Source organism: Schistocerca serialis, chromosome 1 (assembly GCF_023864345.2).
Source record: "Schistocerca serialis cubense isolate TAMUIC-IGC-003099 chromosome 1, iqSchSeri2.2, whole genome shotgun sequence".
NCBI lineage: Eukaryota > Metazoa > Arthropoda > Insecta > Orthoptera > Acrididae > Schistocerca > Schistocerca serialis.
This window is the reverse complement of record NC_064638.1, coordinates 650220060-650720582: the sequence shown is the minus strand read 5'-3', so window position 1 is coordinate 650720582 and position 500523 is coordinate 650220060. Positions and strand designations below refer to the sequence as shown.

At 40.8% G+C, this 500523-nt stretch overlaps 3 protein-coding genes and 1 non-coding gene across 4 annotated transcripts; 2 read left to right on the top strand and 2 right to left on the bottom strand.

Moving 5' to 3' along the window:
• Positions 1-52762: 52762 nt before the first annotated feature.
• On the bottom strand, positions 52763-279445 carry LOC126479049 (MMS19 nucleotide excision repair protein homolog). The gene is made up of 19 exons (XM_050103751.1): positions 279150-279445; positions 278804-279042; positions 263762-263906; positions 235477-235664; positions 223636-223797; positions 201795-202011; positions 191667-191779; positions 174997-175117; positions 174706-174904; positions 174488-174582; positions 157703-157868; positions 139484-139681; positions 129283-129403; positions 104686-104854; positions 95438-95720; positions 69805-69964; positions 60421-60588; positions 60261-60341; positions 52763-53100 (listed from the first exon to the last, which is right to left on the bottom strand). The coding sequence occupies exons 1-19, from the start codon at positions 279226-279228 to the stop codon at positions 52981-52983; spliced, it is 3024 nt and encodes a 1007-aa protein (XP_049959708.1). The 5' UTR covers positions 279229-279445; the 3' UTR covers positions 52763-52980.
• A 41-nt stretch (positions 279446-279486) lies between these two features.
• On the top strand, positions 279487-354921 carry LOC126479123 (ubiquitin domain-containing protein 1). Its single transcript, XM_050103756.1, has 5 exons — positions 279487-279691; positions 279889-280125; positions 287891-288013; positions 321465-321583; positions 353190-354921. The coding sequence occupies exons 1-5, from the start codon at positions 279610-279612 to the stop codon at positions 353340-353342; spliced, it is 714 nt and encodes a 237-aa protein (XP_049959713.1). The 5' UTR covers positions 279487-279609; the 3' UTR covers positions 353343-354921.
• Positions 354922-373401: 18480 nt separating this feature from the next.
• Positions 373402-373475, bottom strand: Trnaa-cgc (transfer RNA alanine (anticodon CGC)). The gene has a single exon. It is a non-coding gene; the product is annotated as a tRNA-Ala (tRNA).
• Positions 373476-394203: 20728 nt separating this feature from the next.
• On the top strand, positions 394204-496242 carry LOC126479033 (divergent protein kinase domain 2A; the record flags this gene model as incomplete). Its single annotated transcript, XM_050103750.1, has 5 exons — positions 394204-394245; positions 417284-417584; positions 462930-463057; positions 488636-488840; positions 495495-496242. Coding segments are annotated over 5 exons (711 nt in total), but the record flags the coding sequence as incomplete, so codon positions are not given.
• Positions 496243-500523: the final 4281 nt, after the last annotated feature.

Sequence of the window (500523 nt, the reverse complement as noted above, 5' to 3'; positions counted from 1 at the left end):
TCTTTCTTTTATGTAAGTCAGTCATCTCAGAATGACCTTGACAGAACACAAACAATACACACTTGTTATTTCATGTTTTCAGTGTAACTGGTGGAGTGCATCAGTTATAATAAGTAAAATAATGTTCAATGAATCGTGGCACATGGTGACAAAGGATCATCATTGTTAGTTGGTATGATTTTAATGATGATAATGCAACTTCAGATGATGAAAATGCTAAAAAATCTATTTACTGAATAAAGTGAAGCCGTATGGCAGCTTCCTGGCAGTTATGTCTTCCTTTAACATTTACAATCAAGTTAATTTCAGTTCAATAGGTGCATACAATTTTCAATAGCGAAGCCGCTTTCAACTGATAATAGTTTTTTTCCATAGCCCATGAATAAGCCTTGACCTCATGCTGGATGATAATATATGAGTCATCTTTTACATGAAGCTTTTACCAAAAGTCTTCTCCTACAGTCCTCATATCTTATGCTGAGCAGAAATATCTACAGGTAAGCATATCTTCATCTATACACATACCCTGCATTTCACTATATGTTAGTGGCACAGAGTGCCTTACACTTGCTGTCCCCCTCCCCGTTTCACCATTCCATTCACATGTGTTATGCAGGAAAAACAATTTTTTACTCTACAATCTCTAATTTTATTCCTCTGGTCTCTGCACAGTACGTACTTGGGAAGGGAGAATAGCCTGCGGCGACCAGTTACTGAAGGGTTATGCGAGGCTTCTCAATGAACCACAATATGATATTTGCTATATCATATATGTGAAGTGCAATATTTGGAATTTGTTTGTGTCTAGAGACTTGCCAATCACTATAGCAAGACCAGATCATCTGAAAATCCTCCTAAATATCGTAAAAGTTCTCATGATAGATAAGATCTCTATGCCAGGGACCATATACTGTAAAAATCTATAATCAGGTGCAGACATTGTCCAACATTGTGCATGTAATCAACAACAATGTTTGCATATTAAACTCTCACATCAAGACTGATGATTTGCTGCCCTCTAATAATGTATGTGTAAATTGATGACCAGGGTAATATATAGAAAAAAAGAAAGAAAAACTGAAGATGTACTGGAGGGAGATCAGTTTGGTTTCAGGAAGGGAAAATGCACCAGAGAAGTAATTCTAACATTTTGTTTAGTATTAGAAGGCCAACTGAAGAAAAATCAGGATACATTCGAAGCTTTTGTCACTAGAAAGAGCCTTCAATCATATAAGGCAGAATATGAAGTTTACAATTCTCAGAATATCATGGTTACCTTGAGGAGACAGATAAATTATGTATACAACACATCTACAAAATACAAGGAGAATAATGAAAATGGAAGATCAAGAAATAAACTTTCATATTAATGTAATTGTACAAGGTGGCTACAGCTTATCATCATTCTTGTTCAATTTGTACACTGAGCAAACAATTATGGAAATAAGTAAAATGTATAAAAGTGCAATAGGAACAGATACCAGTGCTGGTGGCCAGATGTAATGCAGGCTTAAAAGACCTGTGGGAAGGACTGGACAGTACAGTATACAACTTAAGCATAAACAAAGCAAAGAAAAATGTGATGAATAGTAGTAGAAATAAGAATATTGAAGTACTTAACATCAAAATCAGGAATGACACATTGTTGGAGGAAGTGAAAGAGTTTCCCCTACATAGAAACAAGGAAGATATCAGAAGTAGCCTGGCAAAGAGGAATAAAGCTTTCTTTGATAAAACAACTCTGCTGATACTGGATATTAATATGGAACTGAGGAAGAAGTGTCTCCTGGAAGAGTATGTCTGGAGCACAGCGTTGTACGAAAGAGAAATGTGAACCATTGGGAATCTGAAAGCATTTGAAATGCATTCCAATTGAAGAATGTTAAAAATTGAATGGACTGATAAAGCATGAATTGAAGAAACACAATTAAAGAGTCTATGGAAGAACCTTGGCAGAAGGGACAGGATAGGGGGACATCAGCTGTGTTATAGTTAGCTTGGTGCTTAAAGGAGCATTAGGGGAGGAAAAATTGCTTGATGATAAGGGCTAGAAAATGAAAAGCAGATTATATATAAGATGTTAGGTGGAGTAGTTACAAGGAGATAAGATTAGTACAAGATAGGAAAAGCTGGAGGGTAGCTTCAAACTAGCTGAAAGATAGACTGAAAAGGCTCCATCTAGAAGCAAAGACTGAAATCCACCTGACAAGAAGTCATTGATCTGTCGCATATTTGACATGATACTCTGAAAACAGCTTCCTAAAGTGAATAAGACAACAATTGTCTAATTGCTCCCAAACTTACCACAAGACATTTTATGTAAGAAATGGGATACATTGGGAAATACACATTTTAAAATAAATCCTTAAGCACAAACTGAATCGTGAACGTCATAGTGTCTGGAATCCAGAGGAAATTAAAAGCTTCAGATAGGACATTAACACACATTTAACATGGCATCAAGTACGAAATTTATATTTTGCTCTTCCAATTACAATTAAACAGAGAGTGGTTTTCTAGTTTTGTGAAAAGCTTGCACTTACAATGTTCCTACAAGCTGTTGCATTAACTCTCCTTCAAAGATTGCATCATCGACATTAATGCTTGGCTTGGTTTTTCTTGGTGGATACACATATTTAAAATCTATTTTCACCATTCGGTGTACTAGGAGAGGGAGGCCAGTTTTAGGCTGCCACAAATTAACTTCTAAACTGCCCAAAAATATTTAATTAAAACTAGTATGTAAGAAAAAGTTTTCTCTTCATTTCAACAGTACAAAAATGTATTTTTAAGCATGTAATTTACCCTACAACATTTCAGTTTTATTTTTAAAGTGTTGATTAACTTGCTACTGTCAGAAATATTTTTTGTGATGTCAACAATTTGTTACAACATAAAAACACTTCCAAGCAAATAATGATTAGATTGAGGGTTTTCCAACATAACACTATTTGTGAGGTACTCAAGTGTAATGCTATATCTTGTTGCAGAAATTGTATAATATTTTTATGAGACACCTTCTTATGCTAATCTGACTGTAGATAGCTGCTGTACTGAGCAAATTTACACGGCAGCTGATTGAAACTGCACAAATGGCCTGAGGAGAAGAGAGCTGGTACTATCAGTGTAGGCAAAGAAGGCTTCCATAGCTTCCTGTCACAGAAATGAACTATGTACAACAAAAAAAGCCCACACTCAAACTGTAAACCTGGCAGGCTACTATTTAGGGACCAATGTGGCTTTCCTGCATCGATGTTACCATCTCTTGTCTCCTCCAAGCATTTCTTTAGAGCTGAATCAGCATCTAAAAGTAACAAGCTGCTATTTAGGTAGTATTCTGGTTGGGTCCAGACATCACTTAATAAATGAAGATTTAATATACGAGGTGCGGCTAGAAAAAAACCGGACTGATGCTGGAAAAAACATTTATTTACAATTATTTACAATTTCATGTTATCTCCTTCAATGTACTCTCCTCCTCGGTCTCTACACCGCTCCATACGAATTTTCCACTGTTCATAGCAATGCTGCAGATCATTTTCGGTAAGTCCATACATTACTTCCGTCGCTTTTTCTTTTACTGCTTCAACAGTCTCAAATCTAGTTCCTTTCAAAGCTGACTTGACTTTAGGGAAAAGAAAAAAGTCACAGGGGGCCAAATCAGGTGAGTAGGGTGGTTGATCTAAGATGGGAATGTTGTGTTTTGTCACAAACATCTTCACTGACAACGCACTGTGAGCTGGGGCATTGTCTTGGTGAAGGATCCATGACTTTTTTCTCCACAAATCGTTCCGTTTTCTCCGTACTCGCTCACGTAGGGTAGCCAGGATGCTAATGTAGTAATGCTGATTCACTGTTTGTCCCTCTGGTACCCAATCAATGTGCACAATCCGTTTGATGCCAAAAAAACAATCATCATTGCCTTGAATTTCGATTTTGACATTCGTGCTTTTTTTTGTCGTGGAGAACCAGGAGTTTTCCAATGCATCGATTAGCGTTTAGTTTTGGGATCGTAAGTAAAAAACCACGATTCATCGCAAGTAATAACATTTTGTAAGAAGGTGGGATCACTTTCAATGTTTTCCAGGATGTCAGAACAAATCATTCTTCGGCGTTCCTTCTGTTCAATTGTGAGACACTTTGGAACCATTTTTGAACACACTTTGTTCATGTTGAAACTTTCATGAAGAATCTCCCTAACACTTTCCTTGTCAACTCCTGTTAACTCAGACACTGCTCTGATTGTTAAACGGCGATCTTGTCGAACAAGTTTACCAATTTTTTCAATGTTTGCATCAGTTTTTGCTGACAATGGTCTGCCAGTGCGAGTGTCATCACTGGTGTCTTCGCGGCCATCTTTAAATCGTTTAAACCACTCAAACACTTGTGTTCGCGATAAACAATCATCGCCGTACACTTGTTGTAACATTACAAACGTTTTACTTGCAGATTTTCCTACTTTGAAACAAAATTTGATGTTAACACACTGTTCTTTCTGTACACTCAACATTTTCCGACGCACAGACAAAACGTCAACTACTTAAAACAGACGCCACGGGCAGACTGAGTGCAGGAGGCAGATGAAACTCGAGCAGTAGGCAGAGCGAGAGTCACGTGACAGGCCACGCGACTTTCAGCCTTATTGCATTCGTTCTATTGTTTCACCAGTACTAGTCCGGTTTTTTTCTAGCCACACCTCGTAGTTCTTCTTAGTCCCTTACTTTGTTCAAGCATTGCATTAGATGTGGTGATAAAAGACTCTGTCTCCTCCTTGCTCACTTCTTGCTGGAAGGAAAAGTAATACAGCAACTTCTATTTTTCTTGAATCATTATGCAGACATCTTCCTTCTATATACTCTACACATTGTTCACAAACATATACAGTATCCTTCAGATAAAATCAGATATGAATGTTCAACATGAAACCACTACATACAAGTTTCTCACAAGAGCGATGGAATCAGAATAACATTTCATTAATATTTCATTTGAAACTTCCTGGCAGATTAAAACTGTGTGCTGGGCCAAGACTTGAACTCAAGACCTTTGTCTACGGTGGGCAAGTGCTCTACCATCTGAGCTACCCAAGGATGACTCACAACCCATCCTCACAGCTTTAATTCTGCCAGAACCTCATCTCCTAACTTCCAAACTTCACGGAAGCTCTCCTGTAGTCCTTACAGAACTAGGAGACGAGGTACTGCCAGAATTAAAACTGTGAAGACAGGTTGTGAGCCATGTTTGGGTAGCTCAAATGGTAGAGTACTTGACCATGAAAGACAAAGGTTCCAAGTTTGAGTCTCAGTCTGGCACACAGTTTCAATACACCAGGAAGTTTCATATCAGCACACACTCTGCTGCAAAGTGAAAATTTCATTCTGGAAACATCCCCCAGGCAGTGAGTATGCTATGTCTCCTCAATATCCTTTCTTCCATGAGTGCTATTTCTGCAAGGTCTGCAGGAGATGAATCTAATTATTGTAGAATAAGCAGTAATGAAACTGTTCACAGCAGGGATAATGGTCCAAATCACAATAACCATAGAGGAGTAAGAAATCAGATTGATAACATAAACTTGCAGGTGTTTACACCTCAAAACCAGTAAATAATTATAATATGTCAGCAATAAACCCAACATTTGAAATAAACAATCTTGTGCTGGTGAAAGAAGTACATCATAGTTCTAATCTTAAAAAGGAAATGCAGAAATTTTTTATGAAATATGCAGGACCATTTAAGATCATGGATAGTCCACATCCGAAAGTATACTATTTAATTGACCCACATATTGATCAGGAGAAAAGTTTATATAATGCCAACAAACTAAAGAAATATAATCAAACTGTGCAATAAATAAACTTAACTCTCTTAAATCTATGTAATTTTTAAGTTTATTTATTGCACAGTTTGATTAGAGAGAGAGAGAGAGAGAGAGAGAGAGAGAGAGAGAGAGAGTGCGTGTGTGGCGAGAGAGAGAGAGAGAGAGAGAGAGAGAGAGAGAGAGTCACATCATAAATTACGAGGGGAGAGAGGACAAGCAACCAAGAACTAAATAGTATTTGACGTGACTATAATAATAGGATGACAAGAGGGCAGTAGAAACTGCAATGTTTTGAATTGGTAACCTAGCTGGAGATTGGGTTTTAAGAAAAGAGAGAGAACAAGAGAAAGAATACAGTGCAATTAAGAATACTTAGACATGTAGTGTCGTCAATAGATGAGTTGAAATATGAAGGTAGTAAGTAAAAGACTTTCTGTACCATAGTAGAATAGGAATTAATATGGGGCACTACCATAGTGAATGAAATAGAAATATTTCACAGTAATGAGACACAGAAGTGGTCTTTGGTGAAAGTGAGGATATGTTTTGTTAAAAGGGTAATCCATGATTATTCTTAAAATTGGTTATAAATAACAAGAGGTTTTTCCCAATGGTTTATAGTAAAGCGGTGAAAGGATACGAGCGCAGTGGTGGGGACAAGTTACACCTCAACATAATTGCGCGCAAAAGCTTTGGAACGCAAGTCTGTACTCCTGGAAGGTGGCATATTAAGGAAGTGAAATTCTCTAAAAAGAGAAGAACTAGATGTTACTATAATGGAAACTCAGAAAGTTTATAATCAGTATACTAACGAAAGATGAGCTATCTATGTAAAGAAGGTTAATATTGAGCTACCTAATTAAAGAGGAATAATATTTTGAGGTTTAAATATATCAGAATAAATGTGTCACAAGTATCCAGTAGATATGATAGTAAGATTGTCTTAAATCAAAAATGAAAATGGTTAATTGGTTATGGGGTCAAGAGGATCACAAATAAAAGGAACTTAAGAATAATATTAATTACAAATAATTTGTTTGTATTGCTATGCACGTTTTTCAGATACTTCAGCTGATCCAGAAAAGATAGCCACACTGTTAAATAAAGTAACAAGATATGAGAAATAATATTATAAGTATGAAGAAAATGAATGAATCCTGCCAAATAGGAACAAAGTACTTAAGTAATTAAGTGAACATAATCATGAGTGATCATTAACAACTATAAAAAGTTATGTTGGAGAGATTATGTACAGACAGTTTAAAGATGTAAGAGTAGGATGATGATGATAATAATAATAATAATAATAATAATAGAATTGTTAGTAAAAATGTGTATGTGACTAGAGACTTAAGCACGAGATCTCTTGTCTGAGTGGTGGGATATGTAGTGTTTCGGGATATTTGTAAACATCCCAACACACCTTTGGAAAGCCATCAACAAGAGATGCTTGTGAGTAAATTGAATAAGGATAAATTTAGTGGGAAAGGGAAACTGCGTGTTTTCCTTTCTCGTATACAGTGAATGTGAAGCAGTGGTGGAGCCAGTACAAATGGGGAATCATTTGTGCCATGGAGCAGCAAGTGCCTGAATCCGAGAGCCATGGAGTAAACAACACACCAACAAGGGCATAATGAGCAACTGAAGAGTGGTAGTTGTTTTTCTAGTTTTTTCTCTCAGGTATGCATGTATTGACTTTTGAATGTACTCAAGAATGTGGTATTACCATAGCAATTGTTAGTCATGTGTGAATATTAATAATGAAAATGTTGGGCAAAATATACCACTGTTTTTGAGAAATGTGGCTATTTATTTTAGCAGCGCAGTAGAGAGAACTTGCGGAAGCATTCCAGGGATCTTCACCGCAGTTGGTGGATTCACAGGGAGGTGGCACATAAGGATCCGGACCACCAAAAGGATAAAGGTAATACTATTTTCATCTGGTGGTGTAATGGGGTTGGCAAAATATTGCCCTGTTATATCGGACAGGAACACAATTTCCCACTAGTGCTGGTATAAGACCCACCAAAAATCTTACAAAACAAACAGCAGTGGAAAAGAAGGAAAAATACACCCCAGACGATGGGTTGTGAGTCGTGCTTGGGTAGCTTATATGGTAGAGCACTTGCCTTTAAGAAGCAAAGATCCTGAGTTTGAGTCTCATTCCGGTACACAGTTTTAATCTGCCAGGAAGTTTTATATCAGTGCAGACTCTTCTGCAGAGTGAAAATTTAATTCTGGAATATTAAATTTGTTCGAGTTCAAATGTAACCAATGTCACAGTTATATTTATTCTTAGAGTATGTTGTGCTTCTCCAGTATAGGATGGCAATGCTAGGAGCTCATGTATTCATGTCCATGTGGGTACTTCCTCTCACAAAGTTAGTGTGGTTGCCATCCCATCCTGAACTCATGTGCCATCACTCACCATAGTTCTCCACATAGAAATAAAATAACAAATTTACACAACAGTTGTGCCATCTGTGTGATCACTTTTTTAGGATTTTCATTCACGAGTATCATTTGCAAGCATGGGTATCCTCAGAAATTTTTGCAAGAGGGCAGCAAGATGCAAAACTTGCATTTTGATGCAACTGATTCTGTGCATTTAAAAATGCGTCATGCTCGAAGGACTAAATTTGAAAAAAATACACAAAACTTAATGTATCTCAGTAGTTGGTAGTTATCTACTTAGTATTTTTAATGTAGGTGACTCTGGTACCTAAACGGTAAGCATATTTCAGTAGTATATGTGAAGTACATATTTTTTTGTTATTAATATGAATATGGACACCAGCTTTTTGATTCAACAATCTGTAATTACATCCCCATATAATTAAATCCTGGATATCCAATAAAATATGAAATAAAGTGAGAAAATAACTCCAAAAATAATTTATTCATACTTCCATACCATTAAGTTGAAAATGAAGATTAAAAATCTGGAGCAGGGTAAAAAGTCAGAGTGACTGTTCGTCTTCCCCTCTCCTTCCCTCTTTCCTGATGAGGCAACAGTTTGTTGCGAAAGCTTGAATTTTGTGTGTGTGTTTGTGTTTGTTTGTGTGTCTATCGACCTGCCAGCGCTTTTGTTCGGTAAGTCACCTCATCTTTGTTTTTTTTTTTATATATATATATAAAAGGGTCACATTAATACCCCTCAAAGTGAAGAAAAAAGTAATAAATTTTTAAAAACGGTTATTCAATTTTACTGCCATCTGCAACTCATTTTTGTGTATAAAATGTCACATCTGGTCATGTTAATGGATTTAGTGCATTATTTTCACGAAATCCTTCTTTTTTTTTTTTTTTTTTTTTTTTTTTTTTTTTGCAATGCTTGTCTCTTCACTTCTCACATCGTTGCAGAGCCAAGCCAACTAGAATACAGAATTCATGCATTTCTTTCTGCTTGTGGCACTGTGTCACACCCACAGGACTTTGAGAAGATACCAATGCAGGAGAGCACAGTTTTTCGACCTTGAAATTTCAGACTTTTTCACTCTCTTCTAGTGCAGGAAATAGTGTGATGTATTTGGGATTAAGTACAGATATACACATCTACAATATAGCATGACGGCGTTCTTGCAAGTGTACAAAAATATCACTGTCATGCAAATCTGAATGCAGAATCCTGCCATCAACGGTTTTCTTTTTCTATTGGCAAATGGTGAACTACTGCTGTGATTCCGTTGTTGAAGTGGTATCATCTTGAGAATTTGAGACTGATGATTGGCATGTATACGACTCCCATTTTTATGTGTTGGTAACTGGTGGTAGAATGCACGTGCCAGGATGTTGGACCAGCTCCTTTCTGCTCCTCGATATGGACTGAATGAGGAAGCAATAGGAAAAGATTAAAGGCCTTATTTTGGAACAATTCTTTAAAGATTCATATCCATTTTGAGAGCAGATCAGTAGAAAAACTCTAGACGCACCAAGAAAATTGCATTATTTCCTGTGAAAAGAATGACTACTAAGAAAACCCAATGTGTATAGTGACTGCTAAGAGACAAAATAATTAGACATTAGATGCCAGAGAATACAGATCTATGTCAATGGGGCACATTGAAAATTTGGGCTGGACTGGGATTTGAACCTAAGCCTCCTGCTTACTAGGCAGATGCAGTGACCACTGCACCAACCTGACACAGAGGCCACTGCAACTGTCTGGAGTGCCCTAGCATACCTCCCATGAGACACAAATTCTCAACTTATACCACACACTACTGATGTAGTGCCCCTACTCATTATCTCTCATTACTCGCAACATCTCTCTGGTTCCCGTAAGGGTTTAAGCTTGGTGTGCATTTGAAATGAAGAGATCATTGGCTGTCATTGCCTTTATTATATATTTGTGGTGTCTGTTCACACCAAATATACATAATTAAGACAAGGATGGCCAATGATCTCTTCAGTGCAGATGCACCCCAGGCTCAAACTCTAACTGGAATCAGCAAAATGCACCGAGTAATGAGGATAATGGACTAGGGGACTCTCCATTAGCAGTATGTGGATAAGCTGAGAATTTGAGTCTGCTAAATGTCCAGATGGCATAGTGGTCAACCCATCTGCCTTGTAAGCGGGAGGCCTCGATTCAAATTCCAGTCTGGCACATATTTTCAACTTGCCCTATTTCTATAAATCACTGCCTACTGCCAGCTAATGTCTTTAATTCCTTTGTATCTTGAATAATAGAGCCTGCAGGATCAAAATAGTGTCTGTTCTTTTGGTCATGTCCGAAAGAACAGACACCACATTTATGTATAATTAAGGTTACAGTATTTCTCACGATATTCAAACTTCTGCCAATTAGCAGTGCTTTTTATATTATCAATAAATTCCCCAGGTAGATCTCTCTACTTATGCTGCATTGTAAAGTTAATTCTATCTGGTGAGTATAGTAACATGCTTCTCATTTTTCGCTATTGGATGTTTCATCTTGATTAACAACAAAAAAGGAATCATAACTGAATTGTAATTGAAGGAATGTACCTTTGGCTTTGCACCCATGTTCTTGATATGATAAATATTCATACTTAACCCATTACTTGCCAAAACTTAATTATTTTATTTTTTTAACCCTTTTTAGTGACTGTGACGAATGAAAAGGACAAGCTTTTCTGAAAAATTTCGGTATATTAATACAAAAACTATAGGCCATCTCATTTTTGGGACATTGACAAAATTATCTATGAAAATGCACAGTTTTATTGTCAGTGTAAAAAACTACAAGATACATAATTGACAAAATAAAAACGATGTTGTAATATTATTGTGTGTCTATTCAGTATGTAATGTAAACTAATACAGTACCTATTTTTGTTGGTTTATTTCCTTTGCAGTATTCACATCTCTTCGGCATTTTACTTGGCACAATGAGGTGGTTTAATGGATCTAATTATTAGGAGTATACAAAGACAATGCAGAAGACGACATATAAGCTGATTTACCAAAGTCTTTATTAGCAAGTTCTGCCATATGGTAGGTACGATAGGCAATGATGTCTCTATCGACAAAACCTTCAAGTCTAGGAACACTAGGTACTCCTGTACCTCCACGTACAATGGCTACAGTGAGCCAACCATTACCATGATCAAAAGTATCATTAATGTCAATACTAAAATTAAGTCTACAACCACAGAAAACACAAGGTCCGTCGACAAGTGCAGTAGCAGCAACACTCTTAACTGGTATGCGATTCTTCTCGTCTCCAGCTGTTGTGGCGAACTCGTGCGCCGCCACTCTGTAAATGAGTCTGTATTCATTTGGGTTAAAGGTAAAGGAGTACGTCAATATGTAAAGTTTGTTGGTGACTGTACTTTGTATTTTCATAAATAAATTCATCTGTATGGAAACTGATCTGTAGCGTCAGCCATTAACTGGACGCGGGTACATCACAAACCGGGGGGCTCAAGGAGGCAACAGCTTTGTGCTATTAATAGACTTATCGCTTGACCTTGTTGACCTCTCGCAGCTGCGGCCGGCTGACGCAATCGTGGCGGCGCGCCAGCGGACACACATACACTAGAACACCCGGTCTGCACGTCCGAGATAACACTCCGCTGGCACTATGAAAATATTCTAAGTCCAAGCTATTACATTTACTATATAAGCGAGCGAGAGCTGTGCAGAGACTCATTCGCGCTGCTGCTGCTGCACAGGCAACTGCATTGAACGCTGCCACGACGCCTTACAGGAGATTTCGTCGCCGTTCTAAACAGACAGTTTATAAAACCATCGAGAACATCGAGTTGACCACAACATCTGGAGACAAGAAGAACCGCATACCAGTTAAGAGTATGTGAATATGTAAAGTTTGTTGGTGACTGTACTTTGTATTTTCATAAATAAATTCATCTGTATGGAAACTGAAAAATATCTGTAAATGAGTCTGTATTCATTTGTGTTAAAGGTAAAGGAGTATGTGAATATGTTAAGTTTGTTGGTGACTGTACTTTGTACATTCAGAAATAAATTCATCTGTATGGAAACTGATCTGTAGCGTCAGCCATTAACCGGACACGGGTACATCACGAACCAGGGGGCTCAAGGAGGCAACAGCTTTGTGCTATTAATAGACTTATCGCTGACCTTGTTGACCTCTCGCAGCTCCGGCTGGCTGACGCAATCGTAGCGGCGTGCCGGCGGATGCACATACACTAGAACACCCACTATGCGTGTCCGGGATAACACTCCGCTGGCACTGTGAAAATATTCTAAGTTCGCCACAACAGCTGGAGACAAGAAGTATCGCATACCAGTTAAGAGTGTTGCTGCTACTGCATTTGTCGACGGACCTTGTGTTTTCTGTGGTTGTAGACTTAATTTTAGTATTGACATTAATGATACTTTTGATCATGGTAATGGTTGGCTCACTGTAGCCATTGTATGTGGAGGTACAGGAGCACCTAGTGTTCCTGGACTTGAAAGTTTTGTCGATAGAGACATCATTGCCTATCGTACCTACCATATGGCAGAACTTGCTAATAAAGACTTTGGTAAATCAGCTTATATGTCGTCTTCTGCATTGTCTTTGTATACTCGTAATAAGAGAAAAATATCTGTAAATGAGTCTGTATTCATTTGGGTTAAAGGTATAGGAGTATGTGTATATGTAAAGTTTGTTGGTGACTGTACTTTGTATTTTCATAATTAAATTCATCTGTATGGAAACTGATCTGTAGCGTCAGCCATTAACCGGTTGGTCACAGCCATTGTCCTCCCTGCCACCGTTGGATAAGCAGCTGCCAGCAGAAAGTCGTATACTCCTAGCTTACTTATTTGTTACATAGGTTAATTCTTAATTTCTTTGCGTGTTTTTGGTACTTGCAGTGTTTAATTAATAAATTTTGGGCGTATTATAGTATTTGAGAGTTGTAGCATCATGTTTTAGTATCTGAATAGTGTAAATTCGCGTAGTCGTCTCTCTTCTGTTTTTGTTTTGAACGGCCAGTGTCGGTTGGTCACAGCCAGTGTGCTCCCTGCCGCTGTTGGATAACCAGCTGCCAGCAGAAAGTCGTATACTCCTAGCTCACTCATCTGTTACATAGTTTAATTCTTAATTTCTTTGCATGTTTTTGGTACTTGCATTGTTTAATTCATAAATTTCAGGCATATTATAGTATTTGAGAGTTGTAGCATCGCATTTTAGTACCTGAATAGTGTAAAATCGCGTAGTTTCCTTCCGCTGCCGAGCAGTGTGTCAGAAGTGCACAAGTAGCAGCATTACTGCATTTACTAGGCAATCTTGTATTTTAATAACCGTTTAAATTTTGTGTCGATTTGTTTGTGCTCTCTGTAGATTAGTTCAATCGTTCTTTGCACAACAGTTTTTAACATGGATAGGGACTGCAACTGCTGTGTTCAGATGCAGGCTGAGTTTGCATCCCTTCGCTCCCAGCTTCAGGCAGTGTGGGCTTCGGTCACACAGCTTGAGGCTGTTGCCAATGGGCATCACTGTGGGGATCCGGATGGGGGTTTGTCGGGGACGGCCAGCTCATCCCACGCATCCCCCGATCGGACTACGACTGTGGCTGCCTGGGATACTGCCCACATTGAGGCTGATCCCTCACCTGTGGTAGAGTGGGAGGTCGTCTCGAGGTGTGGCAGGGGGCGAAAGACATTCCGGAGGGCTGAACGGAAGGCCTCTCCAGTTTGTCTGATGAACCGGTTTCAGGCTCTGTCTCAGGCTGATACTGATCTTCGGCCAGAGATGGCTGCTTGTCCTGTTTCAGAGGTTGCCCCTCAGTCTGCAAGATCCGGGCGGTCGCAGAGGGTGGGCTTACTGGTAGTTGGGAGCTCCAATGTCAGGCACGTAATGGGGCCCCTTAGGGATATGGTAGCAAGAGAGGGGAAGAAAACCAATGTGCACTCCGTGTGCATACCGGGGGGAGTCATTCCAGATGTGAAAAGGGTCCTTCCGGATGCCATGAAGGGTACAGGGTGCACCCATTTGCAGGTGGTCGCTCATGTAGGCACCAATGATGTGTGTCGATATGGATCGGAGGAAATCCTCTCTGGTTTCCGGTGGCTATCTGATTTGGTGAAGACTGCCAGTCCCGTTAGCGGGATGAAAGCAGAGCTCACCATCTGCAGCATCGTTGACAGGACTGACTGCGGACCTTTGGTACAGAGCCGAGTGGAGGGTCTGAATCAGAGGCTGAGACGGTTCTGCGACCGTGTGGGCTGCAGATTCCTCGACTTGCGCCATAGGGTGGTGGGGTTTCGGGTTCCGCTGCATAGGTCAGGAGTCCACTACACGCAGCAAGCGGCTACACGGGTAGCAGGGGTTGTGTGGCGTGGACTGGGCACTTTTTTAGGTTAGATGGCCTCGGGCAAGTACAGAAAGGGCAACAGCCTCAAAGGGTGCGGGGCCAAAGTCAGGACATGCGGGGACCAAGCAGCAATCGGTATTGTAATTGTAAACTGTTGAAGCTGCATTGGTAAAGTACCGGAACTTCAAGCGCTGATAGAAAGCACTGAAGCTGAAATCGTTATAGGTACAGAAAGCTGACTGAAGCCAGAGATAAATTCTGCCGAAATTTTTACAAAGGCAAAGACAATGTTTAGAAAGGATAGATTGCATGCAACCGGTGGTGGCGTGTTTGTCGCTGTTGGTAGTAGTTTATCCTGTAGTGAAGTAGAAGTGAATAGTTCCTGTGAATTATTATGGGTGGAGGTTACACTCAACAACTGAGCTAGGTTAATAATTGGCTCCTTTTACCAACCTCCTGACTCAGCAGCATTAGTGGCAGAACAACTGAGAGAAAATTTGTAATACATTTCGCATAAATTTTCTCAGCATGTTATAGTCTTAGGTGGAGATTTCAATTTACCAGATATAGACTGGGACACTCAGATGTTTAGGACGGGTGGTAGGGACAGAGCATCGAGTGACATTATACTGAGTGCACTATCCGAAAATTACCTCGAGCAATTAAACAGAGAACCAACTCGTGGAGATAACATCTTCGACCTACTGATAACAAACAGACCCAAACTTTTCGACTCTGTAAGTGCAGAACAGGGAATCAGTGATCATAAGGCCATTGCAGCATCCCTGAATATGGAAGTTAATAGGAATATAAATAAAGGGAGGAAGGTTTATCTGTTTAGCAAGAGTAATAGAAGGCAGATTTCAGTCCACCTAACAGATCGAAACGAAAATTTCTGTTCCGACACTGACAATGTTGAATGTTTATGGAAAAAGTTTAAGGCAATCGTAAAATGCGTTTTAGACAGGTACGTGCCGAGTAAAACTGTGAGGGATGGGAAAAACCCACTGTGGTTCAACAACAAAGTTAGGAAACTATTGCGAAAGCAAAGAGAGCTTCACTCTAAGTTTAAACGCAGCTAAAACCTCTCAGACAAACCAAAGCTAAACGATGTCAAAGTTAGCGTAAGGAGGGATATGCGTGAAGCGTTCAGTGAATTTGAAAGTAAAATTCTATGTACCGACTTGACAGAAAATCCTAGGAAGTTCTGGTCTTACGTTAAATCAGTAAGTGGCTCGAAACAGCATATCCAGACACTCCGGGATGATGATGGCATTGAAACAGAGGATGACACGTGTAAAGCTGAAATATTAAACACCTTTTTCCAAAGCTGTTTCACAGAGGAAGACCGCACTGCAGTTCCTTCTCTAAGTCCTCGCACAAACGAAAAAATGGTTGACATCGAAATAAGTGTCCAAAGAATAGAAACGCAACTGGAATCACTCAACAGAGGGAAGTCCACTGGACCTGACGGGATACCAATTCGATTCTACACAGAGTACGTGAAAGAACTTGTCCCCCTTCTAACAGCTGTGTACCGCAAGGTTCTAGAGGAACGGAAGGTTCCAAATGATTGGAAAAGAGCACAGATAGTCCCAGTCTTCAAGAAGGGTCATCGAGCAGATGCGCAAAACTATAGACCTATATCTTTGATGTCGATCTGTTGTAGAATTTTAGAACATGTTTTTTGCTCCAGAATCATGTCGTTTTTGGAAACCCAAAATCTACTCTGTAGGATTCAACATTGATTCCAGAAACACCGATCGTGTGAGACCCAACTCGCTTTATTTGTTCATGAGACTCAGAAAATATTAGATACAGGCTCCCAGGTAGATGCTATTTTCCTTGACTTCCGGAAGGCGTTCAATACAGTTCCGCACTGTTGCCTGATAAACAAAGTAAGAGCCTACGGAATATCAGACCAGCTGTGTGGCTGGATTGAAGAGATTTTAGCAAACAGAACACAGCATGTTGTTATCAATGGAAAGACGTCTACAGACGTTAAAGTAACCTCTGGCGTGCCACAGAGGAGTGTTAGGGGACCATTGCTTTTCACAGTATATATAAATGACCTAGCAGATAGTGTCGGAAGTTCCATGCGGCTTTTCATGGATGATGCTGTAGTATACAGAGAAGTTGCAGCATTAGAAAATTGTAGCGAACTGCAGGAAGATCGGCAGCGGATAGGCACTTGGTGCAGGGAGTGGCAACTGACCCTTAACATAGACAAATGTAATGTATTGCGAATACATAGAAAGAAGGATCCTTTATTGTATGATTATATGATAGCGGAACAAACACTGGTAGCTGTTACTTCTGTAAAATATCTGGGAGTATGCGTGCAGAACGATTTGAAGTGGAATGATCATATAAAATTAATTGTTGGTAAGGTGGGTACCAGGTTGAGATTCATTGGGAGAGTCCTTAGAAAATGTAGTCCATCAACAAAGGAGGTGGCTTACAAAACACTCGTTCGACCTATACTTGAGTATTTCTCATCAGTGTGGGATTCGTACCAGATCGGGTTTATGGAGGAGATAGAGAAGATCCAAAGAAGAGTGGCGCGTTTCATCACAGGGTTATTTAGTAAACGTGATAGCGTTACTGAGATGTTTCGCAAACTCAAGTGGCAGACTCCGCAAGAGAGGCGCTCTGTATCGCGGTGTAGCTTGCTCGCCAGGTTTCGAGAGGGTGCATTTCTGGATGAGGTATCGAATATATTGCATCCCCCTACTTATACCTCCTGAGGAGATCACGAATGTAAAATTAGAGAGATTCGAGCGCGCACGGAGGCTTTCAGACAGTCGTTCTTCCCGCGAACCATACGCGACTGGAACAGAAAAGGGAGGTAATGACAGTGGCACGTAAAGTGCCCTCCGCCACACACTGTTGGGTGGCTTGCGGAGTGTAAATGTAAATGTAAATATCTGTGCTTGCTCTTACTCCCATCAGTTTGCTTCCTTGCGATTGTGTGTGTTTCAGTGGTGATCCTGTTTTCTATGACTGGAACAACATCATATTTTTCTTTGCACATCAAAAAGAGAAAGCTTACCATTTGGGTTAGAAATCTGGTATGTACAGCATGCATTTACCATGCAGATATCAATTGTCTGTGTAAGTAATGGCCACTGCCAGTTCCTTGATCATATCATCATTCCATAAAGTGATATCTGCTTGTCTAGTAGATCAAAGACAGTCATATGGGCATTGTATACTTTAATGATATGTGGCATTGTAATAGATATTTCTTTGTTCTTTGCCCATGAGTATCTTTTAGTACAGCTCAAAGGAGTAATGCTACTGTAATTTGTGGCTATACATAATAGTTTGTTGAGCTTCCATTTCACTACGAGAACTTCAGTCTCTTTGTCAAACATGTACTCACACAAGCCTTATCCATGCTGGTTATAAGTTCTAATGGACCTGCTAAAACTGGCACGATATTGTCATCAAAATGGTTCAAATGGCTCTGAGCACCATGGGACTTAACATCTGAGGTCATCAGTCCCCTAGAACGTAGAACTACTTAAACCTAACTAACCTAAGGACATCACACACAGCCATGCCCGAGGCAGGATTCGAACCTGCAACCGTAGCAGTCTATATTCATCCTTCAGTGCATTTTCTTCAATGTCTTTTTCATTTTCATTTCATATTTGCATCCAAGAAAAGGGGCAATGGTAAATTAAGAGCTAATGTAATACTGCTTTATCATCACAGCATTTGCTTCTTAATTGCACTGTAATAAGGTTGTAATAAAGTTCTTTCAATGCATAATTACGAGAAAGAACTTTAAAACATGCAGTTTTCATGGTAAAAAACATATTCTGGGTATCTTATCCTTCCATAGTTCTGTCTTAATAACAATATAGGTTGAATTACATTCTAAGTACGTATAATGTAATTGGATAGACAAAAAATGTACTCACCAAGTGGCAGCAGGATAACACACACACAAAAAAAAACGTTTTACTTATGCAAGATTTCAGAGGTAGTGGCTGCTTCTTCTGGCAGTAGGGTTGAAGGGGAAGGAAGACGGATGAAGGAAAAGGACTGAAGAGGTTTAGGAAAAGGGGTAGAGTTCAGAAAAGTCACCCAAACCCTGGGTCAGGGGAAACTTATTGGATAGGATGAGAAGGTGAGGAGATTTTTTTTCTCCATCCAATTACATTATACAGTCAAAAATTGATTATTTTTGTTATTGTAAGTACATAGTAATATTAAACATTCCTATGGCTCTTATCTCATAACATCTTTGTCTTTTAGCCATCTATTATTTCTAATATACAAATTCAGACAGACACTCTTCATATTTTTAATATTTTACAATTCAGTTCTATTCTTTAATATTTTACAACTCAGGCAACATTTCTTCTGTACAACATAGAAGTATGTCTCAAAAACACCAACACTTATGTCTTACTGAAATTACAGCAAACATCCTTTTTTTTCAAACATTCTTCCACCACAGAAATACAATATTATTCCCTTACCTCAACAAAGGCATACATCCTCCTTCCTTTAACTCTTCTTTCTACCATTCTACATATATTAAGGTACAGTCTCCAGTTCAAAAATCATACCTCCTTCTTTCATAAGATATTTTTATACTTAGTTGCCTAGTTTTCTGCCATCTCTACATTCAAAGTGCTCATTTGAACCACTTTAGCCAGCAATTCTTATAACTAAATTACTTTTCATAAACTGATATCAGTATGTCAGAATGTTATTTTAACAGTTATGAAGCAACATAAAAATTTTTAATTTTAATATTTACAGTGAAACCTCTATATAACGTTGTTCAAGGGACCACAAATTCTGAACACTGTATAGAGGAAAACACTATAAAGAGGAAGGCTTCCAAATAATAATTATAGGGCATTACTGAAGATGAGGATACCACTAATCAGCTTTGACAAATGGTGCCATAGATGACATTTTAAATTTTCACAACATATGATATTCATTGCAAATGATCAATGTATCAACTGATTAGTTTTTTTAATTAAAACATGGGGCTCGGTAGGTGGATGGGTGAAAGTAAATGGATCAGTTTGTACAGTAAAAAGTTACAACAGATTCTTAAGATTGACATCATTCTCCAAAGCTGACAGGTGGTATCCCATTCTTCAGTTGACCCAATTATAGAATATGAGCCATTTTTTGTTTATGATGTACTGAACATATTACATAAAAACACAGTAAATGGCACAGATTAAAAAAGAATTAGTTACAAAAAAATTACTTCAATAATTAAATTATCAAATGGAACTTAAATTTGCACAAAACTCTAGGAACCTAAGCAATCTGAAAATATCATACCTATGATTTTTTTAAATATTCAAGCAGGCTTGCTTGTTTTCTATTTCTCCTAGACTCTATGGCAATCATTTCTTGCTCCAAATGAGCAAGTTGAACTACTGTTCTGTTCTCAAGTCTATGGGCCATCATGTATCTTTTGAATGTTTCAAAGGCTTGAGCTGCCTTAGTATATGAGGGCACAGGGTCATCTTCCTTGTCACTGTCGCTTTCACTACCACTATTACTCTCCAAGCTTCTCTCTGCAGTCAGCTCCTCAATACTTTGTACTCCTGTGGTTGCCATGTTGTCATCCACAGCCACAAAGTCCTCAAAAGTGACAGAATCACTGCCTATTAATTGGTGACGCTTTTGTGAAACAGTTTTTAATAGTTTCAGCACTTACTTCCCTCCATGAGTACATAATTAAATTTATTGCCTGTAAAATATTCATTTTCAGTTGTGAGCTTTCCTGGCTTCCCGGTTTTCTTTGGTCCATCAAATTCAAGGCCTTTTTTACAAGGTCTGTCCTATCTTTAACATTAAGGGCGTGTATTATGCCGAAGTCCAAAGGTTGCAGATGGCTGGTGCAGTTGGGTGGCAGGAAAATTACCTTAACATTTCTCAGAAAGGGTACGTCTGGTGGATGTGCCGCACATCTATCCACAAACAGCAGCACTCTCTATTTTGGCGTAAAATTCTCTGAGAAAACGTAAAAATATTTCACTCGTCATCCATGCCTTGGCATTGTTTGTATATTTGCACGGAAACGTGGAAATGTTTTTGAAGCACCTTGGATTTTTTGGCATCCTGATAACCAAAGGTTTCAGTTTTTCACTGCCATCAGCGTTTGTACACAACAAAATGGTAAGACGTTCCTTGCTCTTCTTACCGCCATGGCAATTTTCCCCATGAAAAGTAAATGTCTTATCCGGCATTAAATTGAAAAACATGCCGGTTTCGTCAGCGTTATAAATGTCACGCAGTTTGTAGCCCTGTATCAGATTAGGGAGAGTCTGCATCCACTGAGCTACAGTTGGTTCGTCGACACTTTTACTTTCTCCACATTCCGATTTGTACACAAAACCATGACGCTGTCGAAATTTATCAATCCATCCATTGGACGCCTTAAAATTGGCCATTCCTGACTGCAGTGATATTTGAAGCGCCTTCTCCTTCAAAATACACTCCTGGAAATGGAAAAAAGAACACATTGACACCGGTGTGTCAGACCCACCATACTTGCTCCGGACACTGCGAGAGGGCTGTACAAGCAATGATCACACGCACGGCACAGCGGACACACCAGGAACCGCGGTGTTGGCCGTCGAATGGCGCTAGCTGCGCAGCATTTGTGCACCGCCGCCGTCAGTGTCAGCCAGTTTGCAGTGGTATACGGAGCTCCATCGCAGTCTTTAACACTGGTAGCATGCCGCGACAGCGTGGACGTGAACCGTATGTGCAGTTGATGGACTTTGAGCGAGGGCGTATAGTGGGCATGCGGGAGGCCGGGTGGACGTACCGCCGAATTGCTCAACACGTGGGGCGTGAGGTCTCCACAGTACATCGATGTTGTCGCCAGTGGTCGGCGGAAGGTGCACGTGCCCGTCGACCTGGGACCAGACCGCAGCGACGCACGGATGCACGCCAAGACCGTAGGATCCTACGCAGTGCCGTAGGGGACCGCACCGCCACTTCCCAGCAGTTTAGGGACACTGTTGCTCCTGGGGTATCGGCGAGGACCATTCGCAACCGTCTCCATGAAGCTGGGCTACGGTCCCGCACACCGTTAGGCCGTCTTCCGCTCACGCCCCAACATCGTGCAGCCCGCCTCCAGTGGTGTCGCGACAGGCGTGAATGGAGGGACGAATGGAGACGTGTCGTCAGCGATGAGAGTCGCTTCTGCCTTGGTGCCAATGATGGTCGTATGCGTGTTTGGCTCCGTGCAGGTGAGCGCCACAATCAGGACTGCATACGACCGAGGCACACAGGGCCAACACCCGGCATCATGGTGTGGGGAGCGATCTCCTACACTGGCCGTACACCACTGGTGATCGTCGAGGGGACACTGAATAGTGCACGGTACATCCAAACCGTCATCGAACCCATCGTTCTACCATTCCTAGACCGGCAAGGGAACTTGCTGTTCCAGCAGGACAATGCACGTCCGCATGTATCCCGTGCCACCCAACTTGCTCTAGAATGTGTAAGTCAACTACCCTGGCCAGCAAGATCTCCGGATCTGTCTCCCATTGAGCATGTTTGGGACTGGATGAAGCGTCGTCTCACGCGGTCTGCACGTCCAGCACGAACGCTGGTCCAACTGAGGCGCCAGGTGGAAATGGCATGGCAAGCCGTTCCACAGGACTACATCCAGCATCTCTACGATCGTCTCCATGGGAGAATAGCAGCCTGCATTGCTGCGAATGCTGGATATACACTGTACTAGTGCCGACATTGTGCATGCTCTGTTGCCTGTGTCTATGTGCCTGTGGTTCTGTCAGTGTGATCATGTGATGTATCTGACCCCAGGAATGTGTCAATAAAGTTTCCCCTTCCTGGGACAATGAATTCACGGTGTTCTTATTTCAATTTCCAGGAGTGTAGTTCCGTTTATTGCAATGTTTGCAGCACGTGCTTGCTGAAACCAAGTTAATAAAACTTTCTCCATTTCGTCGTAAGTCAATTGTTTCAAACGCATACGTTTCGAATTTCCACAATTCTCAAACCCTTCCATTATCGACGATCTGTTTTTCATAATAGTGTTGAGTGTTGAAGGGGCCAGTCCCAATTGCTTCGCTAGATCCACGCGACTCACGCCAGGAGATGCCTCCACTTTTTTAATAATAGAAACCTTCTCTTCCAGAGAAATATTCTTCCGCTTTTCACTCATGTCCACTGATGAAAGCTTTAAAAAAACGTTATATCGAAGACACACACTTACTAGGCACACGAACTGTTTCCTGCTCAGCTCACACAACACGCTACTAAGTACTAATGCAAAGCATCGACTGAAACGGCGCCAAAAAGATCGCAAGCAGAATGTGCGTCACATTTCACGTGACCGGGTTTTGCCGCTGACATATGAAATACGCTGAGCGCGGGCTTTCCAAGCCGGTGCAAACTGTGAAACCACAGAACGGAAAACGATGCGTCTACATCCAGTCACTTAAACGTTATAAAGAGGTAAATAATTGACCAGGATTCCAAAAATATGAGCATTACATGGAGGAAACTGTAACATAGAGGAAACGCAGTAAAGAGGAAAATTTAACATTGTTTATATGGGCTTTTAGTCAGGACCGAAAAAAACGGACGTAACATAGAGGAAAACATTATATGGAGGAACGTTATAAAGAGGTTTCACTGTATTTCATAACATCACCCCCCCCCCCCCCCCCCCTTTTTACTTTCACTTCCCAAGATCCATCACTGGGATTATTCATTGGTTAGCCAGAGCCCAGAGATGATCACTAGTCCTCAGAACATAAACCACCAGCTTCATGGATTCTCTATGTGATGTGCTCCTATAGTTGAATTCTTTTATCTTGGAGGCTCGCGCATGCCCGCCCAGACGCGGGAGATTGCTGCGTTGCCAGTTGCACACGACGCACGCGCCAAGAGAAACAGCGCCATAGTATAGTATAGTTCACAAGCTTACGTTTAGGGGGGAGCGCGCAGTTTATGAAGTAAAGCCACCACGGCCGCATTCACCCTTTCGCTGCTACAGAGACGTGCTCCCCGCATTCCGCGCTGTGCACGATTTTGTCACTGCACTGCTCGCCTGTGTTGACACATGGCGTTTCCGACTGCTTTGACACACTTATCATTCGATTCCACAAAAACTATTTGTCCCAAAAATTAGATTTGTACACATCTTCTTGATTGATACCTTCCCCCCACTTCCTTTGACTGACTGAAGTGCTTTAAAATAAAGCCAAACCCGCCTGGTGTAAATAAAACTTTTATTACAGTCGCGAAAGACGGAATATTTCTCAATATTACATACGACACCTATGTGGTACTTAAATTAAATGAGATATTGTTATACAGTAAATTTTATATGAAATTTAGGTACCTTGTCCACATTTCATTCTCAACATTGTGGCAACTAAAATCGACCATACGGAAAGTATACCCTATGGACTTTTACCTCTGCAAACTCTTCAAAATTTCGTGCAATGGTTTACTACATTTAATGCTGCACAATAACTGGGTTGAACATCGAAACAAAATTAAGTCATTTATGGGGGGAAGGTATCAGTCAAGAAGATGTGTAAAAATCTAATTTTTGGGCCAAATAGTTTTTGTGAAATCGAATGATAAGTGTGTCAAAGCAGTGGGAACACCATGTGTCTGCACAGGCGAGCAGTGCAGTGATGACGAAATCGCGCACAGCGCGGAATGCGGGGAGCACGTGACTGCAGCAGCGAAAGGGTTAATGAAGAGACAAAGCACTAGAAATTTCAAAAAATTGCATTCAAACGAATAAAATTCATGAAGTAAGACACTTTGATATTGTTTTAAAAGAAAAAAAATATTTTGCAACGCACAAGGTTTGAACTCTTCACCTTTCGCTTACTTAACCGTTACGCTAGCGCAGCTCGTTCTGTAATGATTCTACATAAGGACTCTAACACGTGACCCAAAATTCTGACAAACACTGTTGGTATACCTATGAATTATTCGCACTTTGTCGAAGTACAATAGGAAATAAACAATTACCGCTGTTCTTTATTGCGAAAAAGCGGTTCGTGAAATTGATACAAACACCTTTCCTTGCTATCGCCTGAATTAAGAGTCTTATTGCTTGTTTGGTTTAATTAATTAATAGAAAATGAAGCAATTGGTATAAAGAATGGTTTTTCCAAACTTTCAAAAAACAAAGTCTGCTATCAAGACATTGCTTTTGTTCTATTACTTTGTTTATGACTGAACGTTTCTAAAACTGAAGACACTCTTCCGTGCTCTGCTCTTCAGTGGAGATCTGGCAATGTCGTTCTCTGTTCATTGGCTGACTGTATTTTTTGACGTCAGATGCGCAGTACGAACCTAAACTCGGCCGCCAACATAAATGACGCGCACTTTAGGATGCTGCAAATCAAATAATATTCACCTGAAATACCTCAATTACATATACATCAAAGCTGTGTCAATGTAAATGCCTTTAGATGCTGCCAGATATTTTACTGCTTAATCATTCAGCATATCTGACAAAATTTGGACTGATAAATTATCGTAGAAACCGCCTGGATACTTAATAAATAAAAGTATCCATTTAGTTGTAAATGAACATACCCTTGATGTGAATGTAACTCCATCTTCTGTCTGAAGTATGGGACTATGGCTGGTCAATATCCAATAAAACAATTCCAGTCATGGTTATTTAGGTTTTATTTTTAGGCTACCAGTTTTGACGATACACTACATCTACATCGACATCCATATTCCGCAAGCCACCTGACGGTGTGTGGCGAAGGGTACCTTGAGTACCTCTATCGGTTCTCCCTTCTATTCCAGTCTCATATTGTTTGTGGAAAGGAGGATTGTCAGTATGCCTCTGTGTGGGCTCTAATCTCTCTGATTTTATCCTCATGGTCTCTTCGCGTGATATGCATAGGAGGGAGCAATATACTGCTTGACTCCTCGGTGAAGGTATGTTCTCAAAACTTCAACAAAAGCCCGTACCGAGCTACTGAGCGTCTCTCCTGCAGAGTCTTCCACTGGAGTTTATCTATCATCTCCGTAACGCTTTCGTGATTACTAAATGATCCTGTAACGAAGCGCGCTGCTCTCCGTTGGATCTTCTCTATCTCTTCTATCAACCCTATCTGGTACGGATCCCACACTGCTGAGCAGTGTTCAAGCAGTGGGCGAACAAGCGTGCTGTAACCTACTCCCTTTGTTTTGGGATTGCATTTCCTCAGGATTCTTCCAATGAATCTCAGTCTGGCATCTGCTTTACCGACGATCAACTTTATATGATCATTCCATTTTAAAACACTCCTAATGCATACTCCCAGATAATTTATGGAATTAACTGCTTCCAGTTGCTGACTGCTTTATTGTAGCTAATTGGTAAGGGATCTTTCTTTCTATGTATTTGCAGCAATTACACTTGTCTACATTGAGATTCAATTTCCATTCCCTGCACCATGCGTCAATTCGCTGCAGATCCTCCTGCATTTCAGTACAATTTTCCATTGATACAACCTCTCGATATACCACAGCATCATCTGCAAAAAGCCTCAATGAGCTTCCGATGTCATCCACAAGGTCATTTATGTATATTGTGAACATCATCTTCAGGCCTGCTTCAGTCGAGTAACCTTCGTGTGACAACATACAGCAGCACTTTTAACTGGTCTCGTAATGATTATTATGGGCATGCATACTCCTTGGACAACTGTCAGCAGTTGCTGAGTACGCAGGCCCGCAATAATCGTTACGAGACCAGTTAAAAGTGCTGCTGTACTTTGTAACATGAAGGTTACTCGACTGAAGCAGGCCTGAAGATGACGTAGTGTTCTGTCGAAACTGGTAGCCTAAAAATAAAACCTAAATAACGACGATTGGTATTGTTTTATTGGATATCCTTGATGTTGTCATCAAACAAGAACTCAAAACAGTTTTAAATACCTTCAAACTTTGATGTTTATCCACTAATTAAAATTACAAGAAGGATGGGAAGTACAGTATATAAACATATGATCACAAACAAGAATGAAAGTTGGTGATGCAGAGCTTATATCAAACAGCCATTTTGTTGTAGAAAAAGCTTTAGTTGTAAAAACTGTGTTAAAGAAACATACATTCAAACAACATGAAGTTCAATAGTACTTCTATTGCAGAGTGTTAAATTGTAAAAAACGCAGTAAAAACATTTTGTCAGTGAATTTGAAGGTATGTGTGTCCACTGAAAGATGGCAAAATTTAGTGTTCTGCTGTGAGACAACATTACCTCTGCTGCATGTTAGTTTTAAGTAATAGCAGTTGATTCTTTAAAGATACTGGATAGCACAACTTGCTTTAAGTTTACAGGGTTTAAAGTACTCAAGATAGGAGGTGAGCTTCCTTAAAGTATGCAGGATAGGAAGAGAGCTTCCACATAGTGACTCCAGTAAATAATTCAGCATTAATACTGCAATGTACCTCACACAGTACTTCACATTTTTTATTGGAGTTAGTGTATGATGGGCCATGGCTTTGATATCTGAGCATCTTTTAACTGCAAGAGGTCAGTGCCAACAGTTGTAATGGTATACCGTATAAAATGGCTAGGAATGCAATACAAGGATAAATCATATAGCAAAGCAAAAATGATGATGTATAAATATGACAAAGGGTTTGATATAATGAATACAAATATAGGCTTTGCACATGATACAAGGTGTGTATTTTACATTAATGGTACATGAGACTAGCACATAATTTGTACTTGTCAAGCATAGTACTACCATAACAACTTATACATTATGAAGATACAATTTATGATTGACACCCAAAAAGCTGATGGCACTTCACATGCACATGCACTGACTTCATAATGATAGAGTCAAATCATATTTTCTTTCTCTTCGAAAGAGCATGAAGTTTAATATACTGCAGCTTTTCATGTAACCTTTTGGCTAATTTGGGGTTACAGATGAAATAAGAGCATATTGCTGCAATGGTCAAAGGATTGTGCAAGGTAATAGCACAAATACAGTAGGTGGCCTACTGTGTGCTGTCCAAGTCCCCTTTGGGTAATTTATTGGTTACTGGGATCTATTAATATCAGTATGCATGCAAGAAATATTGTGCACGAGGTACACAAGTACACAGTCACGTAATACTAGACTTGCTAAAGTAAAATCTGTGCAATACAAGATTATTCTGCCAACACTAATAAAATGTATTAATTTTATTGCCATTTTGACATCATCGAGCCAGTACCAAAACTAAGTTGTACCGTGCCCACAACTATTCACCAAAATTATAGTCCCCCTGTGCACCCAACATGATTACTGCCTCCTATATGACAATAAGAGAGAATTGCAATTGAAGTGTTTAGGATAAAAGAAGAGAAGGATCTATGTATGAAAAACAAAATATGAAGAAATACAACAAATGACTTAGGACCTTGCAGATGTCAGACTACAAATTCACACAGACTTCACAGAAATGTTGTGAAGTTTCTACACCATCTGATGTTAGCCTAAAAACATTATAGAAGAAAACATTCAGTTTTCTTCTCCAGTTTTCAGTAGAAGTAAATTTCAATATTTAACTTGTCTTTACAGGTTTATTTACAACACACTTTATCTAACCTTGAAAGCAGTTTCCAAGAAAAAGGGACACTTTGTATGGAATTCACTATCAAACTGGGCTCTTCATATGTTCATTCCTTCAAAGAAGCTCAATATTCTCAAGGAAAGTCATCATATTTAAGTGCAATGTATAGGACAAAATACTGAAGTAAATTGATGTCAGGATGTTAGAGCTGTAGTTCTGCAAATCCATCTTGTTGGCATTCTTCGAAATATGCTTGCGCTATGGCCTCTTGTAATCATATGGGACACTTTGTCAGTGGAGTCAACTGCATTCAGTAAAATAAATGGAACCAGTACTGCTGTATATTCAACACACATGAGACAGAAAAATGTATCATAAGGAAATTCACTTGATAAAACTGTTAAATTACGAAGAGACAAAATGGCTGATCAGCCCTTATCTTCAAGAGGTGAAATTCTAGAGCCTATTGACATGTTTATAAGAACAAGAAGAAAACAGAACTAATCTGAACTTCTTTCAAAGCTGTTAATTGAAAGAGAGTAGCAGGTCAATGACAGTACAATGGTGATCATTGTGTCAGCTTCAGCTGAGATGATGGAAGGATAGTATGAAAAATGAATATGGTTAAGAGGAAGAAAAATCAAGGCTGATATGAACAGTGCAATTAAGAACAAGGAAAGGAACACAAATGAAGACAGCGAGAAACCAAAGTCAGAGGGTGAAAGGTAAAAAAGTACAAAAGAAGAAAGTAAACAGAAGGAAAAATGAAAAAAGAAATAAGGTAAAAGAGGAAACACTACCAATGAAAAAATTAAATAAATGGTGTGAGGGTGGAATGTCAATGAAGGTTAAATCCAAGAGGTGGCAGCAGGTGAGAAAATGTTGGAGAGCAAGTTCTTATTGCCACAAATTAGGGAAATCGACAGGAAGGATCCAGACTGGAGAAGCAGGAGCTCAGGTCCTCAAGTCATGGTGTAGAGCATACTCACCAACTGGGCACTGGTTTCCCCAGGATGAATAGTTCTTGTTTGTCCATTCATGTGCTCAACTATAAAATATATCATATATGGCTGCTAGCTTTTGGCTCCAGTTTTGTTATTTTCTTGCTCAGCCAAGAAATGTCTCACATATGGTTACCTTGCTTTTGGCTCCAGTTTTGTTATTTGCTCATTCCACAGTTTTTTTAATGATATCAAACAGGTCAATGTGGAAGACATTTTCAACTGTAATTCAAACATCTAGAAACAAAATTCTTCTGGCAGGGCACCAATAATGGCCTACAGGCTATGAGTCACATACACCGATGAGCCAAAAACTTTATGACCATCTGTTTAACAGCATGTTGGTCCACTTTTGGAATGCAATACAGCAGTGATTCCGTGTGGCATAGATGCAACAAGCCCTCGGTAGATCACAAGAAGTATGTAGAACCGAAAGACTGCACACATTATACAATTATTATAATTTATGGGCCAGTGGTTTGGGAATGTATAGCTGGCTCCTTGTAGTGTCGAGATGTGTTTCATCAGATGCAGGTTAAGTGAATGTGGTTGCCAAGACATCAAAGTGAATTTACTATTGTCCTCCTCGATTACTGTAATAGAGTGTGCTTACATCATTGAACTCCCCATTTCCAGTGCATTCATCACTTGAATGATTCCTCATCCAACCTTGCTCTGCTTATATACTTTCCTTACTGCATCATATACCTTCAACACCACCAAGCAGCAGTCGGGCTCATAGGGCCAGTGGTCATTATATTTTGGCTCATCAGAATATATCAGATATCAAAACAAAATCATCTTTGAAATTGTAAATTGGTGACAGCAAATGAAGGCTTAAATTCTACACTCTATTTTAAAGTTCTTTCACTCGAAAAGAGTGCACTAAAGATTTCTTTCAGGGAAAACTGCCCCCACCAGAGTCAAATGCCATAGGAAACAGCACAATGATGACAGGAGTCGCAGTCAACTATCCCAGTGTAGCAGTGGATAGATGAGTCAAAATACAATTAGCCATTTTCCATTCAATGAGGCACAATGATAACCATTAAGTAGTCATACTGTCCAGAACCCCCGCAGTCCCAATATTAAGATACAGAAGCAAGCACACTACAAGTTTACCTATTGAAGGATGACGCATGGAAAAAGGAACCTGAACTGACGTGTCGCTGTACACATCAATGGCAGGGACTAAGTACATCAAAAACCATGTACTACATCTCCCTTGCTAACAAGCACACTTTTCAGGTGGGAGATGAGTATTCTCATGTACAGGATGTTTACACAGATCCGTTATTTCATCCTTAGGGCACCCCAGACAACATACACTTTTAGCAAAACAATGCCCCCCCACCCCCCCAAAAAAAATCATTTCTGAAATGTCAATGAATTAGGAACATCAACACATCACCATGGATATAAAGATGATTTCGGGTATCCCCCCACAAAGGCACTTAACATTAATCCTGCTGAACACATCTGGGGTGCCAACGAGCAAAATGTGCATGACTTAGATCCAGCTCTGACCTAGATGTGAGTTGTTGGTGGTGCTTAAGTGGACAAGGATTAGGCAGGTTCCCAAATGCTTATGTGCCTCATGTAGTTCCTGCCAAACTGTATTGCCACTCTAATCCTTATTCCATTATTCTTGCCACACTTCTTGTTCTCTTTCTCTACTAATTCTTCCTCACTTCTTACTGTTCTTTTATTGTCTCGAAACTGATGTTGCTACAGTGTGTACTAATGTACTATCTTCAATCTCTGATTTTCTGTGACACATTTGTCTTCATCTTTGGAATGTATAAGTCCTAACATTACGGGTATTGTTTTCTGCTGTAAAAGTTACTGGACAACCTTTCCATCACTTTTACAATTGTTTGAAGTGAAGTGAAATGAATTTGCCAATTAAAAAACCAACAGCTTTTCCTACTTTGGAGAGAATAAATTGCAGAACTTTAGGACTCAAAGAAACATTGGTGGAGTTGCAAGAGAAGTTAAATAATCTCAATATAATAAGTCTATCAGAAGGTGGTGCCAAAAACAAATATGACACAGAATTAAAATCAGGACATACTTTTATTACAAAGGAACAGGGAGGGCCTATCTTCACAGTGATGGCAAATACCAGTACATAGTGTTAATGGGAAATTTTCATACAGAAACAAGACAAAAACTAAACACGGATTCTTCTGTGGGGAACTTTGGATGTAATAACAGAAATGGCGGAGGTAATACATCACTAGAACTTGCTTAGAATAAAACTATGTTTTCTCTTAACAGTTTCTTCTAGAAGAAAAGAAACAGAAAATGGACTTGGAATACACCAAATGGAAATAAAATTAAAGTTGATTATATTTTACCATACAATACAAGAAATTTACAGAATGTAACAGTTCTACATCATCTCAGAATTGCAAAATGTCTCTCTGTCCCCTCACATACGTGTGTGTGTGTGTGTGTGTGTGTGTGTGTGTGTGTGTTGTGTAGGGAGGGAGGGAGAGGGGGGGGGGGAGGGGGGGAGGAGAGAGGAGGGGAGGGAGAGAGAGAGAGAGAGAGAGAGAGAGAGAGAGAGAGAGAGAGATAGTGTAAAGCTTCATATTATGATGGGGTACAAAATCAGGTGTGATAAATATTTTAAAAAGACCAGCACCCATGATGTCGGACTTGTATACAATCAAGTGTGGCTTCATGTGATACAAGGGGTTGCAATACAATGCAGCAACAAATCGCAGGAGGCTGATGGTTGCTATGTTCGAGTCTCGGTCCGGTATACAGTTTTAATCTGTCAGGAAGTTTTCTAGTACCCTTTGTATATTAATATTTATGCAATGAAGCTGAAAAAAAGTTATTAAAGAAAAAAATGTAGGCTTTGTAAAAGAAAGATTCTTGTGTTTCGGAGGTTGCTGTAGTCAAAGAGGTAATGGAGTGCAGCCAATGGGCGAGTAACAAGTATGATGAACACTAGACACCACACTATGTTTCAGGCCGCTACAGGTCTGTATCAAGAATGCTCTCAAAGAACTGTCTAAGAAGTGGCCCTAAAAGTGTCTGTCGTTCTTTGTTATAACAACATTACTTTACACTGCCATACTCTGTAAATAAAAACTTTAAAAATGTGACAAAATTAATGATGTGACTGTGTTAGAATGCTGCAGCCAGTCTCACAGTACATTTCAGGTTGATAAAGTTGTTATAAACTAGTGCTCACTAAGATAGGAATGCAGACCTTCAGTGTATACTGCTGATGAAATCTTCTTGCGTACCCATCCAAGTGGCAGCATCAAAATCCCGTGATTTTTATGAATGTAATTCTCATCAGTTCAAAGTGCTGAGGTGGTGTGGGTGTCCCATAAACAAAGCCACGAAAAAAATTTTGTGCAACTGGAAAGACAACGTGCCAATGGCCTTGTCACAGTGGTAGCACCAGTTCCCATCAGATCACCGAAATTAAGCACTGTCGGGCTGACCTAGCACTTGGATGGGTGACCAGCCGGTCTGCCAAGTGCTGTTAGCAAGTGGAGTGCACTCAGCCCTTGTGAGGTAAACTGAAGAGCTACTTGATTGAGAAGTAGTGGCTCCGGTCTTGTAAACTGACATACGGCCGGGAGAGCGGTGTGCTGACCACACGCCCCTCCATATCCGCATCCAGTGACGCCTGTGGGCTGAGGATGACACGATGACCAGTCGGTACCATTGAGCCTTCCAAGGCCTGTTTCGACGGAGTTTAGTTTTAGGAAAGACAATGTCAATTTGATGCAATGATGGCACTTGCTACCTGGGGGATAGTAGATGTACTGATAATGGTTTGAATGCTGTTTGACAAAATAGCGTAGTGGCATAGCTACCAGACCGCCATCACTGTCTACCTTTTAATACGGAATGCTCAGAGCCAGAATGCTCAATGTGGTGCAAATGTGGGATGCAAGCAGATAACAATGCCATGAAAGTGCATTCGTGCTTCATACAGCCAACTGAATAAGTTTGAAAGGGGTCAAATTGTGACCTTCCGAGTAGTACGGTGCTCCTTTCAGAAAATTGCCCTACAAGTTGGATGTGCTGTGTTGGTTGTGCAACAATGCTGGTATCAGTGGTCACGGGAACATTCTCACACCCATAGACGCAGCACAGATGCCTACCATGATTTTCATATTGTGGGACATGAGCTCACTCTACAAAGGAGACTACTTGCAAAGCACTCACACAATACATCCCATAATATTGCTCAAGTGTGTGGAACCTATACCAGATAGGACTAACACGGGATATTGAACATATACAAAGAAGGGCAGCATGAATGGTCACCCCCTTTGATTAATCTGTGGGAAAGTGTCACAGAGACACTGGAGGAACAGGACTGGAAGACTCTTGTAGATACGTGTAAATTATCCTGAGAAAATCTATTAACAAAGTTTCAAGAACCAGCTTTAATTGATGAGTCTAGGAATATACTACAATCTCTTATGTATCATTCACATGGGGACTGTAAGGAGAAGATTAGAATAATTGCTGTGCGCACAGAGGCATTCAAACAATCATTCTGCCCATGTTCAATGCATGAAAACCTAATAACTGGTACAATGAAATGTACCTTCTGCCATGCACCTCACGGTGGCTTGCAGAGTGTAGATGAAGATGTAGATTGTAAGGGCAATAATGGCAGATTGTACAGCTACCACAGCACAAATTCAGTGGTATATGTGAACAGTATCTGCAAATGTGTTGCAAATACATTTAGTAGTAAAGAAGTAATAAATTAAAATATCATGCTGAAGTTTTATTGCATGATCAGTGAGCCCAGACATGTCAACATGAACTCCTGTGAACCGGTTATTAGCAGGAGGACTATGGGTATGTATACCTCTAGCCTGTCTTCCACTCATGCCACTGCATCTATGTGCATGGCTCAACTGGTACTGTCAGAGGATCACTTGGAAGATGGAATGGTGCCCCATGGCCTTTAGCGATGAAAACAGATTCTGCTTGCATGCAAGTGATGCTCATTTGCATGTATAACATAGACCTTAGTGATCACTGTCTCGTACAGTGCATTTGTCCAAGACACACTGGCCTTATGGTCTGGGATGCAATAACCTAGAACTTTCATTCAGCTTTGGTTTTTCTGGAGAGGACACTAAAAAGTGCTCGGCACACGCAAATGGTTATAGACACCATACTTTGCCATTCTTGCAACAGGAAGGTGCAGGATAATGCTCACCCACACACTGCCTGTGAAAATCTACATGCTCTGCAAGATATGCAGTAACTTCCCTGGCCAGTACGATATCTGGACTTGTCTCTAATCAAACATGTGTGGGATATGATTGGGCAAGAAGCGACTTGTGCAACTTGGCAATCAACAACTCTTACAGAACTACATGAACAGGTCTGGATGCCACAGTCAGTGCCTGCATTGCTGCCCTTGAAGGCCACACCACATCTAACATGGGTGTTTGGGCATGGGTTGATACCTAGTATCATAGAACTGCTTGTTCTATTGGTCTGCAAATGTAAACATTTCATGAGCTTAATATCCACTATTGCAACAACAAATCCTGAGTGAACTGGACACCTCTAAAAGGGTGTAATAATTTTTTTTCCAGCAGTGTATGTATAAATGCGACAGCCAGATGATGAGACATTGTGGAATTTTGAAGCAGTCACCTGGATGGATGCCCAAGAAGATTTCATCAGCAGTATATGCCAGGAAAGTCTATATTCATACATAATCCACCTTTATGAACAGGAAGCACTCTGCATGTTTAATGTATATGGGACACCTGCATCATCTTGACATTTGGCTAGAAGACGATGAAAATGACACTCATCGAATTGTCACAGAATTTTTACGTAGTCACTCAGATAGCAGTCTGAGAAGATTTCATTAGTGTTCATGCAAATGGGGTGTTTTTTCTTGTGAACAGAGAAGTGGGTGGAGCATGTTCCAAACAGCAAAATAATTTTACAAGTGCTTGGCCTGTGATATCAAAAGTGTAATCATCAGCTGAAGTCTGATATAGAGATCAAAACTCAATTGCGTGTTAATATCAGTGATCAAACTGAAACACGTTGGTATTCAAAAACGGCAGGAGATGTTTACTTACAATACATACGCTTCAAAGCTCACTCACCAACTTGAAATGTATTACCTGAAGCTACTGACAGTAAATACCGAAGTTAAAAGTCCAGAATCTCAGAGGATGTTGACACACACTAACAAAGATAAGCAGCTATAAGAGAGTAATTACGCTGTGTTAATAATTAACTATCTATATTACTAAATGGCTAACCCGGTTTATGGGGCATTATCCCAGTTCCAGGTTGGCTATCTAATGGTGATGGCTTCCAGGGGCAACAAAAATTTTGTTTTCAGTATTTCATATAATTACTGACAGAAATTAAAAAAAGATTTAATTGCAGTTACAATCTTATGCCAAGGATTTAACACAGTAACACACGTGTTACTGTTAGAAAGTGTATATATGTCTTGGGGCAGCGTAACTCATGGCATGAAAACTATCCAGACTATATTCTTTCAAAATCTAAGAATGAGAGCACTTATTATCCTCCAACAAACTTTACACAAAATTTCAAGTATTTATGAAACTTTTTTTAGCTGATACTCCTAACAAAATGATGAAAGGAAAAAGTTTATTGTTTACTAAATTTTGCTGATCATGCAATAAAACTTCAGCAACAGACATGATGTTTTAATTTATTACTTCTTCACTAGTAAATGTATTTGCAGCACATTTACAGATACTAGCCACATATACAACTGAATGCACATGGTACATGCATATTATTTCACTATATGACACACAGCTCAGGAGATATGTCATAAACATTGAGAAGCATGAAAAAGAAGTATTTGCTTAAACTACCAAAGACTATACTAACGCAAAGTTTTATAATGAGGGCATTTAGTGATTTCTAACACACCTTAAACATATAGTAATTCCACACCCCTTAAAAACTTTTTCCTCACTTTCAGGCTCAATATGAAATATTTATATGTCTGAAGCTGTTTTATAAATGGGAGTTTGATTCTTTAAAAAAAGTGGGGATGGGTGTTTACTACTTATATTTATTTCTGAATAAATGTGTGTATACAATTAGCTGTTCATGTTATATATTAATGACCTTACAGAAAAGTTCAATAGTTACCTGAGTTTTTTTGCAGATGATGCAGTTATCTATAATGAAGTACTGTCTGAAAGAAGCTGCATAAATATTCAGTCACATTTTGACGAGACTTTAAAGTGGTGCAAAGATTGGCAACTTGCTTTAAACATTCAATAATGTAAATTGTGCACTTCAAAAAAGGACTATGACTACAATATCAATGAGTCACTGCTGGATCGCCCAACTCATACAAATACCTGGGTGTAACACACTGTGGAGATTTGAAATGGAATGATCACATAGGCTCAGTTCAGGAAAAAGCAGGTGGTAGACTTCCGTTTATTGGTAGAATACTGGGGAAATGCAATCAGTCTACAAAGGAGACTGCTTACAAATCACTCGTGCTGTCATTTCTAGAATATTACTCAAGTGTGTAGGACCCACACCAAATAGAACTAACAGGGGACACTGCACATATACAGAGGAGGGCAGCACAAATGTGAAGTGGTCATAGGTCTGTTTGATCCATGGGAGAGAGCCGCAGAGATACTGAAGAAACTTAACTGGTAGACTCTTGAAGATAAATGTAAGTTATCTGGCTTTAAATGACCCATCCAGCAATATACTACAATCCCCTATGTATCACTCACATAGGGATCATGAGGATGAGATTATAATACTTACAGTAAGCACAGAGAAATTCAGACAATAATTCTTCCTGCATGCCGTATGTGAATGGAATGGGAAGAAATCCTAACAACTGGTACAATGGAAAAAGTGCCCTCTGCCATGCACTTAACAGTGATTTGCAGTGTGTAGGTGTAAATACGGCTGAAAAGCTGCTACTTGGAAGAAAAAATGAATTTTCAGTCACATATTATCTAGATATTTTGCTTGCTGGTGGTGGCTTAGTATTTATATGACTGCTCTGATGACAGTGCTACAAAAACAGATATTCATTAACTGCAAAAACAAAAACCTACTCACAATGAACTTTGTTATTTGTCATATAGTACAAGTACTATTCAATATCTTGATGATGAGATAAAGCCTTGATTTTCTTCTGAATGTGCAGTAGTTCCCAATTTCTTGCTTTACATCTGCCAACAGCTTTTAAAGACCTTTACGCTAAAACGCAGTCCCATTCTGAACACCACACAAGAAGATAAAGGTTCTGTTTAAAGTAATTGCGTTTTTTGTACTGAGGTTATCTAAATTGTAGTACATCTGAAACTGATATTTATTATTGAACACACATACCATAAAGATGTATATATGTTACAAGCAGTGACGACCAATCTTCTGACAGAGGCTACAGTAACTCTGACAAGGGGACCTTACAGGCTGGTATGGCCACTTTAATTTTATTCATACTTATAAACTTTAAGCTCAGTGCTCCAACATCAGTTTCCTAAAGCAGTACAATGCAATACTTAAGAAAACTTGACAAAATTGCCTTTGAGGATTTCCAAGTGCAGTTAAGCTCAAATCATTTACAACATGTTGACAGAGGTTACTAGGTGACTGGTTAACATAAACATTTTGTGACCGTGTAGTTGCTGGTTCAAATTTCGCTAGTTCTAAGTGTTCCGACATAAAAGTCAATCTCCCACACGACAGTCAGGAATGGTAGAGCAGTGAAGACTGTGAAGAAGACATAAGCCAATAGCACACTATCTGATCCCTTTCTAGGATGACACTGAGACAGCAGCAGCCCCTAAGCGAAGATAACGTAAGCGCCGCTTTGCCTGGCCCTGGCCCAGTTGAAGACTAGTTGTTCTATGAGCTCCACAGCAGCAACTTAGGAACTGTATTGTTTCACTTGTATTAGGAGTTGTGTATACTGAAGAGATTTTCTTATTTTGTCTGTCGCCCATTGCTTGCGACACCCCATTGTAAATTCTCAAAGTTAAGTATTGTCAAATATCTTACTGTAATAAAAATTCATTAATACGATTTGCTTGAATCGTTGGCTAGTGATCCAAGAAAGCAGGTTTCCTAGGCACCTCATATTCGATGAGTAGGCAGGGCACAACATTGGTGACGAGGAGGTCAATGGCTTCCATAGTGACAGCCATTACTGATTCTCTGTTTTCCTTTTTCGTGGGCTTTTGTGTTTTGCTGGCACCTTATTTCTCTCGTCTTTTGTTTGCAGTGGTGTTGATTTGCTTTAACAGTCACTTATAGTGTTTTTGCTAATCAGTGTTTTCAGGTGGGCGTTGCAGGAATTTTCTTTGCTTTTGTACTTATTTTTACTGCCTTGTCTGCATTTATTTCTTCTAACCCCCCCCCCCCCCCCCCCCGACCCATTTATCCCACCCCCTGCTCATGCACCACAGTTGCCAGCATTAGATGCAACACAGCTAATGCAGATGTTTCAGTTTCAGAGTCAACAAATTTCAACCCTGCTAAACGCAGTGCGGCAACTACTGGCCAATGCTGTATCGCTGCCATGTATCGCTCGCATACGCGAACTGTACCTTTCACTGCGCTACAATCACGCAATTTTGAGAACATATTTGGCCTTGATTATTTTTATTTGTTTGGTTTTAACATTCAGGACAATGTGTCATCAGTGTCTGCATTAAATGCAAAAGACAGTCGTGCTGAAAGAATTCCCGGAACTCTTTTCTGAACGTTTGGGCAAGGCTAACAATTTTTTTGCACATATTACTCTGAACGTAGCAAAAATTTTGCCAGGCCAGAACTGTTCCCATTGCAGTACAGGACAAAATTGCTGCTGAACTTAAAGAATTGCAAGAGAGGAGAGCTATTGTGCCCATACAAGCTAGTCTATGATCATGTCCACTGGTTTTGCCCCCAAATCTTCAGGTCACATTCACCTCTGTGTTGACTTCAAGCCTACAGTCAACTCACAAACTGTGATTGATACATACCCATTGCCATGCCCAGTGGATCTCATGGACAGATTTGGTGCTAGTCACTACTTTTCCAAAATTGATTTGCACAACGCGTATCTTCACATACCGCTAGATGAATCTCAAACCGCGTGTGTTGTGAACAACCATTTGGGCTTGCTTAAATTCTTGCACTTGCCTTTTGGCAGTGCTTTTGCACCTGCCTTTTTCCAATGGTATTTGGAACAGCTGACTGCTCAGGTACCAAACTGTTAAAAAATATTTGGCTGATGCTGTCGTAGCAGGTCATACACCTGAAGAGCACATTGCAAATCTGCGTGCTTTGTTTCATGTTTTATCTGATGCAGGACTAAAGTGTAGACTGGACAGGTGTGATTTTTTTAAACCTGAGTTACAGTATCTTGGTTATGTCATAAACAGTCAAGGAGTACACTTGTACACTCTCTTCAGATGCATTTGTTAGCTGGCACCTTGCAATGTCACAGAATTGCAGTCAGTTTTAGGGGAAATGAAATATTATATTAGGTTCACACTGAATGCTTCACAAATCACAGCGCCATTGCATCACTTGCGTCGCAAGACTGTCCCCTTTGTCTGAACAGATGAATGCCAAGAAGCTTTTCAAAAAACTTAAAGATGCATTGCTCAGTGACTGATGTTTGGTTCACTTTGATCCGGACAAACCAGTTATATTGCAAGTCGACGCTTCCTCTTATGGAATTAGTGCAGTGCTTTCGCACAGAATTGGTGATACGGACAGGCCTATTGCTTTCACATCAAAAGTGTTGTCCAAAGCTCAGTGTAATTATTCACTGATAGAAAAAGAGGCATTGGCTATTGTGTATGCTATTACCAAATTCCACAACCAATTGTATGGCAGAAAATTCTACTCAGTAACGAATCACAAGCCACTGCAGTCTTTGTTTCATCCGATGAAGCCGGTTCCTGTATGAACTGCCCAAAAATTGCAAAGATGGGCTTTTTTGTTGTCTCAATATCAGTAGAAGACTGTGTATCATTCGACAGCTAAACATGGTAATGCAGACACACTTTCAAGTCTTCTGGTTAGCCCAGATACGGTCTTTGACACTACTGCTGCATCTCGTTGTCACATCAATGCTCTGGATTCTGCATTGCTTCAATCCTTTCCTCTGAACTATAGGAAAATTGCACAGGCCACGGAAGCTGATTCAGATTTGAACATTTTGCTACAACACATTTGTACATCTTGGCCTCGCTCATTGAATAGCATCAAGAACTCTGTAGTGTGCCAATACTAGGCACACTTGCATAGCCTCGCTATACAGTATGGTGTAATTCTTGTGCAGAATGACAGTGAACAGTCCTGTGTGTTATTCCCTACAGCTTTGCAAAAAGAAGCACTGCAGTTACTTCACCAAGAACATTGAGGAATTGTTCATACGAAACAGTTAACACATCGACATTGTAGTTGGCAGGGTATGGAACCCCAAATAAAACAGATGGCATCACAATGTCACTCATGTGTGAAAAATCAGTCCACTCCACCACAAAAATTCTCTGCTTGGCCTAAGTCACAACCACTGTGGCAACATATGCACGTAGACTTTGCGGTACCTTTTTGGAATAATCATTGGTCGATTGTGGTTGACTCCTGCAGCAAGTTTCCTTTTGTTGTGCCAATGAGGTGGACAACGTCACATAGCACGATTCAGGTGTTGTACTCTATGTTTTACCTCAAAGGTTTCCCTGAAGTCATAGTGTTGGACAATGGACCTCAGTTCACGTCAAATGAATTTGTAACATTTGGTGAATGCAATGGCATACAGCATCTAACTAATGCACGGGTCCATCCACAGTCAAACGGCGAAGCGGAACATTTTGTCAGCACCTTCAAGTAGCAGATGACCAAACTTCACATCACACACACCAGGAATCAAGCATTGATCCTATTTTTTGCATCCACAAGATGGACCATCGCCGGCGGAATTGCTTCACAGCTGGCGTCATCGGACACTGCTCCACCCTCTTCAGCATCTGGCACTGAAGGAAGGCCACAAGTATTGTTTCCCACCACATGGTACTGTGTTTCTCAGGGTTTTTAGCAGCAGCAGCAGACAAAAGGCGCAAGGCAATATTCTTCATCAACTTGGCGCATGCATGTATCTCATTTCAGGCCAAGACAGATTGCAGTGCTGACATAACAATAAAATTTGTCACTGTCAATTGTATGGTGATTCTTCTGTGTCCCTCCCACCAGATTCACGGACCTCAAGGACGAGTGGCCAAGGCAGCCGCCAGAGGGTGTCATCACCACACTGCGGGATGACCCCATGGAGACGGAGCCTTTGCCGCCTCCGCCTCCTTTCATCCAACCGATGGAGTTGGACTCGCCCACACTGCAGCAGCCGATGCCTTCTACATCTGGTTATGGGCCTCAGGAGGTGGATGCATACCCCTCTGGTCATTTTCCAGGGGCGTTTCCACCAGAATGAATGCTGAATGGTGGGATACAATCCACACTCCTGCCTCCCCTGTTGTTGTTGAGCTACTTAAACAACGATGGTCTTTCACTTTGGGGGAGAGGGAGCGGGGGGGTGGGGTGTGCAGTAATGTTCTGGTGTAAAAGCCAAGCGCCGGCACAATTGTCAGGAATGGTAGAGCAGAGAGGGCTCTGAAGAAGACATCAGCCAATAGTATGCTGATCAAGCCCTTTCTAGGCTGACACCGAGACAGCAGCACCCTCTAGGTGAAGAGAACATAAGCGCCGTGCTGCCTGGCCCTGGCCCAGTTGAAGACTAGTTGTTCTATGAGCTCCACAGCAGCAACTTAGGAACTATATTCGTTTCACTTGCATTAGGAATTATGTATACTGAAGAGATTTTCTTATTTTGTCTATATTGCTCAAAGTTAAGAATTGTCATTTATCTTACTATAAGATACCTACTCCGAATTTTTCTTTTGTTTCCTTTACTGCTTGCTCAATATACAGATTAAATAGCATTGGGGATAGGCTACAACCCTGCCTCACTCTCTTCCCAACCACTGCCTCCCTTTCATGCCCCTCGACTCTTATAACTGCCATCTGGTTACTGTACAAATTGTAAATAGCCTTTCGCTCCCTGTATTTTACCCCTGCCATCTTCAGAATTTGAAAGAGAGTATTCCAGTCAACATTGTCAAAAGCTTTCTCTAAGTCTACAAATGCTAAAAACGTAGGTTTGCCTTTTCTTAATCTATTTTCTAAGATAAGTCTTAGGGTCAGTATTGCCTCATGTGTTCCAACATTTCTACGGAATCCAAACTGATCTTCCCCAAGGTCGGCTTCTACCAGTTTTTCCATTCGTCTGTAAAGAATTCGTGCAAGTATTTTGCAGCTTGACTTATTAAACTGATAGTTCGGTAATTTTCACATCTGTCAACACCTGCTTTCTTTGGGTTTGGAATTATTATATTCTTCTTGAAGTCTCAGGGTATTTCGACTGTCTCATACATCTTGCTCACCAGATGGTAGAGTTTTGTCAGGACTGGCTCTCCCAAGCCTATCAGTAGTTCTAATGGAATGTTGTCTACTACGGGGGCCTTGTTTCAACTTACGTTTCCCAGCGCTCTGTCAAACTCTTCACGCAGTATCATATCTCCCATGTCATCTTAATCTACATCCTCTTCCATTTCCAAAATATTGTCCTCAAGAACATCGCCCTTGTATAGACCCTCTATATACTCCTTACACCTTTCTGCTTCCTCTTCTTTGCTTAGAACTGGGTTTCCATCTGAGCTCTTGATATTCATGCAAATGGTTCTCTTTTCTCCAAAGGTCTCTTTAATTTTCCTGTACGCAGTATCTATCTTACCCCTAGTGAGATATGCCTCTACATCCTTACATTTGTCCTCTAGCCATCCCTGCTTAGCCACTTTGCACTTCCTGTCGACCTTATTTTTTAAATGCTTTTATTCCTTTTTGTCTGCTTCATTTACTGCATTTTTAAATTTTCTCCTTTCATCAATTAAATTCAATATTTATGTTCTGTTACTCAAGGATTTCTACTAGCCCTCATCTTTTTACCTACTTGATCCTCTGCTGCCTTCAGTATTTCATTCCTCAAAGCTACCCATTCTTCTTCTACTGTATTTCTTTCCCTCATTCCTGTCAATCGTTCCCTAATGTTCTCCCTGAAACTCTGTACAACCTCTGGTTCTGTCAGTTTATCCAGATCCAATCTCTTTAATTTCCTACCTTTTTGCAGTTTCTTCAGTTTTAATCTACAGTTCATAACCAATAGATTATGGTCAGAGTCCACATCTGCCCTTTGTCTTACCATTATATAATCTATCTGAAACCTTTGAGTATCTCCAGGCCTCTTCCATGTATACAACTTTCTTTTATGATGATATGAACCAAGTGTTAGCTATGATTAAGTTATGCTCTGTGCAAAATTCTACCAGGCAGCTTCCTCTTTCATTTCTTACCCCCATTCCATATTCACCTACTACGTTTCCTTCTCTTCCTTTTCCTACTGTCGAATTCCAGTCACCCATGACTATTAAATGTTCATCTCCCTTTACTATCTGAATAATTTCTTTTATCTCATCATACATTTCATCAATCTCTTCGTCATCTGTGGAGATAGTTGGCATATAAACTTGTACTACTTGGTAGGCGTGGGCTTCGTGTCTATCTTGGCCACAACAATGCGTTCACAATGCTGTTTGTAGTAGCTTACTCGCACTGCTATTTTTTTATTCATTATTGTACCTACTCCTGCACTACCCCTATTTGATTTTGTATTTATAACCGTGTATTCATCTGACCAGAAGTCTTATTCCTCCTGCCACCAAACTTCACTAATTATCACTATATCTAACTTTAACCTATCCATTTACCTTTTTAAATTTTCTGACCTACCTGCCCAATTAAGGGATCTGACATTCCATGCTCCAATCCATAGAACGCCAGTTTTCTTTCTCCTGATAACGATGTCCTCCTGAGTAGCCCCCGCGCAGAGATCTGAATGGGGGACTATTTTATCTCTGGAATATTTTACCCGAGAGGACGCCATCATAATTTAACCGTACAGTAAAGCTGCATGCCCTCATGAAAAATTATGGCTGTAGTTTCCCCCACGTTTCAGCCATTCGCAGTACCAGCACAGAAAGGCCGTTTTGGTTAGTTGCAAGGCCAGGTCAGTCAATCATCGAGACTGTTGCCCCTGCAACTACTGAAAAGTCTGCTGCCCCTCTTCAGGAACCACATGTTTCTCTGGCCTCTCAACAGATAGCCCTCCATTATGGTTGCACCTACGGTACAGCTATCTGTATCGCTGAGGCACGCAAGCCTCCCCACCAACGGTAAGGTCCATGGTTCCTGGGGGGAGGGGAATTTTAAGTAGTTGCTGTATAAAAATAAATAAAAATTTGATACAGAAATGTGAAATGCCTAATTGTTAAATGAAAAGGTCTATATATATATTAAGAAAACTGCTCAATTTCTAGATGTAAATTGTACGTGGTGATTAAAATTAAAGTTTTAAAATTCTGTAGAAAAAAAACTGCTGCTCAGAATGACATCAAATTGGAAAGGAATATTATTGAAGAACAGGGAAATGTTACACGGGGGGAAAAAAAGAAGTTATACTGCTGGATGGTATTGGAAGTGTCCTAATGTAAATGGGTTCGACCATAAATGACCAGTGAACAGCAATACAATGGCTATGGTGTGAGTTGCACATAAAATCAACTATTCTGTGCAATACGCATGACCACCGCACAAGTTTGGCGCTCAACAGCTGCGGAACTGTTAAGGTAGATAAGCCTATCTACAGTGGGAAGGTTTTAAAATATCAGCTGGGAAAAAATGGCTTTTTAATAGTCCTGAGGCCAAAAACCTCATAAAAAGCTACAAAGACACGGGGTTTTAATTGTTCTGAGGCCAAAAACCGAATTGTTCTGAGGAAAAACACCACATAAAAAGCAACAATGAAATTGGTTTTTAATTGTTGTGTGGATGCTGCAGTGCATGTTCAGTATTTTGTCCACAATTTTGAGCCACAAGTTAAAATCGAGAAACAGGATGTTCCACAACAGATCGAAGTGTCTCAGGGCCACATTCAGTATGCGTTGCACAATGCGTGCCTTCAGTTCAGCTATGTCAATGGAGCACTGAACACAGCGTCTTTCAGATAATCCCACAGCCAGAATTCACTTGCTGTAAGATCAGGTGATCTGGAGGTCCAGGCTATAAGGAAATGATGGCTGTTAATTCTAGCATTTCCAAAATACCTCTGCAGCAGCTGCTTCGCGAGCTGTGTAATGTATGGAGGAGTGCCGTCCTGCATAAAAATGATCCTACTCACATATCCATTTATTTACTAGTAACAGTACTGGTAACAAGACCCACAGCACCAATCTCTTTGAAATAACGAGGCGTCAATCTGCAGCACTTCGTTATTTTTGCAGAATGAAGCAGTACCAGTTGATATGAGAGTGGAGTCTTCAGCGCCCATATTCTGCATTTGTGTTTATTGACATGTCCTTGGAGAAGGAAATGAGCTTCACCTGTATGCAGAATGGTCCATGGCCTTTCATTGTTCACTTCCATGTGAGCAACGAATTCTAGAGTAAACATTGGTCTTTCAGGCTGGTCAGCATGAAGCAACTCCTGAACATGGCTAATTTTGTATGGAAAGCAGTGCAGGGCATTTTGCAGCATTGTAAGCATCATGATCACACGGATATCCACAGTTTGGACAATTCCTCATGCACACCACCACTTGACTCCTCCTGCAATGCTCTGGCCACTGATGTCAGATCAGTTGTTTCCCTCTCTGCCACACTGCATTTTTTTAAATGTCTTTTTGAATTTTATAATCATTTTCTGCGGAGCAAAAGATTTTCGAATACCCATGAGTGTCCAGAATTTCTGCTGAGATACTGGCGCATAGTCACTGTTCTTGTAACAGAACTTTAAGATCAGTGTGGGATCCTGCCCAGCATGACTGAGGAGCAGCTATGTACACCGAGTCTGTTATTTTGCATATTTTGTCGCTTACAGAGCCATCTAGTGGCAAAATTTTTGATAAACATTTTTTTATTTCCATAATGTTTCCCCCTTTTCTGATAACATTCTGCTTAAATTTGACACCATTCTGAGCAGTGGTTCATTTCTTACAGCATTTTGAAACTGGGACTTTAACTATAATCGGCCTCTATTTTACCTTTTATTTGATATTTAAAATTCTTGTATCAAATTTTAATTTACTATAAATACTTAAAATTCTCAAGTCATTAGTAATGAAAAAGAAAATGTTATTTTTATTAAAAAATTATGGTTCATTGTCTTGATTTCAAAATAGTGTAATTATGTAAGAGTCTTGATCAGACCAAGAAACAGTTGTACAGTGATTTAGTTATCTGTGGTTGCTGATACAGATTAGTAAATTAAACGAAAGGAAACTTAAGTTACTTAGCTGAACTGTCATTTCTGATAATGCACACTGTTGAAGAATTTCTAATTTTGGAATGTTCTTCCATAGAAGAATGAGGGGTTAATGCATGCAACACTGTTGTTACATGCAGCTAAAAGAGGATCCGCAGAAAAGCACTCTAGTTTGTTTCCTTGCAATCAACAACAAAGCCTAGGTAAGACTTTGTATCTTCAATAATTTCAAATGAATATGAGTGAAATAATTGAATTTTTTGTGCTTTAGCTATATTTCCACACATTTGCAATTTTCTCCACACAGTAGATTACATGTAGGCTGGATCACATGAAGAACTGCCTGTCTACTTCAATGGGTCAACCCCAGAAATTCTTGATAACTTTATATTACTTGAAATTTGTGAACATTACACAAGATATCTTCTCAATCATCTCATTTGCTTTGCTCTGGCAGTTTAAAAGAATATAAGATGTCATAAAAACTAATTACTGTGCTGGAAAATTATCTAACTACATTCGCCAAGTGAGTCTGTACATAACCCATGCATTATGTTACAACAGTATGTTGTACACGTGATGACACCATAAGGAAACTAAGGAAAGTGTTGCAACTGTTTCATTCACAAAGCTCTCTCCTTCTGCAAATCACCGATGACCATATACTATGTCATATCTACTTTTACACTTTTCTTTTTAACTGTGCTGCAGCCCACTATAACAAATGATACTCTTCATGTCCAGTGAACAGTAACTTTTTCAACTTTAACATTAATCATTAAACTTGTAAATGGTTATTTTGTGAAAATGTAAGTAATTAATTTTCTGCTACTGGAGTTGCTCTGAATTTGAATAACAGGTGTGTCACCAATCACCAATAATTATAATAAATAGGAAGTTACCGTTTTTCATACTACATTTTGATGTGAATGTTAATCAGAAAAATCATACTATAGATTTGTTACTTTTAGGGTAATAGAAGAAACTTGTGCCAGGGGGTATGATTCCAAACATGACTAAATCTGAGAAAATCAAGGCTTTGCTTGAAATTGTTTTTGTCAAAATAATGTTACACTGTTAAGTAATTTTTTTTCAGTTCAATATGGTCAACATATATTGTGGATAACTAGAAAATACAAGAACTTGATAAATATTTGTTATTCTATTCACTTTTTTGACACAAACTTGACATTTAAGCAAGCAAATTACTATCAGAAATTTTAATTTCAAGAAATAATCATAAGAACAGATAAAACTTCTGGAAATGCAAATAATAACAACAATATTAATTTCTTTGGCATGTTCACTGGAATCTGCACTATTTGCTGATGTCAAAGCAGTGTAAAAGGAATGGTAAACTCAAGGGATAAGCTATTTCATGGAGTGTAGAGCTCATAGTTTTTGTAGAATAATTTCTTTCTTCATGAAAAAATTATGGCACTTCTGCCACCAATGTAGTAACTAAAGCAGGTATAATATTTAGATCCTTTCTGTCTGGGATCTTATTCCAGGATTCTTGGATAAGTTAACTTTTTCCAGTCTTTCATCTCCAATATGGCATTTCTGTAGAATAATACATTTGATCCAGTGCTTATTTTGCTACAACTTTTCTAATTTCAAAATATTTTTCATCACAATATATAATATATTTAACCTTATTATTTCTGAGTTCTTGAAGCCTTCCTCCTACATTTCCATGTAATGGATTTGAAATGTGATTCTCTAACTCTTAAGACCATTTGTGTTAACAATGATGACTTGTGTGTCCTCTTTTTTCCTAAGTCACACCGAAATCTCCGTTGATAGGCAAAACTGCGTGCCATGCTATGAGATAACGGTGTTCAGTATAATCATACAGAATCTAGTGAATATGAACAGACTACAGTTTCAAGGTTTTTTCCTTTCTGTCTAGAACAGAAATCTGGAGAAAAAAAAAAAAACCACACACACACCAATTTCCTTTTACGAAATAAGTTTTTCGTGGCCTTCAATTAGGTATACAAGCAGGATGCCACTCGAGAAGATCCTCTGGATGCTGTAGTTTCTGTCCACATACACATAAAGACAGTGTCTGTGTTACAAACATGAATGTGCAGACAAAGCTGTTCCAGATAAAAGATTGTTTCAGTTGGTATCTTTGCAGTGGGCAATGCTTTTTGCAAATCATATGGTTGGCAAAAATGAATCACAATGTTCTCTTTTCGAACTCAATTTCAGTTTTAATGTGCATAAGCTTTCTACTTGATGAAATCATGTAGCCAAAGAGATTTCTTACATTCCTTAAATAATCCTCTCACTGCATGCTGCACAGTTATGAAACAAATGTAATTCCAATGAAATGCTGAAGTCTGTATTAAATACCCAGTAATACATGTACTGTGATGAATGGTTTACGCATCTCTTCACACTTCTTTTTACATCATCGTTACACTCAGCTACAGAAGTCACTGTACTTACATACACTCTTTTATGACTAACAATTTGCAAAGGATAGACTGCCACTCACCACATAGAGGTGGCATTGAGTCGCAGGCAGGCACAATGAACAGTTGCTAAAAATGTAAGCTTTTGAACAAAAAAGGGCTTCTTCCAAAACAGAAAACACATACACATGCACAGGGAGGGAGGGGGGGGGGGGGAGAGAGAGAGAGAGAGAGAGAGAGAGAGAGAGAGAGAGAGAGAGAGGGGGGGGGGGAGGGGGGGGAGGGGGGAGGGGGGAGGGGGGAGGGGGGGAGAGAGAGAGAGAGAGAGAGAGAGAGAGAGAGAGAGAGAGAGAGAGAGAGAGACAGAGAGAGAGAGAGCACAAGCACACTCTTCGGGCAGTGGGGCCTGACTGCGCACAGACAGTGGCCGTGTGTGTGTTTTTCTACTTTGGAAGTAGGGCTTCTTTGTTTGAAAGCTTAAATGTTTAGCAATCTTTTCCATTGTGCCTACCTGAGACACAGATCCTCATGAATGTGGTGAGCAGCAGTCTATCTTTTTCATATTGTTGTCACTCCACCCTGGACTTTCCACTTATGACAGATGCCAACACGCTTACAGGAATTTTGTTTTGTGTGTCTGCATCACTTCACTTAGATCAGAGAGAGATGAGCATGATAATTTCTCATTGCCAAGATCATCATTTCCTCACTCATTTTCACATGATGTTGTAGGACTGTCTCCTCTTGCAGTGGAGAGTCTCTTTTACACAGGTCAAAAATTCCACAAAAACACTTTCATGCAGACATTCTTGTATTCACCACTTTCTAATTTCACGCTATACACAAAACAGTTCTTCCATTTGCTCACTTTTGTGTCCTCATCAAATGCACCATAACAGCACTTCAGATTTGGTTTGTTGCATGTATTTTACACATGCTGAAGCAACTTGCTTATGACAGGTAATATGCTTTTTTTTTTATTTTATAGCTTACACACTCATCATCAATATTTCATTTTTGTTTGATTATGCAACTTAATGAAGACTTTCAGTCAAATTTTAATTTTTTCCTAACAATAACTACAGTATTTATCTTCATTTCAAATCACGTTATGGCTAACTTCATGATTAATGATGGGGTTACAGGTTTGTCATACGGAAGGCTACAATAATGTTGAAATAAAAAACTGTAATACACACATTACATTTCAGCATAACAGAATTGAAAATGATTAGTTGAAAATTCTCCCTATAGGCAAAAATAATGTTTATAATCCACACATCTTCAGCTATAGGATAACTCCATCCAGCACTGACATATTTAAATATATTGGCTTTGTGTAAGTGATGCAAGAGAGCATATGGAACACATCTCTCACTACAGATTTTAACAGTTGTTGACTGACAGCATGAGTTGTGCAAACTCTCCCATTCAGTCTCTCAACTGCCAAGTGGGATCATTAAAATATGGCAAGCACACCAGTATTTTGTGTTTATTGATTCTATGGGAACTGGAGCATCTCTTGAGGGAAAAATAACCACAGAGGACAATAAGTTATGTTATAGTCCATGCAGACACTCATGCAGTAATCTATTTGGGAAACATGAAAACTGTCTCACACTAATTCTTGGCAACACCTGTTTTTTGACAATCCATTCTTGTTTTGGGGGAAATAACAGTCAATGTTCATAACTTAATGATTTATGATAAATATGCACTACAGGGTATTAATGGAAGGTAGACAGGCTATGTACAAAAACATGTAGAGGAACATTGGCAGGTAGAAGTGAAGGTCTTAAGTCTACTGGATGATTTTATGCAGATTTAGATGTCAAATGGGTGCTGGTGTTGATGGTAAAAATTCACAATTGTCTTCAGGTTTCTAAGTCACATTCTTGTGGATAACACAATCATATGCTAACCCCTACAACATTTTTCATGGTAAATAATTCCACTTCAGTCGTACTTGACTATTCTTTATTTGGATAAAATTGTATGCATGACCCAGCTACAACATTAGTTGAATTTGAATTTCGGAGAGGAATTAAATCAGTTATAGTTTTTGTGGATCCTCCCTTTCTGATTACTTTGTACATATGCGACATGCCCGGTATTACATAAAACAAAATCCAGTATGCATATGATGTGGCATTAACATGTCAGAATAAAGATATCGAGCATTATGAGAGTACCCTCTCAATTGACCACACCATATTCAATTATTACTTTCGCAAATGGTGCCTAGCCAAACACAAGTAAAACAGAGAGTCAGAGCATTTCATCTCCATAATAAATTGGCAGAGATAACGATACACATGCGACTTGATGGGGCTGAAATTCACCATAACTACTTCCCCAAATATCTGTGAGTCGCCCTTGATCAGACACTGTCATATAAGCAGAACTGGATAAACCTGTAAAGATGTTTGGCTCAAGAGTAAACCTACTCAACAAAATAGAAGGAAACAACTGGGGTGTAAATGTAGATATGCTAGAATACGCTGCAATTTTATTTGTGTACACAGCTGGAAAGTATTGTGCATCTGCATGGGAAAGCAGTGTACATACAATTAATATAAAGGTACTTACGAATAAGGTCATGGAGACCATTATCGACACTGTCCAATCCACTCCCATTCAGTTGTTTCCTAATCTATCCAAAACGGTTCATCCAGATCTCAGAAAAAAAAGCTGACAAATGCAGATTCTGAAGACTACAAAGTACCCTAACAACTGTGTTCTAAATAGCAGTTTCCAGAATCTACAAGCTATATGCCTGAAGCCATGCAAGCCACCTTCTGTCGATCTTCAGATCACAAATGTTTTTGATGTCACCAAAAAGAAGAAAAATTGTTGGAAAGAACACCTACCCCATAGCACCCACTTAATTCAAACCCAAGGATGCAGGATTTGAGCTTTCCTGTTGTGAATGGCTAAGAAACTACTGCATCCGAACAGGGGGCAGGGGATAGGGGATATGGTCGTATCCTGAGGAAATAGGGCCATTATGAAACAGTTGCATGTGACTGTGATGCAGAGGAACAGACAATAAAACATACTGAAGAGCTGTCCACTCATTGCTTTTAAAGGGAGGTCTCAACGACTAGTGTGAAGCGACACTGAATGCTGCGATCTGGTTGTCAAATTTAAACATTAAACTGTAAATACATTGTGTATGTATATGTTTACATTCTATAATGTCATATGATAATAAAACAATAATAAGGTACCCAATGTACAACACAGAGTATTTCTATCACATGAAATCACAGAAAAACCTTTAGACTCCTCTGTGTCTGTAATTACAACAAAAACTAAATTGTAGCAGTTGTTAATGAAATGTCCTCAGGTTATCAGCCGAGTGACACTGTCATCTATAAGCAACATTTCTATGTGTTTTCTATTCACCATCATCATGTGAATATGACAAGCAGGAAACTCGCTGAAACATTGCTTCAAGATGATGCTGCCACTTCATAATTCCAGAAGATTTCATCAGTGGAATTCAATTCACTGTGAAAACTTCCATTTTCTAATCACTTTTGTTTAAAAAGTGACACCTGTTGTCTGAACTTTCCACTCCCGATAGAAGATTGGCAAAAATGCTCATATGAAGAAGCAAATAGAGAAGCTGCATTCCTGAGAAACAAAGTTTTCTGAAGCTGCATTCCTGAGAAACAAAGTTTACTGAAAATGGTAAAGTCTGCTGATTCCTGTCCATTTTTCTACAAAAGACTTAATAAATAAATATAGGCAAACAATTTGGAAAATATTTTTTACTATCATACAACACTGGCAATAAAATACCAATTTTACAGCAAATATGAGCAACAAATAATGGTCACTAAAAAAGAGACCAATACTAACAATTATTTCCAGCATAAAATAAAAAGATAACAAAAATCTGAGTTTTCCTCACATGTACAAAGTAAGTCCTTAAAAAGATTAAAATCACATTCTTGAAATGCACTCAGCAATCACGATTTACTTGGTTCACCTGGTGCTCCAACCAAGAACCACCTGGAGCGAGCTCTCACAGCCTGAGCTCTAACAAGTCTCTTCTTATCATCCAGACACTTACACAGTTCTCTCACAACCTGTAAAACATGAGATACATAATTCAAAACTCTTTTATATTTGGTGCACATTTTCTGCCTTAGGTGCATCAACTAACCATTAAAACTAAGAGAACAGCTATATTTGTAAATCAAAATGAATAGAAGCATGAAACAAGAATATGTTGCCACTTTTATAGTATGACACCTTTTTCTACCTAAACACACAAAAATGGCGTAAAAAAACCAAAACTAGCAGTGAAATGAAGAAAAAGGTGAAGTAAATAACAGTCTACGTGGAAAATGCCACATTCATTTAATAAATTTAATGCTGTAATACCTACTATGGAGAAGATGTATTAACAGAGGTGAGTTCTAGTAAAAAGTGTACCTGAATGTATAAGAGAAGAAAAGCAAATGAAGAAATCTGCAGTAGTGTTTTGATAGTTTTATGCTTCACATCAAAGACTAAAATGTTACTTTGTGACAGTGTCAAAGCAACAGCCACCAAGCGATAGACATGATAGACATTCAAATGTTATGTAGCTACAAAAATGCACTTAGTTGCTTGTCTCTTTCACCATGAAATAATGCAATGGAATGTTTTATTGTTGAAGATGTTGTTTGAAAATTATTGAGTTTGTACTCAGTTGGGCAAGTAAGCTCACACTGTTGACACCATTATCCCTAACTTCAATGTTAAAAGTAAAAACAAATCTGTACTTTGTTAATGGCAATTAGCATTGTAAGCATGGTGGATTAATATTTATTAGTTAGAACATGGGAAAAAAGCTGTATATAATATATAAGGTATGGAAACAATTTCACCTGAACTTCCTGTGTTACACATAGTTTAACGTAAGTGCTTCTATTTTAGTTTCGCTTTTGCAGAACAAAGTATGACTGAACTAGCAGGTTTTAACCGAATTAAATAGAAGACAGATAGTTGAAATCAAAGAAATTGATGTATTACAGACAATTTTTCATTTGTTCTCAAATTCAGCAGAATGACAATTGTAATTGCTGAGCTGCTATCATCAACTCCATCTAGAAACAATTAAAGTGTAGTGATCAATATGATAAAGAATTGAGCCAGGTGTGTGGTTTTTGGATTAACTATAACACATGCTGCATGAAGTGATACATAAAAACAATGTAAAACATTATGTATTTCAGAAGACAATGTTTAAAAAACCAACAGTAGCTCTAGCAGTTCAAAAGTAGAAAAAATTGGATAAAAAGTACTATTTAAAAAATTGCATTAGAAGTTCATGATTTGTACTTTTATTTTGAATTTCTTGAACTGTTGTTTAGCCTGGTGCCATTATTTAATTGAGAAGATGCATTTCAGTTGTTTAGTAAAGTCACCCCATTCTTTACTATTTAATCAAAAGGTTAGTTGCTACCCACCATATAGTGGAGGTGCTGAGTTGCAGAAAGGCACGACAAAAAGAGTGTCTGAAAGTTAGCTTTCGGCCAATGAGGTCTTTGTCAAAAGCAGACAACATACACACACTCATGCAAACGCAACTCACACACGTGACCACAGTCTCTGGCAATTAGAGCCAGACTGTGAGCAGCAGGTCATTACAAGAGAGGCAACCGGATGGGGGTAAGGAGGAGGCTAGGGCGGGGATGAGAAGGGATAGCAGGGTAGGGGTCAGGTACGCTAAAGTGCTGCTGGGAGCATGCAGGGACGAGGTGGAGAGTGGGGCAGCTAGTTGCAGTTGAGGGGTTAGATGGAGGGCAGAGGAGAGGGAGGGGGGATAGCGGAAAAGGAGAGAAGTAAAAACACTGGGTGTGTTGGTATAATAGGGGGCTGTGTAGTGCTGTCACGGAAACAGGCAAGTGGCTACATGGGTCAGGACAATGACTAACGAAAGTTGATGCCAGGAGGTTAAGGGAACCCACCTAGCCCATTCCCTGTTCCCATCCAGCACTACAAAGTCCTCTATTCCACAAACGCATCCAGTCTTTTTACTTCTCTCCTTTTCCGCTACGCACCCTCTGTCTAACCTCCTGACTGCACCTAGCTGCCTCACTCTCCACCTCATCCCTGCATGCTCCCAGCAGCACATTACTGTCCCCGACCCCTACCGTGTTATCCCTCCCCATCCCCACCCAAGCCTCCTCCTTACCACCAGCCAATTACCTCTTCCATAATGTCCTGCTGCTTGCAATCTGGCTCTACCTGCCCGAGACTGTGGCCATGTGTGTGTGTGTGTGTGTGTGTGTGTGTGTGTGTGTGTGTGTGTGTGTGTGTGTTATCTACTTTTGACAAAGACCTTATTGGCCGAAAGCTAACTTTCAGTCAGTCTTTTTGTTGTGCCTTTCTGCGACTGATCGTCTCGGCTATATGGTGAGACGCAACTATCGTTTTCATTATATTGTTACATTTCAACCAGGATTTTCCATTGTTTCATTCTTTACAATTTCTTCACAAAAATATTGGCTCAAATATCTCTGGCATGCATAGACTTGCCCACCTATGACTGTCAATTCTTTAAGGTAAACATGCTCTAATCATGATTTCTGACATTGGAAGCTAATTATAAGAATAATGAGGTAAGATTTTCTCAATGGCAAACAGCCCTGTTGAACTTATCAAATACTGTGGCTATGTAAATTAAGTGTATGTACATTACAGTATTGAAAATGCCTCGTACTGATGTACACAGACAGACTGATACATTGACTCTTGTTTAAAAACATTCACTTTTATTACTGTACCATGTTATAACAGAAGTTACACAGTTCATAACATGAAATTTCACACTGACTTCAACAACTGATGATGTTCAAAAATGGTTCAAATGGCTCTGAGCACTATGGGACTTAACATCTGAGGCCATCAGTCCCCTAGAACTACTTAAACCTAACTAACCTAAGGACATCACACACATCCATGCCCAAGGCAGGATTCGAACCTGCGATCATAGCGGTCGCGCAGTTCCAGACTGAAGCGCATAGAACCACTCGGCCACTCCGGCTGGCAACTGATGATGTAAAATGGATTTCATAACGCACGCAGCAAACAATCAATACCACAAAATCAGAAATTTCTAATAGTGTGCTCTTAGGTATTCTGCCGATTCATCGTTTCCATTTTATGGACACTATTTTGAAGATAAATATAGTCATCTTCTTCAAGTACTGTGAGTTTTGTTATTGAGTGTACATGCTGCCGGGAATCTCATCAGACTGTTGTGTCTGCTGTGAAAGTCTGGCTGGAGTCTAGGCAGAGAGTACACATAACAGCAAAACTCACAGCACCTGTGGAAAATAATGGCTAGGGTGATTGTGCATAAAATGGAAACAACAACTAGGCAGAGAACACCTGGAAGTGCACTATTAATCAATCACATAGAGAAAACCTGAGAAAGCCTTGGTTTTGTGTGTGTGTGTGTGTGTGTGTGTGTGTGTGTGTGTGTGTGTGTGTGTGTGCTGTGTGTGTGTGCGTGTCGTGCATACAGGTGCTCAACGGCGAGGTTATCAGTTCCCTTACTCATATTAAAAGTAACGAATGTGGAGAAAAGTAGTTAAGACAATGGGAAAGAATAAAAGATGCTATACAGGAGACTAAAACATAAGTAAAACGACAAAGGAGCGGAAAAAAAGTCACTGCCTGACCACTTGCGTACAATAAGGATGAAACAATTACCCTGTGAACATATGAGAACTATCTCCCTAAAATTTTGGTAAAAATGTTGGACACTTCACAAAACTTTAAAACTCTAAGCACATTCCATTTGATTATTACCTAGAATATGCTGCAGATACATTGGCAAATCAGCCATGGCCCGCTCATTGGAAAATAAAACGCAGTCTAATAAAATGTGGCACACAGTGATCTGTATGCCACAAGTGCCACACACTCGAGTGTCTCTTGCTGGAGCAAAAGCCCGTGCATCACAGGGTTGTGGCCTATGCGAAGGCAAGTGAGGAGGACCTCGTCCTATTGACTTCGCTGGAATGAGGTACAACACAGCCTAGTTGTGTGCTTTACGGCACAGAGCTTATTGTCAGTTACTTCGAGCCACTCATCCTCCTACAGATGAAAGACTATGGAGCTCAACAGTGCGGTCATAATACACAGAGGGATGGCACACTGAAATACCTGACGATCAAGGCAGGCCTCCTTGGCTGCTAGGTCAACCCTTTTGTTTTCTGCAATTCTCTGGTGCCCTGTTACCCAGGAGAAAGACACCACTTTCCCCAGCCAGTGTAGGTGGAGGATGCTGTCCCGGGTGAGAAAGCCTTGGTTCTACATGATCTGTACCTAGAGGTTATCCAGCTGATAGTAAAAATTAGTATGTTGGTACTCAAGTCTGAGGTTATCCACTGTTAACTCCACACACCACCTCAGAAGGTACCCCAGAAAAATCACACTGTGGAGGGATCAGACTCTGGAAAGTGGACCATCTTTAGCAACGGTCAGCTGACTAGTGTGCATAGAGAGGCATTTCTGCAGATGAATCTACATAGTGGATGTGGATTCAGTATTTGAACTGAACAGACCTGCCTACTATCAAGCTGGAAACCCAGGGGCGTTTTGTAGCAGAATACTATGCTGGACGGATTTCTCTACCTACATTTGATGTGTCATTATGGAAGTCACTTATGCAGACCCTCTAATGTTACCTCTCTGGCATTAGCACATATGCCTGCTACACTATTACGATTGTACTGAGTAGTCCACAGAAAAGTGTTTATGTTAACACCATGCAGACCGCCAGCGGGTTTCACTGAGGGTCACAAGGGCTATTGCATACAAGTGAACCCCACATATATATCACAATTTAAATATGTCTGCGTGTGTCTGTATGTGTGGGTGGATATGTGCGTGTGTGCGAGTGTATACCTGTCCTTTTTTCCCCCTAAGGTAAGTCTTTCCGCTCCCGGGATTGGAATGACTCCTTACCCTCTCCCTTAAAACCCACTTCCTTTCGTCTTCCCCTCTCCTTCCCTCTTTCCAGATGAGGCAACAGTTTGTTGCGAAAGCTTGAATTTTGTGTGTATGTTTGTGTTTGTTTGTGTGTCTATCGACCTGCCAGCGCTTTCGTTCGGTAAGTCACCTCATCTTTGTTTTTATATATAATTTTTCCCACGTGGAATGTTTCCCTCTATTATATATATATATATATTCAAATATTTAGGTGAAACAATCTCAGAGACTGGTCTAGAAAAAATTGGAAATGAAATTCGTTGTCAAAAGATGGAGACAGCTTTTAGACTTACAAAAGACATCTACAACAAAAAATGTCTCTCGAGGTACTCTAAATTGAGACATTACAACACGGTCATAAAACCAGAGTGCCTTTATGGGGCTGAAACGCTAATTTTAAACAGAAAAAAGGACATTCAAGAAATCCAAAAAAGAGAAAGAAAAGTAATCAGAAAAATTCTAGGTCCAAAATATACTGAAGAAGGAACATACAGGCTAAGAGCAAATAGTGAAATTCAACAATACACCAGCATATATTCGGATATGAAAAAACGCAGATTAAAATTTTATGGGCATATTAAAAGAATGGATGCTACTAGACTAACTAAACAAGTAGTGGAATTCTACGAAAATCGAAGTAAAGCTAAATTTGAGACAATAAAATGGATTGCTGCTATAAAAGAGGACATGAAAGAGGCAGATATAAAACAAGATGAAATTCAAGACAGAAAATTATTTAGGCAAAAAATTCATGACTGGGTAGTTGGTCAAGCTGAAAAACCAAAGAAAACTGGAACCACATGGTCTGATGAAAGGAAAAGAGCTCATTCCGAGAGAATGAAAACAATTTGGGCAGAGAGAAAGTCTAAAAGAAAATAACTGAATGCCCCGTGATCGTACTTCGCGTGGTCCAGTAGGGCCCAAACGTGAATAATAATAATATATATATATATATATATATATATATATATATATATATATATATATATAGAAAAATGTCTGCTTGTGTCTGTGTATGTGTGGATGGATATGTGTGTGTGTGTGTGTGTGTGTGTGTGTGTGTGTGTGTGTGTGTGTGCGCGAGTGTATGCCTGTCCTTTTCTCCCCCTAAGGTAAGTCTTTCCGCTCCCGGGATTCGAATGACTCCTTACCCTCTCCCTTAAAACCCACATCCTTTCGTCTTTCCCTCTCCTTCACTCTTTCCTGATGAGGCAACAGTTTGTTGCGAAAGCTTGAATTTTGTGTGTATGTTTGTGTTTGTTTGTGTGTCTATCGACGTGCCAGCGCTTTCGTTTGGTAAGTCACATCATCTTTGTTTTTAGGTATACACACACACACACATGATGCCTGTGCCCGCGCCAAGAATTCTGCATTTCTGCATCAAGAGGATTGAAGCAGATGAGAAATTTGCGTGAGCAGCAGAGAAGTGACCCAGTAACAGCATTTTCACAAACAGCTCTATGCACAAAGGAACTATTGAGAAGAAGTACATCACTTTAAATAATGAATGTTGATCTAAAGCGTATTGACATTGAAGGTCTGCTGATTTTAGTACCAGTTAAAGGTCACCCAGGATACATGTACCTTCCAATCTCTTTAAATCATTCTTTCCAATTTTTTTAATTATTCTATCAGCAATTATTAATCAGTTTCTATTCCATGATATTTTGTGCAAACCCCCCCCCCCCCCCCCCCACCACTCATTCTGCCAATACTCAAATTACATTCATACTGACTAGCAACATGTCTAGTGGTTGTGGTATGGAACCATCAGGCAATTCGGGCATTCCCAGTAATTGTGTTATTCCTAAGAGAACATCCACACTCCCATACTGTGAAATATTGTCAGGCAACCAATCAAAATTAGTTTCTGATATTCCCACAGGAAATAACATGTGTCATAGGCAGGTTATCCCCTTGTGTGTTACCTTAGCCTTCTGTTACAGCAGTAACATAACATTTGGGTTCCACTGTAGCAATGAGACAGTAACTTTACAGCCTCATTAAATATGAGTAAATGTGTTGTAATGTCAATAACTTCCAAATAGTCATTACCAGTGGAAATTTGAGATTCAGGGAAAGGAAGCTAGAAGCAGATCTGACTGAGAATTTTTGAACAAATGTCAGAGTAAATAGTACAGAATGAATAAAGCTCAGGTGAAGGCAGCAATCAAAAATTAATTTCATGTAGTTTATAAGTCCTCATTGCCAAGTAAAATGTTACCATTGCTTAAACACGTCTGATGAAAATACTAACCTGATTTCTGTATGGCAATAGGGATTCCGTTGGGTAGAAGCAGAGGTGATAAAGACACTGCAACGCCATAATACGAACTCTCTGCTCAACAGAAAGCAACCATTTTAGATGCCATAAACAGAATAATTTAACAAACTAGTTAACTTAAAACTGTACTTACCATCGATTGTTCAAACTGACTTAACAGTAAGAATTTAGTAACAAATGTGTTCAAATAGTCAATAATATCCTTCTCTCTTTCTTCAAGCAAAGTACAAAGGGTTCCCAAGGCGGAGAGCAACAGTGTCAAATTCTGCTGACTGAGAGATTCCACAAGTAATGGAATTACCTGTAAAGTTGAAAGTAAATTTTTCATTCGATAAGTTAAGAAATGTCTTATCGTAACCTAAATTCATAAGATGGATTTAAAATATTATATTTAATATCTGCATTTTTGATATATATATATATATATATATATATATATATATATATATATATATATATATATATATATATATATATATATATATATATTTGTGCAGATCCTTGAAGAAGAAATATGAGAATGAATTTAGAGTGTTTTCTTAGAATTCACTAATAGTCACACAATCTGAAGTATCTAGTAGGCACAAACAGAGATAAAGCTTATCACAACTGTAAAGAATGATTCTGTCATTTTCACTACTCTACTACATTTTACTCTAAGTAACATTCACACTTGCACAACAGGAAAAGGGATATTCTGTCATGAACTACCTAGAGGTACTACAATACCTATGTCATTGGCAATAATGAAAGAAAATTGTGTTACCCACAAGAGAATGTATCAAAACAATCAGCCTACACAAAGTTAGGAAAGCAAATTTGCAGTCATTACTGAAAAATATATTACATTATAACATATTATTATCCAACAAGATGAAGTGGTAACCCAGCCATAGCAGGAAGTAAACTGGACACATGACAACATACAGTAATGTATAAATTCAAAATAACTTGTGTTATTACCTCAATGTGAGCAAGGAAAGAGATCATAAAAAATGATTGCAGAAAATACCTTTGTGTGAAGCCATGATGACTTACTGTTAATGTCTTTAATTTTATTGACAATGAGAATGAGAAAGGGGTGACAGTGCCAATGGAGAAGGCAATGAAAGGTGTAAGCAAATGTTGACAAGCAACAGTTAAGATAGTCAGCGGTGTGCAAATTACACAAAGAGGGACACAATGCCGAGTGGAGCATGACTGAGGTACCTGCCCAAAGCAAAATAAATAAAATGAAGACAGTAAATATTTCATTGATAGTACAGATAAATGTGTTACTTTACATCGTCAACATAAGGAAAGGAGAGACTGCGCTACTCACTGTTAAGTTGACAGTCAAGCACAATGAAAAGGCTGTTGTCATTTACACACAAGCAAGCATGCCTCATTCAAACTTGATGAACAAAAGCAGCAATCTGGTGACCAAGGGGAGGGCTTGGGGATGGAGGGATAGCGAAGTACCAGTTGGGGGGGGGGGGGGGGGCGAAGAGGTCAGAGGTCTCTCTAGTGGAGCCTACAGGGACTGGATGGAGGCATGAGGATTGTCAGTCCCAGTGTCAGGAAGTTGTGGGGGGCGAAGGAGCACGGAAGGGAAAAGATTGGTGGGTGCATTGAAAGAGGGTGGAAACTGTTGGGTGAAGGATGTGGAGACAACAGGTTACTGTAGGCTGAGGCCAGGACAATTTTGGACATGGAGAACATGTTGTAAGGATCACTCCTATCTGTGCAGTTCAGAAAATCTGGTGGTGGAGGGGAGGATCCAGAAGGCCCAGGTTACGAAGCAGCCATTGAAATCAAGCATACCGTGTTCAGCTGCTTGTTGTGCCATAGGATGGTCTACTTTGCTCTTAGCCACAGTTTGGCAGTGGTTGTTCATCCTGGCGGACAGCTGGTCATACCAATACAAAAAGCTGTGCAATGATTGCAGCACAGCTGGTGTTTGACATGGCTGGTTACACAAGTCGCCCTGTTTATGATGGAATAAGATAAGCCTTTGTCAGGGCTTTGATTACCTATCATCATGTCCTGAGATGAGGATCGTCATAATTAAGATCCTTCCCACCCCTCCTAAAGTGGTGTTCCATCTCCCACCTAACCTTAAAACATCCTATGCCACTCCCAATCCCAATCCCTTGCCACAGGCATCATGTCCTTGTGGAAGATCCAGGTGCAAGACCTGCCCAAAGCACCCACCCAGCACTTCCTATTCCGATTATCCTACCCCGTCTGAGGCTGAGCCACCTATGAAACCAACCATGTCCTACACCAGCTGAGCTGCAATAATTACACAGCTTTTTATATTGGTATGACTACCAATGAGATGTCCACCAGGACGAATGGCCACCACCAAACTGTGACTAACAGTAAAGTAGACAAACCTGTGGTACATCATGCAACTGAACACAATAGGCTTGATTTCAAAGGCTGGATCTTCCCTTTCACAACCTTTTCTGGAATGTGCAGGTGGGAGTTATCCTTACAATACATTCTCCACTTCTGAAATTATCGCTGTCTCAACCTATAGTTCCCACATACTGCACTCAACAGTTTCCACCTCTTCTGTTCTATCACCTCCTCCTATTCACATCCCCTCAACCTCACTGAGGGCCATCCTCTGGCAATGCACTCACCAGTCTTTCCCCTTCCCTGATCCTCTCCTTTTCTATTCCCCCATCCCCCTCCCTGTCCCACAGCCTCCTGACGCTGTGATTAGTAGTGTTGAAGCCTCCATCTAGTTCCTGCACACTCCACCAGACATCACTCTTCTTTTTCACCCACCTGACCCTGCTCTCTCTTCCCTTTCCCTGCAGATTGCTGATTTCATTCAACATAACAGCTGCAGTCTGATCTGAGCTGCAGAGATGGTGGTCTTGTGTGCAAGGTATACTTGCTCGTGTGAATGCATGTGTAAGTGTTTTCTTTTCTGAAGAAGGCTTTGGCTGAAAGCTAAATCATAATAGTTTTTTCATTGCGTCTGCCTGAAACTCAATGTTCCATCTTTATGGTGGGTGGCAGTCTATACTTTTCCTTATGTTTTTGATATTTCAAGCAGGAGTTTCCATTGTGTGTGTTACAGGATAGAAATTTCTGCAATATTATTAACATTACAAGGAAATATCATCTTTGCAAAAACTTCACAGCTTTTGTCACACATAACTTAAGACTTCCAGGTCCCAGGGGGAAAAAAAAAGGAAAAAAAAAAAAAAAAAAAAAAAACTGTTCCATCTGTGGGATAAGATTTTAAAAGGTGCCAGAATGAACATATTATGTCTGGATGACACAACACATTTGCAAAAAGAGCAAACTACACTAGACTTTTTATGAAAAATAGCACATTAGAATTAAAACAATTGGTGGTTTACTTAGACAAATGTGGATTCATACGTATTACACCTGAACAGGTGTTACTGCTTTGTTCTGTGACTTCTATAAAAAACAAGAACTCCAAAGTGATGGAAAGAATGAACTGTACAACATTGTCCTCAGGATGAGCATAACAGTCACAAATATAAAATACATAATAATGTATTTTTATTATACATAAAACAAAAAAATTGTACAATCATCACATTCCCAGAAGAAAAATATGTACCATAGTAGATGTCTCGTTATATGTATAAATAAGTTAAAATCATCTAATAAAGTCAACTGAAATATAACGTAGAGAGGGGAACTCTATGATTATCCCCCCCCCCCCCCCCCCCCACCACTCCCACCCTCTTCCTTCCAAGGAGTTTAATAGGAAGGAATACAATAGTCCTCAGCACAATATCAGTAGTAAACCTTACTGACAATTTCTTTAAAGTTGTCAATAAACCTTCTAATGTTACTTTAAGTTTGGTCTTTCAATATATTGTGTGGCTGTCTCTGAGAGTGTCTGTATATTTCAAATTCCTTTAATACATTCATGCACCTACACTTTCCAATTTCAAATTTCAAATTCCTTTAATACATTCATGAACCTACACTTCCCAAATTATGAAGGATGGTACTGACATCCTTTATACTACTAACAACATAATCCTTGTTGCAGAGGTGCAAATTGAAAGAAGACAAGTTATTTTCATTCAAATTAACATGTTCCCTATACCTTATGTTACATCTCTGTCCTATGTGGCCAGCATAAAAACATTCACACTCTGTTCTCATTGGCCAACACAACATGATTCACAACAACTGCATTTGTGTGTAAATTTTTCCCATGTGCCATTTGGGAGTGGAACGGTTGAGAAATATAGTTGAATTCTTTTATCTTGGCGGCTCGCGCATGCCCACCCAGACGCGAGAGATTGCTGCGTTGCCAGTTGCACACGGCGCACGCGCCAAGAGAAGCAGCGCCATAGTGTAGTATAGTTCGCAAGCTTACGTTTAGGGGGAGCGCGCAGTTTATGAAGTAAAGCCACCACGGCCACATTAACGTGCTCCCCGCATTCCGCGCTGTGCGCGATTTTGTCACTGCACTGCTTGCCTGTGCTGACACATGGTGTTTCCGACTGTTTTGACACACTCATCATTCGATTCCACATAAACTATTTGGCCCAAAAATTAGATTTTTACACATCTTCTTGACTGATACCTTCCCCCCACTTCCTTTGACTGATTGAAGTGCTTTAAAATAAAGCCAAACGCGCCCGGTGTAAATAAAACTTTTATTACAGTCGCGAAAGACGGAATATTTCTCAATATTACATACGACACCTATGTGGTACTTAAATTAAATGAGATATTGTTATACAGTAAATTTTATATGAAATTTAGGTACCTTGTCCACATTTCATTCCCAACATTGTGGCAACTAAAATCGACCATACGGAAAGTATACGCTATGGACTTTTACCTCTGCAAACTCTTCAAAATTTCGTGCAATGGCTTACTACATTTAATGCTGCACAATAACTGGGTTGAACATCGAAACAAAATTAAGTCATTTATGGGGGGAAGGTATCAGTCAAGAAGATGTGTAAAAATCTAATTTTTGGGCCAAATAGTTTTTGTGAAATCGAATGATAAGTGTGTCAAAGCAGTGGGAACACCATGTGTCTGCACAGGCGAGCAGTGCAGTGATGACAAAATCGCGCACAGCGCGGAATGCGGGGAGCACGTGACTGCAGCAGCGAAAGGGTTAATGAAGAGACAAAGCACTAGAAATTTCAAAAAAATGCATTCAAACGAATAAAATTCGTGAAGTAAGACACTTTGATAATGTTTTTAAATGAAGAAAATTTTTAGCATCGCACAAGGTTTGAACGCTTTACCTTTCGCTTACAAACCCAACGCCTTAACCGTTACGCTAGTGCAGCTCATCCTACAATGTTTCTCCATAAGGGCTCTAACATGTCACGCAAAATTCTGACAAACATTGTTGGTATGCCTATGAATTACTCGCACTTCGTCGAAGTACAATAGAAAATAAACAATTACCGTTGTTCTTTATTATGAAAAAGCGGTTCGTGAAATTGATACAAACACCTTTCCTTGCTATTGCCTGAATTAAGAGTCTTATTGCTTGTTTGGTTTAATTAATTAATAGAAAAATGAAGCAATTGGTATAAAGAATGGTTTTTCCAAACTTTCAAAAAACAAAGTCTGCTATCAAGACATTGCTTTTGTTCTATTACTTTATTTATGACTGAACGTTTCTAAAACTGAAGACACTCGTCCGTGCTCTGCTCTGCAGTCGAGATCTGGCAACGTCGTTCTCTGTTCATTGGCTGACTGTATTTTTTGACGTCAGATGCGCGGAACGAACCTAAACTCGGCCGCCAACATAAATGACGCGCACTTTAGTCTGAAAGTAGTTCTACGAACCCAAAATTGCAGAGTAGCCATGTAGATGTAGATCTGATCCCATTCAGAGTCTAAAAAAACTGTGTATATAAATTAATGATATGAATATAATAAGAGGGAAAATGTATATAAAAAACATAGATGCTGTGACTTACCAAACGGGAAAGTGCTGGTAGATAGACACAATAAAAAACACACAAACACACACACAAATTTCAGACTTTCGCAACCCTATGTTGCTTCATCAGGAAAGAGGGAAGGAGAGGGAAAGACGAAAGAATGTGGGTTTTAAGAGAGAGGGTAAGGAGTCATTCCAATCCTGGAAGCGGAAAGACTTAGCTTAGGGGGAAAAAAAGGACAGGTATACACTGGCACATGCACACATATCCATCTGCACACATACAGACACAGGCAGACATATGTAAATGCAAAGAGGTTGGGCAGAGATGTCAGTCGAGGCAGAAATTTGTGTGTGTGTTTGTGTGTTTTTTATTGGGTCTATCTACCAGCACTTTCCCGTCTGGTAAGTCACAGCATCTCTGTTTTTTATATATACGTATATAAATTTGTAGAGTTGTTAGAGGAAATAAACAGGAACTATTTCATCATTTGACACAGGTATCACAGATGCACCATTTACCTGCTATGGGTCCTTGAAGGGTTTGATGGGGTTCCCTTAGGCCAATGTTCACAATTGTTTTAATTGCTACATGTTGACATTAAAATCTGATTTGCAACAAAATTACATATCACTGCTAGGAAGGGTAAATTATCATCACTGCTAGTAGTGTCCACACTCATGGATAAACAATTACATTATTATTGTTATGTAATGTTTACATGAAAGTTCCTCTTGATGTTCGCATTACCCTGATGACTGATTATGCTCTAACCAAGTTGGCTGATATGCATCTCATTTATGGAGAGCGATGATGCAACAGCTGAGCAGCAAGGTATCTGTATGATGAATCATTTCCAAGGAGAAGGTTACACAGTCATTTCACATTTCAGTGAGTTGATGATCATCTTCATGAAACAATATCCCTAAGAAGAAACTGAATGGAAACAGATAGAGCTCAAATTCCGCAAACTGTTCAGTTTCAGGAAACTGTAGTGCAGCAAACTGAGGACAACCTCAGCACACAGTCCATAGCTATGGAACTGAATTTCTCCAATGTCAATGTTTGTAAAGCCTTTCAAGAGATGTGTATGTACGTATCCATTCACATATCAGTAGGTATGAGACCTATCAGGTGATGACTTTCCCCAGTTCTTGGAATTCTGCAAGTGGTACCTATACCAAGCTGTAAACATTTCTGACATCCAAATAGATGTTTTGCTTACTAATGAGGCTGCCTTCACAAGGGTAGGAATATTTAACAGCCACAATAGCCATGCCTAGGAGTTGGAAAATCCTATGGCAACTCGTGTGTTCCAACATCAATGGAGATTTACCATAAACATGTGGGCTGGTATTGTTCAAACTTTCTAATTGGGCTGTATCATCTGCCTAACATGCTCAGTGGAGGAAATTACCATATATTTCTCCATGAAGCACTACAAGAAATAATACAGAATGTTCCACTAGCAGTCAGGCAACCACTACGGTTCCAGCGCGACAGGGCTCCACCACACTTAGCTCTTGATGTCAGAGAATATTTAAATAATGTTTTCCCTAATTACCGTACTTGGAGGGATGTTGCAATACTGTAACTACCACATTCTCCTTACCTCTCTCCTATGGTTTTCTTTTCATGAGGGGAGATGAAGCATTTGATGTACGAGACACTGATAAGACACTTCTAAAGGTCAGCCATTATTTGTGAAATACCTGGTTGTTTTGAATGTGTTAAACAACCTTACCACACAGATGCCAGTTACACATTAATACAAATAAACATATTCAGTATCATCTCTAAAGCTATAAAATTTTGTACACATTGGTACAACTCGTAGGGATAGTACTCAGACACATTATGTATATTATGCAAAAGACATGAATTCATCTTACTGTGATTATGTAAAGTACTATAAACCTTAGTCATGCAGAAGGCATATGCTATTTTGTCTGACACACCATTCATGTAGGGGATTATGGCATACTTCTTTCTGATTTTACAGGGCAAAATTTCTTCCAAAGTGATTTCTCTCTTACTCCTTAAGGATAACAAATGAGGTGTCTTACTATACATTTTACAAAGAAATTATTATTCCATTCTGGACTTTCCATTGTTTTATTTCAGATAATAATACAAGGAAAAACTCGAGATATTAAATAATTTAGCATGCAACAATTGATGTGACCCTGTCAGGTGCTTCGCCAGAGTGTACATTGGGGCACCAACATACCCTCTGGCAAAACGCACCTGGCTGGCATACTGAGCCCTTATGTCAGTAAGTTTACACACCACATACGGATCTTGGGAGATTTCATAGGTCAGCTGCAGAAGCTGAGGCTGCAGAAGTCTGATTCATGGCGAGGTTTGATGTTGTCTCACTGTTCACCTGAGTTCTCTTAGAAGACTCCATAGAATTAATCATCGAGGTGTTTTGCTCAGAGCTGACACAGCTTTTCAGACTTGTCCTAATACCAACTTACTTTGTTTTCAATGGACAGTTCTAAGAGCAGACTGATGGTGTAGCAATGGGCAACCCTCTCTCGCCAGTTGTAGCAAATATGTTTATGGAGCACTTCGAAGAGAGAGCACTGCAAACTGCAAACTAAAGTGTGTCTGTTTTTTTCCATTATGTCAATGATATGTTTGTCATTTGGCCACACGGTCCCGAAAAAGTACGGGAGTTCTTAGAAACATCAAATTTACAGTGGAAACAGAAAAAAGGTGGCAAACTTCTGTCCCTTGATGTTCTAGTTGGGCGCAGGCCTGATGGCTCACTGGCCCACAGTGTTTACCGCATGCAAACTCATACAGATTTATATCCTACACGTCTCTGGCTGCCCACCATCCCTCGCATAAGAATAGCTTGCTGAACGTATTTATACACAGGACGTACACTATTTCAGATGAACAAAGTCTGAAGGCAGAGCCGCAACACCTGGAGTCTGTCTTCTGTGAAAATGGGTACACCAGCCAACAGATTCGGACAGTCCTACAAAGCAGGAACCCCAAGAGTGCCATGGAAGATGAAAACCCTGAAGTAGAAGAAAATAAGAAGACCACTTTCATACTGTTTACTGGCAATGTTTCATCCAAAATTGGCAGACTACTTCGAATATACCAAATAATGCTAGTGTTCAGCCCTCCAGCCAAATATGAGCCTTGTTCGGAGTGATCTGCTTCCATCTATGATTGTGAGATGAAACCACAATTTTCAATATACTTAACATTTTGCTTGGTTAGGTAATGGTACCAACAGGTTTCACACACACACACACACACACACACACACACACACACACACACACACACACACACACCAGACATCATTCCAGTGTCTTCAAAACTCCATATGTCTCTCTATTACACAATCTGGCTTGGAAATCTTAAGAATACTTCTGGAGTACCCTGATTATTCACAGCATGGGAAAAATATTGGTTCTTCCAGAGTGCATAGTGGGAAAGCCACAGTTTACTGTGCTTTAAAAACTCAGTCATCAGAGATAGAGATAGAGATAGATAGAGGTAGAAGTGTAGAGAGAGGTAGAGGTAGAGAGAGAGAGAGAGAGAGAGAGAGAGAGAGAGAGAGAGAGGTTTTCTGATTTAAAAATTACCTTTGGTAAGTCAGCCAGTAATGCTTGACGTGGTACTTCTTGTAAGATGTGCATTAGTGACAATAAATGGTTACATTTGGAAGTTACAGTGACTGCATTGTGATGGCTTTCAAAAAGTTTCACCTGTGCTACTACAAACACGTGCTGCCTAAACAACAACCTGTAAATAAAGAAACACATTTGTCACAATTAAGGAAATAATGTACACAGGTCATGTGACAAATGTTAAGATCATTTTTAAATAACAGCTTTGATGGAATTAGTTTATGTCTATAGTGTAATTTAAGCCCAACTGCTTAATTTTTTTCACGGGAGGGAGTGAGGGAGGGACAGGATCATTTAGGACTACTGGGCCACTCCGTCCTCTACTGAGGGAGGCTGATTGGGTGTCTCCAGGTGGGAGGCCCTGGCGTTGAACCCTGGTGCTACATTTCATTCTGTCCGCAGCCTGTACCGCTATTGAGGGAGAGCATTTGTGATGAATTTATATCGTTTTCAATTTATTAAAAGAGTACTTATTTGCAGTTGTTAAGTGAACATTTATGTAAAATATGTTCCTATAAACAACAGCTCATAATTTTTTTATTCTTAAGTGTAATGTTGTCAGTGACCTAAGTAGTGTCGGTGGGAAAGGGAATGGATTGGCGTATGTAGCATCTTGCAACTGTCTATCATTGACAGCGTATTGTAAAGCAGTTCAACGCTGTGTAGTCAATTGACGGTGTGTTAAAGAATGATCAGAAGAATACTGTACTTCTCTCGCCACTAATTATGTTACTGATAGACTGCTCAAATCTCTTCCATTAAGGAACTGCAGGCAATTGTAGAGGTGCTTCACTGAGTGGAGCCACTTACAAGACACCCACAGTTTGTGTATATTTGGCAAGGTGGATGTGAATATGTCTGATGGAAAGGGACCAATCATATTCAAGCCTAAAATTGTAATCTGCTGTAATGCATTGTTTGAAGTATGTTGCATTATCTGAACCCATGAACACATAAGGGACCTACTTCTATTGCAGACAGAGTCAGTTTAAGCACCTGGGCCTCTTCAGATGTTGAGAGCGCTGAGGCCAGTATAATGTATTTGATACACCTCAAGCTGTGGAAAGTATTCCAGCTACTGATAGCAGACACAATGAAATTGGCACGGTCGAATACATATTAACAGCATGTTACACTTGGAGCAGACTCTACAGCGTTGTTACAACCCCCCTACCCCTCTTTGAGCTCTGGGGTTGTAATATGTCAGAAAGACCAAGAGGTATTGTTTTGGAAAGGGGGGTGGCTCACGCTGAAGCTTGCAGAGAAACACCAACAACTGAGTAATTAACTTTATTGCATTGGAGGTACGCAGTCAGCTTTTTGCTGATCTCAGTGAAGATGCCATGCAGCATGCATATATGGGTACATGGATCAATGCCAGGATCTGCACTGTTGGCATTCAGTCATTCATCCTTCAAGGTGCACGATTCTTACTCACGCCACAGCTAAGTGGCGGCCACGCGTGTTCGCAACACTGATAGCCCGCAACATAGGTGACTGCTCCCTCAAGTCCAACTAATGGACCTAGTGTAGAGTGCTGAAGGGAAACAGCTATCTGCCATTGTTGTAGTGAGCCTTAGTAGCTCCAGTCATCCACCCAGGGCAGCTCAGTCAGTGGCCACAGGCAGTTCTGCACCTGGGAGGCCACGAGTTCATGTCACAGTCCCGTCTCTGCTGATGGCAGCTTGTAGTTCACCAGACAATGTCGCCCAGAGAGCGGAGGCCAGCAGCTCTCTCGCTCCTCACGCTGGTGCAACTCCAAGGTCATCGTGGTTGGACTGTAACTTAAACAATTGTCATTCTCTCTGGTTCTAGACACAGACAGAATGGCTACATGGCTGCCTGATTTGAGCCTCTGGGCTCATTTATGTGCCTTTCCCCTATCCTCTGACAGGTGGAGGCTCTTAAATAATTACAATGTCAGCTTTCCTCATCCCGATTCAGCCCCCATACACAGGTAACCACGTGCTATTGTAACTGCAATGTATGGGGTCTTCACAGCACATCAGTGGGCTGTGCTGCCCTGATTACTTGACACCTGTATATAGTGCCCATCAGGCTGTGCCTTCTTGCCTGCGAGTGGTGTCGTAAACCTGCCTCACAGATTCATTTGCTAAATATCAATATTGCCTATGCCTGCCATTCGATGTGCCAATCAGCCCCTTAGCTACTACCTTCCAGCCATAGGCGTGCAAAATTTACAAGAATTTCCCAAATCCATGCCGGAACTTATTAGTGGCACAGCATACCTCCTCCTTTCTGAGAAGATTCATCCCGAATCTGTAACATCGTGCTACCACTCAACTACCTTAACTCTAATAATTTACATACTGAGGGCAATCTCCTGAATTTATTGTACAGGACTTACACTCACACTTTACTACTACCACATACTCCAGATTATCCATATACACCAATTAAGAACTTAAAACTCATTGCTTCCCTGAAGCTTCAGGTTTTTCAACCCTAATGGAATGCCTTCTTCTTAGGAATTAAACCATACAGTTTTCGGAGTGACTACAGAGTTTAACCAATGTGTACCTGTGCTCTGGAAGTATGTTTGGGCCGGTAGAAGCCTCTTCCCACAAGTCAATCCATTTATTTTCCTCAGAAACGAATTCACTTTACATGTCTGCATATCAGTCCATACTTGCCACCCGGACAAATCACAAACTTACCTCGTACACACAATCCATAAAGAACAAGTAATAATGACATGAAAAAGTAACAACTCCGGAAAAAAAAAAAAAAAATATCCCTATGGCAACAAAAATATATATTCCCTGACACACACTAAAAAAAGAGAGAAAAAGGAAAAAGAAAAGAAAATTACAATTAAACAACTTACTTACGCAACCTTGCAACATTAACCTAAACGGCACCCAATGCACCTTACGTTGCTCACCAATTCCAGGTTCCATCATATTATCCTTAATAACTTTCATCTCCAAGTTGGTCACCAGTTACTCTGGTATCACCTCTACCATTCCTTTAAATGGTTTTATGTGAATGACTCATATAACAGATATTTTGTGGCGACCTGTATCTTTATAATTGACTGGTGAAGTCATTTCCATGATCTGGTATGGTTCCTGGCATTCCGTTAAAAATTTCTTTTTTTTTACCCTTTGATATATAGAGACTAGGGACCATTACCCGTTGCTCCACACGGTATTGTGGCAATTTGCCCATGTGTCTGTTCGGTTGTTCCTGGCATTCTAGGACCTTCATGTTTGCCTTTTGCACATTTCCTAATTGTTCTGAGAAACTTCCTCACTGTCTCACCATCCAGTCCTAATTTAGGAACCAAAACATCAAAGGGAGATGGCATTTTCCTGCTGTACACCACCTCGAATAGCAACAAGCCTGTTGCTGTATGAATCTTCGAATTACGAGCACACTGTACATAAGGTAAATAGGTGTCCCAATCGTCGTGCCTGGAACCTATGTAATAGCTGAACATCTTTGCAATTCTCTTGTGCACTTGTTCCATTTTCCCACTGGTCTGTGGATGAAACAGATTTGTCCATAACTTCCGTATACACAACAAGTGGCATAGTAGTTTCATTAAATCTGAGACAAAATTTGTACACTGGGCCGTAATTATGATCTCAGGTCCCCCAAACTTTAATATCTAGTTGTTTACTAATGCCTGCACTATAACACTAGCCTAATGATGCAGCATCAGTACTGTAGCCAAAAATTGAGAAAAATGATGGATGATCATGAGAATGTACCTATTTCCTGCAGGTGTTTTATTAAATGGCCAAGTTCATCTAACCCTAACATGAAAAATGGATTTTCTGGTGCATAATGTCGGCCACGCACACATGGAACACAGTTCTTAACATACTGTTCCATGTCACACTTCCTGTTCCTCCACCAAAACTGCTATGCTGTGTATCTGTCTGCTGCATGTCGCCCACTACGACCTGACAACATATGGTTGTGAACTTGCTGCGAAACTGCCTTCCGAAAACCCTCTGGAACCACCAAATGTGGTCTACACCTCGTTATTCTGCACAACAAACCCTCATGCGTAATGAAATATGGCTACGATTTAAATGCCTGGAAATCCTTATTCCTTGCCTGTGCCCGCTGCCACTCTTCAACGCTCTTCCCTAGCATACTTAACATCGATACCCCGCAGCTTAACGAATCTGCATTTGTTTGTGATCTCTCTGGCTTACAGATTTCCTACTTGAATTTACTAAGCTTAAGTGCCCACCAAGGTAATCTATTAGATGGATCTTTCAAACCAAACAACCATTTCAAAGAGGCAGGTCTGTCATGACCGTAACTTCTTACTGTACGGATAACACTGAAAATACGTAATACCATATATGACTGCCAACATCTTTTTCTCCATAGTTGTGCTCCGCCTTGTTTAACTGCCTTGAAGTGTAAGCTACTGGTGTTCCTGACTATCTACCGTCTCTCCCAAAACACAACTGGTTGCTTCATTTGAAGCATCACTTGAAAGGATAAACTCTTTCTCGAAATCTGGAAAAACAAATACTGTAACTGAAACTAATATTTCTTTCAATTTTTCAAATGCCTCCTGGCATTCCTGGCCAATTTTGAACTGTATCTGTGAGACAAGGATCAGTCTGTACACCACACTCGGAAATCACATGCCCTAGATAGTTTACCTGAATTTGCACAAAATGGCACTTGTCCACACTTCATGTCAGACGTGCCAATTGTAATCTGCTAGAGACATCCTCCAACCATCTTACACACAATGGTAAAGCTTCTGAATAGAAAATTATGTCATCGAGATAGACCAAACAAGTTTTTGGCTTTAATCCTCTCAGTACCCCATCCAACAACTGCTCAAAAGTTGCCGGTACATTCTTTAGTCCACATAGCATGTGTTTGTAATGATAAAGTCCTGATGATTCTACTACCCTTCTTGTAGATGGGTGGGATCTGTGCCTTTTTCAAGAACTGGGCATAGGTTTTTGACCCCTCAAACAAAAAACTGTGCCCAGTTCTTGGAAAAAGGCACAGGTCACACCCCTCAACAAGAAGGGTAGTAGAAGTGATCCACAAAACTACCTTCCAATACCCTTGACATTGATTTGTTGTAGAATTTTAGAACACAATCGGAGCTAAAACATAATGAGATATCATGAACAGAATGATCTGAATGGTAACCAGCATAGTTTTCATAAGCATAGATCCTGCGAAACCAACTCACACTTTGCTCACATGACATACTTTGTATCAAGGCAACCAGGTAGATGTAGTGTTTCTTGATTTCCAAAAAGCATTTAACTCAGTACCACACCTACACTTATTGTCAGAAGTATGATCATATGGTGCATCAAGTGAAAAGTGAATTTGTGACTGGACTGAGAACTTTTTGGTAGGGAGGACACAGCATGTTATCTTAGATGGGGAGTCATTGGCAGATGTAGAAGTAACTTCGAGTGTGCCTCAGCAAAGAGTGTTCGGACCCTTGCTGTTAATGTTGTATATTAATGACCTTGCAGACAGTATTAATAGTAAAATCAGGCTTTTTGCATGTGATGCAGTTATCTATAATGAAATACTATATGAAAGTAGCTGCATAAATATTCAGTCAGATCTTGATAAGATATCAAAGTAGTACAGAGATTGGCAACTTATTCTAAATGTTCAGAAATGTAAAGTTTTGCACTCCACAAAATGAAAAAAAATAGTATCCTATGACTACAATATCAATGACTCACTGTTGGAATCACCAACCCAAACAAATACCTGGGTGCAAAACTCTGTAAAGATATGAAATGGAATGATCACATAAGTTCAATTGTGGATAAAGCATATAGTAGACTTCGGTTTATTTGTAGAATACTGGTAAAGTGCAATCAGTCTATAAAAGACTTACATATCACTCGTGCAACCGATCCTAGAGTATTGCTCAAGTGTGTGTGACCTGTTCCAGACAGGTCTAACAGGGGGTATTGAACATATACAGAGAAGGGTAGCATGAATGGTCACAGGTTCGTTTCATCCATTGGTGAGGGTCACAGAGATACTGAAGGAACTGAAACGGCGGACTACAGAAGACAGATGTGAACTGTCCCGAGAAAGTCTATTAATAAAGTTTGAAGAACCAGCTTTAAATGCTAATTTCGGCCCATCTTCAGGTACCACCTCCAATTGTTGGTATCTGCTCCTGAGATCCATAGCTGTAAAGAACCAATACTGACCCAGATTATACAAAGTTTATGTGATGTTTGGAATTGGATAAGCATCCAAAATAGTGTGGGTGTTTAGTCACAGCAAAATCTGTATTTTCATGTCCCATCTGCCGACTCCTTTGGCACAATGACAATATTTGTGCTCCAGGGACTTTCCCTCAGTTCTATGATCCCATCCCGTGACTGCTGCTCAATAAATTCTTCTACCAATGGTTGCAGCTGCTTTGCTAAATGGTATGGCTTCCTATACATTGCTGTGCTGCACTGTCCCCAGTCAGTATGTGACGATGCATCTGTGGGTTTGCTGGTAACACCTTGTTCGCACAAAAAAAATCACTAAACCGCAACAAAAAGTTCTCCAAAGCCATTCGATCACTGCCCTTCAAATGACCTACTTTCCCTGGTAACAATGCTGTATCGATGGTTTGCTTCTGGCTTTCCCCTAGGCTCAACCTATTGAAGACCTCATCTTCCATGACTTCCACAGTGGATGTTATTGCACCCTTTGACAGAGTCACCTCCCATCTGCCAAGTTATCCACATTAACTGGAATCATCTGTTCCCCATTAATGTCACTTAAATGGGCAAAACTCTTGCAGATAAAACAACACGAACTATCCAACTTTTTATTGCTTAAGAGTGGTTCAACCACATATGATGTTCCCTTCACGAACTGGTATCCACTGAAACCTACACCATCTTTCCCATCCCTGCAGGTATTTTATCCTTCTGATCGATCTTTACTGAACACATACACAGTTTAGTTGGTTCAAATGGCTCTGAGCACTATGGGACTTAACATCTATGGTCATCAGTCCACAGTTTAGTTGGTCTCAACCCTATGATAGGTGAACCTTGCACCATTGTCTCAGTTGCTACGGTTTCCCCCAGTCGAAACAAAGTCCCACTGAGTTTCACGGAGCGTTGCAAAAGATCAATCTTAGCATGATGTTTGTCAAGAAAGTCTAGCCTGAGTCACTGAATAACCTTCACCTATACACGGCAGTGCCTCCATGTGTTTGCTGAACTTAGTTTTCCCAACAGAAAACTGCAGTACTGACGTACCCAATGATTCCCCCCTATTACTGCCAGCCCCACGTAACCTCTACTATGGTGGCCCCACTCTCCTCTTTCCCATGAGATACATACTGATAACAGACACACTCGCACCTGTGTTCACCAAAAATCTCTGTTTCCTGCCACCCACTAAGCTACATCCGTCTGAGCACAACTTGTGTCGTGTTACAGTCTTCCGATGGTTGTGTTTAATGGCTGCTTCCCTTGCCAGTGCATTCCAGCACTCCTACCTCTACACTCAAATGCCCATTGGCCCCCTATGCCACATGCAAAGCTCTCTAGCTGCTTACATTGCTTCCTTACATGCCCCTCCTGATTACATCTATGATAACTGACTTCAGAAGCGAACACGCAGTGGTCCACTCTCTGTGTTGTGTCCATATCCACGTAGTGTTGTGATCCTAAGAACGAATGTAAGTCCTCTGGTCCTCCATCCATACCTGCTGTGATATTTCAGTGGGTATACCACAAATGTATATTAGCAACATACAGTAACTTCATCTGACTACCCATGTGCTTCCACAGCATTCCTAACATCCTTAATGAAAACTGTCATGTCCTCCATTACCTTGCCTCACAAGGGATTAATCAGTGTGACCACTACGTCATATGAAACAGAAGGCACTCTCAATCCAGATTTACTGGTCACACTCGTGACTCTCATTATGACTGAACGTGACTCTCTTTAACGAGCCTCTAACTCATGATTAATTTCAAAATTTCTCTCTTTCATGCTCTATTAACACTTGCACTTAACGAGTTAAAGCAGCAACTGCATCTGAGGCAGTAGCTCGTGTTTCCACGACTTTTAGTACTCTACATCCACTTCAATTCAACTGATTAAAAAAAAAACTCCCATTTAACACTATAAAGCCCACATACCTCCAATACAACTACTAGACACATGACCAGTATGCCTACATACAGGACAAACAGCTGCTACATGGCAACTTGTGCCCAGAAAAACAGCAAAATGAACAACTCACTTGCACTAACTTATCATGTCCACCATTACCTCTAAACAATGTTTTTAAGTCCACAGGTTCCTGTGGCTTCACAAAAGTAACTCTAAACACCTTGTACCATAGCTCACAAAAATAACTCTGACAACGACACCAAACATCAAAAATAATATAAATAAAATTTACTCACCACATCGCATTGTGCTGAGCTGGTACCACCCAACCTACATCAAGTGCCTCATTCACCACTCACTAAAACCAACTCTCACCAAAACTTAGTGTTAGATGTGGATAACCACTTTCCAACACAACGTATTGTGTTGGAAAGGGATAAACTACTTCCTGACACCAAATTGTTACATCCTCCTGAGCTCAGGGGTTGTAATATGTCAGAACGACCAAGAGGTGTGGTTTGGGAGAGAAGCGTGCATAGAAACTGTGTCAAGTTTATCATTAACTTTATTGTACTGAAGGTACACAGCCAGCCTTTTGCTGACCTTGGTGAAGGTGCCGTGCAGCGTGCGTCTGTGGGTCAGTGCCAAAGCCAAAGCTGGAATCTGCAGCATCGACATCCAGTCACCCAGTCTTGCAGAAGTAGTGCTTCTACTCCTGTCATGGCTAAATGGCCACTGTCCACCCTCGCTGTGGAAACAGCCATCCACCATCATTGTCGTGAGCCTTAGCAGCTCCGGCTGTATGCCCAGGGCAGCTCAGTCAGCATTTGCAGACACCTCTCCAGCCACGAGGCCGCGTGTTCATGCCTCGGCCCTGCCCCTGCAAATGGCAATTGGCAGTCTGGTGGACGAAGTTACCCAGACAGTTGAGGCCAGGAGCCCTCTCGCTCTTCACGCCAATGCAGCTCCATGGTACGGTCTGCCGCACCACAGCTAAGACGCATCCATGCAGCAGAAGTTGAAGGTAGCTTCTGCATTCCGGTTGGCTGACGATATTCATCACCAGAAAGTCATCGTGATTGACCAGCGACTTAAACAATCGTCATTCTCTCCGGTTCTAGATGAGGATGGAATGGCGACATCACTGCCTGATTTGAGCCTTCGGCTTGGTTGTGCACCGTCTTTCCCCTATGCTTCTGATGTAGTTTCTCTGGAGAGGACAAGTGGAATGCTCTTTAATAACTACAATGTCAGCTTTGCTCAGCCCACTTCAGCCCTACACACAAGTAATTAGGCTCTGCTGCAAATGCAATGTACTAGTTCTTCACAGCACGACAATGGCCTGTGCTGTCCTGATTACTTCACACTTGTACATGGTGCCTGCTGGGCCATGTCTTCTAGACTTTCAGTGGTGTCGTTAACCTGCCTCGCAAAATTGTTTGCTAATTATCAACATCACTCATGCCTGACAGCTGATGTGCCAATTGGTCCCTTAATTACCACTTTCCAGCCATGGCTGCACAAAATTTACAAGAATTCCCTGAATCCATGCCTGTATTTATTTGCAGCACAGCAGTGTACTAGATAGCTCACAGCTCCAGCTACTAAGCTTTTTTATACAATAGCTCACTTAACAACTGCAAATAATTACTCATTTATTAACTGAAAATAATTTCCCCAGGGAAAAAGATCCCTGAGAATTCCAGATGTGAGGAGGAAGATGGTTTCAAGAAGATCCTGGTAAATTAACGGTGAGCATGGTGGGGTGGGGGGGTGGGGGGCTACCTTCCTTTCAGCTGAGATGTACTACCCATAAATAGCAATTTAACTGCAGTTTTTAAAAAGCAATAACTTATGATGAAAAAGTTGATTTAATTAACATACTTTGAAATGCTAAGTATTTAGAAATTTGTCATTTATAAAATACATTAAAATTAAATTCAATGTATGGTTAAAAACACAGACTCCCCTGAGATTTCCCTGATTTTTCCAGGTAAAATATAATTCCCTGAGAATTCCATGTTTTCTAGAAGAAATGGCACTCTGTTCACTAGCTGAATGAAGTTATTTTGTCGACTCACGTAAGAGAATTACACAGGAGATGCTGGGGAGGTATCGGTTGCATGTAAACTGAAAAGAGAGCAGCACTCACAGTGGAAGAAATTACCTTACCCAGAAGAACACTACACCAATTACACAGCATTAAGAATCAATTTTTTCCTCTGGCAGCTTATAACAGTGTACAAAGATTAAAAACAGATTCTGTCTATATGTGTTTCTTATCCTAGTGTTGTCAGGTAACTCATATCTGCATTCCATGTAATGTTAACGTATTCTGTACGCTTCAGCCTCCCAAACATCTCTGTGCACTGCATCATCAGTGATTCATAATGCACACTGCAGAAAGGTCAGTATAACTTTCTGAAACACACTGTAGTTGCGCATTGTGATGAAATGCATTAGAGGAAGTGCAGAATTGCTTGTTCACTCTTCAATTTGCGGATCTATGAAAAAGGGAACTGGATGGCCACTTGCCTTACTTCATTCTTCTTCCCTCCATTTTCACTCTTCCTCCTTGTATACCCGCAGATCACAGTTTATCCCTTAATACAACTCTACTGCACTTATATGTGGTACATAAATTTATTATTTGGTCTCAACCCATTTAATTTAACAACAAACATTAATTTTATATCATTAAACCTATTTTTGATAATTGCGATTTTGCATCCTCTGCAATGTGGAAACTATAAGTCTGAGGGAAAAAAAATGAATAGAGCATTTTTTGTAGGAAATTTAATGTAGTTTAAGTTTGTACTGGAAATCACTTTCACTAGAAGCGACAGTTTCTGAGTTATTCAAGAAAAAGCGAAAAAAGTGACTCTTAAAGGGCCTCTCACCCCCAATGCTCACACCCCACTGATAAGGATTTACAGCACACTGTTCATGGCACTTCCTCCTATCCTTGCAAAAAAGCACTGGAAAATGTGCAGTTCATCGTCGTAATATGGAAATGGAGCAATTTATATTACATCCAAAATGGCACGATCACTGACTTTCGAACCAAGAGTGGAAGCATTTCCGAAATGGCTATGTCTGTAAACTGTTTGCTTGTCACCTTGGTTAAAGTATTCCACATATGACAAAGTGGCACTACACAAAACCAGTGCCGAGGCAATTGTGGTGCATCATGGGTCATTGATGACAGGGCTGAACAACAGCAGTGGAGATCTACACAGAAAAATAGATGTGTAACTGACCACCTGGATGAAACAAGGGGCTACCAACACCGTCTTCTCAATGACTATTATGCTACCATTGCAGAATATGGGAATCCATAACAGATACATGGTTCCTGCATCCGTGCTGACTATTGTTCAAAAGTGACAAAGGGTGGAATTTGCTCGCCATTACAGCAACTGGACATCCACTGAGTGGTCTTCTCAGATGAATCGTGCTTTATGTTCCGACAGACGGCCATTGGCATATATCCTGCAACAATCGTTGTATGGGTCAGGGCCAGAGAGGGATCATTACGGTCTTGTGAATGTTTTTTTGTGGTATTCCCTGGGCAATCTCGTCATTATGGAAGGCACAGTGGATGAAGTATGCATGTATCCCTGGGGACCGTGTCCCTCTACATGCAGTTTGTTTTTCCTCAGCACAATGTCATTTATTAGCAGGAAAACGCAACCTGTCACACAGCTCACAGTGTACGTACCTGTTCAAAGAGCACCAGGATGAGTTTATCGTACTCCCCTGATCACCAGACTCCCTGGATTTAAACCGACAGAGAATCTGTGGGACCATCCTGGCTGGGCTGTTTAAACCACAGATCTTCACTGAAAGACCCAGCACAGCTGGTCAAGGCACTGGAGTCAGCATAGTCCACATCCCTGCTCTACCTTCCAGAACCTCACTGACTCCCTACCTGCACATCCACACTGCGAAAAGTGATTATTCAGACTTTTGACAGGTGGTCACATTAATGTGACTAGACCATGGATACTGAGTTCTGTTGTCTAGAAAATACTCAATCCATATCTGCTCAGATATGCTATATTCACATATAAGGAACTGATACACAGGATTTATGAATGTCAAGAAGCAAGGTATCAGCCTGAACTTCATTATCTGCTGCTTTCTAGGTCTCACGAATTAGAAAGAAAACTGGATTCACAGAGTCAGTGTAGTAATTTGTTACTGGCAGCTATGACACACCAATCCAGATGACTTCTTTAGCTGTCTTGATAGGGCTGACACAACTATATCATTTCTGACATAGGTATAGCATTTCTGACACAGCTATAGCATTTCTGACACAGCCAAAAATGAAGTACCAGATAGGTTGTACCATTTTGTATGGGCACCTCTAACCACAAACTACAATACTGTAGCCCGGGGATTTCAATGCATATCAGGAATGTTATCTGCAAACAAATCAAGAATTAATTACTTTATTTTTCCCCAATGATGATAAAAATATTATAACTACCTCCTACACATTTTCAGGCATTGCATTTTTTATTGTATAGTGTCAACACATTCTTTCAGTATTGCATTTTTCTCAGTGTACACTAGAACAGAAGTATCGGCTAGCAAGGACAGGCATACCAGCAGGATGCCGTTAATTGGTGTGCGTCACTTTCAAATGAGTCTATACCTATCTAGTGCTTTGTGGTCACAAGAGAGTTGCTTTTATATTACACTGGACAGGAGAAAAAAAGCACTATCACTGTGTGAGGGGCCACAAATTTGGGAATTTGTGGTAAGGCGCTATGTGACCAAACTGCTGAGGTCATCGATCCCTAGGCTTACACATTAATTAAACTAACTTACACTAAGGACATCACACACCGTGACAAGGCGTCTCAGACTGTATGGCTATCCTGCACCGCAGGGCCACAAATGAATGACTCACTGTTAGCTATGCATCAATAAAAGATGTGTATGTGTAGCTTGGCGACTGCAAAGCTGAAGTTGTCAAATCACAAACCAGTGTAGCTTAGGTACAAACAATCCTCAGCTGCTCCTAGTATTTTTCTGGCACTTAATCTGTATTTCACCTCTAGTAATGCTCTGTATATAGACAAAATTAAGTCACACTTTTGCCAAGATTACATGTTAAGCTGTAGTTTTGCAGCAGGTGAAAAGCATATCTCTTTCACTGTGTCTATACATGTAAAAGCACTATTGTGCATTAATCAACTTCCAGGTTGACAATAACTTTGCTTTAAAGTGAAGATACATAAATGATCTCTAATTAGAGACCTGTCTTATTGTTATCAATCCAATTAATCAGCCAAGAAATGCAGAATGATATATGATTTTGAGAAATGAATAAGTGGAATGCACTGAAATTCTTTAACTTCATTTGTAGTGGCAACAAGAGGGTTACCTAATTAATGACTGTAAACAGTCACACTGTAAACTTTGAGTAGTGGTAAGAGCAAGACGCGCAATAGTAAGTGAACTCGAGAAGAAGGAGGAAGCTGAGAGGATGGGCACAAAATGTGTGTGTGTGTGTGTGTGGTGTGTGTGTGTGTGTGTGTGTGTGTGTGCGGGTGGGGGGGGGGGGGGGGGGGACCGAAGAGGGGAAATTAATAGAGGGAGATGTCAAATAGTTGAGGCGGGTGTGTAAGCAAAGATGGTAAAGAAAGAAATAAGTGAAACAGTGGTGAAGATAGCTTGCATACAGTGGGTAAGTATGCAATTTAATAGTAAATGCAGCAGGAAAATGATTGAAGGTAGAAATACAAAAAGCAAGTGAACATGCAGTAAAAAGTATACAAGAATGTTAAGGTCAATACAGAGTACGGTAGCAACCTACTTGCTGAAGCTCAGTCCACAAACATTATTTTACTGGCATACACTTCTGCAACTTATGTAATACTAAATAAATAAACGTACCTGAAAATAAATTCAATGGGCTTATTGTAGCTGTATGTAAAAGTATTCTGCAGTAAATGGCATATTTCAGGAAAAATTCATTGAACTTCATATCGATGAAAGAAGTACTGTCTTCTTAAATGTTTTGATGGTATAAGAAGAAGTGCTGAAAAGTAATATCTCCGAATTTTTTATTCTATTCTTGATATTGGTTGAGGTATTACATGTCATATATATTACTCGGTCGACTTTCTCACTCTGCTGATGCAGGCTGCAACCCCCGGCTGCTAGCAGTTCCCAAATTGTAGTGTGTAACTAGAGCGACCCTCAGAAAACTGAAAGCAAGAATTTGAAGAGTTCATCCACACATGGAGCACTCTCCCCTTCAGCAACCAATCCACACATGAGCGTTGTGATGTCTGCAACAACCCACTGCTTTGAGTTCTCTCTCATGGATCATCCTCTGTAGAGTCCTGACTTGCCCCAATCCAATTTTCATCTGTTTCCAAACCTTGAAAAACACCTCTGAGGACTTCACTTTGATAGTGATAAAGCGGTGCAAGCAGAGGTGAGGTTGTGGATTTGTCAAAAAAGTGAAACATTCTACAGTGACGGTATCAACAAACTGGTCTCTCGTTGCGAGAAATGTGTGTGTAGCCAGCGCGACTATGTTGAAAAATAAATATGTAGAGATGAAGAGTAAAGATGTAGAATGTTATTAATATGTTTCATTTAAAAAGCTTCCAGAGTTTTCATATAAAAATTCAGAGACATTACTTTTCAGCACACCTGTTCACTTGAGACTGAGCTCTAACTCCGATTCTTATGTTTGGCAGAAAAATAACTATCTGACTTCATGAAAAACCTCACCATTAGTTTTCTATGAGAATGTGTGAACATTCCACATTAAACTAAATTTGGATGGCTAAACTGGCATTTGGAACTCCAGTAATTACACCAAAAAATAAGTCAGTCATCTTACATTATTTTTCACAACTATTCCTTTCTTCCAGTTCTTCATGTAACATGACAGATGATTTTTGCAATTTTACCGAGTTGCAAGAAGTTCCTAAATTTTGCCTTATTTGGTACCATAATTTGTAATTGTGTGATTTAGCTGTCCTCAACCTGGGAGCTGGGTTGAAATTTTTGTGTTGCATTTTATTATGCACATTAGGAAATAATGTAAAATGTGTTAAATCAGTCACTAGTTCTCTATGTTTTTTGTAAAATAAAAATTAATATGCCCAATCTTTAATGGTTTTATTAGAAGCGGCTATATTCCAACCTTTGAACTTGCTGGCTTAAAAAATTACAGGGAGACTTACAGTTTAATGTGACGTCCAAACCACATTGCAAATTAGCATTTTCTCACATTAGGATCATTCCATATCAAGTGGCCTAAATTTAAACAAGGTCCCCATTTGACCCTCTCCATTTTTAACGAAAGTTTTACAGGATGTAGATACAGAGCTTAAAGCATCCACATCAAGTTGCAGCCTGGTAAGTGGGACTACTAGCTATGTTTTTGGAAAGTGAATAGTGGCATATAGGTGGGTGGATAAATAATGGAAACTGATTAATAAATGCCACTTGAATAATTAAAAAAAAATTGGAAAGAAATTAGAAGGTACACGTATCCTGGATGAACTTTAACTCGTATTAACATCAAAGACCTTCAATGTCAATACATTTAAGATCAATATTCATCATTTAAGTTACGAACTTCTTCACATTAATTCCATATTAACTTATAGAAATTTACAGAAACAAACAGGTGGAGATACAGGAATTGATAAATTGAAGAGCGTATTTCATCTATCTGCTCAAAGTTTTGGGTACAGAACCCTAGTTGCTGACTGTATGCTCAGTATACGGAAGATTTATTACAGCTTGTTGTCAAAGTAGCTCATAAATCTTGTTGTGACATATATGGATTATTGATCAATTGAAGACATAAAGTCTGTGTATGAGTCCGCCATCATTTTATTTTTAGCACTTTTATTTTCATGAGTCCATTTTGATCAAATAGATTTCTTGACACTTTATGACCGGTTTCAGATTATCGCCACCTTCAGGTCTGTTGTAAATATAAATATTTATATTAGGTTTCTTTACACTTTATGACAGGTCTCAGCTGTTAATATTTATATTTAGAATAGATCTGAAGATGGCGATAAGCCGAAATCAGTCATAAAGTGTAAAGAAATCTATGTGATCAAGACGGATTTGTGAAAATAAAAGTATATGGATTATGTTTGGCAGTTTGTATCTTACAATAGAATGACTTCCCAATGCTGACATTTTCTTCACTTGTACCAATCTGTGTGTCATAAGGCTGTGAAAGTGGCTTCTTGATGATTCAAATAATTAGTAGGTTATCCAAGATTACAGTTGTTTCACCAGATTTATTCATCAATTTTTGTCTGATTATCAGAAGGCTCTATCTCAGAAGTGTGAATTCGGATTTGATTTTTCTTTGCATCTTTGAAAAGATCTCATTTTGTTTCACCAGGAAAAATTTCTTTCATTTTTGAGATAAATCCATCTACAGATAATAAAGAAGTTCACAAACATGCTTTGACTGCTACTACAAGTGAAGAATGTGGTGGCTTTTTGAATACGCACATTTGAAAATGATATAAAACCTGCTAAAGCTGCCATTAGTTGTCTTTGTTTTTCTCAAATTAAAATTAATTTGTTCAACTTTTGACTTTTAGAAATCTCTGCCTGTTCATTTAGGTAGCTGTTGGGCTAGTTTAAAATTAACCACGTCACTTTCCAGCATCTATGAACATACAATTTTATTCATGTGAAAATATCAAGTGCTCTTAGAGCTGAAAACAAAGTCAAGTAGAAGTTAGAATCAAGATGTAGATTTTAATAAAATACAGAACAACCACCCTCAGTCACAATCATGATTTCATGATTTTATTTCAACCCATGATGCATTTTCAGTCCTGGGGGCTCATCTTCAGATGCTTTGACAGTCTACATTGATTTTTTCCAGATTTAGGTTAATTCTGGTCCTGATAAGATTACAAAAATATATTACAAGGTGGACAAATTCTGAATGTAAGTTTACAAAACTAATATGTATCACAAAATAACTTACAGTTTCCAGTGGTGGATACATGGTTTTTGAAGCACAGTATCAATAAACATATTTATTTACATACGAGGGTTGCCTATAAAGTAATGCACCACATTTCCCCCCCCCCCCCCCCCCAAGCCGAAAACAATGCTACGAATGCGAAACATTACATATGTATTATTTGAGGTCTCCTGAGTGAGTGCACCAAGTTTCCGACACTTCTGACAGGTAGCATAGCTGCAGGACAGTTTCAAAATGGCATCTGTAGCTGATGCATCTTACAAGCAATGTGCTGCCATTGAGCTTTCCACTGCAGGGATAGAAACTGTGGGGAATATTCACAAACGCTTGTGCAAAGTCTGTCGAGCATCTGTTGTTGACAGAAGTACAGTTAGTTGCTGGGCACAGAGGGTGGGGTCATCAGAAGGTGGTTCCGCAGAGCTCCATAATTTGCAGCACTCGGGGAGACCATCCATGGCTGTCACACCTGACCTAGCTCCCTTGGACTTCACTTGTTTGGGCCATTAAAGGATGCCTTTTGTGGAAGACATTTTGAGGATGATGAGGAGGTAATTCACACAGAGAAGCAATCGCTCCTCCGGCAGGACATGGATTGGTACCGACAGGGAATACATGTCCTTGTTTTGCGCTCGAGGAAGGCCACAGAGCGGGATGGAGCTTACATTGAAAAACAGGGTGTGTACATAAAACACCAGTCTTTCATGTGTGATATTCTCATTCTCTTCAATACAGAATAGTTGAAGAAAAAAAAGTGGTGCATCGCTTTCTGGGCAACCCTCGTATACACCTTTCTCGTTTTACAGCACAGCAGCATCTTCACATGTGAAATTCTTTGACTTATTTTGACTTGTGTTTACCAAATGAGATGTACCAGGACCAGTATTAACCTAAATTTGAGAAATAATCTATGTACACTGCCAAAATACCTGAAGATAGGGTTCAAAATGCATCGTGCATTGAAATAAAATCATGGTTCGACTGAAGGTGGTTGGTTTTTTATTTTATGAAAGTAATACAGTCACGGAAGAAACAGGGACTGAAATTGATAAAATTAAGCAATATTTTAATGCAGTGTAGTGTTGGGTTTGCTGACAACATTTGCATTTTAAAAATGTTTCAAAGAAATAAAAGAATTTTCAGTACAGCAGCAACCATTACTTAATAAAAGAAGCGAATTATGTCTTGCTGCAATTGTCCAAATATGTTTTCATCGCAAAGCATTGCTTTTGGATAAGTGTGAACATCTACTGAAATTCTGTTGTAATTCTTTTGGTCCAGAGAATAATTTCTTGAAAAAGGGCTTATGGACTTTGGCAACTACTGATCACTTAAAAGCTATAACAAAGAGCAATGTTAAATCAGGTCAGAAAACGTGCCCAGCATGTTGAAAACAATTTTAAGCAAAAAACTACTTCCTTACAGTCAGGAGATGAATCAGACGAAGTAAACCCAGTGGAATCCCTCAACACAAGTCTAACTGCTACTGGGATCTCTCTCCTGAAATTTCAATGGATGTCAGTGAGGGATGCCACAAGTTATGCAAGTGTGAAACTCAAGAAGCATTTGCACAGAACATTGCTGCTGCTAGAGACTCTTATCCAAAAGATCATAGACTGCTGATAAAAGAACTGAAGGAAGGGTTCAAATGTCAAAACATCCTGGAAAAAACACAGATTTTGATGTTATCACCTAAAAGTTGGACTATACTAGAACTGATTAAGGAATTTGGTATCTTGAAAAGGCAAAAGCAGCTAGAAAATGGCTTACTGGCGCTACAAAAGAATAAATGTAGCAAGAAGATTCCAGAGGCTGTGAACAAAAGAGTAATGAGATTTCGTCAGAGTGAAGAACTCAGTTGAATTTGCCCATGAATAGAAGACTGCAGGTCTATTAGAGGAGGTGGGAAGAAAATTGATATGCAAAAGCATTTGTTATCAAACAGTCTGAAAGAAATATTTGCTGATTTTAGGCTTAAGCAAGGATCAGAAATTGTATTTACTAAATTCTGTGAATTTAGATGAGTAGAAGCTGCATGGACATTTTTAGTCTGTGTCTGTAGTATCCATCAAAATGTAAAGTTGTTGCTTACAAACAGAACAATTAAATAAGATATTAAAAGTTTAATTCCAAAATCAGTGTGTGTATTGGAATCTAAAGAATATACGATGAATATTTTTCATCTGAAAATTAGTGAATGTTCAGAGGTGGGAAAAAGTTCTGAGGTAAATCCAAAATAACAAAAAAACAATCTAAATGAACATACAGAGATTTCTAAAAGTCAAAGGTTGTGCAAATTAATTTTTATTTTATGAAAAACAATGACAACTAATGATTTTACATTATTTTATAATGTGCATACTAAAAAAAGTCAACACATTCTTCACGCATAATAGCAGTTAAATTATGTTTATGAACTTCTTTGTTATCTTTGAACTGGTTTGTCTAAAAAATGAAACAAACTGTTCCTGATCAAATAAAATGAGCTGCTTTGAGTGGTACAAAGAAAAAGCAAATCCAAACTGACATTTTGAGATATAGCATTTTGAAAATCAGAAAAAACTGATCTAAGAAGATTTTGAATCAACTTTAATCTTGTGTAACCTAATAATTATTTGAGTCATCATGAAACCATTTTCATGTCCTTATGACACATTGGCTGGCTGCAAATGAGGAAAAAAAAATCAGCATTAGAAAGTCATACTATTACATGATACAAGCTGCTAAATATGATCCATATTTGTCACGACAAGATTTATGAGATACCTTGATACTTCAACAACAAAATGTGATAAATCCTCTGTACACTGAAAATATGTTCACCAACTGGGCAGTTATACCTATAAAATTGAGCAGAATCACCCTTTAGATCATGAGCAATAGTAAAGCAAAGTCGGTGATTAATTGTATCTGTTACAAAATGGAAAAAATGGCCCTTACAAAAGCATGGCTAGTGACCTCCCCTCCCCCCATACCGCTTACTGAGCTTTAATTGATGTAGCTTCATATAGCACCTTTATGAACATCTTATAAAAACTTCATAAAAATTGGAGAGGCTCGAGTGGGGACCCACAGGTCTCTGGATATGATAAGAGGTGGAATGACCCATTGACAAATCACTGACACATGTCAAAGAAGCAGTAAAAACAGAAAAAAGTTCTAGGACAGACTGAGGATTGATCTCTGAATTTTGATTTGTAGTCTGACACTTACCTACAAAATAAGTTCTTAAAAAAAGGGGGTGGGGTGGGGGGAGGGCAAATTATGCAGTGAAGGGATTTGTTGAAAGAGACGGGAATTGTCCTCATTTTAGTAGAAGTCTACTTATTAACAATGCAAAAACACACTTTCACCTCTTCTCCTGAATCTTTACAATTGCTCACTATAAAACTATTACCACTTCAGCAAATCATTTGTCTCTGGTGCCTAACTTTTGCCAATGACATAAATTTTATCAGTAGATAAATATCTATTGGTAAAATTGTTGATCTACTTTCAAAAACAATTAGTAAAGACTTTTTTCTCACTACTTCAATTATCTATGTATTTTCATCTGACAGAAGGTGAAGAAAAAGCTGATTGTCATGATGGTTAACGCAAACTTTGCCCATGCAATCTGTCCAGGACTGCAGTGACTTTTGGAAAGTATGCGTAGGTACTGATCTTTAATGACACACTTAAATATATTTGTTCTTTTATTCTGCACTTCATAACATCTTTTGGCAATGGTACACAAGTACATATTTAGTTCACTAACTGGACTGAGGGAAACATCATCTCCCAAGCAAAGCTTCACTGTTTTAGTTTATTTGCTGATAAACAACATTCATGAAATTATTGGAAGATGCAGTGCCTAGTCTATAATCTCACCTCAATAACTGCAGTTGCTGTACATTGTTATTTAAGTACATTTTGAGGGTTCAGTTGATATGTGTGCTATGGAAGACTACACATCTGCCCTGTAGCAGTCATTGTACTCCTGACTAGATGAAATCCTACACATCTGCCCTGTAGCAGTCACTGTACTCCTGACTAGATGAAATCCTACACATCTGCCCTGTAGCAGTCATCTTGTCTTGATTTGACATCAGCTACTAAATCAGTATTCCAGCATCTTGGACTTACTACACGTTGGCCATACATCAGACAAGAGATTGGCATCCACCTTTACAATAGACTGACAACCACATCAGATTGTGACATTCAACCACTTAAACAAAAAGCTGTTTCTACAAAAGAATTCAATACATATACTGACATTATTGTTCTATACTATGTTAGAGTTGCCAACATTCCTAGGAGCCGCACACGATGTGGCAGTCTTTTTGCTGCACTTGCAATGGCATCAAGCACAGTGCTACATTTGTCGTTGCCACACCAAGTCCATAAGGAGTACCTCACAAAAATAAACAGAACACCCACGACAGAATGCGATCCCTAATACAAATCTTCAAACATAATAAAGATAGTTCTAACTCCTGAGGTGACTTTTGTACTCAACTTTACCAAAATGCACAACTATGTATGCTTGTTCATCTATCAATAAAAGGGAACAGCCATGGGTACCAGGATGGCCCCCTCGTACGCCAACCTATTCATGAGTCGCTCAGAGGAAGCCTTCTTGGTTACCCAGGGCTGCCAACCCAAAGTTTGGTACAGATTTATTGATGACATCTTCATGATCTGGACTCACAGTGAAGAAGAACTCCAGAATTTCCTCTCCAACCTCAACTCCTTTGGTTCCATCAGATTCACCTGGTACTACTCCAAATCCCATGCCAGTTTCCTTGACGTTGACCTCCATCTGCCCAATGGCCAGCTTCACACGTCCGTCCACATCAAACCCACCAACAAGCAACAGTACCTCCATTATGACAGCTGCCACCCATTCCACATCAAACGGTCCCTTCCCTACAGCCTAGGTCTTCGTGGCAAACGAATCTGCTCCAGTCTGGAATCCCTGACCCATTACACCAACAACCTGAAAACAGCTTTCACATCCCGCAACTACCCTCCAGACCTGGTACAGAAGCAAATAACCAGAGCCACTTCCTCGTCCCCTCAAATCCAGAACCTCCCACAGAAGAACCACAAAAGTGCCCCACTTGTGACAGGATACTTTCCGGGACTGGATCAGACTCTGAATGTGGCTCTCCAGCAGGGATACGACTTCCTCAAATCCTGCCCTGAGATGAGATCCATCCCTCATGAAATCCTCCCCACTCCACCAAGAATGTCTTTCCGCTGTCCACCTAACCTTCGTAACCTCTTAGTTCATCCCTATGAAATCCCCAAACCACCTTCCCTACCCTCTGGCTCCTACCCTTGTAACCGCCCCCAGTGTAAAAACCAGTCCCATGCACCCTCCCATCACTACCTACTCCAGTCCTGTAACCCGGAAGGTGTACACGATCAAAGGCAGAGCCACGTGTGAAAGCACCCACGTGATTTGCCAACTGACCTGCCTACACTGTGAAGCTTTCTATGTGGGAATGACCAGTAACAAACTGTCCATTCGCATGAATGGACACAGGCAGACAGTGTTTGTTGGTAATGAGGATCACCCTGTGCCTAAACATGCCTTGATGCATGGTCAGCACATCTTGGCACAGTGTTACACCATCCGGGTTATCTGGATACTTCCCACTAACACCAACCTGTCAGCACTCCGGAGATGGGAACTTGCCCTTCAGTATATCCTCTCTTCTCGTTATCCGCCAGGCCTCAACCTCCACTAATTTCAAGTTGCCGCCGCTCATACCTCACCTGTCTTTCAACAACATCTTTGCCTCTGTACTTCCGCCTCGACTGACATCTCTGCCCAAACTCTTTGCCTTTACAAATGTCTGCTTGTGTCTGTGTATGTGCGGATGGATATGTGTGTGTGTGTGCGAGTGTATACCTGTCCTTTTTTCCCCCCTAAGGTAAGTCTTTCCACTCCCGGGATTGGAATGACTGCAGAATAAAAGAACAAATATATTTATATTAAAGATCAGTACCTACGCATACTTTCCAAAAGTCACTGCAGCCCTGGACAGATTGCGTGGCCAAAGTTTGCGTTAACCATCATGAGAATCAGCTTTTTCTTCACCTTAAAAAAAAAAAAACAAAGATGATGTGACTTACCAAACGAAAGTGCTGGCAGGTCGATATATATATATATATATATATATATATATATATATATATATATATATATATATATATATAATCCTCTTAATCAAGTGATTTCCTTTTTTCACCTTTTTTCAAATTCTTACTAATAAAATAGAGGAAAATCTCGTACCCTCTCACCTGCCACCGTACATAAATGAATGCATGTCAAACTACTTAATCACAATTAATAAATAAAGAATTACTGCAAAAACAGTTTCAGTTATTAATGGTGCTATTGTTAGACTGTCTTCCGTTATATCTTTTCTTACTGACTGTTCATTACACTAGTGTATAATACTTCCTTTTCTCAAATCAACATAAGTCTGTATGTTTCACACAAAAACAATGCATATACGTCATAAGTTGTTTTACAGTCACAGCACGTTGCAAAATGGGTCAGACAGGTAATTAACAAAACAATTAAAATAGAGAGGTCGTTTGTTCCATGAAATATGGAAATTCAATATAACATTAGACAACGCTCTTAATGAATTAGTCCTTGAGAGATTTATAACGGTTTTTAAAATGTTTCACACTAATATTAAAATGTCTGTCACTATATATCTTTCAAATTTCAATATGGTACTGACCCATAATAAATATAGTTAGAAATTAGAAGTTACAATCCTATAGTTAGTTGGAAACCTTCTACGGCTGCACTACTTTGGACTAGTCTTGTTATAACAAGCTGTGGAGAACTGATATAAGGAAGGGTTCATGTGCTGGAACTAGGGGATATAGACACAGATACAGGGTGCACCCTGACAGAGGAAGAATGAAAGAAAAAGGAGAAGGTTCTTCACTAGTGGGCAAGAGGATCCTGGAGTTCATTGATTAAACAGAAAGGACACCAGCAACTTCACGACCCCAGGACCCGAAAAGTGGTCACTACTCCCTACTATGGAATGCCAATGGAAAGTGCTATCTAGCTTGGTTTTCGAAGAGGAACAGAAGGAAAAGGAAACTTGGCACTACGGTCCTAAGATTATACGGTTGATTATTCAAAGTGTTCAGAGATGCCCTTTTCTATAGAATGAAAGTGGTTTTTACTTACAAATAAGTACAACTACCCTTCCCTAAAAACGTAAAATAACTAAATAAAACATACACCGAAACACACCAAGCCTTTCCCTACAAAACTTATTCAAACTACAGCTAACACCCCCCCCCCCCCCCCAAAAAAAAAAGGAAAGAAAGAAAGAGAAAGAAAGAAGATGGGAGGATAGAAACCCTTTCATGTGTAAGTGCTCTACCAACTGAGCTGTCCACGCATGATTCATGACCCATTCTCACAGGTTTACTTCCATCAGTATCTCATTTTCTACCTTCCAAACGTCACACTAACTTTCCTGCAAAACTGGAAGTTTTATTTTCTTACCCTATGATCCAAAGAAAAATTTACACTTTTGAAATCATTAAAAGGTTAGGTATAGTATTTATCACTTCAGTATCATTGGGCTAGATATTGTGACCACTGAATAAGGCAACTATAGAGGAGAAGCCCAGGAAAAGTTTAGGCTTCATTCACTCTTATTGCTAACCATGGAAATAATAGATCATGTAATTCCTGTACTGTTAAAACACATTTCACACAGCAAGCCTTACCTTAGAAATCCCTCATGCAAAGGCAACAGGTACAAAACCTCCAATGCTATGAACAATCTCCCTTGTCCCAGAGCTGTTACTCCAATCCACACTTAAAACACAACATAAAGTCATTACTCGGGAAAAAACCCTCTCAGAAAAATTTAAATAAAACTGATTAGTTCACTGCCCAACCCGTTTATCAGATGGTTTCCTTTTTTGAAATTCTTATCAATAAAATAGCAGAGGATCTCATACCCTTACAATAACTTCCTGTTTTCTACATTAAAACATGGAGATACTGCAATCTCAACCATTATATCTACAGAATGAATTAGTTTCTATCACCTCACAAAATAATGATACAAAAGCAACCAATAAGTAGCAAATGACACGGGTAATAAAATTGCAGTGAAAGCAATATCTGCACTCCATACAGTCTTCATACAAACTCACCAGACTACGGGGTGTGTTGTTAATAAGTCTGTTTCTATTCACCTTACATAGGTCTAGCTTATTTCCCACAATTCTTTACCGATTTTAAATTTTCACTTTTGACGACAGTTTAACAAATGTTCACAATCAGAACCCAAAAAAGAGAACACCAAAGTAGAAAAGATACAGCTTTTGATAAATCTAATGCCACAATGCATCATACATATCTTTAATAATCCCAAAAAATTAACTCTCCAAACTCGTATTACTGACAATTTCTTGTGTTACCTTATGTTGCAGAAGTTGTACTGTGTGAAAAACTCTTCATTTTCTTTCATGATGATTTCAAATCCACTAGCTGTCTCTGATGACACTGAATCATCATGAAGTGTGTCTATGAGAAAAGAGATCCAATTACCAGCATCTTCATGATCTCTCATAATAAGTGCTTTAGTTACCCAGATCATTAGCCACACAGCATTAACTTTTTTCATTAGATTACATGTGCCATTATTTATGCTGTTTGTCACTTTCTCATAAATTTTCAACAAACACTCCTTCAACACTTGATCTGAAACACATACACGCAGATTTCATGAAATTAATTTTAAGAACAAAATAATTATTGACTTTAACTCATAATACAAATACTGGAACTACAATATTAATGTGATAAGGAAGGTTCTGGAAGTATATAAATAATTTAAAATTATAGGAAACCACTCATAGATTTATAGAATTGAGATGAAATATCTTCTCACTTTAATTCATCTGTGATTGAAGGGCTTAATACTGACAGAGCAACAAAAGTAGCAGTAGTAGTATAAATATTTCTGCTGCTTATGTTGTGAGAAGTGACCATAAAAAATCCAGGTAGAAAGATGGTGTTATCAAAGAATGTTAAACATTAAGTGGTCTGATAGTGTACAAAATACAGAAGTACTAAAGAGAACAAGCAAGGAAAGAAGCCTATGGGGAAAACCCCTACCAGAAGAAGGGATAAGTTAGTGAGACATCCGATAAGGCATCCGCAAATAGTTGAGCTACCTAAATACACAATAGAGAGGAAAAATAGTGATGCCAAACCAAAATTGGAATATATGAAACAGATTACAGAAGATAAAAAGGTTAGCACAAGGTAGGGACAGATGGAGGGCAGCATCAAACTAGTTGAAAAACTGATGCCAGACCAACATTGGAATATATGAAACAGATTACAGAAGATGAAAAGGTTAGCACAAGGTAGGGACAGATGGAGGGCAGCATCAAACTAGTTGAGAAACTGATCATTAAGAAGTTGTCATGATTATATAAACTACCTTATCTGTAATTTCTGATATCATCAGGTACTTGGAGATTACATGAAGGCATGAAAATGACAGAACTGGTGACACAGAAGAAATGAGTAAGTAGTAACATTATAGTTTTTGAGCAAATTTTAAGATGTGTGACGATTCCAATGCTGAAGAGAATGATACATGGTACTTAAAATTTCAGAATACAGCTAAAGTAATCACAATTTTAAAAAATGTACCCATATATGCAAAATATTTGCTTAACAGGAGAGATTCCTAAAGACTGGAAAATAGCCTCGATCCACCCACTACACAAAGCAGGTGATAAGACTGGTGTGAATGACTACAGAGCCATTTCTCTCCTACCAGTTACCTACAAAATCTTATCAAAAGCATTACCACCAAGGGTACAGCAACAACTAAACCCTCAAGTAATTGTAATATCAATGTGGCTTTAGAAAGACTAGATCATGTTCAGACCAGATTTTAACTTTAAAGTCAACAATAATGTATACGAAAAGAAGATATAAAACAATTGTAATCAGTTTTGTTGACTTCAGGGAAGCCTGTGACTCACAGGGAACCCCTCGAGTGTGAGGCCGCAAAAGAACAATGAGTTTATGGCATGTGACTCCCTACATATCGTCTAACATGCAGCCACAATATTAGCTGCTAATGGTAACAGAGGGTGGGACAATAGGTATCCAATGGTGAGCAATAACGCTATGGAACATAGTTGAATTGCTTAGTGGATGAGTAATTCACAACAGTAATACAGTGCTAGTGGTGTTGATACAAAGCAGAGCAGTGGCAATGATAAACAAAGCAAACATTGCATTACATCTACATCAAAAGTTGCTAATTGACATTTTGTCAGAAAGGACCCAATTTTCAGAGCGAGAAAGATGTGGCAGATGAAATATTAGTGTTTCTGCAAGACGAGTCAGTGGAATATGTGGTGTTATATACACTCAAATGCGTGAACAATGTAAATGAAGAGCACAACAATAATGTACGTGCTTAACAAGTGAAGGTGACATTGAAACAGGTATACAGCCTTGTAGTTCATTATCCTTGTCATACAGGGAGCCAAAAATCCCATCTCCAGACAGTGAAACATAGTAAAGGACAATCGTTATCCGAGGAGCAGTTACTAAACATAATTGCATATAAGGAAGATCCTTCACAGCATAGTAAGAGAACAGTTAAAAATAGATTTTGAATAAGTCTGTAGCAATATGACCATGAAGTGTATAAGAAAAACTAAAGATATTCAAGGGAGGACAAAGGGCACTTATTACAAAAACTGGTGTTTTTGCATTTTAAGAATGCTCAATATAATTTACATGATGTGTGCGATAGAGACCTATTTTATGCACAACAAACTGTGCATGACATAGATTATAGTGATTTCAAGGGAAACAGTGTATAGATGCATAACTTCAAACAGTGTTACAGAATTGGATGACATAGCACAACGAAATTTGAAACAAAGTGTCAACTTGGCAATGCGTAACAAATTGTGGAATAGTCCTGGAAATTTTTCAATGAGATAAACAAACTTATCCCATCATTCAGTAAGGAATTTGCTTTGAACTCCAACTAACTGGGATTTGAAGAGAACATGCTTATGAAAGGTGCTCTAGAAATTAGAGGTACTAAGAGAGTTGTATCAAGATCAACTACCATCAGTGCCATAACATATTCATATTCAATTATGTAGACTTTTTGTTGATCTGGATGGTAAATTGGTTGGCAAGTTATTTATTGTGCTGTGAGAAGTTGGAGGTGCTCTGCCTCCTATGATTCTTCCTTGTGTGTGTGATCTTGCAAGGGCAGTACGGAATATTTAGATCACAGCAATCGAGAGTGGAAAAATGGGTAATAAGAGAATTACAGCTATGGTAATTAGCACTGCTTTGGCATTACCTGATCAAAATAACTTGCTTTTGTTTGAGCTTTGGTCTATGTATAAAAATCATAGTTCTTTAGAGCAAACTATACCTCCTGGAAAGTGCATGAAACCGAAATTCAAAGCACCTACAAACGCTGGACAAATTCATTCTCTTGTTTTTTTCTGTGTCAATAAAACAAGTTATAACACTACCTGCAGCTATGCCTTAAGGGACAACCAGTTTCACAATAAGCTCCATGCCATCACATTACATCAGTTCTCATCACCCTGATACACCAATATGATTCTACATACATTCTTTAAGAGTGGATATCTAGCTGACTGGCCTGCATGGTTTGTTAACCCCAAGGAGTTTGTCTTTAGTCTTGTAGTGCGAACCTTTGTGATCACTGTGGCGCGCCATTTTTCATTCAGTGATCATGATATTGGTTAACAGTCTGTTCTGAACATTGTTTAATGTCGATAATGTCCATTTTGTGATGTGTAATACAGACATCCCACAGAAGGTTGATGTCTGTACCTCCTGGACACTCATTTTCTGTTGCCCTCCTGATGCACATGGCAAGCATTAGCAGCTAATATTTTTCCTGTCATAATAACTAACACAATACTTTCAAATCAGCCTTACAAAAAACTGAACTTGTGACCTCGCATTCAAGAAGCTTGTTGTTAGTTAACAGGAAGTCATTGCTTCATATTCTCAATGAACTGGACTTAGACAGCAAAAAAACTATTCAAATTAAACAAACATTAACAAACACCCATCTAAAGTGAAATTTACATGTGAAATTTCTGGAAGTTTTGAGAACATAATTGGAAGATGGTCTCTCCCTCCTGCTATTAAATTAATTGTGTTTCAGAAAAAGTTATAAGAAAATGGTGAATGTCGATAGAAGAAAATCAAGGAGTTGGATTACAAAAGGGACCTACAAATAAACAGTCTACTGCTTACAGATGACCTAGCTATTTTTTTCAGGCTCAATGGAAACATCGAAATTTTTTCCTCAGACTCATCTTAACTGTAATATGTATAAATGTACTACCTAAAGTGACATATGAAAATGTGTGCCAGAGCAGGAGTTGAAGCCGGATTTCCTGCTCATCACATGCAGTTGCCTTATTGCTTAGGTTATCTGAACACGTTCCCTGGACCAACCCAACCTTCCACATCTCGCACACCTATCAATTTCTTCTCATAGACACAGTTACTAGACAGATAGAATATCTGAAAAAAGCTGAAAAAGAAGGCTTACAAATCTCCTTTGAGAAAACCAGATTTATGACAGACATTAAGACACCCCCAACATAATGAAAAAAAATATGGAGAAAATGACAGAACTAACAAATTTGGATATCTCAGAGAAGCACCTGAACAAGACATTTCAGAGAAGAAAGCTATTAAAGCAAAAGTTAATATGATGAAAACAGCATGCCACCTCACTAAGGATGTATATAATAAGAAATCAACACCCCTCAATGCTAAACTTAACACTACTCTACCACAATTTACCCTGAAGCACTTAATACAACATGAGTTCTAACTATGAACTAAAAGATGATGATGTAAGTGCTGGATATCACAGCAAGAAAAATGCTAAGGAAAATTTTGGGACCAGTTTTTAAAAAAACCGGAATCAAAACAGTGAACTGTATATAACTATTGAAAAAATTAGATACGATTCAGAAAAGAACAGCTTTCTATGGACTTGTGCAAAAGGTGAATTACAGCAGACTGACAAACAGAATGAGAATGTTTATTTACTTTGGTAAATTAAAAATGGGTAATACATTATAGGGGTGAGGGCGGGGGAGGGGGAGGGGGTGTACCATAGACAAACTATGAATTAGTCGACAAGATATTGGGGAATTACTGCCACTCAGAAAGAAATTGCAAGATTTGAAAGGCTTCCAAGAAAAACTTAAGAAGACTGAAGCCACTTGGACAAAAGAAAGAACATAGAAACAGCAAGAAATAATGAGAGAAGTATGGAAGAAAATAAAATAGAAACAGTTGAAACAGATGCAGTTCATGGTGGCTCATACATGAAAAAAGAAGAGCATATTTTCAATTCCAACACACAAACCCAGATTGTAACTACTAATTCAGCGTGTATACGTGGACAAAGAAAAAAAAATTCCTAAATTTTTCCTGGATTTCCTGGTTAAAAATACACTTCTCCCAGATTTCCCGGTTAAAAATACACTTTCTCCCGGGTGAAAACACACTGTTTCCATGTCAAGTGACAGTGTATTTTCCCTCGAAACATATCAATCATTTGAATGGTTATGGTTTTATACATGGGCATAGAATTTCCCGGCAATTTAGAAAACGAAACTCAGGAAAAGACACGTTTCGGAAACATCTTTGATGTGCAGCAACTTGTACACTGTGTATTTTCGTATTATGAAAGTATACATTGGAATTCCATCAAACACTGCATGTTACTTTCCTAATCACTGAAATCGAGATTGTGATGTGCTTTTGTAAGCCAGTCAAGTTCATGTCACATGATCTCGTCAGACGATGACAACGGATATGGAGAGCATAGGACACGTGTGTAGTCAGCCAACAACGTCAGTGTTATGTAGCACGAACACACAAACAGGGAAAGTTATTAGTTTAAATTAATACACATAGTGTTGCTACAAGAAAAGCAAAGCTTTCACAAATAATTTTGGTCCCTAAGATTAATAAGCTGCAAGAGAAGCAAAGCTTTCGCATACAATGTTGATCTTTTCTGCGCGTGTTACACTTTAAGATATATCACACAAATGCGCAAGTAAGATTTTTAATATTGACATAAATGTCAGATCTTCAGGGTTTGAAATTCTTCTAAATGGCTCTTCATCAAAGAGTTGATTTTTAAATGAGAATCAAACGTTCTGTGATTTAAGAAATTCATGGTACAGTCTCGCAAGTAGTTAAACTTATCTAAAAGGATATTTACTTTGAAAGTAACACTTTTCAAACTACCATTCACAATATTTTCCCGTGACTTGTTAGAAACAGGTTCGTCCCCTTTTGTCTCTGGAAAGTTTATTTCTAGATGCGATGAGGATTCTCCTGACAGAGACATCACGTACACTAAACACGCATTCAAACATCAACTTATGATTCATTCGGAAATCAATTAAATGTGTTCAAAAACCGACAGGGATGCATTTCAAAATAATATGAATAATCGATAGACCAACGTGCGCTGGATGCTAGGAGCTTTGTGAAAAGTCTTTTTTCTCAAAAATATGAATTTGGCGCCCCCTTTTCCCGGTAGCATCTAGACACTTGCAGCGACTGCTTGCACAGCCAACAGCCACATTCCTGTAGCCAGAAGCGGGAGAATCTATTACTCAAACACAACTAAAATGTGGCCGCGCAAGAGTCCGCTCGTAACTGCTAAAACCAATCTAATGTAAACAGTAGTGACTTCATGCTCATTGGAGGCAATTTGTTGTTATGAAGCATTGCATTGTCTTCCTAAAGCCTTTGACACATTTTGCTGTTGGCAGACGCTTGCATGAGCACTGTGTGTCATTGTATACAGCACATTTCCTTTGCAATTTAAGTTATTTTCATTGTTTTCTCTCGTTTATGTTTTATTGTTGAAGTATTATTCTGCAGTAGCGACATACAGTAATCTCCTTAGTTATAGTATCGATTCATATCAGTCAAAATTACAAAAATTTAACAGAAAACTAAAACAATGAAAAATTCCTGGAATTCTAAAAAATTCCTGGGTTTTTCCCCGGTTTTCTCCCGGATGAAAAAATTCCCGGGTTTTTCCTGGATCTCCCAGTTGTCCCAGGTCGTATACACCCTGTAATTATTCTGTAGGGTGTCAATGCATATTGTTGAAATGACAACAGTTTGTGTGATGCAAACATTGTTGTAAGAAAAAAAGTGAATTGGTGAATCCAAGTCTGAATTAGTAGTACAGCACAAAACACCTATTCATAATCATATTTTCACATCAGCAATGAGAAAGACAGATCTGAAAGCAACCTACATTTTGTAATAAGAACTGTCTCCCTTTAGAGAACCATGAGGTCCATAAAATATTCCCTGTTCCATTACTGAACAAAGAAAATCCAATGATAAGGTGTAAGAGCTATAATGACGATGTGCTTAATGCACAGATGGAAGAAAAGAGAGAGAACATACGAAAAGTATGAACTTGAATATTTTCTGTGACATGTTGCAAAACTGGCAGGACATACGATTAAAAGTGAAGGCTGAGGTGATCAGCACACAAGTTTCTGACTCTGTATCAAATATTTGCACAACTGATGTGGAACTGCCCTGTACCAGTAGCTTTACTTTTCAAATGTATCACATCTTTTTTAAAAAGTTCCGCAGAGTTCTGCTATAAACACTAGTATCACTTCACTATATTCATTGTTTCAGTTTTCCTTGAATACTGTTAAAAAGTTATGTCACTTCATTTTTCATTGCACAGACTGCATTCCACCAATCTCACAATACCTATAGCTGTAGCAACCATCAGAAGTTGCCAAACCTTCATCTCGCGCCACAACACTTTCTGCTTGCAGTTTTGTGTTTCAGGCAGCTTGCTGTCCTGTGTGATTCTTACACACTGCAATTTTGTTTGTTGTCTTTTTACTATGGGAGGAGTTATTTTATTTGTTGTTAGTGTTTTTTGTTTTGTGGTAGTAGACAATTTCAGAGAGAAGTTGGCCAAAAGTTATGAGCGGACTAATTCCACTTCATTCTCTTGGCTGGGGGATGGCCATACAACGCCAGATGAGAGAAATGGTTTACACATTATGTGCCTACTTTGAGACCAAAAAACGTAATATACAGAACAGCTGCAGCTCTGAATACAAACACAAACACTATAGTGAAGACTGGAAAGGAAATGTTTGAGAAATAAGATACACATGGAAAACAAAGCAGCTTGAAACTCTTGGGGGGAAAAAATGTTGTCTGGATAACTGGATTACGAATACTGATTCATTTGCTCAGGATGTGATATGTCATCATGTTTATGATTGTTTTCACAAAGGAAAATCCTACACTCAGTAAGTTATGTGTTACCCTTAGGAATCAAGACTTTTTCAAGGCAGTCTCACACAGTTTTCTCGTTTCATTAAATAACGACAGTAATAGTTACAGTGATACTTCAAGCATCTGTCACAGCGACAGACATGATGTCTGTAGGGTTTTTCCATTATCACCACAGAAATGAAGTACAAATAAATTCTGCTGCATAGCAAAATTATATTTTCATAAGTTATTATATTTTATTAAGAAGGTCTCAGCAGCAACTAACTCCAAATGAAGATTGTCTCAGAAATTCAGTCTACATCATAAAAAATAAATATTACTGTTTACAATATAATTGCTGCAGTGCTGAAGTAATATTTTTTGTATTGTTTTTGTTCTTTCCCCCATACTGGTTGGCCTATTTAAGATGCGTTTTCCCACTGTGATAAACATGCATACACATTATATTTTGTTATGTTAGAAGTAAGTAGATGAATCAGGAAAATTAATAAATTTTTAATCGCAAAACTAGCAAATTGTTTCTAGTACCAAAACCATATGGGAGACCACATAGTACTCAATGCATGACCAAATCACTGTATATCGTATTTTATTGAAATTCTATCATGTTAGAAAACTCTGACAGAGTTTCGGTTTAAAGTAGATGAAAATTTGATGTATTCCCAAAATTTCACTCACTTAATGTGTTCACCTAGCTTGAATAACAAAAAAGTTTCCCTAGTGTTGAAAAATCAGTAAAATCATCACAAAATGCATTTTCATAAAATGTCTGTATAACATCTTAATAATTTGCTGTCACTAATAAATTAAAATGAAAACGTAGTGCACATCTTCCATAACACATTTATGAGAGTTTTATATTTATAAAGTAATTAGTTTCAGAGTTTGAGTGAGCTGAATGAATTGTCAGATTATGCATGCATTTCATGCAGGGTATGACAACTCAGGTCCGCACTTCCATATGCTCCTGCCAAACTATCAATCATGAAGTAATTTTGAAGCTATGTCCTTTCCCTAACACTGCTCGTAGGTTTACCTTCCTTTCCTGATACGCTGTGCCAGTGTAAAAAATTGCACATCATGCACAATGAAATTATATTAAATGAAGTATATTAAAGCACCAGGCTCTAATGTTCTTGTTCTACAATGGTTAAACTGACTAATTAACTTCACAGCCTTGTAAATTACAAACTGTAATGAGTTACATTATATCTGAATAAAAACATGCAACAGAGAAGATTGTAGGATAAAATTCCTTCAATGAAGCATCTGAATTAAAAACTATGCAGTTTTTTCCACATACCATTTGGAGCTTTATTTATAAGATTTCCAATGAGACGGCTTGCTGATCTGTGGGTATGTATATGATTTGTTTCTATGCTCAACAATGTTAGAATGTTTATCAGCTCCTCTCTGCATTGTAAACTGACATCCTGTCTCATAGAGCCAATAAGTCCTTCCAATAAAATTACCTGGCAAAACAAAGATACATCAACAGTTAGTTTATCATTTTATTGTGAAAATACAGGCTGGTCACAATTAAAACTTCCACTACTTGAGAGGGCCCCAACAAAAATTGAGTTACTGTAGGACAATGAAACTTTGGGGAAACATTTGTATGGACTTGCGGAAGAGAAATAATGAACAAACCACTGATAAGAGAGTGTAACATTTATTTAACTGCATACAAAGTTTACATTCCAGGTTACAAATGTTGCTCAACTTGATGACCATCTGCATCCACAGCAGACTGGAACAGCACTAGAGATCCCATTATTAAATCATATGCAGCACTTTTCGAAAGTTGGGCCATGAAACGTTCAACTGTCATAACACAACTTGTGACAAAGCAAGTTGAGATCTCTTTTTACTTCCTCTCTTGTTTCGCCATCTGCCTCCTTAAATTCATTTTATTTTCATTTTTGCCTAATTACTATTAACATGCAAGAGTATAATCTGCATTTCCATAAAAGAGAAGGGTTCGTCTTCAGTCTTAAGGAATATACCACCAGGTCTAATTCTGTGTTTAGTTTTGTATATGTAATTAATTTACTAATTTATTTTGACTATTCCTAGTTAATATCTTTTGCTATAGGGTGACATCAGTAACTGTTTTGGACTTAGATTCTATTGTTGACTTATAAACAAATATAAATTCTGTACTAATTATAAACATTTGGAGGAAGAAAAACTAGGATTCTTAAAGTATTTATTTGACTCTATTCGAAAACATATTAGCAAAACCAGCCCTTAATTAATTCCAAAATAATTTCCAAGTTTGTCAAAAGTATTGTTTGTATAACTGTACCTGTTAATTTCATTACTGAAACAAATAATTCGGCCTAACCTTTGTGGTAGAACAAACAATTAAAAAGTAGGATTTTTTCGGTGTATTTAGTTAATTGAATGAATTACGTTTTAATTTTAATTTCTGTAATTTGAACATCGAACAATGTATAGTTTCCATGCCTATTATTGTGAGGACATATAAAGGACTGATTTTTGGACCCAAGACAGACAGTCCACGGTCGATTTTCAGATAAGAAACCTGTATTGGTTAGAACAACAACAACGCATCAACTTAACAGAGGAATAAGTGTAACACAATAGGCTGTGTGTTAGAACAATTAATGACAATCTCTGTTTAATTCATTTGAAAAATAGTGTCACATATACTGTATTACTCTACAAGAAGTGTGAACTGTGTTGTTAGGTTTTTACTGCTCATAGATATTCCACAGCAAACTAATTTAGCAGTATGCTGATGTTGCCTGCAACCTATTAATGAGGCTTTCAACATTTACCAATAGTGAACTGGCCATATAATTGTGTAGTATTGGGGGGTTGTTAACAGTGAAAGTAAAGAACTGTGAATCACAACTGTGCAACTGTTGGCTACATCATTTACAGTAGCCTGTGTTGAACTTCCACCCCCCATTTTTCAGCCAGTATAACAATGCAGTGTGTTGGCACCGAAGACTATCAACGAAGAAATAAAGCAGGCAAACGTCACATGTGGTGCCCTTTTGGGTGAGGAATATTGTACTTGGACACAATAAACATGGACTCGCAAACTTCAAACAGCGCAGGCTGAATGGAGTGACTGAATTTAAAGTACATGTGGCACCAGTATTATTGAGAACAGTGAACAGATTAATTGACAGTGAAAAGTAATTATAGTATTCCGAAAGTTTGATCGTGCGTGAACAAGTAATGCACAGGAAGCATCAAGAACTCAGCATAACAACAGAAGATCATTGACCGAGGTTATGGAAGCAGTCACTGAGTACTGGAGCAGCCAATCAGCACTTGGGTGGGCACAGTCAACAGGCATAAGCAACACACTGCACTAACAGAATTAGAACTTGCAGCAGCATTGCAGATGATGAATCAAGATGAAAAGTGCAGCAGCAGCAGCAGAAGGTGAGTGAATAAAAATAACGTAATTCATAGCAAAAGCTGTTTTATATTAAGCGATACAAAATGAGTGGCCTTAACGAACAAGACAGTGTGATGGGGGAGAATGGACAACAGAGGAGTGATGTGATTGATAATAAAACTGTAGAGGTTAAGTTTATAAATGAACAGAAAGACTTAATAGGGACTGATTCAGCGGACGATAGTGGTTATAAATGAGGAATAAATGTAACTTTGAATCATGAGGACAAAGGTCATATTATAGATAAGATGATAGATAAGCATCATCTACATTACATGGTGATGTAAGCGAAATGGAAGCAAACAATACTGAAGCTGGCAAAACTGTAAAGGCTAAGGAGGAAGAATCTAGTAGTGAAAGTCAGCAAAGGCAAAAGTTTATGGCAGACGGAAAATTGGAAGTGAGTAGTATGAGTACGAAAGAAGACATTAGCTGGGTGGAAAATATTATGAAAGAAGACAGTAGCAGGGTGGAAAATAGTATGAAAAAAGACATTAGCAGAGCGGAAAATAAAACTGATAGCATTAAAACTACATGGCTAGCTTAAAAGATGAACTGAAGAAAGAAATTAAAAAGGAAATTAAGGTAGGTAGTTCTAATCTTTCAGAAATTAAATAAGAAAATTGAGATGGAAATGAAAGATTGTGGTGAAAAGATAAAGATAAAGAAAGTAGTACAGAATACTAATGAGAAATTAACATACTAGTGAGAAATTAACATTCATGAATAGTAAATGTGTAGAAGAGAGAAAGGAACTTTGTGATGACTATAGTAAGTGGGTGGAGGCTTCTGAGAAACACTGAAAGATGAAGTCAAAGCAGCGAGGAAATTGTGTGCTGAAAATAGGGTTAAACTTGAGAATCAAACTGATCAGATTAAAAATGATTTAGAAACAGAGGTAGAAACCAAGTGTGCAGTAGTGATTGAGGAAAAACTGGTAAAAGTAAATAAAAAGTGGAGTGTTTTTCAGTAGAATCAATTTTGCATTGGACAAGCAGAGTAGGTGTTTATTTATTAGATAATGAAGCAACAAGGAAATAATTAAATAATGAATAATGGTAGGGTCTTAGTGGTTATGAAGCCTGTCTCTGTAGTAGAGATATTTTTTGAGAATGCACTCCACTAGCTACCGAGGTATGAAATGTAAGTAAAATAATGGAGATGACAGACATGATTGAGTAATGAGAAAGATAACTGTATATAAACAAACTATATTGATGATCTATTTTTAAAGTAGATAACACTGGGTACTGTGTATATTGCACAATTCATGACACTGTAGCTGGGAATGAAAGCTTAACAGAAAGAGCAAGATTTTAGTGAGGTACAAGTCACATAATGCTGCATTATCAGGTCTATAGGTTACCTGAAAACTTCTATTTGTGTTCTGAGGAATTACGAGTTTAAAGTGGTAATACTGGAATGAAGAAAAGTAATTTTGCTGATTAACTGATAACTGTGCTGCTAGACTAATGTGAATATTCTGACAGGTCAACTATTTGGTAATATTTTGTGCTTTGTGAGGATTTAATTTTCTAGTCAAATGAGAGTAGTACTCAGAGCTGAGCGGAGAAGTAGGGCAATGATTTGGTACAGCTTCCATCCCCTTAATTTTGATTTGAGTACTACTTAAGTTATTCATGATTACTATTCTTTTTTCATAATGTAGTGATTAGTAAATCTATGCTACAGCACATCTTGAGTTTTTGCTAGAGATAATGTACATATTTTGGACATTAAGGTGATATGAGTCCATAAACGGTGTGAATTTCATAGCAGGATTTTGCATTTTTAGCAATTCTGCAAATGTAAAATAAACCCAAATCTTTCAAGTTCAACCAGTTTGAGACAGAGTTATGACCTAGAGTCACGTTTTGCAGTGTAATACTTGAAAATTTTTACTTGTCCCCCACCTTTTGTACTATAGTCAATTTTAGTGCTAATTACTGTGATGTTATGAGAACTGTGCGATGTATTTATTTATGAATTAATGACTTATTTGCCATTAGTATGAAACATTTTTCCCTTATATTTACTTAGAAGTAAAAGTGAGTGTACTAAGGTAGGGTATTTTGTCTAATTTTTTCATGTATGACATCGCAGAGGAGGACCACCTCCAAAGGAACTGATGGCAGTGTATTTCTTTACTAGCTGCACGTAGACTTGTTGGAAGTGTGGACGACTTGGTGAGAAAATGTGTTAAAAGCTCATTAAAAGAGTGAAAGTGCTCGTGCACAATTCTAAATATTGAAAGAGTGAAATTTTCTGTCTGAAAATGAACTACAACATGCAGTGCAATTTAACTTTTTGCAACCCATGATCATTTATTCTTTGAAGCAAGACAGGACCTGTGTAGAGTGATATGTATCTTAGAATGTAATCTTTGTTTATCCAAAAAGCACATCACTTATGATGCAGATGCCTATTTTTATTAAAGATATAATTTGTGGATATTTTGTGCCACTGTACAGCAGACTATTTGTAAATATTTTGTATGGGGATTTTCATATGGCCATTTTGTAAAAGTAGAAATGTGAAAAACGTGTATACTGTACTTTTGATAAGGAGATTTCTTATGGAATATTCTTTTGTGTGTAGAATGTTAAACGCACTTTCTGGGGTCACTTGTGATCATTGAACAGCACAGTTAGCTATTTGCGATATCTATCTGGTCAATCCAATGAGGGGGTAATGTGACGAGGCAAACTGGGATCTCTATAATTCCTCTGTTGTTTCGCCATCTGCCTCCTTAAATTCATTTTATTTTCATTTTTGCCTAATTACCATTAACATGCATGAGTATAATCTGCATTTCCATAAAAGACAAAGGTTGGCCATCAGTCTTAAGGAATATAGCACCAGGTCAAATTTTGTGCTTAGTTTTGTGTATGTAATTAATTTACTAATTTATTTTGACTATTCCTAGTTAATATCTTTTGCTACAGGGTGACATCAGTAATTGTTTTGGACTTAGATTCTATTGTTGACTTATAAACAAATATAAATTCTGTACTAATTATAAACATTTGGAGGAAGAAAAACTAGGATTCTTAAAGTATTTATTTGACTCTATTCGAAAACATATTAGCAAAGCCAGCCCTTAATTAATTCCAAAATAATTTCCAAGTTTGTCAAAATTATTGTTTGTATAACTGTACCTGTTAATTTCATTACTGAAACAAATAATTCGGCCTAACCTTTGTGGTAGAACGAACAATTAAAAAGTAGGATTTTTTCGGTGTATTTAGTTAATTGAATGAATTACGTTTTAATTTTAATTTCTGTAATTTGAACATCGAACAATGTATAGTTTCCATGCCTATTATTGTGAGGACATATAAAGGACTGATTTTTGGACCCAAGACAGACAGTCCACGGTCGATTTTCAGATAAGAAACCTGTATTGGTTAGAACAACAACAACGCATCAACTTAACAGAGGAATAAGTGTAACACAATAGGCTGTGTGTTAGAACAATTAATGACAATCTCTGTTTAATTCATTTGAAAAATAGTGTCACATATACTGTATTACTCTACAAGAAGTGTGAACTGTGTTGTTAGGTTTTTACTGCTCATAGATATTCCACAGCAAACTAATTTAGCAGTATGCTGATGTTGCCTGCAACCTATTAATGAGGCTTTCAACATTTACCAATAGTGAACTGGCCATATAATTGTGTAGTATTGGGGGGTTGTTAACAGTGAAAGTAAAGAACTGTGAATCACAACTGTGCAACTGTTGGCTACATCATTTACAGTAGCCTGTGTTGAACTTCCACCCCCCATTTTTCAGCCAGTATAACAATGCAGTGTGTTGGCACCGAAGACTATCAACGAAGAAATAAAGCAGGCAAACGTCACATGTGGTGCCCTTTTGGGTGAGGAATATTGTACTTGGACACAATAAACATGGACTCGCAAACTTCAAACAGCGCAGGCTGAATGGAGTGACTGAATTTAAAGTACATGTGGCACCAGTATTATTGAGAACAGTGAACAGATTAATTGACAGTGAAAAGTAATTATAGTATTCCGAAAGTTTGATCGTGCGTGAACAAGTAATGCACAGGAAGCATCAAGAACTCAGCATAACAACAGAAGATCATTGACCGAGGTTATGGAAGCAGTCACTGAGTACTGGAGCAGCCAATCAGCACTTGGGTGGGCACAGTCAACAGGCATAAGCAACACACTGCACTAACAGAATTAGAACTTGCAGCAGCATTGCAGATGATGAATCAAGATGAAAAGTGCAGCAGCAGCAGCAGAAGGTGAGTGAATAAAAATAACGTAATTCATAGCAAAAGCTGTTTTATATTAAGCGATACAAAATGAGTGGCCTTAACGAACAAGACAGTGTGATGGGGGAGAATGGACAACAGAGGAGTGATGTGATTGATAATAAAACTGTAGAGGTTAAGTTTATAAATGAACAGAAAGACTTAATAGGGACTGATTCAGCGGACGATAGTGGTTATAAATGAGGAATAAATGTAACTTTGAATCATGAGGACAAAGGTCATATTATAGATAAGATGATAGATAAGCATCATCTACATTACATGGTGATGTAAGCGAAATGGAAGCAAACAATACTGAAGCTGGCAAAACTGTAAAGGCTAAGGAGGAAGAATCTAGTAGTGAAAGTCAGCAAAGGCAAAAGTTTATGGCAGACGGAAAATTGGAAGTGAGTAGTATGAGTACGAAAGAAGACATTAGCTGGGTGGAAAATATTATGAAAGAAGACAGTAGCAGGGTGGAAAATAGTATGAAAAAAGACATTAGCAGAGCGGAAAATAAAACTGATAGCATTAAAACTACATGGCTAGCTTAAAAGATGAACTGAAGAAAGAAATTAAAAAGGAAATTAAGGTAGGTAGTTCTAATCTTTCAGAAATTAAATAAGAAAATTGAGATGGAAATGAAAGATTGTGGTGAAAAGATAAAGATAAAGAAAGTAGTACAGAATACTAATGAGAAATTAACATACTAGTGAGAAATTAACATTCATGAATAGTAAATGTGTAGAAGAGAGAAAGGAACTTTGTGATGACTATAGTAAGTGGGTGGAGGCTTCTGAGAAACACTGAAAGATGAAGTCAAAGCAGCGAGGAAATTGTGTGCTGAAAATAGGGTTAAACTTGAGAATCAAACTGATCAGATTAAAAATGATTTAGAAACAGAGGTAGAAACCAAGTGTGCGGTAGTGATTGAGGAAAAACTGGTAAAAGTAAATAAAAAGTGGAGTGTTTTTCAGTAGAATCAATTTTGCATTGGACAAGCAGAGTAGGTGTTTGAAAAATAGTGTCACATATACTGTATTACTCTGCAAGAAGTGTGAACTGCGTTGTTAGGTTTTTACTGCTCATAGATATTCCACAGCAAACTAATGTAGCAGTATGCTGATGTTGCCTGCAACCTATTAATGAGGATTTCAACATTTACCAATTGCGAACTGGCCATATTGTGCAACTGTTGGCTACATCATTTACAGTAGCCAGTGTCGAACTTCCAACCACCTCCCCCCCCCCCCCCCCCCCCCCCCTTCCTTTTGCAGCCAGTATTACATACGTCGACACAAGAGGACCATCAACAAAGAAATGAAGCTGGTGAATGTCACAAGCTCATGTGCTGCTCGAAGATCACACATTGTGTCAAACATTCTCACAAGGGGAGGCCGCCAATTGTGAAATCCAGATTGGATTCATACTGCGCATCATAAAAGCTGATAGCCAGAGGTGTAATGTGGCAAAGCACCAAGATGCACTCCTCAGCCGTTGTCGAGAAAATCGACAGTTAAAAGAAACCGTTGCGGTGAAATACTCTCTACGATTAATAATTTTCTACAGCGTTGTGCCGCAGCGGTAAGCGCTCGGCTTCATAATCCGAAGGTCGCCGGATCGAATCTCGCACCATGCAATTTTTTTTTATTATTAGTTTTTTGTAATATATATATATATATATATATATATATATATATATATATATATATATAAACTATTAATGAATTGCTTATGCATGTTGGTGAAGGCAGATCTTCCAAAACAAAGATGATGTGACTTACCATACGAAAGTGCTGGCAGGTCGATAGAAACACAAACAAACACATACATACACACAAAATTCTAGCTTTCGCAACCAATGGTTGCTTCGCCAGGAAAGAGGGAAGGAGAGGGAAAGACGAAAGGATGTGGGTTTTAAGGGAGAGGGTAAGGAGTCATTCCAATCCCGGGAGCGGAAAGACTTACCTTAGGGGGAAAAAAGGACAGGTATACACTCGCGCGCGCGCGCACACACACACACACACACACACACACACATATATCCATCCGCACATACACAGACACAAGCAGACATTTGTAAAGGCAAAGAGTTTGGGCAGAGATGTCAGTCGAGGCGGAAGTACAGAGGCAAAGATGTTGTCGAAAGACAGGTGAGGTATGAGCAGCGGCAACTTGAAATTAGCGGAGGTTAAGGCCTGGCGGATAACGAGAAGAGAGGATATACTGAAGGGCAAGTTCCCATCTCCGGAGTTCTGACAGGTTGGTGTTAGTGGGAAGTATCCAGATAACCCGGACGGTGTAACACTGTGCCAAGATGTGCTGGCCGTGCACCAAGGCATGTTTAGCCACAGGGTGATCCTCATTACCAACAAACACTGTCTGCCTGTGTGCATTCATGCGAATGGACAGTTTGTTGCTGGTCATTCCCACATAGAAAGCTTCACAGTGTAGGCAGGTCAGTTGGTAAATCACGTGGGTGCTTTCACACGTGGCTCTGCCTTTGATCGTGTACACCTTCCGGCTTACAGGACTGGAGTAGGTGGTGGTGGGAGGGTGCATTGGACAGGTTGTACACCGGGGGCGGTTACAAGGGTAGGAGCCAGAGGGTAAGGAAGGTGGTTTGGGGATTTCGTAGGGATGAACTAAGAGGTTACGAAGGTTAGGTGGACGGCGGAAAGACACTCTTGGTGGAATGGGGAGGATTTCATGAAGGATGGATCTCATTTCAGGGCAGGATTTGAGGAAGTCGTATCCCTGCTGGAGAGCCACATTCAGAGTCTGATCCAGTCCCGGAAAGTATCCTGTCACAAGTGGGGCACTTTTGTGGTTCTTCTGTGGGAGGTTCTGGGTTTGAGGGGACGAGGAAGTGGCTCTCGTTATTTGCTTCTGTACCAGGTCGGGAGGGTAGTTGCGGGATGTGAAAGCTGTTTTCAGGTTGTTGGTGTAATGGTTTAGGGATCCCGAACTGGAGCAGATTCGTTTGCCACGAAGACCTAGGCTGTAGGGAAGGGACCGTTTGATGTGGAATGGGTGGCAGCTGTCATAATGGAGGTTCTGTTGCTTGTTGGTGGGTTTGATGTGGACGGATGTGTGAAGCTGGCCATTGGACAGATGGAGGTCAACGTCAAGGGAAGTGGCATGGCATTTGGAGTAGGACCAGGTGAATCTGATGGAACCACAGGAGAGGAAATTCTGGAGTTCTTCTTCACTGTGAGTCCAGATCATGAAGATGTCATCAATAAATCTGTACCAAACTTTGGGTTGGCAGGCCTGGGTAACCAAGAAGGCTTCCTCTAAGCGACCCATGAATAGGTTGGCATATGAGGGGGCCATCCTGGCACCCATGGCTGTTCCCTTTAATTGTTGGTATGTCTGGCCTTCAAAAGTGAAGAAGTTGTGGGTCAGGATGAAGCTGGCTAAGGTAATGAGGAAAGAGGTTTTAGGTAGGGTGGCAGGTGATCGGCGTGAAAGGAAGTGCTCCATCGCAGCGAGGCCCTGGACGTGCGGAATATTTCTGTATAAGGAAGTGGCATCAATGGAAACAAGGATGGTTTCCGGGGGTAATAGATTGGGTAAGGATTCCAGGCGTTCGAGAAAGTGGTTGGTGTCTTTGATGAAGGATGGGAGACTGCATGCCACCCATTCCACATCAAACGGTCCCTTCCCTACAGCCTAGGTCTTCATGGCAAACGAATCTGCTCCAGTCCGGAATCCCTAAACCATTACACCAACAACCTGAAAACAGCTTTCACATGCCGCAACTACCCTCCCGACCTGGTACAGAAGCAAATAACCAGAGCCACTTCCTTGTCCCCTCAAACCCAGAACCTCCCATAGAAGAACCACAAAAGTGCCCCACTTGTGACAGGATACTTTCCGGGACTGGATCAGACTCTGAATGTGGCTCTCCAGCAGGGATACGACTTCCTCAAATCCTGCCCTGAAATGAGATCCATCCTTCATGAAATCCTCCCCACTCCACCAAGAGTGTCTTTCCACCGTCCACGTAACCTTCGTAACCTCTTAGTTCATCCCTACGAAATCCCCAAACCACCTTCCTTACCCTCTGGCTCCTACCCTTGTAACCGCCCCCGGTGTAAAACCTGTCCAATGCACCCTCCCACCACCACCTACTCCAGTCCTGTAAGCCGGAAGATGTACACGATCAAAGGCAGAACCACGTATGAAAGCACCCACGTGATTTACCAACTGACCTGCCTATACCGTGAAGCTTTCTATGTGGGAATGACCAGCAACAAACTGTCCATTCGCATGAATGGACACAGGCAGACAGTGTTTCTTGGTAATGAGGATCACCCTGTGGCTAAACATGCCTTGGTGCACGGCCAGCACATCTTGGCACAGTGTTACACCGTCCGGGTTATCTGGATACTTCCCACTAACACCAACCTGTCAGAACTCCGGAGATGGGAACTTGCCCTTCAGTATATCCTCTCTTCTCGTTATCCGCCAGGCCTCAACCTCCGCTAATTTCAAGTTGCCGCCGCTCATACCTCACCTGTCTTTCAACATCTTTGCCTCTGTACTTCCGCCTCGACTGACATCTCTGCCCAAACTCTTTGCCTTTACAAATGTCTGCTTGTGTCTGTGTATGTGTGGATGGATATGTGTGTGTGTGTGTGTGTGTGTGTGTGTGTGTGTGTGTGTATATCTGTCCTTTTTTCCCCCTAAGGTAAATCTTTCCGCTCCCAGGATTGGAATGACTCCTTCCCCTCTCCCTTAAAACCCACATCCTTTGGTCTTTCCCTCTCCTTCCCTCTTTCCTGATGAAGCAACCATTGGTTGCGAAAGCTAGAATTTTGTGTGTATGTATGTGTTTGTTTGTGTTTCTATCAACCTGCCAGCACTTTCGTATGGTAAGTCACATCATCTTTGTTTGATGATGTGACTTACCATACGAAAGTGCTGGCAGGTCGATAGAAACACAAACAGACATATACATACACACAAAATTCACATATGTGTGTGTGTGCGAGTGTATACCCGTCCTTTTTCCCCCCCTAAGATAAGTCTTTCCGCTCCCGGGATTGGAATGACTCCTTACCCTCTCCCTTAAAACCCACTTCCTTTCGTCTTTCCCTCTCCTTCCCTCTTTCCTGATGAGGCAACAGTTTGTTGCGAAAGCTTGAATTTTGTGTGTATGTATGTGTCTGTCTGTGTTTCTATCGACCTGCCAGCGCTTTCATATGGTAAGTCCCATCATCTTTGTTTTTAAATATATTTTTCCCGCGTGGAATGTTTCCCTATAATAGAGGGAAACATTCCACGTAGGAAAAATATATCTAAAAACAAAGATGATGTGACTTACCAAATGAAAGTGCTGGCAGGTCAACAGACACACAAACCAACACAAACATACACACAAAATTCAAGCTTTCGCAACAAACTGTTGCCTCATCAGGAAAGAGGGAAGGAGAGGGAAAGACGAAAGGATGTGGGTTTTAAGGGAGAGGGTAAGGAGTCATTCCAATTCCGGGAGCGGAAAGACTTACCTTAGGGGGAAAAAAGGACGGGTATACACTCGCACACACACACATATCCATCCATACATATACAGACACAAGCAGACATCATGGTAATCATAATGATTTTTTCACTCTGCAGCGGTGTGTGCACTAATTTGAAACTTGCTGGTAGATTAAAACTATGTGCTGGGCCAGGACTTGAACCCAACACCGCTGCCTTTTACGAGCAAGTGTTCTGCCAACTGAGAATGCCAGATGGTGAATCAAAGCTGAAGTCGGACACATTACTAAATTGGAGTGCTGAATAACAGATACAGTAATTCCATAAGAGTGCTAGTCCCACAAGACATGCAGGATACATACACACAAATTGAAAACTGTTGTATTCTATTTAAATGTTCTCAAAAAAGCATCTTGTATGAACTATCACCCTGTGTTGCCTGCACACCACATTAATGTATGATGCCAAAAGGTGAACCAACATTGAAATGAGAGTCATTACTAAATTGAATAGCTGGATAACAGATACAATAATTCCACAAGAATTTTTGTACGTTAGGCCCTATCCTGAATTTTGCCACATTATCTCCAGAGGCTTCAATGTCACAGATGTTTGCTTTAGGTACCACACACCAAAATGATTAAAAACACTGCTTACAATTTATTACATTCAATTTCTGCACAGAAATTTATATGCTGAATTTTGCAGTGACAGAAAGTACACACTTCTAGTTACGCTGCAAAGTAGTAGGGATACCTATTCTGTTTATTATGAAAGATTTCAGCTTCAAAATAATTATTTACCAGAACAGCCTGTTATTTCAAATACAATACCATCCTTCATAATACGTCTGAAAAACTATCTGTCAAATTATACGTAAGGTACAGCACTGTGAATCATGATTTTTCAATAACTATTGCAGGATTCAGTTAGTGTTGTGCAGAGAGAGGAACTGGTGTAAGTACATTCTCCCTCTGCGCAACACTAACTGAATCCTCTAACAGTGACTGAAAAGTCACAATTCATAGAGCTAATCATTATTTATAATTCGACAGATAGTTTGTTCGTGAGATTAGCAGCTGAAATTTGAGGTCACTGTTTTGCCTCATTTGGTAAAACAGTGATCCAAGTCTCACTAGCAACATTATACAAGGCAAAGGGGAATATAGACCATCAATGGCTCTTTAATGATTTACTGGTGATAATCTGTGAAATAGTAAAACACCCATCCACACCAGAATTTTAGTATAATCCTCCTCACTGATCTGACGTGATCCCTTATGTACAATGTTTATCAAAGAACTATAACCAATTTACATGATGCTTATGTATTAGACAGCCAATGTCTCTGGGACTATGATGGGAGGATCCTGATATTAAAAATAAACAGATTAAACAATGATTTCATTTTTAGATGTTTATCTAGCAATAAGAAAAATATAACTTTCTTTTGCAACTGAATTTTATTTTGTTTCTTAACTAAAGATTTTTTACCTCGTTGATTTTCTTCAGCAGTTCACAAAGGGAATTGCTTTTATTATTATTATTATCTACTTTGCCTATTTATTCTTATTTGCAAGATAGACAGCATTGAACTGGCAATGAGAGATGACAGATACTAACAATGTAATGTATTTAGTTAAATGCACATGGGACATCAGGATATTCAGCAAAATGTTTACCTAAATTAACATCGTTCTTATACAACTGTGTTACATTCAGAATGGCTCATAATTATTTGAATTCATGACGTTATCACAGTACATACAAATTCTTCTTTGACAAGGGAGCTTAAAATATCCTTTTCTTGCAATATTAATACCAATGGCTGTCTCTCACTAATATAAAATGGGGGAAAATGTCGATCATCATGCTACAATTTGAAATCCTTTAAAGTGTTTCTCACTGCACACAGCTCACGGCTTTTGGTGGTCATGCTTATCAATGACCATATATACCAATGAAAATACTAAATTTTTGAAAATACTATATAATAGGGTGGATGAAAAATCTACCCACCGAGCAGTTGCAGGAGAAAACACACAAAAATGTTAAGGACATGTGCAAGTCTTCGGACCTAGTGGCTACTTTTCCTGGCAGAAGTGTTTAAGAGGAAGGCAGAGGGATGAAGGGAAAGAACTAACACGATTTAGCAAATGGGAAGGGTTGTGGGAATGTCGACCAATACCCCGGGTCAGGGAAGACTTACCAAATGGGATGAGAAAGAAAGACTTTCTTTCTCATTCCATCCGGTAAGCCTCCTCTGACCCAAAATTTTGAATGACTTTCCCATCACTGTCCCCATCTCCTAAGCATCGCCTGTCCTTTTCCTTCATCATTGTTCCTTCCCCCTAAAACCATCTTCCAGAAGAAGGAGCCACTGGCTTATAAATGACCCTGTATGCTGAAACAAAAGTTTTACCCACTTTTACCCCCCATCTCCCAAACATCGCCAGTCTTTTTCCTTCAATACTATCCTTCCCCTCAACTCATCTGCCACAAGAAGGAACCACTGGCTATAAATGACCCTGTATGATAAAACAAATTTTTATCCAGTGTCATCATCATGAGCAGCCATCGGATGAATGATAGTAGCTTTCCAGCCTCAGTGCAGAGTCTAGGTAAAGGGCTAGTTCTAATAGCTATAGTTCTAATAACTCCCAGCAGCAAACCTAATGTCCTAATGATAGACTCCATCTAACATTCACAGGAATGAAGGAAAGATTCATATGTAGAGCAGCCATGCAGAAAGCATCCATACAGGATTGGCAAAACTTTTACACAACTTCAACAGGCATGTTTTACATGCCTCCAAATTTTGTCATTTATAAATTTCAAAACATTTCATGCTTTATGCAACTTTGCATTAAGATTTCTCAAATGAGGCAGCCAAATATGCTTTCATGCATGTGAGGTCCAAGGAACTTCATGTAAACTATAAAAGATTGAAAAGAGCTCCTAGATGCCACTGAGCTTTATTAGAAACACAACAGAAGAGATTAAATTTGATGGCCATAGCTTTTATCTACAGTGATATTTGAATAATTTGTGCCAGACTCGAATTCAATCTCAGATCTCTTGCTTATTATGAACAATTGTCTTAAAAAAGATACACCATATATGAATGACTCCAGGCCATACTAGATTCTTCAATGCTGATGAGGTTCTCTCCTATTATTTCAACAACCAGAGGTTCACAGACAGGGTATGCAGGAATAAAATAAGTGATTACATTTAATTCTTTGAGTTCAGTGTTTTCATGGGTACCAACAACTCTGAGCCTAAGACATACAGCGTGATTATAACTAAACTTTCAAAACGCTGCAGAAATAACACCACTGGTCAGAATGATGTCAAATTGCAACAGAATATTATCATAGAAGGGAGAAAACGGATGGCAGAAAAAAAGTGTGAAAACTGATCAATAGATGGCATTGTATGTGTCAGAATATGCAAACGAAAACACCTGTCATACGCACGATCCATTGAAGTTGGTATAAACACGCCGAGTACATGGGTTTTCTTCCTTTTGCATCTGCGACATTTGCCATGACTGTCTCAATGCAGGGTTGCACTCTGCTTGTAAAGCTGTGTTACAAGATTGATGACTGTGCACATGTTGCTCTGCAGAAGTTCGGGACACTGAAGGGTTTGAAAAAAGGCACTGGTCCGATGACTGCCGTGGGTCTGGAGAAAATGATTTGGAAATTTGGGAAGACGGGTTCTTTTGGTTGGTTTAAAAGGGGGGCAGAAGGGACCAAACTGCATGGTCACCGGTCCCTTGTTCCGAATAAAACAAATCCTCAAGCGTGAGAATGAAACATACAATACGTATAATGCAGAATGGAAAGAAAGGAAAAACCACAAGAAAGAAGGAAAGGCAACGAACACTAGAAGGAACAAACAAGGACAAGAAAACAACAGAGAGATGCAAGAAACAGCTAGAAGAGAGTAAAACAAGAAAGCAGATTACAGTGGGTGGCCAACCATGAAAATAAAAAGGAGAAGCCAGCCACTCTGCAACACATTAAAATCTCCACCCACGTACTAGGGTGGAGGACACAGAGGGACAAAGGACATGTGTTAAATCTCAGATCAAATGAGAAAACCCACCCTCATAGATAAAACGTAAAACCAAATCAGAGGAAGAGGCATTGTCTGCTAAAATCAATGATAAAAAGGCTGGCAACCAAAGATGAAGTTGCAGGGCAGCCAAAGAAGGACACAGCAGAAGAGTATGGGCCACAGTCAACTGGGTGCCTCGCTGACACTGCGGCAGATCTTCATGGCGCAGGAGGTAGCCGTGGGTTGCCCAGGCATGAGCAATGTGGAGCCGGCAGAGAACCACGGAGTCCCTGCGAGATGCCCTCATCGAGGACTTCCACAGATTCGTGGTCCCCTTAATGGCTCACAGTTTGTTGTGTGTACTGAAATTTTGCCATACCGTCTCCCAAAGCTGAAAAACCTTGTGGCGTAATAATGAACGCAGGTCAGTTGCGGGGAGGCCGATCTCCAGAAGCGGTTTCTGTGTAGCCAGTTTGGCCAACCTGTCGGCAAGTTCGTTTCCTGGGATTCCGACATAACCAGGGTCCAGACGAACACCACTTAATGACTGGACCGTTCCAAGGCATAGATGGACTCCTGGATGGACATTACCAAAGAATGATGAGGGTAGCACTGGTCGACAGCTTTCAGGCTGCTCAAGGAGTCAGTACATAAAAGAAAGGACTCCTCAGGGCATGAACGGATATACTGAATTTCACAAGATATGGCCACCAGCTCTGCAGTGAATACACTGCAGCCACTGGGTAAGGAATGCTGTTCAACATGGCCGCCGTGAACGTAGGTGAAGCCAATGCGACCATCAGCCATTGAGTCATCGGTGTAAACCACTTCAGAGCCCCGGAACATGTAGAGAATTGAGTGGAAGTGACAGAGGAGGGACGCAGGTTTAACGGAGTCCTTAGGGCCACGTGAACGGTCCAGGCAAAGCTTCGGCCTAGGGCTAGACAATGGAAGTGTACGTGAATTGACCACATGTAGAGGTGGTAAAGGCAAGAACTCCAGTTCAGACAGAAGCGATTGCACGCGAACCCCAATAGTTAGCCCTGATAGGGCTGCTTATGCAGGAGGTGAACCACCATGGTTGGGAAAAGAAGACTTTCATTAAGATGTTCAGGAGAACTATGAATGTGTGCAACGTAACTGGCGAGCAGTTGTCCATGGTTGATCTTCAATGGAGGGACTCCAGCCTCCACCAGTACACTGGTCAGCGGCTCGTCCTAAAAGCTGCTGTCGCTAGTCGAGCTCCCCAGTAGCACAATGGGTCGAGCAAACGCAACACTGAGGGCGCTGCCAAACAATAAATCACAATCCCATAGTCAAGGTGTGATTGAACAAAGGCTCTATAGAGCTGCAGAAGCATGGAGCGATCTGCACGCCAATTGGTGTTGCTCAGGCAGCGGAGACCACTGAGATGCTGCCAACATTTCCATTTAAGTTGAAGAAGATGAGGAAGCCAAGTCAAATGAGCATCGAAAACCGGACCTAAGAATCGATATGTCACTACGACAGTGAGTGGATCGTCATTAAGGTAAAGTGCTGGTTCCAGATGAACGGTACGACGTCGACAGAAATGCATGACACACGTCTTCACAGCTGAAAACTGAAAGCCATGGGCTAGAGCCCATGACTGCGCCTTATGGATGGCTCCCTGTAGGTGATGCTCAGCAACACCAGTACTGGTGCAGCAGAACAAAATGCAGAAGTCATCTGCATGCTGAGAGGGTGAGACAGAAGGCCCTACAGCTGCTTCTAGACCGTTAATGGTCACTAAAAATAGACACTCAATACAGAGCCCTGCGGGATCCCATTCTCCTGGATATGGGTGGAACTATGGGAGGCATCAACTTGGACATGGAAAGTATGGAGCGAAAGAAAATTTTAGAGAAAAATCAGAAGCGGGCCTTGGAGACCCCACTCGTATAATGTAGCAAGCATATGGTATAGCCAGGTGGTGTGATACACTTTTCGTAAATCAAAAAAGACGGCAACCTGGTGTTGGTGTCTGGAAAAGACAGTTCGAATGGCAGACTCGAGGGGGATTATCAGTGGTAGAGCGACCCAGGCAAAAGCCACCCTGACATGGAGCCAGTAGGCCACGTGACTCCAGCACCCAACCCATCCGACACACCATACGTACCAGCAGCTCGCAAAGAACGTTGGTAAGGCTGATGGGCTGATAGCTATCCACATCAAGCAGGTTTTCACTGGGTTTAAGCACTAGAATGATGGTGCTCTCCCGCCATTGCGATGGAAAGACACCATCGCACCAGATCCGCTTGAAGATGATGAAGAGATGTAGCTTGTAGTCAGATGAGAGATGTTTAATCATCTGCCCTTGGATCCGATCTGGCCCAGGAGCTGTGTCGAGGTAATGTGTATGGGCACTGAGGAGCTCCCACTCTGTAAATGGGGCATTATAGGGTTCACTGTGGCGTGTAGCAAACAAGAGGACTTCCTTTCCATCTGCTGTTTGAGGGCACGAAAGGCTGGGGGGTAGTTCTCTGATGCAGACACTCGAGAATAGTGCTCAGTAAAGTGCTCAGCAATCACATTTGCGTCAGTAGATAATAAGCCGTTTATGTGAACACCGGGAATGCCTGTTGGGGTCTGGTACCCAAAAACTTGTACGATCTTTGCCCAGACTTGGGAAGGTGACATATGGCACCCAATGATCGACACTTATCTCTCCCAACACTCCTGCTTCCGTCTTTTGATAAGCTGGCGAATGCGGGCACGGAGCCGTTTAAAGGCTATGAGGTGCGCCAGAGAAGGGTTCCGCTTATGCCGCTGTAGCCCGCCAACACTCCTTCGAGTAACGACCACGAGCCACACTGAAATGTGTGGCAGCCCCAGTATTTAAGAGGCAGAGGTCGAACTGAGACAGTAAAGTTTCAACATCTCTGCCTCGACCAGTAAGCACGGTGCCACCCCACATGGGGGTTATGGGCGTTAAAATCTCCCAAAAAAAGGGAAGGTTTAGGGAGTTGACCAATCAGTGCAGCTAACACATGCAGGGGTACTGCACCATCTGGAGGAAGATATACATTGCAGACAGTTATTTCCTGTGTCATCCTTATTCTGACAGCCACAGATTCAAGAGGGGTTAGAAGGGGCACACATTCACTACAGACTGAGTTCAGGACTTAAATGCAAACTCCACCTAACACTCGATTATAGACGCTATGGTTTCTGTAATACCCCTTGAGTGCAGGGGTCCGCATTGCCGAGAACCAGGTGTCCTGGAGAGCAACGCAGAAAACAGGTGTAAAGCTTAACAAATGCTGTAACTCGGCCAGGCGGTGGAAAAAACCACCGCAATTCTACTGGATGATGACATCATTGTGAGACTGGGAAGGCATGGAGCATTCAATGAGGCGGTTTAAGCCTCAGGGTCACCTGCTGCCACCGACTTATTGCCTGAACCGTCAATATCCATTGTGTCTGAGAGTCAGGTGAAATCTAGGTCCTCAGCGGATGCCAGAATCTCCACCTCATTCTCAGATGCACAGCTTGTAGGTAGCAGTGGTGTGGGTGCCACTGCAGTGCCTTGGCTCTTGGGGGTCTTTTGCTTTTTTGATTTCTCTCATTGTCCCTTTGATTTGTCCTGCTGGGAGGGCGGGCTTCACTGATTTTGAGTCTCTAGGGACTGAGGAGGACCATGACGCCCTATGACCAGCTACCTGTGGTTGCTTCAGCCACTGGCAGGTGTCAGCTGTGCCACTGGTAAGAACCTGGGAAGGGTGTGACCCAAGGGATCCCTTCCTAATGAGAGGAGCCAAAGAAGCTGTACGCTTCTCCTGCTTACAAGTGGAGAGAGATGCCCCCCATGGTTGGGGTGGGGAGGGGGGGGGGGAGAGGGGGAGGAGGGGAGGAGGTTGCTCCCGAAGTAGTTGGTGCAGGAGCAACAGGGAGGGTAGTGCCCCCCATGGTCAAGGGGGAGATGTAGTCTTACGGCTCAGAGAGCCATCTGGAATTCGCTGAACTGATGGGGCTATCACTGTTGTCATAGCGGCGGCATAAGAGGAAGCCATTCACACAGGATGGAGTCGTTCAAATGTCCTTTTAGCCTCAGTCTAGGTCAGTTGGTTCAGGGTCTTGTACTCCATGATTTATCTTTCTTTCTGTAAGATCCTGCAGTCTGGTGAGCAAGGGAAATGATGTTCTCCGCAGTTAACACAGATAGGGGGGGGGGGGGGGGGGCACAAGGAGTATTGTGATGTGAAGGACGTCCACAATCTTGATATGTGACACTGGAAGTCCACTGGGAAGACATATGGCCAAACTTCCAGCATTTAAAACATCTCATCGAGGGTGGGATAAATGGCTTGACATCGCGGCAGTAGATCATCACCTTGAACTTTTTGGGTAATGTGTCACTCTCAAAGGCCAAGATTAAGGCACCAGCAGCAACCCGATTATCCCTCAGACCCTGTCGGATGAAGTGAACACCTCGTCATTCTAAATTGGCGCGCACCTCATCGTCAGACTGAAAAATAAGATCCCTGTGGAATATGAGACCCTGAACCATATTCAAGCTCTTATGGGGCGTGATGGAAACAGAAACATCCCCCAGCTTGTCGCAGGCGAGTAGTGCCCACGACTGGGCAGAGGATGCTGTTTTGATCAAGACTGACCCAGAGCGCATTTTGGGTGAGCCCTCCACCTACCCAAACTTGTTCTCTAAATGCTCAACAAAAAACAGGCTTCATCCATCAGCCCTCGAACAGACAAGGTACTGGGGCGAATAAGCTTCACTGCCATCCTTAGCCTGGTGTTCCTCCCGTGGTCTGGCCAGGGAGGGGAACGATTTGGGGTCATACTTCTGTGCATTAAATTGAGCCCTGGAACGCTTAGAGACTACTGGTGGTTGGCCACCAGCAAGAAATTATGTACCACGCTTCACTGCATGTCATCCACCCTGATACCACCCACTCTGACATAGGGCCCTCCCCACGGGCACCACCCAGCCTCAGCAAGGGCCACCTGGCAGGATGGCCATTGCTGGGAGTCCCGATGCCCCACGGTGACAGGCATCTACTCCTTGGCATACGTGGGGTGTTAATGGTGCAGGCATCAGCAGTTCGATTCCTTTGTTGTCAGGGGGCTACCATCAACAAGGTACATGGTGGTCCCTCCACAACAGACAGGCTACCATGCTGTATATCAGGTGCAAAGAAGTCCATGACATCATCAGTGCAGAAAGTGGCACTGTATAGTGCATGGTGGAAAACACACGCAGGAATTTATCCTCACCCAAGAGATGGAGAATGAGCGGAACTGCAATGCGACGATGAGTAAGTGGGCTCAAAGATCTCAATGCACAATGGACACGATGCACAATTACCTCGATCTCTGGAAAAATTTTCAAATATGGAGGTCAAACCCTAAGAGACCATCACATAAATGCCGAAATGTGTGAGACTCCTTTTAGTCGCTTCTTACGGCAGGCAGGAATACCTCGGGCCTATTCTTACCCCCAGACCCGCAGAGGGGATTCTTTTGGTGTGCAGCATGGTATAGCGAAGAAACGAATTGATTCGATGTCAGTGGAAGCAGAGGCCATAGCAATGCAGGAGGAGAAGAGCTGTGGTGTACAAATGTGTAGTGGATGGAGAATTGTGCGAATATTGGACATACCTGTGAGCATGGTGCGTAAAATCCTATGAAACATCCTTCTTCGCTACCCATTCAAAATTACCCATTTGCATGAGTTGCTTCCCGTTGACCTGCCACCAAAGGAAGCCTTTGCTTTAGAACTTTTTCCTTGCATAGAAGTGACAATGATTGGTCATGGAAGATTTTGTGGACAGATGAAGCCCTCTTACACGTGACAGTATTTGTCAATACACAGAATTGTCCAATATGGGCAATGGAAAATCGACATGAGAAGTGACGATTGGTCACGGAAGATTTTGTAGACAGATGAAGCCCACTTCCATCTGACAGGATATGTCAATACGCAGAATTGTCGAATATGGGCAATGGAAAATCCACATGCAAATCAACCAGTAAACTTCATCCTGAAAAGGTCACTGTATGGTACTTTTTACAACATCATTTTTCATACAGCCATATTTTTTCGAAGAGACAGGTGCGTCCGGTCCTGTTACCTGTACCGTGGCAGGTAAGCGCTATGAGTGTCTTTTGTGCAAGCTCGTCATTCCAGCTCTCTAACAGCATGGATATGTGGTTGGGACTATTTTTATTCAAGATGGCACACCTCCGCACATTGCAAATCCAGTTAAGCAGCTGCTGAAGCGCCATTTCAGAAATGCTACAATTATCAGCCACCATTTCCCTACAGTCTGGCCATTCCAATCACCTGATCTTAATCTGTGTGACTTCTGGCTGTGGGGCTACCTGAAAGATGTTGTGTTCAGTGTTCTGACTGCAGACTTAGCTGCATTGAAGGCATGCATTGCGCAACACATTCTGAACGTGACCCCGGAAACACTTCGATCAGTTGTGGAACATGCTGTTTCTCGATTTCAACTTGTTGCAGAAAATGGCGGACAGCATATTGAACATGTTTTATGCCAGTCACATGGAAATTAATAATCTGATTTGATTTTGATTGATGCTTTTTAAGCGGTTTTTGGCCTCAGGACAATTAAAAACCAATGTGATTGATGCTTCTTATGCAGATTTTGACCTCAGGACAGTTAAAAATCGATGTGATTGGTGCTTTTTATGCAGTTTTTGGCCTCAGTACAATTAAAACTGATGTGAGTGATCCTTTTTATGTGGTTTTTGGCCTCAGGACAGTTAAAAACTGATTTTTAACAGCCGATGTGATTTGGCCTTTCCGTGGTGGATGGGTTTATGTAACTAACAGTATCACAACTGCACACCCATGCACACTGAGTAGTACAGTTTGGTTAACATCAAATATACACTTTAGACATTGTTTGTAGTTGACCACTATTAAATTAAAAATCCCTCAATTACTACATTTTGTAACTATTTATTTTTCTTCTGCCACACATTTCCCCCTTCTCTGATAATATTCTGTTGCAATTTGAGATCATTCTGACCGGTGGTGTTATTTCTACAATGGTTTGAAAGTTAAATTGTAATCACCCTGTAGCTCAACCATTCTGCCTAAATTCATTCCCTCTGAGGTAATATTTTTGTACATTTGCAAGGAAGGATATCCAGCTATAATGTTTTGACATAACAGGAGGAAAACTTGAGTAACAGTGACAGTTTGAGTCTGCGCTGGAGGCACGTTTGTACGATTAACTGCTTTATGCAACGGCTCACAATAAGCAGATCTGGGTTCACATCTTGTTTTGGCACAGATTTTCAAAATGTCCAATAGGCTAATTAAACTATTATCAACTGCATTAGTGAATTGATTTAATTGAGTTCCAATTTTTACGTGGATATACACAATTTGCTCGTGGAAAACAAAATCTGTATACTCCATTAATATTTCCATCTTCTTCAATGTCAGCTGCTGCCTATGTATGTAAATGTAAAACTAGAACAGGAGAAAGGGAAAAAATTAACATCGTCTAATATGTTCTGAAATTATTCGAAATTTTGTGGATAGCTTCTCTTAGATTCCTAAAAACATTTGTACATTTTTTGGTCTGGAGATCTTTTATTTAGAATTTGTTATGCTGATCTCTCCACTTTCTTAACCCTGTGGCACATAGCATCACTGCAGTGGACAGCTGTTAATGGTCACTTTTTTGGCATTTCCAACCAGTCCACTGCACTGGATACTTCCTACTGGTGACGTGCCCTACATGTATTCGCACCCTAATGACTGACTGAAAATGCCAGAGTAGAGACCATTAAATGTTATCCACTGCAGTGAAAATCATGCACTACAAGGTTAATGGCTTCTGACTGTCATTGTGACAATTTTTACAGTTTTTAATTGCATTTATTAGTATAAATTAATCAATAGAATAGCTTTATTACATTTAAGTTGCATTCCATACTGTCCAATGACAACTTTCCAATTTTTGTATACATGTTGAATATTTTTTCTGCCTTTGTGCTCTATTTTTGAATTTCTGAGGACTTTCAAAAAAATGCTTCAGTTTAATATTTTGATGGTTGTCACATTTTCTTCGTTGAGGCTCAGAGTTTTCCTAATAATTAGTAGATTCTTTCTAATCAAAAATTTGTTCAGTGTTCAGAAGATTGGGACCAAAAAAGCTCTAATTAAAATATAGCTGCTAGAGAAAAGGCCTAAGCAACTGTTCATTACACTACTCAACCAAGGGGAGAAAATTGCGAAATCACCAAAATATCTGATCGAGCAGCAGAATTTCCTCCACTGTTACACTTGACTATCAGTAAGCTTGAAAACTTTTTTTTTTTATTTATTGAAAAGATTTGAATTTTAGTAACAACCATGATGTATTGGCAATTTAAAGTCCTAATTCAGGGCACAAATGATATTTTTTTTATCTTACCACTTCATTACTCCTAAATGCTTATCTACGGAAAAATTTCATTGCAGATGTGTAGTATGTGGAAACAATATGGCAAAATAGCGAAAAAGTTACATACATATTTATAATGTAAATAACTTTACAGAGACTTTTAATGCAAGTAGTATCAACAAGAAAAAGTGAACGACAATGTGTATGGAAAAGACTACAAACCAGCTGTGTCTGACTGGCAGGAGATGCAGGATTCAGTGGAAAAACTGGCTTTTCACTTTTAACATAAGCTTCAGGATTCAGGAACCATGGAACAAATTGTGATACCACATCACTTTGAACACTGTAAGATACAACAACACATTTGTAAGTACAGAATTTGTACACCACTTCAAAAATACCATAAATGAATAATTACAAAAGATAAAACTTTGATCTACTTAAATACAGAACGAAAATCATAAGCATTAGAAAAATGTATAGGCTAACCACACAAAAAAAAATATATATATTGGATTTATTTAAATGTGCTTCAAGAGTATTTATTTGCCAATTATGATGAATAATGGTATAATTTCTTGCCAGTTAATATCATGATCAAGATGGCAACAACATGGTAGAGTTGCTGTACAAAAATACACATTTCTTTTAGTAGAAGCTTAAGGTGTGATGGAAAGAAATACAGAAATCATAGGAATCTCACAATATTAAATACATAAAGAAAGAATAAAAAAAGGGCATAAAAGAAAATTAAAATATGTGCCCCAAACTCTTCAAACCTTGCTTTGCATATAAGGAATAAATGAAAATTTAAAAAGCTTGCTAAGAGGAAAGGGAGAAAAGAACAGTAGAGGAAGGTTAGCAAACATAACATGATGGTGGATAAGTGGGACAAAAAAGAGTGGTGCAGAATTTGTGAACATTGTTGAAACTGTGAGACAGTATAACACAAATTAAAATGGCCTATTTTTTAATTAATGTGAGATCAGAAGTTACAAGTCTGAAATACAGTCCTCCTCATGCAAACTTCCAACTTCATCAATGATTTAAGAAACAAGATAGATTTGCGGTAATAAAATATTTGATATATTTACCTCCTCCCCTAGCTGAAATTTACCTGTCAAAACTATTGTTAGAATTGGAGCAGTTTTAACTAGCAGGAAATTAAATGAGCTTCACAAGTTACAGGTATATTTTATATGCAACAGGCTTTCTGTACACTCTGTCATTTCAATTGACAGATTTGTACTCTTATAAGAGAATTGCAGCTGGGAGTGTATAAAGTTAAACTGAAATGGATGGAATGAAATCTGATCTTTTCAAAAATGTCACTCAAGAGTCCAGAATTATAACCCATGATACTACTGAGGGGACGATGGTCATAAAATGCAAATGTTCATCAAGAAAGCTAAGATAGTGTTTGTATTTTGTAGAACTGATGGACAGACATTACAACTTACAAAGACAAAAAATGATTGCATCTTTAAAAATGGCTATATGTGAAGCCAACAATAATTTTTACAGTAGATCCTGATGATAGATCTGTTACAAGTACGTAGAAAATTCTGGTAATAGGTAAACTGAATTTAAACATTTCATTCAATCTCACTTTAATCACTCTAGTGTATTAACTGAGTACAAAAGACAAGAAGATGAAATATAAATTTCTGCAATTAAAAATATATGCATGCATATTTCATTACCATATCGTGATTGAGCATTGTCCAAAACTTACAAATGGGAGGTATTGAAATAAGCACCCACTGTACTGAGACACAAGATTAAGAATACTAGACCTAATAAACTTCTTATTAGATTTTATACTGAGTATGCTCCAGAGATAGACCCCTTTCTAGCTTGCATTTATCGAGGATCTCTTGTGCAGCATGCAGTCTCACATAACGAGAAAAGAGGGCAGGTCAAACTTTTTCACCAGCATGGTCATGAGGGACTATCACGGTGCTCTGTAACATTGGGAGTTACTGCCTCAACTGCAGTGCACGCTGTCTGCCTAACCACTGGATCACAGTTAAACATTATTCAAGCAGCAAATTGCTATTTCAACTCCAAATCCATCCACCCCTCCTCTACACATTGCTCCCATTATCATTTACATCAGTCACTTATTTCCACCAAGTACAACAATCGTTGACACATAAATAAATATCTTCTCATCCTACACCCCTCAGCACAATTTCTTCTTACAGGTTCATTTCCTAAATTCATCAATAGTTATCTTTACAACCATCTAGAATTTTCGTTTGTCCATTTCTCACATCTATTTCAGATTTTTAATTCAGTTTTTTTCCCCTTCTCATTGAGCACCACTCTGTTTTACTTCCAATATACCCCAGTGGTTACTCCACACTCACTGACATTATTTGCATTTTGCTCTTCCTCCCTCATAAAACATCCCATCCCAGTTGGACCACTGCTCTGTCAGCCTGAGTCAGTTTAGAAAAATATCCCCACACCCAGCTAAATTATAGTCCCGTATTTTATCTTGTTTCTTAAATGCTGCCTCCGCCATGGAAACCACTGCCCCCCCCCCCCCCCAAAAAAAAAAGAAAACTAACCATAAAAATTCTTCTCTCTGGGTACCACCCCTCCCTTCACGATGACTTTCAAATTTTCGGATACCTCCAACCCCTATCCCTAACTGAAACGATACTACAGAAATGAATCTCTATGGTGCAGGCATCTCTGGATCATCTGTTTTCCCTCTGCAAGATATTGTTACCGTGCACCTAGACTATCAATATCATATCTCCCAATCTGATACTCTGCCCTCCGACACTTGGAGAAAACTCCAGACACCACCTCCAAAAGTTATCATATTTAATAACATTCTATTCCAACCTTGGAGCACCACTACTCGTCAACATCAATCCTACTCCTACTGAACTCTCACGTCAACCCCTCATAGCACCAGATCCCCCGTCTTGCTGACCTCTTCCATCTGTCATATCCTCCAAAACTCCCTCCTAATATCCCAAACATCCCACAAAACCTAGAACCTAAGCAAATGCAAAACACTTGTCAAAAAACATACTCTCCTTCTCCTGATCCCTATAGTGGAATCACTTTTTTGCCACCAATCCCTCCCATCAAAGTCAATCTAATCCCAACACTGAACCTTGCCTCTCCTTATTCATACCACTATCCAACTGCGACCCTCCACTTCTCCCTCCTAACCAAACCCAGGTTACCTTCCATGAATTCCTTACCTCTAACTTGGCCTCACAATCCTTACCCACATCCCTTCTCAAGAACACAAAACTCTCGAAGGAAGAAATACCAGCCTCTAGATAATATATCGGGTAGTGTTGAGCATTATTATCAGATTGTTCGCTGAGAATACTGTTGTCTACAATAAGGTATTATTGCTAGAAGATAACAAGGAAATGTAGAAAGGACTTGGGCAGGATTTCAATTTAGTGCAGTGAATGGCAGCTATCTTCAAACATGGAGTATTGCAAGATAGGAAGACTCAGCATCCTGGCTTGGAGTAGCTAGGTGCACCATTAAATAAGGATGTGCTATGACAATGCTGATGATTCATGGCAAACAAAAGAAGCATTTGTGTAATGTCAGAGTCTGACACCAAATGGAACTGACAAGCAATGATTCCTGTTATTAACTGTTGTAATGTTGTTTGTTGGGATCCAATATAAGCCTCCTCCTTCTCCTGGTCAGTATAGTGGAATCACTTTAGAAGAATTAGTATGCTGCATTCCTTCGCACAAATTTGAAACTGCTTGAAGTTTCCAGCATAAGTGCCACTGCAGGGTTAAAGAAGTCAAGATGTGCTGCACTAATACGGTCAAGATGAATTGGGAAACTGTAGTGCATCTGGTCGAGTGAGAATGCCAATTTTTAGTCCCTTTTATTGATATTCGTTTCTTTTAATATTTGTAAGGGTGCTAATAACCTCGCTGTTGAACACCTGCACAATCCAAAAGCAACAGCAAAAGTAATGCATCTGTAAATGAAATTACATTACTAGTGCACACAATTCTACACTACTGTTCCAGCTTCTGATATCTCCTATCATGGTTATGAGATAACATGTTGTTTGTTGTTGTTGTTGTTGTTGTTGTTGTGGTCTTCAGTCCTGAGACTGGTTTGATGCAGCTCTCCATGCTACTCTATCCTGCGCAAGCTTCTTCATCTCTCAGTACCTACTGCAACCTACATCCTTCTTCTGAATCTGCTTGGTGTACTCATCTCTTGGTCTCCCTCTACGATTTTTACCCTCCACGCTGCCCTCCAATACTAAATTGGTGATCCCTTGATTCCTCAGAACATGTCCTACCAACCGATCCCTTCTTCTAGTCAAGTTGTGTCACAAACTTCTCTTCTCCCCAATCCTATTCAACACCTCCTCATTAGTTATGTGATCTACCCATCTTATCTTCAGCATTCTTCTGTAGCATCACATTTCGAAAGCTTCTATTCTCATCTTGTCTAAACTATTTATCGTCCATGTTTCACTTCCATATATGGCTACACTCCATACAAATACTTTCAGAAATGACTTACTGACACTTAAATCTATACTCGATGTTAACAAATTTCTCGTTTTCAGGAATGCTTTCCTTCCCATTGCCAGTCTACATTCTATATCCTCTCTACTTTGACCATCATCAGTTATTTTGCTCCCCAAATAGCAAAACTCCTTTAGTACTTTAAGTGTCTCATTTCCTAATCTAATACCCTCAACATCACCCGACTTAATTCGACTACATTCCATTATCCTCGTTTTGCTTTTGTTGATGTTCATCTTATATCCTTCCTTCAAGACACTATCCATTCCGTTCAACTGCTCTTCCAAGTCCTTTGCTGTCTCTGACAGAATTACAATGTCATCGGCGAACCTCAAAGTTTTTATTTTTTCTCCATGGATTTTAATACCTACTCCGAATTTTTCTTTTGTTTCCTTTACTGCTTGCTCAATATACAGATTGAATAACATCGGGGAGAGGCTACAACCCTGTCTCACTCCCTTCCCAACCACTGCTTCTCTTTCATGTCCCTCAACTCTTATAACTGCCATTTGGTTTCTATACAAATTGTAAACAGCCTTTCGCTCCCTGTATTTTACCCCTGCCACCTTTAGAATTTGAAAGAGAGTATTCCAGTCAACATTGTCAAAAGCTTTCTCTAAGTCTACAAACGCTAGAAACGTAGGTTTGCCTTTCCTTAATCTAGCTTCTAAGATAAGCCGTAGGGTCAGTATTGCCTCACGTGTTCCAACATTTCTACGGAATCCGAACTGATCTTCCCTGAGGTCGGCTTCTACTAGTTTTTCCATTCGTCTGTAAAGAATTCGCGTTAGTATTTTGCAGCCGTGACTTATTAAACTGATAGTTCGGTAATTTTCACATCTGTCAACACCTGCTTTCTTTGGGATTGGAATTATTATATTCTTCTTGAAGTCTGAGGGTATTTCGCCTGTCTCATACATCTTGCTCACCAGGTGGTGGAGTTTTGTCAGGACTGGCTCTCCCAAGGCCGTCAGTAGTTCCGATGGAATGTTGTCTACTCCCGGGGCCTTGTTTCGACTCAGGTCTTTCAGTGCTCTGTCAAACTCTTCACGCAGTATCATATCTCCCATTTCATCTTCATCTACATCCTCTTCCATTTCCATAATATTGTCCTCAAGTACATCACCCTTGCATAGACCCTCTATATACTCCTTCCACCTTTCTGCTTTCCCTTCTTTGCTTAGAACTGGGTTTCCATCTGAGCTCTTTATATTCATACAAATGATGAATGACAACCCCCCATGAACCATGGACCTTGCCGTTGGTGGGGAGGCTTGCGTGCCTCAGCGATACAGATAGCCGTACCGTAGGTGCAACCACAACGGAGGGGTATCTGTTGAGAGGCCAGACAAACGTGTGGTTCCTGAAGAGGGGCAGCAGCCTTTTCAGTAGTTGCAAGGGCAACAGTCTGGATGATTGACTGATCTGGCCTTGTAACAATAACCAAAACGGCCTTGCTGTGCTGGTACTGCGAACGGCTGAAAGCAAGGGGAAACTACAGCCGTAATTTTTCCCGAGGGCATGCAGCTTTACTGTATGATTACATGATGATGGCGTCCTCTTGGGTAAAATATTCCGGAGGTAAAATAGTCCCCCATTCGGATCTCCGGGCGGGGACTACTCAAGAGGATGTCGTTATCAGGAGAAAGAAAACCGGCGTTCTACGGATCAACAAACGTGTGGTTCCTGAAGAGGGGCAGCAGCCTTTTCAGTAGTTGCAAGGGCAACAGTCTGGATGATTGACTGATCTGGCCTTGTAACAATAACCAAAACGGCCTTGCTGTGCTGGTACTGCGAACGGCTGAAAGCAAGGGGAAACTACAGCCGTAATTTTTCCCGAGGGCATGCAGCTTTACTGTATGATTACATGATGATGGCGTCCTCTTGGGTAAAATATTCCGGAGGTAAAATAGTCCCCCATTCGGATCTCCGGGCGGGGACTACTCAAGAGGATGTCGTTATCAGGAGAAAGAAAACCGGCGTTCTACGGATCGGAGCGTGGAATGTCAGATCCCTTAATCGGGCAGGTAGGTTAGAAAATTTAAAAAGGGAAATGGATAGGTTGAAGTTAGATATAGTGGGAATTAGTGAAGTTCGGTGGCAGGAGGAACAAGACTTCTGGTCAGGTGACTACAGGGTTATAAACACAAAATCAAATAGGGGTAATGCAGGAGTAGGTTTAATAATGAATAGGAAAATAGGAATGCGGGTAAGCTACTACAAACAGCATAGTGAACACATTATTGTGGCCAAGATAGATACGAAGCCCACACCTACTACAGTAGTACAAGTTTATATGCCAACTAGCTCTGCAGATGACGAAGAAATTGAAGAAATGTATGATGAAATAAAAGAAATTATTCAGATTGTGAAGGGAGACGAAAATTTAATAGTCATGGGTGACTGGAATTCGAGTGTAGGAAAAGGGAGAGAAGGAAACATAGTACGTGAATATGGATTGGGGGACAGAAATGAAAGAGGAAGCCGCCTGGTAGAATTTTGCACAGAGCACAACATAATCCTAACTAACACTTGGTTTAAGAATCATGAAAGAAGGTTGTATACATGGAAGAACCCTGGAGATACTAAAATGTATCAGATAGATTATATAATGGTAAGACAGAGATTTAGGAACCAGGTTTTAAATTGTAAGACATTTCCAGGGGCAGATGTGGACTCTGACCACAATCTATTGGTTATGACCTGTAGATTAAAACTGAAGAAGCTGCAAAAAGGTGGGAATTTAAGGAGATGGGACTTGGATAAACTAAAAGAACCGGAGGTTGTACAGAGATTCAGGGAGAGGATAAGGGAGCAATTGACAGGAATGGGGGAAATAAATACAGTAGAAGAAGAATGGGTAGCTTTGAGGGATGAAGTAGTGAAGGCAGCAGAGGATCAAGTAGGTAAAAAGACGAGGGCTAGTAGAAATCCTTGGGTAACAGAAGAAATATTGAATTTAATTGATGAAAGGAGAAAATATAAAAATGCAGTAAGTGAAACAGGCAAAAAGGAATACAAACGTCTCAAAAATGAGATCGACAGGAAGTGCAAAATGGCTAAGCAGGGATGGCTAGAGGACAAATGTAAGGATGTAGAGGCCTATCTCACTAGGGGTAAGATAGATACCGCCTACAGGAAAATTAAAGAGACCTTTGGAGATAAGAGAACGACTTGTATGAATATCAAGAGCTCAGATGGAAACCCAGTTCTAAGCAAAGAAGGGAAAGCAGAAAGGTGGATGGAGTATATAGAGGGTCTATACAAGGGCGATGTACTTGAGGACAATATTATGGAAATGGAAGAGGATGTAGATGAAGATGAAATGGGAGATATGATACTGCGTGAAGAGTTTGACAGAGCACTGAAAGACCTGAGTCGAAACAAGGCCCCCGGAGTAGACAATATTCCATTGGAACTACTGACGGCCGTGGGAGAGCCAGTCCTGACAAAACTCTACCATCTGGTGAGCAAGATGTATGAAACAGGCGAAATACCCTCAGACTTCAAGAAGAATATAAATATTCCAATCCCAAAGAAAGCAGGTGTTGACAGATGTGAAAATTACCGAACTATCAGCTTAATAAGTCACAGCTGCAAAATACTAACGCGAATTCTTTACAGACGAATGGAAAAACTGGTAGAGGCCAACCTCGGGGAAGATCAGTTTGGATTCCGTAGAGACACTGGAACACGTGAGGCAATACTGACCTTACGACTTACGTTAGAAGAAAGATTAAGGAAAGGCAAACCTACGTTTCTAGCATTTGTAGACTTAGAGAAAGCTTTTGACAATGTTGACTGGAATACTCTCTTTCAAATTCTAAAGGTGGCAGGGGTAAAATACAGGGAGCGAAAGGCTATTTACAATTTGTACAGAAACCAGATGGCAGTTATAAGAGTCGAGGGACATGAAAGGGAAGCAGTGGTTGGGAAGGGAGTAAGACAGGGTTGTAGCCTCTCCCCGATGTTGTTCAATCTGTATATTGAGCAAGCAGTAAAGGAAACAAAAGAAAAATTCGGAGTAGGTATTAAAATTCATGGAGAAGAAATAAAAACTTTGAGGTTCGCCGATGACATTGTAATTCTGTCAGAGACAGCAAAGGACTTGGAAGAGCAGTTGAATGGAATGGACAGTGTCTTGAAAGGAGGATATAAGATGAATATCAACAAAAGCAAAACAAGGATAATGGAATGTAGTCTAATTAAGTCGGGTGATGCTGAGGGAATTAGATTAGGAAATGAGGCACTTAAAGTAGTAAAGGAGTTTTGCTATTTGGGGAGCAAAATAACTGATGATGGTCGAAGTAGAGAGGATATAAAATGTAGGCTGACAATGGCAAGGAAAGCGTTTCTGAAGAAGAGAAATTTGTTAACATCCAGTATTGATTTAAGTGTCAGGAAGTCATTTCTGAAAGTATTCGTATGGAGTGTAGCCATGTATGGAAGTGAAACATGGACGATAAATAGTTTGGACAGGAAGAGAATAGAAGCTTTCGAAATGTGGTGCTACAGAAGAATGCTGAAGATTAGATGGGTAGATCACGTAACTAATGAGGAAGTATTGAATAGGATTGGGGAGAAGAGAAGTTGGTGGCACAACTTGACCAGAAGAAGGGATCGGTTGGTAGGACATGTTCTGAGGCATCAAGGGATCACCAATTTAGTATTGGAGGGCAGCGTGGAGGGTAAAAATCGTAGAGGGAGACCAAGAGATGAATACACTAAGCAGATTCAGAAGGATGTAGGTTGCAGTAGGTACTGGGAGATGAAAAAGCTTGCACAGGATAGAGTAGCATGGAGAGCTGCAATCAAACCAGTCTCAGGGTTGAAGACCACAACAACAACAACAACATATTCATACAAGTGGTTCTCTTATCTCCAAAGGTCTCTTTAATTTTCCTGTAGGCAGTATCTATCTTACCCCTAGTGAGATAAGCCTCTACATCCTTACATTTTTCTTATAGTCATCCCTGCTTAGCCATTTTGCACTTCCTGTCGATATCATTTTTGAGACGTTTGTATTCCTTTTTGCCTGCTTCATTTACTGCATTTTTATATTTTCTCCTTTCATCAATTAAATTCAATATTTCTTCTGTTACCCAAGGATTTCTACTAGCCCTCGTCTTTTTACCTACTTGATCCTCTGCTCCCTTCACTGCTTCATCCCTCAAAGCTACCCATTCTTCTTCTACTGTATTTCTTTCCTCCATTCCTGCCATTTGTTCCCTTACACTCTCCCTGAAACTCTGTACAACCTCTGGTTTAGTCAGTTTATCCAGGTCCCATCTCCTTAAATTTCCACCTGTTTTGCAGTTTCTTCAGTTTTAATCTACAGTTCATAACCAATAGATTGTGGTCAGAGTCCACATCTGCCCCTGGAAATGTCTTACAATTTAAAACCTGGTTCCTAAATCTCTGTCTTACCATTATATAATCTATCTGATACCTTCTAATATCTCCAGGGTTCTTCCATGTATACAACCTAACATCTCTTGGCAAATTTAGAGACACACCACTATGATTGCAATATATCACGGTCTTACAGAGATGCTCAAACGAGAATCCTGGAAAGAAAGCAACACTTGTTTTGTGAAAGTAGAGAATTGGTATTTGAGGAAGACTGTGGGAAAACCTTCATTGTTACCTCACATAGGGATGTCAAGAATAAGATAAGACGGACTAGGGCACATATTCAAGCACACAGATGGTCATTCTTTCCCTCATTTCAAACACAAATGGAAAATCACAGAAAATTGCTTATATTGGTTCAAAATACCTTCTGCCATACTCTGTACAGTGGTTTGAAGGACAAGGTCAGTATAACACAAAATGAATTCTTCAAAACATATACTATTTGTACAATGCCATCTTACCTTGACATTTGTCTCCGCATGACACAATCCAGTACTTGTGCAATTAATCTCAAAAGGTCTACAAATTGTGAAGCATTGACAAAGTCCTCCTCTTGCAGTTTTTGGAAGCACCACAAGACTAAACAGGACACAACATCACACTGCTCATAGAGAAAGTTATGTATCCGCGATTCATCATCAGGAACTTCCACAAGCTTTCTGGAACAAATGACAATGTCAGAATTAAAAGATAACTGTTGCAAAGTTATACTGAAATAAGCTACCACTGCACTACTCCAGAATGCTATCAACAAGTAATCATTTTAGATGTTACTCTAAATAGTAAGTGCCAAAGACGTCAAACTGCTGAGCCATAGTTGGAAATTAATACTGAATGCACTGTTTTTTCACTATCAGAGCCATACACCAGGAGTTACTCAAAAATTAAAAAATGCTTAAGTTACTGATAACTTAAACATTCAAAACAGCTGGCAACTCATACTTTCATGTATGTGTCCTGGGAAAGTCTGCATGGACATCTATTATTGTGGAACACACTGCTGATGATGGTAGGGTAATCATTATTTCCATCTCCACCAGCTTCGGACAACATGTTTCAAATATTAAATCCTTCTCCTACTTTCCACACAATTTATGCTCATGCAGCCTTTCAAAATTACAAAGTACATAAACAGAAACTAAATGCTAACTCCCAGCAGACTGCCATTTCTTCTTCCAAATCATGACACTTTGAGATGGACTCTTGAATATCCTTCTTTTCAATAATATGTAAGTGTAAGGAAAATTAAGTTGAAATGTTTAAAGGTTGGAAACTTCCATTCCAAAAACTTTCCCACCTACTCATAGAAGATACAGCAATCAGTTATGAGTTACCATCAATGTATAATTATGCAGTATGAATTCTTCAGAAAATCATCAAAAATTAATGATCACACCTATGGCTTTGCAGACTATTACCTTATTACTAACCAAACAGAGCTGCATTAAAATAAACCCTTCATTAGGAATGAAAACAATGAAATATAATACCTGACTGGGACTTGAAACAGGAACTATTTCTTGCATGAATAGTCATGTTAATCAAATAGGACATCCATTTATACATCTAGGACTGATTCAAACCTTCACTGTCCCTAACACTTCCCTCCTCTTACTTCACAACACTAGTGAAGCTGATGTTAGATGTAATGTCTCCCAAGGAAATGAGATAGGGCCTTCACTGTACTTCATCTATATAAATGATTTAGGAGAAAATCTGAGCATCCTTCTTACACTGTTTGCTGATTATGCCATCATTTACGGTCTTCAGAAGATCAAACTGTATTATAAAATTATTTAGACAACATAGAGAGTGGGGCAAAATAGATATTACAAAAGTCTTTTCTACTACAATATAATAAACAGTGACAGATTTATGTTACCATATTCAGCTATGGCAGACAATCTCAAATTTAATACAGAAGATTTTGAAAGTGCTTCCTTTGTGCAGCAATGAGTTTGTACAGCCTCAAACTAAATTCTGTGATGACTTTCAGGAAAACAACACTTTTGACTGCATGCAACTCTCTGGAAATTGCAGTACACAGATCCAGGAGTGTTGATGGTCCTTGTTTGAAGACCACGTCCTTTAGATTACACCATAAGAAATAATCACAAGGGCTGAGATCCAGGCTATAAGGCTGTCATTCTAAACCAGATATAGTGAATTTTAAAGTGAATATGGCAACAGCTCAATCTCTGACTGTCATCTGAAGGAAATTGTACTTGTTCATGCAGAATCGAGCACAGCCACACTGTACTATAGATGTCTTCAAATACTTTCTAAAATCCTATTCTGCACCACCCTGTGTCTGAATGACATGACAAGTGACAACTGACAGAACAATAAAAGTATGGGGTCCTCCACGTGACAACTAAGAGAAGTCTGTTGACCTTCTGTTACATGATAAATGACACAAATTTTGAGGTAGTCATCTCAAATATCTAGGGCTTGCTGTTAGGAACAATTTCTATTGGAATGATCACACAGAAAGTATTGTATGGAATGTGAACCAATGACTGCATTTTGTAGGCAAAACTCTTACAAGATGCAACAAATTCATTAGATAAACTGCTAACAAGGGACCGATGACCTCAGCAGTTTGGTCCTATACGACCTAACCATAAATTTCAAAAAGAAAACTGCTAACACTATGTTTATCTGTTATCTCTTTCTTTAACTATTTCAGTGCAGTATGGAATCTTTGCCAGATAGAGTAACACAGTACATCGAAAGCATTCAAATAAGGTTGGCTTGAATGAGTTATTATGGTTAGCTTGAATCAATTATTATGGTTGGATCAATTTCTGCTATCAGGAAAGTGGGCAGAGTCTCATTGATATGACAAGAAGTTTGCATGGATTTCACTAAGTCGAAAGCAGCAAGATTTTCTCACAAAAATTTCATTCACAACTTCCTCCCCCTGATACCACAACATTGTGTTGCCTCTGCAACAACCACCACAATAAAATAAGAGTTCACTTGGAAAGATTTAAGTGGTCATTTTTCCGCCATGTACTAATCGAATGTGTGACTGCACAAATATAATTTGAGAATGGTGTCTTGCACCCACTATATATTCAAGTTCCACCAATGACAGCATGTTAGTGAAATCGAGATTGCGATGCTTTTGTAAGCCAGTCACAGCTCATGTAACGTGATCTCGCCAACTGATGATAGCAGATCTTCATAGTGTGCAGCTCATGATGTAGTCAGCCAATAAAAACATCAATTTTAAGAAGTGTAAACCAAGAGATAGGAAAAGTTAATGGTTTAAATTAATGTTCATAGTGTAGCTACGTGAAAAGCTAAGCTTTTACATATAATATTTGTCTTTTTTGCGTGTGTTAACACTTTAAGATACATCACGCAAATGTGCCAGTAACATTTTAAATATCGACCTAAATGTCTGGTCTTCTGGGCTAGAGATTCTTCTAAGTGGCTGGCCTTCAAAGAGTTGATCTTTAAACGAGAGTCAAACATTCTGTGATTTAAGAAATTCAAAGGACGTTCTCGTTCTAACATAATTCAACTTGCATAAAATGAAATTTACTTTGAAAGTAATGCTTTTCAAACCATCATTCACAATATTTTCCCACGAGCTATTAGAATTCGTTTCAGCAATTATCCGACACCACCAGAAAACAGGTGTTACTATCCATGTGTAAGTACGATGACGTAGGAAGCCCATATGCTTGTATGCACGTATCATTAAGAGATCGCACAGCTTTAAGATATCTCACCTCACGTCATAAACAACATGGGACATCAGATGATACTCCGAAAACATCGGAATTTCGTAAATGATACTAAAATGCATAATTCGGCTTAAAGTGCACATTCGTGTGTCCATATTCACAAATATGTAGGCAGCAACCTGTTATTAAGCTTTTCGGGATGCAAATTTTCTAGGAATACTAGTACTGTATTATCTCGTGTTGGGTTTGTGGCATCTCTGGCGTGAAGTGCTATGTTCAACAGCCATCTTTCTGTATTTGCTCTATTAAGTGTCCTTTTGATCCTAAAAGTGTGTTATTACGGTTCAATGCCATGTAAAACCCACAGTCCCCGACTTCAACGTTGTGCATTTGGGAATCATTTTGTGTTATTTTCACCAGTAATGAACTTTGTGTGCTGGTCCACATTGTCTTCAGAACAATTGATCTACCAGTGTCATTTTGTGCTTGTGCCACGCACACTTTTAACTCTGCTTGCGTATATACAAGTGTTCCTAATGTGCAATTGGTTAAAACTGAACAATTACCTGGCCCCTGCCATGCCAGCAGCCACTTAACCATTACCGGCCCAACATGGCCACCGTCAAATGCTACTATGCAGCAATGCCATAAGCAGTTGCCTTCTGGTTGGTTGATGTGCTGACAAACATGTACTCCAAACGCTCATATGCGTGGGGTCGCTCATTCCTATTTGCCTAATGTCACTGCACCCCCCCTCCCCCTCCCCCACAGCTCCACTCTCTGCTTCCTTGGCTACACTTTCCATCTCTGCTTCCTTGGCTACACTTTCCACATGTGCATCTCTGCTCGAAGGTATTACGGCACACCTCTCCGATTTACTGGACGTGCACAAACAGATTGATGGGCTCCACATATATAATGCAGAGTTATGCTACCGCCTCCACTGAATTGGCTCACGTACGGAATAAATTATGCAGCCTCTCTGCAGAACCGCTTCTTTCGGCGCCACCTCCCTCCCCTAGTGTGTCTTCACTCTGCTTTGCTCCTGTGTCAAGTTGCACTTTCACTGCTGCTGGTTCTGTGCCGACGCAGATGGACCAGCGGGATGCTCCTGTTGTCGCTTCGGGGGACCCTTCACATCCCACGGTTGCCGAATCGCACCCACCATTGTTGACTACTGCCGACGCTCTGCCAACTTCACTCCGGCCCAGCATGGACGATCTTGTTCTCGCTATGCGGTAGCTACCACGTTGTGTCCTCAGTCATGGCCTGCTGCCGACGCTCCGCACACGCCATCCCAGCACGTCAAGATCAGTCAACCGCCACTGCTCGTGCCACCCTTCACAGGGCTCTACTATCAGCAAGGGCACTGGTGACCAAATCCGCACCACAGAACCCCCCCCCCCCCCCCCCCCAGAGCTCAACATCTTTTCCCACTGCTCCCAGTCGGCCTGCCTCTGCTGACGCTGCCGTCGCGGCCTCTTTTGACTCGCCGCCACCTGCGCAGCTGTCTGGCATGCAGGACCCTGACAACGAAGCGCCTGAGCCGCACACTTCGCGTGCCAGATGCCGCCTCTGCGCGCCGTGCTGGCATGAAGATTTTTTTGTGGATGTGTGCTAGCTCCGCCCCGCCGGTGGTGGGGAGGCTCTGTGGCGTCTCTAATGCAAAGCGACAGTTCTTGGGCTATGCTCTTTGGCTTTTCTCCTTGTCTTTGTGTTCTAGCGCTATGTTCAACAGCCATCTTTCTGTATTCGCTCTATTAAGTGACGAAATAAATGTCTTTTTTATCCTAAAAGTGTGTTATTATGGTTCAACACCACGTAAAACCCACAGGTTCCTTATTATTGTATAATGCCATATGTGACAGAAGATGAGAACGTGCATTTGAAATTCAGCAAATAATTGAAACTAGCCAATGGTGTGGAGTGAAACACTTCATTTCAAACAAATTCACTGTCTCTAGAGGGGGTGGGGGGGGGGGGGAGGGGGGGGAGAGGGAGAGGGGGGGAGGGGGGGAGAGGGAGAGGGAGAGAGAGGGAGAGAGAGAGAGAGAGAGAGAGAGAGAGACTAATAAAAGACCAATTTCTGTAGCAAATCGAAAAAAGTAACTTCATTGTTCTGCAAGGCAATTAATGCTCGACTGCCAAAAATGTGGAAATAAAATAAAATCAGAAAACTGAAACCAGTAACATATTTTAACCTTCATTATTATGTGAATGTATTTTAATTCATTTGATAGCTCCTGGCCACAGAATTATATTTTGTTTTCTCTTAACATGAGAGCTGTAAATAAAGAAGAAACAGCAAAATCACTAAAAGTAAATACTAGTCACGTGGAGACTGCTCCCCTTCCCCACTACAACTCAGACTGCTCTGCGCATGTGCAAATCTGGCAGCTTGGGTTCACAGAAAATTTTTCCGGGTAGCATCTGGCTTCCGCTTGCTACTGCTGATACAGCTGAAGCTCCTAACAGCCACATTTCAAATAGCCAGAAGTGGGAGAAGGTACTGCTCATACGCGACTCAACAACACATGCGCATATGCTGTTGAGTCGCGTATGAGCCCACTAGCAACTCTTCAAACAAACCTAATGTGAACAGTTGTGACATCACCCTCATCGGAAACAGTTTGTTGTTATGAAGAATTGCATAGGCTTCATCCTAAAGCCTTTGACAAGTTTTGCTGTTGGCAGACGCTTATGTCTGCACTGTGTTTCACTGTTGTAAATGACGCATTTCCTTTGCAACTTAAGTTTTAATTTGATTTTTTTTATCTCATTTATGTTTTTGACCGCAGTATTGTTCTGCAGTGGCAGGATACAGTAAAATTCTTTGTATCAGTTCTTGGCAGTCAAAATAACAATAATTTACCTGCAAACTAAAACAATGAAAAATTCCCGGAATTCTAAAAGAATCCCGGGTTTTTCCCAGTTTTCTCCCGTATGAAAAAATTCCCGGGTGACACTGTCACATTATAAAATGTAAGTGCACAGTACCTATTGTTATTTAGATTTGACATGGACTCCTTTTGCTGCTTTGGTTAGAGATTTCACACCCAGTACATCAACACGACTGTTCTTGTAAAAATGCAAAGAAAAAGAGAGTAAGTGATGTGCAAAGTTTTTTACCATAATCACTTACACATCTGCTACTAAAATTTTACGTTACACCGGTATACAGTGTGCATTCACACAATATTTATAATACTTGCATATCTTGCATCCAGAATTCTACTGTGTAAGACAGAAAGTCAAAAGGGCATCAATGACCCCAAATTTGATAGTTCAATATAATGGATCGTATTTTCTTTCTTTGTTCTTTTTCTTTTACATGATAAGGTATATGTACACAAAGCCAAAGGTAAATGTAAATTAATGAGTTGCTCTGTGGCATAGATGATCTTTTGATACAATACAGAGAAGAGATACGCTCTTCAATTGATTAATTTCTGTATCTTCATCTGTTTGTTTCTATAAGTGGTAGCAGGCGGGTGTATGACGAGATCCACACCACTATTGTTTAAAAATGTGTATTTCAAGTGTACATTAAAAGTGTCAAAGGTTATTGCGAAAGTAGAGTTTTATTCACATATTCATATCGACCACGCCTGTGTTCACCATTTCGCCCGCACCGAGAATCCTGCATCCGGAGGTTTGGAGCAGACAAGAGGAATTTGCGCGAGCAGCGCAGGAGCAATCCTGCATCGGTATTGCTATAATCAGGACTACGTACAATGGAATTAATGTGAAGAAGTACGTAACTTAAATGATGAATATGGATCTTAAATAGATTGATGCTGAAGATCTGGTGATATTAGTACCAGTTAAAATTCACCCAGGATATGTGTACCTTCCAATTCCTTTCAATTATTCTTTCCAATTAATTTTTTTTAATAATTCAAGCAGCAATTATTAATCAGTTTCCATTATTTATCCGCCCACCTACAAGCCATTATTCATTGGCAACCGTTTAAAAGGATGGCACCTAGCGAAATAGGGACAGACCATTCAACTGTTGAGAAAAAAAAAGTTTTTTGAGTAAATGATTCACTTTATTGTTACTAGAAACAAGTAAACTTTTGTTGTATTTGTTACACGTCCATGAGATTGGGAATGAGAAAAACATTGAAAGAGCATATTAAAATTAAATTCTACCAACAAAAGAGACGTGCTGGGAATGCTGATTTCAGCTGTAAAGGTAGGAAGCTGCTACAGTGTATGTTTTTATGGCCGCACTCGGCACCATCTCTCTGGCAGTAGATAATGTCTTATTCTTCCTATCAACATCCTTTATGGAAAGTGCATTTCTAAAGACAGGATGAAAATTTGTATAAACTCATCATTAAAGTGCAAGATAAATAATCAGTTTCTATAAGGTTGTGACAGATAATAATCAGGTTTTTTTTAGTGAATATGCAGCTAAATCTACTTTAATTGAAAAGCACTGATACGACAAATTTTTATTTTTGAAAATTTTTTTTCATAATTTGGTTAAAAACTATTCCCAATGGAGTCAAAGGAAATGTCCATTGCTGAAAATTCATTACAAAATGCAACATGCCAAGATGTTTGAAATCCAAGCTTGGCAACAGTTGAAGGTAAAGTGCCAACTCGTGAACTGGCCGATGGCAACCTAAACAACAATGTTGGTGTCCCATCATTAAAAAATCATGACACGGATAATATAACTATTCATGGTGTCACTTTTATGATGCCCAATGAGAGAATTTCTCAGTTGTTGCCAGGAAACATTTTTCCAAATAGTGAAACTGAAGCGCACGGCACAGAAAATTCCTAAGATTATTTTCTCACAACGTCGCAAATGCAAGAGCAGGAACAGTTCATAAAAGCAATGTAAAAACTAGTGAGACACACAATTTGACATAACTCATGCGACTAATAACACTACATTTTACACAGCACTGCACAAAACATCAGGAAAATACAGGACAACAGCTTACACAGCAAAATTAGGTATTGAACGACTTCAAGAATAGTATTAGTCAATAGTTTAGTGAAGTGAGCAAAACTATATGCACTGAATTATCTGACGAACTATCCGAGAGGTTGACAGAGCTGGGTAAACAACTAAAACAAGGAATAATACCTACATATCCCACAATATAAATATGTTAATGGAAAAAGTATCATCTGTAGACAATAAACAGAACAACTTGCAGGTGGGCATATTCTCAAATTCAGGAGACACAATATCAAATGGATGCGTTGGTAAAAAAATGTTACGAATGCAGTCAGTGAGCTGCAAGACGTTTGTAAAAACTTACTTACAGAAGTACAACAGCAAAGTCTAAGAGTGGATCAGTTAAGTTTCGAGTCAAATTTGCCAAAAAACTTAGAGGTAAGATAAGTGCAGATGTAAAGGGAATAACTGAAAAGGCTAAAGCCAGGATGCCGGATAAGGGCAGCACCCTTGCTGAAAAGGTAGTGTCAGAGTGCAAAATTTATGCATGTACTGTAGAAGAAGCCCCAAAAGAGAAAGAAAGTCAACTTCTAGCTAAAATAGATTCAGATTTAAAGGAAGCCGAGGAGAAGTTATGAGGCAGTATTGCTAAAACTAATGACATTCCAAAACAACATTTGACAGAAAACAAACCCATACTTTTAGAGAAGTTAGATACTTTCACTGGTTATGCACAATACATGGCTAGCCTGTCGAAGGAAAATAGCGAAGGTTGCAGAATGCAGCAACACTTGTCGGCAGCTGTATCTCTCAAGCAAGCGCAATTGCCATGTGCTACGCCACAAGTGAACACAAACACACCCGTCACTGACAGTGCAGTGGGTTTGTCAACATTACTTGCAGATGAGGGATTGCTTAGGCACCATCAATTTCTGGTATTTACCTCTGGAGGAAGAAAAACAAATCCCCTGGTCTTTATCACAGCATTTTGAAGTGTTTTACCAAGTACCTGGACCAAAGCCCAGAAAATTAGATTTGTTGTTGGATACACACAGCATGATGTTCTGCTATGGGCTATGGACATGGAGGAACGTTGCCAATACTATGAACAGTTTGAGAGAGCCTTTCTGGATCAATATTGGTCTGAGTCCGTACACGAGAGGCTCAGATGTGAAGCATTCAACCCAGCTCCGTTCAATAGCAAACAAGGAAGCTCAAGGAAGTATTTTGAAAAAATATTTGAATAAAACCAGATATGGGACGAATCCAGTATCTCAAGCAGACATTCTGAAAATTTTAAAGAGTCGTCTCATTATCAGTCCTGAACACAACACCGAATACTTTCTATCTGTACTGGATGCAATAGATTTGATACACGAAGAGAGGCCAGTATAACCCAAGCCTGTTAATACGCAGATAATGCCACAGAGATTTATGGAACAACACGTGAACAACGGATTCTAAGTACAACATGGATGGCAACCTTACCTCACATAGACCTATGGTAATGGTAATCACAACAGCAATGGAGAAAGCCATAAAGTCAAAGGCAGATATAAAAAAAAATAGGTAAAAATTTAACAAAAACAACCACAACACGTAAGTAGCGTATGACCGGCCTGTACATAATGTACAGACACCAGCTACCGGCAATAATCAGCTCATCACTTGACAAACACAAAACAATAGTAGACAGCCAAATAAGTCACAGACAGCGGGATTCGGCCAGAAAAGTAACGCACATATGCCAAACAACGAGCGAAGGCAAAGAGAATTTCAGTCGAGAGCCTCACAGGATACTAATTGGCATAATCAAACACCAACAGTCCATATAGTGGAAGTTACTCCTAACTGACCGATGCCACTGCAGCACTGGAAAACTTGAACTGGTCACGGTCAGCTCCTGTTCTGTTCATCCTCATCACCGACATGCGAGTCACCCAACGTGGTGGTGACTGAAATAAGATTAGCACTCGGCGACCGAACTTCCCCGGATGGGCCTCACAGCCAACAATGTCATGCGCTCATTTCCATTTTGTGACCTTGGAGGAGAGTGGAGGCACAAGCTTGATCGACACTTGCTTAGTGATGTGAAAGATGATCTGTATCGAAGTAATGAGGGTACACAGAAAAACTTGACAGTACGCAAGGTAGAAAGTACTCTTAAAGCCAAAATATTTGATCTTGATGTACCCATTGTGATTGACACAGGTGCTACGACTAATTTGATGCCACAGGGATTCATTCAAGAACTGAAGAAACATGGGCGTATACCCACACTGCCAGTGCAAAACTGCAAGGTGCAAACCACAACTGGTCAGAAATCAACAGAAGTCAAGATACAAGCCTTAATTCCCGAACAATTAGGACAGTTTTCTGCACTATGAATTTTTTTTATATTAGAGAAATTAATAGTTGAATGCTTAATCAGTATGAATACATTTAGGACATAGCAAGTACAAACTGATATAGGAAAGGGCCAATGTCATTTCACTGCAAATAAGCAATTATTTGTAATAGACCTAATCAGAGGAAGTACTTATAGACTTAAAACAGAAGTTATTCATGATTTTGAGGTTCAAGTGGAAAATCCCACAGTTATGTATGTCAACACATACAATAACAAACAGTCGGTTGCAGAAGTCATAAATGTCAACACAATAAGCACAAAAGCAAGTGAATCAAAGCGTGTTTTCTCAAGAGCACCAAGCAGAACTTATGGAACTGATACTTGCTTATATACATGTGTTTGAAAAAAGAACAGGTATCATTAACAATTTTGTGTACAAAATGGAAGCATACCCTCACGAAAATTTTTGTTCTTCTTCATACCCTACACCATGGACAAAGAGGGAAGCAGTAAGAAAAGAGATTAGCAAGATACTTGAATGGGGCATAATACAACCATCATTTTCTCCTTATTGTAGTCCTATTTTGGCCATGAGTAAGCCAGATGACAAGGTGCGCTTGGTCCTCAAAGCACATAACATTAATAAGATTGTTGTACCAGTCAGAACACATTCAGACAGTTTAGATGAACAGCTTATGAAATTCCATGATGCTAAATTTCTTGCTATAATCGACCTCCGGTCTTCATATTGTCAAATAAAACTACATGAAAAAAGTCTGAAGTATACCGCCTTCGTATGTGGGGCAGGAGCCTCGAATTTCAAATATTACCATTTGGATTGAACGTAAGTGCAGGTGTCTTTATCTCCGCACTGGATAAAAGTGCTACGGTCTGAACTTTTGGGTAAGGTAAAACTATACGTGGATGACCTTCTAGTAGCTACACCCACTTGGGTAGAACACTTAAGATTAATTGAGTAAGTATTGAGCAGCTTTTCGAAATATGGAGTGACAGCAAATCTCAATAAATCTAATTTCAGACAAGAAAAGGTAGAAGTTTTAGGACACACAATCTTTTCAGAAGGCATATTGCCAGAGCCCAAAAAACTTGATGTCATTAGGAACTGCCCTGTTCCTCAAAACAAGCGCTTGGCAATTAAAGGCATACGTAGGACTAGTCTCATTTATCAGGAAATTCATCCCTAACCAACTTACAAACAGTGATGCTTTACTCAATTTTCTCTAGAAAAATAGATCTTGGCTATGGCACGAGCAATGTCAAACCGATTTCGAAAACATCAAGCAAACCTTATTAAATGCTAATATTTTATCTCAAACAGACATGAAGGATTTTTGTTTATGCACTGACGCGTCTTCTCAAGGTCTGGGTGAATGCATTTTTCAAATGGTAGAAGAAGAGGGTAATTTCATCCCTAAAGTAATTAGCTCCACCATCTGAAGCTGAATGTTCATATTCAGTTATGTAGCTGGGGCGTACGGCTGTAATTTGGTCTTTTAAAAAGTTTGAATATTTCCTTTGGCGTAAACATATAAAAGTATACTCTGACCATCTGTCCCTATAATTTTTGTTAACTTGTAAATTGCTACACTGACGGATGGCCCGGTGGTGTGACATTTTTGTTTGTATTTTCTCTTATATATCAAATGTGTGTATATGATGAAATGAGTGGTTGTAACAAGGAAGAATTTTACTCTTATGTATATAGTGGCGGTGATACTCTAAATACAACGCTTTGCCTTATGTGTAGCCCAGTTGTAAATAAATAAATGAACTTGCGAAACACACGGTAGCAGGCAATACAATACACAACTTGCCGTGACATAAGTGGTATCAGAGTGCCACAGCGCATGTGCATTGGGGAGCAAGCTAGTCAACAAACCACAAGTGCGTGCAAGCCAGACAGGCACAGCTGGAAGTGTTGCAGCACACAAAACAAACAAACCCAATGAGCTACAGCCTGCACTAGCATTTGTAATGTCTATTGCATAAACAGAGGCATAGAAAATTAAGGGGGAATCTATACTACAACTACAACTATCTACACAATACATACATACAAAGATAAGTTAAGGAATGATACACATAGGAAAGGGCCCCTAAACTACAAGATATTTACTTAAGCTATGCTACTATTTACATTATATCTATAAATGTACAATATTTACAAACTAGGTACTGAAAGAGCATGCACTAATTATACTTGAAGAACCAGAAAAGTCTTTCTGCAGGTAAACAAACGACTACAGTATAAATGTCAAACTGAATAAGAGGTCGCACCACACCTGTAATACTCTTTATCTTTCAGATTTATAAGGTAAGTAGAGATGCACACATGACATTAAATAAGTTTTGTGATAGCATGACTGCACACTGAAGTGAATGAATATATGGTTGATTATATGAAAACGGTATTAGCAGCCATCGAGCCACTATACACTTATCTATGAAAAATTGGTTTTAAGTTTTTTTTCTTCCATGGAAAGGTGCATCGGCATATCCTAAACTGAAGAAAGATAAATGCCTGTAGAGTGTTAGGTACCATATGAACAGAAGAAAGGACCACACCGTAAGATAAATATAGTTATAAATTTATGATATGCATGTATGTGATAGTGGAAGTTTGTGAAGAATAAAACAGTTAAAGTACGTCACATATGATGATGCTGAAATAAGGTTGAGCTCTAGCAAATAATCAAGGGGTCAAAACCTAACTACTGTGACTGTCAACTACCCATAAAAATGTCAAACCCCTGATTTATATTTAAATTTTTATGCACATTTGATACTTATGTAAACATTGTTTTACGGTCATTGTCCATAACATATTGTATTGATGATACAACTCTATATACCTTAGCATATGAAATGGTATCTTTTATACAATGAACATAACAAGTAAATACTGAGCTACACTTTTAAACACTGAATAAGTATTTGATATGAGTGGTATTGTCAGATTTGAGTTGTGCTTATAAACAACAAACTATTTTGTTCTTGGAATCATAGTTAAGTCTATTAATGAGGTGTAACTGAGTATATAAATGCCTTTCCGTGGAATTTCCTCAGCCTTGTAGTGTGTAGATCATTCCTGGAGAGTGCTAGAGAGGCGAGGCCATGCATAGTTATCTGAGTGGCGCATATATATATTGTAGCGACTATTGTTTAGTTCTGTAATTCTTTGGAACTGATAAATAAGCTCTGAAAAGGAGCCGCTGTAAATTAAAATGAAATGTATGTTAATTTATGCCATAAAGGAAAAGATAATCTATTATTGTATGATTTTTATATGAAGAATTTATAACCAAACAAGAGTAAAATGTGTACTCGTATAACTGGAATCGAATAATGTAACTAGATTGTAATTTCACAAAATGTACTAAAGCAAAATGACAAGCAATGAACATATACACAAAAAGGGGAGAGAATATGTTACGGACTATATTTTACATAAGTGACGATAATGGCAAGTCAGCAAATGAATAGGATAAGTGTATTTTGTAATTGTATTTGTATTTTGTTTTGTTTTGTTATGTGCATAGCATGTTAAAGGAAACAACAGAAACTTTATGTAATGCAACTGTATGAAAGGCGCTCAAAAACAAAGTGCAAAAACATACAAAACCTGGCTGCAAAGCGTTAAGTGTGCGTGTGATATATGTGGGTGTGTGCAAGATAAACTAAAGATGGAAATACTTTGTGTATCATGAATTTCCTGTGCATGCATTTTCTGTGCTTGACAATGTCGTAAAAGTGGCAAGAAACTTCCCTTGTCAACAGATGTCGGATGGTGTCCCCACTGAATAAGTGAGAGCAATGAGAAGAAATAAATTCCTCAGACCGCTGATATGGAAACCAGTAGTCACCGCATCGAAGATGCGGACCATGCCACTGAACACATCTTCAGAAACTTGTGCAGTGAAAGATACGTAAATGCACGACATGGACACTGGCCTTTTACTAAACACGTGAGCGTGAGCTGGGCAATAACGGACATTGCACTGCACGCACATGCTTTACAAGCTAAACACTGTGCAGATGCTGACTGACAACAATGGAACTATACGGTTACAGCAATCACTTCGTTCGGAGGGAAAACTTATGTATGTATGTGTTAAAAGAGTCTGACAAGCCCATATAAATTGATAACCATACAGGATAACTCCAATGGTCAAACATAAAGGCTATGCCTATACCAGCCAGGGTTATCAACCCTCAAAAGGAGAAATAAGCTTGGACAATGTGTACCTCCATGTGATGTCGATGCACAGTGGGGGAGGAGGGGGGGGGAGGGAGGGAGGGAGGGAGGGAGGGAGGGGGAAGGGGGGGGAGAGAGAGAGAGAGAGAGAGAGAGAGAGAGAGAGAGAGACGAAATAAGCTCTTCAGTTTTTATCTTCACCTGTTTTCTTCATGTGCAGTACCACAGACATATATTTGTTAAAATATATTTTGAAGTATTCCACCTTGGCTGTTTTGAAAACAGCTGGGATGGAATACTTCAAAAGTCTCACTCAACTTTTCTTCTGCTCAGTTGTGAGGTTGTTACTTCCTGTTGCTCTCACTTATTCAGTGGGGACACCATCCATACATCCAACATCTGTTGACAAGGGAAGTTTCTTGCCGCTTTTATGATATTGTCAAGCACAGAAAATAGGTGGTAGCTGGCGGACATATGAAGAGATCTGTCACAAAAGTATTGTTTAAAAAAGTGTATTTCAAGTATACATTTACAGTGTTAAAGAAGGTTATTACAAAAGTAAAGTTTTATTCATATATTCAGATAGACCACACCTGTCTGTTCATCATTTCGCCCGCACCGAGAATCCTGCATCTGAAGGTTCGGAGCAGACAAGAGGCATTTGGACGAGCAGCGGAGGAGCAATCCTGCATCGGCATTTTTATAATCAGGACTACGCACAATGGAATTAATGTGAAGAAGTACGTAACTTAAATGATGAATATTGATCTTACATGTATTGATGTTGAAGATATGTTGATACGAGTACCAGTTAGAATTCACCCACGATATGTGTACCTTCCAATTTCTTTCAATTATTCTTTCCAATTAATTCAAGCAGCAATTATTAATGAGTTTCCATTATTTATCCGCCCACCTATATGCACTACTCATCATGTGCAGAAAGAAAAAGTTTTAGATAGTGTGTTAAGTATAAGTAAGGAAGCATCTGCTGTCCCAAGGATTATTATTGTTTATTATAGTTCTTCAAAGATTTGTCTTTAGTTATAATGTTTGAGGTCTGTTGACCAACAAAGCAGTGACTCAAAACCTGGCAGACACTGGCATAGCACATGCAGCAGGTGACTAACTGTGGCTGCAGGAAGATCGTGGTTTAACACCCAGTCAGTGATGAGAGAATTGATTTTGTTGCTCAAATTCAGATCAGAAGTGGGTAGAGAAGGAAATCAACCATACCCTTTCATAGGAACTATCCCAACATTCACTTTAAGCAATGTAGAGAAACACTGCAAAACTAAATCTTTATGACTAGACGGGGGGATTAAACTGCTGCCGTCCTAAACACAAGTCTAGTGTCTTAACACTACAATTGGTCAAGAACTTATGTAAGGGTCAGCAAGAGAAGTCCGAAAGTAATGAGACTGACTTTTTTTTATCATAAGCTGTAATCACTTTACACATCAAATATGCCCCACTTCCAAATGGTTCCCTTCAGAACTTTTACAATGATGGAGGTGATGTTTCCAGTCTTCATAACAATCCTGGAATGCTTTTGCTGGAATACCTTTCAACCTCCTTATAGGACAGGTAGAGTTTGCAGTGTGCCCCTCTTGACTTTGCTATTTAGTTTAGGGAGCATATTTGAAAATCCACACTTTGCTACCTGTGTAATGTGACTGAAGAATTCTGGCTCCCTCTGAAATGGTCCATAAGATTAATAAACACAACCATCCAATTGTTCATTTTCTTCATGTGCAGTACCACAGATACTTGTTAAAATACATTTTGAAGTATTCCACCTTGGCTGTTTTGAAAACAACTGGGATGGAATACTTCAAAAGTCTCACTCAACTTTTCTTCTGCTCAGTTGTGAGGTTGTTTAGAACCATCTTTGCACACACTTTTTGCATGTCCTAATACTGTGTTATGAATTGGTGAATGCTAAATAAAATCAAATTTAGATTGCTAATGATCATCTTAACTGTCAATCAGTGACCTGATGAAGCAAGACAATTCACCTATTCCACATTATCATTAGCTCTTGAGGTTGAAAGCCCTTACACATGGGTTTAGTGTTCCACTTCTTCTCAGCCTGCTGAAAAGGAATTATGCCACCTGAATATTGATGCCCTGGATAAAGAATGTTCACTATTAAGCCATTTGCAACTTTCACAAGTCACAGTAGTAATTTCACTGAACTTCACAAAAAAATCAATGGTACACATTGCTCATACTTTTGCTGACCTGCATTTGTAATTCACTTGAGAAACACAACTTCACTTGAGAAACACAACTTCACTTGAGAAACACAACTTCACTTGAGATGCTCTCAAAACTCACGTATCAACTGCAGCAAATTAAAATTGGTGCTGAGTCAACGGCATGAGTTAACTCATCTGCCACGTGAATGGCGAGGCAACAGTGTTGTTGCTCCATGCACACTGTCAGCGGAGCATGATCTAGAAGACCCATTGACATATATATGGTGTTTCAGATCTGCTGTAATGGTGTGTCTCATTTATTTCTGGTAAAATATGTTTTGGCAAATTGATAAGAACGAATATAGTGATGAACATTTATCAAGGTTTCTGTACTATAAGAGCCTTCAGTGGTTTTGAAAAACAGAGTCGAGCCTTCAAGATCTGTGAAGAGATCGTCTGTAACTATCAATAGACTGGAGAAAGCTGGTTTTGTATAGTAAAAAAAGTTTAATGACAATTGGTTGGAAGGTGATAATACATGAAAGACTATATGTTTGTTTGTGATGAGTATCCATCCAATTTAACCAAAAGTGTTCAATTCATTTTAAATCTCATAATTTCTACTCCTAGTTTTTTAATTTAAAAACAACTTACCAAATAGAGATAATACGTACAAAAAGGAGACAGTAAACACTCTTTAGTGCTGGAAAATGATTCATCCAAAAACTAGCAAGATTCTAATTTTTGTTTGTGTAATTATTTATGGCTCAATGCCTCAACTGTTCTGTGAGTTATTACCTTTACTACTTCAATTACTTATGTTTCACCACAGACTTTCCATTACTATATTAATGTTAAAATTGATATCACATAAAGCACAATAAAAGCACATTCTCACACATAATTATGTACGATTTCAGTATGAGAAGCTAACATATTGAACAGGTCAGATTTTTTTCCAGTAGATAAAGAGAGAAGCTTAGAAATACTTCTTGTATTCATTCAGTCAATTATTACAGAAGTCAAAAGAAATGCCTGAACGTAACTGATAGGAATACTGAACAATACCTCCAAGCATACAGATACGAATTCAACTCTTCTCTACTGCTTTACAACACACAACCTATAAAATTATTCTTCGAGTAGCACCATTCAGTTTCTTTTTTTTAAACTGTAGAGATTTCAGGGATGTTTATAGAAAAGAAACAATTTGGAACAAACTTATATGGAAAATATGTTCCTTGATAAGTTAATGATAATTCATGGTGGTGATAGAGTCCACCAAATTACTCACCTCAAACAGCTGATTCCCACAAGGCGTTTCTTGAAATCATGTGAACCAACCACCAAGTCTAAAAATTGTGGTACAATAAATGTTGTAAATGATTCTATGTCTGCAATTTCACACAAAGCAAATTGGCAGCACTCATAAACATCATCAAAATTTGCATCCCCACCACCTGAAAATAGGAAAAGCAACTTAATTGTTTGCAGTCACTCTAACTGCTAGTATTCAAGAGAGAGACATTATAATCACTTAAAAATAGGTGATTATGTTTTGAATAATCTGAAGAAAATTCAATTATATCAAGTCAGGTACACCTTCAAAATACAGAAGCCCAAATACAGTATTCACTGTACACTCGATATTCTACAACGTGGAACCGCATGTCTGCTATACCAATGTACATGGTTTGAGCAAGTTCTATGGAACAAGCCGTACGCTGCACATAACAAAAAACATGCTCACTGTAGTAACTATGTAGTACATGAAACTGATCCAAGTAACATGTTCGCCAGACCAATGTACATGGCTTGAGCAAGTTGTATGGAAGAAGCAGTATGTTGACACCATACATAACAAGAAAAAACAACCATACAGAAGGTGTAACATAAATGATACATGGAACAACTGATGTGAGCAGTACAAACTAAAAGGACATAGAGTGAGTCATTGCTCCTCCGTGCGTATATAGGCACGAGTTGCTGGTAGAGGGTACCATGCGCACGCTTCTTACATGTGTTCTCTAGTGGCCGGCCTACACTGATACAGCTGGTGTTTGGATTAACTACAAACGTGCCGTGACACTACCCTCGGAGCACTCACAATTGCAGGCGCTCGCAGCAGGATACAGTAAGCTTCTACCTCGTGTGAAGAGGGTGCCCTGGAGACGCAGGTGGCCTAACGAGAGACACATCCATTGGAACTGGACCAGAGGCATCTGGTGCTGACAGCGGGAGTGGGACACTGTGCCAGGCAGGCATCAGGGCTTTGAGCCAGAGCGCACGAAGATGCAGACAATTCCAAGGGCAGTTGTCCCGTACGACACCTGATGACAGCATCGAGAAGGAGAGTGCCAATCATCAGCAGGCAAGCCACAATGCAAAGGAGACATAGCTGGACCCAAGGGCATCAATGGCTGTGGTGATGATGGTGAGGGGTGCAGGAGAGGCTGGAAAAGTAAGCTGTGGCAATGGAGCCGATGACAGAGATGGACCCGTGCCAGGTGCCAGGAAGCTGAAATCCCAAGGCATCGCTTGTGGAAGAGGCAGCCAATGGGATGGGGGCATCTCCACACCAGGCGATGATGGGCTCAAGGCAGAGGATGGCAAGGCGGGCTACGGGGCTGGGGGCTGCACCAGCAAACTGGGAGCTTCTGGTGGCGAGTGGGGGCACAACTGATCAAAGAGGCACAGCACCAGCTCTTTGGCTGTACCCAACCGCGACAGGTGCAAAACAGGCTGCGGAAAGTGGGAGAGCATGCTTGGTTGTTGGCTGTGAAGTTACTCAGTTGGGCTCCGCTCCTCCATAAGAGTGAAGTGACAGATGTTCAGAAAGCAGAAAAGGCATTGTCCAGGGAAAACTCACAACAAATTTTTTTCATTTGGGACTTGAATGTATACACTAATTGTTCCACCTCACTATTTGATTGATGGTGGAATGGTTGATCAGTAACATGTGCAATGCCATGATGGGAACAAAACAATTGAAAGGTGCGAGAAGCAAACTGGGGCCCATTATCAGAAACAAGTGCAAACCAACCCTTCAAACGCACACTAACTGTGACTTCAGCCAATGTCGACGCACACTGAAGAATGTAAGGAAACCTTGAAAATGCATCCACAAATAAGAGCCACTACAAATTAAAGAAGGGACCCGCAAAGTCTACATAAATGCATCCCATGACTGGTGTGGAGAAGGCCGGGGCGACAGAGATGCCCTGGAAACTGTCTGCTGTCATGTGTACTGCTCACAAGCCAGGAAAAAAAAGACAGACAGACAGACAATTTCGCCATCAATCCCTGTCCAAAAAAAATGTCTCCTAGCTAACACTCTAGTGCATGAAACTCCCTAAAAGCCCTGTTGGAGAAGGTGTAGAATCTTGCACCATAACACTGGGGGAACAACTACTCTGAGAGGGAGGTCTTACACAGACAACAGCAAAACACCATCAAAAACAGAGAAGCAACACCATAAGGAGAAATAGTTGCACAGGGGTCCAAAGCCCGACCCGGCGGTTTACCTGGCCAGCCTTGTTGAACAAACCGGACCACCTGGTGGAGAACCTGGTCAGCGGCAACGGCAGCTGCTATGTGCGAACTTGTAATTGGGAAACCCTCAAATCATGAACTGCATTTCAATATCAAGATGGAAACAAAGCAATTCTTCACGAATGAAGATGGGAAGATGGCAAAAGGTGTCCACATTGGCATGTTTAGATGTAGATCAAAAATGGATTTCGTAATTGCAGTGAGACAAGAATGCTGCCTAGCATTGTAGGCTTGTGGAGCCTTGTCAGGCAAGGAAGTGTGAGGGTTAAACAACGAAACCAAAGGTTTACGACCAGCAACAAGGTGAAACTTGGAGGCATACAAAAAAAAAAAAATGAAATTTTTGGAGAGCATAGACTATGGCAATAGCCTCTTTTTTCCACATTAGAGTAGGACTGCTGGGCTGGAATGAGGCATTTAGAGACGAGTGGGACGGCTATCTTTATACCGATAGTGTGACAATATGTGTGCATCTGCACTATGCTGCCACCTACAGGCCACTCTGCACGCTGTTTGTAGCATGCTTACCAACTTACAGAATAATGGCACTAAATGTCAATTTGTTATTACAAATTTAAGGTTTTCATTTGACTCACCCTCATACTTGCAGCTCTTTATCAATGCATCTGCCCATCTTCCTCCTTTTTTCTCAACCTCCTGACACTGTGTCTGTTGGCAGCCTAGTCCCTGCACATTCCACCAGACAGTGTTCATCTCTCTCCCCACCTGTACACTACTATTCCTTCCTTTTCCCCGCCTCTTCCAGATGCTGCTTGCACCCCAAGTACATTTGCATTCTGGCCCAAGGTGCTGGAGTTGGCAGTCACGTGTGTATGAGGTGTGCTTGCTTCTGTGTGTGTGTGTGTGTGTGTGTGTGTGTGTGTGTGTGTGTGTGTGTGTGTGTGTGTGCGCGCGCGTGTGTGTGTATGCCATGTGTGTGTGTGTCTTTTTTACTGATGAAGACTGTGGCTGAAAGCTTTATGTAAGTGTCCTTTAATTGTGCCTGTCTGCAACGTGACATGTCTTCTTTTCGGTAAATCACAATCTGTCTTTTCTTACATTGCTGAAATCCGTACCTGGAGTTTCCCTTGTTTGATTCATTTTACATTTCCATGTACGCTCTCTATCAGACATTTAACTATTCACAAACACACTCATAAACAAGTTTACAATAGTCATCTTTAATAAGACGTAATGCCACAATACTTAGAAACCCAGCTAGAAAATTTGAAAATAAGGCAACTTTGAAAAGAAGGCAACTTATGAGAGGACTAATACTACGCAGTTTTGTGCAGCTGTTGATGGACTTAACTACAGAAAAACTGTTTTGAAGTTTCTGGAAAGTCTTCAAGACACTTTAGAGACCTCATTTCATTAGATGGCACTATCCACAATTTTCCCTGTCACAATGATAATGAGACTGATGTGTAGATATGTGAGGAATATACATACAAAATTAAACACATTATACAGAAGTCTGCAAAAGCAATTGATTATATGCATTCAGCCTTAACATCGTAGATTAATATTGTGTCACTTACAGTGTCCATACAACCCACTGTACTCAAGTCTATCAAACTATCAACCACTAAGTTTGAATCCTTTTGCAGAGATGCCGATCCATTGCTTTCTACAATAAACAAATATGTTTTCCTTTTGGGGATTCTGTCAGGCGAACCAAAGTTGTTAGATGAAGTACCTCTAGCAGCTAACATGTATGACGAAACAAAGAAAATTTATTGAATCAGTATAGACATAGGAACCACGTTATATTGGTGCATCTCTATTATTTGGATGCACTAATGTCTCTACAGTCTCAGTGACAACTGAAACACTGAACTGTACATTCCTGGAATGCAACCACGATATTCAAGCAAAACATGCCCTAGAAAAAGCCATTGTAGCATATGGTAAATGCTCTGAGAATTTCTTACTGAAATATATCCAAAACGGGTTACCCATAGTAGAACTGTAAGAGATGTGCTGAAATTACTGAATGTTTTGGAAGTAGTAGTTCAAGGTGCTCTTGCTGCACAAAAGACTGGCGGAAATCATCTAACATTCTCTAATTCCAAACCCACTGCAGTGACACTTCACATAAATTCAAAGCAAGAAAAAGACTTGCAAAAACCCAGACAAGAACTATGACCATACTGTGTAATTTGTGAAGCTCACACTCATTGTGTCCAAGACTGCACTGTAGTGACTGACAACTAATAATGTATAGATAAGTTAAAGCAGGATAATCGCTGTTTTATATTTGTACATCGGCATCACAGTACTAAAAACTGCAGTAGGAAGGGCAAGGTCTCACGTTCTAGTTGCATGAAACATCATCACAAAGCTGCCTGTATTGACACTGTTACTCCTGCTTCATCTTCTCAGAAAGTTATCATTACTTCTGAAGGGTAAAATCAACATCAATTCACCTGATTTTACTTATCTTCCGATAGCTCAAGTTTGGGTGATGGACATTGAGTATTAAGCAGACTTACTCATTCTTTAGTCAGTTGAGCTTCATTTCCAAGTTGCCAAGCTAGAAATTATAGAACATTGCAACCTAACTGTCAGCACCTTTGAAATGTCTTCCACAACTTCAGTGCACCTTATAGTCGTAGAAATCACTCTAAAGGGAATGTGGACCAATTCCATGACATATGTGAATGCATTTGAAAGCATATACTCATTTGCCGTGCAGCCAATTATACCTTCCAATATAAGGAAACTACTGCAAACCCGGATACTTCAGTTAGCAGACACAAACAATGACTCAGGTCTTCCTATTGAGATCCTTATAGGAACAGATTATTATTGGAAAATTGTTAAAGATTCTCTTTAGATTTGGCTAACATCATCCATTGTACTGATACCTTCCATTCTAGGTTGGATTCTTAGTGGGAGAAAGTAGAAGAGTGGCCCCTTTCCCCAAAAAACCCTATGTTATGGTATGTAATAATCTTCAGCAAACAAAGAAGAAATTTATTTCACTGGAGAAAAACATAACAAAGAGCACCAACCTGAAACACATTTACAAGGCATAAATGAAAGGCCACATCAAAGAGAGATATGTGGAAGAAAGAGACATGAAATCGCACCTCCTGGACATACATCCAGCGACACAGTTTATCTGCCACTTCAGGCAGTAAATAAAGAAAAGTTTGATGTCATGAAAAAGAGGGTGGCATTCAATGGTTTGTCACGTGAAAAGAACGCTCATTCACTGAATGACTCTTTAGAAATAGGCCCTAATTTCCTTCCCGACATTATTTCAGTTTTACTGTGATTCCGTCTATATCCAGTAGTCTTAATTGCCACTGTCAAACAAGCATTTTTACAGTTAGTTCTTCATGGGAAAGAAAGAGATCTCGTGGGTTTTTTATTTATTTAAAGTAATCACATACTAATAAGGAAACTATATCACAATTGACAAAAAAGATTATGTATCACTTCACCAGACTACCTTTAGGACTCACCTGCAGCCCATTTCTTCTCGACGTCGCACTAAAAGAACTTGCTACAATGCATAAAATAAATTTTCCTTGAACCGTTTTACTTGTTGAAGAGAACATATACATGGATGATTTTGTAGCAGATGCTGAAGATGACAGCACCATGATTAATTTGTATTACAAGCTTATGGTACTCGTAGGACACTTCAGCTTACCAATGGCGAATGAGTCAAAAGCTCATGCCAACTGACTGAAATATGGCTGTCACAAGGTGTCATAAACTTTACAGATATGGAGGTACTAGGAGTCCTCTGGAACACATGGACTTAAACATTATGCACAGCAATGTCGTTGACAATATTATAGAATGTCTTGCCACTAAGTGAGAAGCATTTTGCAGTATTGCCAGATCCTGAGAGCTGTAGGGTATATTGTCATCTGTGCCCTTCAATGGAAATGTATTTTTCCAGGAAATTTGGTCAGGAGGAACTGAATGGGACAAGCTCTTACCTGTTGACAGACAATGGAAAATATGGGTATCAACTTTACCACCATGTTCAAACATACACATGGACTAATGGGTTGGTGTTTCTGCAGGAACTGAATCGAAAGTCCATTGTGCATTTCCTCCAATTCTTATAGGTAATTAGCAACTTTTTAGCTTAACAGATTAAAAGATAATCAGTGGGTTTAATTTAAATTTATTCGTTCTCTGTCTTGTAATACACTGCATCAGCCAAAATGCGGCCCCATTGTGAATATTGTTCTCAAACACGGGATGAGTTGGGTGACATTTGTAAGCACTGGACATCGCCCTGACTACTGTCAAACGACTGACAGCTGCTGTAAATTGGTGTGTTGGAGAGTCATGTACCTGTGATACCTGTACTAGAGATAACGTAAATATTATCCTCTCCTGTGGATGCTGTCTCCTCTGCACAAAGTACAGGATCTGTCTTTACTCATCCACCTGACTGCAAGTGGCATGTCAGTGGTAATCTAGGCATCCTGTAAAGGGTGGATGGGGCCAGGAAGGACTCAGGGTGTTCTACCAGTCCCCCTAACCAAGAAATCTGAGGTGTTGGCTTTCACTGAAACTGAAAATGAGTCAGTGGGACTCATTTCGCCTGCTTTGGGGAAACCTGTTTTGTCTGGTATCAGGAGGAGGCAGACACAAAAGGGTAGGGGTCTACTAATTGTCAGGAGTTCAAATGTATGGAAAATGACAGTATCTCTTAGGCAAATGACAGCAAAGGACAGGAAAGGGCACCAGGTTCACTCAGTGTATATGCCTGGGTGTCTCACTCAACCTGTTGAAAGGCTATTCCAACAGCCACTGAGGGAACAGGCTGCAACCAACTGCAGATTGTGGCACACACTGGAACAAATGATGCCTGCCGTCTGTGCTCTGAGGTTATTCTTGGGTCATTCCAGTGACTGACAGAGAAGGTTGAGAAGACCAGCCTTGCACATGGAGTTTCGACGATGCTCACAATTTGCATCATTGTCCCCAGATTTGATTGTGGACCTTTGGATCTGTGATGAATGGAAGGACTGAACCAAAGACTTTGAAAGTCAGTGACAAGCTACACTGCAACTTTCTGGGCTTATGTCAAATGGTTGAGAACTGTAGGGTCCCCCTAAAAGAGTCAGGTATGCACTACACATCAGAGGCTGTTACTCAGGTAGCTGACTGTGTTAGGGTATACACAAGGGCTTTTCAGATTAGGTGACACACTATCCAATCCAGATAAAAATAGCTGTAGGAAACCCCCAAGTACCAGTGTAAGATCGAAAGAGATATCTCCCACAGGTGAGAGTGTTAAAACCCTAATGGTAAACTACTGAAGCATTTGCAACAAAATGCCAGAGTTTGAAGCACTCATGAAAACCGGTGAAGCTCACATAATACTAGGTACCAGAGAGCTGATTGAAACCTGAAATTGATAGTAGTGAGATTTTTCAGGAAAATATCGAAAGGATAGGCAAACAGGAAATGGAGGTGGTGTACTTCTAGTAGACATGAAACTCAAATTCACTGAAGCTGCAAATGTGATTGTCTGAGCAACACTCAGTATGAGAGGTGGGCATACATTGATAATCCCCCACCAGACTCATCTCCCGATGTAACCAAAAAATTTGGAGAAAACCTCATTTCACTTGTATGTTCCCCAATCATGCTGTAATCATCAGTATAGACTTTAATCATCCAACAATTAATTGGAAAAATTAGTGTTGTTATTAGTGTGCATGGTAAGACATTCTGTGACACTTTACTAAGTACCTTCTCCAAAAAGTGTGTAGAGCAGATAGTTAGGAACCCCACTCATGATGGAAATATATTGGATCTAACAGCAACAAATAGACCTGCTCTTGGAGGATGTCCACAACAAAACTGGTATCAGTGACCATGATGCGGTTAGAATAGTTGACTATGCACTGAATAGATATCTACCAGTAGAACAATTAATAATGGGAGGGAACCTGCATGATATACAGTCCCTGTAAAGTAACGTCTAAAGAAACGAAAAACTGCATAATAGGTGTAAAATAAAGCATAAGGCTATAGATGGAGACATGCTGAATGAAACACATTTGGTTGTCAAGAGAGCGATGTATGATGCCTTCAATGACTATCGCAGCAGAATATCATCACATGGTCTTCCACAGAAACCAAAGAAATTCTGGTCATGTGAAAAGGCTATCAATGATAACAAAGTTAGTGTCCAGTTTCTAGTGACTGAGACAGGAAATGAAATTGAGGGTAACAAAGCAAAAGCCAAAATGCTTAACTTCATTTTCAAATGTTCCTTTAAAAAGGAAAACCCCAAGGAGAATTTCCCCAATTTAATCCTTGTGGCACTGAAAAGATAAGCGAAATAATTATTAGTGTCAGTGGTGTCAACAAACAGCTGAAATCGTTTAAATTGAACAAATCTCTAGGTCCCAATGGAATCCCTGTTAGATTCTATATTGAATTTGTAGCTGCGTTAGCCCTTCTTCTAACTATAATCTACTGCAGATTGCTCAAACAAAACACTATGCCCAGTCAAGGGTAGTCGACGTGATCCGCAAAACTACCATCCAATATCTTTGATGTCGATTTGTTGCGGAATCTTTGAATGTGTTCTGAGGGATGGAACAGGAAAAAACCTTAATAACTGGTACAATAGGATGTACCCTCTGCTATGCATCTCATAGTGGTTTGTAGATGCAGATGTGTTTCCCAAGCATCAGAAAACGTCTACACAGCAGTCCCTTATGTATGGTACACCAAACGTGTCCATTTAGTGTGCAGCAGAAACAAACCTAGCTCCCATTAAGAGGATAACTCTTCCACGGCTAAAACTTCAAGCAACACTTCTTGGACCACGACTAGTTCATTATTTCTGTAAGGCTGCAAGCCACGATGTGAGTTGTACAACATTGTGAAATGACTGAACTGAACAGTCTTAGGATGGATATGACATGACCCTAACTGATGGAAGACCTTTGTGTCAAACAGTATACAAAAACTAACAAATCTATCACACTGGAGACACTGCCCTGGTGAGAAAAACTCGGCTGATCTGCTCTCCAGAGATACCACAGCAAACACAACTTCAGTATGCTACTACATGGTTCCATGAGCCCGTTCTGTCAACAAAGAAAGGAACATGGTAGCATGATTTATATAGGTGAAAGACCATTCTTTGCCAGGGAAGAAATTAACAGACTAGTTCTTCACAGTAAAAACAGCACTCCCTATTTTAATAGTTATGTGGTATATTAACTACTGCAAACTGCTGCAAGTCACAGGATGGACACTTGCTTCAAATGACAGTTAAATGAAAATGGGGCACCTGGTGAACTGACAGCATCAGACTTGCACAGAGCACTTACTTAATGGACTCAGGTTGTTCCACAACATTTAGCGATTGAACTGCGTTCTCTGCACAAAATTCAAAGATAGCTCGTATCAACTTGTTCCTGGATAGTGGTCTTATTAGTCTCAGTGGACATTTGCAGTTTGTGGGATTACCCAGAGACCAATGCCAAACTATTCTTCTCAACTAATACAATCATTTCACCAGCTTACTGATCCAGCAGACTCATATTTGACAGCACCACCCTGGAGTAATGATAGTGTTAGCTGAACTGAGAACAGGATACTGGATTCTTAGCACTACACAGGTAGTTAAAAATGTTCTACACTGATGCCTATCCTGCAAGATGGTGAAGGGTCACTTTGCTCAACAGAGACTAGACTCGGTTACCAGTTGAATGAGTAGCATCACTGGAACTATTTGAAGTAATAGGTATTGACTTTGCTGACCCGTTACACATCTGACAGGAACATACTAGAATAGGGCACATAGTGCTCTATTCACATGAACAATAACACATGACCTGCTACTGAAACTATGCTCGGTTATATCAAATGAAAAATTTCTTCGAGCCTTGCAAAGGTTTGTGGGAAGGCAAAGAATGTCCAACACAATATATACTGACAATGCTGCTACCTTCCATTCTGTGCACACAGAGGTGAAAGAGCTCTGGTGTGCTCTCACCGGAAGAAAAACGTAAGACTATCTTGCCCAGCAAGTTATCAAGTGGAAATTCATTACCCCACAAATGCCTTGGTTGGGAGATGGTGGAGGCGGATGGTAGGATCTGTCAAATGCTGTCCGAGTAAGATTTTCTGATGGCTGCAATTGGATGACGAAGGTCTTAACGCAATACTGGTCAGCATAGAAGCAGCACTAAATACAATGCCAATTAAACAAGGGGTAGGGGAATCTGAGCCACAGATGCCAGCACATTTCCTTGAGGAACTCAACAGTGGGACCTGGTGCCTTAGAACAAAGAAACATATACCATAGTGAGCAGAAGAGAAAGTTTGCTGACTCTCCTAGTTCACCGATTCCACTGCAAGATGTCACCTGCGCTGTTTGTGACCCAAGGAAGTTCATATTACCACAGCAATTGCAGTACATGAACTGATTCATTCAAGAAATTTATATAATGAAATGAAAGGTATGTGGATATAGTTAACTAACCTTAGCATGCGTCAGCTGTCCATTAGTTTAGACAGTTTCCAGGCAGTCTTCGAAGTTTTTGAAGACTTCAGCTCTCTCCGAATTTGTTTAAGACCCATGAAAAACTGGCATTTCAAATAATGAAGAATCAGCTTAGGAATGATGTCCATCACATGATCTTCACACACCCAATTTTAGATATTTCAACACTAATGTCATCCAAACTATTTAAACATTCATAAAAAAAATATCGTTCCATAAACTGTTCTGAAGGAGTTTTACCGTGATGAATTTTTCCACCTCGATAAAAACACAGAAGATGTCTTTCAATGGGTATGTAAGCAATGTCTTTCCTGTAGAAGAGCCATAATCATTACTAGACATCAATAAAGAGAGTGGCTTCTCAGATGAATTCCCATTTAGAATTTTTATTTGTCAAACATCTAACATCCCATGACAAAAAGCATACTTCTGAAATAAAACAAGAACTCCCTCTCTAAAAGCCCAATGCCAAAACAAATCCAATTTCTCTTCACCATTTACACTGGCTGAATTGGATGAGGCCTTGAAACAAACGAAACATGGTGAAGAGCCTGGTCTGCCTAATATACACCCAGAATTTCTGATGAACATGGGTAATGGTGAAAAAAAAAAGGCTGATCCACTTCTTCTCTAACATTCTAAATAGTGGATCACTGCCCAATGAGCTAAACAGAACAAAAATTGTGGCAATTTTGAAACCGGGTAAACCAGCTGACCACCCACAAAGCTCCAGACCAATTTCCCTTTTGAGCTGTACTTATAAACTCTTGGAGAGTCTCATCTATAACAGAATTAGCGGCTTCATCCACGAACATATTCCAGCTGAGCAAGTGGATTTCAGGTCCCAGAGAAGTTGCTGCGACCAGATAGTGTCCCTAACAACTTTCATAGAGGATGGTTTCCAGAAAAACATGAAGACATCTGTTGCGTTCGTAGACATAACTGTGGCATATGACACAGTCTGGAGAGAAGGGATGATATACAAATTACTAAAATTTATCCAATGCCGAAAAACTGTAACTCTCATCAACACCATGATGTTGTTGTTGTTGTGGTCTTCAGTCCTGAGACTGGTTTGATGCAGCTCTCCATGCTACTCTATCCTGTGCAAGCTGCTTAATCTCCCAGTACCTACCGCAACCTACATCCTTCTGAATCTGCTTAGTGTATTCATCTCTTGGTCTCCCTCTACGATTTTTACCCTCCACGCCGCCCTCCAATACTAAGTTGGTGATCCCTTGATGCCTCAGAACATGTCCTACCAACCGATCCCTTCTTCTAGTCAAGTTGTGCCACAAACTTCTCTTCTCCCCAATCCTATTCAATACTTCATCATTAGTAATGTGATCTACCCATCTAATCTTCAGCATTCTTCTGTAGCACCACATTTCAAAAGCTTCTATTCTCTTCTTGTCTAAACTATTTATCATCCATGTTTCACTTCCATACATGGCTACACTCCATACAAATACTTTTAGAAATGACTTCCAGACACTTAAATCTATACTCGATGTTAACAAATTTCTCTTCTTCAGAAACGCTTTCCTTGCCATTGCCAGTCTACATTTTATATCCTCACTACTTCGACCATCATCAGTTATTTTCCTCCCCATATAGCAAAACTCCTTTACTACTTTAAGTGTCTCATTTCCTAATCTAATTCCCTCAGCATCACTCAACTTAATTCGGCTACATTCCATTATCCTCGTTTTGCTTTTGTTGATGTTCATCTTATATCCTCCTTTCAAGACACTATCCATTCTGTTCGACTGCTCTTCCAAGTCCTTTGCTGTCTCAGAGAGAATTACAATGTCATCGGCGAACCTCAAAGTTTTTATTTCTTCTCCATGGATTTTAATACCTACTCCGAATTTTTCTTTTGTTTCCTTCACTGCTTGCTCAATATACAGATTGTCAAACATCTAACATCCCATGACAAAAAGCATACTTCTGAAATAAAACAAGAACTCCCTCTCTAAAAGCCCAATGCCCAAACAAACCCAATTTCTCTTCACCATTTACACTGGCTGAACTGGATGAGGCCTTGAAACAAACGAAACATGGTAAAGAGCCTGGTCTGGCTAATATACACTCCCTTCCCAACCACTGCTTCCCTTTCATGTCCATCGACTCTTAGAACTGCCATCTGGTTCCTGTACAAATTGAAAATAGCCTTTCGTTCTCTGTATTTTACCCCTGCCACCTTCAGAATTTGAAAGAGAGTATTCCAGTCAACATTGTCAAAAGCTTTCTCTAAGTCTACAAACGCTAGAAACGTAGGTTTGCCTTTCCTTAATCTAGCTTCTAAGATAAGCCGTAGGGTCAGTATTGCCTCACGTGTTCCAACATTTCTACGGAATCCAAACTGATCTTCCCTGAGGTCGGCTTCTACTAGTTTTTCCATTCGTCTGTAAAGAAATGAGTTAGAATTTTGCAGCCGTGACTTATTAAACTGATAGTTCGGTAATTTTCACATCTGTCAACACCTGCTTTCTTTGGGATTGGAATTATTATATTCTTCTTGAAGTCTGAGGGTATTTCGCCTGTTTCATACATCTTGCTCACCAGATGGTAGAGTTTTGTCAGGACTGGCTCTCCCAAGGCCGTCAGCAGTTCCAATGGAATGTTGTCTACTCCGGGGCCTTGTTTCAACTCAGGTCTTTCAGTGCTCTGTCAAACTCTTCACGCAGTATCGTTACTCCCATTTCATCTTCATCTACATCCTCTTCCATTTCCATAATATTGTCCTCAAGTACATCGCCCTTGTATAAACCCTCTATATACTCCTTCCACCTTGCTGCTTTCCCTTCTTTGCTTAGAACTGGGTTTCCATCTGAGCTCTTGATGTTCATGCAAGTGGTTCTCTTATCTCCAAAGGTATCTCCTTACCCCTAATGAAATATGCCTCTACATCCTTACATTTGTCCTCTAGCCATCCCTGCTTAGCCATTTTGCACTTCCTGCCGATCTCGTTTTTGAGACGTTTGTATTCCTTTTTGCCTGCTTCACTTACTGCATTTTTGTATTTTCTCCTTTCATCAATTAAATTCAATATATCTTCTGTTACCCAAGGATTTCTACTAGCCCTCGTCTTTTTACCTATTTGATCCTCTGCTGCCTTCACTACTTCATCCCTCAAAGCTACCCATTCTTCTTCTACTGTATTTCTTTCCCCCATTACTGTCAATTGTTCCCTTATGCTCTCCCTGAAACTCTGTACAACCTCTGGTCCCATCTCCATAAATTCCCACCTTTTTTGCAGTTTCTTCTGTTTTAATCTACAGTTCATAACCAATAGATTGTGGTCAGAGTCCACACCTGCCCCTGGAAATGTCTTACAATTTAAAACCTGTTTCCTAAATCTCTGTCTTACCATTATATAATCTATCTGAAACCTGTCAGTATCTCCAGGCTTCTTCCATGTATACAGCCTTCATGAACCAAGTGTCAGCTATGATTAAGTTGTGCTCTGTGCAAAATTCTACGAGACGGCTTCCTCTATCATTTCTTAGCCCCAATCCATATTCACCTACTACGTTTCCTTCTCTTCCTATTCCTACTACTGAATTCCAGTCACCCATGACTGTTAAATTTTCATCACCCTTCACTATCTGAATAATTTCTTTTATTTCATCATACATTTCTTCAATTTCTTCATCATCTGCAGAGCTAGATGGCATATAAACTTGTACTACTGTAGTAGGCGTGGGCTTCGTATCTATCTTGGCCACAATAATCCGTTCACTATGCTGTTTGTAGTAGCTTACTCGCATTCCTATTTTCCTATTCATTATTAAACCTACTCCTGTGTTACCCCTATTTGATTTTGTGTTTATAACCCTGTAGTCACCTGACCAGAAGTCCTGTTCCTCCTGCCACCAAACTTCACTAATTCCCACTATATCTAACTTTAACCTGTCCATTTCCCTTTTTAAATTTTCTAACCTACCTACCCGATTAAGGGATCTGACATTCCATGCACCGATCCGTAGGACGCCATGATAAACAATAGATATTTCCATGTTTACTTGGGAGAAAATGTGAGCAAGGAGAGGAAATTAAGTAATGGTCTACCACAAGGCCCCGTCTTAGCCCCCCTATTATTCAACCTATACCTCTCTGATCTACCCATACCAGGTCAATATACGCAGACAATATCACTCTTGCTTGTAAAACCAAGGACGCAGACAATATCACTCTTGCTTGTAAAACCAAGGACCTAGGACAAGCCGAGACAATTCTCACAGAAGATCTAGCCATTATGAGCACCTATTTTAGAATGTTGCAACAAACCCAGTACAAGTAAAACTGAAGCATGTCCATTCCATTTAGCAAACGAACAAGCTAATGCGGAGCTCAGACTGAAACTTAATGGAAACACTCTTCGCCTTAACAAGTACCCTAAGTACTTTGAGTCACCTTTGAATGCACCCTTCCACATGGAAAGCATCTTGAAAATACTGTTGCCAAGATAAAAACTTGTAACAATATCATTCAAAAATTGTGCGGAATGATGTTGGGAGCTTCAGCAGATACCTTGTGCACATCATCCATTGTGCTGGTCTCCTCAGCAGTCGAATATTGTGCCCCAGTGTGGCTAAACAGTTAAAAACTAACTTGATCGACACCCAGTTGAATAACTGGGGCAATCCGACCAACAATGATTTATTGGCTTCCTCTGCTGAGTAACATCTATCCACCTGCAATCCACAGAAGAAACGACGCCTTGCTTAAGGAATACCGCAAGATACAGAAGAACCTGGACTTACCCATACAGGAAGACATACCATGTTTACAACAAAAAAGACTCCGTTCAAGAAACCCACCAATATGGCAAGCAGAAAAGCTAGATGCCAGTAATACTGTGGGTGAGAGACCTGTAGAACCAAAGCTGTCAACTTATTGAAAATCCTGAAGTGTGTGAGTGGTTCCAAAAGTATAACTGTGATACTGCTAGCACAGAACTCGACAGGAAACTGTGTGTCAAATTGAACAGAGCTCACACTGGGCATGGACGATGCGCAGACACTCTTTACAAATGGGGTGTTGCAGAGTAGTCTCTGGTTGTGACTGTGGGACTCCGAACCAGAAAATCAAGCACATCAGAGATGAATGCCCTTACGTTCCTGCCAGGGGAGTTGGAGCGACCTCATGACAGCTGATGGTACGGCTCTTATATAGATTAGAAACCTAGATATTGACATTTAATTAGTTTTATATGTAGTTTTGTATTTTCATATTCCTGTTATATATAGTATTACTGATGTTATATGTCTGTAATTTTAAACTGCATGTGAGCTGCACGAATAAATAAATAAAATTCCATTTAGAAGGCATTTTGTGAATCTTCTTGTGTGATGCACCACATAACCTGCCAGATGATAAACGAAACATTTTTTTGCCGATGAACTTCCAAGACTATCCGGCATATATTATGGATCGTGTTGAGAGTCTGTCGAATTATGTGGAACACACGGCATGTTTTTAATTATGTCTTTCCAGTTCCAGAACTCTGTCTCTCTTCACTGCTGCAAATTTCTAGCTATTTTCGACATAAATAACAAGCCGTATTTTATACGTGACATATAAGCACTCTCTCTTTCTTGTACAGTGAGTTTGTACTTACACTATTATACAAAAAAAAATTTTCCTTAAATTTGTACTTATGTTATAAGCCACTTTAAATATCTAATTTCTGACGAAGGCACTCGTAGAAGTGTTAAAACCTGGTCAAAAAGACTAAAAACTGTGACCGGGGGCTTATTTAGTTTAATTTATAAATGGTCATGGAACGAAGCAGCTATGTTTAAAACTCTGTGATGTACATAAGGTCATGAATATAAAAATGTTTTATGATGGTAAGTCACAGACAGACAGACAGACAGAGACGCACACGCGCACGCGCACACACACACACACACACACACACACACACACACACACACACACACACACAAAACCTTTATTTTAGTAAACTAGTTGCTTATGATTCATAAAGCATAAAGTTCATTATCTTACCTTCAAAGACTTGAAGTTTACAGTTAACCATGTTACTCATAATCTCTTCTGTATGTATTTTGGCCAGTTTCTTAAAACACGTAATGGCTTCAAGCCTAAAATTTTGAAATTAAAAAAAATTAGAACTGATGTAACTATTCATTTTCTTCTATTTGGGGCCCATCAACAGGATAACATCAGTGTGGGTTAGCAATAATAATCAAAGAAATAATTGTTACCTTAACTTTTTCTTTTTCGATTGTTTGAGGCAACCAGCTAAAATGTCATACAGCTTACAGCGGCTATTACTATCTAAACAGTTAATAATAATACTCAGTCCACAAAGAGCTTCAACTAACACCTCTTCATTTTCTGTCACAACTGCATCTAAATATAAGGAACACAAATCTCTACGAATTTGTAGCAGTTCTTCTGCTTCTGAAATAAAAGTAAAATAAATGAGAATGGATGCAACCATTTTATAGGAAAACACACTACTTTATTTTACTGCTTCAGAATCATATAAATACCTTCTGATACCAGGCCTTTGTTATTGCAGACATTAAGAAAATTCGTTATAGTTTGCAACACAAGTGCTTTTTCAGTAAAAGTCTGATCTCTGTAGTACTGTGTTTGAAGAACTGGTGTAATCTGTAATCATAAGTTCAAATGATCTTTAGTGACAACAATTTTTCTTTCCTGGAACAATATGAAACAAGTGATTACTCATAACCATGATCACAATGTAGAACAAACCTTTCGGGCACTAATTTAGTCAACTAGATCAGATAACTTAAGACACTGAAAACTGTAAGAATGTCCATGAATAAAAAATGAATACACATTACTTCATCACTAGCTTTTAAAACAACATGGTTTTACTAAGTTATCAGGAGAAAATTACATAGAGCAAAGAACTCATTTATTGTCACGCCTTTTCTTGGCACTCTAGGAAACTTTGCATTAACACCTGACATTATTACATATTTTGGCACAGGGGCAGTAACAGCATCTCAAGATCACCATAAAAGTCAGGTGTATATAAATTAAGGTTGCTGCAAACCACGACAAGGATCACTGAAACAATGAAAAATCTGCAAGTGAGAATTACATGCAAGAATAAAATACATTATGCCTGAGCTGTATTTCTGCAGCCTGGTTGGGGTGAAGGGTTGTGTTGGTTGGAGAGGACAGGGGGGAAAGGAGTTGGGGAGTGGGAGGGAGGGTTGTGGAAGGCTGGTTGACGCATGGAAGAGAGGCAGCAGGTGCACAGTATAGGAGTGTGACACTGGTGCCAGCATTCCCAATCCACTGTTCCACATCGCTTGTTATCATGTGCTGCACAAACCCACCTCTGCTGGAGCAGGTGCCTGGGTCGCATTCCTACCCCTGCATCTGCTGCCTCCCTCCCAGTCATCATCCATCTTTTGCCTTCCCTCCCTCCTACTCCCCACCACCCTTGTCCCCTTGCCCACCCCATTAAACACAACCCTTCACCCCACCTGAATAGAACTGCAGCCCCAGCACAGTGTACTCAGTCAATGCAATGTAACCGTACAAGTCTGTGTGTGTGTGTGTGTGTGTGTGTGTGTGTGTGTGTGTGTGTGTGTTGGGGGAGGGGTTTGTTTCAGTCTCTTTCATGCACCTTTCAATAACTCAATGTCACTGCTATTCAGTCATTAGCTAGTTTTGCTCCTAAAGTATGCATTATTATGTACATACAGATAAACAGGGACGGTATAAGAGAACAGAATTTGGAACAATTAATATCCTCTGCACATTCAAATATAAGTCATTAGCTACAAATGGTGCTTCAGTTATACTTTTTGTTCTGCAAAGTTGTGCCATAATTTGTAATGAAATGCTGCAGGTTCTCCTTGGACGGTCTGCAGCACTTAGCAGTATGATATAGTGGGACTGTACTACGAACAAGAATATGGCTGTCACTGCTGGCTACTGTTCTTACATAGGAGAAGATGATGTTTCAGTTGTTACAGAATAAAATAATAGTGCTAGAGGCTCTTCAGCTATTGCAACTTATTCCGTCTATTGTAAAAATGCAAACAGCAGGCTAGCTGCCTACGAGTGATATCAGGTAAAGATACTGAAACAGTGTACATGAAGTGTCTGACATTTGAGCTGTACTTTAATGGTTAATAAACCAAATGAATTGTTACTGAGCTATAATTTCACTATTGTTATCAGTAGAGAGTAAAAAGAGAAGAGATATATTGCCTTTAAAAAATTATGGTAAGTCTGCTCCATGAATGAGAACTATATCAATTCCAAACCAAAAAGTTTTAACTGCTCTGTTACAAGGAGAACGTGGATTCGTGCAGATAAATCTGATACAAAACTGTCTTTAAAACCTACGAAGTGGAGCAATTACAATAACACCTTAGAACAGCAGAGGTGGTTACAAACTGTTGAACCTACATGTTTTCACCCACATGTTACATGGTATTTTATCACCAATTGTTACAGGTGGTATTTTCTGCCAGTTATATCATATGTCAAAATTCAATAAACAAGTATTTTGATCCACAAGTCTGAACATAGGCTGTACCCAGTGAGTTCAATGCTTAACTGAAGAGACTACTGAAAGGCATCTTTGCCTAGAAAACCGTGATGGTCTTTGGTGGAGTTGCCTTATTGTAACAGGGCAGTAGTACTTTTTGTTGTTCTTTTGCTTGTGACTTTAAAGTGATTCTGTTTCCTTTCTTAACAAACATGGTCAAGAGTTGTGTTGCATATCGATGCAGTAACTGATTGAGAACAGGAAGTGTATTCAATTCCATCTATAATATATATAGCGTGTTCGAGAAATTCGAATCCCATGAAAAGATATCTAATATCTTTCCAGTTTTGCTCGTTCATGTTCAGAGCTTTTAAAGAAATTGGCGCATACAGTACAAAGGGAATACTGGACTCCATCGAAACATGGCATCACTTGTAGCTCTCAATTTACAAAAGACAGCTATATTTTCGACCAAGAGCTGATAGACAGGTGTTGTAGGAAGATGCTATACCAGGTTTATTCAGTTTTCCTGGCCATTTGCAATTGAAAATCAATCAGACAAGGCAACTTGTTTGGAATAAATCATCAGTTTCTGAGGTAAAACCAAGTTTTTAACTAGCAAAAGGGTACACATTACTGTTAATGTGTCTTTCTGAATTTTTAGAGCTTGTAATTTTTGCTGATGGAGTCTTTTAATTTTGTTTCAGGAAAGGAATTAGACACAAACCACAAATAAATTGTGTGAATTTGATGGCAATCATGAGAAGTGTAATACAAGTGTTCAGACTGATGTCTCTCTCAGAATTGTGGCCCTTAGGAAAAAAGTCAGACGATTGCAGATGAAACTTAAGCAGTGTGAAAAAAAGGTGGAAACAATGGCAGAATAGATTACAGTCCTGAAAAGAAGAAACTGTGTAAATGACAGTCTGGAAAGAGTTCTTCAGGAACGTTTTAGCGACATTTCTCTAGACTTTACAGCTACCCAATGGAAAACCAGTGGTGCAGAGAAGCAATCCACGCAATACAGTAAATGGACCAAATAATTTGCCCTCACTCTGCATTTTTATTCTCCTATGGCATATAGATTTGTACGCTCTACGTTTCTTTTGCCCCAACCCAGCATTCTTCGTAGTTGGGTGTCATCAGTAAATTGCAAACCTGGCTATCTAAAAGAAGTTTTAACTATGTAAAATATAATACAATTGACAAATGATACCTTAAAGAGTGTGCACTTATTTTTGATAGTTTGTCAATTAGGAAGCAACTTGTGTGGGACAATAAAAAAAGTGCATGCAGGCTATAATGATCTGGGCAACATTGTGAATATAGATGAAGAACTGGCTACTGAAGTTTTTCAGATGGTGTCATATACAGAAAAGTTTAAATGCACAACGGCATATTTAGTTGTGGATAAAATGTCATTAGATGTGATGGCTGAAACTGTGAGTGTGTGTACACTGGAACTGTTTTCTGTATTTGTTCTTATGAGGTCAGTGACATGTCATGGCACTGCTGTCAACATTCAGACACTGAAAAATCATGGGTGCTCACTGAATCAGGAAAATTTTGCCCCTTACTTCAAACATCCTGCCAATGACAGTAATGTTCATGCAATTCTTTATACATGCCCTACTCTGAAATTAGTTCATAATACTTCAAATGAAAAGAAAATTATGAACTGTGAAGCTGGAGATATGAAGTGGAACTTTATTTGGAAGTTACATTATCTGCAAGAGTGTGAATCTTTAAAATCTGCCAATTCAGTCTCTGGTTTACATGTGAATTTCTGAATTTATTTATGTATTCTTCATAACTACAGTTTATTATCTAAAAAGCTAAAACAGGCCATACAAATCACATTTCCTTCGATAGTTATAAGTTATGTATTAATTATTTATTTCTGATACTTAATTTTTCTCTAAAAAAAAAAAAAAAAAAAACCAATTACCCAGTTACTAATCTACTACAAACACTAGAATTTGTTCTCTCTTTTTTCATTTATTTTGGTGCATTTAACTTGTACATGGTTGTTTCCACTGCTGGATCCGCCCTCATGGTACCATGGTCAACAGCCATAGTCTGCTGGATTCCTTGCGCGTTGGGCAGCACATCAGCAACGTTTCCATTGAAGCGAGTACTTCCATCCATCACTGTTACTTCTTACAGTCCGCACTTCCATAATCACTTGCACTAATGCAATATAGATTCTGGAGACAGTATTTCACTTGGTGGTCGCCAACCTCAATCTTTTGTACATTGTCTAGCCTGGACGGAAGCATAATGACTTATGGTTGAATGCCTCGTGAAGTCTTACTTGGCCTTCCAAGACGCACCAGGTCGACTCAGCTTTGGGATTCCATATCCTTAATACCTGACATCCATTACCCATTGCATCTTCATAGAGTGTAAGCCTCACAATGCGTGTTCCGGAGTGCCCACACTGCCGCAGGCACAGCTATCACTCATCTGTCTTCTGATTTTGTATAGATATGTGGCATAAGGGCAATGGCCAGTCAGGTAATGTATCAATCCACTTGATGGGTTAAGAAATCTCATTTTTAATCTCTCCCTGGTGTTAGGGAGAAATTCATGTATTCTCCTGTCAGTGGCCGAAGTGCCCCATTCATTCTTCCTCAGTTGCACAGTTGTAATATGCGATCTTTTATTGCCTTTTCAAACTGCCCTCAGTTCCAAGCATCCTTCGTACTCTACTCCCATTTGATTGCCTTTCCTTAACCAGTAAAAGGCTCCCCTTGCCCAAAGCATCATTTGGGGTATTGCCTTAGGCCCCTGTTAATCTTAGTAGCAAGCCTCGTTGAACTCTTCTAACTATTGATGCTGAATTTTTACAATAAGACAATGAAAGTCTCTTAGCAGCCCAGACAATGAGCTCCAGTGTTGCTTATGCCACTGAATTTCTAGAGAGTTCCCAGCACCCAGATTTTCAGATGCCTCCGCCACTTCATCAGAATTATTGATAAACTGTTTAATGAGTGCAACTCTAGCAATGTTCATGCTAAGGGCTTCAAACAATCTTTGAGAGCTGAAAATGTAAATTATGGACTAATTTTCTTTGCTGTGCAGAAAACTTCCTTCAAACATTAAGCATTGATGGTGTGTGCATTAGTACACCACGACAAACATTTGTGCTGGGATTTTTGATGTGCATACATGATATTAGAAATCCGTCCCAGGAGTTTCTGTTTTGGGATACTGAACCCCTAAAGTATTTTTTAACGTACAAACTCTCACAAGATCATCTAGAACTCTTTCTTTCTTGCATCAGTTCTAGGTTTGGTTGGAACAATAATCCCACCACATTACTGTTCTAGCCGACTCTGAGAATAATGTTGCTCAAGAACAATGTTACTGCAAGTGACAAGAGTAATGTAGATGACACTGAGAAAATGAGCTCCTTCAGCTTTCATGAATTCAAATTCCATAAGAAGCAAAGTGATACGTTCACTGATGATAGTAATGATACTAGTTCTTTGAGGTTTTTGATTCAGGACTACTAAGCGAACTCCTGGATAAAGTATAATAAATAATATCAGGATATAATGTGAAAAAGATTATGCAATATTAAGATGTGCTGGATATAAAATGTAGACTGGCAATGGCAAGGAAAGTGTTTCTGAAGAAGAGAAATTTGTTAACATCGAGTATAGATTTAAGTGTCAGGAAGTCATTTCTGAAAGTATTTGTATGGAGTGTAGCCATGTATGGAAGTGAAACATGGACGATAAATAGTTTGGACAAGAAGAAAACAGAAGCTTTCGAACTGTGGTGCTACAGAAGAATGCTGAAGATTAGATGGGTAGATCACATAACTAATGAGGAGGTATTGAATAGAATTGGAGAGAAGAGGAGTTTGTGGCACAACTTGACAAAAAGAAGGGACCAGTTGGTAGGACACGTTCTGAGGCATCAAGGGATCACAAATTTAGCATTGGAGGGCAACGTGGAGGGTAAAAATCGTAGAGGGAGACTAAGAGATAAATACACTAAGCAGATTCAGAAGGATGTAGGTTGCAGTAAGTACTGGGAGATGAAGAAGCGTGCACAGGATAGAGTAGCACGGAAAGCTGCATCAAACCAGTCTCAGGACTGAAGACAACCACACCACACAAGATGTGCTGAGTGCAAAGAGCTTATTACTGTTCCCTAAATGTGCCCAAATGATCACGCTTACTGCAAGACTCTTGTGGCAAATAAAGCTGCCTTTACTATGAAGGTTGACAGAGGTTATTTGTTTCACCATCAGTAGCAGTGTTGAAAGTAGTGCAGCACACAGAAAAATGCTTTCGTTCTGCTCTAGTGAGTTTTACCTTAAGCTCAAACCATTTTTACGATAGACTTATTAATACTGCTTGTTGTTACATTGGTGAACAAGCCAATGTAATTGGCAAAACGCATACACTAGTCTGGGTCACTGACTATCAAGGAATGCACGAGTCACAGTTAATATGAAGTATTGTTAGTGTATAGCTTCATATTAGATTAAAAGCAACAGCTACTGCACAGGATAACCATTCTGGCATGAGGCACAGGTTGGGGAAGCTAATTAATTTGGCAATGTATGACATGAAAATTGATGCTTACATGTTACTAATTTGACTACCTCCTCCTTTTCCCAAATTATTGCCTCTCAATTATTAACATACAGTCTGTTATGTTATTTGGCTTAACATTAAAGATTTTTCCCCTTTTAGCAGCTGAAATTAGCAACAAATCAATGGTTTAGCAGTTCTGTTGTCTAATGATCCGTACAAAACTTTTCTTGTTACATGTAGAGAGAAATGCACTTTGCCTCGCATGTGTTATTGTGTGAAAGTTCGCTACCTGTCTGATTAAGTAATTATAATAAGAAATTTTTCATGGTCATTTTTATCGTTATCATGAACCCCCATGAACCATGGACCTTGCCGTTGGTGGGGAGGCTTGCGTGCCTCAGTGACACAGATAGCCACAATGTAAGCATAACCACAATGGAGGGGTATCTGTTGAGAGGCCAGACAAATGCGTGGTTCCTGAAGAGGGACAGCAGCCTTTTCAGTAGTTGCAGGGGCAACAGTCTGGATGACTGACTGATCTGGCCTTGTAACACTAACCAAAATGGCCTTGCTCTGCTGGTACTGCGAATAGCTGAAAGCAAGGGGAAATTACAGCCGTAATTTCTCCTGAGGGCATGCAGCTTAACTGTATGATTAAATGATGACCGTATCCTCTTGGGTAAAATATTCTGGAGGTAAAATAGTCCCCCATTTGGATCTCCGGGCGGGGACTACTCAGGAGGACGTCGTTATCAGGAGAAAGAAATCTGGCATTGTACAGATTGGAGCATGGAATGTCAGATCCCTTAATTGGGCAGGTAGGTTAGAAAATTTAAAAAGAGAAATGGAGAGGTTAAAATTAGATATAGTGGGAATTAGTAAAGTTCGGTGGCAGGAGCACAAGACTTCTGGTCAGGTGAATACACGGTTATAAATACAAAATCAAATAGGTGTAATGCAGGAGTAGGTTTAATAATGAATTAAAAAATAGGAGTGCAGGTAAGCTACTACAAACAGCATAGTGAACACATTATTGTGGCCAAGAAAAAAATGGTTCTAATGGCTCTGAGCACTATGGGACTTAACATCTGAGTTCATCGGTCCCCTAGACTTAGAACTACTTCAACCTAACTTAAGGACACCAGACACACCCATGCCCGAGGCAGGATTCGAACCTGTGACCGTAGCAACAGCGCAGTTCCGGACTGAAGCACCTAGAACTGCTCAGCCTCAGTGGCCGGCTATGGACAAGATAGACACGAAGCTCTTGGCTACCACAGTAGTACAAGTTTATATGCCAATTAGATCTGCAGATGACGAAGAGTTTGATGAAATGTAGTATGAGATAAAAGAAATTATTCACATAAAGAAGGGAGGTGAAAATTTAATAGTCATGGGTGACTGGAATTCAACAGTAGGAAAAGGAAGAGAAGGAAACGTAGTAGGTGAATATTGAATGGGGGTAAGGAACGAAAGAGGAAGCCACCCGACCGAATTTTGCACAAAGCATAACTAAATCATAGCTAACACTTGGTTCAAGAATCACAAAAGGAGGTTTTATACATGGAAGTGGCCTGGAGATCTGGAAGGTTTCAGATAGATTACATAATGGTAAGACAGAGATTTAGGAACCAGGTTTTAAATTGTAAGACATTTCCAGGGGCAGATGTGGACTCTGATCACAATCTATTGATTATGAACTGTAGATTAAAACTGAAAAACTGCAAAAAGATGGGAATTTAAGGAGATGGGACATGGATAAACTGACAGAACCAGAGGTTGTAGGTACTTTCAGGGAGAGCATAAGGGAACAATTGACAGGAATGGGGGAAAGAAATACAGTAGAAGAAGAATGCGTAGCTTTGAGGGATGAAATAGTGAAGGCAGTGAAGGATCAAGTAGGTAAAAAGACGAGGGCTAGTAGAAATCCTTGGGTAACAGAAAATATATTGAATTTAATTGCTGAAAGGATAAAATATAAAAATGCAGTAAATGTAGCAGACAAAAAGGAATACAAATGTCTCAAAAATGAGATCGGCAGGAAGTGCAAAATGGCTAAGCAGGGATGGATAGAAGACAAATGAAAGGATGTGGAGGCATATCTCACTAGGGGTAAGATAGATACTGCCAACAGGAAAATTAAAGAGACCTTTGGAGAAAAGAGAGCCACTTGTATGAATATCAACAGCTCAGATGGAAACCCTGTTCTAATCAAAGAAGGGACAACAGAAAGGTGGAAGGAGTATATAGAGCGTTTATATAAGGGTGATGTTCTTGAGCAAAATATTATGTAAATGTAAGAGGAAGCAGATGAAGATGAAAAGGGAGATATGATACTGCATGAAGAGTTTGACAGAGCGCTGTAAGCCCTAAGTCGAAACATGGCCCTGAGAGTACCAAACATTCCATTAGAACTACTGACAGCTATGGGTGTGCCCTGACAAAACTCTACCATCTGGTGAGCGAGATGCATGAGACAAGTGAAATACCCTCAGACTTCAAGAAGAATACAATAATTCCAATCCCAAATGTGAAAATAACCGAACTATCAGTTTAATAAGTCATGGCTGCAAAATACTAACTCAAATTTTTTACAGACGAATGGAAAAACTAATAGAAGCCGACCTCAGGGAAGATCAGTTTGGATTCCGTAGAAATGTTGGAACACGTGAGGCAATACTGACCCTACGACTTATCTTAGAAGCTAAATTAAGGAAGGGCAAACCTATGTTTCTAGCATTTGTAGACTTAGAGAAAGCTTTTGACAATGTTGACTGGAATACTCTCTTTCAAATCCTAAACGTGGCAGGGGTAAAATACAGGGAGCGAAAGGCTATTTTCAATTTGTACAGGAACCAGATGGCAGTTCTAAGAGTCGAGGGACATGAAAGGGAAGCAGTGGTTGGGAAGGGAGTGTATATTAGCCAGACCAGGCTCTTTACCATGTTTCGTTTGTTTCAAGGCCTCATCCAATTCAGCCAGTGTAAATGGTGAAGAGAAATTGGATTTGTTTGGGCATTGGGCTTTTAGAGAGGGAGTTCTTGTTTTATTTCAGAAGTATGCTTTTTGTCATGGGATGTTAGATGTTTGACAATCTGTATATTGAGCAAGCAGTGAAGGAAACAAAAGAAAAATTCGGAGTAGGTATTAAAATCCATGGAGAAGAAATAAAAACTTTGAGGTTTGCCGATGACATTGTAATTCTGTCAGAGACAGCATAGGACCTGGAAGAGCAGCTGAACAGAATGGACAGTGTCTTGAAAGGAGGATATAAGATGAACATCAACAAAAGCAAAACGAGTATAATGGAATGTAGTTGAATTAAATGCTGAGGGAATTAGATTAGGAAATGAGACGCTTAAAGTAGTAAATGAGTTTTGCTATTTGGGGAGCAAAATAACTGATGATGGTCAAAGTAGAGAGGTTATAAAATGTAGACTGGCAATGGCAAGGAAAGTGTTTCTATAGAAGAGAAATTTGTTAACATGGAGTATATATTTAAGTGTCAGGAAGTCGCTTCTGAAAGTATTTGTATGGAGTGTAGCCATGTGTGGAAGTGAAACGTGGACAATAAATAATTTGGACAAGAAAAGAATAGAAGCTTTTGAAATGTGGTGCTACAGAAGAATGCTGAAGATTAGATGGGTAGATCACATAACTAATGAGGTGGTATTGAATAGAATTGGGAAGAAGAGAAATTTGTGGCACAACTTGACTAGAAGAAGGGATCGGTTGGTAGGACATGTTCTGAGGCATCAAGGGATCACCAATTTAGTACTGGAGGGCAGCGTGGAGGGTAAAAATCACAGAGGGAGACCAAGAGATGAATACACTAAGCAGATTCAGAAGGATGTAGTTTGCAGTAGGTACTGGGAGATGAAGACACTTGCACATGACAGTGTAGCGTGGAGAGCTGCATCAAACCAGTCTCTGGACTGAAGACCACAACAATAAGAAATTTTTCATAGTTTCATCATTCAGGAAATAAAATGCAAAAATTGAAGGCAAAAAATCTTTTGCACATAGGAAACATTTTTTAGATGCATAATTTGTCAGCAGCTTTAGCAGCAATATGGAAATTATGTATCTAAACACAGCATAGCAATTGCAAAACTGATCTTGCGGGGAAGCGTTAGAAGGTATGAGGCAATAGCTAACGGTGAACTAAACACACATGGTGTCATATAGCGTACATAAACGGTAACTATATTTTTTCTATATATCAGAACAATCTGACGCCTTGCCACAGTTTAACAGGGAAACTGTGACATCACGCACCACGGTTCTGATTCGTGTAGTTATCTCTCCAATTTGGTATTGAGCTCACTGGCTGTACCTGACAGAAATCATTTGTTAATCTGTAGAAAGTGTAATTCCATGAATACTGAGATCATCACTAAAAGCACAAGCAACAGTTTTGGTGGAAAGACATATCAGCAGCAAATAAACTGTTGGATGGTAGCACACACTATTAGTGATTAGCAGTTAGCATAAAGTGAAAATACTTCTTGGAATAGATAACTGGAGATACAATTGTAGCTGTACTTGAAAGGACAAAAATTGGCATGACCTGAAAATGGCAGATGATTAAATGTTCTGCAGGAGTCAATCACATTGCAATATTACATTATGGCTAACAATAGTACAGAAGCTTTTAACTATATATGTGAGTGATACAGTTGAATTACGACACTAAATACAAGGGAAGCAAACATACAAGGTACCCTGAACCCTTTAATTCCTATGATTAAAGACCGAAAAATGGCACTTGATGATTTGGTGAGGTGAAGAAAGCATGAGTTAGTTGCAATTAATTCTTGGATGTTAGATGTGCCAGCATAATGTTGGGTTATTTCAGTAGTTTCGTTGAGAGGCTGGTCATTTGAAGGATATCGTTCAGGGAATTTGTGTTAGTGCATCAATTGTCTTCATCTGTAGAAATCAACAGAACAAAGTCTTACAGTTTTCATTGAGATTCTTGGCCTTCAAAAGAGCATTGCATTAAGTTCATTCACTATTTAGAATATTAATCTAAAGTCTTGGACTTCAATGACCATCTCCGAGGAAGTCTCACTGTAAAAAATGAGTTATTTATCGTCCACCTAAAACTTATCCCAGGCAGCTAGGGTTACCCTCCTAAGGCCATCTTGGGTTCTTGAAATGACATTCCCGTCCATTCCCTGTCCATTCTGGCTCTGCCCATAATTTTTTTATGGAACCGAGTTCCTGGGCTGAAAGAAGAGAGCCCAAAGGGCAATCTTGTTCTGTTTTGCAAGCTCCTCTTGCACTATCACAGATGTATGTATTAGTGACTAGAAACAAGTTTATTCCCTCTGAATATAACTGCCAATTGACAGTATCATAGAATTTTTTATAGTGTGAGTAGACTAGGCAGAATCAAATTAAAAGCCATCATGAGATACATATTAAGTCCATAGGAAGGCAGCCAGCCACTAATGTATTATGAAGTTATAATGAAATCTAGACCTTTCGCTGCCTATGAGCGTTGCTAAACAGCAACGGGGCACACATTTTTCAACTGTCCCTGTTGATATTTACCTATGCCTGTAAGCAGCGAAAGGCCTAGATTTCATTGTACCTTCATTCTTCGAGAGCTGCAAGATCACCAATGATATCTGTGCAGATACCAGCTTCATATAGATAAGGCTTACCGGCCAATGATCGTCTTCAGTGCGGATGTACTCAAAATGCACGAACTCGTATGGGAATTGGTAGATTGACTGCCGCAAGTAATGAGTATGGTGGGCAGGGGCACTAAAAATGTAGTGTGTGGACAGAAGGTTGGAAAGTGTGGGTCTCACAGGGAGCGTGCCAGAGATAAGTCCCTGCAGTTGAACTATCGTCTGTGTCCTTGGTGGCTCAGTCGGATAGAGCATCTGCCATGTAAACAGGAGGTCCCGGGTTTAAGTCCCGGTTGGGGCACATATTTTTCAACTGTCCCCGTTGATATTTATCAACACCTGTAAGCAGCAAAAGGTCTAGATTTCATTATAACTTCATTCTTCGAGAGCTGCAAGATCACCAATGATACCTGTACAAATACCAGCTTCATACTAATGTATTAGGATTCAGAACAAACTTTGCAGTCTTTAGATACAAATCACTAAGTGAGAAAATATACTAAGGATACTAGGAATGTTTTGCAATATGACGCAACAATTAAGTCGCAGGATGCTGGTTGTTGCTGTGTTCTGAGAATACTTCATACTTGCATTATAGCCGCTGTGCCAAGTCTGTGGGCACAGTCGTTCCCTAGCAGGGTTATTTTGAAATGCTTGCTATGGCATCATGGTCATGAATTGAGATTCGGGAAGTTCTGCACTACAACTTTGCGCATGGGTTAAATATGGACCAGTGCCTTGAAGAAATGACTCTTGCACTTGATGATGTATGTCCACATTGTAAAACTATATTCAGGTGGTACAGAGAATTCCAAAGAGGAAATTTCACTCTACAGGACGCTGAGCGGACGGGAAGGTCGCAATAATCAGTCATCAGTTACAGAGGAAAACATCGATGCTGTGAGAAAAATGCTAGACAGAGATAGATGAGTGATCTGTAAGTAGAGAGAGGCTAGGGCTAAATGCACCTGTAATTTGTTCGACTCTGCATGATCATTTGTAAGTAAAGAAATTTTGTCGTCTCTGGGTGCCGCATGGACTGACGGAAAGGCCGATGACACAAAGTGTGAGTTGGTGCCGGGAGATGTTAAAGAAGTTTTCTAAGGGATAATCTCAGTACATGAATAACATCATGATAGGTGACGAGACTTTACTGTGCTATTATCATGTGCTATCTAAGACTCAAAACAAAGTTTGGGTCTTTGAAGATGACGACAACACACACATAGCTATCAGAAAAACTTCTTGAGCAGCCTCTTTTCAGTTGAGACCTTGCTCCTTGTGACTTTATACTGTTCGTGCAAGTGAAAATGAAGTTGAAAAGAGTGCAGTTTTCAAGTGATGAGGACCTCTTGTGGGCTTGGAACAACAAATGTGCCTTACTCCCTACAGAAACTTGGGAGAACTGGTAAAGGGATTCGTTTCAGAGGATGGAGACGTGTATTCAATGTGGCAGAAATTACATGAAAAAATTATATAAATAAAGCTGTATTACAAAACTTTACTAGTACCCTTTGTAGAGTCTTCAGAAAATATACATTCTGCCAGTTAAAACTGTAATTTTCAATAGCTAACACTTATTGGTAATATCTGTCTTCATTATAGAGACTCACCTCCAATGGCTGCATTTTTATTTTGCTGTCCACAAAAAATATCAAACCTTACCTACCAACTCTGAAAAATCAGTAGTGTACTTCAAAAAACTCCATTTAAAACTGATTCTGCCAGAAAGTGTTCACCAGTGTTTTAACACACCATGTTTCTTACACAACATGATGTACTGGGTTTGATCACTGTCTGATGTAGTCTCTAAGGCCTCTGACAATGTAGAGTGAAGATGCTATGTGGAGAAGGGAGACTTGAATTCCTGAGTGTTAATGGAAATGGTGTTCCAGCCACCCATCTCCATTGATGCTTAGTTATGGTGGGAAACTGAATGCTAGTTTTCAGTGGTGGTAATCAAAATGAAGTACTCTGCTATTATTTGCACATTGCTATGAGTTGTTATTTGGGGACACAACTGTTCCAGTACAGCAATTAACACAACCTGACATGTTTGTAAGAAATTCTTAATGTTGTGAACAACAGGCCTCAGTCACCATTATAGCTATGAGAGAGTTCTCCAGCCACTAGAGACTCATTGGTATAGTTATATTACTCTTGTCATGTCACACAAAGACTGTACTACTTGCCATTTCAAAATTCATTGCAGCACTATTATACTTTATGTTAGTTTTTCCTGAAGTGACACTCCTTTACAGCCATAACACTGCTACACCTACTGCGGGAAATTCACTGCTTGTAATCACAAATGAGGAATGTGTTTCATATAATACAGTGGAGGGTGTCCATGTTGAGTTATCAACACTAAAGAACGACTCTTGTTATGGGAACTGACAGAAGGGATGCATATTCTCTCTCTCTCTCTCTCTCTCTCTCTCTCTCTCTCTCTCTCTCTCTAAGCTCACGCTACACAGACAAGCTGCACACTAGAACACAATGGATACATAAATCTCTTTTGCTTTCCAAATCAATCATTTTGCTCATTCAATATATTCGTTGATTATTTATTGTTAGTGGTATTGCTTTAATTACGAATCACAAGACATCCAAAGTGAAAAGCTCAAACATAAAAAACCACAACTTCTTTCAGATGGTAGCAATAGTGACAAAATGAAATGAGAATGGTGGAGCTCAGGATGAGAGTGTGGGTGGAGTTTGGGTGGAGGGTGAGTGTGAGTGGAGCGTGGAGGGTGAGTGTGAGTGGAGGGTAGAGTGTGGAATGCGGGTGTGAGTTGAGGGTGGGGGAGTGGAGGAGGGGGTGGGGGAGTGGAGGAGGGGGAAAGGAAAGGGAATGTGAGTGGAAGGGGAGTGAGAGTGAGGAGGAAGATGAGACAGAGCAACAACACATACATGATATGATCACATTTCTCTCCTTACTATCACAGTCAAAAATATCACCAGACAGTTCCTGCTACTGCTGCAATGCACCCAATTTGTGACATTCATCAAATACAGTAACATATCTTCTTTTGAAGCCATTGCCAGTCTTAGTATGCCAACTCCAGAGTACAAACCATCATCTCATTAGAAAATTCTAATATGCTCGAACATAAAGGACCAGCAGTGGAATTTAAAATCTTTTATACATTAGCACACAGCACAAAATTGTATGAAATATATCTCCTATTCCAAGTAAGAGCAGATTTTACTATACATGATAATACTCATTTTAAAATTAATCTTCCATACACACATATAGCAGACCTTAATGACAGTGCACTATAAATTATAACAACCAATCTTTGAAATACAAATGCCCCACACAGAGATGACACACTCTTAGTAAGTGGACACTGAAACTTCATTCTTTGGAAATGCTATGCTGTTGCTTTACTTGTGTAAATATGAAAAAAAGTAGTAATAGGGTAAATGTTAGCCACTGTAGGGGAAAATATGCTATCTTAACACTCTGCATAAATAATGTAATAAATTCAGATACAAGTTTTCCAGCAATAACTAACAAATAATGGCAGAGACTTATATTTCAGAGTACTAGTAATAAGTTGTCAGAAAATAATAGGTAATGAATTGAGTTATATTGGCAGAAATGAAGGAGAAATGTATAAGGAGTGCTCAACAGAAAGGTACAAAACATTATAATAACCAAATCAGTTTAAATTTGCATATGCCACTTTAGGACAATGTAGTGAGACATCTAGGGACAGCAATGTAGTAGCCGACATGGTTGTGCATATCCTCCTCAAAGATTCAAAGCTATGCCCTCAGCAGGCAAGATGATGCTCAATGTCTTTTCAATGTCTGAGGTCAATTTTCATCGAATTCATTGTGCACAGAAAAACGATTAACAGTGAAACGTTCTGCGAGACACTCTGCAGCCTATGCAGGTCCATTAACAGCAACTAGCCTGGACTGCTCACAGGAGGAGTGATTCTGCTCTATGATAATGTGTGTCCACATGTCTCTGTGGTCGCACAAAGTGTAAGAGGCACATTCAAGTAGGAGTAGTTCGAGCATCCACCCTACAGCCCGGACATGTCGTCCTGTGACACCCATGTGTTTGGTCTGCTAAAAAAGCTCTTAATGAGAAGCGCTTCAACACGGACAATGAACTGAAGGTCAAATGCAACAGCTGTGCTCTGGTCTCCAGTGATTACTTTTGAATAAAGACTTCAATTATATCAATTATACCCACAGTGTTGTTTTGTACCTTTTCTTTTGAACATCCCTCATATAAAATGGAGAAGGAGAGGCACCAACATGTGAGAGAATGAGAAATTGTGCAATGAAAATTGAGGACACCGTAAATAAAGAAAAGAAGGGAAAAAATCTCTAAAAGAGTATAAAAAATGGAAAAGAAGCATTAAGTTTTCAATTCAGCGGAAGATTTGTGAATTTTTATATTAATTACACTTTAGCTCAATTTATCACTTAGTAAAATTTAATACTGAAGAAAATGTGCTCACCTCAGTAACAACCTGAATACACGATGGCACTGATGCTTCGGCGACACATAGCAACAATTGGACAGACGGCAAAAATGCATTCATCTCCACTTCCTTCAGCGATGGTAGAGAATCTTATTTAACATATCAAACAAAACTTTAAAAACCTGATGCACAAAATGTATTTCAAGTGTAGATTACAAAGCTTTGAATTTCATCATCAACACATTATTATTTTATTATGCCCAACTTCATTTTTTTCTGCATGTGTGCACAAGCAGAAGGAAGTTTACTTGCAATCAGCACTATCACATTGGTAATTAATAATACAATGCAAACAAACAAACAGTTTTCCAGCGAATACATAGTTAAAATCCTTCTCAGGTGTTCAGCCAAGCTTAGTCACTGATACTACATAAAGGCTTGGGTTACCTGGCACACTAAGGTGAGGTGGAAAAGCTGAACTGGACCAACAAAGAACATCTTTCTTCCAGTTCCCCATCATGGAGACCACTGTCAGGGAGTGAGGGTTATCCACATAAAGGGAAGCATCAATGGAACAACCTATAAGTCACCAGCATTCAGCTGAAGATGGCGTTATGTCTCATTACCAAAAATTCATGCACTATTAACAGCTATACCTGGCTGAACACTCAAGAGGAATTTAAGATAAATAGTTTGCAACTAATAATGAGACCACTGAAAAAGTGATAAAATTTCACCCACCAATTATCTTGCTCGGAGGATGTCTATACACGCAGAGCAATTGGCGGACGTTCCCGCTATACCAAAATAGAACAAAAGACGAACACATTATGCAATATCACAACAGAGCCCCTTAGCTAGCATGCATTTATTGTGAACCTCTCGCCCAGCACAAAGTCTCAAGCAACTGAAAACAAAGCACAGGTGACTCCAGTAAATAAGAAGGGTAAAAGAACAGACCCACAAAATTACAGACCAATATCCCTCCTTGAACATATTCTCAGTTTGAATATAATAAACTTCCTTGATACTGGGAAGCTTATGTCGGAATCCACACGGTTTTAAGAATCATCACTCATACGAAACTCAGATTGCCCTTCTCTCACACAATACACTGATGTGGCGAAACAAGCGCTGTATCGTTTGTGAGATAGAGAGGCGAGCGATTGTGCCGGGACTTACAACACTTCACTGCTAGTAGTTCCACGTCACCATAATACGCCTGCACGTAGTATTGTACCACAATTAAGAATATAATTAAAAGTTAAAATTGCTTTTTCAGAATTTGTCAACATAAACTTTAATGTAATAATGTTTTAATAAATGTCAAGTCTTAGAATGACTAGATCAATAGTTTTCCTAAATATACCGCTTTAAGAAAAAAAATAAGTGGCACTACACAATAAATCTAGAAAGTCAGAAATTGGTCATAATGTGCAGATGTATGCCAAAATTAACAGGTGCAAGTCTCAACATGATATAATAAAAATTGTAATCAGAATTCATGTTTTTAAGAAAAATTGAAGGCACTACACATTAGACTTAGAAATGTGAAAATTAGTATGATGCTTCAGTTCAGGCTAAAAATAATGACTACGTAACCCCATTAAGCTATCTCTAATAGTTTTTGAGTAATTTAATGAAAACTAAAATTGGAACTAAAATGCCCTTATTTGTAGTAGATTAAGTTCTCTAATTTTAATGCTAGAAAATTTTGATTACAGCACACGATAAAACCTATCAAATAATAGAGCTGCAACAAGTTTTAGGACCATAATGTTAATAACAACCAATACAAGTCTCTTAAAGTTATAGTTCAGAGGTAATGTACTACTGTCAGTTCCGTTCTAAAAATTCTAGAAGGCAAAGTTTTTATGCAAGCGACTTGAAACTACTACTGTAATTTCAACCAACTTACCTACATGCATGCAAAAATTATGAAGATTCTAAATTAATTCGTAACTTTGTTATTAAATATTATGTGTACAAGAAAACAGCCATTTAGAGACTGCTGCAGTGTGCATAAGGCGGATGACAGCAGGTGTTTCCTTGGCCGTCTACTGTGCCACATGTTTAAATCGAGCCTGAGAGGTGAGACTAGGCTTCACTTTGCACCCAGCCACTGTAAGATCTGCTCGAGTCAAACGCCGGAGTGTGCACTGCCTCAGATGACGTCAGAGACCTGTTGTTTCAAAGCATTTGGTTGCGTTGGGTTGTTTTGGGGAAGGAGACCAGACAGCAAGGTCATCGGTCTCATCGGATTAGGGAAGGACGGGGAAGGAAGTCGGCCATGCCCTTTGAAGGGAACCATCCCGGCATTTGCCTGGAGCGATTTAGGGAAATCACGGAAAACCTAAATCAGGATGGCCGGACGCGGGATTGAACAGTCGTCCTCCCGAATTCAAATCATTGATTTTCAGTAATAATTTATAGTGAACTCCCGAGGATTGTACACCATCCTGGATCACTTAGATTTTCGCTAAAGTAACTGTTAGTGTGCCATCCGTGATATTTACAAATCCGCGTGGCATGTGGTCACAATTATTTTCCACTTTTGTGGTGAGCATTTATTTTGAATATCAGCAGTCAGGGCGAAAGACAATTTGGTAGGAACTTACCGTAGAGGTTGAATACTTCATGTTGTGCTTGAGAAACTTCACTAAATATATGTAACAATTAGAATTTCAAATCTTAATTTATAATCATAGTCCTGATTCCGCTACACAAATAAAAAAAGAAACATTTCTTTAAGTGGGCTGAACAAGAATGTGGACTTGCAGACTGGGAACTATGATCAGTATGTTTTCCATCGCTTTCTGGCTGACCACAAAGATAGTGGCCAGGCTCTCGTAAACAGATGGCGAAACCCTATAATATTTAACGCACTACCCCACACAGAGAACTATGAATGAAGGGCAACAGGCAGATTCCATATTTCTATATTTCCGAAAAGCATTTGACACGGTGCCCCACTGTAGGCTGTTAATGAAGATACGAGCATATGGAATAAGTTTACAGATATGTGAGTGGCTCGAAGGCTTCTTAAATAATAGAATACAGTGTGTTGTCCTCAATGGCAAGTGTTCATCAGAGGCAAAGGTAACATCAGGAGTGCCCCAGGAAGTGTAATGGACAGGGTGGACAGAAATCCATGTTTGTTTCCTGATGATGACATAGCATATGGTAAGGTGCTGAAGTTGAGTGACTGTAGGAAGATACAAGACGACAAAATTTCCAGTTGGTGTGATGAATGGCAGCTAGCCCTGGACGTGGAGAATTGTAAGTTAATGCAGATGAGTAGGAAGATCAAACCTGTAATGTTCGGGTACAGTATTGCTAGTGTCCTGCTTGACACAGTCAAGTCATTTAAATATCTGGGTACAATGTTGCAAAGTGATACGAGGTGGAACTAGTATGTGATAAGTGTGGTAGGAAAAGTGAATGGTCGACTTTGGTTTACTGGGAGAATTTTAGGAAAGAGATTTTCACCTGTAAAGGAGACTGCATATCGGATGCTGGTGTGACCTATTCTTGAGTACTGCTTGAGTGTTTGGGATCCACATCAGCCCGTATTGAAGGAAGACATTTTAGCAATTCAGAGGTGGGCTACTAGATCACTGCATACTTTAAGCATTTATTAAAAATAAAACTCAGTGGCTTACTTATCAAGTGAACTGTTTGTTGATCAACATAATTAGACATGTAGTAGCTGTCACTACATTTGGAATTAGATAATTTGGAAACAGTTTTACGGCCATCATCGGGTCTGATTTTATCCCAATGAAATGAAGGCCTTGCATACAACTAGGGACCAAGCAAATCTCTTGCAGATGTGTCCAAGTTCTCTGACTGATGTGACGAAGTAAGTAGTCATTCAATTCTTCTGGATCATGCAGAGCTTGACATACGTAGCTGGAAGAATTATCTCGTCTGACAACCTCCCAATGTGCATTATACTTGTCTGGAGCACTTTCCGTAGCTTTGTAATACTTTCTACTTGTAAGGAAATCATTGTAATGCAAATCTCACCATTCACTCCCTCGATTACCCTCATTTTCATATACTCGATACTGTATGATCATGTTTTCTCTAATTTCTGTAGATTCTTTTGTATACCAGATAATTTTTGTATTTTTATGAGTATTTGACGAGTTATCTTTATTAACATAGAACATGAAAACTATTGTATTTTTATGCTTATTTGAGATGTTAATTTATATTAATGGGGAACATGAAAACCATAAATCCCGACATTTTTTAAAAAATGTCATCAAAATCATTTTCAGCTCCAATTTTTCTTGTCTAACATTCACGTGCATAATCCCAGTTTGCGTTCTTTAATTTGTCAATATATAACATATTGTTCTTCTCTCCCTGACCTCTTACCCATGCCACACTAAATTCATTTGAATAAGTTGGTTGTGTGAAACAAAGTGTTAAAAACAATGGAAAATGATCTGCAAATACTCCACTGGTCAGGCTAGTCACCTATGCCTCTCAGTGTAAGTTAACAATAACATTGTCTAGAAATATGTTATTACGCAAGAACTTAAAATGTTAACAAATGTTCTGGACTCCCATTGCTTTGAATTCCCCATATCAATATTAAAATCCCCACAGATAACAAGCTCCGTTTTAAGTGTAAAAAGTTTTATAACCACTAATTCAAACTGTTCAAAACTACATTTGAATCTCCATTTGGGGACCTACACACAAGCTTACGATTATTATACTATCTTCACTGAGACTTACGCATCTAAACTCAGCATTTACTTCCAACAATATTGTGTAAAGTTTAATTTTGTACATTTTAGAACATACTTGAAGTAAACTCCAGCATGACAATTTTTTCTGTTTCCTACACATTACATCAGCAACAACATATCATTGAGAATATGTTGTTAGCCAGTATTCTGATACACACATCACATCTCCATCCTTAATGCTACAAACATGTTCCAGTTCTAACAATTCATTTATTATACAACAAACTTTGACTTGCAGCAGAGTAAATATTTTATCACTGTTTTCATTTTTCAAGCGAGTGCTTAAGGTGCAGCTGGTTCTGCTAAAAAATCATTTTTGTCATTGCTCTTGGTAGGGACCACTACCAGTATTGTTTCCTCACACCGCGAGCTTAATTCCAGCACATTGCTTTTGCCTTTCAAAGGTATAACTTGCTTAAAACCTCACTGCATGTTCAATTTCATATGAACTATATTTGAGATCTTATGACTAACAAAGGCCTTTCCCACTCTCTTGATGTGTAAACCATGTGCTGGATGAAACCATCTCCCTAGTGTGCTTGTATCAATGTACATTTTTTACTTATCCATGAAAATGCGCAGCTGGCTAGCTTCCTACCTTTCATTGTTATATGGTGTTTTATTCCACACCTTTATACAGCAGCGTAGAGAAGTCGCTAATGTCTTTTTACGATCTGTATGTTTTTAGTTTTTAATTTATACCCAAAGAACACATACCATTTTTTATTGTACTATTTTCATTCCTTTATTTTATTATATTATTCACACAGGACCAATTATGTAGACTGTGGCAATGGGATGAAATACAGGTGGTAACTCACTGACTAGCTGAGAAGCTGAGTCACTGATATAGACACAAACAATACACAGACTGTTGCCAGCTTCTGGACGAATCCTTCATGTCAGCTACAGAAAACATAAATGCACACATACACAAGCTCAACGACATTTTTCCTACTGACTACATTGTGCTGGCAGTGTAGCTTGATTGGGTGAGGGGTTGTAATGAGTGGAGGGGGCCACAAGAGAAAGGGACTGGAGAGATTGCTGTGTGAGAGAGGCAGTAGGCACACAGGATATGCATTTGGTACTACTGAGCTTGTTTTGGCCACAGCCAGGGGGAATTAAGCACAGTGCACAGTTATGTTGAGTACTGGATTGGGAGAGGCAGCTAGAACAGATGCAGAGGCAGTCTGCAGAGAGAATGATTTGAGTGTAGGACGAGTGAAGTTAAAATCATGCCCAGAGATTAGCTGAGATTGACACCTGGAAGATTACGAGATTGAACAATATGTTGCAATACCAATTCCCATTTAAGGAATTCAGATGGCATGGTTTATGAAGAAGCCACTGAAATTGAGCATGTTTATTCAGCAGCATGATCACCACTGGATAGATAACTTGCCTCTTGACCACAGTTTGATGGTGGCCATTCATTTGGGTGGACAGCTGGTTTGTGGTCATGCCCACATAAAATGCTATAGCAGAGCTAGTATATTATACGACTACTTTGATATGCTTTCATAGATGGCTCTGCCTGTGACAGGACAGGATACACCTGCAATAGGTGACACTGTACTGAACATGCTGTGTTGATGTTTAATACAAATAGCCATAATTTCACTGATATTTTATGTTCTCAAACATTATCACACATTAATGAAATTGGAATCCATACACTCCCGTTTGTGCAGTGACCATTGAGTATAGATAATGGAGAAAAGAACAACAATTAATTGTGAAATCCATCATTTTATTACAGCAGATCTAAGAGTTCAACTATTACATAGTTCTTCAGTGCTGAAAATTACAAAACAGGAGAATCAGGAACAAATGGTAGTTGACAGTGTATCATAAGTGCAAACGTAAGCACCACACAGTTATATACCATTTAACAACAGGCGACTAAAGTACAATATCACGTAGTAAACAATATTGGTGGTGTAGAGTGTACAGGAGTCTAACATGAACTGAAGCTACTGCTTACATGGTTAAACAGGAAGAAAATATGATGTCAGAGCCATGTGGTGTCCTTGTAGAGGTGCTGGTGAATAGTTAAATAATAATAAGGCTATACAATTTTTAATTTTTTTAAATGTACTGAACAATAAAACCACAAGTAATGGTTAAACCATGGAAAGCAAATCACATGTGTGGAGCCACAAGTATAGCCCAGCGACACTGAGCACAGGATAGTATGTCATGTATTTTTGTGTTACAAACTAATGGACGAGGCTCCATTTACACTTTCACACAACACAAAAAGTACAATGTTAAAATAATGCACCAAAGTAATTAAAATTTAAAGGAATGAAGAAAGAAAAAATAAAACATGGTGTATCCTCTTTGGGCATAAACTAAAATCATACAACTTTACAATTACATTAATGTCATCTCTGCGCTTACAGCATTAACATGTGTAATAAAATAGCATACAACATCAAAAGGTATGAAGCTATCCAGTGATGCATACAGAATGAACAAATAAGTAAAATCACGGAATGCAACAGAGTCATGGGAGATAAAATACATTCAAACAAATGGAATTATGTGAGGACGTGGTTATTTTCAAACATGCGCCCTCGGTAGGCTAAAAAAGTCACAAAACCAGCCAAGTAACCAATAACCATGCTTAGTGTATTTTTATCTACCTAGAAGCAAATAAAAATATAAAATAGTATCGTAAGTTAGTTATTTCCCATAACTATGTTACAATCCTTTATTTTACTAACTTGTTTATAAAAAGGCGCCACTGACTACCTTCCTACGTTTCAATCTTAAATGCTGTTTTATTCTACATCTTTATACTGTAAGCACAGAGATGGAGGTAAGGTGTTTTTACGACCTGTATGATTTTCAGTTTATAAGCAAAGAAGGCATACCATTTTTTATTGTACTATTTTCATTTCTTTATTTTACTTACTGTATTTACCCGAGTACAAGATGTCCCTGATTATAAGACAACTCTGATTATAAGACGACCCCCTTTTTTTTTTCAAGGGGCTTCTTGAGAAAAATTTGTTTTTAACATATTCTGACTCTTCAAAATTACAAACCAATTTACTGGTGTAAAGTGTCTAGCTAAAAAATTAACACTACACCTATTCTAAATTTATGCCATTTATTGATTGTCTACATTTTGATAATACAAGCATAAATAAAATAAATGGAAAGAAAGTTTTTATATTCATTTGACAATTCTTTTCTACATTTTTCACTTACCATCCCTGTTGTCTTTGGTATCACTATTTTTAATCATCATCATCCTAACAATACAGCTGTGTAGTTTATGTCTTTGCTGTTGCAAATATTTGGCTGGTTTTTTCCAAATATGTTGTGAAGGTGTGGGATCTGGTAACACATCTGTTTCTATCCGAATTCATATCAGATTTCGCTTCTGTGCTGACACGAGGGTGTGACAATGTCTCTTGCTTCCAGATTTATCATCTGCCAGCTGCTCTCTCACTGGCTGCATAGAACCACACACCCCCTTTCATTCCCATCATATGTCATGGTGACCATTCACAACATTACAGCATGATACATACCTAGACTTTTACCGTCTCCTGCACAAATGAAGATTACTGTCCAATTTTTAAAGTCAATTCAATTCTGATTACAAATGTATTCAAGCAAACTGCAGTCCGAACATGGTAGCTGTTCCTAAAAAGCCAAAGTACCTGATATGGTTTCCCATGGTTGGCAACATGACATAATTTGCCACCTGCTCATACTCCCTTTCCTGCACTCATCTAGTTTTTAGTCCAGCTGGTATCACTGTTCCCCTTCCAATCCTTCGGTGGTGCTGCGCTTCAGCAAATGCGAAATACTGTTCGAGTAACATCAGTTCTGACTAGAGAGCTTTGGCATATCTGGAAATCTTGATCCTCTACGAGTGCAAATATCGTTTGCCGATCCCTGCCCTTCTGAATTTTTCAAAATAAATCTGTACCTGATGTCAATAACTAAAGCCTTGTCAGTAAATGTAAACAACTCCCTACATATACTATTAAACAACATCAAAACGTTGACCTCAGGATAAATAACTTAATCTGCGAATATAAGATGACCCTGTATTTTCTGAGTGACGAATTTGGGAAAAGATCTTGTCTGATAATTGGGTAGACACAGTATTTGTTCATTTATGCACCTCTGGCTAGCATTCATACCTTTCGATATTGTAATGCTGCTTTGTTCCACATTTATACTGTAAGCCCAGAGGTGGCGTTAATGTAATTTTATGAGTTGTACGATTTTAGTTTATGCCCATAAAAGGCACACCATGCTTTATTGTACTATTTTCATTACTTTAAATTTTAAGTATTTTGGTGATTTTGTTAGCACTTTCTGGCAAGCGTATAGGATTACTTTGTGTAGCAAGTAATTATGATACATCTGTTTGTCTTATTACATGCAAGACTAACACGAAAAACCGAAAATCTGAATAATTTTATAGTATTTTAGTATATAGCATGGTGCTGAAATTGTAAATGTTGCTGTATAAATGTGACAGGTACACAGAAAGGATGAAAAATTATTCCGTTTTCAGACAAAGCCCTCCTCTCTCTCTCTCTCTCTCTCTCTCTCTCTCTCTCTCTCTCTCTCTCTCTCACACTCTCTCTCTCACACACACACACACACACACACACACACACACACACACACACACACAGAGAGAGAGAGAGAGAGAGAGAGAGAGAGAGAGAGAGGGAGGGAGAGTTTGAGGAGGAATATGATGTGAGAATTTTAGGAATCAATGTGCCAGCATGAACTATGCATTTAGACGTAGAATCTGGGTAGGTATACACTAAGAAAATTTTCAGGAAAAAATTATCATTAGAAGGGAAAAAGGAGAATCTAGAGCAGGAAAACACAAATATATAAGGCCATTTTACAATGGCAGAACTATGGTGGAGTAGAATAGAGGCAGTGGGGGTGTGAAGCAGTTGTAGGGGCAGCAGAATGTTCCACAATAGTACCCCACCCCATTTCCTGTGTGTGTGCGAGCGCGCGCACGCACACGCACACACACACACACACACACACACACACACACACACACACACACACACACACGTGTGTGTGTGTGTGTGTGTGTGTGTGTGTGTGTGTGTGTGTGTGTGTTTGTTTCTTCTTCACACCTACCAGCTCTTCAGTATCTCTTCTATTTGATGTGTAGTAATTCATCCTCATAGGTTATTGCATTCAATCATGTATTTTCCAATGATAATAGTCCACACGCATTTAAAATCTTTTCAGTACAAAGACCAAGTAAAATATAATAAATATTTTTTTTTCAGGTATTTCCCTAGATGAGAAGAAACTGGATCTTCTATTCTGAATTTCTAACACTTCAATTTCATTAATACATAAGGGATAGGGCACCTAGGCCACTTACCTCTTATCACAACCTGTACAACTTTTGTAAGCAGCGCTGCATATTCCCTGTTGAGAGGAGACACTGACAAACTGTGTAGCAGGGCACGTAGTGCTTCTAAAGCGGCTTCACGGATATCCTTATCTGCCCCTGGCAGCACTTCAGGTTTAATGTTTCTCCATATTACAGGTAAGTTTGGTTCTATAGAAGAAATAGGAAAACTGGAAAATCCTGTTTTCTGCAAGCACAAGAAAAACTTGAGGGTAATACTGAGAAACTTGAATACAAATTTGAAATATAACTTACACACAGAAAACTAATTGTTTATTATAGATCCATTTGTTTTTCTAAGAATGCAGGAAATTTAACTGAATTCAGGTTATCATGCAACTAAAGGTTCCTTTCTTTGCTTTGATCCTGTTTGGTCTCCCATTTCTGATCACCCTGAGGCCAAGAATGAATAATTCTCAGAACAAATGCATTTATATACATCCCTAGAAGATACAGGGGTAATCCCAAAAGTAAGGTCCCCTATTTTTTTATAAGTACATAGACCTGTTTATTTCTACAATGGTTTACATCAGTTTACAGCTCCTCCATATCTGGCCTCCATACTCTATGTCCTACTTAATATCACAATAATACTTATCTGTGATAAAATGAGCATTAACATATTCTGCATACTGCACTTTTCAAAGGATTCAGCAAGCGAGCCCAGCTACAATGCTCTGTGGGCTTTCAAAGTGCTTTATCAGTCTTTTCGCTTCTAGCATATCTGGAGTTGCAATTATAAAGTACATACTGTACTGTTAATACTGAATAAATTACCAGGACCCTCTTCCAGTGCTCAGAAACAACAATGAACACATGGAGAGAGAGCAGCTCTGTAGGTAACCCTGCACTCTTTGTTTCTTCAGTTGTATATAAGATGTCCTAAGTGTGTGCACTGTTAAATTGCTGTTTTTTTTTTTTTGGTCCTTTGTATTTTAATTGAAGAGTCTGAAATGGGTGATAAACAAACAAAACTTGTAGTGACTACAAATCAGAAACTATGTGCTGTAATGGGACTAGATTCTTGGATAGCAGCCAAAACTATTGGTTTGGAGTAAAGGCGTAGGAAATCATACTGTTGGAGACTGAAGAGAAACTGAGCAGAAATTGAGGGGTGGTGTGCTTCCCAAGCTAATGGAAATAGAGTAAAAGTAAGTAAGACAATGTTGAAAGACGTTGAGGGAGCTTTATTTAGTGGCATGACCATTTAAGAGGAAAAGGTTTTCCCATTACTGGGCTGATATTGCAAGAAAAAACACTGCAATTTCAATGGCCAACAGAAGGAGATAATTCCGAATTTATTGCCAGTGATGTATGATTGGATCAGTGGAAAAAACAATTTCAAACAATGGAAACTCCAGTTAGGAATATCAACAATGTAGGAAAAGACAGATTGTTGCTTACCTTAAAGAACACACATCAAGTTGCAGAGAGGTACAATTAAAAAACACATAAAGCTTTTACAACAGCCTTCATCAGTAAAAGAGACACATACACAATCCACACAGACAAGCAAGTACACCTCATGTGTGCATGACCACTGACTCCAGCAGCTAGGGCCAGATTGCTGACATTCCTGCCTGAGATGCTGGAGTTGGTGGTCATGTGTGCGTGAGGTGTGCTTCCTTTTGTGTGTGTGTGTGTGTGTGTGTGTGTGTGTGTGTGTGTGTGTGTGTGTGTGTGTGTGGACCCAACAAAAGTAAGGAACAAGGTACTAGGCTCACTTGCAGTAATGCAACTGGCAACCACAAGCTTAGGCTTACATTAACAGGGATATCATGGAAACATAGAGCTTTCAAAAACATGAAAAATCAGGAATCACTACTCTACATTAAACTTATTAAAAGAAAACATGGACGAAATCGGAAATCTTTAATACCTGGTTCCAACAAAAATTGTAACAGCTGTATAGAAATATCTGAAAGTCAACAATTTACTGCAGTTCTGCTGTTTCTTGAGAACACACTTTAGCATCCTACCAATGATGAACTCACAGATGGAGATATCAAAGAGTTATTTTTACCATCAAATGTCGCTGTTAGCTGTCACCCAATGGACCACAGCATTCTTGAAATGCTCAAGAAGAAATATTGCTGCTGTCTTTTCAGTTTGTTGATATCAGCAATTGATAGTAATGAAGACTGTGTAACCATTCTAAAGAGCACTGACTCGGTAATGTCATAGTGTGACTGTCTTCGGTTTCAAACATGGATTCAAAGTTAAAATGTCCACTTCCATGATCTGAAAGGATTTTCCAAGACCTTTCTTAAAAGTGTACCAGTCTGTGAGGTTGTCGATGCAGAGGACATTACAGAATGGATGGCAAATAATGAGTTGATGAACAAACTGACAACAATGTTATGAACATGGTGACGCAAGAGGAAGTAATACAAGAGGAGGAGGCAAACTTACATGACGGGAGAAATGAAGGGTTCAAGATGACCGAGGCAGTGCTGCAGTACATTAGTACGCAGGAGGAAGCAATGCCAGCTGATATGATCTGTCTGCCTAAGTGGAAGTATATTGCAGCATGGAAGAGGACTAAAGGAGGGAACAGTCATCTATCAAAGACTTTTTTAAGACCTCAAACCTGTATGTTTCATCTTTTTTGTTAGGTCTGGCTTTTCACATGTGTGTAATCATACTTTCACACTTTACAATGTAGACTGTTTTCTGTAATAATTTCTGAAGGGTGCAGTATGCACTTGACAAACACTTATAACAAGTAAGTATTACATAAGAACTCAGAAAATGTTAAAATTTGGGTTTTTTGTATTAAAAAAGGGTGTTTTCAATGGTATGGATGAAGTTGGAAGTCACAATTTACATAACTCCAACCTTTTGGATTGACCTTCTGCCAGATAAGGCTGGACAATCAAAAGACTACCATAACTAGGGATAGTAAAAAGTCATTTTACTTTTGGGCTAATTTCTGTTTTTTCCTTCTTTTTGTGTGTATTTTGGTGTTGTTTGAGTAAAGTTTGGTCTTATTTAATGCCAATTTTGCATTTCTTTTATAAAGTTTCTGACTGCTTATTTTTGACGCACCATACCTTATATTCCTATTTGTGTTTGTTTAATTGTTTTCCAGTGTTATGTTGAAAATTAAAACATACCTGTCTACTATTTTACATTTATTGAAATCACAAATTACACTTATTTACAACACTGCAAAAGAAATCATTTATATTAAATCTGTTAAATCTGATCAATTAAAGAAAAAATAATTTTACTACCACACTCGCTCTTTAAAGTTTTTCAGGAGAAAGAAGCATTGTCCTAACTTCAGTGTTTCTTCCGTGAGGTTTTATGCCACCAATCTGCGAGTAGCTCACTACAGTATGAAAACAGTCACCTGCAGTCTAAATTAGAAAACGGAAGACAAACTGTGTTCAGTATGACACCAGACATTTGACAGCATCCGTATATCTTGCTGGCATGGATAGTTGCTTTTCCACTAAATTATGAAGGGATTGGCACCCCTTCAGAATATCTTACATGGCTTAGACCCACCATCCTATATACACGTGGTCTTTTGCCATGTCGATTTTACAGATTTGCTTGAAAAAGCAATTGGAGCTATGAACACAGACATAATACATGTATCTATGGCCTTAAGAGCTGTTACCTTAGTCTGAGGTGTAACACAGTGCATTTCAGTGTTTGTTTCCCTTGTGCTTGAAGTATTAGTCCCTTCATATTTCTCAACAATTTACTGGTTTAACCACCAACAATTAATTTTCGCCAGTTTATTCTGGAAACTATTTCCAGGCTGTGGCTAAGCCATGTTTCTGCATTATTCTTTCTTCCAAGACTGCTAGTCCGGCAAATTTCACAGGAGAACTTCTGTAAAGTTGGAAGGTAAGAGTTCAGGTACTTGTGGAAGTAAAGCTGTGAGGATAGGTCATCAGTCATGCTTAGGTAGCTCAGTTGGTAAAGCACTTGCCTATGAAAGATTTGAGTCCTGGTCTGGCAAACAGTTTTAATCTACCAAGAAGTTTAGTGATAAAGCACTCTTTAACTTTTAACTTAGAATGAAGGTAATGTTTTATTTGGTGATATTAGATTCCCCTATACTGTTTGTGCAATAAATCACACCAAAACAGTGCAGTTTGAAGACATCTTTAATGTGGTGCATCAATTAAATGGTGCATTTTTCTAGTATGCAAGTATAAATGCAAAAATCACCAAATACAGCACTTTAGCTTGACAAACACACAAATCAACATCTTGCCCACTTGGTATGCTTCTATCAGCCAATCACAAGACAAGGCACGTAATGTTACATGAATGTGTTTCTGGCTGTAAAACAGAACAATGAGAATACTCATTTCAGTATTATTTTTACTATTTTATGGAAGAAGTCTGTGGTGACAGTACCTCAGAACACAGATATGCTAGACCGTACGCTCCCCTATCTCTGTCACGTTTAGGTTACAAACCAACATTTAAGTCATGTGAGGGAGGCAAACAGCTGAGTTTCTGTCTTTGAGCAATACACGAAGTGGAGCCACCAGTAAAAGGTTTTCTCATTTGTATATGAAATCAAGCACTGATTTTAACAGTCAAAAGACTTGTTGTGTTAGCATTACACAGGTAATAGTACAGTTACACTAATTTCTCCAAAGTATTCATTATTAAAGCAATGGTTCTCATTTTTACATCTGGCTAGCTGAAAGAGAACCAAATAATTTGAAGCAATGTTTTGACAATTCTTTCTTTTTACAAACTAAAGAATTTCAGTTCTTCAGCAAATTTCTCTTTCTGTTGCACTGTGAGTCATTTAGTTTGCTGCATGACAGGGGTAGAAGATGAAATATTAGTATGGCTGACATGTCATGGGCTACAGGTGGTTTCTTCCAATCAAAGTGCTCAACTTTACATACAACTGTTTGTCACTGCCAAACTGCCACAACAATTAGTCAGTTCACCTTGTCACCCTCTTTCCTATTGTGTTATGACCCCGAATCCTGGATATAGCCCCTTAATTTCGTATATTTCATCACACACAATGGCCATAAAATGAAACACATATGCACAACAATGGTAACAATGTATGTGTGTTTCATTACACAGCACAAGCCAAACACTACTAGATCCTTCTGCACAAGACGCAATTCAGCACCACATATACAGTTGTTATAATCACACAAATCAACTTACATTAGAAAATTTTTGCAAGACATTATGTGTAGTCAAATTTTTGAAGACTGCAAATCATCACTGCTACTGGAATAGAAGCCATATATGTAACAACCTGAACCAGGGTCGTGGCGTAGTGTAGAGGTTAGCGCAATAGATTGTCCTGTAGGTGGCCATTGACTTGAAACCTGTTGAGGTCAGTGAATTTTTTTTAACTGCTAAACCTAATCAAAAACCTGTCATTATTATAATTATAAAATTGATTGATTTAAATGTAATTTCTTTTTAATTTCTAATACTTCACCACATCATTTTCATGATTGTATTGACATTTTTATCTGCCCTTATTTTTCTTCCTATCATTTCTTTTTTCATTTGGAATCTATAATCTAAAACCAAATGAGAAACAGGAGTGCTCATCAGCAGTGGCAGTTCATGTAGCCAGTAAGGATAGTTTTAGGTAGCCAACAAATGATGGCGAGAAATTAAAGTCATTTTTTAGGGCTGAAACCGAAATTTTTCTGTGTTGACATTTCTCATAGAGATTAGCTTTAATCACCGTGAACGAAACGATCGTAATTTTAGTTCTTCTGCAGGTTGTTGACTGCTGTTTTCTAGGATACATTGCACATCACAAGCTTGTTGTTACACTAGGAAGGGCTACAATATATGTCATCTGGCACAGTTCAGACTTAAAATCAGCTGTCGATAGAGGATCTCTCATTTCCGTAATACCTCATGGTGGCCTTTTCCAACATTGCTCCAAATTACACATTTAACAGCATTTGCGAAGTGACCCACTGTGTTTCTGTGTCACTTATAAATGAGTGGTAACCTGCAACACTATAGTGGCAAATGACAGATGTCAACTATCAAGTAATTTTAATCAGACTGTAGTTTTATGACAATTTCTCAAAAATTCGTGTGACATGTTTTCATGATTTTATAAGAAATGGCATCCACTTCTATCCATAATGTCTGTTTTTTTACACAAAATAAGTATTTATGTTTTACGACATTTGCCTGCTTACTTACATACACCACAACAACGTCAACATAAGAGGCACAATATATTAGGGAATATTGATTAAATGGAATATTTTGTAGTGAATTAGATATTGACAAACCGCTGTCTCAAAATCTTCATCATTCATCAAGTTTTAGATCTGAATACCAACATACAGCCTAACTTAGAGTAAATGTGTTCACAGATTTTTGTTGTATTCTTAAAAGAACTTTATGTTTGAAACGAAATATTGCTTTCATGTATACCTGGCTGAAACCAAATAATGCACAAGATTTCACAACTGTACATTGTTTGCAAATGGATGCTGCCAATAGTCAGCTGATTGAGATGTTAGTTTCAATAAAATAATGTGCATTGTCTGCATCATCTATGGTCTAGCGACAGCATTATCTGTTGGTCGGGGCCTAGACTGTGTTGAAAGGTGCATCATTTGCTTTACATATTTGCAAAAGCAAACTGCCATAGTTGAGGTTTTTCATATTCATACTTGTGTGCTATAAAATAGCTAGTTTAACTGACATACCGCATTAAAGAACTCTCATAAATGCACAATTTTTTGTACTACAGGTGTGTAAAAGTGTTGGGAAATGTCACGTCAGAGACTAAAACTGTTAATGAAATGTATTTCATTTTATGTCACATCTAAAGCCATAGTTCCCTTCATGGGAATCAGCTGTTATCTTAAGATCATACATAATTCTCAGAGCTCAGACAGAATTTTAAATCCAATTTCAGCATCCAATAACCATCAGGAGCCTGGATTAGTAAACTGTTGCCCTCTGATTTACAACATTCGTAACAGGAACAAGAAGATCCCGAATTTCACGATATTTTGTAAAAAGTACAAATTTTGTGTTATGTCACGAAAGATCGCAAATTTCACATTAGTTTTGTTTTATCATTTATGGGAAATTTCCTACCCTAAAAATAACACATGGAGGAACCACCTTAAGGTCACATTCTCCGTGCCTCACAAAGTATGATCCTAGGTTCAACAAAATTGGTTTTTGGTTCTATGTTATTAATAATACTGATAGATGTCAGCAGTCAACAACTATATTGGACTCCATGTCAAGAGACAACTTGCCCCTTTCTCTTCGGACTTAGAACGTACAGTTTCTTGATACATAATGTTACTATCTATCTCTTTGCTTTTGTTCTACCTCTTTATATCTCTTGGTCTTAAACAGTCTTTGTAATGATCTGTGTAGCTTTTATGCTATTCCATTGTTAAATTTAGTTTTATGGATCGGTGGAGCATCTCTCATTTTGCATACTGAAGTTCACTATGTCCCTCGTTTTCCAAAACCTGCTAACTTTTACCATTCTTCTATCTCTCAGACACCGATAAAAGGTTTCCACTGTACTTCTAGTCTATTCGATATCCAAATAACATTTGCATTTGTGAATTTATATAATAATCACACCAACAGACCATAATGTTTGGGAGGTATACTGACACATATCTTGCATCTGAGCAGGTAAAATATTTGTGGCCTATATAAGTAACACGACTGCAAGTGAGTAGCTTTCTTTTCTCCTACTGTGCATGGTTCTTGCTTACACTGAGCAATTACATCATACATTCATTTCAGGTGAACTGACACTATCCTTGATTATTAATTTCTTAGCAGCATTAATATGATCTTCAGTTTAACTACCCTGTCACTTTGGTTTGGTTTTGTTTTGCTCTATGGCGCAAAACTCAAATGGGGTCATATGCGCCCAAGTCAAAACTATAGAACATGAAGATAGAGAGGAGTTAAAAAATGACTGTGTGTCAGTCTCAGTTGACATACGAGAAGACAGCTAAAAGAGGCACATGAAGAAAGGGCTAAAAAAGACAGCATACAGAAACAGAGGCCGAAACTAAAAATTAAATGATCTTTGCCATATTGCTTTGGCGGATTAAAAGTAAAATGCGGTCGACAGCCCACATTTGCTTAAATGGCTGACAACTCAGATGGCAAACCCAAACGGGAACGTAAACGGTTAAAAAAATGGGCATTCCATCCGGAAGTGGCACACAGTTAAAGCTTGGGCGCAATGTGTTCAAAGTGGTGGGGTATCACCACTTAGCAAATGATGATGGCTACAAAAGGCAGTGCCCAATATGCAGCCTAGTTGAAATGACCTCCCGGTGGTAGGAGGGCCAAGAGGAGGTCAGCCAAGCCATTGGGAGGGGCTTAATAAGCCAGAGCTTATTCAAGTGAAGAGAGGACCATTGAGACACCACCTCCTGACAGACGGCAACACAGTGATCATTGGAAGGAATATAGGAACTAGCAGGCTGAGGTACAAGGACTGCAGCCTTGGCAGCAGTGTCAGCAGCCTCTTTCCTTATAGACCAACATGACAAGGAACCCACAGAAACATCACACTGGCTCCACCAAGAGAGAGCAAGCGATAGTTTTTCTGAACCTGCTCCACTAAGGGATGGGCAGTGTACAGCGCATGTAGACTTTGAAGGGTGCTGAGTGAATCTGAGCAGAGGACACAATTGTAAAGTCTGTGTCACCAGATGTACTCCATGGCCTGATACAGGTCGAAGAGCTCGGCTGTAAATACTGAGCAGTGAGCCAGAAGCCGATATCAAAAGACACGGGTGCCAGTGATCAAGGCACACCCAACCCCAAGGTCAGTCTGAGAGCCATCAGTGTATACAAAGGTATTATTGTGAAGTTCCATGTGAACGTCATGAAACTGAAGGCGATAGAACGAGACTGAAGTAGTGTCCTTAGAAAGTGAAAGAAGGCCAAGGTTAACATGGGCCACTTCACGAAGCCGAAGTGGTGAAGGGTCACACCCACCAAGAAAGTTGCAGGTAGTGTGAAGTTAAGCCACCGTAGCAAGTGCTGAAAGCGGACTCCAGGAGGTAACAGAGAAGAGGGATGTGCCCCATACTAGCGATCAAAGGAATCATCAAAGAAGGAGCCACAGGATCAGTGGTCACTCATGGCAGAGAGACAGAATGCATACCTGCTGAGGAGAAAGTCGCGGCAGTAGTGCAGTGGTAGTTGAGCAGCTTCAGCATACAGACTCTCAACCGGGCTAGTGTAAAAGACGCCAGTGGCCAAACGGATGCCACCATGGTGGATAGTGTTGAGACGGTGTAAGACAGATGGATGTGCACATGCATAAACAAAGCACCCATAGTTGAGTTTCAAACGGACAAGGGACCGGTACAAATGGAGGAGTTGGTTCGATCGGCATCCCAGGAAGTATCACTGAGGACATGTAGGACATTGAGGAACTGCATACAGCAGGCTGTCAGGTAAGACACATGGGAGGACCAAGAGTTTTTCCTATGGAGCATGAGCCCCAGGTATTTTGTAGTTTCAACGAATGGAAGGGCAACAGGCCCAAGACATAAAGATGGTGGGAGCAACCAAGTGCATTGCCAGAAATTCATACAGACGGTTTTGTCAGCGGAAAAGCGAAAGCCATTGTCGATGCACCAGGAGTAAAGATGATCAAGACATCTCTGAAAATGCTGCTCAGTGAGAAAGGTCCATGGAGAACTGCAATAGATGGCAAAATTGTCAACAAAAAGGTAGCAGGAGATGCCCAGTGGGAGACAGGCCATTATAGGGCTAATGGTGATAGCAAAGAGGACAATGATCAGGATGGAATCCTGAGGCACACTGTTTTCCTTGATAAAGGTGTCCAAGAAGGCAGAATCCACACACACCTTGAAAACTCGGTCTTTTGAAAATTCCTGAAGGAAACAGGGCAGGCGGCCATACAAGCCCCATGTGTAGAGTATGGAGAACACCAGTTATCCAGCAGTTGTCATAGGCCTTCTCCAAATTGAAAAACATGGCCACAATCTGGGATTTCCGCAAAACACCATTCATGAAATGGGTGGACAAAGTAATGAGATGGTCAACTGCAGAATGCTGCACTTGAAATCCGCACTGTGCATTCGTCAGTAAATTGCGAGACTCGAGCCACCATACCAGCTGGGCATGAATCATACGTTTCATTGCCTTGCAAATACAGCTGGTGAGAGAGATGGGGCAGGAGCTAGAAGGAAGGTTTCTGTCCTTACCAGGCTTAGGTATGGGTATGACGGTGGCTTCACGTCAAAGTCCGGGAAATGTGTGGTCTGCCCAGATGTGGTTGTACATGTTAAGCAGAAAGTGCTTGCCTGCAAGAGAAAGGATGAGAGCATCCCTTGAGGCAAGAGTTTGATGGCTTGTTGCATAGCTGGACAGGGGGATGGCAATGCTACCTTGACACTGGGTAATTTCACAACCTCAAGGGCTGAACTGGAGGTCACATGTCTGCGTGGCCAAGTCCTTCATGGGGTGAGGGGTAACAAGAACAGAACTATAGGTGTCAGACAGGAGGATACACGGTTTGCAACTAGCCAATAACTTGTGAGCAAATGGGTAAGGCACATTTTCCTTTATCTGAATCTCTTGGACAGCCCGCTTATCAAGATACACAGGACAATCCCGAGAGGCGGCGGCATGGCCACCATTGCAGTTCATACAGTGGGGAGGAGGAGGCGGACAATTGCCCTCGTGCGCATCCTTACCACAGGTTACACATTTTGCTGGGTGTCGACAAGATGTTCTAGTGTGGTTGAAATGATGACTGGTGCCAGCGCATAGCGTTCGGAATGTACAGTTGCACTGTGATAATTCCATAGCCTGCTTTGATCTTTGACAGAAGCACCACTCTATCAAAGGTGAGAAAAAGAGTACAGGTGGGCACTAAGGAGGAATCTAACTTTTTCATGACATGATGGAGGAGGAATCTACCTTTTTCATGACACGATGGACAGCAATGACACTCTGATCAGAGAGGTAAGATTGGATTTCGGCCTCAGTTAGACTGTTGAGCAGCCTAGTGTAAATAACACCATGGGAAGAATTCAAAGTTCAATGGTCTCGACACGAACAGGGCAACCGTGGAGAAGCGAGGCGGCACGCAGTTGTTGTGAGTGAGAATCAGAAGTAGTCTCCAAAAGCAAAGTGCCATTCCGTAAACGAGAGCAGGATTTTACAGGGCTGGCAATTGCATCAACACATTTCTGAATAATAAATGGGTTTACAGTGGTGAAAAACTGACAGGTGTCTTCAGTACTTGAGACCAAGAGGAACTGTGGTGCAGCGAGAAGAGTCTTTGAATCATTAGCCTTATTAGGTTTACGTTCCGTTGATGTTGATTGTGAAGATGATTGACTCTTTGCGAGAATATCCCCCATGATTACCAGTGTCTCCAATGGCGCGCTCCTTCCAATTGGGGGTCCCCTTCACATGGGGGCGCACACCTTAGGTGATGGTTCACATCTCAGGTCACACTTCCTGAACACCTGACAGAGGGACCAATCAGCAATATGGTAAGGTTGCAGTTAAGACAATCACCCCTCCCTGGGCCTGGCCTGTACCAGGGGATACATGTAAAACCCTACCTGTCGACCCTGGACTGGGAATTACACATTACCCAGTCACCTGTTATGCGTCAAACGCTTGGGCTGGCCTTCAGGAGCACACAGAGAGGAATAAGGAAAAGAGAACGTCAAACACTGAAGTGGAAGAACGAGACGAGAAGGGAAACAAAGAATAGAAAAGGGAGCAATAAACAATGGTGAGACTGTTCTTACGTCAGCAACAGACAATACTGAACATTCCCAATAATACCCCAGACATGTTCCCCAAGGGAAGGGAAAAAGAATAGCAAGAGGGTAGACATGCAGCACAGAAGGGAAAAAATGCTGCAAAAAGGAGTGGCGAGCCTGCTGGGGAGACCCTGTCACTTTGTCTAGGAAATAAACTTACCAGTTTCAGTAAGGGAACTATGTGTATTCTTTCCTTGATAAAATATTATACTGATAAGAACTTTACTTGTCATTCTTCAGTTGGGTCAATCCAAATGAAATGGTCCAATAAAAAATAAGTTGGTTGCTTGACCATTTTTAAATACACTCCTGGAAATTGAAATAAGAACACCGTGAATTCATTGTCCCAGGAAGGGGAAACTTTATTGACACATTCCTGGGGTCAGATACATCACATGATCACACTGACAGAACCACAGGCACATAGACGCAGGCAACAGAGCATGCACAATGTCGGCACTAGTACAGTGTATATCCACCTTTCACAGCAATGCAGGCTGCTATTCTCCCATGGAGACGATCGTAGAGATGCTGGATGTAGTCCTGTGGAACGGCTTGCAATGCCATTTCCACCTGGCGCCTCAGTTGGACCAGCGTTCGTGCTGGACGTGCAGACCGCGTGAGACGACGCTTCATCCAGTCCCAAACATGCTCAATGGGGGACAGATCTGGAGATCTTGCTGGCCAGGGTAGTTGACTTACACCTTCTAGAGCACGTTGGGTGGCACGGGATACATGCGGACGTGCATTGTCCTATTGGAACAGCAAGGTCCCTTGCCGGTCTAGGAATGGTAGAACAATGGGTTCGATGACGGTTTGGATGTACCGTGCACTATTCAGTGTCCCCTCGACGATCACCAGTGGTGTACGGCCAGTGTAGGAGATCGCTCCCCACACCACGATGCCGGGTGTTGGCCCTGTGTGCCTCGGTCGTATGCAGTCCTGATTGTGGCGCTCACCTGCACGGCGCCAAACACGCATACGACCATCATTGGCACCAAGGCAGAAGCGACTCTCATCGCTGAAGACGACACGTCTCCATTCGTCCCTCCATTCACGCCTGTCGCGACACCACTGGAGGCGGGCTGCACGATGTTGGGGCGTGAGCGGAAGACGGCCTAACGGTGTGCGGGACCGTAGCCCAGCTTCATGGAGACGGTTACGAATGGTCCTCGCCGATACCCCAGGAGCAACAGTGTCCCTAATTAGCTGGGAAGTGGCGGTGCGGTCCCCTACGGCGTGCATCCGTGCGTCGCTGCGGTCCGGTCCCAGGTCGACGGGCACGTGCACCTTCCGCCGACCACTGGCGACAACATCGATGTACTGTGGAGACCTCACGCCCCACGTGTTGAGCAATTCGGCGGTACGTCCACCCGGCCTCCCGCATGCCCACTATACGCCCTCGCTCAAAGTCCGTCAACTGCACATACGGTTCACGTCCACGCTGTCGCGGCATGCTACCAGTGTTAAAGACTGCGATGGAGCTCCGTACGCCACGGCAAACTGGCTGACACTGACGGCGGCGGTGCACAAATGCTGCGCAGCTAGCGCCATTCGACGGCCAACACCGCGGTTCCTGGTGTGTCCGCTGTGCCGAGCGTGTGATCATTGCTTGTACAGCCCTCTCGCAGTGTCCGGAGCAAGTATGGTGGGTCTGACACACCGGTGTCAATGTGTTCTTTTTTCCATTTCCAGGAGTGTATTTTAATTTTTTTATGTGTGATTACCCTATAATAGAGAAGTTCAAAACAGTTTAAAAAAAAAAAAAAAATACATGTCACCTTTACTGAATAGCGGCCATTTTCGTTTGTAAGCGTGTGACGATGTTTCAGTTTAGAGACGTTAGCAAAAATATGAATATCTCTGCACTGGGTTAAGTTACAACATTGCAATTGACATGATTGTTTTTAGAAAAGTGTCCTCTGCAACATTGTCTATTACACAAAATACCCTACATTAAAAAACAACCAGTCAATATGACCTCCAAAGTTTGGTATCCAAATTTTCAAAAATCCTCTTTTTAGGCCCAAAAATAACTAACAAGGAGTGATTTATGAGAGTCTATTTTTTTCCTATAGTTAGATATCATAAAATACTAGCCTCATATAAAGCAAGAACACTTACAAATGTTTCCTTAATTTTTTTATGAATTTCTGAAATTTGAAAATTTTCATATTTTGTAAAGTTTGGGGTTAGTTATCTCAGGTGGGACTGAATATAAAAATATGATTTTTTGCACAGTTTATACACCTATATGATAGCAACGTACTGTAAAAATTTCAACATTGACATCTGACTGTGAACAAAGATACGAATTTTTGAAAATGAGGAGATAATTCACATTACTCTACAACTGATCTTATGGACGTTGCCTTAATATTGAAGTGAGGCACTGAATTATATACAAAAAGTGGAAACGTCACTGAAATTAACATTTATATTATTATGACATACTTAAAATAAATGTTTTCAATAACATCCTTCGAGATGCGACTGTTCCTAAACCTGGTGGTGAATGTTAAGAACACATTTTTCAGACAGCTTCTGTGATATAGAATAAGACCTCCCAGTTGCTGTGGTAAGTTCAAGCACTGAAAGTTTCCTTAAAACATTTTTCATTGGTATCCAAATTTTGTCACTAGTAGATTTCTTGATTTATGTTCTTAGGCCAGCAGGGTGGAAAAATGTACAAAAACATCACTGTTTTTCAAACTTATTCTTTCAATCTCTGCAAGCCACCAATGTCCATCATACACACAAGCCACTATGTCATTCAGTGTGAAAGACAGAGATGTAAGAGAGATGTAATATTACTGACACAATGATCCTCAAATTTCAGTTTCTGATGTTACATAGCATTGAATTAAGTTTTCTGCAATGCCAAGGAATTTGTGGAAGCATCTTGTTCCTTTTATTGCTATACAGCTTTCAAATCTGGTTTGACGTTTTGTTTTCATATGCAGAACCACTTCTTCTTTCTTGATGAGAAAATAGTTAATGCCTTTAATGTTATCCTTGCAAAAGACATACATGTCCTGTACTGTGAGAATTTGATCTGTGGTTGGTTTTTGTAGGCTGGCTTTACTTACTTCACGTTTTGTTATACCTCCTACTCCATCACACACATTTTTGCCATGGCAAGATGCAAAAAAAGTGCCATTCAGCCTCCAACCCAAAGTCTACTTTGTGGTTGCACAGATTTGAAAAATTCTTTTTGTTCTTATACTGACTACCACTTCCATCTGAAAGGTATATCAGCTTCTCAACCTTGGTAAAATTTTCTTTTATGTATTTATTACATACTTTTGAAACACATGTACAGCCAAAGTGTTGTGCTACAAGTAGTCGCTTAGAATGCAAATTGGAGAACTGCAAACTTCATCTTTCTCATTTTTAAAGTAAAGAATAAATGGATACACTGTTGCCTGGTCATTGACCCAGTGGTACCCTTGTATTGCACCCTGAATCACAAATGTAAAATTTACTGCAAAATCAGGTAGCACTATGAATTCAGTTTCATGAAGTTGTGCTTTTTTGTCCTTCAAAAACTTACTTTGGATTTTAGAAACAGTGGTGACTTTTGAGTTTTTGTAAGTTATCAATTAAAGATTCCAAGTACTCTTCCTGAGATTTAACCACTGTTATCATTTCTGTCCTGTTAGTTGTGACCCACTGCTTGAAGGTAATACTGTCTGGCATTTCCTTATCATATCCATGAAACAATTCAATAACGGTTTCCTTACCAGGGCATTTATTACACAAACTCATCATGCACTCATAACTGTTAGTGTCACAGACAATTAAATCTAGTAACTCTTTGTAGTTAAGATCACTGAGTTTTGCACCCGCAATCATCAGTTTGACATTTTGATGATATAAAGAAACACATACGGAGTGTGTCCCTGAGGATCCAGCCAAAATACACCACTTTTATTTATTTTTATTTCATTTCGTGTTCCATAGATCCTGGTAGTGAGTGAATCGCAAGGATATGGAACATGTCAGATGCTACATAGTTCAAATATAACTTGTATAAATACAATAAAAAGATACAATGTAAATAAAAATCAAATAAACAGCAGCACAATCAATTAACAGAAAATTGTGTTTCACATGTAAAGTATGAGTAATATATTTATGATATGGATGTGTCAGATTGTTGAAATATATCTTACATAAATAAAAGATACAATGCAAATAAGATATCAGCTAAACAACAGCATATTCAGTTAACAGAACATTTTTGTTTCTCATGTTAAGGATGTGTAATATATACAGGAGTCAAGATACCAAGGGCGGAGGTCACAAAAATTTGACCTTCCAATTTTGCATTCAGGATGAGAATTTTTGAAAGCTACATAAGGTTCATTTAAACTTGACAGCACTAGTCGTTTCTGCTTTGTTACTTTAACTCCATTTATAACAACTCTTTTGCAATGTTTGCAACCTGGGTACATTCTACTGTTTTCATCATCTTCAAAAAACTGATGGATCTTTTTAATTGTTTCTTCACTTATGCCTACTCCTTTCTTCTTTCCTAAAACTGGAAGAATGCCTTGCTCTTTCACTAATTCTTGGGTTAGTTTAACCAAACGATGAGAAACATTGATTTCATGAACTACTTGGCCATGAGTCAGGGAGACAACTTAAAATTTTAACTTTTTCCTCTTTAGATGTCACTGAACATTTAATTTTTAATTTCTCTATTAAGCTCAAATACTCAGTGTCAGATGATGGTGGTGGTAGGTTTTCTTCTTCTATAGAAATAATGTTTGTATCTGTATTATTAAAGCATGATTCCAAGTCTTTTCTAATTTTGTCTGAAATTTGTTGTACCTTATTTTCAATATCTGCTTATCTTTTACTGCTACCTAATTTTATTATTTTCGAAGCAGAAGATACGTCTAACTTAGAACAAGCACAATCCAATATGCTAACAACTTCCTCATTAGGAATATAAATGTTATTAACAAGGTTTCATGATTCTGGTTCTAAATTCACAACAAATATTTTTGAGTAACAATTTGGGTACAGGGAATTTCCAGGAATCACATTATATTTCATTTGGGAAGCTGTTTCACTCTCACATACTAAGGACACATGTTCAAGTTTTATCTCCCTCAAATCTTTAGTAATAGGCTTTTTATGAACTTTTAAGTGGATCACAGCACTTTCTTCCAAAAATATGGTTGTACTTCTGAATATATTTCTTCTCATGATACTCACACACTGATGTTACAGAAGAACTTACTCAAAATTTAAACAGAGTTCATTTAACTTCAAAGTCATTGACATTTTTCAAGTTTTTTGAAACTGTTTTGTGACACACTTCACTTGCTATCCGTCCAACAGAGCACTGTTCACCCATGTTATTGCATTGCAGTTCACCTCTCAAAATTAATTACAAATTACACACAGAACAAAGCACACAACACATTCTACACTCTCGATGAAGTATGTACATCCACTCTAACAGAGGTTTCAGAACAGACTGACTACAACAATGCCACACCCAGCAATAATTTATTTCTACAATGCCACACCCAGCAATCATGTACTTCTTCACTGACGATAAACCTAAATGTTAATGGGCATTTTTATTACCATAGAACACAAGTGAAAGCTCCTATTGTTTAATATTGCATTATTAAAAATAAATAAACTAAATGATTATTGGGTGATAGTGTTAACTAAATATATGTCACAATCAAATTTTATTACAATGAAACAATAAACCATTTAAATAGGCAACAGCCATAATATCAGTTATAGACTAATGTGAATTATCTCATCATTTTCAAAAATTTATATCTTTGTTCACAGTCAGATATCAATACAGTACGTTGCTATCATATAGGTGTTCAAACTGCGCAAAAATCATATTTTTATATTCATTCCCACATAAGATCACTACAAAAAAAGAAAATTTTGAAATTTCAAAAATTCATAATAAATTAAGGAAATGTTTGTAACTGTTCTTGCTTTATGTGAGGCTAGTATTTTATGATACCTAACCCCCATGAACCATGGACCTTGCTGTTAGTGGGGAGGCTTGCGTGCCTCAGTGATACAGATGGCCGTACCGTAGGTGCAACCACAACGGAGGGGTATCTGTTGACAGGCCAGACAAACGTGTGGTTCCTGAAGAGGAGCAGCAGCCTTTCCAGTAGTTGCAGGGGCAACAGTCTGGATAATTGACTGATCTGGCCGTGTAGCCATAACCAAAATGGCCTTGCTGTGCTGGTACTGTGAACAGCAGAAAGCAAGGGGAAACTACAGCCGTAATTTTTCCCGCGGGCATGCAGCTTTACTGTATGGTTTAATGATGATGGCATCCTCTTGGGTAAAATATTCCGGAGGTAAAATAGTCCCCCATTCGGATCTCCAGGCGAGGACTACTCAAGAGGACGTCGTTATCAGGAGAAAGAAAACTGGCGTTCTACGGATCGGAGCATGGAATGTCAAATCCCTTAATCGGGCAGGTAGGTTAGAAAATTTAAAAAGGGAAATAGATAGGATGAAGTTAGATTTAGTGGAAATTACTGAAGTTCAGTGGCAGGAGGAACAAGACTTTTGGTCAGGTGAATACAGGGTTATAAATACAAAATCAAATAGGGGTAATGAAGTAGTAGGTTTAATAATGAACAAAAAAATAGGAGTGCGGGTAAGCTACTACAAACAGCATAGTGAACGCATTATTGTGGCCAAGATAGACACGAAGCCCATGCCTCCTACAGTAATACAAGTTTATATGCCAACTAGCTCTGCAGATGATGAAGAAATTGATGAAATGTATGATGAGATAAAAGAAATTATTCAGCTAGTGAAGGGAGACGAAAATTTAATAGTCATAGGTGACTGGAATTCGAGAGTAGGAAAAGGGAGAGAAGGAAACATAGTGGGTGAATATGGATTGGGGGAGAGAAATGAAAGATGAAGCCGCCTGGTAGAATTTTGCACAGAGCATAACTTAATCATCGTTAACACTTGGTTCAAGAATCATAAGAGAAGGTTGTATACATGGAAGAATCCTGGAGATACTAGAAGGTATCAGATAGATTATATAATTGTAAGACAGAGATTTAGGAACCAGGTTTTAAACTGTAGGACATTTCCCGGGGCAGATGTGGACTCTGACCACAATCTATCGGTTATGAACTGTAGATTAAAACTGAAGAAACTGCAAAAAGGTGGGAATTTAAGGAGATGGGACTTGGATAAACTGACTAAATCAGTGGTTGTACAGAGTTTCAGGAAGAGTATAAGGGAACAATTGACAGGAATGGGGGAAAGAAATACAGTAGAAGAAGAATGGGTAGCTCTGAGGGATGAAGTAGTGAAGGCAGCAGAGGATCAAGTTGGTAAAAAGACGAGGGCTAGTAGAAATCCTTGGGTAACAGAAGAAATATTGCATTTAATTAATGAAATGAGAAAATATAAAAACGCAGTAAATGAAGCAGGCAAAAAGGAATACAAACGTCTCAAAAATGATATCGACAGGAAGTGCAAAATGGCTAAGCAGGGATGACTATAAGACAAATGTAAGGATGTAGAGGCTTATCTCCTAGGGGTAAGATAGATACTGCCTACAGGAAAATTAAAGAGACCTTTGGAGAAAAGAGAGCCACTTGTATGAATATCAACAGCTCAGATGGAAACCCTGTTCTAAGCAAAGAAGGGAAAGCAGAAAGGTGGAAGGACTATATAGAGGGTCTATACAAGGGCGATGTACTTGAGGACAATATTATGGAAATGAAAGAGGATGTAGATGAAGATGAAATGGGAGATACGATACTGCGTGAAGAGTTTGACAGAGCACTGAAAGACCTGAATCGAAACAAGGCCCCGGGAGTAGACAACATTCCATTGGAACTACTGACAACCTTGAGAGAGCCAGTCCTGACAAAACTCTACCATCTGGTGAGCAAGATGTATGAGACAGGCGAAATACCCTCAGACTTCAAGAAGAATATAATAATTGCAATCCAAAGAAAGCAGGTGTTGACAGATGTGAAAATTACCGAACTATCAGTTTAATAAGTCACAGCTGCAAAATACTAACGCGAATTCTTTACAGGCGAATGGAAAAACTGGTAGAAGCCGACCTCGGCGAAGATCAGTTTGGATTCCGCAGAAATGTGGAACACGTGAGGCAATACTGACCCTACGACTTATCTTAGAAAATAGATTAAGGAAAGGCAAACCTACATTTCTAGCATTTGTAGACTTAGAGAAAGCTTTTGACAATGTTGACTGGAATACTCTCTTTCAAATTCTAAAGGTGGCAGGGGTAAAATACAGGGAGCAAAAGGCTATTTACAATTTGTACAGAAACCAGATGGCAGTTATAAGAGTCGAGGGGCAGGAAAGGGAAGCAGAGGTTGGGAAGGGAGTGAGACAGGGTTGTAGCCTGTCCCCGATGTTATTCAATCCGTATATTGAGCAAGCAGTAAAGGAAACAAACGAAAAATTCGGAGTAGGTATTAAAATCGATGGAGAAGAAATAAAAACATTGAGGTTCGCCGATGACATTGTAATTCTGTCAGAGACAGCAAAGGACATGGAAGAGCAGTTGAACGGAATGGACAGTGTCTTGAAAGGAGGATATAAGATGAACATCAACAAAAGCAAAACGAGGATAATGGAATATAGTCGAATTAAGTCGGGTGATGCTGAGGGTATTAGATTACGAAATGAGACACTTAAAGTAGTAAAGGAGTTCTGCTATTTGGGAAGCAAAATAACTGATGATGGTCAAAGTAGAGAAGATATAAAATGTAGACTGGCAATGGCAAGAAAAGCGTTTCTCAAGAAGAGAAATTTGTTAACATTGAGCATAGATTTAAGTGTCAAGAAGTCGTTTCTGAAAGAATTTGTATGGAGTGTAGCCATGTATGGAAGTGAAACATGGAAGATAAATAGTTTGGACAAGAAGAGAATAGAAGCTTTCGAAATGTGGTGCTAAAGAAGAATGCTGAAGATTAGATGGGTAGATCACATAACTAATGAGGAGGTATTGAATAGAACTGGGGAGAAGAGGAGTTTGTGGCACAGCTCGACAAGAAGAAGGGACCGGTTGGTAGGACATGTTCTGAGGGATCAAGGGATAACAAATTTAGCATTGGAGGGCAGCGTGGAGGGTAAAAATCGTAGAGGGAGACCAAGAGATGAATACACTAAGCAGATTCAGAAGGATGTAGGTTGCAGTAAGTACTGGGAGATGAAGAAGCTTGCACAGGATAGAGTAGCATGGAGAGCTGCATCAAACCAGTCTCAGGACTGAAGACAACAACAACAACAACAACTACTACTACAACTATAGGAAAAAAACTCTCATAAATCACTCCTTGTTTGTTATTTTTGGGCCTAAAAAGTGGATTTTTGAAAATCTGGATACCAAATTTTGGAGGTCATATTGACTGGTTATTTTTTAATTTAGGGTATTCTGTGTAACAGACAATGTTGCAGAGGACACTTTTCAAAAACAATCATCTCAATTGCAATTGCAATTAACTTAACCCAGTGCAGAGATATACAAATCTTCGCTAATGTATCCAGACTGAAAAATCGTCACGCACCCACAAATAAAAATGGCCGCCATCCAGTAAAGATGGAAGATAAATTATTTTAAAAAACTGTTTTGAACTTCTCAAATATAGGGCGAACACATATAAAAAATTAAAATATTTAAAAATGGTCAAGCAACCATTACTGGACCACTTCATGTGGATTGACCCAGTTGCTATCTGTAATTTTTACACTCACTTATTACGTATGTTAAAAACACCTGTGTTACATGCTCCTCATGCAAGTAAATTATTATTCCGTATCACTAACGATAAGGAAAGGAGTCTGAGTTTTAAAAGCTACCAACTTTGGAATAGAGCTTAATGAAACAAAAGTGTTCTTTGATAGGTCTGTAATTAATGTTTTCATTTTAAATAACTGCATTCAACTACACAGTTAATACAACATACAAATCATTTAATGTTTAATACTTCTCTTAAACTTACAAGTAAATAGAAGCAATCCAGCTTTGCTTCTTTCCGAGTAGACTCCAACTTCTCAAATATCAGAGGAAAACAAAATTCTGAGAAATCCGCTACAGCAGTCAAGCAAGAAGCAAGTGCTACAGCTAACTGCTCACGAGTGACTGAGGAAGGACTGCTGGTAGCCTGCAAAGTAGAAATGATGTGGTTGGTACATATATTAAGAAATATGACAAAGTATTTGGGCATCCGCCACATTAAAACTAATTTTCTAAGGACTTGCTTATTATTGTTAGAAAATGTGGTATTTTTGCCAGTACTGAAGACATTTTTGTTTGCCGTCTGACAATAGTAGGAAGTTAGTGAGTAATAATAGTTCGCTATAAATTCCACTATGAAATTTTTGTAATGATTTCATACTTATTGCCCTATCACATTTGGAATTATTTCAGTTACAATGAAAAACAAAAAACTGTTGGACATATTTAGTTGTGCATTCATTGAGAGACACAGTATTAGCTATGTCAGACAACAGTGAGGAGGAAGGAATCTGTCTATGGCCGGTTCAAAGGAAATATTGGGGCAGTTTGCTAAATTAATTTAGGGAAACCTGAATTTTATTGGTCAAACAAGCAGACAGTACTTATGCTGACGTATATACTAATCCTATAGCTTCAGTTACCCATGTATTCCCCAAGTACAACCAATAACGGCAGACAAACAGAAGCTGGGGGAAGCTGATCATATGTACAAACAATAACAACTAAGCCAATAAAAACGATTTTTAACTTTTTGGGGGGAGGTGAGGTGTCTGGACATACAAGAACAAACAAAAAGGAAGGAAGGGCAATGTATTGAGAAGCATTAATAAAATAATGTGATAAAGTTACTAAAACAACACTTCAGGAAAAGGAGAGGAAGGAGGGAGGGAGGGGGAGATGGGGAGGGGGAGAGAGAGGGGGGAGGGAGGAGGATCTTGTATATAGTTTTATTGAAATATGGAAGCAGTTGTTAAGTATGAGAGCAGGGGCACGATTACTTATTCTGATAGTGAAAGACTTTTAATGAAATATAGGTATGAGGTTCAGAAAGTAATTCACCCCCCCCCCCTCCCCCCGAAAAGTAAATGTCATATACAGAATAATATCTATGACAGTCATAATTAATTTGTCTTTTCAATATCATAATCGTCTTTGTTCATAGATTTATTTTTTCACCTTGAAATGAGAGCATGTATACCAGTGTAATAAAAATCACTGTTTTATTTATTTATTTATCCTTTGACAAAGTACATTGTATGGATCAAGATATATTTTCATTCCATGCACTGACAGATACATAGTTTTTACTGTCTATTGTTTAACAAAAATATAATTTATTGCAAATTTATTCTAGGGCTATTTCATATTAAATTAGATTTTGTACAATTTTTCTTTTTGATACAATAATGGTATTGCAATTGTTTTGAACTGTAGTGCACATAAATTCATCAACACTGTAATAACAGTTTTCTATTAGAAAATTTTGGAGACATTTTTTTGAAAATATTTTTGTTTATTTCTCTCAAGAATGTAGGGAGTTTTACAAGGGCTTCTAGTCCTGCATACGATGGTTTGTGTGTGTGTGTGTGTGTGTGTGTGTGTGTGTGTGTAGGCTCATGGAAGAGGTGTGTCATGGTTGTGTGGTGTGTTGGTATCTCTAGTGTCGACAGAATATTTGAATTTTGTCCAACAGAGGAGTTCATATAGGTATATACTGGCTAATGTTAGTATTTTGGGCGCTTTAAATGCTGGTTTACTTGAATCTTTACATTTAAGGCTGGCTATCACTCTTTTTGCTCTTTTTTGTAGTTTAAATACTTTATTAATGTTTGTTTTCGAGGTACCTCCCCACAAAATTATGCCATAACTTAATGTCATATGAATTAATGCACAGTATATTGTTTTCATAATGCCTACATCTTTTAGGTAGCTGAGTTAGTGCAGCACATATAGGCTTGTGCTGAGTTTCCCCCTTATATATTCTACATGCTTATCCCAGTGTACATTTTCATCAATAATTATCCCAAGGAATGTTGGATATTTGGTGTTCTCTGCTATGCACTCATCTACGCATACACTGGTATCTTCACTGTGAAAGTTTCGAAGTCTGAAGTTTACAAAAAGTGTTTCAGTAATATTGTCGTGCAGGTTTAATTCAGTAAATCTTTGGATGACATTATTTACTTCTACATTGGCTTTTATTTCTAGCTTTTCTGTGTCTTTATCCATGAATAGAAGAGTTGTGTCATCTGCATTGGTAACTATACTACCATACCTAATCATATATGGGATGTGATTTGTGTATAAAATGAAAAGCATTGGGCCAAGAATGGAGCCTTGTGGCACAGAGTAATGTAAAATTCTTTCTTTAGATCTTATTTTTTTTACCAGTAGTTTTTGTAATTTCAGTATATTGGCTCCTATTTGTCAGGTATGAGAGAATCCAGTCTCCTGCATTTCCTCTTATGCCATATACTCCTAATATTTCTACTAAAGTTTTGTGGTCTACAGAGTCGAATGCCTTTATTAGATCCATAAATACTCCTACACATTTATTTTTAGAGTCCAGGTTTGTTATGACATTTTCGATGAGATCTATTACTGCATCCATGGTGCATTTATCTTTCTGGAAGCCAAACTGATTCTTGTTGATTATTTCATATTTCATCAAAAAAGTAACAAGTCTCTGTGCATAAGGTCATTCAAATATTTTTGATATGACTGGTAAAAGAGCTATAGGCCTCTAATTTTCTGGATTGTTTTCATTCCCCTTTTTACACATTGGTTTTATCAGTGCTGTCTTTAAGCACTTTGGAAAAGTTCCTTCCAGGAATAATGAATTGATTAGTTGTGTAAGAGGTTTCTTGAGTTCCTGCATACAGTGTTTAATTTCTATACTTGATATTCCATCAATACCACATGACTTTGTTTGTTTCAGGTTTTTTATTATCTCTAGTGTTACTTCTTCTGTCACTGCCAAAAATGCCATTGTTTATCCCTGGGTATTAACAAATGTTTTCCAGGTGTTATTGTGTTTTTTATTGTTTTTTTTTTCTTTCAGTTTTTGGCCTGCTGTGGCAAAATAGTCATTGAAGAGATTTATGATTTTATTGTGTTCAGTTATAGTTTTTTTGCTGATCATGAACTGTATTTTGCTGTTTTCCTATGAGTTGGAGGGTTTGCAATTTGTATTTATAATAGACCAACAAGCCTTGCTTTTATTATCAGCACTATTGATGTACTTTTTTTGCTTCTAGTCGTTTAGCTGCTTGCAGTACTTTAGCATACATTCTTTTATATTTTCTGTAGTACTCTAAAGTTTTCATCAATGCTAGTTTTATATATTCTGTGCATCATTTTATCTTGTTCCTAGAGACCAAAATGCCTTTTGTTATACATTTTTGTTTTTATTTGAAGCTTTGGCTTTAGTTTTTATTACTGGGCATTATTGAGATGATAGGGAAGTGTGTCAATAAAATAAGTCACTTTATGATCCACTGATGGAGAGTATTTTTCCAGTTTTTCCCATCTTTCTTTTCCAAGTTTTATCCTAAGGGCTGTTAAGTTTTGTTCATTTAAGTTTCTTTCTTCCCATTTTTTTTTGTTTGTTTTCATTTGTGGTGATATGATTTACCATATTTACTCGAATCTAAGCCGCACTCTTTTTCCGGTTTTTGTAATCCAAAAACCGCCTGTGGCTTAGAATGGAGGGCAAAGTAAGAGGAAGTTCTGAAAAATATTGGTAGGTGCTGCCACATTTAACTTCTGCCGTCGAATATATGTAGCGCTACACAGGCATGCTTTGCAGGCACAAAGATAAATACTGGTGCCAGAACCTCTGCGTCAGTAAATAAATTTAAAAAAAGGTGGAAGACGAGTTTTTTTTCTACGCCCCGAGACTGGCTAGACTGTTTGGGATGTTTGTCAATATAGCCAACTCTACGTTCTGAATTTTTTCCTACCTGTGACAAGTGATGGTTGCTAATAGGAACTTTTATGAATTGTGAATCACATGCAGTATTCTCTTCACCATAAGAATAATTCGAATGTAAACATTTTGCCATGTATTCTTTCGTGTTTGCTGCTATCTCATTTAAATTCCGTCTGCCTAATAAATTACAAAACTAGAGTGAGACAACAGCAAACGTGAAAGAATATACATATCATGTCATGTTTATAATCGTATTATTCTTACGCCGAATAGTGATACAGTCAGAAATGAAGCACGGCAACTGACTAGATTTTTAAATCTAAGATGACTAATTTCTACGCAGAACGTAATGTACTAAAGAGGCATTTGCAAAGATTTTCAAACGGAGAAAAATTTTCACTAAACTCTCGTTCACATCTTCTATCAAACGCAGTCTATTATTTGGTTCTCGTTTATCTTTATCCAAGAAAGCAGCAGTGTAAGTAACAACAAATAGCAGCCATTGCCATTGCCATTGTTTCGCTAATGAGACAATTCCTCTTTTTTTTTTTTTTTTATTGTAAGCGGCGGTAGCGCGCACAAAAGCAAGCGATGCCGCAAGCGGCGACAGGCCGTAAACACTTGTTATCAGAATGCAACAAAAAATGCATAACACATTACAATAATGCATTTTCAGCTTAGAGTGACGTAAACACCTATAACAAAGAGAACAGCACTTATCAGATCAAAGAAAAATTAGCAATCAATTCAAACCAGAGGAAGCACGCGAAAAAGGAAGGGTAGCCGTATAAATACGGACGGAGCGCCTGACGCATAGCAATGGCTACCTGGTAAAGCTTAACTGCTAAGCTTACGACTCGAACCAAACTACTGTAGCTGTATCGTCATTCATTCGACCTACATTGTGTCTCATATTACAATGGACCAACTTTGTTTCAATTTGGAGGTGCAGTGTAAAACTCTTCTCTCCCCTTGAATTTCGAGTCTCAAATTTCAGGTGCGGCTTAGATTCGGGAATTTTTTTTTTCCTTGATTTCGAGTCTCATTTTTCAGGTGCGGCGTAGATTCGAGTGCGGCTTAGATTCGAGTAACTATGGTAGTCATATTTTTATTGCATCATGGTCTGATAGGGTCATTTCTATACCTTCACTTTTGTACTGAAAGTTCCTTAAATTTGTGAAGATGTGACCTATTTGAGTAAAGGAGTTTGCAGTTATACGTGTTGGAGTGGCTATTGCATTTTATAAGCCATATGTTTTCATTGTGTTCAGGAGCTCCCTACTGTCACAGGTGTCTTGCAATGTGTTTATGTTTAGGTCACCTAGTAGTACAAGAGCACAGTTCTTGCTTAGGATGATATGTAAGAGCTCTCCTATGTTTTCAATGAATGTTTCTATGCACCCATTTGGCGGTCTGTAGATGTTTAAGACGTACAGTGAGAAACTACTTAAAACAATTTTTTCGCCTGTTACTTCGACTACATTTTCAATGTATGTCAAGGCTGTTTATATGGTTTCTGTTTACATTGTTATGGCTGTTCTGCTACTTGTAAAAACCATGGTCTTGTTTCCCATCATTGGTGCACACAATTTTCAAGGTCTCAACTTCTTCGCCCTCACTGAACTACTTAGAGGAAGACAAACAGATGGAAGTCTGATGGTACAAGGTCAGCTCAGCATGATGGATGGGGCAAGACTTCCCCTGTCTTTTGGTACTCAGCATGCACGAATTTTGGAGTAAGCTAGTTTTTCAACAATAGCCGTCACATTGCCTTTACTAATGGATAACAAGTGATACACTTCATCAATTGCTACATGGCTGTCAACCTCGGCTGATATGCTGGTCAGCAGCCCTGTGTTGCATTAGCCAACTGTGTTTGCCATTCAGTTTCTCTAGAGCCACAAACTCATTGTCTAACGGTGCTGAAATACACTGCAGTATCTACTCACATCTTCTTTGGCCTTTCGTGAATACAACTGGATATTTCACCTTCTGCAGCAATGAGTTCAGTTACAAAATGCTTTCTTATATGTACATCAGTGTTGGCCTTTTCTAAAGCTATACAGTGCTGCCATCTGTTGATGCAGGATACTGTTACTGTAGGAGGTGGTTTGTGGAAGTGCACCAAATTTATAATTAAGAGGGCAAATCAAAATGTACATTACACTTAAAATCTATGGCCATTTATTAAAGCACATACACATAGGCAAAACGGCTATGACAGCATACAACGTAAGTTCTTTTTCCGCAAAGTCACCAAGAGAATATAAACATTTCTTTTTGATTGCAGATGCATAGTAATCATCCCCAGCACTATGTAACCATCTGAATACAGCAGCATTCACATACTCATTGGTTCAGAATCGTTGTCCATTGAGACCCTCTTTCATCTAGCCGACCACATGACAATCGCTTGGTGCTAGGTCTGGAGTGTACGGAGGACGTTGCCATACCTCCCACTTGAATCACTGCAGCTGTTCTGATGTTTGGTGGGCCAAGAGCAGTGTTGCATTATTATGCAACAAAATCACACCAGCACTCAATTTTTCCCTGCCGTTTTTCTTTAACTGCCATACACAACCTGTGCAATATTTGGAAGTTTTTGTTGTTGTTGTGGTCTTCAGTCCAGAGACTGGTTTGACGCAGCTCTCCATGCCACTCTATCCTGTGCAAGCTTCTTCATCTCCCAGTACCTACTGCAACATACATCCTTCTGAATCCACTAAGCGTATTCATCTCTTGGACTCCCTCTGTGATTTTTTACCCTCCACGGTGCCCTCCAATACTAAATTGGTGATCCCTTGGTGCCTCAGAACAGGTCCTACCAACCGATCCCTTCTTCTAGTCAAGTTGTGCCACAAATTTCTCTTCTCCCCAATTCTATTCAATACCTCCTCATTAGTTATGTGATCTACCCATCTAATCTTCAGCATTCTTCTGTAGCACCACATTTCGAAAGCTTCTATTCTCTTCTTGTCCAAACTATTTATCATCCATGTTTCACTTCCACACATGGCTACACTCCATACAAATACTTTCAGAAAAAAACTTCCTGGCACTTAAATATACACTTGATGTTAACAAATTTCTCTTCTTCAGAAATGCTTTCCCTGCAAAGGCCAGTCTACATTTTACATCCTCACTACTTCGACCATCATCAGTTATTTTGCTCCCCAAATAGCAAAACTCATCTACTACTTTAAGTGTCTCATTTCCTAATCTAGTTCCCTCAGCATCACCTGATTTAATTCGACTACATTCCATTATCCTCGTTTTGCTTTTGTTGATGTTCATCTTATATCCTCCTTTCAAAACACTGTCCATTCCATTCAACTGCTCTTCCAGGTCCTTTGCTGTCTCTGGCAGAATTATAAAGTTTTTATTTTTTCTCCATGGATTTTAATTCGTACTCCGAATTTTTCTTTTGTTTCCTTTACTGCTTGCTCAATATACAGATTGAATAACATCGGGGATAGGCTACAACCCTGCCTCACTCCCTTCCCAACCACTGCTTCCCTTCCACGCCCCTCGACTCTTATAACTGCCATTTGGTTTCTATACAAATTGTAAATAGCCTCTTGTTCCCTGTATTTGACCCCTGCCACGTTCAGAATTTGAATGACAGTATTTCAGCCAACATTGTCAAGACCTTTCTCTAAGTCTACAAACGCTTGAAACGTAGGTTTTCCTTTCCTTAATCTATCTTCTAAGATAAGTCGTAGGGCCAGTATGGCCTCACGTGTTCCAACATTTCTATGGAATCCAAACTGATCTTCACTGAGGTCGTCTTCTACCAGTTTTTCCATTCGTCTGTCAAGAATTCGCGTTAGTATTTTGCAGCCGTGACTTATTAAACTGATAGTTCGGTAATTTTCACATCTGTCAACACCTGCTTTCTTTGGGATTGGTATTATTATATTCTTCTTGATGTCTGATGGTATTGCACCTGTCTCATGCATCTTGCTCACCAGATGGTAGAGTTTTTTGTCAGGGCTGGCTCTCCCAAGGCTGTCAGTAGTAGTTGTAATGGAATGTTGTCTACTCCCAGGGCCTTGTTTCGTCTTAGGTCTTTCAGTGTTCTGTCAAACTCTTCACGCAGTATCATATCTCCCATTTCATCTTCATCTACATCCTCTTCTATTTCTGTCCTCAAGTACATCGCCCTTGTATAGACCCTCTATATATTCCCTCCACCTTTCTGCTTTCCCTTCTTCACTTAGAACTGGGTTTCCATTTGAGCTCTTGATATTCATACAAGCGGTTCTCTTTTCTCCAAAGGTCTCTTTAATTTTCCTGTAGGCAGTATCTATCTTACCCCTAGTGAGATATGCCTCTACATCCTTAAATTTGTCCTTAGCCATTTTGCACTTCCTGTTGATCTCATTTTTGAGACGTTTGCATTAGTTTTTGCCTGCTTCATTGATTGCATTTTAATATTTTCTCCTTTTATCAATTAAATTCAATACATATTCTGTTACCCAAGGATTTCTACTAGCCCTCATCTTTTTACCTACTTGATCCTCTGCTACCTTCACTATTTCATCCCTCAAATCTACCCATTCTTCTTCTACTATATCTCATTCCCCCATTCTTGTCAATCGTTCCCTAATGCTCTCCCTAAAACTCTCTACAACCTCTGGTTCTGACAGTTTATCCAAGTCCCATCTCCTTAAATTCCCACCTTTTTGCACTTTCTTCAGTTTTAATCTACAGTTCATAATCAATAGATTGTGGCCAGAGTCCACATCTGTCCCTGGAAATGTCTTACAATTTAAAACCTGGTTCCAAAACTCTGTCTTACCATTATATAATCGATCTGAAACCTTCCGGTATCTCCAGGCCTCTTCCATGTGTACAACCTATATTTGACAGTACAAAGCATATTTTACTGTCATGCATTTCGGCATAAGTTCCACATGCACCACACCCTCCATGTTAAAGAACACTGTCGCTATTATCTTTCCTGCTGAAGGCTGGATCTTGGCCTTCTTTCATTGTGATGATGGGTATGCACCAATTCCATCGATATTCTCATTGTTTAGAGGGTGAAGTAGTAGACCCATGTTTCATCTCCTGTGATGATTCACCACAGAAACTTGTTGCCCTCCACAGAACACTGTTCCAAAAATGCCAGCGACAATTGGAAACATTGTCCCTTGTGAACATCAGCTTGCAGTTATGAGACCCCTCTGCCACACAGTTTACAATATCTAAGGTGCTGGTGAACAATGGAGAGCACACTGCCATACGAAACGTTCAGCATGCTGGCAATTTCCTGCAGTGTTATGGACCGACCTCTCTATTGATCACATCCACATGGTTAACATTTGCAACGGTACTGGACACTGCAGGCTTATCTTCGAGATATTCGTCAGTGAGATCCGTGCATCTGGCGTCAAATTGCTTACAACACTTTACAATACCTGGGTGAGAGATTGCACACTCATCATACAGAGCAGTGATTTCATGACAAATGTCCACACAATTGAACCGTTAAGCCCACTGAAACCTTATCACTGCTCACAACTTCAATTTGGAGTGAACATCCAGTTAACACACCATTAAGCCAAGACCACTCTGCACACACAACACGATGGGATACGACCCACACCATCCTATCTGACGTGTCAGCATTACTGTTGCATGCCACACATTTGCCATTGTCACAAAATACAGCATGCTCTTGAGGCAAGCTAGTGTAACTTACTTTTTGATTTGCACTCATACTATGTTACAAACTGAATGACAGAGAAATAATAAACAGGAGACATTATTTTCTGACTGGTTCTCATATATAATTTTCAATGGTCTCCTTTTAAATGGATACAAACTGTGCAACATGTTTAAACAGGGGACAATATTTTATGACTTGTTCTCTTACACAATTCTCAAGGGTCTCAGTTTAAATGGGCACACACTGTGGAACATTCTCTCACTCAATGCAAATTCCTGAAGTGTGTTTCTGGAAGAAATCCAAAACATTCACCTACAGCTCTCAATTTGTAATGTATTTCGTCAATCTACATCTGTAATATGATAACAAGACGTGCAAAACACATGTAAACATCTGACACCACTAAGATCGACAAATCGATAGTCAAATCAAAACCAGCCGTATTTCGACCGCTGTCTTGTCGAGTGCACTACAGATTTGTGATCGTGTTTCCAGGTACTGTTATGTTAGTGAAAATTTGTGAACAGAGACCAAGAAAGCCAAGAGAGTTAAGGAAATGGAAACACCTCAGTGCATCACAACGAGATTGCTACGCCAGAAGGACAAAGTGAGTGACCGTTACAAAACATTTTAGTGCAAACATCAGACCAGCTACCAAAGTGACATCGCCTCTTACTAAGTTTTCTCTTCTTCCACAGGATGACCTTATTGTAAAGTTGTTTTTGTAATGCCATTTAGCCTGAAGACGAGGCATTCCCTCAAAACATATCGTTAAATAAATAAGTAATACAACAGTTGACAAAGTTTGTGACTGGTAGCGGTAATTGAAAAAAACCTTTACATATTTATTGAGACAGTCACGGTCGAAGAATAGTCACAATGGCTTCAAATTCATATTGGATTTGTCTCTCGTTGTATCCATTCCTCGTGAATACATCCTTAAAGTGGTTGAGTTCCCTTGGTAGGCATTCTTAATCCAATATTGCATGGGCCCTGTGGACCAATGTAAGTAGTACACCATCACACGGTGAAGGATAATGGCAGCTGGAGATATAGAGGTACAAATCTGGAATTGGATTTTCTATTCACTCTGTGTCCCATAGTACCACCCCCTTTGCACTTTATTAGGGTGTCCAAAAATGGGAATTTGCCATTCTCTTCGACCTCCATAGTGAATCTGATGCTGTGTTGCAGAGAGTTTAGGTATTGGAGAAATCCTGAAATCTTTCGCTCCCACGTGACCGCACCCCACATGTCATCAACACATCTGAAAAAGTATGTGGGCTCAACTGTAGCTGTTTCCAGAGCTTTCTCTTCGAAATCCTCCATACAAAAGTTTGCTACAACTGGTGACAAAGGACACCTCATGATGATGCCATCTGTTTCACAACAGGCACACTAAAGACAAAAAACGTAGATTTGAGAACCAATTCAAAGAGATTAGAAAGATGACTTGGACCACTTAAACCGGATGTCTACCATAATCCATGCAAACACATTAAGGCTTATGTCGGGCAGACGATGCGAACGGTCGAAGAAAAATGCAAGGAGCGTGGGAGAGACACCAGACTTAAGCGGAAGAGACACCAAACTCCCTTATTTTTCAGGTTAGAAACAACTTTTGCAGCACAGTTACACGAGGTTAAATTACCATCTGGTGTTACACAATTTCTGATGTTATCAATCCATGTGCATCCTTCAGAAGACTGATTTTTGGCATTTTTCCAACCACATTTGTTTCAACACTTCACTTCCACTTTGCACGGTGTACTGCATGTTTGTGTTACCAACCATTGTAATGTTCTTATCTTTCATCTTTCGTTTGTGTAGTGCGTCTATGTGTAGTTTGGTATTTGTTATGTGTGAATGTGTTGTTTGTGTACCAGTGTGTTTTACTTTGTGTAAGTGGATATTTACTTATTTATTTTTGCAAAGATAGACTACACTTCCATGAACTTTGAAGCAACTGAGGAACGTCGGAAAATGGATAACGTGATAGTGAACAACAATTGCTTCCTTGTAAAATCTTGCTTCCATTATAATAGACATTTTTTATTAAAAAGGATGTAAGCTATAGGCCAAATAAATAAATACAAATAACAGAAGAAGAAAATAATAAATCTGTATGTGTGTGAAATCATTATTAAATAGTTAGATCAAGTTATTGTCTATCAATGCTACTAGAATTAAATTACAGAATAATTCTTTTTCATACTTACAGAATAAAAGTCGACGGGAAAATAGCACGAAAAAACATCAAACATTTCTTCAGTCAAGTGACCCAAAGAGAATGTCTTCAAAAAATTAGGCATCATTCCAAACAGGAACATAAGATTACGAGGATCCTTTTCACCATCAATATTTGAAATAACCTGGTAAATGAAGTCTGGTCCCAGTTGCTTAAGATCTAGAAAGAGTAACAAATACATATTTCAAAGGCTGGATTAAAACGGATACACACACGCGAGCGCAGCCCCGGCCCCCCCCCCCCCCCCCCCCACACACACAGTATTATAATATAGCTGCTACTCACAAAACATGTGATTTATCTCATGTATTGCTAAATGAAAAAATATTGTTTTGTTGTGCCTGCTTTAAACTTGTCAAAGACATTTTATAAATTCCAGTGGCTTGCAAGTTTTTTTTCTCTACTAACTGTAATAGTCAAAATTTATATTTCATGTATCTGCCTGACAATACTACCACAGAACCCTTAATGTACAACCAATTTTATATCAATTTCCAAGACATCTTGAAAAGACTGATTTTTCTTAGCTGTGGGCAAGACAATGCATTTCATATTTGTTTCCAATTATAATAAAGCATGTACAGTTTGTCCAATATAGGGCCAGTCGAATTCTGAACTACTGACATCCAGATTGTCTGATGACATATTGATAAATTGGTAGACGTTAACTGAAGGTGCTGAAATAGAATATATCAATGTTTTAACTTAGAAGAGCAAAATATTAATCAACAACTTAATTCCCCTAAACAACTTATTATATTAATCAGCAAATATTAGTCTTCTCATTTCCTTTTTTGTGTCAGATTATTACAAGGGGTGTTCAAAAAGAAACAAGCCAGAGGCATAATTACAGAAACCAGTACCTGTATGTTAGAAGTATTGACCCTGGCTGTTGAGACACTTTCCCAATGTGACACAAAGTGGTGAATGGCTCACTCTTGAAATTCCTGGGGCTGCGATGTTAAGCAGTTCCACATGTACAGATGGGCGTCGACGTCCACATGAATGCAGGAAAGGTTATGCTGACGTTCTTCTTTGACCAAGATGGCCCCCTTCTGATTCACTACCTGCAGCACGGGACAACAGTGAATACCCAGCATTACTCGCAAACCTTGATCATCCTTCGCCAAGCGATCAAATTGAAATGACCAGGCAATCTCACCCTTGGGGTCATTCTACTCCAAGACAATGCAAAGCCTCATACAGCCAACACAGTCACGGCACTCCTGCAGAAACTAAAATGGGAGGTTCTTGGCCACCCTTCATATAGTCCAGACCTCTCTCCCTGTGATTACACCATTTTTCGTTCCCTTAAAATGGCTCTGAGGGGCAAACAATTCACCTCGGACGACGACGACCAGCTGTACATGCAGAACTGGTTAACATTGCAGCCCCGGGAATTTTATGAGACAGCCATTCACCACCTTGTGTCAAAGTGGATAAGTGTCTCAACAGCCAGGGTCAATACTTCTAACATACAGGTACTGGTTTCCTTAATTATGCCTCCGGCTTGTTTCTTTTTTGAATACCCCTTATATATCACATCATGCTTACATCTCACCACAGGTTACACAGAGGTACGTGTTGTCCAAGGTTTCACAGATGAGCACCAAAATGGTCCACTTTATGAAGCAGTTGGATGGAGCTACTGACAAACTGATTGAAAGTACCACCTCCCAAAATATAAGATGGACCATTGTAACTAAAAGCAATCCTTAAAAGGTGGGCAGAAAATTAAATGCACTGAAGGATTTGAAATGACATGATAATTCAGGCTGAAATAATATATGCATTGATGCGGGTACAGTTGGAAATACACTCCTGGAAATGGAAAAAAGAACACATTGACACCGGTGTGTCAGACCCACCATACTTGCTCCGGACACTGTGAGAGGGCTGTACAAGCAATGATCACACGCACGGCACAGCGGACACACCAGGAACCGCGGTATTGGCCGTCGAATGGCGCTAGCTGCGCAGCATTTGTGCACCGCCGCCGTCAGTGTCAGCCAGTTTGCCGTGGCATACGGAGCTCCATCGCAGTCTTTAACACTGGTAGCATGCCGCGACAGCGTGGACGTGAACCGTATGTGCAGTTGACGGACTTTGAGCGAGGGCGTATAGTGGGCATGCGGGAGGCCGGGTGGACGTACCGCCGAATTGCTCAACACGTGGGGCGTGAGGTCTCCACAGTACATCGATGTTGTCGCCAGTGGTCGGCGGAAGGTGCACGTGCCCGTCGACCAGGGACCGGACCGCAGCGACGCACGGATGCACGCCAAGACCGTAGGATCCTACGCAGTGCCGTAGGGGACCGCACCGCCACTTCCCAGCTAATTAGGGACACTGTTGCTCCTGGGGTATCGGCGAGGACCATTCGCAACCGTCTCCATGAAGCTGGGCTACGGTCCCGCACACCGTTAGGCCGTCTTCCGCTCACGCCCCAACATCGTGCAGCCCGCCTCCAGTGGTGTCGCGACAGGCGTGAATGGAGGGACGAATGGAGACGTGTCGTCTTCAGCGATGAGAGTCGCTTCTGCCTTGGTGCCAATGATGGTCGTATGCGTGTTTGGCGCCGTGCAGGTGAGCGCCACAATCAGGACTGCATACGACCGAGGCACACAGGGCCAACACCCGGCATCATGGTGTGGGGAGCGATCTCCTACACTGGCCGTACACCACTGGTGATCGTCGAGGGGACACTGAATAGTGCACGGTACATCCAAACCGTCATCGAACCCATCGTTCTACCATTCCTAGACCGGCAAGGGAACTTGCTGTTCCAACAGGACAATGCACGTCCGCATGTATCCCGTGCCACCCAACGTGCTCTAGAAGGTGTAAGTCAACTACCCTGGCCAGCAAGATCTCCGGATCTGTCCCCCATTGAGCATGTTTGGGACTGGATGAAGCGTCGTCTCACGCGGTCTGCACGTCCAGCATGAACGCTGGTCCAACTGAGGCGCCAGGTGGAAATGGCATGGCAAGCCGTTCCACAGGACTACATCCAGCATCTCTACGATCGTCTCCATGGGAGAATAGCAGCCTGCATTGCTGCGAAAGGTGGATATACACTGTACTAGTGCCGACATTGTGCATGCTCTGTTGCCTGTGTCTATGTGCCTGTGGTTCTGTCGGTGTGATCATGTGATGTATCTGACCCCAGGAATGTGTCAATAAAGTTTCCCCTTCCTGGAACAATGAATTCACGGTGTTCTTATTTCAATTTCCAGGAGTGTATTAAGAGGACCACAACAGTGTAACTGAGTTCCACAACACAGAATAGGTTTGGGCTCAAAGTCAATGTGATAAATTCAATAATGGCTTATGAAGTTGTTCCTGAATATTAAGAATCTGTAGGAATCTACAGTGATGATAAGAAACTTAAATAGGCAGACTGATTTATACATCATGCCAGTAATGCAAAAAGGATACTAATTTGATATTAAAGTCAGCTGCCTAAGAATAGCAGATGCCCAGGAGGGCATATCTTTACCAACTGCTCACATGAAGCGTTATCCACGTGAAAGATTACAATTGTTTTCAAAATGCTTGCAAATCGTGTAACTGGGCTGGAACTTAGGTATCGGCCCAGTATCTACCAAGTCAGATGTGGAAACCTGCTAAAACCACATCCAGACTGGCCAGCATACTGGATCTCATTGTTAATCCACTGGGCAGATTCAATCCAGGTCCTCTGCACATGCCCGAATCCTGGAACTGGCACGATAAACACATGCAGCTATCCGAGCAAATTTGTATGGTGGGTAGTATTCTCATCTACAAATAAATTTTTAATGTACAATTTAATATTTTGGATTTATGTCAGTTCTCTTCAGTTTCACCAACAGACTCATTCATAAGAGACTGAATATAAGATTTGGTACTGTTAATTGAATTTACATATCACCAGAACTTCCTAAAATTTACAGATACAAATTTTGCCAGGATATTACTAGTACACTTCATGCTTACCAACTTTTATGGATACATTATTTGCCATTATGTATTACCTGTCAATTTCCATCAGTCTCTTATGTAGTGAGAGTAAAGCAACCTCTTTTATCACAACTTTTTCCAAATGGTATCATTAACCCTAAGATGTATTTGTGCCATGTTTCATTACTTTTGTTGATGTGTATTTACTTCAATTATAGTTGATGATGACTTAGCATTGTAAATAAAGTCCTTTTTTTCTCTCTCACATCAGTCAACAGGGCATACTCTGTGAGAATATGGGTTATTCTGAGATGACTACCACAGCTAAACTGAGAGAAGTCTCTTGATACAAAAGAAAACTGTAGGTTATGTCCGGAGTGTCCGACACGCAATTGGCACAGTATGATGATATCTTTCCAAGAGGTCTGGAGAGAAGTATATCACATCTTGGTGTTTCCCTTGATTTCTCTCAGTTTGTCAAGGGGTGCTGTAATCTGTCATTCCATATCCTATGTTTTCAAAATTTGACATTGCAGTTACAATCAATGATCTGTGTCGGACACTCTGAGTACAAGTTTGTCTCTTGTAGTTGCTGCTTTAGCTGTTTTGTCAGCAAGTTCATTACCTGAAATTTTCCCATGGCTCAGTGTCCAGATGAATATTACTGTCATTATGGAGCTGTGGAGGTTAAGTGATACATCTTGGATGCTAGTAATCAAAAAGTTTCTGGGGTAACTCTGAGATACCCCTTGTAAGCAGCTCATGCAGTCATTACAAATCAAGAAGTTCTTTGTGGCAAGAGTTTCACAGACCCCTGATATGGCAATCACCTACGCAGTGTATGCACTGCATGCACTAGGAGAGAATACTTGCCAGGCAACAAAAGTCAAGTCTTCCCTTCTCATCCTTCCAATAAGTCTCCCCTGACCTGGGGCTTTGGGTGACTTTTCCGCAACTCTCCCCACTTTCTAAACCTCACCGGTCCCTTTCCTTCATTCTTCTTCCTTTTCCTTCAATTCTTCTCACAAAATAAGGAGCCACTGGCTCTAAAAGATTCTGCATTTTCATGTGTGTACTCCTGCCACCGCTTGATCGTCAAAAAGTTTATATGATTTTGGAATATTTGCCACTGTGTCATACTGAAAAAGTATGTTACAAACATGATGAAGAGGATAGCAGTGTGTGATATCTCCCAAAAACCACATTTACTTCACCATAACAATCTAAAACTTTCAAATCACAGCTAATCTAAGACTCTCAAACTATAGTTTTCTCAGTAAAAAATCGAAAAATCGTCAATTCTTCTCTAGTCCCTGCAAATAATTTTGCTGTCGTTCCATGCCATATTCACATTCCAAAAGTGATTCCAAATCAAAAATAAATTTTCTTTTTGCTACAACTTCATTTCTGACTAGTCATCCCATTTTGTTCCAAGATTTCTGTGATACTAGGAGGTTCAAATTCTAAGTTCTCAGGTTTACTTTTCTACTGTAATGTCAGAATTGTACGGCTGTAGCAGACAACGCCAGAGTCGACGCGCTGTGATCTTATCACGCGGAATGCTGATGAGAAATGCAATCTGAGTCGCGCGCCGAGGCGTGTACACAGCCACTGGCTACGAAGAGCAGTCTGAGACCGGCCAGTTGCGAACATGTATCACTCTCGACACAGTTATGCCGGTTACCAGACGCGCGTAATGCATTATTTTTATTAATAAATGGTAACACTAAGTTTTCCGTGTTCCACATTCTGCACTACCTGGAACTACCACCCATGCATCCCATCCTAACAGCAAATGGACGCAACAACATTTTACTCGGCTGTTCAAAAGACCCCGTTAGAAAAGTGGTACCAGGTGTGGGATTATTTTCAGAAAACCTACAGTCCTGAAAAGTGCAGCGAAGTGTGAACTTAACATCGGACCATCTTCACAACACAGCAAGCAGCAGCAGCAGCCAAGGACATCGTCCGACAACACGGGGACATCCAGCGCTGGAATTCAGGTTAGTCTACTCAGATTGGCTTAAAACGAAAGGCAGTGATGGATTTTAAATTTTTCTGTATTGAGTGACTGGTATAGACTGGATTCAAAATGGTAGACGCAAACGCGAGTAACACGGTCGATCTCCAAACCGTTATAGGAGAACTACGAAGAGAGATTGAACAATTAAAAGCAGATAAATGCGAGCGTAGCCTCCCATTTGATTTGTCACATGACGGCACTTCTGTTCCAATAAAGAATTTTTCACTGTTGCCATCTGTACCAGTGTTCAGTGGAAAACCTGAGGAAGATGTGAAAGTATTTTTGCAGAAACTCAAAGGCGCTGCTCTGTTGGGTTCGTGGACTGATTCAGATAAGCAAGCAGTTGCTAAATTGAGAATCCAAGGAGCCGCACAAAAATTCATTAGCGCGGAGCCGATTTGCGTGAAAACAGAAGTATACAATGATTTAAAAACCGTAGTGGTTCAGAGGTTCAAACACAAAAATGCAATCAGATTCTACCGTGAGCAACTTCATAGTTTGCACGTGCGGCGTGACGAATCTATCAAGCAATTCACTGATAGAATCCAAAACATAAATGCTCAGACTTACAAGCTTGTAGAGGACGAAAATGAAAACCGGATACAGCTTTTCAAAGCCGATCAGAGAGCACTTGACACATTCATCCATGGGTTGTTTGGGGAAGAAGTAAACAAAGCAGACAGATTCGCACGCTGTAAGACATTTCAAGAAGAAGTACACGCGGCTGTTGGTTTTGTTGAAGCATTGAGACGCCCAAATGACATGCAAAAAGAAGAATGTCACGTGTTCAACTCAAATGTGGAATATTACCGATGCAATAGGCCTGGTCACAAGCGCAAGGACTGTAAGGAAACAGGAACTGTCACAACTGTGGGATACAGGGTCACTTAGCAAGGAACTGTCGCAACAAAAAGAAACCAAATGTGAGCACCAGACAACTCAGCAGATCTTTAAACGAGTGCAGGGACGTACGTGCCACCACAGCGTCCGCCCCTTGCCCGAGACAGTGATTCCTGTTAGTGCAGCTGAAAATCAATTCGATAATCACTTCGTGATAGGTGCTGTTTATCATGGAAAAAATATTAAATTATTGATCAACACGGGAGCACAGACCTCATTGATGTGGTGTTCTATAGACGAAAGGGACAAGTTGATACTGCCAATGTTTAATGTGCGGGGGCTGAACGGTGGGAAACTATGTAACTATGGAGAAGTTGACGTAGAATTGAGCCTAGGCCAGGACAAATACACAGCAATGCTGCAAGTGGTTTCTAATAATGAAACGCGCTACGATGGTGTACTTGGATTTGATTTCTTATCCGCTAATGGGGCAGAGGTATTTGTCGCAGAAGGAAGTGTCAGACTAGGTCGTAATAATTACAACCTGGAAAATCATTCTTCATGTCGCACTCTAAGGAGCCGAAATTCTGAGGTCGAGAGACCGATCACCCCGACCGATGCACCAGTTGGAACCCTCCAAGTCGAAGTACAAATTACTCAGCCACAGCAAGGAACAGGAATGACAATCCATGTTGAAGTAAAGTTGCCACTGATCAGAAATGGAGCTCTGTTGTTGACCAAAAGGTCGGAAAATTGTGAATTATTGGCCACAATGCATCGTTATGTTGCCCGAAGTATAGGGGTAGCTGCAATGGTGAAGCCGAACATGGCGAGAGTCCTAATTACAGTAACGAATATGAGCAATACAGATGTCGTTTTGCCATGAGGAACGAAGGTTGCTGAAGTGTCGAGCATAAATAAAGATGATGTAATACCGATTCCAAACGAAGCAGCAGATGTAGCAGTTACGAAAACAGATTCTTGTAGTGATATTGAAACATTGAAACAAGGAGCTGAAAATGAAATCGAATTAAAGAACAAAATTTGGAAGAAGACTGAACATTTGTCAGCTGATGATTAGAAGATTTTAGCACCTGTTTTGTTAGAGTATTCAGATCTTTTCAGAGAACGTTCAAATTTACCTGTTACTCACTTAGTTCAGCATCGCATACACCCTGGAAATGCAGCACCAATCACGCAGAAGCCTTACCGAATTCCATTCAGTCAGAGAGAATTGGTCGATGATATGGTCAAGGAACAACTAGAGGCTGGAATTATTAAACCAAGAGATCCTGCTGATCCACCATGGTCATCACCAGTGGTCCTAGTAAAGAAGAAATCTGTTTTGGACGAACCACAGTCCCGATTTTGCGTTGATTACCAAGCTTTAAATGCCGTCACCACACCAAACATTTACCCGTTACCAAACTTGGTAGAAACCCTGGACTATCTGGGCAGATGTCGCATATTCTCAGTCTGTAATCTAACTGGCGGATATCACCAACTAACAGTGCATCCAGATAATCAAGCAAAAACTTCATTTGTAACTGCAACAGGAGCGTACAAATACCTCAGTATGGCCCTGGACTATGTAACGCCCCAGCTACCTTCCAAAGCCTAATGGATTCTGTTTTATGTGGGCTCACCCGAACACAAGCTCTTGTATACCTTGACGATGTGATAATTTTTTGTGAAAACATGAGGCAACACACTGAGAGACTTCAAGCAGTATTTGAGCGTATCAGAAGTGCGAACTTGTCCTTATCAATAGATAAATGTCACTTTGCACAAAGTGAAGTGAAGTACCTTGGACATGTTATAACCAGTGAAGGTGTCCACCCTGATCCAAAATTAGTCGAAGCTGTCAAAACTTTTCCTGAACCACAAACATTCAAAGAACTACAATCATTTTTGGGTTTATCGAATTTCTATCATCGCTTCATAGCCCATTATGCAGATATCGCAAGGCCGATGGCACAATTACTTAAAAAAGGAGCCACATTCAATTGGTCAACAGAATGCAAAAATGCAATGGAAAAACTGAAAACTGCTCTAACCACAGCTCCAGCTTTGGCCTATCCGGATTTCAGTAAGCCCTTCATCCTCTCCACAGATGATTCAAATTTTGCAGTTGGTGCTATTTTGTCCCAAAAATTTGATGGTCAAGAACATCCAGTATCATTTGCTTCCCGGCAATTAAATAAGGCGGAATGTAACTACACTACCACTGAAATGGAACTTTGTGCTCTGGTCTTTGGTATCAAACAAAACAGATGTTTCTTAACAGGGAGAGAATTCACTGTAATCACAGACCATGCCGCACTTAAATAGCTGTTGAGCTTAAAGGATCCCAGTTCGAGACTAACAAGATGGGCATTAGAACTGAGCGCTTACCAATTCACAGTTATCCATCGTCCTGGGAAACAACATGTGAATGCTGATGCGATGAGTCGTAAGGTTCGTGTTTGTGACACCATAAGCCGTGAGGAGGAAATAAAAGCAGCCCAAGAAGGCGATCCACAATGCGAAATATGGAAAAATGATCAACGTTTCGTAGAAATAGATTGATTGCTGTACAAAGTTACTAACAAAGGGAATTGCCTAGTTATTCTAAGAAGCATGAGAGAGCAAATCCTAACCGAACAACATGATTCCTTACTATCAGGACACTGCGGTAAAAAGGCAACGAATATCAAAGTAGCTGAAAAGTATTGGTGGCCAAGTCGTAAGGCTGACATATTTGAGTTTGTTTCACAATGTGATTCCTGCAACAAACGGAATAATTCAGGAATAAAATACTAGCTCTAGAGCAGCAGTCTAACACAAATTCAATTAACCTTTCTAATGAAATATGTAAAAGACCGTTACTAACCACACACTATTTATTGAACAAATTGTGAAAGAGTTCATTACATATTTTAACACAATTCGTGGTGAAATGAATGCAACCATCCGTGAATTATATGCATTTCTTCAAGCTGTGAATGCACATTTAGATTTAAACACCCTATTGTTAAGAATTCCTGTCAGTTTATCAAACGCTAAATTTGATGCTCTCAATTTAAGAATAGCCTTAGAAATTAGTTCAATGATTGCTTGAATAGTGTTTTATTGCATCCAGACCAATTTTTACAAATGTTGCTGTTGATTGAACGTAAGCTAGATGCATCATCTACCATGATTTACCCTGTCAATTCCTACAATTTATATGCTTATTACAGATTAACTACCACATATTCTTTAATGATTGAAGATCAATTAACTGTAAGTGTTTCTATACCGATTGCCAGATCCAAACATAATATTGAAATGTATAAAATTCATACTTACCCTGTGAAATGGAACCAAGTAGGTATTCATGCAATGTATCAGCTAAAGGATTATTTATTAATCAGTAAAGATAAAAGATATTTTGTATCCCTGAATGAACATGATGTTCATAAGTGTAAACGTAGTCATAAGCTAATCTGCCCAGAGACGGCAGTATTCTTAGATACTAGAGTGTACAGTTGTGAGAAAGATTTGTTTATGAACAATCCGCCTCACGGTGATTGCCATAGAATTTTAATGCATCTTAATCAACCATTCCTTAAAAGATATTCAGAAGGTATAATATATTCATTTAACTCAAATCTCTAAATCACATTTACCTGTAAAACGTTTGACACACCTGAACTACCTTTCACATTCAAATTAACTGGTAGTCGATTAATTCTGAATGTTACGCACTGTGATTTATCATGTGATCTGTTTGAAATGCCTTCTGTATTACCAACCACCTTTCATGCAGATGCAAAATTCCCTTAAACAAGGATGTTACCTGTTTATTACAATGAATCATACTTACTGACCTACGCAAATCATTCCCTGTCCAGCTTACCCGAGGATGACAATTTAATTGCGCATATCCATGAAAGTGTAATAAATACTAATAATGAGTTAAATTTCTGAGAAGCAGCAACTAAAATTAAGTCTATTGAATCTTCCAATAATGCTAATCCATATTTGATTGTCAGTGTTGTGTTCTTTGTGCTTTTATTGATGTCTCTTGTATGTACAGCCTATGTAATGTATGAAATTGTTGTCCTGAAAGCCCACTCGTCTGTGCCCATCATCACTGTGTCTGCAAACAGAATAAATGTTGAAGTGCCCCCCCCCCCCCCCCCCCCCCATGCCGCCATTGGCGAGAAAAACGCATGACGCCCAGGAGGTCGTCTCGAGCAACCTTCGGTAGCTCATTTTCATGAGGGAGGGTGATTGAACGGCAGAATTGTACGGCTGTAGCGGACAGTATCAGAGTCGCCACGCTGTGTGCTTATCACGTGGAATGCTGACGGGAAATGCAATCTGAGTTGTGCGCCGTGTCTTGTACACAGCCACCGGCTACGAAGAGCAGTCTGAGACCAGCCAGTTGTGAACATGTATCGCTCTCAGCACAGTGATGCATTGTCGCACCATCTTTATTAATAAATGGTAAAACTAAGTTTTCCGTGTTCCACATTCTGCAATACCCGGAACTACCGCCCACGCATCCCATCCTAACAGCAAATGGACGCAATAACATTTTACTCGGCTGTCCAAAAGACCCTGTTAGACTACAAAATAGTCACACAAAACCTTTGAAACTTCCATCATATCTCAAATAAGATACTTGTAGCCATGCACACATTTCACAACACTGACATCGTGATTCCATGACTGTTGTAAATGTTTCTTTAAGAACCAGTTTCAACCACTGGAAAGTCACTGATGCAATAGTAGCGTAACTGGTGAATGTGTGGCCATGAAGTCTTTCATCATTGGAAAAAGCCATAGTCACTAGAAGGTGAGTAACAGGCATGAGAAATCACTTCAAAGTTATTTTCACAAAGTAACTGCTGTGTTACATTTCCACGATGAACTGGTACATTGTACAGGTGAAAGAGAACACATACAGCCTTTGCCTGCCATTTTTCTCATAATGCTTCTCCAAAACATCTTGGTAGCTCACATCTTTGCCCATAGTGGCCTTTGAAAAACAACGAGTAACGATGATGCCATCACTGTCCAAAAGCATGACAACCATCAGTTTTTCACCACTGCCCTATACCAGAATTGTTTTGGGATTGGTGAACCTCACTGCTTCCATCAAGCTGATACTTTTCAGGACCGAAAAGGTATCTATCCACTGTCACAAATGGTGAAACTCCGTTATGGGTACACTCCTGAATGAGGTACAGACAGACATAATCCGTCTCCAAGAGTGATATATGTGCAGTAGCAAACTTTCAGGCCTTCCCAAACATCTCATAACAATTACTGTGACCCAAGAAGCCATGGCAGCATGTATATAAAAAAATTAGATTTTTCACAGATTTCCCAGTTACAAATACACCTTTCCCCAGGTGAAAAAACATGTTTTCCTGGGTGAAAATACATTTCTTCTCCCGGAGCTGTAAAACTTGGCACTCCTTTGAATGGTAAAGGTTTTATACAATGACATAAAACTTCTTGGCACTTTAGGAAGCAAAAACCAACAAACAACAATGCGTTTTGGAAAGACTTTTGCTATGCGACAACATGTACACTGTATATTTTCACATTATGAAAGTACAAATATGAATTCCACAAAATATAGCACAGTAGCTTCCAAAGCACTGAAATTGAAATTGGGTCGCAAAATGCACTTTTGTTAGACAATCATAACTCATGTCACATGATCTCGCCAGCCAATGACAGACAATATTCAGAGCATAGGACACATGACATAGTACGCCAATAGCAACATCAATGTTAAGTAGCACGAACATACAAATAGAAAAAGCTAATGGTTTAAATTAATATACAAACAGTTTAGCTACAAGAAAAGCTAAGCTTTCACCTATAATATTGGTCATCAAATACCCCCTCCCCCGACAACTATATGGTTAGGCAGGATACTATGAGCACAGCTTAAATTGCAGAACGTGAATATTTCTGAGGCTGCACACTGAATATTTCATGGGTTACCTCACTGAACACATGTCCTGTTAAACACTTCGAATTTTCCATAAAAAAAAAAAAAGAAGCTAATTACATGTAAAATTACTCAAGAACTCACTTTGAACTATTGTTTGAAGGACAATTACACCTTTTTTAGGCTCTTTAGTGCATAATTTGTAATCTATCCAAGACTAAAATAAATATGCAAAGGTATCATTGAAGTCAGGTCTTTTTATAGCATTTTTTAGCCTTTAAGATATCTCAAACACAAATGTGCCAGTAAAATTTTAACTAATGGCATAAATGCTGGTCTTTCGAGTCCGAAATATTTCTAAGTGGTTGGTCCTCAAAGTGTCAAGATTTGAATTAGACTCAAACTCTCCACGATTTAAGAAATTCATTGCACATTCTCACAGGTAACATAAATCGTCTTGCAGAAAAGGAAAACTTCTTTGAAAGTAATGCTTCTCCAACCACCATTTGCAATATTTTCCCATGCACTATTAAAAATGTGACATCATGTTCATCGAAAGCAATTTGCTGTTATGAAGTACAGCGTGGCCTTTGCCCTAAAGCCTTTGACACATTTTGCTGCTGGCAGACACTTGTGTGTGCACTGTGTCCTGTTGTCATAAATAACACATTTTCTTTGCAACTAAAGTTTTATTTTGGTGTTATTCTCTTGTTTATAATTTATTGTTTCAATATTATTTTGCTGTAGTGGGCTACAGTACATTTCATTGCCAGAGTATCAGTTCTTACCAGTTAAAATTACAAAACTTTAAAAGAAAACTAAAATAATTAAAAATTCTCTGCATTCTAAAAAATCCCAAGTTTTTCCCAGATGAAAAAATTTCTGTATTTTTCCCAAATGCCCCTGGGTATATACACTCTGTATGGCTGCAATTGTAATAGAAAACATGAATTACACATCACAAAAAAAAAAAAAACAAGTCTATTCTGAGCACGTAGCCACAGCGGTAATTATACATGGATGAGAATCTTGGATTTTCACATCCATATACATACGGTATTCTTGTGACATAGAGCCTTTTGCAGATCAAATAAGACACACAGCACCATTTTCCCTGGACAAAAGACTATTCATACTTTTTGACATCATTGCGTGATCGATGCTATGGCATTCAGATAGAACAGTCAATAGGGGACAAATCGTGGTTGACACAATAAATGAATGCAGCCTGCCGGCCGGTGTGGCCCTGTGGTTCTAGGCGCTTCAGATAGACAAGGTAAAGATGCTGGCAGTGCTGTTAACTCTTAGTCACACAGACTGTAATATTAAAAGGGTTGGAGATGTTCAGCAGAGTATCTGATGAACAAAGTTCTCTCTGACAATGAAATAACAAATGACCAGGAACATCACACAAGCTTACGTAGACAAATGGATGATACCTACACAAATGATCCCATTACTGTCCCTGTTATCCAAGAGGAGGCACCATTAGCAATTAAACAATTAAAGAACAAGAAGGCTCCCAGTCCGTATGGCACACACTTAGAAACCATTCAAAATTACAGAATCAGATTTTCACTCTGCAGCGGAGTGTGCGCTGATATGAAACTTCCTGGCAGATCAAAACTGTGTGCCCGATTGAGACTCGAACTCGGGACCTTTGCCTTTCGCGGGCAAGTGCTCTACCATCTGAGCTACCGAAGGACGACTCACGCCCGGTCCTCACAGCTTCACTTCTGCCAGTATCTCATCTCCTACCTTCCAAACTTTACAGAAGCTCTCCTGCGAACCTTGCAGAACTAGCACTCCTGAAAGAAAGGATACTGCGGAGACATGGCTTAGCCACAGCCTGCGTGCTTTGGTAGCTCAGATGGTAGAGCACTTGCCCGCGAAAGGCAAAGGTCCCGAGTTCAAGTCTCGGTCGGGCACACAGTTTTAATCTACCAGGAAGTTTCATTCAAAATTACAGTTGCACAAATCGAACCTTTTCTAACAGATTTACTAAATGAAGCGTTCCTGTAAGGTAGGGTCCCTGCTGCATGGAAAACTGCGAGTATAGTAATCATTAAAAAAAAAAAAAAAAATCAGATGATTGGGACCCAACAAATCCAAAGACTTACAGGTCCATCTTCCTCTTGAACACTTTAGCTACAGTGCAGGATAATCTCCCGTGTGTCACACAATGTTCTTCAGCTTTAGTCCACATCACTAAGGCTTTAGATCCAAAACCTCAATAGATAATGCAGTTAACCACGTGCTAGAAATTATAAAGGACATACAAAAACAACATGCAGTAGCAATAGACATATCCGGTGCCTTCAACCATCTCTGTTGGCCTGCTTTGTTCACAAGGCTACATGAGATGCAAACACCAACAGTCCTACCTAATAGCTTACTCAACTACTGCAAATATAGGGTGGTTCAATGATAAGCAGGAACACAAAAAGTTATCAAGAACATAACTAAAGGTTGCCCACAAGGTTCAATCTGCAGGTCAGTTTTCTGTAGAATCATTCCTAAACAATCTGGATGAAGATGGTATAGTTAGGGGTACAGTAACTTATGTTGATGACTTACTAGTCGTGATAACTGCACTCTTAGGAGCATAACTCTAAAGCATGGCCATAAAACTGCTAAAAATAAGTGACTGGTGCAACCGTAACAAGTTCATAATTGTGGCAAAAAAGACAGTATATTTACTGATCAAAGGGATACTGCAGAGACACCCCACCATTAGACTGAGCAACATTAGTGTACAGAGAAAAGTAACAATAAGATACCTAGAGATACATCTTGATCAACAATTTACACTCAATGAGCACATAAGACTTACAACTGTAAAAGGGAAAAGACTAATGCAAAAACTTCCTACATTAAACTCAATTCACTACAGACTTCCGTTACAGACATTATGAAATAAAAACAATGAGTTTTCTCATCAAAAATGGTTCAAATGGCTCTGAGCACTATGGGACTTAACAGCTATGGTCATCAGTCCCCTAGAACTTAGAACTACTGAAACCTAACTAACCTAAGGACAGCACACAACACCCAGCCATCACGAGGCAGAGAAAATCCCTGACCCCGCCGGGAATCGAACCCGGGAACCCGGGCGTGGGTAGCGAGAACGCTACCGCACAACCACGAGATGCGGGCTTTTCTCATCATTACGAAGTGAAACATATAGTTCTTTTGTTCTTTAGATCACTTTTTTTCATACCTGTAATTGTGTAATATCAAATTGTATCAGGTGCAAACTGCAAAACATGTAAACTTCATAATATTCAGCACAATAAGACTTAGCTACATGAACACTAATGCACAACATCCATAAGGAGTGCCCTTCGAGGAGATCAGGTTTGAGGTCACCATTCCAAGGCTCTTCTCCTGCTTATGGCACGGGCAAATGGAGAAAGTTTTTTTTAAGCCAGCTGCAAGTTTCTATCTGCTCACAGTCCCGCGATAGAAGATCTACGATCTTAGAACTTGCACACACCTAGTATATGCCTGTAGTTTATAGCACACCTCCCTTTTTCATGAAGAGGCAATACAGGTCTCTTGACAATTTCTTAATAGGAAGTTGCCAATGTGCTACAGTATTTAAGACAACTATCCTCAAGTTTTTGCACTTATTTATATAGAATCAATAAGCATAGTACATTATCCCACAACTTTTTTTTGCCTTGCAGTACATACACAGTGCCAGCAATGGGAACAGAACATTTTACGAATGCTTTTTATATATTTAAACTCAGTGTCTCCTATAAACTTTTTCAATTCAAAAGCTCTATGTAACGGAAGAGATGTACCTAAGATCAAAACAAGATTACATCTTACACAGTCGTGCTTAGCCTTAGTAGACCTAAGACATTTTTCAGTTATTCTGGATGACTCTGAACATCCAGCAATACTCCACAAAACATTACACTTTTGTATAGTTTTGTGGTGCTCTTTGGCTAAAACCATTTATGATTTACACTCTCTTGATACTGGATACTACTGAGCCACTTTAGTTTATACATTTTGTCACAATACAAAGATGAGAAAATTGCAAGATGATATCAAGCCCCATATCCGACAGTGTTAGCAATCTAGGTGCAATTAAGTAGGGTACTGCAGATTAGAGTCTCTGTCAGCTGCATTCCGATTTTTGACTAATTACAGAGAGTGCTTCCACAAGATGGCAGTGGAGGGAGGGGAGGAAATACTGGCAAGTGCAGAGTCAGCTGAATTGGGCTGCATCAGTAATCCATCTGCTGGCTTCCAACTGCTTGGCTATGAAGGATATTTATGTTGCATTTGTTACACTGTAAATTAAGTAAAGTTATCCTCAATCTGAAGGTTGGTTTTGAAGACTGCTGTGCTTTATTAGGCACTGTTCTAATGGATGTGGTCTTATTCTATTGGGAGTGAAAATATGCCCTTGTGTGACTAAATTTTATCCAGCCAGTTGGAGTACCTATAGTAATGTTTACTTTGAACTGCAGTGCAACTTGATCTTTTTCTCATTGCTAGAAAAGAAGGAAGTGATAGGTGACAGACACAAATCCTAGGATCAACAGAGAATCAAAGCCCAGACTTTTGGTTTTCTATTCTGGAGCTCACCCACTGAGTCACACTTTGTATAAAATATTAATAGAAACTACACTGAGACACAGGAACAAATACTGGTTTTATATGAGAGACTTCAGATCAAGAGGGGGGGGGGGGCGCAAGGCTTACTTTATTCATTATTTCAGTTGCAAATAATAAATAAGTACCAATTATTTTTATTTGGAGAGAAGAATAATCCTTTATCTGCAAATAAATGTTTCCAATTTGTCCAATTATTTTTATTTGGAGAGAAGAATAATCCTTTATCTACAAATAAATGTTTCCAATTTGTCTGTTTTTTGAATGATTATCAAGATAGAAATTTATTTGAATAATGCCCGTCTCTGTTTATCTGTTATTTTCTTGACTGTCTTCCATACAAGAGAAGATTTAATGAGTTCCATACTTGCAACAATCTCTGGTTGTGAAACTGACATTTAGGCCTCACCACCTGAAAGAGAGTTGCATATGGTCTACTCTTAAACTTACATAGTACAATACTCCTGCCTCTAATAACAACGACACTTTTTTCTCCACCATGGAACAGGTTATCCTCTAACTAATGCTAAAGATTATTGCGTACATTAGTGTCAAGGGTGGGACTATGTTTCCTTTTGGTACAGAGGTTGGCATTATTCTGTGTCAGTAAGTCACTGGGCAGTGATGTTATGCCCTCCCTGGCAAAAGGTGTGATATGTGGCAGCACCGAGGGGGAAGGGGAGAGTGCACTATGAGCTGAGTTGCAAGTTTGTTGACTGTGTAGCGAAGTTTTACTGCAAGCCAAGTGCTGACTTGTTGAGACAGTGGACAGCCGACGACAATGGAACTATCTCGTGGTCGAGTGGGCATAGTACGCAGTTGGAGTGGTGGAATGTATGGCTCACCTATATTGGGCTGCAGCTGTTGCCTGTGTTTCCTACCATTTGGGATATGGGATAGTATGGCATGAGCAGTACTTGACTATGACTTCTTGTGCTAAAAAAATAGTACTACCATAAGTATTGTAAGCTGTTTTGCTAATAATCATAGAGACATTGTGATTAAGTAAAGGTTTCCATAACTTATTGTGTTAATGTGACTGGTTAAAGTGAATTATTAGCGGAGTTTTTTGATACAGACTTTGTAACAGGTTGTATTAATGTGATTGGCCGCACAGAAAAGATAGTAAATTCTTAAATGCCCACTGTTACAAATAGATGTGTTAAAAAGACTGCCCACAGTGCATGATTGATTATATTCATGTTATTAATAATGACAGGGATTGATATGTTCTGTGCCTAACACTGAACTGTTTCAGGTAAATCACTGTGGTGTTAACTTTCACACACTGTATGTGTGAGGGAGGACAAAATGTCTTGCAACAAAATGGGCGTTCATGGTAGCCACTGACAAACATCCATGCTATTTCTAAAAGGAAAGCTACTGTTCTGAATTTTTACAATTGTGTATCTCAAACAGTCAAATTTTAAGATTACACTGAAATTTAGAAATTTGATTTCCAACCTTACTGTATGATTAATCACTTCCTTTAATTGTTCTCCACTCTGTGGCGATTTTAAAAATGGTATTTTAATAGTTATTAACTGTTTTTTTAAATGATTAATGGAAAATCTCATATAAAGATGTGAAAGAAATACTAACAAAGAGATAGAGGGGCTAGCCAGTACTTACCTCAACTCAGTACAGCCGATAGATACACAAAACAGAACAGAAAATTTATGTTTCTAGCGTTTGATGTGGAATGGATGGCAGCTATCAAAGTGAAGGTACTGTTGTTTGTTGGTGGGTTTGATGTGGACAGAGGTGTGGATGTGAGCTTCAACAATATGAAGATCAACATTCAGGAAGGTGGCTCCCTTCCCTACAGCCTAGGTATTCGTGGCAAATGTATCTGCTCCAGTGATGAATCCCTCAACAATTACACCAATAACCAGACCAGTGCTTTCCTCTCCCGCAACTATCCTGCAGACCTTGTCCACAAACAGATCTCCCGAGCAATACATTCCTCACCGTCCAACAACAATGTTCCTACCCCCAGACCACACAGAAGCATCCCCCTTGTCACCCAATATTATCCTGGCCTCGAATACATCAACAAATTACTCCGCCAGGGATATGACTTTCTCAAGTCAAGCCCTGAAATGAGATCATCCCTTGACAATATTCTCCCAACACCACCCAGAGTTGCCTTTCGTCACACCCCTAACCTCTGTAACATCCTTGTCAAACCCTACAATATTCCCTGACCACCTTCTCTACCCAGCAGTTCCTACCCCTGTAACCGACCCCACTCCAAAACCTGCCCCGTGCATCCCCCCACAACCACCTACTCCAGCCCCACTACTGGTAAAACGTACACAATTCAAGGCAGGGCCACATGTGAAACAACACATGTCATTTATCAGCTGACATGCCTGCACTGCACAGCCTTTTACATCGGTATGACGACAACTAAACTGGCTGAGCGCATGAATGGGCACAGACGAACTGTCGGCCTAGGAGATGTCCAATACCCAGTAGTAGAGCAAGCCCTCCAACATAATTCTAGGAACCTGCTACACCATACGTGCCATTTGGCTTCTCCCACCCAACACCAGTCCCTCAGAACTGCAGAGATGGGTACTTGCACACCAACACATCCTTTCATCCCACCATCCCCCTGGACTGAACCTACGTTAACCAACCTCACTCCCATTTACTCTTCAGTCTTCTCCTTTTTCCCTTTCCTCTTTAGCCATTCACACATCTTTTCATCCTACATAGTAGTGTTTATCTTTATACTCTATACCTCTTTACTTCTGTATGCATCCTCTTTGGTTAGAAACTGGCACAGTACATACAGTAGAATATCTTTGGCTTCCCTCTGACAACCATGCCTCCATCCTTGCTACCCTCCCTGTCTACCTTTCACTGTTGCTTCATAACCTGGGTTGTGAGTAACTGAATCCACTTTCCCTTCTTCCCTTTTTCCCCCTCTCTTCTCCCTGATGAAGGAACAAAGTTCCGAAAGCTAGGAACGTAAATTTTCTGTTCTGTTTTGTGTACCTATCGGCTGTACTGAGCTGAGGTAAGTACTGGCCAGCCCCTCTATCTCTTTGTTAGTAACTGTTTCTTTTTTTTTTTTAATTACACTGGCACTGTTAAGGATTTTGTGGTCAGGAAGCTAGTGATCCATACAACTTGGTGCGTGATAGTTTTTCTTTTGGAGATCTACTTAAAACCCATGTCTAAAAACTGTTTGTTACCTTTTCTTATGTTACTTATGACAGAAAAAAATGTATAATTATTTTCTGGTAACTCCAACCCAATCAATCAATCCTGTCCTTTTATACTAATGACTAGTACTGACACAACATGTTTTTCATCTTATTGAGAAAATTTTGGGAATATTAGTTCACCCATAAAGGAAATGGCATATAGAATGCTTGAGTGCCCCATTCTTTGAGTGTTTGGGATCCCCATTGGATCAGGTTAACGGAAGCAATACAGATGTTTGCCACCAGATTCATTACCGGTACATTTAATCAGCACACAAATACTATGGAGATGCTTCATGAACACAAATGTGAATCCCCAGATGGCAGAAGAAGCTTTTGTTGCAAGGCACTATTGTGGAAATTTAGAGAACTGGCATTTGCAGCTGACTGCAGAACACTTCTATAGCTGGCAACATACATTCCACATAAGGACCATGAAGATAAGATATGAGAAATTAGGGCTCTTATGGAGGCTTTCAGACAGCTGTTTTTCCCTTGCTCTATCTGCAAGTGGAACAGGAAAGGAAATAACTTGTTGTGGTACAAAAAGGCTCTTTCACACACTGTATGGTGGTTTGTGGATTATGGATGTAGATGTACAAGTAGATGTAAACGAAGGTAAATTTAGTCAGCAATATAGCTCTGCTACTGCTTCTACCCTATTTTCTTAATGTTGTGTCTCTGTTCAAACAGTGTTACCTGGCTGTACAGCATCCAGATCAATATATTATAATGCTAATGTGATTCAGAACTGATCGTGTAAATGAGTAGCAAGTAGCCATGTTTTAACTGGAAAAAAGTACGATTTTCTAAACACAAACCACACCACAGACATACTTTTCAACTACATCAGAAACCAATTTTTACAATTCAAACATAAATATAAAAATCTCTCATTATTGTTATGTCTATCAGTACAACAGCATCACCCATGGAAATCAGTTGAGTATATAGATGAAATCAGATGTGCTGTTTAATCTTTTCAAGCATAATCTTATCACATTTCAAATGTGGAACAAAATGTGTTTTGTTGTCAAGTGAAACATGACATTTTCAATGACTAGCGTAGCAGCAACTTATATAATGACACCGCACAAAACCCCGAGAAATTCTGCTTATATGGATGGAGTGTTAGTGGTACCAAAGTTAGTAACCATATAGGAACGGAAATAGCAAATAGCAAACAAAAAGCAGAAATGCTGAAGTACAATCTCAAATGTTACTTTACAAAGAAAAATCAAGAAGTATTGCCCCAGTTTAAATCTTGCCACACTGCAAGGATGGATGATATACTACTACAGTGAGTGGTGCTAAGAAACAGCTGAAATTGAACAAAGTTTTAGAGTCTGTGCCATCGAGATCCTTCCCACTAACACCAGCCTTTTTGAATTGTGCAGTGGGAACTCTCCCTGCAATATAGCCTATGTTTCTGTACTCCTCCTGACCTCAATCTTTGTTAGTCATTGTCTTTACCCATTAGCCACTTCCCTGTTCCCATTCCAGCCTAAACAGCCCTCTTTTCCACCAATGCACCCCGTCTTTTTACTTCTCTCCTTTTCCACTATCCCACCCCTCTCTCCCCAACCCTCCGTCTAATCTCCTGACTGCACCTAGCTGCCCAACTCTCTACCTCGTCCCCGCACACTCCCAGCAGCACTTTACCATCCCTGACCCTTACCCTGCTACTCCTCCCCCTCCCCGTCCCAACCTCCTCCTTACCCCCACCCGGTTGTGCCTACCATAAGCCTTGTTGCTCGAGTCTGGCTCTAGCTACCAGAGACTGTGTTCATGTGTGTGAGTTGCGTTTGGGTGTGGGTGTGTGTGTGCATGTGATTATGTTGTCTACTGTTGACAAAGGTGTTGTTACTTGATAGCAAACTTTCAGAGAGTCTTTTTGTTGTGCCTTTCTGGACTCAGCAACTCCACTATATGGTGAGTAGCAACTATCCTTTTTATTATATTGTTACATACCATAAATCCCTCAAACAAAAAAAACTGTGCCTAGTGGCTGAAAGAGGGTAAAGGTCATCCTGTCTACAAGAAGGGTAAGTACCATTAAATATCCTTGGCATCTATTTGTTGTAGAATCATCTAATATATTCAGAGTTCACACATAATGAGACAACTGGAAAAGAATAACCTCCTCAATGGTGTACTAAAACCACTGATCACGTGAAACATAACTCACATTTTTCTCACATAACACTCTAAAAGCCATAGATTAAGGTGGTCAGATAGATGCCGTATATCTGTTTTCCAAAAAGCATTTGAATTAGTATCAGACCTACGTTTATTATAGACGGCACCGTTTTATAGGGTATTAAAGGATATTCATGACTAGACTGAGGATTTTTTGGTAAGGAGCATATGGTGTGTCATCTTGGACAGAGCATTATCAACAGATATAAAAGTAACACAGGGATGCATGTTGGGGGCATTGCAGTTAATTTTGTATGTTAATGACCTTGCAAATAAAATTGATAGTAACCGCAAACTGTAAATGATGCAGCTGTCTATAGAAAAGTACTGTCTGAAAAAAGTTGCACTAATATTCGTTTGGATCTTGACAAGATTTCACAGTGATGCAAAAATTAGTAACTTGATTTAAATGTTCCGAAATGTAAAATTTTATACAATTCAAATGTAAAAAGAAATGTAGTATCCTATGACTACAATATTAATGTGTCACAACTGGAATCAAATATCTAAGTGTAATAATTTGTAGGGATATGACATCAACATATACATCTATGTGGATAATCTGCAAATCGCACTTAACTGCCTGGCAGAGGGTTCAACAAACCACCAGCACAACAATTCTCTATTATTCCACTCTCAAACAGCGCATAGAAAAAACAAACAATTGCATGTTTTCATGCGAGCTCTGATTTTTCCTATTTTATTATGATGATTGTTTCTCCCTATGTAGGTCGGCATCAACAAAATATTTAACAGAATCATCCGTCGGTTCTTGGTAGAACAACATTACAATAAATGAAAAGCACCAGTTTGTTTTCGAAATATTGTAGAACAAAAGCAAACTGGTGCTTTTCATTTATTATTAACAAAATATTTTCTCATTCAGAGGAAAAAGCTAGTGATTGAAATTTCATGAAAGATCCTGTGGCAACAAGAAACGTCTTTGTTTTAATGATGTGCATCCAAAATCCTGTATCGTGTCCGTGACTCTCTTTCCCCCGTTTCTTGATAATAAAAATGTGCTGTCCTTCTTTGAACATTCTCGATGTACTCTGTTAATCCTATTTGGTAAGGATACCATGCCGTGCAGTGGTACTCCATAAGAGGATGGACAAGAGTAGTGTAGGAAGTCTCTTTAGTAGATCTGTTGCATCTTGCATCTTCTAAGTGTACTGCCAATAAAATGCAGTCTTTGGTTCGATTTCCCCACAACATTTGCTATGTATCCTTTCATATTTAAGTTGTTCGTGATTGTAGTTCCTAGGAATTTAGTTGAATTTATGGCTTTTAGATTTGATTGATTTATTGTGTAACTGAAGTTTAATGGATTCCTATAGCACTCATGTGGATGACCTCACACTTTTCATTATTTAGGGTCAATTGCCAATTTTCACACCACACAAATATCTTTTCTAAACTGTTTTGCAATTTGTTTTGTTCTTCTGACGACGGTAAATGACAGTGTGATCTGCAAACAACCTAAGACAGGTACTCAGATCATCCCCTAAATCATTTACATAAATAAGGAACAGCAGAGGGCCTACAACACTACCTTGAGAAACACCAGACATCAATTCTGTTTTACTCGATGACTTTCCATCAGTTACTTCGACCTGTGACCTCTCTGACAGGAAATTGTGAGTCCAGTTGCTTAAGTAAGACGATATTCCATAAGCATGCAATTTGATTATGGTATCAAAAGCCTTCTGGAAATCTAGAAATGCAGAATCAGTTTGAAATCCCTTGTCAATAACACTCAACACTTCATGTGACTAAAGAGCTAGTCGAGTTTCACAAGAACAATGCCTTCTAAATCTGTGTTGACTGTGTGTCAATAGACTGTTCTCTCCAAGGTAATCCATAATGTTCAAACACAATATATGTTCCAAAAGTCTGCTGCATTCTACATTAATGACATGGGCATTTAATTTAGTAGATTACTCCTCCTGCCTTTCTTGAATATTGGTGCGACCTCTGCAACTTTCCAATCTTTGGGTATGAATAGTTCGTCAAGCAAGCGGATGTATATGGTTGTTAAGTATGGAGCTATTGCATCAACATGATCTGAAAGAACCTAACTGGTACACAGTCTGGATCAGAAGACTTGCTTTTATTAAGCGATTTAAGTTGCTTCACTACTCAAAGGACATCTACCTCTAAGTTACTCATGTTGGCAGCAACTGTTCTTGACTCAAATTCTGGAATGATCACAATGGCCCTGTTACAAGTAAAGCAAGTAGCAGACTTTGGTGTACTGGTAGAATACTAAGGAAATTTAACTGGTCTACAAAGAAAATCAGTTACAAAACACTTCTATGGCCCACCCTGTAATTTAAGGGACATATACTAAAAAGCTCTAATAGAGAATATAGAATGTATACAAAAAAAGGGTAGCAAATATGGTCACAAGTGTGTCTGACACTGGGAGTCTATCATGGAAATGCTAAAAAAACTGAGGTGGGCGACACATTAAGGAAAATGCAAATTATTCGTAGAAGGCCTACTAACAAAGTCTCAAGAACCAGCATTAAGTCACGAATCTAGGAATATACTACAACCCTCTATGTATGACTCCCGTGGTGATCGGAAGGACAAGAATAAACTAATTACAGAAAACGCATAGGCATTTAAGTACTCCTTCTTCCCCCACTCTATATGTGATTGGAACTAAAAGAAGCTCTAATAACTGACACAATGGGAAGTCCCTCTACCATGGTTTGCAAAGAATGGATGTGATGTAGATTTTCAGTGCTTGTAGAAATAATAGGAATAAAAGTAATCACTGATCAAACAGTTAAGGCATTGTGCAGTTGTCAGGCATATAAACAAGACTGTATAAGAAGATAAGCTTCCAGACAATGTCACTACTCAATGCTAACTAACACAAAATTGAAACACACACAGGGCTACAATGGTTGTCGGCCAGGACAACAAAGAGAGAGAGTGTGTGTATGTGTGTGTGTGTGTGTGTGTGTGTGTGTGTGTGTGTGTGTGTCCACGCACAAGAAGGAGTTATAAGAGATAAACACAAGTTGGTAGGCATGTTTCTACATCTGAAAGATGATGTCTATTCCAATTTCACAATAGTCACATAAGAGTGGGACTACGATGATGCAAACCATGTTTGCTTCAAATACATGCTGTAAAGGTCATGAGCACTAGTTACCTTTCAGACTGGACGCAGTGAATTGATATTAATCAAGAATGCCTTTAACGCGACAAAGACACCCTTATCAATACCTCACCGAGTCTGAAAAAGGTTGTGCAATAGGGCTACGAGAAACTGGATATTCCTTCTGTGATACTGCAGAAAGATTTAGCAGGAATGTAGCCACTGAACATAACTGCTGGGTGCGGTGCTCACAAGAATGTAAAGTCGAAAGAAGACCAGGGTCCGGATGACTACCAAGGTGGCTGGTGCATCGTACAGCATCTGTAGCAGCAATCTGAGCAGCGGTTGACACCACAGTGACACAACAAACTGCTACAGATCAGTTACTTGAAGGACCGCTCTAAGCCAGACCATCTGCAGAGTGCATTCCATTGACCTCCCATCTGCAACATCAGTGGTGTCAAGCGAGAGCTCTTTGGAGGACAGGATGGAGATCTGTGGTGTGTTATGATGAAAGTTGGTTCTGCCTCAGTGCCAATGATGACCGTGTGTTGGTTAGAAGGATGCCAATTGAGGGCCTGCAACCAACCTGTCTGCATGCTAAACACTGGACCAACACCTAGAGTTATGGTCTGGGGTGTGATTTTGTATGACATCTGGTGATCCAATCTGTTGTGTGTGTTGAATCATATTATATTTTCGTTCTTTCCTTTTCATACGTTAAGCTATATGTAAACTGAATGGGATATACACAATGCCAAATGTAAATCAAAAAGTTGTTTTGTGGCAAGAATAATGTTTTGATACATCTGCATCAAAAAAAAGAAGAAATCCACTCTTCAATTTATTAATTCCTGTATCTTCACCCGGTTGTTTCTATAAGTGGTAGCTTGTATTGTATGAACTGGCGATTCTAACAGTGTCTCATTGACATTATAGTCATATGAAACCAGTTCTCACAACAATGTAGTGTTGGGATGTATGGTGGCAGCTGGATGCATACAGATATCCATATGCATCAATTTCCTGTATGTACTTTCTGTGCCCAAATGTGAAGGAATGGAAGGCAGCCATCTGTCTCTTCTTCTGTGGTGAATTTTTTGCTCTCATGGCCAGCGTTCAGATGTACAACACATTTAACCATATATACTCTGCTATGTAGTCACACAATGCAGGATTCTTCTTATCTACAGAAATGCTTCGGCTGAAGGCACGCAGTCCCAGTGGCTACTTCCTCAAAATGCTCGATGCGAATAATGTTCTTGCCGAGTCAGATATACTTCAACAATTTCATGAAATCGTACAAGCTATTCATGTGGTGGTCACTGTGTTTTGACAAAGGGTCAGGGTGTTCTGCCAGATATTTGGAGAGTGTATATTTTGCCAAGTTGACAGTTAACATCACACTTCTATGTATTTTTAGACTGCCACATAAGTGGGGGGAAACTGATCTGTTACACTGTTAGTTGTTTTGTATACCCTGTTTGAAACAAGGATCATCAAGAAAGCCTGCACACCAAACTGTAACACCTGAGGCAGGTCTTGCAGAGGAATTGCTACACTGGTACACTAATTAAGAAGGCAATATGAACAATGTGTAATGTTGAAACAACACAGGAACACAGGAAGAGAGCAAGGCACCTGGCATTACTGACATATGTGTGACCACCAAAAGCCAAGATCACAAGGATTCTGAACAAATGCAATGTTAAAACAATCATCCGACCACCACAGAAAATTAGAAACCTCACCACATGCCTGCTGTCTACAGCATTCAGTGTGAGTGCAAGGTGCAGTCCACTGGGCAGACAGAACACTGCAGCCTGCAGAAACGTAAATAAGCAGTCTGATCACAGCATGGATGAAAGCCATATAACCAGTTTTAAATGGACCAGAGTGCTTTGCAGAGTCATTAGACTTTAGGGTAGCATAATAAAGGAAATCAACATAATTAGGATCAATGACGACCTCTTTAAATGGAAATGGAAACTATTGACTCAGATCTGTGGAGACGGGGGGAGGGGGGGGGGGGGTTGTTACTGGCCACAATAAGCAACATGTGCTCTCAGACAAAAGACAAAGCAGCAGCAGGGGCAGTGACAGTGAGAGTGAGTGAGTGGACCAACATCAGGCACTACCTTCATAAAGAAAACACAAACACCCTTTCAACATTGCCAAAAGGTGCTGCGTGTAAAAACCATCAAAATATCAAGCTGTTTCGCCAAACTCACAGGACTGGGAACAAAATCATTTAATATTAGTTTAACTCGCTGGGAAGAACAAGGATCATACTAGAGTCTTATTTGCTTCATTTTAAATTGATATTGTTACTTGATTATTTTCAAACTTTCAACTTACCATTTGGGTATACCTTCACTAACTGGCTGATGATATTATATATAGTGAATCGATCAGCTTGCAACTGAGTTTGACAACTAACATGCTGATTCATTTCAATCAGAAGGTAATCTGGCAGCTTGGCAGGCACATTGTTCATCTGTAACTAGAATGCAAAAGCAATTACCATGGAATAATACACACAGGTAGTGATATGGCCCAGGCAAATGATCAGTGGGCAGAACATTTATAAATGGGCATTTGCCTGGGAATTTGCTCAAAGCATTTTTAAATGCCTAAAACTGAACATTAATAAAAAAGTACTTTTTAAAGCTTTTACTGCTAGAATGCATAATTTATCAATTAAAATAAGGGATGAGATGTTACTTTCAATACTGAAAGTCATTGCTTTTATTAATAAGAATGAAAGGAAAGAAGAGAGTAGCAACGTTTCTTTTTCCTAGCATTTCAATTTGTTGTACCAAGGAAGGGTGCATGTTGCTGACAGCTGCCTAACATCTATAATGTCCGTTTTCTTTTTACCAGTTCTGCTCTTCACACACACACACACACACACACACACACACACACACACACACACACAGTGTTGAACAGCTGTATAGCGACAGTCAGGTTATAAAAAAAAAATAACATTGTCCTTTGGTCATCGCTTTGTAACGTAATACACTTTATAATCCATGTCAAATCTCTGAATATTATTGAAGAATGATTACTGATAAAAAAATTATTACTGGATGTGTTAAACAGTTGGCATGTGTTTCTTGATGGTAAATGTATTCTTAAATGTTAAACTGCCTTTTCAGTGAAGAAAAAAATTCTTTATTGTTAGATGTAGTTACATCTGAGCCAGACTACAGTTTTATATTCTGCTCTTCTCTTTATCAGTCTTCTGTATGACTGCACTGCTGTGAAGATAAAACTGATCACATTAAAGACACAAAAAGTTATGTTTACAGTCCAATTTATTTCCCCTAATAACTCTCTCCTAACTCTCAAGCAGCTTTTCCAACTTTATTACTCAACCACTACAGAAACAGTGTTGGAAATCAGCTCCTCTAATACAAAACATCAGATTAAAGTTTTTTTATAAACACTAATTATTAATTAATGTTTAAAATGCATAAATGCCTGAGCATTTATGAATTTTAGGCTTTTGCCCATGCATTTTACACCACTACACACAGGACAATGACGTTATAATGACTACATATATTAATCATACAATCTACAACAATATTATGCTACTCACCATATAAAGGAGTCATTAAAACATAGACAGGCACTACAAAAACACTGCTATATATTTGAGCTTTTGGACAAAAGAACTACTCATATACACATGACCACTCTCTCTGACTGCAGTCTAGTCCCAGTAGCAAGTGAATGTACATGTGTTTTCTACATCAGAAGAAGGCCTTTTGGCCAAAAGGTCAAATTAGCAGTCTTTTTGTTGTACCTGTCTGCAACTTGACATCTCCCTTATACAATAAGTAGCTATTTATCCTTTTCATAATACTGTTGTTTTTCCATCCTGGATTTTTCACCGTTTCATCACACAATATACAAACACTCCCAGTGCAGTAGCTGGGAGTAGCTGCATTGATTGAAATCAAAAGGCCTCAACTAGTACTGACAGCTTCCTTGGTGCAGCAACTTCATCTAACAGACAACACCATGTCCTGTGCATCTACATACTTGTACATGAAAGCAATGTTGTATGGTATGTAATCAAGTTTGAAATTGTCTAAATTTATTGATAGAGTCAATGAAGATACTTTTTGCTTCAAATTACAAAGCAGATGATAGCAAATCGCTATGAAGTAATACACTGTCTTCCAACTTCTTTCAAAACAGTTACTGCCATCACTAGCCATTGTATGGGGAATTATCTTACAGTGTATGATTAGTAGATCAACTGATCATAAAATTACACAAGATGTATGATTATTAGATCAACTGGTCACAAAATCACATAAATTTATTTTCTGTTACATCTTTTCTAGATATTCAACACCATCTAAAGTCATTCTTGTTACCACATACACAGAAAACAGCATTCCAAGGCAAGAAACTACATGTAAATGGTCCAAAATTAGAAATGCTCATCAGAAAAAGTAGAAATTTTGCACTATTCACTTTTTTAAAGGAAATCATCAATAAAATATTGAAATTTAAGGCATACAATAATTAATATCTGCACACAAATAAGATATGATGGATCCACAATAACTGCTGGGTGTATGATGAAACAATGAAATTCTTTAAAGCTGTGGCAGACCATTTACAAACTAAAATAAACAATAAATACAGTCACTATCTATACATTGTAACTTAGCACTCCACACCGGGGATTGTGGAAGTGGGGAATAACAAAGAATCCTTTATATGCTTCCAGAAGCGCCAGTTTGAAGCAGCAAGTTACAATGTGCATACACAGGGTGCACGAGAAGTCCCATACCCCTGTAACCCCTGTTTAGTATTTAATGTTTTTAGGCAGGTTGGTGGCTACATTACTTCTTATCAATTGTTGAAATTCATGTTTACAGGTTTTTGCAGTCACAGTCAAGTTTTAATTCGTAGCCACGGCTGATGTTGGGGGTCATAGTTACACTACTGACGAGCACTTAGGGCCAAGTGTGTGGTTGCATGAATGCCAACACACAGGGCAGACAATGAAATGGATTATGGGAGCACTCCAGGAAAAATTTAATAGGGCTCCACCACGAAGGGCAATACTTCTGGATTGGGAAAGACATGTTATGCTTTTGGAAGTGTTAAAGGAAGAAGGCATGAAAGAAACATGTGCCAGAGTCCCTGCTTCAAATGAACAATCTCCTATGAAGTCAACTTATAAAGATGCTTCAGAGCTCTGTATACTGATGACAACAATGGGGGATCGCTTGGGGGGGGGGCACAAAAGAAGCCTTAAGGTCATACCCTTTTGACCGACATTCATAAATGAGTTATCAGATACAGACCCGGATGAGCGCATTTTAGCATGCCGTGCTTTGTTAAGTCAGTTTCCAAACACAGTGAACTATGGCCAGGTTTTATTTTCAGATGAATGTTCCATTTATCACAGCTCTTGTTCTAGAAATATTGTTGTATCGGTCAAAGAGAAGTCTATATTACACAGTCGAGCTAGAAAGGAACCTGCCTCCCACATAATGAAATGGATAACGATAACATCACATCTGCTTGGACCATACTTTTTGAGGGGACTGCGAATGGCACAAATTATTTACACATGTTAAAAGATGGTTAATGCCTCAACTGAGGACGCATATGGATGCAGCAAGAGAGAGCATCTCCTCACTACACTCTTGCATTGTGAGAGTTCCTAAATGAACACTTTCCAGGATGGTGGATAGGTCATGGTTTGTCAGCAACACCAGCTCCCTTGAAATAGACACTAAGGAGTCCTGACCTCACCACACCTGACAACTCCTTATGGGAAGTCACCGAGGTGCATGTATCTGTAAGTCACCAAGGAGGTGCTTCACACTATAACACTGGACATGCTCAAAAATATGTTGAGAAGAATATGGAGGAATATGGAAATGTGCTTACTGCATGATGGGGAAAATACCATATTGGGCACTCAATATGTAAGCAAGCACTTGTTCTAAAACAAATAAAATCATTTAGTATTCAATACTAGGGGGAATGGGGATTTTGCACACATCCTATAGTATATAGGATTGATGCAGACAGGCAATGCACATAATACAACAGATTTTACTTGGTACACCATAACAGTCAAATACTACTGATTATCAGTCTTTTTTCTTACCATGATGCACTCAAGTGAAGTATTAAAATACTACAATGATCATATAGACTTTTGCTGAGTTGTGCTCACAGTCAAAACTAAATGTGGTATTCAGATTGGGATTCAAAGATTTTTATTCCAGTAAGACAAGTTATGCACCAGGGAAGCCAAAAAATGTGCAGCAGTTTACACAGAGAAGACTTAAGCTGCATTGTCCTGTTCTTTTGTTTTGTCAATTAGCAATGTTTATAACTTTGTTTATAATAACTGTTTTGTATGAGAGTTGGAACCATTTGTCCTATGAGCTTTTAGTGGTTCAGGCAGGATGAACAGAATAACTGATGACACAGTGTAACACTCACATCAATCAGGAGTAGGTTTATTTTAAGTAACTGTGTATCTGCAATTTATGAAATGAGCATTCTGTGTTGTTTGAACTCCTTGACGTATGTCAAGAAAATTAGAGTTTTGTGATGTATGTATGAAAAAAGCAAAAGAATAAGTTGAAATTTTAAATTTTTATAATATGAATATGTTTATGAAAGAAGTATGTTTGTTAAAAGCTGGTTAGTGCTTAGGGCACTTGTATCTGTAACATGTAAAAGCTGTAGGGAAGTCCCTTCGCAACAAAAGTGGCATGGCGTGATGTAAAAGGTGGGTTTGGCGGTTGGACTGAGCGGCTCCTTTGTGTGAATGGCATACAGTGTGTGGCAAGCCTTAGCATGGTACACCTCAACGGTGTTGAGAGGCAATTGGAAACTGCATTAAAAGGGATTTGCCTCGGACATGGATCTGGCTATTATTTGGTATTCACAGAATAATGGAATGGCTTTAATATGTTGAAAATTGGATGCCAAGAAGAGATTTTATAGAGCATTTGCACATCAAGAGTCATGAGTACAGTTAGCCGCCATTTCGTCTGCCATCTTCGCCACTGCTTCACGGACTTCATACATTCAGTTACGTAATGTATATTGGCATGGACCAGTTAATTTGTGTATTATTTCAATAATAATCACACAAAACGTCAATTCGTGGTCAAAACCATAATTTCCATCCTGATCACGAACCTACACTATTTCAATAATAATCACACAAAGCGTCAATTCGTGTTCAAAACCATAACTTCAACCCTGATCACGAACCTACACAGGGTCCTCACCTAAGTGCTACTAAAACCAAGAATCCTGATTTAAATGAACAACTCTGGCATTCATGTGTTTAAAAGTGATTTTTTGTCTAAAGTAAAAGGAGTAGTAAAAGTTAAAGTAAGAGTAAAATTTGGATGCTTTGTTTATAGACTACGTCAAGTGAAACTGTTAAGGCAAGAAGTTTAAGTACAAAAATTTAAAGATCAACCAACAAGAAAATGAAAAACCTTAATTATTTAATGTCTAAAAACCATAAAAGTGAAGTTGGATAGGCTTTTGCTAAAGTATCCTAAGTTTATCATAAAATATAGTTTTGTAGGATTACAGTGCAAGATTGTGTAAATATTACTGTCAAGAATACCTGCTTCACATGTGATTCAAGTACAAGTACATTTAAATCTTTAACGAACCAATTTGCGATATCACTATCAGAAGTGAAGTTATGCACATTTTCAAAGATAATGTAGTTTTGGTGCCCATCATGAATGGTTCCTTTTGAAGTTAATTAAGCCCAGTGATGTATTTTATTACCTTTCAAAGTAATTTAAGTGAATGGATAGCCTTTAGGGATAGTTTTTACTTTTGCAATAATCAAAGAACCTTGGCTTGTGGCAGTTCATGGGTCCCCATCATATTACCCTCCTATAAGAAAGAAATGAACTATTACCGTTATTAAGGAAAACTGCTATATGCAGAGGAGCTTAAATAGTGTATTTAAGATGTTATTCATCTTTGTGATATTCGTGTAAGTCAAGATAGAAGCCCCTCATGTCCAAAATTAGTTCTGCTCTTCATGCAGAAGAATAAGGCAGTGGGAGAAGGCAGTTTTACAATCATAGTGAACTTTCTCAGTAAACAATATGGCAAAACACTAGCCATCTACATGACTGTCCGAAGTTGCCCACACACTACCCTACCATATGTCGACTATCTTTCCTGCAGTGCTTCCTCTGCAGTACTACAGTTATCTTAACAAATTATGGCACTGTGGCACTCTTAGCAAAGTTGTTTTAATAGACAAGCTTCCCATTAAACACTATAGAAAATTTTCATCTAATGTAACTAGCTGTGGATAGGAATTTAAAGTTTACCTAGATCTGACTGTTTAGATGAAAACATTATCTTCATCTAATTTAATTAGTAACTGCACTCTTAAACATAACAGGTATTAGCTCGGTCAAGTTAATTTAAATGCACACACTTTCAAGCAAAATTTTCCAGGTAACTCTACATCGAAAATGGGTCACTGTGAAGCTACGGCCATAAAATGAGCACCCATCAGCAAAAAGTGAGCAGAAGTGTGCAGATTTAAATTAACTTGCCCCAGATAATACCAATTATGCTCAATGGTGCAGATATTGGTTTCGCTGAACAATCAAAGCTGTCAAACTTTATATACCTACCCAACACTAGTTTCGTTAGCCGTAAATTTTCAATGCTGTTTATGGGGGTAAAGCTTGACTATTAAAACAACTATACTAAAGTATTCCACTGTCATTGATTTGTTAAGACATCGAGCAGTACCAAAGAAAGAGCATTGCATTTAAGATAGTCGTGTTTTGGTACAGTAAGGTGCACTATTAATAATAATTAAATCTAAAGGCTACATATTTTAATGTTTGCTAATGCACAGAAAGCATGAATGAACTTTTGTTCAAACAACTACAGTAACTCAGTACATATGAACTAAAATAATGGTGATAAAGGAAAGAGAAATTAAGTTTTAAACACGCTTTCTTTTTCTTATTTTTCCCAGAAAATGCTTACAATTAAACATTGCTTTTTTACTTTCAGTCTACAACTGTAGCTTCACGAAACTGAATTTCTGATTTATGTTCATTACAAAAATTTGGCTCTATCTGACATGCCCTATTCTGTTCGAAACTTATTAGCAAGTTTCTTTTCTCCACCTTCTGTATTACACATTTGTAGGTCTTTCTAATTAATACAAGGATTTGTAAAGCAGGTATGATTTCAGTTTGTGTACAAAGTAATTTCTTGATCTATTACATTTCTTACACTACTGATTACGTGGGCAAAGACTTTTACGAACTCCCAGCATACTGGATGATTTGAAAATGGGTCCTAGCCAGAAACTAGTCATCAAGTGAACGAAAAAAGAGAAATTTGCAACTTCGGCTGGTTTTTTGTTGGGAAGATTTTTATAGCTGAATAAATCACTTCCAAAAATCTTTGACCAACAGCCCAGTTTTATGGTCGAGTACCACAGTTCTCTTCCCCATGATCAGTGGATGTTGAAGTGATGGGGTGGCTTACAGGCCTCCTCAATGATACAGGTAGCTGTACCGGAGGTCTAACCCCACTGGAGGGGTACCTGTGGTGAGGTCAGCCTAACATATTTTAACTCACATTGTAGGTGCCCAGTCTGCTCCCTACCTGGAATAGCACAGTGACAGCAATCTGCTTTGGAAATCTGTCTATTGGTTGCCTATCTTTGGGTGTGAGCTTATCTGATCGACAATACAGAGCAGACGATTTGTTTGTGTGTTCTGTCACTCCTTACCTCTAGTGATGTGCTGCGCAGCTATGCCACAGCATGTATTATGGTTTTGAACTTGAAGAGATGCTCTATTCATTGGAAAGTGTCATTTTTCTGTACATCTTGTAGTTTTTGCACATTTGTCTTCTGATATCCCTCAGGTACTTATGACTGACCCTGTACAGCTAAATATTTTTCCTGAAGAGATGCAGCTGTATAGCTTAATGATGATGGCACCACCATAGGCAAAATATTCTTCAAGTCAAATAGCCTCCACTTGGGATCTTCGTGCTGAGACTACTCAAGAGGATATTGTCGTCATGGAGAACAAAACTGTCATTTTATGGGTCTGAATGTGGGATGGTCAATACTTAACTGTTTAGATAGGTTGGAGAATTTAAGAGACAAATGGATAGGTTGAAGTTATACACAATCGGAATTAGCAAGACCAACATTTCACTTCTGGTGAGTACAAAGCGACCAAAACAAAGTCAAACAAAAGTAGTGCAGAAGTAGGTCTAATAATGAATAAGGAAATGGGTGTGTGAATAAGATACTACTATGCACAAACAAACCACCACAATGGAACAAATTTATATGCCTACTGGTTGCTGACATCTCTATATGACAGAAATTGCTCAGATAGTTAATAGCAATGAAAATTTAATTCCTATGGGGGACTGCATTTTGACAGTATTAAAAGGAAGAGAGAAACAGTAGGAGAACATAGGCTGAAGGTATGAAAAGACAATGGGAAACCACTTGGTAAGATTTTGCGTAGATCACAATTTAATAATTGCTGCAACTTGGTTTGGAACATGAAAGAGGGTCGTACACATAGAACAGACCTAGAGAAAGGTTCAGATTAATGATGTAATGGTAAGACAAAGATTTTGAAACAACACTTGAAACTCTTCCATGGCTGGGTGTATACTCTGAGCACAACTAATTTGTTATAAACGACAGATTAAAACTGAAGAAACTGCAAAAAGATATGAAAATAAGCAGAGGGGAGCTATTAGCCTATGAATGACTGAAAGGGAGCAAAAGACTACAATAGAAGACGAATGAGGAGATTTGAGGGCTGAAATAGTGGAGCATCAAATGGGCAAAATGACAAAGCCAATAGAAATTGTTCAGTAACGAATCAGATATTTAATTGAAAAAAAGGAGAAAAATATTAAAATACAGCAAGTGAAGAAGGCAGTACAAATGCCTAAACAAATGAAACTGAATGGAAGTGCAAAAAGGCAAAGCAGAAATGACTAGAAAAGAAATGCAAAGCTATTGAAGCTTCCATGAATTTGTGAAAGATAAATGTAATCTATAGGAAAATTATAGACTCCTTTGAAGGAAAGAGAAGCAGTTGAATGTATATTCAAATGTGATGAGATCCTGATCACAGAGTGTGTACCAGAGTTTTCAGCACATTGTGTGATGCAGGTATTGTTCCAAGTTCCCAGGTTTCCTCTGAACATGTAGTGCGACAAACTGCAGGATCAGTACGCATTGCTGAAATGGTGCAATGCAGTCTTACTATCAGCACATGGCAACTTGCTGCACATCACTGTACCACAGACACGCGTACGGCGAACATTGCATCTTGGAAACTTGCACCCATTTCAAACACAGCATGCCCACAATCGTTACATTGGTAACAATGCCACACAATTTGAATTTTGTCACTGGTTAAATGACAAAATCGTCATTTGCTTCCAGTATTACTATTCACCAATGAAGCCACATTTACACAGAATGGAACTGACAATGCACATAATAATCACTGATGGTCGCAGAAGGATCCACACACTGCAGTGGAAAACTATAGAGCTTTAATGTGACATGCATGATAAAGCTCAGAGATGAAGGAGTTAAAAATATGTATTTTGTCAATTGATACTTTGTGAAATGTCTGTTGTAATGCTTATTAACAGTTGTACATGTGTAAATCTGACAATGTACTGAATAACACAGAAAATAAATAACAATATACATTAAATGTATTCTGCCTCCAAAACCATTCGGACTAGGTCATATGTGCATAGGAAGTTTTTTTGCTTCAAATGATCCTTTCTGTCATCTCTCTGAAAATTGCCCATTTTGCCTAGGACACCCTATATAGAAGGGACACACAAATACTTGAACAACAAATTTTGTAAAGGGAAGAGGAAGTAGGTGACGATGAGACACGAGATATGGTGCTGCGAAAAGAATTTGACAAAGCAGTGAAAAACCTAATTCGAAACAAGGAAACAGGAGTAGATAACAGTTTCTCTCAGAATTAATGAGCACCTTTGGAGACCAAGATGTGATAAAACTATTCTATCTGGTATCCAAGATATGAGGCAGGTGAAATAGCCTCCAGTTTCAGGAAGACTGTAATAATTCCAATTCCAAAGTAGGCACATACCAATGGGTATGAATATTGCCAAACCGTAAATTTAACAATAGAAGATCAGTCTGTGTTCTGGAGAATTGCAGGAACACACAAGGCAACACTGACCATACGGCTTATCTTAGGAAGCAAACTGTAAAAAGGCAAATACGTTTAAAACTTAGCAAAAACTTCTGACAATGTTAACTGGAATAAACTCCTTGAAATTCTGAAGCTAACAAGGATGAAATACATGGAATCAAAGGTTTTCTATAATTTGTGCAGAAAGTAGACTGCTAATGTTAAGAAGCAATGGATATTAAATGGAAGGAGTAGGGCAAAGGGAGTAAGGCAGGGGTGCAGCCTATCGCCAATGCTATTCCAACTGTACATAAGCAAGCAGTAAAGGAAACCAAAGAGAAATTTGAAAAGGTAATTAAAGTTCAGAGAGAAGAAATAAAATCTCTGTGAGGTTTGCCAACAGCATTGTAATTCTATTAGAGACAGCAAGGTCTTGGAAGAGCAGTTGATAGGAATGGATAGTGCTTTGGATAGAGGTCATAAGATGAACTTCCACTAAAGTAAAACAAAACTGAATTAAATAGGTGTTGGTAGAGGAATTAGATTAGGAAATGAGACACTAAAAGTAGTGTATCAGTTTGGCTATTTGAGCAGCAAAATAAGTGACAGTAATCGAGTGGGAGGATATAAAATGCAGACTAGCAATATCAAGAAGAATATTTTCGAAAAAGAGACATATACCAACATTAAATATAAATTTAAATGTTATAAGTTTGGAGTTTATTTCCTGAAAATTTTTGTCTTGTGTGTAGCCTTGTACAGAAGTGTAAGAGGACAATAAACAGTTGGGACAAGAAGAGAATACAAGCATATGAAATTTGGTGCTACTCTGCAATTAACTGAACCAAACTAGGAGTAAAAAATTCACACACAACCTCGGTAGATAGTTGATTCAAAATGCCCCGAGATGCCAAGTAATTGTGAATTTAGTAATGGAGAGAGATATGAAGCTAACAACAGTAAGCTTATTCAAATGGATGTAGGTTGCAACAGTTATGAAGAGATGAAGAGCCTTGCACTGGTTAGACTGGTAGGGACAGCTGTATCAGTCCAGTGTTTGGACTGAAGACGACGACGGCACGGAGTAAATGCACTGTGTGGCTGTCAAATAGGTGTCTAGAAGACGTTCTAGAGTGAACACAACATGTTACCCTAACTGGACACTTTTGTGCAACAAACAGTTACCTCATAATATAAACACAATTAAATGCTTTTGAAAAGTTACACCAATTATCATTGACAGTATTTTGCCAATTAAATTTTGTGTAATCTGATTTATGAATTTAAAAATAGCATGTTCTGAGGACAGACACTTTTGAAATCCAAACTGGGACTGACTAAGCAATGTTTTTTTGAGACAGGCATTTTATGGTTGTGTGTACATGATCTTTCCCAGTCCCTTAAAAAGAAGGCAAGCAGTGAGATTGGCTGTTAATTATTAATCTCTGTGTTACCGACATTCTTGTACCTGGGTCTGAGAACAGCATATTTCAGTCTGTCTGGAAATATCCCCTACGATAGTAACATATTGCATATGTGACTGGGGTCATTCTGTGTCAGTTCAACCAGAAAAAAAGCATTTTCTCAACCACCATCTCAGATCTGAATTAAACTTAGGTTATTTGTTATCAGTGCGGCAATAAGTAACCACACCAATCTTCAGCATTTTATCTTACTTTTTCCATTTTACAGCACTTTAAAGTTCAGAAATTCTGCTGTTTTTAACATTATGACAGCACAAAATGACAACTGTAATTATTTGGAAAAATAAATCACCATTTTTATTTATTGAAAGAGGTATCTTGAACAGAATGACCTCATCAACACAAATGACTGTGTCATACAAGCTAAGCTGCAACCACTGTGCTGCATTCTATGTAGGCATGACAACCAACAAGCTGTCTGTCTGCATGAATGGCCACCAACAAACTGAGGCCAAAAAACAAGTGGACCACCCCACTGAACGCACTGCCAAACATGATATCCCTCATCTCAATGACTGCTTCACAGCCTGTGCCATATGGATCCTTCCCACCAACACCAGCTTTTCTGAATTGCACACGTGGGAACTTTCCCTGCAATACATCCCATGTTTCCGTAACCCTCCTGGCCTCAACCTTCGTTAGTCACTGTCCTCACTCATCCAGCCCCCTCCATGTTCCCATTCCAACACTACACAGCCGTCATTTCACCACCACATCCAGTCTTTTAATTTCTTTGTATTTCTCTCCTTTCCGCTTCTTACCCCCCCCCCCCCCCCCCTCCGCACCTTCTCTCCTGCCCTCCGTCTGAACTGCAACACTTCACTTCTGCCACTCCCACCATACTGTCCCTCCCCCTTACCTCCACCCAGTCGCCACTCCCATCATGCACTGGTGTTGCTGCTCGCATTGTGGTTTCAGTTCTCTGAGACTGCAAACGTGTGTGTGTGTGTGTGTGTGTGTCTATTGCTGACAAAGGCCTTAATGGCCAAAAGCTATAATTGTGTGAATCTTTTTGTTGTGCCTATCGCAACTCAGCATCTCCGCTGTATGGTGAGCAGCAACTTTCCTTCTCTGGTATTGTTACATTCCATCCTGGATTTTCCCTTGTTTGATTCAATAACTGGTACAATGAGACATATCCTATGTCATACACTTCACAGTGGTTTGTAGAGTATGGAAGTAATTGTAGATGTAGATTTAGGATTATATGTGTTTCTGCCAATAAGGCAAGTGGTCGACCACAGATGCTGAATAGCAGGATGTAGTTTCTAGGTGTTCAAAGACAAGACACAGTTGCATTGTTCTATTCTATTATTCTGTTTATCAACAGAATCATAGCTTTGAAAATAATGAATAATTTGTGAGAAGTCTGAACTGTTTTCCTAACATTAATGACATTTTTTTCAAGGATCTTACACATAGCAGTATTACAGATCTGTACAAAAATTGGATACGAAGCTCCTCTTAATTGTATCAGTTCTCTCAGTTTAAATCAAACAATGGAAAATCCAGGATGGAATGTAACAATACTAGAGAAGGAAAGTTGCTACTAACCATATAGCGGAGATGCTGAGTCGCGATAGGCACAATAAAAAAATTCACACAATTAAAGCTTTCATCCATTAAGGTCTTTGTCAGCAGTAGACACACATACACAGACTCACATAAACGCAACTTGCACAGACGCCTGCAGTCTCAGAAAGCTGAGACCAAACTCTCAGTTCCTCACCTAAAATGTGGGTTATGGTACAATAATAAGCAGGTATGTGTGTACCTTCTTAATGGTATCTCTGGTGGGGACTGATGACCTCAGATGTTAAGTCCCATAGTGCTTAGATCCATTTGTACCATTTGTACCTCTGGTTCTCGTTGGAAAATTTTAGCTTAGCTAAATAGCAATAATTGTCCTGTATGCCTTATGGGAGACTGCAAAGTTTTTGGATTTTCATGTTATTAAAATTTTGCAACAAAAACTAAAATTACATGGTATTAATGGTACTTACTACGCAATAACAAATCATTTTATAGAAAGGGTTGCAAGGGTGGGAGAGAGAAAGAAAGGCGGAGCAGGGATGACATAAAACAAGCCATTTGAGGTTTAGTATATGGTCTTAATATTGTTGCCCTCCATATTTTCTTTTTTTTTTTTTTTTCTCCAAAAGTTGTTTCTGAAAATTAATGGTGGTTGATATAAGCATACTTATCAAGGGTCTAATTAACACACAAGAGAGAGAGAGAGAGAGAGAGTGAGTTATCGCTTTAGAGCTGGTGTCTACCATACCTTCCTCATATTAAAAATTCAGGCAGACTCAAATATGAATGCATATATTTGTCTTACGCAGACAACATCATGAAGTTATGTACCATCCCCAGTAAAAATGTAAAATTTTTAATTGCTTTATGTTCTCTTGAATTTGAAGCACCTTTCGCATCTCACATAACAAAGTCAGCTGCATTATGAATAAAGTCTTTCTGCACTCCAGCTGTGACTGAAATAGGAAGAAACCCTAATAAGCAAGTACAATGGGAAATACCCTTTGTCTTGCTTTCACAGTGGATGGGAGAGTATAGAAGTAGATGAAGAAATGTGGGATTAATCGAAGTCTTTGATACTGCCAAATAAACTGTCATCTTTACGCCTAACCTGGACCTCTGGCTACACTAGAGATTGGCCTGTCATCAGAACCTACATTCCAAAAACTAATGTATATGCTGATACAATACTATCAGTTTTCTGTTCTCTTTCTCTTTGTGCATGTACGACGTCACACGACGTCTTTTTTAAGTCCTGGATACTAATCTGACACGCAGTTTTGTCAGGTTCTATTCTCCATGAAATAATGACTTGAAACCGATCTTCAACAGGAATCCATTTTGGCCCTTGCATATCAGATGGAAGAAACAACCTGGTATTGCAAAAAGTTTTAATGGAGACTGCCTATGACTTATTCACATGGTTAAATGTAACTTACAGATGCCAAGCGAAGTGTGCTGATGTTGGCGACGAACACTGAATGCTGAGAATTATGGACTTCATTTTAAAACAAATGTTTTGTTATGAAATGTTGGATTTACAAGGATAATTAATTTACTGAGTGGACAAGGGTACATATCAGAAACTGTCAACCATAGAGCAGGAACAGTATTATTTACTTCATGGCTGGTCGTTGCCAACATCAGCACACTATGCCGCCTCTGCCATTCAGTAAAATTTTACGAATAACCATTCTGTGAAATCCCAAATCATTAACAATTGTTTTACCTCTGATACCTACATACGTCTGCCAAAACTGCATTTGTTAATACTATTAAGGGTGTAAATAGGCAACAGATTAATATGGAATTTAGAGATAAAAATGATAAGCAATTTAAAAAGCTCTATTTGGCTTGCTTTGTCATTGTAGTACTCAGAGACGTGGAATATGGAAAACAGCCATGCATAATGATTCATAATTTGCCTCTAAAACGTAATGCTGAATAAGGGGAAAAAAGAGGGAGAGGGCAGCTTGCTATTCTGATTTCCTTCGGTGCAAGAAGGCTTAGAAAACAGCACCTAAATGTCTGTCTGTCATAGGATCAAGATTCTTGAGCCGGGAAGGGTGCACTATCGCATAACAACATTTACTGAGGAGCTATTTAAAAATCTCGTGTGACACTGTAGAGAAAAAATATTAACTTACAATGGTGAAAATTCCTCGTAGAGCCGTAGGTACAACAGAATGGTGATCTTTCAGTCTGTCTGTGAAGAATCTAAGAAGGAAAGAGAGTTCATTCTCCGTCAAAAAGTCACCTGGCAACAGACGAAGGACGTCCACAAGAATTCGAACACCTCTCTCTCTTATATTGGGTCTTGTATCGGTCAGTGGATCATGAAGTCCTTCAACCACTTCCAGCAGGCGACTATGATGTTTTTTTATGTCTGCAATACACATATACAGCATCAAAAACAAATCATTGACTAGCTAGCGAAGTGCATTCGAAAAAAACTTTGTTGCTCTAGTCGGTCATTTCTACATTCATTATCACCTGCTGCAAGTTCATGACATGCTTTTCCCAAATTGCCGTCATCGCTCAATATTGCCGACAGTTTTCCGCTGACATCCATCACAACACGTGTGAAACTTAAAAGCGCTGTCTAGCAATTTACTTCAGCTTTCGAAAGAAAGCAACAATAGCGAACACTAACAGTAAATCCGTATCAGTTCATAACAAGAATACAGAAAATAAACACATTTTTGTATCATAAGAATCTTAATTATCACTTTTAATCGAAGACACAACTTCAGCCTAAATGTAAATATTCAAATCAAAGACACTGACGAAAACAACATACAACAGAGTCCTCTACATCACAAACCGTGAATTAAAACAGTGATGCGCAAATGTCGCTTTGTCAAAGAAATGGGTACGGTCAGAAAATGGTTCGCGAAGCATGCGAAATGCTGAAAAATATATTTGAAATGCCTTTAGTTAATGGGCATTCAGAATGGGAGGATGTATAGGAATTAGGAGGAATAGAGATGACGCCACAGAAGATATTTCAGGCAATATAACGAGGCCAAATTCAGGTAAATCTTATCTCCGTTCCACCTTAGCGAATAGAGTGTAATTTACAGATTTTGTAAATAGCGCAAACGGAGCCCTCCCAGCCTGTAATTCTGTATCACGGCTATTAGAAATATTAGCAGTAGATTGTAATTACAAGTGGTACAATAGGACATTATTGTACAATATTGTAATGGCATTGTTTCGATTCTGTCTGAAGGAAACACCCGTAAGAACCATCCCCTGTGTCATGAGACAATTCGGTGGAAGTCTGATGTGCCATTGACAGAAGGACAATTGCGAAGCAAAAGGGATGAGTTCTGGGACACAGCACCAGCTTTTGACGGTCGGAAGGAGATTTGGGATGCCTTACGAGCTGCAGCGGTAGCAGCAGAATCATCAGATTATGAACTTGCGCAAGCCATCCTAGATGGGGCGAACATATCAGTTCCTAATGGTAATAAAATTTTATTTATTACGTTGTAAATATATGCTGGGTGATATTGATCCGTATCATTAGATGAACTGCAGTCAAGTTCAACATTAGTCCAATTATGTCAATTGCAAATGATGATTCCACGAAATCTATATCTTGTATAGTAAAAAAAAAAAAATTAACCAAAGCATCAAATGCTTGTCAGTTTGTATACAGTTGCATCATCCCACCTACCCCAACACACACACACACACAGTTAAGTTCACGTATGCTGACAAAACATCAGAAGTAATACAATAATTTTTTAGTCATCCATACTTTATTTAATGATGAGTTTATTAAATGTTAACCAGTTGCCACAGGGAAATATGTTAAGTCAGAGTGTTATAGGCATATAGCACTTGGCTATAAGATTGTCGTGACCCAATTGTATGTTATATGGTGCAGATTTTTGGAGATATGTAGAACTCTGTTTAATGAAATTATAATATATTAGTACCCAGAACAGTATCTGAAGTATTGCATTACTAATTGTACCATACCCCAGTAGGAATCTTCACTTTTTAATGAACAATTTTTAAAGCCCTTTTGCCTTAAATGGTAAAATAAGCAAACTTTCCTAATCTACAGGGAAATGAATGACAAATCGTGTATTGTCAGCAAAGAGAAAAAAAATGAGTAATGGTAAATTTGTCAACAGTACCACCAAAAGACTAATCCTTAGAGATCACAAAGAATTCAATTAGGAAATGGAAATAACATAATATAAACGAGCATTTCATACAGTTCAGTATTGTGTTCATAATTGTGTGCTTGTTGTGTGTGCATCTTGCCTTATGATTTAGGGTCAGGTTGCTTGTTCCATTGATCATATTCCATGATAAATGTTATGTGGAATGTGCCAACAGATCAGATACAGAACACATACAAATACTAAAAAAGAAAGAAAATATCTGTATTGTTGGCACAATTTGTATCACATCAGGCAGAAGGCTTACCTACATAGTCTCTAATGTTATTGAATTTAGCATACGTTAAAATTCAGATGTAAGTAAGAAACACACATTTTTTGTTTTCTCCAAAAAAAAAATCCTGCTTCAAAATACAGGCCTCCTTAGATGACACTGCAAACACCCTTTTGAAGATGTAAATTAAGGAACAGTTCTAGATATTTTGTTAGTTTTTTTATTTGAAAGATAATTGCTTTATGATTACAATGGTATCCTCGGTTTGGACATATCTGACAAAGTTATTTTACTGTCACCTTTTTAATTTTTTTTATAATTTACAGAAATTTTTTTCCCAAAAATGCCAATCCAGAGAAGTTAAATTTTCTTCTCTTGATTAGTATCCTGTAGCACTAAAGGAGAGTCTCCACATTTAAGGTTGACGGGATTTATTTTAAAGAATCATTTTTTTTTAACTTTAAAGGGTAATGTATGTCTTCACTGAATACATTTATTACTAATTTCTTTATTACAATGTTTATTTCTATTGTCTTTGTTGCAGTTATTTTTCACTTTCGTTGTTGCAGATATTTCTTACACTTTGTTGTAGTTTCTTGTGTTTCTTTGTCTTGTTTGTTCATTGCAGGTTTCTGTATTGTAGTTGTTCAGTGCTAATTTGTTTACTGAAGAAGCATCTAAGAAATCTGAGGCCATCCAGTGAGATCTGTGTTTTCGTGAGGAATTTACCAGTTGACACAGTTGTAGTGTGTTTTGTGAAAAGGACTGTTTGAAATGTCTTCTGTTTGGATCCACAGGAGAGTGAAGTGTACTGACTATTTGCATATCTGTAAAAGAGTGATATATATGACAAAGGGAATAAGTGCTTTCATTCGAAGACTCTGTTACAAAGTGAAGATGTTCCCAGTGACGACTTTTTGTGTCCTAAATGTTTTGACAGAATAACAACAGCGATAGTAAGTGAACAAGGTGAAGCCTCCCCATGGTGCAGATGATGTAGATTTTGCAATAGTAGAGGAAGAATTAAATACTCTGAATCAGTCAACTACAGACGTAGGTGTTAGTCCGTACAGAAAACCGTGGTCAGTGAAGTCGAGTCATAAGCTCTACACATCAGGAAAGTACAGAGAAATTACTAAAGCTGTGGATGAATACACTACAGCAAAACTGGCCACGCTCTTCAAAGTAGAGATTCCATCTTCAGAAGAAAATGAAACAAAGCACTCTTGCACCTCTTTCCAGGAATTTTTCAGAACCACATTCCATCAGGATCAAATTACATGCTAGACAAACCAAGAAATGTGAGGTCTGTAAACGGAGCCTTTGGAAGACCAGATCCCTATTATGGTCATCCTGTAGAAGCAGCTCAAGTTCAAATAGTGCAGTCATTTTATCTGGAAGATAAATGGGACTGTTCTCGCCAGAGTGCCAACAAAAAAGACACTATAACTGTAACAGTTGAAGGTCAGTAAGTTGTGAAAGTGAAGAGATACACAACTCACAGTATTAAAGAAACTTTTGCAATTTATAAGAGCAACTATACAACTTCACATATTGGGAGATCAAAATTTTATGCACTATGACCTAAGTGGGTAGTTCCACACCCACCTAGAGATGTCTGTTTATGTGTGTACTGTGCGAATTTTGAACTGTGTGTGGTGACTTTGAAGAACTTACTGGAGCACGTGACATATGACACCTTAGTTGGGTGTGTGAAGTCATTAGTAGTCTGTTACGTAAAGCGAGAGTCTTGTTTGTTTCAAGGATGTGTTAACCACCCTGGAAAGGGAGGACTGTCTTTACAGACATTTGGCCTGGAAGACGTAGCAGATAACTCTGCAGAAATTACGTGGGAGGAAAATAAACTAACTGAAAAAGACTGTTGACTTTGACAGTTTCATTGATGAACTTGGTAAATTGTCAGTGAAAGCAGTAGCACGCCAGCATCTGAAGAAATTGCAACACCACATTGCAGAAGTGAAAGGGTGTGTACAGGCTGTAGAACTATGTTCAGTGCTTCACTGTGATTTTGCTGAGAAGTGGTCTGTAATCCTCCCACAAGAAGTATGAGGGTATTGTTGGAGTAATGACCAGGTTTCAATTTTTACGGTAGTGACGTATTTTCAATACAAGACCACAAGTGTTGCAGTTATAACTGATGACACACAATATAACATTACATGAGTATGTCCTGTATAGTCTGATCTACTTTGCGTCACGTGAGTGTGGGGGAGGCGAAACCAGTAGTGACCCTTACGTCATATCAACTTGAGATTTTTTGTATACAAGTCATTCATTTCTAAATTTTATTGATTATTTGCAGAGTAAAGAATTTAATTATGTACAACGTTTAATAGGTAATGAGTTTTAATGAGATATATATAAATATGTTTTGACTTAGCAAATAACCTTGTTGCATTATGCACAATATGTTTTCTCTTTGCAAGGGAAAAAACTTCCGTGTTGCTCGAGTGCGCAATCAAGTAGTCGTCGGATGCAGATCTGCTGTAACTTTCATGAATGGGCATAGAATTGTTAATTTACTGCGGGTTCGCAGTTGACTTAAAAATTATTATGGGGAACTGCAGCCCGATTTTGGTGCAAACAAATCGTGCACGAATTCTCAAATATAGGCGCGGAGTTCAATATATGCGACTGGATGTCGGGTGTTATCGTCGTGTGTAGGATTCAGTAACATTAACTGCAATTTATTTACATTAGCTTGATAATAACTATCAGAGACTTATATGAGCGGCATAGTAATCATCTTGATGCTTAAAGCAAGCGAAAAGCGATTTACTGTTGGGATACGACAAATATTAATCATTGCATAGTCAGCTTGTTGATACATTGCTTAGCAACTCATAAACAGATAGCGATAGAATTATTGAAACAAATTTTTAAGTAGAATTATTGAAACGATCTTTTAAGTATTAATGACCACTACACACACATTAGAAACTAATTACTCTAACTGTGAGTGACTTCTGGATTGGGTGAGGTTTTTTTTTTTTTTTTTTTTTTTCCATCTAAACTTCTTTTGAGGTTGAAACTTTATCAAAGGTGTCGCGCTCATTCAGTTTTGTAGAACAATAGATAGTACTAGTTATGCTACTATTTATAGTTTTGAAAGAAAAGAGAGCACATACCTGTTTTTCTTTTGAGAAATGTTCATACTTCGGTTGTCAGTCTTCTCAAACCAGAGGCACGACTGATGCTCCCTCACAGCACTATGATATCGTGAACCACCACACACATGTGGCCCCTTCTCACTACATTTCTGCATTGAAAACAGTGAGATATAGCCACGTTACAAAGAAGGAAGAAAGAAGAGGAATGATCAGCGAAAGAAACGGAGTAAAGAGAGAAAGGGAGATCACGGCGACATGACTCAGCACATGCTTTGCTAGCAGTGTGCAAAATTCTTCAACTGCAAACAGGGTGCGTAGATGATCATCATCATTTCTGATACTACTCCTAGTCGTTTAAAAAATCGTTACCAGCTGTTTGAATTGAGTAAGTCATGTGTGCCAACTAACTGGGTTTACAGTGCTACTGGTCGCAGGAAGGGGCCTTGTGATGGTGTGGATGCCTGCTGAAGCATCATGCTACAAAACATAATCTTTCCAGACCAAATACAGCTGTGGTTCAGAATGCTGAAGTTTTTATGAGAGTCGTGAAATCTTACACATCCACAGCCCTCATTCTTTTGTCCAAAGAGAAAATCGAAGATTTCTGTGAGCAGAAAAAAAAATAATGGTCCAAACAAACTACTCCTGTGAAAGGAATTCAGAAGACGCACTTTTGGACTCAAAGTGATGGGTGACCTCAATTTGCACACACTTTAAATAGCAAGAAAGAAGAAATTTCTTTTATTTGGCCAACACCTCAAAAACAGCAGGATAATATCCAGATTCAAAACTTGAGAAAGGGAATGTTTGTGGCATGTGTGTATGACTGTGACTGGTGGATTGCAGAGATTATAGATGCCAGTTATGAGTTAAATGAAATTGTAGAGAACTTTATGCTAACACATGGACCAGCTGCTGGATATAGGTTTCCAGTTGAATGTCAAGAACAGCACCATCAGTTCTTATTTCCTGTTCACAGTGTTTTGAAGGTTGTAAGGGTTACAGTTCCTATTGGTTCAGCAGGAAGGCATCAATCTATGTCAAAGGAAGATATTGAAGCTGTGGAACACTTTTTAGGTCTTTGACTGGCTAATTTCAGTACAAAACAGATTGCACAGAAGTTGTATAAATTGAAGCCTTTAAGTCTTTGGACCTTTCTCATCCATTTTGGAACCATTTAAAATGCTTGAAAAATGAGTCTCTTACTTATCTTTCAAAACTAAAATTCTGTTAAATAAGACTAGGTTTCGATTTTTATGAGTCTGTTATTTGATAATGTGGTAATAAAACAGGTTTTATGTATCGCAAAAATTTCAATTGTTTATAAAACCTGTTCAAACTAAAAGTGGAACTATATGGTACTGATCAACAGTGAAAAAAATCAAAATTTTATGGATTGACATTTTTGAGAAAAAAAATCCATAAATTATAAAAAAGTTCAGAATGCTATAGTAAAAGAACTTTGACAGATGAGTCCATATGGAGGATTTCTTTGTAATCATAAGGCAATTATCTTTCAAATAAAAAAACAACAAAATATCTAGAACTGTTCCAGAGATAAAACATTTTTAAAAAATTTCCCAAATTTACATCTTCAAAATGGTATGCGCAGTGCCACCTTTGGAGTGCTATATCTTAGAGAAGAATTTCGTTTTGGAGAAAACAAAAAAATACATGGTCCTTACTTAGTCCTTCATTTTAACATATGCTAAATTCAATAACGTCCAAGGCTATGAAGGTAAGATTTTTTCCTAGCCTGCCTGAATTGATATGGACTATGCCAGCTGCTGCAAACACCCAAAATTGCCAAACCTTCACCCTGCCTGCACTGTGTTTAACGCAGCTTGCTGGCCTGCGTGAATCTTGCATCCTGTGATGTTGTTTATAGTGTTTACAGTTCCAAGAGCTACTTTTTATTTGTTGTGTGGTACTTACGTTGTCAGAAAGAAGTTCATTGAAAGTTATGAGTGGAAACGTTCCCCACCATTCTCTTGGCCAGGGTATTGCAGTATGGGGTCATTTGAAAGAAATGGTTTAGGCATTATGTGCCTACTTTGGACTAAAAAATGTAGTGGGGGCCTACTGTCTCCTTTATAACAATGTAATCAATAGAAATGCTGCAGATCTGAACATAAGCAAGAACACTGTTGTGAAGATTGACAAAGGAGTGTTAGAGAAATAAAAGGAAGCTTAAGAATATCAGTTTAAAAATCCTTGGGGAAAAAACGTTCTGTGGATAAATCAGTGGTCAATATAGACTCCTTTACTGAAGATGTGGTTTGTCGTCGTAATTGTGATTATTTTCGCAGAAAGGAAAATTTGACTCAGCAATTTATTGGTCATCCTTAAGAAATCTGTCTTTTTCAAGGTGAACACATACTTACTTCTCATTTCATTAAACAACAACAGTGACACAAAATAAATATTCAGTTATGGAAAGTCCAGGCAGGAATAATGACAATGTTATGAAAAGGATAGGTCACTACTCACCGTATAGCAGAGATGTTCCCGAGTCGCAGACAGGCACAACGAAAAGACTATTAAACACACAAGCTTTCAGCTGGGAGGCCTTTTTCTGAAACAGACAACATCACACACACACACACACACACACACACACACACACACACACACACACACACACACACACACACACACACGTTCATGCAAATGCAGCTCTAACACACTTGACCACTGTCTCTGGCTGCCAGATCAACCCCCCCCCCCCCCCCTTTGTTACCTTCTAGAACCGCATTCACTCACTTCCTGTGTGCCTCAATGTGGTCCTTACTGCATGAGGTAGTTACTCAGGCTATTGACAGGTGGTCACATTAATGTGACCGGACAGTGTAGTAGTATAGATACAGATTTTTGTGCATGAAGAAGGATTACTTTTCAAACCTTTTCTGTCCTTATAAATTCATTTGTTTGTCGTTTTCAAGCACTCGTGTTTTACTGTGCATGAAAAACATACAAAATGACAAGTTATGCCTGCATCAGACTAGTGCGTCCTTTCAGACTGTTTACGATGCTATAAAAAGAAATCTTGTTCAGAATAGTATTTTAGTTGATATTAATGCCATCTTTGATACTCTCTGAAAGTAACAGGACCACTATTCCATTGTTAACTGTTATAATATTAATCAGTTCCATTTGAGTTCTGTGATGTGCCAGACAGTTGTGCAATAAATCACAGCTTTAACAGATTTTAAGATTTATTTCACACTTTATCTGACTTTATCTTAAAAATAAACACTCTAAGGAACATTTTAAGCCAATAAAAATTAGACTAACACTGGTCTCCCCCCTTAATACTTACCATTGTGGACTTAAAATGTGTATAAAAATTATGTAGTGTGTGCATGACGTGGAGATTTATGCTGTCTTTAGATTTCCCTTCTTGTTATAATACTGCAGCGTGCAAACCTGTTAAAGATGTAAAATACATATTGCTATAAAATAATCAGATACATAAAAGATGCATACCAGCATGGTTCATGGTTGCACATTGCATGGGATTGTGTGGAGCAGGCATTTATTCTGCTGCGGGAAAAATCTTTGTTGAAAAGCAGCCCATGATCCTTGAAACTTTCTTGTACCTGTGATTTCATTTCCAGTCACAAATGTGGAATAAATTTTGATATTGACAGATCTTGTTCACAGATCATTGAAATGAGTTTGTATTTGCAGGTTTCTTGACTGAATGCTATGATGAGCTTGGCACTCGTTACCAAGTGCCTGTGTATTGTTTGTCGTATCCCATCAACATTGTGAAAGAAGATAATGGTAGAGATTCCCCAGCAGAATGCTCAGGTAAAATTTATCTTTTATATAGCTTGTGAAGTATTTTGTGTACTAGTGACAGTGTGTGTGTCCTGAATGTGCTGCAGCAACATTTTATGAACACTGTCAAAAGAGCAACTGTGAGACATTGCTCATGGCAATTGTGTCAATCAATAAACATTTTTGGTTGGTGCTTATTGCAGTACATAACATTGTACACGTGTATCAATTTGCAAAACAAATTCGGCTTCAAATATCTGAATCCTGGAAGCTTTGTCAGCTATCTGTTGGACTTCACCCATAGACTTGTTTCATGCAACACTTCCTGCTAGTCTATCCTGTGCTAATCTCTTCATCACTGCATAACTAATGCAATGTACATCCATTTGAACCTGTTTATTATGCTGAAGCCTTGATCATTCTCTACAGTTTTTACATCCCATCAGCCAACTTTCCCTTGATGCCTCTGGATGTGTCCTATTAACTGATCCCTTCTTTTAGCCAAATTGTACCATAAATTTTTTCCTCCCCAGTTCCAGTCCAGTACCATCTCATTAGTTATTTGATCAACCCTCTGTATCTTCAGCATTCTTCTACAACACCGAATTTCAAAAGTTCTCTTCATCTCTGGACAGCTAATTGCCCACGTTTCACACTTTTGTACAAGACTACACTCCAAATACCCTCAGTAGATACTTCCTAACACTTAAATTGATATTCGATGTTAAAAAATTTGCTTTTTTCCAGGAATACTTTTCTTGCTATTCCCAGTGCGCATTTTAAATTCTCTCTTCTCTGGCCGCCGTGAATTACTGTAGTTAACAAAACTCTTGAACTGCCTTTAGTATCATCAGTAAAGCTGCTGACCCCTGATTTTTTTAAAATAAATGGTTTAATGTTTTAAAAAGTCAACATTAGGTGTGTAAAGCCTTTATGGCCGAAGAAGCAAAAGCTTTGTTTTTAATGCATTTTGATGTATATGTTGTTGTATCTTCTGAAATGTCTGTCATAAAATAATAATATCTAGCATTGCTTTCAATGGTATATGTGTAAAGTGTCTGCAAAATATGTTGTGAATAGAGTTACTAATAAAGAAGAAATAAATTTAAAATCCCATATGTGATGCTTGATGCTGAAGTTTTACTGCATGAACAGTGAAAACATAGTAAGCAGTTGTTCCACTCACTATTTGTGTGTGTGTTGCCCTGGCCTGCTTCACCACCAGATCTGCCTCCAATCGAGCACATATGGGACATTGTAGGACGAGACTGCCAACATCATCCACAAACAGCATTAACTGTCCCTGTATTGACAAGCCAAATGCAACAGGCATAGCACTCAGTCCCACAAACTGACATCTTGCACCTGTACAACACAATGCAGGCACAGTTGCATGCTTGCATTCAACGTTCTGGTGGTAACCCTGGTTATTAATGTACCAGAATGTCACATTTGCTTTGGCTTGTCTCGTGCTTTCATTAATATGTGACCTTGCAATTTTAATCACTTAAGTATGTTACCTAGACAAATGTATTCCCAAAATTTCATTACTCTGCATTAATTACCTTTTGGTGTTGCAATTTTTTTTCCATCAGTGTTAATTCGTGACAGTATTCTATGACAGTGACTGATAAAACTGATAGAATGGTAATATCAATGCCTGTCAGCATGTTCTGGTATTGGAATTGTAATTACTACATTTCTGTTGAAGTTGGGGGTTGTTTCAGGTCTCATAGATGCCTTTGAGGAGGTGACGTGTAAAGATGGACATGTCTCCTTAATGCAGTTTTTCACGATCAATATAAAACTTGTTTCAGGCATACATATGAATGAAAATATCATATTGCAGTGAGAACAGGGAAGGGGCTAGATGGGTAAGGACATTAACTAACGAAGGTTGAGGCCAAGAGGGTTATTGGAGTATAGGATATATTGCAGGGGGTTCTTACCTGCACAATTCAGAAAAGCTGGTGTTGGTGGGAAGGCTCCAGATGGCACTGGCTGTGAAGCAGTCATTGAAATGAAGAATGTCTTGTTGGGTGGCATTCTCAGCAACAGTGTGGTCCAGTTGTTTCTTGGCCACAGTTTGTTGATGACCATTCATGCGGATAGACAGGTTGTTGGTTGTCATGCCCACCTAGAATGAAGCAGCTTAGCTTGTAGGTTACATGGCTGGTTTCACAGATATCTCTGCCCTTGATGGGATGAGTAATGCTTGTTATGGTGGTGGTGGTGGTGGTGGTGGTGGTGGTGGTGGTGGTGCTGGTGCTGGTGGTGGTAGTATGGGATAGGTCTTGCCTCTATGTCTATAACAGGGATATGAGCCACGAGGCAAGGAGTTGGGAGCAGGGGTTGTGCAGGGATGGTCGAGGATATTGTGTAGGTTCATTGGACAGCAGAGTACTACTGTGGGATGGGTGAGAAGGAGAGTGTGTAGGACATTGCTCATTTCAGGGTATGGCAAGGTTTAGTCAAAACCTAGGTGAAGAATGTAATTCAGTTGCTTCAGTCCTGGGTGGTAATGAGTCACAAGGGTAATGGCCAGATGGTGGGACTTTGGGAGATGGTGGGTGACTGGAGAGATAAGGCATGGGAGATCTGCTTTTGTACAAAGTTGGGAGGGTAATTATGGTCTGTGAAGACCTCAGTGAGACCCTCAGTATATTTATGAGGGGGATTCATCTGTCATGGACAGCTAGGCTGTATGGAAGGGACTTCTTGGTATGGAATGAGGCAGCTGTCGAAGTGGAGGTATTGCTGGTGGTTGGTAGGTTTGATATGGACAGGAGTACTGATGTAGCCATCCTTGAGGTGGAGATCGACATCTAGGAAGGTGGCTTGTTGGGTTGAATAGGACCAGGTGAAGCAAATGGCAGAGAAGGTGTTGAGGTTCTAGAGGAATGTGGATAGGGTGTCCTCACCATCGATCCAGATCACGAAGATGTCATCAATGAATCTGACTCAGGTGATGAGTTCAGGATTCTGGGTGTTTAGGAAGGATTCCCCTAGATGGTCCATGAAAATAGGTTGGCATAGGATGGTGCCAGGCAGGTGCCTGTAGCCATACCCACGATTTGTTTGTCATTAATGCCTTCAAAGGAGGAGGAGGTTGTTGGTTTGAAATCTGTTGGGAATTGAGCAAGGTAGTGTTCAATAGTGGTAAGGCCATGGGCTTTAGGGGTGTTAAAAAAGTGTAAAGGGATGTACATGACCCAGGAGATCTGGGAAAAACCCGGGAATTTTGTCATCGAGGAGGAAACTGGGAAAAACCCGGGAATTTTTTAGAATTCCGGGAATTTTTCATTGTTGGTTTTCAGTTAAATTTTTGTCATTTTGACTGGTAAGAACCGATACTCTAACAAAGGATATTACTGTATCCCACTACTGCAGAATAATACTTCAACAATAAAACATAAACGAGAGAAAAAACGAAAATAACTGAAATTGCAAAGGAAATGTGCCATTTACAACGACGACACAGTGCTCATGCAAATGTCTGCCAACAGCAAAATGTGTCAAAGGCTTTAGGAAGACTATGCAATGCTTCATAACAACAAATTACCTCCAATGAGTGTGAAGTCACAACTGTTTACATTAGATTTGTTTTAGAGTTACGAGCGGTCTCATGCACATGTGCAGTTGAGTCGCGTTTAAATTGTAGATTCTCCTGGTTCTGGCTACAGGAATGTGGCTTTTGGCTGTGCAAGCAGTCACAACAAGCAGCTAGATGCTACAGGGAAAAGGGGGTGCCGAATTCATATTCTTGAGGAAAAGAACTTGTTTCACAAAGCGCCTAGCATCCAGCGCACGTTTGTCTATCGATTATTCATATGATTTTGAAATGCTTCCCTGTTAGTTTTTGAACATTTTTGAACACATTTTAAGTTGATTTCTGAATGAATCATAAGTTGATTTTTGAATGCATGATGTCTCTGTTAGGAGAATCCTCGTCGCATCTAGAAATAAACTTTCCGCAGACAGAAGGGGACAGGGCTATACAAGCTAAGCGGAGCAAAGCCGAACGAATGAATGGCAGTCGCTGTCTGATTATGTGGTTGATTGGGTTTGCAAATGATCAGTGTTGTTATAATTGCTAGCGAAATCTATAGATTCAGACTACCAGACTGGAAATAAACGACTGACAGGAATAACAGTTGAGAAAGATTATGTATTATTTGCTCGGTGTATCCAAGAAAATGAAATTTTGACAGAAAATTTTTGGCCAGATCACTGTACTAGTAAGGACGAGTTGTACAGTCCCCGACTAGCAGCCGCTTAAGTTCTATTTTGGAAGTAACATGGAAGACATGTTGTACGATCACGTAATAGTGCCTAAATGGAAAATAATTGTGGGATAACTAAACCTGTGATTCTGGCAGGGTTAGTGAAGTTAATCGGCGAACAAATGTTAACAATGACAGGAATAGCTACAGAGTTGGTGATGACAAGATTGTTTGTTAGAACGAGGAAGGAGAAGAAATGGGGACATCACACAAATTATGGACCCCCCTGCGGGTCCGGGGTAAGAATAGGCCCGAGGTATTCCTGCCTGTCGTAAGAGGCGACTAAAAGGAGTTTCAACCGTTTCGGCCTTCCATGTGATGGTCCCCCTTGGGGTTTGACCTCCATTTTTCAAAATTATACAGAAGTACGAGCCTTTTGGGGAAGGACACCTTACGTGGTGTACCACTGGTCCTCAGTGCACTAAGACCTTGGCACTCAGCATTGTAACGGCATTGTCACCATACCCACTATTCCTCAAATTGGGCCTAAATGCCTGATGGGTTGTACAAGTTACGCCCATAGTGCGTCCCCATCTGCACCTACGATCATGATGGACTTTCCATGGTACCCGAAATCCAGCACGGTAGCCAGCCCATTGTGGTGGGGTCGTCATGTACCCTCTAGGTTGTAGCCCCCTGACAACACAGGGATCGTACTGCCGAAACCTGAGCTGCACCCTCCCCATGTCGGCCAAGGAGTAGATGCCCGTCTCCTTGGGGCATCAGGACTCCTGGCAACGGTCATCCTGCCAGGTGGCCCTTGCTGAGGCTGGGTGGCGCCCTTGGGGAGAGCCCCTGGTCAGAGTGGGTGGTATCGGGGCGGACGTTTCGCAGATGAAACGTCAACACGTATCAGGTCGCTCTGCGGCCGAGTCTTTCAAAAGGAAAGGTACTGTCTCTGGTTCTGGTTCTCCTCCCCTTTCCCCCTTGGCCACTCCCTGGGAGGAGGGACAGGCCCGCCGGCTTGGGGCGAAGTACTTCCCCCGCTATTTGGTCTGTTCTCGAACCGATGGGGGGACGTTCGCCACCTCCAAGCCCATGTTCTTTGTTCAGCACATCGAGGACATCTTTGGGGAAATCGAGGCTCTCAGTAAGATGCGTTCGGGGTCCGTTCTTATAAAGACCACCTCCGCCACACAGTCGGCGGCGCTCCAGGCGTGCGACCGACTAGGGGACATCCCAGTGTCCATTGTCCCGCATCTGGCACTGAATAGGACGCAGGGGGTTATTTTTCATCGGGACCTCCTGCTGCAATCTGATGAGGAGCTCAGGGCCAACCTGGAGCGCCGAGGCGTGCATTTCGTCCGGCGAGTCCAGCGCGGCCCCAAAGACCGTCGCATCGACACCGGTGCTTTTATCCTCGCCTTTGGGGGGAACGTTCTCCCGGAGAAGGTAAAGGTGATGTGCTACCGGTGCGACGTGCGACCCTACGTCCCGCCTCCTATGCGCTGTTTTCGGTGTTTGCGCTTTGGGCACATGTCGTCATGGAGTGAGGCTGAGCCCCTTTGTGGCGATTGTGGACGTCCTCTTCGTGAGGAACATACATGCACCCCACCACCTCGGTGCGTTAATTGTCCTGGTATCCACTCGCCTAGATCCTTAGACTGCCCCCCGTATCAGAAGGAGAAGAAGATTGAAGAACTCAAAACTTTGGATCGTCTCTCTTATTCTGAGGCCAGGAAGAAGTATGACCGCCTCCATCCCGTGACATTGACCACTTCGTTTGCCTCAGTCGTGTCCACTCCTTCCACGGTATCCTCACCACTATCCTGTCCCCCCTCCGCCTCCTCCCCCCATCCGGGGTCTATGCCTCCGCCTCCCAAATCCCTCCCTTCCAAATCCTCCTCCCCTGTGGCCCCCGCCCCCCTCTGCCCCAGGGGCCACCCTCCCCCCCCCCCCCCCCCTCCCCTCGCCTGAGAAGCGATCCTCTTCTCAGGCGTCCATCGGGGAAACGTTCCGGACCCCAGCTTCCGAGGTCCGGTGTTCCAAAATGGACCCCGTGCGTGAGGACCTTCTTCGGGTCCAGGGAAACGTTCCGGACCCCAGCTTCCGAGGTCCGGTGTTCCAAAATGGACCCCGTGCGTGAGGACCTTCTTCGGGTCCAGCCCACCATCCCTGTGCCTCCTCGGACATCCAAGAAGGCCTCCAAGAAGAAGTCTCTATCCCCCTCTCCACCCGGCGCGTTTCGTCTGACGCGCAATCCGTGAGTCGCTGCTCCCGGCCGTCCTCAGTTTTGCCGGGACGCTCTGCTGCCAGGCGCTCAGCTGCCCTCTCGTCGGCAAATGATGCTGCCCCTCCTACGCAACTCGGGACAGCGGCCACAGCTGGCGACGACTCGATGGAACAGGATCCGCCTCCCGCCAGTTGTAGCATTGTTCCCTCGAAACCGGCCGTCCGCGGCCGTCGAGGTGACCAGCTCTTCCCCAGTCTCGTTCCCCCTCATTTTTGACTAGCGATGGCCTTATTACATTGGAACATAAGAGGTATTCGATCTAATCGGGAGGAATTACAACTGCTCCTCCACCTGCACTGTCTGCTCGTCCTTGGTCTCCAGGAAACCAAGTTGCGCCCGACTGACCGTATTGCCTTTGCCCACTATACCTCGGAGTGGTATGACCTCACCCCTGTTGACGGTATCCCAGCTCATGGTTGGGTCATGTTGCTCGTTCGGGACGATGTCTATTACCATCCCGTCCCATTGACCACCCCACTCCAAGCAATAGCTGTCCGTATTACTCTTTCTGCTTTTACTTTTTCAATTTGTACCATCTACACTACATCGTCATCCGCAGTTAGTCGGGCTGACATGATGCACCTGATTGTTCAGCTTCCCCCGCCGTTTTTATTGTTTGGCGACTTCAATGCCCATCATCCCCTTTGGGGCTCTCCTGCATCCTGTCAAAGAGGCTCGCTCTTGGCGGATGTCTTCAACCATCTCAATCTTGTCTGCCTCAAGGAGTTCTCTCGGACTCTACTCATACCTACTCCCACTTGGACCTCTCGATCTGTTCTACCACTCTTGCCCATCGGTTCGAGTGGTATGTCCTTTCTGACACCTATTCGAGCGACCACTTCCCCTGTGTCGTTCGTCTCCTGCACCACACCCCATCCCCACGTCCTTCGAGCTGGAACATACCAAAAGCTGACTGGGGACTTTACTCCTCCCTGGCGACCTTTCCGGACCATGATTTTCTCAGTTGTGACAGTCAGGTCGCATACCTCACGGCTGTTATCATCAATGCTGCCGAACGTTCCATTCCTCGTACTACCTCTACTTCACGTCGCGTTTCCGTCCCCTGGTGGAGCGAGGCTTGTAGAGACGCTATCCGTGCTCGACGACGTGCTTTACGCACTTTTCGCCGCCATCCTACGTTGGCGAATTGTATTGGATACAAACGACTCCGAGTGCAATGCCGTAGAGTCATCAAAGACAGAAAAAAAGCTTGTTGGGCCTCTTTCACCAGCTCCTTTAACAGTTTTACTCCCTCTTCTCCCCCCTGCGGGTTCGGGGGTTAGAATAGGCCCGCGGTATTCCTGCCTGTCGTAAGAGGCGACTAAAAGGAGTCTCAAACGTTTCGGCCTTATGTGATGGTCCCCTCTCGGGTTTGACCTCCATCTATCTAAATTATTCCGAAGAGCGAGCCAATTGGGGAAGGGCACCTTACATGGTGCACTGTATCCTTCGTGCAATTAGACCTATAGCCGTCTTTCTCGTCGTTGCAATGGTGTCCCGCTCGTTTTCGATCTCTTGGGCGATTACCACGCTGCACTCTGCAGTGTTTCTTTTAACTGTGACGACGACCTTGGCCATTTTTGCACCTAAGATCCAGCACGGTAGCCAGTCCGTTGTGGTGGGGTCGCCATGTACCCTCTTGGTTGTAGCCCCCTGACAACACAGGGATCGCTCTACTGATGCCTGCGCCGTTCACTCCCCACGTATGCCAAGGAGTAGATGCCCATCTCCCTGGGGCATCGGGACTCCCGGCAACGGCCATCCTGCCAGGTGGCCTTTGCTGTGGCTGGGTGGCGCCCGTGGGGAGGGCCCTTGGTCGGAGTAGGTGGCATCAGGGCGGATGACCCGCAATGAAGCGTGGTACATCATCTATCGCTGGTGGGCCTCCACCAGCAGTCTCTAAGCGATCGAGGTCTAACCTCAACGGGAAGAAATTGGATCAGAGATCGTTTCCCTCCCTAGCTACTCCATGGGAGGAACGTCTTGCTAAAGCAGGCAGTGGCGAATATTCACCCCGGTACCTTGTGTGTACGCGGGTTGATGGAGAATCGTTCGTGTCGACCAAGCCCCAGTTTTTTGTGGAGCATTTAGAGGACAAGTTCGGGGAGGTGGAGGGCTTGTCCAAGATGCGCTCTGGCTCTGTGCTCATCAAAACGGCATCCTCTGCCCAGTCACGGAGGTTGCTCAATTGTGACAAGTTGGGGAATGTTTCAGTTACCATCACGCCGCATAAGAGTCTCAACATGGTCCAGGGTATTATATTCCATAGGGATCTTCTTCTGCAGTCTGACGATGAATTACGCGCCAACCTCGAACGACGAGGTGTTCACTTCGTCCGGCGCGTCCATCGGGGTCCGAGGGATAATCAGGTAGCCACCGGTGCCTTCATCTTGGCCTTTGAGGGTGATGTCTTACCCGAAAAGGTTAAGGTGATGGTTTACCGTTGTGATGTGAAACCATATATCCCTCCCCCGATGCGGTGTTTTAAATGCTGGAAGTTCGGGCACATGTCATCTCGCTGTACTTCCAGCATCATGTGTCGGGATTGCGGACGTCCTTCGCATCCTGATACTCCATGTGCTCCGCCTCCTGTCTGTGTTAACTGTGGAGAACACCATTCCCCCTGCTCACCGGACTGTCGGATCTTCCAGAAGGAAAGGAAGATAATGGAATATAAGACCCTGGACCGCCTGACCTACACAGAGGCACGGCGGAAATATGAGCGGCTCCATCCTGTGCCCATGACATCCACCTATGCCGCTGCTGCAACAGCGGTCCGATCCTCTCCCGTGTCGTCACGTACTGTTGCCTCTCAGCTATGTCAAAATGACCCGGCCCCCTTGGTTGTGGGGAGCACTTCGCCCTCTGTTGCTCCATCTACTCCAGGAGCGACACCACCCCAACCATCGGGGACATTCGTCCCCCCTTCCCAGCCGGAGAAGCGTAGGGCTTCTTCGGCTACTCTAGCCAGGAAGGGGTCCCTTGGGGCCCTCCCTTCCCAGGCTTTGCCCAGTGTCAAAGCGGATACCCGCAAAGTTTTGAAGCAACAACCGGTCGCTGGTCATAGGGCTTCACGGTCGTCGTCCGTCCCTGAGACTGACCCAGTGGGGCCCTCCCAGCCAGACCCTCCCAAGGCACAGCGTGCGAAGCCGTTGAAGAAAAAGGCTCCCAAGCATCCTGACATTGCGGTGGCACCTGTCCCACCGCAACCTTCAACCTCTGCGTCTGAGGACGAGGTGGAGATCCTGGCGTCCGCTGAGGACCTCGATCACGCCAGTCCCTCCGACGCCATGGAAAGCACTGGCACAGGTGCTCACTTGGAGGCAGCGGGTGACCCAGTGGCGTAACCTGCCTTCCCCGTCCCGTCACGCCTTTCCCAGCAATGGCCAGTACCATCCTCCAGTGGAACTGCAGCGGTTTCTTCCACCATTTAGCTGAGCTCCGCCAACTTATCAGCCGTCATCCTTTCCTTTGCATTGCTCTGCAGGAAACTTGGTTTCCAGCAATGCGAACCCCCGCCCTCCGTGGCTATCGGGGTTATTTTAAGAACCGGGCAACTTACGAAAGGGTGTCTGGTGGCGTCTGCATATATGTCCTGAACTCTCTTCACAGCGAGTTTGTACCTCTACAAACAGCTTTAGAGGCTGTTGCTGTTCGGGTGTGGACGCCACAGGCTATCACCGTCTGCAGTATTTACCTTCCACCTGATGGTACTGTCGCGCAGCATGTCCTGGCTGCTCTGATAGCACAACTGCCGCCACCTTTTTTGCTGCTGGGCGATTTCAATGCCCACAACCCTCTATGGGGTGGGACTGTCTCCGATGATCGTGGTCGGGCCGTGGAGCATGTGTTGGCTCAGCTCGACCTTAGCCTCTTAAACACCGGTGCTCCCACGCATTTCAGTGTGGCCCATGGCTCGTTCTCGGCCATCGATCTCTCTATTTGCAGCCCTGGACTTGTCCCATCCCTCCACTGGAGGGTGCATCCTGACCTGTGTGGTAGTGACCATTTTCCCATCTATTTGTCACTGCCACAGTGTCATTCTTCTGGGCGCTTGCCCCGCTGGGCTTTCCACAGGGCTGACTGGCCAGCTTTTACTTCCGCTGTAACCATTGCGTCTCCCCCACAGGGTGACATTGACGAGGTGGTCCGTGTTTTAACCACGTCCATCGTTTCAGCGGCCGAGGCTACCATCCCCCGTTCCTCTGGCCTCCCTCGGCGGAAGGCTGTCCCCTGGTGGTCGCCGGAGATTGCTGAGGCTATTCGCGACCGTAGGCGGGCTCTCCAGCGTCATAGGCGGCACCCGTCTCTGGAGACCCTCATCGCCTTTAAGAGGCTCCGTGCCTTCGCCCGTCGACTTATTGCACGGCGTAAGCAGGAGTGCTGGGAGAGGTACGTCTCCTCCCTGGGCTCCCGTGTCTCGTCCTCGCACGTGTGGTCCCGTATCCGGCGGATTTATGGCTCCCAGACCCCTGTGGGTGTCCCTGGGCTGTCCTTGGACGGCGCTGTCTGCACGGACGCTGCCGCCATTGCTGAACGGCTAGCCGCGCACTTTGCTCAGAGCTCTGCGACTGCATCCTATCCCCCCGCCTTTCGCTCTCTCAAGGAGCGAGCCGAGCGGACGCCGTTCTCATTCCACACGCGTCATTATGAAACATACAATGCTCCTTTCAGCGAGAGGGAACTCCTCGCTGCCCTCGCCGATTGCCCTGATACAGCACCAGGACCGGACTGCATCCATGCGCAGATGCTGAAGCATCTCTCCAGGGACTGCCAGAGACACATCCTCGCCATCTTTAACCGCATTTGGAACGAGGGCGTGTTCCCGTCGCAATGGCGAGAGGGTCTTATTGTCCCCATCGTGAAGCCCGGTGCGGACCCGCTGGCGGTGGACAGCTATCGTCCCATTACCCTCACCAACGTTTTGTGCAAATTGCTCGAACGTATGGTGGGGCGGCGTTTGTGTTGGGTCCTTGAGTCGCGCGGTCTCCTCGCTCCATCCCAGGGTGGCTTCCGTCGGGGCCGGTCTGCAGTGGACAATTTGGTGCGGCTGGAATCTGCTGTCCGTACGGCTTTTGCCCGACGTCAGCACCTTGTTGCTGTATTTTTTGATCTGCTGAAGGCGTATGACACCACATGGAGGCATCACGTCCTCGCCACGTTGCATGGGTGGGGTCTTCGTGGTCGGCTCCCGGCTTTTCTTCAAAGCTTTTTATTGCGCCGCTCTTTCCGGGTGCTAGTCGGTGCCACCTCTAGTTCCTCTTATATACAGGAAAATGGGGTCCTGCAGGGCTCGGTGTTGAGCGTCTCGTTATTTCTAGTGGCCATTAATGGTCTGGCTGCAGCAGTGGGGTCGTCGGTGTCTCCTTCTTTGTATGCCGACGACTTCTGCATCTCATTTAGCTCCACGACTACGGGAGTCGCCGAACGCAGGTTGCAAGTCGCCGTTCGCAAGGCAGCATCATGGGCTCTGGCTCATGGTTTTCAGTTCTCTGCTGCCAAGACTCGGGTTATGCACTTCTGCAGGCGTCGGACGGTCCACCCTCATCCTGAACTTTACCTCGACGGCCACCTGCTTGACGTGGTGGACACTTGCCGCTTCTTGGGACTCGTGTTTGATGCCCGGCTCACATGGGTTCCTCATGTTACTCAGCTGAAGCAAAAATGCTGGCGGCACCTCAACGCCCTCCGCTGCCTTAGCCACACGTCTTGGGGTGCAGATCGCTGCACGCTACTGCAATTGTACAGAGCCCTTGTGCAGTCCCGGCTTGATTATGGGAGCCTGGCCTATGGGTCTGCGTCACCCACAGTGTTGAAATTGTTAGACCCCATACACCACTGTGGGGTCCGGCTTGCAACTGGCGCTTTTCGTACGAGCCCCGTGGATAGTTTACTGGTGGAGGCCGGGGTTCCCCCGCTGCGGATTCGCCGCCATCGACTGCTCGCCGACTATGCTGTCCACGTGCATTGCTCGCCAGGCCATCCCAATCGTCGCCTGCTTTTCCCTGCCATGGTCCTCCATCTGCCCGAACGGCGACCTAGGTCTGGGCTTTCCGTAGCTGTCCGTGTCCAGTCCCTGCTGTCAGAACTGGGGTCATTCCCTCTTCTGCCTCCCTTCCGGGTCCATACACCTATGCCTCCCTGGTGTTTGTCCCGGCCGTCTGTCCGTCTGGATTTGGCACAGGGCCCTAAGGACTCGGTTCCGCCTGTGGCCCTCCGTCGCCGTTTTCTTGCGCTCCTCGAATCATTTCCGGGCTGTGAGCCTGTCTACACTGATGGTTCCCTGGTTGATGGTCGCACTGCCTATGCCTTTGCTCACTCTGACCATATTGAGCAACGCTCCTTGCCGGCTGGCTGCAGTATTTTTACTGCAGAGCTGGTGGCCATCTTGCGCGCTCTTGAGCACATGCGTTTCTGCTCAGGTAGGTCCGTTGTCATCTGCAGTGACTCCCTGAGCAGCCTTCAGGCCATCGACCGCTGCTATCCCTCCTCTCCTCTGGTGTCCTCCATTCAGGAGGCTGTTTCCGCCATTGCCCGTTCTGGTGGTTCAGTGGTCCTGGTTTGGACGCCCGGTCATGTTGGCATCCCAGGGAACGAACGTGTAGACAGGCTGGCCAAAGGGGCGATAGACGCCCCAGCTTTGGAGATCGGCCTTACGGCTCGCGACCAGCAGCTGGTGTTGCGCCGTAAGGTACTTGGGATGTGGGCTGCTGAGTGGCGTGGCATGACAGCCCCGAATAAACTGCGGGCTGTCAAGGAGACGACCGATGTGTGGCGTTCCTCCCTGCGGGCTTCTCGCAGGGACTCGGTAGTCCTGTGTCGGCTGCGCATCGGCCATACGTACCTGACGCACGGCCATCTCTTGCGTCGGGAGGATCCCCCCTTGTGTCAGTGTGGGTCCCGGCTGACGGTCGGCCACATTTTGCTGGAGTGTCCTCGACTGCGCACACTCCGGCAATCTTTTAATCTCTCGGGCACTTTGGCTTTGGTTTTATCTGACGATGCCTCCATGGCTGATGACGTTTTAAATTTTATCCGTGGTAGTCCTTTTTATGGTTCGATTTAGGGAGGTCCTGCGCCTTTCCCTTTCTGTGTCTTTTGTCCTCGTGTCTGTTGCTGTTCTGGTAGGCCGTGAGATGGTTGACTCTTTCCCTTTTTTGATCTCGTGGTCAGTCAACCAGTCTCCGGCCCTCTTCCTTTCTTCTGTTTCTTTCTGTCTGGTGTTCCTCTGTTCTGTTCTTGTCTGTAGTGTTCGTTGCTGCATTTGTGTTCTTTTAGCGCCTGGGGGGACGTCTCCTCCCCCTTTGGTTTTTATCTGATTCGTAGATTTTCGGCTCGCCTGATTTTGGAATGGGGGACTGATGACCTTCGCTGTTTAGTCCCCCTTAAACATCCAACAACCACCACTCCCTCTTCTGTCGTTTGGGGTGGCCTGCGCCGGCTGTCGGGCATTAAGGCCCACTCCTCAGTACCTGGCCTGACCTCAGGTAATGAGGTCCTCGTTGATCCTGTGGCTGTCTCCAACGCCTTCGGCCGGTTTTTCGCGGAGGTTTCAAGCTCTGCCCATTACCACCCTGCCTTCCTTCCCAGGAAAGAGGCAGACGAGGCTCGGCGACCTACCTTCCACTCGCTGAATCTGGAAACTTATAATGCCCCCTTTACTATGTGGGAACTGGAACGTGCGCTTGCACTGTCCTGGTCCTCTGCTCTGGGGCCAGATGCCATTCACGTTCAGATGCTGGCACACCTTTCTCCGGCGGGCAAAAGCTTCCTTCTTCGTACCTACAATCGCATCTGGACCGAAGGTCAGGTCCCCATGCGTTGGCGTGACGCCATTGTTGTTCCTATACCCAAACCCGGGAAGGATAGACACCTTCCTTCTAGTTACCGCCCCATTTCTCTTACAAGCTGTGTCTGTAAGGTGATGGAGCGCATGTTTCATGCTCGGTTAGTCTGGATTCTTGAATCTCGACGGCTACTTACCAATGTCCAATGTGGCTTTCGTCGCCGCCGCTCTGCTGTTGACCACCTTGTGACCTTGTCGACATTCATCATGAACAACTTTTTGCGAAGGCGCCAAACGGTAGCCGTGTTCTTCGATTTGGAGAAGGCTTATGATACCTGTTGGAGAGGAGGTATCCTCCGCACTATGCACAGGTGGGGCCTACTTGGTCGCCTGCCCCTTTTTATTGATTCCTTTTTAACGGATCGAAAGTTTAGGGTACGTGTGGGTTCTGTATTGTCCGACGTCTTCCTCCAGGAGAACGGAGTGCCTCAGGGCTCCGTCTTGAGCGTAGCTCTTTTTGCCATCGCGATCAATCCAATTATGGATTGCATTCCACCTAATTTCTCAGGCTCTCTCTTTGTCGATGACTTCGCGATCTACTACAGTGCCCAGAGAACGTGCCTCCTGGAGCGCTGCCTTCAGCATTGTCTAGACAGCCTATACTCATGGAGCGTGGCAAATGGCTTCCGGTTCTCTGAAGAGAAAACGGTTTGTATCAACTTCTGGTGATATAAAGCGTTCCTTCCGCCATCCTTACATCTCGGTTCTGTTGTTCTCCCATTCGTGGAAACAACTAAGTTTCTAGGCCTCACGATGGACAGGAAACTGTGTTGGTCTCCGCATGTCTCTTATTTGGCGGCCCGTTGTACACGTTCCCTTAATGTCCTCAGAGTTCTTAGTGGTTCATCTTGGGGAGCGGATCGCACTGTCCTGCTTCGCTTGTATCGGTCCATAGTCCGATCGAAGCTGGATTGTGGGAGCTTCGTCTGCTCGGCCATCCCTCTTACGCCGTCTCAACTCCATCCACCATCAGGGGTTACGTCTTGCGACTAGAGCCTTCTACACTAGTCCTGTCGAGAGTCTTTATGCTGAAGCTGCCGAATTACCATTGACCGACCGGTGCAACGTACTGCTGTGTCGGTATGCCTGCCGGCTGTTGTCTATGCCCGACCACCCCTCTTATCAGTCCTTCTTCGCCGATTCTCTCGACCGTCAGTACGGGTTGTATGTGTCTGCCCTGCTGCCCCCCGGAGTCCGCTTCCGTCGCCTGCTTCGACAATTGGATTTTGCCCTCCCACCACCTTCAGAGAGGGTGAGAGCCCGACACCACCTTGGCTCCAGGCTCCGGCTCATATTTATCTCAACCTCAGCTCACTCCCGAAGGAGGGTACTCCGGCTGCAGTGTATTGCTCACGGTTTGTTGAACTTCGTGCTCGACTTGCCGGTCACACCTTTATTTACACCGATGGCTCCAAAACTGACGATGGTGTCGGCTGTGCCTTTGTCGTCGGGGCCGCCACCTTTAAATACCGGCTCCTCGACCAATGTTCCAACTTTATGGCCGAGCTTTTTGCTCTCCATCAGGTCGTTCAGTATGCCCGCCGCCACCGCCATTCATCGTATGTACTCTGCTCTGATTCACTCAGTGCTCTTCAGAGCCTTGGAGCTCCCTATCCGGTCCATCCCTTGGTTCAACGGCTCCAGCAGTCCCTCCATTCTTTCGCTGATAATGGTTCTCCTGTCAGCTTTCTGTGGGTTCCCGGACATGTAGGAGTGCCTGGGAATGAGGCTGCAGATGCTCCAGCCAAGGCAGCAGTCCTCCTGCCTCGGCCAGCCTCCCATTGTGTCCCGTCATCTGACGTTTGTGGGGTTATTTGTAAGAGGCTTGTGTCTTTGTGGTGGGATGCTTGGTCATCCCTCCAAGGAAACAAGCTCCGGGCAGTAAAACCGCTCCCAACTGCTTGGACAACCTCCTCCCGACCATCTCGGCGAGAAGAGGTCCTTCTGACCAGGTTGCGGATTGGGCATTGCCGGTTTAGCCACCGCTATCTGCTCTCCGGTGACCCAGCCGCGCAGTGCCCTTGTGGTCAGGTATTAACAGTGCGCCATGTTTTATTGTCGTGTCCCCGCTTTAGTCAATCTTGTGTTGTCCTGTCCCTGCCATCTACTTTACCGGATATTTTAGCTGATGACGCTCGAGCAGCTGCTCATGTTCTGCGTTTTATAACTTTGACTGGCTTGTCCAAAGACATCTAACTTTTTTACTTATTTTATCTGCATCTTTGTCAGGACTTTCTGGTGTCCCCCTCTCCCCTTGAGTTTTACTAGATTCCATGTGGTCTAACAACTGTGACTGGGTGCTAATGACCTCAGTAGTTGAGCGCCCTTAAACCCCACCAAACAACACAAATTATGGAAGAATAAGATGATTCCAAATTTATATAAAAATTTCGTAATTCTACTTTTCGATCTCGTGCTTGAGAAACTGGTGCGTATGAATGAAATGTGAAACTATTTCCTAACATAAAGCTTTTTGCTTGTAGTTGGCCTAATAGCCATTTGATATTGGTACTTCATGAATTATATTCTGTCGTGTTATAAAAGTGACCATTTGTGCCAAAACAGTGTCGTTTATTCAGTGTGTGTTACAAAATTGCTGCAATATTAGAAAGGCCTATTTTGTTTTAGCTAACAGACAGTGACAAAATAGACGTAATCAGATCAAGAAACCACACCAGTCTTGGGTATTATTCGTGTTAACATCTTTTTCAGTATTAGATAATGACATTTCAATTTTTCATGTAGCAAAACATTTGACGAACATTGATGAGGTAATAGATTCTTCCGCAGAAAGGAATGCACGCCATGTAAAGCTGTAGCAGGATTAGAGAGAAAAAAATGCTTGGAGCTAAGGATTGAAGAAATGAGTAATTTCTTGCTTATCCCTTGTCTTTATTGGTTTTATGTATCCTATACTTAATTTTATATCACACAAAACAGCATGTTATTAACTATTAGGCAATAAAGTGTGCAAATTTCTTGAAGAGTTCTTGTTCTCCCAATTACAAATAATCCCATCCGCTATTAATTGCGAGATTATTTTTTTTTTTTTTTTTTTTTTTTTTTTTTTTTTTTTTTTTTTAAAAAAAAAAAAGAGGGGCAGGCTGTCAAACTGGAGGAGGAGAGGCACCACAGGACATTTCAATTTCCACTGTCCTGAATATAGTTTGATGGCATCCATTACAAAATATACATGTTTCAATCCCATAGAGCAAAATACAGTGACGTGCGGTAGAAAAATGCTTTATGAAGAGGCGTGGCACTGCACTTTGGCACACTTAAGACCAAACAATATGTCTTAACATTTCCTTGAACACATATGTTTCAGACTTTTCAGAAAGATATGCAATTCAAGATGAACATATTTTTGAAAATTCGATTTTTTTAGCATTGACCCGGTTCGCAAATATTGTAGATCCAGGGCTGATACACAGAGCAGTCTGAGTTATAGTGGGTAGTCTCCACATGACCCATGTTTATGTTTAGTGATTTTGCTGTTTCCCCCTCATTTACTCTCACATCAAATGAAAACCAAACGGATATCTGTGGCTGGGAGCTATCAAGTGAATTAAAATGCATTCACATAATTACGGAAGGCTAAAGTATGTCATTAGTTTCAGATTTGATTTTATTTCCAATTTTCTGACAGTCAAGTATTAATCGTCTTGCGGAACAATTAACTTATTTTTGTCTGTTTGCTAAAGAAATTTGACTTTTATAAACTTTTTCCACAGAGGCAATCAATGTATTTGAAATGAAATGTTTAATTCCACAGTACTGGCTAGTTTCAACTGTTCATTGCATTTCAAGTGCACATTTTCATCTTAACTAGCACATATGGCATTTTGCCATAATAAAGAACCAAACATGATATAATACAGTACTGGTGCTCCAAGAAAATTTACGTCCCGAAAAACCACACTGAAAAGCTTAATATCAGGTCGAGGTCTACTTCATTGGGAATCTGGACATACAAATGTGCACTTTGAGTATGCACTTTAAATGTGCACATTTTAGTATGGTTCACAAAATTCCGATGCTGTTGGAGTATCATGTGATGTCTTCTTTCTCTTATGCCATAATGTATGATCTTCTAATATTTTACACATACATACGGGCTTCCTACATCATGATAGCTGCGCAAGCGCGGTGTCGCCTGTTATTTACGCTCTCGGGCAACAAGAGCCTATTTCTAACAGGATGCGGTAAAATATTGCTAATGGTGGTTTGAGAAACGTTACTTTCAAAGTAAATGTCCTTTTACATAAGTTGAACTATGTGCTAGAATGTACCATGAATTTATTAAATCACAGAGCTTTTGACTCTCATTTAAAAATCAACTCTTTGATGACGAGCCATTTAGAAGAATTTCGAACCCTGAAGATCAGACATTTATGTCATTATTAAAAATTTTACTGGCACATTTGTATGATATATCCTAAGAGTAACACGCGGAGAAAAGATCAATATTATGTGCGAAAGCTTAGCTTATTAACCTTAGATACCAATATTATATGTGGAAGCTTTGCTTTTATTGTATCAACACTATGTATATTAATTTAAACTATTAACTTCCCTGTTTGTGTGTTCGTGCTACTCAACAGTGATGTTGATGTTGACTACATGACGTGTCCTATGCTCTGAATATCCGCTGCCATCGGCTGGCGAGATCACGTGACATGTTCTATGACTGGCTTACAAACGCGCATCGCAATCTTGATTTCAATGATTTGGAAAGTAACATGCGGTGTTTGGTGGAATTCCAATGTGTAATTTTGTAATATGAAAATACGAAACTTACATGTTGCTGCACATCAAAGATATTTCCAAAACGTGTCTTTTTCCCGGAGTTTCATTTTCTAAAGTGCTGGGAAATTCTACCCTCATGTATAAAACCATAACCATTCAAAGGATTGGTAAGGGAAAGTATACTGTCACTAAACACAGAAAACGTGTGTTTCCACCCGGGAGCAAGTGTATTTTTAACTGGGAAATCCGGGAATTTTTTTTCCTTTTCCGCGTATACACCCTGTCATAGTGGTGAGCAGGGCACTATGTGGTAAAGCAACAGGAACTGTAAATTGTCTGTGGAGGAAATGGTTGGTATATTTTATATAGGAGAGTAGATTGCAGGTCATAGGCTGAAGGTGTTTGTCTACAAGAGCACACTCACTCTTAGTGGGGGCACAGTAATCGGCCAGAATGGGTTGTCCGGTTGGTTGAGCTCATGGACTTCAGGATCCCTATAGAAGGTAGGAGTTTGGGGAGGGGTAGGGGGTGAGAGAGATAGACTCTGGGGAGAGGCCTTGGGATGTGCCTAAGGATTTGAGGAGAGACTGAAAATCCTGCCAGATCTCTGGAATGGTGTCACTGTGGCAAAGTTTGTTGGTGGATGTATCTGACAGCTAGCGGAGTCATTCTGCCACTTAATTCTTGCAGTTCAAAACAACAGTAGAGGGGCATTTTCTGCAGGTAGGATTATAAAGTCAGGATCAGGTTTTAGATGGTGGACTGCAGTTCTTTCTGTGCATGTAAGATTAATTTGCATGTTGAGGGATATGGTGAATGACAGTGAGGCTAAGTTTGAGATTAAGAAAATCTGGGAAGCTAACAGGGAGTGATTTGGGGGTGGTGGGAATGGATCATGGTTGGATGGAGGAGTGAACTGAGTCAGGCAGGGTTCAACATTGGTCTTCGGTTGAATCTGATTAGTAGTGTTGGAGGCAAAAAAGTAGCTACCTTGAGAAGGAGAGAAGGTCTCGTACAAGTCCTAAGTTGAGGCCTTTCGAAAAGATAGATACTTTTGTGGGGCTAAGGCTTTTGGAGGAAAATTTCATGACTGTGTTTCAAGTCTGTTTAGGTTCTGGATTCTGTTTGGTGGTGGGAGAATGGTTTTGAGGGTGGAGTAAACGTAGTAGGTCTGTGAAGTATGGACGTGTTCTCAATTGCATGAACCATTTGGACATGTACAGCTTTGGGTGATTTTCAAAAGCATATACCTTGTTTTATCAAAATAACTTGCATCTTATTGCGTAATGCTTGCTACACTAAAACACGTCACATATTTGTAATTATTTTAGTATGTGATATTGTGGGGAAAAAATTATAAATTGTCAGCTGTAACATCGATATTCCTTTTCAGTGTTTTACCCAAATGTCTGATTTTATTGTTACTTCATAATTATTTAAAATATTTCAAATCACCAAGACGTAATACAGTGATGTAATGATGGCATTTCCTGTTATTAGAATGATTCTTCAAGATAATTGTTACACTTAAAATTATAAACCATAATCATCTCCTAAACAATCACAAACAGTTTCCTCTACGTCTGTGTTCAACCACATGGGTATATCGTCAGTGAAGACTCTGTGCCAACTTAAGTCTACTTGATTTCGCTAGTGTACCCCACAAATAGTTTGCAGTAAACGATTGATACCATCTTGTCATCTGAGATTGGATGGCTGAGAACTTCTTCAGGTCGTAGTGATCCCACCATCTTTCAAAAGAGACTTCCGCCCTTTTACATCTTGCTGGGATCTGTAGAATTTAGTTGCCTCCATGTCAGTGATGAGTGTTTCCAATAGCTTCATACTTGTATATGAAAGTACATTTCATTTCACTTGTGTAATCTAAATTTCATAGACTTTTATATAGGAACTTCATGTTTATCACTCTCTGAACTTCACCAAGATTTTTTACTTCAAGTAACTCCATCTTTGAACTGCGGAAGTGAGACGAATTTCTTTAAAAGAACAGACGTGTTCCAAAAAAATACGTAAGGGTATGAAGCACAATATTGTTCTCGTTTTGTACCCCACACCCATCACAGAAAAGTTTTACCACGGCCTTCTTTTTAAAATCAACAATTTTTTTAAAAATATGCAATGCTGAAGGCATTTATGCTGTGCCATGCCCTGCAAACTTTTCCAGCCTCATATAAAATACAGTTACACTGATTTATTATTGACAGCTCACAAACAGTAAAACCTTAACTGCCTTGAATGGAATGTTTGTTGAATTGAATCCTTGGGCAGTGGTTGCACCTGTTGCAGTTCAAAAGAGAATGTCACTGCTCATTATATTCTCGTAAAGACCATTGAAAGCAGTTGCTCTTTTCTATGCACCTTTTCCTTTGTTGAAGTCACATTCATTTTGTCGTCGATTCTTGTGCCAAAGCTGTAAATATCAGAAGCAGGGTTTCTGAGTCCCATATAATATTCATTCATAAATATTCTATGGAAATTGATACAGACACACTGTTGTCATTAGTCAAAGATTTGTTTTACATTACCATTAGCTATTTTATACTTCGTTCACCATTCAGATACAGCTGTTGTGAGTTTTGTCTGCTGTAATGACTTTCACTCCAATGCAAATTATAAGTTGCCAATCGCTGTTGTTTTTCTTCTGTTGCCATTCTGTGTAAAAAGAATGTACATAACATTAAAGTTCTGAGGTTTATTTTCACCTCCGTTATTTTGAGGTTGGTTTTATTAAACATTTTTCTATGACATTATTTGTGCCACTGTCCTCTCTTGAACTGCGTTCTCTTGAATTTTATAGATATTAACTGTTCAGGTGCAGTGAATCTTGTGATTGTATTTCATGATGATGAGAGCGCACAGAAGCATGAACTGAACTGGTGCTAACATGTGCTCTGCACAGGTACCTTTGGCTGTGAGTGAAATGGAAATTAGATGACTTGAATCAGCATCTCCTAATGGCCCTAATGGGCTATTTCTTCTTCACACAAGGTAGTCATGTTGATAGATTCATGTTTTCTCTGAACCATGTTATTTTTATAGGCTTATATCATGGGACATGTTCAAACTCACTTATATTGCATGATGTATGTAGATACTGGTTACCCTATGTATCATTCCATTTTGTATTTCATTTGTTTCAAATGGCGGTCACGTTCACCTTTGTGTGTCATCACTTCGCTAGTTTTGTCATGGCTGGCTCTCCCAAGGATTTCAATAATTCTTAGACAATGTTATGAAAAGGAAAGTTTGCCACTCACCATATAGCAAAGATGTTGGGTCGCAGATAGGCACAGCAAAAAGACTGTCACAAATAAAGCTTTTGGCCCATAAAGCCTTTGTCAAAAGTCTCTCTCTCTCTCTCTCTCTCTCTCTCTCTCTCTCTCTCTCTCATGCACACACACACATGCACACGTGCGCTACTGTAACTCACACACATGACTGCAGTCTCGGGCAATTGTAGCCACACTGCGAGCAGCACCAGTGCATGATGGGAGTGGTGATTGGGTGAGAATAAGGAGGAGGCTGGGCCGGGGAGGGGGAGGGATAGTAGGATAGTGGTGGCGGACAGTGCAGCGCTGCTGGGGAGCATGCAGGGACGAGATGGAGAGAGGGTAGGGCATAGGGCAGCTACGTGCAGTCGGGAGGTTAGACGGAGGGAGGGAGGGAGGGGGGTAGCGGAAAAGGAGGGAAGTAAAAATACTGTGTGTGATGGTGGAATGAGGGCTATATAGTGCTGGAATGGGAACAGGGAGGCTGGATGGCTGAGGATAATGACTAATGAAGGTTGGGGCCAGGAGGGTTAAGGGAACATATGATATATTGCCGGGAAATTTCCCACCTGCACAATTCAGAAAAGCAGGTGTTTATGGGAAGGATCCATATGGCACAAGCTGTGAAGCAATCACTGAAATGAAGAACATCATGTTTGACAGCATGCTCAGCAATGGGGTGGCCCAGTTTTTTCTTGACAGGTGATGTTTGTGACCGAATCGGAGTAGGTGGTGGTGGTGGTGGTGGTGGTGGTGGTGGGAGGGTATATGGGACATGTCTTGCATCTAGGTATATTACTGGAGTATGAGCATGAGGTAAGGGGTTTGGAGCTGGGGTTGTGTAGGGATAGACAAATATATTGTGTTAGGTTCGGTGGACGGTGGAACACCACTGGGAGGGGTGGGAAGGATAGTGGGCAGGACATTTCTCATTTCAACGCACAACAAGAGGTAGTCAAAAACCTGGCTGAGAATATAATTCAGTTGCTTCAGTCCTGAGTGGTACTGAGTTACAAGGGGTTTGCTGCACTGTGGCCAGACAGTGGGACTTTGGGAGGTGGTGGGAGACCAGAAAGATAGGGCATGGGAGATTTGTTTTTGTATGAGGTTGGAAGGATAATTATGGTCTGTGAAGGCTTCAGTGAGACCCTCGCTATATTTCGAGAGGGACCGCTCGTCACTGCAGATGTGACAACCACGGGTGGCTAAGTTGTATGGAAGGGACTTCTTTGTATGTAACGGGTGAGAGCTGTCAAAGTGGAGGTATTGCAGATGGTTAGTAGGTTGGATATTGATGGAGGTACTGATGTAGCCATCTTTTGGGTGGAGGTAGACATCTAGGAAGGTGGCTTGTTGGATTGAGTAGGACCAGGTGAAGCAAATGGGGAAGAAGTTGTTGAGGTTATGGAGGAATGTGGATAGGGTGTCCTCACCTGTTCCCATTCCAGCACTATACAGCTGTCATTCCACCATTGCACCCAGTCTTTTTACTTATCTCCTTTTCCGATACCCCCCTCTCCCCTGCCCTCTGTCTTACCTCCCAACTGCACATAGCTGTCCTACCTTCTCTCCACCTCGTCTCCGTGTGCTCCCCAGCAGCACTGCACTATCCACCACCCCTACCCTACTATTCCTCCCCTTTCCCACCCAAGCCTCCTCCGTACCCCCACCCAGTCGCCACTCGTATCATGCACTAGTGCTGCTGCTGCTTACAGTGTGGCTACAGTTGCCTGAGACCGCAGTTTGTGTGTGTGTGTGTGTGTGTGTGTGTGTGTGTGTCGTGTGGACCAAAAGCTTTATTTGTGACAATCTTTTTTTATGCCTATCTGCAACTCAGGACTCAGCATCCCTGCTATATGGTGAGTGGCAACTTCCCTTTTCATAATATTGTTACATTCCATCCTGGATTTTCCATTGTTTAATGAATCTGAGACAATGCTACCAAACTCAGGTGCCTTGTTTTGACATAGTGCTCTGTCAAATTCTTCTTGCAAGTATTGTATCTCCTCTCTCATATTGATTTAATTCCTATTCCTTTTGTAAAACATTGTCTTGAAGTTAATTACCATTGTACAAGCCTTCTACCCATTCCTTCCACCTTTACACCTCCCCTTCTTTGCTTAGTACTGGCTTTCCATCAGGGCTCTTAACATTCACACAGGTACTTTCTATTCTTCAGAAGTATCTGTAATTTTCTGGCATATGGTATCTACCTTTCCCAAAGTTGTGCATGCTTCTTTATCTCTGTATTGTAGTTGTTGTTTTTGTTGTAAATACTACCATGCAACAGCATCTTGATCCTTAAAAGAGTAAGAAAATCAGTTTAAAAGCATTGTGAATAATATTCAAAGAAACTCCACAGAAGTAAGGCCACGAAAACATGTAGATACACCACTGTGGAATAAGAAAGTAAAACTAAAATGCTGGGTAGGAAAATATAAGAAAACTGTACCTAATTAAACTTGAAACATTAGTGACCATGAAATAGTTAGTCTGATCTGCCTGTAGGATGGAGACAGTAAACTTGGTGGCCATCTTTACACTGTCAGAGAGCAGTAGAGTGCCTGCAAGTAGAAGTCTCATCCTCATGTATCCTCTCATTTCCATAATTGTATGTAACAGTACAATGATGTTAGCATATATGTAATACTTCATCACATGCATACAACGTAGAAAGATACGCTCAATACTGAGGAAAAGCATGTCTGAAACCCATGGACGCGGCTCAAAATATTCAGGTCTACAATGACAAGTTACATAATTCTTAATTCAAAGAATACGACACACTTCACTGCCAACGTGTTGGATTGATTTTGGGGGGGGGGGGGAGACCAAACTGCGAGGTCATAAGTCTTATCAGATTAGACAGGGAGAGGAAGGAATTTGGCCATGCCCTTTCAGAGGAACCATCCTGGCAAATGCCTGAAGCGGTTGAAGGAAATCACGGAAAACCTAAATCAGGATGGCCGTATGCGGGATTGAACTGTCGTACTCCCGAATGCAAATACAGTGTGCTAACCACTGTGCCACCTCACTTGGTCAACTTGTTCAATTATGGTGGTAGCCTTGAAATGATGAATCTGGCTATGTTTTTGAACTCCTGAAAGTTTTGCTTCCAGAGTTTTTGTGTTGTCCCTAAAATTAAATAAAAGACAGATCTTTGTGATAGGAGGATGTTAATGGTCATAGTGGGAACATAGGTCTTAACACAGCCATACCAACTAGCTCAAGTTATGATAAGAGTTACAGAAAGTGGTAAATGACCGTATATATCATTACAAGACAATAATGTGGGATTTTAATATGAAAGGAGAGCAAACAAATTAAAAAGTGATTCTGCACTACAAAATTGGTTGAATTTGCTGAGAACAACTACATGTTAATGCTGAAGGCATTCTCTCAAAAGAAGCTAATAGAAAACAAACTTAGCAAGAACCAAACGATACTGACAATATTTTATCAAAAACAAAGGAATTGTACAAGATATGATGGTTCTTACACAATTTCACTTTTTATGTGAACTTAGACTCATAAGACACATGTTATAGATAGATACATAGCTATAAACACACACACATCAAGTGGGAAATTATAAACATCGATTGGATGTGCCCAAAGAAGCATACAAAGACCATGTTCTTAATATGTGTAAACAGTTTATCACATAAGCTCAGCTACACTATTTAACTTTTAGTTGACGATGCTGCTGTTTGCAGGAAAGTATAGTTTCTGAATGATCATAAGGAAATACAGAACAACATTTGTTCTAATGAATGATAGCTGTCTTTAAATGTGGGCAAATACAAGAAAGTACTCATAACAATGAAAAAGAAGTTGGCAGTAACAGAGCAAAAGATTCTAGAGCCTATCACATTATTTCAATAATTAGGAGTAATAAATATTTAGAAGCAGTCTTAAATGGAATGAACACATTAAATCAGTTGTAAGCAAGGCAAGTAGAAAACTTACTTTGTTGGAAGGATTCCAGGAGAGTAAAGGAAATAGCTACTGCACTTTTCAGGGATCAGATCAAAACAACTTACTCTCTAGAATGAGTTAGCTCTTTTTCATGGCTCATCACTCACGTTCATTTATGAAAGTAAATGAAAGGAAGGTATGTTATCTTTTTACTCCAAGGTCACTGTACCTCTATTTTTTGCCTAATTTTAACCTGTTTGGGAAGAACATGGAAAGAAGATTAAAGATTTCCTGTTACATTCCTCTTTGTTTAAGATTTCTGATAGTCCATTTTGTTTCCAATAAAAATTAAAAATATCAGAACAAAATTCTGACGATTTCTATCAAATTGTGAATTATGAAAATAAAACTCATTTTTGTTTCTTACCACACCTTCTTTGAAAACAAAATATAAAGGAACACAACTGAAATTAATTTTCTAACCTGTGAAATTATTTTTAACTGTTATTTACAATCAGCATTGCGATATTTGTCAAAGTAGAGGAATCTGTCAGTGTTGTGATTTAGAAACGAAATTTACTAGTTTTTCTTGAAGTGAGTTAGTTTCTTTTTTTGATACATATTTAACCTCTTTCTGAAAAGTGCACTCACACAGCACCAACATAGCTGGGATAAAGAAACTTTACAGAACCAACTGGTGGAGCATTAGGTACAGCAGTTATTTGGATTCCCATAAGTTTAGTGTACCATTGCTTCTAACCAAACATGCTTCACATCAGTATTTGTCTAGGTTGACAATCAATGCACGTCCAGGATTATGGTTTCTTGGCTCCTAAACTCTTTTTGAAAAATATAACTGTTCTTTGGGCCTCATCAGCACTTCTCTGTGTTGGGTGTTGTACACCAATAATTAAAGAATGTGCAAAGCACCAGAGGTGGGCAAACTTGTTCATCTTTGGGAACTAGTTCACTAGTGACCATTCCCTGTTGGGAACTATTCATTTTTACATGTTCTCTATTCCTTTTTTTATGTGATTGTGCATTCTATGTGGATGTTATATAAATTCTCAGAAAAAATCAGGTATGCAAAATTATTTCTTCTACAGGATAAATTCATTGATTGCTCTATGTAGGCAAATTGTTCATTTAGATTTCCTTAGAATGTTTCAGTTAGTTGGCTAATGCGCCAGGCCAATGACCGCAAGATAGGAGAGAGAGGTCAGATCAGACTGAACGAGAGTTTGGATTACAGAATTTGTTTGTGACCCAATCTGGACCACCACAGCCATCATTCACTTTCAAGGCAAGCTTGTAATCATAGCAAGTACTGTGTCTTCATTTCCCATACAGTTACAGGAAATAATGTATATTTGTCTGCTTTACTAGCATGAAATAACTGAAAGTAAACTGTCATCTTTAAACTCAACATTAACAATTTTCTTTTACAATGTGTGGGTGTAAACAACTACACATCAAAGTGTCATACTACCTTTGTGGGAAGCAAAGATTTCTTTGGAAAAATCACCACTCCGGAGACAGGAATAGAGCAGTTGCATACTAAAATTAGAAGATTTGTATGAGCATCTGTGGCAACTAAATAAATATACTTGATGAGTGTTGAAACCTACTAAATGAAAAGGAACAAGAGTCTTTTTTTTCATAACTTTGATAACATAGTGCACTATGGAAAAAGTTTTTCATTAGACTCACAGTGAATGGCTACAATCAGTAATTTCTTTTGTAGCAACATAAAATAGAACCATTTTTAGATGTATATGTGTTTTAATTGAAAATGCATTGGAAAAAGATCTCGTGTATTTTCTGTGCAGATGTAAGGTACATGAGATGATTATGTTAATAGTTTTTTTTAATTAACTGCAAACTCTGTTAAACTCTCTTCTTGAAGAACAATCCCATGGAATGTAGATACGATAGTGAACATCAAATTAATTCAAAGAAATGCAGCTAGGATATTATGTGGTCAGTATGGCCAGTAAAAAATTTGCTGTAGATGCCCAGGGATATTAAATGGGAATAACTGAAATAAAAAATTCTAGTTCCTCTTTATAAATTTAGGAAACTGGTAGTCAAGAAAGACTGTGTGACAAGTTTTGTTGCCACTATAATGAAGTGGTCAGCCAGTCACATTTCCCTGTGCTGTTCTTTTAGCTCTTTTGTGTTTTTTTTCCCCTCTGTTTCTGTTTCTTAATTAGCTATCTTGCCTCCCCATTGGTTTTAGTGCATATGAGAGTGCCTGTGTGATAGTCATTGTGTGGTCGTTTTGTGTGCATGCGTGTACAACAGTTTTCATTCTTATCCACGTTTGTTTGTTTTAATCGATGTCAGTGCACTGATAACCTCGCCGTTGGGCACCCATAAGATCCCAAACCACACACACACATGCCACTATAATATATTCTGCATGGGAATCGTGTTTTCATTAAGATAGTGTAGATTGTGTAAAAAGGTATGTAGACAACCATTACCCTTGCTCAACAGAGAGTTGTAGTAGGAGAAAGTTGTTAATATTCACATGAAGTACACTCTGCCTTACACTAAACAGTAGTTTGTGGAGCATATATGTGGATGTTAATGTTTCGTTCCATGTCCTTCAAAGCCATCCTTTGTTTTGGTCTTTGAAACACAACGTATGAATGTATTGAATGAATGATTTTAGATCCAACCCATTATTGCAGCTATACAGTTTGCTATACAGTATCCAGTACCACAGTTTAAATGATAGTTGTTAAGTCTCATGGAAAATGTGTACCATTATTGTAAATAAAAGAAAACTACTTTTATTTTTCTTGTCTTTCTCAGAAGTTTATCGTTAATTCACTCTTAATAATTTTTATATGTAAAAAAACATTGCCAACATTGTTAGATGCTGCTGGATCCCCAGCAAAAGCTTAGCTGAAAAGGCTAAAGTGATTAGTTGGATTTTTGGAATTCTAGTCTTCCAAAGATGTGCAAGATGTACATTGATGAGTAGCGTAACTGGACTGATTATGACTGATCAGTGTAGTGTGTCTGCTGTGGAGATGAGTCACTCCCACATCTTGTTTATGATTGTGCGCAACAGTTAATCACTTAATATGTCAGCTGAGTTCTTTCGCACCCTTTAATAACATAGGCCAAGAAATTTGTTCTTTAACATCACTTTGGCTCTTTTTTTGTATTCACTGTTGTCCAAAATTAAAGCAAAAAAATTACTTTTTCTCCGTCCTGTATCCAATTCATGATATAATTGTACAAACTGTCAACAGATGTTCCTACAGTCGTATTATGAACAGAATATGGCATTCCAGTCAAGGTGAGATCCCCTGCTATACCCACAGGACATGACAGACAGTTTAATTTGTGGAAAGGGGCCAAAAGGAGTGGCTGTCAGTTGCATTCGAACATACTACTTTATTCATTTGATAAACATTACAAGAGTAAAGATAACATTAAAAACAGAGCAAGCCAAACATTAATTTTAGAACTTAATTCCTGATTAAATGCGCCATTCAATTTCATGCCTCAAGGGCACAACAACTTTAATTTAAAACCGGCTGAAGGCCAATCACTTCAGACTCAAAAACAAGAATTTGAATTTTGAAAAACAGAAGGCCTCATCTTAAAACATTTCTCTAAATTAGGCTGAAGGCCCAAACAATCTCTCGCCTTAAGGGCAAAACAAACAACTTTAATTTAAAATTGGCTAGAAGCCATACATAAACAACAAGGACAAATAAGAAAAGACAACACATTAAAATGGCAGAGGTTTCCAAGGGTCGGCCTGGAATTCAAACATTAATGCTCGCTTAGGTGAGACAGGCAGTCGGCCCAACAATCTTAAATCTGACGGCAACCCAACCGATAGACAGACAACAGACCAAGTGACAGGATAACTTCCGCTCCACCTGACCAGCACACAACAGGGAGTTCAATGGAACAAAGGAGAAGGTATCGCTGCCCACAACGAATTACACATTCGGCTGTCAAACTACACGCCGTGCTGGACAGCCACAACACGACGAGGAAAATACACTGCCTGAATTTACGTCAACGGCCAGGGCAGGTAACCGGAACGTTAATGGCCACAAGGCAGAATATTCCGCTGGTGCACTTCAATTCCAAAATAATCAAACTCCTCAGGAGGGCAGCTAGAATTTCGCCACCTTGAAATCACACGTTGCTCGCGGGAATGTCCCAACAGCCCACGACGAAATTCAAATGATGCAATGTGAAAAGTTGGAGCTGGTTGATAGATTAAGTAAAGGCTCAACTTTCATGTCCGGGATTGGTGAGCCACAGACCTCGTAGCATTGGGAACAGCCCTTCATACTCCGACAGCGCATGGACCCTGCCAACCGACCAACTGTCCAAGCCCGGAAACAGTGAAAGGACCAAATATTCGTCGGCCGATGAGACGAACGACCAACCAACAGTCGTCCGGCTCCAATCTCCCTCCGTCGGACAGTTCATGTGTGTCGCCAGCAGTCGGCGAGAACAGGCTGTCGGCGCCTCACTGTCGCACCATCCCCAACTTCACTGCTGCTGCGTCCCGACTGCACTGCTGGTCCATTTCCAACTGACTGCCAGACATACAATGACCCGGAAATACTATCGGTCGCTCCAGAAATAGTACAGCAGTGCACTTACCTATATGCACTGCTGCTGCCGCTCACACACAAATGAGGCAGGAAGTTAGTGACGCCAATAAATGGAATAAGAAAACGAGGCTGCAGTACCCTAATAGAAGATGACAAAGAATAAATGTCATGAACACTAGCTGTGCATGGCTCAAATGGACAACCGTGCCATCAGTGATGTCAGGGCACCTATCAAATGGGATAGTGTTTTTTTCGGGCAGTTTCATGTCCACAGACGGTGTGTACACAGTCGCAGACGGTGCACTATGGCACAGACAAGACACCTACCAGACTCCCTGCGGTGGGGTGCCACAGGAAAAATGGAAGCAGGACACTTGTAAACTGATGTGGCTCTCTGGCTTAATGTGAATTGTTCTGTTGCTGCTTGGATGTTGTGACAGTTTATAGAGACCGAAACTGTATTCCGAAGACCAGGAGAGGGCTGACCATATGTGACACCAGAAGGAGAGGACCGTTATTTGGCTGTAGGGGCATGACGGTACTGCCTTAGCACTGCACAGCAACTGGCATCAACCTTGAAACATACACTGCACATGTTGTATCGAGACTCAGTGAACCGAAGGTTTCAGCAGAATGGCCTTTATTGTCGGAGATATGCTGTGTGTTTATGTATGCCGCGTCTTCACAGAAGTGAATGTCCCATCTGGAGGTAAGGTGGAACACGATATCGAGACCCAAACATCATGGAAAGAGACCAATATCGAGGAGGATCCCTAATAGAGTGGGCAGTGATTATGTTGACCACTCAAACATCTCTTTGTGAAATTGCACCAGTGTGTCGGCAAGTTTTAACTGGTGTCTGGTACTGTGACGAGATCTTTGCACCTCACCTGCAGTTGTTATGAGTAGCTGTGGGCCCAGACTTCTCGACCTCGTACAGCACGGGTGGTTGATGTTTTCTTGGAAACTGAAGCTATTACGCACTTAGTGTGGCCTTCTCACTCTCCAAATTTGAATCCCATAGAGCACGTTTGGAATGCACTAGGGAGACAAATTTTATCACGCCGGCATCCAACAATCAGTCTCCAACACTTACAAGCAGCTCTGCAGAAAGAATGGGCAGTACTGCCTCAATATGAGGTTGATGACATCATTCACAGCATGTCCTGCCATCATAAGGCCTGTACTACTGCCAGAGGTGGTCACACCCTATACTGAGCACATTAACCAGTTGTCGGAAAGTGCGCGCAAATCCGTTAAGTTGGAATAAAAGAAACAACATTTTCGTCTACCATTTTGTATCTTGCATTTGTTTAAGTTCTGTATTCTTTACATCATTTCTACTTTACCATAAACCGTTTATACTGTTTTGTGGCAAAATAAATGCAACCTTGAAAAATTTCCATTTGTTGCTTTAATTTTGGACACCAGTGTATTTTGTATCCCAGAGATGTGCAGTGCTTTGCAAATGTGGACAGTATGCCCCCACAGGGCATATTGTTTAACATATTGGTTAACATTCATGACTTCATATGAAAGGCAGCATGGTCATTAAGCACAAACCACTGGATGTCTCTGCAGTCTTTGCAGTTTGATCACGTTACTGTGGCACTTTGTAATAGTAATATTCAAAAAGAATTTTTAGAAAAGTGTTGAAAGAGTTTTGTAAGTTTTCAAAGATGTGCATCCCATATTAAAAGGATCCACAAAACTTCTCATTGCCATCAGAGTGGAGTTTGTCATAGAAGTTTCCATGATGCATTTTATTTGAAGCATCATGTGTTTTCAGTGCATGAGAAAGACACCTGTGAATGAGTCAATGTGCCTAGTTTGTGGATGCTTTTTAAATAAGAAAAATACTCCAGTAACATGGGATTACTGAGAAGACAGAGTCTTTGAGATTAGACAGTGCAACCTTTGAAAAATTAAAAGGGAAAGTAATCAGAGATTTTTAAAAGTCATGAGAATGAACGTAGCAGGTTCTCAGTTAATGGATAATAAAAGGCAGCAGTAGCTTCCAAAATAGCAATGCAAGTACCACTTGAAGGTGTAATGAGCTGCTACTTTACTTGCTAGAATGGCTACTGCAGAGATATCTGTTGGTTTGTATTTAACAACCAAGCTGCCTTTTCTATGACATCATGAATGTTAGTCAATGAGCAATACCTCTGTGACCTAATGCTGGCTTGCCACGAAGGGAAAGTCAGTGGCCATATTGAGCAGCTAGCTACATGTATGTCTCTGCTGTTTAAAGTGACAGTATTTCACATTAATTATTGTGTACATAACATTTTAAAACTGAAGTGAAGAACAAGTTTTGTTCCAACAAAAGTGATGTCTTGTGAGCTTTATAGCATTTTCAAAGTTGTGGAACTTTCATCTCATGCAAGGAGACAGAATAGCTGGTCAGTACATATCCTTAGGTGGTGAAATACGAATTACTGTCAAAAAGCATTGGCAGTACTTGAATTTTTGCCTCCTGAAGGTAATTACTGGTGAGTCATTCTATACATTTTCCTTTTTTTCTGTATGTCAAGTTATAATCCAACTTTAATTTTTAACAGAACCAGTTGATGGAGGCTTGGAAATGATTTTGAAGCTAAGGCTGTCTTCTACGTGCACTGATGTCAAACTTACAGTGTCGACGAGAGATACTATTGGAATGGCAAAAAGAAAATTGCAGGTACGTTTATCGTTGTTTTTAATGTTCAATAACATGCTGCAAAGAAATGCTGTTATTTCTTTCATGTCTAGTTTGTATCCAATAGTTTTTCCATTTTAATTCTTAACGGCTGTTATATTCTATGTGAATTGAGATCTCAAGTTCCTAGAGTATCTAAAAATTAATTCTTTATTTACTCTTATATTTTCTAAAGAAATGTAGTTGGCATGTAATATCTTCACTAAGCCTTCTATGGAACCCAGAAAAGTTTTCTTTGCTAGAAAAATCCTGTACATTTATGTTGTGCTAAACCCAATTTGATGTTGTGATAAGAAATGTTTTGAGGGCATATGTGTTACATAAGACTTACATGGTGACATCTTAGAAAAACGCTCTACAAATTACAGCAGTATTGGAAGTTGATGGGTAGAACAATACCTTAAATAAGGTAAAGGCAACCACTCATTTATATCAGGCTGATGTGTGACAGATAGATAAATGTAACAGAAAACAGTGTTCAAGAGGCTTTGAGCTCGGACTCTTTTTCTAGGAGACAGTACACCCATTCACACACGCTGTCACATAGACACCCAACACAGACTGCTGCAGCAACATTTTAATAACTGAGAACCAGTTGCTTTGTTTTGGAAATGGAGTTCCGTGGGTATAGGGAAGTGTTGTAGAAAGAGAAAGAAGCACAAGCGAGAAAATACAGGATGGGGGTGGGGGGAGGGGAGAGAGAAGAGGAAACTTGTGGAGGGAGGGGGGGGGGGGAGAGAGAGAGAGAGAGAGAGAGAGAGAGAGAGAGAGAGAGAGAGAGAGATCATATAGGAGTGGAGGAAGAGAGGTGTGAGAAAACAGTACTCCAATTCCTCAGTTTATAGTGAAGAGAGAATTCCCGCCTGCGTAGTTCAGAGGAACTCATGCTGGGAATATCCAAAGGCCACACCTAGTGAAGCAACTGTAAAAGAAATTTGTGTAGTGGTGTGCAGCATGTTTGGCAACTGATGGTCAAGTTTGTAGTTGGCCACAGTTGTAAGCGTGAACATTCATGTGAGCAGACACTTGATTACCTGTCACACCCACATAGAGTGCTGTCCAGTAACTGCTGCAGAGGCAATATATAACATAGCTGCTTCACTACCTCCTCCCACCCCCCACGTCCCCTCCTCCCCCTCACCTCCCCACCAAATCTTTGGTGAGTTCATGCTTGGCTACCACCACAGGACCCCAGCCATTGCAGCACCTCTTCCTTTTACATGCTGCACATCTGTTGTTCAGCTATTCTTTTTCCCGTCCCTTGGGGAACGTGTCTTGGCTATTTTCAGTAGCCCGTTATTGAAACAATACCTTGTCTGTTTTTCCTTCTTTCTTCGTTCTCCATTTCCTCCCCTCTTCAGGGTTTCAGATCTCTCTTTGTTTCTTCTTCCTCCCTGTTTCTAGCTCCTCCCTGTGCACTTCTGAAGGCCAGCCCACACGTTTAACATGTAACAGGTGACTGGGTAATGTGTAATTCCCAGCCCCGGGACCGAGCCAGGTGGCACAGTGATTAGCACACTGGACTCGCATTCAGGAGGACGACGGTTCAATTCCGTCTCCGGGCATCCTGATTTAGGTTTTCCGTGATTTCCCTAAATCGTTTCAGGTAAATGCTGGGATGGTTCCTTTGAAAGGGCACAGCCGATTTCCTTCCCCATCCTTCCCTAATCCAAGCTTGCGCTCCGTCTCTAATGACCTCGTTGTCGACAGGACGTTAAACACTAATCTCCTCCCAGCCCTGGCTTGACAGATAGGATTTGCGTGTATCCCTTGGTGCAGGTTAGGCCCAGGGAGGGGTGACTGCCTGAGCTGTTACCTTCCAAATTGACAATTGATCCTTCTGTCTAGAGTTCAGGAGGTGTGACCTGAGTTGTGAACAACCACGTAAGGCACATGAGCCCCCCTCTGAGGGGGCTCCCAGTTGGAAAGAGCGCACTGTCCGACACAATCATGGGGGATTTTTTCACAATGAACCAATCATCTTCATCTCAGTCTATGTCTACTAAACATAAATAGAATGAGGCTAAAGATTCAATGACTCTCCCAGTTGCACCTCAGTTTCTCATGGTGTCACATACCGAAGAAGCTCATTCCTTTGCTACAGTTAATCAGTTTATTATTCAGACTTTACTCCTGGAGATCAATTGCGATTTTCATGCCCAACAACTGCTTGCAGCTTTGCTCCTCCACAACTATACTGTTCGTGTCAAGGCTCATTATATGCTGAATTCTTCACAAGATGTTATTTACACTCACTCCTCGGTCTGACCAAAGGGAAAATTGAACATTATGTCACTGAATTAGGGTGGGTGTATCAATTGTAATGGTGACCATGCTGCCTCGTTCCTTGAGTGTCTCCTGGTAACCTTGCTGTTGAGCACCCATAAGCACCAAACCAACCAGTTAGTGTCGTATGTGTCCCGATGAACGGGCCTTCTAGAAGATCCAGGTGAAGGAAAAAGTACTGTACCTTGTCACTTGCAAGTTGCTGGCAAGTCAAATGTCCTTCATTTGACCATCTGGCACTACAGTACCATTCTTGCTATGCCTTGCTCCATGAGGACTTGACCACACAGGCTTGTGACCTCCTGTTCAGTCCTGAAGTTGTAAATCGCTCTGTATTGTGGTAACATCCCCGTCTCCCACTACAGCTGTGCAACAGCCCACCAAATCTGCACCCCCGGTGGCGAAATCACCCGCTACACGACTGAAAGGCTGGAAAGAACAAAAGAAACACTCTCACGAAGAGTTTTTATGCCCCTCCAGCCAACAAATGTCTGAGTCTTTGTCTGCCAATTGTAAAGGCTCCAAGAAATTGAGCAAAGGCAAACGATCTTCTCCTTCCCTGACTCAGACATCCTCTTCTGCAGTGTCTATGTGATACCCTCACCTATCTGACCTGTATTTCACTGGTGTGCACTGTCTATCATTTGTCTGACATTAGGAGAATGCCGATGCCTCCGTGGATTTCATGGAACAGGATCCTCCAACCCCTGCACCCTATAGCAGTGAGTCTTCGAGGGCTGGCACTCAGCAGCCACCTCAGCGACAGCCTTCCGTTTGTCCCCTCCACCCCATTCCCTGTTCTGACTTGTCTCCAGTGGAACGTTTGTGGCATTAGAGCCAACAAGGAGGAATTATAGCTGCTCTTGGAGTTGCCATGTCCAGTTCTTGTCTGCTTCAAAGAATTTAAATTGTGTCCTCGCAACCATTTTGACCTATCACGTTTCTTTCCGGTCTGCTTCGGGCTTCCCTCCCTGAGGGCGGCATTCCGTCTCATGTGGGGGTCATGCTGCTCATTCAGGATGATGTCCATAGCCAAACTGTGTCACTGAACACCTGGCTGCAAGCCGTTGCGTTCCACATTTTCCTTCCTCGTTTCACCTTTTCTATTTCACTGTCACCAGGGCAGACGTACTCCAGCTCGTTGGTCACCTTCCCCACCTCCTTTTGCTGCCAGGTGGCTTAACATCCACCGTCACCTTTGGAGTTCTTTGAGAAACTGTCTGGGAGGTTCCCTCTTACCTGACTTACTCAATCAACTCAACCTCATCTGCCTTAACAAAGGAACGCCCATATTCCTTTCAGACTCCACACACATCTGTTCCTGTTTAGACCTCTTATTCTGCGCTGCCCAGCTTACCTGCCGTCTCATGTGGTCTGCTCTCTCCGACACATATTGTACTCAAGTGACCATTTCCTGTGCACTGTCCATTTGCTGACTCCTAGGCCACCTTCATGTAAACCCAGTTGGCAGCTTCCTAAGGCCGAGTGGAGGCTTTACTCCTCCCTCGTGATCAACATTTCCCCAGTTGTGATGACTGAGTAGAGTACCTTATGAATGTCATTCTTACCACCACAGAATGTTCCATATCTTGCCATTCTTCTTTACCACACCATGTCCTGGTTGCCTGGTGGACTGAGACATGCGACAACAGGATTTGCATGCAAAGATATGCTCTCTGTTTTTTTTTTAATGATTGTACTACAATGGTGAATTGTATTAGTTATAAACTGTCGTGTGCGCAGTGTTGACACATTCTTCAGAACAGCAAAAAAGCTAGCTGCATTTCTTGTAATACTTCTTTCAACAGTTTCACTTCCTCTTTCATTGTGTGGGGCAACCTCCATCAGCTATCTGAGACCAAGGTTCATTTACCGATCTCTCTCCCCCCCCCCCCCCCCTCCCCCCCCCCCTCCCGACCATAGCAAACAATGTCGTTATGGACCCTGTTGTTACCTCCAGCACCTCAGCTGTTATTCTGTGGAAATTTGGAACTTGACACACTATCACCCTGCATTTCACCCTGGAAATGAGTGGAGGTGACTCGGGTGATATCCTTCACCTCTCAGAATCGCAAATGCTACAATACTGCATTCACCATGAGGGAGCTTGACTATGTTCTCACCTCATCCTAATCTTTCACCCCAGGGCCAGATGATGTTCACATTCAGATGTTACAACACCTCTCTTGCTGGCAGGCATTTTCTACATCGTACATATAGTCCCATTTCAGCAGATGCTGCTGGCATGGAGTCACTGCCATACCCATACATAAGCCTGGTAAAGACAAACACGTTCCTTCTAGCTACTGCCCCATTTCCGTCACCAGCTGTGTTTGCCAGGTGGTGAGTGGAATGTTTGATTCATGGCCGGGTGGTATAGTAGCTTGAGTCTCGCATTCTACTGACCACTGCACAATGTGGATTTCATGCACACTGCTCTGCAATTCACCATCTCGTCACTTTGTCAACCCATGTCATGAGCATTTTCTGCAGAAATACCAGATTGTGGCCATGTTTTTTGATTTGGAGAAAGCCTACGATATCTGCTTGAGGGCTTGTATCCTCCGTACTTGATGAACATGGGGCATCTGAGGCCACTGACCACAATTCCTTCAGGAATTTTTAAAAGACCGAGTTTTCAAGGTTTATATGAGTTCAGCTTTCTTGCCTCACCTGTTTGCTACATCCATTAACTTTATTATGGCCTGTCTCCCACCAGGCATCTCTGGCTCTTTTCATCGACGACTTTGCGTTGTATTGCAGTTCTACACAAACTTGTCTCCTTGAGCGGCATCTTCAGCAATGTCTTGGACCTCTTTACTTGTGGAGCATCCACTAAGGCTTTGGCTTTTCCACTGACTAAAACGTCGGTATTAATTTTGGCAGTGCAGTGGGTTTCTTCCAACATCTTCACATCTGGGGCCTGTTGCTCTATCGGTCACTGAAACTACAAAATTCATGGGGCTCATATTTAATAGGAAACTTTCTTGGTCCTCTCGTGTGCCACCCGCCTCCATGTATACGGATCACTTGTCCGTTCGAAAGTAGACTATGGGTGCGTCGTTTATTTGTCTGCATGTCCATCCACTTTATGCCATCTTAACATGATCCACAATTGTGGAATAAGTTTGATCACTATTGCCATTTACATCAGCCCAGTTGAGAATCTACATGCAGAAGCTGCCGAACTACCACTGTCATATCAGCATGATGTGCTCTTCGGCAGAACACATGCCATTTGTCTTCCATGCTTGGCCACCCATCCTGTGTCCCTTTTTTTTTTGAGACTACGTTAACTTCCAGTACGGGGCACACCCTTCGTCTCTGTTACCTCCTAGAGTTAGCTTTGGGCTACTGCTCTGGCAGCTACCATAACTTCCTGCCACGTTCCTGATGGGTGTGAATCCTTCACTGCCTTGGCTTCCTACAGTGGTCCATGTTCATCTTGGACTTCATTTGCTTCCCAAGGTCACTACTCCTGATTCGATATATCAATGTAAGTTTCTCGACCTTTACAAGCAACTTAGCGATACTACCTTCTTGTGCAGTGATGGCTCTGAGCCCAACTGTGGTGTCGGGTATGCCTTTGTAATTGGCACGGACCATTTTTAGTATCAGCTTGCAGAACACTGCTCAATTTCTACAGTATAGCTCTTTGCCCTCTATCAGGCCACCCAGTACATACAGCAACACAAACTTTTTAATTGTGTCATATGCTCCAACTCTCCAGTGCTTTTCAGAGCCAGTGTGTGTTGTACACAGTCCATCCCTTAGTGCAATAGATCCAAGAAAGCTTCCACTTGCTCACTGTTGAGGGAGTCATCTAATGTTCATGCTGGTTCCTGGTCACGTCGATCTGGCTGGAAATGAGACAGCTGCCAAGGCTGCATTCTTTCTACCTCGGTGTACTAGCGCTTCCGTTTCGTTAGATGATCTCTGTGTTACTGCCTCTCAGCAGGCTGTCTCATTTTAGCACCACCAGTGGTCTTCTTTTCATGGGAACGAGCTCCAGTGAGTAAATCTCTCCCAGCAACTTGGCGGACCTCCTCTCGGCCCTCTCGTTGCGAGGAGATCATTTTAAGTAGGTTGTGTATTGGGCATTGCCATTTGTTAAGTGGTGCTCCCCAACCACTGTGTGCTCATTATCATCAATCTTTGATGGTTTGCCATTTCTTGATGCAGTGTCTTTTTTTTTTTTTTTTTTTAACTGCTTGTGTTTCAGTGTATGTTTGCCATCTAAGTTATCAACCATTTTAGTGAATGACACACAGTCAGTCGATCAAGTTTTACTTTTTACCCATAACAGCATTATGGCGAATGGCATTTAATTTTTTGTTAGGGACATCCACTGTCTATGGTGTGTATTGTGGACATTTCTCCAAGGGGACATCCTTGTTTTTAGCTCTCTTTTCTTCCGTTCAGTGGGCTTAGCGTGTAGTCGCTTTCAACTTCTTTTACTTATAGATGTTGTAAGGTTCTGACATGGCATGGGCACTTATGACCTCACATGATTTTGCACCCCCCCCCCCCTCCCCCCCCCCCCCCCTCCCCCGGCACAAATAAAGGCAAACAAGCTGCCTCTCAAATGTGACCGTGTGACCCTGCCTGTGGCTGGACTGTGGTTGGAGGCGGTGGGCGAGAGTATGGGACAGGCCTTGAAATCTTGATAATCCACAAGGGAGTGAGAGGTTCAAATGTAAATAGAATTGCTCAAGGTTAGTCTATGAGTTCAGTGGGTGGCAAAATACTATTTTGGTATTATATTGGTTGTGATATTCTTCATCTCAGGTGACTATGAGAGATAGTCAAAGCCTTGGTTGAGGCTAGGCCATGGTGCTAGTGGGTGATCAGAGGAGTGCTGGTCCATGGCTTGTTAACAGGTTTACTAGCATCAGAGGAGGAAATGCTTAGGTTATTGGTATACTTCGACAACTCTTGCTTTTCGCTGCAGCTGTGTTGTCATTGTTGGTGAGGCTGTTAGGAAGACTATTCACATTGAACAGGTGAAGTAGAAGTCTTGGTTTGGTAGTCGTGGGTGCACTTGATATGAAGAAACGTATTTATGGGCCCATCTGAGGGGTTGAGATCGACATGTAGGAAGGTGGAGCATTGAGTTGAGAAGGACTAGGTGAAGTGGCTTTTGAAGTAAATGTTACTGTTATAGATGAAAAATCAAAGGTTGTCTTTGCCGTGAGTCAAGATCATGAAAACGTCATCAGTGAATCTGAACCAGGTAAGTGGTTTTAGGTGTTGACTGACTATGACGTATTCCTTCAAATGGCCCATAAATGTCATGCCTGTACCCTTGGCAGTACATGGATTTGCTTGAAGATTTGTGCCTTCAAAAGTGAAATAATAGTGTCAGGATGTGGTTGGTGAGGAGGATTAAGAAAGAGTTGGTGGGTTTGGTATCAGGAGGATGGTGGGAAAGGTAGTGTTTCATGGCCTCAAAGCCATGGGCATGGGGATTGTTGGTAAATAAGAATGTTACATCCGCAGTGGCCCACAACTATTCTGGTGGTAATGGGATAGGAACTGTGGAAAGATGGTGATGGAAGTGAACTGTGTCTTGGATGTAGGAAGAAAGATACAAACAATAGTTTGCAGGTGTTAGTAAACAAAGGGAAGAGGTTCATTCTGTGGGACCATTGTAATAAGCCACAGTATGATGCCTAGTAGGAAGTCCTCTGGGTTTCGGTTTGTACAGGAGGAAAAAGGTTAGGAGTGCATGGGGTTGCCAGTGTGAGGAGGGAGATGGATTGAGATGTCAGGTTTTCATTGAGATTCATGACCATAGTGGTGATGCCTTTGTGAGCAGGACAGCCTTGGTTTTCAGGTTATGAGTAGCTGTATGTTCCATAGGAGCAATGTTTGACTCGTTAGGGAGTGATTTAGGAAAGAAAGGTGAGGCCAGGTTAGAAGTGAGGAATTGTTGAATGATTACTGTGCCATGACTGGGTGGAAGGAGAGGAGTCACAGATGGATGCAGGTTGGAACTGTTCCAAACAAGGTACTATGTGGGGTTTTGTTGTTGGTTGGCTGTTTATCCACTGTAGAGAATGAAAGGGGGGGGGGGGGGGGGGGGTCTTTACAAGCCCGCATGGTTGAAGGTAGGTTTTAGGCTAAGGTGAAGCGAAGCTTTTGGAAAGTACTGAGACTGCTGCAGCGGTCAGAGTTTTGGCAGAAAGATTGACAACAAAGTTGTGGGATGGGTATTCAGGAGCAATGTGTTTCTTGCAAATAGGATGAACTTGAATAAAATGAACAGTTTGAACAAGGCAAATCTGTAGTGTACATTTCTGCTCCGTTTCCATTGTCTTTGCGATTGTAGTTGGTTTGCTTGTTCATATTATTAAACATGGAGACCTTTATTTATTTTCTTCTTTTTGCTTTCTGAAAGGTATCCCCAGATGGCTTAAGTCTCTGAATGTATATTTAATAACCTCATTTACCCAGTGGGTAACTTTATTGAAAAGCTGTAACAATGAATCACTAAGAGTAGCTGCCACTTCAAAAATAGGCAATTGCTCACCTGGAAATAAAAAAAAATGTGCTGTCTAGGTACACTTAAATAGAAGATGGGAGGTTGTTTGTAAGAAAGTGTATGTTAAGTATGATATCCCATCAGTAGTTCAGGAAAACTGGGTCTTGATTGAATGACAATATGGACTGTCTGATGTAACAAGCATTAGATCTTCTGAATAGTATTGTAGAACGTTGTCAACAGTTCAGATGTCTCATTCTTTACATTCACACTTTTTAAGTCTCAACTGTGACCTATATCCTCACCTATACTTTGGTAGCCACAGTGCATGATAGCTGATATTCTCATAACACTGTCATTTCCCCTCTTTGCTACTCAATTTGTGGATGATTATTGGGATGAACAACTGTCAATAATTTTCTGTAAGAACTCAAATTTCCCAATTATTGTCATTTCGCAATAAGTATGTGTTGTGAATCTCTCTCACTATTAAACAAACCTGTGAGGAAATGTGCAACTCTTATTTGCTTGTTTCTGTCTATTTTTATAAAGATATACTTCATAAGGTTTGATACTCATCTTGTGGGTCAATTAAATTTATTTTACCTTCTTCAGGTGAATTTAAACATGGCACTTACTTTTTTACATCTTGTTTTATATAAATGTTTACTATCTAGAAGTATACTTGTAAATATTTTAAAACTGTTGTTATTTTCAGTCATTTGTTGCCAGTAGTTTAATAGAGCAGTGATACATATTTTCAGTTATTTATACTCAATATGTTGGGGCTCAACTGCTAATCCATGTACAAAATGTTGATCTCCTGCATCGCATTTTACTGACATTTTTAGGCTTTGTAATTTTCCGGTATGCACAGCACTGTCTGCAAATAGCCTCACAGAGGGTATCCACCAGGTAGTTTAAATGTATTGTGAACAGTAATTGCCATACAGCTGTCACTTGGGGTCCTCATGAAATTAAGTCTATGGATGACAATTTTGACTCACTAAGAGCAATGTGTTGAATTTTGTGCACCAGGAAGTCAAGAACCAGTCAAGAAATTGATCCAGTGGTAGTAAGCTCATATTTTTCTACTGTACAACAGTGCAAAACTATATCGAATGGCTTCAGGAAGACAAGGAACAGAGCGTTGATTGGTCACTGTTAGGTACTGTCTCTGATAGCTAGTTGTAGTGGTGCAGCAAGCTGGATAGTCCCATATCAGGGATCCTGTGACCCTTATGGAAGAGATGTTCTTCTAGTATTCAGGACCACGACTGCTCTCCCAACTAGGCATTGTCGGTTCAAAGGGTTGGGAAGTGTCAAGTGAATATGTCGGAGGTGAAGCTGCCTGCAGTATGTCAGTCGGCATGCCCATAAACACTTCATTACTCCATTACTGGTGTGGCCCAGCATTGACCCTCGACATCCATGATCCATGGGCGTGGTGAGGCATCAGTCTTGTACCCACAGTGGCAAGAAATGGTGCAGACAGTGTGGCTATGTTCCGGCATGGTAAGCGAGTGTTGGGTACTGAAAGGTGTCCAGAGACTCAGCGACAAGGATGGCATCGGTTCGACCATTGCTCCACCCTGCAGGGCCTGGACCAGGAAGAAATGCCAACACTATCGAAATGTCTTGAAACTGCGGTTACTGCTCCAGTGTCCAGGTTGAGGTTGCAGAGCTTGTGGATGTTAGCAAGCATTCGGATTATGTCATTGTGCTTCAGATAGTGCCCAAGCTGTACCCTCTCCTGTCCTGGAGTAATTCGACCTACCGAATTCTTGAGTGGCTAAAGTCTGGTTGCAACATGGGAGATGTTGCCTTATTTCATATTTTACAAAATATTAGTCCACAGTACAAATTCTAATTTAGCTCCCTTACATTGGAACTCTTCATTCCCTGTGTATATTTACATTGTATGTACTGTTGGGGTTTTTCTGTGGGCTCAGACACTGAGACAAAAATATGAATGATAGGTTTCTCTGTAGTTTGTATAGTTATAATAAGTGGCTGATGCTGTAAACAATGCACAAATTTTGTAACACAGACACTGCTACATCAAACAAAAGAAAGTTTAGGATGGAGAGATTGTTACTTACCACATAGAGATGTTGACTCACAGACAGCCACAATGAAAAGACGGTCGTATATTTAAGCTTTTGGCCAAAAGTCCTCCTTCCAAAACAAAAACACACTCATGACCATTGTTTCCAGCTGATGTAGCCAGACTACGGAAGCAACTGCACATGATGGGATCAGCAATCTGGCATGAGCTGTGAGGGTAAGAAAGAACCATGGGATAGAGAGGGGGAGGAGGAACATGTAAGGGGTCCGTAGGCCCTTACTATAACTTTACACTCGGCACAGGTCGATAGGACGAACCATCGATTATAAAGTGATGAGAGAGCGAGTGTCGAGATGCGCCAGTGTGGTTGGCAGGTATATGTGTGTAAAGGCCATTGTTGAAATACAGGTCTTTAACGGAGAAGGGTGTCGCCATTGCCGTGGTTAGACCCCTATGTAATAGATTAATACCAGGAAAGTGAAGAAGTATCATTGTGAAAGTGATCAGTTACATTACTAGTGATGTTACTAGTGCCGATATTTGGTTTCGCGTCTACCGCGCTGGCCTAACCTTGGATTGCAGTGATGGATTAGCATGTGACGATAATGGAAAATGAAGAAAGCCTGTGCTGAGATTAGCCGTAATTAGATATGTATTACGAAGGCAGCCCTCCTTTTCTTTGTCTTTTGAGAATAATATAAGTTCGTAATTAGTAAAACTGTGTTGGTGTTCCTCATTACCAGACATTCAGTATTACCGTATTTACTCGAATCTAAGCCGCACTCGAATCTAAGCCGCACCTGAAAAATGAGACTCGAAACCATGGGGAAAAAAAATTACCGAATCTAAGCCGCACGTGAAATTTGAGACTCGAAATTCAATGGTAGAGAAAAGTTTTAGGCCGCACCTCCAATTCGAAACAGAGTTAGTCCATTGTAATATGAAACACAATTTAGGTCGAATGAATGACGATACAGCTACAGTAGTTTGGTTCGAGTCGTAAGCTTAGCAGTTAAGCTTTACCAGGTAGCCATTGCCATGCGTCAGGCGCTCCGTCCGTATTTATACAGGTACTCTTCCTTTTTCACGTGCTTCATCTGGTTTGAATAGATTGCTTATTTTGCTTTGATCTGATAAGTGCCGTTTTCTTTGTTATAGGTGTTTACGTCACTCTCAGCTGAAAATGCATTACTGTACTGTGTCATGCATTGTTTATCGCATTCTGACAGTGCCTGTTTACAGCCTGTCGCCACTCGCGGCAGGGCTTGCTTTTGTGCGCGCTACCGCCGCTTACAATTAAAAAAAAAAAGAGAGAGAGAGAGAGAGAGAGAGAGAGGAATCGTCTCATTAGCGAAACAATGGCAAGAGACTACTATTTGTTGTTACTTACACTGCTGCTTTCTTTGATAATGATCAACAAGAATCAAATAATACACTGTGTATGATAGAACATGTTCTGAACGAGAGTTAGGCGAAAAATTTTCTCCGTTTGAAAATCTTTGCGGCCGCTTCTTTAGTACATCAAATACTGCACAGAAATTAAGAGTCATCTTAAATTTAAAAATCTAGTCAGTTGCCGTGCTTCATTTCTGACTGTATCACTATTAGGCATAAGAATAATACGAATATAAACATGACACGATATGTATATTCTTTCATGTTTGCTGTTGATTCGCTCTAGTTTCATAGTTAATTAGGCAGACAGCATTTAAATGAGATAGCAGCAAACACGAAAGAATACATGGCAAAATGTGTATATTCATATTATTCGTATGGTGAAGAGAATACTGCATGTGATTCACATTTCATCAGGTTCCCATTAGCAACCATCTCTTCTCACAGGTAGGAAAAAATTCAGAACGTAGAGTTGGCCATATTGACAAACATACCAAACAGTCTTGCCAGTCGGATTTTCGTAGTACATAGAAATTCTGCTACATTCGAAGATGAACAATACGGAATTTGTATTTACTTCGTTGGATAATGTATGAAAATGCAGTGGTCGAAACTCGGGGCGGAGAAAAAAAAAGCTCGTCTTCCACCTTTTTTTTAAAAATTTATTTACTGACGCAGAGGTTTTGGCGCAACTATTTATCTTTGTGCCTACAAAGCATTCCTGTGTAGCGCTACATACATTCGACGGCAGAAGTTAGTTGTGGCGGCACCTACCAACATTTTTCAGAACTTCCGTTTGCTTTGCACTCGATTCTAAGCCGCAGGCGTTTTTTTGGATTACAAAAACCGGAAAAAAAGTGCGGCTTAGATTCGAGTAAATACGGTGTAGTATTGAGCAGAACGAACTAGAATGTAACAACTTCCGTAGCAGTTAATTCCGATTGCCAGCCCCATTAGGTTCACGGTCGTGTTAATAATAAATATTGGGCTGCTATTCGATCAGATCAGGTCGGGATAATAAATCGAAGGTGTTACAAACAACAGGGTGGGGGTGGGGTGGGAATAAGGACAGGTGCAGGTGTAGTGCTGCTTGTGAAAGCCAGGTTGATGTGGCGGGGGGGGGGGAGGGGGACAGAATGGGGGACAGGGGGCAGAAAAGTTGAAAAAGGGAAAAGACAAGTGGATAAGTTGCTAGAATAGAAGACTTGCATAGTGCCGGAGTGGGAGCAGACAAGGGGATGAGTAGATGGAGGAGAGGTACTAGCAGAGTTTAAGGCCAGGCAATGAAATAACACATGACAAACAGAGCAAGGAGGACATAAAAAATCAGACTAGCACAGGCAAAAAGGGCATTCGTGGCCAAGAGAAGTCTACTAGTATCAAACATAAGCCTTAATTTGTGGAAGAAGTTTCTGTGAAGTTCGTATGGAGCACAGCATTGTATGGCAGTGAAATATGGACTGTGGAAAAGCTGGAACTTGAGAACTGAAGCATTTGAGGTGTGGTGCCACAGACAAATGTTGAAAATTAGGTGGACTTATAAGACAAGGAATAAGTTGGTTCTGTACAGAATTAGATGGGGGAACAAATGTATGGAAAACACTGACAAGAAGAAGGGGTACTAGAGGAAGCTGTAAAGGGTAAAAACTGTAGAGGAAGACAGAGATAGGAATAAATCCAGCAAATAATTGAGGATGTAGGTTGCAAGTACTACTCTGAGATAAAGAGGATGGCTCAGGAGAAGCATTCGTGGTGGGCCACATGAAACCAATCAGAAGACTTAAGGCCAGTGGGGTTATGGAAAAATAGGATATGTTGCAGAGAGAGAGAGAGAGAGAGAGAGAGAGAGAGAGAGAGAGTAACCACCTGTGAAATACAGAGAAGCTGCTGTTTGTAGGATGAATCCAGATGGTACAGGCAGTGAAGGAGTCATTGAAGTGAAGCTCATTGTGTTTGGCAGCATGTTCAGCAACTGGGTGCTCCAGCTTTTCACTAGGCCACAGGTTGTTGGTGGTCATTCATTTGGACAGACAGCTTGTTAGCTGTCATGCCCAAATAGAAACCAGAACATTAGTTGCAGCTTAGTTTCTGGGTCACATGGCTGCTTTCGCAGGTAGCTCTGCCTTCGATGGGATAGGAGATGTTTCTGACTAGACTGGATTAGGTGGTGGCAGGACAGTGTATGGGACAGCTGTTGTGCTGCACACGATCTCACAAGGAGCAATACACCTACCCCCACCCATAGCCCGCTCTCTGCCCCCTCACCAGACTGCTGCTTTCGACTGGCACAATTGCAGTCCACAGTGTGGCCACAGCGGCTGGAAGTAGTGGTTGTGTGTGTGTGGGGGGGGGGGGGGGGGGGGGGAGATTGGGGGGGAGGGGGGGTCCCACGGCTCTTTTGTAGGTACGTTTGTGGTGCGCACCCCCCCCCCCCCCCCCTCCTCATCCTATTGCTGCCTTTATTCTTTTCTGGGCTGCTTTACCTTCTCCTTCCCTGCCCTTGATCCTTTCCCTTTGTCTCTTCCATTCCCTGTCTTGGTGTTCTTCTTCATGTCAGTCCGGCTGTCCTCATGACTTTGCTTCATCTTGCAGGTTTGGTTGGTAGCTTTTCCTCCTTGTTTTCTTTTTCGGTCCCCCTCGGGGATTTGACCTCTATCTCTAAAATTTGAACTCTATAGTGTGAGCGATGTGTGTAAGAACTCTCTCCCTAGCATCTCTGGCATTGGTTCCTCTCCCCCATCCCCCTCCTCCCCCCATCCCCCTCCCCCCCATCCCCCTCCTCCCCCCATCCCCCTCCTCCCCCCATCCCCCTCCTCCCCCCATCCCCCTCCTCCCCCCATCCCCCTCCTGCCCCATCCCCTCCTCCCTCTATCCCCACCTCCCTCCACCTCTCACCTCCCCTTCCTCCTCCCTCCCCCATCCCCTTCCCTACCCATTCCCCCTCCCTCCCCCTTCCTCCCCCTTCCCCCTCCCTCCCCCTTCCCCCTCCCTCCCCCTTCCCCCTCCCTGCCCATTCCCCTGCTCCTTCCCCCTCCCCTGCTCCTTCCCCCTCCCCTGCTCCTTCCCCCTCCCCTGCTCCTTCCCCCTCCCCTGCTCCTTCCCCCTCCCCTGCTCCTTCCCCCTCCCCTGCTCCTTCCCCCTCCCCTGCTCCTTCCCCCTCCCCTGCCCCCTCCCCTGCTCCTTCCCCCTCCCCTGCTCCTGCCCCCTCCCCTGCTCCTTCCCCCTCCCCTGCTCCTTCCCCCTCCCCTGCTCCTTCCCCCTCCCCTGCTCCATCCCCCTCCCCTGCTCCATCCCCCTCCCCTGCTCCATCCCCCTCACCTGCTCCTTCCCCCTCACCTGCTCCTTCCACTCCCCCTTTCCCCTCTCCCCTACCCTCCCTCTTCTCCCCTACCCTCCCCCTTCTCCCCTACCCTCCCCCTTCCACCTCCTCCCCTACCCCCATCCCCTGCCCCCTTCACTTTCCTCCACTCCCCCCTCCCCTCCCCTCTCCACTCCAGTTCCCTCCACTCCCCCCTCCCCTCCCTTCCCCTCCCACACTGCCATAGCTCTTTTGCCTCCTTGCTAGGTCACCAGCCGGGCAGCCAGTCCATGTGGTGGGGCTGTTATATACCCCTCTGGCTGAGCCCCCCTGGCACCGCACGGATCACACTACTGGTACGTGCACTGTGAACACCATGTCCAAGCATAGGATGGTTGCCCACTTTTTCAGGGCATCGGAATTCCTGGCAGCGACCATCTTGCCAGGCAGCTGTTGCTGTGGCTGGGTGGCACCCACAAGGAGAGCCCCTGTTTGGAGTGGGTGGTACCAGGGCAGACATTTGGCACATGAAATGTGTTAAACACTCTGGCTACTCTTCTGCAGCAGGGTCTCTTCTGCAGCAGGGTCTCTTCTGCAGCAGGGTCTCTTCTGCAGCAGGGTCTCTTCCTCAGCATGGTTCTGTCTCAGTTCCTGTTTCTGCTTCCCGGTCTTAACCTCCTTGGCTACTCCCTGGGAGGAGTGCCAGGTCCACCAGCTTGTGGCAGAACCATTTTCACGGTTCCTGGTCTGTAGGAGGACTGACAGGGAGACATTTGCCTCCACCAACAAGTTCCTTGAAGTTGAATGAGTCGTTAAGCAAGATGAGATATGGCCCTCTCCTTTTAAAGACAACTTCTGCAACTCAGTTGGCGTCCCTCTGTGCTGCGACCATTTAGGAGACATCCCCGTGACTATCGCTCCTCACAAGTCACTCAATATGACACAAGGTGTAATTTTCCATAAGGACCTTCTCCTCCAGACCGATGATGAACTTAGGGCTAATCTGGAACAACGTGACATTCATTTCATACAGCATGTCCAGAAAGGCCCTAAGGACCATTGTGTAGACACTGATACTTTCATCCTGGCATTTGGAGGGGATACCCTGCCCAAGTAGGTCAAGATATGCGATGTGAATCCATGCATTCCATCTTCTATGCATTGCTTCCGTTGCCTCAAGTTCGGCCACATGTTCTCGCGATGTGATGCCACTGCCATCTGTGGTGACTGTGGCCACCCTCTTTATGTGGGGATCTCTTCGACCCCACTGCCTAACTGTGTAAACTGCTCTGGTCTCCATTCTCCCCTCCCTCCTGAGTGTCCAGTGTACATGAAGGACTAAGAATTCAGGAAATATAGATCATTTACTGTTTCAGCCACTTTGAGGGCTGGAAGACGTTTGACAGACTTCATCCTGTAAATCTCTCCTCTGCCATTGCCTCGGTTATGTCTTCCCCTCCTCACCCCTCCCTGTTACCCCAATCCTGCCTCCCTTCCCATCCCTTTCCTCACCCTCAGTGTCTCCCATCCCTTGCCCTCCAGAAACCCCTCCTCCTCCTCCTCCTCCTCCTCCTCCTCCTCCTCCTCCGCCGCCAGGGAAGACATCCTCTTCTTTGACTCCTGCTAGGGATGGGGCTCCCTCTTGAAACACACCCCTCCCGGGCATTCTTGAAGTATGAAGCTTGCACCCTCGGGTTGGACGAGAGACCCACACTCCGAGGGCCTCAAAGCCACTCGCTCTCCGTCCGATCCTGACATTGGTGTCACCTATTCCCACTTTCATGTATTTCCTTACTGAAAACGCTTCCTCCCTCCCTCTAAGAGAGAAGCAGCAGCAGCCAAGTCAAAGGACAAGGTTTCTTGGGGGCTTCGCCCGCTTCTCCTCACTCCAAATCATACCCAGCTTGTATGGATGTCACCCCATCATCGTTGGTGACAACCACTGACTGAGTGACATGACCTCCCCTCGGCTTCTTTGTGTCTCACTTGGACTCTCACCACACGATAATCCTGTGGAAGGGCAACAGATATTATCGTTACCCACCAGAAATACAATGACTTGTTTCCTTCTGCTCTGCATTTTGTCATGCCCTTCAAGAAACAAACTTCCATGATGATCACACTCCAACATTTTGTGGTTATCGGGCATTCTGTTGGAACCATGGTGGCCCCAGGATAGCATCTGGAGAGATCTGCGCTTTGGTTTGCGCCAATGTCAGTAGTGACTGGATCCCCCTTCATACCAATCTGGAAGCAATAATGGTTGGAGCACAAGTGACTCCTGCAATCACCATTTGCAATGTTTACCACCCTCCAGTTAGGCCACTTCCTTATATTGAACTGTCTACTTTAATTCAGCAACTCTTGCCCCCGTATCTCCTCCTTGGGGGACTTCAGTGCACACCACCCTCTGTGTGGGGGAGAGCCACTTCGACAGGTAGGGGTCTGTTATAAACTTTGATTTGTCTCTCCTCAGTGATAGTTCACTTACCCACTTCAGTGCTCCTTGTGGCACCTTTACTGCTATCGATCTCACAGTCTCCTCCCTTGCTCTCGTGGCTTCTCCACATTGGTCACCCCATGATGATCTTCGTGACAGTCACTTTCCGGTGATTGTATCATTTCTCTACTGCCGCCAGGCAGACAGGCCCCCACATTGGACATTCCGCAGGGCCAATTGGCCTTTATATACTTCTGCTGTCCACCTGAACAACTCTCTCTCGAATTACATTGATGCGGTCATGCAGGGCATCTCTGCCACTATTCTTCATGCTGCTGGCACTGCTGTCCCCCCCTATTTACAGGTCCCCATGTTGTCAACCAGTACCGTGGTGGACCAGGAACATAGCAGTCACTGTCCAGGACCATTGAGTGCTGCAGCAATTCAAATGACACCCTTCACTGACCAACCCTCTTGATTTTGAGTATCTCCATGCTAAGACTCATTACTGTATTAAGCATAGTAAAAAGGAATGCTGGGACCACTATGTTTCTTCCCTGGGGACGTGTGCCTCTTCATCACAGGTTTGGTCCAAGCTCCGTAGCCTTCTGGGCCGCCAGCTGTCCAGGGCCTTACCCTCCAAGGTGCTCTGTGTACTGATCCGTTGGTCCTTGCATAACACCTCGTGACACACTTTGCTACAGCATTGGTGTCCTCCTCCTATCCTGCTACCTTTCTCCAGCAGAAACACTGAGTTGAACAGACACCCCCCCCCCCCCCCCCTCTCTGTGTTTCAACCCTCACCAGGCTGAAGCCAATAATGCCCCAGTCCCAGATTCCATCCACAACAAGATGATCCAACCCTCAGGTCTTCAACAGTGTTTGGCTCATGGGTTCCTCCCCTCACAATGGCACCTTAATTCCGGGAAGAACCCAATGCCTCTCAACAGCTAACCACCAATTAGCCTGACAAATGTACTTTGTAAACTGCTGGAGAGGATATTTACCTTCCGATTATGTTGAGTATTCGAATCTCGGGTCCTTTTGTTCCCATATCAGTGTGGCTTCCAGAGAGGACGATCTCCAACTGACATTTACTCAGATTGGAAACTGCAATCCAACAGTCTTCTTCTAACCACTAACACCTTGGCACTGTCTTCTTGGACCTACAGAAGGCATATGACACTGCTTGGCACCATCACATTTTAGTTACTCTTGATGAATGGGGCTTTTGCAGCTCCCTTCTGATTTTTAACCATGAGTTTTTATCCCATCGTCTCTTCTGGGTTCAAGTTGGCACTTCACTCAGCACCCCTCAAATTCATTAGAACATTATTCCACAGGGTTCTGTATTAGGTGTCACACTGTTCGTCATAGCCATCAATAGGCTTGTAACCTCTTTTGGGCCTCTGGTTACCCCAGTGTTGTATGTTGATGATTTTTGCATCTGGTGCAACTCTCACTTGGTAGCGTCTGCTGAGCACTGGCTAAAGGCGCTGTCCAACGGGCCGCTGCATGTGCTGTCTCCCATGGCTTCCAGTTTTCTTCCTCCAAAACACAAACAATTCATTTTTGTCGTCGTCCCACAGTAAACCCAGTTATTTAGGTGACCGGCTCTGAGGTGTTGTAGCACAGTCCTGTTTCTTGGGCTTTCTTTTTGATAAAAAGCTGATGTGGTTCCCCATCTTGCCACCTGAAGACTACATGCAAGCAGAATCTCAATGCCCTCTACTTCCTGGCCCACACATCATGGAGTACAGACTGCGCTACTCTTCTCCATCTTTACTGTACTCTGGTCTTCTCCAGACTAAATTACAGTAGTCAAGTGTATGGCTCAGTGGCTCCTTCCACTCTTAAAATACTTGACCCTGTTCACCACTGTGGGGTGCATCTGGCTATTGGTGCCTTTCGCAGGAGTGCTGTTGACAGTTTCGCAGAAGCGGTGATTCCCCCTCTACAGATATGACGGAGCCAACTCCTGGTTTCTTACGTAATCGCCATTCGCAGATTTCCTGACCATGCTTCTTTGCAAACAAGGGATGTCTCCCTCCTGATCACTGCCCATGAGTGGGATTGCCAGTTGCAATGCATCTCACTTCCCTCTGTTGGGATCTCCATCTCCGCCCACTGGAATACATACCATGTATTTCCTCTCGTACATCCCATTGAATGGTGCCTAGACCATGGATTAGGACCAACCTATTCCAGGATCCTAAGGTCTGTCTCTCCCCTGTAATCTTCCAGCATCTTGTACGTTCCATCCCTGCAGAGTTCCAGGGTGCTACTTACTTACTTACTTTCCGTGTCCGGAACTAGACTTCAGACTTCCAAAAATCAGCAGCAAATATGGCCTTGTCATTTGCCTCCCACAAGTCATTCATTGTGCAGGGCTGGTCTAAATATGGACAGATAAGCAGGTGTTGAGGATCCTGGACAGAACCACACAGACAGGGAGTGTTCTCATTCTCTTTTAGGAAACCCCATTGTTGCAGGTTTGTCTTGCACTTTGGCAATTCTACCCTTATACAGTTTAGGGTTATCCAGACTGTATGGTAGGTCTCCACCAGGTGCCAGTTCTTCTTTTACATCTTTATGGGGGTTTCTCAGGTCGATTTCCTACCTTTTCAAACGATTCTCTGCAGCCAACCCTTCCAGGTGCTACTATCTTCTACATTGGTGGTTCTAAGATGGAAGATAAAGTGGGATATGCTTTCACATCTCCTACTGGCTTAGAACAGCATTTATTGCTGGGATCATGTAGTGCATTCACAGCAGAGCTGCTAGCGATTAACAGGGCCTTCCATTTTGTTTTTCAGATCTCCCTCCACCATATTTTAATATGTACTGATTCAATGAGCAGCCTACAGGCAATAGCCCAATGCTACTCTCATCACCTTTTGGTCTCTGCTATCCATGACCTTCTCTCTGCCCTTGGCCGTGCCGTCTGCTCAGTTGCCTTTCTCTGAGTCCCAAGTCATGTGGGTATCCTAGGGAATGAACTGACTGACTGGCTAGCGAAGCCGATACTTAACCCCCATTCCCTTTCATGATTCTACCTGTGGATATGCGGATCTACGTCATATCTCTCTTTGCCCAAAAGTGGAATGATGTCTGGTGTGCTACTGATCTTGTTAATAAACTCCGCACAGTCAAGGAGACTACTGCAGTTTGGCACTCATCCTCCTGCCCCTCTTGAAAGGAGCCCACTCATTGTATTAGGCTGTTTATTCATTTGTCATACCAGGCTCACCCATTGTTTCCTCCTGCGCAATGAACCACCCTGACAATATGGTTGTGGAGCCAGACCGATGGGATCCTGTGTTTTAGTGGAATGTACCCTTCTTTTGGCCCTTCGTACTGAGTATGTTGTTGTTGTTGTGGTCTTCAGTCCTGAGACTGGTTTGATGCAGCTCTCCATGCTAATCTATCCTGTGCAAGCTCCTTCATCTCCCAGTACATCCTTCCGAATCTGCTTAGTGTATTCATCTCTTGGTCTCCCTCTACGATTTTTACCCTCCACGCTGCCCTCCAATGCTAAATTTGTGATCCCTTGATGCCTCAGGACATGTCCTACCAGCCGATCCCTTTTTCTAGTCAAGTTGTGCCACAAACTTCTCTTCTCCCCAATCCTATTCAATACCTCCTCATTAGTTACGTGATCTACCCACCTAATCTTCAACATTCTTCTGTAGCACCACATTTCGAAAGCTTCTATTCTCTTCTTGTCCAAACTATTTATTGTCCATGTTTCACTGAGTATAGTCTTCCAGATTCCTTAATTTTAATACTAGCAGACAATTCACAGATGGTTGAACTGGTCCTCAGTTTCCTCCATCAAAGTGGTTTTTATTTCCTGATATAAGGTTTTGCTTTACTCTTGGGGCAGGGGCAGGGTGGTTGAGGCCTCTCTTCATGTTTTCTCGTTCTGGGACCCCATGACCACTCCCCCCTAGAAAGGCTGCTCTTTTTTAGATTTGGTCCACCCTTCTATGCCCTCTACTGCGTGTGTTTTAACTTTTCGTTTTATAATTTAACTCCTCTGACTGAATCTGTCCGCTTGTAGTGGACCCTCTCTCTTCTGTTAGTAACCTTGAAATCGTGGCACTGATGACCTCGCCATTTGGTCCCATTACCCCTCTCAATTAATAAATCAATCAATTCATGCTTCAGTCCACTTTTCGTAGTCCACTCGCTGCTTCCTGCCTAATTTTCTTTGCTGTTCTACTGAATCTCTAGATGAGCTAGCCCATAGAACACACACAATCTTTGGCATTCACTTGTCCTTTCAGCAGCAGTGTTAAACTACCTCATAAGGTAGAAGTGTAGTCTGGGATGCGTCCTAAAACATTATGAAACCATATAGTCACTCTTTCTACATTTACAACTAAACTGCATGAACAGCTGTGATGTGCATGGTAGAGGGTACATCCCACTGAGGGCTTTATCCCATTCCATTTATATTTGGAGCGTGGGAAAAATGATTGTGTCTACTGTAATTAATCTAATCTTATTCTCACTGTCCCTATGGGAGCAATATATAGTTGGTTGTAGTGTATTTGTAGAGTCATCATTTAAAATCGGTTCATGAAACTTTGTCAGTAGACTTTCTCGGGATAATTTCTGTCTGTCTTCAAGAGTCTGCTAGCTCAGTTCTTTAAACTTCTCATTGATACTCTTCTATGGGTCAGACAATCTGTGACCATTGGTGCTACCTTTCTCTATATACGTTCAGTATCCCTTGCTAGTCCTATTAAGTATGTGTCCCACACACTTTAGTGATATTCTAGGATGTGTCACACGAGTGATTTGTAAGCAGTCTCCTTTGTAGACTGATTGCATTTGAAAACTGAGTTAACCCCTTAATGCTGAGTGTTGGGAATTTGCCTCATACCAATGCTGTGCTAATAATTGGAAGGCTAACTGTTTCTGACTGCCAGAAGATATTGATTCTACATGAAGCTGCCAATGCTTCGGACATGTATGCATTCTCCAGAGTGTTTTGGGCTGCCTCTAAAGTGCCACAATATTTTATTTTTATCTTTCATCTAGAAATTTATTCAGGTATTAAAGGGTTAAGCATTTGTGCCTTTGCTGTGCCACTCTAAACTTCAATTCCAGTGCTGTCCATGAGTGACTCGACACTTAACTTCGGCGCCACTAACGGCCTTTACATATGACCAGAATTTCATTGGGTTTGAGAAAGATCATTTGACAATTTTCTGCTATGTTAGTCATTGAAGGCTGCATTCATTGCTCTCTTGGACTACCAAAAGTGTTTCATTCAGCAACTCTCTATCTACAGCACTATGCTTTGTTTCATACATATTATGCAGTAGTCTCTGTTTCTTTAGATGTTTCTTTACAGCTATTGAATACTGTGGAGGAGTTCTTCCATTACGAATTGCACTACTGGGTATATAGCTATCCAGCACATGGTCAACTGTTCTTTTTAATCTTGAACCATAGTTCCTCAATATGCTCCTGTTCTGAGCTGAAGGTTTCAAGTTCCTCATTGAGGTATGAAGCTATTGTTTCTCTGTCTAGTTTGCTGAACAAATAAATCTTTGTTTGTTTTAGTTGTCCTTTGTGTTTGGTATTCATTGTTGCTATAACTGTGTTGTGATCACTGATACCAGTTTCAATGTGTAGCTCCTCAAAGAGGTCAGTCCAGTTTGTTGCCATTAGACGTAATGTATTTGCATCATGAGTGGGGTTCTGAACTATCTGTTGTAGGTAGTTTTCAGAGAAGGCATTTACTAATGTTTCAGAAGATGTTCTGTCATGCCCACCACTGACAAAACTACAATTATACCAATTGATTGTTGAATGATTGGACTATTAGAAAACTTACATTCAAGTGAACTGAGGGTTTCTGTAAAGTTTTCAGTTACACTGGGAGAAGTATGTTGTGTCTGAAAGGACTCTTATTAGTTTTTGCCAACTCTTGATACTGGGTCTTGCTCGAACAATCTCATACACAGCTTCAACTTCTAGCTCGGTGCATTTGAGTATCTTGTTTGCTCCAACAAATACACCACCTCCATTTCCTGTTTCTCTACCCTTTCAGTACGTGCTTAGGTTGTTCCCAATGGTCTTACTACTGTCAACTTCAGGTTTTAACCAATTTTCTGTGCCAAATAATATGTAAGCTTCAGTGCTTTTTAGGAGCACTCTGAATTCTGGCACTTTGTCACAAATGTTTAAGCAGTTAAGCACTAGGATTTTGATTTAAGCACTAGGATTTTGATACTCTCATCTGCGGGAGTCATTTCTTCGGATCGTACAATGATACTTGTGAGTTTCCCCACAGTTATCATTATCTGGATTTGAAGGACAGTCACTTAATCCAAAAAATCCTTGTGTACATTCCACACAGCATTAGCTACTTGGGTAGCTGCATCTGATGTAAAGTGCACATCTGACCTGTTTAGGGGGAGCCTATAACTCTCAACCCTATGGCGCAAGTCTAGGAACTCATAGCCTGTCGTGCTACAGAACTCTGAGTCTCTGATTCAATCCTTCCACTCTGCTAAGAACCAGGGAACGACCATCTGTTCTGAGGACAATGCTACAAATAGTTAGCTTCATCGAAACTCCATGAGCAAGGCTGGTATTCTCAATCCTCTCTGCTAGTCACTGGAATGATTCAAGTTTGACCTCGGAGCCTAGACAACAAGCATTGTGTGTTCCGATGTGTGCCACAATCTGTAGTTGGATGCATCCTGTTCCCTCAGTGCTTGCTGGAATGGCCTGTTCAATATGTTGAATGAGGCCTTCAAGCATACGCACTGAATGTACTTGGTGTTCATTCCCACCCCTTGCTGAGAGGTACCATTATTTGCCGTACATTTGAATTGGCTACAGTTATTAGAGCCCCTACTCTTTTGTGTTTGTCTCATCTTGACAGGGGACAAAGCAGGTTACCTCAAAACAGGAGAAGTGATGCCTGCTGACTCACTTTCAGTCTCAGTGACAGTATGACATGTTGAGTCATTCTTGGTCCCTGTGTAGCCAGTAATGGACGTGTAGACCTCACATTGACATGTGTCTCATTGTGAAGTCGACAGGTAATAATGATGGGGGCTTATATTGCCTGCAGGAGAGTGTGTCCAATGGAGAGGACAGTAATTATGGTGTATCTGATATCCCAGGTGCACAATGCTTGGTAGTCCTCCCAACACACCCATTTGCAGCAGGTTCTAATTGCTTGACAGTTGCTAGGGCAATTTCCAGCTGCTTATGAATAGTAACCAACTCATCCTCTGCCTGAGAACAGCAAAAACAGTGGGGCTGCATTATGCCTGGTGCAGTATTTTACGGAACAGTTAACAATTTATGTCTGGTGCAGTATTTTGTAGAATAGTTAACAATTAACTTAACTTTATACTAATCTTGCTGATTCTCTTTTAATTTATGAGTTTGATTTGCTACAAATATCATCAGCAGTCTTTTGAAATATAAGTTAACTTATAGTGAAAAATGAGATATCTGTTACGAAATCAGAGAACTTGGTAAGTTTTACCATTTCTGTGAGCCTTTTTCGTGTTGTGGTTATTAAGAAAGTTCGACAATAACATTATTTTATGATAATTGTAGACAATATACATTCTTATTAAAAGAGAGCTAATATCAAGCTATGTTACTTGTTAATCGCAGCTGTTGATCAAAAACAATGATTTCTTATGAAATAGGTTACGCAATCTTTGAAAGTGTCCGAAATATCACAGCATATACCTTTTTCACATGACTGTCTGACAAAATCTTGGAACTGTTAGTTGTGAACAAGAGTATTGTGACCAAGATATTGAAAAGCGCAGTCAATCTTACAGCTGGCGATATAGCACTACATAATATAACATTTTCCTGGAAGACTCATGTTATGTTTACTATTGACGATTTAATACTATACAGTACCTCTCGACACCAGCATAAGTTTTGGTTGAAATAGCACAAACAAATTTCAATTTTATGTCAAATTTTTGTACCTAAGTTTTCGAAGTGAATTTATAATGCATGTGATTTTATTCTAAGACAAGGGAAGTACTGGGAGCTGGCTTATATACTTAAGTAAATAAACGTGCAAATTGCATGGGTTAGCTGGTTTTGTATCTCCTTCAGTATATCTTGCAAAAGGGCATGAAATATGAGAGCACAATAGATGCACATTCACTTGGGGCTGCTATCGATCTCATGCTATCCTACTTAACCTCGAAAAGTATCGCTTATCCTCATTACACACTTCAAAACTAAGCATGCTAAGTTTCCACTATACCCAATAAAATGTTACACATTCATCAAAATCAGAAACCTTGCCTTCAGTTAAGTAATCTCTGAATCATATTTCTACGTGACCTATCTAAAACGACAGAACATGTCCACATCCACTTTAAACCTGTAACTATCTACATCACGATCACTCATCATCAATATTTCCTTCATGGTGCCTGCACTAAACATAACCTTTCTAATCGATTACATCTTATCACAGCATTGTGAAGTCAATTACTTAAAGTACAGTACAAGAATTCATCAGGAAGATCTTAAACTTGAACTATGCCAAGAAAATCCATGGTAATTGCTCCAAAATCAGGTTTGTAATCATAAGTCTAGAAACTACAGCTTAAATCTGGAACTCCAGCACTACGCAGTCCTCTATACCACCATCGCACCCACAATCTTCTTATCTCTCTCTCCTCTCCCCCCCCCCCCCCCTCCCCCCTGCCTCGTGTAACCTCCTGAGTGCACCTACCTGCCCTACCCTCTCTCCTCCTCATCCCAGTATGCTCCCACAAACAGCAATTTACCACCCCCCTCTCCTACCCTGCTATCCCTCCCCCTCCCCACCCCAGCCTCCTCCTTACTCCCACCACCTGTTTTGTGTGTGTGTGTGTGTGTGTGTGTGTGTGTGTGTGTTCTATCTCTGCTCTCTTTTTGTTGTGCCTCAGTATATACATGTCATAGGTGTATTTTACAGTACTTTTGAATTTATGTAATGATATTCCATACCTTCATTGCAGAGGTGAATGTTTTATATTGATTGCTAAGATAATTTACACTCTGTTTCCTGTGTCACTTACTAAGGAAACATATTAGCTTGCCTTGCCCTACTTAGTATCCCTTTTAGCACTGATAGTTAATGATGCTGCAGTTGCCAAAAGGTACTTACTCAGCCCTCTATGTTTGAATAAAAGAGTTGAGATCTGTTAGTTACTAAGAGTTGTGAGATGTGTAACCTTCAGTATTTGGTTCTCTAACGGCTTAAGGCGATTCTCAGAAAAGATGCTCAGACCTGTCTCACATTGCTAAGTATACCATTGTTGCAGATGTGGGTGACAAACCTAGAGTATGTTAACCGTCTGAGGATTTTTAAAACTTTGTGGAGAGGGACAAGCCCTTAGCTATCAACATCCATGGAGTCAGCATCGTAGAGGGGGCCTAAAAGTGACACATTGTAATCTGTGCCAGGGAAAAAATCTCTTGATTTTAATCAGTTGGCACTGGTGCTGTGTCTTGTGTATTTCATGAAAATCAAAATCGCAAGTGGACATCAGTGCCTCACTCTCAGCTTTTAACTTAAGACATAAATTTGATAACCTGCATTACTATTCTTCAAGTGTGATGAACACATAGAAGACCATAAGAACAGGTAAAAGGGAAAAGAGCTGGAAAGGTCAATGTCCAGTAACTTGATATAAGGAAGAGAGAAAAAAATCCTCACATTGTTAGAAGACATGCATATGTTGCACATCAGATTACCTTATACAACACAAGACTGACACATCCTCCAAAAGAATCAAATCTAATATCCACCTGCCCCCTCCGAAAAGCAGTAAACACTTGAATGTAGCTTCTCGTCTCCAACTGATTTAAATCTTGTGTTATGACACTGAAAATGAAAATGGTTGTGCAGGTGCAGCATTGCCAACCTAGGAGTGTATTCTAAGTTTGCTGTTTGATGATCAATCTGGAAAAATGGAAAAAAAACTTAAATCAACAAGTGTTATACAAGAATTTATCAAGTTTTGAAGTTAATAGACGTCACGATGTTACTCTGTTCATGATGATGATGCAACAACAGCCCTGACATTATCTTGACTTGTTGACTCGTACAGTACACTCCTACTCCGTACATTTTATGACAGCCATGTGACGTACGTGCATAATCTGCAAAGTGCTGAATAGGTCCATAAACACAAACTCGTTAACTGGAAGAAGCTGACTTTCGTATTCCAGTATTACACGTTTTGAACATTCCAATCATCAGATGTCCTGGAACATCATGTTGCACTTGGATATAAAAGTTGCATGTTGTAGTCGTAACAATTCTAAGCTGAGTCTGGTTATGATCATTATCATTACAACATGTAACTATTATGTCGATGTGTAACGTAATGTGACAGGATATCTGATTATGGCAATGGTTGAAATGTGTATATTGGACTAATAATGTCAGCTTGTTTCCAATCAATGTTTTATTTTCCACAGCGACCTTCCAGCATTTTGCAGCCTACACATACTTTTCAAGATGGTTGCATACGTCCTTCATAACTTTGTCACAGCAAAGCCGTATGAATATTATTATTGTTGTTTTAATTTATTTATTTTTATTTATTTATTGGAAAGTACAATCAGAAAGCATTTAGTAAAATTCGATCCTTTGTTCGTTATGCAGTAACAAGACTGATAGGAGGGTTGAGTCTGATTAATGTGAGAATTTTGTGGGGGGAGTGGGATATTAATCTATTGTTCTAGGCAGTGTTGAGGCTTGTGATCTAAATGTTTCTGAAGTGATTAGTGAAATGAAAGGAGATGCATTTGGATCACTTACTCAGATATACTTCTGATAAAGTTTGAAATATTTATATTAAATTTGTTGATGAAGTCCTTGCATCTCCGAATTAAGGGTGACAACAGACTGCATTCACAAACTGCTGTACTTAGTATCTCCCAAGTACTGTCACTATTTTATAATTCAGTGCAGAGAAACCATTCCTCACAAAGGAGGGAGACAACAGTGAATTGATTATGAAAGGGAGGTACGTTGCTAAGTTTATCAAAATACTGTACAACTGTTATTCAATTTTCAACATTATTTAAACCAGTTGTACCCGTTTGTATTTAAGAAAATAAATATGTTTTGAAGCTTCCATGCAGTTTAGCAAATTAAGATATTTGAAGGACTATAGTGGCTTCTTTATGGGACCTCTTACTGTGTGTCAAACTTTGTAATGACCATTCTGCCCTAGCAGTCGTTCAGTAGTTACTGGACAGCAGAACAGTGAAGATGAGCTACAACAATCAGATTTGTAGGGTTAGGGGCAGATTACATGAAGAAAGAGCAGCTTATACAGTACCATGTTCATTGTAACAAATATGAGTAATTTGGGGTCTGTTCAAAAAACTCCAGAACTTTGACCACAAAATTTTTCTGCACCAGCCTTTTACTTGTTGTGCGTGGCCTCCTTTTAAATACTCTCCTCCACAATTGACACACCGCTCCCATCGTCATTTCCATCTGTGAATTTTCTTTTATCTCGTCTATGTTTCAAATCTTTGTCCTTTTAGTATCTGCACATCATAACTGTAGTCCCACGTCTCATCACCAGTTAAGATTTTCTGAATTTTCTTTTATCTCGTCTATGTTTCAAATCTTTGTCCTTTTAGTATCTGCACATCATAACTGTAGTCCCACGTCTCATCACCAGTTAAGATTTTCTTAATAAACATATTGTTCTCATTTGTGCAAACCAAAAGCTTTTCACGGATTGGGAGGCAAAGGTCTTTCTGGTCTTGACTTATGAACTGTGGGGTGAACTAGGCAGCAACATGATGTGTTCCAAGATTCTGTGTTGAGATTTCATGGCATAATCCAGCTGAAATGTTACATTCTTCTGCAATCTCTCAGGCAGTTAGTCTTTGATTGACATGCACAATTTCATTGACGTTCCTGACATGAATGTCATCGGTAGACGCCAAAGGGCATCCTGAGCAAGATTTCCTGCATCATTTGGTGTGTCTCTGTAAAGGTTTTCTTGGGTTTCACGCAAAACTTAATGCAGACATGTTGCTCTCTCGAAATTCACTAACTGTTTGACAAAATGTTCTATTCAATACAGCACTGAGCAATAACTAATAACAAGTCCAAAACTTGCGACAGTTACACATTAAAGACAGAAGTGTACAAGGATGTCAACCACATTTTGCTCCAACACATCATTGGCGTGAAGTTATGAATGTTCCACAATTTTTTTTAACTGACCTCATACATTATAGATCTATATTTTCCACAAAGGAACGGAATTAAACAATTGCTTGGATAGAATATTTATTGTATGTTAGTAATTTCTTGTGGCCCCCTGAAAGCGGTTGCAAATTGCAATGTCTGTGATAAATATGGTCTTTGAACTTGATGTTGTTGGTTGTTCAAAATCGTCATAAAATGACACTTCAAGATTGCATCATTTCTCATCAAACAGAAAATATATATGCAAATGTATTCAGCTGTTTTCATTGAAAATTGTTGTTATTATAAGTCATATGGTTTATTCCAAACAACTGAATATTTTTGCATGGTCTAACAGACGTGCAGTAGGTACCTACCATATTTTCTTTTGCTGCCTGAGACCACTCATTGATGCACAGGTTGAGTAGTCAAAACTGGTAAAGGAGTTCGTGTGTTTCACAATAATTAGATGTGGAGATACGTTGCATTTTAACTTTTCCGTCTACAGAAACTGAAAATGAGGTGAAACTGAAAATTGTTACAAAGATTGCTTAGTAACATTCTAGTGTTCTATTTTGTGTTGAACATTCCATAAATTACCCTCTCCCCTCCTTCGTGCAGGACTTTGCATATTTTATTTAATAAAGATGTGAGTATTTGTGTATTCTGAAAAGTTTTTTCATTAACTGGTGAATGTGGGGGGAAGACAAATTTTTAGATTTTGCATATAGTTTGGAGAAAAAATCCATCACAACTGAATTGGAATGAACGGACAAGGTCATTTTTGTGAGTATTCAGAAAATGTGCAATAATTGTATTCACTTATTGTCTCTGTTGTTGTTGTTGTTGTTGTTGTTGTTGTTGTTGTTGCAAATGAGGGTATATAGTATACAATTCTCTTGACCTCTCGTGACTGGAATTGTTAAAACTCTGTAGAAACCCTATAAGCTGCAGTTTTGGCTGCAAACTGAGAACAGCTAAAAAGTGGCATGACCTCTAAGTAGACAATGATTTCATAATTTTGGTGTAAAAATAGTCGACCTTTTAAAGTTCAGTTCATTTTATACCTTAAGGTTGTTTCATGGAGTAAGAGCCCACCAGGAGATACAAATATTCTCATTTATTCGCCAAAAAAAGTCAATTTTCATCAGGGTATCAAATTACTTAACTATATGTTTTACTCCAACCAACATTTCCACCTTTCTATGTCTATTGGAATACTCCTGGAACTTACACTTCAACACTTTTTGCCGTACACGTTGTTCTATATTTCTGATGCAAAACAGTTCCTCTGTCATCAGAAAATGTTATCCATTTAGAAAAATTGTCGAGGGGAGGGGGGGTGAGTATACATATGCATATGTACAATTTTTCTTATTGTTATTAATTTTTAGTTGCAGGAAGGTCTCGAACCTTCTCGCCAGCGATGGTTTTTTGGTGGGAAACTCCTTGGTGACAAGCTTCGCATTGAAGAGACGAAAGTTTTACCTGGATATGTTGTGCAAGTAATTGTCAATAATGACCAGACATCTGCTGCAGAGACTTGAACTGTACCTTCAAAGTGACCTTTTCATTTTTAAAAAGGAGTTTAGATTTGTTATAATGGTTGGCATAAAAGAACAATGACTGTTATTTCCTAATAGATATGTACATGTGTGTATGTGAGGTATAAAGGTGTGTCTAATATGAAAACGGGTGTATATTGTTTACTAATCACATCTGTAAGTTGTGTAATGTTGTGAATTTTCTAAAAACTGCAGTTATATTGCATTCTTCTTGCACAGAAGTCTCAGTTTTTATCGGCCTTATTTTAATGGTATACTAAAGAGGCAAAAAATGCTGTGATAATGGATACTCACAAAATACCATGCACAGAGGAACATGGTGAGTCCTTTATTTCACAATGAAACTCCATTTTCTCTTTGCTAAGTTTGTAGTTTCAAATTTTATTCTGCAGACAGAGTGTAATTAACAGATTCACTGTATCAGACAGCAAAACTTGCTTTTCCAACAAGCACTGTTTCCAGCAGTAGTAATTGTTCTAGTCTTAATATTTCTTAGTGTTGCTTTCACAAACTACTGACAGTGAATATGAATAGTTTTATCACTTCATTGCTTTTGGAGCTGATTATTCTGAGACTTTATTTTTGTTACAGTGTTAATATTTTTTCCTGTTTTACATGGTGCAGGGATTTGTCGTTTCACAATTGCTGATTATAAATTAGCATTTCATAGGTATTATTTGTGTCAGAAGCCTCTCATCATACGTGTCTCATTAGACATGTTTGAAAATATTACAGAGGGTTCTGTAGTTTTCTGTGATGATTTAATGTTTGGTCTTATATAATAGCATAAAACTAGTTCAGTCGTTGCTTTTTATTTATGCAGAAGCAAGGTTTTGATTTATGCAAGAGCAAAGAAGTCTGTGTTCAGATCAGTGCCAAACAAGCATTCCAATCAATATTACACAGTTTTTGTGCCTAAGAAATGAATGTAAATACAGCTGTGTCTGTTTATGTTTAAAACTAGACTGAAACAGATGCTCTCCTTAGTATGGCTGCATTGAAATTTAGGTGTCAGGTTCAAAACCTGTTTCTGACAAGATTTCAGTTTTTAATTTTTGGAAGAAAATTAGATTCCTCTCATCATAACTAGAGTGACAAAATATGGAAGGAAAAGCTGTTGATGGAAAAAAATTATTTACTTATGTTTTTTGATTTGTGTGTGGTTTTCAAAAGTGCAGTGATGTGCAGTTGTTGGAAGTGACAATAATACACAGTTGAGTTTGACTTGCTTGTCACAGGAGAAACAGAAGTTCTTCCTAGTTTGTCACTTTCAGAACTTTTGAGAAACCACTAAGGAATAACCACCCACAATGCCATTTATAATGTAATTAGTGGCATTTTCCTTTCCCAGCTTGTTGTGTTTGTTATGAGGAGGATGGCAATTTGGCAAAATAATGAGTTACAATAAGGGCTGGCCAAGTTAAAAGATCTTTTATTTTTAATGATGTACTTACATTTTGAGTATCACTTCTGTACATTGCAGTTTCTCAGGTAATTTTATCTTTGTAACTGTGGCATGTAACATAAATTTCGTAAATAAATCATTTACTGAATGCCCTCACTACTGAAAATCTTATTTATGACATGCACAAATAGTGGATAACTGTCATGTAGAAAGTGGTACTACTGCTGAGACTGAGAGGGAACATTTTCCTTATACTGTTTGTTGTGAATATTTGCTACACCATTATTATTTTTAATTTATTAGATTCTTAGTTTATGGCTATATTGTTCTCTTGTGCTCTGTTATTTGTGTAAGTGGTAAAATGATCTTCACAAATGTAACATTCATTATATTACTATTGTGGTATCTTCTCTATTAATCTTTTCCTCAACACATACGTGAATGAGTGGAAAGACTGGGGAAAGGGGAGGGGAGTCAAGATTCTCAATGATTGTAAGTACTTTCTTTCTGCATTCAGAAATATTGGGTTTGTTTAATTTTAATACCTCAGTACAAAATGTTTTCTGTATCATTTATAAAGCTATGTAATTTAATAGTATTTATTTAGCAAAGATTGTGGATCATTGATATATTTTGTTACTCATTTTCCTGTCATTTATCAGCGCTTCAATAAACTATTAAATGTAGAACTCTTTTTTTTTTAATCTTTTCGAAGAATATCGGAAAAATGGCCCAAAAATTAGTTACTTCAGAAATACAGCGCAAAATTTAGTAACTTCATTGCATTTTTGTAATATACTTTGTTGATTTTGGACACTTGTACTATGAACATATTTTCTTTTATTTATTTCATTTTGGTACATCATAAATCTTTAATTTGAGCTTTCACTGAAAGGAAAACCTTATGAGTGGCTGATGCACTTTTGCTAAGAACTAAGTTAAGTGGTACCCACTTTGTCTGAGGAGGAAATACCTCATTTTCTCCTTAAATAAAGCAGGGCCCCACTTAATATGCTTTGAGTGTCCTGCCCATGCCCTGCCTCCTCAACCTCTCCAATCTCATGCAACTGTTTCCTCTCCCTTTCTCTCAAGAAAAAGAAGTAACGTATGGCTATTAAAAATAGATGTACTGCCATTTATTATCTGTGTATGTGCCAGTTAGCTGTAAAGGGAATCGTTCCTCCTTAAGGTAAGTACTGGATAATCTGTCTCCTTGTGAATATAATAAATTTCTGAAGCAAATTGTTGTTGTTACTTTTCTATTCTGTAATGGTTTTCATACTAATATTGGGAACATCAAAACAATTACAGAAAGCTTCTGAACAACAGATATCTGTGTATACCACTCCTCCTCAAGTCATTTCACACAGAAAACCTCACTGTTCTCAATTGACAAGATTAGGTGTATATGCAAATGTATCTGAAACGGACAACAAAAATTTCAGATGCAAACCTCTTGTAAACGACCACCTCTCCAAATTCTTCCATTAGTTGCATAGCAGGATTTTGCAAGGCAAGGAATAAACACAGTGTGGGTGAATTTTAGATTCCATTTGCACATATTGCAGGGAACATTTAACTAATATGCTGGATGCAAAATTGGATTGTTTGTGAAATGCACAGTAGTCTCAAGAAAGTCTTTTTAATGCATGATGCGTGCAGACAATTGTTGAATTGTAACTCAGCGGAATCAGTCTTACATCTTTAAAAACACAAGAAAATTATTCTAGTTAAACACGATCAGAATACCCAATAAAATAAATATAATGGAAGGAAACATTCCACGTGGGAAAAATTATATATAAAAACAAAGATGAGGTGACTTACCGAACAAAAGCGCTGGCAGGTCGATAGACACACAAACAAACACAAACATACACACAAAATTCAAGCTTTCGCAACAAACTGTTGCCTCATCAGGAAAGAGGGAAGGAGAGGGGAAGACGAAAGGAAGTGGGTTTTAAGGGAGAGGGTAAGGAGTCATTCCAATCCCGGGAGCGGAAAGACTTACCTTAGGGGGAAAAAAGGACAGGTATACACTCGCACACACGCACATATCCATCCACACATACAGACACAAGCAGACTCTTATTCTGGAGGAGAGAGGTTGAAATCTCAGTCTCCATACTTATGATTTTGGTTTTCTATGGTTCCCTAAGTCACTTAAGGCTAATTCTGGGCTGACTCCTTTAAAATACATGTGGCCAATTTCCATCTCTACATTTGTTCCGTTTGAGCTTCCACTTGGTCTCTCAACCCTCGAGCGGGTGCGCCGTTTTTCATAACACGAGTGGGCACACTTTGTACACATGTATAGAATAGCTTCATTTATGTTGCCAGGGTGAGTCATGTGTGATCAAAATCACAGTTTAATCATAGTTTATTTAAACAGCAAGAAAATAAACGTACATAATATGAGTTACACTACTGTTTTGTTAAACAATATTGAAATAATTTTCAGTACAATACACTGTTGCCAAGGACAGATGATACAGAGACAGTAATGACCCACTCCAAGCATTAAGCAGTGCAGTGGCATCAGATACCATCCAGCTGCTTATTCAATCACTAATTATCTCGTAGACAACTGCCTCAATGTGGCATTAGGCTGCTAGCTCATAATCAGGGTCTTTTTCTTTGGACGGATCGTAAATTTTTTCTGCCTAGCTCACTTGGACATATGACAACACAAATTATCATTGTGTTACCTGAAGCAATAATGAAGGATTCGTTACAGGTCTGCAGTTGTGAAACAAAAATAGATCTGTGCAAAATCACTTTATTTTTTGTTGGTGCACTTCAAACACAGGCGCGCGCCCGCTCAAGGGTTTATAATATTTTGTTTACTGGATGGTATCTGTAATTTAGCATTCTTACACTCTTCCCTCTCATTGCCAGATTTAATGCATAACTTTGATTCTCAAATGTCAATCTGCATGCATTGAAACATAGATGTATGCAGTGGGATTTGGTCAGTAGTTACAGACATTCCTTTTCATTGCTAAAGGGAACAGGAAGAGTTGGTTTTCATTTTCAGAGGTCATGAATATTATAATTTTCACTTTATGCTTAGATCGAGCTAGTCTGTGTTCTACAGTATGAATTGTTTTTTGTAGTTAGTGAGTGAGTTCAAAGGTCAGAGGAAGGCATGGGTGTAGCACCTCCAGTACAACGGCTTGTATAAAGTATGATTTATTTGGACCATACATTTCATTGGGAACAGATTTACCTTTTTTAACACTTTGGCGTCCGCACGTCTCGTACAAATTTATTTGGTTGGCACTGGCAGCGCTAATTTGGATTACTTGGCTTGTCACCAGCCATTCTTGACATTATCAGGAGATTATAAATTGTTACGTTTTACTAATATCATCGTTAGTTCTCATAAGTTCTCAACCCTGTTCCCCTACTTTCATGAAATTTAGAAGATATAGATATGTAAATAAATAGAAAATTTGTTTGTTTCATATATTTATTTGCATTGTCTTTGGTATTTGGTATTTATCTTTCATATAATATGCAGCAAATCAGTCTCCAAGATATAACGCAACTCCAAAAGACTTGCACATTAAGTTTGTTGTTCCTTTCTTTTGTTTTTAGAACATACATGGCAGTTTCTTTGTTTCGGAATACGTGGGCCTGTTAGTTGGTGTTGCTTCATGTGACCAGAAAGTCTGTCAACCAGATCATGATAAGACATACGCAATGTAGTGGCGACCTCCAAGTTTTGGTCCTTGCATTCATCGTAAATAATTGTATCGTCTGTTTCGTCTGCCATGATCAAAGGGCACAAGTACTTGAAAAAACAAAACACGTGATGACGTGTGTAACTTACTGTTACCTACACGTAACTCCAACAGAATGCAAAAGATACTAAAGTGCTGTCACCGGCCACGCACGATACTATGCTTACGCCACCACCGTGGTGTCGGTGGCCACTGAGCGATGCTATGCACACGACACGACTGTGGTGTCGCCTGCTGTTGACCACTGTTTCGCACACGACACCACTGTGGTGTTGCCGGACGGCAGAGTGTTAATATATTGTTACTATTTTGTTAATACTATTCAGAAAGCTGTTTTAAGGATACAGGGTACTTTTTGGGCTCAATATTATGTAAAAATCAACACCTATTTCTTTCAGGCACAGTTTATAATGTATATGTTTCACAATTTTTTTGTTGATATCAGGTAATGCAGCATATTTTGAACCTGCTTAGGGTTATTAAAAAAAATTACAAAGAAATTGATGCAATTTTTTTCCAAATGCTTCCTCAAATTCAGATACCATCTAATCCAATGTTATACATTTGAAGGAGACCAAATTTTTATCAGATATGCATGACATGATTACTGAGGTACTAGGCCTATTTAATTCCACCTATTATGTATATTACAAGGATAAAAAAAATATCACATCTTACATTTTAGTTTTTATAATTTTTTCCTAGTAAAAAATGTTATTTTTTCTATAATTTAGTTGATTCCGCAATAAAGCTTAGGTCTACTACATAAGTATGGACTATTGCAAGTTACAGAAAAAATTAGAGCAATGCTTTGTAAACTTTAGGAAATATTTGTACCTGAATTCTGAAAAGTACAACTTGCAGGAAATTGTGAATGAAGATACAAGTCCAATTAAACTGTGCCTCAGAACATTCCTGAAGCATAGACTTCATCCTACAGCATTCCTGCATCTTCAAGCTTCCTCTTGGCATTCATTTTAGCACTTCTTGCTTCTTTGGTAACTTGAAGAGCGAATCTTTCAGTTTCATGCACCCATTTGTTGTCTGTCACACGCAACCAATTGATGTTCCATATTAGATCCACATTTTATGCCTAAATTTCTCAGGACTTCCAACCTTCCATCACTCCATCATTGAAACACATCACTGCATCTAGTCACCAACTTTTAATGTATTTAGTCCTACAAAAACATTCTTGGGTAATCTTTCTCATATGCAATGGTTGAAACTTTTATTTGTATTCTGAGTGCCCCCATGAAGACATTTACTAAGCAAAACAGTGTCACTCAGGTCTCTAAAAATTCATTTTATTTCATTCATAACAGGCTCAGGAAGAGAATGCTTATGATGGTATATTTCACCACTTTTTTTTAAACTAGACCAAGAATCTGCTCCTTTGGGGCAAAGTCCTTGAACAGGGTGGTCATCTGTGGACAAATTATGAAAGTAGGTGTCCATACAGCTTTTCTCATTGCTGTTACCTCATTCAGAGGTGCAGTTCGTCTAATGGCCAGTCCATAATAACTCTAAAGAGGGTCTATTTCAGTTTCTGTCAATCTGCCTCAGCCAGACAGATTTTCCATCAGATAGCAACTTTCCTTTCATTTCTCTTCGTAGCTTCATCAATCTAGCACCAATCCTCTTTCACACATGTCCACAACACTCCAATTTTGTTACCAAGGTATCACCATAAACATTGAACTCATTAATTTTGTTGAAAGCTTTAGAGTTCCCATCGCATAGATATTTCGTGTATCTAACGTTATAAATGGGCATCGACCTCTGAAATATTTTTAGAGCTTCATCAGACTCTGCACCTCCACTATAACCATCATAATTCTGAGAACACTTAATGTTCAGTGTGTCCTTCTGTGTTACCATGACAGGTGTGGCAGTGCTTAAACACTCAACATCACAACTTTTCCATTCTCCCGAGAAGTAGCATTTACAACACCATTCAAGGAACGATGTCCTCACCGTTGCCATGTCCTGTCAAGTGCAACACCCATGTCCCTGGTTCCACTAATATTTACAGTTTCTTCTACTACACATTTCATAAATGCTTTAGACACAACCGTCGAGGCACATAAAGTATTTCTATGTACTTGCTGAACATACTGGGAGGTGGAGGAAGGTCCATCAAACCACAAAACGTTTGAGCAGCCTTTTTTTCCTTTTCGTATTGCATACACCAACTTCAAATTCACATCATGTTAAGTATGCACACTGTTTGAAGTCATTTTCGAGAACAACTAATTTTGACGCTAAACCCATCCTGCTACTTGTTGTTCAGTTATTTCCAGACAGCCTACACCATCACATTGTTCACATTTTGCCACTTCCATTATCAAAGAAGATAAGATGCCCACATCAACAACAAAAAATCCACTACAAATAGCGTCATTGTTAACCCAAAAATTTGAATCACCAGGAGGCGTGCCATGGGGGAGTTTCTTCCCTGAAAAACTGATACATAGATTACTTTCAACAGTGCGGCTTGCTTTGTTTATGAACTGGGTACCACGGAATTTCCTTTCATTGAATTTCTTGATGCATCGCATAATTTGTTCTCATTGCACACTAAAGGATATGTACTTCCACAAATATATGTAGCACTTGGGCAACAAACATTCAGTAACACATGAACAAACAGCTACAGTGAAACAAAAGTAAATACTAGCAAAGATAATCATTCACAAACACTAGAAACCTGCACTGTTATCAACATATACAGTGTATCATACGTATAATCGCTGGAAACAGAAAGTTCACAGTTCTTTTCAAAATAATACTGGTTTCTGTAACAGAAATAAAGGGGGCGCGGCGGCATATATGACCGTAACTTAAATATTTGGTATATATAGGTCATTTTTCATTTGAAACCCTATAATTTATATATCAATGTAATCAGGAAAGACTATAGAATTTAATAAAGTCGTAAAAAAATTCGATTTTTCCACCATTTATAAGTACCCTGCATCCTTAAAGGATTTAAAATTGAGAAGTTTTTATGCATATCAAATGCTCTCATCTGTATACACAATTAGAGAATTGATTCTTCCTCTTTCAGTGATGTTGATTCCAAGTGGTCAAAAGAAAACAATGGGATGAGTGGAGGTGCATCATTTAGCTGTGAATTCCATTTCTTATACTAGTCTTCTTTGCTAGAATAGTTATTTAGTAAGAAACTTCTTGAGCTAATTTTGATTGCATGATGGAAGACTTGTTAGAAAGTTTTATCTTTTATGTATGTGAATAAATTGTGTTATTTGCACAAGGAGGATAACGGCAGTGTGTCAGTATTTTTGAAAAAATGTATTTCTTGACTTCTTTATGTAGTATATTCGATAATACCCAGTCAATGCTCTAGAGCTGTTAGTTTGAGCCATTTCTGATACAATGAATCTTGGATCAAACACATTTCAACATCACTTCAACATCTTTGTTCAGTTATCTTCTCAACTGACCAAATCCCATTGATAAACTCCATATCACATTAAATAATAACAACTTGTTGTTGTTGTTGTTTGAGCAAGATACTGTGGAGATGGTTGCAACATGCCTTCTGATACCAGAATTCGATAGTGAACTTGTAGAGCACACATTGAGCCACAAGTAAGCATCAGTCCATAGTCTGGAACCCCCTGGTAATCACTGAATTCATGTAGCACTGTAAGTAGAAAAGATTTGGCACACTTATTGGCTAGTTTGGACATTAAGTTTTGCATGCAGCGTGACATTTAATATTGGCTTCACCAGTATTTGTTACAGTGTAGAATAATAATAATAATAATAATAATAATAATAATAAATAATATTTTGAAATGACTCACACTATGTAGAATATATACCACTATATACAACAAGAGAACAGCTGAGACCTTTTGTCTACAAACTCATTCATCTAGTCTTTTGTAAGCCTCATAACCATGTTTTTGGCAGCTCTTAAAAACATGAGACTTTTGAATTAACCAGTGTGCATGTAATCAGTTTATAATACTGCTCAAAAGAGTTAGGGACTATTCATCTTTTGCATCTGCAGCTCTTTTGTTTTTGTATGAATGGCAGAGCCTATGTCCTATAAAGAATTAGGGAAACATGACTTTGGGCATCTGCCATACTCCATTGAGCAATAATTGAGGACAGGGTATGTTACCAAATTATGCCTTTATCTTTCACAGATTGATTACACAACAAAACATTATTATATCTTCATTCGTTTGCATAAAATGAACTGTAATGTCTGCCTGATACCTTTCACAAGTGTTTCATTGCCTGACACCTTTGTGGCATGCTCCAGATAAGTCCATGGAGATCATCCTGTGGTATCCGTACCCTTTTGTCAATGAGAGTTCTTGGAGAGACTGTGGTGAAACAGTATGACCCTGACCATCATCATGTCTGTCCAGCAAGTTCCACTTAATGCACATTGGTATTTAGGTCTGGAGTCGCCACTGACCATTCTATTAGTTCAATGTCCAGGATTCACAATACATTCTTGCTGACGTGTGCCACATAGGTCCTGGCATTAGAAAGAATTCATGGCCCCACCATATGCAGCAGCCACAACAAGGTCCAACAGGATCTGTTCGATGTACTGCCTGGCAGTAAGGTGACCATGGACAATGAGAAGACCCATTTAGCTATCGACACTGAAGCCTCCCCACATCATCACAGAACCTGGGAAATCTGTCAATTTCCTGGTCAACATTTGGCAGTTACTATTCGCCACAGGTCTCCGCACGTGAACATGGCTATCATCTTGCATCAGAGGATATCTAGATTCGTCTATGAATGAGACATTTCACCAGTGCCAAAGTTGTCCCCTGACATATGAACGGCAGAACTGAAGGTGAGTTGCAAGATGTCATGTAATCGGGTTACTGTTACAGGGTGTCTGGATCATAAGGTCCTTTCTTGTAACCTGTTCAGTATAGCTTGATCAGACACAATGGCTTCAGTGGCCCTTCTGAGATCTTCTTGCAGTACTCTGACAGTATCCATACAACACTGCAACATAGAGATGCCCAGATATCGGACTTCATGTGGTGTTGTAATGCATCTGCGACCTTGTCAAACTTTCCTTATGTACTGACATGTCTTCCTGTATGTTGTTCACAAGTGAAGGATGACACATGGAGAAGCACTGCCATCTGCAGCAACATGACAGAAAGTCTATCCTTTTGGATCAGACTGACAGCCTTGCAACTTGCACTCATTAAGATGTCGCGTAGCATGTGCGTTAGCTAATAAAACATCCACATCTGTGTACCTCACTAGAAAGCACTGGGGCAATGGCATTTACTTCCTCACTCCATTTTTCCGAGGAGTGACATGGCACTGTAATGCATAACATGGCCAGCAGATGGCTCACCATTTTAATTGTTGCCCAATTTGAAAGCGAAGATCTCAAGCTTGCAATAAAAGCACAGATAACGCTTGTTTCAAAATAGATTTTACTTACTGGATGTTCATACACATGTTCCGTTAATTCTTCATCACATAGATGGAGGTAGTGTATCCACATGAGTTAAGTGAAATTTTTCCTGTTTTGACGTCAGTATTCTGTTTGTTGCTGGGCGACACATGTTGATCTGGTTTTTGAAGTGACTGTTAGTGTAAAGGGTCAAGAAGGTTGAAGCTTTCTGTATGAAACACAATGGCTATTGAGAAGAAACACTGTGGGCTGCTGGGATGTTGCTAACAGAAACAGCTGTGAAGAGGCCCAGTAACAATAAATGGGCTTAAGAAAATGATCAAGAAATTCGAAGAAACGGGTGAATGAAGTGGTGCAGCAGGGAGGGGGGACTGTCCCTTTCCTATGGCAGTTGATGGAATAGCTGTATCTATAGACAACCATGCAGCACATCCTGCAGACAGTGCTTGAGCTATGTCATGGGAATTCTTTCTCCCTGGTCAACAGATCAAAGATTTCGCAGCACATTCTACGCTGATTTCCCTGAAAGATTCAGTATGTGTGCCAAATGAAGCCCCAAGATAGGCTACAATGCCACGACTTACCTTTCTTTTTTTAGCATGCATGGAAATGGATGACATGTGGCTGTGGCATATACTTTCAACAAATGAGGCACATTTTACTCTGCACGGGTGCTTTGAATTCGCAGAACTGTTGGGTATGGAGTCCTGTCCCCCACATGTTGTGCAGGAATGTTCATTGTGCTCAGGTTATGAGGCAGTGTGGTATGGTTTCACAAGCTGCTTCATTCTCTTATCTGTTTTTCTTCAAGGCAATGACACCTCGCGGGCCTGCTAGGTGTACAGTGACATCTGCATCCTATACGGATGTTCTTGTGCAATGCGTGATTCCAGCTTGGCAAGAGCGCAACTGTGTCCACACCACTATTTTCATGTAAGATGGGACAATACCACACGTTGTTTGTCAGGTGAAAGATTTGCTTCGAGAAACCTTTGGTAAAGACTGCATCATATCTAAACATATCTAAACAATTTCAAGATGTGTGGCCTTTCATATCCCCCGACCTAAATCCATATGACTTGTGGTTGCAGGATTATCTGAAAGATCATGTCTATTAGGGATGCATCCAAACTCTTCCTTATCTGAACAACAACAACATATCGCTCTCATTACAATGCAAGCAACTGTCAACCATGCCGTATTATGGATGCAGTGTGTTGTTGAGTGGGGGGACCATATTGAACAATTGTTGTAACTTGTGACAATAGCCTAATAAACATTCCAAAACCACCATAATCGTGTGTGATTGTTCCTCTCCTGTTCTTGCACCTGCACTAAATTCTGAGTGCTTACAGCATCATATTTTCGTCTGGTGGCAGAAAGTGGAACTATTATTTTTCAGCATATTCCGTGAGCACACTGATTAATAAAAATAGCTAAAATGTTTCAGCATCCTGCAATGTATACAGCATGCACTGCAGCATTGGGAACACCATCAGGTTAATAATAACTACCCGGTACATATATTTGTAGAGGTTATATGTATGGATTTCATGTACCGAAGACTTCACTATCTCCAGAGCCATATATTCCTAAAAATAGTTGCCTGTTCAAAAACTGTGGCAATTAAGATTCTGGCCTGTTAATCAAATAATTTGGGGTTTTCTAATACTCTCCGTTGTTGTCCCAAAAATCAAAAAATCACTTTGTTCATAAAAAAAAGTGTTGCTCAAAATTACACTTCACTTATAATCTTTTTGCAATAGCTAAGTCAGTATAATTTCTAAACTAGTGACACTGGTGGAATTTCACTATATGATATATTGTGTAAGCAGCTCCATTCCCAAGTTGATACACTGTTAAAGATACTTCAAATTTTGAATACGTATTGCTAGTTTTCCAGTGTCTGTCAGAAACTTGAATCCTTGTTTGTCCCATATATAGTGGCAAATCACTGGCTTGCGATATGCCAGATCTACCAATAAGAGATTTGCTATGTCAATGTCATTGGGAAAAATACGTCATTGCATTCTTCTCTAAGTGCCATTCAAACTTCCCTTTAGGTCTGATAAGTTGCTAAGTAGGCTGTAGTTGTGGTGTAATTTTGATAAAAAAAAACAAAATAAAATAAAAAAAAAAGATAACTTTTATTAGAGAAAGTTTGAAAGACATTTGAATTTTGTCAAATATGTGGACTATATTTTTACTGTTCCACTTTTGAAATTACACAACAATGGACATTGTGGCTGTGCCTATAGTGTGCTTCATAAAGAGAAGAAAAATATATAATTTCATTCATACTATTCATTAAAGTAACAAATACAATTTCTGTGCAGAGCGGGCCATTTGGAAAAGAGATTTATGTTTTTACACCACGGTGGATGAGGCTGTGGTAGCCGTCCAGATGCTTTGTACTGTTTATATACCAGGCCATGTAAGGGACTTCCTCATCGACGGGTTGTAGAGGATCAGTGGACAAATAAATTGTGAACACACTTTGTATTAACTTGTAACTATATTTTCATTGAAGAAATACACATAGTATTCAAGCAAACATGCTACCCTGTTGGTAAGAAGAAGAAATACGGGCAGACAGTAGAACCCAGATTTTAAAAAATCTGAAGCTATCTTTTCACATTTTCTCCAAAGAGAGCCTCGTTAGCATTTAGAGGCACCCATACATCGTTACCTATTCCACTGTATTGAAGCAATCTTACTGTAACAATGGAAAAATAAATTTAAAAATTCAGTTGAACATATATGAAAATTCTTATCTTTTCTTGTTCCTTATTTATTTTTTATATTACACTTTGTAAGCAGTTATTATTCAGCTTGGGACAATGTAGGTGTACTGGCTGGCATCATTCTCAGTCTTGTTTTTAAGGGGTAGACACCAGCTTTCCTAAACCCATGTACGGCAGTTTCTATTGTTGCTGCTGCACTGTAAGCTTTTTCCTGAATCTCAGATATCTGGTAGTGTGTAACTGGACATAACTGGGTCTCTGTGATTTGTCAACCATATCCGAATTTTGGCCTTTTAGAAAGCCGTCTGTGGATGCATAATTGCAACATCTAATGGTAGCAGTTAATGAGAACTGTCTGGAGGGAGGCACACAACTGAAACATGATGTTCCTTTGCATAAATATCTAAATTTCGAGAATGTGGATAATGACAAAATATGGACTGGGTCTTATGCAGAAGGTTTTGTAGTTGTTACAAAATGTTTGTCATTTCATGAATAGTCCATTTGGATCCACCCAGATTTATGGCAGTCAAATATTGACCCAAAAGCTGATTATTCATAGTCTGTTTAAGAAATATCAGGAGTGGCGATACATAATTTCCAGCTGCAGTTGTGCAAATGACGATGGTGACTAAACTTCCCTGATTACCCAAAGAAAGTGAGGCTACTTGCTTCTTCACTTTCTTTGCTACAACCTTGACCTGTTTTGACTGTACAATGATTAGTTCTGTCTCATCAAAATTTTAAATTCTGTCAGTTTTGAGGAACATCATTAAACTCTCCTTCTAAAATACCAAATAATTTTGAAACACTTTCTTTATTGAACCTGCACACTCCGGACAATGTTGTTGATTCAGATGTTCTTAAAGGTACAGAGGGATTCCTCTTTAAAAATTCCTTGAACCACTTTCTTGCAGCAGACATTTTCTCTGTTGAAGGGGTTTGGTATATTGTTGACCCGAGGAAGCTGAAAAGCAAGTCTGTGTACATTCTTGCTTGACAGGCCAAAAAATCTTTGTCTCCACACAATGATCCAAGGTCCTCTGCCATACTGACTGGTAAAGTGGGCTTTTTTAATAATGATATGTTAACATCATCAATAGTTAAATTTCCAACACCTACCAAAATTTTAGTAAATTGGGAAAGAGTCCCTTTGCTGTTCATTGTATGTACTTTGGTCTTTAAGAAAATCCATGTTTTTGGACCACATGGCCTCTATCTCTGCTGCCATGTTTCCTACTGACTGACTACGACATTAGCCAAGAGAGAACAGTTCTTCAAACAATGGAAACCCTAGCTAGGAATATCAACACTGTAGGACAAGACAGATAGTTACTTACCGTAAAGATAACACACTGCATTGCAGACAGGCACAATTAAGACACTTATGCCGGCCAGGGTGGCCGTGCGGTTCTAGGCGCTACAGTCTGGAACCGCGTGACCGCTACGGTCGCAGGTTCGAATCCTGCCTCGGGCACGGATGTGTGTGATGTCCTTACGTTAGTTAGGTTCAAGTAGTTCTAAGTTCTAGGGGACTGATGACCTTAGAAGTTGAGTCCCATAGTGCTCAGAGCCGTTTGAACCATTTAAGACACTTACACACATGCTTTTAGCCACAACCCTCATCAGAAAAAGAGAAACACACACCATTCATTCACACAATCAAGCGCACCTCACGCACACACGACCACCAACTCTGGCAGCTTGTATCAGATCTGGACCAAGGTATTGCAGATGGCAGTCGTGTGCGTGGGTATGCTTGCTTATGTGAATGAATGGTGTGTTTTTCTCTTTTTCCAACGAGACCTGTGGCCAAGAGCTTGTGTGTAAGTGTCTTTTAATTGTATCTGTCTGAAACTTAAAATGTTGTCTTTATGGTAAGTAGGAATCTTATCTTTTCTTAGAGTATAATTTGCATTAGATTATGTATATTTTGCTGTCAGGCATGTAACAGTGTGACATGTGAATTTCTGCATTTTAATTTGAGTAGCCTTTCACACCGATTGGGAGCACAAGAAAAAATGTTGCAAGTTAAAGGTACAACATTACTGAAGTTTTTAGGTTTATAGTCATCATATATTGTCAGTTTTTAGGAGAATAGTGACAACATATACTAACAGAAAAAAAATGCTGCTCAAGAAGGAACTGCGAGACATAAATGAAAGTTGGTAGTTGTGTTTCTACATCTGAAAGATGATGTCTATTCCAGTTTCACACCCATCACATAAGTATGGTGTTAGTAGTTCCACTATGTGGATGCAAATCAGATTTGCTTTAAATATCTGCTGTAATGGTCATGAGAATTAGTTTCCTTTGAGACTAGATGTGGTGATTAGATGTTAGTCAAGATGCCTTTTAGGCAACACATCATTATCAACACCCCACTGAGTTTGAACAAGGCCATGTAATAGGGCTGCAAAAAGCTGGATGTTCCTTCTGTGACACCGGTGAAAGACTTGGCAGGAATGCAGCCACTGTACGATACTGCTGGCAGTGGTGGTCATGAAAATATACGGTTGCAGGAAGACTGGGTTCCAGACAGCCACATGGCACTTCCAAGAGAGAAGACCATTATGTTTGGTGTATGGCTCTGACGCGTCAGACTGAATGTGCAGCAGGAATATGAGCAGTAATTAACACCACGTTGACACAGTGAACTGTTACAAATCAGTTACTTCAAGGACAGCTCCGAGCCAGAAGCCGTATAGCGAGCATTGCGTTGTTCCCAAACCACTGCCATTTGTGTCTCCAGTGGTGTCAAGCAAGAGCTCATTGGAGGTCAGGTTGGAGGTCTTCTGTGTTTTATGATAAAAGCTGGTTCTGCCTGAGTGCCAGTAATGGCTGTGTGTTGGTTACGAGGAGGCCAGTGGAGAGGTGCAACCAACCTTTCTGTGTGATGGACACATTGGACTACACCTGGAGTTACAGCTTGGAATGTGATTTCTCGTGACTATCCCACACATCCTTAATGCAAATTTGTATGCCAGTCTGGTGATTTGACCTACTAGGCTGACACTAAAGGACAGCATTCCAGTGGATGTTTACCAACAGGATAAGACTCACCCACATATTGCTGTTGTAACCCATCATTCTCTACAGTGTGTTGACATGTTGCCTTGGCCTGCTCTATTACCAGATCTGTCTCCAATCGAGCACATATGGGACATCATCAGAAGACAACTCCAGCATCACCTGCAAACAGCGCTAAACATCCCTGTATTGACCGACCAAGTGTACCAGGCATGGAACTTCATCCCACAAACTGACATCCAGCACCAGTACAACACAATGCATGCACACTTGCATGCTTACATTCAACATTCTGGCAGCTGCACTGATTATGTGCCAACATCTCACATTTGCCGTGACCTATTTAATGCTTACATTAACCTGTGATCTTGCAATTTTAATCACTTAAATATGTTACCTAGACAAATGTATACTTGAAATTTCATTACTCTACATTAATTATTTTTTGTTGTTGTGATTTTTTCCCATCAGTGTAGTTTGATGTTATATGACATAGTTCTGGGTCCACTTGATACTAGTCAGTGCTTAAAATATTAAAAGCTCAGATTTTCTTCGTATTCATGTATCTGCATGTATTTTCGAACAGTGCCTTATAGGGTTCTTACTGGCCAGAAAAGGCCTGCTCTGCTGACCATATTTATAAGTTTGTTCACAGTTTCACTGCATGTTGTGCCAACCATTTATCCAGAGCACATGAACATTTATATTTTGTTTCCTTCAGTGCTGGCTTCATCTACAGCATTGCATTACGCCCTAAACCATATTCACTATAAAAATGAACAGGGTAAAGATTTAAGTTATATATTGCCTGGTGTGTATTGCGGAATTATTCGCACATATTCATGAGGAAGTGTGTATCTGTGTCTGTGTATATCCTTGTATATGCAACAAAATTTATGATATTAAACTGATATTAAATTCCTGCCACACTCAAAAGTACATGTTTGTACTCTTTGTCAGTTATGGCATCAGCTGTAATAAAGGTGGCCACAGTTGTTACTACAATCTTGACGAGGCTCCTTGCATCACTTTATGGGTTCCAAAGTATTATAATTATGAAATCAGCCATTGTAGAATACATAAAAGTGGTATTTGAAGCTCTTGCTAAGAATGGGTATCTCACATGCATACTATTTGATCTGTCCTAGTCATAGACCACATGATTTTATTAACTATACCAGAATAGTTTCAAATACAGGCTGTAGCTAGCAACTTATTGTGGTTGTACCTAGCAGATAGGTTGCAAAGAGCAGACATAACACAAACCTCAAATAAGGTTAAACATTTAATGGAACACTTGCCAGAACTAAAATATATTGATATAGGATTTACTCTGAGTAGCATATTATGTCTAATACTGTTCCTGGTGAACATCAGTGACTTTCCTCCTAGTGATTGTCATAAGGGAGGGAGCAGTTACCTTTGTTGATGATCGCAGCAACTAATCACTAAAATCAAGCAAATTTCTTACAGAAAGCAAATTAAGTGCTCAATAAAGTTTACAAATGTTAATATACAATAAAGTAACATTGAAAACTAATGCTATGAATTTCAGTTTGAAGAGGAAAAATGACACTGTTAAATTAAATGTAGATGGGATCTCTAGACTGTGTGGAACAAACAAAATTTCTAGAAATGAATACTGACTATTAGGAAACATACTTGCGAACAAAATCTCATCAGCATGTAACACCAAGTGTCTGTCAGTTATATTCTATTCATGCTACTCTATAATTTTCAAACTACAGAAAAGGGCCGTAAGATTCATAACCAAAAACTGTAATCAGCTCATGCCATACTGTACAACTTTTGAGATTTTAACTCCATTGCGTGAGTAAATTTATCATTCAGTTGTGCACATAAAAAATAACCTTGATAATTACTACACAAACAGCTCTATTCACAGCAATGGAACAAAATTTAGACTGAAGGTACAGTTAATTAGAAAAATCAAACAATGAAAACTCTAGGTTGAAATATCAACAATCTAAGGGAAAGATAGATTGCTACTTAGTGTAAAGATGTGATACTAAGTTGGAGACAGGTACTACTAAAGGAAACTTACACATTAGCTTCCAGCCAGAGTGTTTGTCAGAAAAGGAAACACATATACATGCATTCACACAAGCAAGCATGCCTTATGCATGCTAACATGCCAGTCCTGGCCACTTGAGATGGCGGTCGTGTGCGTGTGCTTTTTGTGTGTGTGTGTGCGTGTGTGTGTGGGTGCACGCGCGCGCGCGCTTGCTTTTCCGATGGAGGCCGTGGTGGAAAGCTAATACGAAGTGTCTTTTAATTGTGCCTGTCTGCAACTTAATTTCTCATCTTTAGGGTAAGTAGCAATCTATCTTTTTCTTACAGTGTTACAGGTTGCTAGAAAAAAATAATAAAACCCAAAGAAGCAATTTCTCCCAAAGAATAACAATTATTTGAAATTTCTTAAAGCCAGTCATTCAGTTTATTTTATTAGTAGCAGTTAGCTAATTTCACTCCTTTGGTCATTATAAAGCCACCTGTTGATAAGAATAATAACAAAAATTGCGGACAGCTTCAAGCAAAAAGAAAAATGCAAATAAAAAAAGTAAATGAACAAAATCATTTTTTAGTTATTTGAACTACAATTTAATGCACAGAATACTACTTCCCAAGACAAAAATCTGACGCAGATCAAATCCGTGCGGCAATTTATGACCGTGGGTCTAGTACACTGAACAGCGTGAGCATGGTTTTCAGGCAGTTTTCTTCAATCGGTTAGTCAGATGCTAGCCTGGTCCCGCACACTCAGCTTCAAAAAATATGATACACAAACAGTTAAAATGTGTTCTCACATACAACAAAGTTTATGCAAATTACAAACAAATGGCGCACAGTTTCCTTCCCTTAAACTGACTGATGACTGTGGCAACAGGAAGGGCATCTGGCCATAAAATTAAAATGAAATCAAATTTGGCATATCATTAAAAATGGTCGACCTTGTATCGCAGGATAAATGCTTGGAAAGAGAGGGATAGGCTTTGTACATCACACTAACAGTCTTACGACACCCAATATTGTAGGGGAAAAACACACTACTGACATCAAACTCAGTACCACAACCATAGAAGGATGACTACAGCAACCCCATGGCAATCAGTTACCTCCTGAAAATAGAAATATTTGGGGAAGCTGCTCATCAAGAAGGCTAATCAATTAAAAGTCTCTTTCCTTACATTCGTGCTACATGAAGAAAATATGATCCCATGGTAAGTAATAATGCCAGCTCTGCTGTCATCAGAAGTATCTTTCTCTATGCAGGTCACACACTGCTACAATAGCAAATGCATTACAACTAGAGTCACTTTCAACCTTAGACTGGGACTCGATTGATGTGGCCACACTGTGACAACATATGTCATCACAAAGGTGTTTCACATATAAGCAGAAAAGGAATTTCAGCTGACGTTCAAAACTGCCATATGTTGCTAAACATAAATTGTGGTAACGAGAGAAACTGATATGAGTATTGGTTAAGCATTTTGTAAGGGGCTTTATAACGGAACAGTGTTACTTTATGTGGCCTGTGCTTTGTTATAAAAATATGATCTGACACATTAATAAAGATGGAAATAAATGATAATTGACACCCTCAGCTGCCGACAGGTGTTGTTGATATACCTCGATGGGCACAGCTGAAAACATGTGCCCCGACTGGGACTTGAACCCAGAACCTCCTGCTTGCGTGGCAGATGCTCTATCCATCTGAGCCACCGAGGACTCAGATGAATGGCGTGACTGCAGGGACTTATCACTTGCACACTTCCCGTGAGACCCACATTCCCAACTGTCCACAATCCACATACGTAATGTACCTAATAGAGGCTGGCTGCGGTGGCCAAGCGGTTCTAGGCGCTTCAGCCTGGTACTGCGTGACTGCTATGGTCGCAGGTTCGAATCCTGCCTCAGACGTGAATGTGTGTGATGTCCTTAGGTTAGTTAGGTTTAAGTAATTCTAAGTTCTAGGGGACTGATGACCTCAGATGTTAAGTCCCATAGTGCTCAGAGCCATTTGTACCTAATAGATATTTACCCCTCCGCTCATTACCGGCGCACACTAAAGTGACAATTCCCGTAAGAGTTCGGGCAACCTGTGCGCATTGCACAGACGAAGGTCAATGGCTGGGTAGCCTTTAACTATATATGAAGATAGTAACTGCTCTCGAAAGAACAGATACCATTGAGGGCCGTGCAGCTTCTCTATAATAAACGATAATTAATTGGAACCTTCAGCTGCCGCCAGGTGTTGTTGATATACCGCGATGGAGACAGCTGAAAACGTGTGGCTCGACTGGCTCTCAAACCCGGGATCTCCTGCTTACATGGAATCATCACCTTCGTGTGCGCAAGTAATGAGTGGATGGGTAAATATCTATTAGGTACATTACGTATGTAGATTGTTGACAGTTAGGAATGTGGGTCTCACAGGAAGTATGGAAGGGTTAAGTCCCTGCAGTCGCACTATTCATCTCTGTCCTCGGTGGCTCGGATGGATAGAGCATCTGCCATGTAAGCAGGAGATCCTGGTCGGGGGGGCACGTTTTCAGCTGTCCACATCGAGGTATATCAACAACACGTGTCGGCAGCTGAGGGTTTCAATTAGTTATCATGTATTCCAGCAAAGCTACAGTCATCAATGGTATCTGTTCTTTCAAGAGCAGGTATTATCTTCATATAAAGATGGAAATGGTGCTCATACGGAAAGAGAGATGTAATCAACACCTTATGAAACCCCGAAGATTATTTGATATCATGTATTTAACTACTGTTCTAATTTTAAATATACATAAATGGACATGAAATGGGAATTGTCTAAGCCAATCCTTATTGTAATTTAAATAATTGTTATGTAATGCATAGTATACTGCATAGTAACTGTAGTAGACATTAGGCCTTACGAAGGGCAAGGTGTTCCCCTTGTAATTCTGTTCTGGAGATACTTCTTTTCTGCTAGGGGAATCGTGCAACAGGTTGACCCAGTGGGTATCACAGTGAATGGGTGGGAAGCATGACATGGCATTTTCCGTTTTGGGAATCAACTTTTTCCAGTAAGAGGTGTGCTGCTGACAGACAGATGGACAGAGTAGCCTGCTGTTAGTGATAGTGAGAGACTGCTCTCAGCAATACAATAAATATTTGTGCTAACTTTGGGACAACTGATGGCAACAAGTAATAACTAGCACTTGTGCAAATAAAATTCATCTCTATTAGATCACTGCTGTCGATGCAAGACTTTTGCCATCATTATTGGGTGCAACAAATGTTTCACCATATTTTTTCAAGTGTGCTGATTGGGGGAAGCCATTATGGCACTTTGATCTACCCAAGTTATTAGAGATGTGAAGAATATGCAGTAGTATGTTAGCACAACTTCCTCATATGCACTGCTTTAGGCAAGCAAGCTACAGACAATTTATTTTTTAATGGTTTGTGGAGCTATGTCGCATTAGGTGTCTGCTGACAGGGCTTGTAATTTGCATAAATAAAGGGCCGCCGATTTGCATATACCATGATGGCGCCTATTAGCAATTTAGATGTGTTCCGTAGGATTTGTATCTGGTAAATTTAGTTGCCAAGACATCAACTTGAGTTCACTACAACGCTCTTGGAACCATAGTAGTATGTTTCTGGCTCTGAGACATGGATAAATATACTGCTTAAAGGTGACATCGCCTTCGAGGAAGTCATGAAACATGGAAGGATGCAGGTGGTTCGCAGCTGTCAGTGTTTCTTCGATTACTGCTATAGGTATCATGCAAACATAGGACAATGTCTCCCATAACATAAAAAACTGCTTCCATCAGCCTACATCCAGAATACGCTGCAAGTTTCGAGCTGCTGTTCACCTCATCTTTTGTAGCAAAAATTTGATTCAGCCAAAGAGTCGCACATTTCCATTGATTGGCTGTCGAATCATTGATCGGCTGTTGAATCCTGATGGTCCCATGCCCACTGCACTCATAGTGGACGATATTATTGGGACAACAAGTTAACATGTAGGAGTGGTTGGCTGTGGAACTCCATGTTCAGCAGTGTACGATGAACAGTGTGCTCTGAAACACTTGTGTGTGCACCAGAATTGTACTCTTTCTGCAGAGATCCCACAGAACGCCATCTAACCTACTTTACAGAGCAGACAAGTGTCCAAATCCCACGTTCTGTGAACAGTCATGAACATCCAAACACAGGACAATGTCTCCCATAACATAAAACTGCTTCCATCAGCCTACATCCAGATCACCCTGCAAGTTTCGAGCTGCTGTTCACCTCGATGATGACTTTATTAGAGACAACTATCAATTTCTTTCAAATAGTCTTTGTACGTTACTGACAGTACAGTTAGCCTTCTGCTGCCGAGCAGTGTGCAAGTGGCAGCATTACTGCATTTACTAGGCAGTCTTGTATTTTAATAACCGTTTAAATTTTACGTCAAATTGTTTGTGCTCTCTGTAGATTACTTCAGACGTTCTTTGCACAACAGTATTTAGCGTGGATAGGGACTGCGACTGCTGTGTTTGGATGCGGGCTGAGTTGGTATCCCTTTGCTCCCAGCTTCTGGCAGCGTTGATCTCGGTCACACAGCTTGAGGCTGTTGCCAATGGGCATCACTGTGGGGGTCCGGACGGGGGTCTGTCGAGGATGGCCAGCTCGTCCCACACATCCCCCGATCAGACTACGGCTGTGGCTGCCCAGGATACCGCCCACATTGAGGCTGACCCCTCATCCGTGGTAGAGTGGGAGGTCATCTCGAGGTGTGGCAGGGATCAAAACATTCCAGAGCGCTGAACGGACGGCCTCTCCAGTTTGATGAACCAGTTTCAGGCTCTGTCTCCAGCTGATACTCATCTTCGGCTGGACATGGCTGCTTGTCCTGTTCCAGAGGTTGCCCCTCAGTCTGCAAGATCCGGGCAGTCGCAGAGGGTGGGCTTACTGGTAGTTGGGAGCTCCAATGTCAAGCGCGTAATGGGGCCCCTTAGGGATATGGCTGCAAGGGAGGGGAAGAAAACCAATGTGCACTCCGTGTGTGTACTGGGGGGGAGTCATTCCAGATGTGGAAAGAGTCCTTCCGGATGCCATGAAGGGTACAGGGTGCACCCATGTCGGCACCAATGATGTGTGTCGCTATGGTTCGGAGGAAATCCTCTCTGGCTTCCGGCAGCTATCTGATTTGGTGAAGACTGCCAGTCTCGCTAGCGGGATGAAAGCAGAGCTCACCTTCTGCAGCATTGTCGACAGGACCGACTGTGGACCTTTGGTACAGAGCCGAGTGGAGGGTCTGAATCAGAGGCTGAGACGGTTCTGCAATGGTGTGGGCTGCAGATTCCTCGACTTGCGCCATAGGGTGGTGGGGTTTTGGGTTCTGCTGGATAGGTCAGAAGTCCACTACACACTGCAGGTGGCTACATGGGTAGCAGGGATTGTGTGGTGTGGACTGGACGGTCTTTTAGGTTAGATGGCCTCGGGCAAATACAGAAAGGGCAACAGCCTCAAAGGGTGTGGGGCAAAGTCAGGACATGCAGGGACCAAGCAGCAATCGGTATTGTAATTGTAAACTGTCGAAGCTGCTTTGGTAAAGTACAGGGACTTCAAGTGCTGATAGAAAGCACCGAAGCTAAAATCGTTAAAGGTACGGAAAGCTGGCTGAAGCCAGAGATAAATTCTGCTGAAATTGTTACAAATGCACAGACGGTGTTTAGAAAGGATAGATTGCATGCAACCGGTGGTGGCGTGTTTGTCGCTGTTAGTAGTAGTTTATCCTGTAGTGAAATAGAAGTGGATAGTTCCTTTTTACCGATATCCCGACTCAGCAGCATTAGTGGCAGAACAACTGAGAGAAAATCTGGAATACATTTCACATAAATTTCCTCAGCATGTTATAGTCTTAGGTGGAGATTTCAATTTACCAGATATAGACTGGGACACTCGGATGTTTAGGACGGGTGGTAGGGACAGGGCATCGAGTGACATTATACTGAGTGCACAATCCGAAAATTACCTCGAGCAATTAAACAGAGAACCAACTCGTGGAGATAACATCTTGTACCTACTGATAACAAACAGACCCGAACTTTTCGACTCTGTAAGTGTAGAACAGGGAATCAGTGATCATAAGGCCGTTGCAGAATCCCTGAATATGGAAGTAAATGGGAATATAAAAAGAGGGAGGAAGGTTTATCTGTTTAGCAAGAGTAATAAGAGGCAGCTTTCAGACTGCCTAACAGATCAAAACGAAAATTTCTGTTCCGACACTGACAATGTTGAGTGTTTGTGGAAAAAGTTCAAGGCAATCGTAAAATGCCTTTTAGACAAGTACATGCCGAGTAAAACGGTGAGGGACAGGAAAAACCCACCGTGGTTCAACAACAAAGTTAGGAAATTACTGCAAAAGCAAAGAGAGCTTCGCTGCAAATTTAAGCGCAGCCAAAACCTCTCAGAGAAACAAAAGCTAAACAAAGTCAAAGTTAGCGTAAGGAGGGCTATGCGTGAAGCGTTCAGTGAATTCGAAAGTAAACTTCTATGTACCGACTTGACAGAAAATCCTAGGAAGTTCTGGTCTTACGTTAAATCAGTAAGTGGATCGAAACAGCATATCCAGACACTCTGGTATGATAATGGCATTGAAACAGAGGATGACACGCATAAAACTGAAATACTAAACATATTTTTCCAAAGCTGTTTCACAGAGGAAGACCGCACTGCAGTTCCTTCTCTAAATCCTTGCACGAACGAAAAAATGGCTGACATCGAAATAAATGTCCAAGGAATAGAAAAGCAACTGAAATCACTCAACAGAGGAAAGTCCATTAGACCTGACGGAATACCAGTTCGATTCTACACAGAGTACGCGAAAGAACTTGCCCCCCTTCTAACAGCCATGTACCGCAAGTCTCTAGAGGAACAGAAGGTTCCAAATGATTGGAAAAAGAGCTCAGGTAGTTCCATTTTCAAGAAGGGTCGTCGAGCAGATGCGCAAAACTATAGGCCTATATCTCTGACATCGATGTGTTGTAGAATTTTAGAACATGTTTTTTGCTCGTGTATCATGTCATTTCTGGAAACCCAGAACCTACTCTGTAGGAATCAACATGGATTCCGGAAACAGTGATCGTGTGAGACACAACTCGCTTTATTCGTTCATGAGACACAGAAAATATTAGATACAGGCTCCCAGGTAGATGCCATTTTCCTAGACTTCCAGAAGGCGTTCGATACAGTTCCGCACTGTTGCCTGATAAACTAAGTAAGAGCCTACAGAATATCAGACCAGCTGTGTGGCTGGATTGAAGAATTTTTAGCAAACAGAACACAGCATGTTGTTCTCAATGGAGAGACGTCTACAGACGTTAAAGTAACCTCTGGCGTGCCACAGGGGAGTGTTATGGGACCTTTGCTTTTCACAATATATACACTCCTGGAAATTGAAATAAGAACACCGTGAATTCAGGAAGGGGAAACTTTATTGACACATTCCTGGGGTCAGATACATCACATGATCACACTGACAGAACCACAGGCACATAGACACAGGCAACAGAGCATGCACAATGTCGGCACTAGTACAGTGTATATCCACCTTTCGCAGCAATGCAGGCTGCTATTCTCCCATGGAGACGATCGTAGAGATGCTGGATGTAGTCCTGTGGAACGGCTTGCCACGCCATTTCCACCTGGCGCCTCAGTTGGACCAGCGTTCGTGCTGGACGTGCAGACCGCGTGAGACGACGCTTCATCCAGTCCCAAACATGCTCAATGGGGGACAGATCCGGAGATCTTGCTGGCCAGGGTAGTTGACTTACACCTTCTCGAGCACGTTGGGTGGCACGGGATACATGCGGATGTGCATTGTCCTGTTGGAACAGCAAGTTACCTTGCCGGTCTAGGAATGGTAGAACGATGGGTTCGATGACGGTTTGGATGTACCGTGCACTATTCAGTGTCCCCTCTACGATCACCAGTGGTGTACGGCCAGTGTAGGAGATCGCTCCCCACACCATGATGCCGGGTGTTGGCCCTGTGTGCCTCGGTCGTATGCAGTCCTGATTGTGGCGCTCACCTGCACGGCGCCAAACACGCATACGACCATCATTGGCACCAAGGCAGAAGCGACTCTCATCGCTGAAGACGACACGTCTCCATTCGTCCCTCCATTCACGCCTGTCGCGACACAACTGGAGGCGGGCTGCACGATGTTGGGGCGTGAGCGGAAGATGGCCTAACGGTGTGCGGGACCGTAGCCCAGCTTCATGGAGATGGTTGCGAATGGTCCTTGCCGATACCCCAGGAGCAACAGTGTCCCTAATTTGCTGGGAAGTGGCGGTGCGGTCCCCTACGGCACTGCGTAGGATCCTACGGTCTTGGCGTGCATCCGTGCGTCGCTGCGGTCCGGTCCCAGGTCGACGGGCACGTGCACCTTCCGCCGACCACTGGCGACAACATCGATGTACTGTGGAGACCTCACGCCCCACGTGTTGAGCAATTCGGCGGTACGTCCACCCGGCCTCCCGCATGCCCACTATACGCCCTCGCTCAAAGTCCGTCAACTGCACATACGGTTCACGTCCACGCTGTCGCGGCATGCTACCAGTGTTAAAGACTGCGATGGAGCTCCGTATGCCACGGCAAACTGGCTGACACTGACGGCGGTGGTGCACAAATGCTGCGCAGCTAGCGCCATTCGACGGCCAACACCGCGGTTCCTGGTGTGTCCGCTGTGCCGTGCGTGTGATCATTGCTTGTACAGCCCTCTCGCAGTGTCCGGAGCAAGTATGGTGGGTCTGGCACACCGGTGTCAATGTGTTCTTTTTTCCATTTCCAGGAGTGTATTAATGACCTAGTAGACAGTGTCGGAAGTTCCATGCGGCTTTTTGCAGATGATGCTGTAGTATACAGAGAAGTTGCAGCTTTAGAAAATTGCAGCGAAATGCAGCAAGATCTGCAGCAGATAGGTACTTGGTGCAGGGAGTGGCATCTGACCCTTAATATAGACAAATGTATTGTATTGCGAATACATAGAAAGAAGGATCCTTTATTGTATGATTATATGATAATGGAACAAACACTGGTAGCAGTTACTTCTGTAAAATATCTGGGAGTATGCGTACAGAACGATTTGAAGTGGAATGATCATATAAAATTAACTGTTGGTAAGGCAGGTGCCAGGTTGAGATTCATTGGGAGAGTCCTTAGAAAATGTAGTCCATCAACAAAGGAGGTGGCTTACAAAACAATCGTTCGACCTATACTTGAATATTGCTCATCAGTGTGGGATCTGTACCAGGTCGGGTTGACAGAGGATATAGAAAAGATCCAAAGAAGAGCGGCGCATTTCGTCACAGTGTTATTTGGTAAGCGTGATATCATTACGGAGATGTTTAACAAACTCAAGTTGCAGTCTCTGCAGGAGAGGCGCTCAGCATCGCTTGTTGTCCAGGTTTCGAGAGGGTGCGTTTCTGGATGAGGTATCAAATAAATTGCTTCCTCGTACTTATACCTCCGGAGGAGATCACGAATGTAAAATTAGATTGATTCGAGCGTGCATGGAGGCTTTCTGGCAGTCGTTCTTCCCGTGAACCATACACGACTGGAACAGAAAAGGGAGGTAATGACAGTGGCACGTAAAGTGCCCTCCGCCACACACCGTGGGATGGCTTGCGGAATATAAATTTAGATGTAGATGTTTAGTGCCTATTGGTAGTTTCACTTTCCTTCTGCCTCTTCCGTAGATGCTCACGACAAAAGCACGTGAACAGTAAACCATCTTCGCCATTTTTGAGATATTCATCGATAGGCTTTGTGTAACAATAACCTGTCCTTTGTCAAAGTCACCCAACTCAATGGATTTTCCCATTTGCAGCCCATATCTTCGTTAGGGTGATCCCCCATCCATGGCTGCTCTATTTACATACTTTTGTTACCAAATCGTGTGTCCGCAACGCCACCAGGCTGCATTCAGCAGTGATCAGTGGTTCTCAGTGTATTTCATGTGTTTTAAATCTAATTTTAAAATTAATTGCTACATCAAGAAGGAATTGTGAGACATAAATCAAAGTTGGTAGTTGTGTTTCTATGTCTGAAAGATGATGTCTATTCCAGTTTCACACCTGTCACATAAGAATGGTGCTAGTAGTTCCACTATGAAGATGCGAATCAGGTTTGCTTTAAATATCTGTTGTAACGGTCATGAGCGTTAGTTTCCTTTGAGACTGGATGTTGTGAGTTGATGTTAGTCAATATTGTCTTTTAGGCAACACATCATTATCAACACCCCACTGAGTTTGAACAAGGCCATGTAATAGGGCTGCAAGAAGCTGGATGTTTCTTCTGTGACACCAGTGAAAGGAGTACACTCGCTGAAAAGCGGAAACGCTGGGTTCTCTGCAGGCACAAAAAAAGTTAACAAACTTGCTAATTTTGGAGGGGGCACATATTCATTTTCTCAAAGTTCAGGATTTACGTAACTGATAGACCAGTATTAAATTCAGTTTTGCTAAGAAGTTTTTTAAAGTAATAACTGAATACAAAATAATTTAATGTCTGTTAGTTTCGTCATAATATAACGAACATTAACAACGTTCATGAAATATTCAATTCAATAATTGTTGTTAGGGGAACAAACAAGTACATTTTTTCAACATTCGTTCCCCTTCAAGACATGGCGACCAATTATAGCAAGTGCTAAATTATTTTCTGAAGTATTTGTTCACAAGGTGACATGCAAGGCAGCATGGTAAATTATAAATCAAAGTCTCACTTCCAAACACATTCAAGTGCCTTTGATGGATCCTGAGGTACTAAACAACTTTTTTATTAATTCAGTTAAGGAAGTAACAAACAGTGTTAAAGAAACAAGTTCTTCCGCAGCAGACCTGCTGGCTACCCCTCTGCCCAATGAAAATGTATTTCACTTGAATCCTATCACATCCACTGACTTTTTAAAAACTGTTGCCAAATTTTCAAATTCAGAAAGTGTGGGTTGCTATTGGTGGTCTAATTACATCATTAAAAAAACAATTCACTCAATATGCTCACCATTAGCCGGTACTTTCGATAAATGCTTAGAATTTGGAGTTTGTCCCAATACAATCAAGATACCTAAAGTCATCCCAGTTTGTAAAAGGGGAATAAATTACTGCCTGAAAGCTATCGACCAATTTCTATTGTTCGTATATTGTCAAAAATATATGAGCCACTAAAGCACAACCAGCTAAATACCTACTTTGAAGATCATGGCTTACTTTTTAACTTTCAGTTTCGATTCCACAAGGAAAAAAACACAACTTCTGCTGTTTTAGAAATCAGTGATCGAACATTATCTGATATTGAAAACAAAACAAAGTATCACTTGTATTATGTGACTTAAGGAAGGCATTTGATTGCATTCCTGTTGACATCCTACTAAAGAAATTGGAATACTATGGGTTGCAAGAGAACACTTTAGACATCATCACTTCTTACTTGGATAACAGGAAACAATTCGTTTCAGTCAGGAATATGCATTCTTCCTTGCTAGAGATAGACACAGGTGTTCCCCAAGGATCTATCCTCAGACCCGTCTTTTTCATTGTTGCAATCAATGACCTGTCTTAAAACATACCACATTCTGTCATATGTTATGCAGATGATACTACACTGTTTACCTCTTATCACAACATCTCTGAACTCAATCACATAGCAAAAGAATCTCTTGACATAGCTTTGGACTGGTTTACTGCTAATAAACTCCTACGTAATCTCGATAAAACACAACAGCTCATACCAGGCATGACAATGGATATAGAAACTAAATCACTAAAACTTAAAGGCATTCACATTGACTCCAAACTTAATTGACAAGAACATGTCAACCATGTCTGCAAAAAGATATCTTGGGTATCATACCTCTTTCTGAAACTAAGTGACATGGTAAGCCTGGATTACTTTCGGATGACGTACTTTGGACTTTTCCAGTTGCATATGCCATATGGCCTTATTTTATATATATATTGCAGGTCTTCACATTAAAAATAATATGACAGAACGTGTTGACAGGGGGGAAATTCATGACCACAATATTATGGCTAAGTCGAAGTTAGATATACCTATGCACAGGTTAGCAATGACTGGAAATTCTCACAAAGTAAACCCACTTAGAATTTTCAATAAGTTACCAATCTTTGCTCGGCCCATGGCTATAATTAATTTTAAACATAAGTGGTACAACTGGTTAACAAATCACCTGTTTTATAAAATTAAAGAATACTTTCATTTACCAGATTATTATATCAACTTTTAAAAACTGTTACTTTTAATTGACTTTTTTTGCACTGCATAAACTTTGTAGAACTAATATTTAATGCTACACTTGTATTACTGTGCACTGTATATACTTTATTTTGTATCAAATTGACGAAATCCGTATCATTGTGAAATGATTTAAGGCCCGTCCACACGCAACGATCTGTCTGCGCAAATGTCTGCGCACATCACATCTGCGCAGACAGATCGTTGCGTGTGAACAGAAGATTTGCACCAACCTGAGGTGTGTGCAAACCTGGAAGTTGGAGTTGGAGGTTTGAGCGAAACCTCTCAAATCTGTCGGTTCAAACCACATCTGCGCAGACAAGTTGGAGCGTGTGGACAGGAGATCGTCGCAAATCTGGCGCGAAACAGCTGTTTGCTCAGTCTAGTGTTTGTATTTGTGTGCACAGGGCATTAAAATGGCTGATACTCGTCAGTGTTCTCGAGAGTTTGTAAGTGAATTCATTGAAATATACAGAAACCACCCATGTTTGTGGAAGATTAAAAATAAAGAATATAGTGACCGAGACAAAAAGACAGCAGCATACAATGCTCTAATTGAAAAATTGCGGGCAGTTGGCGCCTCGGCAAACAGAGAAACGGTAATAAAAAAATAATTTCGTTGCGAACTGGCGAAATTATTTGCGGATGGATGTCGAAACTTATAATTATCTCTTAAAGCATGTAACCCCTCATATTATGAGAAAAATACTTGTATGAGAAGGGAAATTTCTCCTCATGAACGCCTGGCAGTAACATTAAGATTCCTAGCAACAGGAAGGAGCTACAATGATTTGGAATTTTCATCTGCAATATCGAAACAAGCATTGAGTGAAATAATACCCAACACATGTGAAGCTATTTACGCTTTCCTGAAAGATGAGTTCATGAAGGCAAGTCAAGTAAATTAGTCTGTCAGCGAACTGTTTACCGAAAAGAGTTATCCAAAGTTCAGAAATCTAGAAGATCTGGTGTAGGAGTAGATCAAGTATACCAGCCAACGTTATGGTATTTTGATCTACTTGGCTTTCTTAGTGATCAAGAAACGCCAATACCAAGCAGGTGTACAATTGAAGATGAAATTGGAGTGCCAATGTGCGAGGAAATGGAACACGAGGTTATGTAAAACAAAACAGGTTCGCCCTGCAACTCTCGCAGTAAATTTACGTGACAAAACTGCTTTCGCTTTAGCAGCCACTGTCTACACCATTTTGACCGCTTTCTCTGTTTCCTGCGGTTGGTCTGAATGTTTTTTGCAACACAAGTTGTGAACACAGACCAAAACAGAACTTCCTCCATTTCTATTTTTCAAAATAACTGAATTAAATTTTGACGTTTTCGGGGAGCGTAGTCGCTTGCCACTGATATTTCTTTTCTACACCGACAGATGGCGGGCGAATAGTAGATTGGGGTTTGTGTCGTGTGAACACACCACATTTGCAGTGATCTTTTGCATGTACAGACATCTGCGCCGATGTCTGCGCAGACAGATCGTTGCGTGTGGACCGGGCTTTATGGTGAATAAAAAAGATTCTTGATTCTTGGTATCGTCTGAAGGGATGAAGTCGATCAGGTGCGGTGAAGTCGATCACCAATACATCGTTATGCTTTTCGCTACTGCTGCCTGGTGACAAATCCAGGAAGTTCGTGATGTATATTCTCTTCCTAAGCCAAAGAGCTGCAGAGTATTTTCTATATATAGATTGTTCTCTATGAATATCCTTTCAATGGCACTGTGGGAAACAAACATATGCATTTTGGCGGCCTGTGAATGAAACCAGACAAAATGTGTCGCAATACCACCATATGGGTGTATAATTCTGCTGTTTTCACACTGCTTGTCGATAAGTGAATTTATTGTCATGCAATTTATGTATCCACATCAAAAAAAGTTTTGCATCACCTCAATTAACCACACATTATATTTTGTACCACAGGGTGTATACGATCCGGGAAAAACCTGGGAATTTTTTCATCATGGAGAAAACCGGGAAAAACCCGGGAATTTTATAGAATTCTGAGAATTTTTCATTGTTTTAGTTTTCAGTTAAATTTTTGTGATTTTGACTGGTAAGATCCAATACTCTAACAAAGGATGTTACTGTATCCTGCTTCTGCAGAATAATACTGCAGCAACAAAACATGAAGCAGAGAAAAAAAAACTTAAGTCGCAAAGTAAGTGCGCCATACACAACAACAAAACACAGTACTCATACAAGCGTCTACCAACAGCAAAGTGTGTCAAAGGCCTTAGGATGATTATGCAATGCTTCCTAACAACAAGTTGCCTCCGATGATCGTGGCGTGACAGCTGTTTACATTAAGCCTAGTTTATGCGACTACATTCGGTTGCGTCTCTCATTGTTTGGAATGAGTTGGACGCAAGTGGTTTCATATATGACTGTAGGCACGGTGACACCAGTGTACACTTCAGTTTCGTCACTTTGTGGGTCCCTGAGTCGCGTCTGAAATGGAAGTTTTGGCACGTCGCACGAGATGTGATGGAGTTAAACCTTTTTCATGGAATCGGTACATAAGAAAAAAATAAGAAACGTGTTTCGATTTGTGACCAGATAAAGAAAAGATGTCAGCTCGGTTGCTCAGCATCCTTGCTGAAATAATTTATAACGGAAGATCCCAGAAGTTTTTTAATTATCTTAGAATGTCACTAGAACTGTTCACATTTCTTCTAAATAGAGTTAATTATGCGATAAGGAATAAAGGTACTGTAATGCATGAAGCACTGTCGCCAAAACTGAAATTACATTTGAGAACACTCGGCACGCTATAAGATACGGTTTTAGTTGGTGATGACACCATTTCATTAATACCAATAATTATTAATATTAACAGTAATAATTATTAACATTAGCAACAATAATTATTCGAAGCAGGCCGCATTAATAAGAGAATGGTTTGCAAACTACTTTCTTGAAGACAGATCTGTACAGTGGCAATATTTCAAAATTCAAATATATGTGATTGGGGAGCACTGCAGCGACGTTTTAGGCACATGAATATCAAATAAAGAATGCAGCTTCTTGAACTTGTATAGCCTTCCCTTCTGTCAACAATATTCCCCAACAAAGAGTTGGCCAACTCGAATGAGGACATTTTAGTCTTGTAGACGAGAGCATTGCCACAGCTAGAATTACACTTACTTGTATTTTTCTTAATTCAGTTGTATATGTGCTCCTAACTCAATAAAATTTGCCCTGTAGCTCAGATATTGTCAAACCATCAATGATACGATCGCACATGACGTTCTCAGCGGCGTCAATATGTTGCTTATTTTTGTAATCAGCATCACTCAGATCCCACAAACACCTATGCAAAGCATAGATATTCAAAAAGCGAACATTATTCTCCTTTCCCCACTTCATATTTCAGTTTGTCTACACTCTACGGACACACATAACTTCAAAACTCATGCAACTAATGTCGCCAAAGTTGGAACACGCCGAAAGTGTTTCGTTTCACCAACGTGTTGCGCAAACGCGCGGCGCGCATGCGCAGTGGCCGGTAGCGCAGTTGCCTGCAACCTAGTGTCTCCGTGTAAACTAGCCTTTAGATTCGATTGAGCAGTTGAGGGCGGACTCTTGCGCATGTGCAGTTGGGTTGCATATGAGTAGTACCTTCTCCCACTTACAGATACAGATGTGTGGCTCGGCGCCACTATCTAATATTGTCCCGGTTCGGGAATATCGTAGATCTGGGGCTGATGCACAGTGCAGCCTGAGTTGTAATGGGGAGGTGGCTAATCTCCACAGGACCTGTGTTTACGTTTAGTGATTTTGCTGTTTCCTCTTTATGTATTGCTCTCACATTAAATGAAAACAAAACGTATTTCTGTGGCGGGGAACTATAAAATGAATTAAAATACGTTCCCATAATCATGGAAGGCTAAAATTTGTTATTAGTTTCAGGTTTTATTTCCACCTTTCTGACAGTCAAACATTGAAATGAAATTAAAAAAAATGATGGTATGGCATTGTTGGCCGTGCGGGGAAGTTCGGCCGCCGTATTACAAGTCCTTTTTAAGGCCTGTCCACACGCAACGATCTGTCTGCGCAAATGTCTGCGCACATCACGTCGGCGCAGACAGATCGTTGCGTGTGGACAGAAGATTTGCACCAACCTGAGGTGTGTGCAAACCTGGAAGTTGGAGTTGGAGGTTTGAGCGAAACCTCTCAAATCTGTAGGTTCAAACCACATCTGCGAAGATAAGTTGGATCATGTGGGCAGGAGATCGCCGCAAATCTGGCGCGAAACAGCTTTTTGATCAGTCTAGTGTTTGTATTTGTGCGCTCAGGGCATTAAAATGGCTGATACTCGTCAGTGTTCTCGAGAGTTTGTAAGTGAATTCATTGAAATATATAGAAACCACCCATGTTTGTGGAAGATTAAAAGTAAAGAATATAGTGGCTGAGACAAAAAGCCAGCAGCATACAATGCTCTAATTGAAAAACTGCGGGCAGTTGACGCCTCGGCAAACAGAGAAACGGTAATAAAAAAATAAATTCGTTGCGAACTGGAGAAATTATTTGCGGATGGATGTCGAAACTTATAATTACCTCTTAAAGCTTGTAACCCCTCATATTATGAGAAAAAATACTTGTATGACAAGGGCAATTCCTCCTCATGAACGGCTGGCGGTAACATTAAAATTCCTAGCAACAGGAAGGAGCTACAATGATTTGGAATTTTCAGCTGCAATATCGAAACAAGCGTTGGGTAAAATAATACCCAACACATGTGAAACTATTTACGCTGTCTTGAAGGATGAGTTCATGAAGGCAAGTCAAGTAAATTAAGTCTGTCAGCGAACTATTTACCGAAAAGAGTTATCCAAAGTTCAGAAATCTAGAAGATCTGGTGTAAGAGTAGATCAAGTATACCAGCCAATGTTATGGTATTTTGATCTGCTTGGCTTTCTTAGTGGTCAAGAAACGCCAAGACCAAGCAGGAGTACAATTGAAGATGAAATTGGAGTGTCAATGTGCCAGGAAATGGAACAAGAGGTAATGTAAAACAAAACAGGTTCGCCCTCCAACTCTCGCAGTAAATGTTCGTGAGAAAACTGCTTTCGCTTTAGCAGCCACTGTCTACACCATTTTGACCGCTTTCTCTGTTTCCTGCGGTTGGTCTGAATGTTTTTTGCAACACAAGTTGCGAACACAGACCACAACAGAACTTCCTCCATTTCTGTATTTCAAATAACTGAATTAAATTTTTGACGTTTACGGGGAGCGTAGTCGCTTGCCACTGATATTTCTTTTCTACACTGACAGATGGCGGGCGAGTAGTAGACTGGGATTTGTGTCGTGTGAACACACCTCATTTGCAGCGATCTTTTGCATGTACAGACATCTGCGCCGATGTCTTGCAGACAGATCGTTGCGTGTGGACCGGGCTTTAGTTGACGCCACTTCGGCGACTTGCGAGTCAATGATGATGAAATACACATAACACCCAGTCATCACGAGGCAGAGAAAATCCCTGACCCCGCCGAGAATCGAAACCGGGACCCCGTGCACTGGAAGCGAGAACGCTACCGCAAGACCACGAGCTGCGGACTAGTCAAGCCTTAATCACCTTGCAGAACAATGATGTTATTTTTGTCGGTTTGCTAAAGAGATTTTGCTTTTATTAATTTTTTGCGCTGAGGCAGTCACTTTATTTGAAACGAACTGTTTAATTTCACTCTGGTGGCTAGTTTCAACTGCTCGCTGTGTTTCAAGTGCACATTTTCTATCTTCTAGCTCGTATGGCATTATGCCATAATAAAGAGCCAAACATGAGATAATACAGTACAGGTACTCAAAAAAATTTTCATCTGTATCTGGACATTTGAATGTGTACTTTAAACCGAATTATGCATTTTAGTATGGTTCACGAAATTACGATGCTCTTGAACTATTCTCTGATGTCTTGTTTATTTTGTGACATAATGCAAGAGCTTTTAATGTTTTACACGTGCGAACATACCTTCGTCATCGTAGCTGCGCAAGTGCAGTGACGCCTGTTATCTGGCGCTCTCTGGCAACTGCTGAAACGAACCAATTTCTAACAGGTCACAGGAAAATATTGCGAATGGTGGTTTGACAAGCGTTACTTTCAAAGTAAATTTCCTTTTACCCAAGATGAGTGCGAGAATATACGATGAATTTCTTAAATCACAGAGCGTTTGACTCTCATTTAAAAATCAACTTTTTGAGGATGACCACCTAGAAGAATTTCGAGCCTAGATCATCAAACATTTACGTCGTTATTAAAAATTTTACTGGCACATTTGTGTGATGTATCTTAAAGTGTAGCATGTGCAGAAAAGAGCAACATTATATGTGGAAGCTTTGCTTCTCTTGCAGCTTATTAATCTTCAAGACCAATATTATATGTGAAAGCTCTGTTTTTCTTGTAGCAACACTATGTATATTAATTTAAACCATTAACTTTTCTTATTTGTGTGTTCGCGCTACTTAAGAGTGATCTTGCTATTGGCTGACTACATCACGCGTCCTATACTGCGATCAGCTGGCGAGATCACGTAACATGAGCTATGACTGGCTTACAAAAGCATGTCGCAATCTCGATTTCAATGCTACGGAAAGTAACATGCGGTGTTTGGTGGAATTCGACTTTATACCTTCGCAACATGAAAATATGCAGCGTACATGTTGATGCATACGTGTTTTTCCCTCTGAGTTTGATTTTCTAAAGTGCTGGGAAATTCTACAACGTTGTATAAAACCATAAGCAAAGGAGTGATAAGTTTTACAGTGCTGAGGAAAAGTATACTGTCATTTAACACGGAAAAAGTGTATTTTCAACCGGGAAATCCGGGAAAAATCCGGGATTTTTTTTTTCGTTGTCCATGTATACACCCTGTACCATCATACAGCGAGACCTTCAGAGGTGTTGGTCCAGATTGCTGTACACATCGGTACCTTTAATATGCGTGAAGAGTTTGACAGAGCACTGAAAGACCTGAGTCGAAACAAGGCCCCGGGAGTAGACGACATTCCATTAGAACTACTAACAGCCTTGGGAGAACCAGTCCTGACAAAACTCTACCATCTGGTGAGCAAGACATATGAGACAGGCGAAATACCCTCAGACTTGAAGAAGAATATAATAATTCCAATCCCAAAGAAAGCAGGTGTTGACAGATGTGAAAATTACCGAACAATCAGTTTAATAAGTCACGGCTGCAAAATACTAACGCAAATTCTTTACAGACGAATGGAAAAACTAGTAGAAGCCAACCTCGGGGAAGATCAGTTTGGATTCCGTAGAAATATTGGAACACGTGAGGCAATACTGACCCTACGACTTATCTTAGAAGCTAAATTAAGGAAAAGCAAACCTACGTTTCTAGCATTTGTAGACTTAGAGAAAGCTTTTGACAATGTTGACTGGAACACTCTCTTTCAAATTCTGAAGGTGGTAGGGGTAAAATACAGAGAGCGAATGGCTATTTACAATTTGTACATAAACCAGATGGCAGTTATAAAAGTAGAGGGACATGGGAGGGAAGCGGTGGTTGGGAAGGGAGTGAGACAGGGTTGTAGCCTGACCCCGATGTTATTCAATCTGTATATTGAGCAAGCAGTAAAGGAAACAAAAGAAAAATTCGGAGTAGGTATTAAAGTCCATGGAGAAGAAATAAAAACATTGTAATTCTGTCAGAGACAGCAAAGGACTTGGAAGAGCTGTTGAAAGGAATGGACAATGTCTTGAAAGGAGGATATAAGATGAACATCAACAAAAGCAAAACGAGGATAATGGAATGTAGTCGAATTAAGTCAGGTGATGCTGAGGGAATTAGATTAGGAAATGAGACACTTAAAGTAGTAAAGGAGTTTTACTATTTGGATAGCAAAATAACTGATGATGATCGAAGTAGAGAGGATATAAAATGTAGACTGGCAATGGCAAGAAAAGCGTTTCTGAAGAAGAGAAATTTGTTAACATCGAGTATAGATTTAAGTGTCAGGAAGTCGTTTCTGAAAGTATTTGTATGGAGTGTAGCCATGTATGGAAGTGAAACATGGACGATAAATAGTTTGTACAAGAAGAGAAAAGAAGCTTTTGAAATGTGGTGCTACAGAAGAATGCTGAAGATTAGATGGGTAGATCACATAACTAATGAGGAGGTACTGAATAGGATTGGGGAGAAGAGAAATTTGTGGCACAACTTGACTAGAAGAAGGGACCGGTCGGTAGGACATGTTCTGAGGCATCAAGGGATCACCAATTTAGTATTGGAGGGCAGCGTGGAGGGTAAAAATCGTAGAGGGAGACCAAGAGATGGATATACTAAGCAGATTGAGAAGGATGTAGGTTGCAGTAGTTACTGGGAGATGAAGAAGCTTGCACAGGATAGAGTAGCATGGAGAGCTGCATCAAACCAGTCTCAGGACTAAAGACCACAACAACAACAACAACATATTCCTTTATGATGCAGGGACCTGAAGATGGCAAAATGAATTGCCGAAACTGGTTGTGTTCGAAATAAAATAAATTAACCTCATGTATATGGCTGTTGGTAAAGTTTATTGGATTGAATAATGGACCGACATAGACTAAATACTTTGGACCAAATTAATACAACCATTTACAAGACATTTACAAAACTTCAAAATTGGGGTGTTCCCTGCAACCCTAGAAAAGTTTTTCGTAGAAGAAGGATTCTATAGAGTGGCTGAGTATATGTGCACAACCTGAGTGGCAAATTGTATGCACCACAGTTAAAGAAAAATTAGCATAGAACTTAGTGCTAGAAAGTAAACTGGAATTAGAACCACTCATGCCCAATGTAAGATAATATCATGTCAAAAAATTATATATTTTTAAACTTTATCACATATATTTTAATCATTCTGCACTTTATCACATATATTTTAATCATTCTGCACTTTATCACATATATTTTAATCATTCTGCATTATGTAATATTATGTATGTAATGTGGAAACTGTTGCACGTATTTACTGTGTAACCAATTATATGTATATATTGTCTAGATTGTAAGCACAATGACGTGTCTATGTTATAAGTTCATGGCTGTACAAAAGGTAATTTATAGGACCAATAACAATCACAATCACGTGATCTGGTGCGATGTGACTTGAAATGATTTGACGTGACAAGACGACTAATGTGAATTGACCATAACGAGTGTTTTATTTTATTACTTAGTTCCATGTATGTTTTGTATGTGACCCTGTGATAGCTGGTATAGGTATTATTTACTTTGCTTCAGTTTGTCATCTACAATTTTAGTTCATTAAAGTTGCAATGAAAATCTGAACTCATTACCGTCGTCTTTCGTAGGACATCCGTTTCCTGGTTTTTATATTCGGAAGTCATTTTGTTGCTGACTGTGATTATTCTAACAGGGTATCAAATGCACTAGAAACAAAATCCGTTTCATATTGCATACCAGGTGCAAAATATTAAAATCGGAATGACGAATTTCCTATCAATGACAGTATGCATGCTGCGCTGAAACATATTACTTGGGTCACAAACTGGTGTTATGAAGAAGTTTGCAGTAGCTAAAGTAAGAAAAAAGTTGGGTAGTATTATTAATTTTTACGAGAATTTTGATTATTGTGCCTGTATCTTGGGCAAATTTGGCGATATAAGCTTTTACTATTGACCTATGTTTCAGGACACTAATTGCAACTATATTTTTCCATTATCCAAAGGAAATTCGTTTTACCATAAACATACAATAACTAAAGCACAAGTGCAGCACACAGGAGACTACTGTACTACTGCTCAGTAAGTTTACGCTGTCTGCCACAGGAAAGCACTGCGAACCACAGTCTTATGTTAGACTGTGCTACGAACTGCAAATTCAAGGCCAGTCGAGCGCAACCGATCGTCTCACACGATCGGCACTAAGATTTGCTGTTCATAGGCACAAGTCCTTCTTTGGCGTCACATAAATAAACCTCATTGGGTGTCACTTTTTTATTTGCATGTTTACATTGATATTTACTTTAATTGAGCAATGTTTTGAATGTTTATTTTTCTATTAATAAAGATCAAAATTTGTCTACAATAGATTCCAATCCGCACTAATGAAGTACCCCAATTTAAAAAAAACACGCTTTTGGGGTGACAAAATCACCTTGGTATCTTGATACGCATAAACCAAACACGAAAGCAGCGTACCCAACAGTCACGTTCGTTTACGAGTTTTGTGAGTTCCGTTTAATATGACATGCCCTGGAAAACTTTCATATAAAATATGTGAATTAAGACTAATGTGTCTGTTCCAACCGGATGCATGTGATGTGTGTAACAGTCAGAAGGAAAAAATTGAAGTCATGTGTTTGTGTGATTGTGATACTTCTAATTTTCAGACTGATTGCTAGATATGCCCTCTCGAAGAATATCAGAGAACTTGCAGACCTAGGAAAGTGCCCTGCATGTTACGGGGTTGATTTGTGCCCGATTGTGTTGGGAGATGGCATTAAATTAATCAATTTTGATAGTCTAGCGTCGGTGATTAATATTATAGGATATAAGAACGTATGGTTTGGAACGTATAAAAACGTAAAGATTGTGGTTAAGAAGTTGGGTAGCGATTGGGAACTAGAACAACTTGATAATAAACTTTGTGGAAACGAGGGGCGTAATTGCAACGTCACTAGTTCCGTTTCTCATGTCACCAATCTATCAGTGATTGAAAATTATATGAAGGGTCTCACAAGTCGTGAGGGTTCAGTGAATGACGTTCTGTCAGGTGATTTTTACGTATGTCCAACAACATCTGGGGTTAACAGGCTGTTACAGCATGTAAAATTAAGGAATGAAGCTATAGATACAAAGACATTTCTACAAAATGTATGGACAATTATGCATATAAACCCAGAACCTCTCATCCTTCAGGTACGGTTGGCGTTCCAAGTACCTATTTTTACTAAGTAAACAGATAGTACGTTATACACTCAGTGCCAGAGGTGTTTTGCTGAATATAACATAAATCTATGATATGAATACACTTTTTATGAGTCATTTTCCTAGAAAATATGGTTTGTTGTGTTTGCATGGCAGTGCGAGTTAGAGTTGTATTGAAAAGTTACAAGGATACATACAATCAGACTTAGCTAAGTCTGCCTCCAGCAACATTGGAGTATTAATGTAGGTACACTTATGAGCTTACTATACATAATGACCTATCATAGAAAGTAACCACCGAGATCAATGACTTGCAATGTAGGGCCAATTTAGAGATAAGCTTGTACAATATTGTAATTTTTGACACATCCTGGCAACTAAGATGATTTAGTTTCTTGGCCAGAAGTGTATCTTGTGAATTGAGTGTACCTAGAGCTTTTTATTTTTATTTTTTTTTTTTTAAGTGATGCTGGGAATAAGCATTATAAAATTATCTTTCATGATGAAGGACACTACTCGCTAGTTGGCAGACTCCACATAGTAACAAGATTTGCCTAGTATTACTGTAAACTGAGTCTGGTAATTTATGAACAGTTATCTTCCCATCTCACAGCAAGCAGCTCATCAAAGTAGTTTGTTGCGAACCTAATGTTGTCTCCAAATCAATTCTGAAAAAAAATTATGCATATTTAATTTTGGAGCACACACAAATCTTTGAAGCCATGTTTCTCTTTCAGCAGAATAAGTTTTTCCATGATGTTGTCTGCTAATGATTGTCAGTTACCCAAGTGTGACTTTCTAATTGTTTTATTTTAATGTGTTAGCTGGAAGCCCTAGCTATTGCTACAACTGTCAGTTACCATAACAGAAGAAACTGCATGTCAAAATATATTTATGAATCATGTAAGTTTCTTTCTGTGTCTGTTGTTTTTTTGTATGTTATTTTCATAGGTTGAAAATGAAAACCCAGACTGTCACATGCCAGATAAATGTGAAAATCGTGTACAGTCACATAAAACCACACACTGACCGAATGTTGTTAATGTGGGGTCAACAGAAGCATCCAATTCCACTTGTCTGCATTGGCACATGACGTAATGGTGTGGTATGTGATGTCATTATGACAGGAAGTTTTTGAGTTGGTTTTGTTTGTAGATGCTGTATTGTATTTGATGGTGCCCTCTGGTGGTGGATGTGGACATGCTGAGTAACATTTTTGATATTGGCTGTCCACACAATAAAAGATATAAGTGTGAAATACACTGCTGGCCATTAAAGTTGCAACACTATGAAAATCCAATGCAATGTGCAAATGTCAGTGTACTACATGCTTTAGATGTGTAAGGGCAGTATTTCAGTGCAACTGCATGAAGTACGGAGGAGTAACATTGTGTACATTTTGTATACAAGGCATAGTGCCCTGAGCTTCTCATTCACAAATCACATTTGAATATTTGTTGCTTTTGAGAAGATCATGTGATTCTCATGCAAGAAGGAGAAATGCTTATTATCAAGTGTCCGAATTTGGAGTGAGGCAGCATTGTAGCCTATTAAGACTGTGGTTTATCGTTACACAGTATTACTGCTCATATTGGCTAGGATCTCTTGACTATCGTGCAAGTATGGAATCAGTGGGTTCAGCATCAAGCAGGACCTCAGTGGCTCTGTGTGCCTAGCACCTGGGTTGTCAGGCAGTTTGGATTGCAGGATCATACTTGAGTTTGCAACTGAGGTTCTTATTAGCATGACAAATATACACACAGACCATGCGATGACATCTGAAGCACCATGAAATCTCAATGTGGCGATCATTGTTGTGGTTTCCCTTGTCATGGTAGGAGAGAGACATGCCAACAATGCTGTGCTCACTGATAACGCTGGATACAGAAGTGGCACCATGTCATCTTTCCAGCCAAGTCACAGTTCTGCATACAGTATCACAATTGTTGCATCTATGTATGGAGACTCTGAAGAGAATGAATGTTGATGGATTGCATTCATCATTGTCGCAAGGGCCTTGCATATGGTGTGATGGTACGGGCTGTCATTGGATACACAACATGATCAGTTATGGTCCACACAACCATTAATTTGGGCAGTAGACATTACATTTATGATATGTTAAGGCCAGGTGCTGTACCCTATTTCAATATCTCCATGACGTTATCTTTCAAAAAGGTAACGCGAGACTGCCTGTTGCCCTTGCTGTCTGTCCCACATTTATACAGAGAGCGTCTCCAAATTTTTCACCCAGTGAAAACATCTGGGCATGGTTTACCAAGATATTGGCTTGCCACCACTTGGCACACACTGTGATTGATAAACTGTGGCACAGAGTGGAATCAGCATGGAATGACATATCTATATCTTTTATCCAAGCTCAGTTCAACTCATGATCCACCATATTAGAACCACTGTTGCTGCCAGAATTGGCAGCTCTGTGTACCAAATTTCGCATAACCAAACCACCTACACATTTAAAAATGTATTCATCGTACTATACTGTATGCGCGTACAATTAGGGAAGTACCGTTTTTTACTATTCTTGTGTATATAAATGAAGAGGTGTAAGGAATCTGTACAAATATGAGATAGGATTTGCAATGCAGATGAAGTACCAGCCGTGAAGTAGAGATTCATATATAGGTGCTTACTTACAACACTATCATTTAATGTATACTCCCAAGAAGTTAATCAAGTAAGAAATAATTGTGACATTTGGGTGGAATGAAAATAATGGGAGATAGTGTATGCAAACCACATATTGTGGAGAACATGGCATTTATCGCTGATAGGTAAAGAGATCTAACAAATATCTGGTGGGAAAAGAGTCTATCCTTAATGTGGAGTATTGTCTTGAAGTAAATAAGGAAGATATCAAGATATCTGTAATGACTGGAATGAGACAAGTGCTGATATAGTTCCACATAGGGAATAGCTGCTCAATATGGATAATTCCAGATATCTTGAAAGCGATGTATGAGCAAAAGGGTACAGCCTGATACATGTGGCATGCAGAACAAATCATGTTAAGACAGCTACAAACAAAAAGTAATAGTCCTCTCGCCTCAAACATTGTCATCATGGGGATAAGGAAACAGTTTATTGAGATTTTTATATGGAGTCTGTTTTCTTTTATAAATGTGCACAACTGGAGCAGAGGGAAAGAGAAGAATCAGTGCTTTCAAGATGCAGTGCTTCTGCCAGGTGCTTAGCATACAACATGGGCATGACCAGAGTTATTGATGAACAGCCTGTGGAAAACCAGTAAGGCAAGGTTACCTTTTGTGTGGATAGTATCCTTCAGCATGGGAGTCTATTACTGACCATATTAGAATGTTCTCTAGATGGCCAGTATACAAGTTGAAGACTGAAAATGATGTTTGGGGTGTTTCTATAAGGACTTTGAAATGTTTAAAATTCTTACAAACTTATTCTTATCTCTTACAGGACTACTCGTGAAATAATAGGAAAATAGATTCAGTTTTGACTCTTAATAAGCTAGTACATATCGCACTAGCAACAGTTAAAGCAGAGATGGCTGCCTTTACTGGTCCCACATTTGCTTGCTGCATGTTTGGTTTGATGAATCATAGTTTGTAATAACTGTGTGACATAATTTTCATGCTAAGTATGGTAGAGATCATCCCAGTAAGCCTACCATTTATGAATGGCAGAAATGTGTCATTGAGATCAGCTGCTCGGTAAGCCATAAAATTACTTATATCAATCAAATGGGTCTGATGGCATTGTAGTGCAAGTAAGGCAAAGCTCTGTTAACAGTCCTACAAAATAGACCTAGAGTGCTGTCTGTGAGCTAGGCATTGCATGTGTGACTGTTTGGCATGAGCTACAAAGACCTTTGTATCTCATACCATACAAATTAACAATAGTGCAAGAACTAAAGACACTGATAGGATAGATCATAAGGATTTTTCGGATAGGTCATAAGGATTTTTCTGGGGAAACGTTACATCATTTGGATAAAGACAAAAATTTCATTGGAACTATTATCCTTAGTTTTGAGTTGACATTTAACTTAAGTAGTAAGTTAATAAACAAAACTGTAAGCCTTGAGGAGTGAAAATCCACAACAAAACATGGAAAATATTTGTGACAGCCAAAAATTTAGTGTCTTTTGTGCATTGAGCAAGAGCAAAGTCTATGGCCCTTTCTTTTCCAAGAAAAAAACAGTCAACAGAATAGTGTACTTAGACATGCTGGAAAACTTTTTAAGTGTGCTGACTGATGAGGCCAAGAACACCGTGTACACTTCTTGCAAGATAAGGCACTGCTGCACTATCTCAGTGTCATCTGGGACTTTCTCATTAATTGCTTTCCAAATAAATGGACTGTTTGAGGTACGCTGATTCCTTGGCCTCACGTTCACCAGACCTGACACCTCTTGTTCTATTTTTTCTTGTGGGAATTCATCAAAGATACTGTACTTGTACCACCCTTCCCAGCTTGTGTAATAGATCTTGGGACAAGAATCTATGCTGCAACGAAACAAGTTATGCCTGACATGCTGCAGCAAATTTGGGAAGAAATTGACTACAGGTATGATATGTGCCATATAATCAATGGAAGTGTCATTCAGTCTGTTTTGCAACAAGTTAAAAAAACTTAAATCATTGAAATATTACTTTAAACCAGGAGATGTCCTTTATTTAACAGTGGGTGTCGAATGAGATGATGATGATGATGGTGATACATATATTACAAACTGGAAAATTTATGAACTTCCTAAAATAAGACAAACGATATAACTCACAATGTGTGTTTAAAACAAATCCTAACAAAGAGATAGAGGGGCTGGCCAGTACTTAGCTCAGTACAGCCGATAGATGCACAAAACAGAACAGAAAATTTACATTCCTAGCTTTCGGAACTTTGTTCCTTCATCAGGGAGGAGAGACGGGAAAGAAAGGGAAGAAGGTAAAGTGGATTAAGTTACTCACAACCCAGGCTGTGAAGCAACAGGGAAAGGAAAGCAGGTAGGGTAGCAAGGATGGAGGCATGGTTGTCAGAGGGAAGCCAAAGATATTCTACTGTAAGTACTGTGCCAGCTTCAAACCAAAAAGGATGCACACAGAAGTAAAGAGGTATATAGTATAAAGATAAACACAACTATGTAGGATGAAAAAATGCGTGAATGGCTAAAGAGGAAAGGGAAAGAGGAGAAGACTGAAGAGTAATGGGAATCAGGTTGTTTAACGTAGGTTCAGTCCAGGGGGATGGCGGGATGAAAGGATGTGTTGGAGTGCAATTTCCCATCTCCGCAGTTCCGAGGGACTGGTGTTGGGTGGGAGAAGCCAAATGGCATATACGGTGTAGCAGGTTCCTAGGTCCCTAGAATTATGCTGGAGGGCATGCTCTGCTACTGGGTATTGGACATCTCCTAGGCGGACAGTTCGTCTTTGTCCGTTCATGTGCTCAGCCAATTTAGTTGTTGTCATACCGATGTACAAGTCTGTGCAGTGCAGGCATGTCAGCTGATAAATTACATGTGTTGTTTAACATGTGGCCCTGCCTTGAACTGTGTATATTTTACCAGTAGCGGGGCTGGAGTAGATACATCTGTTCTATCAAAAGGCTTAACCTTTAGCCTCATGCCTAAATTCAATCGCACTGCCCTGGTTAAAGATCTCCTCTCATTCACCCGGAACCTCAACTGGAAATATCACTTCACTACCCAAATACAGCCCCCAAATACTAGACCCAGTGTTGAACCCTGTCTAGGACAGCTCCGACCGCCTTCTCAAAGGGATCCTCCTCCCCTCCCCCAAAACCGTCCCTTGCAGACATTTCAGGAATTCCTCAAATCCAGTGTTGCCCCCCAGTCCTTCTTGAAAAATATCCCGACAACCCCCAACATCACCCCAGCTGAATCCCGTGCTATTAAGGAGCTGAAAACAGACCGCTCTATTGTCATCCTCCTGGCGGATTAAGGCTCCACAACTGTGGTACTTGACCGTGTGGAGTATGTGGCAGAAGGACTGCGTCAACTCTCCGACACCTCAACCTACAAAGCTGTTACCCAGGATCCCATTCCCTCCATCCAGACTGAGCTGCAGAAAATCCTAAAAATCCAAGGTCCCTCACAAGGCCTCACAGCGGCTTCCATAGACCTACTCGCTACACCTGAGCCACGTACCCCTATCTTCTACCTATTACCCAAAATCCACAAAGAGAACCATCCTGGCCGTCCCATTGCAGCAGGCTTCAAAGCCCCAACAGAACGTATCTCAGCTCTGGTAGACCAACACCTCCAACCTATCACCCGCAGACTCCCATCCTACATCAAAGACACAAACCACTTCCTAGAACGCCTCAAATCCATTCCCACTCCTCTCCCACCTGAAACCTTTCTTGTCACCATAGATGCTACATCCCTTTACACAAACATCCCACATACCCATGGTCTCTCTGCCCTTGAGCACTACCTCTCCCAACGCCCACTCGAAGATCTTCCAAAAACCTCATTCCTTATCACACTTACCAACTTCATCCTCACCCATAATTACTTCACTTTTGAAGGCCAGACCTACAAACAATTCAGGGGAATGGCCATGGGAACCAGGATGGCTCCGTCCTATGCCAACCTCTTCATGGGCTGCATGGAGGAGGTTTTCCTGAAGACCCAACAGCTGCTTCCCCTGCCCTGGTATAGGTTTATAGATGACATCTTTGTGGTCTGTACTCATGGTGAAGAAACACTCCTTAATTTCCTCCATAACCTCAACTCCTTTTCGAATCTGAATTTCACCTGGTCCTTCTCCAAAACCCAAGCCACCTTCCTGGATGTTGACCTTCATCTTGTTGAAGCTCACATCCACACCTCTGTCCATATCAAACCCACAAACAAACAACAGTACCTTCACTTTGATAGCTGCCATCCATTCCACATCAAACACTCCCTTCCCTACAGCCTAGGTATTCGTGGCAAACGTATCTGCTCCAGTGACGAATCCCTCAACAATTACACCAATAACCTGACCAGTGCTTTCCTCTCCCGCAACTATCCTGCAGACCTTGTCCACAAACAAATCTCCCGAGCAATACATTCCTCCCCATCCAACAACAATGTTCCTACCCCCAGACCACACAGAAGCATCCCCCTTGTCACCCAATATTATCCTGGCCTCGAATACATCAACAAATTACTCCGCCAGGGATATGACTTTCTCAAGTCACCCCTGAAATGTGATCATCCCTTGACAAAATTCTCCCCACACCACCCAGAGTTGCCTTTCGTGGCCCCCCTAACCTCCGTAACATCCTTGTCAAACCCTACAATATTCCCAGACTACCTTCTCTACCCAGCGGTTCCTACCCCTGTAACTGACCCCGCTGCAAAACCTGCCCCATGCATCCCCCCACAACCACCTACTCCAGCCCCGCTACTGGTAAAACATACACAATTCAAGGCAGGGCAACTTGTGAAACAACACACATCATTTATCAGCTGACATGCCTGCACTGCACAGACTTTTACATCGGTATGACAACAACTAAACTGGCTGAGCACATGAATGGGCACAGACGAACTGTCCGCCTAGGAGATGTCCAATACCCAGTAGCAGAGCATGCCCTCCAGCATAATTCCAGGGACCTAGGAACCTTCTACACCATATATGCCATTTGGCTTCTCCCACCCAACACCAGTCCCTCGGAACTGCAGAGATGGGAACTTGCACTCCAACACATCCTTTCATCCCGCCATCCCCCTGGACTGAAACTATGTTAAACAACCTCACTCCCATTTACTCTTCAGTCTTCTCCTCTTTCCCTTTCCTCTTTAGCCATTCACACATCTTTTCATCCTACATAGTTGTGTTTATCTTTATACTATATACCTCTTTACTTCTGTATGCATCCTCTTTGGTTTGAAGCTGGCACAGTACTTACAGTAGAATATCTTTGGCTTCCTTCTGACAACCACGCCTCCATCCTTGCTACCCTACCTGTTTTCCTTTCCCTGTTGCTTCATAACCTGGGTTGTGAGTAACTGAATCCACTTTACCTTCTTCCCTTTCTTTCCCGTCTCTCCTCCCTGATGAAGGAACAAAGTTCCAAAAGCTAGGAACATAAATTTTCTGTTCTGTTCTGTGTATCTATCGGCTGTACTGAGCTGAGGTAAGTACTGGCCAGCCCATCTATTTCTTTGTTAGTATTTGTTTCACATCTTTATGAGATTTTCCATTAATCATTTTACTGTGTATTTAAACACACATTTATTTAAATTGGAGCAGTGATTTTGTGTTTATGAGTCTCCTCAAATATTACTAACCGAAAAAATCGTTTTGGGACATTATTTTAATTGCCAGAGAGGCAAGAACTGGCATCTCTTAGCTTTTCTGCATTTGTTCATAGATCCCATGGGCTAGGGATGCTTGTTTTCGTCTACAGTTTGGAACTGACCAGCTGATCTTGTTAAATACACATAAAGTAGGTTTTCAGGAAGATTCACAATGTATGCTGAATGTTGATGCCAAAAGGCTACCAATCTTGTGTAAGTATTAGAGACTTCCTGGTGATGTGAAGTATTCCCCAGAAATATGAAATGAGAAATAATCTACATCTGTTGGTTCTCTAAACTTTCTCAATAGTCTTCCCCACATGTAGCATATCCATAATACTTGTGTGTTGGTTGAACATACTGGTAAGAAATCTAGCAGCACATGTTGGAACTGCTTCATTGTCTTCCTTTAATCTGGCCTGGTGGAGATCCCAAACATTTGAGCAGTAATCAAGAATAGGTGGCTTGAGTGTTCCATATGTGGTCTCCTTTATAGATAAGCTACCATTTCACAGAATTCTTCCAGTTATCTGACGTCAATCAGTTGTTTTCCCTCCAGCCGACCGTTAGTGTTTGTTCCATTTCATGTCATCTTGCTACGTTATGCTTAGATAATAATCAACATGACTGTGTCGAACTACACACCACTAATACTGTATTTGCACATTGTAAGCTTGTTTTCTCCATTCAGCTGAATTTATTTTGATTTTCCAACAAGCTGTCATTCACAACACCAAATAGAAATCCTGTCAGTGTCACCCTGTATTCTCCCACAGCCATTTAAAGACAACATTACCCTGTACACTACCTCATTACCAGCAAACAGCTGCAGAGTGATCTGATAATGTGAAAAGTGCTGCCAGGAGCCAATATTTATCACAGAAGAGCTGTGAGTGAGAAGAAGGGGAGGACCCAAGAGAATACCCATGTTTGAGTTAAAGGCCAGTCTTACTGCAGGGCTGATTCTCTAAAAGGCCTCTTTAAGCAGTTTTGAGAGTTGCATGGAACTCACAAAAACTGGCAGTTAATTGCGTAATCCTCCCTGGTATTTGATATAGTAACATGTTTCTGTACTCTGAAGTTATTCTTCCACATTAATCAATGAAGTTATTCTTCCAGTACAAAAAAAAACTTAGGGATTCAGAAGGGTACTCCCTGCTGGGGTTCTTGTAAAATAAATCCCTTTTTGGTAGATGAATGTTGCAGCTTATTCAGTATGCATAGTGATTAGTCAATAAAACATTTGTATTAGACTGTGGAACTATGAGTTAGCTGCAGGATCTGTTACTGGGAGGGACAAACTTGGTAACGCAGTTTGGGTAAGTGAACTACTATACAATGAGATGACAAAAGTCATGGGATAGCAATATGCAAGTACACTATGTGATCAAAGGTATCCGGACAGTTGTCTGAAAATGACTCACAAGTTCGTGACGCCCTCCATCAGTAGTTCTGGAATTCAGTATGGTGTTGGCTCACCCTTAGCTTTGATGACAGCTTCCACTCTCATAGGGATATGTTCAATCAGGTACTGGAAGGTTTCTTGGGGAATTGTAGCCCATTATTCATGGTGTGCTGCACTGAGGAGAGGTATCAATGTCAGTCGGCGAGGCCTGACATGAAGTCGGCATTCCAAAACATCCCAAAGGTGATATATAGAATTCAGGTCAGGACTCTGTGCAGGCCAGTCCATTACAGTGATGTTATTGTCATGTAACCACTCCTCCACAAGCTGTGCATTATGAACAGGTGCTCGATCATGTTGAAAGATGCAATCCCATCCCCGAATTGCCCTTCAACAGTGGGAAGCAAGAAGGTGCTTAAAACATCAATGTAGGCCTGTGCTGTGATAGTGCCATGCAAAACAAGGGGTGCAAGCCCCCTCCATGGAAAACATGATCACACTATAACACCACCGCCTCTGAATTTGTACTGTTGGCACTACACACGCTGGCAGATGATGTCCACTGGGCTTTTGCCATACCCACACCCTGCCATCGGATCTTCACATTGTGTAACGTGATTTGTCACTCCACACAAAGTTTTTCCACTGCTCAATCATCCAATGTTTATGCTCCTTACACCAAGTGAGGCATCGTTTGGCATTTACCAGCAGGATGTGCGGCTTATGAGCATCCACTCGATTATGAAATCCAAGTTTTCTCACCTCCCACCTAACTGTCATTGTACTTGCAGTGGATCCTGATGGAGTTCGGAATTCCTGTGTGATGGTCTGGATAGATGTCTGCCTATTACAAATTACGATCCTCTTCAACTGTCGGCGGTCTCTGTCAGTCAACAGACGAGGTCGGCCTGTACGCTTTAGTGCTGCCCGTGTTCCTTCAAGTTTCCACTTCACTATCACATCAGAAACAGTGGACCTAGGGATGTTTAGGAGTGTGGAAATCTTGCGTACAAACTTATGACACAAGTGACACCTGACCATGTTCAAAGTCCGTGAGTCTCGCGGAGCACTACAATCTGCTCTCTCATGTTGTCTAATGACTACTGAGGTCGCTGACATGGAGTACCTGGCAGTAGGTGGCAGTACAATGCAGTTAATATAAAAAACTTATGTTTTTGCGGGTATCCAGATACTTTTGATCACATGTGTATATAGATGGGGGTAGTATCGTGGCACACAAGGTATAAAAGGACAGTGCGTTGGCAGAGCTGTCATTTGTAATCAGGTGATTCATATGAAAATGTTTTTGACATGATTATGGCCGCATGACAGGAATTAACAGACTTTGAATGTGGAATGGTAGATTGAGCTAGACGCATGGAACGTTCCATTTTGGAAATCGTTAGGGAACTCAATATTCTGATGTGCACAGTGTCAAGAATGTGCCAAGAATACTAAATGTCAGGCATTACCTGCACCGTGGCAACACAGCAGCTTATGGCCTTCACTTAGTGACCAGGAGCATTAGTATTTGTGTAGAGTTTCCAGTGCTAACAGACAAGCAACACTGTGTGAAATAACTGCATGAATCAATGTGGAACATATGACAAATGTATCAGCTAGGACTGTGCAGTGAAATTTGGTGTTAATGGGCTAGGCAGCTAATGACCGATGTGAGTACCTTTGCCAACTGTACGACATTGCCTCCAGTGCCTCTCCTGGGCTCATGACTAATATTGGTTGGACCCTTGATGACTGGAAAACCATGGCCTGGTCAGATGAGTCATTATTTCATTTGGTAAGGGCTGATGGTAAGGCTTAAGTGTGGCAAAGACCCCACAAAGGCATGGACCCAGGCACTGTGCAAGCTGGTGGTGGCTCCATAATGGTGTGGGCTGTGTTTACCTGGAAAGAACTGGGGTCCTTTGGTCCAACTGAACTGATTATTGACTGGAAATGTTTAAGTTCAGCTGCTTGGAGACCATTTGTAGCCATTAAAGGACATAATGGAATTTTTATTTATGACAATCTGCCATATCACCATGCCACAATTGCTTGTGATTGGTTTGAAGAACTTTCTGGACAATTTGAGTGAATGATTTGGCCATCCAGATTGCCTGACATGAATTCCATCAAATGCTTAAGGGATATAATTGAGAGTTCAGTTTGTGCACAAAATGCTGCACTGGCAACACTTGCAATTATGGATGGCTGTAGAGGCAGCATGACTCAATATTTCTGCAGAGGACTTCCAAAGACTTGTTGTGTCCATGCCACATCAAGTTGCATTATGCCAGACAAAAGGAAGTCCCATTACTTTTGTCACCTTAGTATATTACTTAGTTCTAAGTAGACTGTTGTATATCCAAGCTTTGAAAACAAACAAAATGCTCATCATTCACTAATATTTGCTTATTACAAACCATTTTTTGTCTTATTGTGCTATCATCAACTAGTGTCTACAAAAGACACTAGTATGCAGGGAACCACATCTTGGAAACTAAAGATATCACCAAAACACAATATTTCTTCATGTCGTAAGCTATAAAATGTCAAATGGAGTGGTCAGTTCTCATAATGGATATTATGAAATACCGGGTGATCAAAAAGTCAGTATAAATTTGAAAACTGAATAAATCATGGAATAATGTAGATAGAGAGGTACAAATTGACACACATGCTTGGAATGACATGGGGTTTTATTAGAACCAAAAAAATATAAAAGTTCAAAAAATGTCCGACAGATGGCGCTTCATCTGATCAGAATAGCAATAATTAGCATAACAAAGTAAGACAAAGCAAAGATGATGTTCTTTACAGGATATGCTCAATATGTCCACCATCATTCCTCAACAATAGCTGTAGCCGAGGAATAATGTTGTGAACAGCACTGTAAAGCATGTCCGGAGTTATGGTGAGGCATTGGCGTCAGATGTTGTCTTTCAGCATCCCTAGAGATGTCGTTCGATCACAATACACTTGCGACTTCAGGTAACCCCAAAGCCAGTAATCGAATGGACTGAGGTCCGGGGATCTGGGAGGCCAAGCATGATGAAAGTGGTGGCTGAGCACACGATCATCACCAAATGACGCGCGCAAAAGATCTTTCACGCGTCTAGCAATATGGGGTGGAGTGCCATCCTGCTTAAACATCGTACGTTCCAGCAGGTGTTTATCAGCCAGGCTGGGGATAATGCGATTCTGTAACATATTGGCGTACCTCTCACCCATCATGGTAGCAGTCACTGACGTTTTGCTGTCCAGCACCATCTGTCGGATGTTTTGTGAACTTTTTTTTTCTTTTTTTTCTTTTCTTTTTTTTTCTTTTTTTTTTTTTTAAATAAAACCCCATGTAATTCCAAGCATGTGTGTCAATTTTTACCTCTCTATCTACATTATTCTGTGGTTTATTAAGTTTTCAAATTTATACTGACTTTTTGATCACCTGGTATGTTATGATAGTTAGTGGGTTAGTGTGGTACAGCTGCAATGTAAAGAGTTGTCAAAGTATCTGTAACACATTTCAGTACAAATGTCACAAGGGCTCTAATTGCTAATATTACATACACAAGAATTGTTATTGTTCTTTTATCATCATCCTGTGTAATATGTACCGATCTATATCTTCCCAGTGTAAAACAACATTGGTCCAGTCTGAAATATCAGTGTCACTGGATATTCCCTCTATATGCAGAACATTTATACACAGAGCCACCCCACCCCCCACCCCTTCCCCGTGCAGGTCCAGGGATAAGAATAGGCCCGAGGTATTCCTGCCTGTCATAAGAGGCGACTAAAAGGAGTCTCACATGTTTCGGCCTGTATGTGATGGTCCCCTGTAGGGTTTGACCTCCATTCTTCAAAATTTTTCCGAAGAGCAAGCCAATTGGGGGAAGGGTGCCTTACATGGCGCATCGTGTCCATCATGCCTTGAGATCTGTAGCCCGCTTTCTCGTCATTGTATTGCAGTCCCGCTCATTCTCCATCTCTTGGGTGAGGACACCTTCCTGGGTGCGTTTTGTACCATGCACTATGCAGTGTCGCTTTTTGTGCCGACGATGACCAAGGACTTGTTTGCACCTCATATCCAGCACGGTAGCCAGCCCGTTGGGGTGGGGCCGCTATGTAACCTGTTAATTGTAGCCCCCTGACAACGCAGGGATTGCTCTGCTGATGACTGTGCCGTTAACTCCCCACGTATGCCAAGGAGTAGGTGCCTGTCACCCTGGGGCATCGGGACTCCCGGCAATGTTCATTCTGCCAGGTGGCCTTTGATGCGGTTTGGTGGTGCCCGTGGGGTTGGCCCCTGGTCAGTGTGGGTGACATCAGGGAAGATGACGTGCAATAAAGCATACCATGTCATCACTTGCTGGTGATCAAACACCAGCAGTCCTAAGTGTTCTAAGTCTTAGTACAATGCAAGGAAGTATGGCCCTAAATCATTCCCCTCCCTGGCCACACCATGGGAGGAACGCCAGGCTAAGGATGACAGTGAACCTTACTCACTCCGGTACCTCGTATGTACGAGAACTGATGGGGACTCCTTTGTTTCGATGAAGCCACAGTTTTTTGTAGACCATTTAGAGGACAAGTTTGGGGAGGTGGAGGGCTTGTCCAAAATGCGGTCACGGTCACTCTTGATAAAAACAGCATCCTCTGCCCAGTCACAGGCATTACTCGCTTGTGACAATCTGGGGGATGTTTCCATAACCATCATGCCCCATAAGAGCTTAAATATGGTCCAGGGTATTATATTCCGCAGGGACCTTCTTTTGCAGTATGATGAGCTGCACGCCAGCTTAGAGCGACGAGGCGTTCATTTTGTCCGGCGCATCCATCGGGGTCTGAGGAACAATCAGGTTGCCACTGGTGCCTTCATCTTGGCCTTCGAGGCTGACACATTGCCCAAAAAGGTCAAGGTGATGGTCTACCACTGTGATGTAAAGCCATATATCCCTCCCCTTATGTGGTGCTTTAAGTACTGGAAGTTCGGCCATACGTCTTCCCGCTGTACTTCCAGCATTACATGTCGAGATTGTGGACATCTGTGTCAGCTGTGGAGAGCATAATTCCCCTGTTCCCCAGACAGCAGGATCTTACAGTGTGAAAGGAAAATCATGGGATACAAGACCCTGGACCGACTGAACTACACTGAGGCTAAGAGGAAATATGAGTGTCTACATCCTGTGGCTATGACCTTCTCTTACGCCGCCGCTACAAGAACAGTTGTAGCCCCATCTGTCCTGCGAATTCCGGTTGGCTCTCCAAGCCGGAAGACTATACCTGTCCCCTTGATGGTGGGGGGCACTTCCCTCCCTGTTGCTCCTGCACCACCTACCTTGGGAGCACTGTCCCCCCAACCATCGGGGACACCAGTCCCCACTTCTCAGCCAGAGAAGCATAAGTCTTCTTCGGCTCCTCTCGCTAGGAAGGGGTCCCTTTGGTCACTCTCTTCCCAGGTTTCTGCTGGTGGGAAAGATGACTCCCGCCAGTGGCTGAAGTGCCCAAAAGTAGCTGGTCGTAAGGCTTCATGATCATCCTCAGTCTCGCAGCCTCGGAGACTGAATCAGTTAAGCCCTCCCAGCCAGAGTAACCCAAGGAGCACCGAGAGAAATCCAAAAAGAAGACCCCAAAACCAAGGGACCTGTGGTGGCACCCACACCACCGCTACCTACAAGCTTTGCTTCTGAGGATGAGGTGCAGATTCTGGCATCTGCTGAGGACCTAGATCTTGCCGGATCATCAGACACCATGGATACAGACTGCTCAGGAAATAAATTGGTGGTAGTAGGTGACTGTGAGGTGTAAACTGCCTCATTGGATGTTCCCTGCCTTCCCAGCCTCACGATCATGTCATCCTCCAGTGGAATTGCAGCGGTTTTTTCCACCACCTGGATGAGCTACAGCAACTTTGAGCTTTACACCTGCTTTCTGCATTGTCCTCCAGGAAACCTGGTTCCCGCCAATCCGGAACCCTGCCCTCCGCTGCTATAAGGCATATTACAGGAACCGTAACGACTATAATCGAGTGCCAGGTGGAGTTTGTGTCTATGTCCTGAACTCAGTATGCAGTGAACATGTGCCACTTCAAACTCCTCTTGAAGCTGTGGCTGTCAGGGGAAGGATGACACAGGAAATAACTGTCTGCAATGTATATCTTCCTCCAGATGGTGAACGCATTGGCTGCACTGTTTGACCACTCCCTAAACCTTTCCTACTTTTGGGGATTTTAACGCCCATAACTCCTTATGGAGTGGCATCGTGCTTACTGGCCGAGGTAGAGATGTCGAAAATTTACTGTCACAACTTGACCTCTGCCTCTTAAATACAGGTGCCCCTACACATTTCAGTGTGGCACATGGCACATATTTGGCCAGTGATCTTTCAGTTTGCAGTCCTGGCCTTCTCCCATCTATCCACTGGAAAGCACATGACATCACTTCCCCTTCTTCCTGTCACTGCCCTGGCATCAGGCACATGGACGCCTCCCCAGATGGGCTTTAACCAAGGTGGACTGGGAAACCTTCACCTCTGCTGTCACCATTGAATCTCCCCCACATGGTAACATCGATGTGTTGGTTGAGCAGGTGACTACAACTACCGTTTCTGTGGCAGAAAACGCAATCCCTCACTCTTTAGGGTGCCCATGGTGAAAGGCAGTCCCTTGGTGGTCACCGGAAGTCACTGAAGCAATTAAGGAATGTCAGCAAGCACTATAGTGGCACCCTTCCCTGGAGCACCTCATTGCCTTTAAGCGGCTCTGTGCCTGCGTTTGCCATCTTGTCAAACGACGGAAGCAGGAGTGTTGGGAGAGATACGTCTTGACCATTGGGTGCCATACGTCACCTTCCCAAGTCCGGGCAAGGATCAAACGTTTTTTTGCGTACCAGATCCCAACAGGTGTCCCTGGTGTTAACATAAAAGGCATGTTACCTACTGACGAAAAAGGGATTGCTGAGCACTATGCTCGAGCCTCTGCATTGGAGAATTACTCCCCAGCGTTTCGCACTCTCAATCGGTGGCTGGAAGGGAAAGTGATTTCGTTCACTACAGGCCACAGTGAATCCTATAATGCCCCATTTACAGAGTGGGAGCTCCTCAGTGCCCTGGCACATTGCCCCGACACAGCTCCTGGGCCACATCGGATCCACAGTCAGATGATTAAACATCTCGCATCTGACTACAAGTGACATCTCTTCATCATCTTCAACCGGAACTGGTGTGACGGTGTCTTTCCATCGCAATGGTGGGAGAGCACCATCATTCTGGTGCTCAAACCTGATAAAAACACGCTTGATATGGATAGCTATTGGCCCATTAGCCTCACCAAAGTTCTTTGTAAGCTGCTGGAATGTATGGTGTTTCAGCAGTTGGGTTGGCTCCTGGAGTCACGTGGCCTACTGGCTCCATGTCAGGGTGGCTTCCGCCAGAGTCGTTCTACCACTGATAATCTTATGACCCTCGAGTCTGCCATCCACACAGCCTTTTCCAAATGCCAACACCTGGTTGCTGTTTTTTAAGATTTACGAAAAGTGTATGACATGACCTGGGGACATCATATCCTTGCATTATACGAGTGGGGTCTCTGAGGCCCACTCCCAATTTTTAGACAAAATTTCCTTTTGCTTCATACTTTCCGTGTTCAAGTTGGTGCCTCCCATAGTTCCATCCATATCCAGGAGAATAGAGTCCCGCAGGGCTCCGTACTGAGTGTCTCTCTCTATTGTTACTGGCCATTAACGGTCTAGCGGCAGCTGTAGGGCCATCTGTCTCGCCTTCTCTGTATGCGGATGACTTCTGCATTTCTTACTGCTCCTCCAGTACTGGTCTTGCTGAGCAGTCCCTACAGGGAACCATTCACAAGGTGGAGTCATGGGCTCTATCCCACGGCTTCCAGCTTTCAGCCGTGAAGTCATGTGTCATGCACTTCTGTCAGCATTGTATTGTTCATCCGGAATCAGAACTTTATCTTACTGGCGATCCATTCACTGTAGTGGAGGCATATTGATTCTTAGGATTCGTTTCTGATTCCCGATTGACTTGGCTACCTCATCTTCGTCAGCTTAAGCGGAAATGCTGGCAGCATCTCAATGCCCTCTGCTGCCTGAGCAACACCAACCAGGGTGCAGATCACTCTATGCTACTGCAGCTCTACAGAGCCCTTGTTCAATCCCGCCTTGGCTATGAGAGTGTGGTTTATGGTTTGGCGACACCCTCGGTGTTGTGTTTACTTGACCCAGTGCACCAGTGTGGCATTCGCCTAGCAACAGGTTGTCCTGGAATGAGCCTGGTGACCAGTGTCCTGGTGGAGGCTGGAGTCCCTCCATTGAATGTTAGGTATGCACAACTGCTTGCCAGGTCCATTGCACATGTTCATAGTTCTCCTTTCCCCAACTGCGGCAGCCCATCTCCCGCATTGGCGGCCCAGGTCAGGGCTAACGATTGCGGTTCGTGTGCGATCCCTTCTGTCTGAACTGGAGTGCTTCCCTTCACCACCTATACTTGAGGTCCATTCATGTACACGTCCATGGTGTACACCTAGGTCGCGACTTCGCCTGGACCTTTCACATGGCCCTCAGTTAACCCTGCGACTCTCTGCTGTCACTTCCTCTCGATTCTCGACATGTACTGGGACCAGGAAGTGGTTTACACTGATGGTTCAAAGGTGTGATGGTCTGATTGGCTTTGCCTATGTTCATGGAGGACATATAGAACAGCACTCCTTGCCTGATGGCTGCACTGTTTTCACTGCAGAGCTGGTGATCATATTTCATGCTCGTGAGCAAATCCGCCCTTGCCCAGGTGAGTCATTTCTCCTGTGTACTGACTCTTTGAGCAGCCTACAAGCTATCGGTCAATGCTACCCTCATCATCTTTTGGTAGCAACCATCCAGGAGTTCATCTATGCCCTGGAATGGTCCAGTCGTTCACTGGTGTTTGTCTGGACCCCAGGTCACATCGGAATCCCAGGTAATGAACTTGCTGACAGGCTGGCCAAACAGGCGACGTGGAAACCGCTTCTGGAGACGGGCATGTCTGGACCTAGCCTGTGTTCCGACTTATTCTGCAGGGTTTTTCAGCTTTGGGAGACGGAATGGCATAACAGTACGCACAACAAACTGTGTGTCATGAAGGAGATTACGAATGTATGGAAGTCTTCCATGCAGGCCTCTCGCAGGGAATTAGTTGTCCTCTGCTGGCTCCGCATTTGCCATGCTTGGGCAACCCACGGTTACCTCCTGCTCCTTGAAGACCCACGTCAGTGTCAGTGTGGCGCCCGGTTGACAGTGGCCCATCTTCTGGTGCACTGTCCCACTTTGACTGCCCAGCGATGGAATCTTGGGTTACCGGACTCGTTGCTGCTAAATTTATCTGACAACGCCTTATTGGCTGATTTAGTTTTACGTTTTATTCATGAGGGTGGGGTTTTATCATTTGATCTAAGTTTTAGCACATGTCCTTTATCCTCCACCCTAAAAGCACTAGGATGGAGGTTTTAATGTGTTGCAGAGTGGCTGGCTTCTCCTTTTTATTCTCATAGTCAGCCAGCACCAGTCATCTGCTTTGTTGTTTTACTCTCTTCATCCCATTTCTTGCGTTTCTGTGGTTTTCTTGTCCCCCTTTTGTCCATTTACACGTTTGAATTTTTTTTTCTTGGGTGAATTTGCATGATGCCACTCCATAGATTGCCTCTTCATCTCTGGTGAAAAGTGATGGAGCCATGTTTCATCACTTGTCACAATTTTACCAAGAAATTCATCTCCACAATTCTCATACTGTTGCAAAAGTTCGCTGCATACCATTTTTCTTGTTCCTTTGTGAGCTACTGTCAATATCCTGGGAACCCATCTGGCACAAACCTTTTTTAATGCCAACACTTACAGTATTCTGCAAACACTTTCTTCCCCTATCCCAACATAGCATGACAATTCGTTCACTGTGATGCATCTGTCAGCCGTCACCAATTCGTTAACTCTCAGCGCATTGTCTGGAGTGTGTGCAGTACGAGGCCTGCTGCTACGAGGACAATCCTCAATATTTCCATTCCTGCTTTCATCACGTAACCTACTGGCCCACCGACTAACTGTACTGCGATCAACAGCAGCATCTCCATACATCTTTTTCAACCTCTTGTGGATGTTTCCTACTGTCTCATTTTCACAGCACAGGAATTCTATGACAGCACATTGCTGTTGAGGAATGTCAAGTGTAGCAGACATCTTGAAGACATGCTGTGATGGTGCCACTCATGGGAACAGGTTGAACTAAGTTTGAAAACAAGCGGGAAGGATGTATCTACACACTGTAAAACTTTCACACATGCAGAATGAAAACTGTATTTTTACAAAAATAGTGTGCATTTGTTTTGGAGTGACCCTCATAGTAAGCACAAAAACAGAGTTTTGTGTGAGAACCATTGCTTACCATAGCAACTGCATCAGATGCATATAAATCTAGAGGTTAAACAGTCATGAAGAATAATACCTGTGATTAATCATCCAACCACATAATGTTTTTATACATATATAGTTAATACCTAAACAAAGGTAACATGATAACTGCTACTTAGCACAGTTTTCTTCTCATCTAAATTTTTTATTTAGCATTTCATATGTAAGTGTAAAAACACATTTCATGTGTAGTACAGTATAAAAACATGCTGCAGTTGTTTAATCAGGCAAGACACATCACCCCTATTTTTTGGTAGTGGTCATATTGGGAGAACTGTTACTGATAAATTCTACATCTACATTGATACTCCGCAAGCCACCCAACGGTGTGTGGCGGAGGGCATTGATACTTATATAGGAGGTCAGGATGCTTATGTGGATTCCATAAGGTCAAGGCCACTGCTAAAAAAAAAATCAGTATATCCAAGTTTGTGTCTGTTCCTGGCAAAAATTTTCAGTTCCGATTTCAGAAGCAAAAAGATACAGTTACTGTGTTAATTAATGATTATTATGTAATTGTTTGATTCTGTGTGGTGTAAGTGGGTACTATGAGACCTCATATTTAATATTTTTTCTTTGAATATTTTGAGGCCAAACTGCTCTTCAGTTTGTACAACTTGTTTGTTAAGGTTTTTGAAGCCAGTGCTACAAGGGAAAAATCAGAACACTGTGCTGATGAACTATAGGATATAAAGGCAATTACAATTAAACTTTCGCTACTTGAGGGACTGCCGCCCTGCCCCCGCCCCCCCTCCACATGAAAAACAAGCATTTGACCTTGGGGCAATGAAACTTTGTATAAACATTTTTCAAGACATGCAAAAGAGAAATAATGAAAAGACCATTAAAAGAAACTAATTTTAATATCCATATTTGTTAACGACGTAACTTGTTTATGTACGAGTCTACAAATGTTGTTCATTGTGATGACCATCTTGCATGACAGCTTGGAACTTCTCTAGAGATTACTCTACTGCTGCTGGAAACATCTCAGGTGGGATGTTGGCTACCTCCTTCGCCATGTTAATCTTCAACCTCCAATGTGTGTTAGTGCCCTTTTGGTAAAATTTGTCCTTCAGGTAAACCCGTAACCATTAAATCACACAGGTTCAAATCAGGTGATCTTGGTGTCTACACAGTTCGGAATCATCAGCCAGTGATGCAGTTTTCTCGACCTCATGTTTTATGGAGTAATTGAGTGACCTCACAAGCAATGTGGTGTGGAGCACCATTGTGCATCAAAACAGCTGAGTTCAAAGCACCTCTCTCCATATAGCAGAGATAACATGTTGGTGAAGCAAATCACAGTAACATGTACAATTCACGCTACTTGCCCTTGGTCCTTGGCCCAAGTTCCTCCTATGACACTGTACTAGTACTGGTGCCTAACAGCAAGTCATGATACTAACACTACTAATGATGCAAATCCTACAGCACACATTCTGAACATAATTCCAAAAAGTTAGGTACCCATACAGTAAACAGTTTTCCATCTACATTGGTTCCATTAGTGAAAGTTCAGTTATAACCACACTGTTTTTAGTTCCATTTAAGCATTCATGTTATAGCTTCATAGCATATATACAAAATTAATTTATTTACATAAGGCTGCTAGCAATACAAATTATTGATGTAAAAAATGTTCTGCATCTGTTAAATATTTTGCTATCTCCCAGAAATCCATGAGCAAGAAAAGTTTGTTCAAAATTTGTGCAGAGAACTTCTGCTTTAAGGCATCATGTATACTGGGAACGACATTAATTGTTCACTTTATTTCTATCTACAGTTAGTTTCATTGCATCCTTGAAAATGTAGCTTTGCTGATTTAAAGTTACAAGTTAAAAAACATTGTATGAATTCCTTATTCCATTTACAAATGGAAGATAGAAAGAATATAAACTTTTGATTCATGTGTAGGCCTGTAAGAGGTAGTGAATTGTCACAAGTTTAGTCTGTGGAATACTGCATCACAATCTTAACTTCTCTCTGAAAAATTAATTTTTTAAATTTTTATTTTTTTAGACGGTCAGTGTCTTGCTTTGAACACCTATAAATTGAGATCTTTTGACATTTCTGTAATTCACTTTTGTGAGCCAGGCTGGCCTTTTTTGTATGATCTTCAGATTTGTTCCAATAAATGGTTTTTCACTGCCTGTCTCTCTCACGCTTTCTGTTTCAGATCCTACCAAAGGAAGATGGTTGGCCAGTTCCATTTTATTATGGTGCCTGTGGCAGGCTCATAATAGAAGAATATGCTGGAGAAACATTAACAACATATTACACAAAACCGTGGTTAGAAAGGGCAAAACTTGCTCAAAAGCTTCTTGTTGCTGCCAAGAAGTTAACAAATGACCACCTAGGTTTCAGATTTTATCTGACAGATGTCTCACCTGACAACATTGCAGTAGATGCCAGTGGTAGTGTATACTTCATTGACTTGGAAGATGTGATCATTGTGGACAGGAATATTCCAGACCATGGTACGTACAGTACTGAACATTTCTTCTGGTGAATATTTATGATGCCACAAGTTAAATAATGTTACAATATTATGACTAGGGTAGATTACTACTGCTGTATAGAGGAGATGTTGAGTTGCTGATGGGCACAACAGAAGGACTGTTGTGCTTGTCTGTGACTCAACATCTCCTCTATATGGCATGTATAAATCTATCATTGTTATAATATTGTCATTAGTCCATCCGGGATTTTCCATTGTTTAAATAAAGTGAATAATTTAGAAGCAAGAGAGACCACCCATCCATTAGCCAAGTGTTGAATTGTCAGCAGGCACACACACAAGGGAAAGAAAGCTCAAAAGCTTTCTGATTAAATCCTCTGATTAATCCCCCCCCCCCACACACAAAACACACATTTGACAAAATGAATTTTTTTTAATGGCGTCTATTTGGCCAAAGATAAGCCCAAAAATTTCACTGTTAAAAGAATAATAATCTTCACTTCAAGCATTAGGCCATTTTTTGTCATTTGCGTGTTACGATACTCATCGCTTCCTTGGTCTTCCTTGACATCTTGACAACCAGCTTAAATGTTACTATCTGGAGTGGTAATCTTTCTACACTCATTCTATTGAGATGTTCGTTCCAATTTCTTCTACAGACATCAAAAAAAGTTTTGCATCACCTAGGTTCTGAGAGTTCCGGAACTTGTACAGAAAATTGGAATAGAGATCAACATAAACCTCATTTCCGCCCTTTTTATTGCTCATGAAAACCACATATTGCATGTTGTACCACCATGTAGTGAGACCTTCAGAGGTGGTGGTCCAGATTGCTGTACACACTGGTACTTCTAATATGCACAGCATGTCCTCTTCCATTGATGCATGTATGTAATTGTCATGTCATACCATCCACAAGTTCATCAAGGCACAGTTGGTTCAGATTTTCCCACTCCTCAATGGCAATTCAGCGTAGATACCTCAGAGTGATTTGTGGGTCATGTCATCCATAAACATCCCTTTTCAATCTATCCCAGGCATGTTTGATAGGGTTCATGCCTGGAGAAGGTGCTGGCCACTCTAGTCGAGTGATGTCATTATCCTGAAGGTAGTCATTCATGATGGAGGCACAAATTGTTGTCCATGAAGATGGATGCCTCGCCAATATGCTGCTGATATGGTTGCACTATCAATCGGAGGATGGCACTCGTGTATTGTACAGCCGTTACAGCGACTTCCATGATCGCCAGCGGCATTCGCTGGCCCCCACATAATGCCACCCCAAAACAGCAGGGAACTTCCACCTTGCTCCACTGTCTAAGGCATTCAGCCTGCCCGGGTTGCTTCCAAACATGTCTCTGCCGATTGTCTTGTTGAAGGCATATGTGACACTCATCGGTGAAGAGAACGTGATGCCAATCCTGAGTGGTCCATTCGGCATGTTGTTGGGCCCAACTGTACTGCACTGCATGGTGTCGTGGTTGCAAAGATGGACGTCAGGTGTGAAGTTGTACATCATACGTGGTGACGTTGCTGTCAGGGTTCCTCCAAGCCATAATGCTTAGGTAGCAGTCATCCACTGCAGTAGTAGCCCTTGGGCAACTTGAGTAAGGCATGTCATCGATAGTTCCTGTCTCTCTCTGTATCTCCTCCATGTACAAACAATATTGCTTTGGTTCACACCGAGACACCTGGACACTTCCCTTGTTGAGAGCCTTTCCTGGTCTACCATACCTTCCTTCGCCGTCGGCGTTGTCATTGTTACCGTGAGACACCATTATACCAAGAGGAAAGGCACGTCGATCTTAGAGCGTGAGATATGATGACCTTAAGCCATTGACAACACACAACCGTCACGGTAGCACCTGATTCCAGAATAGCTGCAGTAGTTAAGATCTATGAACTATCCCCTGTTGACCAGGTCCCCAAAACTTAACTCGTAATGAGATCCCTTCAAAGCAAATTGTCATAATGATCGTCTATAAAGGCTTCGTACAACGAGAAGAAATGTTACGGTTTATGGAATAATAACAGATACGACCAAACTGTCTTGTCTCTTCTGCTTTATTTAACATAACTTCGTTCACAGTTTCATTTCGCATTCACCACTCATTCACCGAAACCCTTTGATGAACAGTTTTGGTTGCTTAACACCAACAGTCAATGATAATGATACAGCTTTTCTCCTTTTTATAAATTGAAGCCTGCTCTCCGTGATATAAAAAAAAAAAAAAAAAAAAAAAAAAAAAAACCGGTCTCAATACCGCGTCCCTCGTGAGATGCGAATAGACTTATCCCAGAATTGACCGCCCTGTAGGTGTACTCAATTTAATGACCACACTTCACTGTCCGCTATTTCGCGTAACTGAATGTCCATTTGTTAGTCTGATTATACACTGTAGTTATTTAAAATTCACCCCTATATTTTTCACAACGCACAATTAGCACTTCGTTACTTGTTTGTTTTTTTTCTAAGGGTAAACGGAAAAAAAGACGCCGTATCATCGGCTTAGTCGACATAAAGCAAAACACCTTAATATGCCCAATTTCACCTCTTCTTATAGGATCGGCTACCTTACTCATTAATTTACTACATATTATTTCCAATAACACTAAACAGGTATCGCCGTTATATTTTAATTGTATTCAAAAGCATGTTACTACTATTATGACCAACCAAAATGTCACAAATCGTGCGGCGTGCGTTTTTAATGATAACTTTACGCTATTCAATTTCTGTTACAGCTATCTTGACTCGTAATGTTACACTGGCACAAAGTAACAATGTAGATGCGATCAAACTGCGGTACTGACCATCTAGTCATGGTTGAACTACAGACAACACGAGCCGTGTACCTCTTTCCTGGTGGAATGACTGGAACTGATCGGCTGTCGGACCCGCTCCGTCTAATAGGCGCTGCTCATGCATGGTTGTTTACATCTTTGGGTGGGTTTACTGACATCTCTGAACAGTCAGAGGGACTGTCTCTGTGATACAGTGTCCACAGTCAATGTCTATCTTCAGGATTTCTGGGAACCGGGATAATGCAAAACTTTTTTGATGTGCGTATTTAGTTGGGGATGTTAAATATAGTCAGCTCTTCCATAATTTCCAAATTTCTAATCTGTCAGCTCTTATGCATCCCTTTACTGCTCCTAGAAACTTCATCTCTATTCCCTGTGTGCAACTTTCTTGACATTTACTTATAATCCATGATTCACTTCCATAAAAAGCATTGGAACTGCAATTGTCTTATAAAATTTCAGTCTTCTTTCTTTCCTAATTTTATTTGTTAGAAATCTGTTTGTTGTTTCACATATATTCCCATACTTTGCTAATTTCTTCCGTATGTCTTCATCATACTTATAAGTGATGTCACAACACAAATAATTAAAATGTTTGACCTATTCTATTCTACTGTTGATCACAATTTTTATCTGTACAGGATATTTCCCTTTGAAAGCCATTTAACTTTGTCTTCTGTTCTGAAAGCATCAAATGGTATTCACGAACCTTACCTAATAAAAGTATTCCCTTTGTGAGCCACCTTCATAATGTACCAGCAGTGTGGCATTGTTTTGTTATAATAGACAATTTAAGTGGGAATTGCTATTAATCTTAATTCCCCTGTTAAAAATCTCCTTCCATTTCCGAATTGCATCATCTATTTAGATGTTAACAAGTGTCAGTGAAATGCTACACTCTCATCTTACTACTTTGTTATTACAGTCGAATGTTTGTACAGGCTTTTTAAAATGTTTATTATGTGTTGAAGATATCTTCTTTTCCACATAATTCTCCGCAATTTCTGTTTATCAACATTATTGAATGCCTTAATAAAATCAATGAACACTAAACAGGTTTTTGAGTATTCATTTTATTATAAATACTGCATCTGTTGTTGATCTGCCCCACTGAAATCCCTTCATTCTTCACCTAATAAACTCTCAGCTATAATCTTTAACCTATTGTTCACTATTCTTGCATAAACTTTGCATGCAGTGTCAAATAATCTGATTCCTCTATAGTTCTTACAGCTATTGCAGCTCCTTTTTCAAATAGTGGTATCACCTTTGCTTGTGGCCAAGCTTTTGGAATCGCTCTCTTTCTCCAGCACGTATTAAATAAATGTAGTAATCTCTTTTGTAGTAAGATGCCTCCATATTTTTGTTGTGTCTAGACAAGACAGCCTAGACACAATGAGAGGAAGCCGAAAGGCACGCGCTAAGTTAAAGCAGGATGGCGTGAGGTCTGAAACAGGATACGTAATGAATGCTATAAAGAAAAGTACATAGCTTCTGGAATACTTAACTTTAATCCATCCTTGGTACATCTGGAGATTGTGGCGATACAAGTGAGACTCTTTAGATACATGCAATGTTACTAATGGCGCCTTGCTAGGTCATAGCCATTGACTTAGCTGAAGGCTATTCTAACTATCTGCTCTGCAAATGAGCGAGGCTTCAACAGTGTGCATCGCTAGCTACGTCGTCCGTACAACTGGGGCGAGTGCTAGTCCGTCTCTCGAGACTTGCCGTGTGGTGGCGCTCGGTCTGCGATCACTAACAGTGGTGACACGCGGGTCCGACATGTACTAATGGATCGCGGCCGATTTAAAGCTACCACCTAGCAAGTGTGGTGTCTGGCGGTGACACCACATTTTAGTAATTCAGCATTTATACTGTCCATACCAGTAGCTTTTCTGTGTGCATTTTTTTGAGTTGAGGGCTTCTCTTAATTCATTCATACATAAGTCGTTTATATATCCTATTTCAAATTCATCTTTTATGTTCCCTGTGGAGTAATTTTCTTCATATCACAAGTTCTTGTAATATTCTATCCGTTTTGCTTGTTGGATGTTACTTATTTGAGCAACTTTTTTTTCTGTTTGATGTAGGATTTTCATTGTTTTATAACCTGTAATAGAGGTATAATAAGCTGTAATAGAACTAGATAATAATTGATTTTAAGAATCAACCACAATTTGACAATTAAAGGAAATACTATTGGTTAATAAACTAATCTTAAGCAACTGCATTCAGTGGCCCATTGAAAACAGTGTAGAATGTGTACAACTTTGACAGTACAACAAATGACACTGCAAGTTACGTAGATGGCAACAAGGTTCAATTCTGTGTGGTGATTATAACATATTGCATAAAACCATAACTCTGGTCATTTGAAAAATAATAAGTATTAGCTGCCCCCCCCATGAACCACGGTGGGGAGGCTTGCGTGCCTCAGCAATACAGATGGCCGTACCGTAGGTGCAACCACAACGGAGGGGTATCTGTTGAGAGGTCAGACAAATGTGTGGTTCCTGAAGAGGGGCAGCAACCTTTTCAGTAGTTGTAGGGGCAACAGTCTGGATGATTGACTGATCTGGCCTTGCAACACTAACTAAAACGGCCTTGCTGTGCTGGTACTGCGAACGGCTGAAAGCAAGGGGAAACTACAGCCGTAATTTTTCCCGAGGGCATTCAGCTTTACTGTATGGTTAAATGATGATGGCGTCCTCTTGGGTAAAATATTCTGGAGGTAAAATAGTCCCCCATTCGGATCTCTGGGTGGGGACTACTCAAGAGGACGTCGTTATCAGGAGAAAGAAAACTGGCGTTCTACGGATCGGAGTGTGGAATGTCAGATCCCTTAATCGGGCAGGTAGGTTAGAAAATTTAAAAAGGGAAATGGATAGGTTGAAGTTAGATATAGTGGGAATTAGTGAAGTTCGGTGGCAGGAGGAACAAGACTTCTGGTCAGGTGACTACAGGGTTATAAACACAAAATCAAATAGGGGTAATGCAGGAGTAGGTTTAATAATGAATAAAAAAATTGGAGTGCGGGTAAGCTACTACCAACGCATTATTGTGGCCAAGATAGACACAAAGCCAATGCCTACTACAGTAGTACAAGTTTATATGCCAACTAGCTCTGCAGATGATGAAGAAATTGATGAAATGTATGATGAGATAAAAGAAATTATTCAGGTAGTGAAGGGAGATGAAAATTTAATAGTCATGGGTGACTGGAATTCGAGAGTAGGAAAAGGGAGAGAACGAAACATAGTAGGTGAATATGGATTGGGGGAGAGAAATGAAAGAGGAAGCCATCTGGTAGAATTTTGCACAGAGCATAACTTAATCATAGCTAAAACTTGGTTCAAGAATCATAAAAGAAGGTTCTATACATGGAAGAATCCTGGAGATACTAGAAGGTATCAGATAGATTATATAATGGTAAGACAGAGATTTAGGAACCAGATTTTAAATTGTAAGGCATTTCCAGGGGCAGATATGGACTCTGACCACAATCTATTGGTTATGAACTGTAGATTAAAACTGAAGAAACTGCAAAAAGGTGGGAAATTAAAGAGATGGGACCTGGATAAACTGAAAGAACCAGAGGTTGTACAGAGTTTCAGGGAGAGCATAAGGGAACAATTGACAGGAATGGGGGAAAGAAATACAGTAGAAGAAGAATGGATAGCTCTGAGGGATGAAGTAGTGAAGGCAGCAGAGGATCAAGTTGGTAAAAAGACGAGGGCTAGTAGAAGTCCTTGGGTAACAGAAGAAATATTGATTTTAATTGATGAAAGGAGAAAATATAAAAACGTAGTAAATGAAGCAGGCAAAAAGGAATACAAAGTCTCAAAAATGAGATCGACAGGAAGTGCAAAATGGCTAAGCAGGGATGGCTAGAGGACAAATGTAAGGATGTAGAGGCTTATCTCACTAGGGGTAAGATAGATACTGCCTACAGGAAAATTAAAGAGACCTTTGGAGAAAAGAGAACCATTTGCATGAATATCAAGAGCTCAGATGGAAACCCAGTTCTAAGCAAAGAAGAGGAAGCAGAAAGATGGAAGGAGTATATAGAGGGTCTATACAAGGCCGATGTTCTTGAGGACAATATTTTGGAAATGGAAGAGGATGTAGATGAAGATGAAATGGGAGATATGATACTGCGTGAAGAGTTTGACAGAGCACTGAAATACTCGAGTCAAAACAAGGCCCCGGGAGTAGACAACATTCCATTAGAACTACTGACGGCCTTGGGAGAGCCAGTCCTGACAAAACTCTACCATCTGGTGAGCAAGATGTATGAGACAGGCGAAATACCCTCAGACTTCAAGAAGAACATAATAATTCCAATCCCAAAGAAAGCAGGTGTTGATAGATATGAAAATTACCGAACTATCAGTTTAATAAGTCACAGCTGCAAAATACTAACACGAATTCTTTACAGACGAATGGAAACACTGGTAGAAGCCGACCTCGGCGACGATCAGTTTGGATTCCGCAGAAATGTTGGAACACGTGAGGCAATACTGACCCTACGACTTATCGTAGAAAATGGATTAAGGAAAGGAAAACCTACATTTCTAGCATTTGTAGACTTAGAGAAAGCTTTTGACAATGTTGACTGGAATACTCTCTTTCAAATTCTAAAGGTGGCAGGGGTAAAATACAGGGAGCGAAAGGCTATTTACAATTTGTACAGAAACCAGATGGCAGTTATAAGAGTCGAGGGACATGAAAGGGAAGCAGTGGTTGGGAAGGGAGTGAGACAGGGTTGTAGCCTGTCCCCGATGTTATTCAATCTGTATATTGAGCAAGCAGTAAAGGAAACAAAAGAAAAATTCGGAGTAGGTATTAAAGTCCATGGAGAAGAAATAAAAACATTGTAATTCTGTCAGAGACAGCAAAGGACTTGGAAGAGCTGTTGAAAGGAATGGACAGTGTCTTGAAAGGAGGATATAAGATGAACATCAACAAAAGCAAAACGAGGATAATGGAATGTAGTCGAATTAAGTTGGGTGACGCTGAGGGAATTAGATTAGGAAATGAGACACTTAAAGTAGTAAAGGAGTTTTGCTATTTGGGGAGCAAAATAACTGATGATGGTCAAAGTAGAGAGGAAATAAAATGTAGACTGGCAATGGCAAGAAAGGCATTTCTGAAGAAGAAAAATTTGTTAACATCGAGTATAGATTTAAATGTCAGGAAGTGTTTGTGAAAGTATTTGTATGGAGTGTAGCCATGTATGGAAGTGAAACATGGACAATAAATAGTTTGAACAAGAAGAGAATAGAAGCTTTCAAAATGTGGTGCTACAGAAGAATGCTGAAGATTAGATTGGTAGATCACATAACTGATGAGGAGGTATTGAATAGAATTGGGGAGAAGAGGAGTTTGTGGCATAACTTGACTAGAAGAAGGGACCGGTTGGTAGGACATGTTCTGAGGCATCAAGGGATCACAAATTTAGCATTGGAGGGCAGCGTGAAGGGTAAAAATCGTAGAGGGAGACCAAGAGATGAATACACTAAGCAGATTCAGAAGGATGTAGGTTGTAGTAAGTACTGGGAGATGAAGAAGCTTGCACAGGATAGAGTAGCATGGAGAGCTGCATCAAACCACTCTCAGGACTGAAGACAACAACAAACAACAAGTATTAGGTTTCATCAAACAACAATTACAGTCACTACTGTACCAATTTGGACAAGTGCCTATTACAAGGACATGCTGAAAAGTAATGTCTCTGAATTTTTTATTCTATTCTCAATATTAGTTGAGGTATTATATGTCAAGCATATTACTTAGTAGACTTTCCTGCTTTGCTGACGCAAGTTGCAACCCTCTGCCTATAGAGGGCTCTGAATTGTAGTGTATATTGTGGTGGTGTATAACATAACTATGTTGGTGCATGAGAGACCCTCAGGAAACTGAAATCACGAACTCAAATAGTTCACCCACATATGGAGCACCCTCTCCTTTAGCATGAAAATGCCAGACCACACACGAGCTCTGCAATGTCTGCAACAATCCGAAAACTTGGCTTCACTGTCATTGATCATCCTCCATAAAGTCACAACTTGGCTCAGTCCAATTTTTTGCCTGTTTACAAAACTTAAAGAACACCTTTGAGAACTTCACTTTGATAATGATGAAGTGGTGCAACCAGCAGTGAGGTTGTGGCTCTGTAAACGAAGTCAGACATCTTACAGTGATTGTATCTACAAACTGGTTTCTTTTTGGGAGAAATGTGTTTGTTTCCAAGGTAAATTATGTTGAGAAATAAATATGTAGACATGAAGAATAAAGATGTGGAATGTTAATAAAGTTTGTTTTATTTAAAAAAACTTTAAAAGTTTTAACATAAAAAATTCGAAGGCCTTACTTACCAGCACACTCTTGTATATTGTGTCTGAGCATGCCACAACGCTAGCTATACTAAACTAGTGACACTTAAAAAACTCTTCAGACTGCAACAAGAAAATTTCCAATGAGTACCTCAGACTTATCATTATGTACAATAGCTGTATACCAACATACACTGGGAAGATTAAAATTTTAGTAACCCAGAAAGCTAAATAATTTTAAATTGTACCCCATAAAGTTAGTGATGAACAGAATTCCACTTATTTTCTAACCTATCTTGGTTAGCCAATAAAAGAGAACAATATTCGAAACAGTAACAATTGCAAAACACTCCTTAAAAGACCTGGTGTTTCAAAATGAATATTGAGGTTTTAAGGCTATTTAGTATTTATTGCATTCAACTTAAAATTATAAATAATACATTAAATGAAAGAGCAACTCGAACAGTTTTGTTTGTATACCTGTGTTCATGCACATGCACTGTTTCCCGTGTTTTCCATGCCAACTTTGCAATTGTGATGTTGCTGCATGACAACGAGGATTATCTGGACCTCGTCAGCTTCAGTGATGAACTGACATTTCACGTAAATGGAAATGTGAATTCACATAATGTGCACTTCAGGAGTCAGCAAATCTCCATGAGAAGGTATAGTTGCAACCAGACTCCCTAAATTGAAGGTGTTTGTGCCATATCCCAGTAGGAAGTTCATGTGCCTTCCTTTTTCAGTGAAGCAACTGTAACTGCTGTTTCTTATCTTTATGTACTAAAACATGGCTCTTTCCTCAGATGGAAGAAACTTAAACTCAGAACTTTATTTGCCAGCAAGGTGGTGTGCCACCTCACTGACATAACTCAGTACACTATTGATTAAACGACATTGTAGCCAACCACAACATTGGCCGCAAGGGGATGGGTGACAACAAGTTCTGCATGACCTCCATGTTCACCTTATCTGATGACACATGATTTTTACCTTTGTTGATTCATAAAGTACCATGTGCTTGTGCCTCCACTGCCGGCTTATCTACCTGACTTAAGAAACAGAATTGAAGCAGTTGTTACAACAATTACTCCATACATGCTAATAAAGTTTTGGGAAGAACTCACCTTGACTTGATGTGAGTCGTGTAATGACTAGTCCTCACACTGATAATTCATAAGAAAAACTGTGAGTTGCTCTTTCATTTGATGTATTATTTATATTTGTAATTTGAATGTAATAAATGCTACCAAGCCTCAAAACTCTAATATTCATTTTGAAACACTGAGTACAAATATCAGTAAATACATTAAATATCATAGTTAATCTTATGTAGGTGAAAGACTTATTAGGCTTGGTGACTTGCACATTAAGACCAACTACACACACTGATAAGATGTTCATAAATACAAGTCAGACTGTCTGACTAATTGCATGAGTAACTACCAATGAGAAAATGAAGATGTTGCCTGTATACTCTGTATCAATAACATTTTTAAATGAGTAATAGAATTCTCCAAGTAAATTCAAATGCAGTTACTGAAGTCATGAACTGGAGAAGACAGCACTCCAGTACTGTTTAGTTAAGTCAAGCACTTTAAGTCTCAGAAGAATCATAGCAATAAATTTCATGTTTCTTGTACTGCCATAGCTTCATAAGGAAACATATCCACTCCTGGATGTTTAGCCATGCTGATGTAATCTATGATGGTATTGTATCCTTGTCAGTCAATGCTGGCTGGCAGTAGGGACTCATATCAGTGCTGCTGAACAACCAAGTCCTGGAACAGTATGCAGGTTGGAGCACAACTATGACACACTTCTTGTAGCCACCTCAGCTAACCCAGGATCACATCACTAGTGCTTGCAGAACCATGCTGCTCCGTGGCTCACAACATACTGCTTTCTCCCTACCTGCTCCTGACATTGCTTGTTCAATGGCCTACAGGTGGCATCACAGCCATGAGCCAAAGATCTTCATTGTAACTTGAGTGTGCCTACAGTTGGTACATACATCCCCCCCTCCCCCTCCCAATCCTAGAGCTGTGGACCAGTAGCTATAGAAGTTCCCTTTTTTCGGTCTTAAGTCTTCTGCCATGATTGCCATATGCCAACCTTTTTATCTCAGAGTAGAACTACAACCTACATCGTCAATTATCTTCTGGATGTATTCCAGTCTTTGTCTTCCTTTACAGTTTTAATCCTCTACAGCTCTCTCTAGGAGCTAGATAGTAAAAAAAGAAATTTATACTAATTAACAAGTCTGTCACTCACTGGTTTTGACCTGGGAAAGGTGAAATCTCACAGTACACTTCCATTCAGAATCAAATAATAGTAAGCTTACAGGGGTCACGAAAGCTACTACCTACTGCATTAAAACAGGGTAAAAGCTTCTTAATGGTTTTGTCAACAGTTTTATTTGTGACCCCCAGTGTATCTCCAACTTGATAAGTACTGGGCTGTTGGCCCCTGTTACATCTTGTATTTCATACCTATGAGCTTTCCTAGTATTATTTTTCACTTTTTTCCCTCTGGGCAACCAATTACTGTGACAATATCAATTCAGGCAACATGTTCTTGATGGAAACCATAAGTTACCCATTGGAGTCAGAACCTTAGAATCAAAGAAGAGCTCTTTTCCTGTCAACAAAGGAAAATTAAGGGGAAAATATCTTGTAGTTACAAATTTTTTCATACTGCTATGTGGGAGTACCCTTAACAATGAACTAAAACTCCTAACTGGTGGGGTGTGAGCATTGGCATAGTGGTGGGGGGAGGGGGGGGGACATTCATTTGAAGAACAATATTTTGTGCCTTTCTCAAATAACTTGAAAACCATGGCTCCTAGTGAAGATATTTTGCAAAGTACAAAATTAAACTACATTAAATTTTCTATTTTTTCTGGAAGACCGATATTTTATACATTGCAGGAGATGGAAAACTCAAAGATTATGAAAAATATTGTTTTAATGGTATAAAATTAATGTTTATCTTTAAATGAAGTGGGTTAAAAATCAATATTAGCTGTGTATATCATGTAAAAATGCAGTAAAGACATATTAAGGGATAAATTGTGTTCTGCGGGTGTAACAGGGTGAAGGGGGGGATTGTAGAGTAGAAGCACATGGTAAGGTAGGTTGTCAGATTGTATTCACGCACTTCCTTCCTTCATAGGTCTGAAAACTGAAGATTGAACCGATGATTCCCCACTTTATTTACCCCACTCTGTCACAAGACGCAACTACAGGGTGTTTCACAGAGTTATACCAACCCTCCACTGCATGCCATAGGAAGCACTGGAAATGCAGTGTGCCTGGGCATGGTTAATTTCCACAGAATGCATTAACACTACATGTAAGATAGATATACAAGGTATGACCTCAAAGTAAGTTCTGTTTGATTATATGAAACAAACGTGTACAAATACAGAAAAAATATTTATTGTACTTAAATCTACAACTGTTAAACTACTTTTCTACATAGCTCCTGAAGTTTTGTAGGCACTTGTCATAGCATGGCACAAGTTTTTGTATGCCTTCTTCATAGAAGGTTGCTGCCTGTGTATTCAACCATGTGGTAACATGTTCTTTCAGCTCGTCATTATCATTGAATTGTTGACCATCAAGGACAGATTTTAGATGTAAGAAGAAATGAAAGTTGCAAGGAGCGAGGTCCGTGCTATACAGAGGATGATGAGACGCGTCCTAGTGAAATTCCCATAAGAGTTGTTTGATCACGTTCGTCGTGTGAGGTCGGGCATTGTCGTGAAAAAAAAACACCACCTTTAGACATTAATCCTCGGCGCTTCTTCTTTATTGCGTGGCACAATTTCTTAATGGTCTCGCTGTAACCATGTGCATTGATTGTTTGGCCTTGTGGTAAGAAATCAATCATCAAAATGCCTTTTCTGTCCCAAAAAAACAGTGCACATGACTTTTCGAAGTGTCAAGATTTGCTTAGGCTTAACCTTCATTGGGGATGAAGCGTGCCTCCATTCCTTTGTTTGCTGTTTTGTTTCAGGGGTGTCGTACGATACCCAAGATTCATCCCCCATGACTATCTGAGAAAGAAAACCATCGCCTTCTGCAATGTAGCATGTCAAAAACTGAAGTGCACTGCCCATCTGTTGTTTTTTGTGTTGTTCAGTAAGAATTCTGGGTACCCAACACAAGCAAATTTTTCAAAATTTCAGATTTTCAGTAACAATTTCATGAATTGGTGATCGTGAGATTTGCAGAACTTCCATAGCAAGGGCACTAAGCGTAAACATATGGTTGTGCTTAATCTTCTCTTCAGTTGTGTGAACCAGTTCATCAGTAACCCCAGACAGGCGTCCACTTCATTCTTCATCGTGCACTTGATCATGTCCTTCATTGAACAGTCTGACACATCTTCTAACTGTTGAATCACTCATAGCATTTTGTCCATAAACCTCGCAGATTTGTCGATGAATTTCCTTCGGTTTAACTTTCTTTGCATTTAGAAAATGAATCACAGATCTGATTTCACACACAGCGTTATTTTCAATTATGGCTGGCATTATAAAGAAGCACTACAAAGCACACATCAGCAGCAGCGATCTGAAAATAGCGTATATGTCTTCTCTAACGCTGCCACAAACACAAATAGAAATGGAACTTACTTTGTGGACGACCCTCGTATACTAATAATGCTAATACAGGTAACGCATATGGATAGAATCTGCATAAATCTCTGCACACAATTCTACCCCACCAGAGGGGAAATTTATTCTTAGTCATTCTGTATGACAGATATAGGAAACTCAACTCCATCCACTTTGAGTGCTGCTAGATTTTCAGTTTACGAGCAGACTATGCCTTCCTGGCATTTGCTTTCCAGTTCTCTTGTGTGAGTGTACAAAATAACTTCACTGTGCTTGTGTTTATATAGTGGAGTTATTTTCAGTTTATTGCATGAGTAATTTTTACAGGTGTTAAGTGAGATATTATGTAAAATATGTTCCCGTAAACAATAGCTGAGGAATGTTTAGTTTGGAAGTGTGATGCTGGTAGCAAGGACATCCTCAGTATATCTTCCAAGATGTGTGTGAACAAACCTGATGGAATGTTCAAGTCTAGAATGTTAATTTGCTGCCTTACTTATGTTGAAATATCTAAAGATCTATCAAAAAATGTACTTGTCCTACCTCTGTTGGAGTGGCATGCAGTTTAAGCTGCTGGGTCTCTTTAAATGTTGGGAGAGTTAAGGCTGGGTTGATGCTTTTGATTCCCCTCATGCTGTGAAAAGTATTCCGGACAGTCACAGTGGAGACAATGAAATTGGCATTGTTAAATACATTTGACAGCTTGTTACAGTTGGGACAGGCTCTTCTGTGTGGTTTACAGCTGACTCTTCCAGCTGTTGAAATTTTTTACATAATAGCTGTAGTAACACTGTTCAAGTTTACGTAGCACTTCACTTAGCATAGACCGGGACTGTGTCCTAGGCATGCCTGATGTTAACTGACTGGGCACGGCCCGTGCTGCCTGAGTTGTTGTTGTTACGCCGGCAGAGGTCGCGTCCGAATTCTCGCGTGCCCTCTTGTGGACGGGACTCTACTTGCGGCAACTACCTTCCGTGACGCGCCGTGCTGATGTGCGCCTCCCGCGATCTTTCTGGTGGCTACTGCACTCCTCCTCCTTCGGGGGGGGGGGGGGGGGTTGAAGCCACTGCGATCCACTGTGTCGGAAGGTGGAGCGTCGGGCAGGAGCGATGACCTCCACATCCATTGGAAGGCCGGAGTCGAGGGGATCTGCCAACCCTCGAGCCGGAACCTTCGAATACGGCTGGAAGTGACCCACACGAAGAGGCCCCCATCGTCCCACCACCGGAACCCGGGACAGAACGGGCGACAAGCTGTCGAACTCCGGATCCTGTTCCACCTCGAGAGGGGCAAGACCCAGTGGCGGGGACGATGGGGAAGGGACGACCACAGGTGAACCAGCCTCCTGAGAAACAGGGCCTGCGAGGGGGGCCAGCTCTCGCTGGGGCATCTCAAATGATGGCGATGCCGGTGCTGGAACTACTGGAGGCTGCCAAGGCTGAGAATCATCACAGTGCGGCAGAGTCACAGCGGGGAGAGGCGGTAACATCCCCTGAGAAATCAACACGGGTGCCGGCAATGGGGAAGCCGGTGTCCGAGAGGTCGGAGGGTGGGTGCCCAAACATGGACGTAGCTGATTTTGGTGATGACGTACCAACCGGTCCCCTGCCTGCAAGGTATAGAGCCGGCAGCCATTTCGGTGCAGGACCACCGCCGGTATCCAACGTGGATTGTGACCAAACCCACGGGCCCAGACCGACATACCTAGTGGAAAGCCAGGTACTCCGTTTTGCGAAGACTGGCGAGGACCAGGCCGGAGGAGGTGCAGCAGAGTCCTAGGTTGGCGCCCATGGAGGAGCTCTGTGGGGCTGCGTTCTCCCACTGGTGTGGTCCGCTATGCCGTCAGGAAAAACGTCAATGCTTCCTCCGCAGGAAATTCGTGCACATACTTTTTCATCTGCGTCTTAAATGTGCGCACCATGCACTCGGCTTCCCCATTCGATTGTGGATGGAAGGGGGGAGAGCAAACGTGCTGAATACCGAAGCGCCTACAAAAATCCTGGAAGGTCTGCGAAATAAACTGCGGTCCATTGTCCGAGACCAGGGTGATTGGCAGAGCTTCCACAGAAAAGATTTTTGCTAGTGCCTGGATTGCAACTTCTGAAGTGGTTGAGGAGCAGCAAACCACATATGGGAATCTGGAATAAGCGTCAATGACAATGAGCCAAAAGCCATTGAGAAACGGGCCCGCAAAATCGATGTGAACATGTTCCTATGCTTGGGTTGCTGGCGGCCATGAAGAGAATGCTGCCCTGGGAGATGCCTGTTGGCTCGCACACTGGGAACAGGCAGCCACCAAGTGCTCAATTTCTCTGTCAATACCGGGCCAGTACACATGTCTGCGAGCCAAGGTTTTAGTACGGGAAACACCCCAGTGCCCCGCATGTAATAACGTGAGGACCTCCCTTCATAAACTTGCAGGAACAACCACGCGAGGAGCTGCATCATCGGTAGCCAGAAGGAGAACTCCTTCCAAGACCGAGAGACGGTCTCGTAGAATAAAATAATTACGAAGAGGGTCCGAGGCCCGGCCTGGAGGGCGGGATGACCACCCCTGCTGAATGAGGCGAACTACTTGCTGGAGAACTGGGTCAGCTGCCGTTTCCCTGGCGACTCGAGAACTAGTGATCGGGAAGCCATCAACCGCTTGGCGGGACGCCACATCCAAATGAAAACACATAATCTCCTCTCGATCAAACATAGGATCCGGGCCCACCGGAAGACGGGAAAGAGCGTCGGCATTGGCATGCTGTCCGGTAGGGCGAAAATGAATGTCATAATGGTACTTAGAGAGGAACAAGGCCCAGTGCTGTAGTCTGTGGGCCGCCCTATCCGGAATCTGAGAGGTGGGGCCAAATAACAATATTAACGGCTTATGGTCAGTGATTAACTGAAACTTCATGCCATACAAGAGAGGGTGAAACTTGGTAACAGCGTAGACAATGGCCAAGCCTCTTTTTCCACTTGGGAGTAATGGGTCTGCACTGGACTAAGAGTTTTGGACGCAAACGCCAGTGGTTGCTCGGAACCATCTGCGTTGTGATGGGCCAGGACCGCTCCCACCCCATACTGCGAAGCTGTGGCCTGTGACAATTATGTCATCCAGGTAATTAATAAAATGAGGGATTATTGACATGACGTGCTCAAGATAACGCTGGAATGTCGCCGGGGCACTGGGTATTCCGATGGCCAACCACTGGTATTGGTAAAGGCCAAACGGGGTGTTGACGACCGCCAGCTGTTTGGAGTCCTCCTCAAGTGGTATCTGATGATAAGCCTCCGAAAGATCGATTTTCGAAAAATATTGGCCTCCCGCCACGGCGGAGAACAATTCATCAGCACGAGGCAAAGGATAGGTGTCCACCACCAATTGGGACTTAATGGTGGCCTTGGAATCGCCACAAAGACGTAATTTTCGCGAGGGCTTCCTTACAATAACGAGGGGTGAAGCCCACTCACTAGAAGAAATGGGAAGAATGACCCCTAGGGCTGTCAGCTGGTCTAGCTCTTCCTTTACCTGAGGGTGGAGAGCCAAGGGGATCTGCCTCGCACGTAGAAAACGCGGGCAAGCTGATGCCTTCAACGTTAAGTGAGCTTCAAAATCTGAAACATGCCCCAGGCCCTCCTCAAAGATATCTGGAAAGTCTGAGATCAAAGATTCCAATGATTGATAGGGAACGTCTTCGGAGACCAACTGTATGGTGTCTGCGATAGAAAAACCGAAAGCTTGAAAGGCATCCAGGCCAAAAAGGTTAGCGGAGCTCGCATCACTGACAACAATAAAACTAATAGGCCGAGTGACTGATTTGTAAGTCACGTCGGTAGTGAATTGACGCAGTGGGGGAATGAACTGTTTACCATAACCGCATAGACGCCAGTAAACTGGCGCCAACGGGGGCGATCCAAGGTCGGAATAAGTTTGTGCATTCAACAACGAAACTGCCGTGCCCATTACTACTTGCAGTTGTAACCGGCGTGATCGAACCGACACCTCGATAAAGAGTTTGCATGCCGATGTGTTGGGAGCCTGGCCCGATGAAACTTCCTGAATGTCAACGTCCATGTCCTCTGTACCTGCTTCCTTCGATTCTTTTGAGGCTGAGCGGCAAACTTTAGCAATGTGATCTTTTTTATTACATTTGCGACAAACGGCCCAACGCTGGGGGCACTCTGACCGATCATGATGTTTATAGCATGATGCACAGGATGGCAACAGGGGCCGGCGGCCGGAATTCTGTTTACGCACCGTGCGGAAGTGGCCGTAACGGCCGGATTGTACCGCTCGCACGTCGTCCATCCCGGACACAGTGGACGCGGATGCGCCGTCCTGAACCGCCGCGACGTCGCACCACGCTTCCAGCTGTTGACCTGCGGCATGAGAGACTTCATACGATTGAGCAATGGGCAGGACTTTCTCAAGGGAAGGGTCTTCTAACTGCAGGGCCCGTTGCCGAACCTCCCTATCAGGGGCCGAACGAACAATGACGTCGCGTACCATAACGTGGGCATACGACTCTCGCGAATGCTCCGTGACAAAATGACACTTGCGACTAAGACCGTGCAGGGTAGCGGCCCACGCCCAGTAAGACTGATGGGGCTGTTTCTTGCATTGATAGAACTCGACCCTAGCTGCCACAACATGCATGTGGCGGCGATAATATGAAGACAGCAATGAACACAATGTGTCAAAAGACAAGGACGAGGGTTCCTGCAATGGCACTAGCTGCCGCAAAACTTGATACAGCGATGGAGGTATCCAAGACAAGAAGAGAGCACGACATACCTCCGCATCGGCAACATGAAACGCCTGGAAATGCTGCTGAAGGCGATGTTCATATGCGTCCCAATCCTCCGCCGTCTCGTCATATGGGGGAAAGGGAGGAGGGAACGGCGCTGGAGCAGACTGCGTGGAGAGCAACGCCGGAAGCACTTGTTTCATGGTGGCCATGAGCTCCGTCTGCTGCTCAACCAAAACTCGCACTAAATCCTCCATGCCGTGGAGAAGCTGCGAAACCGGAACAACGATGCAACACACGAAAGAACGACCCTACTCGTCGCCAGTTGTGTAGTAACACTGTTCAAGTTTACGTAGCACTTCACTTAGCATAGACTGGGACTGTGTCCTAGGCATGCCCGATGTTAACTGACGGGGCACGGCCCGTGCTGCATGAGTTGTTGTTGTTGTTGTTGTTGTTACATTGGCAGAGGTCACGTCCAAATTCTCACGTGCCCTCTGGTGGATGGGACTCTACTTGCGGCAACTACCGTCCGTGACGCGCCGTGCTGATGTGCGCCTCCCGCGATCTTTCTGGTGGCTACTGCAATAGCTTACTTCATAAACTGAAAGAAACTCAACTATATGACCATACATTCAGTGAAATTATTTTGTCTATTCACATAAGAAAAATGGACAGGAAATTTTGGGAAGTATAGTCTGTCTCCAAAACAAAAAGCAAGCAGCACTTGAGGGGGAGGAATTTTCCATTCCCGGAAGAATGCTACAGAAACCTTACAGTGTAGAGCAGGATGCAGAGATTAATGAGATTCTGTGCACATGCATTTGTTGTGTTAGTGTTATTAGTAATTCATGCGTGTGTTCCATATAGTGCTAATGCATTTAGTGGAAAATCGCGTAAGTGTGTCTGTGCACTGTGTCACCAGTGATTAATAAGGTGCACCATGGGGACACCCTATAGTTGTTTCTTGTGATGTAGTGGGATAAATAAAATGGTGAATCACCTGCTTGAACTTCAGTCTGCAGACCAATGCAGGAGGGAAGTGGATGAACACAATCCGGAACTGTACTTCACATTGTTTTTTTAACCCACACATGGCCCCTTTCATCCTGTAACATCTGTGGAACACAATTTATCCATCAATATGGCTCTGCTGCACTTAGATGTGGTACACACCTTTCATATTTGCTTTTAACCCACTTCATTTAAAGACGAAAATTAATTTTATGCCATTAAAACAATATTTGTAATAATTTGCAATTTTTCTGTCCCCTGCAAGATGAAAACTATTAGCCCCAGAGAAAAAAAATAAATAGGATCTTTTTTGTAGGAAATTTAATGTACTTTTAATTTCATACTTGACAAATTCCTGTTGGGAGCAGTGGTTTTTGAATTATTTGGAAAAAAAGAAAAACAAAAATAAAAAGTTATCTTTAAATACTCCACACCCTCCAACACTCACACCCCACCGGTCTGGATTTGTATATGTTCTTCAGGACACCCTCTCTTAGCACTGTGCAAAAAATTTGCAACTACATGATTCCCCTCCCATCAACATCTTTAGGTCTTCATTGAGTGGACTACGCAGCAGACATGAATTGGTGACTTTCATGTCTTGCTGTGTTGAAGGCTAAAATCAACCATGTTTACTAGACTTTTTTGCTTTGAATGGTCATTTCTCTCATATGCATGGCTATTGACTATTCCTCCTGGAACATCCTACTGAAACCCTTGCTAGGTCTTGACAGCAGTATTTGAGTGGGAAGCTATGTTTTATCCCTTTTGTGATACTTAAAACAACCTCTAATTACAACATCCAAGTCAGGTACCATAACCAACAACCATCAAAGTCAGTTAAGTGACACAACAATTGCTGCTTGCAAGGCTTAAGGTTATATGTGTGTCCCAACATACTTAGAAATGTGACCCTGGTCAACTTCATATAAGCTGAGTACAAAAAACTAAATACAACAGGTGAGCTACTTTAACCAATGTAAGTTATATCGGGCTCTAGGCCCACTACAATTCAGAACTGTCTTAAGGCCCCAAAACATGAATTACAAGTAACAATGACCGACAGGCTAAAAAAAAAAAAAAAAAAAAAAAATCACAGCAACACTAACAATACAGCAGTTATCATCTCCAGCTGGATACCCCAGTGGCTGCCCTACTGAACAACTTCAAAAGCCAGTGTCCCGCCAGGTAAACCGAATCTGGAGACGCACTGAAGCACAAACAATTGCTCAAACTTAGTGAAAAAACAAAAAAATATGAGCACCAACACCTAGCAGCAATGTATTACAAAACATTGTTGAACAAGGCCCACTCAGTTCCAGACATGCTGCAATATAACCAAAAGCAACTTCACCCTATTACTATCCAAGACTTGATTCAAATTGTCCCAATGTTCCTCCATAGTCTCACTATACACAACCAGGTCATCAAGTCAGAGTCCTAGAATTCTTAAGTAAAGGGATCTGATAATAATCTGATTCAAGTCAGTTACTGTTAACACCACAGCACCCTTGAGCCAAGCAAAACACAAATGGAGATCAGGAACTGGAACGGATTCAAGAATTAACTTCCTGTAATCTACAACAGGTGTTGAGTCTGCTTCTGGCTTAGGAGCTAAAAATATCGGTGCTGTTGAAGTTGATTTTGACAGTGTATATCCTGTTATAACATCTTACCAATGTGCACCTATTAAAGTAATTTTCTCTAAGTGGTGACAATCAATACAAGGCAATCCTAACAGAAACTTAAATCTGTAAGCTCTATTTTATATATCAAAAGCAAAGTGATTCCTATTCTGTGGTCAAGACATCACTAAAGTGTATGCACAGTTTAAGAATTTGAAGCCTCTGCTGATTACTCAAATGCTCCAAGTCCTTCAGTGACAAATCACTTATTGATGTTGGCCCCATCCACCTCTGGAATATTTCCTTTCATCAGCTTATTTTCACCACTATCATTTTCACACAGTGGAAACCTGAGATTCTGAGCAAACCTGAAATAATTACTAACTGATCTTCCTTATAACATCCAAACCAATAATAACGGGAGTTGACAAATTAGTTATTACCCTACTTTAAACTTCCATGAAAAGTGTTGTATTCTCAAAGAGACAAGCAACAGCCATCTGATTTCAATCTGTGTGTCGTTAGGCACTTCTTTGTACATTGATTCATGTTTGCTTTTTTTCCATTTCCAACTACTACTGTTTCTGCTACTCCACCCCTGATCCAACATCTTTACGATGCTGCCAGAATCCACCAACCCACAAGCTGGCTCAGGTGAAGCTATTTAAGCTGCCTCCACTTCATGTTTGTAATTGACCCAGTTCTAGGCACAAGACTCTCTCACCCTGGTTAACTCTATCTGTTAGAACAGGCTGTTCCAGCTCGTGGGCTCCGCTGTGAGCCGTGGAGCGCTCCCTGCTCCAGGGAGCCGCGTCGCTTGCTGTGACCAGTCAAGTGGGCCGGCACGTGGCATGGCTGGCTGAGGCAGGCGGCAAGGCAAGGGTTTTGATGTGCCAGCTGCGTCTTACAAGATCGAAAACCTCACACTCTTAGCTGCTAAGACGTGGTGACGTGCTACACCAGGAAATACGATCTTCAGGAAATAAATAAGAAACAAATGTTTTACAAGAAATTGCATACTAAATTTATTGGGCCTCTGTAGTTTGAAATTTTCTTTTCATTGCAAGATCGGAAGTATCAGGCGTCAAAGTGTTCGCAGCGTTAATGCGGAGGATGGCCTTCATTGTTGCATCCTGAAGAAGCGATCGTTCCTTACTTTATAACTGTTTTCATTGCTCAAAAAAGCTGCTCACATCAAAATGTAAATCCAAACATGCACATGATCTGAGCGGCATTGTTGTGAAGTTTGGGAAATGTTTTTTCTGTAATGAACACTACCATCGTGACAAATACAACGTGATGTAGTACCTCTCTTTCAACAAAGTTGAATTTTGCAAATCAATAATCTTCAATTGAAGCGACGATGACAAGTCATCGGTGGAAACTGAAAAAGGAGTGCTGAATACCTTAAGTCCCATTTCCAAACTAGTGAGGTCTCGGAATCGTGTTTCAAACGACGTGATGAGCTGCTTTAACTTTGCTTGGTAATCGCCGTAAGTAGTACCATCAGGTAGTTTTAAAGAAGCAAGATGATTGAAGAACGTTAGATGTCCATTGCTCATCTGTCTCTCAAATAAACATAACTTTTCTACGAACACTTTGATCTGGTCGTGCATGTCAACGATTAGCTGCCCTTTGCCCTGCAATGACAGATTTAAATTATTCAGATGCATAGTTATGTCAGCTAGGAACGCCAGGTCTGATATCCATTTTATATCTTTCAGACAATGCATTTCTTCCCCTTTCATTTCGAGAAAATGGGTATTTCCTCACTAATGGCAAAGAAAACATCAAGAACTTTTCCCCGACTCAGCCAACGAACTGTACTGTGGTAAGATATATCCCCATACTCCGCTTCCACATCTTTCAGGAATCCTTTGGCGACGCACAAAATTCACACAGTTCACGACATCTTTCATTACGCCACCTAGCTCTACTGTTTCAGCACACAGTGCCTCTTGGTGCATTACAGAACACGAACTATGTTGCGTGTTTTGATACCCTCCGTATTACAAATCCGTTTTTAAACATACGTCTACTGGTATGTCGTTCTTAAGCCTGGCTACCAGTTCTCTGCGTGCAACGCCTTCTACCTGACTGTATTTAATTCTGTATATTGTACCTCTTCACAGAATTAAATACTTTATGACATACAAAACACTGCGGTCGACCATCCCTCTCAATGAATAGAAAGGTATCCTCCAATAGAGATACAGAGCTCCCGCGGCTAGTCATAGCTGTCATTGAGCACGGATTATTACGGCTGCATGCGGCCAGGGGGCAGTGAGTTCGCTTTCCCCCCTCCACGCGGGCTCCGAGCTGCTGCAGTGAGCGCTCCGGTTCCCTGGAGCTCGGTTGGAACAGCCTGTGTTAGAAGATAAACTGCTCTTGAAGACCTTGCTCATATCCATAATGCAAATGGATGAGCTCCTGCATGGCTTTATGTGGTATGGGTCCCTTGCATATCCTCTAATGAAAATTGTGCAGTGTTTCACCTTGGATAATGGCATTTTGCTCCTTTCCCAGCAAGCCACCATTTACCTCGTGTTTACTAGTTGTAACAACACTTCTTGTATAATGTTTAAGGCTGCATCCTTGTCTTCCAGTTTATCCAAAAAATATAGAAACTTAACTGACTTTGGAATGGATCTTATTAAAAACTCACCCACTACCTGTAAAGAAGCTTGAAGCAGGTCCGATAATTTACTGAAGTGACCAGTCCCAGTACTCCAAATTGTTTTTTCTACTGAAACCTCCTTATCTTTGGTGCCTAAATTAGAAGTAGTGAACCACAAGGACTATGTAAAACACTTCTCTCAACAAATCCTTAATTTGGTTCATACAATGTTCCAGCTTTGCACCAAGGTTTCAAACTTGACATGCAGACGGCACACTATTAACCAAAAAGATTCTTTCAAATATAAAACTCTTCTATTGCCTTATCTATGATAGGAAGTGCAGATTTGATCTCTTTTTCCTTCTTGGGCAAAGTTAGCGGTAGCTTTGATCCGACTTCCTTCATCTGCTCCCTCTGAGACAGTTCCCTGGGGCTTCACCACTTTAATCCTCTAATCCTCCTGATCAGGCGCGGCTCGTAATTAAAGGCTCTGAGGCGGAGCCGCCCCAAAATATATGTTAAAGTAAATTTCGCAAGAACGTATTACATAATTTAAATTATCAGGACGAATTTCGTATATTTCCCATTCCGATTAAAATAACGACGTTCAACGTTTTTGGAACTGTTTGTATCGATGAATGTTTTCCGAACGGTTAGTAGTGTTTAGATTGCGCCTTGGAAAGTCCGTAAGCTGCGTGTATTAGCGGTTTAGGGGCGTGGCTTCTACATAGCATTGCTCGTTATGGGCGATCCGAAGGCTCAGAGCTTGCAGCCTAAGGGTGTTATACCAACCACCACACGTTTTTCACGTTCCACTATCTATGTAATAAAGGAATGTAGAGTGGCCGAAACTTCGCTATCCAATATCTGTCTCTGCACATCTCTACTACGCCTCGATGCGTCATTAATCGACGTTTAGTATTTTTGTTTTGATAATGTTTTACATAGTAGTTTTGTTTCTGCCATTGGCTATTGTATCCACATTTAGAGTTGTTGTTGTTGTGGTCTTCAGTCCTGAGACTGGTTTGATGCAGCTCTCCATGCTACTCTATCCTGTGCAAGCTTTTTCATCTCCCAGTACCTACTGCAACCTACATCCTTCTGAATCTGCTTAGTGTATTTACCTCGTGGTCTCCCTCTACGATTTTTACCCTCCACGCTGCCCTCCAATACTAAATTGGTGATCCCTTGATGCCTCAGAACATGCCCTACCAACCGATCCCTTCTTCTGGTCAAGTTGTGCCACAAACTTCTCTTCTCCCCAATCCTATTCAATACTTCCTCATTAGTTACATGATCAACCCATCTAATCTTCAGCATTCTTCTGTAGCACCACATTTCGAAAGCTTCTATTCTCTTCTTGTCTAAACTATTTATCGTCCATGTTTCACTTCCATACATGGCTACACTCCATACGAATACTTTCAGAAATGACTTCCTGACACTTAAATCAATACTGGATGTTAACAAATTTCTCTTCTTCAGAAACGCTTTCCTTGCCATTGCCAGTCTACATTTAATATCCTCTCTACTTCGACCATCATCAGTTATTTTGCTCCCCAAATAGCAAAACTCCTTTACTACTTTAAGTGCCTCATTTCCTAATCTAATTCCCTCAGCATCACCCGACTTAATTAGACTACATTCCATTATCCTTGTTTTGCTTTTGTTGATGTTCATCTTATATCCTCCTTTCAAGACACTGTCCATTCCATTCAACTGCTCTTCCAAGTCCTTTGCTGTCTCTGACAGAATTACAATGTCATCGGCGAACCTCAAAGTTTTTATTTCTTCTCCATGAATTTTAATACCTACTCCGAATTTTTCTTTTGTTTCCTTTACTGCTTGCTCAATATACAGACTGAACAACATCGGGGAGAGGCTACAACCCTGTCTTACTCCCTTCCCAACCACTGCTTCCCTTTCATGTCCCTCGACTCTTATAACTGCCATCTGGTTTCTGTACAAATTGTAAATAGCCTTTCGCTCCCTGTATTTTACCCCTGCCACCTTTAGAATTTGAAAGAGAGTATTCCAGTCAACATTGTCAAAAGCTTTCTCTAAGTCTACAAATGCTAGAAACGTAGGTTTGCCTTTCCTTAATCTTTCTTCTAAGATAAGTCGTAAGGTCAGTATTGCCTCACGTGTTCCAGTGGTTCTACGGAATCCAAACTGATCTTCCCCGAGGTTGGCTTCTACTAGTTTTTCCATTCGTCTGTAAAGAATTCGTGTTAGTATTTTGCAGCTGTGACTTATTAAGCTGATAGTTCGGTAATTTTCACATCTGTCAACACCTGCTTTCTTTGGGATTGGAATTATTATATTCTTCTTGAAGTCTGAGGGTATTTCGCCTGTTTCATACATCTTGTTCACCAGATGGTAGAGTTTTGTCAGGACTGGCTCTCCCACGGCCGTCAGTAGTTCCAATGGAATATTGTCTACTCCGGGGGCCTTGTTTCGACTCAGGTCTTTCAGTGCTCTGTCAAACTCTTCACGCAGTATCGTATCTCCCATTTCATCTTCATCTACATCCTCTTCCATTTCCATAATATTGTCCTCAAGTACATCGCCCTTGTATAGACCCTCTATATACTCCTTCCACCTTTCTGCTTTCCCTTCTTTGCTTAGCACTGGGTTTCCATCTGAGCTCTTGATATTCATACAAGTCGTTCTCTTATCTCCAAAGGTCTCTTTAATTTTCCTGTAGGCGGTATCTATCTTACCCCTAGTGAGATAGGCCTCTACATCCTTACATTTGTCCTCTAGCCATCCCTGCTTAGCCATTTTGCACTTCCTGTCGATCTCATTTTTGAGACGTTTGTATTCCTTTTTGCCTGTTTCACTTACTGCATTTTTATATTTTCTCCTTTCATCAATTAAATTCAATATTTCTTCTGTTACCCAAGGATTTCTACTAGCCCTCGTCTTTTTACCTACTTGATCCTCTGCTGCCTTCACTACTTCATCCCTCAAAGCTACCCATTCTTCTTCTACTGTATTTATTTCCCCCATTCCTGTCAATTGCTCCCTTATGCTCTCCCTGAATCTCTGTACAACCTCTGGTTCTTTTAGTTTATCCAGGTCCCATCTCCTTAAATTCCCACCTTTTTGCAGTTTCTTCAGTTTTAATCTACAGGTCATAACCAATAGATTGTGGTCAGAGTCCACATCTGCCCCTGGAAATGTCTTACAATTTAAAACCTGGTTCCTAAATCTCTGTCTTACCATTATATAATCTATCTGATACCTTTTAGTATCTCCAGGGTTCTTCCATGTATACAACCTTCTTTCATGATTCTTAAACCAAGTGTTAGTTATGATTATGTTGTGCTCTGTGCAAAATTCGACCAGGCGGCTTCCTCTTTCATTTCTGTCCCCCAATCCATATTCACCTACTATGTTTCCTTCTCTCCCTTTTCCTACACTCGAATTCCAGTCACCCATGACTATTAAATTTTCGTCTCCCTTCACAATCTGAATAATTTCTTTATTTCATCATACATTTCTTCAATTTCTTCGTCATCTGCAGAGCTAGTTGGCATATAAACTTGTACTACTGTAGTAGGTGTGGGCTTCGTATCTATCTTGGCCACAATAATGCGTTCACTATGCTGTTTGTAGTAGCTTACCCGCATTCCTATTTTCCTATTCATTATTAAACCTACTCCTGCATTCCCCCTATTTGATTTTGTGTTTATAACCCTGTAGTCACCTGACCAGAAGTCTTGTTCCTCCTGCCACCGAACTTCACTAATTCCCACTATATCTAACTTCAACCTATCCATTTCCCTTTTTAAATTTTCTAACCTACCTGCCCGATTAAGGGATCTGACATTCCACGCTCCGATCCGTAGAACACCAGTTTTCTTTCTCCTGATAACGACATCCTCTTGAGTAGTCCCCGCCCGGAGATCCGAATGGGGGACTATTTTACCTCCGGAATATTTTACCCAAGAGGACGCCATCATCATGTAATCATACAGTAAAGCTGCATGCCCTCGGGAAAAATTACGGCTGTAGTTTCCCCTTGCTTTCAGCCGTTCGCAGTACCAGCACAGCGAGGCCGTTTTGGTTATTGTTACAAGGCCAGATCGGTCAGTCATCCAGACTGTTGCCCTTGCAACTACTGAAAAGGCTGCTGCCCCTCTTCAGGAACCACACGTTTGTCTGACCTCTCAACAGATACCCCTCCGTTGTGGTTGCACCTACGGTACGGCTATCTGTATCGCTGAGGCACGCAAGCCTCCCCACCAACGGCAAGGTCCATGGTTCATGGGGGGGACATTTAGAGTAAGTTTGCAAATATCCCGCCAGAGTGCACTAGACTACAGTAACATAACAGTACTGCCATCTAGCGAGAGTTTCGTAAGTGATTAGAGGACAAAGCGCGCGAAATTTGTCCAGTTACTTTATTTTCCGTGCTTGCTGATGCTAACTGCTTTTGTTGACACCGTGTGATATTAGCAAGTTTCTATTTCGGAGTGTATTTTGCAAGATTTTAGTGAGTTTTACTTCCTTGTGAATATCTGCGAATTACGGCGAGTGTGAAACCAGCGCAACATGAATTCAGTGTGCAATTTAATAGGTAAAAGCTTGGAACACGGCCACAGGATGAAAGTGAAAGAACTTGGTGCACCCAGACCCGATCTAACGATCAATCAAGAACAGAAACAGTGTAAATCTAGGCAAGGATACAAACGCAGTTTTAATAGAGCAATGTACGATGCAGCTGAGTGGTTGTGTGGTTGTGAAGTGAAAAACGCATTTTTCTGTTTCACCTGTCTTCTTACAAATAGTACTGATAGTGCCTGGACTGAAACTGGTATCGCTGACTTAAAGAATTTTCACGCAAAGGTGAAAAAACATAATTCCAGCGAAAAACATTTAAATGGGTTCATTGAGTTTTCAATGCTAGGGAAAGTGGACATTATGTGCCAATTAGACAGTGCTTACCGCCGTAATATAAAGATATATAATGAAAATGTATCAAAAAATCGGTATATTCTGGGTAAACTGATAGACTGTATTAAATTTTGCGGCAAATTCGAGCTTGCCTTAAGGGGCCACGATGAAACAGAAGATTCCAAAAACCCAGGAATTTTTCGAGGATTAGTCAGTCTTATGGCAGAACTGGACTGCGTCTTGAAGCAGCACATTGAGAAATCAGAAAACCGTGTTTTCTTAGGCCTATCGAAGACAATTCAAAATGAACTCCTGGAATCAATTTATGAGGTGTGCCTTAATCTCATCAAGAGTGAACTGTCGAAGGCAAACTTTCTCGCAATAGAAGTTGATGAAACTACTGACTGTGCAAATTTGTCACAATTGGTCCTAATAATTCGCTATGAGCTACTGGGACAAATAAATGAAAGATTTATTTCCTTTGTACGCCCAAAAAGTCACAGTGCAGACGATGTAACTGCAGCTGTTCTCTGCGAGCTAGAGAAAATGAATGTACAAGAAACACCTGAAAAACTGATAGCTCAGTGTTACGACGGTGCTCCTGTTATGAGTGGCCATAAAAGTGGAGTTCAAACTAGAATTAGAGAAGTGTACAGGAATGCTCACTTTATTCACTGTTACGCCCATCAGTTAAATTTAATTGTTGAACGTTGTGTGACGGGCAATAAACAAGTGCGGATCTTCTTTAGCAACTTGGAAGGAATTTCCACCTTTTTTTCACGGTCTTCTAGTCGTACAGCCATTCTTGACGAAGTAGTGAAGAAGCGTATTCCTACCTGTCCTCAGTCCATCAGATTGAATTTTAAATCACGGAGCGTAACCACTGTGTACAAATACCAAAAGGAAATTGTTGAGTGCCTAGAAAGAATTATTGATGATGATGCCAGTGATTACAAGACAATAAACAAGGCCACGGGACTGAAGGGTTTCCTGCAAGACGAAGATTTCCTCTTCTGGTTAAATTTTTTTAATACAGTCATGCCTCACTGTGACATTCTCTTTAATCAACTGCAGCAGAGGAATATTGATGCAGTGAAAACTGTTGAATATGTTTCGCACTTTGCAGATTCTGTCCAGCAAGTTAGGGCCTCACTTGAAACTGACGATCTCTGGGAACAGGTAGAACCAACTGCAAAACGGGGACGTTTCACAGAATCAAGAATAGTGTGTGCACGAAACGTTTGCGACCTCATCACAACTCAGATCAGAGAACGATTCAGTTTCAATGATCACTTATCGATTGCACAGCTGTTTGATCCATCGTTGTTTGCAAAACATCAAACTATTTTTCCGGAAAAAGAGTTTAAAATAGCTGTTAATTTGTTCAATTTACAGTCTTCTGATCTACGTCATGAGCTGAACGTGTTGTACAGCCGAAAAGATTTTATGAAGGCGTCAGGTGCTTTGACCTTGTTGAACTGTCTTTACGATAACAATCTGGCTAAAGCTTTTCCCGAAAGTGTAAAACTTCTGCAAATAATAGTAACATTCCCTATGACGACCGGCGAGGCAGAACGCTGCTTCTCGACGTTAAAGCGAGTGAAAACATTCATGCGCAACACTATGAATGAGGACAGACTTTGTGCGCTTGCAATGTGTTCCCTAGAAAAAGAATTATTGAATCGGCCAAATTTCAATGAAATGGTCATAGACCACTTTGCTGCGCAGAAGGGGAGACGAGCTGACTTCGTCTATAAACAAATGAATTGAGGTAAGCAAAAGTGCATTCATAATTGATAAGAGGTAATTCTTTATATTAAGTCCTACTTAGCCTATTAAGTGAAGTGGATAAAAAAGTGTAGTGTCATGTTTAGCCAGTCATAAACGTGATGACATTTTCCGAAACGAATCACTTTTGGTACCGGTACAGTGTGTTGCGCTACAGTGTCACATTTTGTGTACTTTAGCACAACAAACCGTACTAAAAATGACGTATTTTGGAGAGATCTTTAGTGCGCTATTTCATATAAATGCATATTTTCATAATACACAATAAATACGAACTGTTCGCTTCTCAAACATGCGAAATAATATGGCAGTTGCACGGATTGCTCATGCCACCCAATCACAGCACAAGACTTGTGACGTCACGAAAACATTACAGTATCGTCATGCGAACTCGTAAACTTCGAGCTTTGGAGGTTAACCACAATAAACGCCTTACGTTTAGTACTGAAAACACCAAAAATATTAAGCAACCGCAAAGTTAACATTCATCGCATTAAAGATCTCTCCAAAACGCGTCTTTTCATATGATTTGCTGCAGTGTCAGAATATGTAATGATGACGTATAAAAACACTAACCAAAGATTTTAATTCGAAGTTAGCTTTTAATCATATTTAATACCTGATTATAGAAGATACAGTACGTAAAATTATGGGTAGAGAGTGATCTGCCACCCCCCTCCCCCTGAATTTTTAGTTGTTTATGTCAGACTAATCTGTAGTGTAACCCGAGGTCTATGTTGGCTCCAATCGATAAATGCCGCAGCCTTCCCCAATATAGAAACCACGAGCCGCGCCTGCTCCTGATGGAGATAACTAGGGCACCAAAGAATCTTGGTCATATATCTTGTAAATCTGACTGACTTGATACATTATACAAAACTATTCAATTGTAGCATCAAGGCATAACACTGATAACCCAGTAAGCACACTCTGCTTTGTAACACTTGAAACCTCTGCTTGGTCCTATGAGCAATACTTGAGTGGAAGGTTGTGATACTTAAACAACCTCTAGTTACAACATCCAAGTCAGGTACTATAGCCAACAACCATCTAAGGCATTTAAGCAACACACCAATTGCTGCTTGCATGGCTTAATCTTATATGTGTTTCCCAACATACTCAGAAATGTAACCCTGGTCAACTTCATATAAGCTGAGGACCAACTAAATATAACGAGTGAGCTGCTTCAACCAATGTATGTTATATCAGGCCTTAGCTCCATTACAATTCAGAAATGCCTCAGGCCCCTAAACATGAACTGCAAATAACAACCACTGACAGGTTAAAAGAGAGAAACAATCACAGCAACTCTAATACTACAACAGACTTCATCTCCGGCTGGATACCCCAGTGGCTGTCATACTTAACAACTTCAAAAGCCAGTGACCCCCAGATAAACCTAATCTGGAGACACACTGAAGCACAAACATCTCTCAAACTCGGTGATAAAACAAAAAATATGAGCACCAAAGCCTAGCGATGTATTACAAAACTTTGATGAACTAACCCCACTCAGTGTCAGATGTGCTGCAATATAACCAAAAGCAGTGTCACCCTTTTACTATTTACTAACACACAACTTGCAGAAGTACTTGCAACCAAAGAGAAGCCCCTTCAGTGGACATGCTTATCTGTAAATCGAACCTGTTCCTTATGAATATTACCAACAATAGACTAGTACACTGTAAAATGACAAGGATATGTAACCAGAACACCAGACACCAAACTTAATAAATGTCAAGCTAATCAGCACAGCACTTAAAACCACATAAATATTTAAATAACAAGTAGAGCAATGCTAACCACAGGTCATCAAATGAATTCCTCTCAAGGAGAAATATGCAACCACAACAACATACTGCCAAGAGTGAAAGATTTGCAGTCCCTGCTCATATTCCCTAACAACAGCTAACACCAGCAAAAAAAAATACAACATCATTGAACTTGCAACAATTGACAGGTGGAAGCTAATGAAGTAATCGATGATTCTAACTATGCAGTTCTTCAAAGGACATTGACCAACAAAGAACATAAAAAAATGAAAGCATTCATAGCAGGTCTCAAAGCTAACAATGTGTCGGTGGTCCACTACATACACTACTGAAAATTCTATGTCCGACTCACTGCCTGCTTGCCGGGCTGCTGCCGGCACTGCCCTGGCTAATACTGGAGGATACTGCTCACTTTCCTGGTATTGCACCCACAGTGTGTCTTTTAAATTACACTCTGTGAAGTCAAAAGAAAAACTTATGGGAAGTGCATATGGCACACTGTATGTAGGGAAATCATCATTAGAGTTGGGGGGAGGTTCAAGGAAATTCAGTATCACACCCAACTAAAACAGCCAAGCAAAGAAGCTGCCTGTGATGTAATCAAATGAGGTATGGCAAGTCTAATGCTCATCACAGGGGTGTAACAGGCAATACAAGTTGCAGCCAGCTGTAAAAAGATGTGTGATACCTTAAAGTCAGATTGCCCACAAAGATTACTGCTTGGCGCACCTGAGGTGGGCAACTAAGTCAGTCATTGATAAAATCTTGTTGGGTTGACAGCCAAGTCAATCTGCCATTCTCCAATAATGTTTCAGCAAATTTCTTACTTGCAATCTTCAGGCGAAGTGTCGGTTCATGTCTCATCCGGGTCTTTATAGCCACTGGATCATCCTCGGTGCTGGTTGGGCCAATCAGGCTTGAGTGGAATTGGTGAAGTAGCACATGGCGGGGGAGAGCTGCAGGTGCCGGGTCTGGGCATCTTGTTTCGGTGTGGCCTTTTTATTTCATCAGCTGTCACTGTTCTGCCTCCATTGGTACATTCTTGTTGTATTCTTGCTAATGTTGTGTCTGACGCGGTGCTGATTCGGAAACTGCTAACCCGGTTGACCAGGTTATCATTGACTTGTATCTCCACTGCCTGTTTAATTATAGAGTCCCAGAAATATTTTGCTCTACACAGCATCTTGGTTTTTTCAGATTGAAACACGTGTTCTTCACTGAGGCTGTGCTCCGCTACCATGGATTTTTCCTTTTGTCCGAGGCAAATGCTTCTCACATTTCAGAGATGCATTGTGTGCTGCAATGCTGCCTCTGTCTGATATGTTGTTTTCCACATTCACAGAAAATGCTGTAGACACCTGATGTTCTTAGACCCAAGTTGTCCTTCATTGAGGGCAGCATATTCCTGATTTTTGCTGGAGGATGGAAGATGATTTTGATCTCGTTCTTCTCCAATACTCTGGCAATCTTTGCCTTAGGCGGCCCCATGTGTGGGAGGGTCACCAGGCCTTCGTTGTCCTCTTCTTTCTGAAGGTCCTCCTCCTTCTTCTTGCTCATCTTGAGAGTGTGTCTAATCTGCCTTTCAATGTAGCTATTCTTCTGGAATGTTTTCATCAGATGCTGCATCTCATCAGGTGCTGCATCTCAGTAGGTAGACCATTCTTGTTGCATATGTCACAAGCTCTGTGGATAAGGGTAGTAAGGATGGGTTTCTGTTTTTCTAGATGACGGAAGCTGTTGGCGGTGAGGTATAGGTCTGTGTGTGTTTACTTTCGGTGGACTGAGTGTCCCAGGGTGCCGTCGGTTTCCTTCTTAATTAGGATATTGACGAAGGTTAGGCACCCATTTTCTTCTAATTGCATTGCAAACTTGACATTCTCACGTATGCCGTTCAGTCGGTTGAGAAATTCTTTTAGGATGTCCTCACTGTTTGGTCAGACCTCGAAAGTATTGTCCAAGACCAATAAAAGACCTTCAGTTTAAGGCGTGCTTTTTCCAAGACGATATCGAAGTATTCAGTGTACAGGTCGGGATACGTGGTGCGAGTGAGGATCCCGTAGCGATTCCGTCCATCTCTTGGTAAAACTTGCCCCCGCACTGGAAATACGTGGTCGTGAGGGCACAGTAGAATAATTCCACTGTGTCTTCATCGAAATGATTCTCGAGTAGTTTCAAGGAGCCCTTTAGCGGTACCCTCGTGAAGAGAGATGTGACGCCAAAGCTGACTGTAATATCATTGTTTGGGGAGAAGGACTGTACAACAGCTGTGACTAGGAAGACCAATTGGTCTTCTCAAGAACTCAGGTCTGGACCAGGACCTGGTAAAAAGGTTTTACCCCAGAGCTCGGGTTCCACCACGTTTATACTGGCTGCCCAAGATACACAAGAGGAAGGTACCACTACGCCTGATAGTATACACGATATTTCTCCTACATACGGTATAGCCAAACACCTGGCACAACTACTCAAACTTCTTGTGGGTGAATCTCCTCACCACATCAAGAATTCCACGGAGTTTGTTAAGACACTCAAGGAGTGATGTCTTTGATGTCACATCCCTTTTCATGAGGGTACCAGTACAGGACTCTTTGAAACTACTTGAGAATCATTTTAACGAAGACACAGTGGAATTATTCCACCGTGGACTCACAACTATGTATTTCCAGTCTTACCGACAGGTTGATGGAATCGCTACGGGATCCCCACTGGTGCCACGTATGACCGACGTGTACACGGAATACTTCAAAGACATTGCTTTGGAAACAGTGTGCTTTAAACCAGAGGTCCTTTATAGGTATGTGGATGATACTCTCTCAGCCTGGTTACACAGGAAGGAGCCCTAAAAAATTTCTCAACTATCTGAACAGCATACACCAGAACATCAAGTTCACAATGTAATCAGAAGAAAATGGGTGCTTACCCTTCCTCGACATCCTAATAAAGAAGAAAATGGATGACACACAGAGACTTGTACCTCAATATCAATAGCTGCAATCACCCAGCACAATGGAAATCCGTGCCCACTACCCTTGTCCACAGAGCTCACAATATATGCGACAAGGACAGTGTAGCTACCGAGATGCAGCAACTGAAGAAAACCTTCCAGAAGAATGGCTACACTGAAACACAGACTAGAAGCACTCTCAAGAAGAGCAAGAAGAAGGAGGACCTTCAGGAAGAAGAGGATGACAATGCCCTGGCATTCCTCCCATACACGGGGCCACCCATGGCAAAGATTGTCAGGGTACCGGAGATGAACAAAATCAAAGCCATCTTCTGTCTTCGAGCAAAAACCAGGAATACGTTGCACTCGATGAAGGGCAGCTTGGGTCTAAGCACATCAGGTGTCTACAGCATTTCCTGTGAATGTGGAAAGCAATATATTGGGCAGATGCAGTGTTGCATCACACAATATGTCTCTGAACACTTGAGAAGCCTTTGCCTCAGACAAAAGGAAAAATCCGTGGTAGCGGAGCACAGCCTCAGTGAAGAACACACGTTTCAATTTGAACAAACCGAGACGCTATATATAGCAAAAGGTTTCTCAGACTCTATTATGAAACAGACATTGGAGCTATGAGCCAATGATAATCTGGTCAACCGGGTTAGCAGCTTCCAACTCAGCACCACATGGGACAGGACATTAGCAAGAATACGATGAGAGCACACTGATGGAGGCAGGATGCCGAGATCTGGCACCTGCGGCTGCCCCCTACAATGCGCCACCATGCTGATTCTGCTCACGCCTGAGTGGCCCAACCAGTGCCAATGATACAGAGAAGCCCATGGTCCAGCAGCTATAAAGGCCTAGTTGAGATGTGAACTGGACACTTCGCCTGAAGATGGCAAGTAAGAAACTTGCAGAAACATTGCTGGAGAATGACGCATTGACTCGGCAGTCAACCCAAGAGATTTTATCATCAGGATTTGCTGAGAAACCCTGTGTTCTCATATAATTATGTCAGTCATTAAAATATGCTGTACAAAATATAATTTTTAACTTTCCTAGAATCCCAGGAACATATCATCAAAATGTGTTATGGTTTCCTTGATTCATTTCTGAAATACAGCTTTTCCCCTTGTTACCCAAATATCCATCCTATATTTAATATTTCTTAATTATCTTTTCATACTTACTATTTCCAGATTTTTTAAATTTTTTTCATGAAACGTATTGTAGTTACTGTGTGTTGATGCGCACACGTTATCAACTGCGGTACTAGTAACCACTTCATCTCCTTCCAGTGAAACATTTATCATCTAGTTAAGAGCTGCCTACAAGGAGAAAAGTATTGCTTCTCAGTCTGGGAGTAAATATGTTATTTTGCTAATTTCTTCATATGTGGGTACACATTCTCAACGTAATTTCTGAATAGTGGAATCATCGGGAAAAAAGCCAATGGAGGCAAGTTCTGTTTACAAGATGATATTTATTGCACCATGTATGTATATGACATTACTGGCAAGTTTCGACTGTGACAATCACACTACACAAATCGACAGTGCAAATGCATTTGAAAATGGCCACAATAAATGTCATCTCGTGTAGTAGAATTTGTCAGCCTAAGATGGTTTTTCTAAAAATGGTTGTTCACTGAGAAATTTTATTTTGCATTTTTTTGACTGCTACAGAAAGATGTGGCATGACTGTTGTTTTGAAATGGTTGGTCTGGTAATCCCATTGGACATACTGATAGATCAATCAACATGATTATATGTATGTCGGGAATTATGCATTCATTCGTTGAGGTCACTAGGTGTGTTGGGGATGGATAGGTCTGCAGCCAGCAGGTCACACAGCAAAACACCAGGCTGCCATGGACTGCCATGGCTCTCACTTGTCACCATCAACCAGTGTTTACAGCAAACTCTCTGGTGTGTCTATTCATGATGCTGCTCTACATGGTTTCCTCTTTGACTGTGATTTGGTCTTGTTACCTACTGTCTACATTTTGACTAGCATACAGACTTGCTTGTCAGACTAATGCAGTACTGTCTTCACTCATTGCTCAATTGAAGCTGCGCTTTCAGTGAATGGACCCGAGAGTCTGATTCATCTTTGAGTGCTTTCCAGTCTAATCTACAAACAGTGTTCTCCTGCACTGACATGTGAATCATTCAATAAACTTCCAGAGTACTGTATCAGCCAAGAGTAGAAAATGCAAGATTATGTTTTGTTGTGGAAAATCGTATGCAGAAACAGTAATCTGTGAAATGGTGATTAGAGTACCACTCAACAGGGAAGTGTGTGTTCAAGCATTACAGCAATCAGATCCTTCTTTAACTGAAGTTTTGCATGTTGCTAGGGTGTTCAAGAGTTCTCAAGCAGCTCAGGCTTCCATTTTCACAGACTGAGAGATATCAGAACTATTATCTTGATCGGCAACCACGGCTCCCTCTCAATTGACCAAGACTCAAACCCAGTGTTTAACGGCTTTTCCAGCCGGCCTCAGTAAAAATGTTGGAGATTGCTCAGTTGCCCAGATTGTTTTTCATTACATGCTGGATATAATTGTCCCCATTATAACTATGTCTGTCAACAATGTTTTCACCATTGTTGAATCGGAGATGTTTGTCAGAGCTGGCCATGTATTTGAGGGTGCCAATGCAAATAAACAACACCCAAGAGTCAAGGGGAGGATCTCGCCATCTTATACTATCAGCATCGGCTTGATTATTAAATGGAGGGCGTCTCTATCCTTAAAACCAGGTAGTTCTGGAATCAATGTCTAACCAAGTGACTAGCACCATTCCTTTCATTGTGGTAGCAGAACCCTAGTGGAAAATAGATGCATGTACAGCCTTCGAATTTTCTGTCCAGTACTTGATCCAGGGAATTCAGAATGCTATTCCAAAGTGGAGTCCTTGTGTCTCCAGGATGCTCCCTTTTTCACTCCAGAACAAACAATAAGTTTTAATTTTTTCACCCACTTTACATTAGAAGAGTCAGCAGTACTGAAATTTTTCAAAGCCTGTACTTTTATGGATGGATGGCCTTAAGCCAATGTCAAATAATGTGGCAACTATTTTCCATATTTCTGTACCAATGGATGTCAAGAAAGAGCTGGTTTTTATGGACAAGGTTATATATTATTCTGAATTTAACTGCCAAATTGCAACGATAGCCCACCCACTGAATCAGTCGCGGAGAAAAGGAGAATTCGCTATTGAAGGAGCCATATGAACTCTTCTCACTGATAATGAACCACACTTTGTATCCACTGATTTTCAGTGATTTTGCACCTGGAATGGAAGTTTCACCTCCCTTTAGTCAAACTTTTTATGTGAACATTTAAAGCACAGATGGAAAAACCATTGACATTCATTTTTCCTCTTATCAGGTGGCACTAATCCATGATTGAATCCCAGGGGAAGTTTTGTATGGATGCTCTCATCATTCCTTGTTATATCTGCTGCAGCCACCATCAGTGAAAGAAGAAGAAGAAGAAGAAGAAGAAGAAGAAGAAGAAGAAGAAGAAGCTAAATCTTTTAAGTTTGGTATCCCCATCTGGGCGTGCACATTTGGGCATATGAGGCATCCTTCACTGGCACTGGAAGCAATGCAATTTGCTCCATCCAGGGCAAATCCTGCCTCCAGATCTGTCATACCAGTAGGAGCAGTCTTCTTGAACCACCCCAAGGACCAAAAGCAGCAGACATGGAGTTCAGAATGATGTCCCAGGCAGTGAGGACCAGGCTTTCCTGGTTCTCCAACTGTGCCCATCGCCCCTATTGATCTGGATCTGGATCAGTTTGCACTGAGTCTGATGTCCCACCCACCAGGCATTAGAGTGGCCTCTCTACAGTCGCCAGCACCCAAAGCCACACCCTAGCCTTCACAGTAGGCTACACTGTGGACATCTCATCATCCCCAGCTCTGATCAGGATAGTTCTGGGGGAGGGATCTTGTAAAGCCACCAGAAATATTGATGGATCAATTATTGATATACTTATGGCAATGGCAAACCACCTCTGCTAGGACCTTGCCTAGTTGGTGGTGTGTGTCTCCCGCATCATCCCCTACGCTCCTCAGAGTATGGGACCTCATCATCATGATCATGCATACATCTGACGAGATTGCTAGGCATGCCATGGAAGGATACATCCACCACCACCACCAGAGAAATGCCAGAATACCCATAGTAGGTTTAAGGGCTCTCATGGATTGTCGTGGCTCTCACTTATCACATACAGCTGATATTCACCACAAGCTCTCTGGTTTAGCTATTGATGATGACCATATGCAGTGTGGTTTTTTCCTGGACTTATTGTTACAGACCATCAATGTTTTGGTTAGTTGACAAACTTGCCTGTCCACCTAATGTCGTACTCCTTCACTAATTGCATGACCAAAAGTTGTTTTTTCAGTGAAGAGAGCAATGTAACTTGAGTACACTGATTGCTTGGTTTATATCCAAGTGCTTCCTAGTGCTCTTCTGGACTAACATGTGAGTCATTGAACAAACAGCCAAAGTACTGCATTGACCAAAAGGTATCCACCTCTAAAAGTCTTTGGTTGGTTGGTTGACTGATTGGAGGAGGGGACCAAATAGGAAGGTCATCAGTCCCATGATCTAAGGTGGCAGAAACCAAGGTAGCAACAACACAAATAGCACAGTTCAGTCAAGGAGAAGGAAAAATGTCCAAATAAAGAAGTAAAAGGAACTTTGGAGCAGCAGGAAGAGGAAAGAACAGGAGGGGGGTGGGGAAAACAGTGAGAATAAGGGCACCCCAGAAACACTACACATGTTGGGACACCAGTACCACCACACCATAGCATGATCATGACACAACGGGGACAAAACCAGGGAAAGAAGACATAAGAAAAGGGTAAACAAAATGGCACAAAAGACGAGACAAAATGTTGGGTAAAAGGGGGGGAGGGGATTACCCAGCCAATGAGGAGGCAGGGGTAAGGCCTCCATAACCAATGTCAACACTAACTGAGGGATTTCCATTCCAGAGGGAAATTCAAGGACTTAAACCTGGGAGGCCAAACCACTTTCGCAAAGAAAACCAAGAACAGACGTAACCATGCACAGATCATCTCTTAACACCAGGGAAAAGGAAGATGGGAGTGCATATTTAGTAAGAAGGGCCAAAAGGTGGGGGCAGTCCTGCAAAATATGAATCACTGTGGGAGGGGCCTGCAACTACAAAGGGGCGCAGCTCATTGCAGAGTGAAAAACGATAGGTCAACCTAGTATGGCTGATACAAAGATGGCAGAGGATGGCAGATTCACACTGGGAGAGGCGGAAGGAAGAACATCACATGGTGGGAGACTCCTTCATTGTGTGAAGTTTATTAGATGGGGGTAGCATCCCAAGAGTTGACCCATGATTGAGCAAACAGGGATTTGACATAAAGCCGCAAATCTGCACCTGCAGGGGTCGTGGAGAACCTTGGGTAGGTAGTAGCCCCCCAGCCCCAGCCAGACGATCAGCAAGTTCATGAGATGCCTACGTGGCCGGGAATCTATAGGAAATCAACCAAATAAGCAGCATTGCCAAGACTGGTGAGTAGGTCATGGCTAGCAGAGACTGAGGGATAGCAGAAGAAACACCAAGTGACTCATTGAGTCTGTTCATAACAAAACTCTGTGAAGCGGAGGGCCCAATAGATGGCCATCAGTTCTGCAGGTAACATCTCACACATGGCAGGCAAGAGGTGGTGTTCTGTGTCAACATAAGACATGAAGGTATATCCCTCATGATCATCGGATTTAGAGTCGTTGCTGTAAAAAGACAATTGCATCCTGAAACTCCTGTAAGAGTGGGCAGAACAAACAAGAGAACACAATTGGAGCGATAGAGCCTTTCAGACCGTGGAAGAGATCTGGGGTCAGGGAATTAACCTACTGGGGGTGGTTGGGAGAGAATATGTGGAAGAGGTGGAAATCATGGTGGAGAGACACGAGGTGGAGCCCAACCAGTAAATTCACCCGAGGATGGGCAGCGTGCTGCCAACATCCTGAAGCCCTGAAAAGAATAGAATGAGAGGGGTGAGCAGGGGAAGAATGGATAGTGAAGGCATAGGAATCCATGAGCTAGGACTGCCAAACTGATAGGAGAAGGATCCCACTGTCAACCAGAAGACTATCAACAAGGCTAGTGCAAAAGGCACCAGTGGCTAAATGGATACCTTGACGGTGAACCGGGTCCAAAGGAGCAGCATGAAACTTGACAACCATAGTCTATATGGGACAGTACTAATGCCTGATAAAGGCAGAGAAGTGTTGAATGACCCATGCTCCAAGGTGTGGACAAGGAAGCAGACATTGAGTTTATGAAAACTACCAACCTTCAGATGATGGATATGGGGCAACCAAGTAAGCTTATAGTCAAAAAGAAGATGTGAGAAATGGAACTGGGGGACCATGGTCAGTTATTGGGCATAGAGGTAAAGCTGCAGATCAGGATGCACTGTGGTAATTGAAAACTGTGTGAGAGTTTCCACATGGAAGTTCGCTGGATGACCCCCTGCAGCTGTTGTTCCACAGAGGCCACCAAGTGGGAGCTAGCCCATATACAGAAATCATCTACATGCAGAGGCCACAAGTCTGTTAATAGGGATGAGAAAAAGTACGTCTTAATACAGAGCCCTGTGGAATGTCATTCTCATTGGTCTGTGGGGGCTGACAACAGTGCCAACCTGAACTCTGAACGACCAGTGGGACAGGAGCTGGCTAATAAAGATGGGGAGGGGGGAAATAGTACATCCATGGGCACTGGAGGGGGGGGGGGCTTTTCCTGGGACTTGTGTTTCTTCTTCTTCCCTTTCATGGGTCAAGGAGGGCAGGGCATGGAGGGAGAGCAGGCTTTTGCAAGACCCGGAACTGAAAGAGAGTGGGTGATCTTGGGGCACATGGACTGTGGGTCTCATGGCCAAGTTGTGGTAGCAGACTTTCACCATGGGAGACACCTTGGGGAGCCCCATCACTGGTGGGTGCTGAGAGGGACACTACTCCGGCGGGGAGGGGGGGGGGCGGCAGCACTTGAAGGCAAGGGTGTGGGAACCACAGGGGAGGGGAAGAGGAGAGGGGAATGAGACTGGGGTAAGGAGAAGGGAGGAGGGGCAGAGGATGTAACAGAGGCAGAGTTAGATGTCATCGACACAGGGTGAAGTCTATCATATCTCAGATGAGCCTTGTTGTAGAATAAACAATCAAAGGCCTTATACTGCTGTCTCTTCTTTTCTTTCTTATAAAGCAGGCAATCTGTCGAGCATGGAGAGTGACAGTCATGACAATTGACGCACACAGAAAACAGGGACTCCGCTCATGGAGTGGATGTACACATTCACCAGATAGAGAGTCCACCGCACAATGGGAAGACATAAATCCAATAGCAAGCACCGAAAACGTCTATTCGGTGGTGGAACATACAGCTTCACATCACACTGATAACTCATAACCTTGACCATCTCCAGGAGTGTAACTCCCTCAGATGCCAATCTAAAGGTGCTGGTATCGGTGCGACTGTCCTTACAACTTTTCTGGACATTTCGAACAAAATGCTTCCTTGTCCCAGATTGGCTTGGACTTCCTCATCAGCTTGAAGGATGAGATCCCTATGAAAAATGACTCTGAACCATATTCAAAGACTGATGAGGAGTAATGGTCACTGGGACATCACCAAGATGGTCACAAGCATGAAGGGCTGCAGATTGGGTAGCAGGAGCAGTTTTGATCATCAGTGAATCCTATGGCATCTCACTGAGAGACTCTACTCTGCCAAACTTGTCTTCAATATTTTCCACAAAAAAATAATGGCTTGGTGGCAGTGAAAGTGTCCCTGTGAGCCTTGTGAAGACCAGGTAGCAGGGAAAGTGTTTCATCTGAAGCCGGCGAGCCTGGCTCTCCCCTCGGAGTGTAGCCAGGGAAGGGAAGGCTACAGCATTATAAAAAGCAGCACGATCCATTACCGGCTGAAGAGATGGCCGTAGAAGAATGTCCAGTGTTTTGGAGATTAATATGTTTCATAGGCTCAGCATCCATCTTATTATACCATCCAGTTTGATAAGGGGCTCTCCTCATTGGTGCCTCTAAGCCATAGCAAGGGCCGTTTGGCACGACGGCCGTTGCCAGGATTTCCAACATCTCCGAATGACAAGCAATCACTCCTAGGCATACATGAAGAGGCAACAGCTCAAGTACCAGAAGTGTGATCTCTATGTTGTCAGGGGGCTCAGCCAGATGGGTGCATATCGGCCCCACTACACAGACTGGTTACATGTGCTGGTGACCTAACAGGGTAGAAGGGGCCGATGATGGCTAAGAAAGAGGGGAAGGAGGGGGGTGGGGGTGGTGGAGGAATACACACTGTAGATGCCAGGGAGGTCTTCTTCGAATGGATGACTCTAAGGGGAGAAAATTTAGAAGTGGAATTCAAACCCCAATGGAGGAACAAAACCCCAAAAAGGAAGGATGAAAAGTATAAAGCTAGGGGAATGAAACCAGAAGCAATACAAGAAACCAGGTGGATAGCCAAGTCGACATATCTACATCTACATCTACGTGGATACTCTGCAAATCTCATTTAAGTGCCTGGCAGAGGGTTCATCAAACCACCTTCACAATTCTTTATTATCCAATCTCATATAGGGCGCAGATAGAGCAAATACCCATATCTTATGGTGATCATTTCTCCCTATGTAGGTCAGTGTCAACAAAATATTTTTGCATTTGGGGGAGAAAGTTGGTGATTGGAATTTCTTGAGAAGATTTTGTCACAACGAAAAATGCCTTTCTCTTAATGATGTTCAGCCTGAATCATGTATCATTTCAGTGACACTCTTTCCATATTTCGCGATAATACAAAACATGCTGCCCTTCTTTGAACTTTTCCAATGTACTCCACCAGTCCTATATGGTAAGGATCCCACACCATGCAGCAATATTCTAAAAGAGGATGGACAAACGTAGTGTAGGCAGTCTCCTCAGTAGATCTGTTACATTAAGTGTTCTGCCAATAAAATGAAGCCTTTGGTTAGCCTTCACCACAACATTTTCTTTGTGTTCCTTCCAATTTGAGTTGTTCATAATTGTAATTTCTAGGTATTTAGTTGAATTTATGGCCTTTAGATTTGACTGATTTATCGACATAAGTAAGAACACTGTAGAGATGATGGAGGGGGCATAGGGAAGGAAAAAGGAAAGGAAGGAAGGGGCATGGGGAAGGAAATGCAGCCCGAGAAGGAAGAATTGGTGGGCTGCAATAGCTTGGGGACCCGTGAGCATCATGCATGAATTCACATAAAACCGTGAGACCCCTGGGGGGAGAAGTCTCTGGTTTTGCGTATTTCTGCAAGAGTCAGGAACTATCACTGTTTGTGATTTATTTTGATATGATTTGTGTTTAGTAAAATGTGTATTGTTAAAGAAGCAAACTTACAGCAGGTGGATTATTACAAGACCAGCTGTAAAATCGAATGTTTGTGTATGGAAACATTTTTTGCAGAAAGGGTCTTGTGACTAAATAGTGTGCATCTGTAGAGTGTAATCCTGCCTGCTGTGATACTTGTAATAGAATATTAAAATGTTGTACGTGATTGAAAGCTGCTCCCCCCCTCCCCCCTTTACCTAACTTGTAAACAGCCATTTAGTTGAATATTTCCTGGCAGACTTGAATGTGTAGTAGCATTACCCATCTATTCACAAACCCGTCTGTAAACCAAGTTAAAGTAAGCATATCACTTATAACTGAAGAACCATTTCCCATCTTTCAGTCCTCTTTTTTTTATGAGTACTTGTTAACAATGACCAAATAAAGGCAGACAAAATGTGTAAATACCATGCAACAGAAGATTTACAGCCATCACTAAGCTGACAGTCTCACTAGCTTTTGGTGTCAGGTGTTCCTTTGTCCACTGAAAGAGAGAAGAAATGTGCTCCTTTGTCCATTGAAAGAGAGAGAAAAGGGTTAAGACGAATTGGAGCATCATTGTGAAAGTTTTGAGAATTTATAAGGTTGTCCTTTGTGGTTGCAGTTCCAAGAAACATATACAGTAGCAGCATCCAGAATAACTGTGATGCAGTTTCCACAATTTTGTCATTTTTTGAATTAGTTGATTAACACATTTATTGGAAAAATTAAATACAAGTTTAACATATAGTAATTGAAGCAGTCTGTCTTCTTTTACAGAAAAGCCAGTTTCTTGGACATCTCAACATGTGAGTGAACTGTATGAATGCGCAAGTTGTTTCACTTTTTCACGGAGTGAAATTTGCAACCATCATATCAGTGATCATAATTTGTATGCTGTTTGCCAGGTAGGGTATATTAAATAATATGTTCTTTCTATTCATTTCTGATATGTGAAAAGTGATTTTACTGTGTTTCATTAATTATGGAAATAATAGTATTTTATATATGGATGAGTTTATCTGTTGAGTATACTGTTCTTTGGAGTAGAAGTCACAGTGGATTTAAGCCTCCTGTAATCCACATTTATCTGTACTGAGACTAGTGCATTCTATTTTCAAATAGAAGTGACATTAGATGTAAGCATCATGTTTTTATTATAGTATAGCTATAATATGGAGCATTAGAAGCCAGAATTCACAACATGATTCAACATTGGAAAACACAAGTTGTTAACAGTGTTTCACTAAGCTGGTGTTACAAATATGCATAAAGACAAGATGGCTAACATGTTAAGCTGAAGTTCAGAGTATAAAGAACCTGTATGAGTTATGATCTAAATCAAGCATTGAATATATTGCAATAAAATATATGGTGCTGGAAAGAAGAAAAGCCACAGTGACATCAAAGTCATTAGAGACAGACCACTGCTTCAGTTGGATAAGTATGAGGAAGATGTAGTATCTACAGTCCTGTTGCAAATAACAAAGTACACATAACAGTGACTGGGCACTGGAGAGTATGCTCACATGGAGAGAAACAATGGGGGAAACATTGTGCAAGGACCTTCATATGCAACATATCCCAGTGGCCATGGTGTAAGTGAGCAAGAATGGGACCAGAGATACAAGAAGCCCAGAGTTGTCTGAGTTGGTACTAAGGAGAAGAGTGCTGTTGACTACCACCAGCAGATGACAGAGGAGGAAAGAGCTACTGAGCAAACTAGACTCCATGGTGGGCATGTGCAGAGGCCAATCATTGCACACAGAATCAACCACTTGTTGGAGCCTGGGATCTTGACGGATGGCCTACACGACATGATGAGTTGTCACAGGAAGCTTATCCACAGTGTACTGCAAGTGAGGATTGATCTGGAAATGACAACTTTAGCTTCTTCAAAGGCTGGGTTGGATCGTACGGCTGACAATGGTAAAGGTGGGTGGATGGATGGATGGTGTACATGATGACTAAAGGCTTGTTTTTATCTGAGACTAAGTGAGTTGAGTGGCTGTCAACATTTTGGAGTCATAGGGAGAGGCTGTTCAGTGTTTCTGTGAGCTAAGACAACTCAAAGCCCATATTAAGAAGCATCAATTGCCAGAACAAGATGTTTGCTTGATGTGAAGATATTGAGGTACTGCAGTGACTTTAGCAACACCTTTATGTGGGCAGACACTCTGTTGCAGGGTGCTCATCAAACATAAGAAACATCCTTTTTTTTCACAACTCATTCAACATATGAGTTATGTCCACTGTGTTAGGAAGAAATTTTGAATAAAACTGACTTTGTCCAGAAATGATTGGAGTTCCTTCAGGTTATGCAGTTTAGGGAGGTTATTGATTGTTTGCTACATGGTTCTTCATAGGATTGATGCTATCCTTCAAAAGAAGGTGGCCAAAATATTTAGTTTCTGTCTGAAGAACTTTTAGTTTTGCAGACTGCATATAAGGCCTGGCAATTGCAATAATCTGAAGGTTAGTGATATGTTGTTGCCATGAGGAATCCTTGACAATGATGTTATCAAGATGGTTTGCTCAGTATTAACTGTTCCAAAAATCTCTAGAAAGTGGTGCGTGCACTTGCAGTGCCAAACAACAGCTGTGTATAATGGTACAACCCAAAGTGCGTGTTGATGACCATTACTGTTTGAGGATTGAGAGCGGAAGTTGTAGGTGTGCCTCTGCCAAGTCAGTTTTTGACAAACACTTACCACTTACCAAATGCTTGAGTATTTCTTCTGGGTAGGGAATGTGGTAGATATCCACCACTGACTGGATGTTAATGGTAGACTTAAAATTCTTGCACAAACAAAGTGTCCCCATAGGCTTTCAGATAACAACCAGAGACATAGCCCACTGTTTGTAAGGAACAGCTTCAACAATACCCAGGCCAACCACCTACCCAATTGTTCCTAACCACTGGCCGAGAGAACAAACAGAATAGGCTGAGCATGACAAATTTGGGGACAGCTGTTGGTTTAAGGGTGATGAGTGCCTCGTAGTCCTTCATGTGGGCCTCGTAGCCCTTTACAGCACCCAATACAGGTGTAAACAAGACCCAGCCTCATGGCAGATGTCATCTAATGCCTAGAATGGTATGGAGTCAGAAATAAGATGCAGAGCATTCTGAATTTGACATCTGAAAACTGTGAGTCCATCAATATCAAAATATGTTTTCAGATATCACACTTATGGTGGCCAGAATATGTAACTGCCCACACAACATGCTCATACTCAACATTGATTGTGAACTGGCCTTGAACAAGAATCAGCTGACTGCTGTAACTGATCAAATGATGAACAGTGGAGGGGAGAGAATGGTGACCCCAGTACTGATCAGAAAATGGAATGGCTGTTTCCAAATTTGCAGTGTAATATAAATCTTGCTGGGAACTCTGGGCTCCTAGATGAGCACCAGTATGACACTATGAACCTCCAAGTACTCCATGACCAAGGACTCGCCATGTGGGAAGCCATGACAGACAAACATCACATGGCTTTGTTTATGGCAAGTGGTACACCACACACACCAATGTGGGTAGCGACAATGGGTGTTTGTTTGGAAACAATCAGGATATCAGAGAAAACTATGTTGGGATGAGCCACAATCCCACAGTGAATGGTGCAAACAGAAGGAAACAGCAAGGGTGTTTGATGAATTATACTGTTGCTGTGGTACCGAACACATCGCTGCTACTCCCACTATGTCCACAACCTGTTTAGTTGCAGTCTGTGACACTTTGAACACCTGAGTGAAAGTTAGGATCTTCTTGCTGTGGGGTCAGAACAGGCAATGATGTTGCATATCAGAGTGTCAGCATAGTACTTAACAATGAGCACACCTAAATCTGCACTTCTGACTTAACCTTGGACATCGGCTTCCCATGCCAGATATAATAGCCCAGTTTCTGTTGTCATAGTGAATGTCCATTTGGGTTCAAAATGGTTCAAATGGCTCTGAGCACTATGGGACTTAACATCTGAGGTCATCAGTCCCCTAGAACTTGGAACTACTTAAACCTAATTAACCTAAGGACATCACACACATCCATGCCCGATGCAGTATTTGAACCTGCGACCATAGCAGTCACGCGGTTCCGGACTGAAGCGCCTAGAGCCGCTCGGCCACTGCGGCTGGCCTGTCCATTCGGGAAGTCACATTGTGGATTTGCTTATGGTAATAATCATCGAGCAACTCACACATTTCAGAAAATGACAATACCTCAAGGTCTGTTAATAGAGTGAGTTTGTGAAGCAAATGAAGTGCTTCATACTCAGTGCAAGACAAGAAAGTTGTATCCTCTACCTGAAATGGCACATAATCTGCTGCAAATGCCACTTGTACAGGTCTCCTTCTTCCTTCACCTCTTGGAATGATGAAGAAGGTGGGGCATTGGTGATTGTCGCAAGGGTAGATGCAGGAGGACTGTGGCACTCTGCAAAGACACAAGCAACTGACAGAGCATGCTATTGTCACCATTCAAGTTGCTGCTTTTGTAACAACTGAACCAATGCCAGACCCAGTGTACTTATGTAACATGCCAGAAACAAAATGACCTTATCACCAGAAACTGTAGTACATACAGTCTTATTGCATATAAAAAAAGTACACAGTGAATATAACTGCAGTGATTGAGCATCAGAGACTACACACACATGGACAGAAACAGCGGGAAAAACAGTCTGAGCCAAGTCTGGTAACAAGCAAGTTTATTATAACATATCACTGAACAATCCTAACTGGCATGTAGAACCTTTACAGAGTGTGAAAAATGTAAGAGAGGGCGGGCCATATTACTGGTGTGTGGCCATCCCTGCTCGACCAGTGTTCGTGCTCGTAGCAAGTGATGCAGACAGGCCTTTCATTTTGTTCTCTCACTATTGGCACTACATATGAACTCTGTGGGTGTGATGGCTGCAGCATAAGTGGATGCACCACAGAAGAAAACCAGTATTTCCTTTACTGAAGGGACTATCTCAGCACTTTTCAGAAGTCATTCGGGATAGCAGGGCAAATCTGTATCAAGTTCTTTGGCTGGCGATTGGAAAACCAATCCTCTCAGATATAATTTAAGTGTATTAACTATTTTTTTTTGTTCAATATGTCTTGCAGCCTTTGTGTAGTTGATAAATGACATTATGAAGAAGAACAGGCCGGTCGGAGTGGCCGAGCGGTTCTAGGCGCCTCAGTCTGGAACCGCGCGACTGCTACGGTCGTAGATTCAAATCCTGCCCTGGGCATGGATGTGTGTGATGTCCTTAGGTTAGTTAGGTTTAAGTAGTTTTAAGCTCTAGGGGACTGATGACCTCAGATGTTAAGTCCCATAGTGCTCAGAGCTATTTTGAAGAAGGACATGGCTGCTTGCTTCTTATATTTGTATTTCTCTGAACTATTATTGAGGTACACACTCATTGTAAGTAATCATACATTTTATTTTTATGCCTTAATAGAATTTTTATGGAAAGTTCTGATAATTTAATCTGCTTTCCAGCATGTCTTCGTATTGGTGTGAATGAGGCTAATTGTGTTTTATAATAGCCTCATTCATAGCAAAATGATGATGTACATAGCACAATTAACCTCATTCATACCAATATGAGGACATTCTGGAAAGCAGATAAAATTAAAAGACCGTCTCCATAAACATAGGCAAAAATCTGTGTAAGCATAGAACTGAAAGACAAGACCACTGACGACGAGTAGTAGCCTTATACCAGTCTGGACAAATAAAAATATAGAAAGCGAGCAGCATTATCATTGTCTATGTATAAAAATAATGCCATTTATTAACTGTTGTGCCACTTCACTTTGAATGGCTTTTGGAAATCTGAAGAAGTCTTTGACCTCGTGGTGAGGATAATCTATTGATGAAAGTTGGTGTTTGTATGGATATAACTCAACAACTCATCTCAAATGACCAAGACTGTTTGTGAGGTTACTACTCTCTCTCTCTCTCTCTCTCTCTCTCTCAGCTGCCCAACACACAGTATGGTGGCATGTGTAGCATTGCTGTCAAGCATTGTATACAGAGGAGCATGGGCAGGAGCACACATCTATGCATTATGCTATTCAAGTAGCTATACATTGTACAACATGTACATTATCCAAACTTTCGCATTTACAATATTAGTATTGATGATAAAACTTTAAATTACAGTATGTTTTTTGGCGACCCAATTTTCATGAAATAAAGCCTATATGTTGCCCCCTAAGATATGTTCAATTTACTCAAGAAAACCCCATGAAAATTCTTCCAGTAGTTTCTGAGATTAGTGAGTTCAAATGGTTGTGATGGTGTTAGATTAACCTGTAAATCATATCTTTATGTCTGTGATCTGATTTTGATGAAGTAAAGCCTGAAATTGCCATAAGCTACATCACAGTTGCCTGTGAATACCCTATGAAAATTTGTCTAGTAGTTTTGGAGATAAGCATTTTCAGACAGACAGACGTGACGATTCTACATAAAATTTAAGTCTTGATATATTGTTTTTCCATAATTTAATTTTAATGAAATGAAGCCTATACAGTGCCTCAAGCTATGCTCAAGTTAACTGTGAAGCCAGTGGAAATTTGTATTGTAGTTTTAGAGATTAGCGTGATCAGACAGAAGACACGAGGATTTTACAGTTTTATTGTTAGTATAGATACAGGGTGACAATTATTGAACTATATGGGAAAAAATGTAAATTAGTTACAAATTACAGTGTAAACACACTTGATTCAACATGTAAACATCACTGCAGATATTCAGATTTAGGTTACGACATGTTCGATATGCCTGCCATCTTTGGTGATGATGTGGCACAGACAAATAGTGAAATTCTGTATGACCCACTGAAGTGTCAGAACATCAGTGCTGTCAATGACATCCTGTATTGCTGTTTTCAGCTCAGCAGTGGTTTTGGCGTTATTGCTATACATTTTGTTGTTAATACAGGGTGTTTCAAAAATGACCGGTATATTTGAAACGGCAATAAAAACTAAACGAGCAGCGATAGAAATACACCATTTGTTGCAATATGCTTGGGACAACAGTACATTTTCAGGCAGACAAACTTTCGAAATTACAGTAGTTACAATTTTCAACAACAGATGGCGCTGCAAGTGATGTGAAAGATATAGAAGACAACGCAGTGTGTGGGTGCGCCATTCTGTACGTCGTCTTTCTGCTGTAAGTGTGTGCTGTTCACAACGTGCAAGTGTGCTGTAGACAACATGGTTTATTCCTTAGAACAGAGGATTTTTCTGGTGTTGGAATTCCACCGCCTAGAACACAGTGTTGTTGCAACAAGACGAAGTTTTCAACGGAGTTTTATTGTAACCAAAGGACCGAAAAGCAATACAATAAAGGATCTGTTTGAAAAATTTCAACGGACTGGGAACGTGACGGATGAACTTGCTGGAAAGGTAGGGCGCCCGCCTACGGCAACCACAGAGGGCAACGCGCAGCTAGTGCAGCAGGTGATCCAACAGTGGCCTCGGGTTTCCGTTCGCCGTGTTGCAGCTGTGGTCCAAATGACGCCAACGTCCACGTATCGTCTCATGCGCCAGAGTTTACACCTCTATCCATACAAAATTCAAACGTGGCAACCCCTCAGCGCCGCTACCATTGCTGCATGAGAGACATTCGCTAACGATATAGTGCACAGGATTGATGACGGCGATATGCATGTGGGCAGCATTTGGTTTACTGACGAAGCTTATTTTTACCTGGACGGCTTTGTCAATAAACAGAACTGGCGCATATGGGGAACCGAAAAGCCCCATGTTGCAGTCCCATCGTCCCTGCATCCTCAAAAAGTACTGGTCTGGGCCGCCATTTCTTCCAAAGGAATCATTGGCCCATTTTTCAGATCCGAAACGATTACTGCATCACGCTATCTGGACATTCTTTGTGAATTTGTGGCGGTACAAACTGCCTTAGATGACACTGCGAACACCTCGTGGTTTATGCAAGATGTTGCCCGGCCACATCGCACGGCCGACGTCTTTAATTTCCTGAATGAATATTTTGATGATCGTGTGATTGCTTTGGGCTATCCGAAACATACAGGAGGCGGCATGGATTGGCCTCCCTATTCGCCAGACATGAACTCCTGTGACTTCTTTCTGTGGGGACACTTGAAAGACCAGGTGTACCGCCAGAATCCAGAAACAACTGAACAGCTGAAGCAGTACATCTCATCTGCATGTGAAGCCATTCCGCCAGACAAGTTGTCAAAGGTTTCGGGTAATTTCATTCAGAGACTACGCCATATTATTGCTACGCATGGTGGATATGTGGAAAATATCGTACTATAGAGTTTCCCAGACCGCAGCGCCATCTGTTGTTGAAAATTGTAACTACTGTAATTTCGAAAGTTTGTCTGCCTGAAAATGTACTGTTGTCCCAAGCATATTGCAACAAACGGTGTATTTCTATCGCTGCTCATTTGGTTTTTATTGCCGTTTGAAATATACCGGTCATTTTTGAAACACCCTGTATAAATCCACAAAAAGGAGTCACATGTATTCAGATCTGGAGAATATGGCAGCCAATCGAGGCCCATGCCAGTGGCCTCTGGGTACCCCAGAGCCAGAATGTGGTCTCAAAAGTGTTCCTCCAGGACATCAAATACTCTCCTGCTTCAATGGGATCAAGCGCTGTCTTGCATGAACCACATCTGGTGGGAATCAGGGCCACTTTGGATAATGGGGATGAAATCATTTTCCAAAACCTTCACATACCTTTCAGTTGTCAACGTGCCATCAAGGTTTATTGCACAGATTATTCTGTGACTGGGCATTGCACACTACACAGTCACCTGTTGAGGGTGAAGAGACTTCTTTATCATGAAATGTGGATTCTCAGATCCCCAAATGAGCCAGTTTTGCGTATTGACAAACTCATCCAAATGAAAGTGGGTTTTGTTGCTAAACTGAACCATATTCAAATCAAAGTACTGTTCATCAGTTCTGTGAACAGTAGTGTTGGTGAGACACAACCTCTGTTCCATGGCCATGGGACTGAATGGCTGATGGGTTTGAATTTTGTATGGGTAGAGATGCGGATCTTCAATGGCAATTTGTTGCAGTGTCTCCCAGTTGATTTACACCAGTTGTGCAGCTCATCTTATCAATTTCTTGGGGCCAGTTTGAAACACAGCATGTGTCTTCTTGATGTTTCCAGGCATTTTCACCGTCTTTGGATGACCAACACATTCATCACAAACACTACCCATTCTCTCAAACTTGCAAATGAAATTCTTGATTGTTAGCACATTTGTACCAATTGCCTTCAGCTTGAACTCACTCACAAAATTCCTCTTAGCCACAGTTGGACTGTTATTGCTCACATAGTAGGTCTTCATAAGACATACATTCTCAGCTGAGCTGTGCCATGACATTATCACGTGCAAATGGCTGACAACAACAAGGTGCGTGTGCATGTGCAGACTAATTCTGAGCATGTCCCATGGCCAACCATGCAGTTCGAACATCCTAACACAAACTGTTCAGAAGTTATGACGCTTTTATTTCATATAGTTCAATAATTGCCATGCTTTATCAAAGTGGATCAGATGTTTCAGTAGTGGTTAGAATGAAGTGAAGGCAGGAAATAATATTATACAGCAATATATTCTCCAATCAGATTGTGATACAAGTGCATGGTGCTGTTAACAAGCATTTACAGTTTAGGGAAAGAATTCATTGCAGAGTTCTTGCCATACACATAAAGCAAATCAGTTATACCACAAAGTAAATGATGTACTGCATTTTCAAACAGCAGCTTTCCTAAGGCTTCAGACTAACAAAATTTATCTGGAACCAGGCACCTGCTTCACTTATCCCTCCAGCCATAAGAAGGAATAAACAGCGGCAGTCACAAGATACTGGGTAAAGGTACTAGAAAACTATTGACAATTTGACAGATTACGACTATATACCAGACAATGACTCAGGTTTATATATTTACCTTTGATAGCAGTCACTCCCCATTCTTTGAAAGTATCTATTCCTACAGCAGAAGTTGGAAACTGTAGGAATGAATGCTAGCAGATTGATATCACAAAGTTGTGAGGAATGCTTAGATGAGTCAGTTGATGAGGCATTACCTGTGAATGCAAAGATTCTCGTGAAATCTCTGCCTGATACACAAATTGATCTGTAAGAGGGCTTAATATCAGCAAACATTATATTATGAGAGAAGTTTTAATACAACATTATTGTGATTTCATACTTTTTGAACTGATTGTATTGTGATTCTTCAGTTTCTCCTGGCGTATTTGTCTCTCGAACAGTCCACGGGTATACTGCCGGTTCATAGTGTCCAACGGGCACAATATTTCGGCAATCAGACATGTTGCCATCATCAGGTGCACTGACGAACTGAGCTCCTGAGGGTGGGGAGCTGATTTAAATCCCCTCTCCCCGCGGGCCGCTCTCTCTGCTGTCCACGCCCGCGCCTGTGTGCCAGCGGTCGTGAAGACGCGGGCATTGAAATCTGTCATAGCGTCGATGTGCTTGCTACATCCGCCCTGGTTGCCAGTTCGTACTTCTTGCTGAGAGTCTTCTTAATTAAATTCAATGCTGGGTCCCGAGCGTTGCTGAGATTGTAGCCGCAATCTCAGTTGTATTTTTGTTGCAATGCAGATACACATTATGTGCCACCCAAATAATGACACACTGTATAATTTTTTAACAAAAATTTTAATTGCAAAATTAAAAAAAGCATTTTTCCATCATTAATTCACTTCTTTAATCCTTGTATTTAACCTCATTTGACTTGAATCAGTGTTCAGCAATATTATAGGCTTACTGAGAAATTCACTGAGCAGTTGCTGGTTATAGTGGGTGATATGCCAGACAACAAAGCTCTCTGTATGCAGAAATATAGTTTTCTTTTAGAATCACTGCAATGAAACAGCTGTGATCAGAGTACATATGTAACGGATGCATCACTTTACTTTGTCTCCATTTGTCATGTTTCATAATCTGATTCTACACATAAATGGTAACTTTATGGTCTACAGTGTGTATTTAATGCCTCCCCAACATTGCTATTCATTCCTTCTTTAATTCATACCTGCATGACACTATTTCATAGCTTTTTTGTTAAAGCAGTGCCATAATTATCACTTGTGAGGACATATGAATTTTCGTCTGGCTCACTTCCGCACCATTTCACTGGAATTACCCATTCTTAACAACATTGTATCATAGAATAAAATGTTACCGCCCCAAGATTCTGCATTCTTACACAACTTGTATCATAGATTATAAGGGAAGGAAGAAAGGAAGATTAGAGTTTGAAAACCCATTGATGATGAAGTCATTAGAGATGAGCATAGACATTGTTAACGACTACACACCACTGGTTCCCAACCTGAGAGTAATTATCCACTGTAGGGTAAAATTAAGTGTTCTGAGGGATTAAAAAAAGGGAGTTTGGTTGTGTTTTGATCATGAAAGTGTACTTGTTTTTAAAGATTTTTGCTATCACTGTTTCATAATGCTGTAATAGTGTTTATATAAGTTGTAATAACTAAACATGGAAATTCCAGGATGGAATAATGACACTGTTGTGAAAAAGATAGAGTGCTACTCACCATATGGTGGAGATGTTGCGTCACAGACAGGCACAACAAAAAGAAGCTAAACAAGTAAGCTTTCAGCCAAAAGGCCATATTCTGAATTAGACAACACACACACACACACACACACACACACACACACACACACACACACACACATGTATATAGTTGCATCTCACACTTACATAACCACTGTCTCTGGCAGCCGAGGCCAGACCTGCGCATGATGAGAGAAGCAGTTTTGGCGAAGAGGATAAGGAGGATGCTGGGTTGGGGGGGAGAGAGGGATAGCAGGGTAGGGATGGAGAACAGTAAAGTGCTGCTTGTGGGAGCATACAGAGATGAGGTGTACGGGAGTTAGGGCAGCTAGGTGCAGTCATGAGGTTAGATAGAGGGTGGGGTTTGAGGGGGGGGGGGAGTGGAAAAGGAGAGAAGTAAAAAGACTGTGCATTAGTGGAATAGAAGGCTGTGTAGTCCTGGAATGGGAGCAGGGAATGGGATAGTTGGGTGAAGGACAATGACAATGTAGGTTGAGACTAGGAGGTTTACTGGAGTGTAGGATATGTTGCAGGGAGAGTTCCCACCTGCACAATTCGGAAAAGCTGGTGTTGGTAGGAAGGATCCAGAAATGAAGAATGTTACGTTGAGCTGTGTGCTCAGCAACTGGGAGGTCCAGCTATTTCTTGGCTACAGTTTGTCAGTGATCATTCATGTGGGCAGACAGTTTGTTGGTTGTCATGCCCACATAGATTGCAGCACAATGGTTGCAGCTTAGCTTGTAGATCACATGACTGGTTTCACAAATAGCCCTGCCTTTGATGGGATAGGTGATGCTTGTGACAGGACTGCAGTAGATAGTGGTGGAAGATACGTGGGACAGGTCTATTACAGGGGTATGAGCCATGAGGCAAAGGAGTTGGGCAGGATATTCTGTAGTTCAGTGGGTGGCGGAATACCCCTGTGTAGGGGGGAAGAAGTATAATGGGTAGGACATTCTTCATTTCAGGGTCCAAAAAGAGATAGTCAAAACCCTGGCAGAGAATGTGGTTCATTTACTCCAGTGCTGGGTTACTGAGTCATGAGCAGAATGCTATTTTGTGGCTGGACAGTGTCACTTTGGAAGGCGGTGGGTGACTGTAGAGTTAAGGCACAGGAGATTTGCTTCTGTACAAGGTTGGGAGAGTAAGTACAGTCCATGAAAGCCTCAGTGAGAACCTTGGTATATTTCAAGAGGGACTGCATATTGCAACAGATGCGATGGCCACAGGTGGCTAGGCTGTATGGAAAGGACTTCTCGGTATAGGATGAGTGGTACAGTAGCTGTCAAAGAGGAGGCATTGCTGTTGGTTGGTGGGTTTGCTATGAAGGGAGGTAATGATGTAGCCAACTTTGAAGTGGAGATTAGTGTGGAGCGAGGTGGCTTGTTTTGTTGAGGAGGACCGGGTGAAGTGAATGGGGAGAAGGTGTTGAAGTTCTGGAGGAATGTGGATAGGGTGTCCTCACCCTTGAACCAGGTTGCAAAGACGTCATCAATGAATCTGAATCAATTGAGGGGTTAGGATTCTGGATGTATAGGAAGGATTCCTGTCGATGGCCCATGAATAGGTTGGCAAAGGATGATGCCATTCAGGGGCCAATAGCCTTACTTTGAATTTGTTTGTAGACACTGCCTTCAAAGGAGAAGTAATTGTGGGTGAGGATATAGTTGGTCATGGTGACCAGGAAGGAGGTTGTAGGTTTGGAAGCTGTCTGGCATTGGGAAAGGTGGTGTTCAAGAGTGGCAAGACTGTGGGCATTAGGGATGCTAGTGGAAATGGAAATGGTATCAGTGGTGGTGAGCAGGGCACCACGTGGTAAAGGAACACGAACTGCTGAGGGTCAGTGGAAGAAATGATGGGTAGGTTGCGAGTGACAGATTGAAGGTGTTCTTCTACAAGAGCAGAGATTCTCTCAATGTTAGCACATAACCAGCCACAATGAGGCATCCTGGGTGGTTGGGTTATGGACTTAGGAAGCATGTAGAGAGTAGGAGTGCGGGGCGTGGTAGGGGTGAGGAGAGAAAGAGACTCCAGGGAGAGTTTCTGGGATGGACCTAAGGATTTGAGGAGAGACTGCAGAGTCGGTTGCCTACCGCCAGCCTAGCAGGAGAGTTTTAAACTCAGTTTACCTTGGGTCAAAACTGATCTGGTCTTAGTTATCTGCCAGTGAATCAACTGCATAGCACCTTGGGGGTGTGTGATGTCCTTAAAGAACAAGATAAATGGGAAGTCTATGTGGCACAAGTGTGAGCCAGTTGTGACGTAACCATCATGTAGCAAATTTGATCGTGAGTGCAGGTAATTACTAATACTATACGAAGATGGGTGGTGGAATTTCGAGAAAACTTCTCAAGTGGCTTGTGAGCCATACAGTGAAATCAGTCACAAGCCATGTATTATTTGGTTTGGAGGTGGGGCATCTCGTTGCCCGGGACTACGAAAATCGCATAGCCTTGACAGTAGGAAGTGTTAGTGTGGGAGGACAGTGTCAAATATCCGGGGCTGCTAGTGTGTGAGTGTATGTTTGTGTTGTTGGTTGAAAAACACCTCTGCTTAACTCCTATGCCAGGGAAAAGTATAGGGAAGCAGTGCTGTATAGCAGTTCTGCTTAACCCAGGGAAAAGTAGGGAGGGAGCCGTGTTGCTGCAGTTGTATCATGATACTGATTCGACCTCGGATTGGAATTGGTGGATAGCCTAAGGGCAGGCAGGTTGCAGGATGAGTGCTGCTAGAGGAGTGCAGCCACAGGCTGAATGTGACGATAACAGAGAGTTTCCAACTGTCATATTGGAATATAAAAGGTATCCTTCCCCCTCCCTCTGGGGGGAGGCAATGGTGCATAGATAAAAGAGAGAGTGAAAACTGAAGGATTAAACCAATCAGCTGGGCACTCTGTGGGTGCTAACCACAACGTGTAAGTCACACGGCCATGGAGGACAGTGGTACAAAGTAATGGTCCCTGTTGGAACAAATAGATGAGCGACTGAGAGCAATGGTAGTGACCCAGTGCAATGCATAGGTGAGGAAGACATAGGGCGATTACATCTTGTGGGGGTTAAGTACTACATAATTCCCAAAATCCCTGAAGTAACAAGGTGAGCTAAAAAAAAAAAGGGGGGGGGGCAAGAACTAATGCGACATTGTACCATAAAACTTTTATTCATTAGGGTGGAAATCTCTTGCTAACTTTTTAGCAAGATAGCGCGTTACTGCACTTGGGAGATGACGTCACATCATGGTTGCTAATCGTCAACAATCTACTGCTTAGTTCAGTGGGTGCTTCAATTTTGTTACATCATGGATGTGTTTGAATAAACAAATGGGTGTCTCCCACTTCCCAAACACATGGTGGGGCACTGTACCCAAATGGTAGCAGTGTCGATTTCTATGCTCACTCGCAACATCTTTACTTTGACAATAAATTACTTCATAATAAGTCAGGTGAACACCAATGAAACCCGTATTCATCTGGGTGAACTCTTAAATGTGCAACACACACTTGGGGTGCTAAATTCTATTCTTCATTTACTTGGGTGAAACTTAATTACTTCTATCCTACCACAAAATCTATCTTGCTTACCGTTCTACAGCGAGAGGGTAGCGCACTTCTTCTCAACTTCAGGGGCGCATTCAACTCTTCTCTAATCAGTATTTTATATAACTCGGGTGCTGCAGACTCCTCTAAACATACCAGTCCGGCTCTGGGCACGAACGTGGCACATAATAGGATTCCAGAATCGCTAACTCATAAAGTCGCGTATCACGACTGAAGGGGAGTCTTAGGTAATGGAAATGTTGCTGTAGTGCAACATATCTAAAATCCAGGGCTGTGGTGGGCCTTTACCTACCGGAGTCATAAATATAAAATACAAGTGCATATTATACAACACCAATGGCATAAATTATAAAAATTCATGAATGAAATAACACACATGATATAGCAAGGGTGTTGCTGCGCAGCAGAATGATTATGAAATGCTTAAACCTAACATAAAACCATAAGGGGAGAAAAATACAAGGTATTGGTACCAATTATTAATTAGCTATCAACTGGTAACGCATGTGGGCCAGACATCGCTCAACACCACTAATCATACAAAAGGTGCCTAACACTGAGTGGTAAAACACTTTATCAAACTTGATACTTGGTGAGGCTGGTAGTGTTATGAAACTGGCGAGAGGCATAAATGGATAGAGGTGACAGAGGCAGGTTTCAAGTTAGTGCTGAGATTGCAGAGCAGCAGTGCAGGGTGTGGAGGGCTGAGATAGTGGAACAGCTGTGCGGTGCGTGTAACACTGAGGTAGCGGGGCAGCAGCGCATGTCCTCAGTGAGTGACGTCTTGGGGTGTTGTAACGAACCATTTACAAAACGCAGTCCATGTAAATTAGTAACATTAGAAGGGATTTAGTGATTATTGTGAAGAGTATTCCAACTCCTTTCATGAATGAATCGACAAATATGAGTTGAATGGGCCATGATGGGCACATAATGGTGAAGCCATTTACGAATTTGGGAAAGGAACAGGTAGTCGGTTATTAAGGTGTGTCAACTAGATGGGAGGTGGTAAGGTGGTACTATACTTCGGGGGAGGCTCGGAAATGCAAAATGCCACCAAACTAAATGGCGGTGCACAGAAAAACACCCCATAACGGTGCGCTTCGTTATTGCAATGCTTTTCCATTTTGCATTCCATCAGCTGGAGATCGCTTGCTTCTAAACTCCCCTTGGAGTTATAGTCTGATCAGCAGACATGTTAAGAGCTTAGGTGTGCAAATAAATTTATGGGTGGGTTTTCAAGTGGTTGAAGTCACCCGGGCATTGAGATGGAAGAATGTAAGAAATCACAGTTAAAATAGGTATTGCGTAAAAAATATGGGCCTTTCTGTGTTAAGTTGCTGTGCATGGATTGATAGCAAAGATAGTTCTAATGTACATATGATCCCTTTAACAGCGACAGGCAGCAGCAAGTATGGTGCGGGAGAGAGGGGAAGGAGGGAGGGAGGTTGAGTCAGATGGCAACAGCTGGTGTGGCTGGTGGGACGGCGTGGGTTGGGGAGGGACGGAGCGGAGGGGGTAACCGCAGTGTCAGGTGATTGAAATGACTCTGCCTCATGCGAAATGGCCGCTGTACATGCGACTCCCGCTTGACAGCTGACTCTGAAAGATGGAGCGCACATGTTTACAACTTCGCTGTATCAGGGTTCAAATGGGAAAATTACCTAATGCAATCACTTCTTCATACAATATTCTTATTTAGAATTAACTGTATTGGTATTGAACATAGTACTGCTGTCCGACCACTAGGCGTGTCATAACACATAAATAACATAAATAAAAATTACATAAGTAAAATACTGGTTAGAACTAGGAACTAAGTAGCCTAGACCAGCATTGCAGAATAGGCTGGGTGGGTAGAGCTCTGATAATCTCCTTCAGAGAGGGAGGCTAGGGTGACATCTTAGTTATCACAGCATGGGAGCATAAAATACATATTGAATGTGTAGGGTGTTCATCTGCAAAGGAAAATAATAAGGTGGTTACTTGAGACTTGTTACTTTTTCTTTTGGCTGATATAACTGGGAGATAAGAAGTAGTACCTGGGTGTTTAAATCTCAGAGCATATCTAGGGTGAGCTGGGGGTGGTGGAACTTTCCTTTTCTCCACTTCACAGGGGGAAGAGAACCTGCTGTAGGTCCAGCGCTTGTCTTAGAAGGTGGGGGGAGAGGCATAGTTCCTGAATAGGGTTTTAGCCTATCAATATGGATGATCACTTTGCGGTCAGGCAGTTGTAATTCTGCATTAACAGGAGAGGTGTGCTGAATAATTGAATGTGGTCTGTCATGCAGGGGGTTAAGTTTCTTCACTCTTCCTTTCTTTACACAAGGTTTTTTTTTTAGTAAAACCAGATCACCAGGTTTATGAGCGGGAAGAATGGCATTTTTATTGCTTCTTTCTATCTGCTTCCTGGTTGCCTTGCGGTTGTTCCCTTGTACCTTCTTCCAAATGGCCTTAAGGTGGCGAGCTAGCCCCTTAACGGCTGTGTGATCAATTCCTGGAGGTAATTTATCGATCTCAAAGGGGGATTCAACAGGGTGGCCAAAGACTATCTCGTAAGGGGTATGTTCAGTGGCTTCGTGGAAATGGCTATTGTATGCACTTGCCACGTGTGAAATGTATCTTTGCCAGTCACTGTGGGCTGAGTTGAGTAATAGGAAAGCATTTATTTCACAGTGCGATGGACACGTTCAATGTGGCCATTTGCCTGGGGCTGAAAAGGGATGGTTCTCCATATTTTAATTCTCAGCAATTTGCAAACTTGGACAAATAAGGCGGACATAAAATTGGTTCCTTGATTGGTTACAATGGCTTCAGGGCTACCGAGAGCAAGGACAAAATTATCTACAAAAGCTCGTACTATAGTTTCAGCTGACATGTCAGTGATGGGTATCAAAATAAGATATTGGGAAAAGTAATCTATAATAGATAGAATATATTTACTTCCTTGTGTACTTACGGAAAGTGGCCCAACTACGTCCAAAGCTACAAACTGAATGGGTTTTGATGCTCAGGAAGAGGTTGTAAGGGAATTTTGATTGGTGGGGGTGGTGCTCTTTGGGCACATGGTAGGCTGTTTTTTATATACTTGACAACATCTCACCATCTGTTGTCCCACCAATAATTCATGGACATGCGGGCATTTGTGGCTCTTCATCCACTATGGCAAGCTTGGATGCTCTTGTGGCACTGGGCTATAATTATTGATTGCAAGTCTTTAGATATTACTATACGCTTACCCGGGGGGAGGGGAGGGGGGGGGGGGGGGGGGTTGCGGTATAGAATTCCATCCTCTGTAACAAAATCTGGATGGGAGCGATACTGGCAGCATTTTCATTCATTTTCCAAGGAGTTTTTTAATTCCTCAATTAGCACACCATCTGTTTGATCTACTCTCACTTTTCTATTAAGGGTGTCAGTGTTCTGGTGCAACCTTCCAGCTTTTTGTTGCACTTGGTAGTCATACTCACTCAGTTTCAGGGCAGGGCCCAGTGGGTGAGACGGCTGCTAGGGTCTTTTAAACTTAATAGCCACTGAAGTGCTGCATGAACTGTTACTATTGTAGATTTTCTCACATAAAGATAACATCTAAAGTAGTTAACTCCAAACATTGACATCAGTAACTCTTTCTTCGTAGTGCTGTAATTAATTTCTGCCTGGTTCAGCTGACGGGATGTGTAACCAATTGGTCTTTCCTCATGGTCTAATAATATGGCCTAGTTACTGTACTTGACTCTCAGCAAAGGAACATTTCTCTGTCTTCAAACTTAGATTAGCACTTCTTAGTCTAGACAAAACATTTCTTAACCCGGTAACATGCTCATCTATGGTCCTGGAAAAAACAATGATATCATCTAGATAAACTATGTACATTGTAGGTTTCAATCCTCTTAACAGTAAGTTGGCAAATTGTTGGAAAGTGGCTGGTGCGTTGTGCATCTCTGGTGGGAATTTCATGGTAAACAAGGTCAGTAGCCAGCAAATAACACCTTTCCTCAAATAACCAGGAGTGTTCTTGCAAGACGGAGTGCAATTTGTTTTTGTCAGCCACAGGCAGATGAGCTAACTTATCCTTAAATTTGTCTTTGAGCATGGGAGCAATATGACATATGTTACATTCTGGAAGTCGGTGTTTTTGGTTAGATTTTGACTTCTCTTGTACGGGGTTGTTTTCTTCAATCTCATGGTTGCTAGCTGTAATGTTACCACTATGAATTTCTACCTTCTTCATTCCAAAATTATCCAAACAGACAGGAATATAAAATTTCTTCCCCTGCACTTCTGCTGTTGTTAAACCGCATTTTACACTGACCTTTAGTCTGTTAAGGACATCGTTTTGATGGAGAGGATCCACCAATACGGCTGTTCTCGGCAGTTCGCGGGATTTGACACCAAGCCAGAGAATGCGTCCCATGCCACTGCTGATTCTAACAGAGGTAGTTGTATGTAATGCCCATCTCTGCGCAGAAGGAACCTGTGGAAGCAGCCGCATTTCACAAGTACCTTGCGACGGAATGTCGTGGGAGCTGCTAAAATGGTGGGTTTGCTCACCAAGACAAACGGTTTGTGTTCTGTAATTTACTACACTCTGATAGTGGTGGAGGAAATCACTCCCCAGGATGACACTGAAATCTTGCCTTCATTTTTGAATTATATCCATGTCAAAAGGGTAGTGACTGGTTCCGATTTTCAACTTAACTTGGCGATACCCAGCGGGTATGATTATATCATCGCTCAGACTGTTAATGTGGTGATGTGGTGGTTTTAACAATTGTCTATCCCCGTGTCCTATGAATAACACACTAGTTTGTGCTCCCGTGTCAATAAGCACTCTTACCTTCTTTCACCGAACTTTATGATTTAGGAGGATACTTGCCACCTCATTTACGGCACTGTGGCGGACACGATGCATAAATTTTGCGGGGGGCATGGTCTGGCGGCATGACTTGCCTCTCAACTGTTTCCTGGTTGTCTTTGGGGTCTGGGTGGATTTTTGGTGAATTGCTCCCTCTGCTGGTTGTATGAGGGGTCCCCGTTTCGCGGATTCTGCGAGCAGTTTTTACTCATATGCCCTTGGACACGGCTGTTCGTCCAGGTGCGCATAATTGGCTATAAAATGTACTACCTCCTCCAGCAACATCGCGAGTCATGTGGCATCATGCAATGAGGTGCGTGAGACTATTTTGACCTCCCCTCAACAAACAGGTTGATTCCACATATAAATATGTCAATCGAGCGGGTTTCCGCTTGCTCGATTAACACCTCGTTATGGATGGGATCCGAACCCAGCATGTAAGTGTGGCAAGCCACAGCGCGGATTCGGTCAGCAAATGCCTCTACATCATCCCTTTGCTTCTGGTGGAGGGTGGATAACTTGTCCCTATAATAGCTGGCGTCACGTCTGTCAGAATCTCTCTCTTTCAACCCAGCTTCTAACGTGGCAAAGGAGGTAGTGTCCCTAAGGGTGTGAACTGATTTGATGTACGTACGGGCATCACCTGACAGTTTAAAGTGGAGACCCCTTAACAGGAAATCATCTGGCCAAGCACAAGTGCGGCCTACATCTCAGACAGTTTGTAGGAAGGAATTTATTTGCTCATTGGTTTTCCTGGAAAATGTCTGGATAAAGTTGACTGCAGGGAAACTGTTAGCCAAATTTGCAATGTATGGTTGGGGTACAGTGCTACTGGAGGTGCTTGCAGCCGTCATTTGCAGTGCAGCAGGTCATGTTTCTGGGGTACTTGGACTGGCAGACTGGGTTTGAGCCAATTTTTGGCATTCTTCTGTCAATTCTATTTTTCACAATAATAACTTATCTATTTTTGCTTGAAGAGTGCCTACTGGGTCTGGTGTTTCTGTAGGTGTGGAATTCCCCTCACCAGTGGTGGTACCATGCGTGTGAGGCATGAGAACGAAAAAAAGGGCCTATACTTGACATGATGACAGCGTAGCTGGCAACAAGGATGCAACAGCAAGTAGGAATGAAGCGCCGAACTTACAAAAGTTGCAGCGGTGGTGCATTGGACGATGGCAGCAGGAAACGGTGGTGAAGGTGATGTCAGCAGTGTTGATGGCTGGGCGCCATGCCTCAGCTAGTCGGACGGAACATGCAACCATGCTGCGGAGCGGCGTGGAAGGCGGCTTCCCACAGCGTGGCATAGCATTGGACTGCCTGGAGGTGGCAGCAGCGTGGCAGCTGCCTGTGTGGTGTGGCGAGTTGCCTGGCCATGCGGCCTGGTGTTCGCTGCGGCAGCTGTTTGGAAGAAACACTGAAATGGTGGAACACTGCATGGCGAAGCACAAATGCAAGTGCTTGTTATTGTTCAAATGTGTGTGAAATCATATGGGACTTAACTGCTAAGGTCATCAGTCCCTAAGCTTACACACTACTTAACCTAATTATCCTAAGGACAGACACACACACCCATGCCCGAGGGAGGACTCGAACCTCCGCCAGGACCAGCCGCACAGGCTTGTTATTGCACGGCACATCAAATGTGAAATATTACTGTCAGCTTCATTAGGTATGGCTGGTTAAACTTCAAATAAGAGTGCCTAACAGGGAGCAATCTCACTTCCGACACCAGATGTTAATGCGTTAGGATTGGACAGGAGGGAAGAGCAGTAGGCAACCATTGAGGTGTAAAATCAAACATATTTTTAACTGCATGAATGTTTAATGCCATAAAAAGGAAAAGCAGGCTTAGAGGAGCTGCCGAGACTGAATGCTGCCCAAGAGATCATGAGAGGGGAATGTCTGGTTGGGTCAGAAGCTGCCAGCAGAAGAGACCAGACGGCGTGTCTGCTCCCAGCGGCTGACCGCGGTCCCAACCCCACTTGACCACCTTCAAGCTTCCCTATTGGTTGGCCAAATCGAAGACACGCAGTTCGGTAGCATTACCTCATCAGCAACACGTGAATTCAGCTGCTGATGGTTCAACAAGTGAGTTTCAAAGTGGTTATGTTTGGTTCTGGGCAACGTGACTGAGACGCTGCAACTAGGTGCCAGGCAGAAGGCACTGATGAACAAATGAAAAATACAAATCAAATTTTAATACTAATAAATCCATTCAGTAACAGCCCCCACTGTACAATTTTCACCACCAACCCCATCAATGCGACTCAACCAAAGGCCAACATTGAATGTTGCCTGACTCTGTTCACTCTTCCATTTGATCATGATCCACACCTATTGCCCACAAATCACCCCATCTTAACTTTCCAAAATTCCTTAAACTTAAACTATATGGTTAGTAATAACCTATCCTTTTTCATAATATTGTAGTTATAATAATTATATTCTTCCCCAAATCCCTCAACATGCAACCTAACGTTACATCTGAAGTGAGAACCACAATCCACCATCTAAAAACTGATCCCCACCTACCTGCTGACAAAGGCTCCATCACTGTGGTTTTGAATCATGAGGATTAATTGGTGGAAGGACTACACCAGTTGTCAGGTTCGTCCACCCACAAACTCTGCCACAATGATTCCATTCCAGAAATCTTGCAGGATCTCCAATCTCTCATCGACTCCTTAGGCCCATCCCAGAACCTCTCCCTGTAGTCTCTCTCCTCAGCCCTGCCACTCCTTGCACTCCTATCTTCTACATGCTTCATAAAGTCCATAAACCCAACCACCCAACATGCCCCGTTGTAGCTGGCTACTGTGCCCCACTGAGAGAATCTCTGCTCTCATAGACCAACACCTTCAACTTGCAACATATCCACCTGTATAAAAAGACACCAGCCATTTCCTCCAGTGACTCTCCACAGTTCCTATTGCTTTACCACACGGTGCCCAGCTAGTCGCTATTGATGCCACTTCCCATTACACTACTTTCCCAATGCAAATGTACAATCTCCTTCCTGGTCACCATACCAACTGTATCCTCACCCACAATTACTATCTCCTTTGAAGGCATAAACTACAAAAATTCGCTGTAAGGCAATGGGCACTTGCGTGACACCATTGTGTGTCAACCTACCTGTGGGCCATCTAGAGGAATCCTTTCTAAACACCTAGAGTCTCAAATCCCTCTCCTGATTCATGTTCACTGATGACATCATTGTTATTTGGATTGAGAGTGAGGACACATTATCCACATTTCTCCAGAGCCTCAACACTTTCTCCCCCATTTGCTTCACCTGGTCCTCCTCAACACAACACGTGACCTTCCTCGAGGTTGACCTCCACCTCAAAAATGGCTACATCAATACCTCTGTCCATATCAGACCTACCAACTACCAGCAATACCTCCACTTCAACAACTGTCATCCATTCCATACCGAGAAATCCCTTCCTCACAGCCTAGCCACCCATGGCCATCACATCTGTAGTGACAAACAATCCCTCTTGAAATATACCAAGGGTCTCACTGAGGCTTTCACAAACTGTAATTACCTTCCCAACCTTGTACAGAAACAGATCTTCCATGCCTTACCTCTCCAGTCGCCCAGCATCTCCCAAAGACCAATGTCCAGCCCCAGAGGAGCATTCCCCTCATGACTCAGTTCCACCCTGGACTGGAGCAACTGAATCACATTCTTCGCCAGGATTTTGACTACCTCTCATTGTGCCCTGAAATGAGAGATGTACTATCTGCTATCCTTCCCACCCTCGTATTCTGCCTCCCACTATATCCTTGTTCATCCCTACTCAACCCCTCCTCCTAACCCCTTGCCTCAGGGCTCATATGCCTGTGATAGACCTTGATAGACCTGTCCTATACATCCTCCCACCACCACCTACTATAGTCAGGTCTATCCCATCAAAGGCTAGGCTATCTGAGGAACCAGTAATGTGTCACTGTCCTTGACCCACCTATCCCATTCCCTGTTCCCACTCTAGCACCACGCAGCCTTCTATTCCACTAATGCACAGACTTTTTACTTCTCACCTTTCCCACTCTCTCCCTCGCCCCCATACACTCCACCTAACCTCCTGACTGCACCTAGCTGTCCAACCTTCTCCCCATTTTGTCCCTGTATGCTCCCACAAGCAGCACTTCAACACCCCACTCCTACCCTGTCATCTCTCCCCCTCCCCACCCTAACTTCCTCCTGACTCCTCACCACCCAGATTGCTTTTCCCATCACGCACAGCTGCTTGCAGTGAGGCCTTGGCAGCCAGAGACAGTTGTCATATATATGAGAACTGTGTTTGCATGAATGTGTGTGAGTATGTTGTCTAATTCAGAAGAAAGCCTTTTGGCTGAGAGCTTACTTGTTTTGCATCTTTCTGTTGTTCTTGTCTGCGACTCAACATCTCCCCCATATGGTTAGTAGCAATCTATCCTTTTTCATAATATTGTAATTATGATGAGTACATTTTTCGAATACAAGTATAACTTGTGGCACAATGTGGTGAAGGTTACTGCTTGAGAAATGAATGTAAGAACATCATGTTCCTCACATAGTCCACCCACTACACACATACTTTGTATGAAGCATCTATGGCAGTAAAATAGAAACATATATGTCACATCTCCTGAAAATACCTTCTCTAAATTGTAGGTAGTTCCGCCAGTAAACCAGAAGTTACTTCATTATTCACTTCACAACAAATAAACAAACTAATTGACTGTACAGCACATGATTACTACATTGCTGTAGCATCTATATTGTATTGTTATTATGATGAGCATTGGCAATGCTTGGGCACAGTTCAAAAGTAAGGAGTCCAGCAACAAGTGTTCTATAAAGAATATGTATAGTATGCACATTTTAACTGGGTTGATTTTAAGTGGAGGTGCAGAGTGTGGATGAAGCAAGTGTCACTAGGGAGATGAGTGGTGCAAAGGACACATGTTTTGTAACAAGTGTCTGTCCTCAGTGTGGATAGTTATCTCTCTTTTCTGAGATGGATAGGTAGCACTTGTTATGTCCTGAGTATTGCTTCATAATTCTACAAATAATGGTTGTTAGAAATGAGTGGTTTCAATTGTTACATTGATTCAGTAGACTGTGGTTTAATAAAATACTACAAAAAGTAAGTATCACTTACCTTTCGTATTTTAAAAATAATAATGTGCAAAGAAAATTCTTATTTATTCTAAAGATTAATTGGGTAATGATGTTGATGATGTTAGGGCAGTGGGGGGGCTATTATCTAATATCTGATTGCACTTAGGGTTAATGATCTCAGAAAGTTTGGGAACCACTGCTGTGTATAAACAGTAGACAGCTGTTAGGAAAGGTAATGCTGTATTCATGTTGCAGTTTATATGTTCACTTACAGTGTAGCTGTCTTATGTCACCTAACAAATAGGGAATGCACATTTTTTTGTAGTTGTGTTGCTGTAGCTTTCTATATTATTCAGGTTACTGACAGGATTTAAGAATGGAAATGACAGCTGGGAATTCGGATGTGTATCTGTTAACTATAGTGCTTACTTCTTGTCACTGTCAGTCAGATGGGACACAAGTTACTATGGGTCATCATAACAAAATCAATCAGTGGAAAATCCTGGATGGAATTTAACAATTTATGAAAAGGGTAGTTGCTATTTACCATATAGTGAAGGTGCCTGAGTCACAGATAGACACAATGAAAAGACTTTTGGGAAGTGAGCTTTTGGCCAACAACACCTGTTGTTTCAAAGTATAGACACATGAAATTTTGTCATATTTTGCAGCTTTTTCTCTTTGCTTTCATTGCCATTGCTGCAAATTTTGCAAGAACTGATAAAGTTTTCATTCTACATAAATGAGTATGATGTCAGTGTCTGTCGTTAGTAATCAGGCATTCCACAGCAGCCTTACTGAATAAATATTTGTGAATTAGATGTGTTACGTTCTTATGGAAATCATTAAAAGGAAATGTCAAAAGAAACCACCAACATAATACAGAGTTTATTTTGTATTAATGCATGTACTGCTTGTATATTTGTTATTCATAACTCTCATTGTTTATACCTATCAAGTTGATGTTTCTTTTCAGCTACAGCTCTGTCAGCAGATTCTCTGTATAGTGCACAGGGGATTTGTAACTTGAAATAAAAATATTGCCTTGTTAATCATAAATTGGGTGCAACGTATTTATATATTAATCATAAATTATTGACATGTATATTTCTCTTTCTTTGAACTATTTCACACATGTTTGCTCACTTTCTCTTTTTCCATTTTCATTTTTTACATTATGAGATGTACGATATGACTCTTTTCATTGACACACATTTGTAATGGTTGGAATGTTATGTCTGTACAGCATATTGTTGGCATAAGAAATGCAAACTGTTGACTTTAATTTTAAACTGAGTAATTATGTTCTTAATTTCCATGCCTATTACTTGCTTTGTTTGTTCACAGCATTTGCTATCACCAAAAGCAGTGCCTGGTATAATGCCAGGAGGACTTCTCCACAGCACTCCACATCTTGTGTTAGAGAATTATCCAGACCTCCCATTGATTCTGACTCAGTGTGGAGAATCAGCAGCACCATTTGGGAGATTTAAAGCAGCAAATCAACTGTTGCATCTACTTGCTAACATTACAGAAACTCACAAAACTATAAGTTAGTATCTACATTGATTTATACACTGTCAATTTTTTGCTTGCTGACTGGATCTGTGATACATTATGACTAAATGGTACTGTTAATGAATTAGTTACATTGTGCACAGTGGTTTTGTAGATGAATGGATAAGATAATGAATATTTTATAAAAGAATTGTTTCATTGCAGAGAAATGCAGGTGCGGAAAGTTACTATTACTTGCTGCCAGAAATCATATCTAAAAATTATTCTAATCATCTATACAGTCAAATAATGACAGCAACTTTGACATTTACGGTCTAGACAAAAAAATTGACATAAAAAAGAGCTCAATATATTGTAGTGATCTTATAATCTGATTAGATCGAAGGAAACATTTTGAAAGAACTATACTGTGAAAAAGACCTAACGTAATCCTTGTGATGTTTGGAAGAATGTGTACTGGTGCAGTGAAGCAGTAACTGAATCCTCACATGATAATCAGAACCAATGCTTGATTTGTGATGGCATGCATCGATACTCCATACTGGTGCCTCTGATGAAGGAAAATTAAAAATGCAGGTTTTGAGATGTGGTACAATAGAACTTTTGCTGTGGTTGAAGCAATGTGTAGCAAATGTTGTATTCACAATTTAAAATGCTCAGAAAAGCATTAAAATAATGTTTTAAGAAATATAAGTTCCAAAAACACCCCTGGAATGTTGCAATATCCGAACTACTTCAGTTTTCAAATCAAGCACAGATTGGTACCATAAACTTTCAAAATACGACAGTTAAATCAAAACCTTTTATTTCACTGAACACTTATTTCTGACCACAAATGATGAACACACACACGTGCCATTCCCTTTCTCATCTACTTATCACTCTGGTTACTTTTATGACTTCAAGCACTCACCCTACTTCACTTGATTCACTAGCTTCCACTCAACCCTCAACACAACCCAAAGAGCTCCAAAAGACATAGACATCTTACTGTTGTAACCATATAATTAACACCACAGATGACCAGGATTAGCAATGTTTGAATAAAAATAGTGTTTGCACTTAAACGCAGTTACATCAAAATAATTCCTTTAAGGAATGAATATTTACAAAGTACATCAAAGTCCTGGTGGTGGACAATATTTTGTTCATAAAGGAGCTGCATTCAACCTCTTATAGAGGTCATGAACAGGTGTTTCAATTCTGAAAAATTCAGGTATTTCAGAGGAAATGATGTCACTCCTAGAATTTTTGTGAATGTATTGAGTCCTACTGCAGATGAAATTAAGTATACCAGGTATTTATTTGATTATCAAGTTCTTGAGTTTTTCTATGCTATATGGTCTTTAGCTGATTGAATCCATGTTGTTCTTGCATTTTTTCTTAGGCCACCTACCCACCTTCCTTTAGATGGTCGTCATGGCCGTTTTTTAATCTCTTGGAGTACATTAAGAATTTGCTAGCTCCTTCTCTCATCCATTCACCTGGCTACATGTGTCTCCCATTCAATTTAATTTTTAAAACAGTCATAATTACAGCTTCTCTTCCACACTGTCCCTTGATTTTTTTTCCCCCCACTCTCCTTGTAAATCCTAACGTGCATCTCTACATTGCTTATTGAGCATCTCTCAGTTTTAGAATATTTGCCATAACTCAAAACTTATTGTAAACTTTCCTTTTCAGATGTATCAGAAACTTAATTTTGGAAACTCGGGTAATTTTTACCCGTCTTTTTATTTCTTTTGGAGTTCATCCATCTGATTTCTTCAACTGCCCAGAATATAAAATCTAAACATTTGATTCAGTGATTTAATTGTTCACTACTGTATGTGATTTTTTTATGTTTTTTGGTTATAATTAATTTTCAGACTTAAATGAAAATTGATCAAATATATTATTTCACTGTTGTTGAAGTTCTTCTGCAATGGAGGCTAACAGTACAGCCTCATCAGCAAACAGAGAAATTTGGATATGCTTCACTAATAGATACTTCTTCATTTGAACAGTTGAAAAATTTCCTCTGGGATTTCTGAGAATGGTTTTGATGATGAGGAATCCCATTACTTGACTCTTTTTTTCAATTCTGATTTTCTCATGATTCTGATTAAGTCCAATTGAGCACCTTTTTTGGAAAAAAAGGGGTCAAAACTGCCTACAGGACACCAGTTAAGGTGTTACAGAATGGAAGGAACCAGGTAGACTATTCATGAGGAGAATGGGTTGGCAATAGGTGTCTATTTTGTTATGTATAAGGGGCGTTCAAAATGAAACAAACCAGAGGCATAATTACAGAAACCAGTACCTGTATGTTAGAAGTATTGATCCTGGCTGTTGAGACAATTGTCCTACTGTGACACAAGGTGGTGAATGGCTGTCCCATAAAATTGCTGGGGCTGTGATGTTAACCAGTTCCGCATGTACAGCCAAACATTGTCATCCGAGGTGAATCGTTCGCCCCTCAGAGCCTTTTTAAGGAGACCAAAAATGGCCCCCTTCTGATTCACTTCCTGCAGCACAGGTCAACAGTGAATGCTCACCATTACTCCCAAACCTTGACTACCTTTTGTCAAGTGATCAAATCAAAACGACCAGGCAATCTCAGGTCATTCTGCTCCACGACAATGCAAAGCCTCATATGGCCAACACAGTCATGGCACTCCTGCAGAAATTCAAATGGGGGGTTCTCCATACATTGTGTCATTTGGCGTTGTCGGGCGCCATGTTGGCGCCAAATAATGTGGCGTCAGGGTCTCTTTAGAGTTGACACGACTCGGTGGTGATGGTTGTCCCTGTCAGTATGACGTGGAATGGCGTCAGTCGCTCACGACAATGGCACCCTGTAACTAATAGAAACACACAAACTCCTCACGTGGTTTGGTCATATTTCAGATATCATCTTTCGTGATTAATGTCATTATTTCAATAGAGCAGTGCATCAGAATGTGTGAACCGCTCTTGTTTCTTCACTGATAAACGTGGCAATTGCACCACTTGATGATGCGATGACTCCTTTACCTAATGATGACCAACAGTTCTCTTTTGTTGTGAGTGCGCGATAGACTTTTCAGCTTGTGTGAACTGGCTAACTGTAGTTCTTCTTTTTATTATGCCTGGTTAGATAATGGATGTTGAATACTAATAATATAAAGTTGTGAATCTTCAATCCATCATCAAAGTGATGGCTACAATATGGAATTGCGAGAACGTTAAGTTGATAAATTGTTATTCCATCATCAAGACGTCGCTACGTCGCGTGTTCAATAATTACACGACGTAATTCCAGTGATAACATATACTTAAGGAATGTTCAGAATGCATCATAATCTTGGGACAAATCAACGACTGTTCACTGTTAAATAACCATGAATTCACTTTTCACTTCATAATAGTCTAATAGTCAATTAATTTTCACTAATACACATGAAAATGTGTCTTCAATTGTGTAGGCAACACGAAGATTTAGTTTGAATCCATTTTTATTGTTCCTTGTAATTAACTGCCCCTACGCTGAGCATGCACACCGATTTCTCACTGAGGGAATTGCTTCCGTTTGCATCAGTAATCCTCTCGTTGATGACAACTTCTGACAACTCGGCGCAATTGTATGTTCTTCGTGTTTGCATTTCTTTGTTACCTACTCGAGACTAATAATTGTTTTTTTTATTTTGTCGGCGATCTTTCTTTTACAATGTCCTTGAATGTTTGTGCATATTCAGTAACACAAAGGCTAAGTCCCATCACAAATCTCACACGATTTAACTTCATCACGAATCTCTGTATCCCGTTATCTTGCTAATGGTAAAGATGACTTTGCTTTAGTATGACTTCTGAATAATACTTCAGTTTAAATCACAAAACTTTCAAATTTCCGATTAGCTTAAAACAATCTAGTAGCACTTACATGTGTGCTACTATCGCAATAGTACTATAGAGCAACTAGACAGCAACTGAAGCTAACATTTCCATTTCTGAGTTACATTGTAGTCACATCGAACTTCCTTTTTGATGCAGCTACAACTCTCTTCTGTGGTAAATGTTACCTTTGGCCAGTTTACCATCTGGGCTTTAATCTTCATTATTAATTATATTACAATTCTTTCTCTGATGATTTTGTTGTGAATCCTATCATATTCTTTCATTCAGTCTCTATTTCATGATAAATATTATTATTCACATGACATTCCTGTTGATCAAATTACCACAAGTGTAAATTTTGTCGTCAGTAGTTGCCGTAACTGGCAGGATGACTAATTTTCCTACTTCCTTTACAACAAAGGGTTTCTGTAATTGGGGTGTTACAAAATGTACTCACATTATTGAAGCTTGCATTGAGTTCTACCATTGTCAAAAGTGGCCACAACAGTCATACAGAGCTTGGGTAGTGAAATTTCACGGGCGTAGCCATCACTGCCAGTTTGTTACTGAAGCCCACCAGGACTCAAACTGATTCACTGTTTCATGATGTTACAAAACACATGGCCCCTGATAAAGAAATTTGTGAACCTGCTTTAAAGTATGAGAATCCCTCTCTCACAGAGAGAGAGATAAGCAGGAAACCAGATAGAAGCTTGGTGTGAAGTAGCAGCCCTTGCATCTCTTCCTCAGCTGTTGTTGATTAGCTCATGGGGGCAAGATGTTCTCGTGGCCATGCAATCACAATTTCCACATCACATGGGGTAGTGCTATGCTAAGCAGCAGTCAACATCACAATAATGGTTGCATGGTCCTCACCATTGTGCCTCTGCTGCATTGATAAACATGAGTGGTCCATGTGCAAAAGCATTGAGTAGTGTGCAATCTTTATAAAAAAAGAAAACAAAATAAAAATACCCATATTGGGTAATTTCCTGCTTCTGTATTGCATAAAGCAGTTGTTCACCCTTTGACCTTTCTAGTGGTAGAAGATGCCAATGCTGAAAACTTATTTGGATTAGACACTTTCAAAATTTTTGGATTCTCTATTTCTAATGAAGTGCATCTGGTATCAGATCAAGTTCCATACAAAATTGTTGGGCTGCAGACCTGTGTCTTGACTGGGTGTTGACAATGAAATCATGCATGTTGTGTCAGCCTGCCCACAGTGTGTCATCCAGCAGTGGACCCATGAGCCTCTCTCCCCCTGTAGCCCACCACCCTGTACCCCTGGGAGCATATTCATGCTGATTTTGCTGATCCCTTCCTTAACTCCTTTGGCTTGTAGTTTACGCTTTCTCAAAATTTCAATATAAGGTTCATTGCATGTCCACATCCTTGGAAGGATTACCGTACACACTTGTGATGGACAATTGCCCACAATGTGTCTCAAGATTTTGAAGAATTTTTGAATAATTTGTGCATTTTTTCCATTTCACCCCAATCAAATGGCCTGTACTCTGAAAATTCAGATAAAAAAATATGTCACACAGTCTTCTCCCAAGGAGAAGACAGGATGACATATTTTTTCATCTGAGCCCTTGATAGGTTCTCAAGTTCTTATAGGTTCACTCCGATGGGTGATCGTAGCCCAACAGAGCTGCTTCAACAGCTGCCAACCCTGAATATTGCTTCAGCTGCTCTGGCCAACTCCCGGCCATCCACCAGCAGCCACCTCACCGTGGTTCCATCCAGGCTCTGTCATCTGGGCCCATGGGTTTGGACGGAGCCGTAATTGGACACTGGTGGTCATCAGTCACTGCAGAGGTCACTGCCTCTGTGTCATGCGCACCTCCGATACTAGACCAGCTCTGCCCACATGTGACTGACCATTTGCTGGAGACCCCACCACTCTTGCAGCTGCTGTGGCTGCTACACTGTGGTCGATACCCCCCTCCATCTCCTGCGTGACCTTCATTCTGGGTGCCCCTGGCACTGGGTAATGTAGTTAGTGCCGGGCTGCCTCCATTTCTGTGGACCATTTTGCTGCTGCTGCCGCCATTGCTGCCTTTGTCTTCTCTCCTGCCACTGCACCGAATGCCTGCACAGATGTGGACATGGATATGATACCTCCATCACCACTGCTCCCTTACAGGCTCTCATTGGGGAGTGGGTGCCACACATCCTCATGCCTATCTTATTTCAGATTGTATTTTCCTGCGATGGCACGACACCTATTCCAGCAGTCATCTCCTTCCAATGAAGACATGAACATCTCCATGGTGATCAGTTTTCCCAAAATGGAGAAGGAGCGTTGTAACCGTATACAGTGAGTGCACATAATTAAACAGCGCATGCTCCTACAGCCGGCCTAAACAGGCTCCCTCACTTGGCACAGATGGCTAAGCAAGCGTTATGCTGAGTGCAAACAGCTGTATGTAAGCCAGTACGCTAGGCTCTTGGCTGCTCTAATGTTTTGTGACTAGGAACACTTCACTGTTAGACTGTGCATGAATGTAACCCATGATTTTGTGTGCTTGTTCTTATTGTGTGCTTGTTCTTATTGCAATACCCTCTCTGAACTGTATTTTCCTGTACATGGAAATGAATTAAAAGTTGGTTGTGGCAATTCTAATATTTTACTTGTGTAACATTACAGTAGTATCTATTTGAAATAAGTCTCAAGCTTTCCTTGACTGTTCAGCAACTGTATCATCTGTCACACCTCACAAATGGCGTTGGAGCACCATCAGTCATTGGCAATATGTTTGAATATTCAGGGAAATTTTTGGGGCAATGAAATTAATAAGTGTTGTGAACTGAAAATTTTTGCCAGATCGGGAATTGAACCCAGATGCTCTGCCTCTCTAGAATGGTTGCCTTAACTGCCTCAGCCATCTGGAAACTCTCCAGCCACCGCAGAGTTGCAACTCGTCATGCAACAAAGAAGACATGAACATCCCCACTGTGATAAGTTTTCCCACAATGGGAAAGGAGTGTTGTAACCCTATATAGTGAGTGCACATGTACCTCTCTCTCGGAGCATGTGACACCACATTCATATATGTGTAACATGTTTGAGTAATTGGTTTGTTTTTACTTTCTTTTTATAAGGGACAGAACCTTTACTCTGTTGTAAATGATTTAATGGCATGTACTCTGTACTGAAATGTAACCAATTTCGTAGTTGTTTGATACTATGAATTGCAGTAAACAGAACTTGTAAAGTATTTAAATGAATGAATAGGTATAAATGTAATGCTATTGCAGTCAAATCTAAGGAAAGTTGTTTTCTTAATATATATTTTACATTTAAAGATTTGTTGTCTTCTACTTTGATATAGAGTACCTGCACATCTAGTGCAACGAGTAGAGAAAGTGAGGCACCACCTAGTTATGCCTGTATAATTCAATGTTATTTTCCTTACACATAATATGACAATGTATGTTGCATATGCTTTGTTTTCCAAATGCTGCCTTTGATGTGTAGATGTGAAATACATATATTTTGATTTGTACTTCACATCATATATAAATAGAACTGGTGAACTTTTTATCCATATTAAAACAGTGTTTGTCTACTATTGCTACTTTCTCATCTGAAATTGGCCAATGTGTGGCCGAAACCTATTGTGACAGTGTCTTAAAAAAAAAAAAAAAAAAAAAAAAAAAAAAAAAAAAAAAAAAAAAAAAAAAAGAAAGAAATGTATAATATATCAGTCACTCTTCTCCAAGATCAAAGTTTTTTTTTTTCAAAACCTAATGATGGTGTTACAAAACACAGGACTACATTGTATGTTGGAGAAACATAAATTCCTTCAACATTGTGTGGATTATATGGGACACAATTTGGATAAAGATAAAATCTTATCTGTTTCACATCATGTGGAAGCAGCAGATAAGCTAAACATCAATGCATTTAAAAGAGCTTTTCTTTTCCTTTCAAAGCTAAATTGCACTTGCTGATGAAATCAAATAAGCTTCACATGTTGAGATGCAATGTTGTTTCATTTCAGTGTTTATGAAATCAAGTTAAATGAACAAAAAAATTAACAATATGGATGTGCTCAGCTGTGTGTTGCACTCCCTAGATCCTAGCTACACCCACAGATTCAGTTGGGAAAGATGTCATGCAGCCTGTTCCTAGATAAGTTGTATCTGTGACACTTGATGGTATCTAACACCATGATGCCAGGAGTAACACAGTTATGATTCTCCAAAACATTGGCATAATGTGCTCTCTCCCCTCGACATTGCCGAACTTGCAGATGACACTCATCCAAATTAGCGCAGAATTGAGATTCATCACTGAAAATGATTCAGCTCCACTTGTCAGCAGTCCATGCTCCTCAGCTACAACACTACTTGGAAGACTGCCATCTGTGCTGTAGTGTTAAATGGCAAACCACTGGTCAGATTGCAGAGCAGTAGCCCAGCTTCTACCAGAGATCAAGATCACACAGGATGTTGTAGGGAGTCCATTACTTGTACCCTGTTGGGAGACAGATGTGAAGGTTACATTGTGCTTGGTGTGCAATATGACAATCATCCCTTGGTGTGGTCAGATTTTGTCAACAGAATTTTGCCAATTTGTGTTTTATTCTAATTCCATTCCATCTGACATACAACCACTGACAAATCCTAATGCCTCTAATACCTGAGTATTGCATGACTTGACCAGATGGCCACTGCAGACCAATGATATGCTTTTAAAACTCTGTCACTAATGTTATCTCACATAAGTGTGCAGCATTGTCAGAGGTTCTTCACATTGCTCACAAATTATCCGATGCAACTCACACCAATTATGGTATATACCCTGTCAAGCTTGGTGACATGTTGTGGCAGTACTGATGCACTCTGCTGGCCATTCTAGCCATTTTCAAAGACCATTGCAACCATAATCATTTACATACCATCAGATAGTATGTCTGTATGTAAAACTCTGTATACTTTGGACCATTCTTTCCAGGTGCTTTTTTTCAGTCACAGTACATGCCAAGTTTATTCCTAGGCACCCTCCCATTATGCATCTTTACAAGAAGGAAATTCTGTTTCCCCATTCCTAGGTATGTGAGCTAGCTTTCTCTACGCCATAAAAAAAATCTCTGTATTTGGCTACATTCTCTCTTGACAAACATTTGGTGTTCACCATCGATGCCTCACAGTAAGTAATTGGCTCATTTCTTGTACATAAAAATGCAAGCGACACAAAACTACCAGTCATGTTCACATAAAAAGTGTTAGTGAACTTTTGTTGTAAAGATACGCAACACTTTATTTTTGCTGTGTGCCAGAAATGCAAGCCTCAATGAATTGAAATAGAAAGTAACACTGCTAAGCTTGCCATACAGTTATAGGTGTCCACACAGATCCACTAATGCTATAGTGAGATATGCTCACAGTTATTACCAGAGTGAAAATGAAATTGGAGAAATGGAACAGAATCCACTGTTTGCACTTGTGTGCATATAGTTCACTTCACCTTGGTATGACTGGCACATTTTGCGGAAATTTGTACTTACATAGGGTAAGAGTATTATCAAGTTGTATATGACTGTTGGAGGTGAAGTGATATATCAGAGCATTGACTTGTGGTGTGTGTCACCAGCTGGCCTCGCTCATATGGTTTTCCTCTGACATCCAAGAGATTAACATCTCGGCCCATATTCTGCCTACCTCCAATACACAATGCTGTTGGAGCTGAGATCTCTGTTTAAGATTACTCCTTCCCACTTTCATCTAAATTACAGAATATCCTTAACTGTAATAATATTAAGTCTGTTGCTGTCCCTCTCGGAAGAAAGTTTTGACAGTGGCTTCTAGTTAAACATTTGTCACATGTAATATTCTTTATCCTGAATGAAAGTTAGCCTTTCCCTTTACTTTTTTATTTTATCCATCACTTTGCAATACAAACATCTTTCAGGAGGACCTAATCTATCGATCCAACTGCATCTACTATATGCAAAATTTGAAGTGCGAAAAAGCAAATTGTGAGCTATTTCCTGAATTCTTGTTCCTTTCAGGTAATGATACTCCAGGAACATACAACAGAAAGAGTTACAGACAAAGTTCTGCATTTCTGTACATCCATTCATTATCCTTTTTAATATACAGGAGTTTTCTTTTATCAAGTCCAGTTACACAGGACTGTTCATTGCAGGAGTGATTGTTGATAAATGTGAGCTAGTTTAAGGGGCTAATTTGTTATCATATTCAGTGTAAAATGTGTAAGGGATTCTGTTTAATTTGAGTAGTCTTGATGTTTGGTTCTGGTACTGGTAGTGCTTAAGTCAATACAACCATTGTGAGTTTGTACTGTGGTCAGTTGACCATATAGCAGCAGAGTCCTCATATGTGAATACATTTTAGATGTAGAATTTTGTATTTTAGTGTTCTGTCTGCTGCCTTCAGTTCCAACACTAGATTGATAGAAGAGAGACAGGATGAAATATTCTGAACCTTTGTCTTAACATAAAGCAGAGCTACTTTAGATTTTCTGATAGATATTCAAGGAAATTGCCGTAAGATGCAAGAGTTGCTGTTATTGTACTAGAACTGGCTTAAAAATTATATAAACACTCGAGTTGAGTGCTTCCCCGTACTCATCCTAGCTAGTTGCACAAGTCGTTACACAATGTACATGACCTGCCCCATACACACTGCACTGTCATGGAGAGTAGATGAATTTAAACATGTTTTGTCTATCAACTAGGTAAGACATCACCTTCACAGATGAATTGGTTCTCACAATATCACAACATTGAACCTCTGTGTCCTTACTGACGAGATGTGAGAAATCTTTGGATTGTCATTCCCATGTTGGCCACGCCATGGCAGAAACATCTTTATTTTGGCGCTTACCTGTGTAACCCAAACAGTGGCTGATTCACTTCCCACTTGTCCTGCATTTAGGCTCACCAACTACTCAGCTTTGGAACTTCGGTTTTTGTCAGTGTATACCTGTGCCTATGCCTACACAGCTTTCAGCAATATTTAGTCAGTGTTGTTTTCAAAGTTGGTAATTCATTCTGAAATGCAGCTGTGGCATCGATAGTTCACATCAACCTTAGACAACATTAATCTTTGGGACTCAGGTCAGTCATCCAAGCCGCCATGTTAATTCAGTCTGTTCTTATACCTTGTACTGTGTGCATGTGTATGATAATTGTCAAAATATATGCATGTGCAGATGTTAGTGGGGACAGTTTATTCTGTATACTGCTATTCGTATCCTGTTCCCATACTGGTGACCCCGAAGTTTCTACGTCTTACGCGACTTCCGTGCCGGGTGTTGTAAATCATCAGGTTAGGCGCACGCCGCCATGGCCACCTCCAAACTTCGTTGTTCTACAACAGTTGAGTGCTACACCATTAACTGAAACAATGGACTTGGGTTTTGTGTTGCCGGGCTGTGCTCGCCAACATGTGAAGAGTGAAGTGAATAATATTCAGAACTGTGTACCTACCGAATGATCATATAATGTTCAAAGTGATCTACATTCGCACACACACTTTGACTCTCAATGGGAGGCACCAACTGTTACTGTCATGACATTTGCAACACCGCCATTTGTACAAAATGCACCCGGCCACTATCAGTTGCAACCAGTTCCGGTTTTGCCTCATTTGCAGACTAACAATGGACATTTTCATGCACAAAATTCTCCTTGCTCACCCCCTGATACCTGTTGCTCAACTTTTCGACCACATGGGTTTGAGTACATCTTTTGGCGTTTTGCCTTCTAGGGGTGTCTTACCACACCACGGTGATCTTCTGCAAGTTCCACCAGTAATTTATAGTCTGACCCCACAGGGCGTGTTTTCAATGCATGCAGAAAACTCACATTTTTGTTACACAA

Bases quoted from the DNA above. Each gene is read 5' to 3' on its own strand.
- LOC126479049 (XM_050103751.1), bottom strand. From the start codon at position 279,228: ATGGATGTCAGCGGAAAACTGTCGGCAATATTGAGCGATGACGGCAAT. The intron at 69,965-95,437 runs GTAACACAAGAA...CTTTATTTACAG, and splicing joins TACAACTTCTGCAACATAAG to GTTGTTGTTTAGGCAGCACG. The intron at 53,101-60,260 runs GTTAGTATTTTC...CATGTTTTACAG, and splicing joins TATTGCCATACAGAAATCAG to GTTGTGAGAGAACTGTGTAA.
- LOC126479123 (XM_050103756.1), top strand. From the start codon at position 279,610: ATGGGAGGATGTATAGGAATTAGGAGGAATAGAGATGACGCCACAGAA. The intron at 279,692-279,888 runs GTAAATCTTATC...TTCTGTCTGAAG, and splicing joins TATAACGAGGCCAAATTCAG to GAAACACCCGTAAGAACCAT. The intron at 280,126-287,890 runs GTAATAAAATTT...TTGTATTTGCAG, and splicing joins GAACATATCAGTTCCTAATG to GTTTCTTGACTGAATGCTAT.